The 576716-nt window shown below is 41.9% G+C and overlaps 1 long non-coding RNA gene and 1 pseudogene across 1 annotated transcript; both read left to right on the top strand.

Moving 5' to 3' along the window:
• Window positions 1–129479: 129479 nt before the first annotated feature.
• On the top strand, window positions 129480–131120 carry LOC139334298 (uncharacterized). Its single transcript, XR_011602372.1, has 3 exons — window positions 129480–130420; window positions 130766–130927; window positions 131026–131120. It is a non-coding gene; the product is annotated as an uncharacterized lncRNA (long non-coding RNA).
• An 85015-nt stretch (window positions 131121–216135) lies between these two features.
• Window positions 216136–223287, top strand: LOC139333539 (uncharacterized; annotated as a pseudogene).
• The last annotated feature ends 353429 nt before the right edge of the window (window positions 223288–576716 follow it).

Raw genomic sequence — 576716 nt, 5'->3', positions numbered from 1 at the left:
CTTCCTTGTAAGCAAACCAGGTGGTCTATAACTCAACCAGTTAGACTGGTTTACAACTCCATTATTGCAGAGAGGGGAAGAGAAGGTCAGTTAGAGGCCAGTTCTGCTACACTCGTCTTGCTGTCAGGCTCTGTACATAGTCGTGCAATTTCCTTTACTCTTATACACATACGCATTATGCACCCCACAGTATATTGCCCATTTGGAACCCACCTAAGACCCAGTCAAAACCCTTATAAGCCCATATGAGCTAACACGGATGGGCCCCGTTTGGAACCCAGGAGAAAAACCAGATGGAACCCATGCCCACATGCCCATGTCAAAACCCATATGGGGCCCATATGGAAATGTTGACTGGGTGTGGTACGAGAGTGTGCCCATATCAGATTTCTTATAGCACAACTCTGTTTTACGCTCTGCTTAAAAAGGTTAAAATTTTCAAAAAAAGCATGCTATCAACAAGTTTGGCATAATCTTACATTAGATTATGTAAGATGTATTTAATAGTAAATAAAGGTAATAAAACACAGTTGTTCAGAATTTTATATTTTATTTGGGGAATTTTGTCCGTCAAGTCAAAATCCTGAAGTGTCAAGGTAGTGTAACCACCATTCAAGGAGCCATTTTGGTAATATGATGCAAGAAGACAATGTGACAGGAAATGACATCACAGAGAAGGACCCCTGATGAGACTAACTGCCATGTGCCAAAGTTAGTAACTCTCTTTCAAATTTGAGATAATTTTACATTTTTGGGGTACGGTCAGGTATGCTTATGTTTACATGTCAAATGGTATGACCCCAGGAAAACATTTATTAATCTTCATAATTATAAAAATGAGTATTTACTTTAAAAATTCTTAAAAAGGCTGTGTGTGTACATATGTGTCCATAATAATGCCTGTCAAATTTGAAGGGCTCTATTTTCGACTCCGCCACCAGCGTGGCACAGGTGGTATTTTCGAGCGGCGCAGGGAGGCGCACGGCACATTTGGAATTTTGGTAAACCGAGGCGTACAGAGGTGCGCCAGGATGGGCGTTGCAGCGCAGTAGGGGGGAGGTGTCGGCATAATGAGCCAGCCCATCGGAATTTTTGACCATTTTGATCTGCGCCGGCGGCGTAAAAGTGTGCTGAAAGCTCGCCACCTCAGACCTGGTCAACTCTGTGCGCCAGCGGCGCAAGTGGATTTTCGTAAACCAGTCGTGCGCGCATGTCACCAACACCTCACAGTCAGGTTTCCACAGTGTCTGGCATTTCACTGCGATCAATTATTAGCAACAGCCGCAATTCAATGCATCTATCTGAGTCAGCACATACAGTCAGACCTAAATTTGTATATTTTGATCCGTATCTCATCTAATCACATCGAAAGCGCGTTCGGCACGCGTAATGGTCACTCAACCTGACTGAATGTACACAGGTGAAACAGGGATGTCTGGTGATCTGTGACTCAAATTGCCTGGTGACAAACGTATATGCCCCTTCCCCTCGTCGGCACATGACTCGTTCAGTGAATTCTACAGTCTTTCAGGGGGACACCCTGCTGGATGTGTGGCTGCTAGGTGATAACGGCTATCCACTGAAAACATGATGACGCCGTGTATCACACCGTCAGCAAGACGACAGCATCGTTTTAACAGTGTTTTCAGCAGTGCTCGGTCAGTCATCGAACACACACTGTGATCAATAATTAGCAACAGCGACGATTCAATGCAACTGTCTGAGTCAGCACATACAGTCAGACCTATATTTTGATCAGTATCTCATCTGACGACATCGCAAGCGCATTCGGCACGCGTAATGGTCACTCACCATGACCGAATGTACACAGGTGAAACAGGGATGCGAACTAATCGGTTAATGTCGCTGTGCCAACCAGAAACAGCAGTGACATCCTACAGAGCATATATACTGCATCTATCTCAGAGCACTCGAGAGGCAGAGAGAGACAGACACATGAAAAAACGTAAGTGATGATCGTTGTCCGCTATTACCCACATCATTTCATTCCAAATGCAAATGTTATCATTGTAATGCTTAACGTTATCTACAAAGATGGAGTACATCATTGCTTTGAGGAGGATGAGGAGGAGGAGGCGGAGGATTTACCATCTAAGGACCTCATATTTAGGCATCAGAATCAGAATCAGAAATCCTTTATTTATCCCCAAGGGAAAAATGTTTTTGTTGCAGTGCTCCTTACAAGAATAGAATTAGAAAAAAAATAGAAAAGAAAGAAAATAGAGAGAACTATATACATGAAAAGCAAATATAAAAACAATATATATATATAAACAAAATATACCACAAAATATAGAACAGAATATAAAACAGTATATATATACTGAGAAAAAATAAACAGTAAAAACAAACGGGTGTGCAAAATAATACAAAGGGATGTCAGGAGACATGAGTGACGTCAGTCTCCTGGAAACTTGCCATGCGCCTCGCCAGCGGCGTTCTTAAAGGTGAGGCGAGGAGATGCTGTGATTGGTGAAGATTTGACTCGGCTGTGCCAAACCCACTCCACGCCTTCTCCCCTCCCTCTTTCCGAGTTGTGCCGCTGGGTGGGACTGAAATGAGAAGGAGGTGGAGATGCGCCGCCGGCGCAGCTCACGAAAATACCAAAATCTGCGCCGCCAGGTGTCCGCCAGCGTGTCCTGGGTCTTCCTTCCTCGGGGCCTCCTCCCAGTGGGACATGCCTGGAACACCTCCCTAGGGAGGTATCCAGGGGGCATCCGATAGAGATGCCCGAGCCACCTCAGGCTGAGGAGTGAGATCCCCCGATAGTTGGAACACACCCTCCAGTCCCCCTTTTTAAAAAGAGGGACCACCACCTCAGTGCCTGACTGCCATGCAATGTTGCAGAGGCGTGTCAACCAAGTCCTACAACATCCAGAGACTTTAGGTACTCAGGGCGGATCTCATCCACCCCTGGTGCTCCGCCACTGAGGAGCTTGCAAACTACCTCAGTGACTTCTGCCCTGGTGATGGATGAATCAGCCTCCAAGTCCCCAGTCTCTGCTTCCTCTACAGAAGACATGACAAATTTTTTTCTACAGTGAAAAAAATAAAGTTCAATTAAGCTTGAATTCTTGAATTGACTGTCATTCTTGATTTTCAGTGTCAATTTTTTCAAGAAACAGTGACCTTTGACTATAAAAGCAACATTGTCAAGTGGTGTAACTGGTTAGTGTCAATTGGCGTAACCAGTATTTTTCATGAAAATATTATAATATACAGAAAAATTAATGTGGAATATAAAGTAACCCTCTATTGCAGTGCAATAACATGTTTTAAAACATTTTTTACAAAATTTGTCAAAGATTATTTAGAACACAAATGATGATTACAGTATATGTCCCACTCAATGTATTTAAAAAAGCCTAAAATGTAAATTTGGAGGTAATCCTTATAAAATCTATTTTCATGTGATATTTTAAAATCAGGTAATTATTTTTATGGCTGCATTTATATGCATTCTAGATGGATTAAATATTTAAAATTTATCATTCTTTTCTGGTTACACCATCTGACATTTTCAGGCACATTCTGTGTGATTTTTGTGAAAAATGGTACAAATGTGATTTCAATTGACATGAAACTAACATGAACACAAAATGTACATTTTGACAGACCTGTTGGATGCTTTTAAAACAGAATTTTAAAAAGTTTTTGAATTTCTCATCTTGCCAACCCTTTTGTCACTGACCCATAGACAGAGCATTAAATTTTATTTATAATAAGCAATCCTTATTCCAAATTATGCTCTCTGTCTCTACAATTTTACAAAATGTATAAAACTTCATTGCCAGGTTCGTTGTGCTGCTGACGTGATTGATAGCTGCTCGGCATTGTTTGCAGATTGTGTGCGTTTTGTCCAGTTTACCTTCTTGCTTGAAAAACCCAAAATATTGCCACACATTTGATTTGTGTGTCTTTTCCTAGTTTCCCTCTATGTTGTGAAAAATGCTTGCGTCAGTGAAGGAGGAGCGATGGTGCATTCAGGTTGCCGCGGAAAACACGACAGGGCAGGGAATAGTACTAGAACATGAAATAATCGATTTAACCATGGAATTTACTGATGCAGACAGGCTAGAAGAGATGCATTGTAAATTCGCCCGTAAATTATATCCAATGTACCTTGAATCTACCGGTGCATTTGCATCACAAACGTTTCTATCGGATCACTGACATGAATCGGTGAATCTCGTCATCCCTAATGCACACACAAATATCCTATCTAAGAAGATATCACACAGTGTCATAGAATATGTCTTGTACCATACAGCCCTGCCCTTTCCGTTTTTCTGATGATGACTTCTGGCAAAATTAGTAAATTCCTGTCACATATAGTGAGGACAGGACATACAGACATATTGTTCTGCTGTTTGAGATGGTGATGAATGGGCTGGCAAAATGCTGAGTCGCCACAGATGCCCACTCAACCTGCCAGACTGTGAAAAGTCTCTCTGGCTGGTGATTATTGTGCCCAAGCATGACACTTGCTTTGTCTTTTGGGCTCTTTTATTCATCAGGCCTCATCTAGGCAGCAAAATGACAATAAATAAGCCTATTAAAACATTGAAATGAATATGATTTTTAAAATCAAACTTCTGTAGATATTAACAACTTATCTGCATTAAACAAACAAACAAACAAACAAAGAACAACAACAACAAAAACGAGAACGTATTCCAGAGCACCATTCCCTTGAATATTTATGATTACAAAGCTACAGCTAAAGAAAAGACAGGAAAACCTGCTCTGTCATGGAGATTACATTTTAGAAAATCAGATAAGACTTTATTGATCCCACACTGGGGAAATTAAGTTGTTACAGTCAACAAGTATTAGAAAAGTGAAAGCAGTGGCACAGAAGGGTCAAGATAAAAAAGTATAGAGGATATAGAATAGAAAAAACAACTATGTATATGTACATTTTGTACAGATTCTAAAAGTGCCATAAAAATCCTACTTCCCATAAAAATACTATTGCCAATATTCTTATGAGAAAAACTACTAATGTCATATGTTGTATTGCTCTTGAGAAATACCATTGCATAGAAAGGACATTGAATTTAACGAGTCTCTGTATATGCATAATATATACAGTTTATAAAAATACTGTTGCCAATATAGATAATGAATAGTGTTATTGCACAATTGAGAAAAAAATAAACAACTTAAAAAATGCACAAGATGTAATCATATTACACCAGATGTAGTGGATAATGTAGTGCAAAAGAAAAGTAGGTTTATGATGTAGAATTGGGAAAGACAGCATCAACACAGTGCTACATTACATGAAGGAACTGCGGTAGCGTTCTTTCTTACACACTCTATACAGCAGTCTGCTACTAAAGGAGCTGCTTAAGGCCCTTACTGTCTCATGCAGGGGGTAGGATGAGTTGTGCATGGTTGATGTCAGCTTGGCTAACATCCTCCTCTCACCCACCTCCTTGATGATTTCCAGAGGGCAGTCCAGGACAGAGCCAGCTCTCCTGACCACTGTGTTTAGTCTTTTTCTGTCCCTCTCTGAGCTTCCACAATCCCAGCAGACCACTGCATAGAAAACTGCAAATGTCACCACAGAATAAGAAATGTTTTTAAAGGGTGTCCTATATACTCCAAAGGACCTCAGTCTTCTTAGCAGTTGCGGGCGACTTTGGACACTGGTCACAATTTTTCGCATTTTGCCACCACAACACCAGATGAACAATGCTTGTGTGATTAGCTTGCAAAATTCCAGCAGGGTAAGTCCACTGATGATTCTTTAAGTAGGAATAAAAACGGAATACATCAAAGTAACTTTTCTTTTTTTTTATTTTCAATGATGTCACTTTAGAAAATCAATCTAGAAAATCAAAGTACCTACAAAAAGTACAAAATCACAGCATGTTTTTCATTTACGCAACAAAAATGGTCTCGCGAGAAATTTCGAGAGCGCGACCTCGCATATGATTGGATGCCTCCTCTGACGCAATGACGTCGGCAGAAAATGACCTCGGCACATCTGTGAACGTGAATCGCGCTTGGATTAGAACAGTTCCGTTTCGCGTCCTGCTAAACTTTAACTCTGTTCATGCAATGGCCGGACGTCCTCTTCAGTTCATCCCAGAAGGCACTCCTTTGCGACGAGTAGACGGCCTGGCTGCGGAGCGACCATATCCAGAAAGTCCAAACAATTTAGAGAAGAAACTGCTGAGTGCCTTCAGTGGATTGTCTCGGCTGCTAACACAGCTGATGGCGCAGTTGGCGAGGAGAATGGCCATGATAAAAGCCGGACTGCTCGCTCTGGAGGAGCAGCCCCGACCGAACTGCAGCTACGGAGACGAAGAGACGGGTGCGTAAGTTACGTAAGTAACGTTAGCATTTAGTACCACATTGTGCAGTTTTTAGGGCGCCAAACCTTTATTATTCTTATTGCACTACGTTCCGAGGGTTTGGTAACCGTTCACGTTACATTTAACATTACAATGTATTTTGTATTTAAAGGAAAAGGTGCGACGTCTGCACAATAGTGACGGACACGACAGGCGATATGAACCTGAGCAGGGGTAAGTTAATAAAATAAACAAGAAATATTCTGCAGAATATAAGTAAACGCAAACGTTGCATGACCTGTACTTTTTGTGTTTTACAGACTAAACTCGCCCCACAATGAAACGGTGACGTCATATTTGATGGCGACTTTAACTGGGAGTCCAGACATGGATGGTGTGGACAGCAGTCTTTTAAACCCTTTCTGTTGTTCCTTGTTGTTGTTTTTACTGAAGCCTGTCTTAATTATTTCAAACCAATATATATTTTCTTCCAGCGGCCTGTAAGACATATTTTGAGATGGTGTGGAGGAGCTTCAGGTATGCCCAGCCAGCTCTTTCAGTTCAGGCAGCAGCTGTGAAGATTTCAGCTCGCAGCAGACAGAGAAGGAAGCGGGTAAGAGTCCCATGAATGCCGCTTTATTTTCACAACAATGTAAAAATGGGCTGAATTTTATTTATTAGCTGCATTGGTTTTGACAAACATGCTCATATATGTTATCACGTGTTATTGTTTCTTAGCAGTACTAATATTATATTAACACCTGTATTTACAGCTGCTGGAAGCAAGAAGGAGTGTCCTAGCTCTCCAAACTCTGCCAGACACTGCAAGAGCAGCTGGAGAGCGACCCAAAATATGTGGCAACACACCGCAAGAGGCTTCACATCGAGTCCCCTTCAAAGTGACAGGCGCCAACTCAGTATGACCCAGAGGCAGCAAAGAAGCATTTCCAGAGGCCTTAGAATCTTTTTCATGCACCATGGACCAGCGGCATGGCCCAACCCAGAGACTCTTATCAGTGAACCCCTCTGCACATTTCCTTGCTTTTTTTCCCCAGTAGTCACTGATTTTACTTGGTTGATCCTTGTTAATGTGTGTGTCACGATTTCATTAAAGACTTTTTTTCAAAATGTTTCTGTCAACTGTGTTCTTTGTGTTCTACTGTGTGGTAGTGTAGAAGGTGGATCGCCAAATAAATCAATGAATCATCAATCAAATAAAATATATATATCATTTATATTTTATATATACATAAATATAACAATATAATAACTATTAATAACTATTAATATTATTATATTAATAGTATTTTATTATATAGTATTTAATTTGATATGTATTTATTATTACTATTATTATTATTATTATTATTATTTGTGGCGCACAGATGACCAATAGCAGCAGATATGTCATCCAGTCACATGAGTAAGTGATCATGTGATTGGATGACATCTCTGTTGCTATCCAATCACATGATGGTTTCCTTTTAAAATGCCTGTGGAATCATCCAATGGTTTTTTGTGAAGTCAGCAGGCCAGCCTGAGTAGATCAACGTCGGTAGCATTCATGTGCTAATTAGAACTTTTCGCACCTTCACGAAGGCGCGATTAACCACGCCCCCCGTCAACAGATGGTTCGTTTCCGACGATATTCGGAGCCGGCGAAGTTCCCCGTAAACGTAAATCGCCAAAAATCAACGAACTGTGCGGGAATTTACGGGTCGAAAATGTGGTTTTTCATGCAGTGTGTTGTTTGTCCAGTCCACTTAGTTGTTGAGGTGAACACCTAGGTATTTGTAATCCCCCACAATCTCAATGTTCAAGCCCTGGATGTTCACTGGTGTAGTCTGTGGTACCTTTCCCCGGAAATCAATCACCATCATCGCCATCATCTTGCTGCCGTTTATGTGCAGGTGGTTCAGTCCACATCAGTCTACAAAGTTGACCTTCCCGTATTCGAGTTGCGTTCCCCTGTGATACACGTCCAACGATGGCTGTATGGTCAGAGATCTGGATGTGGCAGCTGTCAGTGTTGTATCTGATGTCTGACCTGTAGAGGGTAAAGAGGAAAGGAGAAAGCACTGTCACCTGTGGAGCCCCCATGCTGCGAATTGCCACAATGGACACAAAGTTATGAAGCCTCACATCACTGTGGTCTGTGAGGTAATTGATGGTCCACGCAGCCATGTGCCAGTCTACTTCATAGCTTCCCCCTGAGCAGTGATGGCTGGATTGTGTTGAAAGCACTACAGAAGTCAAAAAACATGGCCTCACCATGCTTCCAGTATGTTCCGGATGAGAAAGAGATCAGTGGAGCAGGTAGATGACTGCAACCTCCACACATCGCCTGGTCGATATGCAAACTGTAGGGGGTTCAACTCGCTGCTCACCAGGTGACGGAGGTGGTTCAGTATGATCCTCTCCAAAGTCTTCAGGTGGGAAGTCAACGCTACCGGCCTGAAGTGGTTGGGCTCTCTGGGATGCACAGTCTTGGGCACTGGAAACACACGAAGTTGTCCACAGTGCTGTAACTCTCTCTAGACTGACGCTCATATTGAAGATGTGCAAAAATGACCCTGCAGAGCTGATCTGTACAGTCTCTGGGCAGTCTGGAACTGATGCCATCCGAAACAAAGGACACATTAAGTTTAAAATTGACCTTTGAATTAGACGAAAAGTTGAAAGAGGAAGATTGGGAGGATGTATATAAAACAATCTACCGAATAACTCCAAATATTGGAGGAGGATTTCAATTGTACTAAAAATACAGACTAAATTTAACATATCAGTTAAATTGGGCAGTTGGAGAACTATGGTAAAAAGAATGAAAATCACCTATTAACAGCACCTGAACTATCTCTCTCTTCAATAACAGGAATGCAAATGAGCTGCTGCTATCCCACCAATGTTGCCGTGGTAATGGGGAGAGCCTAGACTCACGTAGCACTACGCGTGTGAAAGTAGCGGACACGGCGGCAGTAAACAGACCGAGTTCTTCAGTAGTTCAACCATACATGTTCAAACCTGAATCGGATCCTGAAGAAGGGGAGGCTCCTACAGAACCTCAGAGAATTCAGCAGGATGCTTCTGAAAGGTTAGTCTAAAAATGTCTTTCAATTTTTTCTCTTCAGTATGAGCACTGCCTGTACAGGAGGCAGCGTGAGAGGCCCGCATTTCAGACAGTCCATGCTCACGCTAGGAAGCACCAATCCTAACTTGTAGCATACCAGAATGACGGGGAGAAACTCAGCTAAAAGCCTCGAACAAGCATTGGCACCCAAATGAAACCTAGTTCATACCCCAAGAAATGATATGGGCATGTGACGAGAACACGGAAATAGCGTATGTCTACTTTAGCGCGTCTGCTGATTTCACCATGTTACGCAAACCACACAAGCCTGGCATCATATGAAAGCAGAGAGTACGAAGGTCCTGGTTGTTTACATAAAGGGGAGGGGGTTTCTAGCAATCACTGGGTTGCTGAGACATTGACCGGTCTAACTGCACTGTTAGTTTCAGCGCTCCGTCTCATTTACACATGAATGGGCAGAGTATACAGATGACACTGCTGAGCAGCACTAGTGTATCACTGAGATGTTACAGTACTGTGTACAGCATACAGTACAGTATACAATACAGTTTTTGCCTGTTGCTTGAACACTTTTTGCAAAACTGTGTTTTTGCAAAACTCTACACACAAGCAAACAAGGACACAACACGGAAATAAAGCATCTATTTCAAACTGATTGTGACTGTTAAAAGACACTCCATTAGAGGTCAGTGTGTTATTTGTGATCGAAGCTTTTCTGCCTCCTTCTCTACCCCCTCTAGTAGAAAATAAAAAATTAAAATTTGGTAGGGAAGCCTTGGTGAGAACAACAGGTGTGTCAGCGCCAAGCCATGTTTCTGTTGAAAGAAGACAGTCTAACTTATAATCTAAAATCACATCATTCATTAAAAAAGTCTCATTTAAAAGAGAGCGCACGTTCAGCACCGCCACGTTAATGTTTGTGCTGAACGTGCGCTCATCGTAGTGAATCGGTGTAATGCCAGTGTGTGTGCGTGGTCTATGAACAGTCCTGGGTTTGTGCGATTTGTAGGAGATGATGGTTGGGATGGTGTGGATGGTGCTGTGTGGTACTTCTGTGGGTGGGGTGTGGGGTGTGTGCGTGACGTACAGGTACTCAATCACATGGGTGTGATTGAACTGTGTGGTGAATGTTACCTGCTAAAACCGAGCTGCCCAGTTGTGGTGATAAAAGGAAGGGCAATTCCATAAAAGGTTGAAATTGTCAATAAAAACCAGGTTGTGTGATGTGTAGGTGTGCTGGAGCCAGGTGTTCATGCTGAGGAGTCTGATGAACCGCTCAGCACTGCGGGAGTGGGTCGGTATAGGCCCGCTGAGGAAGACCCTCTTCCCGCATGACTCCAGGAAGCTGTGTCGTTTGTGCCACAGCCGGAGCTCTGCCCTTCCACCACTGCGCTGAAGTGGAGGTCTGCGTGCTGACAGGAGGTCATGCAGGTGATCTGGAGCTGACTGGAGGAGAGGCGGTGGTGCCAGCCCCTTCAGAGGCAAACTCCCGGGCAGGGTTAGTGTCTCCGCACTGTGTCCCTCAGGAGTATCTGGCGTGCAGAGGTGGACAGTGCCCTATAGAGGAGGGCCGGGGCTCCGACTCCACACTACTGGGCCGGGAAGAGACTGGGCCTCCAGGGCAGGTAGACGGCAGTGGCAGAGGAGGTGGAGTTGCAGCCATTTTTGACTCAAGCCTTTTGATCAACCCTAAACCTAAACTCGACTATAACTCATTTGAAAGCCTTGTTCTCACTATTTCTCATGAAAAATGGAAAACAGTGCAGCCAGTTTTATTTGTTACAGTATACAGCTCTCCTGGTCCTTACTCCGAATTTATAGCTGAGTTCTCGGAGTTTCTATCAGGCTTAGTCCTTAAAGCAGATAAAGTAATTATTGTAGGTGACTTTAATGTACATGTCGACGTTGATAATGACAGCCTTAGCACTGCGTTTATCTCAGTATTAGACTCAGTTGGCTTCCATCAGAATGTACATGAACCAACTCACTGTTTTAACCACACCCTCGACCTTGTTCTGACATATGGCATTGAAATCGAAGACTTAATAGTCTCCTCACAGAATCCTCTTTTATCAGACCATCATTTAATAACTTTCGAATTCATATTACCAGACTACCAGCCAGTAGGCAAAAATTCTTATACCAGACTCCTGTCTGATAGTGCTGTAGCTCAATTTAAGGATATGATCCCATCAGTATTTAATTCAATGCTGTGTCTCAATACAACAAAGGATTCCTATGCTAACGTTAGTCCCTCCCAGATTGACCACCTGGTTGATCGTGCTACAGGTTCATTGCGTATGACACTTGACTCTGTTGCTCCCCTAAAAAAGAAGATAATTAAACAGAGGAGGTTAGCTCCATGGTATACTCCTCAAACCCGCAAATTAAAGCAAACTTCATGGAAAATAGAAAGGAAATGGCGTTCTACCAATTTGGAAGAATTTCGGTCCGCCTGGCAAGACAGTCTTAAAATATACAGGAAAGCCCTCCGCAGTGCCAGGGCAGCCTATTACTCTGCAATAATAGAGGAAAATAAGAACAATCCCAGGTTTCTCTTCAGCACTGTAGCCAGGCTGAGAGAGAGCCATAATTCTGTTGAACCATGTATTCCTTTAGCTCTGAACAGTAATGACTTCATGAGCTTCTTTAATGATAAAATTCTAACTATTAGAGACAGAATTCATCAGCTCCTGCCATCAACAGGTACTGTTTTGTCTTCAAACACAGAAACCATAGAAACTGTTACTCAGTCTGTCGCAGTTTTAGACTGTTTTACTCCTGTTGACCTTCACCAACTAATTTCAATAATTTCATCATCAAAATCATCAACCTGTATTTTAGATCCAATCCCGACTAAGCTGTTTAAAGAAGTATTACCTCTAATTGACTCTTCAGTATTAGACATGATCAATCTGTCTTTATCAACAGGCTACGTACCACAGTCCTTTAAAGTAGCTGTGATAAAACCGCTACTTAAAAAGCCTACTCTTGATCCAGGGGTTTTAGCCAACTATAGACTGATATCAAACCTTCCCTTTCTCTCAAAAACTATTGAGAAAGCAGTTGCCAATCAGCTGTGCGACTTTCTAAACAATAATAGTTTATTCGAGGATTTCCAGTCAGGATTTAGAGAACATCATAGCACAGACACAGCACTGGTTAAAGTTACAAATGACCTTCTAATTGCATCTGATAAAGGATTTGTCTCTGTACTAGTCTTATTGGATCTTAGTGCTGCATTTGACACCATTGACCATGGCATCCTATTGCAGACACTGGAACACTTCATTGGCATTAAGGGAACTGCACTAAGCTGGTTTAAATCCTACTTGTCAGATCGCTCTCAGTTTATACGCGTTAATGACGACTCCTCTGTGCTCACTAAAGTCAGCTATGGAGTTCCGCAGGGTTCTGTGCTTGGACCAATTCTATTCACCTTATGCTTCCTTTAGGTAAGATTATCAGGAAGCACTCAATAAATTTTCATTGCTATGCAGATGATACCCAGCTATATTTATCAATGAAGCCAGAAGAAACCAGTCAGTTAACTAGACTACAAGCATGTCTTCATGACATAAAGACCTGGATGATCTGCAATTTTCTGATGGTAAATTCGGACAAAACTGAAGTTATAGTAGTAGGCCCTAAACATCTTAGAAAGTCACTTTCTGATGACATAGCAGCTATGGATGGCATTGCGCTGGCCTCCAGCACCACTGTAAAGAATCTGGGAGTTATCTTTGACCAGGACTTGTCCTTTCACTCCCATGTAAAACAAATTTCAAGGACTGCCTTTTTTCACCTACGTAAAATCGCAAAAATCAGGCATATTTTGTCTCAAAATGATGCAGAAAAACTAGTCCATGCATTCGTAACTTCCAGGCTAGATTATTGCAATTCCTGACTATCAGGCTGCCCAAATTCATTGCTGAATATTCTCCAGTTGCTCCAGAATGCTGCAGCAAGTTTTCTGACAAAAACCAGGAAGAGAGATCATATTTCTCCAATACTCGCCACTTTGCACTGGCTCCCTGTAAAGTTTAGAATAGAATTTAAAATTCTCCTCCTTACTTACAAAGCCATAAATGGCCGGGCACCTTCTTATCTTAAAGAGCTCATAGTACCTTATTGCCCCACTCGAACACTGCGTTCCCAGAATACAGGTCTACTTATGTGTAGCCTGGTGACAGTGTGAAAACAACACCAGACACAATATTATATACAGGGATCTTTATTCTCTACTACTCTCAAAATAACGGAGCAGTGTTAAATGAATTTGCAGTATGTAGACCAATCCTAATATGACTGTTTTCACAAGAATAAGTAAGCATATAAACAACTGCAGCGGCAGCTCACAACTCTGTTAACAGAAAATAATTCAATTCAATTCAATTCAATTTTATTTGTATAGCGCCAAATCACAACAGAAGTTGTCTCAGGACACTTTCCATATAGAGCTGGTACAGACCAAGCTCTTTTATCTACAAAGAAACCAACAATTCAATAAAAAATAAAAAAAAACAAGAACACAATCAATTGCAAATACAGAGTCAAATACCTGGCACATTAATATTACTCAAAATGGTGCAGTACATTTCAAAATTACACTCACCACAACTCTGTGCCAACGTAGGTGTGTTTATGGCGACAGCCATCAACCCCACACACCCCACAAACTGTACAATAAAAATAAACGTCATTTTCAGCACACTATACATGCACGAAAGTTCTTTATAATAACAAAATATATCTCCGTGAAGTGGACTCACATGACTTTCAGAACTTGTTAACTCTGCAGGACCAGTACCGTCTCGGCGAGGTACTCAACACACACGCTGTTGAAAGCGTCTTTTTCGATGCGCTGATAGGAGACCATTTTGGGCGACTCGGAATGAGAAAACTCTCCACTTCCTGCTTTCTCGCGCGTAATTGCTAAAGCAACCAGGGGACACCCGAAAGGGCACGGTGCCATCTAGTGGGCAACTTGGACAAAATTTATATGTCTATTCCACTCGGCTACATATGGTTCCTAAAGTCTCAAAAAGCAGAACAGGAGTCAGAGCATTTAGCTATCAAGCTCCTCTCCTGTGAAACCATCTTCCAGTCTTTGTCCGGGAGGCAGACACTGTCTCTACATTTAAGAGTAGGCTTAAAACTTTCCTTTTTGATAAAGCTTATAGTTAGGGCTGGCTCAGGTTTGTCCTGGACCAGCCCCTAGTTATGCTGCGATAGGATTAGACTGTCGGGGGACATCCAAAGATACACCGAGCTCCTCTGTCCTTCTGTCCCTCTCCATCTGCACGCTTTCATGTCCTACCACGTGTTAGTAACTTAGCTCCATCCCCATAGTCTCTGTGCTTTGTCGTCCTGCAGGTTATACAGTGGCTGAATCTGGATTGTGGATTGCAGCTGCGTCTCCTGCCTTGGCCCTGCCTGACATCCACTGCAACTGCTACTGCTATTATTATATCCACTGTCACTGTGATTGCATGTCTGTCTCTCTCTCTCTCTCTCTGACTGCATTTCTGTCTGCCTCTCTCTGTCTGTCTGTCTGTCTGTCTGTCTGTCTGTCTGTCTGTCTGTCTGTCTGTCTGTCTGTCTGTGTCTGTGTCTGTGTCTGTGTCTGTGTCTGTCTCACTCTCCCTCTCTTGCTCTCCCTCTCTCACCCAACCGGTCGAGGCAGATGGCCGCCCACCCAGAGCCTGGTTCTGCCCGAGGTTTCTGCCTGTTAAAAGGAAGTTTTTCCTCGCCACTGTCGCCAAGTGCTTGCTCATGGGGGAATTGTTGGTTCTCTGTAGATAAAAGAGCTTGGTCTGTACCAGCTCTATGTGAAAAGTGTCCTGAGACAACTTCTGTTGTGATTTGGCACTATACAAATCATACATACATAATAAAATTGAATTGAATTGAATTGAATTGAATTGAATTGAATTGAATTGAATTGAATTGAATTGAATTAAAATACTACTGTGTCTTGTAGCCTCAAAATTTACCATAATTGAGACTAAGTTGCTTAGTTTTATGAGGCAACATTCTGGGATTTTCAAAGATCACTGGGTATTTGTTTTTTTTTAAATTGGATGGTTAACTCTGTGACTAAATGTAATGCATGCAAGGGATAACTGGAACATGGCCTAACCAGAAGCTGGTAATCTAGCAAAAGAAATGAAATATGATGACAGTGAATGTTTTTCAGATTCTTTTGGTAAAAACTTTTTCTCATCATTTGGAAAAAGTGTTTATATTTCTTTCAAAATGCATTTGCTGCTGTATATTTGTTAAGAAATACAATTTTTAAGAGACATGATCACTGAAAGAGTGCATCCTTATGTAATATACTAATGTGTAATACTTGAATCTAGGAAGGTTTACAGTTTATCCTTAGCTTTATAATTTTAAGAGAGGTAAACTATGAAGAGCACATCATTCAGTTGTGACTGATGTTTATTTTCAACAAGCATAAATATTTGACATACTGAATGCAGGAAGAATATTTCCAATTTAGTGCAAATAGTAATAAATAAGCTCAGTGTGAATAAAATGTAAGCCATTATTCATTATTAAGTGTAAGAAATGCTAAACCTTTTTTTTTTTTCAAGGAAAATGATTCATGGCCCTTTTCACTTTCAGATAAGAAATACTGCAGACAAGGTTGTTTCATTCTTTGAATAAAACACTGGGCTGCTCTGAAATATGGGCCCATAAAGGGGAAGCATCAATTTGGTGTGTGTTCATAATCACTGTCAGACGGCTGTGACCAGATGGCAGAGATGCTACTTTGGACAAACTCCAGAGTCACTTCTGTTCTCTGAGGAGATTTCTCTGTGAAATCTAACCTTGAATCTGCCAAAGAATTTCCCCAATATCCACATATGCCCACAAATAGTTGCTGCTGGCTTTGTTGTTGTGCTTTCAGGATTGGATTCTCTCAAGTGAAAGTCATTCACCTTCAGTGATCAGCTTGAATGCCTGCCATCAACTCACCACAGGGCTTCTGATGACCTGGAGAGGAGTCCAGAGAGCATGCGCTTCACGCTACAAGTGACACAGAAAATACACTTTCGAAAGAAATAAGGAGGAATACATATTGCTTGAGATTGCTGACTTTCAGAGAGCAGGGTTTTTGAACAGTTTCCTCCCAAACCTCATCCACTGGTCACCTCATAAGTGATATATCCTAAAATTGCTCCAATTTCCAAGCCAGTTTTACACTCCAGCAGAATTTCATCTGCTCTGAATGGGGCTAAAAACTTCTAATCAAAAAGACTTTTCTCAAAGGCAAGTAAAATCAAGGTTGTTTGGGATGACTTATTATTTTGATGACGCAGACCACTCAAAGTGACGTGATGGGGTTTCATGCCTGTCCTACAGAGTCCTTGATTAAAGGTGCTGGGAGAAAGCAATAACAGCAAAGCTGTGCTCCAGCATTAACCCCTCTGAATTAGAGAGGAGCAGACAGACAGAGAGGAGACAGAAGGCTTACTGTCACATGCACCCATGTTTAGCATTCAAACGGCCTTCCTGTGACAACTGTTCAACCCTCAGCCTGCCCAAATGTTTTGGCTCTATTAAACATAAATTTGGTTTGCAAAAATATTGAAATGAAAGAATATGACACATTTCCATATTTCCCACATATTTGTGGGAGGTTCACTTCATTGTTTTTCTATCACAAAAGCCTCTTCAAGACATGTACTTTCAGACTTGTCTCCTACAAATGACGAACATATATAGTTAAATGGTTTTGTTTAATATATTTTGCAGGAAAGGTAACTGCTGCATGGATTATGTTAACAGGTAGCTTTATTCTATTCCAAGACGAGTTACATTACTGTAGTGCATAGAGGTTAAAGAGGGTGTTGCAGCCCTGGCCGTATAGCTTCTGCACTGTTTGTTTGTCCTGTGTGGTCCTGTGGTGTCTTTCTGTCTGGTCCATGTTTTTGTGTGTGAGTGTGTGCTCTTCTCTTTTTTAGCAGCTATGCTGGTCCAGCCCTCCTCCATACAGCAAGTTGTGTCGCTATCCCATTGGTCCCTGCTGCCGCATCCAGCCTGTTTTAAAACAGGGAATTTTTCAGGCATAGGGGGACTCGGCTTGACAGCAGTGGCCTGTGTGGTTTCTGGTGTTTTGACTTGAGAACTCTGTCCCCAGATCTCTTGTGTATATTGTGGTAGTGTGGTATTCTCCAGGGTTGTAGTTTGTAACACTGTATATATTAGCCCTGTTTTGTTTTGGCTGTGACCCTTTTTTGCCTGTACATCAGGTCTCTTTTTGTTAGTAACAATAAATTTGTGGTTTATTATTGTACCCGGTTGTGGCTTAGAGCATTTGTTGATTTGGAGACAAAGTCTGTTTGTTTTTTTCACTCTTTTATGTTGTGTCCCTGCTCCCCAAGACTGGGGTGTAATAGAAGATTTCAGTTAGCTATTACAAAAAACACAAAGATATTGTCTTGTGTCACCTTTTACTCTTTCAGCATTTAAAAAAGGCCACCATCTTTTCTTTACCTTTATCAAGAGCTGTGAGGTGTTGAAACAAAACCATAAAAAAATATCAATCTAAAAAACAAATGGAGCATATTGTCCATTAATGTTTGCAGATTTTACAGACACTTTCACAAAAAAAACATTTTCCATCATAGTTATATTTTTTAAGAACATTATTTTCTCTTAGTTTTATCCTCATCCTTATTCTTCTTTATTGTATATGTATATTTTTTATTTTTAGATGGATTTTTAACCTGCTGCTGCAACAAAAGAATTCCCCAAATTGGGATCAATAAAGTAAAGACTAAGGGCTCTATTTTTGAGCAGCGCAGGCAGGCGCACAGCGCACTTGGTATTTTGGTAAACCGAGGCGCATAGAGGTACGCCAGGATGGTCGTTGTGGCTCAGTAGGGGGAGGTGTCAGCATAATCAGCCGGCGGATTTGGATTTTCGTTCCATTTCAGTCCACATCGGCGGCGTAAAAGTGCACTGAAAGCTCGCCACCCCAGACCTGGTCAACTGTGTGCGCCAGCGGCGCACCTCTGGGCAAGTGGATTTTCGTAAACCGACGGAGTCGTGTGCTCACATCACCAATACCTCACAGGCAGGTTTCCACAGTTTCTGACATTTCACTGCGATCAATAATTAGCAACAGCCACAGTTCATTGCAACTATCTCAGTCAGCACATACAGTCAGACCTAAATTTATATATTTTGATCAGGATATCATCTGACCACATCGCAAGTGCATTCGGCACGCGTAATTCAATTCAATTCAATTCAATTTTATTTGTATAGCGCCAAATCACAACAGAAGTTGTCTCAGGACACTTTCCATATAGAGCTGGTACAGAGCAAGCTCTTTTATCTACAAAGAAACCAACAATTCCCCCATGAGCAAGCACTTGGCGACAGTGGCGAGGAAAAACTTCCTTTTAACAGGCAGAAACCTCGAGCAGAACCAGACTCTGGGTGGGCGGCCATCTGCCTCGACCGGTTGGGTGAGAGAGGAAGAGCAAGAGAGGGAGAGTGAGACAGACAGACAGACAGACAGACAGACAGACAGACAGACAGAAATGCAGTCAGAGAGAGAGAGAGAGAGAGACAGAGACAGAGAGACAGACATGCAGTCACAGTAACAGTGACAGTGGATGTAATAACAGCAGTAGCAGTTGCAGTGGATGTCAGGCAGGGCCAAGGCAGGAGATGCAGCTGAAATCCACAATCCAGATTCAGCCACTGTCCATGGGAACCTGCAAGACGACAAAGCACAGAGACTCCGGGGAAGGAGCTAAGTTAGTAACACGCCGTGGTAGGACATGAAAGCGTGCAGATGGAGAGGGACAGAAGGACAGAGGAACTCGGTGTATCTTTGGAGGTCCCCCGACAGTTTAATCCTATAGCAGCATAACTAGGGGCTGGTCCAGGACAAGCCTGAGCCAGCCCTAACTATAAGCTTTATCAAAAAGGAAAGTTTTAAGCCTCCTCTTAAATGTAGAGACAGTGTCTGCCTCCCGGACAAAGACTGGAAGATGGTTCCACAGGAGAGGAGCTTGATAGCTAAATGCTCTGACTCCTGTTCTGCTTTTTGAGACTTTAGGAACCATAAGTAGACCTGCATTCTGGGAACGCAGTGTTCGAGTAGGGCAATAAGGTACTATGAGCTCTTTAAGATAAGAAGGTGCCTGGCCATTTATGGCTTTGTAAGTAAGGAGGAGAATTTTAAACTCTATTCTAAACTTTACAGGGAGCCAGTGCAAAGTGGCGAGTATTGGAGAAATATGATCTCGCTTCCTGGTTTTTGTCAGAACACGTGCTGCAGCGTTCTGGAGCAACTGGAGAATATTCAGCAACGAATTTGGGCAGCCTGATAGTAAAGAATTGCAATAATCCAGCCTGGAAGTTACGAATGCATGGACTAGTTTTTCTGCATCATTTTGAGACAAAATATGCCTGATTTTTGCGATATTACGTAGGTGAAAAAAGGCAGTCCTTGAAATTTGTTTTACATGGGAGTGAAAGGACATGTCTTGGTCAAAGATAACTCCCAGATTCTTTACAATGGTGCTGGAGGCCAGCGCAATGCCATCCATAACTGCTATGTCATCAGAAAGTGACTTTCTAAGATGTTTAGGGCCTACTACTATAACTTCAGTTTTGTCCGAGTTTAGCATCAGAAAATTGCAGGTCATCCAGGTCTTTATGTCATGAAGACATGCTTGTAGTCTAGTTAACTGACTGGTTTCTTCCGGTTTCATTGATAAATATAGCTGGGTATCATCTGCATAGCAATGAAAATTTATTGAGTGCTTCCTGATAATCTTACCTAAAGGAAGCATATATAAGGTGAATAGAATTGGTCCAAGCACAGAACCCTGCGGAACTCCATAGCTGACTTTAGTGAGCACAGAGGAGTCGTCATTAACGCGTACAAACTGAGAGCGATCTGACAAGTAGGAATGGTCACTAAACCTGACCAAATGTACACAGGTGAGAAAGGGATGTCTGGTGATCTGGGACCAAAATGGCTGGTGACAAACGTGTTTGCCACTTTCCCCGGGTTGGCGCATGACTCGTTCATCATGGCGAATTCTAGCATCCCTACAGTCTTTCAGGGGGACACCCCTCTGGATGGGTGGCTGCGAGGTGATAACGGCTATCCACTGAAAACTTGGTTGATGACGCTATATATCACACCTTCAATAAAACGGCAGCGTGGTTTTAACGGTTTTCAGCAGTGCTCGGTCAGTCATGGAACACACACTATGATCCATAATTGGCAACAACCACTATTCAATGCAACTATCTAAGTCAGCACACACAGTCAGACCTAAATTTTTATATTTTGATCAGTATCTCATCTGACCACATCACAAGCACGTTCGGCATGTGTAATGGTCACTCACCGTGACTGAATGTACACAGGTGAAACCATAGGCGGCGCCAAGGAGGAGCTTGCCGGTGCTTCAGCTCCCCCTAGTGGTAACATAGCACCTCCATAGCACCCCCATGAAATTCAATAAAAAATCATTAATCAAAGTATATTTTTATGACACTTTATCTCGTGCGTTTTTATCATATGCTGTCAGGGGTCTCAGCTCTAAACCCAAAGCACAGATCTTTTTTAGATCAGAGGTGCTTACTGACTATGGCACAGATTTATGACATCACTGAGGATAACTTAAATGCAGAGTTGCATCAAGCCCGACGTCTTCAAAGAAGAAAATCACAACAGGGACACTCCGTTAACACAACTTTGGAACTTTGAACACTCATGGCACCATACAAGGACGTGTTTATGGACTTATGGACAAACTCCTCTGTATATCCCTGACATTACATCTTCTTCCTGTGAATGATCTTTCTCCTGTCTCCGCCATTTGTAAACCTTAGACTTAGACTTAGATTTAGACTTAGACTTCCTTTATTGTCATTGCACAAAAAAACACAGCAGTGAGATTTTGGCAACGAAATGTCGTCGCTTGGCTTCTGGATTACAGCAGAGATGGAAATTAAAAATATAGTCTATATAACTAAAGAAAATAACAAGAGCTAAATAATAATGAGTTCAATAGAGAGTGAATAGATAAACAGAATGTAAACAGCAGAATAAATAAATAGTGCAAAACAGAATAACCAGTATATAAACAGTGTAAGCCGTGTAGTGCAAAAACAGAATAACCAGTATGTAAACTGTGGAAACAAAAACAGAATAAAACAATGAAGCAAATGAAGCAAAACCAGAATAACCAGAAAAACAGAACAACCAGTATGTAAGCTGTGGAAACAGAAACATTATAGCAGCTGGGGGGGTTATTGCACAAGTAAGAGGTGATTAAAAAAACCATCCCTCCATCCCTCCGAGGAGCAGTAGCAGAGATGCTCATAGCAGTAACCTTGGACTTTTGGCTATCAATATTCAATTCAATTCAATTCAATTCAATTCAATTCAATTCAATTCAATTCAATTCAATTCAATATACCATTAAAAGGGCACGAGCCCTGAACGTCGACAAGATCATCGATGCATTCGCCCTCAGCCATAACAACCATCGCATAGTCCTCCTGTGATACTGTATGTCAGATGGGAAGTGTTTTTTTAATTTCCCATGGTGATGGGTTGCTGTTTTGATATGCTCTTTGCAAATATGTTTTCTATTGTGTCTGCATTTTGATGTTTTTGTCTCTCATGGCACGATGGTTTTAAACATTATTTGATGATTACATATGGATGTTTCCACTTTCATGCAGTTCTGATTTGAGATAGTTACCTAATTAGTGTGTCAATAGTAGTCGTGTCACACAGACCCGTTTAGGTGTGACACCGGAAGGAGACACCGGAGGAGACACACGAGAGATTGCACTTCAATAAAAAAAATAATGTAATTGAAATCCCATTGTTTCTCGATCTGTGCATAACCTTTGGCTTTTGAATGAAGTGAATGTCAGACAGTGGCATAATAATACAGTTCTGGAATACTGGCAAAACTATATTAATGTTGTATAGTTACTACTGTTTATGTGTGTGCTTGTGCACATACTGTATTTCTAGGAGCACCCCCAGTCAATGTTGGAGCACACCCATAGCACCTGCAATCAAATTCTCTGGCACCGCCCCTGGGTGAAACAGGGATGCAAACTCATCAACTAACATCGCTGTGCCAACCAGAAACAGCCGTGGCATGCTACAGAGCATATACACTGCATCTATCTCAGAGTACTCGAGAGACACAGAGAGACAGACACATGGAAAAAACGTAAGTGATGATGGTTGTCTGCTATTACCCACGTCATTTCATTCCAAATACAAATGTTATCATCGTAATGCTTAACGTTATCTACAAAGATGGAGTACATCATTGCTTTGAGGAGGATGAGGTGGAGGAGGCCGAGGATTTACCATCTAAGGACCTCATATTTAGACATCAGTGACCTCATTCTCCTCCTGGGAGAAGTCTGGGCGTCGAACACTTTCCTGCGCGGGCTCAGTCATCCTTGAAACTTGCCATGCGCCTCCCCAGCGGCATTTTTAAAGGTGAGGTGAGGAGCTGGTGTGATTGGTGAAGATTTGACTCGGCTGTGTCAAACCCACTCCACGCCTTCTCCCCTCCCTCCTTCCGAGTTGTGCCGCTGGGTGGGACTGATATGAGAAGGGGGAGTAGATGCACAGGCAGCATAGTGCACGAAAATACCAAATTCTGCGTCGCCATGCCCCATTGGCGAAGCTGACCTGACTTTGTGCTGTGCCTGTGCCGCACCGGCGGCAGAATCAAAAAAAGAGCCCTCAGTCTAAATCTAAGTCAAATTACTTGGCATGTCATTTTTGCTGCTGCAAATCAGTTGTGTTTAAACCATTTTTAGGAGCCAGGCTTGTAACTTTTAATTGATGCCAAATTTACTTGAAACTTTCTTGTAAAAGTTGTCAATCTTAAGCTTGATTTTTGGTTTTGTGTTCAACAGGTTGCAGAATAACTCTGGACAACTCAGAGATCCTCCAAGGCTGCAACAGCTACAGACATACTACTTGGAGACTGTAGGGGAACTACCTTAATTTGATGTTGCATTCGTTGATAAAATGACGGGGCACCACCTTCCTCAGCTAAGAAGGACTGCAGAAATTAACTGCTATAAGGCTGATAAAATACTAACGAATGAACTAACGGTAAACCAGTCTGATAATCTGAAGTGTAAACTCTGGATACAGGGATCGTATATATTCAGCTCAAAAGGACACCGTTTAACCAGGACTTAAATCAAAATCTCATTTATTAAGCGGAATTATGGATAATGAATGATATATCATGAATGGTACGACAGAAGATATGAGGTGATATGACAGAACACAAAAGAAACTTATGGCAACACAATGGCAAAACAAGTTTGGCGATAGTGAGAAGTAGATGTAAAGGGATAACAGGGACGCAAACGTAAGGGATTAAACAAACAGTTGAGAGAATTTGGATAAATTAGCAGTATCTTAACCTCACGGACCAACTCTTATTCAAACCCGCTTAGCATGCCTACTGGATTGATGGCGTCCCGGTGAGTTCTGCTCCGAACTAACTCGAAGATGCCCAGATGTTCGTCCGTGGCTTGATCTGCTCGGTGGTCCGGTGGAAGGCCCAGGCACACCAAGGTGAAGAGCTGATGTTGGACGGTGATGTCTCTCGAACTGGGTTCTATGGTGTCAGTTACAGATAAGGGACGGCTCCGGATGGTTGTTAACCCAGACCAAGGATCAACAGCTGGCTGCAGGGTTTTGGTTCAGTTGAGTCCGTGAAGGATTAATTTAGATTGATATTAACAAAATTGATAGTCTCTTCGATGGCCGATTGAAGAGGGTCTACAAAATTATTTTTATTTAACTAAAATTTACAGACTAAAACAAAACGTGTGGCTTAGAAAAATGAAAGTTTACGGCAAAACTATAGAAACACGTCTTTGGAAAATTAAATCATGCTACTCGGTATGGCTTTTGCGTAGCTCGAAGACAGGAAAAACTTAAAGAGCAAAATGACTGTACAAGACTAAGACAACTAAGAAGTAACAAACAAAACTAAAACAAAACTAAAACATAACTTAAAACAAGACTGAGTAACGCGCACTTAATTCATGCAGCGGCTGCAGACATTTAGATCTCGCTCCGGAGCGTGTCTAATGGGCAGGCCGTCACACATGTGAGATGGTTTGTGACGCGCAATGTAATCTCGCCTCATGGAGCTGGAATTAATTAATGATTCATACGAGGGGCTCATCTGCTTCTCACTATGGTCAATCACATATATTTTGAATGGACGATTTTCAATGACATTTCAACATTGTTCACAACATGCGTTAGGCAATTCCTATGATTGGATGACAATATTAAACGATAATCATGGTGACAATTTATAATACTCGTCCTAATATGAATGATGACTCAAGGTATAACTAACACAAAATAAAGAAATAAAGAGAGGCAGACTATATTTGCCCAAGATGATTATCACTATTACGGTTACTTATTAATAAATGCATCACGTCAAGCGTATTGTTATGAACCTCTAGATGGCAGTATGGTTCCATGATAAAAATTCAGACAAACTATAAAACAGTTAAAATCACAACTTTGTCATACTTCAGGTTAGAGATACTGGGAAAACACCAATATTATGCGTACAATGAGTCCTGTAGGGTGAAAACATCAAAAGTTAAGTTTAACATAGAAGTTTGGTTATGCTGGAGTATTGGGAAAAAGCACACAAGCATATACCCCAAGTTGCTTCAGGAATGTCCAATTTACAACCCATCAGCATTTGCTGATTTTTGTGGATTCCTTTGAGGCATGTCATTTGTCTCTCCAGACAGTTTTATTGTCTTGAGCCCTTAGGGCTATTGGGGAAGAATTAGCCTTAACATGGGACATCCTGGGTAGGAAATGCCCATGAGGTAAAGGCGTTATGACCTGACCTTTCCACGCTCCCCTCTGAAAGAGTGTTGAGGAGAGTTCACTGAACCGGACATCCTGTCTCTCCGAAATTACATCTCCTTAAAAGCAAACCAGATGGTCTACAATTCAATCGGTTAGACTGGTTTACAACTCTGTTTCTCATGAGAAGTCAGAGAGGCTAAGAGAAGGTCAGTTAGAGGCCAGTTCTGCTACAAGACCACAAACCTGTGATTGGTCAGCTTGTGTTTTCGCCTACAAGTTTCAGATGATAATATAGACTGAGAGCCAAGACACTGTGAAGGAAGTTGAAAAAGAGAAAAAAAAGTTTTTGTTTGCATTTCTGCTTCAGAACTGTTTTTCAAGAATCCTCCTTCCTCCTCCCTCTTCCTGTGTTCCCCTATCCCTCTGTGTCATGTCAGTCTCACCTGGTGTTTGTCCTTGTGTATGTGTCTGGATTGGGTTTTCCCTGCAATCTCAGCTCACCTACACCAGCTCCCAGCATCAATCAGACAACACGGCTGCAGCCAATCCACACTCAATCAACTACAGGCTAAATACATGCTACTCAAATCTGTTTCCTCTACCCAACTCCAGTCCAGCCCAGCTGCGGTTCTGGAGGAAGAGCGGTCATCCACCTATCAGAAGGTCGGTGGTCCAATCCTTGGCATCAGCAACCTACATGTTGAAGTATCCTTGAACCCCAAATTACTGTGCCATCGGCGTGTGACTGTGCGTGAATGGATAACGTTCATAATGAGCAAGTTGTCGTACAAATGTGTGTGTGAATGGGTGAATGCAACTAACTCACAAGATCTCTCTCTTTTTATCACCTCACCTCTCTTCTCAGACCCTCGGTGCCAGCTGGGCTCCCACGGTCTCCATCTCCACTGTCTTAACAGCCTCTCCACAGATCGCATGCCTCAGACCCTGATGCATTCGACAGGGATCTGGGCAAATTCAGAGGCTTTCTCCTTCAGTGCACTCTGGTTTTCTGTCTGCAGCTGCTGTCGTTGTCCACCGACCCCTTGACGGTACAATGTATTGGGACTCTTAAAGGGGAGTGCACTGACATGGGCAGTAGCTTCATAAGCCAAGTGCCTTGTAATCAGTTTTTCTCCAAGATTAAGAGGGGTTTTGATCATCCAAATTGTGACGGCCCTGTGGGCATATGATGATGGACATGGGATTGTCACTAACTTTCTGTCTCTACCTGACGATCATGCGTGGAGGGTGGAGCCATTAATCTGAAGCACCTGGGCCCAGTGCTTGGGGGAGGATAAATGTCCAACCTGTGCTGAGCCTCCAGTCTCTTCTCTTACCTCAACCCTGGCTGGTGTCATCATCTTTTGTTATGTTGCTTTAGAACTATTTTACCACACAACACCCGCACCACACATCTTTTCACCCACCCACATTTACACCACTGATGCCACTGACTCACACACCTCATCCTGTAAGTTATCAAATCAAATCAAACTTTATTTATATAGCGCTTTTCATACATAATAAAATGCAACACAAAGTGCTTCACAAGAGTTAAAAACAATATAAATTAAAATAGAACAACAATAAAAACCATCCCTCCCACCCTCCATATGTACAAACACCCACCCTCAACTACATACACACACACACACACACACACACACACACACACACACACACACACACACACACGTACGCACACACACAGACACAGACATTCTCACCACAGACAATAGCAGGGGTAACAAGACATGGCAGGGCACTAACGATGGAGGAGAATGCCACTTTTGGGGTCGTCCACACCAAGAGTCATCAGGGACTGTGAGCACAGGGGGCACCCGCACCCGGGCCCACCAGACCCCGACAGACCGGCGGACCCCCACACCAAGGTAGGGAGTCCCCCCACCAAACAGGCCGAAGGGCCCCGAGGACAGCACCCCCGGCAACAGACAAGACACATTTCTCAGTGTGGAGGACCCCCCCGAGGAAACAATGGAATTAGAAAATAAACTTAAAATAAATTTAAACAAAGAATTTAAACAAAGAAAAGTTCATAAGATAATAAGTGAAGTAGATAAAACAGGGTAAAATAATACAAAATATAAAACAGCAAAATAAAAGGCATCAACATAAGATAAGTAATAAAATGTAATAAGATTTTAAAGGTCAGCTAAAAGCCTGATTAAAAAGGTTTATTTTAAAAATATCAACAGACTTTGCAGTCTTGAGGCTCTCCAGCAGGCTGTTCCACAGGTGTGGGGCATAGTGGCTAAATGCCGCCTCACCATGGGTTTTTGTTCTGGCTTTTGGTATGAATAAAAGGCCGGTGCCAGAGGACCTCAGGGTCTGATATGGTAAAAGCAGGTCAGATAAATGAGAGGGCGCAAGGCTGGTAAGACATTTATAAACTAGTAAAAGAACCTTAAAATTGATCCTTAAGTGGACAGGGAGCCAATGCAGCGATTGCAAAACCAGTGTAATGTGGGCCCGCCCCCTGGTCTTTGTCAGCACGCGTGCAGCTGAGTTTTGCAGTAATTGGAGGGTTGAAATACTCTCTTTAGGAAGACCAGAGAGCAGGGCATTCCAGTAATCTAAACGACAGGAAATAAAAGCATGCATTTGCACCTCTGTGCTGGCCTGAGAGAGAAACAGGCGGACTCTGGCGATGTTCTTAAGATGATAAAAGCCTATCTTTGTTATGTTTTTGATATGTGGGATAAAAGTCAGCTCAGAGTCAAAAATCATGCCCAGGTTTTTTACAGATTGTATTGGTTTAAAATCTTGTAGTTTTGGTAAAAGTTTATCAGTCTGGCCTTCAGGACCTATAACTAAAACCTCAAAGGACAAAACCTGTTTTGTCCTGGTTGCGCTGTAGGAAATTCCCTGCCATCCATGACCTGATATCTAAAATGCAGTTAAAAAGGGTATCTATTGGCCCTGTGTCATCAGGAGACATGGCAATGTACAGCTGTGTATCATCAGTGTAGCTATGGAAACTAATGTCGTGTCTCCTGATGATGTCTCCAAGAGGAAGCATATGAAGATTAAAAAGAATTGGACCTAAAATTGAGCCTTGGGGGACCCCACACTTAATTTCATGGGTTCCTGAGGAACAAGTATCCATACTTACATTATAGCGGCTAAGCCTAAAACTTAAAGCCACTGAGGGGCTGCATAGACGGGCTAAACATAATTGAAGCGCTAGCCGTGCACCGCTTCTTGTGTGTCTTGTGAAAATGTCCATCAAAATCCATAAATCCAGCATTCACAAATACACCAACAAAACTTCACTCGGCGTGGCGTGCCGGCGTTGCGGTCAAAAAACTATTTGTGCTCCCCCTGTCTAGCAACACTTGTTACCTGATGAAAGGTTTCTACCTAAGTAGGCATGTGACCCAAAACACAAAGTGACACCTAGAGTACAACTTAGTGTCACACACACATTAACCCCTTGAAAATGGCCCTTACACACCAGCCCCTAATTGTAATGACTTACAGACATAACAGTTCCATTATTTACAAAGTAAGGAGCCATAACCAAAATGATACAATGATGAACATGATTTACCATATTTTTGGTCACATATTCCAAATACACAGAATACTTCAAATGACCTGCTAACCTTCATTCTCATGTACCAGGCAAAGTTTAGTCACAGGCCTTTCAATGACACTAGACTTCGTTTGCAGACGCACTGAGCGCACAAATCCTTTTTTATCATGGAGAGCTTCCAAGACTCTTCCGAGTGGCCAGGAGCCTCTTGGGGCAGTGGAATCCATTATGACGACAACGTCTCCAGATTTCAGATTTCTCCTCTTTTGGTTCCATTTTTGCCTCTCCTGCAGCAAAGGTAGGTATTCTCGTATCCAACCTTTCCAGAAGAGATCAGAGATGTACTGAACTTGCTTCCATCTTCGCTTTACATACAGGTCATGTGGTTGAAACAATCCACGTGGCAATGATGGTTTTCCTTTCATGAGAAGGATATGGTTGGGAGTGAGCGGCTCAAGATCATTTGGATCATCTGACAGCTTAGTGATAGGCCGATCATTTAAAATGGCCTCAGCTTCACACATGACGGTATGAAGCCCGTCGTCATCCAAAATCTGCTGTCAAAGAACCGAACTGAGAATCCTTCTTACCATACGGATTAAACACTCCCAGACGCCACCATGATGTGAGCCTGCTGGAGGATTGAAACACCACTTGACTCCCTTTTGTTGCAACGCTCCTTGAATCCGTTTATGATTCAGAGCTGCCAGAGCCTCCCTGAGCTCCCTCTCTGCTCCAATGAAGTTGGTTGCATTGTCGGATTGAATGTGAGCCACTTGACCTCTCCTGGAGATGAAACGGCGCAGAGCATTGATGCATGCATCTGTGTCCAGCTGTCACCTGTCACCCAGTACTTCCTCCTCAGCGTGGACAGCGTGTGGTTGCGACCACTATGGCCAAGCTGTTGGTGAATGTGCTTGAGAATGAGAGTGGCTACATGTTCATCCTTTGAGAGGATGAGTGGATGTTTGATTTCCTCTGGCAAGGAGCCTTTTGTCAACCGTCCACCAACTCTCAAGAGCCCATTATCCAAATACGGATCCAACCTATAGATGGTACTTTGCCTGCTCACAGTAATTTTCCCTGATGACAATACAGAAATCTCCTTTTCAAACCTTTGATGCTGACAGTATCGAATGATGGCAAGCTCCGCCTCCAAAAGATCCTCTGTTGACAAACTTTGCCTTCTTGGACACTGCTTCTCCTGCCGCATGACATTGTCTAGCCTTGATGTGCTGACATCAGAAGCCTCTGGCTTACGCCTCTAGTGACTCATCTCCAAAAGAGTCTTTCTCAGCTTCAGGAACCACGCAACTGATACCTTCAGCTTCCTCCAATCTGAAAAGTAGGCCAATAGCCGACCAGTGGCATCAGGTGAGCTGTCCACATCAATAGCATTCACCATGGCTTCCTTCTTTACCTCCAGGTCATCTGCTCCTACAGCAGTCTCCACCACACTCGCTGGCCATTCCCCTTCAGCTCTACACAAAAACATTGGACCATGAATCCACCTGCTGTCCTGAATAAAGTCGTCAACCCTCACTCCTCTGGATGCATCATCTGCTGGGTTTTCCTTGGAGCTGACATACCGCCATTGGGATGCTTTGGTGGCTTCTCTGATGGTTGTGACCCTGTTTGCCACAAAAGTATGGAAACGCTTGTCCTCATTCTTTATGTACTTCAGCACTGAAGTGCTATCAGTCCAAAAGACTGAATCTTGCAGCTGAAACTTCAGCTCTGTTTTCAGCATCAGGTCGACACGAACAGCCAGGACAGCAGCTGTCAGCTCCAAGCGAAGAATGGTAATCATCTTTAAAGGTGTGACCCTGGCTTTTCCCATCAGGAATGCAACATGAATGCCACCTCTGTCATTCTGCATCCTGAGGTAAGTGACTGCTCCATATCCTGTTTCACTAGTGTCTGAAAAGTGATGAAGCTGAGCACGTATGGGGTGTCCAAAGCCCTTGGGTTTAACGCACCTTTCAACCTTGTACTCAGGCAGCACATCCAGGTCCTTCATCCATCTTGTACACTGATCCCATCCAAAGTTTCTTCTGCAAAGCTCCTGAAGCATGACTTTGGCAGGCAAAACAACTGGTGCCAGAAACTCGAGAGGATCATACACAGAACTCGACACTGACAACATCCCACGTCTGGTGCAAGACTTCTGAGGGACCTCCATCTTAAACTTGAAGGAATCAGTTTCAACACACCACTGCAAACCAAGAGCTCGTTCAACAGGAAGGTTGTCTCTGTCAAGATTCAGTTCTTTCAGATCCTTGGCTCTATGTTCTTCAGGGAGAGTTTGCAGCATGGCGCAACTGTTACTGATCCACTTGGTCAGTGTGAATCCTCCCTTCTGACAGAGAGCAGTGAGATTTTTGACCATGAGGGCAGCTTCTTCCTCTGAGCACATGCTCTTCAGACAATTGTCAACATAAAAGTTCTCTTTGACAGTTTGAACCACTTCAGCTGGAAAGTTGGACTGATTGTCGCCTGCAGTTTTCCTGAGAGCGAAGCTTGCACAACTCGGCGAGGACACAGCACCGAATAGATGGACCGTCATGCGAAACTCTGCCACTTCCTTGGTCAGATCTCCCTCTGGCCACCACAAGAAACGAAGGAAATCTCTGTCCTCCTCTGCCACGTTGACCTGATGGAACATTGACTGAATTTCACCCATGACTGCCACAGTTTCCTGTCTGAATCTAAGGAGGACTCCAAGCAATGTACTAGTGAGGTTGGGACCTTGCATAAGCTGATGGTTTAATGATGTGCCCTTGAACGCCGCACCACAGTCAAATACCACCCTCAGTGTCATCTTCTTCGGATGATATACAGCGTTATGGGGGATGTACCACACCCTGTCACTGCCACGATCCAGCTGCTGCGTGGGTACTCGCTCTGCATAGCCCCTACTAATCATCTCATTGAGGTACGAGGTGTACTCCTCATAAAACTGCCCATTGCTCAGGAACTTCCTCTTCAGACTAAGTAACCTTTGCTTCACCATAGAGTAGTTGTTTGGCAGAACCACATTGTCCTTCCTAAAAGGCAATTTCAGACTGTAGTGACCATCCTCAAGCGTTGCAGAATTTTCCACAATGTCCATGAACTTGATGTCTTCTCCTGACAGGCCTTTCTCTTCTGTAGCTCTCATTGAAATCATGATTATACTGCTCGCTCAACATTTCCTCCAACCTAGACACAGAAATCCTGTTGACAATTGCTGAGGGAAACTCTGATTCCCAGCTGCTCCCCTTTCCTTGCAAAGGTCCGTTAATGACCCATCCAAGTAATGTCCTTTTATCATATGGGCCATCCCCATGGCTGGTAATGACCTCCCAAGGCTCCAAGATCTTGGGTGCATTGCTTCCAATCAGCAGGTCCACATTAGCCTTTATGCTGGGGATTCGTACCTTCGACAGGTATGGCCATTTTGCCAAATCTCCTTCAGTCACAATGCTGTCTGTACTTACTGCCATTATCTTCTGGATGAGGACTTCTGGGAGTTTATAGAAAAGGTTGGTCTCCAAACCAGACACTTCCAAGCCTGTACATTCATAGGCTGGCACGACTCCTTCCTGTCCCATGGTTTGCAGAAGAATGTGGGTTTGCCTACCAGTCAGATTGAGCCATCGCATGAGATGCTCCGAACAGAAGGTGGCAATACTGCCAGTATCCAAAAAGGCGTATGTTTGTACTATCCGGTCTCCTTTGATGGACTTGACCTGGACTGGCAGTATGGAAAGCAGACAGTGATCTTTTCCGGCCCCTGTATGACCACAAGTTGTATGAGATGCTGTGATGTTACATGCTTCTAGCTCTTTAGCACGTTCAGTGTTTGTGTTGGCTGCATCTCTCCTGTCAACATGAAGCACACTTGGATGGCTTTGACCAGAACTCCTGCAGGTCAGACGCTCATTGCAGTCACTACTCCTGTGACCTGGACATAAGCAACCGAAACAAAGCTCTTTCTCCCTTAGAAAGCGTATTTTGTCTCTGTGCTTCTTCCTTTTGAACTGCAGACATTCTTCCAATGAGTGACCTCGATTACAACACACACAAGTACACTTCGACACTGTAGCACCACGAGCATGTGAGACTGCCCTTGAGTCTCAAGTTCTCAACTGACTGCACAGGAGCAATGCTAGTGGCAAAGCTGTTTCCTTTAATCCTGTTTCCTGACTGTGGCTTCAATCCGTTGACAACCTTTGAACCAGCTGTTCCAGACGATGGGTCCCGAATGTCACCAAATAAGGGATCTGATAGAATTCTCACATGTTTTTCAATGAATGCAACCAAATCCTTGAATAAAGTTCTGTGTTTGGACGTCTCCAGTATGTCATGTGTAACTCTTCGCCATCGCTCCCTCATCTTAAATGGCAACTTAGACATCACTACTGTCATGTTGCTTGGCATGTTCAACTCTTGCATGTACTGCAGCTTCTCCATTACATTGCAACATGAACGCAGAAAAAGAGAGAAGGCTTGCAGAGCATTCACGTCCTCAGGTTTTATTGAGGGCCAACTCAATGCCTTTTCCATATATGCAGTAGCAATTTTATATTCATTGCCAAAATGTTCCTGCAGCAGCTTTTTTGCTTGATCATAGCCTTGACCAGGTAGCATGTGTTGGCAACTATGCACCAACTTCCTTGGCTGCCCTCTTGTGAACTGTTCCAGGTAATACAAACAATCTGCATTGCTAACCTTTTCCTCCACTCCTTGCTCGAATGTCCTTTTAAAGGAGATATACTGTAGAAGATCCCCAGCAAATATCGGAATGTCTCTTGCTGGCAATACCATTAAACGTTGTTGTTGGACAAGAGCTGCTGTAATTTCATTTTGCCTTTGCATTATGGTATAAATATCTCTGGGCTGTCTTTCATCCACTGGCTGAGAGCTGAAAAGAGTAGGCTGCATTTCATCCACAGACTGGGCATTGAACGTAAAGGGTTGTCCTTCATCCACTGGCTGAGTACTGAAAGCAGGGGACTGCATTTCATCCACAGGCTGAGCAGTGAGCAGGGGACTTTGCCCTTCCTGAACGGGCTGAACACGATGCAAAGAGGGTTGCCAAAATTGAGACTGTGCATCCACTTTTGTGTTGTGTGGGTAACCCTGCATTTGTGAGTCAGTCTGCTGCTTTGATTCAGCCTTTTGTTGCCGACTAGCCTCCAGAGGCTGTGTAACAGTTGGTGCTGGGTGAGTTGCCGGTAACGTCCAATCCTTACTTTGCTGCAGCTTGTTCTGATTTTCAGGTTTGTACTCCTTTGCCAAAGGATTTAACTTGTTTGCAGTTGCTTCCTTCCTTTTTTCCATTTGCAAGTAAGAATTCACTGCATTTGATGCTTTGAACCACTTGCAACATCAGAGGCCTGTAAAACTGCTAATTTAGCAGTGGATGCTGCTAGCAGAGCTTCCAGCTCAAGTTGTTCTCTTTTTCTTTGTAGTTGTTGCTGTTGTTCCTCCAAAGCATGCATTTTCTTTAAAGCTGCAACACGGGCAAGCAGTGCAGCTCTGTCTGCCTCTGCTTTGACTCTTGCAGAGGACGTAGTGCTTAATTTTCCACTGCATGCACTTTTTTTGCTTGTGTATTTGCTTGCAACATTTGAAACACTGTCCTCTGGATTTACGTCATCGTCACCATTGTCATCATCATTACCATTAAGTGCACGTTGTTCAGCACATTTTGCCCACCTTTTCACATCAGAAATTAATTCATCATTACCAGTCATTTTTGCTTTGAACCATATGTCATGCTTTTCATTTTTATCATCAGGTATCAAACCCATCAAAGAACCATCAACACCTTTTGCTTCATCACACAGATTGACAAGCTCATCAAGGGCATATTGCACCTCTGATTTTTCATCACCTTTTTGCATAAGCTCTTGTATCTTTTTTCTCAGATTACTAGCTTTATTTAACTTAGCTTTCCTGTCATTTTGCAACCTTTCCAACCTTTCAGCATAAGCTTTAGTAGTTAATTTCACCACACGTTTTTCTTTGTCCCTTTGCATATCAGAGCCATTCGCGTTCATGTTTGAATCAGCTGATTGCGCAATAGCCTCAACGGGCCTGTCAGCTTCACGTACATCCATAATTTTGAATTTATCCAAACGTTCTCAATCGCAATGAAGTCAACAAGTCAATCTTCATTTGTTTTCGACCACCAATGCATTGGATTTACGCCCCAACAAGTGTGCACACAAACAAAAATGGCCATTTAACTTGTAGCGCTACACATACCTCACGCTGGGCGCCATGGTGATCCCGGTAAACGAGTCCTCCGCCGGTGTCTGAAGAGCAGCTCCCAGTGTCCTCACACTGGTGGAAGGAGTCTTGATCCGATGAATGAAACGTGCTGTACACCGCCAAGCTGAAAGCCATCCATGGCGTCCTGTAGCCGATGGACCTGTACCTGGATGTTGCAGCTGAACTCCAATGAATAAATGTCCGTTTCCAGCGTCCACTCGGCTGAAACTGCAGCAACTGCCGACGTATATTGCCGCTGTGATGAAACTCTTCCAGCATCCTTTAGCACAGTTTTTTGACTTGAATATAGCGGCTAAGCCTAAAACCTAAAGCCACTGAGGGGCTGCATAGACGGGCTAAACATAATTGACGCGCTAGCTGTGCATTGCTTCTTGTGTGTGTTGTGAAATAAAAACATCCGACGTCTTCTTCTTCTATTTCTTATGGATTATTTATTGCTCACCGTTCTGGTCTTCAGTGTATTACATGCAAGAGTCCAACAACTAGTGTCCATCAAAATCCATGAATCCAGCAATCACAAATACACCAACACCACTCGGCGTGGCGTGCCGGCATTGCGGTCAAAAAACTATTTGTGCTCCCCCCGTCTAGCAACACCTGTTACCTGATGAAAGGTTCCTACCTAAGTAGGCATGTGACCCAAAACACAAAGTGACACCTAGAGTACAACTTAGTGTCACACACACACGTTAACCCCTTAAAAATGGCCCTTACATACATAAAAACATCTGTCTGTGAGATAGGAGAGGAACCATTTAAAAACAGTACCAGAGAGGCCAACCAGGTGTCTGATTCTATGTAATAAAATCTGATGTTCTACTGTATCAAAGGCGGCGCTAAGATCCAGTAGAACCAAGACTGTGAGTTTCTTGTTATCTAAGTTCCACCTGATGTCGTTTAAAATCTTTAAAAGTGCTGTCTCGGTGCTGTGACTTGGTTAAAAACCACTTTTTCTAAAATTTTACTTAAAAAGGGTAAGGTCAGTAGTTATTAAGAACGTTGGGGTCTAAATTGCTCTTCTTCAGAAGGGGCCTCACCACAGCAAGCAGAGAGCAATTTGTAATGTTTAAAAGCTGTTCCTCGAAGAATCCATAAAATGATTTTACAAGTGATGTGGGAATTGGATCTAAAAGGCAGGTTGTTGGGTTTACTTGGGAGAATACTCGGCCAAGTGTCCTTGCATGAAACAGGGCAAAACTCTCTAGTGTTTCCTCAGGCAAGGACAACAATTCCAGTGTGTTAACAGTTAAAACTTGTTGGGATAAAAGGCTGGATCTGATGTCCTTGATCTTAGTTCTGAAGTGGTCTGCGAAGTTCTCACAGTGTTAGATAACATGTTAAGAACTTTATTAAAATGTGTGCTTGTTAAAATATCAAAGGTGGATAAGAGGAACCAGGGTTTGTTTTTGTGGTCTCTGATGAGTTGTGAAAAATGAGAAGACTTCTCAACCACGGATAAGGTCGCGAACTTGTTGGAGAGCGGCAGGCTCAGGGGAGAAGGAGCCCCGCCAATAGTCCCACTCGGAGCCCTCTTCCGCCTTTGGACGACCACTTCGGTCCAGGGGGTCGGAGTGGAGCAGACGGGTCGATGGCAGGAGGATGACAGTTCCCAGAGGACTGTGTGCCGAGTGCAGAGGTGGCGTTTTTTGGCGCGGACTCACCGGTCTGTGAGGACTCTAGTCAACTGGACACCACCGGGAGACGAGACCTGAGGGTGGACAGCATGGAATCCTTCCTCAGCAGCTCGTCCAATATTTGTTTTTTGTCCGCTAAAAGGTCAGCGATCGTTTTGTGTGCTATTTTTAGCAGTTCTTCCAGCTCTCCAGGTGACTCGGCAGCACCCGGTGAAGGCATGGCGGCTCTCAATCCACACAAAGTCCTCTTGACCGGCTTAACACTAAAAACAGTTAAAATGCCAAAGACTTAAAAACCAGAGAGCTAAGAAAGGCTAAAAATCCAACTCTCAGTACTAACTTAAAAGGCTAAAAACAAGTGTTAAGACTGAGAGCTAGGATGCGGACTGACCGCTAAAAACACGGAAGTCAACCGGAAGTACTCTGTGAGCAAAAAGGGACGCAGAGATCCTATAAGTTATTTAAGTTTGCCTTTAATAAATATTCTATGTTACCTTTGATACCTCGTGTCCTTTCCCTTTGTTTTGTCATGGCCTAGAGCCGGGTTATAACAAAATCATGGTAGATACTCATTGAAGCAGTTGTGGAACCTCCAGTAACGTGATTATTCTCTGGGGGGAAATTCTGGAACGAGTTAAGTGAACAATTCAAGATGAATCAGCTATCTGCAATGAACCTGCTAATTTCAATGCGCTTTAACAATTCCAATGGATGGTCAGCTGCATGGATGCTGGAAGGAGTGGTTAAGCCAGCTTCTCCCCATCTCTTCCTCCTCCCCTTGTGTGCACCTTCCAACTCCTCCCAACCCTCAGTCCGCCTCTCTGAGTCTCGAGCCCGAGCAGAAGTCCATGCAGCATGGTTATCTCTAGCCGAGAGAAACCATAGGATTTCGGCCACTGAGTGTCTTTATTGTGCACAAAAATTGCATTTCTTAGCTACCTGTTCTCTATGGCAAAAGACCAGGCCCCAGCAATTTAGGCTCCAGAGGTAGCGTAGGGCATCCCCAAATCACCGGGTTGGTGGCTAAGTGTCCTTGGGCAGGACACTGATCCCACATAAAGCTTGCGATGGTTTGACCAACACCTTCTATGCAGCATTGGTGTGTGTGCACGTATGTGTGGTTGCTCATGTTATGGGGACATTACTCCGTTTACACAGTCACATTGTGGGGACAAAAGCCCCCACAATGTAAATCCATATATTTTACGGTCAAGACTTGGGTTAAGGGTACACTATTGTCATGACCTGGCTCAAAGGAAATGACAAATAACAAAGAAACGCAGAACAAAGCCAAATACAAAATATATTTATTTACAAAAATGACCTAACCACCAAAGATACGAACAAAAGCAACAGGCACTGGTCGGGAGAAACAACGCGAGCAGAGAGCAAAGCCAAGACAAGCCGCAAAGAGCAGAGCAGAGCAGAACCGAACCAAGCAGAGCCAAAGCAGCACCAAGCAGCGAAGAGAAGAGAGAGCCCCCGGACGCCAATCAGCCACGGCATTTAACTCCACGGCATTTAACAGTCTAATTGAAAGGCAGGATCAGCTGATTACCTCAAAAAAACAAAAACAAAACAATGATTAGTCTACATCAGACCACACACCCACTTTCTCAGACTAAACGGCCAGCAGAGCCGTGACACTGTAAGAAAAAAAATTTGTGATTTTTACAGTAAAAGACCAGCAGCTGTGGTTGCAGAAACTCTACTGTTAAATTACAGTAAAACATTTTCTACATTTACATTTTTTTACTTAATTCAGATTTTACTGTACAAAAAAAGTTTACATTAAAAAAAACAATGTTTTACCTGAAAATTTACATTTAAAAAAATGTTATTTCAATGGTAAAATACTGGCAGCTGTGGTTGGCAGAACTCTACTATTAAATTACAGTAAAACTTTTTCTTCATTTACAGTAAAAAAAAAAAAAATGATACTGTTGATTTTATGGTTAAAAATGTGCTCAATTCGATATTTTACCATAAGAAAAAGTTTTAATATTAAAAAAAAAAAACATTGTTTTACCTGAAAATTTACATGAAAATTGTTACCAAAACAGCCACAAAAAACATCCAATACAGAAACTGTACAGAAACTTTATTTGAACAAACTATAACAATTTGCCAAGAAACCTTAACGCTTAATATGAGACCATTTTGAGAACATTTAAGTGCATGTTTTGGTACAAATCTAACCATAAAGTGATATCAGTGTACATACAGTATATCATTTTTGTAATGATTTGGCTCCGGTGTCTCTTTTCTCCCAGGGCTAACAGTGTTTTTCTTTCCTCCCTCTTTGTCAGCAGGCGGAGCTCAAGAGAGAGAGACGGGTCTGATCTCCCCAGGTGCGAGTTCATAAGACACACCTGTGCCTCATCGGCTAATCAACCGGCTTCTTAAGCCAGCTCCAGTTTGACTCCTGCGCCAGACTATTCTCTATGCTCTTGCCATTCAAGTCCTGTGCCTGTTGTTATCTCTTGTCTCTCTCTCTCGTGCCTCTACTGATTGTAGTTAAGCTGTACAGTTTCTCTAGTGAGTTTGCTCCTAGACACTTTGAGTTTGATAGTCATTTTGCTCTCTAGTGAGTTTGCTCCTAGACACTTTGAGCTTGATAGTCATTTTGCTCTCTGTTGTGTTTGTTCCTAGACACCTTTAGTTATTCTACCTCCTGAGTGAGTTTTCGCCCTTGTGGTGTTTTTGTGTTTTTTCCTGATTTGCTACTTTTCCTGCAGTGGTGTTTTTGAGTTCTCTTTTTCTTTGTGGGACTTTTTCCCTGTAAAGGTGATTTTGTGTTCTACAATAAACTCTTGTTACAACTCTGCATCTGGGTCCAGGCTCTTCCTGTTCACACGTGACAATTTTCACATTATCAAAATAAAATCATCCCTGAAGGGGAGCAAAAGTTCAAATCTCGCATCATAAATCTAAAGAAATACTTTTCCCTGTGACTGCAAGTAATCTTTAAAAGATAACACTTCACTTGAGCGATACAAGTCATATACTTAAGGAATGCTTAATTATGCATAATTCATGATGAATTACTACATGCACTAACAAAAGATGGACAATTAATTATGAAGTCACTCCAACATACTTAATATGTTAATTGGTATTTGACAAGATCAGCTTGATTTCTTTAGTATAAAAATTCATAAATAACACCTGAATCATTATGGCATTATGCCTAATAGAATTTGTTGGTAACCTGATGTACTATTTTGTTAGCGAGTGTCCTTTGCACTCAATTGACCATCTATCGGCACGGCCTGTGGCACACTGCTGAGCTTAAAAATATCTGATCATATCATATTCCACCCACTGTGTTGTAAATCTATCCAAGAAAACCATTCAGTCTATTCCCTTAAAAGTTTTAAGGAAAATAAAGGTGTTGTCCATAAACTTTTATACTAAAAAAAAAAAAAAAAAAGAGAGAGAGAGACAAAATCAAGCTAATTTAGTCAAATATCAATTAACATATGATATGAAGTAACTGTGAACTAAGAATCCTTGATTGATGATCTATTAAAGTTGAGCTGAAACAGCAATTCTGCAAAATGCATCCTTCATTAGTGCATGCAGTAATTTATAATGAATTATGCATTATGTAAGTACTCCTTAAAAGAATAGTTTACTTTGCCTATGAAATTAATTCATTATCTATTCACACTCATGCTGATGACAAGTCCAGAGTAGTTTCTTTTTTTTTTTAAATCCACAAAACACCAACAGCTTTCAGGATTTTTCCAAAACAATGGAAGTCTATAGAGATCTGCAGTAAACTGCAGATGAGCAGTTTGGAGACATATAATTATTTTTATCATGTTTTATCACTGATCTGTATAGACTTCTGTTGTTTTGGAAGAAATGCTGAAAGCTTTTTTGCTCTGTAACTCCATTAGTGTTTTATGGATTAAAAAAACGACACTAGACTTCTCATCTGCATGAGGGTGAGTAAATAATGTCTGAATTTAACTTTAAAGAGAACTATTCCTTTAAGTATATGAATTGTATACCTCCAGTTAAGTGTTTCCATTTTAATCTAAGACCTTCCTGGAACTAGCAAATTTACCTCAACTTGTTTAAAGTACAAAACCAGTGTAATAAAGCTGAACATGTACAAACTGTACAAGACAATTTATCTAGTAAAACTATACATCTTGTAAAACTTTCAGAAATGTTAGGAACACAGTATCTGCAGTGTATATAACATCCAGTGTACCTTTTATCATATCATCCCTCAACATCACTGGAAGGTCCACTCATGGTCAGCAAGGTCTGAGATCAGAGTGAAGACTCTGGGATTGACTGAGAGCACTTTTTTCTTCTTCTTCCACTCGACTTTGGTGCCTTTCTCTGGATTTATTGAAAAGAAACACCTTTATAAAAGAGAGAGAGAGAACAACTTCAGGTGGGATATTAAATGCCCTGCATTTTCTAATATTATAAAAAGAAAGAAATTTTACAATTGGAGGAACTCCAGTGGAGACCGTAGTTCCACTGGTGTAGTGTAAGTTGAAGCAGTAGTAACTGCCAAACATCAGGCAGATGGCAGATGTGAAGGAAGTCATGTGGTCGTTGACAACCTCTTTGTCAATGCTCAACATAAATGTCCCAGCGGCAAAGCAGGAGGACCCTAAGAATAAACAACATGAAAAAATAAATCAACTTTAATGACAAAGACTTCAATATCAATTAAAACTGCAAGCAGTGTTGAATGGGCCCTTGCACCCCCACGACACTCGGGGTATCAGGTGGCTCTGGCCCCACTGACCGCCAGAGCTATTGCTCTTAACAAATGACAGTGAGTCAACGCGTTCAGGCTGGGACTCTGATCAATCTTGTAGAGTTTGGTACAGATCTGATAATGTCGAGCAGACTTATAGCAACTATTGTGTGCTGCCAGTAGGGGGTGCTATGGTTGTTAATGCAGACTGATATGTCATTTTGTTCAGGGCGGGACTATTATCCATCCTGTGAAGTTTGATGCCGATCGGACCTTTAACCCCAAAGTTATAGCAATTTCGTGTTTTATGGCAAGACATCAAAACTCAACCTTCCGCAGTGATCGTATACTTTAGAGATAGCGCAATCTTTTAATGACTTTTGATCACAAGGTAGTTGAGCTTGTACAAACCAATTTTTACGTCAATTCGATGAAATCTGTAGGAGTTCATTCAAACACAACATGTGGAAAACGCCAAAAATGGCCACCAAATTCAAAATGGCTGACTTTCTGTTCGCTTTGGCCTATGGGTCCAAGAGACTTTTTTGTGTCTGGGTGTGTTACACATGTGTACCGATTTTTGTACATATCGGTGAAACGTGCCTTGGGGGCTGCTGTTTAAGGGGTGTGGCCTATCAAATTATCCCCATCCCTTGACGAAAGCCATATCACACCTAAATTTGCATGGGGACTGACACGCACAGCAAAATTGCTGAGTTTTTGAGCATGTTTAAACCTCCAAATAAGTGATTTACTTTTGTCGTAATAATGAAGAAGAAGAAGGAAAAGAATAATTCCAACGGTTACAATAGGGTCCTCACACCGGACAGTGCTGGGACCCTAACTATGAATAGAAATTCAATGGTACTTATTACAATATAAGATGAGAGTAATGCAATCTACTGTTGGCAGAACTTGTAATCAGGTAAAATGTTAGCCAGTGTCTCAAAGTGGGCTACAAGCTAACATGAAAGTAAACAAGCCAAGAATACAAGTGGGTCAGTGTTTCCCCTATCATTGTACAGGCCTGACAGGGCCGCCAAGCCAAGGAGACCCCATGCCAGGCCAAAAAAAATAAAAAAATCAATTTGCCAAAAATCAGCCACCTATCCTGTTAGGCTGTCAGCCACCAAAGAGTTGAACCCAATGATGCAGACCCAGAGACAGGATTTATGTAAATCAAAACCCAGTTTATTACAAACGGGAAACAGAAAACGCACTCGACGAGTGGATGGAAAACAAACAAAAGACGCACTCAAAAGGAGTGGATAACTAACAAACAAAAGACGCACTCAAACGGAGTGGATGAACAAAGGGGGCTCCGACGAAGTGGGTATGACAAACGAGGCATGCGTGGAAGTGGCAGGAAGGCACTGAAACAAAAGAACACAGCACACAATAAGTGGCTGGACAAAACAACAAAAACACTTTCTCTGAGTAGAGGGAAGAACAAGAAACGCAGTACTTACAGACCATGAGACCAGACACCGACATGGGAGGATGAAGGAATAATCCGGCGACATGAAGGAAGAAGCTCCCTCCTTAAATACTCCACCTCATCAGGAAGAGTGTTCACAGGTGAGTAGTAGGAGGTGGAGCTGGCAGCAGGTAAGGGGCTGCCCAGCCACGCCAACAGGGGTGAACAGACAGACACACACACAGGGAAAAAGGGGGAGGAGACACAAAAGGAGAGACAGGAAGGCAGGCTCCTAACATATCCATTCATTCATAAATCAATAATCATATGCATGGCAACATGAGTCAACCTGCTTCGTTGCCTAGTAACAGGTCAGATTGTTCAATTGTATCACTGATTTTTACAATGTCTTCATCTGAAACCGACATATCTTTTAGAAGCAAGTTCAGTCGATTCAAAGTATATGTCTGTCCCAACTCATGTATATTCTGCATTTCTTCAACAATGTTTTGAATGGTAGACATTGGAAGTTGGACTGTTGTGGTGACGATAGAAGTGCAACTTTAAAACTGTATAGCCTGAAAACACTTGCTTGTTCCAACACATTTAAAAATATGTCGCGGTTCATTGCCGTGCAGTTTGCAATGCAAAACATATGCTTTTACATACTGAACATTTTCTCCACATGTTACAAGAAGACATGTCCGACAGTCAAATACACTGAGGTTATATCCACAATAGGGATGTCCCGATCACGTTTTTTTTGCCCCTGAGTATTTGATTTTGAGTATCTGCCGATACCGAGTCCCGATCCAATACTTCTATAAAACATTATGAAACGAACTAAGAGCAAAGAATAAGATCCAGGATGTCCCTTATTTTTTTTTTTTTTACCAATGGCTCTTATATTAACATGTAACACTTACGCACAATTGTGCATGCATGCAGTGCAGTGTATTGTAAACTTCTATGAGGTAGCTTGAATTACAGTCTCAAGTCAGAACAGAACACAGAAATAAAATAAAAATTTTCTTCACATTAGGAATAGTGCAACATTATGTCAGGGATAATGCCCGATGAGGTGTCCATTATCAGAAATGAATGGACTACGCGGAGGCGTGAACCGACGTGAATGAATGGACTTCATTTCTGATAATGGACACCTCGAAGAGCATTATCCCGCTTACACCATGGTCACTTACGAAAGAAATAAATATTAAATCAATTGGGGGGTTTTTTTACCGTTAAAATCGTAAGTTTTTCACAAGAAGCGGCTGAGTGGACTACTTAATATCTCGTTGTGACGCGTTGCCAAGGTAACCGGCTCTGGCCACAGAACCTGCAGCTCGGTCGGCTGCAGCTGTTATATTAGGCCTAATCAGTGGAGGGAAGTGAGATGATTTCTTAACGTTATGTTACGTGATACAAAGTATCATTTCAGAGGGCAAGTGCACCTCTTACTGCTTGTGTGTGTCCTCTACTGTCTTGCCGTTGTGATAAATAAACTGTGAAATAGTTTATAATAATAATAATTTAGAACAATCAGGCTATTTGACCGGAACTTTTTTTTATAGGTGTCCACAACACTTTTTAACAGACACCCTGCAGCCAATCAGAATTGAGTATTCACCCAGACCATTGCCTAAGGCCAGTATTGTGCTTTTTGGAACTGCACTCCTAACTCGTATTCTCAGTGCAGTGTATTGTAAACTGCAGTGCAGTGTTTTGAGGTGTCGTATCAAGTTGTGGTGTTAAAAGCAGCTTTGTCCTTCCCACCTCTCGAGATCCCCAGCTCCAAAACAAACTGCTGCGTGCTGCCGTGATCCACGCATGCGTTGTTCAGTGGCGTGTGTCACAGACAAAGACCCGGCCCATATAATCACTATCCCATATATTGTAAATGTGATTAATATATTATTTGTCCGATACCTGGTCGGGACATAACGTCCGATCCGATCGAGTCTGCAGTCACACGATCGGCCCCAATTTCCGATCACGTGATCAGATCAGGACAACCCTAATCCACAATAAACACGAGCAGCGGTTAGCTAACCAGAGGCTTCAGCACATAGACAGATCCCGCTTTAGCCTGCCAAGCGGGGGTAAACCATTGGGTAAACCCACACTGCATTTTTCTAAAGCAGTCAAACTAATGAAATGATTGCTAATAATACACTCTGTCTCCTAAATACATCTGAACATGCATTATAGATGTTTCCAGGCTGTTAGAAAAGTGTAATGTAGAACGAGGCGTAAAGCTATGGGGACATTTGCGCATTGTTAGCTGTCTGTAATGCAACCCTCTTCGAATGCCGAATAAACCCAATTCAGCTACAGCCTTTAACTTGTATTGATTTACTTACCGAGGTAACTTAAGACAGGTTCAACTTCTGGCTGAGGCAAATTCCTAAAAATCCAGGCCGCTGATAATGAAGCTCCTCCAGCGAAGACTGTGGACTTGAACCGGCAAAGTCGGAAACTAAACTTACCCTGGGTGAACAGGTCACGGGAGTCAGATACAATGCGTTGATTCGGCGCATTAATATCAACAAATGAACGATCCCAAGCTGTAGGGGAGAAATACTTACTCAGTTTCGAGGTGCTTTAAATCATTTCGATAATGATGGTGCTTTTAAATTTAGCAGGTAAGGGATGCTATTAGAATCAATCAGATGTTTTGAGATGCTTTTAAAATCAATCAGATGTTTTGAGATGCTTTTAAAATCATTCAAATGGTTTTCATTATCGTCGCTGTCCGATAAAAAGCACATATCTCCAAAACTTGTTTTTTTCAGGAGCATGAAAAAGTGTTTTACTCGTCAATTAACTTACAAATTAAACCTAAAACACAGTAATTAGACACACTTAGGACTCGAAATGAAAACCTATAGTTACACGGTGATTAGCAACCCGTTTAGTATTTTAATCGGATTTACGTGCGTTGTTGTGAGTGACATTGGACATACGTGTTTTTTAAATAATGCGTTCCAATGATGTCCGGTCATTCACGAGCCTCGAGTCTCCCGTTCATGTCCCACTAAATCCGTAAACTATTGATAGCAGGCTATCCTACATTTCCACATAGCACATTACCCTAATCTAAGATTTTTTTGGTATTTTGTGTTGAAATCAGATTAGTCCATATAGGCGAAGAGTCATCTAATACTGTATAAACACACATGCATCAGTCTGACTCGGTTCAAGGAAATCACAGAGTTTATCGTCTATCCCTTGCTTAAAACCGTTATTTACCCAAAGATATCATCTAAACCCCTGTCATAATTTCTCTGTTCCTGCAAGGCAAGGCAAATTTATTTGTATAGCACAATTCATACACTAGGCAATTCAAAGTGCTTTACAGAAGCATGAAAATCATACATTTTGATTAGAAGAGAACAAAAAAATAAAATACAATTGAAGGAAAATTAAAAACAGAAAAGACAATAATTTAGCATTTAAAATGATTAAAACCATTGAGCAAATACATTTACTTTAAGTAAAAGCTGTAGCAAATAATAATGTTTTCAACCCTGATTTAAATGAGCTGACACTTGGTGCAGACCTCAGGTGTGCAGGGAGAGTGTTCCACAGGTGAGGAGCATAATAACTGAAAGCTGCTTCACTTTGTTTGGTTCTGATTCTGGGAACACACAATAGACCTGTCCCTGATGACCTGAGAGGTCTGGATACTTCATATGGAGTCAATAAATCTAGAATATATTTTGGTCCTAGACCATTTAATGCTTTATAGACCAACAGTAAGATTTTAAAGCCTATTCTTTGATTCACAGGAAGCCAATGTAGTGATCTGAGGACTGGTGTGATATGGTCCATTTTTCTGGTGTTTGTAAGGACTCGTGCAGCTGCATTTTGGATCAGCTGTAGTTGCCTAATTGATTTTTTGTTTAGGCCAGTAAAGACTCCATTGCAATAGTCCAACCTACTGAAAATGAATGCATGAACAAGTTTTTCCATGTCTTCTTTGGACAGACAACCCTTGATTCTGGTTATATTTTTCAGGTGGTAGTAGGCTGATTTGGTAATCAGCTTTAAATGGTTGTTAAAATTCAGGTCCGAATCAATAATTACACCAAGATTTCTGGCTTTATCTGTTGTTGTCAGTGACATGGAGTTAAGTTGAGCACTGATCTTTGACCTTTCATTTTTGGGGCCAAAAACAATCACTTCTGTCTTATCTGCATTAAGCTGAAGAAAATTCTGGCACATCCACTCATTGATTTGATGAATACACTCACTCAGTGAAAGTAAGGGATGTAGTCATGTGATGACACAGAAATATAAAGTTGTGTATCATCTGCGTAAGTATGATAAGAAATATTATGATGCTCCATAATCTGAGCTAGGGGCAACATGTAGATATTGAAAAGAAGTGGTCCGAGAATGGACCCTTGTGGCACCCCACACATCATCTTCTTTCGTTCAGACACATGCTCACCAATTGACACAAAGTAGTCTCTATCTTGTAAATAGGATTTGAACCAGTGTAGTACAGTGCCAGTAAGTCCCACCCACTTTTCCAGTCTATCAATAAGTATGTCATGATCAACCGAATCAAAAGCAGCACTGAGATCTAATAATACTAAGACTGAGGTTTTGGAAGCATCATTATTCAGATGTATGTCATTTAAAACTTTGATAAGTACAGTCTCAGTGCTGTGGTGTGGACGAAATCCAGACTGAAATGCATTAAAACGATTGTTCTGCATCATGAAAGCATGCGTTTGTTGAAAAACAACCCTTTCAATAATTTTTCCTAGAAAGGGAAGATTTGATATTGGCCTGTAGTTACTTATTACTGAAGCATCCAGATTAGTCTTTTTTAGGAGAGGTTTTATTACTGCAGTTTTCAAGGCCTGGGGAAATTGACCGGACTGAAGAGAATTATTTATTATCTGCAACACATCTGGAGCTATGCAATTAAAAACATTTTGAAAAACGTTTGTTGGCAGAGTATCAAGGCAGCATGTTGTGGATTTTAACTGTGATACAGTTTCTGTCAGCCTTGTATGGTCTAGAAGGTTAAAATGTGCTAGATTAACTGGAGAACAAGAAGGCACAGATGGACTTATCATTTTGCCTGAGTTGGAGCTGCACACTGTTTGTCTTATCCTTGAAATTTTATCTGTAAAAAAGGCTGCAAAATCATTGTATGACTTGTTGGACAGCAGCTCAGGAGGGACTGATGCTGTGGGGTTTGTCAGTCTATCCACAACAGAAAATAAAGTGCGGGCATTATTACAGTTTCTGTTGATAATCTCTGAGAAGAATGCTTGCCTTGCCTTCTTTAGTTCATGGTTATAGGTGTGGAGACTGTTTTTGTAAATTTCATAATGAACCTGGAGTTTGGTTTTTCGCCACCTGCGCTCTGCCTGTCTGCAGACTCTTTTCTGGACTTTGACCAGTGTGGTATTTCTCCAAGGTGCCTTTTTCCTTCCTGACAAAACTTTGGTCTTAATTGGAGCGATGGAGTCAATAATAGTCATAACTTTGGAACTGAAATCATTTACAAGGTCATCAGTTGACGCTGAGGGCAGTGTTGGTGATGGTGTAAAAGACTGAGTGAAGACTGTACAGGTGTTATCATTAATATAACGCTTTTTGATTACCTCTGTTCCACTTTTGTTACGAATAGCAGGAGTGGCCATTTTAAATGACACACAGTAATGATCAGAAAGAGCAACATCTGTCACCATAACCTCAGAGATATTAAGCCCTTTGGAGATAACCAAATCTAATATATGCCCTTTGTTATGTGTTGAATGTGTTACATGCTGAGATAGGCCAAAATGTTCCAGGATGTTCCTGGAACAGACAGTGGATTGGCAAACTCATCAGAAAACTTTGCATTGTATTTTGGGGGTTTGTAGATGGTTACGAAGACTGATTGACAGGGAGACTTTGATTGAGTGGCAACATATTCAAAAGATTCAAACTGACCATAAGAGACTCTCTTGCATTGAATGCTATCATTAAACAAAATGGCGACTCCACCTCTTCTCTTATGCATTCTTACTTCACTTATGAAACTGAAATTCGGAGGGGCTGACTCATTGAGAACTGCTGTGCTGTTATCTTGTCCTAACCAAGTTTCAGTTAAAAACATAAAATCAAGCTTGTGCTTGATGATTCTTAATCATTGATTAAGAATGATTTGCCTGCCAAAGACCTAACATTTAAAAGAGCTAAGTTAAATGTGCTAAAAAGTCCAACATCCCCATGTTTTAGAACATACTGTGGCTGACATGGAATACATGTTAAATTCGATGATATGATGTTTCTGGAGAGATGGACCGATCTTCTCCTCCTACCTAAGGAGACATGATTCAATGAAGCTTCCGGCACAATGGGCCCTGGCTTTTCCTTGGAAAAGTCAGGCATAACATTTGCCTTAAAAGCTGGACCCAGAACACATCAGTTACCAACACAAATAGGTGGCTGTGCTGGGCTCTTACTAGGGGACTGGAGTAGGTTCAGATCAAGCCGTGGAAGGGGTGGAGGTGGTGCCCATCGGCGCTGTGGTGGTGGAGGGGGACAGGGTGGTTGTAGGGGGCGGGGTGGAATTTGGGGGGACAGGATCCCAGATGGGCGAGGAGTAAGCCTGATACCAGCGCTGACAAGTTTGTTCATTTGGTCAGTAAACTCCAGCAGGGGGGAGGAGGGTGATGGGATACCCAGTGAAGATGAGGAGCTAGATGGAGTTTGGGCAGTTGGAGATGGTGGCCTCGGTGGAGTTTTAGTGGTTGGAATCAGTGAATTCTCACAAGCAGTGGCCTCTGGTAGAGATGGTGGCCTCGGTGGAGTTTTAGTGGTTGGAGTCAGTGAATTCTCACAAGCAGTGGCCTCTGGTGGAGGACATGAGGCATCCGCTTTTTTGCTCTGGCATCCCTCATGGTTGGAGCATACAGGCGGGGGGAGAGTTGGTTCTCCTTCATGTTTTGGTGTTTGCTGCTTTTGTTTGGATTCCTCTTGTCTCTTATCCTTGGGAGTGGGAACAGTGTGACGCAGGAAGAAAGATAGGTTGGAGGCAAAAAGTTTTACTCCTGACTTGTTTAGGGAAAGTCCGTCTCCTTTGAAAAAATGTCTGCGGTCCCAGAAAAAGTTGAAATTGTCAATAAAATGCACTGAGTGGACATCACATGCAGTTGAAAGCCATCTGTTTACTGCCAACAATCTGCTGAATCTCTCTCCTCCTCCTCTGACTGGTGGTAAAGGCCCACTGAAGAAGACTTCAGCATTCAGAGAGCTCACTGCATTTAGCAGTTTACCTAAATCTTATTTGAGCACTTCAGATTGTCGTTTCACAATATCATTTGCCCCTGTGTGCAGTACAAGGTATTTCAGAGTTGGAATTTCTGCAACAATACTGAGGATTTTGTCGGTCGTGTTGGAGACCGTATCATCAGGAAAGCACAGCACTTTTGTGTTTCTGCTGTACATTCTTCCGACATCTTTAATAGCAGAATTACCAACAATCAGAGTCTCAGGACCAGTCAGTAGCTTTCCTTGTAGCTTTCTAGCTTCTGACTTCCTGTCAGGCCTTACCCTTCTCTGTGAGTCCGAGAAGTTATCCAGGTTTTCAGTTGGAGATCCAGGGTCCTGCAGTAGTGGAGCAAACCGATTTTGTAACTGCACACTAGCTGGTTTGGGAGCTTTGTTGCTCATCTTCCCTTTAGCTTTTATCCACAGCTGTGTCTTACTCTGCACAGGTGTTGAGTAGGATGGTAACGCAGGCCAGCCTGTCGCATCACAGATCTCTGGGCGCTGGGTTCTGCCTGTTGGACGTCTCCCCATATCAGCTGATTTACTCTTGGGCTTTGCCCCGAGAGCATTTCAGGGAGGACTAATACTGGCAGATTTATCACCCGGTACACAGCCCTTAAGTTTCGAGGGAGCTGTATCAGAGCTAATTAGCTGGATGTTAGCATTCTCCAGTCCGCTGCTTTGAGTCAGCGGCAAAGTGCTGTCATTTCCACAAAGTCCGTTCACTTCTGCATTTATTTCCAGACGCTGGACTTTAGTTTCCAACACTGCAACCTGCTGCAGAAGTTTGTAGAGGTCATCTGTGGAGAAAAGAGGCATCTTGGTGCTAATTATCTTTAGCTACCAGCAGGCTTTTTCTGTTGGTAGGCCGAAGCAGGCTTTTTCTATTAGTAGGCCAGTGCAGAGTGTATCCGTGAAATATCAGAGGTCGCAAAGGTCATCCACAACTTTTAAATGTTTGTCCATAAAATATGTCTTTAGATGTCTAATTCAAAGAAACATTTAAACTTTCAAGTTTAAGGAAAATTAAAATAAATACAGAAAACAAGATGGGAAATCACAAGCCCAGCCAGAAACCAGCTACCAAGAGGAGGAGGAGGGGAATTCGTGCGTAACACTGCACCACACAAATTACTGCAGAAACTTACCTTTCGGCCTACGTGTATCATTGGGCTATTAAGATGCTTTTTTACAAGAAACGGTGCAATGTTTCCTCCTGAACAGATACATTTGGCTACATTTTACAAATCCTGCAGGTGTTCTGCCGAAAAAAAACCATCCTTAACATAAAGTGCACTTTCTGCTAATGCTACCTGTTGCTGGGGGAGAATGTGAATATTCCTTAGCCAATGGAAAGTCAAAATCGTTAAAAGTGGAGATACGTGTTTTTTATCGGACAGCGACATTATATAAATTGAATTTACCTCTGGATGGTAACTAAAGAGGGTCTGTAGGCCTACAGAAAGAACAGACCACAGATTAACGTTTTAATATTTTTAATATTTTGACATAATATAATGTAATTGACCACAACACCCTTGCTCTACTTAAAGCTCCTTTTTGGGCTGTTTTAAATAAACCTGGCAAAAAAGTTTGGAAACTTGTGATTGATCAATTATTTCTCTGTTATAATGCTAATTGGCATTGTATTTTATATCGTTGGAAAGCCTGTTCATTAATGATGTCGAACTTGTAGTGACAAGTCTGCTCGAGCCCTGGGAAAAAATTAAAAGGGGGCCCCTCAAACCAGCGTTAATCACCATTATATTCTAAATATCTTGACACCAACAAAAATTGCAAAATATATGCATGTTTTAATCTCAGAGGCTATGAGATATTATGAGAGTTATTTACAAGAAATGAATTTTAATAACATTTAAAAACAACATTTAAAGGTAATTTTTTTCTTATGATTGAAAATGTTATTGTGCACGTGCCTCACAGCAAGAAAGTTGCCAGTTTGATCCCCAGGCGGGGCCTTTCTGTGCGAAGCTTGCATGTTCATCTCGTGCATGTGTGGGTTCTCTTCGGGTACTCTGGCTTCCTCCCACAGACCAAAAACATGCTCATTAGGTTAATTGGTGACTCTAAAATTGCCCCTAGGTGTGAGTGTGAGTGTGAATGGTTGTTTGTCTTGGGTGTTGCCCTGTGATCGACTGGCGACCGGTCCAGGGTGTACCCCGCCTCTTGCCCGTTGACAGCTGGGATAGGCTCCAGCCCCCCGCAACCCCGAAAGGGATAGGCGGTATAGAAAATGGATGGATGGATGGATGAAATAGTTATGGTAATTCATTGTAAATAGTGAGGCGGCATAGCTAAACTATTGTTCATTTTGTGAATTAGCATTGTAACAAACAGAGAAATAATCTACCAAACAGAAAATATCAGACCATTTTTGTTGAGTTTATTACAGCATAGTTCTGTTAATAGTTCATAGACAATATCTATAGATGCATAGGACCTTATATAAAATAACAGCAATAATATTATTTAAACATATATGTTTTTCATTGAAATCAACATTACTTTATAAACATACCATATTTTTAACATACTCTTTGTGTTGAAATGAAGGTATGATTTTGCAAAATGTTTAACAGTTTTATACTGTAAATTCAAATGTACACATCAGCAAAATCTTTCATTCAGGCAAAATAATGCCATTAATTTTATTACTCTTTTGTGACTTTACGGTATTTTCCCATTAATTTTTATTTTATTTTCACAGAAAAAAAATTGTGTTTTCTGCATGTTACCACTGTAAAAATTAAATTAAGTTGTGTATTATTTCTTGATTTATGGTAATTCAATGTATTTACTATGGTAATATACTATTTTAGATTTTACGCCTTTTGACTGTTGCACACACTGCTGTATCCCTAACCGTCCTCATATCTGAATAGAGCTCATACACAACATTTAATAATAGAAAGCTGTATTCTAAAAGCCAAAATAAACACCATGCCCAGATTAATATGCAAGTGTTTTTCAAAAGCAATAGTGACCATTTGGCAGATCAAATAGCTGAACGTCTTGTTTCTGCTTGTGGAGGGTAAAATGGAGGCTGAAACAGCTCTTTTCCTTTGTCTTTGCCATGATCAAAAACCCATCCAAGCAAGAATCAGCTAATGATTAGCATAATCACTCAGTCCCCGGAGCACTCAATCACCTTCGGTGGCAGTTTATGATGCAGAAGGGCAGACATGATGGAGAGGAGCTTTTCTAGCACATAATTGGCAGTAAATATTGTATGCATTATATATATATATATATATATATATATATATATATATATATATATATATATATATATATATATACACACACACACACACACACACACAAGCACACACATATAACAGTACATACACAGCTGGATGCATGCAGCCTGTTAATTATGAGCAGAAGGAATCAAGGAGGATTCACTGTTCTGTTGTTTTCAGGAAAGCTGAGTCTTCACCGAAGAGGTGTTCAGGTCTATAGCTCATTCCAGAGGTAACCAGGAATGCATCTGGATTTAACAGCAATCAGGTACTAACCAAGAGCCAACAAATGGTTATACAGCTCTGAGGTCTGTATTTGTTTGGGAAGGCAGTGTGTGTGGTAGTTCCTACCTCAGGCCTGAACATGCACTGAGCATGCATTAAAAAGTGTGCAAATGATAAAATGTTGGAAAAAACAGCAGAACAATGAGGCATTTGGGAAGAGTGCTAGATGTCAGCTTGTATCCACATTCTAACATCATTAGTGCTACTGTCAAGCTAATGTCCCTGAAATATCTTACTTTGCCTTATGTGACATTTTCAGAGCCACATTTGATGTCAGAGAATACACGCCTGAGGATGCATCAGAGAACAATTCCTCACAGAAATGAGCAAGTGAGTTTTTTTTCTAGTCCCTGTGGAGAGATTTATTTATACAATTGTCATCTAACTCTATCGCAAACACACACACTCAAGTCATTTTTTGTCTGCCATAGCCGCCCCAGGAGAGCTGCCCTCTACTCTGCATTATCACTAGAGAAAGAGGTCATGATTTAGCCCAATCCTACTGGAAATTGCCACGTAAGATGGTGCTGCTGCTACCCATTTCGCTGCACCAGGTTATATATATTCTCAAGCTGCAAATTAAATCTAGCTGAAAAAACAAACAAACCTCAAAGAGCATCTCTGAGGGCCCTCAGGCCTCTTGGGACAAGAAATAGCTCATCTCTCACATTCCCAGCACCTCAGACATGACAGCACGTCAGGCCGTTGGTCACCTGCCACTCGCTTGTCAACATCAAAGACTGTCTCACACCTCCTGCGAGCTGTTCAGAACTCATCTAAATTCAGAAATAAAAGCTAGCGGATGCTGCATTGTGTGAAACAGTCACCTGGTGCATAAATCAACCACACTTTCGACTTAAGACCATATACCAAACAAGTTGTGACTTGTCAGATCTGCAGTCAAGGAGATGAAATGGAGGATATGTCAAGCACAGCTTTCTGTTGCCACCCAATGCAAAGAAGGTGGTTTTGGATTTCATCTTTGTGAAATATGCTGTCACAAGTTAGATTTTTGTTTTATGTTCCTTTGTAAAGAACAGCATGTTTATTAGTGTTGGGATTTAATAACCACAGATTTGGTTATTAGAAGATATTAAGAATAGCCACCGATACCAATAACTGCACAAGTATCAGGAATTATTATTATTAATATGAATTGGTAATAACAAGGCACCACCCTGAGATCTGAGGACAATAACCAAACTGTGGATAGAGTCTCACAAAGGTGCTGTTTACTGAAAATATCATATTCTTGAGGCCGGCTTGATGCTCCGCCCGGAGTGAGCGACAGTTTCAAGAATTGTTTGGCAAGCCAAACAACTGGCAGTCCCACTCAGTAACAGATCCAGGAGGGGTTAAGCAATAAACCTAATCATGTACAGAAGGCTGAGGTTGTTTTGCAGATGAGGGAGAGAGTGGCAGCAGGTAAGGAGCTGGCAGACTGTGACACTGACCCTCGCAACTGGCTGTTACCACAACAAATATGCACAAATAATCACAGACAACTGCTCCCAATTTACCTTCACCAATAAAAGTCAACTATCAATAGTACTTTAGTCGATAAACATCTATTGTCCAACTACAACTACAATACAAACAGCAATAATACAAGCAACCCCACTAACAAGCATGAAGGCGGCAAGCAAGCACGTTGTATATGCGAATGCATGTACGTGTGTGAGTGACAGAGAGCACATGTGGGGAGGAGATGAGAGGAGAGAGAAAGAGAGAGAGCAGGCAAGATGGTGGACATAACCTTGTCAACTTAATTGAAAGAGAGTGGGGCATACAAGTTATCCTTCTCTTTCTTGAAGACACAGTTCATACGTGTCTTCCTTTCGCAGATAAATCAGGTTCCCAGATACGTAAACAGCTCTTACCAACAGTCTCTTAAGCTGTTTTATCACCTCAAGTTAGCCGACGATGTGCTAATCTTCTACATTTCTCCGTTATATTTCTAAAACATGTACATGTGTGACATTTTGGCGTTAAAGTGGCCGCTGCACCCAGACTGTTTAACTGATACCTCCATGTCATTTGACAACTGACAATAGCCAATGAGAGTATGTTGTATGGAAGGGCCTCCTTTTCATGTCAAGTAAAGATCGAAGGGGATAGGCGGTATAGAAAATGGATGGATAGATGACAGTCTTGGATCTGGGCTAGGATCTGGGCTAGGATTTTCTAACAGTTCTCCTGACCATAGTAATGAAGGAGCATGTCAACCAGTGCGACATTATGGCTAAGATGCATTTTTAATAGTTTTTGGAGTCAGCTCTGTGCACCGAGGAATATGATATATAGTATCAGACTTTAGATACACACACAATTAATTGTTGCGTGGGTATTTTTGTGGGACATGTTGACAAAAAACGAGATATAAATTATTACTATTATTATTATCAGCAGCCCTTAATTTAGCAAAAAATTCAGCATCGTGGACACTCATATTTATGCTGAAAGTATTTATTTTATCTATACTGTGCCACTCTTAAATCATGCTAAGAAGCAAAAACTGATCATTAGGTGGTTATATAACTTTTTGTGATCTGTCAAGTTATCACCACAGATCACAGATACATGATTTGTTTATTTTCATCTAAAGCATCTATTTTACTCTGGGTCTGTTTAGTGGTCAGTTAACTTGGATTCTTGCTTTCCTTTAACATTTTCTTAGCAGACTCTTTGCCTTCTCTCAGTTGATTAAAAACATTGCCACGCCACACATACTGATCAATGCTATCTGCTGGCTGATGAAACAGGAGTGTGATTGCCCACGGAAACACTGTTTAGTTCCTTATTAGCATGTGAGCTAGCACTCTTTGCGGGGGGCCAACTTCATCAGCTCCAACTCAAATTCTCAGCGGTAACTGTGGGGTGGTGCAGCCTGTCAATAGGTTCTTTTGACCTACCTGCACAGCTTTAGAAGCTCTCTTTGGAGACTGTCCTGATGTTAATGATAATAATAGCTGAAGGAGCCACACCCCTTGCAAACAGGATCTTACATTTCACACACATAACTCATGGTTATCATGATTAATCTTGAATTTAGTAAATGCACTGCATGGTGTATTTCACTTCTTATCATTAGCTCTCTTCTTTGTTAAACAATGACATTTATCCCTGTATGACACAAAGGTGAATATACTGAGGGACAATTGTCATTAGCACAATGTTGTTAGTAGTACACAAACATGTAGGCTATATACTAAAATGATGCTGAAAATGAATGAATGAATGGCACTTGAGTCACATTAACTTGTAGTGAGGTGTTATCTAACCAGCATTTCTCATACACCCTTAAGGCTAAACCAAATCATTACAATAAATTATTACAAATGGCCTGGGAATTGTAATTACTGTTTGCACTGCAATTGCTAGATATAATTATATACATCTATGTTGCAGACACAGGTACAACTGCCGACATCTAACAACACAGCAGTATTTATTTGACATTGTTTGGCATTTTACCATTGTTGCCATCACTGCTGCTGTATATTATCTTCAATTCATTTTAGTTTTATTCTTATGCCTTTATTTATTTATTGTTTCTCTCCACTTGTTCATCCATCTTGTTTGTTTTTTTTATATCTTTGTAGCTTTTGACTTACACCCAATTGCAGTCGGCTACTCCTGTCTACTTTTCACGCAAGCTGCAACTCATCTCAAACAAGCCTGATAACTCCTGTCTCTGTTCACTGATGGTCTCTGGTGTCACAGGTCAGAACACTGAAGAGGAAAAGACAAATATATGGTAATTAGACAGCAGTTTTGAAAATTGAATGGCAGTTTTGGAATTATAGGTTGTAACTCAGAAAACCATTCAGTTCCATCAGTTCCTCGTTATAGAAGGAAAGGAAACTTTTGCAATGATGTAACACTCTTTTTTATCAAAAACAAATTTGAATGCTGATATTTTCTGTAGTTTGTATAATTTTGGCAAATGTGTGTATAGTAGCAGTGCAGGCCTTATAAAATCCATCTTACTGAAACTATACAAAACAGACAACAACAGACATTGTGACCTTTTTGGAATAACATCCCTGCTTGCTCCCTCTCTCTGTCTCTGCATGATAGAATCAAATTGTCTTTTCTGAGGGTTTAATGAGGGTTTAGAGTGAGCAGAGGAGCATCGTCTTCCAACAGCAGGCAGCTCTGAAGATACAAAAGCCTATAATTAGAAGTTTAAACATGGCCATCATTTACTCTGCCTCTGATGTCTCTGTCTTCCTCTACCTTTAAAATACTTTCACACTGGCACTGGGGAGAAGCTGAGCCAGAGAGTCATTTTGAGTTTCAAGACTCTCCATTAGTTTTAAAACTCTTTATCAGACCGAGAAGTGAATTTTAGAAGCTCTATGTGTCAACTGGAATGGATAAATCATTACCACACTACCATGTGATATACTATAATCATACGATTTGCAAGACGTGCATTTTGACATTGTGAGCTACTGGGTTTGATTTTGAGCAAAATCTATTGGTTTACTTTCCAGCCAAAAGAGGAAGAGGGTATCATTGTTAGAGCACAACCACAGCTTAAGGTCAAGCTTTGAAAGCCTCTTGCAGTGGTACATGAAGGAGGGAGAGGGAGGTTGTAAAACACATCACTCTAATTTACAATGACAGCCTTACAGGTGACTGCAGGATTTGAAGAAATGGGGAACAGCAAAGATAACCAGGAAGACAAGAGCCCAGTGGTTTGCAAAGGTACATGTAATGGCCCCAAGAGGCTGCAATTTATGTTGCAACTCCATAACACTAAAGTACGATACTGAATACAGGAGTTTGTATGCTTTAAATAACAACTGGGAGGACTAAATCCAAGAAAAAAACCACAATATGTTTTTTGCCAGGTGTGCAGAAGAATGATTGTCAGCGCTGCACAATATTAATGGGGAGGAGGTGCTAGAGACCAAGACAATTAAATAAACAATAGCATCCGAAACAGTGTGTATGATACTGGCTGTCTTGTGTTTAGAAAAGACCAAAAAAGAAAGAAAAATTGACTGTGACCTTTCTCTGTCTCATAGTTCCACATAGAAACATTTGTCAAGCTTGGTGAGAGAAGGAAAAAAATACAAGTAAAATAATAATCAACTATTCTTAAATCAGCTCCAATTTGTCTTAAATACAGTAAAATAAACATTCCAATACTTTGTCAGGGACCACGTTGGAACTACATGTCTCAGGATCAAATACTGAACCCATCAATTCACCTCTACCTACTTTTTTCTTAATTTTTTACAGTCTCTATTTTTAACCAATATATTCACAATCCTTATCCTTCATAAAACCTCCACTCGTTTAAAGCACAGCACAACCTGCCACTGTTTCCCAGATAAGGGGATGGGGAGGCATTTTGCTCATTACCACAACCCCCTGGATGCTGTCCCACCGCTGATGCTGTGTCGCAGGTACTTCTTCATGCACCATTTGATTAATAGATTAATTCCAAAGTAACATGCTCTTATTCATTGTTTTCTCTGGTGGACTCGATTGCGGAAGTGTTGATTAATGGGATTGAGTGTGGAAATGGTAATCTGCACTTTTGAAATTCATGACCTACTTTATGCACTACTTAGGAAAAAAATAAAATGCTAGCTCTCGTTGGCTGAGTCTTTCTCATATCATATCAGTGGTAACAGACCTCTATGCATAGAAGCTGCAGCATAATTCCCCTGGGCCATTTTGTTTATATCTGCAATAAAGTGCTAGTGTCACATTAAAAATGGTAGACTGGAGACAGGGGAGAGTATATTTAGTGTGGAGCCTTCAGTGACTGAATGTTCCCAGGCCTGGCTGTGGTTTCTCTCCATACATTCTACACTAATGAATTGGTCCAATTAGTGGACCAATTAACAAAGCCAAGAGCTGTGCTATTTTCCAGCTTTGTGCACATACATTACACACTATACTGTGTATACCAATAGGAAATGTTGTTTCTTGGATATTGACTTTTGGTTTTATAAGAGATTACCCTGGTCTAGACTTTGCATGTCAATGGTTCAATATGTCAGAGACGAGCAAATGAATTTTGAGAGCTTAGATACCTAGAAATCCAGTATGATGACATCAGTAAATTGTTGACAGCATGTTTGTGTTTGCTGACCTGGCCTGTTTGTAGACAAAAAAATAAATAAATAAAATAAATAACTGAAGTGTAAGGACAAGATTGCACATCTTTCACTCAGTGCTGGGTGCAGTGCAGTGCTGTTCAGAAGACATTTAACTGAAGCCTCTATATGCAAAAATTTCACATAATTTAAGCATCTTTCAAATGATCAATATTTTTATATGAGTAATGTATTGAATTTTTATGCATAATCTGAAAGGCTCACAGAGATGAACCAACAGAGAATTAACATCAACTCTGCAGTTTCCCTTGGCTATTTCACATCTTTCAGCTCATCGGATTTACTGACCGTACCTGTTTTACGTTTTTGGGTCACTCTCAATGCTTTAATCAACATGATTCCTAGTAGCAGGCAACTGTATTCAGTAAAAAGCTCTGATAAAGCCACTGTAAACTACCTGCTCAGCAGCAAACAGCAGACAGACAAAGAGACTAGCTGGTGAGCAGAGTAATTAACTGCTAAAGACAGATATTTTTCTCAAGAGTTGGTGGAAACCATAACAAACCTAAAAGAGAGTGAATATTGGACTTACATTCATCAAGTGAACACAAGCACCACTCCTAATGAATGCCAATGTTGATCGAAGTCTGGTGGATGTGTAAATAGGCAATTATGGTTCTCTAGGGATGTCTCCCCATGCGTTTATGCAGAGAATGAAGCTGTAGGTAAACTTATGTCCACAGGATAGCAGAGGAGCTAAACAGCACACATCCCAAATTTCAGCAATGTATTGTGCTGGGCTTTTTCTTTGTTTTGTCAAGTAACCAGAGATATGGGTTGCCATATTCTTGCAGGTGGTTGGTTTCTGGGTGAAGGTTTCATGTTTCCTTGGGTTTTCTATAACATGCTACTGTATTTTGCTGTCTTCCTAACCCACGTGCACCTTTTTTTGTCTTGATGAAACACTCCAGAACCTTCCCAGAACTCCAACCCCCAAGGTGACGCTAATCAACAGTCACAAAGACAGAAAGTGAAGGTACTGAAGCAAGCAGATGAGTATATCAAAATAATTCAGGAAACAGACAACAAGCAAAACCCATGACCATGACATTTTTCATGTCTAGAGCTTTTAGCCAATCTCAACTGTCATAGGGTCAGAGGATGATGTTCAAAGTACTCACATTTACAAAGTGTTTTGCTCTTCCTCCAGTTGTTATGCCATCCGTTCTCAGAGCAAGTTGTGCTCTCCATGGTTAACTTTTTGGCAACTATAGGATAATAAAGTTAAACAAAGTAAATGTACTTCCAATTTGGTGACCCCCTGACTTTTGATCCAGCACAACAATGAGTTTGGGTGGATTTCCATGAAATTATGATACTTGGATGATGTAACTTTGGGGTATAGTTGAAATTTTGGAAATTGTCTTACTCTTGCAGCTCCATGGTTTGAATGCACTTCTTGAATTAATGGAATGCAACTCTACCCCTGATCCACTCATTAAAAAGGGACTGGGTGGGGATGCTGGTCTGTACCAGCTCTATATGGAAAGTGTCCTGAGACAACTTCTGTTGTGATTTGGCACTATACAAATTGAATTGAATTGAATTGAATTGAATTGAATTGAATTGAATTGAATTGAATTGAATTGAATTGAATTGAATTGAAGAACAGCTCAGCTGTTATTTTACTACACTTCCTGATGTCCTAATGTGCTTTTTGGGTGAGCATTTTTTCCTTGTAATTAAGTTGTTTGATAAAATCTGGACATTTCTGCACCATGACCACAAATTAGCCAACACTGTGTGCCTAAACTTTATACACACATTTGATAGTACTTGCAGATAAGATCTCTACTCAGTATCCCCACCATCATGGAAAACAATTAACTCGTATATGCCATTGCAACAGTTAATTATGGAGATATTTGGGTGTAATTTCACAGTGCAAAATGTAGAGTGCTCCCCATGGACAAGAAAGTTGGAAACCAAGATCAAGAAAGCCTGGGGGGGGTGTTAGTCGGCCGGCTCATGTCTTCCTCAAGCTCAATTTACAGTTGGCTGTAATGTTGATGGGAAGCATATCCGCCTTTTTAATGTGTTTGCTACATTCCCCTGCAGTACAGCAAGTGACAGTGTGTAGAACATTAGCTGCAACATCTAGTGACAATAAGTCATTCAATCAAAGGACACCAACCAGTAAAACAAGAAGAAGAACCAGAACAAGAAAAAGAACCAGAATCAGAAAAAGAACCAGAACAAATATCAAGACGATGAAAAAAAACAAAGAAGGATGAAAGTTAAGGGATTGAGTACCTGCCAAAAAGTTTGAAAGTTTGTGCAAGTATCTCACCAGATGGGAGGAGACAGCAGTCAACAGCAGTCAAAGTCCTGCTCTTTGTAACATATGTCACACTACGTTTTAGTATATCACATGGATTGAAAAGTGAAAATCTGGCAAGGGACAGTGCATCATCTTAGTATATGCCACACTTGATGGTCTCGAAGTAACATCAAGTGCCATCATGCTGTGTACCCAAGTGTGGAGCACTGAGTCATATGCCTACTTGTAGTCACTCCAGGCAGTGCTCAGGTTGGTCTTTCTTGTCTTAGTGTCTTAGGTGACTGCTTCATCAACCAGTAGCTGGTGCTTTGGCCCTCTGGTGTTGTTTCAATGCCTTTCTGAGCTTTGCTCATGTGTTGACTTATGTGTCTAATCAACATACCTGCTATGATACTTAAGAAGAGCTCCCATGTTGAGGAGAGGCATGTTATTGGCCAGAAGATTGAAGGTGATGTGCTATTGAAGAGATTCTTCATGATCGGGATTGTCCTGCCATTTGTTAGCAACACTCAAGCTCAAGTACTACTATTGCTACTGATGCAGCTAGTCAACAATTTGGAGAACAATAGGTTCCAGATCATCAAGTCAGGTATGCCCACAAACCTCTGCATAGATTTTACCAGTTACACTGTGCTGAATCATAAAAATATTTATTGGGATAATTGAGCACCACTTTAACATTGGTAGGGACATGTCCATTCATACCCAAATCTACACCTATTTGGCAATGACATGTAACTCAGATCCTGGCTGGAGATGTTGCAAGTATATATCTGAATTATTAGGTTCCCAGTATACAGCATGTTGGTTGTACTCTGGTTTAGCCGAGCACAGTTTAACAAGCCATGAGTGACAACGTGTGTTCTTGTGATATCAGCGGCTCTCTGTCACTGCTGATAAAAAGGGCCATGCAAAACATCTTTACTACTCACACATTTCACTCAGAGCAACGCAGGTTCATCTACAGTCTGTCTGAATCAGACACCATGTAGATGCTTGCTCCTGAGGGAAGAAATCCTCAAACAAGAATTTCTTGTCGAGAAGAGCAAGGACGTCCAGCAAGTCCTGTCTCATTACCATATCAATTAATTCTGCAGCTTGAGATGGCGCAGGCTTTAAAGAATCTATGTGTTTGCTTCAGTCAATGAATATTCCTAAAGCCTGATCAGGAAGAAAAAAAGACTTAGAGTGGCGAGCTGAAGCTGACCTTGGATATCGCAACTGCTGACCCTTGGCTTGACTGGCCAATCAGAGAGTGTTTTGTTCCCCATAGGTGGATAAGCCAATTGCAGCATCTAGTGCTGGAAGCCATGTGTCCTCCACTGAGATGTGTGATTGACTTGGAGGTGATCACACACATGCAAATGAAGCAGAGAAACAATAAAATCTTGGGAAAATTACCTTCAAATGTATTTGATAAATTTTATATATTAAATATAACAAGTTAAGAATAACAATCAATATAACAAAATTAATCTTAATTCATGGAGTAACCTGAATGGCAGTGATATGATGCATGATCACATTTCACACTTTTAAATATAGCCAGCGTGTGTGATGGAAAGCCTTTCGTCCTTCTTTTTATTTTCACTCCATCTTGTCCTTTCAGTGATGAAACCTTCCCCTCAGCGGACACCCTCTTCTAGTTGCTGAGAAGAGAACAAAAGCTGTCATTCACTGATCTCCCCATTGCACACAGTGAGCGCATCCCTGCCATCGTCACCTTTAAATCCAGCCCTAACTGGGCTTGTCGCTGCCTAGGAGAAAAAAAGGCAAAAATAGAAAGCAGGAAAAACAACACTAGATTTTTAACTTTTTTGTTTTTAGATTGCTGTGAGATAGATCAATACATTTTCTCCTCTCCAGCCTTTATGTTTTGTGGGATAGGAAGCTAATTACAATTCCCTTAACTCTCTCCTCTGCCATGTGCAATAATATTTTAAAGCAGGCCAACCTGAATCCTGCAATATTTTTGTATGCAGAGAAGCTGTTTGAGATGATGTTGTCATGTATTTATGTCTGGGGCAAAGTGTTGCATTACGAAAAACAACAAAACGGCCTGAGATGAGGCATCTGTCTGTCAGGGAGAGATTACAGTTTGGGTCAACACTACTACTACTACTACTTACTACTTTGTTATGTTAACTTAATTGAATCTTAGCATTAATTCTCATGAATAATAGAAAACCTAATCTTTCTAAGAATATGCATAATCATCGTCGAAAGGAATTAACATTAAAACAGGAAAAGAACAGTGGTCTTGCATGTCACGGTCCAATGATTTGCTACAATCCTCTCTGTGTAGTGTTTAGACATCATGCTACTTTTGTCATGACTGAAAAATTGTACATGTACTTTACAATACTGTACATTCTCATAGCGCAAAGATGCTGTGTTGTTGAACCACAACATATTATAAAGCTAAATATTGTGCTGATACAGCTTATTAGAAATTACAGCACTGTAGCAGTGTAGTATGTTTGAATGTTGTGTTCCTTGACTATGTATTTGAAATGTGAGTATAAAAACATTTAGCATCAATTGCTTCCTTTTTTCCTTGTCATGTTAATATGAAGTTGTTTTTAATTTAGTCACAAAACTGTTGCTGATATGCTACATTTACATTTTCCCCAGATGGATGCTCACATGCTTTTAAAGTTTTATTTGGATTCATAACTTAGACAAGTTGTCAGTGCATGTCACCAGTGCAAATAGTGTGAAACGAGTTTAACGAGAGAAACTCATTTAAAAAGAGTGACTGAATGTGCTGATGAAAGCAAGTAGTGCTTACACAACCATTAAGCAGAACAGATGCATAAAGCCATAGTTTACTGTTCTGAGCCTAAGGCGCAAAATTAAAACAAACAATGCATTAAAGGTGCACTCACACTGCCTGGGACATTTTGATGCAACATTAGAATTGAGTGTTCAACTACTGCAGCAGAGGAAGAGCCACAAGCATGCAAAGACAAAGCAAAGGGGCAAAGGCAGGAAATGGGGCAAATAAGGGGCAAATAATCACAACAAGCAGGATGAAGCCTGGACGCTCAGGCGGTATGCACAGGAGAACCTCTTCACAGTAGACAGTTAGACAGTCTGTTTTTATCAAAACAAAAAAAGCACAGTTGGAACTGCATTTCATTTAGGTACTATGTCAACTCACTCACTTACATGGCTCACTAGGACACTTAGTGGAATGGAACCATTGTAATATTATGCTTTACACCTTTGCTTTTCCTGCTTTGACAAGTCAACCTGTCTGCTGTGAAAAAGGCTTATTAATGATCGGAAAGTGAGCTAAGGAAAATATAAATGTAGTGGGATAATAGGAACAGGACCACAGGTGAGGTTCTGAAGAATTACTGCAGGGCTGAAGGGAAATAGTACATTCTGAAATGAAAGTGAAGAATCAGTGGCTGACAAACTCACAACAATAAAATGATGCAAGCAATATAAAGAACTTATAGTTATTAAGTATAAGTATTAAGTATATTTTGTGAGAAGTGGTATCGATGCTGGAACATGAGTGACATACAGTTCACAACTGCCATAGTAGGATGACAAATTATTGTGTATTTGTAGAAATTGCCGGTTTCAAACAAAAACATTTGCCAGTGGGATTAGCAAATACTGTGGGCTGCACGGTGGAGCAGCAAGTAGTGCGCGTGCCTCACAGCAAGAAGGTCGCCGGTTCGATTCCCGGGTGTGAAGTTTACATGTTCTTCCCGTGCATGCGTGGGTTCTCTACGGGCACTCCAGCTTCCTCCCACAGACCAAAAACATGCTCATTAGGTTGATTGGTGACTCTAAATTGCCCCTAGGTGTGAGTGTGAGTGAGAATGGTTGTGTGTATGTGCCCTGCGATCGGGTGGCGACCGGTCCAGGGTGTACCCCGCTTCCCGTCCATTGACAGCCGAGATAGGCTCCGGCCCCCGCGACCCCGAAAGGGATAAGCGGCATAGAAAATGGATGGATGGATTAGCAAATATTGTCTGACAAGAAACTAGCCTAAAAATCAGGCCAATAAAAAGAAGCACTAACACTAGATTACTGTCTTCATTAAGCTTAATTAAGTAGGAGTAAAAGGGAAAATTTGCCCCATTTTTTGTGGATGGTATGTTAAATTTACCGAGGAACCTACCTACATGTACCAGGATGCATTTTGCACAAGCTTCTGATGCCTGCATTGCCATGGCACAGCACAGGGCTAGGTAGTTGCTGGGTTCTGTTAGGCTTTTGCCAGAAGGTTTTGTTTGGACCCAAGGATGCAGACCCGGACACAGGAATCATGTGAACGAAAATTTATTAACAATAATAAACAACAGAAAGCGCACTCATAAGAGTGGATAATAACTAAACTAAAGGCGCACTCAAAAGTGGGAATGAACAAAGGGAGCTCTGCAAGGCAGGTTTGAGGCAATGCATACACTGAAGTGGCAGGTAGGCACTGTAAGAAAGGAGCACACAGTTTAGTGGCAATTCAGGAACAATGGACATTAGCTGGTCTCTGGAGGAGAGGAGGAAATGAAATGTAGTACTCACATTGGGAACGACCAGACACCGCCATGGAAAGAGGAATAATCAGGCACAGGTAGGAGAGGGCTCTCTCCTTAAGTACTGTGCCTAATCAGGAACATATCTCTCAGGTGAGCCCCTGAGGGGGCGGTGCTGACTGGGTGCAGGGAAATAACCTGCTGCACAGACAGGAGAGAACAGACAGACAACAAACATTAGGAAAAAGGTCAAGGAGACACACTCGGAGAGAACAGGTCAGTAGGATCCTAACAGGTCCATATGAAAGTAACACAAATATTGCAAGCAATTCCTGGATTTTTCCACACATACCCTTCAAACACATCACATAAAGCCAACATTACCAACAGTTTCGGGTGGCACGGTGTTGCCTCACAGCTAGAAGGTCCCAGGTTCGATTCCTGCCTGGGGCGCTGTGGGCGTGTCCTCCACCATGCCTTCGGTGCCTGCTGATCTTTATCTCCACTTCTGTGTGGAGTTTGCATGTTCTTCTGGGGTATCCTCCACAAAACCCCCCACTAAAAACATGCAAGAAGACCACCACCTGACCGTATGGTGACAAAAAGGAACTGGGTCCCTGGGCGCCGCTGTTGGCTGGCAGCCCACTGCTCCTGGTCTGCCTCGGAGGAAGGACTTACCAAGATGGGTTAAATGCAGAGGAACAATTTCACCAAAAGCATGGCACATGCACGTTGTGTTGTTGTTGTTGTTGTGTTAACCGAAGCATGGCATGGGCATGTTGTGTGGTTCTTCTTCTTCAGATGATATGACAACATGTCTCTATAGTCTGTTCTATGGTCGCAAAATAACCAGCCCTCATGAAGACTGTTCTGCAACATTGCAGTAATGTTACAGAGTGGCATATATACATATATGATGCATATTTGATAACGTATCAATTACGTCATATCACAGTCCTCATTCTTACTTCATTTGAAACATTACTGGTACACAGCAAAAGTGTTACAATTGCAGAGTTTTGATGACCAGAGTAGAATTGTATACAGTATATATAAAGCACACTTCTCAGGCTGCACCAGACTCTCTCTTTTGTATTGTTTCTTGGTATAGTATTGGTGTGGAGGTGTTTTAGTGTTTATTCTGGGATGTTGGACTTTCTAACACAATTGTTAATTGATTCCACATGTGATGATGCATTGAGACCTATAGGTTATAGGCCACACCTTCTCATTGGTTGATTGCAGCCTCATCAATTCGAAAGACTATTGGAAAAGTGCAACCATGACAATTTAATGCACAACAACGAAGACGTTGAAATGTCTGTAGCTATCTCTACAACTCCACAGGACTGTAAGAAAGCACTAAGTGAAAACTGTAGAACATTCAAGTTTGTCTTGTTTAAATTCTCATAACTAAAAAACAACAAGGCTAGCAGGCTGCAATTTAGTTTAACTGTCTTGCTGTTAATGATTAGCAATTACAAATTTTTAATCTGGTAGAACTGTTACTGTACAGTTATGTTAGCCATAGTCCATGAGATTATTCAACAATGAAAAGTATAGCATTCTTTTGGAGCTATAGCTGCCCCTCGTGGGACATGACTTGAGCTAGTCTGCAGGCAACGGTATAATGTCACTCTTGCTTTGGTCCAACTGATTGAGGTTTTTGGGAAAAGTTCATGAGGGACATTTATGTAAAAAAGTTCAGCTCCATATTTATAGATATTAATCTGTATTAATCAAGCATTTGTGTTTAGTGTTAATGTCAAATTCACCTGTAGCAGCAATTACATATTGAGGCCTATGAAATCAAATCATCTCAAACATGTTTGTTCAAGTCCTCATTAACTGCTCTAAATGGTTACTGTAGAGTCACCACTGGCCTTCAATCAAACATTCTTGCAAAAACTAATATAATAATATAATAAAAAACTAATAACTAACGTATTTCCCAGTTTAAATGACCACAGCTGCTTGTGTATTTATCAAACAGGCATAACTTACTCCACTTACTACCTGTTGCACATGTCACCTGTTTACATACCGTGTTGCACATGTTTTATGGTTTCATAGAAATTAGTTGCACTACCTGCACCTACCTCATACTGTTTATACGTTATGCCAATTGCATTACCTGTATGTATTTATATTTTGGATATTATGACTATTTGCACTTCTGGTTAGATGCTGGGGTGGCACGGTGATGCAGCAGGTAGTGCGCGTGCCTCACAGCAAGAAGGTCGCTGGTTCACCAGTGGGGGCCTTTCTGTGTGAAGTTTGCATGTTCTTCCCATGCATGCGTGGGTTTTCTCTGGGCACATCTGGCTTCCTCCCACAGACCAAAAACATGCTCATTAGGTTAATTGGTGACTCTTAATTGTCCTTAGGTGTGAGTGTGAGCGTGAATGGTTGTATGTCTTTGTATGTTGCCCTGCAATCGACTGGCGACCGGTTCAGGGTGTACCCCTCCAATGACAGCTGGGATAGGCTCCAGCCCCCCTGCAACCCCGAAAAGGATGGTCGGGTATAGACGATGGATGGATGGATGGATGGATGGATGGATGGATGGATGGATGGATGGATGGATGGATGGGTTAGATGCTAAACTGCATTTTGTTGTCTCTGTGTTGCACTCTGACGATGACAGTAAAGTTGAATCTAATCAAATCAAATCAAATCAAATCTAATCTAATCTAATCTAATCTAATCTAATCTAATAATGTGCAAATACACGTGCAAATGTCCTTGGTATTAGCAAAGATATGTCTTTGTGAAACTTTAATGTTTCTTGTGACTTAATTATCAATATTGTGGACTAATAAGTGTTTGAAGTTTATCTAATCAGGCAGGACATTTATCTGATTATAGGTCATACTAAAGTCTCTGATAATTATATGGGTTTTGTATGTCTAATGTCCATGTTTAAGCCTGTATTTGGAAACTAGACTGTAATTAACACAATTTAAGCTCTTAACTTTTTTACATTATTTTACCTTCTCTGTGGACTAAATTATAACCAGCCCAGGAAAGTAGTCAGTTTTTGGCAGGCAATTGCTTTTTTGTCACTTTTAGTTTTTGAGTGGCAGCATGCCCCCTGGCTACCTACAAATGGAGACTGGATGTCCAAGCTGAAATAGATTTATTGTTCAATATAGAATGCATTGAGAAAACTATTGTTTCAATTGACTACATTTATCATCATTTACCAACAATAACTGACATCAACATAGAAAGGGGCAAATTTTCCCTTTAATTCATTATAACTACACAACAACATTCCAGATTAAAGAAAAGGTTGGACAACACTTCTTGTTTGTGACTGAGCAGAACTCAAGTCAGTTCAGAGTTTATTAAGTGGATGTGTTCAGGTGGACTGGCGCTACACTGAATCAGCCCTAAACTCTGCACAGCTGTGATTGGTGGATTTGCTGTCAGGCAACTGATGATGATCTGGACATGTGTTAGCAAGGCATCTTCTCCAGCTGTCAAGATGGCCCTTCTGATGTCACTTGCTGAAGTGTAGCCACTCCATCTCTTTAGGCCTAATTCTTTCAAGCATTATCTTTTCAAACTCTGTTTAAAATTCATGCGAGGACACTGCTGAAAGTAGTGCAGGAAATGACATTGAACTGTCGCCAGGGACTTGGGTTCTGTCCAATAAGAAAAAAGAAGTGAAAGAATCTGAAATATGTTTTCTCAAATGTTGTCCTGTTGTGTGAAATTTTATTGTTTTTCTTTAATGTCCTGTTTTGTGAAATGTCATTGTGCTGCCATGTTTTCTGAAATGATGTGTTCCTTGAAATGTTGTATTATGCGATATGCTGTTGTTGTTTTGACCCTCAGAGCCACCATATAAAGCAACGGCCAGGAGCAACATCTTAAAATAAGAATCACTCTACCTGTGTCAAGAAAGTTCTAGAATCAAGTGAGCTAACTTAGGTCCAACTGCATTTGAAATCTAAATACATAATGGAGACATACATGCCCATAGTCAACCAGAATCAGAATCAATACCTCAGTTTGCTCCACTGAAAAGACAAAGAAGACAAAGAAGTAATGCTGTTCCATCAGCTGTGTCACATTGGCAAGAATCTCCAAATGTGCCACCATGATACAAAACTATGATGTGCAGCTCTATTTATAGCAATCGGTATAAAATAAATCATCATGTAACTGTACCTCTATTATCTCAGTTACCATCATTAAACATCAGAAAAACAATCAGTGATTGAGTTCAAAGAGCTCATATCAAAACAGACTTTACAAAGTGTTTTACAATAAAGGATCAAATGGAAAAAAAGATAACAGGGAAATCACAAGGAAATAAAATGAGGCATTCAGTGTAAATAAACAGACCTGACACAGAAAAGTACTGAAACACTCACATGCAAACATAAAGGCTTGAACTTGTGTGTTAAAGTCTTTTAGGTTGTTGGTTGCCTCTCCATTACTGATGAGCGCTGCCTTATGGACATTTTCCAGTCATGCAGTGTGGCTCCTCTGTGATCAAGTGTGGAGTCCTTCCTCTTCTGCTTGCCAGTCAGAGCAGGATGCCAACCAGTTCTCCAGGGGGAAGCTGGAGTGTGACTTGCCACAGTCTGTCACTAGGCTCCTTCTCCCAACTCAGTCCACAAAACAAACTCATCCATGGCCAAATCAACATGACAGGCTGTCAACTCATCAGCAAAACAAACTCAGCTCAGTGCAGTCACTCAACGTCCTTTCAAACCCTGTGACATCCAACAATATGAGCAAAAAGCAAGAAAGACACATAATCCCAATGGTTTCTTGTCTTCATTAAAAAAATATATAATACACAAGAAGGTCAATGAGGAGAAGAGGTCCTGGGGGCAAGAAATGTTCTCTTCAGTCAGTGCTGTCACTGGGCAGAGTTGCTGTATACCTCCTCCAACAGGTTGGACAGGTTGGTTAGAAAAAGTGCAGGTTATTTACACAAGTTACGATGGGAAGTGTTGTGAATGTTGTGTTGATGGATGTCAAAACAATACAACACTCGATACAGCATACATTTGACGTTTTCATCTTATTTTATTGCTCTGTTTTGTATGCTAGCTTACATCTTTGGAAGAGATATCTGTGTGGCCAGATCTCCTGAACAGCAGCAAAGAAGAGTGCACTGGCAACAGCAGACTGGTAAAATATCTCCAACATTTTGCTGCACGCGTCTAATGATCAGAGGCTCCTCAGGAAATAGAGTCTGCTCATCCCCTTCTTGTAAACAGCGTTGATGTTAGTTTTCCAGTTCAGTCTGTTGTTGAGGTGCACTCTGAGGCATTTGTAATCCTCCATCACTGTGACATACTCCCCCAGAATACACAGTGGCCCTGTTCCTTCTGAAATCAATCACCATCTCCTTGGTCTTGGCCACGTTAAGCAGCAGGTGATTTCTACCAGAACATTCCACAAAATCTTCCACCACTGCTCTGTATTCCACCTCTCGTCCATCCTTTATACACCCAACCACCGTTGAGTCATCCGAAAAACTTCTGTAGGCAGCACAATGAAGAGCTGTACTGAAAGTCTGAAGTGTACAAGGTGAAGAGAAAAGGAGACATAACAGTCCCCTGTGCTGCTCCTGTACTACTTTCCACAGTCTCAGACAGAATGTTGCCCAGTCTGAAAAACTGTGGCCTGTCTGTCAGATAGTCAGTAATCCAGGAGATTGTGGGTGCATCGACCCCCATTACTCACAGCTTCTCAGCCAGGAGCAGCGGTTGAATGGTATTCAGGAAAGCAAAGAAAGTGATCCTTACAGTGCTGCCGCTACAATCCAAGTTCGAGTGAGCACGCTGCAGCAGGTGCATGATGGCATCGTCCACACCTGACGGGGCTGGTAGGTGAACTGTAGAGGGTCCAGTGATGATTTCACCTGCGGTCAGAGGTGAGCCAGGACCAGCCTCTCCAGCACCTTCATAATTAGCGATGTAAGGGCAACAGGTTGGTAGTCTTTGGGGCCAGATGGAGATTTCTTCTTTGGAACAGGAACCACGCAGGCCATTGTGGATAGTGGGGAGGTGTGAAGGGGTGGGGGACTGTAGGGCCACTCCTGGTTGTGAGCTAAACCTGTTGAAAACGTGGTTTAGCTCATTGGCCTTCTCAAGGCTGCCGGCTGCTGGTCTGTCTCTTGCCTTGAGCCGCGTGATCTCCCTCATTCCTGTCCACACATTCTTCACTCTATTTTGCCGGAGTTTGGCCTCCAGCTTCCTCCTGTAGGCATCTCTGCTCTACCTCAGCTTCTCCCTCAGCTCGTGTCGAACACTCCTCAGTTTTTTTTTAGTTATGACTGATTTGACATTTTATTCTACAGACCAGTATGTCTCTATCCATCTATCCTGTCCATCATCGGCCCTGTGGGCCCTGCCATCTGTGACAGTATGTGCATCAAACACACAAACAGTACCCTATCCACCCCCTCATATATGAGCAAACCATTGATAGAACATCACAAATTTCCCAGTGAACTAGTACATTATGGGAAGGGAACAATGAGCTGGGGTTAGATCACTCTGACAGTGGCTTCATGCCAACAGCTCCTAAAAATTCTCCTGTGATGGTAGAAGATAATCAGATTAAAATAATTTTCATTTTGCTGTAGTATCAGCCAAGTGCTTTACAAACTCATGTCCCACTTGATGGAGGTTGAGTATGGCACAGTGATGGGAAATGAGAGATCCAAACTATTTTGGGAATAATAGTCATTTTGTATTTTAGAGCCCTTTGCACCCAGAGCAGAAACTGTTTCCATTGTTCGGCATACATCTGCCCTATGCATTATTTGTATGAAAAGATATGAACTTTTCAAAAGTGTTTTGCCATGACTGAAAATGGAAAAGTCACAGCAGTGGGTCTGCAAAACTTAAAAACAAACAAGTATCATGTCTAGTGAGAGTGGAAAAAAAGGAGAGAAACAGAACAAAAAACAAATCCAGCACAATCTTACTCATCACGCTGCTAAAAAGCGTCAAAAGAACATCTTGGATTATTACCGCCTTAGAGAACAGGGACGCATTTTGAAATGCCCCCCCCACCACCACCACCACCACACGCACACAACCTAATCTGTAAACACGCTGGAATCCTTGTTGTCAGAGGAGAAATCCTCAAATCATCTTAGTGCATAACAGCCTTTTTAGCAAAACTGGGTCGTTTTAGTTAATTTACCTATTGCACTAGACTTTTCATTTCTTTCCAGAGGCAGATGCTCAAACGGCATTTCTAAAATTGGAAAGGAAATCTGGACTAGCAGCTTAACAGACGTATAGAAAGAACACAAACCAAACCACTGCAAGGAAGGAATGCCGGTCGTTCAAACATTTGTCTGATACTTTTGTATTGGTGACAGCAAGGACTGACGTCAAAGACATGGAATGTAATGCCAAAACATGGAGAATCTAATGTGGAAAAAAGAAAAAAAAAGATTTGATATAGAGTATAAGAGGATTCTCATCATCTGATAACAAAAAGGAATTGGTGCACAGCAGCTACTGTAATTATCTGAGATTATTCAGCACAGAGAGAAGTGTAAAGTTACACACCTAGATTCTGAATGAATTGTAGCTGCAGAGGGGCCATTCAGGATCAGTACGGTGAGAACAGAGATGCAGAGTGTTCTGTAGGCCATGGCTCAGTAAAATACCACCCTCAGCATGCTTTCACTGGGAGAGGTGAGGGACAACATAATGCCCAGAAACATATAACACAGTTTCAAAAAAGCTTATGTTAAATGTTTAATTAAGCCACAATCACACTTTTTTAATAATGCAAAACTAAATCTCTGAAATATTTTCTTGTTTTTAAATGCACCTCCATTTTCCACAAGGAAAGGCGTTTCAGATAACCTCAGTGAGAAGCAAAGCTGTGGCCCTCCTTCAGTTTGCTGACAAACTCTCTTGTATATTGGCTTTAAATTTTAATTGCATGGTAAATTATTAAGAGTGTTAGAGCCTGGCTCAGACTTCCCACGCTGCAAACTGGCCATGCAATAGCACAACAACAGTCCATTCATATGCACAGGACCCCTCCCTGTCACCATGTCTGCTGCTTCAGAGCCACGTTTGGTTAAAACATGGTAAAATACTTTGAAGATTAATCTGATAAGGCCCAGTGTGGCAGTGAATGCATGAAAGACATCAAATTTTTTGTGGGAGAAATGCACATAATAATGGGAACCTCTTCAGTGCAAAACATACTTTTTGTTTTTTGTTTTTTGGGAGAGAACTATCCTCTAAAAAATGTATTTATTCAAGTACCTAATAACAACATACTTTACTGATATATAAAGGAGAAGGGGACACAATGAGCATGGCTCTCTCAAAAGTTCAAAAATGTAAAAATGGTGGCATGGGAAGATGGTGTAGTTGGTAAATGGATTTTATTTTAAGAGCTTCAAGGTGGATTTTCTACTGTTTTCCCTCGAAATAAAATAGGTCCATCCAGTCACAACAAATGACATCTTCAAAATAATACACTTCTGGCCTTTTACATTTTTACAGTACATACTCATTTACTTTGACCACAACTGAAATACACACACATAGCTTTATGTGCTTTAGTAGTTACCTTCAAGGCTGCATTTAAACTGACAGAGGTAGGTGGCTTAACAACTTATTACAACAACCACACTTACTTCACATCATACAATATGTTATATCCTGACTGGTTTTGCTTCACCATGGTCCTCAAAATAAAACAACAAAACTTAAGTAACACACTTTAACTCTATTGCAACGAAACCTCAATGCTAACCAGCTAACTTGGCTAGGATAATCCACTCAATTGAAAAGAAACTCCCAACAAAGTTCATCCTGACACTTCTTTATCAACAGCCTCAACAGTTTAGCAGGATTCCCTCGATGGCAACTGTCAGCTTCACTCAATTTGGTGCCTTGGAAATCTTAGGTTAGAAGGTTCCTACAGTGGGTTGGGTTGGTCTCCCATCTGTCCACTGATACATAGTTTATCTACTTGCCACAAGAGCACACAGCTAATACTGTTAGGTTTTGTACAAACAGACCCAAATGCTAAACTCAGATATAATTTAATGAAAGTTTCAAAGAATGTGCAACAGACAAATTCAAATGATTTACAAGAACTGGAGAGATGAATGAGAATGAACATGGTCCAAATACAGTAAGCTCATGAGGCACAGACAGACAGGACATGGATTGAAGCAGGCAACGATTTGGCACCTAAGCACAAAAAACAAGAGTCAGGAAGGCAGGTAAGCAGACAGGGAAGGGATCGCAAAAAATACTTGTGTGGCTCTTCTGAGGTCTCAGTCAATACCACGTAATGACGAGTCTGTCTCTCCCCTGTCTGTTGTGTATGTGTATGTTTTGCTGCAGGAACTCTCTACTTGGCAAATATTTGTACAGTGTGTCATTACAGCAGAGAACCTGTCCTGGTTTCATGATGAAAAGCTCTCTTAAATAAAGATTTTTTTTTTAACAGATACATAAACAGATTTAAAAGTGATAAAGAAGTGTCAGTCAGTGTTGTTTCATGCTACTTCCTGTTCTCCACCTCTTGAATATACTTCTTCTTCTCTGCCAAAACCTTCTAGCCCCAACTTTGTTGGTCACCTCTACAGGATTTGCACAGGTCTGTCAAGGCTTCAACGTTCTTTTCACAAATGTGACAGAGGTCATTCTCAGTCCTGCCATCTCCTGGATTTTGTCTCTCACTTTAGGATGCATATATTTTGAATAGCAACATCCTGAGTCAACAGTGTGGTTTGTGTGTGCACCACACAGATCACAATTCAAAAAAAAAAAAAAAAAAGCAGGCTACAAAAATGCAGCAATACAGCTCAGAATATACAGACTGTGTACTTAATTCTAGTCATGCTCTGTCCACTGGTTAAGCAGTCAAAAAACACAAACCTAGATTTCTTTTTGATGCTGTATTCAAACTTACTTAAAAGCAGCCAACTGTGAAATGTCCATCCTTTATGGCTAGAATTAGGTCCTCATCTCCAGCTACTCCTGCAGAATCAGTAGTGCAATATTCACATATTGCATGAAAGATTCTCCTCTGTTGTTACATTAGAGCCTGCTTATTTGCCATAGCTTAAATTCTGTCTTTCCAGTCCATGCCTGATGCAGAGAGCATAATTCACACCTTTGTTTCATCCAGACTTGATTATTTGGGAATGGGGATGATAACATGCATCTTACAAATTAAGTAGTCAGCAACAAGGTGTGGGCAATATGGGTTCAATCATTATCATGATATCAATGTTTTTTCAATATCAGTATATTTTACGGTATGGCAAATGTATATCAAATTGTATGTGAAATAATGATCTTGATGTGTGCTACATATAAATTTCTCCATTACATCAAACAATATTTTGCACAAGAGTAATACATTAACAGCTATGTTGCACCTTTTTAGCTACTGTATAAGTCTTAACAATATGATTTCATGAATAACTTCCCAAACTTAAACTTGGCTGTGTGCTCTGGATCTGTATTCTGCCAGAGATTTTTTGTGAAGAATGAAGCCCCACTATGTATGATTGTGCTATAACTGTGGGTGGAATGCATGTTTTTGTATTTCCTAAAACTCAAACAGAATGATACATCTTCTCGCCAGATGATCGCATCTCATCAGTTTCAGTAGTTGGATTTTCCCAGTCAATCTTTTCCTTCATCTTATAACAATAATTGAAGCTTCAGCTCAACTTCATTGTTTTGAAACAGGACCTTCAGTATATGGATCAAGTAACCAGTCAAAAATAAGGTGGATCACATTTAGTAGTCAGTACAGCTCTTATTTCAATATGTTGGATACATATTTAATCAACATTTAGATAAACATAAGCATAGATTGGACTCTGTACTCACAGATACTCAGAGTTAAAGATCTCATATTTTGATTAGGGCCAAAAAAATCTTGATTTGGACACAACATTTAACATGAATCATTGTGTAAATCTACAGCATAGGCTTTGATTTATAGTTAAGTGTCAGATTTCACTGGTTCATATCATCACTGCTACACTTAACTGGTATTGTACTTTGATTGCACTGTGTAATGCTTTAATTATAGTCCCCACAGCACAGTAACTGTGTTAACTTTACTTCATGCCTGAATAATTTGTTTGGACCCAAGGATGCAGACCAAAGAGGAATTTAAGATAATAAACAATATTTTTTTCAATAAATAATGTGGCAAACAAAAGCGCACTCAAAAGGAGTGGAGGGAAATAAAGAAAAGCACATTCCAAAAGAGAGTGGTGAAAAACTAAGGAAGCTCCATTGAAAAGGGTCAGAGGCAAGGCACACGCTAACGTGACAGGCAGGCAAACTTGTTGGAATTCACAACAACGCCAAGAATTAAGGACAATTGGGCAACAGGTAAGAGAGAGCTCTCCCCTTTTATCCTGTGCCTCAATCAGGATCATGCGCATCAGGTGTGCACTTACACACTATTGGTGTATTGATTTGACTGCGTGTCTTTTTTGCACGTGCACTCAGTCGCAAGAGATATCAAGTCTTGTGCTGAACTGTTTGAGTATGGCTCTCAATTCACATTTTGTTGACATAAAAACGTAATGTACTTTATTTTTCTTCTATAGAGTACATCACTCAGTGTCCCTACATACCATTTCAAAAGCAGTAAAATTTGTGTTTACGTAGACTCATCCTAGATTATTTTGAACATGCATATCTAAGCACTCTCAATTGACTTCTTTTACTGGTAAGTACTACGCTTTACTCTCTTTATTTTTCCTTGTTTTTTCAGTTTTGCTGTTGTTATATATGCCCCTTTTCAATTCAATCTGTTTGGCTCATTCCCTCCACATTGGCAGCATAGTTTCTCTACCTTAGATTCACTCAGCTCAATCACCTCAGCACTGATGGCAATCATCAGGGTGCTCATTTTAACAAGCGAGGACACAGTTGCTGCAAAATGGCTTTTGGATAAGAGGCAGCTTTTAAAGGTACAGGCTTTTACTAAGTCACAGTCACTGAGGGAAACTCGTGTTGCTATTTTAGCTAAAAAGCTCTTCCTGATACCCTCATTAATATGGAAATTTGAGCCTGTAAGTGCATCCTCACACCATTACAGAGTCATCAAGCTCCTTTTTACACATTTTGTTAACGGAGTGTGAAAATGACAAAAGAAATGGAAACACATTTAGCGGTGAAAAAAAAAAAGAGATATAGCTGTACTGTTTACAAAGACAGACTAGAGTACACAATGTTAAAATGAACCTGACCCACAGTACAGTTTCAGTTTTCAGAGTATTTAAAATAAAGTATGTCGCTTTCAGACTGACAGTCAAAAGAAAAATGCCGATGAGATTTCAAACTGTTTACTTGCAATTATGACTAATCAGGGATGTGACTGAATTGGTTTCAATGCACAAACAAGCTCATCTTTGAGTCAAATGTGCTTTTATTCTTCCCTAGTTACTTGTGTGAACTCATGGTTATTACAGTGTATGTATTTCATAGATAATGTGGTGAGGAAGGGCTGGCGCTTAGCCACTGTCACACTGCCAAAAATTTAACTTATAACTTCAACCTGGATCTTTTTTTTTTTTGTATTTTTATCATAATTTTAACTAATCACCAAAGTAATTGTTGTGAGATCTGGGAACCCAGCAAAATCACAAAAAATAGATCCAAGGGGTCAAGAAGTGGCCAGACAATCAGACAGGTTCATCCAGATCTCAGACTCAATGCAAAAATATTTTCATACATTAATCTGAAAATAGGATTATTTAAGATTAATTGTATTCAATAATTTTTCAGCCTATTCAAAAAATGTATGCTAGGCATGCTGTATTTGCTTACGTTAGTTTGTCGTGTTCTGTATGTAGAAAAAAATCACAGAAACCACATCATCATCATTATCATGTAAAATAACAAATGTATAAGAATAATAATGCCAACGACCATACCAAGACAATTTCAAACCGCTTCTGATGAAGTTTTATTCAAACTCACTCCTCCAAACTCTCCCATGTCTCACTAAAGCTCCTGTGGGGAAGATAAGAGATTAGATTATCTTCAGATTGCACTATAATTACCTGTTGATTTGGAGATTACGAACTGGACATCTCTTGATCAGCAGACACTTTATCAGAGGATTATCAAGAAGCAATCAAACAAAGGCCCTTTTCTCTCAGGGGAGAAATCAAACCAAAGTGAAAAACACAAAAGAGAGGCAGAGACAATTACCTTGGCTCCTCTTTTTCAGGATGTCAAGTAAGTTTGAGCCCTCCACCATTGATCAAAAAATTCAATATATGCTAAATGTGGCTGTGGCTCAGGAGGTAGAGCGGTCATCCACCGTTCAGGAGGTCGGTGATTCGATCCCTGGCCTCGGCAGTCCACATGCGGAAGTATCCTTGGGCAAGATACTGAACCCCAAAACTGCCCCGATGCTGCGCCATTGGTGTGTGAATTCATATGTACAGTACGTCGCTTTGGATAAAAGCATCTGCCATATGATTAATTGTAATTATAAATGCTATTATAAATAAATAAAGGTCCAGTGTCAATGATTTAGGGGTTTCTGCTAGCAGAAATGGAAAATAATATTCCTAATTATCTTTTCGTTGGGGCACTGTTGCCTGAAAATAAGAATCTTTGCATTTTTGTTACCCTGTACTTTCTACAGTTCGCAGAACGAGCAAACCAAACACTGGCTCTGGAGACTGCCTTTTGTGTTTACATATGTAAATGTACGTAGAGACACACACATACTGTATTTGTATATAGATAATGTATATAGATATATTTTGTTTAAGTTAAACCTCATAGCAGAATGAGAGTGACAGAAGGTGGAGAGGGATGAAATAATCACATGATGATTATTGTTTAATTTGACTTAAATTTTCATGAGAAGGTTGGAATGAGTGCAGGGATGTTGCAGTGTAATTTTGCGTTAATAACATTCTCCCCATTAGAAAGGTGTGATGGGATCTTTCCATTATGAGCTATAAAGCCATGTTCCCTTTAGGTTCTCACATCCATTTATATGCAGATGATGTCCATCCTGTATCTCTCCCTGTCATAATTGGGCCTACAATCTGTAAAGCAGTGGAGTACACATCCCTATTCTTATCACTCAGAGAGGAAGTGTGTTAGGAAGTGTGTGCACTGATGTGTAGCTACAGTATATATCCATGTGTGTGTCTGAATTTGAATACATTCATGTGTGATTGTAGCTTGCTGGGCTCCATGGAGAGACACAGAGTGGCAAAGAAGAGCCTTCATCTCATAGGCCGGAATGACAAAGCAGGCACATCTCAGATGTTAATTTGAAAATGAAGGATATCTTGCATGCTTTTTCCTTCCCACTCTTATCCCACTCTTCAGATATTGAGAGGGCTCTCCATATATCTGAGGAATGCTGGGACTAAGTTTATCTGTCATTCCCCTGGAGGTTGCCCTGTTTATTTCCTGTCCCTCTTCTGGCACTATTGATCCATTATCACAAGCATCCATTTCATTTCCAGGATAGAGAGCTTCTTAATGTGACCTTATTTGCATCAAGGTTGTTGTGTTTCATCAGAGACAAAGAAAGACAGAGAATTCAAGTGGAGGACTCCCACAATCTAGATTTAAATTTGCCTGAAACTTTTATCAAATTTACTTTTTCCAGATTCAATATCACTTAAGCAAATGCTTTCACAGGCAGATGTTGAAAATCAATAGGAGTTAGTCATCCCTTACAAAGGACATGCAGAACAGCTCGATACAGTTACAACGCAGGGGCATGGATAGGAAAGACACCTTCATTTGTTCAGCTAAGACCGTAAAAGAATTTTCATGTACAGAAGTTTGGTCTTATCAACCCCAGATTTTGTTGTATGAGGAAAGAAATGGTGGCCTATGGGAGATGACCGTTCATGTGCAAGTTATTGAACTTTTCTACATGCTTAGTGTTACTGTGTTACTTGTGTTAAAAATAAGAAAATGAGCCACGTTTACACACATTAATCACAAGCAAAATACAATCTGCTACACAGCCAGTGTACACAGCTCAATTAAAATAAAAGCATATCTGTTCCCTCAGACATGTAAGACAACCAAATGAATATGCGGCTGAAACACTTTCTGTGTGGACACACTATAAAATCAGTCAATTTTTATTACTGTATATTCAAATTTCAGGCATAAGATATTATGTCATTTTATCAAACATCTTTATTAGCATACTGGGTGGGGTATATTATTATATTATTATATTATTACATATATTATAAGATAATCTGGACATCAGGTCTTTTTTTAAGAGGAACCAAACTGCTTATAGGACCCAAAAGTAGAACAGTAGACAGAAATCACTGCAATCAGTTTATTAGTACAATATCAATGTACAGAATGTGCAGTTTGCTGGGGCTTGATTTGGGCAAGTGACAAGAAGTGGCAAACAAAGGAAGATCAGGGAGATAAGCCAGACAGAGGCTGATCAGAGAAATGACGCGGGGAGAGTTTGGCTGACCTATGGCATGAAATCCAGGTGGAGAATGGCTCAGAGGTTTGTTGGCAGAGGAGACAAAACACAGATGTGAGGTCAGGAGCACAGCGCAGGGAACAGACTAGCAAGAGCAGATCAGGAGCAGGACAGGAGACAAAGCATCACATGGGATAGCTAATGATCTGACAAAGACTGGAGTGAAGGACCGGGGTATATATAATGTGAGTGTTGGTTGCCATGTGGGCTGGCAGCAGGTGAACCACGCCCAGTTCACCTCAGGTACAGACAGAGACACACTAACAGGGAGAGAGAGAAAACACATAAGAAACACAAGGGAGGGGAAACAAGAGAATCACTAGGAAACAGGCATGAGCACACTGCCAATCCTGAAATCCATCATTTATTTTTACTTCATAATTTGAGGAATGTTACTCCTGATCACTCCACACAGATCTGATGTTTTGGTCGCCGGCTTTTGGTTTCTATAGTGAAGTGGAAGCTTGTGTTGTTGTTTGAGGCCCAGCGATTCATGCACATTATGATTGTTGTGGCGATCTGCCTGGAGGTGTGGCTGTGCGCACTGCACCTGATGGCAGCGGACAGCAGAGCAAACGTGTCGGCGGGCGCGCGCTATGTGCGCGCCTCCATGCCGCGCCTCAACAGGTGAGAGCAATTGAGGTAATCAGCAGCACACGCCAGGAACTTGGGCAGCATCAGTGGCAAACCAAACATTTGGCTGGAAAGCAGCAGCAGCAGCAGCAGCAGTGGCAGCGGCAAATAATCCAAGACAAAGAAAGAACCCGCAGACGAAAACGGCTCAGCAGCAGCAGGAAAACAAGGACAAAGAAGGAACCTACGGACGAGAAACGCATGGGAAAGGGACTGGAAAAAAAAAAAAAAGAGGCTACCGGTAAGCTCATACATCTCACTGGACTCTTAAGTGTGTTTTTTGACTGCGCTGCTGAAGACACGTTTGAATTGTTGGACACTGCTGCTGAGGACATGTGTAAATTGTACTGCCTGCTTGTTTAAGTTAGTATTATTATTATTTGTGTGAGTAAAAGAAAAAATGCAGCTTAAGTGCAATTTGTGTTATTTTTGATTACCTGTTTATTTGAATTAACATTTATTTATCTTACATAATTAGACAGAAAGTAGTTCATTGTTTGCTAAAACCTTTATTTAAAATAGTTTGAGTGACAGTTAAATAAGTTTGCTTTATTTGAATTCATGGGAAGAAAGCTAAAAAACTGTTAAAACTGTTTAAAAAATAACAAAATAAAATCTGTTTAATTTGTGTAAAATCCATATAAAATAATTTGGGTAAAATGAGTTAATTTAAAACATTGTTTAAAAATGTAGGGCTAAATTTCTGTTTACTTAAAACCTGATTAAGTTCGTGTTTAATTAATGATTATATTGATATAAAACATGCTTACTTTACTCAGTTGTAAAATATATGTATTTATATTTGTTTGTTTTTTGTGTTTTAAAGGTTTTTCACCTTGCCTCCTCTTCACTGCTTAAATAAAAATAAAGAAGAAAACGAGTGAAATCCTGTCGCACATCCAGTCCTTCCTTTTCAAGTGTGGGAAGCCATGGCGTTAAAGACACTTGACAATGATTCATTCACAGAGTCAATTGCCATTGCACACCACATTTTCAACCTCAGCCAGAGTAAAAAATGTTTAAAAATTTCATGTTTTTCCTAATTACATTTCCATCCAGATGTTTCTAAGAGCAGAAAAAAAGTGCTCATAAAAACAGGTGGACGCAAATGCATTCAGAGACGAACAAAGAGCTGAGCTGCAGGCACCCTGATGAGCTCTGATGTCATAGTGAAATGGCTGGCCATAAGTTCATGAGTTCATTGAAAAATAAATAGAAGTGGAAGACTATTGTAGCAACTGTGGCAGTCATATAATAATGACTCATAAGTACCAAATAATGCATATATGAAGGCTAACACAGTAATGAGTTGTAACAGCTAGTGACCAGAAGTTTAGGGGCGCATTTCCATTACACAGTTCCAGCTCTACTCAACTCGGTTCTACTCTACTTGGTTTGGTTGAGTTTCCATTACAATTGAGTACTTCATAGTACCTCCTCAACGTAGGCGGGGTCGTCATACCGCGGCTGCGCGAAACCGCCATGATGTCAATTTGTACGCGACGCAAACAGAGCCGACGAACAATGGAGGACAACGAGGTGATGTTGTATTTGCTGCTCGGTTTGTGGCTTTTTGTCGACGGACCACGGTGATATTTTATGAGCAGCCATTTCCCTCGAGTGAGAATAAAGAATAAAGTCAGCAGTTGCTGTTGCCCGGCGTTACAATGGAGGGGGCGGTATTGTTTTTCTGGTGTTGGACGTCGCAGACCAGTGACGACACTCTCCGGCCAATCAGTGGCCGACAGGCTGTTGACGTCACACATATAGTATCGCTTCTACTCGCTTGGAACCTCGCCGCCAGAGCAGGTGCTAAAAATAGTATCGGGTACCAGGTACTATCCCTAATGGAAACACAAAACAACTGGGTAGAGTCGAGTCGAGCCGCGCCAGTGGAAATGTGGCATAGGTTTCGCTCAAGGAGAGAGTGGACAAGAGACTGAGGTTGCTTTTTAATGGTACCATATATTATAGAAAAAATAGTAAATTACATACAACAACAAGTGAAAGAGTATATACAGTGTAGAACAATCAATTAATATGAAACCCGGAATAAGAATGGCCATTAAGGTAATGCAGTGCTTGTTCAATGTCTTATGCACATTAAATAATTGCGAGGCACAATAAGAAATTTCCGATACATGAATGCACAGCTCGAGAATCACAAGCTTCCAAATCTCGGATATCCCAAGTTCAGAGTAGACACCATCTTAACCCACCAGCCACCCACAGTTCCTTGAAACCCACGTCTGGGTTTGAAATTGAGTCCAGGGGGAATATTGGTGTGTGTGGGGGAAAATGTGTGTGGGTTGTGGCAATGGGCAAAGCGAGTAGATGATGAGTGTGGGCTACAGAAAGCCCCCTACCAGTCCAGCAGGAGAATTGCAACTCTTCGGTGATGTGCCAGTTCATAGGCTCTAGGTCTGCTCCTTTTAGCTCGCCATCAGTCTAGAACCTGGCCAGTTACACACACTCATTCGTCATGGCTTGGTCACAGGTTTGGTCGCGGCAGAAGGCTCCTGTAGCTCATTTCACATGCAGCCTCCCCATTGCTCCTACTTGGACTGAGCTACTGGAAATGACCTCTTCAAGTTCCGGTAAGTATTCTCCATTTTCCTCTCCAGAGACATCTCCCTCCATACGGAGCGAAGATGGGTCCTCGGGATTGGACAGACGACTCTCCGACAACCGGCAAGTTCTTTGCAGGTGAATGAACTGGCACAGCCACTGCAGCGTTGGTGGGTGAAGACTGGGTAGAAAGAGTTCTTGCTACAGTGAACTTTACAGTTGGTGGGATCACTATTCTCCATTCCTCCTCTTCCTTGCTTAGATACTCTCCTGGGTCTACACCAAGCTTTTTCAGACTATGAGTTTGAGGTCTGCATGCAGGTGTAGCAGGTTGCAGTTCTGGTTCTTTACTCTCAGGCAGGAAACCACACGGAAGTAGAAGGTCTCGTGCAACGTTCAAGTTTTTCCAGAGGAATTAGTTTAAGGATGCCCACACGTTTAACAACAACATAGATGTCTTTCTCCCACTTGTCCTCCAACTTATGTTTACCACCAAGCCTTACATTCCAGACAAGCACTCGATCTCCTTCTACCAGAGTGGAGGGTTTAACTTTCTGATCAAAGCGAGTCTTGTTTCTTTCGGCTGACTTGACTGCATTCCTGGAAGCAAGTTGGTAGCTTTCCTCCAGCCGAGAGCGGAGGTTCTGCACATATGTCAAGTGCAATGTCGAGGATGCATCTCTGACTGGTACGCCAAAAGCAAGGTCCACAGGTAACCTTGGAGAGCGACCAAACATGAGCTCATAGGGAGTGTAGCCTGTGAGCTCATTTCTGGTACAGCTGTAGGCATGGACCAGTGGCTTCACATACTCCTTCCATCTCTGTTTCTGCTCCGGCTCCAGAGTACCCAACATGCTTAGCAGAGTTCGGTTGAATCTTTCAACTGGTATGGCGTGGTCTGAGTCTTTTCAATGCCAGCAATGTCACAGAGTTCTCAGATGAGATGGGACTCGAAATCGGGGCCTTGGGCTGTGTGCAGACGCTCTGGAATGCCATAATGCACGATAAAATTCTCCCAGAGACACTTAGCAACCGTCTTCGCCTTTTGATTGGCAGTTGGGATGGCCACAGCGTGCTTGGTGAAATGATATGTGAGGACCAAGATGTCTTTGGTGTTACTTTTATCTGCCTCAAGAGTCAGATAATCCATGCACAACAACTCAAGTGGCCTGCTGATTCTGATGTTTACCAATGATGAAGCCCGTTCTGGAAGGGCTTTCCTTTGGATTCAGCGATTACAGGTCTTTATTTTTTTTTCCACATCTGCAGCCATGCATGGCCAGAAGAACCTAGATCTTACAAGGTCAAGAGTTCTCTCAACCCCCATATGGCCCATATCATCATGGAGGCTGGTGAGGACCATTTGGCATAACTCTTCCGGTAGCACGAGCTGGAATGATAGATGCCCTCCATCCTGCATCCTTCTGTACAGAACGTCGTCTTGGAGTTCAAGGCGGTTTCTCTCTCGGAACAGAGGGGCCAGGTCTGGAAGTTCTTTCTGAACCCTGGGAGGGACTATCTCACCAGTCTCAAGTTGATAGATGACTTCTCTGAGACTGGGGTCAGCTCTCTGCTTCTCTTGGAGGTCAAGGAGGGTCACTGAGGGCACAACTGGCAAGCCTTGCTGAGTCTCACTGGCATAGCAGTCAGGGATGACAGAGGCTGACATGCTCAGCGACTCAACCAAGGTAATACAGCTCTCGGTGGACCTTCAGGATTTGAAGCTCTTACCAGACAGCTGTGACATATGGCGGCCACAACATCTGGATCAAGTTCAACTGCCCTGTCATCAACATGGTCATGGGTGAACTGTTGGACCATGGCCCATTCTTTCTTACAGTGGGCATCAGATGGCTGGTGATGGGGTCTTCGGGAGAGTGCATCAGCGTCTTTGTTTTGGCTGCTGGCTCGGAACTGAAGTTTGAAATCATAGGTGGAAAGTGCAGCAAACCATCTGTGGCTGGCAGCGTCGAGCTTGGCAGAGGTCAAGATGTATGTTAATGGATTATTGTCGGTTACGATGACAAACTTGTTCCATATAGATAGTCATGGAATTTCTCTTTACGCTCCACTTCAAAGCCAAAAACTCCAGTTTGTGTGCTGGATATCGGGACTCACTGGCAGATAACCCACGAGTGGCATACGCTATGACACGTAGTTGTCCTTCCTGTTCCTGATAAAGTGCTGCTCCGGTACCTGTAGTGCTTGCATCTGTGTGCAGGATGTACGGCTGTTTTGGATTTGCAAATCCAAGCACCAGGGCTGTTGTCAGTCTGCAAATAAGTGTTTCAAAGGCAAGTTGGCATTGCGAGGTCCATCTCTCATTGAAAGGCTGTTTGGCATTGTGACTCGGAGTAGAGGTCTCCTTGCAGCCTTGGCGACGGGCTGGAGTGTACCCCCTTGTCAGGTTGTTCAAGGGCTTTGCAATTTCGGCTATCCGAGGATAAACCTACGGTAGTATCTTTCACTGTCTGGGGAACTGGCCAGGATTTTAAAGCACTTATTTTCTCTGGATCTGTCTCCACACCCTGCTCTGAGACGATATGGCCGAGATAGCGTACAGATACTTGAAAGAACTTGCACTTCTCGGGTGACAACTTGAGGCCATAATCTTTGAGCCAATGTACTCGCAACAATCAACTTTCATGTTCTTCAAGGGTATCAGAGAAGATGATTAGGTCATCCAGGAAAACCAAAACCTCTTTGAGGTGCAAGTTGCCCATGCAACTCTCCATGAGGCACTGAAAAGTGCTTGGTGCATTAGTTATGCCTTGCGGCATACGGTTGAATTCCCAGAAGCCCAGTGGAGTCACAAACGCGGCCTTGGGTTTGTCAACTTCTGCCATTTCAATTTGGTAATACCCGGACTTGAGATCGAGAACGCTGAACCAATGTGAACCAGTGAGTGCGGTAAATGACTCCTCCAAATTTGGGAGCGCATAGTTGTCATTGACAGTGTGGAGGTTTAGCTTGCGGTAATCAATGCATAGCCTCACATCTCCATTCTTCTTTTGGGCGACTACGATAGGTGAAGAGAAGGGTGACTCGGATTCTCTTATCACTCCTGCCTCCAACATATCCTGTAGATGATCTCAGACTGCCTCAATGTCACAAGGGTAAATGTGTCGAGCTTGCTTTTTAAATGTCTCGTCATGGAGGCGGATGTGATGCTTCACACGTTCTGTACGTCCAAAGTCAAGATCGTGGTGCGAGAATACTTCTGGGATCTGCTTGAGTTTAGCGACGACTCGTTCCTTCCAATCTGGAGGAACTGGAGAATTTCCAAAATCAAACTCCAGGTTGATTATTTTTCCGCTCTGCTTCGTAGTGTTAGTGGAGACACTGTGAGTCATAATTTGGGGTGACACAGAGAGTTCAGCAATGATGCTCAGTGGCGGAAGAGTGATGTTCTGGTTCATTGGTGATCATGATAGGGATCCTGTGAGGTGCGTGGCTGGGCAGGGTAACAAGACAGTTTCTTACACACAAACCTCCGGGCAGTGGAGTAGATGGTTGTTCAATCAGAGCACACTTGCCGGCTGGTGGTGGATTTGCACGAACAGAACCCTTGATGATCATGGAGCAGCCTGCTGGAACTTCGATTGGCGATTTACTAGCCAACCTCACTGTGCCGTCATTGGCCCCCTGGGTCTGCTGATGCTGCAGCTGGAGCAAATGGAGGACAGCTCTATAGCCATGCTGGGATGGTTTGTAGCTGGCACAATCACTTTCCAGATGTTGCTTGTAAAGTGGGTCCAGTGTATTCATCCCAATCAGGACTTGAAACCGGAATCCTGGTCTGACATCTGGGACTACCAGTGCCAGGGTGCACACGTCCATATCATACCCGATGAATTCTTTTGGGAATGTAATAGTCATTTCAATGTAGCCCAAATATGGGACTTCTTGCCCAGTAGCACCCTCCACTTGTAGCAAGTCGCACAGCGGCTTGACAGGTTGATGTGAGAAGTGTTGCTTGTAGAATGAGATGGGTATTGTCGTTACTTGTGATCCAGTGTCCAGCAAGCATGAAAATTCCTGACCAGCTATGCTTACTTGGCCAGTGCATTTGGACCCAATTAAACCTCTGGGCAGGTGAATAGTCTTTGTGGAAGTAGACTGTGACTGACCGATACACTTCACTGGCGTCTGCTTGGTGGGACATTGTTGGTCAAATCAATTCAATTCAATTTTATTTGTATAGCGCCAAATCACAACAGAAGTTGTCTCAGGACACTTTCCATATAGAGCTGGTACAGACCAAGCTCTTTTATCCACAGAGAACCAACAATTCCCCCATGAGCAAGCATTTGGCGACAGTGGCGAGGAAAAACTTCCTTTTAACAGGCAAAAACCTCGGGCAGAACCAGACTCTGGGTGGGCGGCCATCTGCCTCGACCGGTTGGGTTGGTCCTCTGCAGTTATCGTTCAACAGGAACCCGATCTAGTTTAAAGACGAGGCACTTTGGGGGTTTGATCTTAGCCACTTTTTCTGTTTCTCTGTGAACTGTTTCTTCTTTATAGCAACAAGTGAGGGATTTGGATCATTGTCACAGTTGGGTTTTATATGTCCGTCTTCTCCACAAATGTAACAATAACCTGGCTTTGGTCCGGATGATGGAGTCTTGTGAGAAGAGCGAGGAGTAGCTTTGCTGGGTCTCATACTTTCACTGAGCCTGCTGACGTGAGTTGGGTGGGATGAATTGGGCTGCTTCCGAGGCTGAGCAGTAAGAGATGTGAGCTGTTTTTGAAAGTCTGAAAGGCGCTGGGTGAGCTGCTGAGTGATGGTGGTCAGTGCATCAACTTTTGTCTCTTCTGGAGCGGCAGAAGTGTATTGGGCATGTGCCCCGGCTCTTGCTTTCGAAACGAGATGCTGCTTCATATGCTGCACCTTAGCAGCTTCTCTATCTTCCTCTGTCCGGTGTTGTCCCAGTAGCCACGACAAAATTGGTTTAGCAGATGTCGGTCCAGTTCAGTGGCTGGGACCCCTCCCCTCTTCACAGCCAAACTTAGCGCCACCTGCAGACGTTGCAGGTATGCTGATGGCTTTTCATCAGCGTCCTATAACAGCTCCATAAACTTGGCGTACAGCTCATCACCATCTTGGACTGTTCCATATGCAGAGTCAAGGATCTGGAGGTAGGCCATTGGTGGTGTTTCTGGCATGAGATGTCTCACCATATCTACTGCTGGCGAGAGTAGACACTGATGGATTAGTATTAATTGGGACAAGGTTTGTAACAATTATTCAATTTGCTGAGTAAGCATATAAATAGTGCTGTGACACTCGTGCGTAATGCTGCACAATGGATGCGCTGGCACTGCTGGAAGATCACACAAATGGTAGGATCAGGATAGAGAGAAGTTTTAGGGACCATGGAGATTTCCTGGCCCATGATGATGACTGGCTAATAAGCCGATTTAAATTCCCTAGAGCGGTGCTCTTGGATCTATGTGCTGACCTGGCTCAGTGTTAGATAAACCCACCTGCCGGAATAGCACCATCCCGTACCAAGGATTCTTGGCCTCCACCTTCACATCCGACCACTTCTTTTTAATTTCTGCCACAGAACGCTCTGTGGCACTGGAACTATTCACTGCGGTGACGACGTGCTGCCACTAATTTTTTTTTTTATTTTATTCGTGACGCCATTACTGTGACCACCGAACAAAATATCATTTCTGGCCTCCACCTCACCTACAGGCACCTCGATTCCAGTCTCCATAAAATTTCTCTTCCTTTTCTCTGCCATGACTGAATGTAAAATGCCATTGATCAGCAGGCATATTTATATGCAAAGACATTCATGAGGTACTTTGCATTGACCATTCATGGTAAAATGTGGGTGTGTCGGGGGCGGGAATTTTGGGCGTACGCACACATTGAGTATTGTAGCAGAACTAGCCTCTAACTGACCTTCTCTTACCCTCTCTGACTTCTCATGAGAAACGGAGTTGTAAACCAGTCTAACTGATTGAACTATAGACCATCTAGAATGCTCATAATGAAGTGTGATTTCGAAGAGAGACAGGATGTCCCATGTCAATGCTGATTACTCCCCCAATAGCCCTAAGGCCTCAAGACAATTAAACTGTCTGGAAGAACAAAGGCCAGGCTTCAACTGAATCCCCAAACCAAGTCTGCTGATGGGTTGCAAAGTAGCCAACCTTAAAATGAACTGTTTGTAAGCCAGAGGACTTTGTTTCTTGGTATACCTGACAATTGCATCTCTGTACGACTCAACGCTGGATATATGCACATGACTAACCCATGATCTGTAGGATGCCCATGTTCTCTCATGTCCCATGACAAGCTGTGAATCTAACTTTGTTTTAAGATTTGCCTGAGGCTCTGCAATGGAGCCTTCCTACCATCTAAGGGTTTGTAGGGTTCGAAGTTGATTGTGCTTTACGAGACTTTTATTAAGGAATAATCATAAGGATGATAATCATTTTGGCAAATATAGTCTGCATTTCTTTATTTCTTTATCTTTATTTCTTTCTTTATTTCTTTCTTTTTCTTTTGTTGTTGTATTAGTTATAGATTGAGTCATTATTCATGTTGGGATGAAACTGTACCAGGATTATCATTGAATGTTGTCACCCAACCATAGGAAGTGCCTGATGCATGCTGTGAACAATGTTGAAATGTCATTGAAAATTTGTTACTGAAATTATGTGATTGACCATAGTGAGAAGCAGATGAGCCCCTCGTGTGAGTCATTGATTAATTCAGCTCCTTGAGGCGATTGCGCGTCACAAAGCGTCTCACATGTTCGACGGCCTGCCCATTAGACACGCCCCTGGAGCGAGGTTTAAATGTCTGCAGCCGCAGCATGAATTCAGTGCGCGCGTTACTCAGAGTGCGCGTTACTCTGTCTTGTCTTAAGTTATGTTGTGTTATGTTTAGTTTTGTCTATTAGTTCTTTGTCTTAAGTTTTGCACAGTCGTTTTTGCTCTTTAAGTTTTTCCCGTCTTTGAGCTACTCAAAAGCCATACCGAGTAGCGTGATTTATTTTTCAGAAGACGTGTTCCTACAGTTTGCCGTAAGCGTGGAATTTTTGTTTTAGCTAGACGTTTTTGTTTTAACCTCAGTAAATTTTAGTCAAATAATCATAATTTTGTAGCCTTTTTCGACCGGCCATCGAAGAGACTATCAATTTTGTTACTATCAGTCTAAAATAATCCTTCACGGACTCAACTGAACCAAAACCCTGCAGCCAGCTGTTGATCCTTGGTCCGGCTAACAACTGTCCGGAGCTGTCCCTCACCTGTAACCGACACTCTAGAACCAGTTCCAGAGACGTCACCGTCCAACATCAGCTCTCCACCTTGGTGCGCTTGGCCTTCACCAGACCACTGAGCAGATCGAGCCAAGGACGACCATCTGGGCATCTTCGAGTTAGTTCGGAGCAGAGCACAACGGGACGCCATCAGTCAAGTAGGCATGCTAAGAGGGTTTGAATAAGAGTTGGTCCGTGAGGTTAAGAGACGGTCAATTTGTCCAAATTCTCTCCATTAATCGTTTATTCCCTTAACTCTACGTTCGCGTCCCCATTATTCCCTTTCAACTACCTCTCACTATCGCCAATTTATTTACCATTGTGTTGCCATAAGTTTCTTGTGTGTTCTGTCATATCACCTCCCATCTTCTGTCTTATTATTCATGATACATCACTCATTATCCATAATTCTGCTTAATAAATGATATTTTGATATAAGTCCTGGTTAGACGGTGTCCTTTTGAACTGAATATATACGAAATCTGTATCCAGAGTTTACACTTCAGATTATCAGACTGGTTTATTGTTAAGTTCATTCGTTAGTATTTTATCAGAGTTATAGCAGTTAATTTCTGCAGTCCTTCTTAGCTGAGGAAGGTGGTGCCCCGTTATTTTATCAATGAGTGCAACATCAAATTAAGGTAGTACACACTACAGTATAGATTATACGCAATGTTTTATAAATGAGGCCCCTGAGTCTTTGTGCTGAATGGATTGCATTGTCATCGCTTTTCAAAATGTGTTCCACAACATATCGTTGTACCTAGGGTTGCCACCCGTCCCAAAAAAAACGTAATCGTCCTTTAATTGACAATTAAATGTTGTGTCCTGTATTGAACCAATACGGGACGTGATTTGTTCCGTATTTTCGTAAATGTCCAATACACATGTCTGTCACACACATCAACACTAAATTTAACAATAATGAACAAAATAAAACACAGGAAATACTAAGGCCAGCAAAATTGTCGTGGTGGGATCTACGCAGGACCCCCGCTCCGGTCGTCTGTCCAAGTGCCTCGCTGCCTGCGTGTGTTGCTGTCACGGTTGCCTAAAGACAGACACCACACACCGGCGCTGCCCACAACACCCGTGCCTTTTAAAAATGTCCACTACACCCGATACTCCACCACGTCCTCAAAAGCGAAAACGCTTGCAAAAGTACAGACGTGAGTGGGAAGAGGCACATCCTTGGCTGGACAGCATCAGTGGAGATGATTACAAGGCAAATTATAAAATGTGTCGGCGAGTGTTTTCAGTGACGCACGGTGGGCTGACTGACATCATCTGACAGCATGCATCAGGAGAGCAACACTGCAGGCACGTAAGAATGCAGAAGACCCAAGCGTCAGTGTCACAGTTCTTCATACCCCAATCATCTCCTGAGACTGATACGGTATGGGACATTATGTCATGATTGATTCAGTATCCTATCTTCTGGCTCTCAACGAAGGCGGACGCTTTTTCTCTTGCTCCCTCCCTGCCCTTATCTGCCCTGCTGCTGCTGCTCTTTGTCTTGTGCTGTCTGTGTCTGATCTATTGGAGCCTCTCTCTGCATTCTCTCCGAAAACCCAAAATCATGGATTTGATTAGCTGGTCTCTCAATGCAATCGACCAAATTTTCTCGACAAAGAGACTGGGTCAAGGTGAGCCCTCCTGCCCTGACGGAACGTTTGCAGCTGGATACACGATGGACTCCTGGGAGAGGTGGAGGATCGTGTGCCTGTCGATCCTTTCAGTTGAGGATGTTGAAGATGTCTACACATTTGGATTTATGATAACAGGCTTTCTGCTGTCTGGAGTTAGCAGCTTCCTGGTTTATCGCAAAGTTCGGAAGTTGATGGCAGGACATTTGGCTACCGAGAGGCTGCCCATCATGGTTGAGGGAATGTGCAGGGATGTCAACACTCAGACTCAAGCAATAAGTGAGATCGGTCGCAAACTGGATGCGATTCTTGATCAAAATCGCTAGCTGGATGCGAATTCTGAACTCCTTCACAGGGTGGATTCCAACTTGGAGAAGTTGTCAGCTCGGCTCGGATCAAAGTGACCACCGAATTTGGATATATTTGAATTACAGCCACCGGGAGACTCAGAAAGACTCAAGGCAGACGAAAATTGCAGTGTTGGCCTAACCTAAACAAATTGTTATCTTCATTGGCTCCCCGAGATAACCGGCCTTCTCAAGGTTGGTATCTCTCCACTCTCCTGGATGTTATGCAGACAGGACGCTCTGGCCCTATCTCCTCCCCCAAACATCCTCTACTTCCGCGAACTTTGTTTCTGGATCAGAATTCTCCAAGGTTATCTCCATGTGTCTTCATCATCAGACGGAAGAGACAATGGGTTGGGACTGAGCGGAGATGATGTACATGGGCTTACACATACACACACACACGAAGACACATAACACACACCCCCCCCTCAAACTCAACGCCTTTGTGGCTCCCTCCCCCCTCCTTTCCTTGTCGCAGTAGAGCACGGAGGGTTGCTGCGTGCATGCCCCCTCTGTGTCTGTGCTGTGAAACCTACCCCCCCCCCCCGAAAACCCTCACCCGCTCCCACACACAGGACTTTCGTTTGGGATTTGCTTTTCTTGCCTCTTCCTCCCTCTTGTTCTCCTTTTTTCTTATCTAAGTAAACGGGGCGCTGATCGCTGGATTGTGCAGACCCACAGTTCTCCTGTTCTTGTACTCCCCATGTTATGTGTCATTGTTCTTTTCATGTTTCTTGGACGGGATGTAACTGAAATGAAATTTCCCCTCTGGGGGACTAATAAAGGCTTTCTGATTCTGATATCTGGTTGTGCTTTTGCCAGAATATGTCAGTGCATGGGCATAGCCTATTTTAGGCTATTGTGGTTTGATTGATTGTTTAGGATGTTGAGTTTTTAAAGTCGAATGAATGATCATTTATTTAATATACAGCAGTATTAGCCAATATAAATAGCCATTTAAAGAACAAATCATACTAATGGATTAACAGTTAATAAATGAATAAATAAATAAATATTGCGATAAAACGTTTATTTTTTTAGATATATATACATTTCCTCGATTAAAAATGTTTGTAGAGCTTTCTGTGTATTCTATGTCAAAATATTTTTGAGGACTACAGTGTTCAGTGATCATTACATAAATTCTTATATTTATATTTGTTTGGATGACCTGAGTTATAAGACAGGCTGTTCAATTTAAATACTGTTCAATTTAATTAACAACAACAACAAACAATAAAAACAGTGGCACAAAATAAAACATACCACTGCTGCGCCCCACCCCACAGGAGTCGGGCCCGTGGTGGTCATGGCCCCGAGGAGCTGTGGTGGGCATCCCTTATTTTCATTTCTGAAGGGTAGCAACCCCAAGTGTAACTGTATGGTAACCGTTAGCTTACCTGTCTTTATGCTTCCTCTCGAGGTGACAGTAAAAGTTTGAAGTCGTATCAATTGTTTCTGTGAGTTGTGCACTGCAGAATTTGCACACTGCCAAGTGTTTTCACTTGCATGTCGTTTTACAAAAAAAATAAACTCCTTGTGGTTTAGGAAACCAAACTTAATTATTGCTGAGTTGGCAGACATATTTCATGACAAGTTCACCGGGTGCCAAGCATGAACACAGCCTCTGCTCCTGTCATATCCATCCTCTCTCTGTATGCAGGGGGTGTGTCAGTCACTCAAATTGTGTGACACTGGGCAGGTAACTTAGCAGCTGCAGCTGGAGGAGAATCACTACTAACAAAGATGTGAAGTTATTAGCTGTTTTTGAGAGGCTCCTTTTTCACTCTTATCAGTAAGGCACGGACAAAAAGCCGATCAGTGGTGGCCTCGACCGGTGTCGTTCAAAAAACCTGAGTCCGCTCAGTCCGAGACCGAGACAAGACCGAGTGAAAATACCTTCGAGTCCGAGACGAGACCAAGACCCTCAAAAAATGGTCTCGAGACCAAGACCGATCTCGAGTACTACAACAATACAATATTAGATGTGGTTCTTTGATATTTGGACATACATGGTGTCCAGATGGTTAAACCTAATGATTTTGGTGATCCTCTGACTTTCTATGTAGTACCACCAACAGATCAAAGTTTGCCACTGTTCAGTGAAGATGTTTTGAGATTTAGGCTACATGATTCCAGATGATCTTAAAGACTTTGGAGATCCCTTAGTTTCCCTCTATCACCACCAGCAGGTTGAAATTTTCCGGCAGGATTAAAAAGTCTGGACAAAAATTGGACAATTTGCCACAGAATTTGGTGGACATTCATGCTCCCCATAGGATTAATTGTTATGTATTATATATTACATAAGGTATTTGCAAAGAAAGTACACTAAACTATGTTAAATATTACCTGCTGAACATTTAACTAAATTTAGTTTACTGTTTTAACAGCTTCATAGAGCTGTTGGCATGTCTGCATATTCTTAAAACACTTGAAAACACCGAATGGCTGCGAATGCATTATAAATATACCAGTCTTCAAAATTGAAAATCATTTGTCTACGTAAACCGCACATGGAGCCTTAATCCCAAGAATAAGAAAAAATAAAATATCAAAGTTTTTTGCAATGCCAATGCGTTGCAATGCAATGTGATTTTTATACAAATTACATCGGAATAGTGTATGCAAATCCACATGATTTCTAATACGCTTCTTAATGTCATGTATTTGAAGTTCTTCAGGTTCTAGACCATCTGCATGATATTTATCTATTATTGTATCTATTTATTAATAAAAATGTATGCATTGACTCAAGGATTTTTTTTCTTTCTTTTAGTTATTTACTTTTAGAGCAACCTAATACTGTACTGTTTATCAACCTGGTTTTCCTTTGTTCTCAAACCAAACCTTTGTTCTAAAAACCAAGGGACTAAGACATAAACATTGAATGACATAAAATAAGTAAATGAAATAAATAGTAAATAAACATGTCATTAAAACATGCAACTAAAATAAGATACAAATAAAGATTAAATATGATATGATAAGAAGCCTGATTAAAGAAATGAGATAAATCAAACAAATCAATTAAAAGCCTGATTAAAAAGGTGGGTCAGTCACTCAAAACATAACATAGCAATATAAAAGCAACTACACCTCCCAACACACCTGCAGACATACGTCATGCACACACCCATCCGCACACAACCACACACATACACATACCCATACCCACACACACCCACCCCAACGAAAATGGCAGGGCACTGAGGCATCATGAGAGGAAAAAGGAAAAGAAAACCACCTACAGGGAGCTCATCTGCACTGTGAAGGATCACCGACCGTGGCCACAGGGAGCGCCGCCGCAACAGAGACCCCCAACCCAGACAAACCGGGGTGTACTCCACACGCAGGGCAGAGCCCCCCAGTCCTCTGGGCCCAAGGGGTCCCCAGGACGACGCCCCGGCGGGCAGACCAGACACCCCTCCCAGTGCGGAGGCCCCCCATGAGGAAGCACTGGAGCTAAAACCTAAAAGACAATAGAATTAAAAGACCTAGAACCTAAAAGACAATAGAATAAAGGACCTAAAACCTAAAATTGAATAAAATAAAAGGACCTAAGAGCTAAAAGACAAAGTACTTGGATAAAACATGTCTGAGTTAAAAGAGTATAAGAAATCAATTGAAAGCTAAACTAAAAAGGTGAATCTTGAGCCTTCTTTTCAATTCAATTCAATTCAATTCAATTCAATTCAATTCAATTCAATTCAGTTCAATTCAATTCAATTCAATTCAATTCAATATTCCTTTATTCGTCCCTCGAGGGGAAATTCCGAATTTCACAGCAGCATCAATAACAGAATAGAATATTAAAAGACAAAGTGCATGCAGTTAACACAAAGTATATACAAAAGGGTGTACCGGGAATAGTATTTACAGACGTTTATGTCCTAGCATATTGCACAGTTTACAGAGAAATATTGCACAGATTACAGGCTTTTATGTACTGAAATATTGCACAGATTATTGCCCAGATTATTGCACAGATTGTTTCCCAAAAAATTGTTCAGTTCAGTTATTGCACAGAATGTTATGCAGATTATTGTACCGCCTATTTGGAGCAGTTTCTATTGTAAAGTCTGATGGCTGCAGGAAGGAAAGACCTGCGATACCGCTCCTTCGCACACTTTGGATGTAGCATCCTGTCACTGATGGAGCTCCTTAGTGCAGTGAGTGTGTGTTGGAGGGGGTGGGAGTCATTGAGGACAGCTTGGCTGTCATCCTCCTTTCCCCCACCTCCTCCACCTGTTCCAGAGGGCATCCCAGGACAGAGCTGGCCTTCTTGATGGGTTTGTCCAGCCTCTTCCTGTCAGCTGCTGTGATGCTGCTCCCCCAGCAGACTACACCATAGAACAAGGCAGAGGCAACAACAGAGTCATAGAAGGTCTTCAGGAGTGCCCCCTGCACCCCAAAAGACCTCAGCCTCCTGAGCAGGTAGAGTCGGTACAGAGAGGCATGATTAAAATCCCCAGAGATCAGTAAGAGGGCCTGTGGTTTCTGAGTCTGCAGCCTGCTGATCACGGTGTTGATGACGTCACAGGCTGCGTCGGCGTTAGCGGAGGGGGGAATATACACAGCCACCACTATGGCGTAAATATAGAAAGAAGAAAATATGGCCTCAGACCAACAGCCAACAGTTCAATGTCCGGGGAGCAGTGCTGCTCCTTGATAGTGATGTGCCTGGAGTTACACCATCTACCGTTCACAAACACTGCCAGCCCTCCCCCTTTCCTCTTACCGCTCTTCTCTGTCCGGTCCGCTCGAACGAGTGAAAATCCATCCAGCGCTACCGTCGCATCTGTGTGCTGCATTCCCAGCCAAGTCTCCGTGAAAAGTAGCAAACTGCACCGCCGGTAGTCCTGCTCATGTCGCATCAGCACTGCCAGCTCATCCATCTTGTTGGGGAGAGATCTTACGTTCCCCATGATGACGGACAGGAGAGTCAGTCTGTAAGCTCTCCTCCTGTCGCGGCGTTTGATGCCAGCATGGCACCCCCACATCCTCCTCTTTAACTCGCGGGGGACATCAGGGCGCTCCTCCGGCCGCACAGCTGTGTTACGCAGGGCCAGCAGCTGATCCCTACTGTAGACAATGGGAGCCATTGTCTCTCACGGACCCACAGACGCAGATGCAGACTGTTCCAAAGCTTCGGACCGTAGTGGCTGAATGCTGCCTCCCCGTGGGTTTTGGTCCGAACCTTTGGAACAATCAAAAGGCCGGTGCTAGAGGACCTCAGGATCCGCCAGGGCTGATATGATAAAAACCGGTAAGATAAATAAGATGGCCCAAGACCGTTAAGACACTTGAAAACTAATAAAAGCACCCTAAAGTCAATCCTGAAACACACGGGGAGCCAATGCAGCGATTCTAAAACTGAGCGGCAAATCACAACAGAAGTTGTCTCAGGACACTTTCCATATAGAGCTGGTACAGGCTGACCTCTTTTATCTACAGTGATCCAATAATTCCCTCATGAGCAAGCACTTGGCGTCAGTGGTGAGGAAAAACTTCCTTTTAACAGGCAGAAACCTCAGGCAGAACCAGGCTCTGGGTGGGCAGCCCTCTGCCTCGACCAGTTGGGTGATAGAGAGAAAGCAAGACAGAGGGAGTGAGACAGACAGAAATGTAATCAGAGAGAGAAAGAGAGAGAGAGAGAGATGGGGGGGGGTTCAAACCATTTTTACTTGCTCACAGCATCACAAGAAAAAGGTAGTTTCGATGGTAAAGTGCTCAAAAAAACAGAAAACAACAAAATAAACCAGTTAAAACATGTTTAAGTCAGTAAATGCCCAAAGAGCAGCTTCTTTTCCTCCACTGAACAGAGCACATCATTCACACACCACCTGTCTTTGAATTCATCTAGGTTTTGTCTCAGACTGTAGAAATTAAAATCTGTCCTCAGTCGGGTTTTCAACATTCGACAAAAGATCAGCCTGTCATCGGTATCCACTGAACTCTCCAGTCTGTTCTTCCTGCTGATGTAAATGGCCATCTTGGCCTGACCTAACAGGAAGTTCAACAGCTGCCCCTTTGGGTTTGTTCTTCTTGTTGTACCTGTGACACAGAATGAATGTTTGGTGTGAGAAGACTTCATGAAACATGGCAAAACACACACTCAGCAGGTGGAACAGAGCAGAGAGACGAGCACACTCTAAAAAACAGTGAAAAACAGTCTTTCTTTGAGCACAGAAAGGACAGTCAGGGGTAACATCCGGATTGATCACAGACACAAAGGCATTTACAGGAAGCACAGCGTGCAGAAGCCTCCACTGTAGATCTCCCACCTTCCTGGTTAAAGGTGCTTTATACAGTGCTCTTCACTCAAGCCTCTGAGCATGTGTGAGGGCCAGCCGAGCTCTCCATGGAGTGTCCACTCAGCCCGCCAGTTTACTTTGGTTCAGCACCTTAACCAGTAAACAGTACATACTTTTACCTGCTGTGGTCCTCAGTGTGTACTCACTGTTTACCTTCAACAAGAAGTTCTCAGCACACTCAAACACAGGAGTCATTGGCATCAGAGTCATCGGCTGCTTTCAGCCCTGCCCCATGTGCAGCAGCTAAAAACCTCTCAGAGACTCAGCTGATGTTTCCAGACTTCTAGCAGGTGGCCAATGACCCTAGCAGACCTGACTCCGATACAGGAGGCCAGACCTGCAGCATTGTCCAGAGAGGGGCCGCACAAGTCCATCACCCGGCCTAGTGTGACAATCTTGGCCTCACACAGTCTCTGAAGCAGGGACGGTCCTGCTTCACACTTGAGCCGAGTCCCATAGACCACCTGCTCCTTCAGAAGCCAGAAGAGAGAGTCACAGGGAATCTGTCTCTCTTTTTTAAAAAGACTCCACACTTTGAACAGTCCTCTGTAGAAAGCTGGCAGATTGTCCATCCTCAGTCCACTCAAGTCCATTAAAAACTCTGCGAGTCCTAGTCCACCACAGTGTTCCAGAATGGCTCTAGACACAGGTCTCCAGACCAGGTCTGCAGGTCCACACAGCAGTCTCTGGATGAACTGGAGCCTGAAAGCAGCTCCTCTGCTCACCAGGTGTATCAGCCTGTGGCCTCCTTCATCCTTGGGCAGGTAGAGGATGCTCTGCAGGACCCAGTGCAGGTGGTCCCAGAAAAAGTCCACCATGACTGCCTGCACCTGCCTGCACAGCAGGTTTGGAGGAGGGTCCACACACGCCAAATGATGCCACAAACTGGAGGACACAAGGTATAAGTATTAAGTATAAGTATTAGTAGTAAGTATAAGTGAAGTATTTATCACCAGGACACGACCTTTAAAAGACATTTTTGGAAGAATCCACTTCCATTTGTCCAGCTTGGCCTGGACCTTTTCCAGAACGTTCTCCCAGTTCCTGGAAAGAGAGGATTCATCTCCGAGGTGAACCCCCAGATATTTGAGTCCTCCTCTCTTCCACACCAGACCTCCTGGTAATACCAGTTTTCTGCTCAGCCCACCACCTACAGCTAAGGCCTCACTTTTCAGCCAGTTAACCTTAGCTGAGGAGATTTTACCAAAGTCCATTACAGTTTGATGTAACCTATTAATGTCCTCTTGATTTTTAACAAAAACAATGACATCATCAGCATATGCAGACAAATGTAATGGTACAAGACTCTGATCTTGGCTATAAGACCAGAGCTGAACCCAAAAGCCTGCAGCGTCTGCCACAAGTACTGGTGTTCAATCCGGTCAAAAGCCTTTTCTTGGTCCAGAGAAATCAGACCAAGCTCACAGCCCAATGAACCAGAGAGGTTCAAAACGTCACGAATTAAAGCAATGTTGTCAGTTATCAACCTGCTGGGTACGCAGTACGTCTGGTCTCTGTGAATGACCTGCTCCATCACATTCTTCAGCCTCCTGGCCAACACTTTCGACAGCAGTTTGTAATCTGTGCAGAGTAAGGACACAGGCCTCCAGTTCTTAATGTCCTGCAGGTCTCCTTTCTTTGGGAGCAGGGTGAGGACAGCTCTCCTGCAGCTTAGAGGCAGTTGCCCCTTACTCAGACTGTCTCTGAGGACAACCAACAAGTCCTCACTCAGCACTGGCGAGAAAACCTTGTAAAAATCAGCGGGGAGGCCGTCTATCCCTGGAGCCTTCCCGCTCTGCAGGCTCTGCAGGGCCTCCTGCAGCTCTTGAGCAGACACCGGAGCCTCCAGTTCCACATTGTCCTCCTCACAGACCTGAGGCAGACCCTCAAATAAGGACATGGTCCCTCAGGCTCCTCCTGTAGCTCAGCCTTATAAAGTCCTCTGTAAAAGTCTGCTGCACACTGATGGATCTCAGCAGAGTCATACAGCAGCTGTCCGGTGTCAGACTGCAGAGCATGCATCAGTCTCTTCTGTCCATTTTTACGCTCTAGACCGAAGAAGAAGTGAGAGGGAGCATCCATCTCAACGATGTGCCGGAAATGTGAGTGGACCAGAGCGCCCTGCGCAGAGATACCCAGCAGGTCAGACAGAGCTGATTTTTTATCCTTGAGAACTTGAAAATGTTCTCGATCTCCTGTGGAGTCTGCTAGATGTTGAAGCTCCACTACTTTTCTCTCCAGAGCTCTCATAGACCGGGCCGTGTCCTTTGTGACATTGAGAGTGTACTGCAGACAAAGCTGCTTGATCTGAGCTTTGCCTACATCCCACCACTGCTGTAAAGAGCTAAAATCAGGCTGTGTTTCTCTGAAACTACTCCAGAATGATTTAAAAGCCTTGTGAAACCTGCTGTCAGTTAACAGAGTGGTGTTAAAATGCCAGTATGCACTCATTTAGCGTCTTTGATAGACAGCACACAGTGCACCAGAGAGTGGTCAGAGAAACCCACTGGGCTGATGGCAACACCTTTAAAAACATTAAAGTGATGTTTAAAACAGTACACTCTGTCCAGTCTGGCTAGAGACAGCCAGTTATCTCTGCTGTGCACCCAGGTGAACTGTCTCTGAGCAAGATGGAAACGTCTCCACACGTCACAGAGTTCAAATGTTTTAACCAGTTTCAACAGGGCGAGTTTAGAAGCAGCTTGAGGTTCCTGATGGTTCCTGTCTAACTGAGGGTTTTCTGTGCAATTAAAATCACCTCCCAGGAACAGGTATTGCTCACTGCTGCAGGTAGTAAGAACAGTCTTTAAAACGTCTAAAAACACCAGTCTATCTAAGCCAACAGTTGGAGCTCCCCCCTCCACTCCCTCCTCCAGTCTGACTCGTTATCAAGAGTGCTGTGGGTCTCCTGAAGGAAAACCACATGTAGTCTTTTACACTGAAGAAGAGAGAAGAGGGCAGCTCTCTTCACACCCTCTCTTGCACCATTAATAAATAGTGCTGTCAGGCGATTAAAAAAATTAATCTAATTAATTACAGGATTTGTAATTAATTAATCTAATTAATCGCATTTTAATCTCATATCTGCTAAAGGTCCCCAAATAAAGAATTTGAATTCTAGGACATTACAATTCACTGACATTCACATTACAGCTGGTGAATTCTTTTCATCACTGTAGTTCTCGACGGTAGCTGGAAATTAGAGTCAGATGACGCTATCCGAAACGCCTCTTTTAGGCCCTCGTCTTCCACGATTGAAATCGGCCTGCAATCAGCAGCAACCCACTATGCGATTGAGTTTGTCAGTTTTTCTGTCGTGGCTTTGCTCATTCGTTTTCCTAACTCAGCAAGTGTGGGTTGGCGGAGTGAGCTCACGGTAGCACTAGCGGCACTAGCAGCAACTACATGTTTAGCGTTTAAATGATAATTCAGGCTGGAGCTGCTACAGTGATAGGAAAATTCTTTTTTGCACAAGGTACAAATCACTGCGTTCTTGTTAATAGTCCCGTCTTTGTTCTTTTTATAAATAAATTTGCCGTTCAAAGGTCCAAGTAGGCTTGCCTTGCTCGCATCCATGTCTGTTGTCACCCTGCTTTTGACTAGTGGCGTAGGTAGGATGCGACCTGCCACTGCAGCCTACGGGTCACTCAAAGGGCAAAATTTAAAATACTTGCGCATTGACTTGCCACTCATGTAGGGCTGGGCAATATGGCTGAAAACTCTATTGCGATATAAGTGTTTTATATTGGTCATATCGATAATTACTGATTTTTTTATGACCTATTTAAAATACCAGGAGAAAAATACATTCAATTTAAACATTTTTATTTTAAATTGAACCTTCCTCTGATTATAATCCCCTCAGCTATAAAGGCAGAAAGGAAAGGAAATGTCAACACAACCATGGAAAACCCTCAAATAATAAATGTAAAAAAAAAGTGTAAAAATGTAAACAGAGAGAAACCTGGGAACTTTTTTTCCTGCAGGTTTAGTGCAGAAAGTTCACAAGCTGATTCACCCTCTGCTGAATAAAATGTTTTCAGATATGTGCAGTGTTTTGGAAACATAGCAGAAACTGAGGTGGACTTGACTGAATTATAAAACCAGCCTAGACATATGAACAACTTTAGTCACTCTTGTTACTCTAAACAAACATGAACTATTCAATTATATTTTTATTGCGTGTGTTTTTTTGTTGTTGTTTTTTTTAAAAGCACGTGTAAGAGGTGTTTATAACCTGGCTTCTCCACAGTGCTCAGTGAAGCATGTCTTTAGCTATATGATATGCCGCTGCCTCCGTTACATCTTCGTGCCTTTTAGATGATTTGTCATCAGGCACTGAAGCAGATACCTCTGCATGGTGGTCAGCTGCTTGTGCGGTGGTGCTGCGGTTGGCGGACGTTGGCGAATACGGCTGCGCTCCAAAGAGTGAGCGCGGCTAAGGTGATTAAACAAGTTTGTGGTATTTACCGGTCTTGGTGGGGACGAAAGTCTTGCATAAGTTACAGACCACATCGGTCTGACTACGGTCCGACTTATAAAATCCGAAAAACTCCATACTGACGAGCTGACTTTCCCTGTTCTATTGACCATTTCTTCGCTCGCTTTGCCGGCTGTCAGCTCTGACAGGTGGCTCTGCCTGTTTTTCTCCCGCTCTGTCGGGCATGAACAGACCAGGTGACCCTCTGCTCCACATCCAAAACATTTGAGCGTATCAGTGGTAACATGGACTGTGTAGTCGAAGTTATCGATACGGAAACGGAGAGCTATATTTTGCTCATCCTTGTTTCCATTTAGGACCATGGACACTTGTCTCCTGAAAGACATGATGTGTTTGAGCATCGGAGATTTACAGCCGAGGGGAATCAGCTTCATGGGGGACACGATCTGACCATGTCGAGCTAACTCGTTTTCTAACAGGTCTTTTTTCAGAAAGGAGGACACATTCGACACGATGACCTTTTTTACTGGACTAACCTGAGAGAACACCGGCGTCAACATCCCCTGAATCACTACCCCGCTTTCTAACAACTAATTAGCTTTCTCAAGGCACCACAGCGCTGTTCATCCTGGAAGCCGATTTGACGCTTCCATAACCCACAACTTCACCAACAGCCAGGTCACAGTCTTCCACCGACACACCAAAAGGTGGCGAAAGTTTGATGGCATGTTTGCAGCCATGAATGAATGGCTGGCAGCGGCAGCAGCCGCCGCCAAACAAACAAAACACCCGCAAGTGAACAATTAAAGTTTGGTCATAGAGAAATTATTTACAAAACCATTAACCAACACCCAGTGCAAGAAAAAGGAGCAAAAAAAGGTTTGAAACACTTACACGCTCAACAAACGCTCTCCGACACACTCACCCTGTCACTCCCAGCACACACAGAGAGAGAGAGACAGAGAAACAGAGAGACAGAGACAGAAACGCAATCAAAGTAACAGTGACAGTGGATGAAATAATAGTAGTAGCAGTTACAGTGGATGTCAGGCAGGGCCAAGGCAGGAGATGTGGCTGTAATCCACAATCCAGAATCAGCCACTATCCATGGAAACCTGTGAGACGACAAAGCACAGAGACTCCGCAGAAGAAGCTAAGTTAGTAATACGCCATGGTAGGACATGAAAACATGCAGATGGAGAGGGAGAGGACAGAGGAGCTCGGTGTATCTTTGTCTAATCCAGTCTAATGCTATAGCAGCATAACTAGGGGCTGGTCCAGGGCAAGCCTGAGCCAGCCCTAACTATAATCTTTGTCAAAAAGGACAATTTTAAGCCTACTCTTAAATGTAGAGAAAGTGTCTGCCTCCTGGACAAAGACTGGAAGATGGTCCCACAGGAGAGGAGCTTGATGGCTAAATGCTCTGGCTCCTGTTCTTCCAGCCAGTTGTCTGTGATTCCTTGGTTTCTCCAGTGCATTTAATACCATCAAGCTGCTGCTCAGGGTGAGAAGCTGCAAGTGATGGGAGTCGATGCTGCAAGTGATGGGAGTCGATGCACCTACTATTTCCTGAATTACTGACTGACAGACAGACCACAGTTTGTTCACCTGGGCAACGTTCTCTCTGAGACCGTGGAAAGTAGTACAGGAGCAGCACAGTTTTGTCTCCTTTTCTCTTCACCTTGTACACCTCAGACTTTCAGAACAACTTCATCGTGCCACCAACAGAAATTTTCAGACAACTCAGTGGTGGTTGGGTGTATAAAGGATGGATGAGAGGTGGAATACAGAGTAGTGTTGGATGATTTTGTGGAATGGTCTGGTATAAATCACCTGCTGCTTAACGTGACTAAGACCAAGGAGATGGTGACTGATTTCAGAGGGAACAGGGCGACCACACAACCACTGTGTATTCTGGGGGAGTATGTCACAGTGATGGAGGATTACAAATACCTCGGAGTGCACATCAACAACAGACTTAACTGGAAAACTAACATTAACGCTGTTTACAAGAAGGGGATGAGCAGACTCTATTTCCTGAGGAGCCTCTGATCATTCGAATGCAGTAAGATGCTAGAGATCTTTTACCAGTCTGCTGTTGCCAGTGCACCCTGAACATCCTCTTCACGACCTCGTAGACAGACAGCAGAGATCCTTCTCCAGCTCTGCTGTCACAAGGACCGCTTCAGGAAATCATTCCCGCCACGAGCCATCATGCTGTACAACAGCAATTTAAACATTTAATCTACCACCCTCACAAAATCCAATATTTCAATGTTTACATATTATTTGCACTACTGCAATTTTGCACATTACTGTTAACTGTTTTTTTTTTTCTCTCTCTCTCTCTCTCTCTCTCTCTCTCTCTCTCTCTCTCTCTCTCTCCAAGAACTGCTGTTAATATTTGTTTACATACATACTTATTTCTATACTTATAAGTACTTAAGTACTTATATAGTTATATTTTCAGATTTACTGCTATTCTATGTTCATGTACGTAGTTACATTTTAGGAATGGCTGCTGTTTTATGTTTATATACTTAGTTATATTGCTTAAGAACATTCTTTTCTCTTAGTTTTATGTGCATTGTTTCATTTGCTGCTGCAACAAAAGAATGTCTCAATAGAGGCTAAATTCTATTATTATATCATTTCCATTATCACTCCTCTTCTTATCAACCATTCACACCTTTTAAAAGTATGTCTAGCAGGAACACTTGGTGTTCAGGCTGCATGACTCCTGTTGGCTTGCGAATGTACCCCATAGAATTAGGTCAGCTTCTCCCTGGTCCAGCCCCCTAATCAGGCTGAGGGTATTTAAAAGCACCTGTGGCATCATAGTTTTCTTTTGCCTTGTCTCTGTCTGATGCCACATGGTCCCCTCTTTGTGACTCTGAGTCTCCTGTCTGCCTGGTCATACTGGCGTCTGCTTCCCTGACGTCTTGGTAATCTCTCTGCCCCGAGTGATCTGTATGATTGACATCTGAGGTCTCAATCAGCTGCTGTTTTGCCCTTAATTTTAACTTCTTGTGTAGCGTTCAGGCACAATTGCACCACCTCTCACTGAGTGCCTGACTGGGAGGCTAGGTGGTGTTTTAGATTGAACAAACTGGTATTGATCCCCAATGCTTTGATGATTCCTTTTCCCTTTTCTAGTGGAGCTGGTCGCCGGCTTGTGGTGGCGGCTAGACACTGTAGCATGGTTCCCTTCACAAATTTGCAGTGGTAAGAGCACAGGGACACAATATTGAACCACAGTTTGCAGTGATTGCCGGTTGCCATGAACACACGTGTGGTGGGTGAGTTGCACCCATGGAACACACCCTTAATTAGGCTGCCTCCCTACAGCTAGCCTCAGGCCACTTTTCCTTTTCTCCAGTTACCTTAGTTATTTCTACTGGAAGTTGTTTTAAAGAAAATGTAACATTGTAAGAATAATTAAATAATTGAAAAAAATCTTTTCTACAGTTTCCACACCAGCTTGATTACTTGTCTTTACAGTGCTAACTCTCTTCATAGATACTTCCAGCTACCTTTTAATTAATAATCAATAAATTTGCCTGTGTTTTGGAACAACGTCTCTGTCTTACCTCAGTTAACAAACCTGTGTTGTCTGTGTAGAACCTGGCTTTTGGTTTAGCCCATAATATAATTCCTGTGGTAGACTCCCCAGGTGGTGGTGTCAAGTAGTTTCATGCTGGTGGCCTTTTGGCCTCCCCTCCCAGCCCCGGAACATTTGCATCATATCTATCAACACGGTCAATCACACCTCCTCACTAAGATAAAACTTTCTTCCTTTCCTAAATCACTCCTAAACTAGGACTCTTTGGTCAAAAAATTTCAGCTAAATTAGGAGCTACTTTGCAGAATGTTTGTGAATACGGCCCAACGAGTTTAACAGATGGTCACCCATCTGGTGACTCATCTGTTAAACTCCTGTTTCAATGCAGTCATTGATATAGAGAACAGCAGTGAGGGGAGAACACATCCCTGGTAGACTCCAGAAGTAATCGTCAGGGTGCTAGATGTCGTTTCCCTGAGCCTCACCCACTATCTCCTGTCTGTTAGGAAGTTTGTGATCCACTGACAAGAGTGGGCTGGCACAGTGACAGACCAGTGGTCCAACCAAAAGTCAGTGTTGACTTGTTTTAACTTGCATAAAGTACTTATATCTTGGATATTATGACTACTTGCACTAGTTAGATACTAAACTGCATTTCGTCTCTGTATGGCACTCTGACGATGACAATAAAGTTGAATCTAATCTAGTCTAATCTGGTTTGATTTATGTAATGTCTGTTAACTTTTGTAAAAATAACAAACATACTTATTTAAACCCAAACCAAACCACTTCCTAAACCTAACCAAGTAGTTTTGATCCCTCAACCCTACAGAACTGCAACCACTTCACAACATTAAAGAGCAGTTACTGGATGTAACTACACGTCTAGCAGCATGTCTGCCTGTCACTGGTACTCTCCAACGACCATATGCAATTTTGTGAGTCATTGACAAACAACCTACTCTGTCGCTTAGGTATGAGGATTTTAGGTACTTCAGATTTTATACTGTACATACACAGCTACATTCTCATGCATATCTATGATGCTTAGCATCAACGTATTCATGTTGGGGGGATGGTTTCCTGTAGCTGGTGATGTCCTCCAGGCCTCCCCACAATGACTCACATTTGCTGAAAATCTGTTTTTTAGTGTTTCTTCTTTCTCTTCTGATCTCCTTTGTCCCTGTGGTTCTGGTTGTAGAGGATGCTGTTCTTGCTATATGTGCAGAAAGTTTTAGTTGGCACACATGTCCACAAAAGCTGATATAGGATGTAACAGTCTCAGTGTGGCATCATATATCAGCTTCCTGTGACTCACCACTGTAGCCTCCTGTGATGATTTAATTTCTTTAAATTTAAATTTGCTTTTTCATGTGGGGGTTCTTATGTGTCCACTGCTGTAATACTTACACAGCAATCTTGCACACAGACTGAAATACACCCTGCTGCAACTGTGTCACCATGTTGCCTCAGATTCTATTTTCCACCTCATCTATCCCAAATACTCAGATGGTGTCCCCCCCACCACTGCCTCCCTTTCCCAATTTCATAAATGGATGTTGTTGTGAGCCATGTCAGCAGGGTGTTGGACTGAGATTATGGCCCCTTCTTACCCCTGCCTTCACTATGACTGAGACCTGCTGCCACCACACTGAGCCACTCAACTGAATAGCTGCTAGATCACCCTCAGTACAACAACAGGAACAACACAGGTAGTGGTGATTGTGCGTGTGTGCGTGTGTGTGTGCGTGTGTGTGTGTGTGTGTGTGTGTGTGTGTGTGTGTGTGTGTGTGTGTGTGTGTGTGTGTGAGAGAGAGAGAGAGAGAGAGAGAGACCAGGAATTTATCATGTTGTGGGGACAAAAATCTGTTTACACAGTCACATTGTGGGGACTCACCTGCCTTATGGGGACAAAATGCAGGTCCCCTTAATGTAAATCATTAAATTTTAGGGTGAAGACTGAGGATAGGGTTACGGGTGAGGTAAGGTTAGGATAGGTATAGGGTTAGGAATAGGCAAATAGTGGTTATGGTTATGGTTATGGTTATGGTTAGGGTTGGGTTAGGGTTTGGGTTAAAAAAATTTTTTGATTAAAAATCTGGTGCACTGGCCTAACTGTCTGGATGTAGTATGGACGAGTGGATGAGGCTGTTGTACATGTTTGTTAGTGGCACAGGTGTCAAGTCTCCGTCCTCCACACTTGAGACCTCGGTTCGAATTCCGGCACCGCTCCGCATCCTCCCACCTGCATGTGCTGTCCACAGGTCTCCATTTTGTGTTGTCAGTTGTAGTGTTCCCTGGACCTCCATTTTGTGGTCTACTGAGAATTTTATAGAATGTCTCATTCACTGTGTTTCTACCATTGCCATAGAAAAGTTAAATGAGTAATTAACCAGGTACATGTATAAATGTGGGTGATGAATCCGTGGGGAAGGTGGTCCTGTAGGTGGGGTTCAGGTGTCTGGTTAGGGTAAGGGGTAAGACGAGGGGAAAGCAAACAGTAGGAGAGGGAGGGGGGTTGAGATTTGGGTTGTAGGTCCAGCTTGTGTTTAGGCACAGGAGATGAGAGAAGGTTGAGTTTAGGGTTAGGGGGTCAGCTCGGGGTGGTTGTAGGGGGAGGAGGGTGGTTGGGGTTAGGCTTGGGGGGAGGGAGGGGGTTAAGGTTGGGGTTAGGGAAGGGAAGTGGGTAGGGTACTTGATGGGAGACTAATGGTTGTGGTTAGGGGAGCGGGAAGGTGGTGGGTATGAAGGTGGGAGCGTACAGGAGGCTGGGGGGGTGCTGAGGGGTGGAGGGAGTCATCTTGTCCTGGGAGGGAAGAGGTGGTTGTATCCTGGGTCTGGGTTGGGCTGATGAGGGTGTGGGTGTTCCTTCTGTTAATATCGTTGAGTCCTGTGGGTATGGTGGTGGCGAGTTTGTGTATCCAGATTTTTTCCATTCTTTTGCATTGTGCTGTGGTCCAGTGGGTTAGGCTTAGAAGGCTCCAGGAAATGAATGTAGGCCTTGAGGTCCTGGAGGGCCTGTGTGGCTTCTGGGACCAGCTGAAACTTCTGGCTGTGGAGGTAAGATCAGTTAGTGGTGCAACAATGTTACTGTAATTTCTAATGAAACGTCTCATGTGATTATATGGACATGTGATTTTTGCACATGTGAAATTTAACATGTGAAAAATGTGGAACACGTGATTTGGACATGTTAAACATGGGAAATGTGATTTTGGAACATTTTTCATGGTGTAATGTGTGAAATCCATGTGATCACATGTGAAACTCATGTTATTACATGTGTAACACATATAGACTACCACGTGAAAGCCATGAGATTACATGTCAAAACCCATGCAAATTCCTATGAGAAACCCATGGGATTCCATGTGAAACCCATATTATTACATGTGAAACTCATGTTTTTACATGTGTAAGCCATATATACTCCCATGTGAAACTGATTCAAATACCCATGTGAAACCAAGTGGGTTTCAAAATAGTCTTAGTACTTACATTTTCTATATAACATTTAAACCAACAAAACACAAATTTAAACTAGGAATGCAAGCAGTCTTGGATGTGCCTGGCAGATGTCATCAAACAGGAAAATGAGGGTGCACGATATGATCTGTCCATCCATACAAAGGCAGACTTCAAACCAGTGTTTAATATTCAGTTTAATAATTTTACAAGAAATAAAGTAGTTAAGACAAATATAAGTGATACAAATACTGTTTATTTGCAAACATGCAATAAAAAGTGAGAACAGAACTGTCCATAGAAAGGATCAAAATGCCTCTAAAAAATGTCTTCTGGGGAAACAGTGTGTGTGTGTATTGTGTGTTTGTGTTGTCTCAGTCCTCTGGGTATCCTCCAGCTGGCTCCCTGTTTTGGGATTGAAAGACAAAAATCAAAGATTAGGGCAGTACAAACACCAGTCTATTCTATTAAAGTAAAGGTTAATTTCTTTTCTATCTGCATTACAGGATTGGTTCTGTTATTTTCAAGTGATGACTGGTCTATGTAGAGTAGTCAAATATAGAAACAAGCACAGATCCTGTGCAGACCCACAGCAGGCCCCTTAGAAGCCATCCAAAACTGGATTCTACAAATCAAAGTATCATCAACAGTATCATATACAGTATAAATAGGTTACCTTGTTTCCCTCTCAGCTTGTCTCCTGGTGTCTTGTAATTTTTGAGCCACACAGGCTTTGATTTCAGTGTGTCCGATGGCTCCGTGAACCTTTTTGACATGGTCTGTAAGAAATGAAATGCTACTAAATTTATTCACGGTTCACCAATTAATTCATGTTGTGTAAGATAGGTGTCAATGAGGATGCTAATAAAAATAATTGAAAAAGAGCAACATTTTTGTGTGTTAACAAACTGATACAATAGCATTTTGCCCAACCCAAACAATATTCAGGCATGCTTACCAATTACTTGCTTCACTTTGCCTTTGTCAAGGCTCTGTTTTTTCTCCCCTATAATCTCCTTTTTCCCTGTGATGGAACACGTCACCATCTCTTCCACAGTGAAGATGGAGTCCATCACAGTCTTGCTCCTTGTAGCCATCACACCTTTGACCATAATCCAAGGCGGTTCGATTCAATAAATCGAATACAGACTCGTTCTGCAAAGATGAAGAAATATTGGAATACATCCATGTACTCCTAGAATGCAAAAAAGTCCAGTTCTCAAAGGTATGGTATTGGCATGGCTGAGAAAAAAAAGATTTAACTTTTTTTTTTTTTTTTTACTGGGCTTCAGGTTGTGTGGCGAAGCTTATGTTTGCATCCCACATGTGCAATGTGTAGGTGTAAGGCCTAAATTAGCAGCTAGCTATTACTGAGTTTCTAATAAGCAAAAATATAGGAATTATTTGAAATCATCATTTTGGCACAAATTGTCTATGTAGTATTACTGCGTGGTGATGAATGAGTGTGTGCTTAGTCTATTCAAAACAGGGTTAGAATTTATTTATATTTTAAATATAACTAAATGTTGTTTCTAGAGCAGCAACAGTAACATTTACAACAGCAAAGTTAAAAGTTAAAACAGCACATTTAGATAACACAAAGCCTTGTAAACATGTAATATGTAAATATGTGGATTGAAGGGCATCGTATGTTTCACTATGAACTCTGCTGTCGCTGGGGTTATTTCATGGTGTCGCTTTGAATCTCATTCAAAAGGAGTTCTGTTCTCTCACATTTCTGTCAATACGGGTTTTTAGCGATGCAATCGTCACACATGGCCTTGTGATACTTTTTAAAGCTACAGTAGAAAGGGTCGTTCTACACAATGCGTGACTGTCAAAACAGGTCCAGACAACCGGCGTACTGTTCCTCTTTGACACTAAAGTCACCTCTGGCTCCTCGGTGTTCAGTTCTGGGGGGGAGGGGAGCTGGCAACTAGCGTGCCATCACCAAACATTAATTAGAAGAAATGAAAAGACAGCAGAATAAGTATAGATGATCAATTCATTGCTTACAAGAGGATTTGGGCAGGCCAAATATAATGAATGTATGGGAAACACTGCATGGTCCACAAATGAAATCACTTCTCCTGACTATGTAAGTGATACCTTTGTCTCTCCTATTTGGTTGTGAAGAGGGGCTGGGTGGCTGCTCGAAGGCTCGAAGGCTGCTGAATTGCCTGTGTACAGTCTTTCACAGTTTTTTGATTGTATCTGCTAGCCCTACAATTAAATCAAAGAGGGAACACTTACCTATTCAAAATCACTAATTGAGTTATCACTTATTATAGTTGTAGCATAACTATTATAATATTGTCATGGAAATAGGTTCAAGGTTACTGCAAGGGCTCCCCTCCATACTTACCCTCTTGCAGTTGAAGGTTCAACCTTTGCAACCACCTGATCACCTTATCCTTGTCATTTATCCTCTCCTCAAGCTCCTTTAAGTCATTTTTGTAGTCCCTCTATCAGGTGAGAAAGAGAAGATAAAGAAAGAAGAGGCTTAAATGGACGGAGAACTTTGGTAGTATCTCGTGATATACTGTAAGCCCAAAATCTGTGATTCTCTGTTATCTGTTGCTCTGGTTGGTACAAGTGGAGAAGGTGTGTTGTAATCCTGCTGAAATGTTTTCAAGCAAATTGCTTTCTCTATGTGATTGAACAAACAAGTCCATCTATCCATCCATTTTCTCCTGCTTCATCCAGGGCTGGGTCGCAGGGGGAGCAGTCTGAGTAGGGACGCCCAGACTTCCCTCTCCCTTCCCCTAGCTCTTCCGGGGGGATCCCGAGGCGTTCCCAGGCCAGCCGAGTGATATAGTCACGCCAGCGTGTCCTGGGTCTTCCCCAGGCCTCCTCCCGGTGGGACATGCCTGGAACACCTCCCTAGGGAGGGGTCCAGGGGGCAGCCGATAGAGATGCCCGAGCCACCTCAGCTGACTACTCTCGATGTGGAGGAGCAGCGACTCTACTCTACTCCTCCCGGGTGACAGAACTCCTCACCCTATCTCTAAGGGAGCGCCCCGCCACCCTGCCGAAGGAAACTCATTTCAGCTGCTTATATCCGGGACCTCGTTCTTTCGGTCATGACCCAAAGTTCATGACCATAGGTGAGGTTAGGAACGTAGATTGACCGGTAAATCGAGAGCGTCACCTTTCGGCTCAGCTCCTTCTTCACCATGACAGACCGGTACAGCGACCGCATTACTGTGGCCGCAGCACCGATCCACCTGTCAATCTCACGCTCCATCCGTCCCTCACTCGAGGGAAGAGTTCCTGCCTCACTTGAGGCAGGAACTCTCCCCCAACCTGAGGGGAGCAAGCCACCTTTTTCCGGTCGAGAACCATGGCCTTGGACTTGGAGGTGCTGACTCTCATCCTGGCTGCTTCACACTCAGCTGCGAACCGCCTCAGTGCATGCTGAAGGTCCTGGCTCGAGGGAGCCAACAAGACAACATCATCCGCAAAAAGCAAAGACGAAACCCCCTCCGGCCCCTGGCTGCACCTAGAAATTCTGTCCATAAAAATGATGAACAGAGCCGGTGACAAAAGGCAGCCCTGTCGGAGTCCAACATGCACCGGGAACAGGTCCGACTTACTGCCGGCAATGCGGACCAAGCTCCTGCTCCGGTTGTAGAGGGGCTGTACAGCCCTCAACAGAGGGCCTCCAACCCCATACTCCCAGAGCACCTCCCACAGAGTGACGCGAGGGACACGGTCGAATGCCTTCTCCAAGTCCACAAAGCACATGGGCGGACTGGTTGGGCAAACTCCCATGAACCCTCAAGCACCCTGTGGAGGGTATAGAGCTGGTCCAGTGTTCCACGGCCAGGACGAAAACTGCATTGTTCCTCCTGAATCCGAGGTTCGACTATCAGCCGGATTCTCCTCTCCAGTACCCTGGAATAGACTTTCCCAGGGAGACTGAGTAGTGTGATCCCCTGATAGTAAAGAAAAAAAAAAGAGGGACCACCACCTCAGTCTGCCAGTCCAGAGGCACCGTTCCCGACTGCCATGTGATGTTGCAGAGGCTTGTCAACCAGGACAGTCCTACAACATCCAGAGACTTGAGGTACTCAGGGCGGATCTCATCCACCTGGTGCCTTGCCACCGAGGAGCTTGCAAACTATCTCAGTGACTTGAGTCCCGGTGATGGATGAATCGACCTCCAAGTCCCCAGTCTCTGCTTCCTCTACAGAAGACATGACAGTGGGATTGAGGGGATCCTAGAAGTATTCCTTCCACCGCCCGACAGTATCCCCAGTCAAGGTCAACAGCTCCCCACCTCCACTGTAAACAGTGTTGATAGAAAGCTGCTTCCCCTTCCTGAGGCGCCGAACAGTTTGCCAGGATTTCCTCGAGGCCGACCAGTAGTCCTCTTCCATGGCCTCTCCGAATTCCTCCCAGACCCGAGTTTTTGCTTCTACAACTGCCTGAGCTGCCGCACGCTTAGCCTGCCGGTAACTGTCAGCTGCCTCAGGAGTCCCATGAGCCAACCACGTCCGATAGGACTCCTTCTTCAGCTTGACGGCATCCCTTACTTCCGATGTCCACCACCAGGTTTGGGGGTTGCCGCCACGACAGGCACTGCCGACTTTACGGCCACAGCTACGGACGGCTGCATCAACAATGGAAGTGGAGAACATGGTCCATTCGGACTCAATGTTTCCAACCTCCCTCGGAATCTGATCGAAGCTCTCCTGGAGGTGGGAGTTGAAAACCTCCCTGACAGCGGGTTCCGCCAGATGTTCCCAACAGACCCTCACGGTACGTTTGGGTCTGCCAAGTCTATCCCGCTTCCTCCCCTGCCAGTGAATCCAACTCACCACCAGGTAGTGATCAGTAGACAGCTCAGCCCCTCTCTTTACCTGAGTGTCCAAGACATACCGCCGAAGGTCAGATGATACGTCTACAAAGTCGATCATTGGCCTCCGGCCTAGGGTGCCCTGGTGCCACATGCACTGATGGACACCCTTATGCTTGAACATGGTGTTTGTTATGGACAAACTGTAACTAGCACAGAAATCCAATAACAGAACACCACTCGGGTTCAGATTGGGGAGGCTGTTCCTCCCAATCACACCCCTCCAGGTATCATTGGAGGGGTGTGCTCAATGCTCACACCCACGTGAGCATTGAAGTCCCCCAGCAGAACAATGGACTCCCCAGTTGGAGCACTTTCCAGTACTCCTCCCAGGGACTCCAAGAAGGCCGGGTACTCTGCACTGCTGTTCGGCTCAGACTGTGCGTGGAGGTGAGCCCGACTATCTCTAGCCGGTACCGCTCAACTCCCGCCCTAGCTCAGGCTCTTTCCCCCCCAGCGAGATGATTCCATGTCCCCATAGCCAGAGTCATTGTCCAGGGTTTGGGTGGTCGGGGTCCCCACCTACTACTGCTACCCATATCGCATAGCACCGGCCCCTTCTGATCCTTCCTGCGGGTGGTGGGCCTACGGGAAGGCAGGCCCACATCGCTCCTTTGGGCTGTGCCCGGCCGGGTCCCGTGGGCAAAGACCTAACCCCAGGCCTGGCTCCAGGGTGGGGCCCCGGTGACGCCAATCCGGGTGACGTATGCTTCCTTGGTTTCTTTTCTTTCATAAGGGGCTTTTGAACCGCTCTTTGTCTGACCCGTCACCTAGAACCTGTTTGCCTTGGGAGACCCTACCAGGGGCATTAAGCCCCAGACAACATAGCCTCTAGGATCATTCGGGTGCTCAAACTCCTCCACCATGACAAGGTGTTGGTTCAAGGAGGAGTAAAACAAACAAGTGCAACACCAAAATCAGGACTGAAAAATTGCACGTTTGTTCATTCAAACTGAATGGAAACCTGAACTTTGGCAAACATTACTGATGAGAGGAAGATCATTGAGTGAATATACTAATATTTTTGGAATCAAATTCTAACATTGTAGGAACGGTGGATTCCCAGTCGTTCCATTCTGAGGCAGCGGTTTGGCTAACGCTCATGTTATGCTAATGTTAGCCGGCCCGTGGGTCGACAACTGCCGTTGACGTTACACATACGTCCTGCACGGCTTCTACGTAAACATCATCCACCAACATGTCCCGAGTATCGTTACTAGTAACACTAATGTTACTATTGCTAACTAGCAAATCGACTTCATTTCTCTAAATTTTCCTGTTGATGTATTTTTTGTTCGAGAGGAACTTCTCCAGATTAGGAAACTGACTTCACAACTATTCCAGTTTAGATTTCTACAACATATGGAAGGTAAGGAATCACCTTTTTGGATATCAGAAGAGTTCACCCTAAAAACAAACAAACAAAAAAACCGACCACTTCGCCTCTCTTAAATCAGGAGGTGCGTTGAAATTCGAGCTGACCTTATATGCCGAATTTAATAAAACACCCTAGCACTATCACTATACCTACATATGTATATGTTTATATGTGTGCGTGTGAATATATATATATACACACACACACACACGCACACACACACGCATAGACATATATATATTTTTTATTTATTTATTTATTGCCGATACATTAACCAATGTAGAACTTAATTGCCAGATTCTTGAATGGGCCTTGGTGTCTCTTGAAAGCTGTGAGATGGCCTTAGCCAAAATAAAGGATAAAGTTGAACATAATAACAAAATAATAAATCAGAAAATTGCAATGTTAGGGGTTATTTTATAACGAGGTTAGCTAACACATTCAATAATTCCTAACTAGCTGTTAGTAATATAATAGTGTAAGGTTATGCAGTGATCTGTACATTGCAGCTAGGTTAGAGGTCACACTAAGTTTGTTAGCCAACCTAATGGAGATGTAACATTGACGGTAAGTAATAATAAGATGGGTGCAATTGATTATAAATACTTATAGCACTAACGATGAATTATTCATAATTGATTCATCTCCCTTTTACACTGAGTATTTGGCCCGGAAAAGCTTTCCAGCCGCCTTTAGGTGGCTTTACTCCAACTGCCCCATGTTCCTCCAGGCCAATCCTCTTTGGGTCACTTAACATTTTTTCGTCTTTCACATTTCTCTCCAATCCCACTCTTACTTTGTTTTCTTCTATCCACTTTATTAGCACATACATAGCTTTCTTGTCCCTTTGCTAACGTAGCTTATACCTCTGGTCTACTTAGCTTTGCCTCAGCAACTGACAGTAAAAGCAGAGCCAATCAGATTTTTCGGCAGGCTTGCAAAGTCTCCACGCGTGTCATCTTTAGCTTCTAGCAAGATGGCCGTGTGGTGATTTAACAGAATTGTTTCCCCTCTTATTCAGCAGTCCTTTGATGACAACACTGACAGCAATGGGACAGGCGCAAGTTTGGACTCTGACTTCGAGGTGAATTTGCATTTTAAACAGCTTAACAGCTCAGAAATCACTTTGGCCTCATCAGCACACCTAATGTCTTCTGCCATTGCTCTGAGAGGTCAGCCTACTCATGTTATCTAATATGAGTCATGATCAAGACTTAGCCCCACTTTGAAGTAATGCTACCTATTGTCTCCTCCTAGCAGTCCCTTGATGACCACACGGACAGAGACAGCAATGGCACGGCCGCAAGTTTGGACTCTGACTTCGAGATGAGTTTGCATTTTAAGTTTTCACTTTCAAAGCGGAGTAATCAAACATGATGTTCTGGGGGACCTCTCAGAACCAAGGACAGAAAACATGAGTAGTAGTTATGCTAACGTGGCTAGAAATTGATTTACAGTATTTATTCATCATCATCATCATCATCATCATCATTATCAATATGATGATTTTGTATGAATACTGTATATCAACTTCTAAATCCTTTCCTTTTCACAGAAACTGATTTAACACAACAATTTAAATCCAGCATTTCTCTTAACTAATAATAGCTGTTGGTGTCTCTCCTCTCTGTAGTACCTCCTCGACAGCAACACAGATGACGATGATGGTGGTGATGGTGATGATGGTGGTGATAACGGCTTAACTTCTGATTCTGACCACATGGTAGGATTATTTTTGATACAAACCAGTCTGATTAGAGATATGAATCAAATCCTTGTTGAAGTTCAATCACTTCCTGTAAAATATGAGCTGTTGTGGTTCACACTACATGCAGTTGGATAATCTTTATTATAACATATCCCAAATTTGCACAGTAGAGCCATCAAACATGTTGTCCTTGTACCATAGTTAGCTTGGAATGGGCACTGGGAATGGCTGAGCAGGATTCCAAATAATGACAATTTCTGATAATGCACTAATAACTCATATCACTCATAACAACCAGTGGTTCTGAATACCGTGCCATCATAGAGCCAATGGTCAATATTTTGTCAATATTTTACGGCAGCCCCCTGACACTTCACAGCTGGAATCCAGATTCTTGATTCTTCTGCCAATAGCAAGCAGTTTAATTTATGATGTCACAACATTTCATACTGCCTCTGAAAGAGGGTGGGGGTGCCTCTGCTGCCAATAGGCCAAATGGTTCGATCACATCTCCTACTTTAACCACATTACAGGAGCTATAACTCATAGGGATCCTGTTTTTTATTCCAGGTGAATGATGACATAATGAGGTCTCCACTGTACAGAGGAGCATCTGTTACTCTTGGACAAACCATCCTACTTTTGATGGCTTTTCCTGGAGCAGTGGGATTGACACAAGATGGTCTGCAAACACTTCTCCAAATTGTGATACTTATTCTGCCACAAACTTTCCTCTTGCCATCCACCAAATATCTGCTCAAAAAACTTTTCAAAACAGGGAAATATGATTTTCATGTATATTGGCCCAACTTCTTTTGTGCTTTGGAAATCAATGCATGCAAGACTTGCCATCAGGTATTTGACAAAAATGAACTAATGAAAAATGGTAACTTTGTCTTTATCTTATCCCTTGTCGGCCAACTGAAACATGTCCTAGAGACTCTAAATCTTGGAGAGTTCTTTCAATACATACAGTACTGCATTACTTTCAAGGCTAAATCTGGTGTCATTATTTCATACTTTAGTCCAGCTTCACTAACTCATTCAGTCAAAATAAACTTTTAAATGCCTACCATCTTTGTAGTGTATGTATTGCCGTTATATAGATTCTATATGTATTTATCATTTATCAATATTGCTGAACATTTGTGTTTGTCAGTACTCAAATTACTGCACTTGTTTAAAATGTTATGGTGAAACCTTGAAAATGTGCAGTATTTCTCACATATGTGACCTGCCACGAGAAAACCAGCAACAAGTCGGCCCAGTGCAAGTTGTGTAAACAAAGAAAAATCAATTATTTTTTTTTTTTTTTCTTTTTTTTTTGCAGAATATGTCAGTTGAAATCATGAAGAAGCCACTCCATGTTTCAAGTAACAGTACAACCATAGCAGTAAAACCATAAACTTTGTATTTGAATTTGGGTTGTTTTAGAGGAAATTGTTGGTCCTAGTTGGGGGTGTGGCGATGGTATGGTATGGTAACATGATTTCTACATGTGCTCCATATGTTGCAACATGGTAAAATGTTTGCTACATGCACTCCACATTACCACATATTAACAACATGTGGAAACACATTTTCCAAATGTGCTCTATATGGTACCACATGTTACCATGTGCCTTTGTGGGATAAACACATTTAAAGTATTAGTCAGCATCTCATCAAGCGCGCACACACATTTTGACCCATGCGCGCCCACACACACACACACACACACACACACACACACACACACACACACGTTTCACATGTGTCCACATGTAGTAACATGTTACTATATGTGATAACATGTGGTATTCTGGGGGTTTGATGCTGAAAACTCAAACTGATCACTTCGGCCCCTGGGGTACCATGGCAATTCATGCTTTTATTCCTGTTTTCATTGTTTTTTGTATGCTTTTGTACGTGTGTGCTTACTTGTATGCGGGCTCTGATATATAAATGGATAAACGGGGTAGTTGGGGAAGAGAAAACATTACTGCACGTTAAAATACCCTTTGAACTAAGTAATAATGATGAACCAGATTTTCACCCTACATCAGAATGGGCACCAGGAAACCCTTATAGTGAATCAGATGATGAATTTGTGTAATATTGGTTTGTTACAAATGGGATCTGTATTGATGATTTTTTCAAATTTGATATTTTGATGTAATTCCTAAATATGTTGTTGACACTTTGTGTCAAAAGGGAGGAATGTAGGAATTAGATGACTTACTAATCCTGGGAATCAGTCTATGAATTGTAAAACTCTTTATGGCCCTTTGTCACTGAGGGGAGAAAGAGGATCAAAGGACAATTGAGTGAGGGACACAGGATAGAGGGGGAAGGTTAAGGTGCAATTCACTGTACCTGAGAAGTTTATGGTATAGTATGAACCCTGGGAAACAGGATGAGTGAACTTCCCCAAATGGTCATTGTTTTTGAAGGAAAGATTTATCATTACCAGATGTCTGTGACAACCATTTGTTGTCAAGTATAAAAGCCAAGACATTGTGGAGATCTGCAGAGAACACTCTGCATGAGTCTTCCCTCCATGTTGCATGTATTAAAGAGACCTGATTCATCACACCGAGTCTATAATTCTTCAGAGAATTAGCAACTCTCAACAAGCAACAAGGAGAATTTCCCTTACAGTATCACAGGTGATAACATGTGGTACCCATGTGGTACCACATGTTATCACATGTGGACACAAGTGGACACATGGGGAATTCTGTAAGGGTCCTACAGAGGTCGCGTACTAGTCATTAATAACCTGGTCTCGTCCTCCATTTGGCACCGACTAGCCTGTTTTGATCCTCCAGCCTCTCTCCTGACAGAGGTACAAAGGCTTTTAGTTGACTTTTTTTTGGGGGGGCGGAATGCACTGGGTCCTACAGAGCGTCCTTTTTCTGCCAAAGGAAGAGGGAGGGCAGGGCCTTATGCATCTGGCCAGTCGGGGGGCTGCTTTCCATCTCCAGTTTATACAGAGACTACTAATAGGGTCAGAGGATGTCCTGTGGAGGCCCTTAGCCCGGTGCCTTCTGCTCCATTTTAATAGCCTGGGCCTTAGTTTTAATTTGTTTTTAATGAACACCAGTGTCACGAGGAAGACATCTCTGCCTGGTTTTTATCAGAGTGTTGGTCTACAACCTGCTGCAGAAGAAGCGAGAGGAAAAGATGGGCTCGCTGGACTGGCTCCTGCAGGAAACTGTCCTGCACGGGCTGTTCTGTAAAAGAAGGAACCCTTGTTTTTATTGACTGGCTCATGTAGTGTGTGTATATTTATTCTATTTTATTAAGAAACTTTATTTTTGAATGTTGTATTTTTTTTATTTAGTGTTCATTGTTATATTTGTGCAGCTGTAAACCAGTGATAAATAAAAGCTGTTAAAAAAATCTCTCTCTCCCCCTCTCCCTCCCTCCCTCCCTCCCTCCCCCATCCCTCTCTCTCTCTCTCTCTCTCTCTCTCTCTCTCTCTCTCTCTCTGTGATGTTTTTACGCATGTTTTTACACATTGACCCAGGTTTAAATGAACGTGATTGTTAAACACACTTGTCTAAGTTTGTGGTAGTTGGGTGCCATGTAAACAATGTACCAGAACCTAGTGTTTGACCTTATAGACATGTGTTAATAATAAATGTGTTTTTGGACAAATGCTAGAATTCTGTGTTCGATCATGTACCATGTAAGTCATGACAAATTTGAAATTTAAGTCCTTTTAACTTGAAATAGTAAGTCATTTTAACTCAAAACTGAGTTACAATAATGCAAACATGTTTGTTCAACTAACTACACTGTAAAACCTAACAATACATGTTAATAAAATAATAAAGTTTATGTAACTCAAACTTTGAGAAAAGTTACAGTCACTCATTCCCATGAATTTAAGTGACTCGAAAATGAAATGTTGATGCAATAGCTCAGTTTCTTTGAGTTCACTTAAATTTTTGGAGCATTTAAGTGTTTGTAATTCCAGTTCATTCCACTAACTCATTTTCTGTAAGTTGTGTTTATATCATTATAAAAACATTTATTGTAAACAAATAAAACAAAGAATGCATCAGAAATAGCTCTAATAAACCTGAAAAGCTAAAAGAAATAATAATATGAAGATTTGGTGTTTAATTGCACAAAGAAAAGAAAGAAATTAAGAATGAGGATTTTAAGAAATTGGTAGATATATCCAAACCAATTGGATGCACTTTATTTGTACTGGGCAGCTAGTTTGAGTCGTACTGTACTATCTACTGAATGTGTGATTCAAGAACAGTACGGTGATTCTGCATACAAGTTTCCTAGAATGCATTTCGCGCCAACCGACAGTGATAGCGGTGACACGGGTTAAAAGCCGTTTCGATTCCAGTTGCAGAGCTGTTAGTATGTCAAGTTTTAATATTTTTTCATGCGAGAAAGTAAACATTTAGATCCCAATCTGTGGTCAGTTTATCAAAATGACGCCTTTTTGGAAGTTTGCTCCGACGTTTTCGGAGTAGTGCAGCGCCACCTGTGGAACCAGCCAGCATGCAGCAGCGGGGGTCATCTCAGAAAGCTCGCAGCCAGTCTTCTAAGGTGATCGGCAAGTCGATCTCCATCGTCATGCCTGGGAACAAAGCAAGCGACAAAATCGCAGAGGACCGCGTCGCTCACACTGGATTACATTGGGTCGCGCCGTCAGGTAATTCAGCTTGCTTCGCGCAGCGAAGACGATACATGTCGCGCGATCTGAGGTGCAGAAGACTGCGTTGCGAGGCATGCTGGGAAACCTGACGGCGCGAACAAACGTTGGCTACACTTTTTTTTTTTTTTTAATTGAATACCGTGCAAATACAAGTGTACAAACAACGTGTATAAGAATAAAGTTAGTGTATACAACTTAAACTACAAGCAGTTCAGTGTGATAAATACGCCAGGGGGATTAATATAAAAGAAAAATGAAATAGAAATAAAAGGAATATCTAAATAAATATTTTGTAGAGCTTGAAAAAATTCCAGGTTTTAATTGCTTTCTTGTTTGTACAGTCAGAAATTGAAGAAATGTACTGTTTGATATACGCAGATAACTCTAAAAAGTTTGGCTTCTTGTTAAGGAATTTAGACCTGTGAATAAAAAATTTAGTTACAATAATAAGCAAATTAATTACATAAAATTGAGAGATAAGATTCTTGTCAAATTCAGTATATCCGAACAGTACATTTTTCCAGCATAAAGTCAAGTGGTGATAGATATGGTCAATAATGTAACGTGACAGTTTTTTACACAGCTGTTGAGAGTGTGGGCAAGACCAGAATAAATGAACAAGTGTTTCATTAGAAAATCCACAAAAGGCACAGCTCACATCAATGTCTTTGTTGAGTCTATGCAGATAAAGATTAGTTGGGTAAAATCTGTGAAGTATTTTGAATGTTATTTCTTTGACTTCATCCAACGTTGGCTACACGCTGCACAGCCTGTGACTGTCCTGAATAGGTAACTTGTGCTTAATTGTGTTTTATTGCTAATGTGTACACGTTTAATCATTCAGTTTTTTTGCCGAGCTGTTTCGGCCTGTTTCATTTGAAAAGCAGAGTGTGCACTCTCAACGGTAGCACTAGCAAACAGCGCTGTTCAATAGATTACCGCCGTGCTTCTCATTAGTTAAAAGTCGACGGAAAACGGCTGTTGGATCTGTCTCCTCAACTGTTTGCGAGTTAGTTTTCAGGCTTCCAGTGTAATGTATCACGAACTTTGAACCACCATTTGGCGTTTGTTATTAATGTGTTTGCTATTTAATCGTTTAATTGTTTAATTGTTTTGCCGAGCTATTTCGGACAGTTTCATTGAAAGAAGAGCGTGAGCTCTCAAGTGTAGTGTGTTAACGTCAGCTTTAGGGGTTTTCACACAGTAGCACTAGCAAGCAGCATTCAAAAAATAACCGCCATGCTTCTCACTACTTGCAGGTAAATTCGTCGAAGAAAAGCGGCTGCTGGGACTGTCTCGACTGCTTGTGAGTTTATTTTTAGGCTTCCCGTGTAGTGTAATACAAACACTCAACCTCCATTTGTGTTGTTGATAGACGTAATTGTTTGAATATGTGTAAATGTAAATTATGTGAGTTTTCTAGTTCCTTGAAAATACAGTTATTGAGACATTACAGGCTCTACCATGGCCAGTATTCCACTGTGTATACACCAGTTGCATATGTACATTTACTACTTTTAATTCACTGAAGGTTCATTTATCCAGAAGTCATTCGGCTAGAAGCGTGGGAGGTGGTGACAGTCATGAGCGGGCATTTCATTGCCCAGTTTGTGAATTTAAACAGCCATTTGTTGAGAGAGAAATGTACAGTCATCTAAGAGGACATTTAAGAAAGAAGGAAATGGTTCCATGTCCATTTACGGCTTGCAAGTTTAAAACAAATGTTTATTCCACCTACAATGCACATAAATGCAGAGAACATCAGAATGCATCCGACTATGATGTAGCAGTTGTAGTGCAAAATGTTCCAGATGTTTCCCAGGATAGTGACATTGACAATGACTCTGTGGAGCAATCATATGATGATGACGAAACTGCCCCAGTAGCAGGCACTAGCACTGAGGGATTAGCAGAGCAGTTACAATACAATCTGGCTGCTTTCTTTTTGAAAATGCAAACTATTCTCCATGTGTCATAGAGGGCAATACAGGAAATTATTGGGCACATTGATCAGTTGTTTTCACTGTCAGAACCTGTTGTCAGAGAATCTGTGATCAAGATACTGAAAAAAACATGACTGTGCTTTCACTGACACACTTGTAAGTGAAATTGCCCAGGCAGTTTCAGAGAGTAATGTTTTGCATAAATCTGTTACCTCTGAAGGACCACTATCAACAGCTAAGAGGAGAAAATCTTATTTTGAGGAGAAGTTTCCATATGTTAAGCCTGTAGAATACCTAATTGAATCATCAAAGCGCACCTACATGTATGTGCCCATTCTCACATCATTACAACAGTTGTTGCAAAAACCTGACGTACTTGAGAAAGTCAAAGAAACAACATCGCATATGCCTGGACAGTATTTTTCATATTGTGATGGCTCCCACTATCAGGAAAATCAGCTTCTTTCAGATGAGAGTGAGAAATTATCAATAATTCTCTATGTTGATGATTTCGAAATTGCAAACCCTCCAGGAACATCGAAAAAAATTCACAAAGTATGTGCAGTGTACTGGACATTAGCTAACATACCAGTAAAGTATCGCTCAATCCTCCATTCTACTCAGCTGGCCTGTTGTGCAACTCTAATGATGTACGACAGTTTGGATATGAGAAGGTTTTTGTACCACTCTTGAGTGATCTAAAAACACTTGAAGATGTGGGTGTCTACATTGAAACATTCGGTGACTGTCTCAAAGGCACAGTCTACTCTGTTGTGGCTGATAACCTTGCTGCTCATGGGCTAGCTGGTTTCAGTGAGAGCATCAGGTCTACGCATTTCTGCTGATTTTGCCTTGCCACCCAGACAGAAATGCAGCAATCAGATGCAGTAACTGGTGGTTTGAAATGAGAACAAAAGATTTCCATGATAGACTGGTTCAGGAAATGCAGACAAATGAAACCGAGGAGAATTATGGTGTAAAGCAGAGTTGTGTTCTTTCTGATCAGCTCTCCTTTTTTCATCCCATTACAGGATTTCCTCCTGATGTGCTGCACGACCTGTTTGAAGGTGTGGTCCCTGTGGAGCTGGCGCACTGTTTGAAAGGTTTGATTTCAAAAAAAATATTTCACGTTGGAGGACCTGAATAAAGCTATCCTGTGTTTTCCCTATCAGCATTCCCACAAAGTTGACCGCCCTCACCCAGTTCCTCAAAATTTTGCTAGTCGAGGAACAATTGGTGGGAATGGGCATGAGAACCACACTCTTCTTAGACTGCTGCCTGTTCTCATTGGCTCCAGAGTTCCAGAAGGGGACAAAATATGGGAGGTCCTAATGGAATTAAAAGATATAGTTGAGCTTGCTGTTTCTCATAGTTTCACAGATGATGCCATTCAGTACATGGCCTGCAAGATTTTAGATCACAGGCGACTCCTTAAGGAAGTCTTCCCCAACTTAAGACTGCAACCAAAGCATCATTACATCGAACATTATCCTTTTCTCATCAAGTGCTTTGGTCCTCTGGTGCATCTCTGGACGATGAGATTTGAGGGGAAGCACAAGGTTTTCAAGAAGATAGTTCTTGACACTCAGAATTACAAAAATGTATTGAAAACATTGGCAGAAAGACACCAAAACATGATGGCATTCTATCTGTCATCACAAAGGTTTTTCAAGCCGCCAGTACAGACTTCATATGTGGAGTCTGTCTTTATTGAATCATTGCCTATTGATACACATTCAATAGTGTCAAACATCACAGATAGAACCAGTGTATATGGCACAAAACAGGCAACCATTCAACGCACAACTTTTGTGGTAGGCATGTTCATATGTAGTGGGACACATGCTGCCTTGCCTGAGTTTAAAGAGATCAGAAACATATTGCTCATTGGAAGTGATATCTTTTTTTCTGTTGAAAGACTATGAGACCTGGTATGTTGAGCATTTGCGGTCAAATGAGCTAACAGACCATAAGAGCACGAGCCATTCTGTGAAAGCTCTGAGTCAGCCAACTGACCAAATGCCACAGACTGCCTACAAAGTCTCAGGCAGGCTAATTCTGACAACTAAACATTTCATTTCAGTGTCTGAATAAAGGAGACCACACCAAGCAGCCATCCCCAGACTGTTTTCTCCCAGTGACCAGATGTTGGAGATTGTTTGGACCCTTCTGTGAACACTCATGGTCTCCTCCCTGGGCACACTTGACAAAGTAGCTAAAGGTAATGTCTACTATGAGCCATGTTTTTCATGGTGCATGTGCTTTGTATGCATCTTCTAATGAGAAAATTATTAGGTGGACTTCATTTGTTTAACTTGCTGCACATCAGTGAGAAACAACAATGTACTCAGTGGATATATTGATATGAGAGTAGTTTGAAAAGTAGTAGAAAGAAGAGCATGGACAAGGAATACAAATTTTTTTTTCACTCTCTCTGTATCTTACAGGTTTCTATAACAGTGGAAATGGATGCGACTGAAAAAACTGAGGGTCATCCTTGATGATGTCAACGCTGAGAGGCTTATTTTGCCCTCTCGCCCTGAAACTGTAAATGCCCTCAGATTTGAAGTGAAAGAAAAGTTGAATCTGGTCTATGACTTTCGCCTTCAGTTTCAAGACCCAGAATTTGACAATGCCCTCTGCAAATTAGTTAACATGGAGGACCTACTGTCTAAGGCAACCATTAAGATAGTGAGAATTATTGAGTCAGATCTTAGTTCAACTAGCACAAATGACACTGTGTTATTGTCTGATAACACAGAATCACCGGAGCGACTTTGCCGATGGCCAGCCATCTTTGTTGTTCCAAATTTCTCCTATGAGGTGGAGTATACTCTAAGAGAGGGCAACTCTGCCTATATGAGAGAAGGAAAAACTGCCAGGTCGACCAGGGATCAAAAGCACAACATACTGGATGTAATGGCTGCAGAAATATATAGGCACAAAGCATATCCTAGCACCAAACAGATTGGCTTGGCTGCAGAGGCTCTGGTGAGCAAACACCCCTGTTTGAAAGAAAGTGGATCCAAAAGAGGCTGTGAGGGCTGACAGAACAGTTTGAGCTTCAAGATGGGCAACCACAGGACCAAATTTAGCAGGGCTGGTATCAAGGATGTGGCTGTGAATGCAGGAAAACGTAGCAGGACCAACCCAGAGGGTGCAGCATCCAGGGCCAACATCAAAAGACCCAGAAGAGGGGAAGTTAACTTCCTTCCCAACTATCCCATGGAGAAACAAGGCAGACACTTGAGACCCAAAGACTTAAAATGGTTGAGCAGTTCAAGAGGACATCGATGGAAAGAGACATGGTATTAATCCATCAACATATGCAACGAACCTTTGCACTCAGGCGTGAAGAAATTGTGAATTTAGCTCCTCCAGTTGCTGTATTGAAGGAGCGGTGGCCTGCACTCTTTTGTGAAGCACAAGTGAGTACAAATGTTTAAAAATATGAATATATCACCAAATTCAACATTAGATTTAATTAGTTGTTCTTGGTATGTCCGTTTGTTTGAAAAGCCCACTTTTACAATATCATGTTGCTTTTGTTGTTGTTTTTTTTCTTGTCTGTATACAACATCTTTTGCACTGTCTGCCCATCCTAAATGAGGGACCCCTCCTCTGTGGCTCACTCTGAGGTTTCTCCTGTTTTTTCTTGGGAGTTTTTCCTCAGTCGTTGTGAGGGGGTAAGTACAGACGATGGTGTTATGCTGTGTGAAGCCCTTTGAAACAAACTGATTTTAAAATGTGCTTGTCTTGTCTTTTTCACGCAGCTCTATAGTGAATTCCACAGGATCACAAATCTAAATCTGCCATCTACATCCTATGCTTCACTCGACAAATACACACCTCAGCTGCTACAGCTCTACAAAAAGAAGAGAACTGGCAATTTTGGCCAGAAGATGGAAGCAGTTATGATGGCATTTGAGGAACAGGTGTTTTTATTTAATTATTTTATTTCATGTATTACATTGTTGAATGTGAACAGTGAACACTGACATTCCCTATGCATATGCTATCTTTTTTGCAACAGGACAAAAATGATATCTGTGCCGCCCGAACAGCAGCCCTGGCTGGCCTACCACACTACTTAAAGAAGGATTCATCAGAAATCTTCAGAACGTGCAAAGTATTTATGTGTACATTTGAACCAGTGTCACTCATTTTACTCTCTCAGCTTGGGCCAGTCAGAAGTAAAGGTGGAGAGATTGGACGTGGACAACGTTTTGAAAAGATAAAAAGACAATTTATTGACAGAAAAAAATTAAACCATTCAGTGCCTCCTTTTTGTACAGAAGTGAATAATCAAACCTAGGACTTAGCCCAGTAACCTTTAAAAGTAATACGGGGGGGGGGGCTGCACAATGTAAAAATGGTGAAAATAAAGAAGAGAGCCTGTATTTAGTCAGTCTTCACTGTTTGTCAGTGTTCTCTCACTTGTCCTCTCAAAGATGAAAAGTGAGCCAGCCGCCGATGTCACACCCTCCACACTTGGCCTGCATCAGGCTTCTCGGGCTGCGTAGCTGTAAAAATTGTTATTGAGCAAGATAGAATTGGGGATTACATTAGTGCAACTAATGGGTAGTACAATAAGATTAAGAAATGAAACGCTACATTCCTAAATTAGTCCATTCAATTATAGTTTAGTTTTTAAAATTTTCTAAACTTTGAGACCAAAATGTGGAAGTGATGATGTGATTTTTTTATTTTTATCATCAGACTTTTAAATTGTCTTCATTTGTGAAGTTATACTTACACATTACTCTCTCCTTTTTTAGGATGAGTTGGAACCTGCTCAGGAGGGAGCAGTGGCTCTGGTGGCAGTGGTGAATGAGGAAGAGGTACTTCAAGTTCCCTTTGACACCCAGCATGTGTCTATTGTTCTTGAAGATATGGTCGTCACTTCACATAGATCATGGACAGATGCACTGGTTGTGTTGTTTGCATTGGTGTATGCATTGCATTTGAAGTACCCGGAGAAGCTCAGTGGCTTCTATGAGTTCATTCAGGTTATCCTCCTTGACCTGGATGATGAGAGGAAGGAGCTACAGGCCTTGAAAAATGAGCTGGAGTAAAGTTGTAGTAAAGCATTTGTTGTCAGCAATTTTCAAACAAAATATCTTGTGGCTGGCTTGTTGATTTATTGTGTTCAGACAAGTGTTTTTCACTGTGCATATAGTGTCACCAGTTTTATCATTGTTGTGACAATACTGTAGAGAGCTGATACTGATACTCCCAGAGAGGGAAGTCTGTTTTGATTGTGGGTGTTAAAATTCAACTTAGTAAAACCTTTAATATTTAATCATTTCACTATGCATATTTGTATGGTGTCACTAGTTTAGACACTGTTAAGATACCGTGATTGCTCTTAGAACGAGAGAAGGAAGTCTGCTTTGATTTTAGGTGTTTGTCTAGCATTCAACTTTGTAAAACTTTTAATGTTTAATAATTTTACTATGCATATATGTATAGTGTCACCAGTTGTTGTCACTGTTGAGATGATAGGCGAGGCAAAGGCAAGGCAAAATTTATTTGTGTAGCACAATTCATACACTAGGCAATTCAAAGTGCTTTACAGAAGCATAAACATGATACTGTACTGTGATTGATCTGTGCCCCAGAGAGGGACGTCTGTTTTGATTTTAGGAGTTCAGCATTCAACTTAATAAAATATTTAAGTTGTGACACATATTCTGAGTTTGTATTATGTTAATAGAACTCAAATTGTATAAGGCAATCGGTTTCTTCAAATGAATTGAGTAGCTAAAAGTTGTCAAAACTAGAATGTAGTAATTAGTGAAAGAAAACAGAGTAATTTAAACTTACGCGGTAACATTTATCTACAAAAGTACCATTTAAGTTACTAGTATTTAATTCTGATGAATTAAATTAACACATTTTAAATTAGTTGATATAATTGTTACATACAAGTGTAATATACTTATTAGTTTTAAGTTAATTTAACTGAGTGAAATGGTAATGTTAACTTGATTTACCCAAGTTACCTCAACAATAAATACTTGAATTACTGGAACTTTAACAATTCAGCTGCAGCAAATTATTTTATCTGAGTTATTAACTTAAATGGTTTAAGGCAATCAGTTTCCTCAAATGATTTGAGTTCAACTAACTCATCGGGTTTTACAGTGTAAGGAAAGTTCTTGTATTGGTGATGTTTAATATTTATCTGGTTTAACTCGCATTATCAAGTCATTAACAGTTTTCCTATACTGATAATGTGTAATGATTTTTTGTTTGAACTCAAAGTTTAAGTTGAGACAGCAAGTGATAAAAAGTTAAATTTACTTTGACAACTTCAAAAACAAAGTTGAATCAACTAGAACAATGTAGTACAATCAACTTTTTAAACTTTAATTTCTGAGTTGAAACAAAGAAAAACCTCAAGTTGGGTTAAATTGCATTTTTAAGGCAGCAGGGGAACTTTCATTTGCAAGTTTAACAGACTTGAGATGTTTTGCAGTGTACTTGCTTTGTTTTGCACGTCTGACAGCCAATGGAGATACTTGTTAAAATAACTATGTAATGAAACGTCTTTTCATTGGTGAAATAGATGCCCCATAGTGAATAGTGATGTGAATATGAAAATGAAGGTAGGTATTAATCATTAAAAATATCATTATGTTTGTATAGAACCTTTGATACAAAAATACAACTGAATATGCTTCAAAAATCTACATTTAGTTTCTTAAATCAAAAGATTTTAAACCACAAAACAGTTTTTATTAATGCTATATTTCACAAATGAAATCTGATAGGGCACTTGAGGCAGAGGAAAGGGTCAGCAGTGAGGAGGGTATATGGAAAACAAGGATTAAGTCAGACACAGGAAAGAAAGCAAACTCCTAGCAGCAATCATTATGTGAGCATTACATACAGTGTAATTAATGTTTTATTTTTTAACTTTTCAAGATTCACTTGAGAGTGAACAGGCAGACTCTCCTGCTTATGTCCCATGTTAATCTGAAAATGCCATGTTTGTATCGAATCTTTAATAACAAAAATCAACTGAATGTGCTTCACACAATCAAAAATATTTTAAACCATTAAACAGTTTTTATTAATGCTGTATTTCACAAAGTGTTATGCCATTCGATTCTGTGGGTGTCTCTGAAAACTCAGACTTCAAGAAAACACAAAGGCCATACTTAAGTACAGGACTGGTGAAGTAATCTAGGATTAAGTCAGCTCGAGCAAAGGATGCAATCTCTAAACTAAATGTGTTCTTTATCTTTTCAAGATTCTCTTGAGAGTGACACCTTCAAGAACTGAAGAAGATTTTGTCAAAGGATTTCTAAGCCTTCTATGATGGGCTTGGCTATGAGTGATGCCCATCACCAACTGAAATCACACAACTGGTTACATTTTTGTTTATTACTGAATGTAATTGCATTAATTGCATTTTAACTTAATTTTGTGATTGGTTTACTGATTTTCACAATGTTAATAGATTAATGATTTTTTGTTTTATTTTATTTTTTTATTAAATCAGTTATTAATCAGACACACAAATGTAGACTTAGACTTAGACAAACTCTATTGTCATTCAGTAAAGAGCAAGGGTACACCGAACATCTGTAGTCTGATGACCTGGGGGAAAAGCTGTTACAGAATCTGGTGTTCCTGCAACATATGCTGCAGAACCTCTTTCCAGAGGCCAGCAGGGAGAACAGACCATGGTGGGGGTGTGAGGAGTCCCTGATGATGTTTCTGGCACGCGACATGTAGCATTTAGGTGCGATGTCCTGAATGAAGAGGAGAGAAGTCGCAATGATTCTCTTTCTCTGCTCTCTATGGTGCTTCTGCAGAATGTAGTGAGGATAGGCAGGGGCAGGTGGGCTCTCCTCATCCTCTGCAGGAAGTGCAGACGTTGCTGTGCCCTCTGACCAGTGACGCGGTGTTCACCGACCAGGTGAGGTCGTCTGTGATCTGCAACCCCAGGAACTTGGTGCTACTGACCACCTCCACAGCTGTGTTGTTGAGGAGAAGTGGAGTGTGACTGGGCTGGTCCCTTCTGAATTCAACAAGGATCTCTTTGGTTTTGTCCACGTTCAGGATGAGGTTGTTGTTTTTGCACCAGCCCACCAGCTGTTCCACATCCTCTCTGTAGGCCAGGTTGTTGTCATCCCTGATGAGGCCCACCACTGTTGTGTCGTCTGCAGACTTCACAAAGTGGAAGCAGCCCTGAAGGGCACAGTCATGTGTCATCAGGGTGAACAGCAGAGGGCTCAGGACACAGCCCTGAGGGCAGCCTGTGCTGAGGGTGATGATATGGTATGTGTTCTGCCTGACCCACACTGGCTATGGTCTTTCAGTGAGGAAGTCAAGTAGCCAGTTGCACAGGGGGGTGCTAAAGGTAATATACATAGACAGATTGGTTACAGTTTTAAGGTTATGGTTACGCTTTTGTTTATCGAGTGCAATTGTATTTTTAACTGTAAGTTTGTGATGGGTTTACTGATTCCAGACATCAAAAGATTTGTGATTTTTATAATTATATCAGTTTTTAAACTCTGTTAAAGAGTATTGACAATTATCTCTGTCTTTCTTTCCTGATGGTTCATAATAATATTAAAATAGAAAAAAAGATATGCAAGGTCCTAACATTTTAATGTTTTGAATGGTAACATTCGCAATGGTAAAGAAAGCCTGTCGTTACATTAGTAACATTGTGGATATCTCAGATAGCATCAGTTATGTTGTTGATTAGAGACTACAAGTAGGTTTGATAAAATGTTGCCAAATTTATTTGTTTTGGAGGAAAGCCTTAAGTTACTTTCATCTTAGTACACTTAGTACCTGTCGACTCATTATTGCCAAAAGGTTGGCTCTTGTAGTAATTAAAGTAGTACAGTGCAGTTTTCTGAAAAACAAAATCATGCAAGGAGTCCAAAATGATCGTTTTGGTTGACTAATATTAAGTTTTGAGCTGAGCATAGACAATAAGCTCTGATTTCCCTGATCAGATCAAGATCAATGGACGCATGTCAGTGTTATAATTGTATTAGCTTTTAGCTCATGGATTCTGCTGATTTACGTGCAAAATGATAGACAAATCTCCGATTAGGCTAACGTGATATGGCGTGACATATACACGTAGGGCCAGGGCTGGAGTGCGACTCATTTTCAGCCCTGGAGTTTCATGCCTCAGACCAGCCCACTTTAGATCACGACCTATTATTATTAAAATCATGTAATTATAACCTTACATTTTAAGTCTACAATTGTGCACTGTTATGTAAAGCCTTGTAATTCAGTGTATTTTTCTAAAATATTTCCAGTTCAGTGCAAGCAAGGGTTGCTTCACAATGTAGATTCATATCAACATGAGTGCACAACCTCAACATTATTCTCAACACATCCTTTTCAACAATATCTGAATCTATATTCTGTTCAATAAGTGTTCGTTTGGGCATAGAAAGTGGTTATATTGGAACTAATTCTTGCTTGTTCACACACTGTTACAACAGCTCACCTGTTCCTTCCATACTGACAGGAGCAATCCCCTCGTCACTACTGGCTCCTGGCTCTGCTTCCGACACTAAATCACATTTTAAAAATGGTGATAGTTCTCATTTTCGTGAAAACGTTGCCAAATGTAGCACATTTGGCTGCGTCTGTTTCCAGAGCTTTCCTCTTTTTAATTCTTGCCTTCTCCGCGCCACCCTTGCTCTTCCTATTTTCCATCTTTCAAACACCACTGACAGAGTGCACGGACGTGTTTCCGTCAAAAAAAAAAAAAAAACAAGAAAGAAAGAAAAAAAGCACTGCCAATGGAGGCAGAGGCAGCAAAGGAACAGAGGTAGCAGAATACATGATCAACCCAGTGCCATGACTGAACACCTGCCAAAAAAAAAAAAAAAAAGAACACCGGCCCACCGGGAATTGTCCTGTTCCTCCCGATTAGCCACTCCGGGCCTGCGTAGGGCAGCTTGTTATCGATCGTTTAGTGGGACATGAACAGATGATTCCTGGCTCTTACCTAACTGCACGTCATGGGAATTTGTTATTAAAAAAAGAAGAAGAACGGTAAGTTGGAAAATGGTTATTTCCCCTGTGCTCTGTCCTCTTGAGCTGACTGTAGTTTTTTAAGGGTTCTCACCTAGTTCTCTCTCTTGAGTTGGCTTGAGGTTGAAGAGACACTGAAGAAGAACACAATGCTCCCCTGTTTGGTCGCAGATGTCAACTTTGATGTGTGCATGTTCTTTTTGGGTAATTTTCACTCAGTGTTTGGTGCCTGGCATGGTTTGGTACAGCCAGTCACAGTCTACATGAATTCTTCATTCAGCTGTGTACATATTGTACTTCCTCATTTGGGTGTTGTTTAGTGGAAAATTACATGGCTCACTTGATTCCACACCCAAGATCATAATCATAATTTTCATTAACTTAGCTCATCTTACAAAACCTTGTACTTGATTCTCTCACTCTTATTCCTATGATTTCATTGCATTATTTGGTTAAAATAAACAGCAACTCAAAAGTTCTTTTACTCACAGTTCTTAAGTGTGTTAGGAGAATAGGGATTACAACCTGTGTTGACACTTACAGAAACCAACACAGATATCCATACATATAAATATACAATTAATACTTGTATAAACACATCACCAAAAATATACACAATCTTCATGATTATCTACACACCCACAGAGACTTAATAAAAACTCCCCTCTACCCACTTCCCGCTTCCTACTGGAACTGATAAAAGGTGTGTGAGCCCCCTGGGAATTCTTTTACATGAACACCCCGGGACAAGGAGAACATACACAGGTAAGTTTGTGCATGACACCAATGGCTTTCAATTTACCTTTATAATTATTTTCAGTGTGAATCTCACACTCTACTCCATTATCAAATATTTCACCACTCTTGAGTCAAACTTCACTGTGTGTTATTTCATAGATCACAGATGAACAACAAGGTGGAACGGCCCTGTATGACCGCTGACAATACAACGTGTGTTTATTTCTTGGTACTTTATGTCAGTCTGTATATCGTATTAAAGATCTTTTCTGGTAAAGTATACCATTACTGGAGATCTAGTAACGGCAACTCATTGTAACACAGTCCATCAATGGTTTGTTTGTGAACTTCACTAAGCACAAAACCAGTTTAAAATCACATATGAAAAATCCACAATAGTCTGTCTTGGATTAAGCTCTAGACAATGTAGCTACAAGCAAAGTGTTACGGACAGTGAACCCCAACTTTTCAAATTCTCATTTTAAGACAAGATTAAGTATACATTTCATTAACCTACAAATGGTTCTTTAAAAAATGCACAAAATTCCAAACACGGGACAGTGACGCAAGACTCAGGACAGTTTGACTGAATGAGTCTTTGGTTTTTTGAAGGAGTCAACAGGGTTAACCCCGATGACTTTTTTTTTTTTTTCTCTGAAATCAGCATCTCTACATCTATGACAGCCATTCCATTCCAGTGTCTGTTGAATTTCCAATGCAAGCACACCTCATTCTACTTAATGAGGTCCTGATTAGGTGATCACCTGAACCAAATCTTATTGAACAAGGAAAAGTATAAAAACCACTACTGTTGTCATCACTATCTTGTTGCAATAGGACCAGCTAGATGGCAAAAAACAATGCTAGTAGTACCTCAAAAGAAATTGAAATCAAAAAATAACTATTGCCAAAAGACTTGAAAAGAAAAGTTCAAATCTGGCTTTACTGGCAGAGGGATACAGTGAGTGTCAGGTTGTTTCCATCCTTAAAATTTCTAAGATGGCAGTTCATAAGAACAAGGTCAAGCAGCAGACATTGGGGACAACAAAGCTACAGACCAGTAGCGAAAACGACTCTCCACTGATGGGGATGACTGTCATCTTTTTCCAATGTCACTCAGCAACCGTCGGATGACATCAAGTGACCTACAAAAAGAATGGCAGCTGGGGTGAAGTTCACAGCGAGAATGTTTCGAACCAGGCTCCTAGGGGCAGGGCTCAAGTGGTGTAAAGCTAGAAAAAAGCCCTTGTATGAGCCAGGCTGAGATTTGCAAAAGAGCAAAAGGATTGGACCACAGAGGACTGGAGTAAGGTCATTTTCTCTGATGAGTCCAACTTTCAGCTTTGCCCAACACATGGTCATCTAATGGTTAGACAGAGACCCGGAGAGGCTTACAAACCACAGTGTCTCACACCCACTGTGAAATTAGGTGGGGGATCGGTGATGATCTGGAGGTGATTCAGCAAGGCTGGAATTGGATTTGTCTTTGCGAAGGACGCATGAATCAAGCCACGTATAAGGTTATCCTGGGAGAAAACTTGATTCCTTCTGCTCTGACAATGTTCCCCAACTCTGAGGATTGGCTTTTCCAGCAGGACAATGCTCCATGTCACACAGCTAGGTTAATCAAGGTATGGATGAAGGACCTGAACCCCATTGAAAATCTCTGAAATGTAATCAAGAGGACGATGGATGGTCACAAGCCATCAAACATAGCTGAGCTGTTTTTTGCACCAGGAGAAGCATAAAGTTACCCATCAGCAATGTGTAAGACAGGTGGAGAGCATGCCAAGACGCATGAAAGCTGTGATTGAAAATCAGGGTTATTCCACCAAATATTGATTTCTGAGCTCCTCCTAAGTTAAAACATTAGTATTGTGTTATTTAAAAATGAATATGAACTTGTTTTCTTTGCATTATTTCAGGTTTGAAAAAACTGCATCCTTGACCATTTGTCATTTTCTGCAAATAAATGCTCTAAATGACAATATTTTTATTTGGAATTTTGGTGGAAATGTTGTCAGCAGCATCTGTTTTCTTTGTGTAACAACCTCGTCTTTTGAATTTTACACTGTGTTTTTAAACCCATGCTTTTCTCTGAGTGTCAGTACATACTGTATGTTACATGTGCTGGGCAGCTTGCAGACCTGTGGCTCTGTTTATGTATCTGTACTTGTTTCTCTCTTTGTGCTGCTACAACACCTGAATATCCCCCGTAGGAATAAATACAAATTATCAATCAGTTTATTTGATCTAATCTTATCTTGTCTGTTTTAAACTGTTTTTGTACGTATCAACAGTTGAAATATAATGAATCAGCATATTTTCCAGAGTGACTACAAAATAAGTTTTAAAGCACACTGAACAATCTGTGACACTTGTATCTAGCTAAAATAACCCCAAATAAGGTTAATTAAGGTAAAAGTTAAACTGCAAGTTTACACAGTGAAATATTTCACGTCATTTTGTTACATGGTTTTATAGGACGGGGAATGTTTGGAGGCAGTGAAGGAGGAGGAGGAGGCTTCTGTCAACACATCTCTTATCGGGCAAAGAGCACAGGGGAGGGCCTGAGTGCAGACAGCCACTATTTTCTTTTATTGCTCACAATAATTGTTCTTTGAATTGGCTGGTGCACTGTGTGTAAAGTCAAGGAGATCAAACTGTTTACTGACTAATGCTGATGTGTGGAAAAGATCTGTTAAGCTGCAACACTGAAACTAAAATCAAATAACATAAAGATAATAATTTTGAAAGACAATAATAAAAGTTAATGATAAGATCAAGTTTTTCCTTGTTTCTTTTGCAGAAATCCAAGTCTCAATCTGTTACATACAGCACCTGGGGCCAGATGTAAAGTATGTGTACACAGTGTACAATGGGATTGTATGCACGTCAGTTATACTTCAAACTGGGTGTGGACATTACCTTGCAAGCGTGTTCAGAAGAAGGTAGAAGTAAAAAATAACTTGAGAGACTGAATCAAATTGTTAAACGTCATGCTTTGGGTTATTATTTCAGGACCAATTTCAGTAATTCAGATGCAACACAGACACCATCATCTATAGTATGTAATCATACAACATTTAGAAACTTAAATTGAATTAACTGCTGTTGATTGCACACATTTTTTTTTGTCTTTCTATCCTTTACTGTCAAGCACTTTAAATAAGTGTTTCTGATGTCTCATGATAATGATTGAGATCTCACTGGTTTGATAAAGTCTCTCTTACCTGAGACCTGTCATTGTTTCCTCACCAGGGGCCCGTTGCACAAAAGTAGGATTAAGACATCCATTAAGACATAACAATGTGTAGTGGGCAGTGGAATAACTGTTGGTTTCCATTTGTGATGACTGCTGACTGAGATAAGGGATGAGATTAAATAGATCCTGGAACTTAGCCTGGTCTGGAGCAGGCTAGCTCCACAGAATAAATCTCCATGGTAACTTATCCCATAACATATCCCACTTTCCGCTATCCTGCTTTTGTGCAACCGGATCACGGATAAGTTGAGCCAGGATAACCAACATATCCCGGCTTAATACCTTATCCTAGTTTTGTGCAACGGGCCCCTTCTCACCTGTGCCATCAGTACTTTTCCACACTCAGCCACGCCTACCTGCCTGCTCACCTGATCACATACCTGAGACTCATAGCAAGTGCAGTGCAGTATTTAAGATATTCAAGGCAGAGGCTGGACCTCGAGTCCTGCCAGTTCTGGCCCCTTAGTGGGCTAGCCGCCACCCTGATTGCTCCCTGCCAGTTCCAGTCCATGAGTTGGCTAGCTACCTACCTGCTTGCTAACTCCAGCCAACAAGTTAGCTTGCCAACAGCTTTCTCACCCCCAGCCATGTTCCGTTCAAGAGTTGGCAAGCTTCCTGCCAGAGCCCCAGAGGTCTCCATTCTGGGGGACGCAGCTGGCCATGGAGACCCCCCTGTCCAGCACCGTGGTTGCTCCTGCTCCAGTTGGCAGCCCAACCTACATGTGCTTCTAGTTCATGGTTGTCGGGCCAGCTGACACATCATGACAGAGCTGCAGTAATCCACTGAGCCAGCACTACAGCTGCTGACTTTTTAAAACTTTTTTATTCATGCGTTATTGTAATGCATAACTTCCAACCCTTGTACCACTTCCACAGTACACAGCCTGTAATAAGTAAACTTCATATCAAGATTTTTGTTTTCTTTTTAGAAATATATTATAAAAATAAATCATTATTGTGATTTATTGAATTATGCAATGTCATGGGGATATTTCTTATTCCCCTTAAAAACTCAAGGCTTAGACTTATATTTGCTAGTTGTTATCTATATTGATATAACAACAAGCATGTACTGGCTAACCAACACTCACCACTGCATTTGCTAGCTCTGCATTGATGGGTCCTGTCATGATCTGCCCTGAGTTGATGGCCCCTTCTTTGATGGGTCCTGAGTTACTGACTCTGATGTGACACTAAGGGCTCTATTTTTGACTCCACCGCTAGCGTGGCGCAGGCTGCGCCATCAGCGCAGTAGTATTTTCGAGCGGCGCAGGCAGGCGCACGGCGCATTTGGTATTTTGGTAGACCGAGGCGTACGGAGGTGCGCCAGGATGGGCGTTGCGGCGCAGTAGGGGGGAGGTGTCGGCATAATGAGCCGGCGGCGTAAAAGTGCGCTGAAAGCTCGCCACCTCAGACCTGGTCAACTCTGTGCGCCGGCGGCGCAAGTGGATTTTTGAAAACCGGCGGAGTCATGCGCTCACGTCACGAACACCTCACAGTCAGGTTTCCACAGTGTCTGGCATTTCACTGCAATCAATTATTAGCAACAGCCGCAATTCAATGCAACTATCTGAGTCAGCACATACAGTCAGACCTAAATTTGTATATTTTGATCAGTATCTCATCTGACCACATCGAAAGCGCGTTCAGCACGCGTAATGGTCACTCAACCTGACTGAATGTACACAGGTGAAACAGGGATGTCTGATGATCTGTGACTCAAATTGCCTGGTGACAAACGTGTATGCCACTTTCCCCGGGTCGGCACATGACTCGTTCATCCGGCGAATTCTAGCATCCCTACAGTCTTTCAGGACACCCCTCTGGATGTGTGGCTGCTAGGTGATAACGGCTATCCACTGAAAACGTGATGACGCCATATATCACACCGTCAATAAGACGGCAGCATGGTTTTAACAGTGTTTTCAGCAGTGCTCAGTCAGTCATCGAACGCACACTGCGATCAATAATTAGCAACAGCGATGATTCAATGTAACTGTCTGAGTCAGCACATACAGTCAGACCTAAATTTATATATTTTGATCAGTATCTCATCTGACGACATCGCAAGCGCGTTCGCACGGGTAATGGTCACTCACCCTGACCGAATGTGCACAGGTGAAACAGGGATGCGAACTAATCGGTTAACGTCGCTGTGGCAACCAGAAACAGCCGTGACATCTTACAGAGCATATATACTGCATCTATCTCAGAGCCCTCGAGAGACAGAGAGAGACAGACACATGGAAAAACGTAAGTGATGATCGTTGTCCGCTATTACCCACGTCATTTCATTCCAAATACAAATGTTATCATTGTAATGCTTAACGTTATCTACAAAGATGGAGTACCAGTATCATTGCTTTGAGGAGGTGGAGGAGGATTTACCATCTAAGGACCTCATACTTAGACATCAGAATCAGAATCAGAAATCCTTTATTTATCCCTGAGGGTTTTTGTTGCAGTGCTCCTTACAAGAATAGAATTAGAAAAAAATTAGAAAAGAAAGAAAATAGAGAGAACTATATACATAAAAAGCAAATATAAAAATATATATATATATAAACAAAATATACCACAAAATATAGAAAATCATATAAAACAATATATATATACTGAGAAAAAATAAACAGTATATACAAACGGGTGTGCGAAGTAATACAAACGGATGTCAGGAGACATGAGTGACGTCAGTCTCCTGGAAACTTGCCATGCGCCTCGCCAGCGGTGTTCTTAAAGGTGAGGCGAGGAGCTGCTGTGATTGGTGAAGATTTGACTCGGCTGTGCCAAACCCACTCCATGCCTTCTCCCCTCCCTCTTTCCAAGTTGCGCCGCTGGGTGGGACTGAAATGAGAAGGAGTAGGAGCGGCGCAGCTCACGAAAATACCAAAGTCTGCGCACCACGCCCCATTGGCGCAGCGGACCTGACTTTGCGCCACGCCTACGCCGTGCTGGCGGCGGAGTCGAAAATAGAGCCCTAAGTCGGATCATAATAGTCACCAACTTCTGCGTTTACTATTCTGTTTTACAGTGTGCCAAATGGGCAAGGGGGCACTTGGGAGAATACTTTATCTCTTTCCTGGTTTGCTTAGTTTCTCTATTTAAATAAATAAATAAATAAATATGACAGTAAGAACACATATTCTTCTCCCTTCACATCACTCTTTAAGTCTAGCATTAGCCAGGACCAGACCCATTTGCACCTGACTCCTGTCTCTAGCTGTACAACAGCAAGAGCATCCTCCTCAAATTCTCTCATTCTGAGATTAAATTGAATTAGGTGAGGTAAAGTTAGGCTACCTGGATGGGTCAAATGTGATTATCCTGTAGTTTAAGGAAGACAAGGTAAGTTTATTTGCATAACATATTTCGTGCACAATGGCAACTCAAAATCCTTTACATAGGGATAGAAAGGCACATTAATGGTCCATAAACTGACCATAAACAGTGTGTCTTCTGACCATTAGGTTGTAACTTTTCAACTTTTTGTGGCATGTTGGCATCCAAGTAAAAGTCTCTCATGACTAGAATTTTGTCTTACAGTAATAACGGCAAGAAAGTTGAATTATGGAACTTATCCTATGTGATCAAATCATTACAGAGTACTTTATAAAGATGCCATGAGAACCTTCATAGATTTAAAACATTTTCATATGCTCTAACTTTCATGTCCTACTTCAGGTTTGGTCTGGTGGTCATATTTCATAGAACCTGATACTGACCTGCTGTTGTTCTATATTAGAGTCATTTACACTAAACACAGTAATGACATGGATCATGGCATCTTATAATCTCTTTTGTTCCTTGATGGGTTATTTTTCCTGACTGATATGAAGTCTGCCTCTCTCAAAGGGAGCCTCTCATCAGACAAATGGTTCCTTTCCATAAAATGTAGCCTTCTGTGACTTGGGGCTCTATTTTCGACTCCGCCACCGGCGCGGCGCAAAGTCAGGTCCGCTGCGTGGCGGCGCAGACTTTGGTATTTTCGTGAGCTGCGCCGACGGCGCATCTCCACCTCCTTCTCATTTCAGTCCCACCCAGCGACGCAACTCGGAAAGAGGGAGGGGAGAAGGCGTGGAGTGGGTTTGGCACAGCCGAGTCAAATCTTCACCAATCACAGCAGCTCCTCGCCTCACCTTTAAGAACACCGCTGGTGAGGTGCATGGCAAGTTTCCAGGAGACTGACGTCACTCATGTCTCCTGACAACCGTTTGTATTACTTCGCACACCCGTTTGTATATACTGTTTATTTTTTCTCAGTATATATACACACATACTCAATATAAATATTTTGTTTTTATATTTGCTTTTTATATATATAGTTCTCTCTATTTTCTTTCTTTTCTAATTGTTTTCTAATTCTATTCTTGTAAGGGGCACTGCAACAAAAACAATTTCCCCTCGGGGATAAATAAAAGATTTCTGATTCTGATTCTGATGTCTAAATATGAGGTCCTTAGATGGTAAATCCTCGGTCTCCTCTTCATCCTCCTCAAAGCAATGATGTACTCCATCTTTGTAGATAACGTTAAGCATTACAATGATAGCATTTGTATTTGGAATGAAATGACGTGGGTAATAGCGGACAACATCATCACTCACGTTTTTTCCATGTGTCTGTCTCTCTCTGTCTCTCGAGTGCTCTGATAGATGCAGTATATATGCTCTGTAGGATGTCGCGGCTGTTTCTGGTTGGCACAGTGACGTTAACCGATTAGTTCGCATCCCTGTTTCACCTGTGTACATTCGGTCAGGGTGAGTGACCATTACGCGTGCCGAACGCGCTTGTATGTGCTGACTCAGACAGTTACATTGAATCGTCGCTGTTGCTAATTATTGATCGCAGTGTGCGTTCGATGACTGACCGAGCACTGCTGAAAACACCGTTAAAACCACGCTGCCGTCTTGTTGACAGTGTGATATATGGCGTCATCACGTTTTCAGTGGATAGCCGTTATCACCTAGCAGCCATCCATCCAGAGAGGTGTCCCCCTGAAAGACTGTAGGGATGCTAGAATTCGCCGGATGAACGAGTCATGTGCCGACCCGGGGAAAGTGGCATACACATTCGTCACCAGGCAATTTGAGTCACAGATCACCAGACATCCCTGTTTTACCTGTGTACATTCAGTCAGGGTGAGTGACCATTACGCGTGCCGAACGCGCTTTCGATGTGGTCAGATAAGATACGGATCAAAGTATATAAATTTAGGTCTGACTGTATGTGCTGACTCAGATAGTTGCATTGAATTGCGGCTGTTGCTAATAATTGATCGCAGTGAAATGCCAGACACTGTGGAAACCTGCCTGTGAGGTATTGGTGACGTGAGCACACAACTCCGCCGGTTTTCAAAAATCCCCTTGCGCCGCCAGCGCACAGAGTTGACCAGGTCTGAGGTGGCGAGCTTTCAGCGCACTTTTACGCCGTCGGCGCAGACCAAAATGGTCGAAAATTCCAATGCGCCGGCTCATTATGCCGACACCTCCCCCTTACTGCGCCGCAACGCCCATCCTGGCGCACCTCTGTACGCCTCGGTCTACCAAAATACCAAATGCGCCGTGAGCCTGGCTGCGCCGCTCGAAAATACCACTGTGCCGGCGGCGGAGTCGAAAATAGAGCCCTTTGTGTCACATTCGAAAGCAAGCATGCACGGCCAAATGCCAAGCACTGCATACATTAGCATTCTGTAAAATGTGTCCACGTGCATTCATGGAACTTTATCCAGCATAATCTTAAACATCATTTAAAGCTAAAGAATAATAGACTACTGTGGGTTTCTCCAATGCCCTTCTGGGTTCAGTTCTGTGTGCTCAGCCCTGGAGAGAGGATGGAGGAAGTGTATTTGATCTAATTAAACTGATTACAATGTGCTCACTCTATGAGGACTAAAAGAAGTAAATAATTGTAGCCTTGTTGGCGCAGGTCAGTAGATAATGAAGAGGTTTTTCTGACAATTAGTTCTAAACAGTTTAAGTATAGTACCCCTCACTTGGAGTCATGCCAGACATAGTGGCATGTTTTCTGTTGGTTTTTTTCTCTTGTAGTCTTACAAACACAAAAAGGTATCATTACAATAATTATTATTTTAAGACAATGAAGCAGTTTTAATACAGATAGCACTTGGTAGAGATAATAATAATTAGGTTGATGTACTCAGGACCCGAATGCGTCATTCTCCAGTTTCGTCCTGGCTGCAGGAGCTAATCTACTGCCATTTTGGCCTGTATACATGTCTACATTGTAACTAATGCAACTAATGCCCCTGCCCCAGACCAAAAAGTTCTGGGGCAGGGGCCCTCAGTAAGCCCTGCTATTCCTCAAACTTGTGCTGTGTGTAACATTAAATTAGATCACGGTTGCTCACAGAATGATGAAAAAAAGGCCTTCTTTATTAAAATGACAATAATTTGTTTTGCTGCATTCAGAATTCTGGGACCTGTGGCATTAAACATCAGTTACTGTTACCACCAATAACTCCAGGTGTTGCCAAATCAACCAGGCATGAAGACTTCAGTATCAGTATTAACGGGGTCCAAGCCCTCTTGGCAGTTGGCACTTGACACTTGGCAGCCCATAGAGGCAATGCACATTGAGAGCAGTGCAGTGATTGGAAAGATATAGAATCCCTTTATGCAACCGGAGTAAGAGCCTGCTGATTGATGATAAAGAGACTGGCAGACAACTTAGAGTTAAATTTTCATTAACAGTGGCAGGACTTTAATAGTCGCTGATAAGGACAGTGAGAGTGAGAAAACAGTCATCAACTTTCATTACATTCAGTCTGCGCAAAGACAATACATAAAATGTAAGGCTTATCTATAGACAAAAAAAACCTCAGCTGCCCAAATATATGTAGCCTTAAGTCAAGTGGCATGTCATTCAATATTTAAAAGCAACTGCCATATAGTCAAAAAAATGATATTAAAATTTTCTACAGGGAAAGGAAAAATATATTGAGGCTACATTGACAAGAAAAGATTTTTTTCTGAAGGCCTGTTAGGTACCAAGGTATAACAGACCAAAAACATGATCACAGGGTATTGGATGCTGATATTACTTTAGAAATGTATTTCAGTTGTACTTTCAATTGAATGAAAAGAAATATTGAAAAGAATAGCATGAATGAATTTGAAATAATTAGTCTATCTTTAATATATTAGGAATTTTAAAACTCCCATTTTTTTTTAGCACAGTCAAGAATAGTTAATACAACTTTAGTTGGACTTTTGTGCAGCTTCAATACTATTTAAAATAAGTACAAAATCAGTTTCTAGCACACTTTAATTCTGGATGCAAGTGCACTTCAGTGTGCTCAGCATAGTCTAAATTGCTCTTCTTCAGAAGGGGCTTCACCACTGCCGTTTTAAAGGGGGCGGGGAAGACACCCATCTGAAGAGAGAAATTCACCATGTATAACAGCTGTTCCTCAAAGAATCCATAGAGTGTTTTAAAAAATGGTGTGGGAATTGGATCTAAAAGGCAGATTGTAGGGTTTACCTGGGAGAAAACTTGACCAAGCATCCTTGCATTTTTGATAATTTATCTGTAAATCATCTGTAAATTACCTGTGCAATAATCTGGGCAATAACTGGTGCAATAATCTGTGCAATTCATCCTGTACATAACAGTCCGCAAATACAATTTATAATTTAAGATAATGTTTATTTTTATTACACTCTTTTGTATATACTTACTATTTTTTTTTTTACCTAATTCTATTTTTTACTGGTACTGCTGTAAATTGGAATTTCCCCTTGCGGGACAAATAAAGGTATTTTGAATTGAATTGAATTGAATTGAATTGAATTGAATTGAATTGAATTGAATTAAATTAAATTAAATTAAATTAAATTAAATTGAATTGAATTGTGGGCTGCACGGTGGCGCAGCAGGTAGTGTGGGTGCCTCACAGCAAGAAGGTTGCCGGTTCGATCCCCGGGTCAGGCGGGGCCTTTCTGTGTGAAGTTCGCATGTTCTTCCCGTGCATGCGTGGGTTCTCTCCGGGTACTCCGGCTTCCTCCCACAGACCAAAAACATGCTCATTAGGTTAATTGGTGACTCTAAATTGTCCGTAGGTGTGAGTGTGAGTGTGAATGTTTGTCTGTCTTTGCATGTGGCCCTGCAATCAGCTGGCGACCGGTTCAGGGTGTACCCCGCCTCTCGCCCATTGTAGCTGGGATAGGCTCCAGCCCCCCGCAACCCCGAAAGGGATAGGCGGTATAGATAATGGATGGATGGATGGATGAATTGAATTGAATTGAATTGAATTGAATTGAATTGAATTGAATCAAATCGAATCAACCAGGGCAAAACTCTGCTGTGTTTCCTCAGGTAAAACCTGCGACCCAGATGTATTGGTAGTTAAAACGTGTTGAGATAAAATACTGGATCTGATGTTATCAATTTTACGCCTGAAATGGTCTGTCACACAAGTCTTCACACAGGGGGCTCTATTTTCGACTCCGCCGCCGGCGCGGCGCAGGCGTGGCGCAAAGTTAGGTCCACTGCGCCGATGAGGCGTGGCGGCGCAGACTTTGGTATTTTCATGAGCTGCGCCACCGGCGCATCTCCTACTCCTTCTCATCTCAGTCCCACCCAGTGGTGCAACTCGGAAAGAGGGAGGGGAGAAGGCGTGGAGTGGGTTTGGCACAGCCGAGTCAAATCTTCACCAATCACAGCAGCTCCTCGCCTCACCTTTAAGAACGCCGCCGGCGAGGCGCATGGCAAGTTTCCAGGAGACTGACGTCACTCATGTCTCCTGACATCCCTTTGTATTACTTTGCACACCCATTTGTATATACTGTTTATTTTTTCTCAGTATATATATATATGTATATATTGTTTTATATTGTGTTCTATATTTTGTTGATATATATTCTCAATATAAATATTTTGTTTTTATATTTGCTTTTTATATATATATAGTTCTCTCTCTTTTCTTTCTTCTCTAATTTTATTCTAATTCTATTCTTGTAAGGAGCACTGCAACAAAACAATTTCCCCTCGGAGATAAATAAAGAATTTCTGATTCTGATTCTGATGTCTAAACATGAGGTCCTTGGATGGTAAATCTTCCTCCTCCTCCTCCTCATCCTCCTCAAAGCAATGATGTACTCCATCTTTGCAGATAACGTTAAGCATTACAATGATTACAGTTGTATTTGGATCATCTGTGAAATACTCATGATACTGATTTCACTGTTTATTGGCCGTTTTCATGTGTGTGTGTTCACTGATTGGCCAATAAAAACAAGTAGATTGGCCCATCTACATCGGCCCATTGGCCCTTTATGCCCCACAACATTGTTTTTTTTCATTGGTCTGATTGGCCCATTAGGATTATTCATGATTGAATGTAGGTGTCGGGGGATGAGGCTCACTGGCTGCGGAGGGAGAGTTGATGTTGTAGTAAGAACCTGTCTGCCTGGTCTAACATGATGAAGTCATGTTGAACATTTCCGTTTCCCAAAAAAACATTTATTTGAGGTGCAGCGGCACAATATCAATATCAAACACGTGTGCACAACGCCTGACGTAAAAAAATGCATTCTTGGTGTGCTTCTGAGCACTATGTTTACCCGCGACTATAACTTTTTTTTAATAGTTACTGTTTATATTCATTGCGTGAACAGTCTGAAAAAAGAGACAGAGACACAGAGAGGAGGACACAGACAGTCACACAGACATAGTGATGAAAAAGATCAGTGATAATTAACTACAGTATATTAAGCCTATGATGTTGAACATCGCAGTGCGAGCCGTCTGCTGCGTTCCGCAGCCGCCTGTGAAGGCGAACAAAATCTGGAACCTTTCAGCTCAATGACATGACTTTGAAAGCACCAAGTGACTTATTTTAGCGAATTTCGTTAGATTAAAATATGTAGAACTGTAAAATATCACTTCCATGAGGCTGTTCAGTCAGACATTAACAGATCACAGGCTGAAATTGGCATTTCATCCTCCCGTCCCTCCCTCTTCAGCGCACTGTAAATGATTTCTGTTCAGTAATATACAGTACACACACATACAGGACTCTGCTCATCACGGTCGGGATCTCATTACAGTCACGAACCCGCCTACTGCAGAGCAGGGACCGGTCACAGACCTGCCAGGGCCCCAGCACGAGATTAGGAGAAATTCGAGGCCGCTACATCTGTAACTCCATGTCACTGACAACAAAGATAAAGCCAGAAATCTTGGTGTAATTATTGATTCATACTTACGCAGATGATACACAACTTCACATTTCTGTGTCATCACATGACTACAGTCCCTTACTTTCACTGAGTGAGTGTATTCATCAAAACAATGAATGGATGTGCTAGAATTTTCTTCAGCTTAATGTAGGTAAGACAGAAGTGATTGTATTTGGCCCCAAATGAACGGCCAAGGATCAGTGCTCACCTTAACTCCATGTCACTGACAACAACAGATAAAGTCAGAAATCTTGGTGTAATTATTGATTCTGACCTGAATTTTAACAACCATTTACCTGAAAAATATAACCAGAATTAAGGGATGTCTGTCCAAAGAAGACATGGAAAAAGTTGTTCATGCATTCATTTTCAGTAGGTCGGACTATTGCAATGGAGTCTTTACTGGCCTAAACAAAAAAAAAACAATTAGGCATCTGATTCAAAATGCTGCTACACGAGTCCTTACAAACACCAGAAAAATGAACCATATCACACCAGTCCTCAGATCACTACATTGGCTTCCTGTGAGTCAAAGAATAGACTTTAAAATCTTACTGTTGGTCTCCAAAGCATTAAATGGGACAGGTCTATTGTGTGTTCCCAGAATCAGAACCAAACAAAGTGAAGCAGCTTTCAGTTATTATGCTCCTCACCTGTGGAACATTCTCCCTGCACACCTGAGGTCTGCACCAACTGTCAGTTCATTTAAATCAGGGATGAAAACGTTATTATTTGCTAAAGCTTTTACTTAAAGTAAATATATCTGCTCAATGATTTTATTATTTTATTGTCTTCTGAGTCACATTATGAGTTGCTGTGATCAGCCTGTGATTTCCAATTTTTCACTTTGATTTTTGGTGTGATTTTGAATCCTGCCCTCAATGGGTTGATGATTTTGGTTTCCACTGACTGTTGTTACATCATTTTGTTTGCAACAAATTGTACAATGTACATCAATCAAGATTTTCAATTTGAATAATTTGTTCATCATGATCTGATGTGTGCTTTTAGTGTTCCCTTAATTTTTTTTTTAGCATTGTATCCAATGCACAGATATTGTAGGAATCAATAATTACAAAAAAATGGCACTGCTACCATGGTGAGATAATGGGTGACATTTACAGTTACATATTACCAGCCATGAATATATGTTATTCCTGCACGGTGGCGCAGCAGGTAGTGCGCGTGCCTCACAGCAAGAAGGTCGCCGGTTCGATTCCCGGGTCGGGCCTTTCTGCGTGAAGTTTGCATGTTCGTCCCGTGCATGCGTGGGTTCTCTCCGGGCGCTCCGGCTTCCTCCCACAGACCAAAAGGTTGATTGGTGACTCTAAATTGACCCTTGATTGTGAGTATGTGCCCTGCGATCGGCTGGCGACCGGTCCAGGGTGTACCCCGCCTCCCGCCCATCGATAGGCCGAGATAGGCTCCGGCCCCCCCGCGACCCCGAAAGGGATAAGCGGCATAGAAAATGGATGGATGGATGGATTCACTGCAGGGATTGGTTCACTGCTGTTTATCTTAGTTCATCAATGCACAATTTGACATCTTTGTACTTGTGCTAATATACATCTGTTGTTTTTCTCTACAACTTAGGCAGCAGAAACAGTGTTTCATGTAACTTTGTTGATATGTATTGTCAGATTTTATCAATATATTTGTTCAATTTGGGATAGCATAAGAGCACAAATAATCCAGTAACCCACACTACAGCACAGTAATCCATTTACTATTTTTATTTAACCCCCTCAGACCCAAACTCCTCCATGGCATACATTTTTAATTTCTCTTTGTCCACATATGTGAGGTTAGGAGGTTATAGATAATTTTCACCAAACCAAAATGCACCTGTGCAACAATGATCATTCCGTGTGAATCAGCACCTTTTAAAGTCATATATTAACACCTGATCACACTGAGTCTCATAAAGATAATATGCACAGCAAGAGTCAGCAGTGAGAGTAGGCTAAAACATATTTGAAAACAATTATGGTCTGTTTGTATGTATCATATTTCTTTATTAGCATGAACATGCAGACTGTACTTCATTTGACTCATTCCCACCAAGCAGCAACCTCTGGGGCTGAAAAATGAAGCCATGACTGAGGTGCCAAAACACTGCAGTTGCTTAAATGGCCACTTGACTCCAAAAGCGAGTCAATCTATAGCATAAATAAAAATGTTTACAGCCTGGTTTGAAAAACAGTTTTGGTGTCTGTTACTAATTTCCCCGTTCATGACTACTTTACAGATTGGTGAATTTTTATGGAAGTCACTTGTTCATTTTATTTTAAGGCTTAAAGTTGTGCTCAGTAATGACCACAGGTGTTAGGATCCTGCCTTTCTGTCTCTCCTTTTGTGTCTCCTCCCCTTTTTCCCTGTGTGTGTGTCTGTCTGTTTACCCCTGTTCCCACAGCTGGGCATCCCCTTACCTCCCCTTACCTGCTCCGCCTCCAGGTGCTCACCTGGAGCACACTTCCTGATTGTCTGAAAAGTATTTAAGAAGCATGCAGACCTCACCTCCTTGCAGGATTATGCCTTCGCCCTTCCATGTCGGTGTTTGGTCTACAGGTTGTGAGTACTAGTTCTTTGTCTTCCTCTCCATCTGAGAAACAGTTAATGTTCCATTGTTTGTTCAGGCCACTTATAGTGTGCTTTTCCTTTTGTTTGTTTCAGTGCCTGCCAGCCGCTTCCACGCGTGCCAGTTGTGTTTATACCCGCCTCGTCGGGGCTCTTTTCGTTTCCTTCACTCCTTTTGAGTGCGCTTTTTGTTGTTTTTTCATCCACTCGTCCGAGTGCGTCTTTTGTTTGGTTTTGTTAATAAATTGTGTTACTTTCATAAAGCCTGTCTCCAGGTCTGCATCACTGGGTCCTATAACTGAGTGGCACTCTGCCTAACAACAGGGACTTTAACTGACAGGCTTCATTCAGCATGCCTCTGCTACACCCACGCTCCACCTCCTTGCCCATTTCTGGATTAGCCAGGAGTTTGGCAGAGTCATGGTGACGGACGGAGCCACTGTCACTGAACTTCACAATGGCTCTTCAGACACCTATGGGTGATGTCACAGAGACTATGTCCATGTTTTATCCAGTCTTTTTATACTAGGGGTGGGTGATATGCCCTAAAAATTATTTCATGGTATTCTTTTCCAGGTGTTATGTCACAGTGTTACAAAAACAAAAGGGATACTCTATTAAAAACATAATTGTACCCCTTTTAACTCTATTAGCAATATAAGAATGAAAAAAATGATTCAATGAATGGATGGGTTTACTGGCTCCAAATAAACGTGCGTGTCTGAATGCTAAAGCATTAATGTTGTCAGAGTTGAATCACACGGAGACTCATGCATACTTAGTTACATTGAACCGACAGGTTAATAATATGGAGGAATGAACTGCTCAACACTCATCGTGAGAATCCAAAGGACGAAGAGAGTTTATTGTAGCGCACACACGGTTTCATACATATGCGTCACATGTCCCTATCATCATATATGACTGGCCATCACCTACTCAAGATATCTCTTAGAAAATAAAAGGGTACTGGGCATAGGGCATACCTATTCCATACATGTTCAAACTTAATCACTATAATGATGGTATTGCAAAATCCATGTCATGGCAAAACATTATAGAAGTGGAGGTGATGAAACCAGTATACTATGCATCCTTAATGCATATGCCATCCTACTCAAATACTGAATTTAGCTAAAAAGTGCAGTGGCCTGCTGTTTTAGGAAAGTACAGAACCTTTTTTTTTTTTTTTTTAATGACACCATACATATCACAATTTTCTCCTTTGAGAGCCTTCTTCAAGAGCAGTGTATCTGCCTAAATGAATCTTGCCACTCCAAAATGAACCTTTACCAACCTTCAGGCCACCTCTTCCCCCATTTTTTATTATATTACTAAATATTGTAATTTTGCTACTACAATTAACCATTCTCTATACTCCTACATAGTATATTCTTCTGCTAATGCATCATGTGTCATGTCTTTCTTTTTCTCGACAACAGAGAAAAAAGGAATTAAAAAAAAAAAATTATGAACAGTAGCTTCCAAAAATGACTGTACATCTGTACATTATCATGTGTTCCTCATTCATGTATGCCCCTTTCAGCAGATAAGCTAAAGAAAAGTGGCTTCCCATGTGAGGTGTTCTCCCTCATTTAAAAGTCAGCATGCTGCGGAAACAAATGACAAATCAATAATGTCCCTCACATCTCTATAGACAGAGGCTGAGCCCCTCAAGCCCTGTGTTCACAAACAACCTGCTGGAGCTGCATGTCACACGACAGAATCACCTCACTGCCACAGGTAATGGCTGACTGCAGCACCTGTCGCTGCTGTACATGCCTCCAGGTGATTTAATTTGATCAATGGCAGGATGTGTTTCTCTGAGTTGTATGAGTGTATAATTGGCTATGTTTTCTGCTTTAGATTATTTAAATGTGGACGTGTCAGGCTTCTGTAGGCAAGAATTAAATCTTTGGATTTGGGGTTTGTGATACATCAAGGCAGGATTTTCCTGTTCCATGAAACAATAGACCTCAATTGATTTGTGCAGGCTTGACTAGATCCTACATCAACACCAGTTACTCTGTGATTGCTTGGCCATTTTTTTTTCAAGCTCACTTGCTCGTCCCTCCACTCACAACAAGGAAAAATATAGTTGCAAAATGGCAGTATTTATTTCTAGCACCTGGAAGTGAAATTACATTTTCTGCGCAGATAAACAATGTTAGCTGGACTTTAAAACTGAAGGAGAGAAGTCAGTGATAACTTCCAAGGAATATTTCCATACGGAACATGCAATCACCAGTATTGGGTAATGTTCCTTTAAAAATAACTTAGATATACTTACAATAACTCAGTTATCAAAAATGAAAACCCCCTGTCATTTCATTTTGCACAAGTTGGTTATATTGTCCAGAGGTTCTGCAGCATACTGTACACCTACTTTTGAATGTACTCATTGCATGGCCTAGTCTCCCATATTCTGTAGCTCTGCAGGCTAATAACAGGAATAACAGATGCGATATTCACTGTACAGATCTTTATTAATGATTATGTTTTGATTAAAACTAAACATGAAATTAAGAAGATTAAGAGAGTACTGGGGCTCAATGCACATAGCCTAACAACTTCAGCTACTATAAAAAAAAGTTTAATTACTTGAAGTACATGAAAGTAAATAGAAAACAGGGAACCATAGCACTGTGGAGCTCTGCTTTGCTTGCAGGTGCTTCGTGCTTCAAATTTTAAGCAGAGTACTTTGCAGGCACCAAGCAGATATCACCGTCACAATTTACATTTCACTGTGATGTCCATTTCACCAACAAATTCAAAATAATAATAGGCATACTTCCACAAGGCAAAGGCTATCCTCTCTGCCATCGCACTAGTTGAGCTACACATGGACAACCATACGAGTGGATACCTTCCACTAGTACAGAGCTATGCCCAAGGAGTTGGAAAAAAAAAAGTTTGAATGCATCTGGGATTTTCTTTTGTTTTCTGTGGCAAGAAAAGGAACAGGAAAATACAGTAAAATGTAAATTGTTAACAGATTGCTTATTTGAAAGCATAACTAAATATCTGATTTCCTGAAATGCAACTAATGTTCTACGTTACTCATAACAATAAAAATGTATGAGTTCTCTGACACTCTGACTCTAATACAAGTACACTTGTTTTATATATATATTTTTTATATATATATTAAAATATATATTTTATATATATTTTTTATATTTTTTCCTCTGTTATGGTACTACATTCTCCAATACTCGCCACTTTGCACTGGCTCCCTGTAAAGTTTAGAATAGAGTTTAAAATTCTCCTCCTTACTTACAAAGCCATAAATGGCCAGGCACCTTCTTATCTTAAAGAGCTCATAGTACCTTATTGCCCTACTCGAACACTGCGTTCCCAGAATGCAGGTCTACTTATGGTTCCTAAAGTCTCAAAAAGCAGAACAGGAGTCAGAGCATTTAGCTATCAAGCTCCTCTCCTGTGAAACCATCTTCCAGTCTTTGTCCAGGAGGCAGACACTGTCTCTACATTTAAGAGTAGGCTTAAAACTTTCCTCTTTGATAAAGCTTATAGTTAGGGCTGGCTCAGGCTTGTCCTGGACCAGCCCCTAGTTATGCTGCTATAGGATTAGACTGTCGGGGGACCTCCAAAGATACACCGAGCTCCTCTGTCCTTCTCTCCCTCTCCATCTGCACACTTTCATGTCCTACCACGGCGTGTTACTAACTTAGCTCCTTCCCCGGAGTCTCTGTGCTTTGTCGTCTTGCAGGTTCCCATGGACAGTGGCTGAATCTGGATTGTGGATTTCAGCTGCGTCTCCTGCCTTGGCCCTGCCTGACATCCACTGCAACTGCTACTGCTGTTATTACATCCACTGTCACTGTTACTGTGACTGCATGTCTGTCTGCATGTCTGTCTGTCTGTCTCTCTCTCTGACTGCATGTCTGTCTGTCTGTCTGTCTGTCTGTCTCACTCTCCCTCTCTTGCTCTTCCTCTCTCACCCAACCGGTCGAGGCAGATGGCCGCCCACCCAGAGTCTGGTTCTGCTCGAGGTTTCTGCCTGTTAAAAGGAAGTTTTTCCTCGCCACTGTCGCCAAGTGCTTGCTCATGGGGGAATTGTTGGTTTCTTTGTAGATAAAAGAGCTTGGTCTGTACCAGCTCTATATGGAAAGTGTCCTGAGACAACTTCTGTTGTGATTTGGCGCTATACAAATAAAATTGAATTGAATTGAATTGAATTGAATTGAATTGAATTGAATTGAATTGAATTGAATTGAATTGAATTGAACAGGGGCAGGGATCAAATGAAGCTAATGTCAAAGAGAACTCACTGCCGGTGAAGGAGAATGTTGTCATAACAAACTTTCCTCATTCTGAGCAGATGAAAGCCAGGACTCCTGAAAAACTGAACACAAATGAAATAGTTTAATAGAATAGTTGAAAAGATTAAGGTCACCGGTGTCAGTAAAACATAAAATAAAATCGTGTCCCACCATTCTGAGAGGTGTTTTGTTTTCCCTCACAAGTGGATTTCAAGTTTCTTGATGATTATTAATTAATGTTTCCCTGTGTGTCCCTAATTAAAATAATAAAAATGCTTTTGGCTTTTCTGTAGTCTTGATGCTATTAGTGCAGGTTTGTTAATGAACAGATGACACCGGCAGATGATTTACAGGTGTACAGGTGTTTACATTAACAGGTGTTTTTGGCAGGGTTGACTGACAGGTTTTCATCTTTGCAATCTCACCTCCCAGTGAATTGTGGGATACATTTCATGCAGGAATAAAGCATTGCTGGAGAGGTGCAAAACAAGGGGATCAAGCAGGATATTTCGACCCTGGCTTCATATAAATTGGGACCTAGTTAGATTTGTTTTGCAGCGATTTTTCTCCTGTGATTTAAGGAAGGACAGCATGCAGAAGCAAACATTTTACAGAGAAACAAATGCTCCCGAGAAATCTCAAGTATGAGGCTCTGTCCATGGCTCTAATATTCTGTCTGATATTCTCAAAAGCATGTCAACCATGTCAATATTATGTATACCAAACCAGAAATGAGCACTGCGTTCCCATACATTTCTAATGTGATTCTTTGTTTTTTTTTTTGATGAACTATATGATCTGACAATCTTATGAATGTGTTTTATGAATGAATCACCAAAAATCCAACTTCTTTGAACCATATCTGTAGATTTGTAGAAACCTCACAGTTCAGACATTAAAAGGGAGCCAATTTCTGTTTACACTTATATCATATTCATTTGACAGATGCTTCTGTCCAAACAGACGTACCTCAGTTTAACAACACAAGTGCCACAAGGGTTGCAGGTGCTTGAAGACTGTATCAGTGAATAGATTTTTTTTATAAGATGAATAAGTACTCTCAAAGAGGTAGGTTTTCAAGCAATTTTTGAAGACATAAAGGCATTCTGCTGATAGAGTCAAGTTCAGTAACTCCTTCCTTGGTAGTACATAAGAAAAGACACAGCACTGATCTTTCCTTCCTCACACTGATGGTAGGACTAGTCGGCGTTCATTACAGATTGTAGTGAATGAGAATTTTTATGCACCTAAATAAAGGAGTTCGAGTAGGTGAGCGCTGTGCAACTGATTACTCTACAGGCCAGCAGTACAATCAGCTAACCTTCATGTGCACTGTGAGGCCCTAATGTCTGAATTCCCGAATAGTTTTAGAGTTTCAGTCTCTGTCATTCTTGATCCTGTGTACAAAGGTCTGATTGGTTGATTATTTCCCTAACCCAAGAAAACAACCATCAATGTCTAAAATATTATTGGAAAAATTAGAGATGTGAGCAGCAATTCAGCAGTTGGAAACTGGTCATGAGAGACAGTTAAAAAAGAATGGTCAACATTGAATCAGGAGAAGCTGAGATTTCCTGACATTTGTCTCCATTATGGCTCAATCCCCCAAAATCATTGACTGCTACCCTTCCCATGATACCACTTGATAATGTCCTTCATTAGACCCTCCCTACTTTATAAATTTCCACAATTTTCAAAGTCCACACCTGAAGCACATATTGTGGTATAAATTTGTGGTCTCCAAACTCAATTTATATTGTGGAAACACCCTGTAATCATATCTGGACTGGTCAACCACTGATTGAAATATTCTAGCATCCCAGGTAAAATACTGAGTGTGACAGTAATTGTCAACTATAAGAAAATGAAAGATGTGACATCCCAGCCATCCACTCATCTCATCATTACTGGGATCAGGGTGGTACACTCGTTAAAGTCTGCCTCCAAGATTCCATCCCATCATTGTACTAATGCACAGCTGCTTTAATATCCCATTAAGACATCAAAATCACTAAACAGGAAGCACACAGCTAGTTTTCCACATGTGGCCCATAAAAAACCCTGTTTCAAACCGCAGGATTCTGAATTCTCAGCTGCATTTTACAGTCGGGGAGTATTGTCTCCTGTGTCATGGGGCAATGGATTGTTGGAGTGTTCCCTGCCCATGATCTGAATGCTGGCATGACAGGGCAGTGTTGTGTATGCGTGCCAGTTCTTGTGGTCATATCCTTATGAGGACGAAATGTCCTTAAAGGGCATCCAAAGGGAATTCTCTGAAATGAGACTTTTTTTTTTTTTCAGAAACTGATTGGTCATTTGTGAATACTTTTAGGCTGTTACTTTGAGTTCACTGCCTAATCATATTGGTATCTTAAGACAGCAAACAGTTGTTTTTTTTTATTAACAAGGTCATGTCTGCTTCCTTTACCCTCTTGCATGTGTCTTCTGGCAAAAGCATTTGGACCTTGAGGTTGGGACTATAATTACAGCCAATTTTGGCTTCAGAGGATTTTGTTCGTTTCTAAGTTCTAAATTGTTCTAAATTACGTATTGTTGGTGTTTGTTGTCAGTGGTAGTTTAGCTATCTGACCGTACCCTGAAGCAGTGAGTTAATGTTAGGGTTCAGGCTGTTTTAATGTGTAAAGCTTAAAACTCTGGCCCACTCTGAGCTGCTTCCATGATACATAATTTAGAAACTCTGTATAATCCTGTTGACGCAACAATATTTTGATTATCCAGAGGAAATGGAGTTTGGAAATTTGATCTCTGAGTTTCTCATGCTCTGTTGTGTAATGCTTCAGGCACAGACAAGCTTCCAGTTATCTGGTTCTTTTTGCTTGTAGTTTATTTGTTTCCCTGACTGTGCCAAATTTCTGTGCCCACATTATTGGTACGTTAGTATCAGACTCAGCTAATGCACTGCACAGCATATCTCATGACTTTATATTTAGGAAATCAGCTCATTGGATAACTGTTGTTAAACTGTTGATCCCCAGATTGGTCATAACCTATAATAATAATTGTCTCAGTTGATATCAGACAAATCTAAGCTGAATGGGAAAAGTAGACATAGAGTACTGATGGCAGATGAGGGTGTTTCTGGTCAGTATAAAAATCTGATTTGGGGTTAGGTTTAGTATTTTGGTTCAGGATTAAGATCACAGGTCCTTCCAAGTAGCATAATTTAAAGATGGATGTAGCTTTATGTGGAAGAAGCCACAATGTGCTGCTGTGTGTCCTGTCAGGCTTTTAAGGACACCATCATAAAGACACACAGAGTGTGGATTGAGCTCCTCTCTGCTCCACTGGTGCTGATCTTCTGTTTTATCATGTTTACAGTGCTGATATAATGGAAGGAGACAGGAGCATTTATTCAAGCAAGGATCTGCCTGCTGCCTCCTGAGAGTGCACTTACACACACGAACAAAGCAGTGTGTGAAATGTGACACGGGCTACACACTGGCACAGGCTGAATTTAGCTAACTGTTAGGAAATGATAACATAGTGTCATGCAAAAGGAGTATCCTAAATTGCTAAATTGTGACACATCCACCTCTCAGTGTTAAATGACATCAATGTGAAGTAATACATGACAGTTAGATTAAATGTTTTCTACATTTCACAAAAGCTTTTCAACCTATTGACCTGTCAGGAAATCTCCTTGGCTAGTAGTTTGTCAATGCCTGGTGGAAGAAAGCTTGTTTGTGGCATGGGAATCACCGCTTCCTCCTAAATGTGACCAAGACAAAGGAGAGGGCTGTGGACTTTAGGAGGACCAGTAGCAATTTTAACTCTATTTCCATCCTTGGAGAAGAGGTGGAGATAGTGGAGGACTACAGATACCTGTGTACAGTGTGTACAGTGAGATGTTGCAGATCTTTTACCCTCTGTTGTTGCAAGTGCACTTTTCTTTGCAGCCATATGCTGAGGTAGCAGCAGAGCCACTGACACTGGCAAACTGAATAAACTGACAAAGGCTGGCTCTGTGCAGGGGACTGGTGGAGTCCCTAGAGTTGGTTGTTGAGAGAAGGATGTTGCACAAACTGCTCAACATAATGGACAACATTTCACACCCCCTGCATGGCCTGCTAATCAGACAGCATAGTGTTTGGTTGGAGGTTTCTTTAACTCTGCTGTAGTAAGGAAGAAAGTCATTCCTACCCACTGCAATAATGTACAATAACTCCCCTCTCTGCAAGGAGAGGAGACTCATCTTCTCATGGACTTTATGAAACTTTATTCTATCTATCTATCTATCTATCTATCTATCTATCTATCTATCTATCTATCTATCTATCTATCTATCTATCTATCTATCTATCTATTGTGTTACAGCATTTGCCATTATTCTGTAATTGTTACTGGTGTCCACAGTCTCTGCTGTTCCCCTGAAGTTAGAAACAATCACTTTAATCTGCATTCTCAGACTGAAGGCCAAGTGAATTTTCACATTGGCTTATTTGAACTAACTTGACCAGTAGACTGGAGGAAGATGTTTCATAATAGAATTTATGTTTTTGTTTTTATTTCATACATAATATAATTTTACACTGGCAGCAGTGTAGAAGGTAGTGTAGTAGTGAATGAATTAACCAATGTCATTTTCAATCAACAAGAACGAGAGATAAGAGAACAAGATTATGCTATTTTTGCTTTAAAGATAATTTAAATGGCTATTTGATTACTTTTATAGCTCCCAATTAATTCTTCTGTCAATCGACAATTGAATATTAGACTAATTGTTACAGCTATACTGCACTAAACCACAGATGGTTTAGTTGTCGTCACTCCACCAAAGTGTGGAACTTTGCTCTCTTGATAACAATATAACCTATTGTTATGCGACATCAGGTGTGGATGAAGGCTACTTTAATTTATTTCGCTACATTAGATGTAAATTGCTGTTACTAAGAGCCCTGTGTGCATGCTTTACTATATGTTCTTAATCACTGATAAATTAAGCCAAATTGAAATCAACAGCTCTTGTTGACCTGCCAGCAGGGCCACAGTACAGTGTATGCTTGTGCCTTCAATCAGGAGAATTAATGTAGTCAGTCCTGTAGGTCATTTATTATAATCCCACTCTAATAAGTCTCTTCAGAAGCAGTGTTTTAGAAGGTCCTCAGAGCCTGTTTCTCTATTGTTCCCCAGCTCATTGTTAACAGGCTTTTTTGTAATGCCAAGCAATCAGCCACAGTCGGCATCCTCCCAGTGCATCCCTCATCATTAGGCCCTAACAGCCTGTATAAACTAGCCACCCTTTATGACTATCTCTTGCCTATAACTCCATTTGAGCTGGTGGGGTCAGCAGGTCCAGTCTTGGTTTGCTGCTTTATCTGGTCTCTCTCTCTCTCTCTCTCTCTCTCTCTCTCTCTCTCTCTCTCTCTCTCTCTCTATAAACATGGAATTCCATCCACTGATGGCGCTGCTACAACATGAGAAAGGTGTGTCAGGCATTATCAGGCAATATCAAGCATCTGCTTGAGGCTAACTCCACAAGCAAGTGATAGCCCAAAGGTCCCCATATCAAAATGCCCAGCTTTACAGCAGAAATAAGCATGCTTACAGCATGGTTCCAGAAACAGTTTTGGTCTCTATAGCTAATTTCCCCATGCATGACAACTCTATGGGGGGTGATTTTTTTTATAACTCACACATTGAAATTATGTTAAGACTTCCAATTACGCAAATGATGGACATTGCTGCTTTGAGTGACACCTAACCACTAAGTTTCAGCCACCAGGCTTAATTTGCTCTGCCTCAGCTCCACCCACGCTCCAAGTCTCTGCCCATTTTTGGTTTAGCTGGGGATTTGGTGGAGTTAAGTAGTGCCAAGATGGTGATGGCTAGAGCCACTGTCACTGAGCTTCACAATGGTTCTTCAAGAAACCCATGGGTGACGTCACAGAGACTATATCCTTGTTTTATACAGTCTATGTGCCATATTTGTGTTATGGCTGTGCTCTTTGGTCACTTTGTTTTTGTGTTTTCGCTTGTGTTTCCTCTCTCACTTCTCTTCTCAGCAGTTTAGAGCGAGACGGGAGCTGGGTTGAGTTTTCTCTGGCTGCGCCGCTGAGATGCACCTGAGCTGCATCAGCGCTCATCAGCGTGTGGCTTCTTAAGCTGGCTCCGCTCTCTGTTCGTCGCCAGATGATTACTTCGTCCAGCTACTTGTGTCTCTCTGAGTGTGGTCTCTAGCTATTTGTATTACAAGTTAATAGTATCGCTGACTTCTCTAGTGTTGTCCCTGTTTGCAGGTGGATTTTTTGTTATACTTACTCTAGCTGAGTTTTTCTCCCTTACGAGGTGATTTTCCGTTGTAACTTTGTTTAGTGCTATTTTTTCCCCACATGGAGATTTCTGTTCTGTCACTTTTTACTTTAACCTAGGAGCTTATCCCCTTGTGGAGATTTTTGTTGTATTATTTGTTATTTTGTGTTTGGACATTAAAAATCCGTGCCTCTTCTCTCTGCATATTGGGTCCTGGCCTCTCTGTGTCTTGAGTCCCTAACAGAATCATCTGGCCAAAAGAATGGACCCAGCAGAGACAGAGAACTTGAAACGAACCCTCTTGAGCCAGGGTGTTCTCGTTAGTCAACACGAGTCCACCTTGCTGCAGGTAGTGGAACACCTGCAGCAATTAACCTCCAGTGTGGCGCAGCTGAGCGGACAACTAGCCACCGTGAGAGACCAGCTCGCTCCTCCATCCTCCACGATGGGCTCCTTGCCTCCCTCCCCAGCTGCAGACTCATCCACCAGCTCCACACCTCCTGGCAGAGAGCCATAAATCCCCATTCCAGCGAAGTACTCCGGCGATTTGGGTACATGCGCCCAGTTCCTGCACCAGTGATCCCTCGTCTTCAACCAGCAGCCCAGCACATATTCCACCCATCAGTCCAAGATTGCTTTCATTATGAGTTTACTGTCAGGGCAGGCAGCAGCTTGGTCACTAGCGTTATCCAGCCAATTCAATTCAATACAATTTTATTTGTATAGCGCCAAATCACAACAGAAGTTGTCCCAGGACACTTTCCATATAGAGCTGGTACAGACCAAGCTCTTTTATCTACAGAAAACCAACAATTCCCCCATGAGCAAGCACTTGGCGACAGTGGCAAGGAAAAACTTCCTTTTAACAGGCAGAAACCTCGAGCAGAACCAGACTCTGGGTGGGCGGCCATCTGCCTCGACCGGTTGGGTGAGAGAGGAAGAGCAAGAGAGGGAGAGTGAGACAGACAGATAGACAGACAGAAATGCAGTCAGAGAGAGAGAGAAAGAGAGAGAGATAGAGATAGAGAGAGAGAGAGAGAGAGAGAGACAGACAGAGACAGAGAGACAGACATGCAGTCACAGTAATAGTGACAGTGGATGTAATAACAGTAGTAGCAGTTGCAGTGGATGTCAGGCAGGGTCAAGGCAGGAGATGCAGTTGCAATCCACAATCCAGATTCAACCACTGTGTAACCTGCAAGACGACAAAGCACAGAGACTCCGGGGAAGGAGCTAAGTTAGTAACACACCGTGGTAGGACATGAAAGCGTGCAGATGGAGAGGGACAGAAGGACAGAGGAGCTCTGTGTATCTTTGGAGGTCCCCCGACAGTCTAATCCTATAGCAGCATAACTAGGGGCTGGTCCAAGACAAGCCTGAGCCAGCCCTAACTATAAGTTTTATCAAAAAGGAAAGTTTTAAGCCTACTCTTAAATGTAGAGACAGTGTCTGTCTCCCGGACAAAGACTGGAAGATGGTTACACAGGAGAGGAGCTTGATAGCTAAATGCTCTGACTCCTGTTCTGCTTTTTGAGACTTAAGGAACCATAAGTAGGCCTGCATTCTGGGAACACAGTGTTCGAGTGGGGCAATAAGGTACTATGAACTCTTTGAGATAAGAAGGTGCCTGGCCATTTATGGCTTTGTAAGTAAGGAGGAGAATTTTAAACTCTATTCTAAACTTTACAGGGAGCCAGTGCAGAGCGGCAAGTATTGGAGAAATATGATCTCTCTTCCTGGTTTTTGTCAGGACACGCGCTGCAGCGTTCTGGAGCAACTGAAGAATATTCAGCAACGAATTTGAGCAGCCTGATAGTAAGGAATTGCAATAATCCAGCCTGGAAGTTACAAATGCATGGACTAGTTTTTCTGCATCATTTTGAGACAAAATATGCCTGATATTACGTAGGTGAAAAAAGGCTGTCCTTGAAACTTGTTTTACATGGGAGTGAAAGGACATGTCTTGGTCAAAGATAACTCCCAGATTCTTTACAGTGGTGCTGGAGGCCAGCGCAATGCCATCCATAGCTGCTTTCTAAGATGTTTAGGGCCTACTACTATAACTTCAGTTTTGTCTGAGTTTAGCATCAAAAAATTGCAGGTCATCCAGGTCTTTATGTCATGAAGACATGCTTGTAGTCTAGTTAACTGACTGGTTTCTTCTGGTTTCATTGATAAATATAGCTGGGTATCATCTGCATAGCAATGAAAATTTATTGAGTGCTTCCTGATAATCTTACCTAAAGGAAGCATATATAAGGTGAATAGAATTGGTCCAAGCACAGAACCCTGCGGAACTCCATAGCTGACTTTAGTGAGCACAGAGGAGTCGTCATTAACGCGTACAAACTGAGAGCAATCTGACAAGTAGGATTTAAACCAGCTTAGCGCAGTTCCCTTAATGCCAATGAAGTGTTCCAGTGTCTGCAATAGGATACCATGGTCAATGGTGTCAAATGCAGCACTAAGATCCAATAAGACTAGTACAGAGACAAATCCTATCAGATGCAATTAGAGGGTCATTTGTAACTTTAACCAGTGCTGTCTCTGTGCTATGATGTACTCTAAATTCTGACGAAATCCTCAAATAAACTATTATTGTTTAGAAAGTTGCACAGCTGATTGGCAACTGCTTTCTCAAGAGTTTTTGAGAGAAAGGGAAGGTTGGATATCGGTCTATAGTTGGCTAAAACCCCTGGATCAAGAGTAGGCTTTTTCAGTAGCGGTTTTATCACAGCTACTTTAAATGACTGTGGTACGTAGCCTGTTGATAAAGACAGATTGATCATGTCTAATACTGAAGAGTCAATTAGAGGTAATACTTCTTTAAACAGCTTAGTCGGGATGGGATCTAAAATACAGGTTGATGATTTTGATGATGAAATTATTGAAATTAGTTGGTGAAGGTCAACAGGAGTGAAACAGTCTAAAACTGCGACAGACTGAGTAACAATTTCTACGGATTCTGTATTTGAAGACAAAACAGTACCTGTTGACGGCAGGAGCCGATGAATTCTGTCTCTAATAGTTAGAATTTTATCATTAAAGAAGCTCATGAAATCATTACTGTTCAGAGCTAAAGGAATACATGGTTCAACAGAATTATGGCTCTCTGTCAGCCTGGCTACAGTGCTGAAGAGAAACCTGGGATTGTTCTTATTTTCCTCTATTATTGCAGAGTAATAGGCTGCCCTGGCACTGCGGAGGGCTTTCCTGTATATTTTAAGACTGTATTGCCAGGCGGACCGAAATTCTTCCAAATTGGTAGAACGCCATTTCCTTTCTATTTTCTGTGAAGTTTGCTTTTATTTGTGGGTTTGAGGAGTATACCATGGAGCTAACCTCCTCTGTTTAATTAGCTTCTTTTTTAGGGGAGCAACAGAGTCAAGTGTCATACGCAATGAACCTGTAGCATGATCAACCAGGTAGTCAATCTGGGAGGGACTAACGTTAGCATAGGAATCCTTTGTTGTATTGAAACATAGCATTGAATTAAATACTGATGGGATCATATCCTTAAATTTAGCTACAGCACTCTCAGACAGGAGTCTGGTATAAGAATTTTTGCCTACTGGCTGGTAGTCTGGTAATATGAATTCAAAAGTTATTAAATGATGGTCCGATAAAAGAGGATTCTGTGAGGAGACTATTAAGTCTTCGATTTCAATGCCATATGTCAGAACAAGGTCGAGGGTGTGGTTAAAACAGTGAGTTGGTTCATGTACATTCTGATGGAAGCCAACTGAGTCTAATACTGAGATAAACGCAGTGCTAAGGCTGTCATTGTCAACGTCGACATGTACATTAAAGTCACCTACAATAATTACTTTATCTGCTTTAAGGACTAAACCTGATAGAAACTCTGAGAACTCAGCTATAAATTTGGAGTAAGGACCAGGAGAGCGGTATACTATAACAAATAAAACTGGCTGCACTGTTTTCCATTTTTCATGAGAAAGAGTGAGAACAAGGCTTTCAAATGAGTTATAGTCGAGTTTAGGTTTAGGGTTGATCAAAAGGCTTGAGTCAAAAATGGCTGCAACTCCACCTCCTCTGCCTCTGCCTCGAGGAATGTGAGTATTAATATGACTCGGAGGAGTAGCTTCATTCAGGCTCACATACTCTTCAGGACACAGCCAGGTTTCAGTCAGACAAAATAAATCAATATTTTGGTCTGATATTAACTCATTTACTAGAACAGCTTTAGAGGACAGAGATCTGTTGTTAAGGAGTCCACATTTAATTCTCCTATCTTGTTGTACTATTGCAGAGATAGGCCAGAACTCTGAACTAACTATTGACTATAAACTCTTCTCTGACGAAATGAAAAGAGTTTTCGACCATCCGGTGACCGGTAGAGAGGCAGAAAGGCAGCTCCTCGACCTGTAGCAGGGTAGTTTGACTGTCTCTCAGTATGTTGTGAATTTTCAGATTCTCGCAGCAGGGAGCGGGTGGGGAGATGCAGCACTATGGGCAATTTTCCAGAAAGGTTTGTCAGGAGAGATTAAGGTTGAGTTAGCCGTACGAGAAGATCGCTCATCTCTTAAAGAATTAATAGACTTAGCCTCCCGCTTGGACAACTGGATCAGGGAGAGACGCAGGGAGAGGAAGGTGGACCAGGGACATCGGACCACAGTCTTTCCCCAGACCAGCACGTGGGACCTGTCCTCCACCTCCTCCCATCCAGCTGCTGCCACCCCAGAGTTCCGGTTCGGCTCATCTGATGAGCCCATGCAGCTAGGCCGGGCGGACGACAACTTCATTGACTCGGATTTTGTAAGAACACACAACCTCCCACTGAGCCAGCTAGCTTCTCCCAAGGAAGTTTTGGCTATAGATGGAAAACTGCTAGAAATAGTCACACACACAGCCTCTCAAATTGACTCTCTCCAGTAACCATCACGAGTTCATTGAGCTTTATGTAATTTCTTCACCACTCACCTCTGTGATTCTTGGTATCCCTTGGTTAAAGAAACACAACCCGCACATTGACTAGGCCATGGCCACCATTCGGAACTGGAGCGCACAGTGTCAAGCTCACTGCCTCCGGTCCACCGTTCCCACCAGACGTCCAGATTCTTCCCACGCAGCAGAGGTAATTGACTTGACCAACATTCCAAGCGACTATCACTACTTGAAAGCAGTTTTCAGTAAAGAGTCAGCCTGCTCACTTCCATCACACCGACCGTACGACTGCGCTATTGACTTGCTCCCCAGCGCACCACTTCCCACCAGAACATGAACATACAACCTGACGAAACCCAAAGGAGAAGCTATGGAGACATACATAAATAACTCGCATGCTGCTAGACTGATCAGACCATCCTCTTCCCCAGCCGGCGTAGGGTTTTTTTTTTTGTAGAGAAAAAAGACAAAACCCTGCGTCCCTGCATCGACTACACTGGACTTAATGACATTACTATAAAGAACAAATACCCACTGCCACTCATTGACTCCGCATTCAGCCCCCTCCACGAGGCCCACATCTTCTCCAAGTTGGACTTGCGCAACGCTTACCACCTAATCCGGATCCGTGAGGGGGATGAATGGAAAACGGCTTTCAACACACACCTGGGACATTTCGAGTACATGGTAATGCCATTTGGGTTAACAAATGCACCTGCTGTTTTCAGTCCTTTGTTAATGATGTTCTTAGAGACCTGTTAAACAGAGAAGTTTTTGTTTATATTGATGATATTCTAATTTTTTTCTCGCACTCAGGAAGAACACATCAGTCATGTCAGAGATGTGCTGCAAAGACTATTAGAAAACAAACTCTTTGTTAAAGCGGAAAAATGTGAGTTTCATGTTTCGAGTATTAATTTCTTGGGTTATGTGGTGGAAAAGGGGCAGCTCCGGCCCGACCCCTCCAAAATAGAGGCAGTTAAGGCATGGCCTGTGCCTACTAGCCAGAAGCAGCTGCAGCGGTTTTTGGGCTTCGCCAATTTTTACAGAAGGTTTATTTGAGACTACAGCCACATAACACTCCCCCTCTCTCATTTAAATTTCACTAACACTCCTTACACCTGGTCTCCTGACGCTGAGAAAGCTTTTGAAAAACTAAAAAACATGTTTGTCAACACATCTGTTCTCATCCACCCAGATCCTGAGCAGCAGTTCATAGTGGAGGTGGATGCGTCAGATTCAGGAGTCGGGCCGTTCTCTCCCAGCGCCTGCCTGCCAACCAGAAGCTCCATCCATGCGCCTTCTTCTCCCACTGACTCACCGCAGGGGAACAAAACTACGACGTGGGGAATCGGGAGCTGCTGGCGGTGGTGTTGGCATTGCAGGAGTGGCGGCACTGGCTGGAGGGGGCTGCTCAACCCTTCATAGTGTGGACGGACCATAAAAATCTATCCTACCTCCGCTCCACACGGAGATTGAACTCCCAGCAGGCTCGTTGGGCTCTCTTCCTGGGGCGGTTTAACTTTACGCTCACGTATCGCCCAGGCTCCCGGAACGTGAAGCCAGACGCCCTTTCCCGTCAGTTCGCCCCTGAGGAGGGGGAGAGTGACATGGGGACGATCCTCTCTCCCTTGTGTGTGGTGGGGGCGCTTCGGTGACAGGTGGAGCAGGAGGTCTACGACGCTCTCAAAGACCACCGGGTGCCTGACGGCTGTCCCCCCGGGAGGCTGTTCGTCCCACCACCTGCCAGATCCTCGGTGCTTCTTTGGGGACACACCTTCCGAGTAGCCTGCCATCCGGGAGTTCACCGGACGTTATCGCTGGTGCTGCAGAGATTTTGGTGGCCATCTATGGCAGCGGATGTCTGAGCTTTTATCTCTTCATGCACCATGTGCGCTCGCAATAAACCCTCCCATCAAGCTCTGGCTGGCCTCCTACACCCCTTGCCCATTCCACCGCGCCCCTGGTCCCACATCGCCATCGATTTTGTTACCGGCCTTCCTCCATCCGAATGTAACGACACAATCCTGACCATAGTTCATTGGTTTTCCAAGGTGGTTCATTTTGTCCCCCTTCCCAAACTGCCCTCCACCTTGGAGACCGCAAACTTATTAGTGCAGCATGTCTTCAGGCTTCACGGGATTCCCCAGAATATTGTGTTGGACAGGGGTCCCCAGTTTACGTCACAGGTCTGGAAGGCAAGGCAAGGCAAATTTATTTGTATAGCACAATTCATACACTAGGCAATTCAAAGTGCTTTACAGAAGCATAAAAATACATTAAAATCACACATTTCAAAGAAAGAAAGAAAGAAAGAGAGTAGAAGAGAATAGAAAAATAAAAATAAAATACAATTAAAGGAAAATTAAAAACAGAAACCAGTAAAAGACAATAATTTAGCATTTAGAATGATTAAAACCATTGAGCAAATACAAGCCATTGAGCAATACCAGCCTCACCTCAGGTTACCACCCTCAGTCAAATGTACAGACTGAGCGGGCGAACCAGGACTTGGAGACCTCCCTACGCTGCGCCGCCTTCCCACCTCCTGGTCCATCCATCTTCTCTGGGTGGAATACGCCCACAATTCCCTAATCAGCTCGGCCACAGGCATGTCTCCTTTTATGATAACCTCTGGTTTCCAACCCCACTATTCCGCAGCCAGGAGTCCGACGCTGCGGTCCCTTCGGTGTGAGCCCAGTTCCGCCGGGTCTGGCATGTGTGGAGAGAGGCACGGGCCGCCCTGGGAATGACGGCAGAATGGAACCGGAAACTGGCTGATCGACATCGCACTCCCACACCCGAATATAAGGTGGGTCAACAAGTGTGGCTTTCTTCTTGTGATCTACCACTCCAGACGAAGTCTCACAAGATGACATCCCGGTTCATCGGTCCCTACATCATTGATAAAACAATTAACCCCAGCGCCGTCCGACTCAAGCTCCCAGCTTTGCTCAAGGTGCATCTTGTGTTCCACGTCTCCCTCCTCAAGCCCGTGATCGATAGCCCCCTCCAGCCGCCAGTTCTGCCGCCTCCTTCACCCCGCCTCATTGACGGCCTACCAGCCTACACCATTAATCGCATACTGGATGTCCACAGGCGAGGCCGAGGTTTCCAGTACCTCGTTGACTGGGAGGGATATGGCCCCGAGGAACGCTCCTGGATCTCGCATTCCCTCATACTGGACTCGCAACTGCTGAAGGACTTCTACAGGCAGTTTCTAGGTAAACCTGGCAGGACGCCAGGAGGCGTCCATTATGGAGGGGGTACTGTTATGGCTGTGCTCTTTGGTCGCTTTGTTTTTGTGTTTTCGCTTGTGTTTCCTCTCTCACTTCTCTTCACAGCAGTTTAGAGCAAGACGGGAGCTGGGTTGAGTTTTCTCCGGCTGTGCTGCTGAAACACACCTGAGCCGCATCAGCGCTCATCAGTATGTGGCTTCTTAAGCCGGCTCCGCTTTCTATTTGTTGCCAGATGATTACTTCGTCCAGCCGCTTGTGTCTCTCTGAGTGTGATCTCTAGCTATTTGTATTACAAGTTAATAGTATCGCTGACTTCTCTAGTGTTGTCCCTGTTTGCAGGTGGAACTTACTCTAGTTGAGTTTTTCTCCCTTACGAGGTGATTTTCCGTTAACTTTGTTTAGTGCTATTTTTTCCCCACGTGGAGATTTCTGTTCTGTCACTTTTTACTTTAGCCTAGGAGCTTTTCCCCTTGTGGAGATTTTTGTTGTATTATTTGTTACTTTGTGTTTGGACATTAAAAACCCGAGCTTCTTGTCTCTGCATATTGGGTCCTGGCCCCTCTGTGTCTCCAGTCCCTAACAATTTGTGCTTTATTTACAACCCTTTTTCACTCTGAAAGTGCAGAGACTACCAAGACCTAATTAGTAGGTGGCTCATTAAAGACAAGTGGTAGCAAAAACAATCCCCTCCATATGAATGAGACAATTCAAAAGTAGATGTTTTAGGCATTTGTTTATGTTGTAGAGTGACTGTCATATACTGTCTCATACATTTTTACATATTTCACATTACTCTGCCTCTGTTACAGGCCATAGTTCCAAATGTTGGCTATATGCATTCCACATCAGTCCACTGCCCGTCTGCTTGGGGCAGGTCAGCAGATCAGTGTGCTCAATGAACTTTTGTTTTGTGCTCTTGTGTTTGCCTTGTGATGCCCAACAAACATGAATATCATAATGCACAGAAAATATGCTGACTGCCAGATCTTGTACATACTCAGAAACGACATAAGCCTCTATATTTATACTTGCAACTCTGCACAATAATAGGGGTCCTCTGCAGAAAAGCCTCCTCAGGATTCCCAAAATGAATGAAGTTATGAAGGATTTAGCCAGCATTGATACTGTAGACAACTCAGTCTTGAGTCCAGGGGTGGAGAACCTTTAAATTTTTCTAACATCCTTTGAAGAGCAACCTAGTAACTAAGTGCTAGTAGGTTGCTGCTGTCAGACACAGCAGATGGTTCCACATTAAAAGGCATTGCAAATATGTTGAGGTCCCTTTGTTTACTTCTCATGTCCTGAAACCTCTTGCCATTTATCATCCAATAATGCTGTTTTTAATATGCATCACTTACTCTCACTGTCAACATAAATATCTGCACATTGTAAATTTCCTTATATGTAATATGTACTGCCTTATCACTCTTTGTATATATTGCTTATTTTATAGTTTTGCACTACTTAACTTATTGTTCAGGGTTTTTTTTTTTCTTGTTGTCCTTGTTGAGCTGTATGTCCTTTTTTTCTAAGTACATTGAATGCAATGTTTAAACTGGAGCAAAATTCCTTGTATGTGCACAAACACTTGGCAAATAAAGCAGATTCTGATTCTGAAATATTAAAAGGAGTTTCCACACTCAGCAGCATATTCAAATGTCTTAGCAGGCTTTGTTCTTGCAGAGTACGGAAATACACAGTGTTATCTCTTTCCAGTTGCACTTGCCACAGCCTTAATTTCACCTCAAGTGATTTCACAGTTAAAAGCAAAGGGCTGATACACTAGTTGGAGCTTGAGGATCAGCTCTGAGAAGCACTTGGTAATGTCCACCATGATCGCCAAATCTCGCTATTACTGAGTTTTCACATCAGGTTTTCCTTCATCTCTCTGAATTATTTCAGACAAAAAAACTTAGAAGGACGTGTCAGTCTACTATTTAATTTTATTTTATCAATGAAAAACTGAAAAAGCTGTCTGGGGAATTGTTTTGTATTTCTTAGTTACTTTTTCGAATTTCTGAATCGCTGCGCAGGCCCTTTAACAAACTGCAAACAAAAAATGAAAATTGAAAACACTTCTCATAACATTAATAGTTTACTTCACTTCAAGTACCACTTACATTTCAATTTGCTGTGTTTTCTTCGAAATATGTCATCGTCCAGAAAACTCCCTGAGTAGCAACTTCAACTGTTTTTTTTGTATGACCTCTGCAGACACTATAATGTGTTGAATACAGCACACATCTGTCAATCTGGGTGTTCACTCTGAGCTCTGATGGGTTTGATGTCATCTAGTGTATTGACTGAGTGCTCCTCAAAGTCAAATAAAAGGCTTGTTATTGGCATGCCAATAGAGTGCCTCTGTCTCTCTCTGCCTTCTCTCATCTATATCAAAACTTCTTCCCAATTCATTTGTGGATTTGGCATCACTCTGCAGTAGATATTGCAATTAAAATGTACCAAGCCTGTGTCACTGTCAGCACAACTTGTCATTTCTAGTTGAGTGTTGTTTGAATTAAGGGAGTGGAGGAGAATTAGTCTTGGGTATGGCGCATTGCCGCTTCACTTTGTGCATGTGTATGATTCCGAGAAACAGCCTCAGAAAAGGAGTGAACAGTGAACGATGCACAGGAAGGGACCGAAGTACAACTAACAAATACAAACTGCATAAAATTAGTGTATTTGTTTTAGGATTGAGTGACAGACAGTTTAAAAATGGAACCAAGAGATCCCCATTTAAAGGATAAGTCTGGTGTAATTCAATCGTTTTCTTATTGACAGTAAATCCCCCCCAAAAAACCGAAACCAGTTCTTTTCAAAACTGACTCTTGCAACGATTCGGTTGTGCTCAAGATTGACCGTCCCAAACCTGGAAAACCAGCTATGAATAGCATCATTATCACCACCATCTGATATCAGACACCTTACCAAAGAGAAGCAGTTCCAGTCATTGCATTAGAGGTTAGTGTGATATATTTGTTCCATAAGTTAGTTGTGCTTTTGTAATGGAATTTAAAACTGTGGTGTGGTACTATCAACATGATTTGCTGAATATGCCTAGTTATTTAAAAAGTATGTTACAGCCTGCTCCATTCAGTCATAAACACCAGGCTATGGGATATGTCATTACATTATAATTACTTTGGTATTACTATGTCACACACTATTTTTTACTGCAAACCTTTGATGTGGATATAACCTTGTGAATGTCCCTTTGAAAACCTAATCGTTGTTGAGGGTCAGGCATTGTTGGCATCCTATAATTCAAAAGTATCTTTGCACCATTATTCACCAGTTTCCATGCTGCTGTACCCTTGAGAAGAGATGACACACATTGCCAGGGTCTCAGACAGAACTTGGTACACATAACTGTTCATATATGTAATACCACACATGATCGCAAATTATAACCTGCCAAGCATAATCGTCTGACTCTGACTGATGAGTGCAGAGTGCACTTTCACAACTATAATTTAAGCCTGAAATATGGCCAACCTGAAATATCTGCAGTCTTTAAGGACATACAGTACAAGCCTGATGACTTTAACACACAGACAGGATTCAAAAAGAGTGACACATTCAAGCCAAAAGGATTAAGACTTCGTCAAATCCACTGCAATAGAAAATTCACATGTATATGTATATTGAAAGCATTCTAAGTTGTAATCACTGTAATCCTCTCCATACTGGTCATAAAGTGACACACATTTGGAGAGTGACTACAGAGAAAATAGGCTTCAAAATCCACAATTCAAGTTCTATGCAAAAATGCGTTCTGAAATTCATCTGAAGCTAGCATGAGGCATGGGCAGTCTAAGTAAGTATGTTGGTTCATTGCCAGTGTTTTTTCTCAGCAAAAACTGGGGGAGGAGACAGCTGCAGCTCAGGTTGGCCAAGCCATCGACTGGGAACCAGGAGAAGCTGTTAGCCAGACTGACTAACACTGGTGTTGTTACGCTTTTCACCAAGGGTTCAGAACAGGACCCAAAGATGCAGACCAGAGAGAAGGCAGGTAAAAATAACACAAATTTAGTAACAACGAAAAGCGCACTCAAAAGGAGTGGAACAAACAACAACAAATGAAAAGCGCACTCTAACAGAATGGAAATAACTAAGGGAGCTCCGTAAGACGGGTCTGAGGCAAGGCACACGTGGAAGTGGCAGACAGGCAACTGAAACAAAAGAAACACACCTTTCACTGCATGAAAAACCACATTTCCGACCAGTAAACCCCTGTGAAGTTCATTGATTATCAGCAATTTACGGCCAGTTTACGGGGAAGTTTGCCCGCTCCGAATATTGTCGGAAACGGACCATCTGTCGGTGGGGGGCGTGGTTATTTGCACCTCCGCGAAGGTGCAAATAGCTCTAATTAGCACATGAAAACTACCAACGTTGATCTACTCAGGCTGGCTGGCACTCAATGCGAAGCCTCTTGTGGTGTGTCGCCACATACTTCGGGTCACTCTCCAGCCGCTCTTGAAGTGTCTGGCAGAGTTGGGAGAGCGTCTGACTGTGGAAAGATGGAGGCTTTATGATCCACCCAGCTTCCCCTTCCACGGTGTCATCCTCCTCATCGGACATCATGTCAGCAGTGACCCCCTGCCAAAAATCAATTTCCTGCTGGGTGGCTAGGACACTCCTTCTTGCTTCCAGAAGCTGTAAATATAGGTATTAATATAATATTCGTACTGCTAAGTAACAAAACAAAAACACATGATAACATATGTGACCATGTTTGTCAAAAACAATGCAGCTAATAAATAAAATTCAGCCCATTTTTACATTGTTGTGAAAATAAAGTGGCATTCATATAACTCTTACCCACTTCCTTCTCTGTCTGTTGCGAGCTGAAATCTTCACAGCTGCTGCCTGAACTGAAAGAGCTGCCTGGGTATATCTGAAGCTCCTCCGCACTGTCTCGTAATATGTCTTACAGGCTGCTGGAAGAAAATATATATTTGTTTGAAATAATTAAGACAGTCTCGCCCATTGTAGCTGGGATAGGCTCCAGCCCCCCGCAAACCTGAAAGGGATAGGCGGTATAGATAATGGATGGATAATTAAGACAGGCTTCAGGAAAGTAAAAACAACAACAACAACAACAACGGGAAACAACAGAAAGGGGTTAAATAAATAATAATTAAAAAAACTTGCATAAAAGGACTCCTCTGTCCACACATCAAGTGTGACGTCACCGTTTCGTTGTGGGACAAGTTCAAAATACATTGTAATGTTAAATGTAATGTGAACGGTTCGGAACGTAGTGCAATAAGAATAATAAAGGATTGGCGGCCTAAAAACTGCACAATGTAGTATTAAATGCTAACGTTACTTACTGCAACTTATGCACCCGTCTCTTGGTCTCCACAGCTGCAGTTTGGTTGGGGCTGCTCCTCCGGAGCGAGCAGTCTGGCTTTTATCTCGGCCATTTCTCCTCGCCAATTGCACGATCAGCTGTGTTACCAGCCGAGACAAGTCCACTAAAGGCGCTCAGCAGTTTCCTCTCTAAATTGTTTGGACTTTCTGGACATGGTCGCTCCGCAGCCAGGCCGTCCACTCGTCACAGAGGAGTGCCTTCTGGGGTGAACTGAAGATGAAACGTAACTTTTCTGGTCCAAACTCGATTCGCGTTCACAGACGCGCCGAGGTTAACGCGCCGAGGGAAAAGGAAACACAAGGGAGAGACACACTGTCAGATCCTAACAGTACCCCCCCTCAACGTACACCTCTCAGCAGCCCAGATGGTCTATCAGGGTGGGCCCGATGGAGGTCATCGATGAGGGTGGGGTCAAGGATGAAGGAACGAGGCACCCAGGAGCGCTCTTCAGGATCGTAGCCCTCCCAGTCCACCAGGTACTAGAGTCCCCTGCCTCGTCTCCTGACATCCACAATATGGCGGACTGAGAAGGCAGGGCCACCGTCGATGACCAGGGGGGTGGAGGGGCTTTGGCTGGGGGGCACAGGGGACTAGAGGAGACTGGCTTGAGTTGGGAGGCATGAAATGTCAGGTGGATCTTCATACTGTCCGGTAGTTTGAGTGTCACTGCTTGGGGATTGATGACTTTCAGAATGGGAAATGGACCGATGAATCTAGGTGACAGTTTGCGTGACTCAGTGCGAAGTGGAATATTCTCGGTGGAAAGCCAGACAGACTGACCTGGTTGGTAGACGGGGGCTGGTGTCCTGTGGCAGTCGGTGGAGTACTGTTTCACCTCCTGGGAGCATTCAAGAGCCCTGGAGGCCGTGGTCCAGATGTTCTTTATCCTCTTGATGTGTTCCTCAACAGAAGGGACAGCGATTTCAGCCTCCTGAGAAGGAAACATTGGCGGCTGGTACCCTAAAGACACTTCAAAGGGGGAGAGACCACTGGCAGAGGAGGTTAAAGAGTTGTGGGAATATTCAAACCACGGAAGGAGAGTGCTCCACTCAGCAGGGTTGTCTGAGCACAGGCATCGCAGAGTCGCCTCCAGGTCTTGGTTGACCCTCTCTGTCTGACCATTAGATTGGGGGTGGAAACCGGAGGAGAGACTGGCTGTGGATCCCAAAGCCTTGGTGAAAGCCTTCCAAACCCGGGAGATGAACTGGGGACCTCTGTCTGAGACGATGTTGAGGGGGTATGCCATGGAGGCAAATCACGTGGAGAGTGATGAGGTCTGCTGTCTCTATGGCAGAGGGAAGTTTCTGGAGGGGAACAAAATGAGCAGCTTTGGAAAAACGATCGACGATGGTAAGAATGGTGGTTTTACCTCTGGATGGGGGCAGTCCAGTCACAAAGTCTATGGAAATGTGAGACCAGGGTCTCCCAGGAATGGGTAGGGGGAGGAGCAGGCCAGCCGGAGCCTTGTGAGAGACCTTGCTGCGAACGCAGGTGGAACAGGCCGCAACATACTACCGTGCATCCTTCTCCAGAGAAGGCCACCAGAAATGCCTCCTCAGCAGCAAGCTGGTACGGTTGGTCCCAGGGTGGCAGGCGAGGCTGTTGGTGTGAGCCCATTCCAGCACCTGAGAACGCACAGTGTGAGGAACAAACAGCCTGTCCTTGGGGCCGTCACCAGGATCAGGATGCTGCTGTTGGGCCTTTCGGATAACCTCCTCAATACCCCAGGAGAATGCAGCAATGACCCGATCTTCCCGAATGATGGGCTCAGGTTCGGCCTGGGGGGGGTGGGGGGGGCAGTGTCTCCATTCCTCCTGGGCAAGTTTCACCACCAGCAATTCACGTTTGCTGATCATAGTTTTGTTCTGCTCGGGAAAGGCGGCAAGAAAAGAAAGCACAAGGGTGCTAACGGTTATCCGGATTGGAGTACTGGGAGAGAACCACCCTGACCCCAGTGTCGGACGCATCCATTTCCACTATAAAAGGTTTAGTGGGGTCAGGTTGCACCAGAATGGGGGCAGAGGTGAACAGCCCTTTGAGTCTTTTGAATGCCCTGTCAGCCTCCAAAGACCAGCTAAACTTCACTTTGGAAGAAATCAGCTTTGTCAGTGGAACTGTTATTTTACCATAGTCCCGAACAAATCTGCGGTAGAAGTTAGTGAAACCAAGGAAACGCTGAAGCTTCTTACGGTTCTCCGGAACGGGCCACTCCTCTACTGCTCTGATCTTATCGGCATCTGCTTTCAGACTGCCCTAATGAATAACAAATCCAAGAAAAGAGATTGTGTTAGAGAGACACTCACACTTCTCGGCCTTGACGAACAACAGATTTTCTAAAAGGCGAGAAAGCACCTGACGAACATGGGAGTGGTGTTCGTCAAGGGACCGCGAGAAAATCAGTATATCATCAAGGTAGACAAAGACGAAACGATTTATAAAGTCCCTCAGGACATCATTAATCAGCGCTTGGAACACTTCAGGCGACACCCAAACGGCATCACTAAATATTTGAAGTGGCCAAGTGGGGTGTTAAAGGCCACCTTCCACTCATCCCCCTCTCTGATGCGGACCAGATGGTATGCGTTCCACAGGCTGAGTTTGGAGAAGACGTTGGTTTCCTGCAGAGAGTCAAAAGCAGGGTTAATGAGTGTAAGCAGGTATTTATTTTTGATGGTGATTTGGTTGAGTCCTCTAAAATCGATGCATGGCCTTAGAGTCATCTTTTTTTTCCATGAGGAAAAAACCTGCCCCCAGAGGCGATGAAGATGGGCGAATGATAACCACCGCCAACGAATCCATGAAGGACACCTCCATAGCCTCCCGCTCCTGGTGTGACAGGCTGCACAACTGGCTGGTAGGCAGTGGTGCGCCAGGGAGGAGGTTGATGGCACAGCTGTAGGGGCAATGAGGAGGAAGGGAAAGCGCCCGTTCCTTACTGAACACCTCCTGGAGGTTGTGGTACTCAGCCAGAATGGAGGAGAGATCTGGAGGATCGGGAGGTGAGACTGCGTCCGGGAGATCTCCACCTGCAGAAGGAAGGGCTGAGCGAAGGCAAAGTGAGTGACAATGTGCGCTCCACCCTAATATCATCCCCTGAGACCAGTCAATAAGTGGGTTGTGGAGCTGTAACCAGAGGTGTCCTAAGACTAGGATGGCGTGTGGAGACTGAATCAAGAGGAAAGAAATTTCCTCATGGTGGTTGCCAGAAATAATTTTTACCGGGGTGGTGTGGTGGGTTACCTCCATCATAATTTCCCGTTGAGGGCGTAGGCATGGACCGGCTTCTCCAACTTCTCCACATGGCAGCCAACCTTGAGGGTGAAGTTCTGGTCCAGTAAATTGTCCTCCGCACCCGAGTCGATCAGACGATCAGACACGGTGAGCCTCCTCCTTCACAAAAACTGAAGCAGAGACTTGAAATTTGCGTTTGGGTGGGGTTTTAGGATCCGGGGAGACAGGGCTCGTCAATACCCCAAGGTTTATTGACGAGCCACCCCTTTTGGCCAAATGGGGCAGGCAGCCAAATCAAGATTCAAGACTGCTTTTTATTGTCATTGAGCATGGACATGTCAACGAAATTAGCATTGCAACCCCTGTGTAGAAGAAAGATAATAAAATAAGATAAAGTAAACTCACAGGCATAAAAAGTCAGCATTCAAAATGTATATACAATATACATAAAATGCAATGACAATATACCAAAAATGTAATAAAAATCTACATAAAATGCAGTGAAATAGACTGAAATGAAGCGGCGATAAAGTAAGTACAGTGTGTGTACTTGTTAAGTACACAGAAGGTGCAGGTGAAAGTGGTCAAAGTGCAGTGTGCAATAAGAAGTGTCCTCACAGTCTGGTAGGTGTGGTGGGTGTGACTGTGTCAGGGTGTAATGGCTCTGACAGCTCTGGGGAAGAAGCTGTCCCTCAGTTTGTTAGTGGTTGTTCGGATGTTCCTGTACCGCTTTCCTCATGGAAGCGGTACAAACAGTCTGTGGCCCGGGTGGCTGGGGTCCGTGGCCATGGATCTTGCCCTCTTCTCAACCCGGCCTGTATATATAGAGTCCAGAAAGGGGGCAGCCCACAATGCCTTGCGCAGTTTTTGCCACCCGTGCCAGTTGTTTCCTCTCCTGTGCTGTGCAGCTGCCATACCACACTGTCACACTGAGGCAGAGGATACTCTCGATCATGGCCCTGTAAAAGTTCATGAGCAGCCGAGAGGAAAGTCCAGCCCGTTTCAGTTTCCTGAGGAAGAAAAGCCTTTGTTGTGCCTTCTTAACCAGGCGAGAGGTGTTCATGGACCAGGAGAGGTCAGATGTGATGTGGAGGCCTAGGAACTTGATGTTGTCCACACACTCCACCACTTCTCCATCCATGAGGAGGGGGGCGTGATCCTTCTTTCTGGACCTCCTAAAGTCCACAATGACCTCCCTGGTCTTCCCTGTGTTCAGAACCAGGTTGTTGTTGGGTGAGCTGGGAAATCTCCTCTCTGTAGTGGGTCTCACTGTTGTCTGAGATGAGACCCACTACTGTAGTGTCATCCGCGAACTTCACGACTGTGTTTGTGGGGTGGATGGCAGCACAGTCATGTGTGAACAGGGTGAAGAGAGCTGGACTGAGCACACAGCCCTGTGGCATGCCCGTGCTGAGGACCAGAGGGGATGATGTTGTGTTCCCTATTCTCACCACCTGAGGCCTGCTGGTGAGAAAGTTTCTAATCTAGTGGCACAGTGACGCAGGCAGACCCACCGTGTGTAGCTTCAGCGCCAGCTTGTCTGGGATGACGGTGTTAAAAGCTGAGCTGAAGTCAACAAATAGCATCCTGACACAGGTGTTGGGCTGCTGCAGATGGGTCAGGGCTGTGTGCAGGGTGATGGAGACAGCATCCTCTGTAGACGGATTCCCTCTGTAGGCAAACTGAAGGCTGTCTAGGTCCGAGGGGTCTCTGATGTACCTGAGAAGAATCCGCTCAAAGCACTTCATGATTACCGGGGTTAGTGCAACAGGCTGGTAATCATTCAGGCAGGTGGCAGACATCTTCTTAGGCACCGGTATGATGGTGGAGGACTTGAGGCACTCAGGAACCATGGACAGCTGCAGGGACAGATTGAAAATGTCCAGGAACACTTCTGCTAGCTGGTCAGCATATGTTCTCAGATTCTGGCCTGACACCTTATCCGGTCCTGTAGCTTTGCGGGTGTTGATCCTCCTCAGGGTGGATGTCACCTGGTGCTGCAGCAGGACGAGGGGCTGGTGCTGCTCCTCCAGCTGGGGTAGATGTGTAGCTTCTCTGCTGCCTGACGTGTCAAAGCAGGCAAAGAAGCTGTTTAAGGTGTCAGGCAGGGTGGAGTCATGGCTGGTGAGCTGAGTGTTGGACCTGTGGTCCGTCATGGTTCTGATGCCTCTCCACATGTTCCGGGGGTTGTTGTTATTGAAATGGTCTTCAATTTTCTGTTTATACCGCAGCTTGGCCAGCTTAATTCCTTTCTTCAGCTCTGCACGAGCCCTGCTATAAGCCAGCCTATCTCCAGATCTGTAGGCAGTATCCCGGGCTTTCAGCAGGGACCGTACCGTGCCATCCAGCCATGGTTTCTGGTTGGGAAACACTGTGATGGTCTTAACAGGGAGGACAGCATCAGTGCAGAACTGAACGTAGGACAATACAGATGATGTATACTCCTCCAGGTCTGCCCCTTCACTGAACACACTCCAGTCTGTGTGCTCAAAGCAGTCCTGAAGTGCAGAGGAGGCCTCCTCAGTCCATACCTGTACTGTCCTGGTGGTCGGCTGTGTTCTGCAGGCCAGAGGCTTGTAGGCAGGAATCAGTTCCACTGAAATGTGGTCTGACATGCCCAGGTGTGAAGCTGCTGCAGCCTTGTAAGCAGCAGGGATGTTACAGTAGACCTGATCCAAAATGTTATTGTCTCTGGTAGGAAAGTCTATGTACTTATGGAATTTGGGAAACACCGCCTTCAGTTCAACATGATTAAAGTCTCCTGCCACAATCACAGCCGCTTCCGAGTTGTCGTTCATCTGCCCGCTGATTAGGCAGCACAGCTCCTCTAATGCTAGCTTAGCATTAGCCCGTGGTGGGATGTACGCGGCCACAATAACAATGGACGAGAGTTCTCTAACCAGCTTGAACGGTCGGCATTTCACCGCCAGTATTCCAAATCAGGAGAGCAGAATGTGCCGACGGTGTGTGTAGCTGTACACCAGGCATTATGTACGTACAGCGCCAAACCTCCGCCTTTGCAAATCATGACCCAGTTTCCCACAGTACACGCACTCACCCCCTTGAATCCTGCGGCGGTGCTCTGCCAGTGTAAGGCGAGTCCTACCCAATTGCATGGGCTCCTCCTCTGCAGGCTGACTGGAGGGAGATGGCTGTTGCACGGCTGAAACGGTGTGATTTGGGTGATTAAAGACGAGCTTTATCTTTCTTTCAAACTCAGCGTACGAGAGGGTGCCAATGCTAGTGCTAACATTCAGAGCCTCTGCCCACATAAGCGCCATGCTATGTAAGCCGAAAGTATATAAGACTCTAGCCTGATCGGAGCTAAACGACCGTGGACGAACACCATGCGACGTTGTAACAAAAAGCCCAGACACTTACTGCGTGTGCCGTTGAATGGTTCGGGTGAAGTAATCTGTGCCTCTGCGATGGGTGGCTCGGACGCGACGGCTTGTTGGGCTAGCTGCAGCACGATCAGACTGGCGAGCTGTGCCATGTGCCGTGAAAGCGCTGCCACCTGAGACACCATATGCTGGTTAGAATCATACAGCGCCTGAAAAAGTTGTTCGTACTGGCCGAGCAACGCACCCTGAAACTTCTTTACTGGATCTACTGGATCACATTCACTATGCAATGATAATAATAATGCACAGCCTACAGTGTACATCCTGAGAGCGTTCTGAGAGACTGGTTACGTTATCAACATGTTAGGAAGCAGCGTCAGACAGAAGGTCATGATGGTGCTTATGAGGTGTTGCTCCAAGATGGTGTTACACGGGTGAGTACGAGTATAGACAGTATACCCACTACAAAAAACTAGACTACACCACTGGATGCTAGTAGGCTAAGGTGTAAACTGGTAGCAAGCGTGCTGCAGGTTAGCTGGCTGGTTGCCAGACTGAGTGCCAGCAGCCTGAGGTGTAGTGATGTGTCGGTCCCTGACGAAACAATTGTTTGAGCCGGCTCTTTTAAGTGAATGATTGGAGCCGGCTCCTGCCTGGAGCCGGAGTAGGAGTGGGAGCTCTTTAGGTTATTTTTTTTCCTCGACTTTTTTTCTGTTCAAGCCATACATGATTGGTCAACTAAATGATGTGTGTGGTGGCTTCTGTGTGTACGCACTGAGCAGGAGGGGGAGGGGCAGGGGTTACAGACACACACGTGAACACGCAGACACACACACACACACACACACACACACACACACACACACAGAGCCGCGACAGAGACAGAACGCCGGAAAGGTGAAGTGTGAGTGACTGCAGGAAATGCAGTAAAATTTGATGTAAAGTATGCTTTGTACATTAGTAATTCATCTTACACACAATTTTACATTATTTTGGTAATAATGTAATTTAGGCAACAAAAAATCTGAGGAACCACTTGAGATCCGAAAGAATTCCCATCACTACTGAGGTGCAGACTGGGGGCTCTATTTTCGATTCCCCCGCCGGCGCGGCGCAAAGTCAGGTCCGCTTCGCTGATGGGGCATGGCGGCGCAGACTTTGGTATTTTTGTGCACTGCGCTGCCGGTGCAACTCCTCCCCCTTCTCATCTCAGCCCCACCCAGCGGCGCAACTCGGAAGGAAGGGGGGAGAAGGCGTGGAGTGGGTGTGACACAGCCGAGTCCAATCTTCACCAATCACACCAGTTCCTTGCCTCACCTTTAAAAATGCCACTGGCGAGGGGCATAGCAAGTTTCGAGGATGACTAAGCCCGCGCAGGAAACTGTCTGACGCCCACACTTCTCCCAGGAGGAGACTGACGTTCTGTTCTGGGAGGTCCAGGCTCGCAGTGGCCGTATCTACAGCCTCACAAAATTTATTTCAATACTGTCTTTCTGTTTAGTCTGGAAAATTATTGATTGTCAGATGTTTTTTGAACTGATGTAACTGCAAATACTCACGTCATGACAAAGCTGGACAGCGAGGCGCTCCCTCCTCTCCCGTGCGCTCTGCTGCTCTCCCAGTTGACATGGCACATGCAGTTCGGCCGCTCTCTGTCTTAAGTCCCTTAATGTGTCCTCCGTGAGCTCATAGTGACATCCACGTCATACAGCCATGTTGTGTAATAAGCAGCATGCCACGAAGAATGCACCGACACTCTGAGGGCTGTATGTTAATGAACCACCTGTCCGGTCCAGACATTTAAAACACATTTTGAAAACCCCATATGTGCGTTCGATGACTGACCGAGCACTGCTGAAAACACTGTTAAAACCAGGTGTGATATGGTGTCATCAACCATGTTTTCAGTGGGTAGCCGTTATCACCTAGCAGCCACCCATCCAGAGGGGTGTCCCCCTGAAAGACTGTAGGGATGCTAGAATTCACCAGGATGAACGAGTCATGTGCCGACCTGGGGAAATTGGCATACACGTTTGTCACCAGGCAATTTGAGTCATAGATCACCATACATCCCTGTTTCACCTGTGTACATTTGGTCAGGTTGAGTGACCATTAAGCGTGCCAAACGCACTTGCGATGTGGTCAGATGAGATACTGATCAAAATATATAAATTTAGGTCTGACTGTATGTGCTGACTCAGATAGTTGCATTGAATCGTGGCTGTTGCTAATTATTGATTGCAGTGAAATGCCAGACACTGTGGAAACCTGCCTGTGAGGTATTGTCGGCGTGAGCACACGACTCTGCCGGTTTATAAAAATCCACTAGCCCAGCAGTGCGCCGCTGGCGCACAAAGTTGACCAGGTCTGGGGTGGCGAGCTTTCAGCGCACTTTTACGCCACCGGCATGGACCGAAATGGAACGAAAATCCAAATCCTCCGGCCGATTATGCCGACACCTCCCCCTACTGCGCCGCAACACCCATCCTGGCGTATCTCTGTGCACCTCGGTTTACCAAAACACCAAGTGCGCTGTGTGCCTGCCTACACTGCTTGAAAATACCACTGCACGGGGTGTGCAGCCTGCAACGCGCCGGCAGCAGAATTGAAAATGGAGCCCTGGAATTTCATGTGCTGGAAGCTAGCGGGCTTGGAAGTACAGGTGCTGGTCATAAAATTAGAATATCATGGAAAAGTTGATTTTTTTCAGTAATTCCATTCAAAAAGTGAAACTTGTATAATGTATACATTCATTTCACACAGACCGACATATTTCAAGTATTTACTTCTTTTCATATTGATAATTATACCTGACAACTAATGAAAACCCCCAATTGAGTATCTCAGAAAATTAGAATATTGTGGAAAAGGTCAGTATTGAAGATATCTGGTGCCACACTCTAATCAGCTAATTAACTCAAAACACCTGCAAAGGCCTTTAAATGGTCTCTCAGTCTAGTTCTGTAAGCTACACAATCATGGGGAAGACTGCTGACCTGACAGTTGTCCAAAAGACGATCATTGACACCTTGCACAAGGAGGGCAAGTCCCAAAAGGTCATTGCTAAAGAGGCTGGATGTTCACAGAGCTCTGTGTCCAAGCACATTAGTAAAAAGGCAAAGGGAAGGAAAAGATGTGGTAGTAAAAAGTGTACAAGCAATAGGGATAACCGCACCCTGGAGAGGATAGTGAGACAAAACCCATTCAAAACTGCGGGGGAGATTCACAAAGAGTGGACTGCAGCTGGAGTCAGTGCTTCAAGAACCACCACTCACAGACATATGCAAGACATGGGTTTCAGCTGTCGCATTCCTTGTGTCAAGCCACTCTTGAACAAGAGACAGCGTCAGAAGCGTCTCACCTGGGCTAAAGACAAAAAGGACTGGACTGCTGCTGAGTGGTCCAAAGTCATGTTCTCGGATTAAGGTAAATTTTGCATGTCCTTTGGTAATCAAGGTCCCAGAGTCTGGAGGAAGAGAGGAGAGGCACAGAATCCATGTTGCCTGAGGTAGAGTGTCAAGTTTCCACAGTCAGTGATGGTTTGGTGCCATGTCATCTGCTGGTGTTGGTCCACTGTGTTTCCTTAGGTCCAAGGTCAATGCAGCTGTCTATCAGGAAGTTTTGGAGCACTTCATGCTTCCTGCTGCTGACCAACTTTATGGAGATGCAGATTTCATTTTTCAACAGGACTTGACACCTGCTCACAGTGTCAAAGCTACCAGTACCTGGTTTAAGGACCATGGTATCCCTGTTCTTGATTGGCCAGCAAACTCCCCTGACCTTAACCCCATAGAAAATCTATGGGGTATTGTGAAGAGGAAGATGCGAGATGCCAGACTCAACAACGCAGAAGAGCTGAAGGCCACCATCAAAGCAACCTGGGCTCTCATAACACCTGAGCAGTGCCACAGCCTGATCGACTCCATGCCACGCCGCATTGCTGCAGTAATTCAAGCAAAAGGAGCCCCAACTGAGTGCTGTACATGCTCATACTTTTCATGTTTATACTTTTCAGTTGGACAACATTTTTAAAAATCCTTTTTTTGTATCAGTCTTAAGTGATATTCTAGTTTTCTGAGATACTGAAATTTGGATTTTCATTAGTTGTTAGTTTAAAATCATCAAAATTAAAGAACTAAACATTTGAAATATATCAGTCTGTGTGTAATGAATGAATATAAAATACAAGTTTCACTTTCTGAATGGAATTACTGAAATAAATCAACTTTTCCATGATATTCTAATTTTATGACCAGCACCTGTAGGGATGTTTAGATGGTCCGTGACCCACACAGGTACGGATATCCTTAGTCGAGGCTTTGAGGTCACTTTCCCACATACCAAAGACAGAGCTGCCTCTCTGCTTCCTGTCAAAAGTCTTCCTCCAAAAATATTTTATCCAAAATAGCTCAGAAATCAAGTCATATAGTTTGTCAGATGTAGTATCCGCTTGGTCCATGAATGCCCAGATTGTACTGTTATGACTGATGTGCATGCAGGGTAACAGAAATACAGAGAAAGATCTGGAAAATTTCAGTGATTTGATAACATCAATGTAGATACACAAGTCTATGCAGTAAGTGAGGCGGGCAAGGATCAAAACCAGAAAGCAGTCCAACACCAGCAACCAAATCCAGGGCAGGAATCCAAAATCCAATAAACCAGCTGAAGGGTCAAAGGTCAGGAATGCAGAAACAGGTTCCAAATACAGGTATCAGGTTAACAGATAAACAATATTAATATACATGCTACAGATAGATGAAATGAAGCATCTGGCAAGCAACAAAGGAAGTATTTCAGTACTTCTAGTGAGTGGCTGATGACAGAGTGAGTTGCAGGTGAAGAGGTGTGTGAGGAAATCCAGGCAACTTCAGAGTAGATCGAGGAAGTGAGAACAGGTGTGTGTTTGGGTGTGGTAGTCAGGTGACATGGAAAGGAGAAATGGCCCAAAGGCAATTGAGGCCTGGGAAAACAGAAATGTGGCTGTAGAGGAGAAACAGGGAGACAGACTATGACATACACTCTGTGATAACTCTGCAATCATCAGCCTAATCATAGGTGGAGATGACAGGGAGTACAGAGAACTGACCCAGAGAGTTGCAGATTGACACACCATAATTAAAGATAGATAAAGATATGAAAACTGAAGAAAAAAAAAAACATCCAGAAAGTGTCATTTCAGCTGAAAGAGATGAAAATTTGAGAAGATTCAAGAATATGGACGAGAAGAGGAAGAGGATGATGAAACAGAAACCAGCTGATCAGTTGCTAAAAAAATTTTGCGCGAGTTCAATTTTATTTTCTTATTTTCTCATTTAAATATTATTACTCATTTTACATAACACCTCACTTAAGTGTTAATGGTAAAAGTCTAGGCTAAAAATTTAACAAAAACAATGAAAACCATGGTCATCCATGGCATGGATGACAGCAGGTCAGTACCACCAACTTTTACTGTCGCTTAGTGAACAAAATTAACAAAATTGTAGTAAAGTAAGTAAATTGTTTTACAGTTGAGATGAAGTTCGAGAGGAAGAAAGTGAGTATGCTGTGTTGGGCATCAGCGGCATTTATAAAGTGGGACAGACTGACCATTGCAGCACAAGATAAGTGGTAGTGGAGTTTCCATGATTGGTCATGCCAGAAAGCGCTCCCGATTGGAGATACCAAACAAGGTTTGAAAAAAGAACCAACTCTTATTCACATTTTCTTAATTGAAAATAGTACAAAGATAATACATTCAGTATTTTATGTCATCCACCTAATTGAGGTGAGTATGACTGGGCATGAAAGTAGCATCCTTCAATGGCTCAATCGTCAGCAAGAATGGAATGAGGTTCACCATTTTGTGACAAGTTATAAGTAATTGTCTCTGGACTTAAAAGCAAACTCAGTCACCATGTGCAAGTTTAACCAAGAGAAAGTTATTCTAAAATTACTTAGTGGTGGAAAGCTAGAGTGATGCAGCAGGGCTGGCTGGATTGTGTATTGTGAATCAGAGGCAGGGCAGGCAGTGACTGGAATCTTCAGAATAAGCTCTGGAGACTGACAAGGATCAGGGCATAGCAGGCAAATCTGGAAGGTAAGACAATGGATCTGAAGCACATGTAAATAGAATTAGGCAGGTTCAAAGACAATAAGAGAAGTTCATTTGCAAATGACTGCATTATGTACATCTTCCACAGTGTCCCATCTTTTTGGGAATCAGAGTTTTAAATAGCTACATCTTTGCTTCGGGTAGCGTTGTTTATTTGGATGAAACATGCCAAACAATGATCGATTACTGATGGCTTTTTCAATTTGTGGCTAAAAATCTCAAGGCCCTAAAGCCCGCACAGAGACTATTCCGCAACATTTGGTCTGCTCCCTCAAAATATTTATCCCACACTGAAAGACAAATCATTAACTTCTGATTTCACTGATCCATGTTATTAGTTTCCACTTGTAGTGACAGGTTATTAATCTCAAATGTTTCTTTCCTTTTTCATTGTGTTTTTCCTCCTTTGTCCAAACTGCAGTGCTCTATCAACACCTAAATTAACAGTCTGGGCAGCTTTGTGTCAGCACTTAAGTATGAAATTGAGCATCACTGTTGGATTTGTCGCCTTTAAACTCCTTATCTGCTGCTCAAGACATGTCTTTCAGGCACAATTTCTGTCCACCGCAAAGGCAATAAAGACTCCCTTCCAAACAAACCAAAAATCAAAGGCCTGTAGTTTTTTTTCTATCCCCTATGATTTTCCATGCTGTGGCTTCAATACTGTCACACAGCATTGTTACCTGCAACTGAGGATCTCTGTTTAATTTCTTGTGAATTCAAAGCTTTAATTGAAAAAGCTTATTTATATCTCCTCTTACTATATTTCTATCACTTTCTCCAGTGTATACTGACTGATTTACTATGGAGCTATTGCGCGCAGGAGATACAATTCACTGCCATGTTTTGATTAATTCATTAATTCACCAATCTTATCTATCAGTTTTGATTAATTGAAATCAACACATGTTGTAGTTTTGCAATGTCATCAAGCAAAACTCTGCATTGGTCAATAGGGTATTGTACGTGAAAGTGCACATTCCAGGGAGATTACTATGTGATGCAAACAGTATGATTCACCTTATCTTACATGTCTCTAATTTCTTTTATTGTCATAATAAAGAATAGATATGTAACTGTAATTTCCTGAAGGGTACTGTTTAATGCCATTTTGTGCCTATTAGGGAAAATGAAGACAGTATTCAGTTGATCCAACAGTATGTCCTAGAGTCTTTTATTTAGTCCACACCAGGTTGAGGATATGTAAGATTAAGATTAAATTTGTCATTCTATGCAATTGTAACTTGATCCCATTCTCCTTACATTCATATTTTATGCTTCTGCACCTCATGTTTCAACCAGGGTCAGAGTTCAGTACCAACGCAAATGGTGGATTGCTGTGCATTGCATCCTATTGGGTAGGCCAGAGTTCACAAATTTGCCTTTATGTTACATTTTTTTAAAGGCTGGTAATGTGTTACTGCTTAAACTTTCTGTTTTTCATAACCTGTCTGTGCCTTTCAGCCCAACCCAAAATCCATCCATCAATCCATCCATTTTCTCCTGCTTATCCGGGGACGGGTCGCGGGGGGAGCAGTCTGAGCAGGGACGCCCAGACTTCCCTCTCCCTAGACACTTCCCCCAGCTCTTCCGGGGGGATCCCGAGGCGTTCCCAGGCCAGCCGAGTGACACAGTCACCACAGCATGTCCTGGGTCTTCCCCGGGGTCTCCTCCCAGTGGGACATGCCTGGAACACCTCCCTAGGGAGGCACTGATCCGCCTGTCAATCTCACGGTGCAGCGGCTGGGGTTGGGGCTCGCTGGCGAGCGCCTGGTGGCCGGGTCTTTGCCCACGGGACCCGGCCGGGCACAGCCCGAAGGAGCGACGTGGGCCCGCCTTCCCATAGGCCCACCACCCGCAGGAAGGATCAGAAGGGGCTGGTGCTTTGTGATATGGGTGGCAGTCGTGGGCGGGGGCCCCGACGACCCAAACCCTGGACAACGACTCTGGCCAACCCAAAATGATATAATAATAACCCAAACACAATGGTGCCTACTGGAAAAGTAAATCTTTGAAAAAGGTTTATTTTAAAAAAGATTCAGTAATTTCCTAAAACAGCCATGGTGGTTTTAACAAACATTTCTCAAAAAACGGGAAATGTGCAATTGTTGGGGATTATTTTCAACAGCGATTGAATGAAAATAAACAACAATGTGTGCATGTTTATGGCAATGCAGGAGCATGTCACTCAGTGCAAGAGTGCAGATCCCTAATGAGTTTCTAATAGTTTTTGGACAACAATGGAGCTCTATACCACAGAAGAATATCTAAATGCTGGAAACAGGAAAAAAAATTAGTCTCCCATGTTTAAGTCTGATGTTTTATTGACCCATCCATCCATCCTGACATCCTCTGTCTGAATTTTGTCGCTGTATTGTATCTATTTTATGAAATAAAGCGATATGTAAGCATCATCCTGGTCCTCTCGCAATTCTCATGAGACATGGTGAATTAATAACTGTCATCATGAGTTTTAAAATCCTGTCTCTTAGTATTACAAACCTCTATCCAGTGTTTTGGGGTCCAATGAGCATTCCAACTCATTATTTCTCATTATTTAAACTGGATGCCCTGCAATGTAATTCATACAACACAACAAAGTCACTTGGAGGTTTTTTAGTATGATTGTCTGCAAAGCCATGTATCTTTTATAGATTCTACTTGTGAAATATATTTTGAAATATAAGCTGTAACCATGCACAAACCCCACATATAGTTTTCTTTCACATTAATACCACAGAAGACATTTCGGATACTTCAAGGATCAACAACACAATTCACGGCTGGTGGAGATTTTGCAGAAGGATTTGTGCATGGGCAAAATGGCCATAAATCTTAGCATGGATGAAAGCAGTTAAACATGAATAAAGTCCCAGCTGATGACAGATAAGGCGTCTCCAGGCTATGACAGATTGGCTCCTGGAGAATCACCTATATATCCAGCACTAAAATTCCATTTCATCACTCCGATAAGAGACAAGTAATAGCAGATAGCGATCTGTGTCAACACAAACTAAATTAAAAATGTAGAGACTTAAGACTAGATAGTATCTCAAAACATAATGCAATTTATTCTGCTAACATTACATGTTTAACTTTAGAGGCAATGGACAGGAAGGGAAAATGGCTCTCGATTGATGGTTGTTGGCAAGAAAATGTATTTACAGGGAAAATTACCTGATGATGTTATGGTGATGTTAGCTGATGTAACAGGAGTTAACTTTCTCAAAGCACACTATCATGAGTAGTTTCAAGACTTTTTTTTTGTGAAACTGTAGAGTAGGGTAGAGGTGCAAGGGTCATTCTATAAGCTTAAAATGAATACTGCTCAAATTCTCTCTTAGCTTGTATAGAAACATAACACATTTCTGTTGTGTGGAAAATATAAGTCCTAATTGTCGTTTAAAAGAAATTACAATGATTCTACCAAACTACTTAATTAAAAAAAGAAATCATCTTCAATAAACACACAGAGAAACATATATATCAAAATATACATTTGAATTGATTTGAACCCAGATATGATGTAAGCACTTGAATAGAATTTGAATTTACAATCTAAATTTCTTAATTCATACTTCTCTACTCCTTGATTCAAACAAATATAGCAACAGAATGAAGCAGCTGTTACTTTTGGTAGCCAGCTTTGAGTGTAAGCACCTGGTTCAGAGGATCAAAATGATGAAATATTGATGACTGGAATACAATAATCAAAGCATATGTCTCAAAAGTGAAATGGGGGACTTAAACTGGGGCTCCTATAGCTGGTGACTGGGAACACTATTGTTAGTTCAGCTGTGATACACAGTATAAGCTTATGGACATACTTATTTTTGTATTTTTTTTTTTTTTTAGATAATTTTAATATAATTTTAACATCATTTTATTGTAGTTTTAAATTTCACCAGCTAGTTTGCAATTGTTAGTTTGCTATTGCATTTTATTAATTTGCTTTTTCTGAGCTTCATAGCAAAATACTTTAAAAATGAAACGTGACAAAAATGGATATTCACTCACCAGTCAGTGGGTGAAGTGAGAGTGATGGGATGAGGTGATCTTTCTGATGTCAGGCTTGTGATCTGTTGTGGCAGTCCTGAGGCACTGTCCCAGATGTGTAACAGAGAGTCTGTTTCTGTCCTGGCTCTTGATGGCATTCATCGAAGAAAATGATGACTCTCATATGAATGTGGAGGGGAACATTCTTAGTAGGAACATTAAGATAGCTGTGGTGTTTTGGAATCGAGCTAGGAGAACCACGATGATCCAAAAGTCACTCACCCTGACATCCTTGTGTTGTGCTTTGAGCAAATCAGATGTTGCCATTTCCAAGACCTCCATCTCTAGAGCTGCCTCATCAACAGAAGACACCAGTCTTTTGGCCTTTGCAGTCCACTGGCCTTCAGCTGACACAGAGAACAGCTATCTCAGGGAGAGGAGGATGTCACATGAGAGTTTAAGGGAGCTTTCAAATCGTTCCTTGAAGTTTCCTTGCAGACTGGAGATGAAGTTCTTCATTGCTGGATCCTCCTGCATTCCGTTCTTCTCACAATGTTCCCGTTGACATGGAAAGTGCAACTTCCTTCTGTTACCCTAATCCTAACCCTGTCTCTCTCCAGAAGATTGAGCTTTGTCTGGAAAGCTTCAACTGCCTCGTACATGTCAGCAACAGTGCGGGTCTTGCCTTGTAGTTGCAGGTTAAGTTGATTTAGATGAGACATGATGTCACACAAAAAATTCATATCTGCCATCATCTTGTTGTCATTTAAAAAGCTATGGAATTTGTGGGATTTTTTGTTCTACAGGGTGGACAAAAACGACACAATCTCATCACACAGGTTGGACACCCTCTCCAACACACGGCCTTTACTCAGCCATCATTATGCAGTAAAACATCTTTGTGCTCAGCTGACATCTCATCAAGCAGTGCTCTGAAAAGGCAATGTTGCAGACTAGAGCTCTCACAAACAAAGTTAACCAGTCTTGTCACTGTATCCATCACCTCTGCCATTTCTCCACTCAATTTGGCGCACAGCACTGATTTATGAATAATGCAGTGAAATGTCAACAGTGCAGGGTTAACGGCGGAAAGCTTGCTCACCAAGCCCTTGTGGTGTCCAACCATCGATGGAGCGCCATCCGTGACCACTGACACAATTTTGTGAATATCCAAGCCATTCTTGTCAAAGAACTATATCAGGTCCTTGAGGATGATTTTCCCGGTTGTGTGCCCTGGCAGCGGCAGCAAACAAAGCACGAAATGTCTTCCCATTGTAACGCCTTTCAGTTACACACACACAGTAATCCCCATTTTTTCCAGTTTAACCATGTTAAATTATACAGTCTGAACAAGTTTGTAGTTGTAGTTCCTTATTTTCACCAGCAGGGTGTGAATTGGTCACACACGGGCACTGCTCGTGGTCTGAGTTTCTTTTTTTTTCTTGTTTTTCTTCCCTGCTCGTTCTCTTCCTGTATCGACACCGATGAGAACAGACAGGCTGCATTTGAGAGAGAGAGCAAGTTAATGTTAAAACTAGTGCTGTCAAAAATATCACGTTATTGAGGCGTTAACGCAAATCAATTTGAACATTTTTTTTAATTACACGATTAACGCTCTTTGTGACCTAGTGAACTTGGAGTTTTTTGTAAGCTGTGGCCACTGCTAGTAACGTTACAAAAACTACAGGATCTGATTGTAAACCGGAAACAAAACAACAGGCACGCCCCATGCATGTGTTTGATCTTGCCTGCTCGCTAGCTGTAAAAAAAAAAAAAAAAAAAAAAAAGGCTACCAGTTTGTGTGGATGTCAAGTGCGAAACACCGAAATGGCTGCGAACAAGATTCTGAATGGAAAGTCTAGTTTCAAAAAGTTGCCAGATGGGTCAACTGACAAGACCAAAGTTATCTGTGTGTATTGTTGGTGTGAACTGAATTATCGCCGCAGCACGTCCAGTCTGAAATACCACTTGATGGTTAATGCGAATTCTCCACCGCCTCCTTGTCAAAACCAGGCGACAGTGGATGGCTTTCGACAGAGGCATATGGATACTGCAACTAAGAACAAGCTTACTGCAGCCATAGCCAAGTAATGTTCATTCTTTCTGGAGAGAAATAAGAGGCTGGGTTGATAAGCCTCTGGTGAATAAATAGAAGAGCATCATAGTCTGACTGCTTGTATGTTCAAAGGAAACTTAAGAAATGAAAGTTTAAGCCATGGTTTAACTGCACTATAGCCTGAGTCCTAGTTTACAATGATGTGCACTTTGTAACTTTATCTTGTATCACCCTGTTTTGATCCCCTAGAAAGGGTTGTTGAAGGGGCTTTTTTGTAACCAAGTATTTATTTTTTTTGTCATCTGTTGACAGTGTTGAATTGTGTGAGATTTGATTCATTCAAATGTGAATGACTGCTCAAAGTGAGGACACCATGTTGTTTTCATTTAAAAAACATTTGCACAAAGCAAGCCTATCCACTTTTCCATGTTGATAAGAGTATTAAAATGATCATTAATGGGACATTTAGAATAGATAAAAATTAAATATTTTTTTTATTTTTTTTATATTTTTTTCACAGACATCGCTTTTTTTTGTGGTTTTTGTCGAGAGAAAAATCAAAAAGATGAGTAGCAGCTATTAGTGCTTAGCATAGCATGCTAACAGCTGCCGACCACGGCTAATTACTCCCTCATTTCATGAGTAAATCATTATTTTGTGTCATTATGCTTCTGAGAAATTGTTTAAAACCAACCAGAGTTATAAAAGAGTGTGTTGAATCTCAGAATGTGGGTTTATTTTAATGATACAAAGCTAAACAAGTTGGTTTTGTGAGCTAAAAACACATGCAGCAGTGTGCATTTGAGTTATTGAGAGATAGTAATTCAATGAATCATTCTCAAGCATGATTGAAATGTGACTTAATCCATGATTTGTGTACACTATGTGGTGGTAGAAGCTAAAAAACACAGTTAAAATAATTCATATACACACCATTTTGTGTGTGTTGGCTGTTTAAAAATTCATTTTATAGCTGTATATGATACTTTGTCAATTTGAGTGGTTCACATTCATTGATTTAAGATTAAAAAGAGAATAAATACTGTACAGTTGATTTAGATAAATGTTTAAAAAGAGATAAATAGATAAATAATGGATCTAAAAACTGTTGTTCAATGCAGGTTTGTTTTTTTTTTGTTTTGTTTTGTTTTTATTTGGTGTATGAATCATTTCTGATGGCAAGCCAAAGCCCGAAACCCAAGGAACGTGGAGCAGGACACCGGCTTACATGTGTGGAGGGTGTGACGTCGGAAGCAGCTCTAACATCTGGAGAAAGCAATCATATCATACAGATAAGAAACGAGATCATTGTTCATCATCATTCAACGAAATTATTATTTATTATTTTGGGCTCATTTTTGTATTTTATTTGCACTTTGAACAGTTTTTTTATATGTTGTGAATTTATTTTGTGGTTGTTTACAACTGAGGTTGTTTAATGGAAAATTGATGGTAAATTCTGAGTGATAACTGGTTTTGATATAGAGAAATTCAGAGCTGAACTATTTCAGTTGGTACGTTTAGAGTGGCTTTCCTGCCAATAAAAATATTTTTTGTTATTCCTTTTTTCAAACTGTTGTCCGTGTCACATATGTCCTCCCTGAGCAAAACTATATCTTCTGATTTGGCCTAAATTAAAGTACGTTGTGATGGCTGTGGTTTTGGTCACTGTGCTTCATTGTCTATGACTGATACTGCGTGTCTTTGTTCAGCACCTCCTTTAATAACTCCACAACAGTTTTCTTGTTTTTTTCATCATAACTTAAAACTTTGCCTGCCATATCCATTGCGCACTTTGTAATCAATTCAGCATCAGCGAATGGCTTCTTAGCTTTAGCAAGGGTCCATGAAACTTGCAATGAAGCAGCTGTGGCGCTCTCTTGTGCCAGTGTTGATTTTGTGATGGTAGAAATGGACTGCTTGAATGATGTTAGCATGCATAGCATATTAGCATATTGTTAGCATATTTTGTGCTTATGTTTATCAGATTTTGCAGGGTAGTTGGCATTAATGCTGGCAGCATGCATAGTGTTGAAGTGCTGCTTTCGATATTCTGCTTTGATGACAGCGACAGTATGCATGCATATTAAGCATGTTGGTTGGCATGGTCTGGTAAAATGAAACAAAACTGATCAGTCCAGTCTGATTTGAACGGGCGATTCTTCTGGTCAACCTTGCGCTTCTTTGCGAAGACCATGCTGTTCTTTTTTTGCTCAGCGACTTACTCTTGCTCCTTTGCTCTCCTGGCACTGCTCCTGGCAGAGCGGAATTTAGGATGTACAGAGCGCGCACAGTGCATCTTACGTGGGAGAGGGTCAAGTGTACGGTGTGGGACGAGGTCAAATGATCACACTTTTTTCCATGTAATGACAGTTCTTTAAGTAGTGTCACTGGGTTGGTGCGGGCCTGCAGGCTGCTAACTGGGGTTGGCTGATCTACACATACATTGATTTGGTTTTAAGGGGTAATATGGATCTATCAATTTTAAATATATTGTGCTTTACATAAATGTAAGATAGCAACAGGAACAATTTTTGTAACCAAGGGTTTCATCTAGATACAACAGATACAGATACAAAAGGACAAAAAAAAGAAACTTGTTTTGTAGTTAAGGTTTGTCATTTTTGTTGTTCCACATAAGTGCTAATGGTTCCCCTCACTATCAGCTTCAAACAGCAGCATTTAGATGTAATAAAGCTGCTGGAGGCTGTAGGGAGCTCCAGAGCCATTTGAAGTTATGTTTTTCATACTGCCAGAACTGTAATTAGGTTGACCTTCACCTCATGCTGCAACACCTAATCTCAACTTGTCCTTTCTTGCTCGTGAAAACACCAACTTGAGCTTTCAGACCATCTTTCAACAGTGTCATTTTTAGGCTCGGCTCCAGTCTGGCAGTTCCCAACACTCAGTGTGCAGCTACTGTATGTTTGACTGGTAGTTTTAATGAGCCTGATGTGGTGGGCAGTTGGATTAGTGCATGGTGAGATGAGGTCCTTTGAGGCATGGAAACCCAGCACTGCTGAACAGATGCTGTGCTTCTCTGCAGATAGGTCTCAGGTGTGATCCTGTGCTCTGCTTCAGCATCCCTCTACAGAAACCCATAGCACCCCCAACCACCTCTGGCCCTCCTCTGCAGCCACTGACCATTCTGAGTAATCAATACCTGTTCAGAAGCAACATTTTAGGCCTGCTCTCCACCTGCCTCATTACTTTTATTAAAGGCTTTGGCCTCTGATTTCTATCAGTACACATTCACACAGAATTATTGATTGCTGTCACATTCTCTCGCCAGACCTCAAGATTGCTTCTCTTTGTTCAACACCCTTGCTTGAGTTGTGTGGAGATGTTGATGTGTGTCCCCGAGGCCTCTCAAGCTCTCTGGCCATTTGATTTGCTGTGGGCATGCCGGAGGATGAAGAGATAATGGGATATTTCTGATTGACTTGCCTGTACTGGTGCTGAGTGGTATAAAGTAACAACCAACTCAAATGCAAAATAATAAGTAGGAGAAGTGGGAAGAGTGTGTATGGTCCTCCGGTGTTGTGCCTGAATGTCTGAGTGTGTATGTATGTGAGTGTGTGTGATAAATCCTCCAATTTGGATGACAGAGAGGCAAGGCTGCTTTGCTCTAAATGAGCTCCCAAGAGTTAAGAGTCCTCCAGTTTTTATCCCTCCCTGTAGGTATGCAATGCTGAGGAGCTGCCAGACACAGATGCACTCATAGTCACACACACACACACACACACACACACACACACACACACACACACACACACACACACACACACACACACACACACAGGTTTCCATCACTTTGGGCGACTTACAATAACCACAACCATAATGTTACATTATACATACTAGTTTCGTCCCCACACTGTGACTTTGTTATCAGGTTTTCATCTCTACAACATGAGTAATACATGTCCGTCCACACACACACACACACACACACACACACACACACACACACACACACACACACACACATCTGGAGCAAAACTACACCTTGTTCTAGCAAACAAACAGGATGCGCTATATGGCAAAAAGTATGTGGAGACATCAACACTGCATTCACCTGTGAAAGCTGAACATGGCCTTCCACAAACATGGATATTAATCTGCTGCTAGAACAGAGTCCACTGTTTTGGAAAGTTTTCCACAAGATTTTAAAATCCGGCTCCAGGTTCCATTGGTTCCATTCTAACCATACCGCCTGACAGCTTTGATATTTGACATTCTGCAAAATCCCAGGTCACGCAAAAGTTTGGGGACCCTTGGTCAATTTCTTTTACTGTGTCTTGTTTTGTTTTTGGAAAGAAAAAGAATGGCAGGGAACAGGAGAGTCATTCTTCCTAGACTGATGGGACAGGAATCTTTTTTTCTTTTTTTTTTTTCCATGGGATTGAGGCAGGACAGGCATATTTTTGTGGGATGGGACATGAGTGAAAACTCCCATGTCACTCTGTAACTGCAATGATGGATGGAATTTTCTCTGAATATGTGTGGTTTTTGCTTTCTGCATGACAGCAGAAAGCCTGCCAGCCAACACCAGAATCTCTGAGAGATCATTAAAATTTCAGGTAGATCATTCATTTCTTAATAGAGGTTGACAGAAGGTCTTTAAATTGTGTACAACCTTTACCCAAACAAACCAATTGTTTACAAGTGTACCAATTAATTCACCAGTCTTAATTAGCTGATATTTACAGCAATGGAAAAATAATCAGTAGTATGTGTACCTGGATGTAATGTGGGCCGATCAGCATCAGCATCATCATTGCATTCACACACACACACACACACACACACACACACACACACACACACACACACACACACACACACACACACACACACACAGTCAAAATAGACAGGCAGACAGGCACTCATGGGTTAATAATGTTAATCTACAAAAACACCCACTACTGAGGTCAGAGGGGATACTGTGATGGATATACATGCAAGAACACACACACAAAAAGTATTATTGTTAACATATATCACTTATCATACCTGTCTCTAACTCTTCCTGCATTGCTCTCCATCACTACAGCGGCTGTGGCTCCGGAGGTGGCTCAGGAGGTAGAGCGGTCGTCCACCTATCAGAAGGTCATGCCTAGGTATCAAAGTATCCTTGGGCAAGATACTGAACCCCAAATTGCCCCTGATGCTGTGCCATATGTGTGTGTGTGTGTGTGTGTGTGTGTGTGATTGATTGCTGATAGTCATGTTGTGTGAATCTATCCGTTCAAATGAGACCTGGAGGAGAGTGCTAGAAATCCTTGTTTGCCATAAATGGACAGCCTCATAAGCTGCAGATTTTAACAGTTAATTACTACAATTACCATTGAAATAAATAAAACACATTTCAGTGAAAATGTATAAGCCTGTGTGGCAGCATCAATTTCATGCTACTTTCACTTAATCTCACTTCTCAAAAGTTTAAATTATATTGTAATACATGTGATACAGCAGCATTTGCACCAGTGCTTTTCAAGAATAGGAAAGCAGGCAGTGATGCACAGGATTAAGGACATCTGACATTAGACAGGCAGAATACTGAGTAACTGACCAGTCTGATGTGTGTAGAGATGTGGTATTATTTTGTAACAGCCTGGTGTCATTTGCATGAAATTTAATCAAAGTAAACACAGTGGACGACTGTTTGTAATGGCACTGCGTTCTGGTACAGCACTTCCTAAACTGGAGGCTGCAGATGTTCAGACAATGGAAAGCAGCTGCAACAATAGATACTGTATACTGTAAATATGTAAGTATTACGTATTTTAATTTAAAAATCAATGATGACTGACTTACCCGGGTTATGCATTAATTCTTGTGCTTTATCAAGAGCGCCTTTGCATACCAGGCAGACACTGAATTGGGTTTGTGTAGCACTTGTGTCCCTGTATATTACAGCAAAAATGAGCAGCTCTCATCTCTAGAAATCTGACCGATTTTATTTATGAACCTAACCCCTGACAACTCAGAGTTGAGACCAGGAGGCAGAGCTGCAGTCCTACACGCTTCTCTGCGCCTCCATTAGAGCAGTTACCCACCCAACACTCCATAGAGACTGTGTCTGCCCCCCGACCACGTAAACTAAGTAAACCAAAAGTACAGAGAAGAGGAGTTAAACATAAGAATCTAATTAAAATTAGAACAACCTCTGCAATAGTACAACAAGATAGGAGAATTAAATGTGGACTCCTTAACATCAGATCTTTGTCCTCTAAAGCTGTTCTAGTAAATGAGTTAATATCAGACCATAATGTTGATTTATTTTGTCTGACTGAAACCTGGCTGTGTCCTGAAGAGTATGTGAGCCTAAATGAAGCTACTCCTCCGAGCCATATTAATACTCACATTCCTCGAGGCAGCGGCAGAGGAGGTGGAGTTGCAGCCATTTTTGACTCAAGCCTTTTGATCAACCCTAAACCTAAACTCGACTACAACTCATTTGAAAGCCTTGTTCTCACTCTTTCTCATGAGAAATGGAAAACAGTGCAGCCACTTTTATTTGTTGTAGTATACCGCTCTCCTGGTCCTTACTCCGAATTTATAGCTGAGTTCTCGGAGTTTCTATCAAGCTTAGTTCTTGAAGCAGATAAAGTAATTATTGTAGGTGACTTTAATGTACATGTCGACGTTGATAATGACAGCCTTAGCACTGCGTTTATCTCAGTATTAGACTCAGTTGGCTTCCGCCAGAATGTACATGAACCGACTCACTGTTTTAACCACACCCTCGACCTTGTTCTGACATATGGCATTGAAATCGAAGACTTAATAGTCTCCTCACAGAATCCTCTTTTATCAGACCATCATTTAATAACTTTCGAATTCATATTACCAGACTACCAGCCAGTAGGCAAAAATTCTTATACCAGACTCCTGTCTGATAGTGCTGTAGCTAAATTTAAGGATATGATCCCATCAGTATTTAATTCAATGCCATGTCTCAATACAACAGAGGAGTCTTATGCTAACGTTAGTCCCTCCCAGATTGACTTCCTGGTTGATAGTGCTACAGGATCGTTGCGTATGACACTTGACTCTGTTGCTCCCCTAAAAAAGAAGAAAATTAAACATAGGAGGTTAGCTCCATGGTATACTCCTCAAACCCGCAAATTAAAGCAAACTTCACGGAAAATAGAAAGGAAATGGCGTTCTACCAAATTGGAAGAATTTCGGTCCGCCTGGCAAGACAGTCTTAAAATATACAGGAAAGCCCTCCGCAGTGCCAGGGCAGCCTATTACTCTGCACTAATAGAGGAAAATAAGAACAATCCCAGGTTTCTCTTCAGCACTGTAGCCAGGCTGACAGAGAGCCATAATTCTTGTGAACCATGTATTCCTTTAGCTCTGAACAGTAATGACTTCATGAGCTTCTTTAATGATAAAATTCTAACTATTAGAGACAGAATTCATCGACTCCTGCCGTTAACAGGTACTGTTTTGTCTTCAAACGCAGAAATCGTAGAAACTGTTACTCAGTCTGTCGCAGTTTTAGACTGTTTTACTCCTGTTGACCTTCACCAACTAATTTCAATAATTTCATCATCAAAATCATCTACCTGTATTTTAGATCCTATCCCGACTAAGCTGTTTAAAGAAGTATTACCTCTAATTGACTCTTCAGTTTTAGACATGATCAATCTCTCTTTATCAACAGGCTACGTACCACAGTCCTTTAAAGTAGCTGTGATAAAACCGCTACTGAAAAAGCCTACTCTTGATCCAGGGGTTTTAGCCAACTATAGACCGATATCCAACCTTCCCTTTCTCTCAAAAACTCTTGAGAAAGCAGTTGCCAATCAGCTGTGCGACTTTCTAAACAATAATAGTTTATTCGAGGATTTCCAGTCAGGATTTAGAGTGCATCATAGCACAGAGACAGCACTGGTTAAAGTTACAAATGACCTTCTAATTGCATCTGATAAAGGATTTGTCTCTGTACTAGTCTTACTGGATCTTAGTGCTGCATTTGACACCATTGACCATGGCATCCTATTGCAGACACTGGAACATTTCATTGGCATTAAGGGAACTGCGCTAAGCTGGTTTAAATCCTACTTGTCAGATCGCTCTCAGTTTGTACGCGTTAATGACGACTCCTCTGTGCTCACTAAAGTCAGCTATGGAGTTCCGCAGGGTTCTGTGCTTGGACCAATTCTATTCACCTTATATATGCTTCCTTTAGGTAAGATTATCAGGAAGCACTCAATAAATTTTCATTGCTATGCAGATGATACCCAGCTATATTTATCAATGAAACCGGAAGAAACCAGTCAGTTAACTAGACTACAAGCATGTCTTCATGACATAAAGACCTGGATGACCTGCAATTTTCTGATGCTAAACTCGGACAAAACTGAAGTTATAGTAGTAGGCCCTAAACATCTTAGAAGGTCACTTTCTGATGACATAGCAGTTATGGATGGCATTGCGCTGGCCTCCAGCACCACTGTAAAGAATCTGGGAGTTATCTTTGACCAAGACATGTCCTTTCACTCCCATGTAAAACAAATTTCAAGGACTGCCTTTTTTCACCTACGTAATATCGCAAAAATCAGGCATATTTTGTCTCAAAATGATGCAGAAAAACTAGTCCATGCATTCGTAACTTCCAGGCTGGATTATTGCAATTCTTTACTATCAGGCTGCCCAAATTCGCTGCTGAATATTCTCCAGTTGCTCCAGAACGCTGCAGCACGTGTTCTGACAAAAACCAGGAAGCGAGATCATATTTCTCCAATACTCGCCACTTTGCACTGGCTCCCTGTAAAGTTTAGAATAGAGTTTAAAATTCTCCTCCTTACTTACAAAGCCATAAGTGGCCAGGCACCTTCTCATCTTAAAGAGCTCATAGTACCTTATTGCCCTACTCGAACACTGCGTTCCCAGAATGCAGGTCTACTTATGGTTCCTAAAGTCTCAAAAAGCAGAACAGGAGTCAGAGCATTTAGCTATCAAGCTCCTCTCCTGTGGAACCATCTTCCAGTCTTTGTCCGGGAGGCAGACACTGTCTCTACATTTAAGAGTAGGCTTAAAACTTTCCTTTTTGATAAAGCTTATAGTTAGGGCTGGCTCAGGCTTGTCCTGGACCAGCCCCTAGTTATGCTGCTATAGGATTAGACTGTTGGGGGACATCCAAAGATACACCGAGCTCCTCCGTCCTTCTGTCCCTCTCCATCCGCACGCTCTCATGTCCTACCACGGCGTGTTACTAACTTAGCTCCTTCCCCGGAGTCTCTGTGCTTTGTCGTCTTGCAGGTTCCCATGGACAGTGGCTGAATCTGGATTGTGGATTTCAGCTGCGTCTCCTGCCTTGGCCCTGCCTGACATCCACTGCAACTGCTACTGCTGTTATTACATCCACTGTCACTGTTACTGTGACTGCATGTCTGTCTCTCTGTCTCTGTCTCTCTCTCTCTCTCTCTCTGACTGCTTTTCTTTCTGTCTGTCTGTCTGTCTGTCTGTCTGTCTGTCTGTCTGTCTGTCTGTCTGTCTGTCTGTCTGTCTCACTCTCTCTCTCTTGCTCTTCCTCTCTCACCCAACCGGTCGAGGCAGATGGCCGCCCACCCAGAGTCTGGTTCTGCTCGAGGTTTCTGCCTGTTAAAAGGAAGTTTTTCCTCGCCACTGTCGCCAAGTGCTTGCTCATGGGGGAATTGTTGGTTTCTTTGTAGATAAAAGAGCTTGGTCTGTACCAGCTCTATATGGAAAGTGTCCTGAGACAACTTCTGTTGTGATTTGGCGCTATACAAATAAAATTGAATTGAAATTGAATTGAATTGAACATAATCACACAATCACAAGGGTGGGGAAAAATACAGGAAGTAAAGTAAACTAAGACACATGAGGGATGGCTACCAAAATAAAACAGGAACTGACAACAAAATAGTCTAGATCCTAACAATCAGGTTCATGAGGTAGTCACCTGGAATTGTTTTCATTTAACAGGTGTGCCTTGTCGAAAGTTAATTTCTGTAATTTCTTGCCTTCTTAATGTGTTTGAGACCATCAGTTGTGTTGTGCAGAGGTAGGGTTGGTCCAAAGGTCTATACATTGAATAGCCCTGTTTGACTACTGTTCTAATCCACATTATGGCAAGAACCACTAGTAAAGAGAAAGGACAGTCCATCATTACTTTACGACATGAAGGTCAGTCAATCCAGAAAATTTAAAGAATTCTGAACGTATCCTTAAGTGCATCAAATGCTATGATGAAACTGAATCTCAGGAGGAGCACCACTGGAAAGGAAGACCAAGAGTTACCTCTGCTGCAGATTAGAAATTTATCAGAGTTGCCAGTGTCAAGAACCACAAATTAACAGCACCTCACGTTAGAGCCCACATAAATGCTTCACAGAGTTCAAGTAGCAGACACATCTCAACATCAACTCTTCAGAGGAGACTGTGTGACTCAGGCCTTCATGGTCAAATTGCTGCAAAGAAGCCACTTCTGAAGAAGAACAACAACAAGCAGAGAATTGCTTGGGCCAAGAAACACAATGAATGGACATTAGACCAGGGGTGGGCAACCTGTTCCACAAAGGGTCGCTGTGGCTGCAGGTCTTCTTTCCAACCAAGCAGCAGCACACCAGACTTGACTCATTCAATCAACTGATATCACTCTTCAGATAGCTGATTGGTCAAACTGTGAGCTCTTGCTTGGTTGGAAAGAAGACCTGCAGCCACTGCGGCCCTTTGTGGAACAGGTTGCCCACCCCTGCATTAGACCAATGGAAATCTGTCCTTTCGTTTTGATGAGTCAAATTTGGAATTTTTGGCTCCACCCGCCATGTTTTTATGAGACACAGAAAAGGTCAGTGGATGGTTTCTACATATGTGGTTCTTGTCATGAAGCATGGATGTGATGAGAGTGATGGAGTGCTGCGTCAAATGACCTGGCCTCCACAATCACCTGATCCAAACCCAGTTGAGATGGTTTGGGATGAGTTGGACCACAGAGTGAAGACAAAGCAGCCAAAAAGTTCAAAGTTCCTTCAAAACTGTTGGAAAACCACTCCAGATGACTACCTCATGAAGCTGATTAAGGGAATGCCAAGAGTGTGGAAAGCTGTCATCAAAGCAAATTGTGGCTACTATGAAGAATCTTAAATATAAAACATATTCTGATTTGTTTACAACATTATTCCATATGTGTTCCTTCATACACTGAACAAAAAATGTAAACGCAACACTTTTGATTTTGCTCCCATTTGTCATGTGCTGAACTCAAAGATCTAAAACACTTTCTATATACACAAAAGACCTATTTCTCTCAAATATTGTTTATAATTCTGTCTAAATCTGTGTTAGTGAGCACTTCTCCTTTGCCGAGATAATCCATCCAACCTCATAGGTGTGGCATATCAAGATGCTGGTTAGACAGCATGATTATTGCACAGGTGTGCCTTAGGCTGGCCACAATAAAAGGCCACTCTAAAATGTTCAGTTTTATCACATAGCACAATGCCACAGATGTCACAAGTTTTGAGGGAGTGTGCAATTGGCATGGTGACTGCAGGAATGTCCACCAGAGCTCTTGCCCGTGAATTGAATGTTCATTTCTCTACCATAAGCCGTCTCCAAAGGCATTTCAGACAATTTGGCAGTGCATCCAACCGGCCTCACAACTGCAGACCGCGTGTAACCACACCAGCCCAGAACCTCCACATCCAGCATGTTCACCTCCAAGATCGTCTGAGACCAGCCACCCGGACAGCTGCTGCAACAATCGGTTTGCATAACCAAAGAATTTCTGCACAAACTTTCAGAAACCATCTCAGAGAAGCTCATCTGCATGCTCGTCGTCCTCATCGGGGTCTCGCCCTGACTGTAGTTCGTCGTAGTAACCGGCTTGAGTGGGCAAATGCTCACATTTGATGGCGTCTGGCATGTTGGAGAGGTGTTCTATTCACGGATGAATCCCGGTTTTCACTGTTCAGGGCAGATGGTAGACAGCGTGTGTGGCATCATGTGGGTGAGCAGTTTGCTGATGTCAAAGTTGTGGATCGAGAGCCTGGGGTTATGGTATGGGGAGGCATATGTTATGGACAACGAACACAGGTGCATTTTATTGATGGCATTTTGAATGCACAGAGATACCGTGACAAGATCCTGAGGCCTGTTGTTGTCATCCCGGACCATCACCTCATGTTGCAGCATGATAATGCACGGCCCCATGTTGCAAGGATCTGTACATACTTCCTGGAAGCTGAAAACATCCCAGTTCTTGCAGGGCCAGCATATTCACCGGACATGTCACCCATTGAGCATGTTTGGGATGCTCTGGATCGGGGTATATGACTGCATGTTCCAGTTCCTGCCAATATCCAGCAACTTTGCACAGCCATTGAAGAGGAGTGGACCAACATTCCACAGGCCACAATCAACAACCTGATCAACTCTATGCAAAGGAGATGTGCTGCACTGCGTGAGGCAAATGGTGGTCACAGCAGATACTGACTGGTTTTCTGACCCCTGCAGACCCCCCCAAATAAAACAAAACTGCACATTTCAGAGTGGCCTTTTATTGTGGCCAGCCTAATGCGCACCTGTGCAATAATCATGCTGTCTTATCAGCATCCTGATATGCTGCACCTGTGAGGTGGGATGGAATATCTCGGCAAGGGAGAAGTGCTCACTAACACAGATTTAGAAAGATATGTGAACAATATTTGAGAGAAATAGGTCTTTTGTGTATTAAGAAAATGTTTTAGATCTTTGAGTTCAGCTCATGAAAAATGGGAGCAAAAACAAAAGTGTTTATATTTTTGTTCAGTGTAGTTTGGATGTCTTTAGTGTTAATCTACAATGTAGAAAATAAAAAATAGAAAGAAAAAACGTTGAATGAGAAGGTGTGTCCAAACTTGTAACTGGTACTGTATTGTCCCCTCTCATACATTGTCTGGCGTGTTGCCAGTAATCTGTAAAAACAATTTCCACAGCCTAAAAGCTTGTAAATCTAATCATGTACATGGTTTTCAGTGATTCACTTTTTAGATAAACAACTTTTCCACCATAACTGTTATGTGTGCGAGCACACAAAGACCAGAAGGTGGAACTCACAGTGATGGACTCAGAGGGAACACAGACGAAACAGGCAGGTACAAACAATCAACAGATTTATTAACCAAGGGTGTCCACAAAAATGGGAAACAGAAGGCGAGAGCAAAAAACACTCTGGATTGGTAGCCAGCATGACAATATAGTTTTAACAGAAAGTGTCCACAAAAACAGGAAACAAAAGGCGAGAGCATAAAATGCTCTAGGCAGGTAGCAAACCGACTCCTCTCACAGGCAAGGCTGGGCTGGGCTGAGGGCTTACCGGGCAGGTGAAGCACCACTGAGACAAGCAGACGATCTGACGAATACTGGTGGACTGCACCGTGGTTAAATACAACTGTTGATTAGGTACAGCCCACAGCAAGGAAAGGAAAACACAGGGGAAAGGAGGAGGCTGAGCACTGCCTAACAATAACATTTGTTTTGACTCTTCATTAGCACAAAGTTTAGTTTCAAGATACTTCTAAGCATCACCTTTCATTCGAGCCCGAAATTATGACTGTATTGAGGTGTTCCAGAGTAATAGCCATTTGATCCTAAGTATGTGACCATGGTTACCAAGGGTCCTTTGGATTCTCCAAATGGCCATTTTTTGAGAGTAAAAAACATGAAAAATGTCCATTTTCCAGCCAAAAAGTCAATTAATCGCAGTCATTTGCAGACAGTCATCTGTGTGGTCTATCAATGACCTCACCAACAGACCACAGTATGTTAGGCTTTGTGACTGTGTACCTGATGTCGTGGTTTGCAGCAAGGGGACTTCACAAGGGACAGTGCATCACAGGGGAATGAACTGCAATACAGGGAAGTCATGACCAACTTTGTAGACTGTTGTGGACTGAACTACCTGCACATAAATGCCAGCAAGACGAAGGAGATGGTGATTGATTTCCCAAGGAAGGTACCACAGACTACCCCGGTGAACATCCAGGGCTTGAACATTGAGATCGTGGGGGATTAAATATACTTAGGTGTTCACCTCAACAATAAAGTGGACTGGACAAACAACACAAATATCCTGTACAAGAGGGGCCAAAGTCACCTGTCCCTGCTAAGAAGACTGAGGTCCTTTGGAGTATGTAGGACAGTGTTGCAAACATTTTATGACTGTGTGGTAGCATCTGCAGTTTTCTATGCAGTGGTTTGCTGGGGTTTTGGACACTCAGAGATGAATAGAAAAAGACTGAACACACCAGTTAGAAGAGCTGGCTCTGTCCTGGACTGCCCTCTGGACACCATCGAGGAGGTGGGTAAGAGGAGTACGTTAGCCAGGCTGACCAATCATGGACAACCCATCCTACCCCCTGCATGAGAAAGGAGAGGGCTTAAGCAGCTCCTTCAATAGCAGACTGCTGTATCCAGTGTGTATGAAAGAACGCTACTGCAGGTCCTTCATTCCATCTACTTTGTTTTGCATTACTTTTATTTAAGGCTAATATATGCTCACATCCATTTCCTCTGGTGCAATTTCTAATTTATATACTGTATGTCTGAACTGTGCAATAACAATATCTGTTATCCATATTGGCAATAATACTTTTATAAACTGTACATATTGTGCATATACATAGACCTAGTATTTTTCAAGTGCAATACAACATGAACATTGGCAATAGTACTTTCTGTGGCAGTAGGATTTTTATGGCATTTAGTATTTTCATATTCTATACATAATGTACATAAGAGTTGTTTTTCTAGACTAACTTCAACATGTTGGTCCATTCCGGTTACCTGTGCCACTTCTGATGCCATGTAATGTATGTTTGACATCTAATTTATAAGGAGGACACTCAATAACACAGCAGTGTTTTATGAACTGAAGTGCTCGCACATAGTCATTTCTTCCTCATCTTTTCACACACATCACGTACCTTGAAGTTTACAAGGATCAACATGATACCTTCAGTACCGTCACTGGCATAGGAAATTCCACACATTCCAGACTTATCCATGAGTCAGTTCTTTCAGCAAAGCAGTCACATGCCTTGACAGCTCAAAAGTATTAGATAAGACATTTAGCAATGTTGTTATATGAATATTGTAATATGAATATTGAAATTACCTGTTAAGATAAAATCGGTACATATCATTGTCAACCGCAGTGGGGTGTGGTTTGGATTCAGCTGCAGGGGGAAGGGGTTCATGGGACCAGTGCAAGGGTTTTAACTAGCCAAGGTGTTATCCGCTGACTGATTACACTTTCTTTTGTGTAATAGCATGCCAGACCTGGAGGACATACACACACTGAAGTAAAAGAAGCATGACTGTCCTGATGTTTGCAATTTGAGTTGGAGGTTTAAAACATTCTACGGTTGTATGGAATTAGGTGTGGGTTGGACAAATTAACTTAGCAAACAGCATACACCCTGTTGTTTCTCTTATCAGTGGAAACAGCAATAGGAGGCTTTCGAACAATCAGGTATGACACAAGGAGGAGCTAGTAAGACAAAGTCAGCATTGCAGACTGGAACTGACCGGCAATGGGCATTCTTCAGAGTCTGGACATAGTGCCAGTGGATAGTCAAACTGTTGAATTAAAAACTGGATAAAATATGTTGTGGGTCAAGGTATGTGCACTCAGTCTGCTAGGATGAATACCGTCCCAATACCAGAGGAGGTTAAAATTTTCAATAAAAACCACTTTGTGCACATACAGACAGACTCGTGCCATGTATCTAGGCTAAGAATCCAACTGACATGATCGACTCTTTGGCCAAGTGGAGGAACTGGACCAGAGATAAAAATTTACTTGGCACATTCATTAAGAGAGTGAAGGCACTTACTGAGTCCTGTTTTGAGATTTCAGGAGTCTTATTGGAAATTTCATTGTAGTCAACATGGATGATTTAATGTTCTGACTGCAGGAATGTTTCACCAAAAGGCTGGAGAATGTGTCAAGGATGTTAACCACCTTAGCACCTGGAAACAGTATGCCTCTGCTGATCTTTTCCTTGCACCCCTAACAATTGAATCACTGATAACAAGGGTGATGGGAGAAGCAGCTGCTGGTGGTGCAGATTGGACTTCCAGTGTGTGGAGTGTGCAGAAAAGGAAGAGTGCCATGGAGTAAAGTCTGGCTTTGAGTGGCAGGATGTGCAGTGTGAGGATCACCCAGGTTTGTTTAGTAGGCGGGCCGTGGGAGATCAACTGTGACTTACATAATATCAAGGAGGCCATCATATGAAGGAGACCATGAGTTTCCAGCCAGTGAAGGGAATTCATGTAAGTCAAGGATATCGTACATATTCTCCAGCTGGACAGCATGGGTTGCAGGAATATGAAGAGAGTCTTCCCCTCTTCTTGCAATCACCAACTACAACCTAGGGCTCTGGATGTAATGTGGTACAACTGACTGGGACTGAAACGGTGGCTTGAGCAGCAGCAGTGGGCAAAGTAAAAGCAGCAGCCAGAAATGTAGCAGCTTCTGTAGGGTAGGGAACAGTGGTGTCTATCTATTCTGTACTGGTGGCACTGGCTTGTGCATGGCCAAAGAGAAAAGTGTTTAGGTGCCTCAATCTTCCTGGATTTTGTAGATTGTGGAAATTATTTGCTCAGCTTGTTTGTCTGTTAAATGAGGGCCCAGACCTCTGATGTGAAAATTCCTTACCCCTCTCCCTTATCCCAATTAAGGATCCCATTTTCTGAGAACAACATTTAACTTTTTGATTTTTAACAGTTTTTGCATTTCCACAAAGTCCATCTGCTTTTTTCCCTTTGGAATACATGCTGTTATTCATGTTGTTGACTTATTTTGTGTTTGTGTTTGTATTTGTATAGCTATTTGCATGTGAGCAGGGAAAAAAGAGAAGCCATTCAAGGTGAAAATGCCTACCCAGCATGAGATGACTCTTCACACAACACTCTCCAGCAGACACCATTCCACTGCAAAGTTCAGATCAAATGCAATAAAAAACTATGCAGTGGCTCATCATGTGCAGCCATGCTGGCAGGAAAGAGCACTGAGAGAAATCTAATGTATGAACAAATACATTATTTTGAAACATTAATGACTCCTGCACCAGTAGGAGTGCTTTTGTCTTTGTTGGCTGGATCGCTTGCAGGGAGATGCCCTATTTTGACATCAGTTTCACAGTTGGGTTTAGTCAAGAGGTCAGAGGTCATAATACAAGCTGCAATAAAGCACACAGCACCAAGCCGAGGAAAGAAAGATGAAAAATGATGAGGAAAAGAGTATAAATCCCACAGTCATGTAACTTAAAGGTCTGAGATCATGGTTTTAAGAAGGCTGTTTTATGGTCCACCCACTGAACTTTTTTCAAGAATGTCAAAAAGTTTGTTTTCCTCCCCTTTAGGGGAGTTTGATCAATACACCTCAATGTCCTGTTAGCTTTTGTTAAGACTGCCTGTGAGAGTCTGTCCTGGAAATAATTATTTTTAAAATCACAAGAAAGATATTCTGTTCAGAATAATAAGCCACCTTTTGAATAAATGATCAGACTAGAGTGAAGGATTTCTGCTGGGTTTTATTGTATAATAGGGAGAATTTAGTACCACATTTACAAGTGCACTGCACTTATTGTTTCAGATAACATTATTTATCATGACAAATTATGTTTTGTAGAGTCACTCCATAACATGTCTCATACAGTGGTCTTCCTCATCTTACTTTTGGGGCTCTCTTAAATCTAAAACAGCATTTAAGTCATAAGAATATGATAAATAGCTTTTATTTCGCCTAAAGTTCAGAGTTTCACTTTTATTTATGAGAACAAGTCTACCTTTCTTGCAACAAGTGTTCAGTGGGGTGGCTGTGGTTCAGGAGGTAGAGCAGCTGTCTATTTATCATCAATCCCTGGCCTCTAGATGTTGAAGTATCCTTGGGCAAGATGCTGAACCCCAAAATGCTCCCAATGCTGTGCCAGTGTGTGAGTGTGTGTGAATGGTTAATGCTTGTAAGGAGCAGGTGGCCTAGCCACCATAGTATAAATGTGTGTGTGAATGCAGACTTGTGTTGTAAAAAGTGCTTTGAGCGGCCGTCAGACTAGAAGAGCGCTGCCATTTACCATTCATATTGGCATACCTTGACCTGTTTCTTTGTTTTGGTCTTTCAGGGGTTTTGGAAACATAAACGAGAGGATCCCAGAACAGCAACAATTTCTAACACAGCCTCTTGTGAAGTTCAAGAATCACAGCTGTCATGCAGGAATACATTCATCTCCCAGCCCTGCTCCCCGTCAAGCAGTCCTGCTGAAAACTGTGGTCAAACAGCTGAAATGAGGTATAGTATGCATGGAAAGTATTATATATTTGGTCTGGTTGAGCATGAGGTGGTTGGAGACAGGGGTTAAGGTAGCTCTGGAAATTTTATTTTCTTTCTTGCTCTCATGAATATTTTCTATGCTTAACCCGAGTCTTAAACTATCACCAACCCAATATACATTTTCTGTCCTCGACTATGTCTGCTAGAAAAGAAGAAAGGGTGATGCAAGCTAGAGCGTGATGCAGGAGTGGATTTTCATAATCTGCTCTTGGTATAACTTTTTTGCATGACTATTCGTAGGTGCAACCTTTTTCAATTCAATTCAATTCAATTCAATTCAATTCAATTCAATTCAATTCAATTCAATTCAATTCAATTCAATATTCCTTTATTAGTCCCACGAGGGGAAATTCCAATTTACAGCAGCATCAATAAAGTGTATAGAGTATTAGAACAAGTGCAATGCAAATTCAAAACAGATTGTTATGCACTGATTATTGCACATTACTGTATTATTGCACAGGTTATTGCACAGATTGTATACATATTATTGTACTAATTACTTGGAGCAGTTTCTGTTGTACAGTCTGATGGCTGCAGGAAGGAATGACCTGCGATACCGCTCCTTCACACACTTTGGATGTAGCATCCTGTCACTGATGGAGCTCCTCAGTGCAGTGAGTGTGTGTTGGAGGGGGTGGGAGTCATTGTCTGTCATGGAGGACAGCTTGGCTGTCATCCTCCTCTCCCCCACCTCCTCCACCTGTTCCAGAGGGCATCCTAGGACAGAGCTGGCCTTTCTGATGAGTTTGTCCAGCCTCTTCCTGTCAGCTGCTGTGATGCTGCTCCCCCAGCAGACTACTCCTCAGAATAAGGCAGAGGCCACAACAGAGTCATAGAAGGTCTTCAGGAGTGCCCCCTGCACCCCAAAAGACCTCAGCCTCCTGAGCAGGTAGAGTCTGCTCTGTCCTTTTTTGTAAAGTGCAGTGGTGTTATGAGTCCAGTCTAGTTTGTTGTTCAGATGAACACCCAGGTACTAATAAGATGTGACCATCTCAATGTCCCTTCCCTGGATGTTCACTGGTGATGGGGGAGAGTGCGGGCGGCGGCGGCGGAAGTCCACAACCAGCTCCTTGGTTTTATCCGCATTAATCAGCAGGTGGTTCTGCTGACACCAGTCCACAAAATCCTGAATGAGTCCTCTGTATGACCTATCATCCCCATCTGTGATGAGGCCGACAATGGCAGAGTCATCAGAGAACTTCTGCAGGTGGCAGCTGGGTGACAGGTGGGAAAAGTCAGCTGTATAAAGGGTGAGAGGAACGGTGGGGGACTGGGGGGGACTGAGGTCGTCTGGTCCTGCAGCCTTCCTCGTCTTTAACCTCCTCAGCTGATTTCTCACCTGGAGAGGAGTGAGAGACAAGTTGGAGCAGGGGGGCTGAGTGTCTTGTGAAGTGGATGGGGGGGTTGGGAGGAACAGTGGGGGTGGCATTAAAGGTGGTGAGCTGAATACTGTGGGGGGGGGGGGGGGGGGGGGGGTACTTGGGCAGAGTGCTGGCAGAACAAAGGAGGGCTGCTGCAGTGCTGGTACAGCTGGGGGAGGGGCAGATGCTTCCTCAAACCTGCAGAAGTAGCTGTTCAGCTCATCTGCCCACTTTGAATCCCCGGCTGCCTGGGAGTTTGGCTTCTGGTGGCCTGAAATAGTTTTCAGGCCTCTCCAGACTCCCCTGGTGTTGTTCTCCTGCAGCTGTTCCTCCATTCTCCTCCTGTATTTGTCCTTCCCCTCCCTGATTTTCCTTCTAAGCTCCCTCTGAACAGTTTTCAGCTCCTCTTCATTTCCTGACTTGAAGGCCCTCTTCTTCTCCTTTAAAAGAGCCTTAATGTCAGGATTAATCCAGGGTTTGTTGTTGGAGTGACACCGTACAGTCCTGGTGGGTACAGTGTTCTCCACACAAAAGTTTATGTAGTCCGTAATGTTGTCTGTCAAACTGTCGATGTCCTCCTCATGAGAGTCGTTGAATATATCCCACACGGTTGTCTTGAAGCAGTCCTTCAGAGCCTCTTCAGCCTCCTCAGACCACCTCTTCACTCTGCGGGACACAGCTGGTTGCCTGTTAACAAGGGGCTTGTAGACAGACAGGAGATGAACCAGGTTGTGATCAGCTCTTCCCAGAGGAGGGAGGGGTGATGATTCGTATGCCTCCTTGGTGTTGGCATAGAATAAGTTCAGTGTTTTATTGTCTCTGGTGGCACATGTGACATACTGGATGAATTTGGGCAGAGTGGAGGACAGAGAGGCATGATTAAAATCCCCAGAGATCAGTAAGAGGGCCTGTGGTTTCTGCGTCTGCAGCCTGCTGATCACGGAGTTGATGACATCACATGCTGCTTCGGCCTTAGCGGAGGGAGGAATATACACAGCCACCACTATGGCATGTGAGAACTCCCGCGGCAGATAATATGGCCTCAGACTAACAGCCAACTGCTCAATGTCCGGGCAGCAGTGCTGCTCTTTGATAGTGATGTGCCTGGAGTTACACCATCTATCGTTCACAAACACTGTCAGAAACACTTGTCATCTAGACAAGGAGGTTGCAGTTATTTGTTCTTAATTAGATTGTATCCTTGAATTGGAACTTTTTTCTAAAGCAAACACAAAGTTATTTGTGTGTTGGATGTGACTAGTGGTTCTTACAAATGTTACTCACATTGCTATACATTTCTAAGATAAGAGATAAGACTTTATTGATCACACACCAGGGAAATTTAGTCATTACAGCCAGCAAGTATTACAAAGAGCAAGCACACTGGCATAAAGAGGTCAAAATAAAAAAAAAGTATACAGGGTACAGAATAGAAAAACAACTATGTATATGTACATGTGCACACATTATAAAATACAGGAAACTAGACAATTTCCCTGAGGGAAATTTTGAAAGGGCCACGAGGGCTACAGCCGGATTGTGTACATTATGATGAGATTCTTCAGAGATTTCAAACAATTAATACTCGTGATATAAGATATGATATGGTATAATATTACTATATTATATTGTATATTAGCTCTTCACAGTAGATATGCAGAATATCCCCAAAAAACAACTACATACTTTTCACTGAGTTTTCCTTACATGTTGTAACTCAGCTAGTCAAGCCACACACATCTCTTCCTTTTCCTGCCATTACCTTCAAAATAAAATAAACGTTTACGGTGTGTTTTTCTCACGCATTTCAATTACTTTTCACACGTCTCACACACACACACACACACACACACACACACACACACACACACACACACACACACACACGCACACACACACAGACACACGGGTGCACGCGCGCACACATGCACACTGTCAGCGCAGCAGACACGTGCATTCAGACGTTCAGACGGAGGAAAACAGCGACTTTCTGGTCTGCATTGGTCTGACTACAAGGCTAATGCTAGTTTTCACACAAGACACACACACTAGGGTTGCTACCCGTCCCGTAAAATACGGAATCGTCCTTTAATTGACAATTAAATGTTGCGTCCCGTATTGGTTCAATACGGGACCAATACGGGGACGCGATTTGTTCAGTATTTTCATAAATGTCCAATACACATGTCTGTCACACACACATCAACACTAAATCTAACAATGATGAACAAAATAAAACATAGGAAATGCTAAGGCCAGCAAAACTGTCATGGTGGGATCTACGCAGGACCCCCGCTCTGGTCGTGTGTCCAAGTGCCTTGCTGCCTGCGTGTGTTGCTGTCACGGTTGCCTAGAGACAGACACCACACACCGGCACTGCTCACAACACCCACGCCTTTTAAAAATGTCCACTACACCCGATACTCCACCACGTCCTCAAAAGCGAAGTCGCTTGCAAAAGTACAGACGTGAGTGGTGTTATGGCCACCGACGTTCCTCCCCCTTTTTCTTTTAAACAACTTTACTCACGGGATTCCTTTAACAGAAAGATCCCGGACGAGCCCCCATTTAGGGTTTATGTTACGATCCCTAGCTCGGGATGGAAAGCGGGAAGCAACATAAACCAGATGTTATTGGTTAAAGTAAAGTTATTTATTTTAAAGATAAGGAAAATAATAAGTACAAACAAAACTAGAGGCAACTCTAAAGGAAATGTGCCTACGAGTGCTGATAAATCAAAAAACAATCAAAACCAAAAGAGGACTCTCTGGGACTACACTAATCTAACAATCAAACAACCACCCAAAAAAAACAACAACCCAGAAACAAAACCCTCTCTGCTTAACTAAAGTTTAACAAAAACAGCAGATCAGCACCCCTTCCTCCTAATGTGTTCTGAACAAAAATCTCCACTACCAGTGGTGCTTTTAATCTTCAGTTTTTAAAGCTGGCCCTGGCCCATTCCTTTTACAATTTTCCCCAATGCCTCTCAATCTGCACAAATTTACTGGACTGGCGCGCTGTTCTTCAGCCACCTGGAGTGCCGGTCTGCTCGAGCCTTTCAATGTGATTGGTGAACAGCTTTGGTGCTGCACCAATCCAGGGAGCTGACAGCCGACGGTGGGAGGTGGGAGGCGGAGGGAGATCACACCTCCAGGACGAGCCAATCCTGTGCGGGGATCCGCTATGCCTAATCCGCACACACACACTCCTCCGAAGCACAGCATGTTAAGCAAAAAAAAAAGGGGGGGGGGGGACGTCGGTGGCCGTAACAGTGGGAAGAGGCACATCCTTGGCTGGACAGCGTCAGTGGAGATGATTACAAGACAAATTATAAAATATGTCGGTGAGTGTTTTCAGTGATGCACGGTGGGCTGACTGACATCAGACAGCATGCATCAGGAGAGCAACACTGCGGGCATGTAAGAATGCAGAAGACCCAAGTGTCAGTGTCACAGCTCTTCATACCCCAATCATCTCCTGAGACTGATACTGTATGGGACATTATGTCATGATTGATTCAGTTTCCTATCTGGCTGTGCTTTTGCCAGAATATGTCAGTGCATGGGCATAGCCAATTTTAGTAGACTATTGTGGTTTGATTGATTGTTTGATTGATTGTTTGATTGATTGTTTTTTTGTAATTCTCTTCTCTTTGGCCTTCCACATAAAACCCTCCATAAATTACAACTGGTCCAAAACTCAGCCGCCCGTATCATCACACGCACCCCTTCAATCCATCACATCACACCTATTTTACAACAGCTCCATTGGCTCCCCATCACATATCGCATCAAATACAAAATACTGCTTCTTACCTTCAAAGCTGTCCACAATCTCAGCCCTCCATATCTTTCTGACCTCCTAAACATTGCTACACCTGCCCGCACTCTCAGATCCTCTTCCTCCATCCATCTCACTGTCCCCCCTGCCCGTCTTGTTACCATGGAGAGCAGAGCATCCAGCCGCTCTGCTCCCCAGCTCTGGAACTCACTCCCACCTGACCTCCGTAACAGACTCACTACCACATTTCAAATCCAAACTCAAAACTCATCTGTTTAAACTAGCTTACTCCCTCTGATCACAGCTGCATTGCCTAATTTAAATTCACATTCAAATATTTTGCATTTTATCTTTATTGTTTCTTTTAATATTGTGTCTGTTTTTATGATTGATGGTGTAAGGTGACCTTGTGTCAAGAAAGGCGCCTATAAATAAAATGTATTATTATTATTATTTAGGATGTTGAGTTTTTAAAGTTGAATGAATGATCATTTATTTAATATACAGCAGCAATATAAATAGCCATTTAAAGAACAAATCATATTAATGGATTACCCCCAGGGGCGCCCGAGAGGGGGGGAGAATGAGCGCCCCGAATGTACAGATATTCTGGTAATGACTAATGCGAATGTTTAATCGACTGTGAGTGCAGTGTGCAGATGTGGCAAGGTCTGCAAAAACCCGACAGGTCTGAAGATTCACCAGACCAAGATGGGCTGCATGAGGAAGCTAGCGGTGCAACGCACAGTGCCAGTACCAGACACAGCACCTGGTGAGACGGAGGAGGATCCAGGCCCGGATAAACCCCACAGTGCCAAGAACCTCCAAGCACCACGAGCTACACCCCAGAGTAGACCATCAGAGCACCGTCGTATTTTGTGGCCCACTGCCAACAAAGAGTCAGAGTGGCGCCGGTTTGATGTAGATGTGGACGCGGCCCTTGAAGTAACAGCCAAGGGGGATGTGGACCAGAGGCTCAGGACAATGAGCAGCTTTATAATGAACATCGCATCAGACAGGTTTGCATTAAGGAACAACATGCCACCAAGGCTACCACTACAGCACCTATTCCAAACCAACGCGAAGCAAAGATCACCCAACTCAGACAAGAGCTACGGACACTCAGGAGCCAGTACAAGAAAGCAAGCGAGCAAGAGAAGGCAGCCCTGGCGGAACTCAGAGGTGCGGGGAAGGCTAACCACCCTTCGGCATGCTGAGTGGCACAGGAAGAAGGGCAAGGAGAGGGCCCGCAAGCACAATGCCTTCATTGCCAATCCGTTTGGGTTCACTAAGAAACTGCTGGGAGAGAAACACAGTGGTCAACTCACATGTCCAGAGGACAACATCAACCGCCACCTCAATTACACCTACAGCGACGGCATGAGAGAGCAAGACCTTGGCCATTGCACGGCTCTAATATATCCACCTGAACCCAGCACCCTGTTCAACATCAACGAACCAACCCTCAAAGAAGTCAAAAAGGTCATCAAATCTGCCAGAACAGCATCAGCACCAGGACCTAGTGGAGTGCCGTACAAGGTCTTCAAGAACTGCTCAGGCTTTTGGAACGCCTTTGGAAGATCTAGAGTCATCTGGAGGAAAGCGAAGGTACCTCAGCAGTGGAGATACGCAGAGGGCGTGTGGATTCCTAAGGAAGAGAATGTGAGCAACATCGAGCAGTTCAGGATAATCTCTCTCCTTAGTGTGGAGTGCAAGACCTTCTTCAAGATCGTTGCCAATCTCCTCATGGGATTTCTCCTGAAAAACACCTACATTGACGCCTCAGTGCAGAAGGGAGGAGTTTCAGGCATCCCAGGATGTATCGAACATATGGGGGTGGTGACGCAACTGATCTGAGAAGCACGGGAAAGCAAGGGGGACCTGGCAGTGCTGTGGCTCGACCTTGCCAACGCTTATGGATCGTTACCTCACAAACTGGTGGAGCTGGCCCTGAGCAGATACCACGTCCCAGAGAAGATACGGAACCTCATCCTCGACTACTATAACAACTTTAGTCTGATGGTGTCCTCCAGGACCTCAACACCAGGATGGCATCGTCTAGAGAAGGGCATCATCACTGGCTGCACAATCTCTGTGTCCCTGTTTGCATTGGCCATGAATATGCTTGTGAAGTCGAGTGCAGAGGTCCATTGTCCAGATCTGGCACCCGTCAACCCCCGATTAGAGCATTTATGGACGATCTCACAGTAACCACAACATCAGCGCCCGGATGCAGATGGCAGATGGCAGATGGCTGTATACTTTTTTTTAAGATGTAATGAACGGCTCATTACATGGGCAAGAATGAGCTTCAAGCCTGCCAAGTCCAGGTCCTTGGTCTTGAAGAAAGGAAAAGTAACTGACCGGTTCCGCTTCACCCTCGGAGACACTCAGATCCCTTCAGTGTCAGAAAAGCCAGTGAAGAGACTGGGCAAGCTCTTCACTGGCAACCTGAAGGACACTGCTGCACGGCAAGGCACCAGCGATGACCTCGACAGGTGGCTCTCAGCGGTGGACAGGTCTGGGCTTCCTGGGAAGTTCAAGGCCTTTATGTACCAGCATGGCACATGGCTGCTAGTCTATGAAGTCCCACTCACCATCGTGGAGGGCTTTGAGAGGAAGATCAGCCGGCTCCTTTGCAGGTGGCTGGGCCTGCCACGGAGCCTAAGCAGCATTGCACTCTTCGGGCATAACACCAAGCTACAGCTGCCGTTCAGCAGTCTGACAGAGGAGTTCAAGGTCACCCGAGCCAGAGAAGTCCTGCTTTACAGAGATTCCGCTCACATCAAGGTCTCCTCAGCAGGGGTAGAGGTCAGAACGGGACGGAAGTGGCACGCCCAGGATGCAGTGGAAAGGGCGGAGGCAAGGCTGTGACACAGCGTCTTGGTGGGCACAGTGGGGACTGGACGGGCCAGGCTGTGTAGCAACCCAAAACCTAGCTACAGCAAGGTCAGCGTAAAGGAGAAGAGGAAGCTTATCCAGGAAGAAGTACGTGCCGAGGTGGAGGAAGCTCGCTTCAGCAAGATGGTGGGCATGTCAAGGCAGGGGGCCTGGACAAAGTAGGAACATTCAGCGGGCCGTAAAATCACCTGGGCTGATCTTTGGAAGATGGAGCAACACCACTTCAAGTTTTTAGTCCAGTCAGTGTACGAGGAATGGGTGGAAGGCCCGCTGCGAGCCCATTGAAGTGGGTTGCAGGGGCTTTGCAGGGCAGTCTCTATATCGGGTCCTGGGACTCTTAGGGATCTGCGGACTGCACAGACGAAGAGCCATGAAGAACATCATGGAAGGTGTGGAAAGGGCTTCCTGCTGGCTCTGGTTGAGGAGGGGGGACGCGTGGCGTAGTGCGCTACCTGGACACAAGTTGGGGCCTGATCACCCGCGGCTGGGTCACCCAGTTCATCAAATCAACTGCATTTGTTGATGAGGTAAATCATTTAACTTGTTATTTTTGTACTGTTTTCAATTGAGTACATGTCAAAAAGGATTAGCAAGTTAACAAATCCTATTCTATTGATATTTTACAAAGCTTAACAACTTTTTTTAAATCAGGGAAAAGTAAGTGTACTTTTACTCCAACATAATAATCCAGTGGACGCCAATAATGTTAATACATCAAAAAATGGGAACATAGCATCATATGAATTCACGATTTTTCAAGTGAAGGATGTTTATCTGCATTTGTATTGTTTTCTATCTTTCTAATATTTCATTGTTTTTACAATTGCCAGTTTATTCCCTGACCTGTTGGTGTTCTATCATATATTAGTTTTAGTCTCTGCCTATTTAGTTGTTGAAACCTTTCACTGTGTCACACAATAAAAATATTATTAATAATTTTCACATAGGAATGTAGAAGATTATGAAATCAAATGACAGCTGTAGTCACATTAATCTTATAATCACCATATTACCTTAGCAAATACTGAATACCTGATGTTGAATCATTCAGGTCAAACAATTGATGGAATTCACACTGCAAAAAGAGTAAAAACTCTGAGACATTGAAAGTCTAGACATTTCAATGAATCCATGTACTTCAAAGAAAGAAAGAAAACATGAAAAAAAAAAAAAAACAGAGCAAAAAGTCCAGATGACAAATTCAGAATTGAGAATCTAGGCTACCAATGCAATATGTCTGTCACACACATTTACACACACATAGAGTTAAAATTGTTTCAATTCAGATGTCAGTGCTGCCATGTAAGTTTGAAAGCCATCTTAAATTCAGATACACAGTACATTTCTCATTTTTGTGAAATCATGTTATGTAGTTATTATAAGTTCCATTTCAGCTCATGTGTAATATCAGGGGACAGAAGTATGAAGACCCTGCTGAATATTTCATTAACATCACATCCATTAGCATCCTTGACAAAAAAAGCTAACTAATTTACTCATTCCTGAGTTGTATAACCACCACAATATATGTGTGTGTGTGTGTGTGTGTGTGTGTCTGTCTGTCTGTCTGTCTGTCTGTCTGTCTGTCCGCGCACTTGTGTCATTGATTCCTACCAGTGCAGTTTAATTTTTCAACCAGGCAAAGTGTATTTATTATTTAACTTGATACCTACTTTGAGGCCACATGAATGCATGATTGAAAAAAAAAAATTAAAGTGATTTTCAGTCCCACAGAATCAAACACTAACAACACGTGTAGCCTGCTGATTGAACAGAGTGAACTGCATATTCAGGAATCTGTTTCTGTCAGTTTATCTGCAGGCTTGAAACTAATAATGAGCTTATCTTACCCCAGGCAACCAAATGTGACACCTCATTCCATGGCCAAAGAGCTGGGCAGGCATGACACGGTGTGTGTGTGTGTGTGTGTGTGCGTGCGTGTGTGCGTGTGTGTGTGTGTGTAAGGGACAGAGAGAGAGAGAGAGAGAGAGAGAGAGAGAGAGAGAGAGAGAGAGAGAGAGAGATTGAAGGGGCGGGGTGGTGGTTGGAGACTTAGGGGGAGGCTATTCTCTATCTAAAACTGACCTTCACTTTGTCCCCTACTCTCCACCAGTCTGCCTGCTTTCAACAGAATCTCTCTCTCTCTCTCTGTCTCTCTGTCTCTGTCTCTCTGTCTCTCTCTCTCTCTCTGTCTCGTATTATGCATCCACTTTGGCAAAAAAATAAATAAAAAAAAATGCAATCTTTCTTTTCCCTCCTGCCCCTCCTCTTGATCATTCTGGGTTTGGCTGTGAAGCATCAAGAGGCATATATTCATTATCTGTCATCATATTCATTTCTATGCTAATGAGAAACCCGTTCTCGATGAAAATCTGTTTTCAGTCCCTCAAATAGAAGTAAGTGGCAATCACGTATTGTTTGTTTTCGAGGTTTGCCTTTAAATGAGAGAAGACATTTCCAACACTGTGCCGTGTGCAGGCGATACTCCATAAATCATATTGTACCCTAAGCAATGCAATGCAAATACAAACCTGTTTCATCTGTAGCCCCCAGTGCAGCCTGAGCATCTCAGCCTTGTGACGTTACATTGATTAAACAATATTTGAGCTGAGAAGGGGAGAAAATGTTGGTTTGATAACCACTGATTGATGGGGACAGCAAAGCAATATCTGTCTAAAAATGTTTCTTTTTTTGAAAAGTTTCTGTCCATTGCAGTCAGTTAGATTTGTTGTCTGCTGAGAGGAATCATTCATAGTATGTTTTGTTCATAGTCTGATTTGAATTTTGACAGCAGTCATACAAGCAGAAATTATCCATCCATCAATTTTCTATGCCGCTTATCCCTTTCGGGGTCGCGGGGGGGCCGGAGCCTATCTCGGCTGCCAACAGGCGGGAGGCGGGGTACACCCTGGATCGGTCGCCAGTCGATCGCAGGGCACAAACACACAACCATTCACACTCACACTCACACCTAGGGGCAATTTAGAGTCACCAATCAACCCAATGAGCATGTTTTTGGTCTGTGGGAGGAAGTTGGAGTACCCGGAAAGGACCCACGCATGCAGGGAAGAACATGCAAACTTCACACAGAAAGGCCATCGAACCGGCGACCTTCTTGCTGTGAGGCACGCGCACTACCTGCTGTGCCACCGTGCAGCCCAGCAGAAATGATCATACTGGGAAAACAAGTTTGGTGGGATCTCGACCCCAGATTGTTTGATTGACCCCAGATCAATCAACTAATTAAAGTGATTTAATGAATAAGATACGGTGACATACATAAATATTCATATATATCCATATATACGTTACTCTGTGTCCTGTGAAATCATCCTCTGGGTTGATGTGTAATATCAAAAGCATAAGTGTCATTTTTCTGGTTATATTTTCCGTATTTTCAACGAAGGTTATGGTTATGTATACATAACGTGTGTCTATCTATCTATCTATCTATCTATCTATCTATCTATCTATCTATCTATCTATCTATCTATCTATCTATCTATCTCAACGGGCGAGGGACACACCCTGGACCGGTCGCCAGTCGATCGCAGGGCACACACAAACAACACACTCACACCTAGGGGCAATTTTACAGTCACCAATTAACCTAATGAGCATGTTTTTGATCTGTGGGAGGAAGCCAGAGAGAACCCACACATGCACGGGAAGAACATGCAAACTTTACACAGAAAGGCCCGACCCGGGAATCAAACATGCACTACCTGCTGCACCACCGTGCAGCCCTATCCAGGATCCACTTTCTAAAACTTTTGGCAGAAAAAGAAAACAAAGATATAAGCAAAATAATATAAGCAAAGCAGAGAGCAAGCAGGAAAAATGTCTGCTCTGTAAGTCATCAGGAAGAATACTACTGTAGATCACTGGAGTACCCCTTTGACAACATCAGAAAATACGAGTTTAGATTTCACTATTGGTCAGTGTCTCTCTCTCTCTCTCAGTCAGTTTCTTCTGGTGCAGACTGTTCTAACTTTACCTGGGCCCTGCCCATTTCCCCATCTCTATTGTAGCAGAACTGGCCTCTAACTGACCTTCTCTTACCCTCTCTGCAATACTCCAGAGAAATGGAGTTGTAAACCAGTCTAAGTGGTTGAGTTATAGACCACCTGGTTTGCTTACAAGGAAGGTGTTAATTTCACAGACAAGATGTCTGGCCAAGAGGAATCTCCTCCATGTTTTCTTTTCGGGGGAAGCCAGAGACACAGACACCTCAACATCAAAGGTTGCCTTCTCCTCACCTTCTCCTCACTATGTTTCTCATGGCAAAGCTAATTCTCTCCTGATAGCCCCATGGGAGATCAAGACAATAAAACTGTCTGGAGAGACAAATGACATGCCTCAGAGGAATCCACAAAAATCAGCAAATGCTGATGGGTTGTAAATTGGACATTCCTGAAGCAACTTGTGGTATATGCTTGTGTGCTTTTTTTCAATACTCCAGGATAATCAAACTTCTATGTTAAACTTAACTTTTGATGTTTTCACCCTACAGGACTCATTGTACGCATAATATTGGTGTTTTCCCAGTATCTCTAACCTGAAGTATGACAAAGTTGTGATTTTAACTGTTTTATAAAGTTTGTCTGAATTTTTATCATGGAACCATACTGCCATCTAGAGGTTCATAACAATACGCTTGATGTGATGCATTTATTAATAAGTAAGCGTAATAGTGATAATCATCTTGGGCAAATATAGTCTGCCTCTCTTATTTGTTTATTTTGTGTTATTTATACCTTGAGTCATCATTCATATTAGGACGAGTATTATAAATTGTCACCATGATTATCGTTTAATGTTGTCATCCAATCATGGGAATTGCCTAACACATGTGATTGACCATAGTGAGAAGCAGATGAGCCCCTCTTATGAATCATTAAAAAAATTCCAGCTCCATGGGGCGAGATTACATTGTGCGTCACAAACCGTCTCACGTGTGTGACGTCCTGCCCATTAGACACGCCCCGGAGTGAGATTTAAATGTCTGCAGCCGCAGCATGAATTTAGTGCGCGTTACTCAGCCTTGTCTTAAGTTATGTTACGTTATATTTTAGTTTTGTTTGTTACTTCTTAGTTGTCTTAGTCTTGTACAGTCGTTTTGCTCTTTAAGTTTTTCCCGTCTTCGAGCTACGCAAAAGCCATACCGAGTAGCGTGATTTAATTTTCCTAAGACGTGTTTCCATAGTTTTGCCGTAAACTTTCATTTTTCTAAGTCACACGTTTTTGTTTTAGTATCTGTAAATTTTAGTCAACTAATAATAATAATTTTGTAGACTCTTTTCGACCGGCCATCGAGGAGACAATCAATTTTGTTACTATCAGTCTAAAATAATCCTTCAACCGAACCAAAACCCTGCAGCCAGCTGTTGATCCGTGGTCTGGGTTAACAACCATGCGGAGCCGTCCCTTATCTGTAACCGACACCGTAGAACCCAGTTCGAGAGACATCACCGTCCAACATCAGCTCTTCACCTTGGTGTGCCTGGGCCTCCCACCGGACCACCGAGCAGATCGAGCCACGGACGAGCACCTGGGCATCTTCGAGTTAGTTCGGAGCAGAACTCACCGGGACGCCATCAATCCAGTAGGCTTGCTCAGCGGGTTTGAATAAGAGTTGGTCCGTGAGGTTAAGATACTGCTAATTTATCCAAATTCTCCCAACTGGTCGTTTAATCCCTTAGCTTTACGTTCGTGTCCCTATTATCCCCTTACAACTACTTCTCACTATCGCCAAACTTGTTTTGCCATTGCGTTGCCATAAGAATCTTTTGTGTTCTGTCATATCACCTCATATCTTCTGTCGTACCATTCATGATATATCATTCATTATCCATAATTCTGCTTAATAAATGAAATTTTGATTTAAGTCCTGGTTAGACGGTGTCCTTTTGAGCTGAATATATACGATCCCTGTATCCAGAGTTTACACTTCAGATTATCAGACTGGTTTACCGTTGGTTCATTCGTTAGTATTTTATCAGCGTTATAGCAGTTAATTTCTGCAGTCCTTCTTAGCTGAGGAAGGTGGTGCCCCGTCATTTTATCAACAAATGTAACATCAAATTAAGGTAGTTCCCCTACACTATTAAGTGGTGACATTTGGATAAATAGTAGAGTGGAACAAGAGGCAAACAAAAAGAGAAAAAATGTCAGGGCAGTGTTGTAAAGCTGAGAGAGAGTAAGAAAGAGAGTAAGAGTAAGAGTAAGTCCCATGAGGGTGATGCAGTCAGATGTTACACAACTTAAGTAACACACTTAAGTTACATCACAGGTTACAGCTGACATGTAGATTTAGCTAGAGCTAGGATACTAGACCTATGGTGCGAGGTAAGCGTATCGTCTCACATCGAGGTAAGCATATTGTCTCACTTCCTGTTTCCGGTTGCTATGTTAGTAGCAGCGTGCGTTTGTTGCTCTTGTTCTTCTGAGTGTAATTTGCTCTGTGTTTTGTTACAGCGGCCTATTATCCACTCTCTAAAGTAACATTAGTTCTGCTCAAGCACCAATAAGTCTGTTTATATAGTGACCATTATTTTTATTTGTCTATGTGCTTGTCTGCTCTGCTAGCTACACCAGCTTAGCCTAGCAGCTAGCGATGGCTTCTCTCTGTCCCTCTCCAGCTCTCTCCTGCTTGGTGTGTCACATGTTTAGCTACTCCTCTGTCTCCTTTAGTGATACTGGTGCATGTAATAAATGTAGTTTATTTGGTGAGTTGGAGGCGAGGCTTAGTGAATTGGAAGCTTGGTTCTGCACCATGAAAACCAAACCATTAGCTGTTAGCCAGGCTCCCGTAGCCGGTGTGGACCGACCAAGTGCAGCTCCGGCTAGCTGTCCCTCGACAGCTCCCAAGCAGCCAGGAAACCAGGGAGGCTGGGTGACTGTTCGAAGGAAGCATAGTCCCAAGCTGAAGCCCACGGGCCACCACCAACCACTTCATGTTTTTAACAGGTTCTCCCCACTCAGCGACACACCCGCTGAGAAACCAACTCTGATTATTGGCAGCTCCATTTTGAGAAACATGAAGTTAGCGACACCAGCGACCATAGTCAAATGCCTGCCGGGGCCCAGAGCGGGCAACGTCTTTGTTTGATTGTTATTCACGTCGGCGGTAATGACACCTGGTTACGCCAATTGGAGGTCACTAAAATTAATGTGGAATCGGTGTGTACATATGCAAAAACGATGTCGGACTAGTTTTTTCTGGACCCCTGCCAAATCTGACCAGTGATGATATGTTTAGCCGCATGTCATCATTCAATCGCTGGCTGTCGAGGTGGTGTCCAGCAAACGGTGTGGGCTTCACTGATAATTGGCAGCATCCATCCCACTTTGGAGGGAGCAGCTCTCATCTCTAGAAATCTGACCGATTTTATTTATGAACCTAACCCCTGACAACTCAGTCCCAGACAGTTGAGACCAGGAGACAGAGCTGCAGTCCTACACACTTCTCTGCACTTCCATTAGAGCAGTTACCCACCCAACACACAGAGTTAAACATAAAAATCTAATTAAAATTAAAACAACCACTGCAATAGTACAACAAGATAGGAGAATTAAATGTGGACTCCTTAATATCAGATCTCTGTCCTCGAAAGCTGTTTTAGTAAATGAGTTAATATCAGACCATAATATTGATTTATTTTGTCTGACTGAATCCTGTCCTGGATGTGAGCCTAAATGAAGCTACTCCTCCGAGCCATATTAATACTCACTTTCCTCGAGGCAGCGGCAGAGGAGGTGGAGTTGCAGCCATTTTTGACTCAAGCCTTTTAATCAACCCTAAACCTAAACTCGACTGTTACTCATTTGAAAGCCTTGTTCTCACTCTTTCGCATGAAAAATGGAAAACAGTGCAGCCAGTTCTGTTTGTTATAGTATACCGTTCTCATTGTCCTTACTCCGAATTTATAGCTGATGTGGCGGCACGAGCGGCGGGAAGCAGTAAACGGTTGCTGAGTGAGAGCAGTCTAATGATAACTCCAACCAGGACAAGCCGGACAACGCCACCTTGGGAGTTTCGCCCAAGGAAATAGTTAGAACCCCAAACCCCAATTCAAGGCACTCAGGTTCGCTCTACTGTGAGGCAAGAGATGTGCTTCCAACTGTGGTCATAAAATTGATACTTTATTACAACGTATTAAAAAAAAACAACAATAACACACAACCTGCTCACAGGGGTGTAGGGGGCAAGGAGATCCCCCAGTGCTAAGGCTTACCGGCAGGGAAATGGGTCCACCCGGGTGTAAGGACTCCAGCAAAAATTAGGGTCACCCCAGTCACACGTGACAGCCACACACACACACACACACTCTTTAGTGAGGTGAAAACCAGGCCAGGGGACGCACAACACACCAAAAAAAAGAAGGGAAGCCACCACCCAGGACACCAGGACCACCACCGTCGGCTCTCAGCAACTGTGGAGGAAAAAGGGGAACTAATATTACCAGGGTTGCCCTCACCCAAAATCATACACAGAAACTCCCAATGAAATAACCAAAAAGAAACAAGTAGATTAACGAGATAAATCAAAATACATCAACTCAAATTAATCACAAAAAAACCCAGAATCCACAGAAGCCAAGAATGAAATGGCCTAACCAGCACAAAACAAAAATAAATAAACACAATATAACTTAACCAATATAGCGGTATGAAACTAAAGAAAAGGACACACACACACACACACACACACACACACACCTAAAACCAAGCCGCCTAAACCCAGTAGTATATATTAGTCGCCGTGAAGCAGGAGTGGTGCAAGGCGACGCAGCGTAAAATTACGCTACGGGAAACCGAGCTGCGTAAAACAAAGCAGCGTCAGATGAAGCAGCATCAGGCAAAGCGGCGTCAGGCAAAGCAGCGTCAGGCAAAGCGGCGTTAGGCAAAACGGCATCAGGCAAAACGGCGTCAGGCAAAGCAGCGTCAGGCAAAGCAGCGTCAGGCAAAGCAGCGTTGGTCCCTGGCACTGCCTCTACTCCACCGGACCGATCGGGTGGCGTTCAACCACCTGAGCAGGAGCAGGACGCTCGTACTGTGCAGCAGCAGGAAGAGGACAGCCCGGCAACTTGGGGGACCGGCACGTGAGGGCGACTTCAGCCCAAGATGGCCATGCGGGACGCTGCACCGGTGGCAGCGGAGAAAGGGAGCGAGGCGACCAGGAAGTGTGCGGTCTCGGAGCCAAAGAGCAAGAGGGAGACCGGATAAAGCCAGTCCCCTCATATAGAGTGCCCTCATACGGTGATTGGTTAGGAGCGGAAATAAGAGCAAGGGGCACACCCACACATTAGAGGCAGGGCTGAGCATCTCGCCCTGCTACACTGAGTTCTCAGAGTTTCTATCAGGTTTAGTCCTCAAAGCACTCTAAAATTGCCCCTAGGTGTGAGAGTGAGCGTGAATGGTTGTCTGTCTCTGTATGTTTCCCTGCAATCGGCTGGCGACTGGTCCAGGGTGTACCCTGCCTCTCGCCCGTTGTCAGCTGGCATAGGCTCCAGTCCCCCGCAACCCCGAAAGGGATAGGCAGTATAGAAAATAGATTGATGGATGGATGATGCAAGGCAAGGCAAGGCAAGGCAAATTTATTTGTATAGCACAATTCATACACTAGGCAATTCAAAGTGCTTTACAGAAGCATAAAAATCATACATTTTGATTAGAAGAGAACAAAAAAATAAAAATAAAGTACAATTAAAGGAAAATTAAAAACAGACACCAGTAAAAGACAATAATTTAGCATTTAAAATGATTAAAACCATTGAGCAAATACATTTACTTTAAGTAAAAGCTGTAGCAAATAATAATGTTTTCAACCCTGATTTAAATGAGCTGACACTTGGTGCAGACCTCAGGTGTGCAGGGAGAATTTTCCACAGGTGAGGAGCATAATAACTGAAAGCTGCTTCACTTTGTTTGGTTCTGATTCTGGGAACACACAATAGACCTGTCCCTGATGACCTGAGAGGTCTGGATACTTCATATGGAGTCAATAAATCTAGAATATATTTTGGTCCTAGACCATTTAATGCTTTATAGACCAACAGTAAGATTTTAAAGTCTATTCTTTGACTCACAAGAAGCCAATGTAGTGATCTGAGGACTGGTGTGATATGGTCCATTTTTCTGGTGTTTGTAAGGACTCGTGCAGCCGCATTTTGGATCAGCTGTAGTTGCCTAATTGATTTTTTGTTTAGGCCAGTAAAGACTCCATTGCAATAGTCCAACCTACTGAAAATGAATGCATGAACAAGTTTTTCCATGTCTTCTTTGGACAGACAACCCTTGATTCTGGTTATGTTTTTCAGGTGGTAGTAGGCTGATTTGGTAATCAGCTTTAAATGGTTGTTAAAATTCAGGTCCGAATCAATAATTACACCAAGATTTCTGGCTTTATCTGTTGTTGTCAGTGACATGGAGTTAAGTTGAGCACTGATCTTTGACCTTTCATTTTTGGGGCCAAAAACAATCACTTCTGTCTTTTCTGCATTAAGATGAAGAAAATTCTGGCACATCCACTCATTGATTTGATGAATACACTCACTCAGTGAAAGTAAGGGACTGTAGTCATGTGATGACACAGAAATATAAAGTTGTGTATCATCTGCATAAGTATGATAAGAAATATTATGATGCTCCATAATCTGAGCTAGGGGCAACATGTAGATATTGAAAAGAAGTGGTCCGAGAATGGACCCTTGTGGCACCCCACACATCATCTTTTTTCGTTCAGACACATGTTCACCAATTGACACAAAGTAGTCTCTATCTTGTAAATAGGATTTGAACCAGTGTAGTACAGTGCCAGTAAGTCCCACCCACTTTTCCAGTCTGTCAAGAAGTATGTCATGATCAACCGTATCAAAGGCAGCACTGAGATCTAATAATACTAAGACTGAGGTTTTGGAAGCATCATTATTCAGATGTATGTCATTTAAAACTTTGATAAGTACAGTCTCAGTGCTGTGGTGTGGACGAAATCCAGACTGAAATGCATTAAAATTATTGTTCTGCATCATGAAAGCATGCGTTTGTTGAAAAACAACCCTTTCAATAATTTTTCCTAGAAAGGGAAGATTTGATATTGGCCTGTAGTTACTTATTACTGAAGCATCCAGATTAGTCTTTTTTAGCAGAGGTTTTATTACTGCAGTTTTCAAGGCCTGGGGAAACTGACCGGACTGAAGAGAATTATTTATTATCTGCAACACATCTGGAGCTATGCAATTAAAAACATTTTTAAAAAAGTTTGTTGGCAGAGTATCAAGGCAGCATGTTGTGGATTTTAACTGTGATACAGTTTCTGTCAGCCTTGTATGATCTAGAAGGTTAAAATGTGCTAGATTAACTGGAGAACAAGAAGGCACAGATGGACTTATCATTTTGCCTGAGTTGGAGCTGCACACTGTTTGTCTTATCCTTGAAATTTTATCTGTAAAAAAGGCTGCAGAATCATTGCATGACTTGTTGGACACCAGCTCAAGAGGGACTGATGCTGTGGGGTTTGTCAGTCTGTCCACAACAGAAAATAAAGTGCGGGCATTATTACAGTTTCTGTTGATAATCTCTGAGAAGAATGCTTGCCTTGCCTTCTTTAGTTCATGGTTATAGGTGTGGAGACTATTTTTGTAAATTTCATAATGAACCTGGAGTTTGGTTTTTCGCCACCTGCGCTCTGCCTGTCTGCAGACTCTTTTAGGGACTTTGACCAGTGTGGTGTTTCTCCAAGGTGCCTTTTTCCTTCCTGACAAAACTTTGGTCTTAATTGGAGCGATGGAGTCAATAATAGTCATAACTTTGGAACTGAAATCATTTACAAGGTCATCAGTTGATGCTGAGGGCAGTGTTGGTGATGGTGTAAAAGACTGAGTGAAGACTGCACAGGTGTTATCATTAATATAACGCTTTTTGATTACCTCTGTTCCACTTTTGTTACGAATAGCAGGTGTGGCCATTTTAAATGACACACAGTAATGATCAGAAAGAGCAACATCAGTCACCATAACTTCAGAGATATTAAGCCCTTTGGAGATAACCAAATCTAATATATGCCCTTTGTTATGTGTTGAATGTGTTACGTGCTGAGATAGGCCAAAATGTTCCAGGATGTTTAGAAGTTCTTTAGCACATCCATCTTTGAGATTATCAACATGAATGTTGAAGTCACCCACTAACACAACACAGTCAAAATCAATACAAACAACAGACAGTAGATTGGCAAACTCATCAGGAAACTTTGCATTGTATTTTGGGGGCTTGTAGATGGTTATGAAGACTGATCGACAGGGAGACTTTGATTGAGTGGCAACATATTCAAAAGATTCAAAATGACCATAAGAGACTCTCTTGCATTGAATGCTATCATTAAACAAAATGGCGACTCCACCTCCTCTCTTATGCATTCTTACTTCACTTATGAAACTGAAATTCGGAGGGGCTGACTCATTGAGAACTGCTGTGCTGTTATCTTGTCCTAACCAAGTTTCAGTTAAAAACATAAAATCAAGCTAATGCTTGATGATTAAGTCATTGATTAAGAATGATTTGCCTGCCAAAGACCTAACATTTAAAAGAGCTAAGTTAAATGTGCTAAAAAGTCCAACATCCCCATGTTTTAGAACATACTGTGGCTGACATGGAATACATGTTAAATTCGATGATGTGATGTTTCTGGAGAGATGGACCGATCTTCTCCTCCTACCTAAGGAGACATGAATCAATGAAGCTTCCGGCACAATGGGCCCTGGCTTTTCCTTGGAAAAGTCAGGCATAACACTTGCCTTAAAAGCTGGACCCAGAACACATCAGTTACCAACACAAATAGGTGGCTGTGCTGGGCTCTTACTAGGGGACTGGAGTAGGTTCAGATCAAGCCGTGGAAGGGGTGGAGGTGGTGCCCGTCGGCGCTGTGGTGGTGGAGGGGGACAGGGTGGTTGTAGGGGGCGGGGTGGAATTTGGGGGGACAGGATCCCAGATGGGCGAGGAGTAAGCCTGATACCAGCACTGACAAGTTTGTTCATTTGGTCAGTAAACTCCAGTAAGGGGGAGGAGGGTGATGGGATACCCAGTGAAGATGATGAGTTGGATGGAGTTTGGGCAGTTGGAGATGGTGACCTCAGTGGAGTTTTAGTGGTTGTAGTCAGTGAATCCTCACGAGCAGTGGCCCCTGGTGGAGGACATGAGGCATCTGCTTTTTTGCTCTGGCATCCCTCATGGTTAGAGCACACAGACGGGGGGAGAGTTGGTTCTCCTTCATGTTTTGGTGTTTGCTGCTTTTGTTTGGATTCCTCTTGTCTCTTGTCCTTGGGAGTGGGAACAGTGTGACACAGGAAGAAAGATAGGTTGGAGGCAAAAAGTTTTACTCCTAACTTGTTTAGGGAAAGTCCGTCTCCTTTGAAAAAATGTCTGCGGTCCCAGAAAAAGTTGAAATTGTCAATAAAATGCACTGAGTGGACATCACATGCAGTTGAAAGCCATCTGTTTACTGCCAACAATCTGCTGAATCTCTCTCCTCCTCCTCTGACTGGTGGTAAAGGCCCACTGAAGAAGACTTCAGCATTCAGAGAGCTCAATGCATTTAGCAGTTTACCTAAATCTTGTTTGAGCACTTCAGATTGTCGTTTCACAATATCATTTGCCCCTGTGTGCAGTACAAGGTATTTCAGAGTTGGAATTTCTGCAGCAATACTGAGGATTTTGTCGGTCATGTTGGAGACTGTATCATCAGGAAAGCACAACACTTTTGTGTTTCTGCTGTACATTCTTCCCACATCTTTAATAGCAGAATCACCAACAATCAGAGTCTCAGGACCAGTCAGCAGCTTTCCTTGTAGCTTTCTAGCTTCTGACTTCCTGTCGGGCCTTACCCTTCTCTGTGAGTCCGAGAAGTTATCCAGGTTTTCAGTTGGAGATCCAGGGTCCTGCAGTAGTGGAGCAAACTGATTTTGTAACTGCACACTAGCTGGTTTGGGAGCTTTGTTGCTCATCTTCCCTTTAGCTTTTATCCACGGCTGTGTCTTACTCTGCACAGGTGTTGAGTAGGATGATAACGCAGGCCAGCCTGTCGCATCACAGATCTCTGGGCGCTGGGTTCTGCCTGTTGGACGTCTCCCCATATCAGCTGATTTACTCTTGGGCTTTGCCCCGAGAGCATTCCAGGGAGGACTAATACTGGCAGATTTATCACCCGGTACACAGCCCTTTAGTTTCGAGGGAGCTGTATCAGAGCTAATTAGCTGGATGTTAGCATTCTCCAGTCCGCTGCTTTGAGTCAGCGGCAAAGTGCTGTCATCTCCACAAAGTCCGTTCACTTCTGCATTTATTTCCAGACGCTGGACTTTAGTTTCCAACACTGCAACCTGCTGCAGAAGTTTGTAGAGGTCATCTGTGGAGAAACGAGGCACATCTGTGGAGAAAAGAGGCATCTTGGTGCTAATTAGCTTTAGCTGCCAGCAGGCTTTTTCTGTTGGTAGGCCGAAGCAGGCTTTTTCTGTCAGTAGGCCAGTGCAGAGTGTATCCGTGAAATATCAGAGGTCGCAAAGGTCTTTTAAATGTTTGTCCATAAAATATGTCTTTAGATGTCCAATTCAACCAAAAATTTAAACTTTCAAGTTTAAGGAAAATTAAAATAAATACAGAAAACAAGATGGGAAATCACGAGCCTAGCCAGAAACCAGCTACTGTACCAGAGGAGGAGGAGCATGCAGAAAAACTAGTCCATGCATTCGTAACTTCCAGGCTGGATTATTGCAATTCTTTACTGTCAGCTTCCCAAATTCGTTGATGAATATTCTCCAGTTGCTCCAGAACGCTGCAGCACGTGTTCTGACAAAAACCAGGAAGAGAGATCATATTTCTCCAATACTCGCCACTCTGCACTGGCTCCCTGTAAAGTTTAGAATAGAATTTAAAATTCTCCTCCTTACTTACAAAGCCATAAATGGCCAGGCACCTTCTTATCTTAAAGAGCTCATAGTACCTTATTGCCCCACTCGAACACTGCGTTCCCAGAATGCAGGTCTACTTATTGTTCCTAAAGTCTCAAAAAGCAGAACAGGAGTCAGAGCATTTAGCTATCAAGCCCCTCTCCTCTGGAACCATCTTCCAGTCTTTGTCCGGGAGGCAGACACTGTCTCTACATTTAAGAGTAGGCTTAAAAACTTTCCTTTTTGATAAAGCTTACAGTTAGGGCTGGCTCAGGCTGGTCCTGGACCAGCCCCTAGTTATGCTGCTATAGGATTAGACTGTCGGGGGACCTCCAAAGATACACCGAGCTCCTCTGTCTTTCTCTCCCTCTCCATCTGCACGCTTTCATGTCCTACCATGGCGTGTTACTAACTTAGCTCCTTCCCCGGAGTCTCTGTGCTTTGTCGTCTCGCAGGTTCCCATGGACAGTGGCTGAATCTGGGTTGTGGATTACAGCTACGTCTCCTGCCTTGGCCTTGCCTGACATCCACTGCAACTGCTACTGCTGTTATTACATCCACTGTCACTGTTACTGTGACTGCATGTCTGTCTGCATGTCTGTCTGTCTGTCTCTCTCTCTCTGACTGCATTTCTTTCTGTCATTCTCTCTCTCTCTCTCTCTCTCTCTCTGACTGCATTTCTGTCTGTCTGTCTGTCTCTCTCTGTCTGTCTCACTCTCTCTCTCTCTTGCTCCCCCTCTCTGACCCAACCAGTCGAGGCAGATGGCCACCCACCCAGAGTCTGGTTCTGCCTGAGGTTTCTGCCTGTTAAAAGGAAGTTTTCCTCGCCACTGTGGCCAAGTGCTTGCTCATGAGGAAATTGTTGGGTCTCTGTAGATAGAAAAGCTCGGCCTGTACCAGCTCTATATGGAAAGTGTCCTGAGACAACATTTTGTTGTGTTTTGGTGCTATACAAATAAAACTGAATTGAATTGAATATATGCTCCTTCTAGCCTGTCACCTCATCCAAGCAACACATTCTCCATTTTCTAGCTTGCATCTCTTTCACTAAAGTTGTAATAGTGTTCAGTAACTTAGTTTAAATAAAGTGCGGTGTGGGTTATGTGAGTCATGGTGTATCACACCACTAATTATTTTTACTTGTTTTAAACGGGGTGGTCAATTTGAGATCATGTGAGCAATTGGATGCTGTTAACTTGGATTTATATTAACAACATTATGATTGATAAAACGTGGTTTTGCATTTAACACAGTTAGCCAGGACAAAGTTAAGGATCTCTTTCAGATGAAACATCTCCTGGTATAGATAACCTGGATGGAATCTTTTTAAATTGCAGCTAGGCTGCTCTATAAAACCCAATATCAGAATCAGAATCAGAAAGCCTTTAAAGTGTGGGATTAGGAAAAAAACACCTCAGCACACAAGCAACATAATAAGACATTACAACAAAACTCAAAGACTTGCACATGTGGGAGCGGGTGAGGGTTTTCGGGGGGGGGGGGGGGGGGGGGGGGTTCGCAGCACAGACACAGAGGGGGCATGCACGCAGCCACATTACGGTGCCTTGCAGCAACTCTCCGTGATATACTACGACAGGAAAGGAGGGGGGAGGGAGGCACGAAGGCGTTGAGTTTGAGGGGGGTGTGTGTGTTATATGTGTCTTCGTGTGTGTGTATGTGTAAGCCCATGTACATCATCTCTGCTCAGTCCCAATCCATTGTCTCTTCTGTCTGATGACTGATGACGAAGACACAGCCGTAGCCATGGAGACGACCTCGGAGAGTTCTGATCCAGAAACAAAGTTCAGGGGAGTAGAGGATGTTTGGGGGAGGAGGGCCAGAGCGTCCTGTCTGCATAACATCCAGGAGAGTGGAGAGATACCGACCTTGAGAAGGCTGGTTATCTCGGGGAGCCAATGAAGATAACAATTTGTTTAGGTTAGGCCAACACTGCAATTTTCGTCTGCCTTGAATCTTTCTGAGTCTCCCGGTGGCTGTAATTCAAATATATCCAAATTCGGTGGTCACTTTGATCCGAGCTGAGCTGACAACTTCTCCAAGTTGGAATCCACCCTGTGAAGGAGTTCAGAATTCGCATCCAGCTAGCGATTTTGATCAAGAATCGCATCCAGTTTGCGACCGATCTCACTTATTGCTTGAGTCTGAGTGTTGACAGCCCTGCACATTCCCTCAACCATGATGGGCAGCCTCTCGGTAGCCAAGTGTCCTGCCATCAACTTCCGAACTTTGCGATAAATCAGGGAGCTGCTCACTCCAGACAGCAGAAAGCCTGTTATCATAAATCCAAATGTGTAGACATCTTCAACATCCTCAACGGAAAGGATCGACAGGCACACGATCCTCCACCTCTCCCAGGAGTCCATCGTGTATCCGGCTGCAAACGTTCCGTCAGGGCAGGAGGGCTCACCTTGACCCAGTCTCTTTGTCGAGAAAATTTGGTCGATTGCATTGAGAGACCAGCTAATCAAATCCATGATTTTGGGTTTTCGGAGAGATTGCAGAGAGAGGCTCCAATAGATCAGACACAGACAGCACAAGACAAAGAGCAGCAGCAGGGCAGATAAGGGCAGGGAGGGAGCAAGAGAAAAAGCGTCCGCCTTCGTTGAGAGCCAGAAGAGAAATCTGTCATATTTGAAACAGATGTTTAATTACCTTTACCCAGAGTTGGAAAAGCAGGTCTCACTGACTTGAAACCCATTAGTATACTCGCCCTGCTGAGTGAGCTACTTGAGAACAAAATCTTCAATCAAATGCTGATTTTTTTATTTTATTTTATTTATTTTTTTTTTTAAATGGATTACCTACAGGGCTGCACGGTGGTGCAGCAGGTAGTGCGCGTGCCTCACAGCAAGAAGGTTGCCGGTTCGATCCCCGGGTCAGGCGGGGCCTTTCTGTGTGAAGTTTGCATGTTCTTCCCGTGCATGCGTGGGTTCTCTCCGGGTACTCCGGCTTCCTCCCACAGACCAAAAACATGCTCATTAGGTTAATTGATGACTCTAAAATTGTCCGTAGGTGTGAGTGTGAGTGTGAATGTTTGTTTGTCATTGCATTTGGCCCTGCAATCGGCTGGCGACCGGCTCAGGGTGTACCCCGCCTCCCGCCCATTGTAGCTGGGATTGGCTCCAGCCCCCCGCAACCCCGAAAGGGATAGGCGGTATAGATAATGGATGGATGGATGGATTACCTACATCAGCAAAGCATCCTTAGAGACCGGGGCATTCTACTAGTGCCACATTCATATGCTTATAAATGGATGATGCCAAACTAGTTGGTCTTGTGCATTTGACCATAGTTTTCTAATGGCCATGTTCAAATGTCATAACACAACTCACCATTTAATAACACACTCACTCATTACTTGTACTGAAATTTTGCTCGCCTCTCTTTCAAGCAGGCAAAGTGATCAATTCCCCTCTCATTGAATTCAGGGATGTTCCTGACAAGTTTTCTCTCCATGGAAAGCATGGCCAATGTTGCAGTTGCTAGCCATGTTGATCTTGCAGTCACCCGAGTCCCGACGCGTGCGCGCGCTGTGCGTATCGTCCGAGCACACATCAGTGCGTACGACGAAATCACGTTGGGGCAAGCGTAACGGTAACTCAACCTAACTGAATGTTCACAGGTGAAACAGGGATGTCTGGTGATCTGTGACTCACATTGCCTGGTGACAAACGTGCATGCCAATTTCCCCGGGTCGGCACATGACTCGTTCATCCTGGCGAATTCTCGCATCCCTACGATCTTTCAGGGGGACACCCCTCTGAATGGGTGGCTGCTAAGTGATAATGGCTCCCCACTGAAAACATGGTTGATGACGCCATATCACACCTGCAACAAGACGGCAGTGTGGTTTTAACGGTGTTTTCAGCAGTGCTCGGTCAGTCATTGAACGCACATTCTCAAAATGCGTTTTAGATGTCTGGACCGGACAGGTGGTTCATTAACATACAGAGTGTCGGTGCATTCTTCGTGGCATGCTGCGTTTTACACAACATGGCTGTGCAACGTGGATGTCACTATGATCTCACGGAGGACACATTAAGGGACTTAAGATAGAGAGAGGCCGAACTGCATGTGCCATGTCAACTGGGAGAGCAGCAGAGCGCACGGGAGAGGAGGGAGCGCCTCGCTGCCCAGCTTTGTCATTAAGTGAGTATTTGTGGTTACGTCAGTTCAAAAAACATCTGATGATCAATAACTTTCCACACTAAACAGTATTGAAATAAATTTCGCGAGGCCGTAGATACGGCCACTTCAAGCCTGGATCTCCCGGACCAGAATGTCAGTCTCCTCCTGGGAGAAGTTTGGGCGTCGGACACTTTCCTGCGTGGGCTCAGTCATCCTCGAATCTTGCCATGCGCCTCACCAGTGGCATTTTTAATGGTGAGGTAAGGAGCTGGTGTGAGTGGTGATGATTGGACTCGGCTGTGTCAAACCCACTCCACGCCTTCTCCCCTCCCTCCTTCTGAGTTGCGCTGCTGGGTGGGACTGAGATGAGACGGGGGAGGAGTTGCGGCAGCGCAGTGCAATCATCCGGTCAAGTGCTGCTGATAAATGTCTGAAAAAACAAATAGTTCTCAACAGAGCTGCCAGATTAGTGCTTCATTGTTGTAACTGCACTAATGTGTGTGCAGTAATGAGATGCATTAATGACTATCCTGGCTAACTGTGAAGGCTAAATTAAAACCATGTTATATTTGGTAACTGTCATGGAATAATACACAAATCTTTTGTAAAAAACTATTTTTTCATTTTGTCTAACTACTAGGACACAACCTGGTAGAACCTATTCCTTGTCCATATTACATGAGAACTGTTCTGTTTTACAAATGGTTATGATCTGGAATTTCTGTCTCCTTCAACAGGATTTACAGTTTCATTTTGACTTTCTATAAAGGAGTTCATCAATTTGTGAGTGACAACAGAGGCCTGAAGAGTCCTATAAAAGGTGTAGTGCTTCAGAACAGGTAAGATCCATCTGAAGATGTATAAGCTCAGCAGTGTGTGAAAGTTTTGAGCTATTTGTGTGACTGAATTCACTCCCTATATAAGCATGTTAAATTGTCATTATTCCTGGGGCCATGTGAATTTAAAATTATACTTTGGACAGATATTAATTTCTGCTGGCGATTGACTGAAGACGTTTTCACTGTGCCACCAGAGACTCACTGAGTGTGCAATTATTTCTATACGACTTGGCCCCAAATTTTAAGAATGAATATAGGCCTATATTTCGTCTGAATGCTGTCATTTAAGAGCCTTTTTACGTGAGTAATAAAGCAGGGGCCGCCACCCTGTCACTAAGGAGCGGATCATTTCCCAGGGAGAGGAAAACATCTGTTCCCAAATGAAGAGCAAGCCTGATGAAATAGCATCTTTTCACATGATAATCCAGGATAGAAAAGGTTGAAATCAGGTCCACAGTGGAGAGTAACTGGATAATGATACTTCAGACATGTAAAGAGAAGGGGAAGTAAGGGCCTTGCACACACTCAGTAGAATGCCCCTTTCCTCCAATATGCTATTCAGTCTCCGCTGAGTTATCAGTCGGGACCAAATGTGCGAAATCATTTTACATAAATTGCATCAATTACCTGTGTGGCCATAACAATCATGCTTGCAGATTATGTGCATATAGAGACTTACATACTGACACAGATTTGTCAGTAGATATATGACACGCACACAGACACTCACGCACACATACACGCACCTCCAGAGAATCATGCAGTTGTGATCAGTTACACAAAATGAGTTTACACAGCCACTCTAACAGGATGAGTAACACTATATACACATATAATTCTGATGTATTTCAATAAATAATCCTCCAATGGAGGCCTGTCTGGGGTCAACAGTCCCAGTTGTCTGAGACAGTGGCATTGCTAGGGTCTCTTGGGGCTCCAAGCAAGAAATCCCTGGGGCCCCCACCCCACCCGTGCACACTGCAAAAATTTGGTTTTTGCATGCATAAATGCACAATTTCTGGGACATTTGAGATGAGTACTGAAAAAATAGATTAGTGGTTCTCAAAGGTCCAGGGGTCCAGGGACCAACAGAGGTCCCTGAAAGCCCAGGCCTATCAATAATTGTTGTTGTAAATAAGTGGCTGGGGCCCCCCTAGTGGCTGGGGGCTCCAAACCGGGCAAAGGTTTGGGAAAGTACATTTAGTGAGTTTAGTAAATTGAAAAGAAATTTACCTCTGTTCAGAAATGCTGTTACAAACATCACAACATGCAAGACTTCGATGATGTATTTCTAAATTCAGTCACAAAAAATACATTAGAAAATTTGGTATTAACACCTTAGTACACAAGATCAGTGTCCTTTAATGTCTTGCCTTTTACCTCTTCACCTGTTTAAATTTACTGTCTTTTTAGGAATATATTATGACTATATAATTTATGACTGTCATTAGTACATATATTACAATAGGAACAGTTTGGAAGATGGCCCATGGGACTTTTTTTTTTAATTTAGATAACATCAAAATACTTGTTTAGATTTAATTCATAACTATTACAGTGTAACCTGCAGTATTTAATTCTTTTATTTACTTACTTTACTGTAGTTTTGACGTTGAAATGTTCTTTGTACCAAATCTGTTTTTAATCAGAAGACCATCTTTTCATTTATGTAATGATTTATTTATAGTGAATACAACATATTTCTGGGCAAAAATTGCCAACCATATGAAATTAATGTGTGCACATCAGTCTGCAGTTGGGAAGCATGGGTAAGACACATACAAAGCAAGGTTGAGCTATAATTTCAACTACAAGTTAATGTACAGATTCAGCAAAAAAGAAAATAATCACCAGCCAAACAGTCATCAGTTAGAGCAGATGAACCTCTGAAGACATTATATTCGTGGTCATATCAGAAAATGTACAAAAATAAATGCCATCTTTTCATCACTGTTCAGGATTGCTGGAAATTGCATTCATATTGGACAGTTCCACATCTCACAATTTATGCCTGGTTTTCATTCAAGTTTGTCCCCCTAACAGACCTGCAATAAACATTTTGCCTTTTAATTATCTGTAACCACAATCTTGCCCTAACTTTAGCCAAGTGCGTTATTTAAGTGCTTGGCTAAGCTTGAATATTGTGTACTTGTCTCGTGGTAGGATTGTGTTATCATTAGATATATTAGAATTTATATTTATTGATTTTGGTTATGAACTTTGTATTCTCAACCACGGCAGCTTTCTTTACTTAAGCAAGGTTAAGCAAAGCCGTAACTTACATGATACTTGGATTATTTTGTAGGGTATGTACAAACTGAAGCTACAGTATTGGCTATGAGAGTACATTGCACACACAAAGATGTGTTTCTAAGGTGATTTATGTGCATTTTGAAATATTGCATTCGAAAAGCTTGAGGGAAATGGCAAAATTCAAAGAAACTTCCTCAGTTTTGTAAAAAAAAAAAAAAAAAAGGTTTTGAGGCTCGCTTGAGGTTGTTTTTGCCTTTTTCAAAAAAGTATTAATGGAAACACCTTTGCTGAATAAGTTCTGATGTAATGAACATAATTCATATGGATGATTAGCTGTTTCCACCACAAAACCCAAAGAAGTAGAAGAAGAAGAAGCTGTTTCTGCCTTCGTCATTTCCCATAATACATGAAAACATGGCTAGTAGTAGCTGACATGACATAGCTTATACTGCCAACTTTTGATGAAACTACACTTTGCGTAGCCTAGTTTATTTGCTCCAAACCAGTTTATGGAAACATGCCTAATTTGCATTTTCTTTGTTTTGTCTTTTTATATTGTATTATTAATATTTCAAAACTTTGCTTAAAATTCACTTGACAATAGATAGAAATACAGCTATTGACACACATGCACACACACACACACACACACACACACACACACACACACATTTCCATTATTTCAAGAGTAGGCCTCAAAAGCTCGGCCTACCTTACTCTGACAGAATTTCATCTTGTCACTCTGGGTAACTTTACTTCCTTTATGGTTCCATTGAATTGAGCTCTCCCCTGAGTTCTTGTCCCCCTTGTGTTTTCTGCATACATCTGAACAAGTTTGAACTAGACCAAACGGACCTTCTGCTGAACCTGAGCAGACCTGAGCCATGTGATGGTGGTCCGTAGATATTTTCTGCACTGAAAACCCCAAGAAAACTTAACCAAACATGGACAAAGTTGGATGTGAACTGAATCATTTCGACCATCACGGATTTTCACCTGGTCTGCAATTTGAGTGTAGTGTTTGGACATTTTCTAGACAGAAGTGGGAGCTGACGACCATTTTGCCCTAACAGGTAAGCTAACTAAGTGTGTTGTTAGGGTTTTCTACAAGCGCCGAACGACATTTCCAGCCCTTCACCTACTTCTATGCTAAGGTTTCATTTCAGAGCATCGTCCCAGCTCGTTCGACCCCCTGAAAAAGTAATGTTTGATACTGTTTAATGTTAATCACCTCTGAAATTCAGATACAGACTTTCATCACTAAATGACGGTATCTCAGACTGGCTTTTTTACTGCACGTCTGCCGTGGTAAAGCTTATTAGCTTATTACCCGTTTTGTAATCGGTTTTAATGTTATCTTTGTGTGGATTTTCGACAGGCTGTGCCGCCGGCGCAGTAGTATTTTCGAGTGGCGCAGGCAGGCGCACGGCGCACTTGGTTTTTGATAAACCAAGGCGTACAGAGGTGCGCCAGGATGGGCGTTGCGGCGCAGTAGGGGGGAGGTGTCGCCATAATGAGCCGGCCATTTCGACCATTTCGGTCTGTGCCGGCGGTGTAGAAGTGCACTGAAATTTCACCACCTCAGACCTGGCCAACTCTGTGCGCCAGCGGCGCAAGTGGATTTTCGTAAACCAGTGGTACCAGTTTCGTAAACACCTCACAATCAGGTCTCCACAGTGTCTGGCATTTCACTGTGATCAATTATTAGCAACAATCTGACTCAGGACATACAGTCAGAATTAAATTTATATATTTTGATCAGTATCTCATCTGACCACATCGCAAGCACGTTCGGCACGTGTAATGATCACTCACCCTGACCAAATGTACACAGGTGAAACAGGGATGCGAACTAATCGGTTAACGTCGCTGTGCCAACCAGAAACAGCCGTGGCATCCTACAGAGCATATATACTGCATCTATCTCAGAGCACTCGAGAGACAGAGAGAGACAGACACATGGAAAAAACATAAGTGATGATCGTTGTCCGCTATTACCCACATCATTTCACTCCAAATACAAATGTTATCATAGTAATGCTTAACGTTATCTACAAAGATGGAGTACATCATTGCTTTGAGGAGGATGAGGAGGAGGCCGAGGATTTACCATCTAAGGACCTCATATTAAGAAGAATCAGAAATCCTTTATTTATCCCTGAGGGGAAATTGTTTTTGTTGCAGTGCTCCTTACAAGAATAGAATTACAATAAAATTAGAAAAGAAAGAAAAGAGAGAGAACTATATATATAAAAAGCAAATATAAAATCAAAATATTTATATTGAGAATATATATATATATATATATATATAAACAAAATATACCACAAAATAAAGAACAGAATATAAAACTATATATATATATATATATATACTGAGAAAAACAGTGACAGTATATACAAACGGGTGTGCAAAGTAATACAAACAGATGTCAGGAGACATGAGTGACGTCAGTCTCCTGGAAACTTGCCATGTGCCTCACCAGCAGCATATTTAAAGGTGCGGCCAGGAGCTCCTGTGATTGGTGAAGATTTGACTCGGCTGTGTCAAACCCAGTCCACGCCTTCTCCCCTCCCTCTTTCCGAGTTGCGCTGCTGGGTGGGACTGAGATGAGAAGGAGGAGATGCGCCGACGGCGTAGCGCACAAAAATACCAAAGTCTACGCCGCCACGCCCCATCGGTGCAGCAGACATGACTTTGCGCTGTGCCTGAGTCGAAAATAGAGCCCATGATGTTAACATTGACCAACAAACAAACTGCCACCCATGGAAGCTACGTGGGTGCAGGCAGGCATCATCATGCAGACGCTTTTATGGGTCGGTGTATGGCAGACTTGTGTGTCAATTATATGACAGTGATGAAAGTAACTTGCATATTAGCTAATGTGTTCTTTTTTCAATAGACACCGTTTATCCGGTGCTGCACTGTTACTTTACAGTCATGTAAAAAGCTAACTTGACAGTTTGACAGCTGGTGTGACACTGTCTATCCTTAATTACTGTAAGTTAATTGTCACATACAAACTAAAGTTGTGCTTCATGCTCTGTGCTACATTTTCAGAGCTTTTTACTAGGGATTACTAGGGATGCACGATAACTATTTTTTCCCACCGATACCGATAACCGATAGCTTCCTGCTTCTCATAACCAATACCGATGACCAATAACATTTTTATTAGTTTATATACACACCTGAGAGAACAATTAAATACAACAAAAGCAATAAAAATGTTGACTTTTCCAAAAGGGAAATATTTACATGCCAGATTTTTATTTGTAATGAAGTATTTTTACATGCTGGTATTAATGCTTTTACTGAAGTAAAGGATCTGAGCATTTTTTTCATCACAACAGGTCAGTGGTCAGTGCCACAGAGTGACTCTCTGTGGCTCAGTGAATACAGTGTTTTATTTATGGTGACCCACCACATTAAAACAACATGATTTTCTATTTTTGGAGCTGCGCACCTTTCTCAGCGTGTCCAGAAGGGAACTCTTGATTTGCAAAACTTTCACGAGATTTGTATCCGTTGTTTCTCGTAAAACTCGCGTGATCTTTCGCCGATCTAGGGTTTCCTTCTAGACACGACCCTCTCTGTCTTTCTATTGACAGCAGACTCTGTGAACAGCAGGATGTTACACTTTGCTGTGTTTCACACACAGAGAGTTTATTTGTGCAGACACTCAGATAGGGCTGGGCGATAAAATGATAGCGATATGTCTTGCGATAGACTCATCATCAATATCAATAAAAAATGCGTTCGATAAAACATTCGATAATTTTTTTTCTTCGTTGGAAGAAACCTGAAGTTGCGAAGCGAGGTTGGTTGCATGAACAAAGGCACTCGCTCTCAGGTAACTGAGGAACGTAGGGAGTAAACACTAATCAGTGAGAGACACGCAAACATGCCAATCATGTAACATTATCAAGTTCGGTTGCGCCATCTCGTTGTCTCGTGTTTGATGCTTCGCAAGGAGTGAGATGAGAAATAGAAAGTGAGTCCTGCAGCGAGTGAAGACATTGTCGATAAAACAGGGAAAGTCAGCTCGCCAGTATGGAGTTTTTTGAATTTTATAAGTCGGACCGTAGTCAGACCAATGTGGTCTGTAACTTATGCAAGACTGTCGTCCCCACCAAGACTGGTAATACCACAAACTTATTTAACCACCTTAGCCGCGCTCACTCTTTAGAACGCAGCCGTATTCGCCAACGTCCGCCAACCGCAGCACCACCGCACAAGCAGCAGACCACCATGCAGAGGTATCTGCTTCAGTGCCTGATGACAAATCATCTAAAAGGCATGAAGACGTAATGGAGGCAGCGGCATATCATATAGCTAAAGACATGCTTCACTGAGCACTGTGGAGAAGCCAGGTTATAAAGATCTACACATGCTTTTTTTTTTTTTTTTTTTAACACTTGCAATAAAAATATAATCGAATAGTTCATGTGTGTTTAGAGTAAGAAGAGTGACTGAAGTTGTTCATATGTCTAGGCTGGTTTTATAGTTCAGTCAGTGTTACTGTACTGTCTATCATGTTTGTTTGTTTGTATGTTACAGATGTCAAGTCCACCTCAGTTTCTGCTATGTTTACACTGCACATGTCTGAAAACATTTTATTCACCAGAAGGTGAATCAGCTTGTGAACTTCCTGCACCAAACCTGCAGAAAAAAGTTCTCATGTTTCTCTCTGTTTACATTTTTACTCTTTTTTTACATTTATTATTTGCGTGTTTTCCATGGTTGTGTTGACATTTGCTTTCCTTTCTGCCTTGATAGCTGAGGGGATTATAATCAGAGGAAGGTTACATTTAAAATAAAAATGTTTAAATTGAATGTATTTTTCTCCTTGTCCTTATTTTAAATAGGTCATAAAAAATATCAATAATTATCGATATCGACTAATATAAAACACTTATATCGCAATAGAGTTTTCAGCCATATCACCCAGCCCTACACTCAGGTATAGTTTGTGACCAATTTGGGCATTTTAATTTTTTTTATTCAGTCTGAGAGGACATCAGCATCCGCGATTGATTCATGATCAATCTGCCCTCCTCCTCCTCCCTCACTTGTTTGCTCCGCTGTGGGAAGGTCTGACAGTTTCTGACAGAACTCTCCTGTTTAATGTAAAGGCCTCCTTATACAGTTGTATTATCGTATAAGTGCACCTGGTTGGTGTCGATGTCATTCACCATCACGTTATTTGTAATAAACTCCATCATTAACAACAAGTCTCCTCCACATGCAGCTTCTCTGCTGCTGTGAAAACTGAATTTATACATGAAAAAAAAAAGTGAGTTGGGATTTTTCTAGGATGATTAAAACATCCTGCTAATGAAGAAAATCAAATGATCAGACAGACAGGGTAAGAGAAACGCGTTGACCTCGCTGTCTGTGTACTGTATGTGTGTGTATGGACGAACTGCATTGACACAGAGGAGAGACGCTGCAGCCGTGTGATGATACATTATATCAATACTTAAACGTCGGGGCTTAGCAATACTCTTTAATAATTCACCAGTTTAATACCGCATTTCAGTACCCACCCCAACGGGCAGAACACAGTGTGCTGTACAGTTGTTAGGAGGTGGAGCTGTTTGAGGTGGCACATCATTATGACGTTGAGTGCGCGTGACAACAGCAGGCAGCAGCAGCACAGGGCAAACAAACGGACGGAAAATGAGCAAAATCAAGGCAATATTGGTTATTTATAATTGGATCCAGTTATCGTCCAAAAAAATTAATTATCGGACTTATCTGTGTGACATAATTTTTTCCAATATCGGCCCGATAATTATCAGTACCGATAGTTATTGTGCATCCCTAAAAATTACACTGGCCATTTGATATATCCTCTTCTCCCTGTATGACAAATTCACCCTGGATATTGCCTATTCAGTCATGGAACATAACAAATTGGGGAAATAGAGCTGTATTGTTATTTTATGTTTACAAATTACAGGGACTGTTGCAAAAGTGCTTTTAGCAAAACTGATTGTGTCCTATGTGTCTCTTGTGTTTCAGGGGTGGATTTCATGCATTGCAGATTTTGCAAATTCACAAGCTCCTGTCAAGAGACTCTTCTGATACATTTTCGCCTTCATCATGGATAAGGTGCACATTGGCCTCGCATTCACACAGACTGCATATTTGTATTTAAAACACCAGGAGCATTCCGATCACACCTCTCAAGATCACACTCAATAGTGAAAATCCACAAAAATTCAACATTTCATTGTGAATTGTATGATTTTAAGGAGTTTTGCAGTGAACCATCTTGGACATCATTTAAAGAACCGAGAAACTGTACAATGTCTAAGGTGTACCTTTAAAACCATAAAAATTGTACACTTGAGGATTTTTGAACAATTGCAAACACAAAAGATTGTAGAAGATTTGTGTAACCTGCTCTCTTTCTCTAACATTCATACTCTCAACAGTGTAGACAACAACAAGAGATCCTTTCAAAACATGAAATTGAAGTAAATGATTCTGTTTTGCAAGAAATTTCTAATGCTATAGTTCAAACTAATCTACTCCTTTTAACAACATCGGAGAAAGGTTCTCTATCCACAGATGGCTGGAGGAATATATATTTCAAAGAGCGCTTTTCTGTTGTAGAACCCACAGAATATCTGTACAACACAGCTCATAAAAACTCTTCTGTTTCTATATCTGTCACTAAGATACTTGAGACTTTACTTGGATGGGCAGATTTTTTTAGACCAAGCTGTATTTAATCAAGAAGCTTTATCTGGACACCTTAAGTCTTTTCAAGACGGCAAGTATTACAAGGAGAATAAGCTACTGGGACAGCAAAACTTATGTATCAGTTTGGTATTATATATTGATGATTTTGAAATTTGTAACCCACTGGGCACCTCTAGAAAACTTCATAAGATTACTGCAGTATATTGGGTAGTTCTAATTTTACCAGCCAGATTCTGATCGAATCTCAGTTCAATTCAGCTAGCTCTCTTAGGTAAAAGTGTGGATGTCAAACAATATGGCTACAAAAAGTTTTTTGAGTCATTGATTAAAGACATAAGGTGTCTAGAACAAGAGGGAATTTTTGTGGAAGTGCCGATAACCTTGGTGCACATGGTCTGGCAGGCTTTTATGAAAGTTTTACTGTTGACAAGTTCTGTCGCTTTTGTTTGATAAGCCGGGACCAAATTGCAACCAGTGAAGTTAATGACTTCCAATTGAGGGGTGTTGATCAACACAATACATTTCTGGAAGAGCTTAGGCACACTGACAATCTCCAAAGTGTTAATGGGGTAAAAAGGGAAATGTGTACTAGGCAAACATCTACTGTTCTTTCAGCCAATAACCGGATTTCCTCCAGATGTTTTGCATGACCTTTTTGAAGGCGTCATCCCTTTGGAGTTGTCCTTATGTTTGAAAAATCTGATCTCAAAAAGTTTCATTACATTTGATTCATGAAACAACCACATAAAATAATTTCCCTACATATATTCAGACAAAGTAAACAAGCCTCAAAAAATTCCAAAAGCAAGCTTTGAAAAAAGAACAGCTGCTGGTAATGGACATGAAAATTGGACACTGCTGCGCTTACTTCCTTTTATAATTGGATGTAAGATACCAGAACAGGAGCCAATATGGGAGATTTTAATGGACTTCAAGGAAATTGTTGACATTGTTGTGTCAAGCAGACTCTTTGAGGAAGCATTGTGTTATTCATCTTGCAAACTACTGGATCATTGCCTGTTGCTCACCAGTACCTTTCCAGATTTCAGACTGAGGCCAAAACACCACTTCATTGACTACTACCCACATCTTATACGCTGCCATGGGCCTTTAGTGGTATAGTGTATATATCGTAATATTCTGCTGTTTATTTTAACATACTTTTAACATACTTGTAAATATCACAACATACTTTTTATCTATACATATAAGAATCCCCTTCTCGACCTGCCTGGGGCAGTATTGTGCTTCCTTCAAGCTTGGGTCCTCTACCAGAGGCCTGGGAGCTTGAGGTTTCTGTGCAGGATCTTGGCTGTTCCCAGGAGTGCGCTCTTCTGGACAGAGATCTCAGATGTTCTTCCTGGTATCTGCTGGAGCCATTCTCCCAGCTTGGAGGTTACCGCTCCGAGTGCCCTGATCACTATCACTTGCTTCAAAATACATTTGGGATTTATATGCCCTCTTTTCTTAGATTGTGACTAAGGGGGATTGGGCTTTTGTTATTAGAGTCACCACTTTATGGAATTCTGCCAAGTGAACTCAGACACATTAAGTATCTGGCTTCTTTTAAATCTATTTTTAAAACTTAGATTTTTGTCGGAGCTTTTAAAAATGTTTGGTATATATTTTATTTATATCATTTCCATTCTTATCTATTTGATCTTATTCAGTTTATTGTCTTAACTTACACGGTGCTCGTGTCCTTGGTCCATTTCTCAATTCATCAGCCTTATCTGATTCTATTTTTTCTTTTGCAAAGCACTTTGTAAAGTTTATTATTATTATTATTATTATTACACACACACACACACACACTTACTTTACCATTCACTTGCTCTTGCTTTGTTGCTCTTGTCTTCTCTTTGAAAACATACTCACATAGTGGACAAGAAATGGTCAGAAAAACACTGTTGACTTTGTACTGTATATCTTCAACACACCATATCACAAACACACACGCACAACGTGTTGATGATGCACAATCCCGGGTGTGTTATCATCTCGGGCCCTGTGGCCGTCAAAGCTTCTAGAGGTTTGCCTGACAGCTAGTATTACCGTTTGATGAAGCGTTTCTCAACCATTTTGTGATTGCCAAGTGTGATTGTCTGCTCAGTCTTTCTAGGGTGGTACTAGAGTGTGAATTATGTACCTCCACTCTTCTCTACCTGGTTCAACTCACTGCTTTAAACTGAGGTATCTCCCCAAAGCCCTGGCGCTTCAAACTGGGACACTCTAATAACCGCTCCCATAAATGGACAGTAAATCTGAGGCAGTGTAAAACACAGCCTTGTGAGAGGCAATCATTTGGAAGTGCTCACTGCCTTGTGGCCTCAACACTCCCTCTATTTTTTTCTATCTCTCTGTTCCTGTCTGTCTCCCTCTTTATCCCTACTTCTTCTGATTTCTCGCCTTCTTCCGCTCTGTCTCACTTCCCCACTGCATGAGTTCTCACCTAAATTACTGCAGGCACTGCTGCAGAATCTGAACTACACCTACAGGCTTGACTGGAAAGGTCAACAAGCTGCTTAAAATGAAGAATAGTGCAGGAGAGAGCGGAGTAATCTACTCCATCTCTCCTTTCTTCTTTTCCTCCCCTCTCCTCCTTGGCTACTGGTGTTTTTATCCTTCCTTTTTTATGGTCTGCCCAGTTCCCATACTTTTTCTGCAGCACACATAGTGCCTTGTGTTGATTCTTTCAATGGTTTATCTGTCTTTTTGTCTTTTATGTCTGTTTTTCTATCCGTATCTATTTCCATACCTTTTTTTACCCCCCCCCTTTTCTCTTGGCTCAACTTTGTCATCTTTGCCTTTTACCTTCTCTTTCTCCTCTCTCCCTCTAGATATATAGGTGTTCTTACTACCTGAGACAAACTGAGTGTATTGACACCATGAATCCATCTCACAGCGGCCATTCTTCTTCTTGCCTCCTTTGTTCTCTTACTCCCCCCTTTGCTTTTTTTCCTCTCTCACTCTCATGTATTTTTCCTCTCCCCCTCTGCTTTGGCTTTCCCCTCCTGTGCTTCCACTCACACTCTGGCTTAGTCTGGATGTGGTTTAGAATATCAAACAGGTTATCTGCCTCTGTCTTCAGCTTCTCTAAGAAAATAATGGAAATAAAAGTTACAAATGACAATGATCTGCCACCTGCTTTAACATGTGGTATTCTATCTCTTTTTCCTCGTATCCAGGTACAGCAGGGTTTTATGCATATACTTCAAGAGATAGACTACACGGCCAATGGTATGTGGACATTACACCCACATGTGTTTGTGGAATATGTGATTTCAAAACCATGGGCATTAATCTGCTGAAATAACAGCTTCTCTTCTGGGCTTTTCACCAGATTTTGAGTAAAAAAAAATCAGTGGCATTATATGCCCAGTGACCAAACACTTTGCTTAAAGACAAATTAAGAGAATTACCATTACATAAGCACCATTACCTCTCCTCCCCCAATTGCCTAACTTCATTCAATGCAATGAATTTAGCCTTCATTCGGTGAAAGACAGAAACTTGAAGACAGATGGTGTAAGCTTGTACAACCCTGATTCCAACAATGTTGGGATGCTGTGTAAAACATAAATACAAGCAGAATGAAATAATTTGCAAATGAGCTGTGGTTACTGACAACAATTTTACAAAGTGTTCTGAGCCCACGTAGTAATATCCTTAACACAATCATGTGTTCACAAAGTGGTGAACCTCACTCCATCCTTGCTTGACTGAGCCTTTCGTGGATGCCCCTTTCATACCAAATCATGATGGTAGAATGTGGAATGTCCCAAACAGGTGTTTTTGGAGCATTCCGCAAATTTCCCAGTTTTCTGTTGACCCTGCCCCAACTTGTTTGAAATGTATTGCTGCTATCAAATTCAGAATAAGCGCATATATACAAAAATCAATGAAGGTGATGAGGTCAAACATTTAATATGTTATCTTTGAATTGTTAAATATAACAGTACAAAGTCAATTGGATATATTTCAAAAAGGAATAGCAAGTTGTCGCATTCTGTTTTATTTATGTTTTACACAGTGTCCCAACTTTTTTAGAATCTAGGTTGTAGTTTATTTATTCATCAGACTTAACTAAGAAACATAGCAAACTTGCTACTTGCGTATGGTGGTGGGAGAGGAAACCCACCTGCGCAAATATATCGGCAAGCACCAGTTTTATTATATCACCCAACTCATTTACATGGCAATGTGTTCCTCATGAGTTGGCTCACTGAAATTTATTTATCATATGAACCATGTGAGTGAAATAGAAATTAATTCTAGATTTTGACACAGGCTCCCTTTAGAAGACTGTGCTGCTGGGCTAATTATAGAATTAGTGAGGCCTGGTGGCTATTATTGCCTCATGTTGGGCACTAAGGCCAAGCAAACAGCCCACCACCCCATGTGCCAGTCTGCAATGACACTGTCAGGAGGTGCTCCAAAAATGGTTGGAAGACCATGGTCTAAAATATGATGGTAGACTGTAGCATTAAGATTCATCAATGAAAAGATTCCATCTCTTCATTAACACATGAAAAACAGCCGCAAACCACAAATACTTAAGGGTATGTGATCACATAGTTTTGACCATGTGTATGTGTCTTGCAGAAGCAGCTCACAGCAATCCACCAAAATTAAGAGATGTGACATTTTAAAAACTCTAAATACCTACAAATGAGTCAAAATAAGCCAGACTCCTTTAATTAGTTCTTAACGCCCTGGGACTCACTTTCTGGTGACTTGCAGGTGATATGAACAGAATTATGTTGCCCCCTAGTGTTTGGAATGTGCCTTGGTGCGCGCACACAACAAAGAAAGAGGAAAAGAGAGAGGGAGCTAAGGGAGAGAGTACAGTGCAGCCCAACAGAGTTCAGTGGCCTGTCACTTTGCATAGGTGAAACAGAGCTGGGCTGTGAGAATGGGGAGGAGGAAGTCAAAGAGAAAAATGACATGCATCACAAAAGGCTTAGAAAATAACACACATACATTTGTGTCAGAATACACTTAAGATGGCCCTTCAGAGGACTCATAAAATCAGATTTCTGAATGTGTTATGATTGCAATGTGTACAGCAGAAGAGGCAGGTATGACATTTTTGTTCATAAACTGTTTGTATCAAATTGCTGATGCAGCTGGTGTATACTAACACAACGTCTCTGCCATGTTCCCCAGCACTCAAGATGTATTTTGTTGGTATAGGAGCATATGGCAGAGTCATTCAGCCATACACACTCACTTCCAGCTGTGAGTGCACACTTCTTCTACATCCTCAAATTATGCCACACAGACTTAATTTCTTAATTTATATGAACAGACTGTTGTGAAAAGTTTTGTCATTAGATTTAACTCTGAAATGATCAGAGACAGGTAATCCGCCACAGTGAAAAACTTACAGCTTTATATTTCTGTGGTGTTACATTGTCATATTTGGTGGTGCAGTAGCAATCAGGAGTCTGTCTGTTCTGTTGATAAAGACTTGGGAGTCATTTGCATTTCACTCATTCCTGTGGTTTGAGAAAAGAAATGAGAAACTCAAAAATACCAGAAGCAAACAATAAGCAAACATTATTTTTCATGACCTAAAACCTCTTGTCAAATGCCTGAAGGAGTTTCCACTCATCAGCATATTCAGATGTCATAGTTCTTGCCGGGTAGGAAAATACACAGTGTTACTTCAATTTGTACTTACCACAACTTTAAATTTGACTTCAAATGATTTCTCAGGTGAAACCAGGGAGCTGAGAAGCTGGCCAGAGCTTGAGTTTCAGCTTTGAGAGGCACTTGGTAATGTCCACCATGAAGGCCAAATCACACACACTTGCTACTGAGTTTCACACACACTGAGTTTCCACGTCAGGCTTTCTCTTCATCTCCATTAACTATTCAGTTTTACTTTCCCTGGTGCTAGCAGCTCCACGGCAGCAACACGGCACTCCTTCACAAATTCTCCTTCTGAATGAAGTTTTCTGCATGCTGGAAGCATTCAAAACATCTTTTCTTCTACAAACGTATTTCTTTAATTTCATCATTATTCCTCCGTCTTTTGCAGATCAAACTACTTATGAATGGTGTGCTAAGACTTTTGTGATTCATACCTTTCATACTAATTTTACTCATTTAAAATAATGGAGGGAATGTTCAAAACCTACACATTTTCACAGTATTTCATGCATTTTCAGCAAGAATTGTCAGTCAAAGTCTCAAATGTTCTACAGCTTTTCTACATTTTGGGTTTTATTCAACTTTCAACTCCCATTCAAACTTTCCAAAATATTTAACTTTCTCTGAAACTTAGTTACAATAAAAATCAATTAGAAAAAACGTTAAAACCCACTCATCTTCAACCTCTTTCCATTCATTCATATGTCCACATAGAAAATGTGTTCAAACTTTCAAACTTTGTCATATCATTAAAAGTTTATGCATGATCACAATTTTAATTTTGATTGGGCAGTTGGGCAATTTTCGGCCCAATTTTTTTCATTAATGTGCACGGGGCGGAATGTCCAGAGCTAGAGTGGGGTAACAGAGTGGAGATAAACTGTAAACTGTAAAAATCATCTCTTAAACATCTTCTCATTCCCACAATTCTCACTGCACATACATAATACATCAAAATGTAAGAAAATCTATGTCAGTCCTATGCAAATTCATTACTTTTTCCTACTTTTCCTATTATTCATACTCCTTCAGCTGCTTCTTCATACGAATTTAAGCTGGCTATGCAGTTTAGCTCCTTGCTTTTTTGTCATCTTTCACCCCTTTGCCACATTTTCAACTTCATATTGCTTCAGCTGCTTCTCTGTGGCATGACAAGCTTTGACTGCTCATTAAAATGATTAGTACAATATGACATACACACGGGATTCAGACATCCTCACATTTTTTCAAGCCTTTTGCAAGTCTTATTAGCTCATTCATACTTTCAGACAAAAACTCCATGATACCACATATACTAATCTCACAGCCCCTTCAGCAGGATCTCCTCTCTGTTAAAGTATCTTAACTTTTGGTGATAAGAGTTACGGTCCTTGAGGTTGAAGCGAAAGTATGAGAGGTGCGTCTCACCTTAAATCTCTTTGAAATGAAGTCTCTGAGTCAGGAATCAAACAGCAGTTACCATCGCCATGGCAACCTCTGACTGCAGCTGTAAATACACAGCTGATTGACATTAACTAATAAGTGATACACACACAGGACTCTTTCTCACAGTTTTTCAAGTATTTTTCAAGTTTTATCCGCTCATCCATATCTTCAGACAGAAATACCATTCAAACCTTAAAATGCTCCACATCTTCTGCACAATATGAGATTTATTCAACTCTTAAGTCCCTTCATTCTAATTCAACCTTTTCTCACTTTTCTAAGTCTTCATACTCCTTCAGCTAATATACAGATAAAGCTGTCAGCTATGCAGTTTAGCTCCCAGCCATTATTCATTCTCCTTCAGCTGTGTCTTCAAACAAATTCAAGCAAGCTATGCAGTTTAGGTCCCAGCAATTTGTCAAGCAATATAATTGATTGCCCACCTTTCTCTGTTTTTCATCCGTTATCCCATTCCTACTCTTACAACTATTCCTATTTCTTCAACTGCTATAATAATAAATAAAGCTAGCAAATCAGTTTAGCTTTCCCACTTCTCTATTTTTTTATATTCCTTCATCTTCATACAGATTTCAGACCACAATGCAGTTTAGTTTAGTGAAGTATTGCATTTCATGTCCATGTCTTTCATCCCTTTCACAGTTTTTCCAACTACTCATACTCTTTTCAACTTTTATTCACTAATTCATACTTAACACCAGAAACCCCATCCAAGCCTTATCATTTTCGACATCTTTGACGTTATGGGAGTTTGTCAGCTTACCTACTAGTTAGACCCTTTTCCACTTTTCCAACTACACTTACTTCTCTGGACAAATTAAAGTCAGCAATTTAGCCTCAGGATTTCACCAAACCGTAAAATATTCCACATCCTCTTCATCCAGACCAATACCAAAACACATATCCACTGGTAGCCGCGGCTCTCCTTCAAACATTGGAAAGTACCCTGTGACATCATTTCTTGTGCTATTATAAGATTAGGTGAGATTAGATTAGATTGAACTTTATTGTCACCGTCAGAGTACAACACAGAGACAACAAAATGCAGTTTAGCATCTAACCAGAAATGCAAATAGTCATAATATCGAAAACAAACAAACAAACAAACAAACAAAAAAACAGAAATATGTGTAAATAGTGGCATGAAGTATAAACAGTATAAATAGTATGAGGTAGATGCAGGTAGTGCAAGTGATTTCTATTAAACCATTCAATTCAATTCAGTTTTGTTTTTGTTTTGGTTTTTTTCAATTCAATTTTATTTGTATAGCACCAAATCAGAATCAGAATCAGAAATCCTTTATTAATCCCAGAGGGGAAATTGTTTTGTTGCAGTGCTCCTTACAGGAATAGAATTAGAATAAAATTAGAAAAAAAAAGAAAAGAGAGAAAAGAGAGAGAACTATATATATAAAAAGCAAATATAAAAACAAATATTAATATTGAGAAAAAAATATATATATAACAAAATATACCACAAAATATAGACAGAATATAAAACAATATATACTGACAAAAAATAAACAGTATATACAAACAGGTGTGCAAAGTATGTGCAAAAGTATTACAAATGAAAGTGCAAGTAACAGATGTGCAAAGTTTTGTCAGATATATAGTGATGATGAGTGAAAAGACCAGTGAAGTCCAAGGGCCATTCAGAGGGAGGAGTTGTACAAATCACAACAGAAGTTGTCTCAGGACACTTTCCATACAGAGCTGGTACAAGCCAAGCTCTTTTATCTACAGAGACCCAACAATTCCCCCATGAGCAAGCACTTGGCAACAGTGGCGAGGAAAAACTTCCTTTTAACAGGCAGAAACCTCAGGCAGAACCAGACTCTGGGTGGGCGGCCATCTGCCTCGACCGGTTGAGTCAGAGAGGGAGAGCAAAAGAGAGAGGATGGGACAGACAGGGAGAGACAGACAGAAATGCAGTCAGAGAGAGAGAGACAGACAGACAGACATGCAGTCACAGTAACAGTGACAGTGGATGTAATAACAGCAGTAGCAGTTGCAGTGGATGTCAGGCAGGGCCATGGCAGGAGACGCAGCTGCAATCCACAATCCAGATTCAGCCACTGTCCATGGGAACCTGCGAGATGACAAAGCACAGAGACTCCGGGGAAGGAGCTAAGTTAGTAACACGCCGTGGTGGGACATGAAAGCGTGCAGATGGAGAGGGAGAGGACAGAGGAGATCGGTGAATCTTTGGAGGTCCCCCAACAGTCTAATCCTATTGCAGCATAACTAGGGGCTGGTCCAGGACCAGCCTGAGCCAGCCCTAACTATAAGCTTTATCAAAAAGGAAAGTTTTAAGCCTTCTCTTAAATGTAGAGACAGTGTCTCCCTCCTGGACAAAGACTAGGGGATGGCTCCTGTTCTGCTTTTTGAGACTTTAGGAACCATAAGTAGACCTGCATTCTGGGAACGCAGTGTTCGAGTGGGGTAATAAGGTACTATGAGCTCTTTAAGATAAGAAGGTGCCTGGCCATTTATGGCTTTGTAAGTAAGGAAGAGAATTTTAAATTCTATTCTAAACTTTACAGGGAGCCAGTGCAGAGTGGCTAGTATTGGAGAAATATGATCTCTCTTCCTGTTTTTTGTCAGAACATGTTCTGCAGCATTCTGGAGCAACTGGAGAATATTTAGCAATGAATTTGGGCAGCCTGATAGTAAGGAATTGCAATAATTCAGCCTGGAAGTTACGAATGCATGGACTAGTTTTTCTGCATCATTTTGAGACAAAATATGCCTGATTTTTGCAATATTACGTAGGTGAAAAAAGGCAGTCTGTGACAGATTAAAGGACTGTGACAGATTGATAGACTGACAGATTGATCATGTCTAATACTGAAGAGTCAATTAAAGGTAATACTTCTTTAAACACCTTAGTCGGAATGGGATCTAAAATACCGGTTGATGATTTTGATGATGAAATTATTGAAATTAGTTGGTGAAGGTCAACAGGAGTAACACAGTCTAAAACTGCGACAGACTGAGTAACAGTTTCTACGGTTTCTGTGTTTGAAGACAAAACAGTACCTGTTGACGGCAGGAGCCGAAGAATTCTGTCTCTAATAGTTAGAATTTTATCATTAAAGAAGCTCATGAAGTCATTACTGTTCAGAGCTAAAGGAATACATGGTTCAACAGAATTATGGCTCTCTGTCAGCCTGGCTACAGTGCTGAAGAGAAACCTGGGATTGTTCTTATTTTCCTCCATTAGTGCAGAGTAATAGGCTGCCCTGGCACTGCGGAGGGCTTTCCTGTATATTTTAAGACTGTCTTGCCAGGCGAACCGAAATTCTTCCAAATTGGTAGAACGCCATTTCCTTTCTATTTTCTGTGAAGTTTGCTTTAATTTGCCGGGTTTGAGGAGTATACCATGGAGCTAACCTCCTCTGTTTATTTATCTTCTTTTTTAGGACCTGTAGCACGATCAACCAGGTAGTCAATCTGGGAGGGACTAACATTAGTCGTTGTATTGAGACATGGCACTGAATTAAATACTGATGGGATCATATCCTTAAATTTAGCTACAGCACTGTCACAAAATTCACAATAAGAATTTTTGCCTACTGGCTGGTAGTCTGGTAATATGAATTCAAAAGTTATTAAATGATGGTCTGATAAAAGAGGATTCTGTGAGGAGACTATTAAGTCTTCAATTTCAATGCCATATGTCAGACCAAGGTCGAGGGTGTGGTTAAAACAGTGAGTTGGTTCATGTACATTCTGATGGAAGCCAACTGAGTCTAATACTGAAATAAACGCAGTGCTAAGGCTGTCATTATCAACGTCAACATGTACATTAAAGTTACCTACAATAATTACTTTATCTGCTTTAAGGACTAAACCTGATAGAAACTCTGAGAACTCAGCTATAAATTCGGAGCAAGGACCAGGAGAGCGGTATACTACAACAAATAAAAGTGGCTGCACTGTTTTCCATTTTTCATGAGAAAGAGTGAGAACAAGGCTTTCAAATGAGTTATAGTCGTTTAGGTTTAGGGTTGATTAAAAGGCTTGAGTCAAAAATGGCTGCAACTCCACCTCCTCTGCCGCTGCCTCGAGGAAAGTGAGTATTAATATGGCTCAGAGGAGTAGCTTCATTTAGGCTCACATACTCTTCAGGACACAGCCAGGTTTCAGTCAGACAAAATAAATCAATATTATGGTCTGATATTAACTCATTTACTAAAACAGCTTTAGAGGACAGAGATCTGATGTTGAGGAGTCCACATTTAATTCTCCTATCTTGTTGTACTGCAGTGGTTGTTTTAATTTTAATTTGATTTTTATGTTTAACTTCTCTTCTCTGTACTTTTGATTTACTTAGTTTATGCTGTCGGGGGGCAGACACAGTCTCTATTAAAGCATTTGCTACCTGGCTGACAAGCTGGCTGCAGTTTAACTTTTAGGCTGGATTAAGGGGCCCAGCATTGACAGGAGAGTGCGATTGAACCTCTTAAATTGAGGGTCACTGAGGGTTGTAAGGAGAGGATCTCGACTTGCGGATGCCAAGTATGGTCAGGAGCTGTTTTCTAATTTTAGTCTTGACCCTGATCTCAGTGGATGCATGCTGGCAGTTCATAGTGTGAAAAAAAAATTCAAAAGGGCTTCAGCTGTGGGTCAGGGCTTTTTGACCTTTTGTTGGGAATGTGTGGGAGAGACTTTCTGGCTCCACACATTCCATAGTTCTGGATGTATGTTGCAATTTCACTGGCCATTTTGGGCCAGTAAAGCTGGTTCTTGATAGTTCAGTGTTCATTCAATGCCAAGATGATCAGTGTCATCATGCGGGGACTTCAGAACTATGGGTCAGTAACGAGCAAGTAACATAAGCTGGCTCATGTCTCCTCCAAAGAGTCCTTCTGTGTAAGAGGCTATACTGTATCTTAACCTTGGAAACCTTTTTGTTGCAGCAGGGTAACATCAGGGTTGGGATGTTTATGAGCTGAGACTGTATTGTATATTTAATTACTTTGAAGCACTAACTGAAGGATAATTCGACTCTGTATATAACAAGGTCAATGGGAAGTGTAACCAGCTGCGTCATGGCTGACTTGCTACTTTTGGATCCCTTAGTGTGTCAGGCTCTTGGAAGAGAGCGTGTGTTCCGAGAGCGTGTAGTAGGGATGTATATCTCCACCACTGAGGCCGATTCGATACGCATCTCGATATGCAGCCATCGATAGGATACATTAACAATACACTGAAGCCTCTGTCGATGCGATGCGATTCGCTCCTGTTCACGATACAATGCAATTCAAAAATGACTTCACAGTTTAACAGTTTCAGAAAGTATTAAGTATCAGTATTAACAATGTGCATAGTCAGGTTCGTTGTGCTAATGACGTAATTGATAGCTGCTCGGCATTGTTTGCAGATTGCGTGCATTTTGTCCAGTTTACCTTCTCGCTTGAAAAACCCGAAATATTGCCACACGTTTGATTTGTGTCTCTTTTTTGGTGCACTGAACATCTCCTCGCTGCTAACATCATTCTCATTTCCATCCATGTTGTGAACAACGCTTGCGTCTGTGAAGAAGGAGCGTTGGTGCATTCAGGTCGGAAAACACGTCTAGGCAGGGAATAGTTCTAGAATCAAATCAAACTTTATTTATATGGCACTTTTCATACTTAAAAGCAACACAAAGTGCCTAACAGAGGCTAAAAACAGCAAATACGCATGTACGCACACACACACCCGCGCACCCATATGGACAAGGCAGGGAATAAGTCACCTTAGGGGGCCATCCACACTGAGAGGGCCCCCGGCCCATGACTAGGGAGCGCCACCCGAGACCACCCTGACCCAGGCAGACAGGAGGCCCCACACTGAGGTGCGGAGGCCTCCAGCTATCCAGGCCAGAGCCGTCCCCTCGGCAGTGCCCCCATCAGTAGACCAAGAGCAACTCCCAGTGTGGGGGGGCCCCTGGTTTTTAGCTGCGGTGTTTCCTCATGTTTCCCCCATGAGGAAACACTGGAGCTAAAAACCAAGGGACTAAGACATAAACACTGAATGAAATAAAATGAGTAAATGAAATAAATAGTAAATAAACATGTCGTTAAAACATGCAATTAAAATAAGATAAATCAATTGAAAAATTAAAGAAGAAGAACATGAAATAATCGATTTAACCATGGAATTTACCAATGCACACAGGCTCGAGGAGATGCACCGTAAATTCACCTGTAAATTCTATCCGATGTACCTTGAATCTACCTGTGCAATCGCATCACAAAGGTTTGTATCGGATCACCGATATGAATCTGTGAATCCAGTGGTGGTTCTAGGGGCGGGGCCACAGGGGCATTGGCCCCATCTGAAATGTAATTGGCCCCCTGAAGTGCCCCTGTCCTGTCACTCATCTGTCCTTTTGCTAGACAATCAGATTATAGGTGAATGCAATTCCATGCCCAAACATTGGTGGCAGTAGTGCGCCAAATAGGCAGGTCCACAGGCACAGTCCGCTTTTCAGCCCTAAGTTTAATTAAAAATAAACTTAGAACAGCAATGGCAGTTTGAATCACCTTGGGGTCCTGAGCTTTGAGTCCCAACGGGCAAAGTCTTTAGATATGACTGAATTTGTGAGACATTTCAGTTCCCGTCACAAAAACGAGAGATGAGCCAAATGTACAGTAGTTACTTGTATAGTCAGTTTAGAGCAGTAATGTCTGGATCTTGCCTCTGCCTTAAGTCGCTCACATGGTATTGTGTGAGAGGGTTAGGGTTGTTCTCAGACTGACAGTGTTGGTGATTTCTCTGATCAACAAAAAGTAAGAAGAGATTATACTTGCCCAGTGTAAGATAAAAAAAAAAAGTGCATGTTTTTGAATACTAAATTGTGAAACGTGTTTTTGAATACTATTTTATTTCCTTTGAAGTTGTTCACATCCTCAAATGTGAAATTGAAAATGAGTTTTACTGTCTACAGCACAGGTCTCAAACTCATTCCACAAAGGGCCGAGTGGCTGAAGGTTTTCTTTCCAACCAAACAGCAGCACACCAGACTTGATTCATTTCATTAGCTGATCTCAGTCTTCAGACAGCTGATTGGTCAGACTGCATGCTCTTGATTCGTTGGAGGAAAAACCTGTAGCCACACAGCCCTTTGTGGAATGAGTTTGAGAAGCCTGGTCTACAGTTTTTTTAATTAAAATGTTTGAAAAAGGTGTGACTGGGTGTGCTTTATCATAAATGTGACTGCATGCATGTTGGACAATCCTAGATCCGCCACTGGGTGAATCTCGTCATCCCTAGTGTGTAGATGTCCTCGGGAGACAGACAAATGGCTGACATCGCGATTTAGATCGCCAAGGACTGTGCTGCTGCAAATATGCAGCTTGCTAGAGCCACAACTCCAGAGAGAAACACGCCAATCAAACCCAATTCCACCACAAGTCCAGGTCCTCACCACCCTTAGATTTTTGGCCACGGGAACCTCTCAGAGGGAGATTGGAGACAGATCAGGTGTGGCCCAGTCCTCTGTGAGTCGTGCGCTCCCCTTGGTCATCAAAGCTCTCATCAGTTTATCACCCAGGTACATCAAATTTCCATACACATCTGTCGAACAAGTACAAATTAAGAGGGACTTTCATGCCATGGCTGGACTGCCAAACATAATCGGAGCAATAGACTGCACACATATACGCATCAAAGCACCTTCACCTGACACGTTCCCTTTCCTCAACTGCAAGCAGAACCACTCCATCAACGTTAAAATCATATCAGACTCAAAATACAACCTTTTAAATGTCGTTGCTCGATGGGCAGGGGGAGCGCACGACTCCTTTGTGCTGCAAAATAGCACAGTTGGCACGTGTCTTGCGCAAGGCGCGTATGGAGATGGCTGTCTTGTTGGTAAGTGACTTGTCTGATTGTTAATATTCACCATGCAAACTTCATCAGATTATTTACCTAAAATTCACTATTTTCTCCAGGTGATCGAGGCTATGCTTTAGCCCCCTGGCTATTGACACCCTTAGTCAGCCCTGTAACGAGACGGGAACGCTCATACAATGAATGTCATACGCGCACCCGTGCTGTTGTGGAGCACACTATTGGTGTGCTAAAGGCCAGGTGGCTGTGTCTTGATACAGTGGGGGGCAAACTGCTCTATAGTCCAGAGAAGGCATGCGTTTTGCACAGTATTGCCATGAACGAGGGCCTTCCACTACCTGAACTAGCCTAGGCAAACAACATGCCAGACGACCCCCCTCATGGACCACCCCATCAAAGTGCCATCATGATGAGGCAACAACTGATTGCACGGCTTTAGGGTAGGCTATCATGCTGTAATTAATTGAAAAAAATCAAGAAAATTGATTTAGAAAGGCTTTTGTTTTACATTTTTCAACACATCAGCTATGCATGCAAGACTATTTGACATCTTGTCCAACGTCACAGACATATTCTCAAGACATTTTAAAATCTGCTCTTGGTTTTTCAGAACAGCATCGGACACCACTTGTGTGCATGGGAGACGGCAGTGAGCTGGAGCATCAGATGGTCCCCGCTGTGGTGCTGCGTCTAATTGCTCTTCCTCTAAATAAAATGTTGAACATGATTGTTTGACTATTCCTATCACATATGTAACATTTACAACATAAATGAGTAGAATCAGAGGGGGGTAAATCTTATTTCAATCTTTGTATTCCATGCTAGTTGATTTTCCTTTTTGTATCTCTGAAAGCAGGACTTCAATCTCAGAGCCCGTAAAGTTTTTCTGTTTGTGCCTTGATGCCATTCTCGTGAATGAACACTTCCTGGCACAGGAGACAGGAAGCATAGCCTTATATGGTATTATTTTGGGCGTCAAGTATGCAAATTTACTATCCTCGGGCACGTGCACTTAAATACGCACAGGTGGCATTCATCATGTTTACGCAGGTCGTTAACACACTTTTCCAAAGTTAAGAGTGTTTGTTGAATCTGACGTAGCGTGTTCGTACGAGACCTTCATGCGAAAAAAGTGAGAGAAATTTAGAATAAGAATACGAAAATGTTCTTGCATGAGGCCCAATGTGTCCTATGAACTTCACTAGGGGTTGGCAGAGTAGGCATTTTGAGGCTCCATTCCTCCAGCCAATCCAAAACCTTGAGGAGACATTCCACATGCTTCTCCACTATTTTTCCAAACACTATGAGATCATCAAGATACACGAAAACTTATAGTGTTGTGGAGAGGAATGACACTGATGAAAAGGTGCAGCAGAGATAGCCATAGTGGGACTTTATTCCGTGAACTCACAAATACAGATGTTCAACAGCAAAGTCCTGTCGCATCTCGTGTTACATTTGTTTATAAACTTTTTTAGACATACATTCATCCACATTCTGTGTTGACACGACCTACACCGACTTATTTTGAGATGATGCCCAGCCAGAATCATTTACAATGGCTCACATTAGTTCACCTTATGCCATATTTCCTTACAAATTGTTCTTATGACAGATTACTATGACCCAATACTTTCCTGTTACCCATGACCAGAACATTTGGTAGGATATGTACTCTTAGGTATCCTGCTATTGCCAGTTAAATATTCTGTTATTGCAAAGGTATCGGTCATCATGACCCTCCAAAAATTGTCAGGAGATATAGCATTAACAAATTCTACCACAGTATCAAGTTCATATCACCAACGGCTTTCTCAGTTAAGCCTAAAAAGGTTGCACCAGTGATACCTTAAAGCATTCTCTCAAACTGGTAAAAGTCCCATACTTGCAATTAGAAAATGTTTACTCTCTCAGATAGCTATGTAGCTAACCTGGTTTTCCATACTTCATAAACAGCTTGAGGTCAATGGACTCTGTGTTGGCAGCCGTCTTTAACTCAGTGACTACGTCCACCAGGTATACTTGGGCTTGTGTTGTGCTACCAGTGGGAAGAGTAGTCTCTCTTTGGAATTAACTTCTCACCAAAAATTTTAAAACATTCATATCAATTGCAGAGGGTGGCAGTACAACAGTACAACACACAGGTGGCATAGTGTGCACCTTCAGGTCAGATGGTGAGAAGATTGTTCTGAAGGAAGACAACATTTTCTCAAAGAGTGAACCTCATCTTTGCTTTCAAGTTCATCACAGTGCTTTAGCAAAGAAAGCAGTTTCTTGGAGGAACTGGATCTGGGTTCTTTGGGTCTGGGTATACTCGAGCCACCACAGAGACTGTCTCCTCGGCTCCCATGGAGTTAGTGGGGAACCCCAGTTAAACTGCCACATACAACTTGTTTGGGTAGTTGGACTCACTCAGGCCTGATATCACAAGGTCTGTGAGTAGGAGAATGGGCACAGAGTAGCAACTCTCAAATATGATGGTGACTCAGGAGTCACAGTTTGACTGCATGGTTTTCCTTTTTGTTTTCACATTGATTGTCATAAATAAGCCAACCAGCTCTTTTCGCAAACCACATGGCTCGGAGGTGTGGACTGAATGTTTTCTCTTTTTGAACCAACCTCCTTAGGCTTAGCTGAGCTTTTTGGTGTGCCTCTTTCCTCCTTACTCTCTTGGATTTCTGTACATTTGGCTCTTGTTTCTTCAATGAGTTTTAGTTGTCTTACTGTTGTGTTTAATTTGTGATGTGTATTCTTCCTCATCTTGCTTTTCTTCCAATTTCTTTCTAATTTAGAATCTTTAAGAATGGGGAAGGTTCCTCTTTCCTTTTCCTCAGTTTCAGTTGTCCATCCATCCATTTTCTCCCGCTTCATCCGGGGCTGGGTTGCGGGGGGAGCAGTCTGAGCAGGGACGCCCAAACTTCCCTCTCCCCGGACAGTTCCCCCAGCTCTTCTGGGGGGATCCCAAGGCGTTCCCAGGCCAGCGGAGTGATATAGTCACTCCAGCGTGTCCTGGGTCTTCCCCGGGGCCTCCTCCCAGTGGGACATGCCTGGAACACCTCCCTAGGGAGGGGTCCAGGGGGCATCCAATAGAGATGCCCGAGCCACCTCAGCTGACTCCTCTCGATGTGGAGGGGCAGCGACTCTACTCTGAGCTCCTCTCAGAGCTCACACCCTATCTCTAAGGGATCACCCTGCCACCCTGCGGAGGAAACTCATTTCAGCCGCTTGTATCCAGGACCTCGTTCTTTCGGTCATGACTCAAAGTTCATGACCATAGGTGAGGGTAGGAACGTAGATTGACTGGTAAATCAAGAGCTTCACCTTTCGGCTCAGCTCCTTCTTCACCACGACAGACCGGTACAGCGACTGCATTACTGTGGCCGCTGCACCGATCCGCCTGTCAATCTCACGCTCCATCCTTCCCTCACTCGTGAACAGGATCCAAAGATACTTAAACTCCTCCACTTGAGGCAGGAACTCTCCCCCATCCTGAAGGGAGCAAGCCACCTTTTTCTGGTCGAGAACCATGGCCTCGGACTTGGAGGTGCTGATTCTCATCCCAGCTGCTTCACACTCGGCTGTGAACCGCCCCAGTGCATGCTGAAGGTCCTGGCTCGAGGGAGCCAACAAGACAACATGATCCGCGAAAAGCAGAGACGAAATCTGCTGGTTCCTGAACCGAACCCCCTTCGGCCCCTGGCTGCGCCTAGAAATTCTGTCCATAAAAATGATGAACAGAACCGGTGACAAAGGGCAGCCCTGCCGGAGTCCAACATGAACAGGGCGGGAACAGGTCCGACTTACTGCCGGCAATGCGGACCAAGCTCCTGCTCCAGTTGTACAGGGACTGTACAGCCCTCAACAGAGGGCCTCCAACCCCATACTCCCAGAGCACCTCCCACAGAGTGACGCGAGGGACATAGTCGAATGCCTTCTCACAGTCCACAAAGCACATGTGGACTGGTTGAGCAAACTCCCATGAACCCTCAAGGACCCTGTGGAGGATATAGAGCTGGTCCAGTGTTCCACGGCCAGGACGAAAACCACATTGTTCTTTCTGAATCCGAGGTTCGACTGTCGACCGGATTCTCCTCTTTTCACCTGGCCATTGTTGCAGGCTCCTGAAAACAAAAAACAAGTCTTTTCAAGACTCAGGAGTTCCACAAGTAATCACAAAACAACTATCTCTTTAACATGTGACTCAAAATGTATGAATTCAACAGAAAAAACAAAACAACAAAATATTAAAGAAAGCATAAATATTAATACTATCATTAACAACTGTAAGCCAAGAAAATAGAAGTCTACTGATCTTACACATAATAAATTATATTTACAGGAGTGAAACTTAAATGTGTAGCTTGTAACCTTCTCGTGTTACCTTTTAATGTTCCTTTTGTTTAAAGGGTAATAACCTGAACAAATGTTACCTTTAACAGATACTTTAAAACCAAGTAGGCCCATAGACACACACAGGCTGACAACCAAACAAAGGAAATTAAGGAAAATGAACCCCCTGTTGCAGGCCTGGTCAACAGTGTGTGCTACTACATTGTTTATCTTTCTCTCTCTAGGTTTTTCTCCAAGTTTCACTGGTTGCTGTAACCTGGCACCTATTTCCTTTGACATGTTGGGCAAGAGACTCCATTCAGCATTCAAAAAAATGCAGTGTATACACTGAACAACAATATGAATGCAACACTTTTGTTTTTGCTCCCATTTGTGATGAGCTGAACTCAAAGATCTAAAACATTTTCTATATACACAAAAGATCCATTTCTCTCAAATATTGTTCACAAATCTGTCTAAATCTGAAATCTAAAAATCTAAAAAAAAAAAAAAAAGAAAAAAAAAAGAAAAACTAAAGCCATCAACTGTCAATGTCCCTGAGCTGGGGAGGGCATTAAGAAAGCATCCCAACCATTGCTTTGTCAATTATTTGATCGCAGGACTTGTCCAGGGGTTCTTAACCGGGTTAACATGGTTGCCAAAAGTGTCATTCATCTGCAATCACTTGCAATCTGCTTTAAAGGAGCCTGAGATAACTGATGCATTACTGGCATCAGTCCGTTTGATAAATCGCCCCTTTCCAATTAATCACATTAAGCCTGCAGGTATAGCAACTCTAAATACTCAGGTAAAAAGGACTAATTATCAATTTATCTGCTCCTCACAATGACAAACCTCAGGACATTAGCAGTCTAGTTCCCTTGGCACCCTTCTCTCTGTGTCATGCTTCTGTTGACAATGCCATTATATTTATTAAGACAGCAGGGAAGATCGCGTGGCTAGCCAAGGCAGATACCACAGACGCTTTCAAAGTAATGCCTTTACACTCTTCACAGTGGCACATCTTTTTGGCATTAAATGGAATATTCAATATCTTGCTATAACGATATCTTGCTGAACAATTGCAAACTGCCATTTCTGCTTAATCTCCCAGATGACTCTCTGCTAGTGGATTATCCAAATTCAAAACCAGACAGATCCATCTCCACTCTTAAGCATACTTTTGCAAAATTAGGTATTCTGCTATCTGAGACAAAACGTTAGGTCCACTCCAGTCAATAGAGTTTTTAGGCATCACCTTACATTGCAACCTGATGCAAGCCTCCATGCCTCTGGAAAAATTCAGTTGTATCAGACAAGTTATAAAAAACATGCAAGAGGCAGTAGCCATTTCTATAAGAGTTGCTCTTTTTGCTTTGACACCTTAATTTTGCCAGGCAAGTTATTCCCCAAGGACGCTCGTTTATATCTAGGCTTCTTGATCTCGCCAAAACTGTCGAGAAACTTCATGATATGGTTAGCGTGGATGCAGGCTGCAGATTCCAGCTCTGCTTCTGGTCTCATCTGCTTGACAAATGCAATGGCATCTCATTCTTTTCCATTGAAAGTGTAGAATCATCGTTGGCTTTTAAGATGTACACAAGTGCAGCTCTTTCCATTGGTTTTTGGGGTAATTTCGATAATGAGTGGTTTGCTAATGTATGGCCAAAAGAATTGTCATCTTTGCCAGCTAACACTTCTTCCACAGCTCTTATCAAAATATCCCAATTGTTGTTGTTTGTCTTCTGTGGGGTAAACACTGGAATAAATATTGTTTTTCTGCAACGAGGCGACTGTCAATATCATTAACAATGGGTGCTCCTCAGTTCCATTTATCAACAGATTTGTTCGGTGCCTTACATGGTCATCTATCTTTATGTTAACTACATAATTCAAGCATTTTATATTTCAGGTTTGAATAACGAAATTGTATGTTCTGTGCCCAGAGACAGCGCCACCCACCTGCCCACTGTTTATTCAAACTGTCATAGGCTAAACACAACAACCCTGGAAATTTACATGCTGTCTGCAACTTATGTTTTTGCGATCTGGTTTAGCTAAATCCACATTAAAAATGCATGACTCTGCATGGTCTTACTTTCCCTCATTTTGTGCCATTTTCCCCATAGCCACAATGCCTGTCAGTATTCCCATCACATGTGCCTTCATAGTTCACTGTTTTGAATCCCAAAAAACACCATATAGACATAACAATAAACATAATGCATCTGTGTTTTCTAAGCAACTAGACTCATTATACAGACCAGGAGACAAGAGAAAGAAAAAATAAAAAAAATATTGACAATAAATATAGCAAAAAGCGCACTCATCAGGAGTGGAAATAACAAACATAAAGTGCACTGAGAAGGAGTGGAAACGACAACCAAAAGTGCAGTCAGAAGTGGAGAAAGAAACAAAAGGCGCAACCGACGAGTGGAACAAACAAAGAAGCCAGAGCACTGGTGGACACTGGTTTCAGCTGGGAGACATGGAAGGTGGGATGGATCCTCATCGAGTCCAGGAGCTTGAGAACCACTGACTGGGGATTGATCACTTTGACTATGGGAAATGGGCCGATAAACCTGGGAGACAATTTACGAGAACCAGTCCGTAAGGGAATATTTTTAGTGGTTCCTGTGTCAATCAGCTCAGCGCTGATTAGCCTTCTGACCTCGAAAGGGGAGAGACCACTAGTGGAGGAGGTGAGAGAGTTGTGCGAGTATTCCACCCACGGCAGGAGGGAACTCCAGCTTGTCTGGTTCTCAGAGATGATACAGCACAGGGCAGTTTCCAGATCCTGGTTGGTTCGTTCAATCTGGCCGTTGGACTGTGGGTGATAGCTGGAGGTTAAACTGACCCTGGCCCCCAAGGCTTTAGCAAAAGCCTTCCACACCTGAGACCTAAATTAGGTCACAGTTAGACAATGTCAGTGGGTATGCCATGCAGAGTCAACAGCTCCGGGGTCTCCAGAGCATAAGGGATATTATAGGAGTTCTGTTCTTATACGGAACTACTGAGGTGTCACTGACGCGGGTGGTGGCTAGGCTGACGCGCTAGATGTTACCTAAAGTTACTTGCTAACTACTCTATTGACTTACTGTGATCTAAAGCAAAATGCTTGTAAATGGTTTTCTCAATCAACGGTAATCCATTTATTCCACATGAGACCAGTACAACAGGTTAGGCACAGTATTCACAATGTCAAACAGGAGCGAGCAAGCACAGTGCATAGCGTTTGCGATTAGCGTTCAGCGTGTAGCGTAGCGGTCAAAAACCCTTTGCACTTCTGGGAGGACACCTAACCAGCAACACATAGTTCCTAGCTATATACCAGGTAAATTGCTAATTAACATGCGCCACCCAGTGGACAAAAATAAATCACACTCAAAAGGAAACCATACATTTTGGCTCCTACAAGGGAGTTTGTGGAAAGGAATGAAATAGGGGTCTACAATAGTGAGTATAATAGTGTTACCCTTGGAACGGGGCAGTCCAGTGACAAAGTCCACAGCAATGTGAGACCAGAGTCTCCCAGGCACAGGCAGGGGATGGAGGAGACCAGCCGGTGCCTGGTGGGAGGCTTTGCTCCATGCACAAGTGGTGCATGGAATGCACTTGGAATTTACTGGGTTTTGCTGATGGGGAATTTTGGGAGATAGCGCTCGTCAGTACCCCCGTGCTCACTGACGAGCCATGTCTTTTGGCTGCAGTGCACATTTAGGCAGGAAGTGGCCCATCTCTCCGGGCACTGGTCGACTGGCAGCCCACCGCTCCTGGTCTGCCGTGGAGGAAGGACTGACCATGGATGGGTCAAAAAGCAGAATAGAAATTCACATATGCATGGCGTGTACAGTTTCCCCCTCAACTCTGCCTGTTGTGTGTAAAAATGTGACGAATAAAGGAATTCTTCTTCTTCTTACATGCACTCACCTGCCTGGATCCTGTGGAGGCGTTCAGCAGGTGTCAAGCGAGTCCTCCCCATCCGCATAGGCTCGTCCTCCCCAGGCCAGCTGGCAGGCAAGCGTGGCGGCTCATCCCGACTAGTGGCTTCGGGAGGTGTGGAACAGCTGGAGTGTGGAGGTCCCTGATAAGGCTGGCGGGCAGATCTCTCCATCCATCTCTCCCAGAGGCGGTTTACGATCTTGATAGTAAGGTTGATTAATGTCTGCAGGTCGGTCGTTTCATCCCGGGAGGCCAGTTCATCCTTAGTTGCTCGCTGAGCCCCTAGATAAATGCGCCTCGTAGCGCAATGTCGTTCCAACCTGTTCAGCAACCAGCATTTGGAACTGCACGGCTTAGTCAGCCGCGAGATGATAACCCTGCCTGAGACTCAGAAGGCGGCTGGATCGATTGCCAAAGTGATCAGAAACCAGTCTGAGTTGCATCTCGAAAGCCTTGTAGCCGAGAACAAAATGAACTCTGGCCTAACCAGAAGAGAATGAGCGGGGATGCTGCCTGAATACTACACTGCATTGTAGTAAAAAACCCCTGGCATTTATTGGGCTCCGGGTCACTGATGTGAACCTCAGAAACCAGCTGGGATTCTGTGGTTATTACTTGTGGCTGCAGATGGTGATGCAGCGTGCCTGTCAGGTTAGAAATGTGTCACATGAGCTCCTTGACCTGAGTTGCCATGTACTGACTGGTCTTGCACAAGGCCTAGAGAAGCTGCTCATGCTTACCAAGGAGCACCCCCTGACTGGCAAAAGCTCTTCTCACTGGGTCCATACTGGCCAGATTATTCTGTTAGGCTTGGTCCAAATTTATAAGCAACTGGACTCAATATACAGACCTGGGGCCCGTTGCACAAAACTAGGATTAAGACATCCAGGATAAGTGACTGAGCTGATTTCAATCAATCCAAAACATGAGCGTCCAGGCTTAATCGGTTGCACAAAGACCAAGCCAGGATGATCAGACACGGACAAGCCAGGTGAAACCTATCCTGGATAAGTATGTGCACGCGGCTTCCTCAAATAGACCCTGCCATCGATCACAGATTCACTGATTCACTATGGCAACTAGAGCGGTGTACTTTTCCCTGTTGGAGGCAGAGGTCCTCATGGAGGCTTACGAGGAGGTGAAGGACCAAATTAAAAAGAAAGGCAACACCGCCACAGCTATAAAACAACAAGAGAAAGCATGACAAAGTATTGCAGACTGCCTGAATGCGTAAGTAGGCAAAATACCCACTCACTGCTCTGCTGAAACCATCACAATTACAATCCAAATAGTTGATTAACATCTCCAAAAACGTAGTTGTACTCTGATTATGAATCAGTTGAAATTGTAAGTGAAATTGTGTAAATGTAACTCCATCAGACTGTATAACTCCTTGTTATACCATGGTCTGGATGAATACTTGATTCTGATTGGCTCCAGGGTGTTAAAAAGTGTTGTAGGACACCTATAAAAAACTTCCGGTCAAATAGCCTGATTGTTCTAAATTATTGCGCTGGCTCAAATGCTAGTTGGTAACAGAAACTGTCTTGCTTACTTTACTTACTTACTTGCTTGATACAGAGTGAATGGTAAATAATATTTTTAAAAACGATTTAGGATAGACTTACTTGCTTGATACACATTTAATGATCAGAGTCAATGGTGGATAGTATTTCTTGCAATAAAAACGATTTAGGAAACTATCTGTGGACTTTGATTATTTGAAACAAATGTTGCATCATCCTCTGGACACACACAAGCGGTAAGAGGTGCACTTGCCCTCTGAAATGATACTTTGTATCACGTAACATAACGTTAAGCAATCATCTCCACTGATTAGGCCTAGTATAACAGCTGCGGCCGACCGAGCTGCAGGTTCTGTGGCCAGAGCCCGTTACCTTGGCAACACGTCACAATGACAGATATTAAATAGTCCACTTCTTGTGGAAAAACTTCCGATTTTAACGGTAGAAAGCAACATTAATGTATTAATAATTGATTTAATATTTATTTCTTTCATAAGTGGTATAAGTGGAACTTCGCGTTGGACGGTTCACGCCTCCGCGTCATTCATTCATTTCTGATAATGGACACCTCGTCGGGCATTATCTCTTACATAATTTACATAATTTCTTGATCTTATCAAGATAGATTGATTTGGCCTCTTATGTTTGTGCTGTACACAAGCTTGCAGGCTCCTGCATCCATTCATTTGTCTGTTCACTTGTGTACGGATTTGTCCTGCATTTATTTCAGTGTGCAGACATGTGGGGTGTATTATATACATATACATACATATATTATATACATACCGTTGGATGTGTATTTATTCTTGTGTTGTATCATATGTTTTGACTCTGTGCTTTCTATCTTGTAGAGTCACTGTGTGACTTCAGTTTGGAAAGGAACTGATGCTTTGATTTATCCTTATTCAATAAAGGAACATCATGTTACTCTTTGATGTGTATTTATATTTATATTGGATGTGTATTTTATATATAGTCTATGGGAAACTGTGTGTCTGATGATTGCAACACATCTAAAATCATCATTTATCTACAATGACTGAAATTAATTAAAATTGAAATTAATGATGCTTATGTTTTGTGTCAATGATTAAATAATGACCGTGGATCTAGTTGAATGTGATAACAATCTGTAGTGGTCAGTGGAATAACTATTGGTTTCCATTTGTGATGACTGCTGACTGAGATAAGGGATGAGATTAAATAGATCCTGGAACTTAGCCTGGTCTGGAGCAGGCTAGCTCCACAGAATAAATCTCCATGGTAACTTATCCCATAACATATCCCACTTTACGCTATCCTGCTTTTGTGCAACCGGATCACGGATAAATTGAGCCAGGATAACCAACATATCCCAGCTTAATCCCTTGTGCAACGGGCCCCAGGAGACAAGAGAAAGAAAAAGAAAAAACTAATTTATTAACAATAAATGTAAGAGAAAGTGCACTCAGAAGGAGTGGAAACGACGACAAAAAGCACACTCGAGTGGAGAGAGAGACAAAAGGTGCAACCGATGAGTGGAACAAACAAATCTCCACATTTGTGTTAAAATTTTTTTAGTAAGACCCAAGAGGCAGATAATCAGCAAGAGTACTAAGAGAGCCATTAAAACGAACGGTTTACTTAATAATAATAAAATAAACCAAAACACTACAAACCCCAAATAACAAGAGAACACAAAATCAGCCCAAGAAAACAAAACATTCACTACACCGTGGCGAGCGGATCGGACGAAAAACGCACAACTAAATGACAAAACTAAACCTAGGACTCAATACTATGGAATGAAAAGACAAAGACAAGATCTGCACACAGGCGACTAAGACAACGAGACAAGGTAACAAGGGAGCTATGGTCACAGGAAAAATGGCTGGAAAGTCTTGGCAAGTTGCTCTGACAATCTGCTGGAGTTGGCATGTTGCTTAAAACAAGAGACAATCCGTGGAGATCAACCTCCGGTGCGCCGTCTGCTCGTCGCACCGCCAGGCCACACCTCCACTGTGACAAGGAAAAAAGGGTTAACAAAACACAAACAACCAACAAGGAAAAAACAAAACTAAATCATCATGACACAGACTCCAACAGTGGGAGGCTGAGGCTGGGAAAAGGCTGAACATGGCTGGTAGGCACTGTGAACAAACAAAGCACAGGTGAGGCAAAAGAAAAAGCCACTGACAAAATATTGAGATCACAACTAGGCAAAGACTGGAAGTACTCACTGGGCACGGTTCTGGAAAACACATGGGAGAGCCCAGCCTCTTCCTTAAATACTGAGCCTTAATCAGGCTCATGCGCTCCAGGTGCGCTGCCAGAGAGGCGGAGTCAGCTGGGTGCAGGGAAACACCCAGCTGTGACAGATGGGAGCAGACAACTAGACACATAACACGAAGGAAAAGGGAAAGATAGAACATTAGGAGCAGACAGATCTAGCGGATCCTCACAATCTGTCAACCTCTCAGTGGTTCTCTGATCTCTTCTCTGATTTTCCCCTAGTTATATTTTTATCATGGGCGCAGCAGGTAGTGTGCGTGCCTCACAGCAAGAAGGTTGCAGGTTCGATTCCCGGGTCGGGCCTTTCTGTGTGAAGTTTGCATGTTCTTCCCGTGCATGCGTGGGTTCTCTCCGGGCACTCCGGCTTCCTCCCACAGACCAAAAACATGCTCATTAGGTTGATTGGTGACTCTAAATTGCCCTTAGGTGTGAGTGTGAATGGTTGTGTGTGTGTGCCCTGCGATCGGCTGGCGACCGATCCAGGGTGTACCCCGCCTCTCGCCCGTTGACAGCCGAGATAGGCTCCAGCCCCCCCGTGACCCCGAAAGGGATAAGCGACATAGAAAATGGATGGATGGATGGATATTTTTATTATTTGACTCTTTATTCTCTCTTTCTCTTCTCACACTGTGCCTGTGTATGTACTGGCTCTGCTCATTGCATACTTGTGTGCACAACAACTAACCCACACACAAACAAAACAACAACAGTACATTTACTTTGGCGTTGACAACATCATTACCACGGAGACAGTCAGATGAAATAACAAGTCCTGAATCACCAGTGACCTGACGGAGCTGCTGAACAGGGAGAAGCCAGCCATCAGGTATGGGGACAATGGGGAAAAAGATCTACAGGAGAAAGCTGGAGAATAAGCTCCAGCAAAACAACGTGAGGGATGTGTGGTCACAAATGAAGACATTCATGGGTTTTCAAGGTGAAGGGCAATTAGGCTGAAGAAAACTTAAACAGAGCCAATATGTTAACCGTTCCTCCCCCACCTCCCTCAGCCACACAGATTCCACACACTCCCTGCCTCCACATCTGCTCCCATGTCACCCCTCCTCAGTGATATGGATTAAGTACTCATCCCCATGTCATCAATACAGCCCCACCAACACCTGTTCTTGCATTAGGAAACACTGAGCCCCCTCTACCTCTACCTACCCCCTTGTCTGATTTCTTCAGTGCCTTTAACACAATCTAGCCAATGCTGCTGTGAGACAAGCTCCAGGAGATGCAGGTAGACACCTCCACAACCTCCTGAATTATTGACTACCTGGTGGGCAGACCTGAGTTTGTGAGACTGAGGAGATGTGTGTTTGAGCGGGTGGTCAGCAGCACAGGAGCCCTGCAGCGGACTGTACTCTCATCTCTCCTCTTTACACTGTACGCCTCAGACTTCAGGTACAATTCACAGTCTTGTCATCTGCAAAAGAATTTTGATCACTCTGTAGTTGCGGGGTGTGTCAGTGGTAGAAAGGAGTCTGAGTACAGGGAACTGGTGCACAGCTTTGTGGCATGGTGTGGGAATAACCACATTCTCCTAAATGTGACCAAGACAAAGAAGATGATTGTGGACTTTAGGAGGTCCATGGGTAATTTAGATCCTATTTCCATCATGGGAGAAGAGGTGGAGGTAGTGGAGAGCAACAAATAACTAGGAGGTCACTTTGACAACAGACTGGACTGGAAGTGTCACAATGAGGCTGTCTAAAGGAAGGGACAGAACAGACTATATTTCTTAAGAAACATTGGGTCCTTTAATGTGTGCAGCAACATATTGCAGATTTTTCATCAGTCTGTTGTTGGAACTGCAATTTTCTTTGCAGCCATCTGTTTGGGCAGCAGCATCAGAGCAAGTGAGTGGGTTGTTGAGGGAAGGATGTTGCATTTCACATCCCCTGCATGACCTACAAATCAAACAGCAAACTGTGTTCAGTTGGAGGCTTCTTTAGGTCTCCTGGAGAGGAGACTCATCTTCTGAGGGACTTTTGACCAAAGTAATATGCACATTCAACTTTAATTTGCACTGTGAGAGATCTATCTTATCTTAATTCAAATCATTGTTTCTTTCTAGTATAGTAGTGTAGCAGTATGATATGCTGCTGTGGCTGAATGCAGGCGAATCTGCTGCTCTGCACTTTACCTGGCACATTAGCCTATCAGTGTAGAGGGCGAGGGTATAAAATGTCCCTCCCCCAGCCTCTCACTTCCTGGCTCGAAGGCCCTCCCACTTCCCGGCCTTCCGCTTCCTCCTCTGCTCTCCATGCAGTGGTCCATTGTGGTTAAGGGGACGGTGGCGATCTTCTTCGTTTGCCATACGCACTAAAAAGACGAGTGGTTCCCGAACGCATCACCGGCGCACCACAGGCGTTCCTCTTTGCACGGAGCAGTGCAGTCTCCTCATCTTTCTCCTTACTGGGAGGATGTTTGCTGCTTGGGATTGGTGGACTCTGGACATTAAGATAAACGTAGGTGCTGCTGCTTCGCCGACCCTCAGGGTGTGGTGGCTATCTCGCTGAGGCTGTCCTAACGCCCGGCTGCATTGACTGTAGCTTCTATGCATGGTGCTTTCTGCTTTGCTCGCCACTGCCTGCTTTGCTTGCTGCCGCTGCTACTGCTTCATCCTGGGACTGTTTTCAAGCTGTTGCTTGGCCCTGTGTGCTCTGGTGCCCAGTTCTAGCTTCTGGCGTCAGGCCTCAGTGGTAGTTGCCCAGTCAGGTGTGTGTGTGTGTGTGTGTGTGTGTGTGTGTGTGTGTGTGTGTGTGTGTGTGTGTGTGTGTGTGTGTGTGTGTGTGTGTGTGTGTGCGTGTGTACATGTGCAAGCATGCATGGATGAGTGAGCGGGTGCGCAGGAGGGTATTTGATGGGATCAGGTAATTTTATTTAAATCCTTTGATTTTAAATAATTTAAAAATAATTTTAAATTAATTGGTTGGTTGTTATTATTTAGTTTTCATTTCAATTAAAGGTTATGTCCATTTGCTGAATTAGTATCTCTGGCCAGAGAGACCCTTTTTCTTTGCTTATTTTTTCTGTTTGTTGTTTGGGTAATTTGCCAATTATGAGATGTTTCTTTTTCTACATCCTATTAGTTAAATTTGCCTAGCTAAGTTCAGCCTAGCTAGCCTAGCCTAGTTCAGCCTATCTTAGGCTTTTACAAAAGCCTAAGCTAGGGTGTTAGCACTTTAGTTTTCTTTTAAGTCATTTATAATCTTTGACCAACTCAATGATCTTAAATTTTGTGAAACACTGAGCCACATCTCCTGCCCTTCTTGGTATTACTTACCTGAGTGCCTCTATATTATCACTTACATTTATCTAAAATTCCCTGGGTGAAATTCCCAGGGTGGCGTTGTCGGTTTCCCTTTTAATTTACAAAAAAAAAAAAAAAAAAAAAGTTCACAATTGCCAACCTATACAACCCAACAATGACGATCCATCTTTCTTTGACACATTTTTCTCTGCAAGAATAAACAAATATCATAGTTGGTGGGGACTTTCATACAGTTATTAATCCTACAATTAGTCAGTCAAGCACAGCTGGTAATTTAAGGAACTGCTACTCTACAAAACCGTTGAAACAAAACGTGAGATTTTGGTTTTGGTGACAGTTGGAGAATGACTAACCCATAATTTAGAGATTATTCTTACTTCTCCCTACAATACCGATCATTTTTCCATTTTCCATTTCTAATCAGTGACCATGTACCAGTGTCCCTCACCTTAAACACTGAATCCACTACCACTACCTAACATCATATTCAACTACCAAGAAAAAAAAACATACATGTCCTCAAGCAGCCAAATACCATTACCAAATACAAATGAGTTACAACATGCCAAATTCCAGCTCCACGAAAATACAACAATAACAATAACACAATTTCTGATTCAAAACCTCAAATGTGATCATTTTGAAAATAGCAGTAAGTCAGGCAAATATTTAGTTAATCTTTTACAAAACAAAAAAGAAATACACAAAATTCCAGAAAGAATTCAGCAGGCAAAACTACCAAAATACCAAAAGAAATGAATACATTTTTTTTTATCAGATAGTTTACAGTAATCTATATTCTTCAAACATCGACCCATCAGAGATGCAGTCCTTCCTTAACAATCTGGACCAAGATGCAGACACTCTAGCCACAACACTGACTTCAGATGATGCAAGACTATTTAGTTTTTTTAACCTCACACAATAAAATAAAATAAAATAAAATAAAATAAAATAAAATAAAATAAAATAAAATAAAATAAAATAAATAATTGTATCTGTCACAGTCCTGCTTAGCACTTACCGCTTACCGCAGCTCTCCAGCCACACCCCATACCTGCCCATCTGCACACCTAGCCTATTAGGTTCATCTGGAGGGTATTTAAGCCAAGCGGTCATTCTTCCCAGTTGCCAGATTGTCTTCGCGTCATGCCAGACTCTCCAGCGGTATTCTCCAGATTGATTTCCAGTATCCGACCTCGCCTGTTCCCGACTACTCCTTCCGTCCTAGCCCTGTGTCTGCGGGTGTGCAGATCTTACCGCCTTGGTGGTTACAAAGAGCATGTTCCTCCTCCAAGAGTGATTTCGACCTCGCTGAAATCTGTCAGTGATTTCCGCGCTCAATCTGCTCTTCTCACACTAACTCCTTCTGAACAGGCTCTCTGCTCAGTACGGCACAGTGTTGCTCCGGTTGTCCATTGTTCCGTGTGTTATGCCCCAGACTAGGGGAACCAGGACACAACACAAAAGGGCTCCCCTCTTCCTCCCAGCTCCCATGAAAGGCCGGTCACAACTTTCTGAACTCTAACAAGGTTTTTTTTTTTTTTTTTATTAACTCAGGTAGCAATGGCGTCGGGGAGGGCATGGCCAACATAACAAACAAAAGGCTTTTGTTGAATCTTACCTGTCTGAAATAAAATAAAATAAATTACAAAACTCTAATCCTCCCTACCCAAAACAGGAGAAAAATTAAGTAAACATAAACGGCTTCCCTCCCCTACAGCTACTAGAATATTAATAGTATTTACAATAATAGCAAGAACAATTGACGAACACACACAAGCTCAGCCACCGACCACAGCGGTAGCAACACCATCTGACACGGCCCTCTGTTGGAAGCGGAAGGTGAAGCAGGAGAGGGAGACGGTCCACCGACCTCCCCCTTAAATAGCAGCACCGGCCAATCACGCCTCCCCACCTGTAATAAGGGCAGAGAGAGCAGAGCGCACACACACACACATCATCAGGTAGAAAGCATTCGATGAAGTTAATTGGAATTCCTTATTAAACATGTCACACAAAATTTGGCTTAGGGGAGTCATTCATCAATTGAACAAAGGCACTATATACCTCATCCAATGCCACAGTCACCACAAATGGAATCACATCAAAGAGTTTCACTCTTCACCGGGGCAATAGGCAAAGATGCCCATTCCCTCCATCATTGTTTGCTATCTTCTTAGAGCCTCTTGCTGCAGCCACAAACACTGAACATAAAATTAGCCTCTATACAGATGATATTTTTTTGTAATTGCAAGAACCCTTATCACTACTTGAGAAAACCTATCAATACCTTCTCTAAAATCTCTGATTACACAATAAATTGAACCAAGTTCACCATACTCTCAGAAGATGCCGCAGAAAATAATTTAGCACTATCACTTTGCACTGGTAAAATTAGATACTTGGGTATTGACATTTCCCCCAGGCTGTCAGACTTGTTTCTTAGTAACTATGAACTCCGGTGCTGGATGAATCAACTTCTGTCCTCCATAGGATGATAATAGCAACTGTCAAACTGAAAATACTTTCCTATATTAACTGCTCTTTTTTTTTAACGCTGTCATACTGACAGATAAATGGTTCAAATCTATAGACTCTCTTATTCTACAATCCTACAGGGAAAACAAACAAACGAACCATCTCAAAGTGAGCTACATGCTCCAAACTTCTACAACCTGGCAAATCAAAAGAATACCTTGGATCCATCAAACCAAACACAATATCTCATGTACAGACTTCACTCTCCAATTTACCTTTGCTTAACACAAACATCAAACAACATCCCTGCCTTAAAAATGTTGTAATCTCAACAAGCCTGACATCTTGGTGGAAGTTCATTAATATCTTTAATTCTACCCCAACACCATGTAAACATACTCCCATTTGGTATAACCCTGACTTCCAACTCTACTGTACTCCTCTTTCACATATGGGCACAAAAGGTTATCACAAACCTTTACCATCTTTTCCACAAGAATCAGTTCATGGACTTCAAAGACCTTACACACAGCACATCCACAGAATACACACTCTCCCAATATAAAATTTAAAAAGTTGGATTTGCAAACACAGACACCTCCTCACAATGGACACAATAGAATGTTATTTTCATGCTTTCTGGGCGTGCCAACTGGTTCTGTTAGGAAGCCTCCTTCTTCCTCCCTTGCCTTGTGTTTCCCTGTGTTTTTCCCCATCCCCTTGTGTCATATTAATTTCTCCTTGTATCTGTGTGTGTGTGTGTGTGCGTGTGTGTGCGCGCGCGCGCGTGTGTGTGTGTGTGTGTGTGTGTGTGTGTGTGTGTGTATATCTCTGTCTGTCTGTCTGTCTGGACTGGACGGTTCCCTGCAATCATGACCCACCTACTTCTGCTCCCTATGCCAATCAGCCACCAAAGCTGCAGCCAATCCACACTCAACAGCTACAAGATAAAAACACAGATCTCCTCCCCAGTCTTCCTCAGATTGTTGTACTCATTAGCCTGGTAAAATGTCTTGGCCATTTTGCACTTTGTTATGTGCTCTAGAGTTTTTCCGTGCCTGCTTTACCAACTAACCTAGTCTGCCCAGCTCCAGTCCACCGCCTGAAGAATCTGCTGACTCACCGCATTTACCTGCCTGTTCCTTACGGGATCTACACGGAACATCTCCCAGTGATCAGTATCCATTTTTTTGTGACAGTAAATCCTTTTATTCAAATTTTCACTGTCTGTATTCTGCACTTGGAGTTCAGCCTTTAACTGAGTGTGGGTACACTATTACACTATTATAATAACTATTCAAACAGACTCACACACACCCACAAACCCATCTCGCTCTCCATCTGAGTGACAGGACCTGAGGTGGGGGTGGGGTGGGTATCGGGGTTGGTGGACCTACGTCCCTCCCTCTTAAAGTGGAAGGAAAAAAAAAAGTTGCTCCTTAGCAGACAAAAAAGAATGATTACTGGACTTAGATTCTTCAAGTTGACACAAGCACAACTTCAAATGAAGGATGATGTTGCTCCATAACTGCCGGATGTGTGAATAAGTACTTTAAAGGTGATGACATGTCAATGTAGTGTTCATAACTTGTGAACATAAAAAATCATGATACTGCCCACACCTCAGTGCCTCAACACAGACATTAATGGGCTTTTTGCCCAGTCACCAGAATTGTCTCATTAGTCTATACTAAACCTATGCCATTAGAATACTTTGAAAGATATTGTAATCTAGTTAAAATTTTCATTTTTTATCTTAATTGATATACCGTTAATGAACACACCCGGTAACTGTTTTCTCCTGAGAGAGGTTTTCTAAGCCTACGTTTACACATAGCAGGGTATTTTGGAAAACAGATTTTTTGGCCCCTGCATTTTTAAAAATAACATCGTGCACACAACATCGTTTTCAAAAATGTTGTCGTTCACATGAACCCGGCTAAATACGCCGTCGAGTGCATCATAACTATGTCAAACCTATGGGCGTGAGTGTAAACATAGGTCGCTCACATGACGTTAAGTATTCAGTCGCATGTTGTGACGTTTCGGAGCCTAAAACGCTGTTTAGCCCAGTTTACACGCCAAGAAATAGCCGCGTTTTCAGAAATCTCCACTTTGGCCGGAGTTTTTAAAAATGATCATTTTCCGTGAAAAAAACTCTGTTTGCGTGTGAATGAGAGGCCAAACTGCATGAAAACATATGCGTTTTCCCTAAGTGTCACAGCCATCACAGTGCCACCCACAATGTTTTACTGACAAGTGATTTCCATGATTTGCAGCACTACAGTACTCATTGTGAACATGGAGTTCAAATGTGAACTAATTGAAAGACATCCTCATCAGTGTTTGTCTGCTGTAGATGTCAGATGTAACAGTTGGACATGAAGACTGATTAACTCAGTTTGAGAACTTTGCTCCAGTGTAGTTGACAGACAAGCTGTCATAATACTCATAGCTGGAGGTCAAACTTGGGATCTCTTTTTTTCCTGTTAAGGCACCACACTGTAGATATTTCACAACATGCTCCCTGCGTTCTTCCGTCTTTCTCTCTGAGTACAGCAGAGGGATGGAGGAGGAAGGCAGGGTTGGGGGGATGCCATCTTCTCAAATCAGCTGTGCAATCAGATGCCTGCTCAGATTCTGACAGTGACAAATATGGCTTTTAATGTCCCGCTGCTCCATGTTAATTGCATTTCTCTGCAATTTAAATGAGTGTCACACAGAGCGACCATTGGCATAACAATTAACAACAAACGGCACTTATGGTGTGCAGTTTACACAGTTCAGTTCACTGTACTGGGAGTCTGTGGAGGCACACAGAGGATGAGGGTGAAAATTAGCTGCTCACTCACCCAGACAGAGGTAAGTCACCCAACGACAGCTCTGAATTCAGGAGAAGCTCTCACTGGTGACTGTCAGTCAGCATCTTAACAGAGTATTTCTCTGGTGTTGGTGACAATGGGTCATATTTACAGAGAGGCAACTCTACATAATTGAACTGTTGGTGTTTCAGATTAGGTGGAAGACATATTTTTGATGTATTTCACATTATTATGTTTGATAGCAGCACCAAAGCTGTGACCAAATGAGGTGGATGCCAGCCATCATCAGTACAACTGTGGTATGATAAAACAACCTCAACTCTATAAACACTTTTTCATAGCTGGTTTGTGTTTACCTCTACCAATGTAGAGTAACATTAGTCAACCCCTAATTCAGGACAGAAAACATTGAGGTGTTGACACATCCATAGATCATCCCAAGACAACCTAAGTGTATTAACATGTTCATACTCTACAACAGTGGAGCAATGCTCGCCATTCTTGTCTCAGTCACAACTCCCTCCATAGTTATTGTAGCTGATCAAGCAGCTAAGTTGTTCCCAATCACCATCTTAAAGGATGCAGATAGTTCTTCCAGTTCCAGCATTTCATTTGTGTTTGCCATAAGAACTGACTTACATGCCAATCAGCTTGTTGTGCTCAACTTAGACATATTGCCACCAGTATACTTTTGAAGGTTTCAGGGTGGAACTTGCGTTTTGGCCACACATTAACATGCATCAGTCTATAAAGTCTATGTGCTGCTGAATGCACCGGACTTTGACCGGTGCATTCAGCAGCACCGGTCAAATTCAGTACCAGTATTCAGTACCATGACAGTACCATGACAGTTTGTCACAAATACACAAACTGTTACAGCCGTAGTAGATATTAGTGACATTAAAATGAAATTTTACTGTCACTAAAATTTAAGTGCACAGTTATCAGAATAACACTATATAATAGCTATGTCAAAAAGGGTTTTCCAAGAATCTTCTGCCCAAATCATTACTTTTCAGATCAAGGACATCAAACTTAAGAAGGAAAAAAGTACTGAACCACACTAGTTTACTAGCAACTTTTACCATAATACTGGAAATGTCTCAACATTACTGTGTCTTCATCATAGTCACAATGGAAATACATTCTCCATAAAATGGTTTATATATTGCAGCCGTACTTGTTTGATTTGTGCTGAAATGTTTTCCTGTTTTGGTGTATGTTCAACATGGATTTATATGGCCTCTAAAGGAATTGTACCGAATGGGGTGTGGCGCTTGGACATTGGCTATGGTATTTGCACCCTTGGATCATAATCCAATACATTTGGAATCATATTCAATTTTAACCTATTTAAAACACAGATCAGCTTGGACTATTAAAAGCTGCAAATCAAACAGTGTGATCCAGTCCTTCATTGTACTCTAAAGTAGTAGATGCTGTTAAGTCTGTGTCATTCTACATTCTTTACAGTTTGATGGGCTGAAAGTTTGGTTGGCCATAGAGGCTCCAGGCATAAGAGAAAGTGGTCATCCAAGCAGTCTCATGTTATAAATTCTGGATGTGAAAAGAAAGATTGATTGTTTAGTCATAAGCTGTCTTTATGATGCAAGTAGTGTTACACAAACTGCTAGCTTTCCATTTGTCAAGTATTTACTATGTCACTCATCCAGGTCTAGGCTTGGACCCCCCACCCCCATCCCCTGCCCCCCACCCCAGCCTGAGGCTAGCTCAGAGGCATTCATACTGCCTAACCCTGCTGTTTGCCACAGGGATAGAGAACTCTCAAACTGGGTCAGCAGATCCATCAATATTACACAACATGGAGCCTATTAGAAAATGAATTCTTCATACCAACAAAAAGGGAGCTTTACCTTTCTGACTGCTGTTGGGGGTTGGACCTTTCACACACATTCTGACAGCAAACCAGCATGGGGGATAGTCTTGTCCATCTAATCCCAAATACACAGACATGGAATGAGCCATGCAGTAAATTTCTACACTTTGGCTTGTTTGAATGGGCTTATAACTCATTTATAGGATAGTGTTCAATGTGAAACTGCCTTTATAGAAAAATTCTGGACCTGTAACTTTGAGTAACATGGATATACAATACCCATACATACCTTCCAACCTTCCAAGACTGGCAATATTGTAAATTATCCTTATTGTTGTAAATTAGCCTTATTAACAGATGCCATGAAATCACCAAAATCACCATTTGTCACTACTTGTCTGACTCTCCTTACTATCTATACTTTCCAACCCTATCTGCGGCCAATGATTCCCTCTGAAAAAGAAATCTTTCCTGGCACATGCTGATAATAAGAGTCATATAGAATATCACCAGACTTATCCTCAAAGCAAACTATCAAAAGCAATTTTAAGAGGGCTATGCAACAATAAGAAGACAGCAAACAATACATCTCAAGCCTTGTAACTGTTGTAAATGTGTCACGGGATTGAAACCAAATACAGACCAACAACATAAATTTATTAAAGCAAAAAGACAGCCAAACAAAGAGTTATGGGAGGATGAGGCTGGCAAAAGGCAAAACCAAAGTAATAATTCCAAAAGCAAAAGGTGCTCCACAGAAACATGAAAAGTGAAAACAAATTAGGGACAGGTGACACAAATCAAACAATCACAAGGGCTGGAGCCTATCCCAGCTGTCACGGGCGAGAGGCGGGGTATATCCAGAACCGGTCGCCAGTCGATTGCAGGGCCAACAACATAAAACAGAAAATAACAAAACCAAAGGCAAAGGCCGAACCTCTCAGGAGGACGAGCAAGAGGCTGGCAAAGGCAGAACCCCGCAGGAGGTCAGCAGTGAAGGCAAACCCCACCTGGAGGGTGGATTGGAGGTCAACTGCAAAGGCAGAACCCTTTTTGAGGTCAGTAGCACAGGTGGAATGTCTCAGGACTAACAACCAGTGGCAGGGAACCTAAGCAGTAAGATGGCGAGAGGGCAACATGACTGGAATCTGGTGAGAGGGCAGCAGGACTGGGGACCAGTGACAGGACAGGAGGACTGGAGGTCAGGACAGGATAGCAGGACTTTGGGGCGGTGGCAAGACAGCAGGAATTGGGGCCAGCAACAGGGCAACAGGACTGGAGGCCGGTGACAGGGCAGCATTTTCTGGTGATAGCTGCAGCCCTGGGTCAGTGGATTGCTGCAGCACAGGGATTGGAGACGACATCAGCTGAGGCTCTGGAGATGACTGTGACACTGGCATGGGAAATCACTGCAGCCTTAGCTCAGGAGACAGCTGAAGCACATTAACTGGAGGCTGTTGTAGCTCTGGAGATAGTTGTGCCACTGGCACTGAAGACAGCTGCAACTTTGGTTCGGGATCACTGCAGCAGAGTTGTGAGTGTTGGTCAGACCAATAAAGGAGGAGGAGGAACTGGTTTTAATGTCTGAGTTTCCTTGTCTTCAGCAGGCTTCACTGTAAAGCAGTTTTTTTTTTTTTTTTTTTTAATTTATCAGAGCACTTGTGAGGATTGGGGGGTTTCAAAGCTGAGACTTGTTTTGGGGTATTGGCTAAAGATTTTTATCCTATAGAGGTAAAATGACAGACGTGAGCTTCTTGAAATTGTAGTGGGCTGGGAGCTTTTGTCCCAAAACCGTGTGGGTTCCCACTGCGCAAAGACACATTCAAACAACGTCTTTTCAACGTCTAATTTTGTTACTGTTACTCCAGACGATGTCTTTATTCTGACGTCTAGTGAACGTCCATTAATGGCATCCACAGTACCTCCGTAAAGGAGCTAATTGTAGTCCAAATATGGTCTTTGTGGACATCTTTTCTACGTCAAATTTAAACTCATTTTTGTTTTTACACTGCTTCTAATTTCTGTGCATAACTGTAGTCCCATTTCAGAAGGTGGCATACTGTTCCAATTCATTTTCCAATAACTTCATTTTATTTTCTCAGCATCAGATGGTAACTGGAATTGCATACATAGGCATTATACATTTTCACTTCAAACCTGCATATATATATATATATATATATATATATATATATATATATATATATATATATATATATATATATATATATATATATATATATATATATATATATATATATATATATATATATACATATATATCTTAACACTTGATAATAATGTGAAAAAGTTGACCAGATTAAGTAACTCGCAGTTAAGTTTGTAAAAACAATAGTAGTAAAATACAATAATCAAATTGTGTTATTAAACTGCTTGACTCCATCTGCACAAGTAGAAAAAGACAAATGATAAGAAATATGTCATGTCTAGGAAGTTATGTTAAGTTATGTTTATTTTATTTTGACATCCCACTCTCCTCTCGTTTCAGTTAACTTGCCCCTTTCCCTTGTGTGTCTCCCACTAGTCTGATTGTCTGCCCCACCCTGATTGTTTCCACCTGTTTCCCATTACCTGGTGTGTGTGTGTGTGTGTGTGTGTGTGTGTGTGTGTGTGTGTGTGTGTGTGTGTGTGTGTGTGTGTGTGTGTGTGTGTGTGTGGGTATATATAGTCTGTGTTTCCCTTTGTCCTGTACCAGTTCGGCACTAGCAAAATTTTCTTCCCTTCAACATGAAATATGGGCTTACCTTTTATTGCTCCGTAAACCTTTGTTTTTTCCAAAGGTTTTTTGCCCTTTTTACCCTTGCCCTTCATGTTTAAATTTGCCATCAGGGCATTAGTGAAGAGTCTAAAGAAAAATAAATTACATCTATAAATCAATTTGAATGATGTATGTGGGAGTAACAGGAATAGCACATGTCATAAACCCTTCATAATACATTGATCAAGAACAGCTAGTCTATACAATGCATTGTGTTGTGAACTTGTAATTTCTTTTAATTTTCACCTGTTATCGCATAAAAAAAAGTTAAAATGCTATCAGTCTTCACTGCGCTGAGACCCATCATGCCTGGACCTGACAGTGTGTCTCGAGTCGTCATTGCACTGAGACCCATCACGTCTGGACCTGACAGTGTGTCTCGAGTCTTCACTGCGCTGAGACCCATCACGCCTGGACCTGACAGTGTGTCTTGAGTCTTCATTGCACTGAGTCCCATCACGCCTGCACCTGACAGTGTGTCTCGAGTCTTCACTGCACTGAGACCTATCACACGTGGACCTGGCGGTGTGTCTTGAGGCATCACCACGCTGGGACTTGGACCTGGACCTGTATCAGGAGACATTGTTGTGTTGGTACCTGATGCTGGACCCACCGCTGGACGTAGTTCCATTTAAATTTTAATCACTTGCCAATTTTATAACTGACATAATATACCATGTCATGCCTTATCTTGTTTCTTTACCTTTACATCCAAATCAGCCTGTAACTATCATGTTGTTTATACAACGCATTACCATGCTTCATAAGTTGTCATCAGTACTTACAAGCATTGTATAAGATAGCTGTGCCCTGAATGGGCTGCAACTTCTTCAGTGGAGCAGGGTAGTTGGGCAGCTTGACACCTAGAGGTCAGAAGAAGAAGAAAAATAAGCATAACCATCCCCAACATTTTTATAAAATTTAAGAATTTGATTCATTTTGAAACTGAAATTTCAAATTCATTGTAGAAAACCATTACACCTGACACTCTGCCCCTCCTCATCTGAATCTGTTAATACTGCAAAAAATGGTTGGAAACATTGATGTGTGAAATTAGAGGCCCAATTTCTGTAAACAGATATTGCAAATGTATTAATTATCTGAGAATGAGAAAACATACCATTTCATCCTCCTCTGCCTGACTGGTCATGTTGTAGATCTCACATTCTCTATGGACAGCTAGAAGTAAGACAAACTTTAAAAAACATTTCAACCTTCAAGTATATTTTGACTTGGATATATGTCATTTTCTATTCATCAAAACAGGACTTGCCTGATGTCATTTTTATCTTTATTAGAGGGAACGTCATCCAGTCATCCTGGGGGTTAATTTTTTCCTTTATAGCCCTTTCTGTTTTAGTGGTGCTCATTCGTGGCCATCTAACAATTCTTTTGGTCCCGTTGATCCAATTCTCTGGAACTACACAGTCCTCCTCAATTTCACCCTCCTTCCAAACTCTCCTCACGTACATGACCTGGAAAAGACAGCATATGCATGTTACTTTAAGTTATTCATTTTTATTTAGCCTAAGCATTGAGTAGACCAGTGGTTCTCAAACTTTTTATTTTTTTAATATTTGATAATAGATTTTCTTTTTTTAATAAACACTAATAACACTGAGGGCTTTATTTTCGACTCCACCGCCGGCGCCCACCCAGCAGCATAACTCGGAAAGAGGGAGGGGAGAAGGCGTGGAGTGGGTTTGACACAGCCGAGTCAAATTTTCACCAATCACAGCAGCTCCTCGCCTCACCTTTAAGAACGTCGCTGGTGAGGCGCATGGCAAGTTTCGAGGATGACTGAGCCCCCACAGGAAACATGACATCCGTTTGTATTACTTTGCACACCCGTTTGTATATACTGTTTATTTTTTCTCAGTATATATATATTGTTTTATATTCTGTTCTATATTTTGTGGTATATTTTGTTTATATATATATATTCCCAATATACATATTTTGTTTTTATATTTGCTTTATATATATAGTTCTCTCTCTTTTCTTTCTTTTCTAATTTTATTCTAATTCTATTCTTGTAAGGAGCACTGTAACAAAAACAATTTCCCCTCGGGGATAAATAAAGGATTTCTGATTCTGATTCTGATTCTGATTCTGATGTCTAAATATGAGGTCCTTAGATGGTAAATCCTCGGCATACTCCTCCTCCTTCTCATCCTCCTCAAAGCAATGATGTACTCCATCTTTGTAAATAACGTTAAGCATTACTATGACAACATTTGTATTTGGAATGAAATGACGTGGGTAACAGCGGACAACGATCATCACTTCCGTTTTTTCCATGTGTCTGTCTCTCGAGTGCTCTGAGATAGATGCAGTATATATGCTCTGTAGGATGCCACGGCTGTTTCTGGTTGGCACAGCAACGTTAATTGATTAGTTTGCATCCCTGTTTCACCTGTGTACATTCGGACAGAGTGAGTGATCATTACACGTGCCAAACGCACTTGCGATGTGGTCAGATGAGATACTGATCAAAATGTAGGTCTGACTGTCTGAGTCACTGGTCTGACTTAGAAAGTTGCATTGAATCGTGGCTGTTGCTAATTATTGATCGCAATGTGTGTCGGATGACTGACCGAGCACTGCTGAAAACACCGTTAAACCACGCTGCTGTCTTGTTGACGGTGTGATATATGGTGTCTTCAACAACGTTTTCAGTGGATAGCCGTTATTACCGAGCAGCCACCCATAGAGGGATGTCCATCATTTTTGACCCAAGCCTTTTAATCAACCCTAAACCTAAACGACTATAACTCATTTGAAAGCCTTGTTCTCACTTTTTCTCATGAAAAATGGAAAACAGTGCAGCCAGTTTTATTTGTTATAGTATACCGCTCTCCTGGTCCTTACTCCAAATTTATAGCTGAGCTCTCAGAGTTTCTATCAGGTTTAGTCCTTAAAGCAGATAAAGTAATTATTGTAGGTGACTTTAATGTACATGTTGACGTTGATAATGACAGCCTTAGCACTGCGTTTATCTCAGTATTAGACTCAGTTGGCTTCCATCAGAATGTACATGAACCGACTCACTGTTTTAACCACACCCTCGACCTTGTTCTGACATATGGCATTGAAATCAAAGACTTAATAGTCTCCTCACAGAATCCTCTTTTGTCAGACCATCATTTAATAACTTGTTTCATTCATTTCATTCATATTACCAGACTACCATCCAGTAGGCAAAAATTCTTATACCAGACTCCTGTCTGATAGTGCCGCAGCTAAATTTAATGATATGATCCCATCAGTATTTAATTCAGTGCCATGTCTCAATACAACAGAGGATTCCTATGCTAACCTTAGTCCCTCCCAGATTGACTACCTGGTTGATCGTGCTACAGGTTCATTGCGTATGACACTTGACTCTGTTGCTCCCCTAAAAAAGAAGATAATTAAACAGAGGAGGTTAGCTCCATGGTATATTCCTTAAACCTGCAAATTAAAGCAAACTTCACAGAAAATAGAAAGGAAATGGCGTTCTATCAATTTGGAAGAATTTCGGTTCACCTGGCAAGACAGTCTTAAAATATACAGGAAAGCCCTCTGCAGTGCCAGGACAGCCTATTACTCTGCACTAATGGAAGAAAATAAGAACAGTCCCAGGTTTCTCTTTAGCACTGTAGCCAGGCTGACAGAGAGCCATAATTCTGCTGAACCATGTATTCCTTTAGCTCTGAACAGTAATGACTTCATGAGCTTCTTTAATGATAAAATTCTAACTATTAGAGACAGAATTCATCGGCTCCTGCCGTCAACAGGTACTGTTTTGTCTTCAAACACAGAAACCGTAGAAACTGTTACTCAGTCTGTCGCAGTTTTAGACTGTGTTACTCCTGTTGACCTTCACCAACTAATTTCAATAATTTCATCATCAAAATCATCAACCTGTATTTTAGATCCCATCCCGACTAAGCTGTTTAATTGACTCTTCAGTATTAGACATGATCAATCTGTCTTTATCAACAGGCTACGTATCACAGTCCTTTAAAGTAGCTGTGATAAAACCGCTACTTAAAAAGCCTACTCTTGATCCAGGGTTTTTAGCCAACTATAGACCGATATCCAACCTTCCCTTTCTCTCAAAAACTCTTGAGAAAGCAGTTGCCAATCAGCTGTGCGACTTTCTAAACAATAATAGTTTATTTGAGGATTTCCAGTCAGGATTTGGAGTGCATCATAGCACAGAGACAGCACTGGTTAAAGTTACAAATGACCTTCTAATTGCATCTGATAAAGGATTTGTCTCTGTACTAGTCTTTTTGGATCTTAGTGCTGCATTTGACACCATTGACCATGGTATCCTATTGCAGAGACTGGAACACTTCATTGGCATTAAGGGAACTGTGCTAAGCTGGTTTAAATCCTACTTGTCAGATCGCTCTCAGTTTGTACACGTTAATGATTACACGTTAATCTCCTCTGTGCTCGCTATAGTCATCTTTCCGCAGGGTTCTGTGCTTGGACCAATTCTATTCACCTTATGTATGCTTCCTTTAGGTAAGATTATCAGGAAGCACTCAATAAATTTTCATTGCTATGCAGATGATACCCAGCTATATTTATCAATGAAGCCAGAAGAAACAAGTCAGTTAACTAGACTACAAGCATGTCTTCAGGACATAAAGACCTAGATGACCTGCAACTTTCTGATGCTAAACTCAGACAAAACTGAAGTTATAGTAGTAGGCCCTAAACATCTTAGAAAGTCACTTTCTGATGATATAGCAGTTATGGATGGCATTGCGCTGGTCTCCAGCACCACTGTAAAGAATCTGGGAGTTATCTTTGACCAGGACATGTCCTTTCACTCCCATGTAAAACAAATTTCAAGGACTGCCTTTTTTCACCTACGTAATATTGCAAAAATCAGGCATATTTTGTCTCAAAATGATGCAGAAAAACTAGCCCATGCATTCGTTCGAACACTGCGTTCCCAGAATGCAGGCCTACTTATGGTTCCTAAAGTCTCAAAAAGCAACAGGAACAGGAGTCAGAGCATTTAGCTATCATTCATGTCCTACCACGGCATGTCACTAACTTAGCTCCTTTCCCCGGAGTCTCTGTGCTTTGTCATCTCGCAGGTTCCCATGGACCCTGTAGGGATCTACAGTCATTCAGGGGGGATTCACCAGGATGAATGAGTCATGTGCCAACCTGGGGAAAGTGGCATATACGTTTGTCACCAGGCAATTTGAGTCACAGATCACCATACATCCTTGTTTCACCTGTGTACATTCGGTCTGGTTGAGTGACCATTACGCGTGCCGAACGCGCTTTCGATGTGGTCTGATGAGGTACTGATCAAAATATATAAATTTAGGTCTGACTGTATGCGCTGACTCAGATAGTTGCATTGAATAATGGCTGTTGCTAATTATCGATCGCAGTGAAATGCCAGACACTGTGGAAATCTGACTGTGAGGTATTGGTGGCATGAGCGCACGACTCCGCCGGTTTACGAAAATCCACGTGCAGGCGCTGGTGCACTTTTACACCGTCGGCGCAGACCAAAATGGTCAAAAATCCCAATACGCCGGCTCATTATGCAGAGACCTCCCCCCTACTGCGCCGCAATGCCCATCCTGGCACACCTCTGTATGCCTTGGTTTACCAAAATACCAAGTGCGCCGTGCGCCTGCCTGCGCTGCTCGAAAATACCACTGTGCCGGCGGCGCACCCTGTGCCGGCAGCGCACCCTGCGCTGCGCCGGCGGAGTTGAAAATAGAGCCCTGAGTTTACAACTGAACCCCAGTGGAACTGTGAGGGTCCACTGGGGTTCCACTTCCATTTGTACACTCTAAAGTTACAGACCTGTGAGAATCACATTTCGAACCCAAGGGTCTCTGGGTCCCATTTTAAAAACCACTGCAGCAGACATCTTATACGAACTGAATTACAGACGCAACAGGATATAAAATGGCATGAACCCAATTCAACAAATCACCAAGTGTCATGTTAGAAGAGACAAATCAGAGCTGGAAGTGGCAGAAATGAATATACAACAATTCTCATTAGGAAAGAAAAGATTACAAATAAGTAAATGGCACCCAGGATTGATGAGGGTTACATTGGGAGAAGGATGTTTTGGCAAGAGGAGAGAGGGGCCAGAGCAGGTTTATGGATGCATTTAGAAACGACATGCAGGTTTATCAGAGAAGATGCATAAAACTAACAGGTGGATGGGCTAAAGCTTAAAAAAAAAATAATAATAATTTAACCTTTAATATTTGTGTTCCAGACCATGGCAAAGGGGTATGAGCACAGAACCACCAGATTCTTGTGGGAGGCAGGCCACCTTGCGGAACAGATCCTTTTCACGCAGCAGTCCATTTTTCATACTGACCTGATCATTTCCATTTCTAGTCCAGAGCTACATGGTCAGTGAAATAATGGTGAGGTGTGACGCTGGTGCAGGATTTCACAAGACAAGGTCCCATCTGCATTTTTTTTGTTGAACAAAAGCAAATCTTTCGTCTTTCAAGAGAAAACAACGGTCCCTTTCTTTAACAGAAACAAACACTTCAGGGTGCATTTTGCTCTCGTTCGCTCACTTTAGAATGTTTGATTTCTGATAAACGCCTGGTGACTTGTTCCAGAGGATTTCTCCCACTCCTCACGTGTTTCTTAATTTGTTGAAGGTAGTTTTCAAATGGAAAACAGGAAATGTCATTTAAGGAGCAGTTGAAGTGGCTGGCATCTTCATGGAGATGAATTAGTCCATGTACATTGTATACAGGAGAGGTCTTTCCATACAGGGCAGCACAGCTGGTGACAAAGTGTTTGATGAGTTCATGAGCATATGTGAGATAGGCATTTCGAATCCTATCATCTGACTCCAGCATTATCGTCATGGCTACTGTTGAAGACAAGAAATGCTTGTACCTTTCAGGGGACAGCACAGTTTTTAATACCACAGGTCCTGTGTATAGCAGAAACTGCTGAAATTCTGTGGCTTTCCACCTATCCTTTTCATGTAGACCACACGGTTGCCGAGCAAATTCACTCGGCATCCTCCCCCTCAGTGCAATCAGTTTTTGAGAGATTGCATCCGTTTGCCTCACAGATAAACAACAGATTTTTGGGCCATGAGTCAAGTAAATTAACAGGCATCTAACTACTCCCGAGCAGACCATATCCATGTTATCTAACACAAATGAACTAACACAAGGGATTCCTCTAGCAATGAAGGGGCTGACATCAGTTTGGTTCCTGTACTCTACTCTAGAGAAACAGAGAAACAGTCATCTGTTCGAGAAGAGCATTCCTGTTCACTAAATGCCATTCTTCCTTCCACACGAGTACCTCTCATTGTACATCTCTCACAACTCTCATAGGAAGTATGACCCTTAACACATTTGAGATATGCCCTTGCTGGCGCATCACAGATGAGAGCATCAATATTGATAGTGTAGGTCTGGCCTTTATGAACTATACCATTGTCTTTGAGATCTTTGTACTCGGTCAAAATGTCTTTCAGATACTCCTCAAGTGGACTTGGCTTACTTTTTCCACTAAACATTGCTGCAATAAAGGGATCAAAGTGGCCACACTTCACCAGTATTGGCCAGAATTGGACTCCACTACTTTTGAATAGTGGGATGCCATCGATGTTTACAGTGAGGTGCACATCATTATTGTCCATCTGACTTAAGTAATGACAGATTCCCTTTTCTAAGCCATAATACTTGTAGTGCCCCCCACATTAGGCTCTGCTGTGTTTTGTTGTGGTGTAGTATCCGGTAATCCACAGGCAATAGGTGCCCTTGCTTTCTTAATGTGGACAATAACCCGGTAAGTGCTCTGTGTGTCACTATGTGTTCTACAGCCCACTGTCTCAGGTCATCTTCAAAGCTGCTGATGATTTCAGCTTCATCATCATTTGGTTCATATTCAGAGTCAGTAGACAAATAGTCCATATCATTGTCAAAATCAAAACGATCTGACGTCCCAGGCACACTGCTACAACTACTCGGACTCCCAGACACACTATCGTTATTATTTTCAATGCTCCAATGTTCATCATCACTGTCAGAATAACATTGAAGTTGATCCATATCTCTTTAACGTTTTCGACATTCTCTCATTTTCATTGTCATCTGTAGACAGAGATGGAGTCTAAGTTAGTTTAGATTTACAATTTATTTGACCTCACACCACCTGATAAAAGGATAAGACTGGTTTAGAAACACCCAACTAAAGCCTTACAATACTCAGTACTCCATTGCATTAAATTGTTATGCATTTGGCTACAAATCCCCACCTGAAAATATTCATTAAACCACACTGAACATTTGTGAAATGTTAAAAAATTATCCCAGCTATGTGTGGTATTTTTTTCATTGAAGCAGAGTGTTAAAACCATGGACCCATAACTATGACAATGTGCAAATGAACCAATGGACCCTTGTGAATCCATTTGGCTCCATTTGTCCATAGACTTACATAGGCCTGCCATAGTCTCTCACAGAAAAAAATATAAATGTTTGCTTTTTTAACAGCATTTCACTATCTCTCATCTCTGTCATATCCATGTAGGGGCTGCTAGCTTATTCCTTTCGCTAGCTTTACAAATTTGGCACAAGGCAAGTTAGCTACTAGCCTCGCTCTGATAGTGATTAGAGATTTAGTGACCGAACAATGTTGTTTGCAATGTTATTCACATTAAAGCTTCTGTAAATATTTAGGCACTGTGGTCGTGTTCAAAACTAATGTGGGCTGATAGGAAGAGATGCAGTGCGGGTTTAAATAATAATAATAATAATAATAATAATAATAATAATAATACATTTTATTTATAGGCGCCTTTCTTGACACTCAAGGTCACCTTACACCATCAATCATAAAAACAGACACAATATTAAAAGAAACAATAAAGCTAAAATGCAAAATACAATTTAAATTAGGCAATGCAGCTGTGATCAGAGGGAGTAAGCTAGTTTAAACAGATGAGTTTTGAGTTTGGATTTGAAATGTGGTAGTGAGTCTGTGTTAAGGAGGTCAGGTAGGAGTGAGTTCCAGAGCTGGGGAGCAGAGCGGCTGAATGCTGGTAACAAGAGGGGCAGGGGGGACAGTGAGATGGATGGAGGAAGAGGATCTGAGAGTGCGGGCAGGTGTAGCAATGTGGAGGAGGTCAGAAAGATATGGAGGGGCAAGATTGTGGACAGCTTTGAAGGTAAGAAGCAGTATTTTGTAGTTGATGCGATATGTGATGGGGAGTCAATGGAGCTGTTGTAAAATAGGTGTGATGTGATGGATTGAAAGGGTGCGTGTGATGATACGGGCGGCTGAGTTTTGGACCAGTTGTAATTTATGGAGGGTTTTATGTGGAAGGCCAAAGAGAAGAGAATTACAATAATCTAAACGGGAGGTGACCAGACTGTGAACAAGAACAGCAGTGGAGTGACGAGTGAGAGAAGGACGGAGCCGGTTGATGTTGCGAAGATGGAAGTAGGCAGACCGAGTAACGTTATTGACATGGGAGGCGAAGGAGAGGGTGCTGTCGAGGATGACGCCCAGACTCTTGACCTGAGGGGAGGGAAAGATGGAGGAATTATCGATGGGAATAGAGAAATTATGGAGTTTGTTTAATGTAGATTTTGTGCCTATTAAAAGAAGCTCTGTTTTACTGCAATTTAATTTAAAGAAGTTTGAGGTGAACCAGGATTTTATTTCAAGGAGGCAGTTGGTGAGGGACAGAGGTGGGGGTGTGAAGTTGGGTTTGGTTGAAAGGTAGAGCTGGGTGTCATCCGCGTAGCAATGAAAGTGAATATGATGTTTGTGGAAAATGCGAGGGGGAGAAGGTAAATAATGAACAGCAGGGGCCCCAGGACAGAGCCCTGGGGTACACCTGAGGTGACGGGGACTGGATGGGAGGTGAATGATTTAAACTGAATGAACTGAGTGCGGCCTGAGAGATATGAATGAAACCAGTTTAGAGGTGTATTTGTAATGCCAAGAGAGGCAAGTCTGTCCAGAAGGATGGTATGTGAAATTGTGTCAAAGGCCGCAGTCAGATCAAGCAGAAGGAGAATGGATAGTGAACCGGAGTCAGCAGCAAGGAGGAGGTCATTAGTGACTTTAAGGAGTGCTGTTTCAGTGCTATGGAGGGGACGGAAACCAGATTGGAATTGTTCATATAAATTGTTGCAGGACAAGTGGGTATGGAGTTGAGCAGCAACTGTTTTTTCAAGAATTTTGTAAATGAATGGAAGATTTGAAATTGGACGAAAATTATTGAGGTTATTGGGATCTGAACCAGGTTTCTTGAGTATTGGGGTCACAGCAGCTGTTTTAAGGGCGGAAGGAACAACACCAGTGGTAAGGGAAGAGTGTATAAAGTCTGTGATAAGAGGAGCCAGAGAGGGAAGGGTGGCTTTAACAAGAATAGTGGGAAGCGGGTCTAATTGGCAGGTTGAAGATTTGGATTTTTGAATGAATTTGGAGACTTCATTGACTGAGGGCAAGGTGAATACTGAGAGTGTATGGGTGAGGGCAATTGAAACTGAGGCAGATGAAGTTGAAACGGAGGTGGATATAAGCTGTTGGTGAATGTGTTCAATTTTCGAAGAAAAAAATGATACCAAAGTGTTACAGAAATCAGAGGAGTACAGGTGGGGAGGGAGTGAATCTGGCGGTTTTGTAATATTTGTAAGTAGGGAGAAAAGGGCCTTAGAATTACCCTCATTTGAACTGATTAAACCAGAAAAGTATATGGATTTAGCTGTAGAAATGCAGTCCTTGTAGTAGAGAATATGATTTGAATACATGTCTTTGTGCACAGTGAGATCAGTTTTCCTGTAGAGTCTTTGTGACGGAGCGGTAGAGACCGCTTCGTCCATCTCCATTCCCGTGGGCCTCTCTCCCTTGCCCAGGAGAGAGACCGCGGCAGCACGCTCATTGTTCCCCGGCAGGACCACAGGAGCGCGGTCCTGCTCAGACTGTTTCCTCACACAATCTCCGGCAGGTCCGCACTGATGTGGTCCTGCTCACATATTCCCTGTCATACACACTGTCGCGGTAGTGCGTTCGAGGGTTTCCCCACATCCCACACAGAACGGTACAAGGACGCTCACCTGCTGATGCTGAGTTGGTCCGCCTCTGGTTCAGGGGCCAAACCAAGGCGCTACCTGGGTGCGGCTTAAATAGCGCATTGGGGCGCGCTGTTAGGCCAGCACGATAACTGGACTGATCCATTTGTTTGGTATTGGGTTGTTTTCTTATTTGCGGGGTTTTGTTAATTATCTAAGAAGCCATATGATGGGCATTTATGTTCTATTCTGTTCTGTTCTGTTTGTACAACATAGTGGTAGTAATTGTGTCATTTTTTCCTGTGTGTTTTACCCGTAATTGTGAAACCACCCCATTTAATTATTGTTGGTCCGCCCGGGGGAGGGGCTATGGGATATATAAAGGGAGCATTTCTGCTCTGCCGGGGGTGTGCGAGTTAGAGCTGGAGTGGAAGCTGGAGTTGTTGTGAGTTTTTTTTGTACATACTCATTTTTGGGTTGTTGCTGATTTTTGGTTCCTGGGAGTTTTTTTATCCTCACTGTAAATATTTTTCCACCGGTTGCATTTTGGTGACAATAAAAATCCACCAAACGGGACTTTTGCGGCTGTGCCATCATTTTTTTATCGCATTCAACGAACCCGTGACAGTCTTTCAAGTTGACGTCCTTTTGCTTTTAACTGTCTAAGAGTGGGAGTGAACCAAGGTGCAGTATGAGTGAATGTGACAGATCTGGTTTTGAGTGGAGCAAGATTGTTTAGAAAGTTATGAAGGCTGTTGACATAGTGTGAGAGTAGTTCATCTGGTGTGGAAAACCTGTCAACACTGGGAAGGCTGTTGATACAAGAAGATAAATTGTCCAAGTCAATGTCCTTAATTTTACGAAAAGTTATATTGCGTGGGGGGTTAGCTTTGGAGAGTGAAAGATTAACACTGAATGATAAAAACATATGGTCTGAGACAGGGAGGGAGTCTGCTTTGCAGTCAACAGGTATAACACCTGAGCAGCAGACTAAGTCCAGCATATGTCCTTTAGCATGTGTAGGAAAATTGATATATTGCTGCAGTCCAAAGCTGTCCAAGCAGGATGTAAAGTCTTTTGTGAGTGTATTATTGGCATTGTCCATATGAATGTTAAAATCCCCCAGAAGTATTATGTTTGGTGAGAGTGTGGAAAGATGCATCAGGAAGGCTGCAAAGTCAATAATAAAATCCTTGTTGGGCTTCGGTGGGCGGTACAGAGTGGCAACAATAGTTGTAGTAGGTCCAGAGAGCTGGCATACAGTTGCCTCAAATGAGTGACAGGAACATTCACAGGGGCTATCTTCTACTTCTCGCGGTACATTATCGCGAGACCTCCCCCTCGACCAGTATCATGAGGTTGAGCGATGTAAACAAACCTCGGAGGAGTAGCATCGTTAAGTGGAATAAAGTCATTCGGCTGCTGCCACGTTTCAGTTAAACATAGAAAGTCTAACTTACGGTCAGCGAGGAGATCCTGCACAAGGTACCCCTTACTCGTGAGTGAGCGGATGTTGAAATGACCGAAGTTGACAGTAGTCCTGCTGTTGGTGGGAGCCGTGTTAGCTGACCTAGCCAGGCGGGCCAGCACACTGTGATCAGCGTGGCGACCAGTGTTCCTCAGTGGACGCCGAGCAGTAGACCAGAAGGATGCCGAGCAGTAGACCAGAAGGACTTGATGGAGTTGGATCCGTCCCACCGGAGGTTCTGGCGGGAGCCGCGGTGAATGTATTTCCGACGGGGAAGGTGTAAAATGTCCGGGTGCTGGAGCAGAGCTGGTGGTGGTGGCACATGCAGATGTAAGCGGAGCTTAAGAAGCTCAGCAACAGAGTACTGGAGCAGTGCTGTCATTGGATGATGGACTAGAGACAGGACAATCCAGGCCAGCACAAGTCACACATAACAAGCCCACATAGTTGCCAGAGCCATGGCAGTAATTTACGAGTAGGAAGACTGGATTTACGAATGTTCAACACATAGATAACAGCTGCAGAGTCCACATGTGATAAAATTACTTAAAAGCCATAAAAGCCGAAGGGGCAGCGGCAGCTAAAACACGCCAGCATTCACTCTTGCGGCCATGATGTGTGCCGCAAGAGTGGTTAGGTTTAAAAACGGGTTTAAAGTAGATTAATACAAGAAAGCTAAAACTGCAAACACTACAAATGTGTAAAATGAGCAGAAAATTAACTAGGCAGTCTATGGGTTGACCGAACTTACCTGCAATTTAGTGCACAATGATTTCGGACGGCTGTGGCTTGTTGTAGAGGTTGTATAGCCTACACTGTAAAAAAAATATGTAATTTAACAGGAAATATTCTGTATTTTTTTACAGATTTTTCCTGTTTTCCAATAAAACAATGAAATGCCAGTAGATTTACAGATATTTTCAGTAATTTTAGGTTTTATGTTTAAAATTACAGTTAATTAACCATAATGTAAGATTACATTAATATTATGTTTTTAATGACAATTTATTGTATTTGTACACCTTTAACTATAATTTTACATACAATTTTCTGTATGTTTTTACAGGTTTACCACCTTTTTCCATAAGACAATGTAATAACTGTAAATTAACAGATACTAGCCATAATTTAAATATTTACCTTTAGAATAACATTTAATTACTAATAATTTATTATTACAGGATTACTATGTTTTTTAAGGGTAATTTAACATATTTCTTTTATATTCAAATGTAATTTTACACAAAATGCAATGTAATTTTACTGATCTTTCCTGATAATGATAATGAAGAAATGTACGTAAAATTACAGAAATCTGTAGTGTTTACATTAAAAATTGCAGTTCATTAAGGATGTGTGGTTAAGGTGATTTTATGTTTTTTTTTAGAGGTAATAAGTAGTATTTGTAAAGTAATTTACTGTACATTACTGTATGAAGACAATTTAAAATACATTGTTTTACAAAAAGTGCACTTTAAATAATGTCATTTTACAGAGAGTATTCTGTATTCTTACAGATTTTTGCTTTTTTAAACTATAAAGTGCCTGTACATTTAGATATTGGAAGTAATTTCAATTTTTACCATTTATATGGTATTGTATTAGTACACATTCCACTGTAATTTTGAATATATTTTTTAGTTTTTTACAGGTTTATCACCATTTTCAAAAAGACAATAACTGTAGATTAATGTATATTAGCAGTAATTTAAACATTTACCCCTAAAATTAGACATAATTAACCATAGTAACATTACATTATTAGGCAGCTTGTCTTTTTTATATTCAAATGTAATTTTACATCATATATGATGTCATTTTACAGATCTTTCCCAATAATTGTAATGAAGAAATGTATATAAAATTACATAAATCCGTAGTTATTTCCACAAAATTGTAGGTTATTTAGCACGTGCGGTTAAGTTGATTTTATGTTTTTTAACCCCGGGTCGGGCCTTTCTGTGTGAAGTTTGCATGTTCTTCCCATGCATGCGTGGGTTCTCTCTGGGTACTCCGGCTTCCTCCCACAGACCAAAAACATGCTCATTAGGTTAATTGGTGACTCTAAAATTGCCCCTAGGTGTGTGTGTGTGTGTGTGTGTGTGTGTGTGTGTGTGTGTGTGTGTGTGTGTGTGTGTGTGTGTGTGTGTGTGTGAATGGTTGTTTGTTTGTGCCCTGCAATCGGCTGGCGACCAGTCCAGGGTGTACCCTGCCTCTTGCCCGTTGACAGCCGAGATAGGCTCCGGCCCCCCCGCGACCCCGAGAGGGATAAGCGGCATAGAAAATGGATGGATGGATTAAAAAAAGAAAAACTGAAATATCACATGGTCATAAGTATTCAGACCCTTTGCTCAGTATTTAGTAGAAGCACCCTTTTGAGCTAATACAGCCATGAGTCTTTTTGGGAATGATGCAACAAGTTTTTCACACCTGGATTTGGGGATCCTTTGCCATTCCTCCTTGCAGATCCTCTCCAGTTCTGTCAGTTTGGATGGTGAACGTTGGTGGACAGCCATTTTAGGTCTCTCCAGAGATGCTCTATTGAGTTTAAGTCAGGGCTCTGGCTGGGCCATTCAAGAACAGTCACGGAGTTGTTCTGAAGCGACTCCGTTATTTTAGCTGTGTGCTTAGGGTCATTGTTTTGTTGGAAGGTGAACCTTGCAGTCTGAGGTCCTGAGCACTCTGGAGAAGATTTTTGTCCAGAATATCCCTGTACCTGGCCGCATTCATCTTTTCTTCGATTGCAACCAGTCCTCCTGTCCATGCAACTGAAAAACACCCCCACAGCATGATGCTGCCACCACCGTGCTTCACTGTTGGGACTGTATTGGACAGGTGATGAGCAGTGCCTGGTTTTCTCCACACATACTGCTTAGAATTAAGGCCAAAAAGTTCTATCTTGGTCTCATCAGACCAGAGAATCTTATTTCTCACCATCTTGGAGTCCTTCAGGTGTTTTTTTTTTTTTTTTTTTAGCAAACTCCATGCAGGCTTTCATGTGTCTTGTACTGAGGAGAGGCTTCCGTCGGGCCACTCTGCCATAAAGCCCCGACTGGTGGAGGGCTGCAGTGATGGTTGACTTTCTAGAACTTTCTCTCATCTCCCGACTGCATCTCTGGAGCTCAGCCACAGTGATCTTTGGGTTCTTCTTTACCTCTCTCACCAAGGCTCTTCTCCCCCAATTGCTCAGTTTGGCCGGACGGCCAGCTCTAGGAAGGGTTCTGGTCGTCCCAAACGTCTTCCATTTAAGGATTATGGAGGCCACTGTGCTCTTAGGATCCCTAAGTGCAGCAGAATTTTTTTGTAACCTTGGCCAGATCTGTGCCTTGCCACAATTCTGTCTCTGAGCTCTTCAGGCAGTTCCTTTGACCTCATGATTCTCATTTTGCTCTGACATGCACTGTGAGCTGTAAGGTCTTATATAGACAGATGTGTGGCTTTCCTAATCAAGTCAAATCAGTATAATCAAACACAGCTGGACTCCAATGAAGGTAGAACCATCTCAAGGATGATCAGAAGAAATGGACAGTTCCTGAGTTAAATATATGAGTGTCACAGCAAAGAGTCTGACTACTTATGACCATGTGATATTTCAGTTTTTTCTTTTTTAATAATCTGCAAAAATGTCAACAGTTCTGTGTTTTTCTGTCAATATGGGGTGCTGTATGTACATTAATGAGGAAAAAAATGAACTTAAATGATTTTAGCAAATGGCTGCAATATAACAAAGAGTGAAACATTTAAGGGGGTATGAATACTTTCCGTACCCACTGTACATGGAGTGTCTTATTCATGTACAGATATTAGTGCTCATTTTCAGGTTGTGGTAAGTGATAAATTGATGAGGTGCACATTAGGAACTGACCAAACTCTGTGTATCCAAAAACCCTTAACTTAGACTAAACTATGTAACATCAGTGGGGCTATTCTTGTAAATTCTGGAAAGTTTACCACTTTCTACAACTTTTTCATAAAATATTGCAACAACTTTTCCTCAGAATTGTTTTGATGCAAATTTAAAACTGTTGTGTGAAGTATTGCAACACACACACACACACACACACACACACACACACACACACACACACACACACACACACACACACACACACACACACACGTGTATATGTATTTTATATATGTGTGTATATATATGTATTTATGTATTTTTTATTTATTTAATTGTTTTAATTAGAAACGCACGTCATTCACCTCATGCAATCAGACTAGGCAGATTCAAATTTCAAAGTTGGCGCCTATTTCCAGTTTGCTTCGTCCCGCTCATAACGACCAACCGACCAAGCAAGTGTCCGTCCAATCAGGTTAATAGTAGGCATGTCATGAGTGATGCACGTGAAAGATTTGCCCTCGTGGGCGCGTGATCTGTAAGGAGGATGTATGAAAGAAAGCCACAACGGACATGTCAACCAAACGCCCCTTTGAGGTAAGTGTCCCAGATAACGCATGTGAACGATATCGTAATTCATTTTCATACCTGGAGTGGACAGCCTTGAAGCTAACGTTAGCGTCCCTCTGATAAATTGCTACCATCCCATAAGCTATTATTAACGGATAGCTATGGTTTTGTGACTAAGTGACTGATGACAGCCGGGTCATTTATTTTACAGCTAAAGTATTAATTGTTAACGCTTTCGGGCAAAGCCTTTTCTAACATGGCCAGAGGTTTGTCCTAATTGTGTTCTCTGCTGATGTATATTCATAAAAGTTGTTATTTGTGATTTGAATGTGGTCCAACTGCCTATCGGATACTGCTTTATCCTCTTGTATCGGACTTTCGACGCGAAGGTAATTGTTTTCTCTGCTGTCTGTAGTTTCATTGTTTTCTGTTGGAAATGTCCTGTTCAAATGTTCAGAAGCAGCTGTAAGGTCATCGTAATAATGCTGTGTGTATGGAGCGGCGTTTTTAGTCATTTTCATGCATAAATCTATTACTTTGAAAAGAAATGCGTCTAGACTTGTAGAGGCGCATGGTTGTGGTGTAGCATGTTATGCTAACGTGTATTGTTAGCATTGGTTGCTAGTATAGTGCATTTACACACGTTATCCATGTCACACAGGAGCTGAAAGCAGCCAGGCAAGAGAGACTGAGACATGTATATGTTTCTGTGTTTCTCAAACACAAGTATGTGGGTTTCTGCATTTTTATTTATTTATTTAGTGTGTGTGTGTGTGTGTGGGGGGGGGGGGGGGGGGGGGGGGGGGATATTTTCACTTCCTCTTGTATCGGACTTTCGGCATGAAGCTGAAAGCTTGACTACGATATAGGGTAACAATTACTCGTGGGCCGGTTAAAAATTAGAATATGTCACGAGTTAAATTGGTGGTGGGGGGGGGGTCTCTGTGATGAAACAGCTGATAGGCAAATTAGTTTTGACCGTTTATCTGCGTGTGCGTTGCGTGTGCGTGCGCCTCGCATGTCTGCTGAGTCTAAAGGGCTGCAGCTGCGTTTGCACAGGCTGCGTGTCTCCTGCTGTCAGCTGTATCGCTTTACACTGAGTTTTCCGTTGATAATGACCGTCAAAATAAAAGCCTTGTTTTAAAAAATGAAGGGATTCTTTGCACATAGACGCTAGAGCTAGTGTTTTTAATTTGAAAACGCTTCCGGTGTGGTCCCAAAAGTGAAACTTAACCTACTGTACCTACCTCAGAAATGGAGAATTGCCTTAGTTTGTGCCTTACAGTCAGTTACTGTGTCTACCTCCTCAGGAATAGAAATTGTTTAATTTGATACACTATTGAAAAGGAGGCAAGAAAATACAGTACAATGGATTTTTTTGTTGATTTTCCGTAACAGAAATTAGAAAAAATTAAAAAAATCAGTCATCTTTCTGGAAAATAATTTTGTTAAAAGAAATCATGAAAAATTGTAATCGTGGACTAAAAATCATGAATCAAACTCGTAACCTGAGTGAATCGTTACATCCCTACTATGATATGAACTACTTAAATGACATATTGGTAGTAAAGAATTTTTGGTACATGTTAATTTGTGAGCTTTTATTAGCTTTGCACAGAGCCAGGCTGACTTTTTTCTCCTGTTTCCCCATATGTGTCTGAGAACTGCTTGTATTGATGTCATGCCTGTAAATAAGGAGACTTCGACATGGAGAAGGTAAGACCATATTTGCTGCTCTGTTAAACTTTTCGTTTTCACTTGAGCAAATATTACTTTTAAGAATATAATGGTGATGGGAGTAATGTGCTGAGTGTAATCTCAAAAGAGAATATTTATCACTCTTTATATCTGCTCTTTTGTGTCTCTCTTAGTTAGGAAGTAAAGTGGCACATTGTTGGCTTTGATAGAAAACAGATACTCCTCGATGCTTCACCTTGCACAGCCAAAGTAAGTGTACACACACACACACACACACACACACACACACACACACACACACACACAAGAAAACAAATTATAGTCCCTCTCCAGTAGCATCGGTTTGTTTTAGGGTTGCTTGGTGCGTGGTATTAGTGTAATATTCCTCCATGTGCCCCTTTTTAACGCATTCCCTCGAGGTCTCTGCATGGCCCTGGTTAGCTTGTAAAATACAATGGGTTCAGAAAATTTTCATTTTTAATATCAATCTAGACTCCATATCCCTTAATGACAAAGTGAAAACAGAATTTTAGAAATGTTTGCAAGCTTATTAAAAATGTAAAATATCACATTGTACTTTTTAGACCCTTTACTATAACACTTGAAATGAAGCTCAGGTTGCTTCCATTTCTCTCAGTCATCTTTGAGTTGTTTCTACACCTTGATTGGAGCCCAGCTGTGGTAAATTCAATTGATTGGACATAATTTGGAAAGGCAGACACCTGTCTATATAAGGTCTCAGAGCTGACAATGCATATCAGAGCAAAAACCAAGCCATGAGGTGGAAGGAAATGCCTGCAGGGCTCAGAGACAGGATTGTGTCAAGGCACAGATCTGGGGAAGGCTACAAACAAATCTGCTACATTGAAGGTTCCCAAGAGCACAGTGGTCCCATAATTCTTAAATCGAAGAAGTTTGGAACAACTAGGGCTCCTCCTGGAGCTGGCCCCCCAGCATAACTGAGCAATTAGGGGTGAGGAGCCTTGGTAAGAGAGGTGTCCAAGAACCTGATGGTCACTGTGTGGAGATGGGAGAAACTTCCAGAAGGTCAGCCATCACAGTAACAGTCCACCGATATGGGCTTTATGGCAGAATGGCCAGATAGAAGCCTCTCCTCAGTGATACACAGGAAAGATGGCTTAGAGTTTTTCTCACAGTCAGAGTCCTTGCCAGATCAGCTTGTTATGCATAATCAAGTTCAAGTTAACTTTATTGATACCCATAGGTAGATTTGTTCCGCAGCAAAACAGGAGAAGGCATCCCACACACCATACCTGTGACATTCGACATCTGGAACAATCCTTATTACTCAACGTGTAAATTTGACGTGAAAATTTTTGGAAATTTCTCTCTCCATATATCAGTTCTTCCTCAGTCCAATCCTTGCCTTTGCTTTGTTTTGTTCTTTTGAACTTTGTTCCTTCCCAGCTTATCTGAGTTCTGTTGTATTGTTGTGCTTTATAAATTTAATTGCAAACTACAACTGCTTAGTAAGTTAAAGATGTGTTGCTGATTACAGCTTGAAGTGGTGATGAGGTCTTAAAATATTTTTAGAAGGTCTTTTGAAAAGGCATTGAAATTAACTTCAGGATTCCTGTAAATACTTTGGTAATGTATGATAAGAAAAAAACAACTCAAATTAGAAATGCTAATTTCAGTTCTCATGTTTGTCTGTAAAACGCCAATAGGTTCACATGGAATGTCTAAACAAATGTCTGTTTTTTCCCTAGATGGACAATCAGAGATATTTAAGGAGGCCCCAGCAGCCAAGCAAGTGAACAGACAGTTTGAAATGATCTGACAACAGTTTCTCACACACAGTATGTATTGCCCAAATTAAATGTGTCTTAAAATGATTTTTACATTTGTTTCTTTTGCAAGAAATAGTTACAAAGTTTAATGGCCATGACCTAAGTCCAAATATTACTGTGCATCTTAATAAGCTGCTCCTGTGCTTGGCAATTGTGGAACAGAGTCCAGCTCCTACTACACATTCATTGCATTGAGAAAAAGGCCTCAAAATTACTCTAATTGCAAATAACATGCAATAAGTAGATTCTGCTATTATATTTTACAAAAACCTATGTAATTATGTCAAATTTTAATCGCCATCCCATGGGGATAGGTTTCTTTTTCACTGCAGTGAAAAAAGAATTCATACCATACATATGCAATGTTGACTTACCTTATGACTTTACACAGCTTTACATGATCAGGATTTTTGGGCCGATAGCTGATCAGTGAGTTTAAATAAACTGATAATGGATCATGATCTCATCGCGTGAGGTAGCAATATGTCTATATCAAAGTATGCCAGCAAACATTGAAAGGCAGGTCGGCCAGCACCATAAATTCCATAAGCTTCCTTGTACCACCCCTTGCCTTCTCACTGTCACGCCTACACGGATGGGCACTGTCTAAAGATGTTTGCTTTAGCATCCGTTTCGGTTAGGGTTGTCCCGATCCGATCACGTGATCGGAAATCGGGGCCGATCATGTGACTGCAGACTCGATCTGATATCGGACGTTATGTCCCGATCAGGTATCGGAAAAATAATATATATATACATATGTATATTTATTGTTATTTTTAATCACATTTACAATATATGGGCTAGTGATTAAAAATAAATGAGAATAAAATAGTATTTATTAAATACCAACGTTTACAGGGCGGGTCTGTGTCTGTGACAGACGCCATTGAACAGCGCATGCGCGGAACACGGCACAATGCAGCAGTTTGTTTTGAAGCTGAGGTGCGTGATATGCTGCTTATGTCTGCTGTGTGGAAATATTTCAAAGTAAACAATGATTGCGCTGGCTCAAATGCTAGTTGGTAACTGTGGCAACAGAAACTCAGAACATACGTTAACATATGTTGTTTCACAGTTTATTAATCACAATAGCAAGGCAGTAGAGGACACACACAAGCGGTAAGAGGTGCATTTGCCCTCTGAAATGATACTTTGTATCACATAACATAACGTTAAGCAATCATCTCACTTCCCTCCACTGATTAGGCCTAATGTAACAGCTGCGGCCAGAGCCAGTTACCATGGCAACACGTCACAACAAGAGATATTAAGTAGTCCACTCAGGCGCTTCTTGTGAAAAACTTACGATTTTAAAGGAAGAAAACAAACATTAACTTATTAATAATTGATTTAACATTTATTTCTTTAGTAAGTGACCATGGTATAAGCGGGATGCCCTTCGAGGTGTCCATTATCAGAAATGAAAGCGAAGTCCATTCATTCATTCGGTTCACGGTTATTTTATTTCTGTGTTCTGTTCTGACTTGAGACTGTAATTCAAGCTACTTCATAGAAGTACAACACACTGCACTGCATTGTGCATAAGTGTTACATGTTAATATAAGAGTCATTGGTTAAAAAAATAAAAAATAAAAAGGACATCCTGGATCTTATTCTCTGCTCTTAGTTCGTTTCATAATGTTTTATAGAAGTATCGGATCGGGACTCAGTATCTGCAGATATTCAAAATCAGTTTCTGTGTTTTTTTTTTTTTTTCTTTTTCCGTGCTCCGTTTCTGGAACTCGGCATGCTCCTCCTTGTGTTTCTTATCCAGGTGCCTGATTAAATTTGTCACGTTGAATCCTTTTACAGATGCTCCCCCACGAGGTACTGTAGCATTTCATAGATTGCAGATAGCTTGTGTTTTATCTGTCTCACTCACTTTGAAGAAGTTCCACACCACTGACATGTTTGTTTGTATCTGACAGCATGGATGTTGCGTCCAACAGCTAATGATTCTAGATTCAAAAAACTTTATTGTCCGTCACATAGTGACAGGAGTCCAAACCAAAAGCCACAAAGATGGATAATAAAGTTTTTTCAATTTTAAATCATTAGCTCTCAGATACAAACAAACATGTCTGTGCCATGAAACTTCTTTGGAGTAAATGAGACAGATAAAACACAAGCCATCTGTAATCTATGCAACAGGAGCATCTGCAAAAAGTTTCAACACAACAATGTCATTGATCGAATCGGTGAATTGAGACATTACGGCTGATCACAGAAATTGCATAAAATGCCAAATATCAGATCGGCGTAAACCCTACTTATAAAAAATGTAGACATCCTTATTTATCTTCTTTACGTTGAGTTGACTGCGGTCTACCACACAGCTTAATCCACCAGAGACATTTAGCTCTGTTTAGATGTGGTTTAGGAAATGGGATGTCGGGGATGAAATATACCCCATCGCACCTCATATCAGAGTTGTATTACCCCTGCACATCCCTTTTGATGGCTTCTGGGCGAGGTCCATCTGTCTCCAAAAGTTGTGTATGGCAACTTGTATCTTGAGAAATTGCTTTTACACTTAGCTTCTATGCTAACGACTGCTATGAGAGCAGTCAGACTGGATAATGCAGTAAAACGAAATGGCAATTTGGTCTGATTATCAGGCTAGCAATGCATTAAGTTGAGTATGTGCAGTCAACTCACACTGCATACTCAAAAATTCTTGATAGTTTAGTATACATACGGGCGTTTCCTGCTTACATAATCCACATACTATGCAGCTGGATCACTACATAATTAATCTAACATGCTTTGTATGAATAGTACATGGTAGTACATGGTAATAGTACACACAATAGTAATACAGTATGATGGACAGAATGACAGCTCCTCAAGTGAAGCCAAAACATCTCAATCACCCCCCTGGTGGCTGGCTGTAGTATAGGACTTAAAGTCCACCCTCTCGATGTTGTCAAGTGGAACATGGGCCAAACTCAAAAAAACTCCCGAGTACGTGTTTATTATTTTAATTAAATTGTTTTGTAGGTAGGTAGGTAGTTCTTATGCTGATGTTACCTATAGATGAAGGGTGTTTCCAGTTTTGCCCTGTATATGGAGGTCTAGTCAATGTAACTTACTTGTTGAGGACAGGAGCAGCTGCTGAAAGCTGATCGGATTGTGACTGAAAACTTGTCATTTGGGCCCAGGGTTAAAAATACTAAAGTGAAGTTTTTACAGATATTATCCTTAAATGTACATATTGATGTATTTTGATGTACAGTGTTTAATTTTCCATTGTCCAATTGTTTAAAATAACTAATACTGTAAATGTGCAGAAATTCCTATTTGATTAAAGGTGCATATTTTGCTTATACATTGTGTCATTGTTTTTGTACTCGGGGAAACCACAATAATGCAGCAAATCAGTGTAGATGGACAAAACAGTTTCATGAAATGACTACTAAATACTCTTAATTTACAGGGATTCGCCTTAAATATAGCTATTTTTGATGTGTTTTTAATATATTCTGCTTTTTTTCTACTGTCCAATAAACATATTTAAATCTCGTAATTCTTTAAAATTAATATTTAAAATTAAAATTAATACTGTGAATGGGCAGACATTCATCGTTCGTTTAATGCATTTTTAGCATTTTTATACATTATTTCTTAGAGATTGTACATGAAAGAACAATAAATAAACAGGAAATTACTCTAGGTAGACGAGACCACTCCATTAAATAAATACTAAATACCCTTAATTTAAAGAGAGAGGCATTAAATGTAGCTATTTTCGATGTATTTGTAATGTATTTAGCTTGTTTTTCCACTGTCCAATGGTTGTTTTTTAATATACAAATTCTATAAAATGACAGATTAATACTGTTAATTTGCAGACAGTTATCCTAAATTTTATGAACCTAGTTCTTTTTTATGCATTCTAACTTTGTTATTGTACATGGAAAAAATTGTATTTTAACATGAAGTTACTGTGGATAGACTTGGCTATTTCCTAAAATAAATAATGTATACTGTGAAATTACAGAGATTAATCTGAAAGGTATCTGATTTTAATGTTTTTTACTGTAATATGCATGTTGTTTTACAGTATAATGGGCATTTATCACTGTAATACACTGCATTTTAATTAAATTTGACTGTAAAAATCAACTTTTTTTTACAGTTATTGTATGTAGTTCTGTGATATGGTTATTTACTGTAATTTTACGGTATCTGTCTGGAAACTTTGCTGCCAGTGCTCTTACCGTTTTTTTACAGTTTTTAATAATACTGTAAAATTACAGAGATTAACCTGAAGGTTATCTGTTTTTTAATGTTTTTTGACATATTATGTATTATATTTTACAGTATAATGGGCATTTATCAACTATTATATGCTGTATTTTAATTATATTTGACTGTAAAAATCTGCTCTGTTTTTTTAAAGTTATTGTACGTACTTCTGTGATATTGTTATTTACTGTAATTTTACGGTATCCGTTTGGAAACTTTGCTGCCAGTGCTTTTACCGTTTTTTTACAGTTTTTTTTTTTACAGTGTACGGTGCACAGAGCCACGCGGCCGTTTGAATTCACAGTAGATAAACACCTGGGCAAATTGGAGTGGCTCTTACGATGTACGTTATGATGATGCAATGCCTCGGCCAATCACAATGGCATTGATTGTTTGTTTTTTTTTCCCAATACACTTTTATTCAGTTTGTTGTGTTCAACAGAACAACACATCGCTATTTTAGAAAGGAAAAACAGGAAAATGTAAACAAAGAAAGTATTACTTTTAACTCTTTTAAAGAGGGGCATCCAGTGCAGCTAAATATTTGCATTTTTGTAGAGTGGATAGTTTGTTTTTTGCTTTTTTTTTTTTTTTTCCCAATACTGTGTAATGAGAGAATCACTGGATCTGCATAATTTTTCTGTTGGTGTGATGGGCAGCACAGAAAAGTAGTAGAAAACAACCTGCCACTGTTTTTAACAGCAGAGCAAAATCCCCTGTTCTGGCAATTTTGTGCTAAAAAGCATAGAGTCGTTCGTTGTCTGCAGACAGACTCCCCCCTTGCTGTCTCAAGTGTGAGATAACAAGAAAGAGCCCAGAGCAGGAGAAGTTGTTAGATTCTATAATACATTATCTTTGTAGACAGGATGACTTTTATTATCAGAACAATGTCAGCACAACAGGCACGTCGTAATGTGTTGAACAATCAGGACAAAAGATTCACTTAATCAGTGCATAATAACATACTGTATGTGATGTCACAGTCAGCAGATTATGGCACATGCACACACCTAATCATATGACATGGTTATTCATTTCACTTGAAGACAGTTAATGCTTATGATTGAGTAAAAGAAGATGAATAGTAAGAATTCCCATTACATTCCTCCATTTGAGCATATTACGCTCACAAATTACTGTAAAAACTAAAAAATTAAATAAAGTAATCAGTCAGCAATGGTGCTAGATTAACAATTAACAACTAAGAAAATTTATGAAAACTAAAAAAATGTCTAAAGTGATCAAAGTAAGCAATATTGCTAGATTAACAATTAACAATTAAGAAGTAATCAACGTAAGCAATATTGTTAGATTAAACAACAGTGTTAAAAAATCATGAAGATTAGCATGTGGTGGAACCCAGTCCAGAGAGGAAGCATCTTCCGACTGAGTAATGAACTGTCCTACACTCTAAAAAAAAAAATGTAATGAGTTGACTCAAAAAGGTATGTTGACTTTTTGCATGGATCTTTTTAAGTTGTCCCAACCTCATTGTTAATTGAGTAATCAGAACTAGTCCATCCAAACAGGGCCAACTTAAATTGCCATATAAATATAAAGCTATATCAAGTTGAATCTAATTGTTTTTTTGTATATATTACTCAATTTTTCACATTGGCACAATGAAAGTTTTTTTTATATATTCAAGAGATAAATCAAGTATTGTCTACTTAATTACTTAATTCAATAATTGAAATGTTGTTATCTCATCATTACAATTTAAGTTGTTGTAAATGTATACATAAACATTTTCCACTCAAAAATGTCCATGCAAAAAGTAAACATATTAATTATATTATATGCAACTCATTTTGCTCAAGTTGAGGGAAAGAATAAAGAACAACCATAATTCACAATAAAACAGTTTATTATATGAACATTTTGAACAAATTAAGTGCAAATATTAATAACAGCACCATCAAAACATGCTACTCATAGTTCTCTAATTTTAGAGCTGTTTAACTTGCATTTCCATTTTTGTAATGAATTGCTGCTGCTATTTTGGTCAATATTTTTTTTTAATCTGTTAGTGTGTAGTTCTTTGTAGTGCCAGCTCTAGATTCAAAAATGAGTTGGGTCAGTGACTCCAAGCGACTGACTCTTATTGAGGTAGAAGGACATTTCTAAGTTTTGGTGAACTTTGGCAAACTTTGCCCAAATTAAGGGCAAACATAGCACCATCAAAAGTACTTAACATTCTGGGTCATCTGAAAACAATAAACTTGCCAATATTCCAGCTCTCCAGACATGACAATTAACTTAAACGACCCAAATAACATGAGCGGCAACCATCTCAGATGTGGGCTGGAATGACATTTCACTGCATAATCTAGCAACAACTTGAATAGCAGGTCCATCAAAGCACAAATGAGAGGTGTCTATTGTTGATTTTTAGCTTTGAGGCTCAAACGGCAGCAGCTTTTGTTTTAGAGATGTGACTTTGGGGCTGCATTTCTGACAATCTAGTTTCAGGAACACCTTCTGAAATACCTCACAAGTGTACTTCAGCTCTCGTGGGTAGCTCAAATTAAGGGCCTAGATGAGGCCCATCAGCAAAGCACAGGCCCTTGGCACATCCAACCCTTGCAGGACTTCTGTGCCCTCTATCATGATGGTTGCACTGGCTGGATCAGATGCTGCAGTACCTTTGGTGACTAGGATCTTCATCACCCGGCTCTCAAGATCTCCGGTTTGGCTCTCAGAATCCTGAAAGCAAGAACATCAGAGACAAATATCAGCTGGCACACTCAATTCATCTACACAAAAAATATGTTAAATGTCCTGTAAATGGCATCTTTTGACTGCCAGTCAACATGTCAGAGACTTAACCTATACTGTACAAACAATGTCCTGTCGATGATGCCTGCCACCACAACCACAAAAAACAGATACTGCTTTTGCTTTTGTTTTTTGTTTTAACATGCGAAAGGCAGACATATGGAAGAGTATCAGGACCAATGGAAAATAAAATTTAAGGGACAATTTCTGACTTCTTTTGTTGAACAAATAAAAACAAAACAAAACAATTTTTTTTGTTTGTTTGTTTTTTAATTGCCAGTGTCCCAAATACTTTTCTGTGCAAATGCTGTAAAAGTTCTCTGGAGAATTTCACTTCAATTTCAAGGTGTAGCAAGGGGATTCACTTTCATCTACCACATATTCAAAAAGACTGTCCTCATTTTCCCCAAGGTAGACCACTAAGCAGCGAATGGCAACCTCTCTGTGAGTTTCAACTGAGTTGATCTGATGGAGAATTCAAAGAAAAAAGGTCAAGTAGAAGCTTTTTTTTTCTTTTCTTTTTTTTTTTTTTTACAGTGGTTAGTTTAGTTTCTCAAATTGTAAATATATCACTCACCTTCAGAAGTTCCATGATTTTCTGGATCTTATATTTGGCAGCCCCTCCTCTTGACATCACCAATGGCATCAGTCTTGGTATGCAATGGTCCAGATTTGCCATAAACTCCAGATTGGCAGTGGTTATTCTTTCATATTCTTCCTTGATCTGTGTGACACAAAGCAACATGGTACAAGAGATATCAGAAATCATACTCCTGCCAAACTGCCTATTCTAAATACAACAAAATACAAAAACATTAACCTGCTCAGGAAGAAATAGAGCTGGCCGTCGTTCCTTCAAGTCACTGACAGGTGGAGCCAGAGTGACAATCTCTTGTCTCCGAGTGGAAAAGGTCCTTTCCATTTTCTCACTGATGATGTGGGAATTATTTCTCTTCTTTACCTCACTTAGAAGATCCAGTCTTTGTTGATCAAGGTTTTCTTTGGTTTCTGGATGGATGCGGTGGCAGGAAGTTTGCCTCACCCTTCCGAGCTTTCTTCACATTCTTTGCAGGCGTCTTCTCATTAGCTCGCTTTTTTTGGAGGGAGTTAACATCAAGCTCCGGGCACCCCAAACCCCTGAGTTTTGATCTGTAATTGCCCATTTTAAATTTGAGTCTTTGTTGCCATCCGTAACATCCATTGTAGGACCCTGTTTCTTTCAGGCAAGGATGTTTTCGAATCAGCGCTTCTGCTAAATCAGCAAATTGTGCACTTGTAGGATAAGCAACATACTCAAAGATACTTTCAGCTAATCTCTCAAGGATGTCTGGTAGGATGGCAGTGGAGCTGAGTGGACATCCATCTTTATTGAAAGCTTCATTACCAGCTGCTAGCATAAGCTCTGTGTCACTGCGGAAACGTGGTATCGGAAATGTGGAGGGCCAAGACTTTGAGCGGAGATTTCCATGCTCAGGTAATGACAGAATCATTGTATCACCAGATTCAGATGAAGCAGTACTTGCAGGTTGAGTAGAGCTGCTGGCTGCACCTGTGTCGGAGCTGCTGGCAGCACTTGAGTTGGATCTATCCAGGTCAGTGTAGGGGAACTACCTTAATTTGATGTTGCATTCGTTGATAAAATGACGGGGCACCACCTTCCTCAGCTAAGAAAGACTGCAGAAATTAACTGCTATAACGCTGATAAAATACTAACGAATGAACTAACAATAAACCAGTCTGATAACCTGAAGTGTAAATTCTGGATACAGGGATCGCATATATTCAGTTCAAAAGGACACCGTCTAACCAGGACTTATATCAAAATATAATTTATTAAGCAGAATTATGGATAATGAGTGATATATCATGAATGGTACGACAGAAGATATGAGGTGATATGACAGAACACAAAAGAAACTTATGGCAACGCAACGGTAAAACAAGTTTGGCGATAGTGAGAAGTAGTTGTAAGGGGATAATAGGGACACGAACGTAAAGTTAAGGGATTAAACAAGCATTTGAGAGAATTTGGATAAATTAGCAGTATCTTAACCTCACGGACCAACTCTTATTCAAACCCGCTGAGCATGCCTACTGGATTGCTGGCGTCCCGGTGAGTTCTGCTCCGAACTAACTCGAAGATGCCCAGGTGCTCGTCCGTGGCACGATCTGCTCGGTGGTCTGGTGGGAGGCCCAGGCACACCAAGGTGAAGAGCTGATGTTGGACAGTGATGTCTCTCAAACTGGGTTCTACGGTGTCGGTTACAGATGAGGGACGGCTCCGGATGGTTGTTAACCCAGACCAAGGATCAACAGCTGGCTGCAGGGTTTTGGTTCAGTTGAGTCCGTGAAGGACTATTTTAGACTGATAGTAACAAAATTGATAGTCTCTTCGATGGCCGATCGAAGAGGGTCTACAAAATTATTATTATTTGACTAAAATTTACAGACTAAAACAAAAATGTGTGGCTTAGAAAAAGGAAGGTTTACGGCAAAACTATGAAACACGTCTTCGGAAAATTAAATCACGCTACTCGGTTTGGCTTTTGCGTAGCTCGAAGACGGGAAAAACTTAAAGAGCAAAACGACTGTACAAGACTAAGATAACTAAGAAGTAACAAACAAAACTAAAACAAACTAAAACATAATTTAAGACAAGACTGAGTAACGCGCACTGAATTCATGCTGCGGCTGCAGACATTTAAATCTCGCTCCGGGGTGTGTCTAATGGGCAGGCCGTCACACACGTGAGACGGTTTGTGGCGCACAATGTAATCTCGCCTCATGGAGCTGGAATTAATTAATGATTCATATGAGGGGCTCATCTGCTTCTCACTATAGTGAGATTTTCAATGACATTTCAACATTGTTCACAACATGCGTTAGGCAATTCCTATGATTGGATGACAACGTTAAATGATAATCATGGTGACAATTTATAATACTCGTCCTAATATGAATGATGACTCAATGTATAACTAATACCAAAATAAAGATAAAGAAATAGAGAAAGGCAGACTATATTTGCCAAAATGATTATCACGATTACGGTTACTTATCGATAAATGTGTCAAGTCAAGCATATTCAGTCTGGCGGGTAGGAACCTCTGGATGGCAGTATGGTTTTATGGTGACAATTCAGACAAACTTCTATAAAACCGTTAAAATCACAACTTTGTCATACTTCAGGTTAGAGATACTGGGAAAACACCAATATTATGCGTACAGTGAGTCCTGCAGGGTGAAAACATCAAAAGTTAAGTTTAACATAAAAGTCTGGTTAGCTTGGAGTATTGAGAAAAAGCACACAAACATGTGTCACCAGTTGCTTCAATGGATGTCCGGTTTACGACCCATCAGCATTTGCTGATGTTTGTGGATTCCTCTGAGGCATGCCATTTGTCTCTTCAGACAGCTTTGTTGTATTGAGTCCTTGGGGCTATTGGGGGAGTAATTAGCATTGAGTGGGACATCCTGGGTAGGAGATAGGCATTGACTTTTTGGCTCTCTTTCTTCAGTGTGCTAGAAGAGTAGTTTACTGAGCCAGACATCCTGTCTCTCTTTGAAATCAGATTGCATTATAGGTAAACCAGATGGTCTATAATTCAATCAGTTTACAGGGTAAACACCTCCATTTCCCTTGAGTATCACCAGAAAAGGAGGGAAAGAAGGGGTCAGTTGGAGGCCGGTTTTGCTACATCAGTTACAACGAATCGGAATGAGGAGAGTTCAGCAATATGGACAACCTTAATTGTGTCTTTATCTTTAAGATCTTTTGTTGATGTAAGAGAAAAAAACTCTCCTCCAAAATCAACATCCTTGTAATGTAGGGTAAGCTTCCCTGCTTCCAATCTATATTTCTGTTGCACAATAGACTCTAGCTCATCTACTGTATCTGGTACACCACAAGGCAGTTCAAGCTTGTCAATTATATGGTCTTGAACAATAACACGAAGTGCAGCAGGTTTACTCAGGTGAGATGTCTGAACATCTGTAAAGAAAAAAATACATTACATGACACATATATTTAACATTTTTCAGAGCCATGAACCTCATTAAGAATAACATACCAAGAACATCAGGATCAGGAAAATCCATTTCCTCAAATATTGCATTCAGCGTTCTTTCAGCAGGGGAAATATTTTCTGAAAATGTATAGCATAAAGAGAAGAAAACAGTAAATATATTGTTAGCTGCTTCATATCATCTTGTAAAAAATGTGTCAGTTTAACAATCCATTGTATGTCATTGAGCACAATGAGAGTTTGTACCTTGGGATTGCTTGTTTGCTGTGAAATCTGTCATCTTTTGCCATCACTAGATAACACAGAGACAATGTGAAAAAGTGCATCTATGGTAAGTACAGTAAATGTATCGCTTACGAGTGACCATACGCTTCCCCGCAATTTTGTATGCAACTAAAGGGAATATATCAGACAACTGAGCTGGCTCAAGAACTTTAATACTTCTCGTATTCTCAAGCTCATAGCTTCCAAGGTGCTCAATGTACCAAGCATCTAAGCATTCCACAATATAGCCAGGTTTACCATCAACAACCACAATCTGAATCAGCTCTCCAAAATCAGGGAGGCCACTTGTTGAACCATTAGCTAAGATCATTCCGGTGGCATATCTAGTTCCACTGTAACACACTGTGTTAGTCAAGTGAATACAAGACTTACCAGGGTACCTGGCTTCCACTGCTGCCTTGATGTCCTCTCTCAGCACAGTCAAATCTACCTCGGACAGTTTGGTCACCTGTAATGAAGGTTGGACAACCTTACTGTCATGTAGATGATAGGCAATCATCATCTGATGCTTCACTGAGAGAGAGAGAAGAATGTTGTGGAACGAGTGAGTATGTCTGACAACACGTTTAAAGAAACTGTGTTTCGCTTCAAACTGCATTGTCCACAGTGAAACAAGTGGTCCAAAAGCTTTTATCAACTGAGGGTAATGTTCTTTGTAATGGTGCTTTGGAGTGAGTCTTTGACCAGGAAAAGCTTCACAGAATCTGTGTCGATGCTCTGATATCTTACTGTCCAAGAAACAAATAGTCTCTTCTGTATGGAGAGGGGCTACAACAAGTTCTACTATGTCCTTGAGGTTGAGAAGAACCTGCCATGTTGGGTCACTCACCGGTATCCTTTTGCCAATGATGAAAGGGAGGAGTCGCAGCAAAGCCCAATTTTCATGTGCATTCCCACCAACCGTTTTTTTTACAGCAAAATTAAGGGGCACTGGTTGTGGTGCATCCTTCTTATCTGTCCACTTATATGGAAACTCTCTGATCAATTTATTGAGCTCTGAGAGAGTGAAATATTTGTTCTTAATCAAAGTATCTATGCACAGTGCTACTTCTTTTGGTATGACACCTATAAAAAGATCATGCAGCAAATCAGGGGGGTAGCCTGACAGAACATCAAAGTACTTAAGTTTTTCTGTTAGTGGACATTGTCGCTTTACACCACAGCTATGGTGCCCACTCACCTGTGCAGTCTGAACATGCACTGCGTGATCTTCTTTGGTCCGGGAGGGAATTTTCCTGTTCGAACCTCACAGTCTTGCAATATGGAGCGTTCTCCAAGACACCATCTACAGAAGTATGAACCTGAGAAACTCTCAACAAATCCACTGATGGAATGAGCGCCAAGGTTGTCTGCAATGACAGAAAAGACAGTACCTTTAACTTGTCTGCCAAGAGAGGGAATGTAAAGTCCATCCTCCTCAAGGCTAGCAATATCTTTGAGAAGTGGCTCCAACACAGCATTCTATCCATATTGTTTTATGTCCTCAGATTTGCACAAAATGGCTAAAAATATTGAGGTCAGTGAGGACCGGAGCAGTGGTGGTACATTCGCAAGAACCCAATAGACAGCAGTGATTTTATGCTTTTTTCTCGATGTTCCAAGTGGATTGCACACTTCAAATTCATCCACATATAAATTGAGAGCTATTGCTAGATCATTTTCAGAGAATAATTTATTAGCTTTAAAGTGGGTACCATCATGAAATGATGTGTACTGAGTGTCTGTGTTTTCTGTGTTTTCTTAAAGAACTTTTTTTAAAGAAATTCTCTTTAAAATATTCATTTCTCTTGACATTTATGCTTTGCAAAACATGACTGCAAAATTTCTTTCATAACAGGACCAGATGCAGAACTAAAAATAAAATTTAATTCTTCAACCATTTCATTAATACACTGTTTGGGCACATTAAATATGCTTTCCAATTTCAGAAAGAGGTGGGCGAGATTGGCTTCAATTATGTCAGGCAATTCTTTACTTTCTTCATCATAGCCCTCTCCACACTCAATATCTTCATCATCAGGATCATCCCCTGCATTAACAAGATTCACAGACCTATGTACAAGCTCAGCTTTGAAGTCGTCCAGTGTGTGTGGAGTATGTTTGCGTGTCCTGTGAGAAGCAAAAGTACCATAAATGTTCGTTTTGAAATGGCAGTTTTCAAAAACGCATGTGATAGTTTCATGTTTTTTCAAATGACGGCCTATATGCTCAAAGTACTCCCTCTCTGTGGTAATGGAGCTTAGGGTACAGCATGGGTATTTGAATGACAAGATATCATTCACATTCGCTGTTTGATAAGATGAATGACTTCTTGTCATGTGCGATTTAAGGCTGGCCCATGTTTTGAAAGAGCAATAGCATTCCCAGTAGAGGCAAGGCAATTGCCCACAATGCACATGTCGTAGCCTGTAGTGTTTTAAAGAATCAATGTTTGGCTTCATTCTCAACAAGCACCAGTTTTCGTGTGCATTACCTCTTACACTTTTTCGTGATGTGAAATTTGGGGCAATGGGTTGTGGACAGTTTGTCACTCCATTTGAAAAGAAAGCAACGGATGGAATGGTTGAGCTCCTGAAGAGAGATGTATTTCTTCCAGATTAACACATCAAGACAGAGTGATATTTCCTCAGGTACAATCCCTTCAAGCAAATCATGCAAAGCATCTGGGGGATAACCTGATGTAGCATGAAAGTGACTGAGTCTGTCTGAGATGGGACACTGTCTTTTAACTCCACAGTGATGAGCTTCTGCAAGATCAGACAGTGCTACTTTGACATGCATGGCATAGTTGGACTTAGTCCGCAGAGGAAACAGTCCTTCTCCTACTTCATGGTCCTGGATCTGTGACCGTTCTCCAATGCAAAAGCGACAGAAATGTGAAGCTGAAAAGCTTTCAACAAACCCACCTATTGAGTGAGCACCAAGATTGTCAGCGACTCCAGCAAGTACAGTGCCCTTGACCACTTTACCCAGACTTGGAACGAAAATACCATTATTTTCAAAGGACTTCAAATCTTTGAGCAGTAGGTCCAAAACTTTTGCGTAGCCATACTGGTTGACATTATTTGCCTTGCACAAAATGGTTAAGTAAATGGAAGTCAGTGTAGATCTCAATGGGGCAGGTATGTCTGCAAACACCCAGTACACAGCTGTGACTTTATACTTCTTGCGGGATGTTCTCAGAGGGTTGCACACCTCAAAGTCATCTATGTAAAGGATGAGTGGGAATTTAAGTTCATCCTCACATAAAAAGGTGGTCTCTCTTAGTAAAGGTCCATCATTAAATGACTTGTATCCTGAAGAGACTTCAGATGGTCTTTTGTGTTGTAATATGGTGTTTTGAATGTGTCTCTTGTCCACAAGTTGAGATAATAAAGGGAGGATCGGCACATACTGGAGTTTTTTTCTCTGTACTGTCAAGTATGTACTCAACTGGTTCAGTTGATGAGAGATGATCCTTCCTAAATTGCTCTCTCCTGAACTGACTGCTAAGGGCCCATCCACTCGTAAAGCAGCACAGACAGGGCTTAGCTGGCAAAGGTCTTTGACGAGTTCTGATATTACTGAGTCTTCAAACGTACAGCTATGTTTTCTCAAAGTGCTCAGAATTAGCTTAAGCTAACTGGGCCCGGTGCCAACTCCGTGTTGCTAACGTGAGTAAACTAATTGATAGCATTAAGCTAATATCTACACTACATGATTGTTTATGCCGCCACGGCTCACTGGAGAGCCTGCCCCCGCTGCTGAAAAAAATCCTAGAGGAAACACTGCATATTATACATACCTCATGTCAATGTGCAGGATACTGGGGGTGGGGGTTGGGGCGGGGCGGGGCGGTGGGTCAGCCCCAGAACTGGTAACAGAGTGGTCTATCGGTGAGTCTCTGCTTGTGTAGGACAGAGAGGACGTGAAGAGAGGGCAGAAGAGAGGGCAAATAGTGAGGGTCTACATACATAGACTCTGCCTGCAACAGAAATAAGAATGAAAAAATATATATTACACAAGAGAAGTGATCAGACATGTACCTGGGAAGACAAATATATAAGGGATTATGTATAGTTCAGAGCTTGTTATGGAGAAATAAACCCAGACAAGGTACAAATTAAACATAAGTTAAATATCGCGCAGTTTCTCTGTGCTCCTCTGATCAGAGCGGTCTGTCTGTCTGTTATACCTGACAAGGGTCTGTTATACAGAAATAACAGACTGTGTACTTACCTCACTAAAATAAAGGCATTGGAATTGCATAAATTAATATTCATGCTTCATAGAATAAATTAAAAAAATTATGAAAACATTTATTAAACACTGACATTCCAACAATACCCAATATAAAATATAATAAATTCAAAAATGTTTTACTTGACCCCATAATTCATTTAAAATCTTAAGTGCAGCCACAGTGGGTGTTTTCACACATAGTGGCAGGATACAGTGATACTTTGTTCATTTTACAGCATGTTTGTTTTCACTCTGGTCCAAACTCAGCACCGCTGGATGAGCGTCATGTTTCCATGACGGCTGACTTGAAAAGACGTGCGGTGCGTCATGTTTACATATAGAACGTCTCTGTTTACATGAGTCCCACTGCTGAAAAATCCAGTGGAATATCATTTTTTTTTTAAAATCCAGGAACCATTAGGTTTCTAATGGTCTAATGGGAATTGGAACCCCATTAGGAACCATTAGAAGAAACCATTAGGAACCTACTGGTCCCATTAGGATGCAAAACCATTAGAAACCTAATGGTACCATTAGGACATTAAACCATCAGGAACCATTAGGTTTCTAATGGTCTAATGGGAATTGGAACCCCATTAGAAACCATTAGAAGAAACCATTAGGAACCTACTGGTCCCATTAGGATGTAAAACCCTTAGGAACCTAATGGTACCATTAGGATGTTAAACCATTAGGAACCATTAGGTCTCTAATGGTCTAATGGGAATTGGAACCCCATTAGGAACCATTAGAAGAAACCATTAGGAACCTACTGGTACCATTTGAATATAAAACCATTAGAGACCTAATGGTCCCATTAGGATGTAAAACCATTAGAAACATAATGGTACCATTAGGATATAAAACCATTAGAGACCTAATGGTCCCATTAGGATGTAAAACCATTAGGAACCTAATGGTAACATTAGGATATAAAACCATTAGAGACCTAATGGGACCATTAGGATGTAAAACCATTAGAAACCTAATGGTATCATTAGGATATAAAACCATTAGAGACCTAATGGTCCCATTAGGATATAAAACCATTAGGAACCTACTGGTCCCATTAGAATGCGATACCATTAGAAAGCTACTAGTTCCATTAGGAGCTAAAACCATTAGAAAACTGGTCCCATTAGGATCTAAAAAATTAGAAAAACATACTGAGAAACCTACTGCTGCAACAGAAATTATAGCAGAGTCCTAACACTGGGCCCCAGAGACATGTCTATACATATATGTAATTCTGTACACTGTAAGAAAACAAGAACCCTAAAATTAAACTATTGCTAACAATATAACTGATTCAAAAAAAATTAAACTTTCATTAAAGGTTTTGGAGAAAAATACTGTTATTCTACAGATTTTTCTAACACCTTCAACTAAGTGTGTGAACACATGTTTAAGATTGTAAACTGCTTTAAAAAAAAGATTAAAATCATCTGTAACTTGCAGTCTTTGTGTTTGGATTGAATGCTTAAATATGTAAAATAAAGTTAAAAACCTGCAGAAGTACAAGCTGCAATATTTAATGATTCAGTTTTTGTAGAATTGCAGTTTTTTTTACTACTGTACTGACTAAAAATATCGTGTTAAAGGTTACTGTGAAGTATCCTCAACTGAAAACATACTTAGGAAATACAGAATAAATATATCTAAAGATTTTCACTGTTTCAATTAAAGTGGGGTTGGGAACTTAATAACAAATAAAATGTACACCACTATTTATTCTACAACTCCTTTATTTGATGTATTCAGATGTAAATTGACAATATCAACCAGTTATTCAAGAAACTGGAACTTAAAAACTAAAAACTATTTCTCCATGTGTCTATCTTGTCTGTTAGCAGTACTATCGCTTCATACCATAGTTCTGATAATATTTGTGGACAAGCATTACAGTCTTAATTCAGAACCCCCACTATACAGTGTGTTATTAAGTCAAATCAAAACATACTACAACAAAAGGTCAATGAATCTGTACCAGAAGTGACAATGCAACTTAGTAGATAAAGAAGAATTCTCCTCCAAATTGCCAGTAATCAGCTGGATCTTTGGTGCATCTGCAGGTGCAGGAGGGAAAAAGGACACAGTAAGATTCACTGAAAAGTCCTAGTAGGATTTCAATTTGCATTTCATTTGCAGATCTGCCATGGCAGAAGTGTAGCAAAAGGCAGCCAATTGAGAGGCCTGTGTGAGTTGTACCTGATGACTTGTCTGTATTTCCAGTTCTTCCAGCAAAATACTTTTTTGGACTTTTTTTTTTTTTTTTTCAGCTTATAGTTTTACAGATTTGTCTCCACATACAGATCTCAGTCACAATGCAAGGGATAGTGGATTATATTGATTATACTAATAATTGATTAATATCTTGTCTTATATACTGCAGTTGATACTGACTAATGGTGGACTTGTCTCTCTGCTGTAAACCTTCTTCAAATGCTTGATCTAAAAAAAAACACAAGCAAGTTTCTCATCATTAGCAGTTATCAGTGTTGGAAATGAGAATGTAAAAAATATTCAGAAATAAACATAATCACCTAATCATTCACACACACATGTACACACTGATGCATAGCATTGGGGCGACTAGGGGTAGGGCTGCACAACTGATAAAAATTTTATCAAAGTCGCAATATAGCCAAGTGCAATATTCAAACTTCAGAAGGTGCAATTTTTTGATTGATGACATGACAGTCAAATGTGTGACAAAAATGATGCAGAGATGCTCTGGCCTACAAATCTTGTTCTCCACATGTTAGAAAATATGTCAGTTGGGTACAGATCCCAACAAATGTCATATCATTATGATGTAAAAATAATCATTCCCATCAATCAATCTCCGAACACTTTGGCTTCCTCCCACAGACCAAAAACATGCTCATTAGGTTAATTGGTTACTCTTGGATTGCCCTTAGGGGCCCTTAGGTGTGAGTGTGAATGTTTGTCTGTCTGTATATGTTGCTGTATATGTTGCCCTGTGATCCACCCACAACCCTGAAAGGGATAGGCGGTATAGAAAATGGATGGATGGATGAATATTTAATCACAATCACGTTATCTGCCATCTAACCCACACACACCAAAGTTCAGATCAAACTGAAAATATTTCACACCACTGAGTAACTAAATCATGTCATGTGTCAATATGTGTTTGGATGTGAATGAGAATCGAAAAGGGTGCTACCTGCAGGTTGAAGAAAGGCCTGAAGTGGATTTGCTGAAACCAACAACCCCACAATACACCACAGCAACTCCCAAGGCAGTTCTGGATCTCAGCAGATGCTGCATTTTCCCTTTTGAAAAGAGAGAGAGGACAGAGACCGGACAGGTCATGTTTATCAAATTTCTTTGTTCTACTAAATTCTCAACTAGTTAAAGATAGGGTATGTAATCATATTCAATAGCATCTATTTTTTATATTCATTAAAATGGTATTTACATGTCGACAGCAGAAAATATCATCTGAGCTCTGAAAAAGGAACAAAACAAATGTGATCTGTAGCTCCTGTAAAGCTCCGATTGAATAACATTCAATTCAGTTCAATTTAATTCAATATACCTTTATTAGTCCTGCAAGGGGAAATTCCAATTTACAGCAGCACCAGTAAAAGATAGAGAAGATAAAAAACAGCAAGTATATACAAAAGAGTGTAATAAAAATAAGCATTATCTTAAATTATAACTTGCATTTGCATACTGTTATGTACAGGATGGATGGCACAGATTGTTGCACCAATTATTTCCCAGATTATTGCACAGGTAATTTACAGATGATTTTCAAGTCAATTATCAGATTACTTTGAGCAATTTTTGTTGTGCAGTCTGACAGCTGCAGGAAGAAAAGACCTGCGATACCTTCCTCCTTCACACACTTTGGATGAAGCATCCTATCACTGATGGAGCTCCTCAGTGCAGTAAGTGTGTGTTGAAGGGGGTGGAAGTCATTAGCTATGTTTACATGCGCAAATTTCTCCAATCCAATCTAAACCTTGGTTGATCGGAAATTCCAAATCCACTGTTTACATGGACACTAAATAAAATGATCCGATCATGACGTGCGTACACATGCACCAAGTGTTTAATCAGAATAAATCATTTGGGCATGCGCGGAGTTGTCAGATTTTTCAGAAATAGTCGTAGAAGAAGAAGCTGTACTTGTGCCTGTGTGTCACGTCCTCGGCTCATTCACTCTGCCCCTCACATTTTATTTGCCTCCCCCTAGCGCAGTGTCTGTTAATGTAGTTTTTTATTTTTTTTAAATATGGACCTTCATCTTGTATTTAAATGCATACTTTTGCTTTTGCTGTTCACGGTAGTTAAGCTACAGGCTCAGCAGTACATAACGTTACTGCTTCTGTGTTACAGGGGGAAAGAGCAGGATGACATGTTCATCACTCGAGGTACATTAAATTTAGTGCCCCCTCCTCCACCAAGGACCAGGAGCCAGTGGATGAAGGTCAGTAGTAAAGACTGGTGGGAGCGCGTAGTGCTCGTGGAGTTCACGGATCAGGAGTGGAAGCAAAATTTCCGAATGACACGAATGTCGTTCATGAAGTTATGCACTTTGATGGAGAGGCATGTGGCCCCAGAGGTGACCGCAAGAACTCCAGTTCCGCTCATCATGCGAGTTGCGATTGTACTGTATAAATTGGGCAGCTGTGCTGAATACAGAGTCATAGTAAATCAGTTTGGAATCAGTAAGAGCAGTCTCAAAAAGTTTGTATATATGTTTTGTAAAAGTATGATGAGGGGGCCAATTAAACAGCTGATCCGTGTACCAACTGACGAGGAGGCATTGGAGACTGCTAGAGGTTTTGAGGCTTCTCATCACATCCCCCAGATTATGGGACTCGACGGATCGCACATCCCTGTCCTTCCTTCCTCAGATGGATATAAAGACTTTGTTAACAGTAAAGGTTGGCCGTCATATGTGCTGCAAGCTGTTGTCGACAACAACTGTTGGTAGGACATCTATATACCATTTATTTCATTCAGAAATTCCAAAAACAAAAAAAGATTGTACACACACACACACACACACACACACACACACACACACACACACACACACACACACACTATTAAGTAAAACTGACATTGATAAAAAAAAAAAAAAAAACGCAAAAGATGTTTTTCCCCTCCACAGCTGTATTTTAAGTAGACTTGACGTTAACTGGTGTACTGGTGGTCTCTACTTTGCTGGTTTATGTATTACATAGAGACTCCTTTTGCTATTTGACTTGATGTTTGTTGGTGAGATTTAAAAATGTGTCTTTTAATAGCAGCCAGTATGAATCAAGTCTGTTACAATACCCTCACACCTTGGAAGAATTGTCAAATTTATTTTCAAATAAAATCAGCCCAATGATTATCTGTCTCTGTGTGGGTTAACACTGTGTACATAAAAGATCACTTTCAGTTCCACCCATGTACTATTTACTCTAACCTATTCCACCCCAGAACTGACTTTTTATTATAAACTTACATAGTATAACATGCTGGAGTGCTACTTCAAAGAAGCCAATAAGTGTGAAAAAATAGGCTACTCCATCAAAAGAGTAAGCACAACTACAAACCATGTATACTTAAACTCTCTGTATAAGGCAAGAATACTTCATTATACTTTTCTTAAGTATATCTTGATCAAAAGATTAAGTACAAGTATAAGCCAAATATACTTAGACTTCTCTTTATACTTTTAAGTATAAGCTAAGTATACTTAAGTATATTTTTGTTAAGTATATCTCTGATAAGTACATAAAAAGTAAACTGAAAGCATACTCTCTCATTTTTAGTTTTAAAAAAGTATACTGATAGCACACTTGAATAAACTTCTTTTTCGTAAGGGTATTGTCAGCGTAGACAGTAAACCAGGTTCCAATCAGGTATTATTTAAATTTCTCCATCACTACCCACTTGACAATAGTCAGCACATGCCAAAACAGGTGTGTTAAAGCGGGTTTCAGTTCGACAAAAGATTTCTGGCTCTCTCGAGACCACTGTATCTTTCTGGTTTCAGACGTTTTATCCATGGAAATGCCTGTCAGTAGCTGGTTCAGGGGGTTGTGCAATCTTTGCAAAGCCAGGCGCAAATCATCTATAATAGCCAGCTAGTCTGAGAAAGGTTGGTTGTTTTATAGTGGTGGGGATAGGCCAGTCTAGCACAGCTGAAATCTTCTCTGGTTCAGGTCTCACCCCTTGTCAAGCTGTAGTTTCAAACCATACCATCAAAGCCTTTAGAACATCTTGACTAGATGATGGTCCAAATGGCATTTGCTCAACTCAAACAGCCCTAGCAGTGTGGTAAAAGCTGTCTTCTCCCGATCTCAAGGGTCCATCTCAACCTGCAAGTGGCCGCTGGCCTGGTTGAGAGTCACAAGCCACTCTCCTTGGGTCAGGCACGTCAGAGTTTCTTCAATCTAACACTATGGGTGCTGCTTCTTTCCGCTTCTCTCTAGTGATTGGTTAACTGTACCAACAATCAACAACAATCAGGTGCAGGTAATCTTGCATTAAGTCACATTCAAGGGCAGATGTGAACTCTACAACGTTACTTAAAAGCTTGCAATAAAACTAGGATCAAACATTAAAAACAAAGATTAAAACACATCAAATAAAAGCATAATTCATGAAATAAATATTAAAAACATGCATGCAATCTATAAATTACAAATAATCATGATAAAATCACTTCCACCCCGTGACACAATAGAAGTGCCTTATCACCACTGACTGTTGCTCTCACATCACGTGAGAACACTGTGAAACAGAAGAGATCTGTAGATAATAATGCACATTTGCATTTTGATTGCAATCACTCAGGTATGTGTTTCAGTGTTTTCTTTGTTTTCCTGAAGCTCATGTCATGTCATAAATTGACATTTTTATCCAGTTTTTAAACCACAGTTTTACACCACACTTTTACATCCTGACTGTCTCGCCTGGATGTTTTAACAAAGTAGATTTTCATCCTTGGATATTAAGTCATTTAATATTTTAACCCGTTTAATCATGAATTTTTCCCAGACATCCAGACATGAAAATATCCAAATCATGTGTCATTAGAACTACTTTGAAATGATCAATCATTATTTTTAAGCATTTTCATGGAAAAGTAGATGAGAAAGTATGTTTTATGTTTGGTCACAGTTGTGACAGGTGGGATAAGATGTTGTATCTCTCATTTATAGACTACATTAACATATTTATCCTATGCAGTCATAAAAATTGTTATAATCCCATCCCATTTATTAACGTTTGTACAATTCTGTCACTGGTAGTCGCCAGCATTACCACTAGAATGCTCTATGACACTCTAGTATGACTTAGGCCTACATTATCAAAAATACAACTCCACCAATATGAATACTGAGATGACTCATACATAGAGCAAACACAAAAAGCAATCATCAGTGTATTTCAACATTGTTAGTTTATCGTAACAGACATAACATTTTTACTTTAGTGCAACATTCTTTTTAACACAGCAGTCATATGAATCATTCACATTCAATTTAAAAGTAACATAGAGGATAGACGTAGTCTGCAGAATACGTTCAAGTATGACGCATAGAGATAACATGGAGGTAGGCTTCAGAATGAAGTGCACATAAACATCAAAACAAAAATCAAAACATAAAGTGCACATAGGCTTCAGAACAAGTGCATGATTAGCTTCTGCATTGCTAAAAGATCACTCAGACCATCATACAAGTAGCCCATATCTTGAATCAATTGACCTTTTTCAGAAACACTTCAGTCATTTTGATTGTATTTTTCCCCTTTTCTTGCTTTTCTTTTCTTCTTCATTGTTTCTTTTCACTCTTGATTGGCTTTTTTTATAGCCCTTTTTATTCACTCTTATCTTCTTTTCTACTTGTTATGGTACAACTTGAAGCACTGATGTGCTGTGTCGCTTTTGCATTTCTCACATCTATAGGTAGTGCATTTGTCACAAAGACAACATCTCTGGAACCGGTGCATCATGTTGATTGGCCAGTAAGAAGCATTGTCATATCTTGTCTGATCTTGAACAGTATCAGCCAGCAGAGATCTCCTTCCTGAGCTCAGTGGTTTTGTGCCAAACCTTTGCAGAAGGGACAGTGCCACTATGCGTGAGAAGGTGAGCAGGTCGATGGTCATTCCCATAACATTTCTGTAAAATAAAAAGCTGTTTACGAGTGCACTGTTGAGAGACCACGCAAAGATGGGCCACCACCACTTCTTAGACCTGATGGAGATTTGGTATCTTGAAAGATGTTGGTCATGAATGTTGACGCCACCCATGTGCTCATTGTATCGGTTGATGCAGTTTGGTTGTTGGATTTTGTCAAAGGCACGTCGTTCTCTGTTCCATTTCTTGACAGAGGTCTCACTGTTTTTCTCCTCCATGTTTGTTGCCACTGTGACAATGCTCTTGTCTTTCTAACAGACCAGCAACTTCTTGCGACAATGCTATTGTCTTTCCAACAGACCAGCAACTTCTCGTCTTGGTACAGAACCTCAGGGTAACTTCATGAAGTCTTTCTCTGACATGAATGGGACATCAAACAGATGGTTTTGCCTCATTGTTCCAGAGCACCCATATGCTCTTCTTGTCATTTCATCGAGGAGTGCAAGTGAAGTAAAGAGGTTGTCATGAATGAACTTGCAACCTTGAGGCACCTGAGCTTGCTCTGCAAGACCAAGAACGACACTGGGTCCCTGACCCAACCCAGTCTCAGGGAGGAGAGTGTTGGATCCAGCATATGGCTCCATGTGATACATACCACTGGATGAGGCAAGGCTCCAGAGCTTGTAACCAAAACGGATTGGATTACTGCTTATGAACTGCTTACGTCAATGTCAGCCATAGTACAGGATCATGCTCTCATCCACTGACAGCCATTCCTGAAATGGATTAACTTTGTATGACTGACTGAGCTCGGTGAAGATGGGCCTCACCTTGAAAAATGGGTCATTGATCTTTGTGTTGTCAACCACATGAACTGAAGCCATTATTTTGTCAAAGCGATTACTCCACATTGCATCTGAAATGCTTTCATTGTGTACATCACTGTCAGAACACCAGTACATGTGTCTTCCTGGAACAGAGCTGTATCCACATGTGATAAGGACCCCATAGAAGGTTAGGAGCTCATCCATACTCATTTGCAGTTGCTTTCCCTTGGTCTGGGTGGAGTAGAGGTTGGACATTTCAATTGTGATCTCCCTTAGAGTGGGTGGATACATGAGGAGGAAAATGTCCATTGGGTTGGGGCAGCTTTGTTTGACATATTCAGCATTTGGGCTGTAGACTGTGTGTTCTGGAATGGCGGCAGTGGAGGCAGGCCTCTTTGAGCGTTTGAAGACTCTGGGTGCTTTTCATTCCATAAATTGGTCTCCTCGTCTCCTCCACTCGCTTCCTCTCCTCGCGTCTTAGCTCCGCCCAGCGAGGACATGAAAGAGGGATGCGAGGAAGGGACGTGAGGACGGAGGAAACGAAACTCCGAAATGAAAAATCCTTGCTCCACAGCGTCAGTCCGAAGCGACGTCAATAACTGATGACGTTTGCACAGCTGTAAAAGCTGTAAAACGTGATATTATGGTCAGATCTGCAGTCAGACTGTTCTACTCCTGATTGCGATTGATGAGGTTTCAATTATATGCCGTTAGAGGCATAACAGAGGACGGGTGTGTGGTAGATTAAACCAACAGCCTTGTAGCCTTGCTTAAAAAAAAAAACAAAAACGTAATATACCAAGAATTTTCATTAATTTCTTGGTGACAGATACAATTGTTAAAAGGACACAGTTGAAACAAGAATCAAGATTACATTTGTGAAGACCTGCTCCCGCCATGATTCAAATGTGTGCCACATACGACACGCCCCTTAAATAATAAAAGACTTCCGCGTAGGCTACACCGGTGTATCCTCACTCTGATCTCCTTCAGAAGCCTCCTCTCTCCTCGCTCCTCATCTCCTTCAGGTGCATTTAAGCAATTGGAAGATCCTTCATCATGGCGGAGGGGAAACGACTTTCGGGTCGACGAAGGAGAGAGGAGACGAGGAGGCACAATTCAACCTAATGAAAAGCACCCATTACGTTGAATTGTGCCTCCTCGTCTCCTCTCCTCCTTGCTTAAAAAAGCGATTAGTAGAACATAAGTGCTAAAATCATAATAAAGTGCCTTCAAACAAGTGCTAGTAAAAATTACTATATATATACACAAGTGCTAAAGATAAAAGTTAAATAAGAGAAAACCACACACACACACACATTCAATTCAATTCAATTCAATTTTATTTGTATAGCGCCAAATCACAACAGAAGTTGTCTCAGGACACTTTCCATATAGAGCTGGTGCAGACCAAGCTCTTTTATCTACAGAGGAGAACCAACAATTCCCCCATGAGCAAGTGCTTGGCGACAGTGGCGAGGAAAAACTTCCTTTTAACAGGCAGAAATCTCGGGCAGAACCAGACTCTGGGTGGGCGGCCATCTGCCTCAACCGGTTGGGTGAGAGAGGGAGAGCAAGAGAGGGAGAGTGAGACAGACAGACAGACAGACAGACAGACAGACAGACAGACAGACAGACAGACAGACAGACAGACAGAAATGCAGTCAGAGAGAGAGAGAGAGAGAGAGAGAGAGAGAGACAGAGAGACAGAGAGACAGACATGCAATCACAGTAACAGTGACAGTGGATGTAATAACAGCAGTAGCAGTTGCAGTGGATGTCAGGCAGGGCCAAGGCAGGAGACGCAGCTGCAATCCACAATCCAGATTCAGCCACTGTGTAACCTGCGAAATGACAAAGCACAGAGACTCTGGGGAAGGAGCTAAGTTAGTAACACGCCCTGGTAGGACATGAAAGTGTGCAGGTGGAGAGGGACAGAAGGACAGAGGAGCTCGGTGCATCTTTGGAGGTCCCCTGACAGTCTAATCCTATAGCAGCATAACTAGGGGCTGGTCCAGGACAAGCCTGAGCCAGCCCTAACTATAAGCTTTATCAAAAAGGAAAGTTTTAAGCCTACTCTTAAATGTAGAGACAGTGTCTGCCTCCCGGACAAAGACTGGAAGATGGTTCCACAGGAGAGGAGCTTGATAGCTAAATGCTCTGACTCCTGTTCTGCTTTTTGAGACTTTAGGAACCATAAGTAGACCTGCATTCAGGGAACGCAATGTTCGAGTGGGGCAATAAGGTACTATGAGCTCTTTAAGATAAGAAGGTGCCTGGCCATTTATGGCTTTGTAACTAAGGAGGAGAATTTTAAACTCTATTCTAAACTTTACAGGGAGCCAGTGCAGAGCGGCTAGTATTGGAGAAATATGATCTCTCTTCCTGGTTTTTGTCAGGACACGTGCTGCAGCATTCTGGAGCAACTGAAGAATATTCAGCAACGAATTTGGGCAGCCTGATAGTAAAGAATTGCAATAATCCAGCCTGGAAGTTACGAATGCATGGACTAGTTTTTCTGCGTCATTTTGAGACAAAATATGCCTGATTTTTGCAATATTACGTAGGTGAAAAAAGGCTGTCCTTGAAATTTGTTTTACATGGGAGTGAAAGGACATGTCTTGGTCAAAGATGACTCCCAGATTCTTTACAGTGGTGCTGGAGGCCAGCACAATGCCATCCATAGCTGCTATGTCATCAGAAAGTGATTTCTAAGATGTTTAGGGCCTACTACTATAACTTCAGTTTTGTCTGAGTTTAGCATCAAAAAATTGCAGGTCATCCAGGTCTTTATGTCATGATCTCCTACATGCTTGTAGTCTAGTTAACTGACTGGTTTCTTCCGGCTTCATTGATAAATATAGCTGGGTATCATCTGCATAGCAATGAAAATTTATTGAGTGTTTCCTGATAATCTTACCTAAAGGAAGCATATATAAGGTGAATAGCATTGGTCCGAGCACAGAACCCTGTGGAACTCCATAGCTGACTTTAGTGAGCACAGAGGAGTCGTCATTAACGCGTACAAACTGAGAGCGATTTGACAAGTAGGATTTAAACCAGCTTAGCGCAGTTCCCTTAATGCCAATGAAGTCTTCCAGTGTCTGCAATAGGATGCCATAGTCAATGGTGTCAAATGCAGCACTAAGATCCAATAAGACTAGTACAGAGACAAATCCTTTATCAGATGCAATTAGAAGGTCATTTGTAACTTTAACCAGTGCTGTCTCTGTGCTATGATGCACTGTCAAGATATTCTCTAAGAAGTATGTATAAAGATCAGATTCGATATGACGGGTTTTTTTTTTTTTTTTTTGCTTTTTTCATAGCAGCATGAACCAGAATGTCTTTTAAGTTTTTATTGCGTCTGTAATCATTTTATATTTTTGCAGATCTGGAACTCCTCCTGTGCCTGTTGGAAGTGACGCTTAAGCGAGGAATTCAAAGCTGAGAGCTGGTCCGAGAATGTTACTACGCATGGGACAATTGGTGTTTTGGTTTTATTTGGTTGGTATATATTATTTGTTGCGAATAAATTATTGACTTCCCTTTTGATTTTCCTAAGGAAGCTGGTTGAGTAACCTCTGGGTTTCAACACTGCAAATTGGATGCGAGTGGCTGTTTCTACATTTTTGTCATAAGAGCAGATTCTGTGAAATCTAATAAGTTGTGATTTAATTATGCCTTTAAAAGTATGCCGGGGATGGTAACTGGTTTTGAAAAGTGATGAATGTCTGTCTGTCAGTTTAAAGTGAACCCTAGTACTTTTTGTGTGTGCTGCCATAGTCTGAAAAGAAAACCTGGGTATCTAGAAACTCAATTTGAAATTTTTGTATATTGTACTGTATATTAAGGTTATTTTAGGATGGTGATTATTTAGGATATCTATGAACGATTTAAGTTCAGCCAGATGACCAACCAAATGATGCATAGACCAAATATAGCGTCATGATATCTAAAATAGCATAAAGGGAGCTTGTCACACTTTTTAAATGCTATGGATTCCCAATTAGCCATGTAGACATCTGCGTAGGCAGGGGAATATTTGCGGCCCATTGCGCAGCCCGAAACCTGGAGGTAAAATTTGCCAGGGTTAGGGTTAGCTTGTTTTTAGCCTGGTGGCAAGGCTAGCAAATCACTTTTATTTAGGCTTTTATTAAGGTTTTTAAGTTTTTAGCACTTCTACTGCCATAGGACTAAAGGTTACACTGGAGGAAATTGTAAAATTACATCTAACATTGTCTCCAAAAAGCAAGGATCTCTGTGTAGAGCTGTGAACTGTGAACACATCTATATTTGAAGCCATAAAAAAGTTCTTTCTGCAGGATGGTACGAGTATAAAATAAATGCTGCTGTTTTTAAATAAATAAATAAATAAACTGAGCAATATTGACCATAGAACAACATTTATTTCAGAAATATTTTTAAAAATCCTGACACTCATTTCCTTGGTTGTGTGGACATGTGAGGGTTGTGAGGGACTTGTGTGTGTGTCCTTGCTTGGCAGTAGATATGGGCTTTACACACTGTCTGGGCTTTATAGTGTTAAGAAACACAAAATGACTGTGCTGCTGCTTTTTTTTTTTTTTTTCAGATATTCTGAGCAAGGTCCTCTGAGCTGATCTAGACTGAGCTGAGTAGACTGCTAGAGACACCCCCAACACACACACACAAGCGTTACTCAGCCTAATCCAGCCTAATCCACTGTGACATCACATTACCGCCAGCACTCAGCACCAGCCCTCTCCCTGCGCAGACACTGTTAATTAGGTTTGGACCAGCTAACGCTGCAACTGTAGAAATGGAGTGCAAACAGCTGTTGGGGACGAATGCTCTCAAAGACAGACACATAGCACCTGTGCACTTCAAACAATGTTATGCGTGCCTGCTCCAAACAAAACTCCATGTAGAAATAAACAAATACCGTTATTATAATGTCCTTTGAGATCTATACTAAATTATTGAACAAATATATCACACTAATCTCAGATTCGATGGCTGGCACTGCTTCTCTTTGGCAAGGTATCTGATGTCAGATGATAGTGATGATGATGATGCTACTTGCAGCTGGTTTTCCAGGTTTGGGTCACCCAATCTTGAGTGAAATTGAATCTTTGCAGGTGTCAGTTTTGTAAAAAACTGCTCACAGTACTAAGTTGCCCCCAAACAGTGCATGTCACCTCAGAATGGGAAAATCCTGAGCACATACGGTTTATAGAACTCAAGCCAAGGGAGGTTGTTGTTACTTTGCAGCTCAATGATTTCAAGTTGTTGATTGTCAGGAACATCAGCTAGTTCCACTGAACATGTTTAGTTCCTTTACTTTCCATGTCCTGAAATCTCTCTCTAAATGCCTGAAGGAGTTTTCTCACTCACCCGTATATTCAGATGTCATAGCAGGCTTTTGTTCTTACAGAGTAAGAAAATGCACAGTGTTTTCCCTTCCCACTTGCACTTGCCACAGCTTTAATTTTGCCTCAAAGTTTAGCTGAGAGATACTTAATAATGTCCATGATGAAGGCCAAATCACTGAGTTCCATGACAGGTTTTCCCTTCTCCATAACGTCTACATGATCTCCATTATTTTTTTTTTTCCATTAATTCTTTAGGTGTGACTGCTTGTGAGGAAAATCCATAGTACTCTCCCTCATCAAATGGCCATCTGATGGATAGATTAAAGGCCATCAGTGTGCAGTCAGGCCCCTCTTACCAGCTATTAGCTGCTTATATGATGGAGGTGATGTTGAATTGCTACGTAGTGTTTCTCTGTGTGTACAAGTTAAGCCACTACCTTGTTCTGGGCCATGAGTGTAGGAAGGTGGGTGTTGATCTGCAGCAACTCCTGTTATCAAAAGATGGAGCACAGTATTTTTATTTTTTTAAAGATGGAGGAAAAAAGTGTGAATGCAATGCATTCTATCCACCTGACTTGACAGCATCATTATGTACATTTTCATATGTCAAAGTGCAGGAGTTGTGGTCTGCTAAACTCGAGAAGAGATTTGGCGGCTATGGAAGCAAAAAAGAAGAAAAAGAAATATCATATTTCTTTACAACCTCAAAGGGGAGCCATGTCAGCCAAACAAAAGCCAGGAAGGAGATTTGGGGAAAGAAACATTCAGTTGATCATTTCCATTAGGCTAGGCAGCACAAAAGTACGCTAAAAGCGCGCCACCCCAGACCTGGTCAACAGTGTGCCAGCGGCGCACTGCTGGGCAAGTGGATTTTCGTAAACCGGCGGAGTCGTGTGCTCACGTCACCAACACCTCACAGGCAGGTTTCCACAGTGTCTGGCATTTCACTGTGATCAATAATTAGCAGCAGCCACAATGCAATGCAACTATCTAAGTCAGCACATACAGTCAGACCTAAATTTATATATTTTGATCAGTATCTCATCTGACCACATCGCAAGCGTGTTCGGCACGCGTAATGGTCACTCACCCTGACCGAATGTACACAGGTGAAACAGGGATGCAAACTAATCAATTAACGTCGCTGTGCCAACCAGAAACAGCTGTGGCATCCTACAGAGCATATATACTGGATCTATCTCAGAGCACTCGAGAAACAGAGAGACAAACACATGAAAAAAAACGTGAGTGATGATCGTTGTCCGCTGTTACCCACGTCATTTCATTCCAAATACAAATGTTATCATAGGCACGCCCCATTGGCGAAGTAGACCTGACTTTGCTCCGTGCCTGCGCCGCACCGCAATAGAGCCCAATATGTGGAGATGTTGACCCTAAACCTCCGTCCCTTCTACGTTCCATGGGAATTTGGAAGGGGACTACAGTATTGCGCAATTGCAAGGCTCACATGTCTGCACCGACTGGGACATTCTCTCAGGTGGTAGATGACTTTTGACATCCATAAAGTCATCTACAGACTATATTAAATTCTGTATTTTCATGACAATCCCAGTTAAATTTTTCAAGAAATACCCAAACTCAAAACCTTGCATTATTCAACATATCATGCATGGACTCAAAGAAAAACAGAAGGCCTTTCAACAGCAGGACTGAATTTCGCTCAAAATCATAACAAGCCACATCAAAAACAAAATCTTCAAAACCAAATTCAGGTATGAAGAAAAACTGGAACTGGAATTCAGCATCATGAACACAAGACAAGCTTTTCAAAAAGTTAAAACACTCACTGGCCATGATCCACAACCCAAGTTAGCTGCAGTAACTGACCCCACCTCTTTTGCTGAAAACCTGGACACTTTTTCACCCAATTTGACACCATGGCTCAGAAGAATACAAGGCGTTACTGGATACCATCCCCATCCTTGAGTCAACACGCCCTGCTCCCTTCACTGTGGAGGATGTATGCTGGTAGATGAGCCACTGTAAACCGGATAAACCAGATAAACCTGTAAACCAGAGCTGGATGTCGTCCAGGCACGGGTGCTCAGGGACTGTGCCATGGAGCTCTCTCCCACTATGCGCTCTCTCTTCTGGGGGTCCAACAGACTGCCTCAGCGCCCACCCTATGGAAAACATCCACTATCATACCGGTACCTAAGAAACCCCGCCAATCAGAACCGCCCACTTGCACTCACCTCAATAATCATGAAATGCCTGGAGAAGCTGGTTCTCAATATCATCCTTCCAACCGTCAAACCACGCTTGGACCCAAACCAGTTCGCCTACAAGGCCAAAAGGGGGACAGGATGCAGCAACGTGTCTCCTCTATCCCCTCCAACAACACCTTGAATCACCCAGTACACTTGGACTCCTCCTCATTGACTTCAGCTCTGCTTTCAATACCATTCAGCGCCACCAGATGATCAGGAAACTCCATCACCTGAATGTTCCACCACTTCTCATCCACGGGTAGTCAGCTTCTTCATTTTTAGATTGCAATCCATCAAAGTGGGAAGTACAACATCCTCATCTTCCATCACCAACACTGGAGCCCCACAAGGTTGTGTCCTAAACCCCTTCCTGTTCAATCAATGACCATGTCAGTCCATCTCTCCTCATCACATACCTCAAATACTCAGATGACACTGCAGTACTCGCACTACTCAATGATAATAACTCGGTTGCAAACTACCATGACTCCATCTCCCATTTCACACAGTGGTGCACGGACAATCACTTACAGTTAAATGTCTCCAAAACAAAGGAGCTGGTCTTCAACTCACACAGACACACATGCAGGTCAGTCCCCACTCACACTCCATTAGCATCAGTGGCAAAGCTGTTAAAATGGTGGAGAGCCACAAATCTCTGCATCACCCTAGACAATAAACTGAACTGTGAACTACATGCAACTGACATCCATGAACGCTGTCAACAATGACTCTCCGCCATCCGCAAGCTTAGAACACTTTCCGTTGCCCCCCACTTTCTGCTGCTACTTTGCAAAAGTATAGTTCAACCCATCCTCCTCTACTGCTCCCCCAGCTTTAATATGCTGCCAATCCTCTCCAAGAACAGACTTACACAGATTACACACAAGGCTGCAAAGATCACTGGCCTCCCAACCCCCAACCTCCCAGACCTCAATTGCACAGCCATTGTGCAGAGCTCACACCATAGCACTTGACCGCAGTCACCCCCTCAACCCACCCTTTGTGCTCCTCCCATCTGGTCAGCATTACAGGTTGCTGGCATGGAAGAAAGTGAACTTCAGCAGGAGTTTTGTCCCCTCTGCCATAACAGAACTGAACAGAAAATCCAGACTATAATGTACCTGAGTTTGTGTGTTTGTGTTTGTAAAGTTTGAGTTTCATGTATGTATTTGTCTGTACTCTGATGTTGTGTGGGATTCACATATGTATCTGTCAAAATTGATGTTTTCTGTCCAGTTTGATGCATGTATTTGTGTAAAATGAGGTTGTATGGAAGATAGAAACAATTTTCCTTGCAGAAGGACAAATAAATCTAAATCTAATATTGTATTAACATGCTTTAATATAGGTAAGTAATTAATGTATGGACTTTCATCATTTTTAAATAACAAATCGGTGGACGTAGATGCTCAGTGCTCAAAATAGTAAAAATATAAAAGACTGAACTAAATTCACTAAGGACACAATTTTCATGAGAAGCTCTAAACATAATCGAAATGTACAGTGTATGTGCATATGTGCAAACATGCCTGTGATGATAAATAGGGCAGGGGTCCTCAAATACAAATCTTGAAGGTCCACAACTGTTTTTTTCATACAAGCATGGGTCCATTTATTAATGTTGGTCAAGTACAAGGCAGGTCGAAGGTGGTAAAGGTGGTTTTCTTTTGTCCAAACAAAAATACAATGCACATTCTGATTAAATAAAAATAAATTAACAAAACATTTTCTTGACTTAAAATAAAAATACAACAACAACAACAACAACAACAACGTGCAAGTACAATGTTTACACATGTACACTAAATAATTGACAAGATCTGTCATTAAGGTGCAAACAATAACTAATGACAGTACATTTTGTAACTGTAAAACACTGCTGGACAAAAAAGAAAACATGTGCAAGTAGTACAGTACATGTTCACATGTACAGAACATAAATGACAAGCTCTGTCATTAAGGTGCAAACACAATAATTATTGACAGTAACTTTAACTGTAAAACACTGCTCAATGAGAGAAATGGCATTTGGGGTTTGAAGCCATGGCTTTGAACTTTGGCACATTTTCACTTTTTATCAGAGCAACCGTCTTTAAGCATATTAAGCACATAGGTTTGGTACTTGCAGGTGGTAAAATGGACGCATATTTGTCAGTCCATTCCTCATTGAAACGGTGATTTTCACTGTCCACTTTTCTTCTCTTGGTCAATTTTGAGCATGCCATTTTGCTAGATTCGGTCTTCTACTGGTGGCATGTAAACAAACAAATTGCAAAGTGCTGGGTACGACTCGTGTTTCACACTGCTGCGGTCCGTCTAGTCTAGCTAGCAGCATGCACGCTCTCTCAGCCAATCAGCGCATCGTTGTCATAGAGATGACAGCCCATAATACCCTGTCACCCAGGCAACAGCCAATCAGCGCTGTCTCCCGAAGCACACACTTTCTCTCTCTCACACACACACACACACACACATGCATGCACGCGCACGCACACACACAGCACGCAGCACGCAAAGCGCAGAGCGCATGCAGTGATTGAATACAACAGAAGTGGGAACATGGGAGATATTTGACTAAAACTGAAACAGAATTTAGCGATAGAATAGTAGCGCATAGCGATAGATCAGCAATTAATACAAATAATATATGTTAAAAAAAAGTTGTTTTGTTGGACCAGCTAACGCTTTGTTTTTTTTTGTTTTTTTTGAAAAGCCATTTGCCCTGGGTCTGCAGAGAGGTGTGCCGCGGTCCGGTCGTGGACCATGGTCCGCTAATCGAGGACCCCAGAAATAGGGGATGCTGATTGGCTCGATTAACATTTAAGAGCGTTGTGTTTGTAATTGCATGGTGTTTTGTATTGTTTGCTATATTTTGTATTTTGGTTGTAACTTGTATAGGAGAACCCATGACCTCTAACTGACCTTTTTCCCTTGCACTCCTTCAGGAGAGCTGGAGTAGAAAAACATTCCAACTACAAAGAGTTACTTATCATTTAAACTGTTTGCAGGAAGGTGTTATTGTAGAGAGACAGGATGTCCGGCCTTAACACCTACACCCCGCATTCCTTCAGGAGGGCTGGGAGGAAGGACACGTCAACTACAAAGGGTCACCTATAATAAAACTGTTGCCATGAAAACAACTTTAAACTGTTACCATGAAGATCCATCCATCCATCCATTTTCTATGCCGCTTATCCCTTTCGGGGTGGCGGGGGGGCCGGAGCCTATCTCGGCTGTCAACGGGCGGGAGGCGGGGTACACCCTGCACCTAATGAGCATGTTTTTGGTCTGTGGGAGGAAGCCGGAGTACCCGGAGAGAACCCACACATGCACAGGAAGAACATGCAAACTTCACACAGAAAGGCCTGACCCGGGAATCGAACCGGCGACCTTCTTGCTGTGAGGCACGCGCACTACCTGCTGCGCCACCATGCAGCCCTACCATGAAGATGCTAATGCTTTTTTTTTATAGCTTCAGACCAGATAAAGGCGTTAAAACCATCAGGATGGACAATCAACAGGTCTCAAGAGGCCTCAAGAACCAAATCGCACTGACAAGTTGCAAATCAGACATTCCTGGAGCAAACTGTTTTGTGTGTCCGTGTGCTTTCTGTTCTACCACATTGGGATAATGCAAACGATATGTTTGATTCAACTTTGGATATTCCAATAGCACTAAACTCATAATATGTATGCTATCAATGTTTTTCCCGTGTTTCTATCTTGTAAAATGACAAAACTATGATATTAAATCTCATGAGCATCTTTGTCCGGGTTTCTACCAATTAAACCATACTGCCATCTAGAGACTAGAAGAGGTTAGGTTAGATACTTGACATGAGACAGTTATAATAAGTAGTGCTTAATTCCATAAATATAATCTGCCTTTCCTTGTTACGTTGTTCTATCAGTTAGTTATTCTATTAGTTATCATATAGGTTAACATTAATATTGAAAAAGTTGCCATTAATCAGTGAAATGTGTGTGATGCATGTATATTGGTGTCAACATACATGTTGTAAACCATGTTCATGTGTGATCGAAAATTGATCATTTAAACTCTGTGATTGACCATTGTGAGAAGCAGAAGAGTCCATCGCATGCAATGATTAGTTAATGTTTTTTATTTTACGACAAAATAACAGCATTCACCTGTAAATCATTCTAATGCAAGCAAAGGCCTGTTTGTTACAGACATGTCCCAGAGTGCCGGAGGGTATATTCCCCGCAGTCCGCAGCAAACGCTCACTTTTTACTAGGGTTGAGCCGAATATTCGTTTCAGACGAGTATCCGGTACGGATAAAGCATTTTTGACGAGTACGATCATGATACTAGTAAAACTCGTCAATATTCGTGCTCGTGCTGAAGGAAAATCCTCATTGGGTAACTGACTGTCTTCATGCTCTGTGATTGGCCAGTCACACACAGCGCCCGCCCCTCCCTACACAAACCACTTTCGCGCCCACTGTTGCGCACACGGACAGTGACTGATCTCCCAGTGCTTGACTAGACTCTAGCTCATGTTGCCCTCTTTAGTACTTCTTAGGTTTTCTTCAGCTCACCTCTATTTTGGTTTGTATGATATTTAAAGTTACTTGGTGAACTTGTTTCGTAACGTACGCGGTGCATCTGAGAAGATAGAGATGAAAACGGCTCGTGTCGCGTCGGTCACTGCCTCCACTCGTTTTTGAGGTTGTTTTTTTTTTTTTATTACCGTCTGCTTGCTCTTAGTTTGGCTGGTGATATAAAGTCAGTTGGAAAACTTTGCTCGTACTGAACGCGGCACTTTTGAGAAGAATACAGTGAACAAGGCTGACTTATTATTTCCCTGTTTGCCATCACTGAATGTTTGCATGAATCACCAAGTTCACACAGATCATTAAAAAATAAGCAGTCTTACAGACCACTTAAACACACAAAGTAGCTTATATTAATATTGTTATTGTATATGGCTGCATGCAGTGACACTTTCTCACTGCAGTTCATAAAAATAAATATAATATTATAAATATTACAAATAGGGCTGTCAGTTTAACGCGTTAATTAGATTAATTAATTACGCTGCAAATTAACGCGCTATAAAAATTAACGCAATTAATCATGAGTGGCAAGTCAATGCGCAAGCATTTTAAATTTGGCCCTTTGAGTGACCCGTAGGCTGCTGCGGCAGGTCGCATCCTACCTGCGCCACTAGTCAAAAGCAGGGTGACAACAGACATGGATGCGACACCGGAGAGCGAGGCAAGCCTACTTGGACCTTTGAACGGCAAGTTTATTTATAAAAAGAACAAAGATGGGACTATTCACAAGAACGCAGTGATTTGTACCTTGTGTAAAAAAGAATTTTCCTATCACCGTAGCAGCTCCAGCCTGAATTATCATTTAAACGCTAAACATGTAGTTGCTGCTAGTGCCGCTAGTGCTACCGTGAGCTCACTCCGCCAACCCACACTTGCTGAGTTAGGAAAACAAATGAGCAAAGCTACGACAGAAAAACTGACAAACTCAATCGCAAAGTGGGTTGCTGCTGATTGCAGGCCGATTTCAATCGTGGAAGACGAGGGCCTAAAAGAGACGTTTCAGATAGCGTCATCTGACTCTAATTTCCAGCTACCGTCGAGAACTACAGTGATGAAAAGAATTCACCAGCTGTAATGTGAATGTCAGTGAATTGTAATGTCCTAGAATTCAAATTCTTTATTTGGGGACCTTTAGCAGATATGAGATTAAAATGCGATTAATTAGATTAATTAATTACAAATCCTGTAATTAATTAGATTAATTAATTACAGGATTAATTAATTAGATTAATTTTTTAATCGCCTGACAGCACTAATTACAAATTCAGCTTTATATACCGTTGTATAAAGGCTTTTTATAGGCTTTGAATACAGTAGATATTTTAACTGTTACATAGCACGCATACACACTCACACACAAACACACACACACACACGCACACACACACACACACACACACACACACACACACACACACACATCCCTTAATCAACACTGTTTAACTTTGTGTGGAAAAAAAATGGCAAGAACGTTAGGTAGTAAAAATAAATAAATAAATCGAAAAAAAAAATCATAGTTTGATCATAAAAATAAAAAAATAAAATATATATATTTAAAAGATAGTTGTGTTGAGTATGACAACTCTTGTTCATGCATACTTAGTAGTTCATAGTTTCCTACTGCATGTGTTGTATTCATTCATGCACTTAAAAATATTCATGTTCTGAGTTAATAAAAAAAACTTGTTCTGTAAATAGTTCCTTTACTATTGTGATCAAAAACACTGAATCTCAATTCTGAGGCTGTTCTGTTATTTATTCATACACTTAAGAATATTTATGTTCTGAGTTTCTAAAAAAAACTTGTTCTGTAAATAGTTTTCAAATAAACAATAAATATAGCAACTTCTGATCAATCCATATCAATTTCAGACTTAAAATAATGTACTGATTTAAGCCCCACCCATTTCTGGTTAAACCACACCCACTCCAAGTACAGATACAGATACAGATAATTTAGATGGCTGAACAGATACAGATACAGATACAGATACAGATACAGTTAGTTATGTACTCGCTCATCCCTATTTATTATTAATCGAGAAGTTTTGCCATACAGTCATCAACCTTTTTGGACCGAAGTCCTGCAGCCAGCCTCAACCTATCTGTCTGGGTCAAATAGCCATCGAAAGAGCCGCTCCTCATCTGTTACCGACACTGAAGGTCCAACCCCTACAGCATCTCTGTCCAATACTGGCTCTCAACAACTCGTCTGGTTCCCCTCGTTGGACCGGAGTGCAGATCGTAGCCACAAGCGACAGCCTGGGGCCTCCCTTTGTTTCAGTTCGGGACAGGCCACCACTGGAGCGCTGCTGGCACAGAACTAGGCATTTTCCATGCTGCTTCCATGCTGCTTTCGTGTCATAGGCTATAACAATCTCAGTTTTCATTCGACATGCTTAGTCATTCATTCAAGAATTTAACACATTCGCGCCCTCATTTTTGTTCAAAACTACTTCTCACTATTGCCAATTCACATTATTTGTCATATCATTCATTATTCATATCCATTCTCACTATTGTATCAAATGAATAATACTTTTCATTTAAGTCGTTGTCAGACAGTGTCCTTTTGAGCTGGAAATAGACAGTCACCGTATCGAGAGTTTACGCTTCAGAGGTTGAGACTGATTTACCATTAATTCATTAATTATTATTAAATTGGCATTAAAAGAAAAAGAATAAATGAAATCCTTCTGAGCTGAGAAAGGTTGGTGCCCTTTTTGTATTAACAAGTGCAAACATTAAACCCAAAGGTTTAATGACCTAATTCCCCTACACTTGTAATTTGAGAGACTGAACGTACTTGTAACCTGAGAGTAATTTGTGTGTTATTGCAAATGGAAGGAAGGTCCTCATTTTTCATTTAAGAAAAAAAATTAACTGACACAGTAAGGTATCAGACTGTAGGTGGGATATTACAAACCTGGGGTCCAACAGCATACGCTGCCCCAACAGAATGTGGACACCCAAATACCCATATGTGATAGTCGAACATGTGATCCCAAAACCATGGGTATTAAGCTGCTGCTATACTTGTCTCTACTACTCTGGAGAGACTTTCCAACAGACATTTTAACCTGGCTGCAGGGTGGAGCTATAGCTTCTAATGAGGACACTGAGCTCATGTCATCAGTATTTTCTCTGGGAATTTGGGAGCTTAGCTACCTCAAGGGATTTCACATGATACCATCAAACACACACACACACACACACACACACACACACACACACACACACACACACAAATAAAAAAAATAAAAATCCTCTACTTTTAGCCTTAACATACTTCAATTAAACTTTTAGGAAACTGTAGCAGCCAGCAGTATACTTTTGTACTTTACCATAAAAAAGAGAAGCATATGTTCCCTACATAGTTGCCAGCACATTTTCTCCACTGCTGAGAAACTGCTCGCTTTTTAGTACCAACTGCAATGAACAAAAACAATTGAAAGGATTGTCCCTCTTTTATTACCTCAGTTTCAAAACTTGCTCGACTCACTCAAAGGCACCACCTTGTGGCGGAAGCTGTACATTCACAAACATCAACATGGCATAAAATAATAAATAATGAACATTACAACCTAGAAAAACAAACTAACTAGGTTAGCAAACTAACCTGTTAAAATGAATTATACAAATAAATAAATTAAAAATAATTATGGGGTCCATTACAGACAATATCAAAGACTGGAATACCAAAATCGTAAAAATAAACAACTTTCTAAGTATATAAATCGACCTTTCACACAAAAAATAATAACGAAATAATAAATGTGAATAACCACATCAAACCGCCATTATACACCACGTTCCAAATTATTATGCAAAATGGATTGGATTTAATTGTCATAAACATTACATTTTTTGTTTTTCAATTAAACTCATGGATGGTATTGTGTCTCAGGGCTCTTTGGATCATTGAAATCAATCTCAGACACCTGTGATAATTAGTTTGCCAGGTGAGCCCAATCAAAGGAAAACTACTTAAGAGGGACGTTCCACATTATTAAGCAGAGCACAGGTTCAAGCAATATTGGAAAGAAAAAGGATCTCTCTGCTGCTGAAAAGTATCAAAAAGTGCAATACCTTGGACAAGGTATGAAAACATTAGATATTTCACGAAAGCTTAAGCGAGATCATTGTACTGTCAAGAGATTTGTGGCTGATTCAGAGCACAGACGGATTTGTGCAGATAAATGCATAATGAGGAAGGTTTCTGCCAGACAAATTCATCAGATTTGGAGACCAGCTGCAAAAATGCCATTACAAAGCAGAAAACAGGTATTTGAAGCTGCTGGTGCCTCTGGAGTCCTGGGAACCTCAAGGTGTAGGATCCTCCACAGATATGCAGTTGTGCATAAAACTACTATTTGGCCACCCTTAAACAAATGGTTGCGGTGGGCTCAGAAATACATGAAGACTAATTTTTACACAGTCTTGTTTACTGATGAGTGCTGTGCAACCCTGGATGGTCCAGATGGATGGAGTAGAGGATGGTCGGTGGAAGGCCACCATGTCCCAACAAGGCTGCAATGTCAGCAAGGAGGTGGCAGAGTCATGTTTTGGGCCGGAATCATGGGGAGAGAGCTGTTAGGTCCCTTTAGGGTCCCTAAAGGTGTGAAAATGACCTCGGCAAAGTATGTAGAGTTTCTGACTGACCACTTTCTTCTGTGGTACAAAAAAGAACCTTGCCTTCCACAGCAAAATCATCTTCATGCATGACAATGCACCATCTCAGGCTGCAAAGAATACCTCTGTATCATTGGCTGCTATGGGCATAAAAGGAGGGAAACTCATGGTGTGGCCCCCATCTTCCCCCTGACCTAAACCCTATTGAGAACCTTTGGAGCATCCTCAAGCAAAAGATCTATGAGAGTGGGAGGAAGTTCACATCACAAAACAGCAGCTCTAGGAGGCTATTCTGACATCCTGCAAAGAAATTCAAGCAGAAACTCTCCAAAAACTCACAAGTTCTATGGATGCAAAAATTGTGAAGGTGATATCAAAGAAGGGGTCCTATGTTCACATGTAACTTGGCCTGTTAAGAAGTTTTGATTTAAGTAGCTTTTGATTTCAGTAAATATGACCTCCTAATGCTGCAAATTCAACAAATTACCATTTTTAGTTCTTTACAACCTATAAAATGTTTTGAAACTCTGTTGTGCATAATAATTTGGAACAGTGCATTTTGAGTTTTTTATTTAAAAAAAATACTGTTATCATTGGGAGGTTTGTTCAATAAAATTTGAATTCTACTCTAGCTCTTGATGACTTGAAAATTATACTGGCTGTCATTTGCATTGCCTAGTTAGGAAAATCTGACAAAAATATCATTTGCATAATAATTTAGAATGTGGTGTATGAAAACCAAACATCACAGGTTAACACAATACAGCCTACAGCAGGGCACAGTATAACTTACAGTAGAAGAAGTCTCCGACTCTGGCTGCTCTTTACAATTGATTGGGTTACATTTTTTAGTAAATCCAAAAAGTTCTGAATAAAATTTGCTGTACTGGGTTACTGTCCTTACTGATACACCTGAGACAACTACACTACAACTCCTTACTCTCTTTGTTCCTCACTCTCCTTCTTTCTCTCTCTATCCATCTCTGAAAACAAGCAAGAGAGAAGTCTCATATGTTAATGTGAGGGAAGTCATCATTCGCTCTAATGTTTATTTGCCGAGGAAGGAAGCCAAGGTGACAAAGTGCTGAGTGGAGTAAGGAGCATTAGCAGGTGACGCAATGCATTAAATCCCTCAGAGTCAATCATTTAGGTAATGTCCCGTTTGTTTTAGATTCACGGCTCGCACTGCCTTTTACAGATTGAGTGTGGCCAACCGTGACTCTCAGGCCAGGATTGTCCTATAGTGTTCCATGCTGTTTATGAACCACTCAAACATCATCTGCTACAAACCAGGGAGGAGGCAGCAAGAGTTTAAAGGATGGAGAAAGAGGTTTGTGATGAGAAAGTAGTTCAAAACTGCAGAATGCCTCTAGGAAGTCTACTCCCTCAACAATTGGTGTCTTTGGGCACTGATCCTCCAGCAGCTCCAGAAGCCAGAGTTCAGTGTGCTTAGAAAAAAACTTTATTTAATGTTTCCCGAAATGAGCACCATTGCTTTAATTATTATAATTGTTATAGTTGCGGATTATGAAAGGTCAAGTTTTTATATATCTAATGACTGACAGGCATGCATAGACTTTGAGATGATTGGCCCTTGGATGCAAACATGTAAAAGGCCCTCCTACATATGTCTCTGCCATGTGTTTCACATACCAGGGTTGGTGCCACCACTGCAGCAATTATTATTATTAATTAGTTTTTTTTTTATGAAAACAGGAAAAATGATAAGGCAGGGAAATGTGACTGCACTTCACAAATCCTCCTGAATGAAGCTGTCAAATATTTAAAAAAAAGTCATTTTTCTTTTGCATCATTGTATTGATGATGTCTCTTTTGTGTGTTTCAAAATACTGACAATGTAACATCCACTCTGACAATGTACAAACGCAGATGCTTTATAAGTAATGTTATGACTCTACCATGTTACAATACCTAGCGGCCCCGCAACAGAAAGACAGTAGTTTAATTAAGGAGACCAATGCTAAGTAACAGGCAAACTGACTGATCACATTAACAGCAGGCTAGCCAAAGATTTCATATGCTAGCAAAGCAGATCTACACTCCCATCCACAAATATCACACAAAATGCTATAGGGCACTATAAAAATATCATAAGTAACCACCAGAAGAAAACCTGCCATAGCTTATATATTTTTTTAAAGCAGAGCTGTTCTGCTGCCACTGATAATGACTAATTTTAATGTAGGCCAGCTGTCACCTTAGTATACACAGTGCTGCTGTATAAAGTGGGATAAAAATAAATTTAAGGCATGGTATTGGCAGATACTTGGTATAATAAGATAAAATTGGATGAGATAGCATCACAAATCCTTTATTAATCCCACAGAGGGGAAAATTGCAGTGTTATAGCAGCAAAAGATATATTGTTGTAAAGTTACTGTAACTAGATTTACTTATTAATATAACATGACAGGAACCACTGCCCTTGTACATATTGTTTGTGTTTAAAGGTGTGATTGTGCACAAAGAAAATCTGTATAATGTCAGATAATATAGCTACATACTATGCAAATTTATTTGGCATATTGAATGGATATAGATATTTCACATCTGCGTTTACAATGAGACTCATACTTTGACCTTGGAATGCCTATATCTTGCAGCTGACACTTTTTAATATACTGAAGCTGTAATCATGTCACTGTAGCAGCATTAATAATTCCAGTTGCCAATTCTTACTGTCCTGTTAATGTATATTTGCACTGATTTGTGGCCCCGGCCACTTATTTACAACAATGATTATTGATAGGCCTGGGCTTTCAGGGACCTCTGATAGTCCCTGGACCTCACTTTGAGAACCATGAATCTATTTTTAAGTATTCATCTCAAATGTCCCAGAAATTGTGCATTCATGTGTGCAAAAAACAAATTATTGCGGCCTGCATGGGTGGGGTGGGGTCCCAGGGATTTCTTGCTTGGATTAGAATTCTTTGTTTTAAACTCAAGTTATGTACCTGCTGTACAACATCAGATTCATATAAGCCTGATAAAAAGCTAATTAATAGACTTGAATCTGAAGTATCTACAAGAAATGACAAATATTAAAATAGTTCACCACTTCCACTCTCATACTGACTTTTTTTTTAACCAGTAACTGAATTATTTCCAAAATCTGACATATTAATATACTACATTACCATTAGCAATCATGCTCCCATCTCCCCCACCTGGAATAAAAACCACCCTTGCAATAACAACAGATGGCAATTCAATGCTTCCTGACTTGATGACCCCGACTTTGATAATCACATTAAAAGAGAGTGGGCTTCCATCATTGAAATAAATTATTCACCGGAAATAGCACCATCACTACTTTGGGAAACAGCGAAAGGAAAAATGACATCATATTCCACACAGAACAAAAAGAAAAGACAATGAACTGCAAATTTCCTTGTAAACAAATATTAAAGAACACGAGAAGATAGACACAAATAATCCCAAAGCACAAATCCAAAATGATAAACAGAAATAGAAATTTCAACTGAATTACACACAAATAGGAAAGGTTTTCATACACAGACTCAGGCACACAGAAAAATCTTAATACAGAAATAAATCTGGAAAATGCCTGGCCAACCAAATCGTGCAAAACAAAGAAAAAACAACAATTCCAGCAATAATGAACTCAGCAGGAAGGATCATGCAGACATCTGAAGAAAATAAATAAGACCTTCCAAGATTTTTATATCAGTCTTTACTCGTCAATATATACACCAAGTCAGGATGACATTGACAAATTCCAAAACAATGCTGATTTACAACAACTTGAGAAACCATTTACACAAACAGAATTACAGAATGTACTCAAACTCATGCCTAACAATAAATCACCAGGACCCGATGGTTTCCCTGCTGAGTTCTGTAAATACTCTATTCCCTCCAACCATCACAGATTAACAGATGGAATTATAAAAAATCCAAACTTCCCATACACATGAACACTGCTACAATCTCTCTTTAGCTAAAACATAAAAAACCTACCTCCCCATCAAGCTATCACTATGTCTCATCAATACAGGCACATTAGCAATGCCGAGCATTTCAAATTGAAACTATTATCCCATCTATCATCCCCTTGGACCAAACTGGCTTTATTAAAGGAAGACACTCACCTAACAATCTCCACAGACTCTTAACTTAATCAGCTACACATATACAATTTACCCACAGCCATCATTTCACTGAATGCAGAGAATACATTTGATGAGGTAAATTGGGAATTTTTATTTTTCTACGCCACAAAAAAAAAAAGGCTAAGAATGACCACTCACTCCATCTTTGCTCGCAGTCTTCATTGAACCACTTGCAGCAGCAATGAATCAAAAATTAAACATCACAGGAATCCAAACAAATAATACACATCATAAGATCAGCCTTTATGCAGACAATATTCTGCTTTAGCTGTGAAATCCTTCCTCTTAAAAAACATTCAACTCATAAAAACCTTTTCTAAAAACTCGACTACACTCTCCAGAGGTCTCAATTCACCTTTGTCCCACTCAACCCCAATATGTGGGGTGCGGCAGCCCCTTTTGTGAAACACACATTCTGTATTACAAAATTATGCTAATTTCATAAAATTTAATCAGGTTGTGTTGCAGTGGCATTGTCACTTGACACAATAATGGCTGTTTGGACATCTCAGCCACAGCATAATCTGCCATGTCACACCTTTGTCTTACTGTACATGTGCAATATTTACAATAACACTGTCATTGGAAACTGTGTTTAAAGCTTTACTGCCCTTAAAATGCGTCAAGACCAATATGCAGCCCTCTGCTGTTATGTTATGTTTTCAATTTTATGTGCTCGAGAGAAATTTAGTGACCCAGATGTTACACTGTTGTTGGTTCAGGCAAAGAAAGAGAAGTTTACAGGCCAAAAAAAAAAGATAATTCAGCATTACATTTTGGGAAGAACAATGCAATACAGACAGCAGCTCATGTAGCTTGACTTGGAAACACTTAATATAAACACTTTACATCACAGTCTGCAGCGTATTTATGGTGTTATTGTGTACCAGTAAAGTACATAACAATATATATATATAGCATTGGCTGAGTATATTTAGTTTATTATGGTGTATGAACTGTGAAGTTAAGTAGGTGATTATAGATAAAACTCACTGCTCTGTCCCCCGTAGCTCTATTCAGCCCTGTATGTGTTCTGCAGCGAGAACACATTTAAGCAAACAGGTTCTAACCTGGATGGTCGATCATGCATGGAGACCTTTTGTCCAGCTGCTGCAGCCGTCTTGTAACCTATTATGCATAACATAAGGTGAGTATCTGCAGTGGCATGTTATCTGCAATCATACACTGTGATCATAAGTGTAGGTAAAGATAATGTGACCTGTGGCACCTCCTGGCAGCATGTTCTCAGGCTCTGACTGCATTGTTGCACACTTTCCACATGAGCACTGATACAAACAAATAAAAAAATGACAATTCATGCATGTATGAAACTCGCTAAATACTTTCTCTCAGCCTGAGGTGAATGGCCAGTAGTGCTGGTCAGCAGGGTCCTCTGTGTGCGCTCTGCCCAGTCAAATATAAATGAGATGGAGTGCTGAAACTAACGGCACAGTTACACCGGTCAATATCTCAGCAACCCAGTGGTCGAATTTGATGATCGACCAGTCAGAGTCAAGAGATTTGAGGGGCAACACCCAAGTTCACCACAATATCTTAACGAACTGTGGAGCGAGTTTCCTGGAGACGACATGGAGGGGCAAGTCCCGCGTTGAGAGCCAGACCTTCTGGCCAGGCCTGTACGCCGGAGCAGGTCGGCACCTCCAATCCGCAGCCCTCTTTATGCGGTCCACACTGCAGAGGAGGACCCTGCGGGCGGCTGCCCAGATGCAGTGGCAACGCTGGACCATGGTGTGAGCTGATGATCCTTTTCTGCCTCCGAGAAGAGAGGGGGCTGGTAGCCGAAGATGCCCTGGAATGGTGACATGCCAGTGGCCAAGGTGAGGAGCGAGTTGTGGGCATATTCCACCCACACCAGCTTCTTGCTCCAGGAAGCCGGGTTCTGCGACACCAGACATTGAAGGCATGTCTCTAGCTCCTGGTTGAGACATTCTGTCTGGCCCTTCGATTTTCGGTGATACCCAGAGGTGAGGCTGACGGTGGCTCCGATGATCTTGCAAAACTCTTTCCTAAATCTGGAGATGAACTGGGGCCCCCAGTCTGAAACAATATTCTTAGGAAAGCCATGGATACGAAACACGAGTCATCAAAATTTCAGCTGTTTCTTTGGCAGATGGAAGTTTAGGTAAAGCAATGAAATGAGTCCATCCATCCATTTTTTATGCCACTTATCCCTTTCAGGGTTGCGGGGGGGGGCCTATCTTGGCTGTCAACGGGCGGGAGGCGGGCTACACCCTGGACCGGTCGCCAGCCGATCGCAGGGCACATTCACACAACCATTCACACTCACGCGTACACCTAGGGGCAATTTAGAGTCACCAATCAACCTAATGAGCATGTTCTTGGTCTGTGGGAGGAAGCCGGAGTGCCCGGAGAGAACCCACGCATGCACGGGAAGAACATGCAAACTTCACACAGAAAGGCCCGACCCAGGAATCAAACCTGCGACCTTCTTGCTGTGAGGCACGCGTACTACCTGCTGCGCCACCGTGCAGCCCCATGAAATGAGTCATCTTAGAAAATCGGTCCACCACTGTGAGGACAGTGATGTTACCTTCAGAGACTGGGAACCCTGTGATGAAGTCAAGAGAGATCTCCGCCGAGGTACGAGTAGGAACAGGGAGTGGCTGCAGCAACCCCATCTGCACTCTGGAGGAGGTCTTGTTGCGGGCACAGATGGGGCACGCCCCCACATACTCCTGGACCTGTCACTACATGGAGGGCCACCAAAACCTCTGGGAAATGGCATCCATGGTTCTTTTGACCCCTGGATGGCAGGTGAGCAGCGAGGTGTGAGCCCAATGGATCACCTGTGGACGCATGTCCGCATGGTGCTGAAGTTTCTGATAAACCGCCTGTAAAAAATAGCAAATCCTAACAATTGCTGAACCTTTTTGTGACAGGTGTAGGCCACTGAGCCACAGCGCTAACTTTAGCTGGATCCATTTGCATCTTTCAAGGGGCTATGACAAAGCCAAGGAAAGATACAGAGTTGGCATGAAATTCACTTTTTTCAGCTTTCACATACAGTTGGTTCTCCAGCAACCACTGGAGAACCTGATGTACATGGCGAACATGAGAATCAGAGTCTGGGGGAAAGATCAATATGTCATCCAAGTAAACATAGACAAAGTGGTTCAAGAAGTCTCTAAGAACATCATTGATCATGGCTTGGAAGACAGCAGGAGCGTTAGTCAACCCAAATGGCATAACTAGATATTCATAATGCCCACTAGGTGTGTTAAAGCCCGTTTTCCATTCATCCCCTCTCTGATTTGAACCAGGTGATAGGCATTTCTCAGGTTTAACTTGGGAAAAATCTTGGCCTGTTGAAGCTGATCAAAAGCTGATGACATGAGTGGCAAAGGGTATCGATTCTTAATTGTAATGTCATTCAGTGGCCCATAGTCAATACATGGTCGGAGAGACCCATCTTTTTTCAGCACAAAAAAGAACCCCGCCCCAGCTGGAGATGAAGAGGGACGAATAAGGCCAGCCTTTAAAGAGGACTCTATGTAGTCAGTCATGGCCTTCTTTTCAGGACCAGAGATACAATCTACCCTTAGGAGTTTGGGCCCCTGCAATCAAATCAATGGGACAATCATATGGTCGGCGAGGAGGAAGGGAGGTGGCCTTACGTTTGCTAAAAACCTCACCTACATCATGGCAGCATCTAGGAACTGAAGTCAGGTTGGGAATTTCAGAGTCAGTGTAAACATTATCAGAGACAGCATGAACAACAGGTTTCACATTCAAGTTATGACATGACTTTAAAACTTGTTTTTACAATTCTCAGCACAGTTCAAAACGCTCCCAGTACTCCAGTCAATGTGCAGGTTAAGTTCTTTTAACCAAAGAAACCCCAGAATAAGAGAGTGCTGGGTAGAACTATACAAATGAAAACACATGAGTTCATGGTGCGCACACATGCTAACTGTCAGTAGTTCAGTCTTGTGGGTCACCTGGAATAATAAACTCCCATCGAGAGCACTGGCCTCTATAGACTGGGATAATTGTTCAGTTTTCAAATTACGTTTCTTTGCCAAACCCCAGTCCATGAGGCTCTCAACAGCCCCTGAGTCAATGAGTACCCCAAGACAAAGTGTGGTGTCATGATGCTTTACCATTATCTCTGTTAGGGCTCAGGGAGAGAATTCAGCGGAGGAGAGACGGCTCACCAGTACCCTCCCATCTACTGGTGAACCCCCCCTTTTGCTGGACACGCTGCAAGGAGATGACCTTGCTGCCCACAATAGAAGCACCTGCCTTCCTGCAGACAACGACAACACTCCTCTGTGGACAATTTGGCTTGACCCAGCTGCATGGGCTCCTCCACCTCTTTGGGGGCCGCTGCAGTGCAGCCTTGATGACGACCGGCTGATGACGTCACTCGGTTCCAGTTTCATTGACGCTTCTGTAAACGATTGTCAGTTCTTATGGCTAGAGTTATCAATGAGTCGAGGTCAAATGGTAGATCAAGGGGCACTAACAAGTCTGGAATCTGGTCAGAGAGTCCCTTAAGAAAAACATCGTAAAGGGCCCTGGCATTCCATCCTCTGTCTGTGGCTAGGGTGCGAAAGTGGATGGCATAGTCACACACAGAGTCCATACCTGGCTTTATATTGCTCAACTCATGGGCTTTCTCTCTGTTGGACGATCAGGGGATCAAAAGCCTGAGGGGATCCTCAAAGCCTGTTTGAATTCATCAAGAGATCCGCAGATCAATGAGTCACGGGACCACTCAGCTGTGGCCTACACCTTCGCCCTCCTGGTGAGATGGGAAATCATGAATGCCACTTTGGACTGTTCTGTGGGAAAGGCTGATGGCAAGTGTTCATAATGCATTTCACAGTCAACGATGAAAGGTCGACATTCTCCAGACTCACCGGAAAACTTTTCAGATGGAGAGAGACGAGGAGCAGTGGCATGGAAAACCGGGACTGAAGATGCTCCAGCATGCGCCGGAGATGATGCGGCTACTGTGTCGGGAGAGGAGGGCTCCTTCGTAAGGTGAGCAAGGACTTGCTGTACCTGGGCTGCTAGGAGATTCACTTGGGTGGTTATGGCTGCTTTGAAATCCTCCTGACCTTTCGCCAGCCCCTTCACTCCACTGTGCAGAGAGGACATCTGATTCTCCCGCTGATTCAGACGGGCATTTTGGGAGCAAATGGGTGCTGTCATTTGGCTGGGTTCATGCTGGCCAGTTCGTACTGTCACAACTGAACTAGGACTTGAACCCAAATGTACGACTCCAGAGACAAAGTACAAATTAACAATCTTTAATGACAAAGTATCAACAGAAAATCACCCTACAGAGGAAAATCACTAACTATACAAAACAAAGGAATCACTCACAAAGAGGAGAAAACCAGCAACAAAAAACACTCTGACAAGGAAAGACAGGCTATGGAATAAGGTAAGACAAAGTATCAAAGTAACTAAAGGCAAGAATAAGGCAATGGCAAGACAAAGTATCAAAAGAATACAAAACCTGACATGAAACGTGGCATGGACTGGCGTGGGTCTCCGGCTTAGCAAGGCAAGACGAACTGGAACAGGACAAAGGGAAACACAGACAATATATACCTACACACACACACACACACACCAGGTAATGGGAAACAGGTGGAAATAATCAGGACGGGGCAGACAATCAGACAAGAGGGAGACACACAAGGGAAGGGGCAAGTTACCTGAAACAAGAGGAGAGTGGGATGTCAAATTAAAAGCCACGAGACAACATAGACACAAGACAAAACTAAACATAACTTAACATAACTTTCGAGACATGACATATAGCTGCTCACTGCTTCTCCTTGCTGGCTGGTAGGCTACATTGTTTCATGCTGACAGTATTTGTTGTATTTTGTAGTGACTGCTTTTGCGATACGTCGTGCTGCCCATATGTGCTCCTGTGTGTGGCATTCGTGTAGTTAGTTTCCTCTCTCTCTTGGCTATTCTCTATTGTTTATTTTATTTATTTTTATTTTTTGCTTATTTTTGTTTATTTTCAGTATCAGTAAATGTTTGTTAGGATATGTCTGTCTTTATTATTTGTGCCTGTGCACCTTACTGTTTAGTGTCAGAAATGTCTTACCCCTCACCAAGGGATAGTGGGAAACTTAATTTCGATTCCTTTGTATGTCTGGTACATGTGAAGAATTGACAATAAAGCTGACTTTGAGTTTGACTTTGACTTTGTTATGGTGTTTGCTATGATGTGGTTAATGCTAATGTGGTCATAGGTAAGAGCCCTGGTGACTGTGTGCAGCCCTCTCACGTCCTCCGTCGTGTGTGTGTGCGCATGTGTCCGCCTTTGTCAAAAGGTATGTATTTAATTTAGCATGTAACTGCATCATTCTCATTTCAGTTTAGAAACCCTAACATTATTTTTGGTTAGGTAAAACTGCGATCAGGCCACTATAATCAGCTGACTGGGACCGCTGCTGTTTTGTCTCCATGAGAAGCTTCTCTGTTGCTTTGTCTCTACAAGATGCTTTTCTGCTGCTCTGTCTCAAGCCGAGACGTCTTGCCACGGCTGCTTAGTGTTCCGCTGTGTATGACCGCTGCTTGACACACACAGCGCACAGTGGGCTTGAATGGACTTTTGAACAGGGGTTTAGTCCCTCTCCTTTAATTGTATGAGTGAGTTGAAGTGTGGCTTGCACTCCCATTCTGTTTAGATCTAGTTAGATATTTTCTTCAGTCAATTTATTTCTTTTTTAGTTATGTTATTTTGTTTATTTAGATTTATTTAGTTGTGCTCAGTTTACCTTGATTTTAACTGTCTCCTTGGTTTGGAGTTAATTTGATATTTCTTTGATATTGTTTGTTATAAGTTCAAATCTAAAAGAGTTATTATTTTGTATATTTTGTTTAAGATTCTAACTTTGTTTGAACTTTTGTTTGATTTTGATTGATGTTTCTTTCTCTTTTGTTGCTGCAACCCCACAAATTTGTTTTCCCCTTTTCAGCTGCTGGAGGCCGGTGGTGGTGGCAGTGCCTGTGACTGGTGGTGGTGTTCTTCTGTTTTGTGTGCTGTGCTCCCCTGGGACTTGAGTTTCTTCATTGTCCATCGCGTGTGTGTGGGTGATTAAGTTGGTTTTGCTTTTGTTATATTTTGTTCAGCTCACTCCCCCTTCACTAGCACTTGTCCACCCAGAAGCCTCAGCTTCTTATCACGTCCCCCTTTCCCCTTCTTGTATGAATGTCTTTGATAATTTTTACATTTACTATTTAATAAACTTGACTTTTTAAAGTTTGGAACCACGTCTCCACCCATGGGTTAACAAACCTGTGTGTCAATAATTCCCTGGGTGAAATTCCTGGGGTGGCATTGTCATTCAACTGTTCATATTATAGTGTGTACAGACATACATATAGTATTGTAATCAAATATCTTGTCCTACCCTCACCACATTTGCATCTAATATCAACATATCTACACAGTTCTCCGTTAGATTGCACTGAAATGCAATAAACCTTTTCACTTTGTTTTGTTTATTTTGAAGTGGCATGGAAAATTTCATGTCACAATAGAAAAAAAAGTGTTATTAAAGATTAACAGCACACACGTTAATGTATGTTTTCTATTTAGTCATGACACAGTAATACATACATATAAAGTTAATACAATGTGTATAATTCTGTATTTTGTTTGTTCTTATTTTGGCATTTTAAATCTTCCATGGCTGTACAGGTGCTTCATATCATTCTCTTGCATGGTGTCTCTGCATCGGTCATGTTTATTTCACTCATAAAATCAGCGGATAGACAATACTTGCTTTGCTTTGCTTGCTATGCTTTTTCATTCAGTGATAGACAGAGAGTATGCACAAACTTTGAATCAAATAGTACAGTGTTGGTCTCCAAAATCTTGGATGACAAGATTGAGTAAGGCATTTAGTTTGCGCTTTAGTGGTTTGGAATGCCAAATAAGGATTTCTATTTGATAGAAAGACTAGACCATCTCTGTCTTCCTACTGACCTGCCTGTGTGATCTCTGCTCATTGGTGGAGAACACCAATTCAGTTAAATTCAATTCAATTCAGTTCAATTCAATTCAATTCAATTCAATTCAATTCAATTCAATTCAATTCAATTCAATTTTATTTGTATAGCGCCAAATCACAACAAAAGTTGTCTCAGGACACTTTCTATACAGAGCTGGTACAGGCTGAGCTCTTTTATCTACAGAGACCCAACAATTCCCTCATGAGCAAGCACTTGGCGACAGTGGCGAGGAAAAACTTCCTTTTAACAGGCAGAAACCACAGGCAGAATCAGACTCTGGGTGGGCGGCGATCTGCTTCGACCGGTTGGGTTAGAGAGGGAGAGCAAGAGAGAGAGAGTGAGACAGACAGAGAGAGAGATACAGAAATGCAGTCAGAGAGAGAGAGAGAGAGACAGACAGACAGACAGACATGCAGTCACAGTAACAGTGACAGTGGATGTAATAACAGTAGTAGCAGTTGCAGTGGATGTCAGGCAGGGCCAAGGCAGGAGACACAGCTGCAATCCACAATCCAGATTCAGCCACTGTCCGTGGGAACCTGCGAAATGACAAAGCACAGAGACTCTGGGGAAGGAGCTAAGTTAGTAACACGCCCTGGTAGGACATGAAAGTGTGCAGGTGGAGAGGGACAGAAGGACAGAGGAGCTCGGTGTATCTTTGGAGGTCCCCCGACAGTCTAATCCTATAGCAGCATAACTAGGGGCTGGTCCAGGACAAGTCTGAGCCAGCCCTAACTATAAGCTTTATCAAAAAGGAAAGTTTTAAGCCTACTCTTAAATATAGAGACAGTGTCTGCCTCCCGGACAAAGACTGTAGGATGGTTCCACAGGAGAGGAGCTTGATAGCTAAATGCTCTGACTCCTGTTCTGCTTTTTGAGACTTTAGGAACCATAAGTAGGCCTGCATTCTGGGAACACAGTGTTCGAGTGGGGTAATAAAGTACTATCAGCTCTTTAAGATAAGAAGGTGCCTGGCCATTTATGGCTTTGTAAGTAAGGAGGAGAATTTTAAACTCTATTCTAAACTTTACAGGGAGCCAGTGCAGAGTGGCTAGTATTGGAGAAATATGATCTCTCTTCCTGGTTTTTTTCAGAACACGTGCTGCAGCATTCTGGAGCAACTGGAGAATATTCAGCAACGAATTTGGGCAGCCTGATAGTAAGGAATTGCAATAATCCAGCCTGGAAGTTACGAATGCATGGACTAGTTTTTCTGCATCATTTTGAGACAAAATATGCCTAATTTTTGCAATATTACGTAGGTGAAAAAAGGCAGTCCTTGAAATTTGTTTTACGTGGGAGTGAAAGGACATGTCTTGGTCAAAGATAACTCCCAGATTCTTTACAGTGGTGCTGGAGTGCCAGTGCAATGCCATCCATAACTGCTATGTCATCAGAAAGTGACTTTCTAAGATGTTTAGGGCCTACTACTATAACTTCAGTTTTGTCTGAGTTTAGCATCAGAAAGTTGCAGGTCATCCAGGTCTTTATGTCATGAAGACATGCTTGTAGTCTAGTTAACTGACTGGTTTCTTCTGGCTTCATTGATAAATATAGCTGGGTATCATCTGCATAGCAATGAAAATTTATTGAGTGCTTCCTGATAATCTTACCTAAAGGAAGCATATATAAGGTGAATAGAATTGGTCCAAGCACAGAACCCTGCGGAACTCCATAGCTGACTTTAGCGAACACAGAGGAGTCGTCATTAACATGTACAAACTGAGAGCGATCTGACAAGTAGGATTTAAACCAGCTTAGCACAGTTCCCTTAATACCAATGAAGTGTTCCAGTCTGTTCCAGTCTCTGTTCCAGTGTCTGCAATAGGATACCATGGTCAGTGGTGTCAAATGCAGCACTAAGATCCAATAAGACTAGTACAGAGACAAATCCTTTATCAGATGCAATTAGAAGGTCATTTGTAACTTTAACCAGTGCTGTCTCTGTGCTATGATGCACTCTAAATCCTGACTGGAAATCCTCGAATAAACTATTATTGTTTAGAAAGTCGCACAGCTGATTGGCAACTGCTTTCTCAATAGTTTTTGAGAGAAAGGGAAGGTTTGATATCGGTCTATAGTTGGCTAAAAACCCTGGATCAAGAGTAGACTTTTTAAGTAGTGGTTTTATCACAGCTACTTTAAAGGACTGTGGTACGTAGCCTGTTGATAAAGACAGATTGATCATGTCTAATACTAAGGCAATTAAAGGTAATACTTCTTTAAACAGCTTAGTCGGGATGGGATCTAAAATACAGGTTGATGATTTTGATGATGAAATTATTGAAATTAGTTGTTGAAGGTCGACAGGAGTAACACAGTCTAAAACTGCGACAGGCTGAGTAACAGTTTCTACAGTTTCTGTGTTTGAAGACAAAACAGTACCTGTTGACAGCAGGAGCCGATGAATTCTGTCTCTAATAGTTAGAATTTTATCATTTAAGAAGCTCATGAAGTCATTACTGTTCAGAGCTAAAGGAATACATGGTTCAACAGAAATATGGCTCTCTGTCAGCCTGGCTACAGTGCTGAAGAGAAACCTGGGATTATTCTTATTTTCCTCTATTAGTGCAGAGTAATAGGCTGCCCTGGCACTGCAGAGGGCTTTCCTGTATATTTTAAGACTGTCTTGCCAGGTGAACTGAAATTCTTCCAAATTGGTAGTGTTATGTCCCAGACTAGGGGAACCAGGACACAACACAAAAGGGCTCCCCTCTTCCTCCCAGCTCCCAAGAAAGGCCGGTCACAACTTTCTGCAGTCTAACAAGGTTTTTTTTTATTTATTTCATCAAGTAGCAATGGCGTCGGGGAGGGCATGTTGACTCTTACCTGTCCAAAATAAAATAAAATAAATTACAAAACTCTAATCCTCCCTAACCAAAACAGGAGAAAAACTTAACAAGTAAACTTAAATGGCTTCCCTCCCCTACAGCTACTCACCTCGTTAGGATAAGGTTAATATTATTAATAGTATTTACAATAATCACAATAACCGGTAACACACAAACTCAGCCACCGGCCACAGCGGCAGCAACACCATTTGACACAGCCCTCTCTTGGAAGCGGAAGGAGAAGCAGGAGAGGGAGACAGTCCACCGACCTCCCCCTTAAATAGCACGGCGCCCAATCACGCCTCCCCACCTGTAATAAGGGCAGAGAGAGCAGAGCACACACACACACACACACACACACACACACATACACATACACATACACATACACATACACATACACATACACACACACATACACATACACATACACATACACATACACACACCCTCCTGTGCCCAGGATGACACACAGCATCGAGGACACACCAAACAAATGCGGTAAATCATAACAATCATAACAGTAGAACGCCATTTCCTTTCTATTTTCCGTGAAGTTTGCTTTTATTTGCGGGTTTGATGAGTATACCATGGAGCAAACCTCCTCTGTTTAATTATCTTCTTTTTAAGGGGAGCAACAGAGTCAAGTGTCATACGCAATGAACCTGTAGCACTATCAACCAGGTAGTCAATCTGGGAGGGACTAAGGTTAGCATAAGAATCCTCTGTTGTATTGAGACATGGCATTGAATTACATACTGAAGGGATCAGATCCTTAAATTTAGCTACGGCACTATCAGACAAGAGTCTGGTATAAGAATTTTTGCCTACTGGATGGTAGTCTGGTAATATGAATTCAAAAGTTATTAAATGATGGTCCGACAAAAGAGGATTCTGTGAAGAGACTATTAAGTCTTCGATTTCAATGCCATATGTCAGAACAAGGTCGAGGGTGTGGTTAAAACAGTGAGTTGGTTCATGTACATTCTGATGGAAGCCAACTGAGTCTAATACTGAGATAAACGCAGTGCTAAGGCTGTCATTATCAACGTCGACATGTACATTAAAGTTACCTACAATAATTACTGCTGCTGCTTTAAGGACTAAACCTGATAGAAACTCCGAGAACTCAGCTGTAAATTCGGAGTAGGGACCAGGAGAGCGGTATACTATAACAAATAAAACTGGCTGCACTATTTTCCATTTTTCATGAGAAAGAGTGAGAACAAGGTTTTCAAATGAGTTATAGGTTTAGGGTTGATTAAAAGGCTTGAGTCAAAAATGGCTGCAACTCCACCTCCTCTGCCACTGCCTCGAGGAATGTGAGTATTAATATGGCTCGGAGGAGTAGCTTCATTCAGGCTCACACACTCTTCAGGACACAGCCAGGTTTCAGTCAGACAAAATAAATCAATATTATGGTCTGATATAAACTCATTTACTAAAACAGCTTTAGAGGACAGAGATCTGATGTTAAGGAGTCCACATTTATTTCTTCTATCTTGTTGTACTATTGCAGAGGTTGTTTTAATTTTAATCAGATTTTTATGTTTAACTCCTCTTCTCTGTACTTTTGGTTTACTTAGTTTATGTGTTCGGGAGGCAGACACAGTCTCAATGGAGTGTTGGGTGGGTAACTGCTCTAATGGAGGCGCAGAGAAGCGTGTAGGACTGCAGCTCTGCCTCCTGGTCTCAACTCTGAGTTGTCAGGGGTTAGGTTCATAACGGTCAGATTTCTAGAGATGAGAGCTGCTCCCTCCACCTCGACAGCCAGCGACTGAATGATGACATGGGGCTAAACATGTCATCGCTGGTCAGATTTGGCAGGGGTCCAGAGAAAACTACGGATTCCGACATCGTTTTAGCATATGTACACACTGATTCCACATTAATTTTAGTGACCTCTGATTGGCGTAACCGGGTGTCATTACCGCCGACGTGAATAACAATCTTACGGTATTTACGCTTATCCTTCGCCAGCAGTTTCAAATTTGATTCGACGTCGCCCGCTCTGGGCCCCCGGCAGGCATTTGACTATAGTCGCTGGTGTCGCTAACTTCATGTTTCTCAAAATGGAGCTGCCAATAATCAGAGTTGGTTTCTCAGCGGGTGTGTCGCTGAGTGGGGAGAACCTGTTAGAAGCATGAAGTGGTTGGTGGTGACCCGTGGGCTTCAGCTTGGGACTATGCTTCCTTCGAACAGTCACCCAGCCTCCCTGGTTTCCCGGCTGCTCAGGAGCTGTCGAGGGACGGCTAGCCGGAGCTGCACTTGGTCAGTCTGCACTGGCTACGGGGGCCTAACTACAGCTAGTGGTTTGGTTTCCATGGTGCGGAGCCGAGCTTCCAATTCACTTAGCCTCGCCTCCAACTCACCAAATAAACTACATTTATTACACATACCATTATCACTAAAGGAGGCAGAGGAGTAGCTAAACATGTGACACACCAAGCAGGAGAGAGCTGGAGAGGGACAGAGAGAAGCCATCGCTAGCTGCTAGGCTAAGCTGGTGTAGCTAGCAGAGCAGACAAGCGCGTAGACAAATAAAATTAATGGTCGCTAAACAAACAGACTGGGTGCTTGAGCAGAACTGATGTTACTTTAGACGCAGATAATAGGCCGCTGTAACAAAACACAGATCAAATTACACTCGGAGCAGAAAGAGCGATAAACGCGCGCTACCACTAACGCAGCAACCGGAAACAGGAAGTGAGACGATACGCTTACCTCAGCACGTCAACTATTATTATAACTATTTTTAAAACTGTTTCAAATATAACTTACAATTTTGCAACTACCCTGCCAGGAATCTTAATTCTTTAATTGTCTCTAAAGTAGATTGTGGGTCACTGTTCCCCATGTTAAAATACTGTATCATTTTAGTGCTGATAGAACACAGTTGTCTGGTTACTGTAGTCATATTACTATTAGTCATAATTCCAATATTATTACATTCATCGTGTTGTTGTTGTGCACATATATGATCAGTTACTGATGTATACACACACACACACACACACACACACACACACACACACACACACACACACACACACACATATATACACACACATACTATATATCATATACTAAATTATTATTAATCAAATGTCTGTTATTGTAGCTGTCATTGTTACTGTCATTGCTGTGCATCCCTCTCTCTTTCTCCCTCTCTCTCTCGGCAGATGGCTGAACACAGATAGTCTGGGCTGTGGCCAAGTGCTTGCCCATGGAGTAGTGGTTGGGTCTCTGTAGATTAAGAGTTTGGTCCTGACCTGCTCTAAATGGAAAGTGTCCTGAGACAACTTCTTTTGTGATTTGGTGCTATATAAATAAAATTCAATTGAATTGAAATTATTTTTGTGTGCTCTCAGATACTGTGCAGCATGTGAAAACTGCAATCAGGCAGTACACAGCAGTGTGAAGTGTAAGTCGGGCTGACAGAACCTGGGCCTGTTCTCAACCCCCGCTACTGAACAGGAACTCATTGGTGTCTCTTTAAAAAAAGAAGTGGGTAGATTTTAGAGATTGACAGGAATACATCAACGGGTGATAATATAACATTACAGAATATAATCACTCTTGTGGAATGGCATGTACCAAAGACTAAATACTCATTTAGTAATTGCTTTTAGGTAATTGCATTTTAGGAATTATCCAAAGGTAAGTATGAATGGAAAATGTATTGTATGAGCTGTTGCTGTTCAGTCATGTTATACTTTAGCAGCTTTAAAATGTAATATTTATTGCACCATTGTAATTGTTGATGTAGATGGCCTCAGTGTAATTAAATATAAATATGGCCATAAAATAAACTCATTTTGTACACAAACACCAGAAAACTTTATCCTCAGTCCTGATACCATGCAAAACTACATGCCAAACTAGAATGTATTTTACATGAATCATTGATTATGCACAGTCCTATATAATAGAATACAATATTTAATAATTAAACACCTGTCGATTGTTGTTCAGCACTTTTAAATAAAAGACTCTGTTACTGTTGTAGCAGAAACAGCAGTAATACTGTGAATTAAATCATTTATCTTGTACAGTTCATGATACTGTTGGTTACATCTAGCTGGTCGCGGCAGTCATTTGTTGACACCTCACACCTTGTCCTTTTGACTGTGGTGGAGCTTGTCCTTGCAACGTCAGGGATTTCTACAGAGCCTCAGGAACAGCCATGAAAGGGACACAAAATGCCTGTGTCACACATTCCCGTAGGAGTTCGGGCCTGAGTACGTTTGTACCTAGAAAGGATTCTTTAGAAAGCTTTAATTCCAATGAGAAGCAAAGCTAGCAGTACAAAGTAAAATGTGGGAGCACCAGCAGAAGTTCTGTGAAAGATACTTACAGCAACCAGTCAATCCTGCAAAGTTTTTTGGTTACCTATGCCACAACCGTATCAGTGTTGCTTAAAAACATCTAACATTTGCAAAAAAGCTCATCAATTGAAAATGAAATGCAGTCTTCACAGTATTATGAGTTTGTGAACGCATTTAAAACACTGGTATAATAAATCTGATAAAGCAACTTATGATTTTAATATAATTAAATGATAGAAATTCTGAGAGGCAGGTGCAAATGCGATGCCGACTGATGAGTGGAGTAGCCCATCATATGCCAGATCTGTATTTTACCTATTTTACTGTCCTCCCAAGTTGATATTCCTGTCAGTCTTTCAGTCTCTGCCTGCCACATCACTAGCCAGCACAAGCCCATGTGCTTATCCTCACTGTGGCTAGCCCAGTGTTCCAGGCTAAAATTGTTTTTCTCCGCTAGCCACCACATTCTCTCACACAAGGTGTTCATTCTTCTGAACTCCTCATCACCTGCTTCTTCATTCTATTGAACACCTTGCCTTTAAACTCTCTGGTCCCACTCCTTTGATCACTGTCAATATCTATCGCTCCCCCAAGCCAAGTCCCTCCTTTCTTTGTGATTTCTCTGATTTTTTTTGATGCAGCTATGTGTCATCTCACATGTCATTCTCCTCCTGGGTGATGTTAATATCAACAGTAATGACACTGTAAGTTTGCCAAAGAATTCCTGAGCATTACATTTTTTCTTGACCTCATTGCAGCTTCAATGGCAAGCATCTGCACCATTCTTCTCTCCCACCTTGAATCCTCCATCAACACCAGTACTGCCCTCTTGTGGCTTCGGCTATTATATGACAAACAGACATCAGTTTGTCCACCACTCTTCTGTCCCAAGGCATCTGCCTGGGTTCAGTGCTTGATCTTTTCTTGTTTATCCTCTACATCAAACACATCATGGTCATGGTTGGCTAGGCCAACAACATCCAGCTACACATTTTCACTAAATCCATTTCCATGAAAACTCACCCCACTCTGACCAACTGAAATCAAGTCATGGATGCAAGCCAACTTCCTCAAACTAAACTGTGATAAATCAGACATGTTCATTGGTCCTAAATCCCTCACCAAAACAACTTCTGCCTCATCATCAGCAACTCCCCTCAGTCTCCCTCCACGCAATCACAACTTCAGAGTTATTTTGCAACCTCTCCTTTTAACACCACATTAGTCAAATCACTAGAACTTTCACCTTTTTCCACCTAAAAACATAGCTCATTTCTAACCAAGACTCTCCTTCGGTGCTGAAGCTTTGATCCATGCCTTTATCACATTCACTTGACCAAAATTGACCACTCCTTCCTGCAACCTCCACTCCTCTGATGCCAACCTCCTGTCTACACCACACAGGACCAAGCACTGGACCTGGGGTGGCAGAGCCTTCTGAATTCTGCCTATTTCCTATGGAACACCTTCTCCAAAGTCATCCAAAAAGAACATATCTATCCATGTTAAATCACTAGTCAAAACATCCATCCATCCATCCATCCATCCATCCATTGTCTTCCGCTTATCCGGGGCCGGGTTGCGGGGGGAGCAGTCTGAGCAGGGACGCCCAGACTTCCCTCTCCCCGGACACTTCCTCCAGCTCTTCTGGGGGGATCCCGAGGCGTTCCCAGGCCAGCCGAGTGACATAGTCACCCCAGCGTGTCCTGGGTCTTCCCCGGGGCCTCCTCCTGGTGGGACATGCCTGGAACACCTCCCTAGGGAGGCGTCCAGGGGGCATCCGATAGAGATGCCCGAGCCACCTCAGCTGACTCCTCTCGATGCGGAGGAGCAGCGACTCTACTCTGAGCTCCTCCCGGGTGACAGAGCTCCTTACCTTATCTCTAAGGGAGCGCCCCGCCACCCTGCGGAGGAAACTCATTTCAGCCGCTTGTATCCGGGACCTCGTTCTTTCGGTCATGACCCAAAGTTCATGACCATAGGTGAGGGTAGGAACGTAGATTGACCGGTAAATCGATTGACCGGTAAATCTTCTTCACCATGACAGACCGATACAACGACCGCATTACTGCAGCCGCTGCACCGATCCGCCTGTCAATCTCACGTTCCATCCTTCCCTCACTCGAGAACAGGATCCCAAGATACTTAAACTCCTCCACTTGAGACAGGAACTCTCCCCCAACCTGAAGGAAGCAAGCCACCTTTTTCCGGTCAAGAACCATGGCCTCGGACTTGGAGGTGCTGACTCTCATCCCAGCTGCTTCAAACTCGGCTGCGAACCGCCCCAGCGCATGCTGAAGGTCCTGGCTCGAGGTAGCCAACAAGACAACATCATCCGTGAAAAGCAGAGACGAAATCTGCCGGCCCCCGAACCGAACCCCCTCCGGCCCCTGGCTGCGCCTAGAAATCCTGTCCATAAAAATGATGAACAGAACCGGTGACAAAGGGCAGCCCTGCCGGAGTCCAACATGCACCGGGAACAGGTCCGACTTACTGCCGGCAATGCGGTCCAAGCTCCTGCTCCGGTTGTACAGGGACTGTACAGCCCTCAACAGAGGGCCTCCAACCCCATACTCCTGGAGCACCTCCCACAGAATGACGCGCGGGACACGGTCGAATGCCCAGCTACGGACGGCTGCATCAACAATGGAAGTGGAGAACATGGTCCATTCGGACTCAATGTCTCCAACCTCCCTCGGGATCTGGTTGAAGCTCTCCCGGAGGTGGGAGTTGAAAACTTCCCTGACAGCGGGTTCCGCCAGACGTTCCCAACAGACCCTCACAGTACGTTTGGGTCTGCCAAGTCTGTCCTGCTTCTTCCCCTGCCAGCGAATCCAACTCGCCACCAGGTGGTGATCAGTTGACAGCTCAGCCCCTCTCTTTACCCGAGTGTCCAAGACATACCGCCGAAGGTCAGATGATACGACTACAAAGTCGATCATTGACCTCCGGCCTAGGGTGTCCTGGTACCACGTGCACTGATGGACACCCTTATGCTTGAACATGGTGTTCGTTATGGACAAACTGTGACTAGCACAGAAATCCAATAACAGAACACCACTCGGGTTCAGATCGGGGAGGCCGTTCCTCCCAATCACACCCCTCCAGGTGTCACTGTCGCTGCCCACAAGAGCATTGAAGTCTCCCAGCAGAACAATGGAGTCCCCGGTTGGAGCACTTTCCAGTACCCCTCCCAGGGACTCCAAGAAGGCCGGGTACTCTACGCTACTGTTCGGCTCGTAGGCCGAAACAATAGTGAGAGACCTATCCCCAACCCGAAGGCGCAGGGAAGCGACCCTCTCGCTCAGCGGGGAGAACTCCAACACATGGCGGCTGAGCTGGGGGGCTATAAGCAAGCCCACACCAGCTCACCGCCTCTCACCGCGGGCAACTCCAGAGTAGAAGAGAGTCCAGCCTCTCTCAAGGAGTTGGGTTCCAGAGCCCAGACTGTGCGTGGAGGTGAGCCCGACTATCTCTAGCCGGTACCGCTCAACCTCCCGCACTAGCTCAGGCTCTTTCCCCCACAGTGAGGTGACATTCCATGTCCCCATAGCCAGAGTCGTTGTCCAGGGTTTGGGTCGTCGGGGCCCCCGCCCATGACTGCTACTGCGGGTGGTGGGCTGCGGGTGGTGGGCCCACGTCGCTCCTTCAGGCTGTGCCCGGCCGGGTCCCGTGGGCAAAGACCCGGCCACCAGGCGCTCACCTGCGAGCCCCAACCCCAGGCCTGGCTCCAGGGCAGGGCCCCGGTGACGCCAATCCGGGTGACGTACGCTTCCTTGATTTGATGTCTTTCATAGGGGCTTTTTGAACTGCTCTTAGTCTGACCCGTCACCTAGAACCTGTTTGCCTTGGGAGACCCTACCAGGGGCATTAAGCCCCGGACAACATAGCCTCTAGGATCATTCGGGTACTCAAACTCCTCCACCACGATAAGGTGGCAGTTCAAGGAGGAGTAGTCAAAACATTTACATTCACATTTACAGAACTGTTTTTAATGTATGATTAATGTTGTGTGCAATATAGTATTTTCAATGTGTTATTCAGTGTCCCTGAGTACCCTGAAAAGCGCTCTGTAGATTGAAATGTATTATTACAGTTTTGTGAGATATTTGAAGTTTTAACAATAAAATTTGTTGTCTATTCTGGTCATGCCTTACATTGCCCACTTCTGGTTTTCTATACATCCATTTGGTTTAGAGCTCTCTCTCATGTCAAAGGCTTGGTCATGATGCTTTATATCTGAATTCATTTCTGTCTTCTTTGGTCTGGTTTCATGTTCTCTGCATTGTGTGAAGACTGAATGGGGTCCCTTCACTACCACACATTTTTTTGAATCACAATGGCAAGTGAGCAGTAGTGACAGTGAATTCCAATTTTCCTCATGGCGGGGCCTCAGATGATGGAAATTCTAATGAATAAAAGATAATCATTTCAGCAGAGCTTTTGTCACCAGTGTCAGCTCATTTTCAATTATAACCCCAGCATACTTTCCACCTCTGTGAATGCATTATGCTCAATAATATTTAAAGCTCCCTCTCAACCAACACAGCCTACACATTTCAGGTGCTAAGCATGAACATTTAACTGAATGAGCTGAAGGTGGGGCTAAAGAGTCTAAATAGTCTAATTAATTCATGACCATTTCACTAGTATTTTTTCTTTTTCAATAACCAGTGAAACTGCATTGAGTTACCTCAACAGTTGAACCCAGTTTGGTTACTGGCTGTCAAGATTCTGCTGTATCTGCAACTCCGCTGAATTTAAATTCATCATTTAATCATCAGAAATGGAACACATAGCAATTATAGAATCACTGATGTCAGACTTTCACTTATACAGTGTATAATCATACTTTTTGGTGCATTATCATATTTTTTGTTACACTGACTAACTACTACATAAAACATTTGTTACATATCTTATGTCCACATTCTATGAGTATAGGCTTAGCCCTCTAAGAGCTGTCCCTAGTGGGTTTATCCCGGCACATATGTGCCACTGTACACTGTACAGTTGTCTCTCTCCGATCCTCGTGTACAGTATATAACACTGCCAGGAACTAAGCTCTGCTACCAAAAGCCAGTATTTCATTCTGCTACTTCCAGTGGAGCAGGTGGGCTACACGTTAGAGGGCTACACCTGTACTTAAAGAATGTTGTATTTCATAAAGGCTTTTTCCTCTAAGAACTGTTGCTATTGGGTTAAGGGCAACACTGATGTAGTCAATACCCACGTTGACACAGAGGTCCCCAAGCATATACAACAGTTTACAACTCAATAATTCAAAGCGTAATAAAGCATGGAGGAACTGGCTGTGCTGCCGTTTTCACCATATCAGTCTTTTGTGTGAAAAAAAATGGGCCGAGTGACATTACACTCCTTCTACACAGCCCTGCCACTACAGAAGGGACAATGACAATGTGCCATAATGGTCTCCCACACAGCTTACTAAACTGTGTCATCTGTCATCAACCATGTTCAAAACTGCAGGAGTTAGGGAGGACTCAGACACATTATGCAGATAGAGATGGATGAAAGGGCACAGAGAAGTCCAAGATGCTGCTGCGCAGAAGTCACTCTCACTGTCACTGTCATCTCCTGGATGAGGCTAATGCTCTTGTGGCATGCACCCCAATGTCCTGTGGAGACTCAATGCACTGTAGGCTTGTGTGAGAGCATCACACAGTCAATGAGACAGACACTGTTTTGATAGGGTCATCTTTGTGAATGCCCTCTGTAATAAACAAAGAGCTGCATTTGCTGCAGCTTGATGTGTGTACAACATACTAAGACAATGGGCTCTATTTTCGATTCCGCCGCAGGCATGGCGCAAAGTCAGGTCCGCTTTGCCGATGGGGCGTGGTGGCGCAGACTTTGGTATTTTTGTGCACTGCGTCGACATCCGTTTCACCTGTGTGCATGCTGAACGCGCTTGCGATGTGGTCAGATGAGATACTGATCAAAATATATAAATTTAGTTCTGACTGTATGTGCTGACTCAGATAGTTGCATTGATTCGTGGCTGTTGCTAATTATTGATCACAGTGAAATGCCAGACACTGTGGAAGCCTGCCTGTGAGGTATTGGTGACGCGAGCGCACGACTCCGCCGGTTTACGAAAGTCCACTTGCCCAGCAGTGTGCCGCTGGTGCACAGAATTGACCAGGTCTGGGGTGGCGAGCTCTCAGCGCACTTTTATGCCGTCGGTGTGGACCGAAATGTAAAAAATCCAAATCCGCTGGCTGATTATGCCGACACTTCCCCCTACTGCGCCGCAACGCCCATCCTGGCATATCTCTGTGCGCCTCGATTTACCAAAACACCAAGTGTGCTGTGCGCCTGCCTGCGCTGCACGAAAATACCACTGCGCAGGGTGCAAACCCTGCGGCAGAATCGAAGAGCCCAAAGAGTGCACTGGGCAGAGTTGGTGAGATGCTTCTTCTGCGTCATTTCTGTGGAAGGAAGCAAGAAGAACTCCACAAGAGTAATAATTCTCAACCAAAAGGAGTTTGTTGACTTATGTACATGAGGCACTTGGCTGTTAAATTGCTTCCTGTCCAGAAAGCCAGGATGGTGAGATTTGCAGTGCACATTGGTCATTCACCCTCTTAGCCGATGTTCAGGCTCGGAAAAGGACAGCGTTTTTGCTGTGACTGTAAACTTGTTGGGTTGCAGCTATTGGAGGGGGGATATCTTGGTGCGAGAAGAGGAGGTGCATGCAGAGGTGCAATAGCAGCTGCAGCTGCAGGGCACTTCTCCTTGGAGCAAGTATCTCAGTGTTTTGATGAAGAGGTGTGGCTTTACACACAGACATGTGGAGTCAGCTTTTACGCTAGCAGGCCATTATTCTGGACAAAGCCACCATTGAAGCCATGATGAGTGTCAGGATGGCCATCATAGCCTTCCTGATGTCCATGGCCAGCTTCCAGGAAAAAGGCTTGGACTTAGTTGCTATGCTAGAGATAGCAAATGATACCAGCAAGATGTTGTTTTGTGGTGCAGTCATCAGCTTATACTGGTGTGAGTGGTCAGTGAGGTGAGCATAAACCTGGTTTCAAGGAGATGGTGGTGAGGACTTGTTGAGGGTTTGTTGTCTTGGGAAGTAAGATGGAAGCTTGAAAGCTATCAGTACTCTCAGTTTTCTGGGGTTGGAAAAATGTCATCTTTATGAACAGCCAGAGCTCCATGAGCAAGGTCACAGCAGAGGTCATCTGGCCACTGGCTCCTGGTTATAAACAGCCTCATCTAAGTGGCTGTAAGCAGGTGCCAGCTGTTCTGTCAGCATTGTGATGCCCCTCATATCTGCTGCTTTCCTAATGATTTCCAGAAAATCCCACAAAAGGCCTTTGGCAGCTGGCATATTGCTGCTTATTTGTGAGGATGACAAAGACAGAGCCTCAAGAAGGACTTGGTTAAGTCATGATGATATGGCTATTGCACAACAGAAAAAACAAACAAACAGACAAAAAAAACACCAATGACCCTTCTAAATACAGAGTACACCAAGTTTGACCTTGTGTTCTTCAGAGTTTGAACTTGGCAAGCTGAAGTCCAACCACCCAAGTACAGGACAAAACAGAAATCAGTTTGTAACTGGAACAACAGTCATCTGCAAAGGTCGGGTATGGTGCAGGGGCAGACTGGGACAAAAAATCGACCCTGGCATTTTGGACCAGACCGGCCCACCACATTCAATAACATACACCTTTTCGGTCTCTTGAATGTGTATACCAACTGTGCAACTCTTTAAAATGACTTACCTTAAGCCATGCAATGAGTTAACAGGAACCAGTGAGAGTGGGCACATTAAATACTTCAAAAAAGTGTAATTTATTAACACTACAAAAAAGTATACTCCACCACTCCATCACAGTAATGAATCTTTAAACAGAAGTCATCCTATTGCAGGGCCGATTTTTTTGTCCCAGTCCACCCTGGCTTTACTCATTACAAGTGTTCTGAAAGCAGTCCAGCTTACCGTAGGTTTTTCTGCATGTCCCTGTTCAATGTCACCACCACCACCACCACCGTCATCGGCCACAGGAGCTGATCAAGGCCCTGCTGTGGCAAACATATCAGAAATTTTGTGCATTTGGAAGAGCCAGCTTCTTCTTGTCTCGCAGTTTCTGTGCACCTCCTTTTCATTTTCTCTCCACTTTCGAAGATCCTAACAGATTACGTTACCGACGCAAAAGAGAGGAAGTGTTTCATGATAAGATTGGGCAAGATGAGCCCCGTCACATGTCAGTGAAGAAAATAACCTATGGGCCGCAGACCAGCGTGTGTCGAGGGCCGGTCAGTGGTTCTGAACAAACTCTTGCGCTGACTTTTTCTTGCCGAATACATTACGCCGGCAGGACCAAAGCAAAAGGGGTTGGTGTTTAGCGATGTGATTGAGCCAGCCCAATGTCAGTTGGGCCGCTGATCAACTGTCTGGTATTGGGCTGGTCAGACCAATATTTAAGATTAATAGTGGCCAACTGTCGGCCCAAATGGCATGTCAGCCCACTGGGAAAATGCCCACTATGCCAGGTGGTCAGTCCCTCCCTGGTAGGGTAATAACACTTCCAGGCATTTGGAGACCAATGATGTTTAACAAGTGTACAGCACAAGTACAGACAGGAATGTTTCTTGCAAAAGGTTTCAAAGAAAATAAAATCTTACTGTCACTGTAGGGGACATCAACATGTCTAATGAAAAAGCATCTGTTCAGGCCTTATTGATCATCAGCCTAATAACAGCATATCTCTGAAAATTGCTGCTTTACTCATTCTAATAGAACTAATCACAACACTGTTTCATTTTGGTTTCATTTGGTTCCGTTTTAACCACAGGGAGAAAGATACCTCATCTTTTTTTATGCTGAACGCCAGATGGTTTGGTCTTCTCTTAAACACACACTGTCTGCCTCCCAATCCCACCTCAACAAAGGAAAGAGTCATTTGACAAAGCAGCCTCTGACATTACATCTTAATTCCTCAGTAAATACACTATAGAGCAACAACACCTGCTGTCCTCTGCTGATAATTCTCCCCTGACGAGCACTGGGAAAATTTTAGAAAAAGCCTGTATGTAGTCAGGGCTCATTCACATGTCTGGGTTAGGTTAGGGTAAAAACTAAAGGGTTAGGGTATTTATGATTCCAGCTCATTATTTGTAAGAAGAGCCTGTCAAACATCACCTTGCAAACAGGACTGTGTGCTGAAACAGCGAGAGAAAGACAGCTGCACTGCAGGTGACAGCAGTGTTATTGGAGGTGTTGTTTAATGTGTCAAGGTTAAGTGAGAAACCTTACTTTGTTTTTGCTTTTTTGTTGCTCTGATTTGATTCACAGAAGAGTTCAGCCTCTCAGGAAATTGCACTGCTGCAGCTTTGAAGAGCCCAGGGTCATCAGAATTTATTTATTCCTTAATTGGAGTCTTCTTTGGCTCACTAAACCTTCACAACCTCAGCAACTCTTTCAGTATTTGTTTTATTTTTTGTTTTTTTCTTCATTTCCATGTGTTTTCTGATGATTTCTGTGGGGCATTGGGGACTTGTTCCTCTGCTGTGAAGTCAGGGGACCAGAGGAAAGCCTCAAGTTCTTGACTAATAAACTAAATATTGAACTTTCTCTTGCTCCTGCTGAGATATATTCAAAATTTCTGCCTCTTGTTTGTGTTGTTATCAAACTTATGCTTTTATTGTCTGCTCTGCCTTGATAATTAGATTTTGTGTCTGTGTATGTGTAGGTGTGAGAGAGAAAATCATTTCAACTGAACCACAGAGAACATGCAGTTTTATCTCATATGATGACCTCTCAGTAAGGCCTGAGTAAGCAGCAGTTACAATGTTTTGCAAGATGCATCATAAATCTGGGGGGAAAAAAGGTGCATTCACTGCAAAATTCAACATGTGAGCTATTTTTTATCTCATTTTATGTCAGAGAAAAGACATATAGCAGAGGAAAACAGAGGGTAGTAATCTCCTTTTCAGTGATTAGATTAAATTTCTCAGTGGTCTGATCCCACTGTGGTTTAGGAAGCGAAAGCTTCTAAAATGAGGTGTCATTGCAAATTACAGGAGCAGCTGAGGCCCAGTGCTGCCCCTTTGGCTAGGCTCACCCATCCAGGTAGCATCCACAGTAATCACTCCTGATCTGCCGCACAGTGAAGTAACAGAAATTGATGCTGATGTGGGGTTTGTGTCAGGGCTGGGCTGAGGATAGGGTTGGTTGGCTTCCAAGGTAGATGCATCCCTCCCCACCCCCTCACCACCCAATTCCTAACACAATCTATCGACGTTGGAAAGAAGACATTAGAAAAGCAGACCTGTGCTTGGGATGCACCCCCTCAATCAAGAACTACTATTCATGTAACCTTGAGCAGAGAACTATGTAGCAGAACTGGTCTCTAACTGAGCTGTTCTTTACCCAGATTTTTCTCTGCAATACTCAAGAGAAATGGAGTTGTAAACCAGTCTAACTGGTTGAGTTATAGACCACCTGCTTTGCTTACAATGAGATGTGATTTCAGAGAGAGACAAGATGTCTGGCGCAGAGATATCTCCTCCACACTTTTTTTTTTTTCAGAGAAAGCGGAAAGGCCAATTCCTCAACATCAAAGGTTGCCTTCTCCTCACTGTGGTTTTCATGGCAATGCTAATTCTTTCCTGATAGCCCCATGAGAGATTGGGACAATAAAACTGTCTGAATGAATGGTGCCAGGCTCCAGAGGAACCTCCAAAAATCAGATAATGCTGATGGGTTGTAAATTAGACATTCCTGAAGCAAACTGTGCTGTATGTTTGTGTGCTTTTTTTAATACTCCAGGATAACCAAACTTCTATGTTGAACTTTTGATGTTTTCACCTTACAGGACTCACAATATGTATAATATTGATGTTTTTTCCAGTTTCTCTAACTTGAAGAATGACAAAGTTGTGATTTTAATTGTTTTATGAAGTTTGTCTGAATTTTTACCATGGAACAATACTGCCATCTAGAGGTTCATGAATACGCTTGACGCGATACATTTATTAATAAGTAACCATAATAGTGATAATCATTTTGGGCAAATATAGTCTGCCTTTCTTTATTTCTTTATTTTGTGTTGGTTATACCTTGAGTCATCATATATCTATATATTAGGATGAGTAGTAGAAATTGTTACCATGATTATCGTTTAATGTTGTCATCCAATCATAGGAATTGCCTAATGCATGTTGTGAACAATGTTGAAATGTCATTGAAAATCGTCCATTCAAAATATATGTGATTGACCATAGTGAGAAGCAGATGAGCCCCTCGTATGAATCATTAATTAATTCCAGCTCCATGAGGCGAGATTACATCGCGCGCCACAAACCGTCCTATGTGAGCGATGGCCTGCCCATTAGACACGCCCCGGAGCGATATTTAAATGTCTGCAGCCGCAGCATGAATTCAGTGCGCATTATTCAGTTATGTTATGTTTTAGTCTTTGTTAAGTTTCTTATGTTTTAGTTTCATCTGTTGTCTTAGTCTTGTACGGATGTTTTGCTCTTTAAGTTTCTCCGTCTTCTAGCTACTCAAAAGCCATACCGAGTAGCGTGATTTAATTTTCAGAAGACGTGTTTCTATAGTTTTGCCGTAAACTTTCATTTTTCTAAGCCACATGTTTTGTTTTAGTATCTGTAAATTTTAGTCAAATAATAATAATTTTGTAGACCCTCTTTGACCGGCCATCGAGGAGACTATCAATTTTGTTACTATCAGTCTAAAATAATCCTTCACGGACTTAACCGAACCAAAACCCTGCAGCCAGCTGTTGATCCTTGGTCTGGGTTTACAACCATCTGGAGCCGTCCCTTATCTGTAACCGACACCGTAGAACCCAGTTCGAAAGACATCACCGTCCAGCATCAGCTCTTCACCTTGGTGTGCCTGGGCCTTCCACCGGACCACCGAGCAGATTGAGCCACGGACGAGCACCTAGGCATCTTCGAGTTAGTTCGGAGCAGAACTCACCGGGACGCCATCAATCCAGTAGGCACGCTCAGCGGGTTTGAATAAGAGTTGGTCCTTGAGGTTAAGATACTGCTAATTTATCCAAATTTTCTCAACTACTCGTTTAATCCCTTAACTTTATGTTCGCATCCCTATTATTCCCTTTACAACTACTTCTCACTATCGCCAACTTGTTTTGCCATTGCGATGCCATAAGTTTCTTTTGTGTTATGCCATATCATCATAGTTTATCAACGAATGCAACATCAAAGTTAGTTCCCTTACAACTGAATTCAACGCATTCCAATGCACCAGTTATCTGTCATTTAAAATCAAACTTAAGAGATGGATTAAAAACAATCAAAACTGCAATCATCAATAGCTGGTCTACCTCATCCTAGGTACTGCCCTTCTTTGTATTGCACTTTTTTTTTTTTTTTTTTTAATGTTCATGTCTCTACTCTCTCTCTCTCTCTCTCTCTGTCTCTCTCTCTCCTTTCCGTTTTATTTTGTTTTCTATCTTTCTTGCATTCTTTCTTAATAATGTGATGTGATGATGTGTTGACCTGCCAAGGGGCACAGAAATACACACAAATGAGCTTTTTTGGCTAACTCTGGCACATTTACATTTTGAGTGTAAATAAAAAATGTACTGTTAGAAATTTTCCCATAAAAAAAAACAGCAAACAACTGGCAGCAGGGTTGCCATTATGTTACTGTAAAATTAACATCTTTTTACTGTCACTCAATTTACAGTTTTGTACTGTACTGTTCATGAAAAATACAGCATGAACTGGTTTTTAAAATTACTTTTACAGTATTTTACAATTAAATGACTATTTAGTTTGTATTTACACTTTTTAATAAACTATTTTAAAAAACTAAATTAATTAAGACATGAACAGTCATATGATGACATACAATTAAAGGCACTTTTGTTAAGAAAAACATGTTAATAGACCTCACTGATTGAAGGTTTCACAAAGTCTCTGTTTGAACTTGGCTACACGCACAGAAGGCAAAAATAAAATGTCCTTTGTGAATGAAGAACATAATCATTGATTTTTCAATCTGTGATTACAATGTAAGAGAAAAAACTTCATAGCTTTTTATTGCACTTTACTTTTTATTTGAATGTAAAGTTGAAAACTTCACATGCAGAACGATTGCATGTTAAACGAGTGCTGACAAAAACCAGAGACAGAGCCATCTCTCTCAAAATGAAATGAAAATAGTGCAATAAGTAAGTACAAGGCACTTAGACTCAGACATATTGACGTGATCAACTTTATCAACTTTTTTTAAACTAACAATATATTGAAAAATATGATACAGTCTTTAGAAAATTAAACCAGGTGACCAGTACAGAACAAACAGTTCACTTGAAGTTGCCTTATATCATGTAACACCTGAATATACTGTATTGCCCACTCTGTAAACCCTAATAAGTTCAGTTAACTCAAAAAATTTGTGGAAACTGATTACCTCAAAAATTTTAATTAATGTTAACTTAATTTTTTGAGTTAAAGAAACAATCTTGATTAAGTATTCTTTACTTGTAAGTTTATGTAGCACTAACTTACTTTGGCAAGTTTAACAAACCTAATCTGATTAGTATATGCTACTAGTCATTTAGTTTTCACAGTAAAAATAAATACAAGTGTTGATAACTTGAATGTTCTTAAATGTAGAACTGAGTTTTTCACTTTATACTTACTGGTTACATCAATTTATAAGTAGTTTTAACTCATCAAAACACTTACAGTAACAAGGTCAGATTTAACATTTAACAGTGTAAACATACAACAACAAACAAATTGTTTTTCAAAATTCTACACTTCCATGTGCTGAATACCTGAAATAGTGCAATATCTGTCGCAAAAGCCAGTGTCTTATTTTTTTTCTTGAAATTAACAATATCTTAACAACATCATTTTCCAGGATTTAGCTTTAAAAACAAACATTATCAATTTAAAAATTATCCTAAATTTAACTGGGAGCCAATGTAGCGCAAGAAGAATAGGAGTGATGTGACTGTAACGGGGGGTGTTGGTTAGAAGGCGTGCTGCAGCATTTTGTACCAGTTGAAGGCGAGAGAGAGAAGATTGCTTGATGCCGAAGTACAAGGAATTACAGTAATCTAACCTAGAACTGATAAAAGCATGGATAGCCATTTCAAGATCGTTCCTGCTGAGGAAGGGCTTAACTTTAGTTAAAAGACGTAGTTGGAAGAAACTCAGCTTTACTACAGAGTCAATCTGCTGGTCAAAACATAGACCAGGGTCCAAAATAACTCCCAAATTCCTTACAGCAGGTTTAAGAAGAGAGGCAAAGGAAGAAGAATCGCAGTTACTAATCACATTTTCACATACATCAGAGGTACCAAAAACAATACATTCCATTTTAGACTGGTTCAAGTGCAGAAAATTTTGTGTCAACCATCGGTCGATGTCTTCTAGGCACTTGAAGAGGGAATTCAGTACAGCTGGAGCATTGGGGATAATCGGGAGGTAAACCTGAATGTCATCAGCATAACAGTGAAAGTGAAGATTATGAGTGGAGATGATCTTTCCAAGAGGCAGTAGATAAAGGGTAAAAAGAAGAACCCTGAAGGACGCCACAAGAGAGGGGGGCACGGGAGGATGAGAGGTCTCCAATCATAACAGAGAAAGACCTGTTTCTGAGGTATGACGAGAGCCATTCCAATACTGGACCCTGAATGCCCACGTGGTTGGACAGACGGGAGATGAGAATGGAGTGATCAACTGTATCAAATGCTGCTGTAAGGTCTAGGAGGACTAGTATCATGGGGTTTTTATTGTCAGCTGAAAGGAGGATATCATTATGGATTTTAAGAGCTGACTCAGTAGAGGAGCTGACTTTTTTAAGGACACATTAGGCCAGTGGAACAGTGAGACAACCTATTTCTGCAGGCCCTGCCTTTGGCAGAATTCAAAATTACAGTTTCTTTAAATGATTCTTTAAAGTATAAAGTTACATCAGATATTTCTTTTGCAAAACAAAATGTTTTCATGTGTAAATAACACATTTTCTTATCAAAATGAGAGACCTAAAAGGTCTTGAGGGGAAAAAAAAAATCCAAAAGCGTGATGAAGCTTCTAACTATTTCCAGGACCTTGTTGTCAAATTTTCTGGAACATTATCTATTTTAACTATTTTTAACCAGTCAGTAGACCACATGCACGTATAAGTGCATGACATTATGTTTTCAATACCGTATCCATGCTGTGAAACATCCAACTTGGAGGTGAACAATAACATTAAAACACTAAGATGTTTCAATTGCCTGTGCCTATGAATTGTTGTGCATCAACATAGTTTGCAACAGCCAGATTACTCCACTGCCAAAAGGTCGTTTTTAAGGCTCAATACTCTGGGTTTCAACTTTCCATCTTCCAGCTCCATCGACACTTTTTGGATGAAGTCGAAAGTATTGGCCAAGTCTTTTGGGTAATGTAAATGTGGCGCATAAATCAGCCCGAGAAGAAGCACATAGGCATCAGCCAATGTATGCACGTCAACCACAAAATTACCCTCAATGAGAACTGCAACCCTATCTGGGCAGAGGAATGTGGCATTAGTTGCATTGACACGGACCAAAGCAAGGCCAAGTGCTACATCATCGATGACCAGTTCAGGGGACTCCACAGGCTGAAGATGAGAGAGAGAGGAGAAACACCTGTTAGTGTACCACAATACAAACTGATTGCACCACAGGCTACAGCATGACCAGAGATAATGCAACATTTCTGTAAAATAAAACAGATTTTTAAGCAGATCTATTGCCTGACTTTATTAGACTATTTCAGTATCAAATTGCCAATTGAATGCAAATATATATTATCTGCTCGTGCTATACAAAAATAATATCTTCCCAGTGAATTTCATAACATCAGGGGAGCTCCTTTTTTGAACTATGAACTTACAGAGCTTACTTACATAACATGCCTTGATCATGTTCATCAACACATCTTACAACCAGAACTTTAATGAGATCTGAACAACAGAGGCAATTCAGGACAGCTCATACTCAAACTTAGTTTTTTTTTTTTTTTTTTTTTTTTAATTCACAGAACAAGCAAATTCCAAACATGTCATATAACAATATGCAGACTTACGTCCCACATCCTCAGGAACTTTGAGTCATTGTCACACAGATAAGGAGGACGGAGAACAGCAGTACGTTTTCCATGGATGTCAACTTGTTCCTTAAATGGAAGAACATAATCTTGCTTCACTCTGGATCAAAAAAGATCAGTTCTGTTGTAAGAACAAGTTTTTTTCAGCTCAGTCTCCTGGCCAAAGTGAAGCCATTTCTCAGTCGGCAGGATCTTGAGAAGGCAGTCCATGCTTTCATTAGCTCAAGACTGGATTACTGCAATGCCCTTTATGTTGGCCTCAGCCAGTCTTCAATTTCACGTCTCCAACTAGTACAAAACGCTGCTGCCTGATTTTTAACAAGCACGTCTAGACGTGAACACATTACCCCTGTTCTGTCGTCACTTCACTGGCTCCCGGTTCGTTTTAGAATTGATTTTTAACTGTTGTTGTTTGTTTTTAATGCCATCAACGGTCTGGCTCCCTCCTACTTGTCTGACATTTTAACTATCCGTGATCATCATTCTTCGGGTCAGCTTCTGTTCGATGTCCCGAGGTCAAGACACAAACAGTGGGGTGATCGTTCTTTTGCTGTCGCTGCTCCGAGACTGTGGAATAAACTGCCCCCCGACATTCGCACCACTACTGATCTTGGCCTTTTTAAATCGAAGCTGAAGACTCACTTTTTTAGATTGGCTTTTAATTCTGGCTAGGACAGCCTTTTTTTTTTTTTTTTTTTTGGCTGTTCTATTTTATATGCCTTTGGAAGGCTTTTAATAACCTGTAGCACAGTGGCACTTTCCACTTTCTATTTTATATGCCTTTGGGAGGCTTTTAATAACCTGTAGCACAGTGGCACTTTCCTTGGTCAACACTTGTGTCTTATTGTTTTTGTGTTTTCGTTTTTCTGTATGGTTTTATGGCATTGTTGTAAAGCACTTTGGGTACCTTTTTGGTTATTGTAAAGGGCTATATAAATAAAATTTGATTGATATGATTGATATGATTGATTGATTGATTGATTGATTGATTGATTGATTGATTGATTGATTGATTGAAAAAAGAAACGCTAAAATAAAAACACTTTTTTTGTAAACAGACAACGCCCCATTTTCATTTAATATTTGAACTTTTCTAAATACATTAAACGGACCAAACGCTGTGCATTGTTTTGTGAAACATTTCAGGTTTAAGTCAGTAGATGGTGGAATTGTACCATTAAGGGTCCACCAGAGGGCATAGCTGCCTTGCTGTGCACATGCGCAGCTCTGTGATAAACACACACTGCCATGAGCAACAGGCCAACAGCTTCTCTGTCTCTGTAGATCTTCAAGTATGGTAAATGTGTTCTTATTTGTTGTTGTTCTGTGTCTTATATCCCATGCACGTTAATAATTGTTTCTGTTTTGAAATTATAAATTGTTTCAAAAAAAAAAAGTCATGACTGAAAATATTAGAGTTTGAACATAATGCGCTGTAGTATTTCTATTACAGCAGAAAGTGTAACCAACTCACCTGGAGGTCATAAGCGCTGAAGAGCTGATCAAGAGCTTCTGCTGCCTTTCCTGTGCGTGCAGCTTTTTTTTCTGAAAAGACTTTGTAGACGGGGAGCATGTCTGTCCAGCTCGGCATAGAAATTGTTTTTCAGGTTGATGTTTGTGATCCTGTGAAACTCAGAACAAATCTATACAAACAAAAAAGGATGGTTAAATGTTGTGGTCTATGTGCCCTGTACAAAATGAATACAGAAAAAAGAAGAATTTTCACATCTCATGCAGAATGGAAAATCATTCTAACCGTTTCTCAGATATGTGGTCATTTAGATTTTTACCTTAACACAGCATAAGTTTGATCACCTAAAAGTGATACTGCTCAAAAACAGAATGAAATCTGTGTATTTTCACCTGGGACTCCATTGTAAGGGCAGGCCAGCATTCCAGGATCTCTAGGTAGCTCATCACTGATGACTTCTTTTCGGCGTAAGGCAAAGGTCATCTGCATCAGTGATGCAATCCGGGACAGGTTTTTTCAGTCGTCTTTACCTCGTCCACAATTTGGAGCCTAATTTGCTCCAAGCTTCCAAGATCCTCACCTCTTGGGAAATTTGGGAGGAAATTTACCTTTGCCCATTTTGGTCTTTTAATGTTAGAGTGGGTAGGCTGTTTGTCTGGGTTGTTCTTACTCCTTTTTCCAGAATAGACAGCATCCTCACTAAATCCTGCCCGACTCAACTTTGTATGGAAGTTCCCCATTTTAAACTTCGGACTGTTTTTCCAGCCATACCATCCCGTCTGTGACCCCAGCTCTTTGGGACAAGGATGTTTGCTAATGAGCGCTTCTGCGACTTCTGAAAATTCCCTGTCGCTAGGGTATGCTTTGTAACTGTGTATTTTCTCTATAAGAGTCTCAAGGATGTTGTGTTTTTGGCTCTAAGACAGCTTGACTATCCTTGTGTTGTTTCCCCACATTGCTCCATGACTTTCTACAGGTCACCACTTTGAAACAAATTTGAATTCTTTCAGCCTCTGATTAAAATAAATCTTTTTTGTGTTGTTATGTTGTACGCTGGGAGACTTACTGTGTCGTTAAGGTCTGATAGCTGATGCACAGAGAATTTGTCTGAGGACATCAGCAGAAATGAGCGCAAATGCTCAGTGTACCAACAGTTGTAGTCTCTGCAATGAAAGAAAACAGAGTTACTGACAAGCAGGGTGTGCTCAATCTTGCTAAAATTTGGTAGTCCTCCTGTTTGACCTGCAGAAACAAACATTCCCCTTGCAAACTCTGTGCCACTTACGGAGACCTTTGGTGCACTGTATATGTTCTGGCTATCAGTCTTTGTCTCTATGAAGTTTTTTGCCACCAGAGGCAGTGTGGAAACTTGGATGGAGGTGACACTAGAAGCTTGTATGTCAGGTCTGAAAAATGCTGGGGCACTGAAATGGTATGCCATCATGTGCTGATGCCTGGTAGCAAGAGTTTTCAAAATGTTCTTGAAATTATGTGTATCATGTATGACCCTTTTGAAAAAGCGATGCTTGCCTTCAAACCTCATGGTCCATAGGTGCACAAGAGGCCCAAAACACTTGGTCAGTTCAGGGTAGTGTTCTACATAATGATGTTTGGGTCGCAGCTTAAAGTCTGGAAATACCGACTGAAGACCTTGTCGGTGATCACTTATTTTGGTCTGCATATACTGGATGGATTCCTCTGTGAAAGATGGAGACAATACCAGTACCAGTTGCACAATGTCTTTTAGGTCCATCAATATGGCCCAGGCTTCATTACCTTCTGGGACTTTACTTCCTACCATAAGAGGTAATAACCTCAACAAAGTGCAATTTTCATGCCCATTCCCACCGATGCTTAGTTTGGCTGCAAAGTTCTAGGGGATCATTTGTGGTTTTCCATATCAGCAGGCTGATATGGAAATCTCCGGATTTGTGCATTTAGATATTCAAGAGTGAAATACTTCCGACAGATCATCTCAGGGATACACAATGCCAACTCAACTGGCACTATACCTTCAAATAAATCATGAAGTATGTCAGGTGGGAAGCCAGTAATGGGATGGAAATGTTGCAAAGCCCTGCTAAGTGCACACTCACATTTAACACCAAAGTGAGATGCATTTTCTCCCTGCACAGCATTCTACACATGAACATCATGGCAGGCCTTGGTTCTCATGTTGAACTCTGCTTCAGAAACTGCTCTGGACTGGATCTCGTCTGCAGTACAGCAACAGAATCTGCAGACATAGTTAATTCGGAAACTCTGCACAAAGCCTGCAAGGCCATGGGCAGCCAAATTACCAGCTGCCACACAAAATACAGTTCCTCTGATACTCTGACCAAGAGTTTCAACAAAAACACCGTCTTGCTCAAGAGTGCACAAGACTCTCAACAAAGGTGCAAGTACACTTTCATTACCACATCTCTGTAGAACAGGTACTTTGCATAGAAGAGCTAGCTGAATGACATGCAGACTGGACCTATATTTACTAGGTACATTGGCAAGCAACCAGTATACTGCACAAAGTTTGTGGATCTTTCTAGCTGTGCCTAAAGGATTTGCTAGTTCAATATCATCCACATACAAAATCGGGGAAAGTTTAAGCTCTCCACATTGTTTGAATCATCTGTAGTATTGACACATATGGCGCATTTCCATTTCACAGTTCCAGCTCTACTTGACTCAGTTCTACTCTACTCTACTTGGTTTGGTTGAGTTTCCATTACAATTGAGTACTTCATAGTACCTCCTCAATGTAGGCGGGGTCGTCATACCACGGCTGCGCGAAACTGCCATGACGTCAATTTGTACGCGACGCAAACAGAGCCGACAAACAATGGAGGACATCAAGGCGATGTTGTATTTGCTGCTCGGTTTGTGGCTTTTTAGTCTGGACCTCGTCGACGGACCACGGTGATATTTTACGAGCAGCCATTTCCCTCGAGTGAGAATAAAGAATAAAGTCAGCGGTTGCTGTTGCCCGGTGTTACAATGGAGGGGGCGGGATTGTTTTTCCGGTGTTGGACGTCGCAGACCAGTGACGACATTCTCCGGCCAATCAGTGGCTGACAGGCTGTTGACGTCACACATATAGTATCGCTTCTACTCGCTTGGAACCTCGCCAGAGCAGGTACTAAAAATAGTATCGGGTACCAGGTACTATCCCTAATGGAAACACAAAACAACCGGGTAGAGTAGAATCGAGTCGAGCCGCGCTAGTGGAAATGTGGCAATACACTGCTGTGTGTCCACTAGAATCTATAGTGTACTGCACTGGCATTACCAAAGGGTAGTTGGCCCTTACAAATGTTTTCCTGCGCTTAGCAGTGGACAGCTCTGCACTGGCACTGACAAAAATGTTACTTTTCATCAAAACTTCCACTAATTCATTAAGAAAGGAGTCACTAATTGCCTGATCATGTTCCTGAAAAACTCTGATGACAGAGTCTCTCAATAGAGGTTTAGACAATGAGAATATATGTGCCAAATTTTCAACTATGTCCTGTATAGCTGATTCTGATGCATGAAGAACACTGTGCATTTTTCAGACTACAGAGGGTTACCCGTAGGAGTACCCATCTCAAAGGTCACCCTGAATTTTCAATGCATTTATTGACTGAAATGTGCAGATACAGTCATCATACACACATGGCGGTAGTGTTGAAGCAACTGTGCCCATTCATCAAAGGCAGCAGCACAAAGCTTGCACTTCCAAACCATTGGAAAACTGAATACTTTTAGTAAGCGGGCAATAGATGTCTAAAACATCTACAGTACATACCAGCTAGCAGACATCATGTAACACCCAGCTTCTTTTGCTTTATGCTAAAAGAGAGAAGATTTACATGAGTTTTACAGCCACACAAATCAGACAGTATGAGTAACAATACAGATCTAACACTACTTAATTCAAGGAAAAATACAATGAATACAACGGAGCCTTTTTTCTAGGCTAAGTAGTGTTTTCAACCTTTGACTTAATGCATTTAAACTCCCTAGCAGAATAAGGACCCTATCTATGCAAAAACTATTTCAACACTAAACAAAATAACAACATCAGTACCTATTTCACTGTGAATAGAAAAAGACTTACAAAAAGCTGTCACTAGTGGTGTTTCCAGTCAGCCACGTCACGCAAAGAAATGTGACTTGAACAATGCCAGACTTCGTGGAGGCCAATTACCACATGCAGCTCTGCAGTCAGACCAAATATATAGAATTTAAAACATCATAATCATTTTTAGTAGCTAACGTTATTCAGTTATTATCCGCACAGCTGGAGGGCTATAATGTTACAGCGGTTGTAGCTGGAGGGAGAGGAGGGGGGAGGGGGGTGGAACGTTATATGATAAACTATATTGTTTTTGGTTTAAAATTAACATGAAACTTACTTAATGTTAGGCCTAAAATAATTACTTTTATGCGAAAAGTACAAAAAATATTTCGCTTAACAGGAGGTAAATGATAAAGGACAACTCACCATGTTCTCAAAAAGGGATAAGAGAAAGTAAAATCGGCCGGTTGAAAAAATGCTGCAAGCCAATGGAATTAACTCCACAGGTCGTCCCTGGCAGCATGGAAGCAAAGTTTCCACAAGAAAGATGACTTTTCGGAAAAATATATCTGAATTATTCTCTTGCTGTAAAGTTGCAGCTGCATTTCAGTCGCCACGCGGGAACGAGAATTTTCCACTCGCTGGAAGTGAGGTCACATACGGCAAGTCAAACATTTTGAGTTCAGTGGCAAATGAACAAACAGTGAATTCGAGTTTTTGAGTACTGTGCACTTACAATTGAAAATCTGTTAAGAGAACTCAAAAAAATAACCGAGTTAACTTTTTTAAATTTCTTACAGTGTAGCCTTAAGGCATATCAGTGGTAAAAATAAAACAAAGAATAAATAAATAAATGAATATAATGCAAAACAGTTAAAATAAAAAAATAACAGTATAATGAACATCACTATACAGTACATGTTACACAAGCACACAAGAATTTTCATATGTCTCAAATGAGGTGCTAGACTGATGTCCACAGATCTGACAAGAAAACACCATTGCAAGCCAAACAGACTTGACTGTTGTGGTTCAATAAACAGTAAACTACAGTTGTAAAACTGTGAAGAAAGAAAGAAGAAAACAGCTCCTTTTTCCAGTTCACCTGATAGTTGCTTATTTCAGTGTTTGATGTCTGAAAAATTAACAGATCAATTGAATCATGTGATGAACATGCAAGTATGCTGCTCACTTCGATCAGTAGGGCAGCGGTAAAGTCATCCACTGCATCTGCAATATCAGAGAAATGTGTCAAAAATCAATCTAAATACAAATGAACAGTCAGTTGAGACGATGCACAGTGCACGGTGGAGAAACAATCACAGTTACAGCAAAGCAAATCTTTAGTACTTAATTTGTGATCCAATAATTATCTTTAAAATAATCTTGCCTTTATTTGAATCTGCACTGTGACACACAATAATTAGCATGCACTGTAGTCTTACATAATATTAGTCTAATTCAACTGTTGAAACGACCTACATAGACTTTAAAATGTTTACACAAGACTATCATAAAGCTTCATGAATTCACTGGCAAAATGCAGGTGTCAACACACATTAACTTCGTAGAAATTAAAATGTGTTCCTTGAGTTGTTTGATTAATTGGCAATCATCTTTGAAAATTTAGCTGCTAAATCCCTCTAGCATGATGTGCACATGCTGTAATCATAAATGCAAACAAACAAAAACATCGCTATGACCTAAACGGGACAATGGTTAACATTGTGAAACCACAACTGTTTTGAAAATGACATCAAGAGAACATCAAATATCTAAAATCCAAAGTGTGGGGAGGTTGTGCGACAAGCATGTGACTGGCTCACGTCAGGGTCCATGTGGAGAGGATGATTGGACATGTATGCACCAAGTACACCATACTAAGTGAGACCAAAACAATCAGCATGGTGATCCCATGCAAAAGCAAAGACATGATTTTCCTTGACAAGATTGTGTCTGTGTGCTGTGCCTTGACTAATACTCAGTGTTGTTATGAAATGAAGGGGAATCAGCTCATTAAACCTCTAAGTTAATGTTGCATTCATTACCAAAATAAGGGGCACCAACCTTCCTCAGCTCAGAAGGTTTTTATTTATTATTTTGCTGATGCGTTGATAACGAATGAACTACCCACAGTAGACCAGTCTGATAATCTGAAGCATAAATTCTCGATACAGGGATTGCTTATATCCAGCTCAAAAGGACACAGTGTGACCACGACTTGAATGAAAGTCTTATTTATTAAACACAATAATAGGGATGAATATGAATGATGAATATTATGACAAATAATACGGGTGATATGACGTAACACAAACAACTGTATGGAGAAACTTATGGCATGTCTGCAAACCAATCAGACCATGGTTGAGAGTTAGTATTGGACAGGGATGTTTCAGGAGCTGGAAGGCCTCCAGTGTCGGTTACAGACGAGGAACGGCTTCTGATGGTTATTTAAACCAAACAAGTGGGTCGAGGCTGGCTACAGGTCTGAGAATTGGCGGCCGTATGCCAAAAAAAAAACTTTAGGTTAATAATAAAATTGAGAGTCTCTTCAATGGCTGGTCAAAAATGTCTCCAAAATTATTATTACGTGACTAGAATTGAACTTTGCTTAATGCAGTGAGCAAAAATTAAAGTTTCACGAAGATGAAAATACTAGAAAAAGGACGTTTTTCTGAATAAAAAAAAATATCGTCTGGTTCCACCCCCTCTTGAGATGGCAGCATAATCCACCGTCTCCTCCGACAAAATTTATAAATACCCTGCTTATTAGACGAATAGAACATATGCTACAAACTGTTAGATAGCGGGGACGGATGGAAACGAGACAAGAGCAAGAATAAGAAAACTACGGCCGACCCAAACGAGAGGGACGACGATCCACAAGGTGCAGAGGCTAAAGCTAACGGAAAGACAGCGAGCAGTTGGAACTGAGTGAAAAAACTAAGGGGAACATGGAGAAGATTTTGCAGGAGATTCGGGACTTCCGACAGGAAAACAACCGGCAGCTGGGAGATATTAAAAAAGAGATTAATAAAACCAACCAGAGAATAGGCGAGGCGGAGGACCGTATTGATGCGGTGGAAAGCAGGCTGCTAACTATGGAGCATGCACTGAGAAACATGCTGAAAGTTCAAACTCAACAAGTGGAGAAACTTATTGACCAGGAGGGAAGAGCATGGAGAGAGAATGTTAGGCTCTATAATGTACCAGAGGGCGAGGAACATTCCCGTGTCCACAGAGCTGCATATTGAAAGAGCGTACAGGGCGCTTGGCGTGAAGCCTTCAGCCACCGGCAAGCCTAAATCGATTGTGATTAAATTCCTCCGGTACAAAACGAAGGAAGAAGTTCTCCGCAAAGCCTGGGAAATGAAAGAGATTCACCTGAATAACCAGAGACTTTTTTCGATCATGACTACCCGGCCGCAATACTGCACAAGCGAAAGGAGTACAACACAGTGAAACGTGTACTGAAGAAAAAGAAGATTTGCTTTCAAACCCCTTACCCGGCTAGACTCCGGGTCTTTTATGAGGACAGCACCCGAATCTACAACACGATCAGTGATGCCACGAAGGATATGAAGGAGAGGGGCCTCCCAGTCACGGTTGTACCGCCACCAGAAGATCCACTTCACCATCTGAATCTCCATGCCTGGCATGCGTCAGGAGAGGGACGATTAACGAGGGATTTCCCCAGGAGAGCTGACGCTTTGGAAAGGCTTCAGGTATTCAGGAGGGATCCCCCCTCTTAAAAATGGACAAAACTGTCCCAGATAAAAGCCTACACACCGCCGCCATCTTTCACGCATGCGCAGTTTGTAGAACCGATGTTATCTTCCACTCGATACATAATGCCTGTGACCTCGTGACGTAGTTTTGACAGTTATTTCACGCTTGTCAGATTCGTATTCATTCTGAAGGAAGCGTACGTCCGTAAACTGCAATCCGTATTTGTCATTTTGGAAAGTTGTAACTTTACGAGTTGCATTCTCACAGATAATTTATACACTGCATAATCTATGCATGATTTGACTTAAACAAGAGTTTACAAATTTTTTATTTATGCACAACTACAGACTAACACGCACACATTTTTAATATGTGCACGATTTTTATGTGTGCACGCACAAAACTTTTGACAGTAACCTTACCCCATAGGTCCCCACTCCTTTTTGTGATTTTCTTGGAGCCACTTGCTCAATATATTAGACAGAATGATAAAATTAGTGGTATTACAATTAATGGAGTAGAACATAAAATAGCATGTTACACGGATGATGTCCTCTTATATTTAAGACAGCCTGAGGCATCTTTGCCCGAAGTGATGAAATTCTTACAAGGTCTTGGTCCACTATCAGGGTATAAGCTTAATATTTCTAAGTCCGAAATTCTTACATACAACTTGAGCCTGTCTGATAAATTTAAGAATGCATATCCATTGAAGTGGAAAACAGAATCTTTTAAATATTTAGGGGTGATTTTACCCAAGGACATATCAAGGTTATATGAGAAAAATTATGACCCTCTACACTGTAAAATTAAAGAAGGCCTTGCAAGGTCTGGTGTTGGTGTTAAGGTTTGAGCTCGAGAATAGAAACAATCAAGATTAATGTTTTACCAAGATTCCTATATCTTTTCCAGGCCCTCCCAGTCACAGTTCCCCAAGATAAATTTGCAGAATGGGACAAGATGATCTCAAGATTTATATGGCAAGGAAAAAGACCACAATTTTATTTTAAAACGTTACAGCTACCCCAAGAAAAAGGAGGCTGGGGATTCCATCCTTAAAAAATTATTATAACGCAGCACAGATCAGAACTTTATTGTGCTGGTGTAACCAATCCTACAATGCACAATGGAAGGATATTGAAACCAAAATAATAATAATAATCCATATACAGGCCATATTGCTAGACAAAAACCTGCCAAGATACATACAGATGGAGCGGCCTCGAAATTCCCCTAATTTCATGCTGGGGCCCTGGCGGGTCCGTGACCGGTCCCTGCTCTGCAGTAGGCGGGTTCGTGACTGTAATGAGATCCCCCGCGATGACGTCATCAGCACGGGGCCAACTCGTAACGCCCCTAAGCTCCATTTGCGGAAACTACCTGCACTCGCTCGATCAGTCCACCAGGAGGAGCAGTCATTATTACCGTGTCAGCTTTGCTGAGTCGTTCATTAGATCTGCACATAGCCTCCACTGCTGTAAGAAAAACTGCTTGTCTAGTAGAGCACCCTGTGCAGTTTTTTAAATATAATTATGCTTAATCATCCACATTATTGTAGTGCTGGTTCACAAACTTCTTGGATCTGCTCATCTGCCCATCCTGCCTTTTCCTCCACATCTCTCTCCACCTTTGGAGAGGCTCCCAGCGCATCTCCGCGTGCCGAGTGATTTGTGCCCAGAAAATTGATCATGAATAACAGAAGTTGTGCGTCGCGTTTTTCTAGCATTCTGAACTGCTAAACAGTTAAATGTTTAATACTCTGCCTGATTCGCGGAGCCACTTTCAGTTGGTGGGTTTCCTGTTTGTAGCGCATTTTAGATTTGCAGATCGCTATTTGATGCGGCGACCAGCAATACGCAGTTTCTGTATGTGTGTGTACTGTATATTACTGGACAGAAATCATTTACAGTGCGCTGAAGAGGGAGGGACGGGAGGATGTAATGCCAATTTCAGCCTGTGATCTGTTAATGTCTGACTGAACAGCCTCATGGAAGTGATATTTTACAGTTCTACATATCTACGAAATTCGTTAAAACAAGTCACTTGGTGCTTTCAAAGTCATGTCATTGAGCTGAAAGGTTCCAGATTTCGTTCGCCTTCACAGGCGGCTGCGGAGCGCAGCAGACGGCTCGCACTGCGCACTGCGATGTTCAACATCATAGGCTTAATATACTGTAGTTAATTATCACTGATCTTTTTCATCACTCTGTCTGTGTGACTGTCTGTGTCCTCCTCTCTGTGTCTCTGTCTCTTTTTTCAGACTGTTCACGCAATGAATATAAACAGTAACTATTAAAAAAAAAGTCGCGGGTAAACATAGTACTCAGAAGCACACCAAGAATGCATTTTTTACGTCAGGCGTTGTGCACGCGTGTTTGATATTAATATTGTGCCGCTGCACCTCAAAAAAATGTTTTTTTGGGAAACGGAAATGTTCAACATGACTTCATCATGTTAGACCAGGCAGACAGGTTCTTACTACAACATCAACTCTCCCTCCGCAGCCAGCGAGCCTCACCCCCCGCACGACACCTACATTCAATCATGAATAATCCTAATGGGCCAATCAGACCCATGAAAAAAAACAATGTTGTGGGGCATAAAGGGCCAATGGGCCGATGTAGATGGGCCAATCTACTTGTTTTTATTGGCCAATCAGTTAACACACACACATGAAAACGGCCAATGAACAGTGAAATCAGTATCATGAGTATTTCTCAGATGATGATTTCTGTATCTATCTAATCCGTGGCATGCAATATTTCACCCCGATTTTGGATAAAGTATAAATCCAATTGTTTCATTGTTTCAGCTGTCGTGGCCAAATCTCTTGTTAACTTATTAAGCTCTTCCGCACAGTGTGACATCTATTTTAATTATTAGAGAGCTGCTCTAATGGCCACTGATAGACAGTCCATCCTATTCTATAAACTGTTGGTGGTTTGTGAACTTCACTGCATTTGTGCATTTGAAGCGATTAACTCCCGGCACATTTCAGAGCTGAGTAAACCTGTAGTTTCACTGACACATCGCGCATCATCACCACAGGTGTCATGATGTCTGTCACTCTGTCAGGCATGTGTAGTGTCGAGCCAGCCGCGTTGTTGGCTGAAAAGTCATTATTTGCATTACAGTGTATCCTTTGTTCTAACTCAATGGATGGTCGCCAGCCAAACAGGCTCCCAGCCCCCACTGTCCCACAGACTAGTTATGGCCAGTAAAATAGGTGGAGGGCTGAGGGGAGTGCGTACCTCCAGTAATTAAAAATCAATTTGTGCAACAGATATTAATATTGTGTCGCTGGCTACTTTATAGACTTCACTAAATGTTTCCATTACACTTAATTACATTTATGGATAAGCCAACTTTCTCACCTCCCTCATGCATCAAAATGTATATTATCAGTCCGACCAGGAAATCTTGCGATCGCAAAAATTAGCGCATATTCAACCAATACTAATATGACTGTCTACTGGCCGCTTCCTGGTCTATTTTTGCCGAGAGCCGCGCGCCTGTTACGGAAAACATAGGCAGCCCTGGAATCTCCAGACGACGTGCTCTGCTCCTGCAGCTCTGTCTCTGTTCCAGCGCATGTAAAGTAAAATTAGGTCATCATTTTTGTTGATAATTATCAAAAGCAAACTCTATGTAAACAGATGGAGCCTGTTTATTCTTGGAGTCACAGGCTGTTTTATAAAGCTACATCACTTTTATGACTCAGGAATGATTTTGTAACTTTTTTTTCGAAGAAGAAGATAATATGCAGCAAAGAGCTGAAAGACGGAATCGAGCCCGTAGTCGCTGCAGAAAGCTTCATACATGGGGCGAATGCTCTACCAACTACGCCAAATCTCCACCACATAATTTTCATAATTTTGAGCTGATGTTTCGTATTCTCAACTTAAAACTTGTTTTTTTTTAAGATGGGAACTGAATCTTTTCGACTGGTTCTGTAATGTGAAGTATGGTTATTATCATATAGGAAGTGATTATATACAACTTTTTTGCATGAGTTTGGTTTTTTTGATCGCAACAATCACAAAAACATTCATACAGTATATTGTAAGAGAAAAACTTAGGAATTTTCTGTTTGCAAATCGAAAATATGCATTAAAACAGGCTGATGGAAACACACATTTAAGACTTTTTTAAGACTTTGTGCGAGAAATATTTTTCTAAGTTGATCTAAATAATAACGTAAAATAGTTGAGTAACTGTGACTGCCTAACTACAAATAAGCCTACTAAAGCAGATGAATGTAGTGGAGTAAAAATCTTTGCCCTTGAGATGTGTTCCTGTGAGGGACACGCCATCTCCTGGTGACACCCTGCAATTGAATGAAGAGGCGTGTTTATAGTGGATTCTGGGCACACCCCCAAGAGGAGGGAGGGACTGGTAGCTGGCTGGCAGCCGGTTGGGAGCCGGCTGGGAGCTGGATGGCCTCTGGCCTGGAGGGGAATTTCGAGGCCGCTCCATCTGTACATGAACTAGAAAACCCATGGGTAAAATCAGTGCTGAAAGTCTGGAAAAAGGTTATAAAAGAACATGGCCTAGAAGAGGATGTTAAAATCCTAAGTTGGTGCATATGACTCAGAGTTTACTCCGAATACTTTCGACCATAGATTCAAATCCTGGATAAAAAAAGGCATAACATCTATGAGTGGCATTGTAGAGAAAAATGAAATCATGTGTTTTCAAACTCTAAGAGAGACATACACATTAGAAAGAGAGGATCAATTCAGATTTTTCCAATTAAGAAATTATTATAATCAGAAGATCAAAAAGATTGATACTAAAGATACCAATAAAGCCTTTACCAAACTTATCATAAATGCATACAAATCAGATAAAAATAGAGGGATCATATCACAACTATATAAGTGTCTCAAGGCTCTGGAGGATCATTCCACTGAATATATCAAGGAAAAGTGGGAGAAAGAAGGAGGTTTACAAATTACAGAAGAAGAATGGCAGGATATATGCTCTTCTCAGTGGAGATGCACAAAATCTCATTCAATTCAATTCAATTCAATTCAATTCAATTTTATTTGTATAGCGCCAAATCACAACAGAAGTTGTCTCAGGACACTTTCCATATAGAGCTGGTACAGACCAAGCTCTTTTATCTACAAAGAAACCAACAATTCCCCCATGAGCAAGCACTTGGCGACAGTGGCGAGGAAAAACTTCCTTTTAACAGGCAGAAACCTCGAGCAGAACCAGACTCTGGGTGGGCGGCCATCTGCCTCGACCGGTTGGGTGAGAGAGGAAGAGCAAGAGAAGGAGAGTGAGACAGACAGACAGACAGACAGACAGACAGACAGACAGACAGACAGACAGACAGACAGACAGACAGACAGAAAAGCAGTCAGAGAGAGAGAGAGAGAGACAGAGACAGAGAGACAGACATGCAGTCACAGTAACAGTGACAGTGGATGTAATAACAGCAGTAGCAGTTGCAGTGGATGTCAGGCAGGGCCAAGGCAGGAGATGCAGCTGAAATCCACAATCCAGATTCAGCCACTGTCCATGGGAACCTGCAAGACGACAAAGCACAGAGACTCCGGGGAAGGAGCTAAGTTAGTAACACGCCGTGGTAGGACATGAGAGCGTGCGGATGGAGAGGGACAGAAGGACGGAGGAGCTCGGTGTATCTTTGGATGTCCCCCGACAGTCTAATCCTATAGCAGCATAACTAGGGGCTGGTCCAGGACAAGCCTGAGCCAGCCCTAACTATAAGCTTTATCAAAAAGGAAAGTTTTAAGCCTACTCTTAAATGTAGAGACAGTGTCTGCCTCCCGGACAAAGACTGGAAGATGGTTCCACAGGAGAGGAGCTTGATAGCTAAATGCTCTGACTCCTGTTCTGCTTTTTGAGACTTTAGGAACCATAAGTAGACCTGCATTCTGGGAACGCAGTGTTCGAGTAGGGCAATAAGGTACTATGAGCTCTTTAAGATAAGAAGGTGCCTGGCCATTTATGGCTTTGTAAGTAAGGAGGAGAATTTTAAACTCTATTCTAAACTTTACAGGGAGCCAGTGCAAAGTGGCGAGTATTGGAGAAATATGATCTCGCTTCCTGGTTTTTGTCAGAACACGTGCTGCAGCGTTCTGGAGCAACTGGAGAACATTCAGCAACGAATTTGGGCAGCCTGATAGTAAAGAATTGCAATAATCCAGCCTGGAAGTTACGAATGCATGGACTAGTTTTTCTGCATCATTTTGAGACAAAATATGCCTGATTTTTGCGATATTACGTAGGTGAAAAAAGGCAGTCCTTGAAATTTGTTTTACATGGGAGTGAAAGGACATGTCCTGGTCAAAGATAACTCCCAGATTCTTTACAGTGGTGCTGGAGGCCAGCGCAATGCCATCCATAACTGCTATGTCATCAGAAAGTGGCTTTCTAAGATGTTTAGGGCCTACTACTATAACTTCAGTTTTGTCCGAGTTTAGCATCAGAAAATTGCAGGTCATCCAGGTCTTTATGTCATGAAGACATGCTTGTAGTCTAGTTAACTGACTGGTTTCTTCCGGTTTCATTGATAAATATAGCTGGGTATCATCTGCATAGCAATGAAAATTTATTGAGTGTTTCCTGATAATCTTACCTAAAGGAAGCATATATAAGGTAAATAGAATTGGTCCAAGCACAGAACCCTGCGGAACTCCATAGCTGACTTTAGTGAGCACAGAGGAGTCGTCATTAACGCGTACAAACTGAGAGCGATCTGACAAGTAGGATTTAAACCAGCTTAGCGCAGTTCCCTTAATGCCAATGAAATGTTCCAGTGTCTGCAATAGGATGCCATGGTCAATGGTGTCAAATGCAGCACTAAGATCCAGTAAGACTAGTACAGAGACAAATCCTTTATCAGACGCAATTAGAAGGTCATTTGTAACTTTAACCAGTGCTGTCTCTGTGCTATGATGCACTCTAAATCCTGACTGGAAATCCTCGAATAAACTATTATTGTTTAGAAAGTCGCACAGCTGACTGGCAACTGCTTTCTCAAGAGTTTTTGAGAGAAAGGGAAGGTTGGATATCGGTCTATAGTTGGCTAAAACCCCTGGATCAAGAGTAGGCTTTTCAGTAGCTGTTTTATCACAGCTACTTTAAAGGACTGTGGTACGTAGCCTGTTGATAAAGACAGATTGATCATGTCTAAAACTGAAGAGTCAATTAGAGGTAATACTTCTTTAAACAGCTTAGTCGGGATAGGATCTAAAATACAGGTAGATGATATTGATGATGAAATTATTGAAATTAGTTGGTGAAGGTCAACAGGAGTAAAACAGTCTAAAACTGCGACAGACTGAGTAACAGTTTCTACGATTTCTGCATTTGAAGACAAAACAGTACCTTTTAACGGCAGGAGTCGATGAATTCTGTCTCTAATAGTTAGAATTTTATCATTAAAGAAGCTCATGAAGTCATTACTGTTCAGAGCTAAAGGAATACATGGTTCAACAGAATTATGGCTCTCTGTCAGCCTGGCTACAGTGCTGAAGAGAAACCTGGGATTGTTCTTATTTTCCTCTATTAGTGCAGAGTAATAGGCTGCCCTGGCACTGCGGAGGGCTTTCCTGTATATTTTAAGACTGTCTTGCCAGGCGGACCGAAATTCTTCCAATTTCCTTTCTATTTTCTGTGAAGTTTGCTTTAATTTGCGGGTTTGAGGAGTATACCATGGAGCTAACCTCCTCTGTTTAATTTTCTTCTTTTTTAGGGGAGCAACAGAGTCAAGTGTCATACGCAACGATCCTGTAGCACTATCAACCAGGAAGTCAATCTGGGAGGGACTAATGTTAGCATAAGACTCCTCTGTTGTATTGAGACATGGCGTTGAATTAAATACTGATGGGATCATATCCTTAAATTTAGCTACAGCACTATCAGACAGGAGTCTGGTATAAGAATTTTTGCCTACTGGCTGGTAGTCTGGTAATATGAATTCAAAAGTTATTAAATGATGGTCTGATAAAAGAGGATTCTGTGAGGAGACTATTAAGTCTTCGATTTCAATGCCATATGTCAGAACAAGGTCGAGGGTGTGGTTAAAACAGTGAGTCGGTTCATGTACATTCTGGCGGAAGCCAACTGAGTCTAATACTGAGATAAACGCAGTGCTAAGGCTGTCATTATCAACGTCGACATGTACATTAAAGTCACCTACAATAATTACTTTATCTGCTTCAAGAACTAAACCTGATAGAAACTCAGAGAACTCAGCTATAAATTCAGAGTAAGGACCAGGAGAGCGGTATACTACAACAAATAAAAGTGGCTGCACTGTTTTCCATTTCTCATGAGAAAGAGTGAGAACAAGGCTTTCAAATGAGTTATAGTCGAGTTTAGGTTTAGGGTTGATCAAAAGGCTTGAGTCAAAAATGGCTGCAACTCCACCTCCTCTGCCGCTGCCTCGAGGAATGTGAGTATTAATATGGCTCGGAGGAGTAGCTTCATTTAGGCTCACATACTCTTCAGGACACAGCCAGGTTTCAGTCAGACAAAATAAATCAGCATTATGGTCTGATATTAACTCATTTACTAGGTATATGGTTTTAAAATGCATGCATGGAAGGAATTCTGCTGGAAGAATGTCGCAAGGTTTTTTTTATTACCCCACATGTGAAGTCACACTATGGCAATGGTAATTCTCAGTGTTGGAGAAATTGTGGTTGTCAAGTTGCAAATCACTATCATATTTTTTGGGCTTGTCAAAACATATTGAAATACTGGACTGACATACATGGAGCCATGCAGACCATCTTTAAAATACAAATACCATTTGATTTTAAAACCATATACCTGGGTTTTCTCCCTCTAGAACTGTGAGGTATTGATACATACCTAAATCTTAAGATGTGTTACTTCTTACAATGCTGGGAAAAATGGATGCAGTATATTGGACTCCTGAGACCCGACTTTGTTATGACAATGCATTGAAGGAAATTGTTGATGGTTTTTTTGTTTGTTTGGTTTTTTTTAAATTTTATTTTATGTCTATCTCAAATACATTCGCCTCGGTGCATGATTTGATCATTATAGTATGTTTATGAAGGTATGAAGCCAAACTGCTGTTTGTTCCCTCTACTTTATCTCTCTCTGGATGTATATAGTTACACGTTTATTATTCCCTACTTTGTTTTATTTTATGGTACATGTGTGTAAGTAAGTAAGTGTGTGCGTAAGTGTATATGCACAGGTGCGAGGATGATATATATGAATATGCACATGCTTTTGCCTGTTTGTTGTTACCATTTTAGGCAAACTTTATTTTTATCTTTTCAAAAGTAAAAGAAGTGGACTATAAGCTGATATAACATGAAGATAGGCTGAGAGACAATTTATGTATGGTACCAGTACCTCTGGAAGTATATCCCTATTTTCTTTTTCTTTTCATTTCTGGAGATTGTCTGTAATATCTGAGTGCACTTTCGAAATAAACAGAAAATATATATATATATATATCACACTGCATGAAAAGTAGAATTGAGACTTGAGAATTGTGACCATGAGGTGTTAAAATGTAAATGTAAATGCTGCAAGCTATACAAACACAAATTGGGATTGTGTGTGTGTGTGTGTGTGTGTGTGTGTGTGTGTGTGTGTGTGTGTGTTCTGTGCCTACAGAATACAGACAAAGATTTTTTCTTTTTTTTTATAGGTTACATACAGGATAAGTGTCCTGACCCACAAAAGCCTTTCATTTTCCACTTAAATCCACTAAATCAAATTGTGAAAATTAAAGCATCTACAGTTCTTGGACACGTCACAATTTTTCGCATTTTGCCACCACAACACCAGATGAAAAATGGTTGTGTGATTAGCTTGCAAAATTCCAGCAGGGTCAGTCCACTGATGATTCTTTAAGTAGGAATAAAAAGGGAACACACCAAAGTAACTTTTCTTTTTTTAATTTTCCATGATGTCACTTTAAAGAAGTTTACATGTTTTATAAAATGTGCGGGTACAAAACTAGAAAATCAAAATACCTAGCAAAATCACAGCATGTTTTTCTTTCTACGCAACAAAAATTGGAGTTTGGATCAGAAAAGTTACGTTTTGGGTCCTGTTAAACTTTAACTTTGTTCATGCAATGGCCGGACGTCGTCTTCAGCTCACCCCAGAAGGCACTCCTCTGCGACGAGTGGACGGCTTGGCTGCAGAGCGACCATACCCAGAAAGCCCAAACAACTTAGAAAAGAAACTGCTGAGCGCCTTCAGTGGATTGTCTCGGCTGCTAACGCAGCTAATCGCGCAATTGGCGAGGAGAATGACCGTGATAAAAGCCAGACTGCTTGCTCTGGAGGAGCAGCCCTGACTGAACTGCAGCTGTGGAGACGAAGAGACGGGTGCGTAAGTAACGTAAGTAACGTTAGCATTTAATACTACATTGTGCAGTTTTTAGGCAGCCAAACCTTTATTATTCTTATTGCACTAAGTTCCGAACGTTTGGTAACCGTTCACGTTACATTTAACATGACAATGTATTTTGTATTTTAAAGGAAAAGGTGCGGCCTCTGCACAACAGCGACAAAAACGACAGGCGATATGAACCTGAGCAGGGGTAAGTTAATAAAATACACAGGAAATATTCTGCAGAATATAAGTAAATGTAAATGTTGCATGACCTGTTTGTACTTTTTGTGTTTTTTGACGTCACACTTGATGGCCACTTTTACTGGGAGTCCAGACATGGATGGTGTGGACAGAGGAGTCCTTTTATGTTAGTTTTTTTTTTTTAACCCCTTTCTCTTGTTTCTTTTTGTTGTTGTTTTTACTGAAGCCTGTCTTATTATTAGGAGAGATGGCATCCATCCCACTTTGGAGGGAGCAGCTCTCATCTCTAGAAATCTGACCGATTTTATTTATGAACCTTACCCCTGACAACTCAGAGTTGAGACCATGAGGCAGAGCTGCAGTCCTACACGCTTCTCTGTGCTTCCATTAGAGCAGTTACCCACCCAACACTCCATAGAGACTGTGTCTGCCCCTCGACCACGTAAACTAAGTAAACCAAAAGTACGGAGAAGAGGAGTTAAACATAAGAATCTAATTAAAATTAAAACAACCTCTGCAATAGTACAACAAGATAGGAGAATTAAATGTGGACTCCTTAACATCAGATCTCCGTCCTCTAAAGCTGTTCTAGTAAATGAGTTAATATCAGACCATAATATTGATTTATTTTGTCTGACTGAAACCTGGCTGTGTCCTGAAGAGTGTGTGAGCCTAAATGAAGCTACTCCTCCGAGCCATATTAATACTCACATTCCTCGAGGCGGCAGAGGAGGTGGAGTTGCAGCCATTTTTGACTCAAGCCTTTTGATCAACCCTAAACCTAAACTCAAACTCATTTGAAAGCCTTGTTCTCACTCTTTCTCATGAAAAATGGAAAACAGTGCAGCCAGTTTTATTTGTTATATTATACCGCTCTCCTGGTCCTTACTCCAAATTTATAGCTGAGTTCTCGGAGTTTCTATCAGGTTTAGTCCTTAAAGCAGATAAAGTAATTATTGTAGGTGACTTGACGTTGATAATGACAGCCTTAGCACTGCGTTTATCTCAGTATTAGACTCAGTTGGCTTCCGCCAGAATGTACATGAACCGACTCACTGTTTTAACGACACCCTCGACCTTGTTCTGACATATGGCATTGAAATCGAAGACTTAATATTATCCTCACAGAATCCTCTTTTATCGGACCATCATTTAATAACTTTTGAATTCATATTACCAGACTACCAGCCAGTAGGCAAAAATTCTTATACCAGACTCCTGTCTGATAGTGCTGTAGCTAAATTTAAGGATATGATCCCATCAGTATTTAATTCAATGCTATGTTTCAATACAACAAAGGATTCCTATGCTAACGTTAGTCCCTCCCAGATTGACTACCTGGTTGATCGTGCTACAGGTTCCTTGCATATGACACTTGACTCTGTTGCTCCCCTAAAAAAGAAGAAAATTAAACAGAGGAGGTTAGCTCCATGGTATACTCCTCAAACCCGCAAATTAAAGCAAACTTCATGGAAAATAGAAAGGAAATGGCGTTCTACAAATTTGGAAGAATTTCGGTCCGCCTGGCTAGACAGTCTTAAAATATACAGGAAAGCCCTCCGCAGTGCCAGGGCAGCCTATGAGCAATCTGTCTTTATCAACAGGCTACGTACCACAGCCTTTAAAGTAGCTGTGATAAATCCGCTACTTAAAAAGCCTACTCTTGATCCAGGGGTTTTAGCCAACTATAGACCAATATCCAACCTTCCCTTTCTCTCAAAAACTCTTGAGAAAGCAGTTGCCAATCAGCTGTGCGACTTTCTAAACAATAATAGTTTATTCGAGGATTTCCAGTCAGGATTTAGTGTGCATCATAGCACAGAGACAGCACTGGTTAAAGTTACAAATGACCTTCTAATTGCATCTGATAAAGGATTTGTCTCTGTACTAGTCTTATTGGATCTTAGTGCTGCATTTGACACCATTGACCATTGCATCCTATTGCAGACACTGGAACACTTCATTGGCATTAAGGGAACTGCGCTAAGCTGGTTTAAATCCTACTTGTCAGATCGCTCTCAGTTTGTATGCGTTAATGACGACTCCTCTGTGCTCACTAAAGTCAGCTATGGAGTTCCGCAGGGTTCTGTGCTTGGACCAATTCTATTCACCTTATATATGCTTTCTTTAGGTAAGATTATCAGGAAGCACTCATTAAATTTTCATTGCTATGCAGATGATACCCAGCTATATTTATCAATGAAGCCGGAAGAAACCAGTCAGTTAACTAGACTACAAGCATGTCTTCATGACATAAAGACCTGGATGACCTGCAATTTTCTGATGCTAAACTCAGACAAAACTGAAGTTATAGTAGTAGGCCCTAAACATCTTAGAAAGTCACTTTCTGATGACATAGCAGTTATGGATGGCATTGCGCTGGCCTCCAGCACCACTGTAAAAACTCTGGGAGTTATCTTTGACCAGGACATGTCCTTTCACTCCCATGTAAAACAAATTTCAAGGACTGCCTTTTTCACCTACGTAATATCGCAAAAATCAGGCATATTTTGTCTCAAAATGATGCAGAAAAACTAGTCCATGCATTCGTAACTTCCAGGCTGGATTATTGCAATTCCTTACTATCAGGCTGCCCAAATTCGTTGCTGAATATTCTCCAGTTGCTCCAGAGCGCTGCAGCACGTGTTCTGACAAAAAACAGGAAGAGAGATCATATTTCTCCAATACTAACCACTCTGCACTGGCTCCCTGTAAAGTTTAGAATAGAGTTTAAAATTCTCCTCCTTACTTACAAAGCCATAAATGGCCAGGCACCTTCTTATCTTAAAGAGCTCATAGTACCTTATTGCCCCACTCGAACACTGTGTTCCCAGAATGCAGGTCTACTTATGGTTCCTAAAGTCTCAAAAAGCAGAACAGGAGTCAGAGCATTTAGCTATCAAGCTCCTCTCCTGTGGAACCATCTTCCAGTCTTTGTCCGGGAGGCAGACACTGTCTCTACATTTAAGAGTAGGCTTAAAACTTTCCTTTTTGATAAAGCTTATAGTTAGGGCTGGCTCAGGCTTGTCCTGGACCAGCCCCTAGTTATGCTGCTATAGGATTAGACTGTTGGGGGACCTCCAAAGATACACTGAGCTCCTCTGTCCTTCTCTCCCTCTCCATCTGCACGCTTTCATGTCCTACCACGGCGTGTTACTAACTTAGCTCCTTCCCCGGAGTCTCTGTGCTTTGTCATCTTGCAGGTTCCCATGGACAGTGGCTGAATCTGGATTGTGGATTGCAGCTGCGTCTCCTGTCTTGGCCCTGCCTGACATCCACTGCAACTGCTACTACTGTTATTACATCCACTGTCACTGTTACTGTGATTGCATGTCTGTCTCTCTGTCTCTCTCTGACTGCATTTCTGTCTGTCTGTCTGTCTGTCTGTCTGTCTGTCTGTCTGTCTGTCTGTCTGTCTGTCTGTCTGTCCCACTCTCCCTCTCTTGCTCTCCCTCTCTCACCCAACCGGTCGAGGCAGATGGCCGCCCACCCAGAGTCTGGTTCTGCCCGAGGTTTCTGCCTGTTAAAAGGAAGTTTTTCCTCACCACTGTCGCCAAGTGCTTGCTCATGGGGGAATTGTTGGTTCTCTGTAGATAAAAAAGCTTGGTCTGTACCAGCGCTATATGGAAAGTGTCCTGAGACAACTTCTGTTGTGATTTGGCGCTATACAAATAAAACTGAATTGAATTGAATTGAATTATATGAATATATATTTTCTTCCAGCGGCCTGTAAGACATATTATGAGACGGTGCAGAGGAGCTTCAGGTATGCCCAGCCAGCTCTTTCAGTTCAGGCAGCAGCTGTGAAGATTTCAGCTCACAGCAGACAGAGGAGGAAGCGGGTAAGAGTTACATGAATGGCGCCTTATTTTCACAACAATGTAAAAATAGGCTGAATTTTATTTATTAGCTGCATTGTTTTTGACAAACATGCTCACATATGTTATCATGTGTTATTGTTTCTTAGCAGTACTAATATTATATTAATGCCTGTATTTACAGCTGCTGGAAGCAAGGAGTGTCCTACCATAGGCATCAGATGTAAATACTCAGTAAAGTTGAATAACTTACCTAGAAACTCAAAAAATGTTCTGCTTTTCCGAAGTTTTCACTCACCACAGTTTCTGGAAACTTCTCCTGTACTGCGCATGTGTACCGCTGCACCATGTGTCCAGGAAAACAAAGTTACAAGTCAAGTTTACTTAAGTGAACTTAGTTTTATATCTCTTTCAGGCAAAATGAGTACATTACTCACATTACATCAGTTGAATCAACAGGATGGTAAGAAAAAAAATAAAGTACACTAATGTAATTTAAGTACATATAGGTATTACCTTTTACAGTGTAGCTATAGAGACCAATGCCACTTTTTGTTCCAGGTTGTTAGCATGTTTAATTCTGCTGTAAAGTTGGGCATTTTGATATGGGGATCCATGGACATAGACTCGCTTTTGGAGCCAACCTCAAGTGGCCATTCAAGGAACTGCAGTTCTTGACATGTTGGCTTCAATCTTTTAACTGGACTGCATACAAGGAAAACAACACGCTGATTCAAACATTGGATTCTCATTCATCTCAGCTGGCCTTCTTTGTCCTTGGACTATGTCCCAGAATATTTGAAGATTGGAGGTGAGCATTCCATCCTTGTATTGCTTGACTTACAGCCTCTGATATGGTTGATGGCAAAATTTTGAGGAAGAAGCTACAGTACTGGTTTAGTATATCTGGGATTGCTCTGAAGTGGTACCATTCTTACTTGACAAAACAATTTTTGTTCTTGTTTTATTTGTTTCTATTAGTAAACATAATCTCCCCTCACTCATAAGTAAATTGTGGAGGTTTCCAAGGATTGATAATGGGACCAATTTTATTTTCACTGTATATGCCCCCACCTAAATTCTGATAAGACAGAGATCCTAATCATTGGTTCTGACAATCACTGTTGTGTCTGAACACGTTCATTGAACAATAGTTCATGAACTCGTTCATATTTTTGGCGAACGTGATCTGAACGTCCTGTATTACTGCCTGATGAACGTAACTGTGAGCTCGTTCATTCTGGTGTCTGTGAACGGCACGCTCTCTCAGTTTAACTTCGTTCAATCGGGTGCCAGATTTCTATACAGCCTTCCAGGCAAAAACTTGGCTAAAACACACCGTAAACAGGCCTTAATATGTGGCGGAAAAAACACCCAACCTGGCAACACCATCCACCGGTGTCGCATCGCTGCATGCGTCATCAAAACAAAAAGCAGCATGGAGGTGACAAAGCAGCAAGGCGGCGTTGTATGATGATTTAAATGAGTTTTAATGGCACTAAAACTGACATTCATGCCAATTAACAATTAACAGACAATTTGAAGCAACAACAATCCTACCAAAATATAAGAGAGCACACTACTGCAATTTTAATGACATTACATTGGATGCCAGCTTGTTTTACAATTGATTTTAAGATCAACTTATTACCTTTAAATCTCTCATGGCCTAGCTCTAGAATAAATATTGGAACTGCTGTCTCCTTACCAAGGAGTGCACAGCCTGAGATCCCCAGACAGGAACCTTCTGATTGTTCCCAGCTCATGCTTAAAGACTAGAGGGGTCTGAGTATTCACTGTTAGGGCTCCTCAGTTGTTGAATGACCTGCCTCAGGAACTTCATCTTGTTACATCAACTTCCTCTTTGAAATGGCTTTTGAATGCATATTTTTATATTTTTATTATTATAATAACCATATTGTGTTTAGAATTATTATAACTAGATGATTTCCCCTGGGGAAATTTTCAAAGGGCCATGGGGACTACTGCCTGAGTGTGTACGTCATGACAATGCTAATAGCGGCTAATGCTAAGCTAACACTAGCATGTCAAATAACACATTAAAAAGACCTCAAACACCATTAGAATGCATTTAAGAAACATTTTACTGTAGGTTAGCATGTTAGCATTAGCATGCTAATCATTAGCATATTAGCACAACAACCTGATGTCAAGGTTTGAAGTCAAACCTGTATACACCAACAAGTTCATAGGACCTCATGTTAGCATTATTATTATTATTAGCATTATCATTTATTACATGACTAACATTTCAAACTCACCAGTTAGTAAGTAAGATAAGTGGTCCGCTATCAAGCCACTGCAGAGATTGATGACAAGCTGATGGTTTTAATCAGCTACATAGCTGCAGTTGAAGCTACATATGTGTGTTTGTGTGAGAGGGAGTGCTCAGAGAAGTACCGAGGCTCAGAGGTTGCCATTGACGATAGGGGCCTCCCAGGCAGACAGACAGGGGCAGACAGAAACGTGGAGAAAAAGAGCCATTTTCTGCCTCTGCACTGGCCTCACATTTGGGCTTATGCTGACAAAACCGTAGCTCCTATCAGAAAAAAAAACACAGACCATCATCGCTATAAGGACTTCCTGAACCTTTGGTGTGATTTTGGTGTTTCTACAGAAAATATATTGCAGACACTTACGAGTTGAAAGCAGGGGTCCGTTCTGCTGCTCTCAGAAAATCTTTGTATTGGTGTCAATGAGGAGCAGAGACAGACGTGGCCACACTCAGAGGCTGCTAATTCAAATTCTGTAAATCTCTCTGATTTTTTGAGCACATTGTGAGAGACAGAACAAATTTGTCTATAAATGTGGAAAAAATCATGCATGTAGAGTGTAAATTGTGGCTGGGAGGAGTGTGGAAAGAGAAAAAATCTGGAGTAATTTTAGGGTCTCTCCCACTCTGACCGATGATGTCACCCACTCAGACACAGCACAACAGACGCACACACATTCAGATGGAGAAAAGGCGATTTTCTGCCTCTGCACTGGTCTCACATTTAGGCTAATACTGAGAGAACGGTAGCTCCTATCAGAAAAAAACACAGACCGTCATCGTGGTAAGGACTTCCTGAACAATTTGGTGTGATTTGAGCACATTGTGAGAGACAGAACAAATGTGGAAAAAATCATGCATCTAGAGCGTAAATTGTGGCTGGGAAGAGTGTGGAAAGACAAAAAATCTGGAGTTTTTCTTGGCTCTCTCCCACTCTGACCAATAACATCACACACTCTATTGTGAACATTCTGTGCAATACACACCCATTATAATTAGTGCTGTCAGGCGATTAAAAAAATTAATTTAATTAATTACAGGATTTGTAATTAATTAATCTAATTAATCGCATTTTAATCTCATATCTGCTAAAGGTCCCCAAATAAAGAATTTGAATTCTAGGACATTACAATTCACTGACATTCACATTACAGCTGTGTGGGTTGGCGGAGTGAGCTCACGGTAGCACTAGCGGCACTAGCAGCAACTACATGTTTAGCGTGTAAATGAAAATTCAGGCTGGAGCTGCTACGCGTAAATCACTGCGTTCTTGTTAATAGTCCCGTCTTTGTTCTTTTTATAAATAAACTTGCCGTTCAAAGGTCCAAGTAGGCTTGCCTCGCTCTCCGGTGTCGCATCCATGTCTGTTGTCACCCTGCTTTGGACTGGTGGCGCAGGTAGGATGCGACCTGCTTCTGCAGCCTATACGGGTCACTCAAAGGGCCAAATTTAAAATGCTTGCGCATTGACTTGCTACTCATGATTAATTGCGTTAATTTTTATAGCGCGTTAATTTGCAGCGTAATTAATTAATCTAATTAACGCGTTAAACTGACAGCCCTAATTAGAATGTGTGTGTGTGTGTGTGTGTGTGTGTGTGTGTGTGTGTTGGTTTCTCCGGATTATTGGGACATTTTATCGGTTTACGTACCGACATTATGAGGACAGTAGTGGTTTATGAGGACACCTCCAGTGTCCCCATAAGTCGAGCAACGTAGAAGCATTCAGGAGGCTGCCATTAAGCTCCTCTCTCGTTTTCTCGACATGTCCCGACGAGTACGGAAACATGACTTTTTTGTGTCTCACACACAAAGTCATACACACGGAAAAATGTTCGCGCCATTGGACATTCATACACAAAACCGCGCAATTCACACACAAAATGAGCACAGCTCGTTGGCTGAGTGCGTTCGTGACATTTTGCTCAGTGATTGGCTGCCGTCGAAGTCAATCTGGAAGGTTCTGCTCGGTGATTTGCTGCACCCGGAAACGTCATGTCTGCACCGGAGAACAGCGACGGAGATGGGATTTAAACAGGTAAGAAAAATGTTTGACCATTCGTTTCCTTTTTTGAGTTTACTTATTGTAAATTTGCTGCTTTGTTCTTGTCGTGGTCGTTTGCTCTCCTCATTCAGTCTCTTTTACCGAGCTGACCATCGTATTTACGTAGCTAACACTCCGCTCGAGACACGTGTAACGACCAAATGAAAGTTAAACTTTACTAAGTTGCCCGAGTGTGAAAAGCGGCTTTGAAATCGCGCTTGTAAGAAACACACTAGAGTTTTGGATAAAGCAGAAGTATTTCTCTAATTTGGTGTGTTTGTGTTGTTTCCTCTGACCGGCGCTCGCTCGGCCCAATGAAGTAGCCTAGCTCTCAACCTGCAGCCCCTTTCTTGGTCCTAATTCGTGAACTATTCATCCCAGCGACATGTGGAGGCCATGGTTAAAGTGTAAACAAGTTAAGCTTCTCGGATGTAAACGTTGTTTGTTAGGCAAAGCGTCCTGTCTTTAAAGAGACGTTTGGTTTGCTTCGCGTCATTCTGCGGGGGGGGGGGGGGGGGGGGGGGGGGGGGGGGGGGTGTGGAGGTAAAATATCGTGTTTTCTGATTATCAAACACTGAACATATGACTGATGTGGAAATAGATTTTGTGTTAATGAGGGAACACTTTCAGCTTGTGGAACGTGTGTGGGGGTTTATTTAATTTGCAGTAAATGCGACAATCTTATGCAAATTAGCCATGTGCTTGGGTCGTCGGAAAGAGAAACGGGCTAAAGTAAATAATTATTATTTTTTGTAATGGAAACGGGAAGCTGAATCTGATGTAACTAAACTGTGATATAGATGCATTGTTTGTTTGAGGCCAAGCTTCGCGGAGAAAAACATCTTTAAAGTGACGTTGAGTCTGCTGAAGTTCACATCAGATCAGTCTGCTGAGAGATGGGAGGGGGGTGAGCAAAGTGGAAGTGAAAAAAGAAACCTGTTATTTTCTGATTATCAAACACTGAGTGAATAACTGATGTGGAAATAGATGTTGTGTTCATTAGGGAAGATAGATTGTGTTTATTTTAGTTTAGTCTTTAATTGTTATTAGCACCAAATAATATACGAACTTGGTTGGGGAGAGAGGTTTTTATAAGTTTAGGCATGTGCATAGTTCGCTGTGCTGCACAGTGTTGCTTGAAAAAGAGTTAAACAGGAGTGCAGCTTTTCCTGGGATGGAAAATGTCTGGCTGGCCCAGTGTATTTAATCATATGACAATGCAATTGTAGAGCACTGCAAGTCCTCCTGGTTGTTTTAGACTGATCTAACTTTGCTTCAATAATATTCTGTAGCTTTTATGAGTAGTGTACATTACATTCAATATCAAAATATATTTTTTTCATGGCGTGGCATTTATTAAAGTCAAATTAAAGTTATATTTGAATTTGTGAAAGCGTGGATTAGATTAATTAATCTTGAGTTCTACTAATCTAACCCTGACATGGGCAAGTCATTCCACAAAGGGCCGTGTGGCTGCAGGTTTTTGTTCCAGCCAATCTGCAGCACACCTGACTTGACTCATTTCATCAACTGATCTCAGACTTCAGACAGTTGATTGGTCAAACTGTGTGCTCTTGATGGGTTGGAATAAAAACCTGGAGCCACACGGCCCTTTGTGGAATGAGTTGCCAAGTGTCTGATCTAACCTGTTACATACTGCCTTCATTGGTGGTTCAAAGTTACACCCCTGGTTAAATTAAACATGCAGGGGTAGGAAATTTTAGGCTAATGAACTTAATGATATACTTTGATCAAAAACCTCATGCACTACAAATTGTTTACAACACAATGTTAGCTGTTTCTATTTAATTTGAAGATAACTTCTGCAGTCATCCCTCTCTGCTCTCTGTTTACATATAATGCAACTGACTAATACCACCAGGTATTAGGGCTTTAAAGTTTTTTGTGGTCTATTTATCTCACAGTATAGATGCTTCAAAAGAAGACGAAACACTGGAAATGATGATCATGTTCATCCTAACTTCAAAGTCAAAAGGATAATGGTTAGAGGGCGTATTTGCTATCAAAGAAATATAACATATAACTTTATTGATTCCTCTTGGCCGTGGCGCTCAATGGTGAGTTAAGGTTCCCATGTTCTCTTAACTTTTTAATTTTGGGCTCTGCAGCCTCATGCCTACAACCATAGCACAGCAGTACTGATGTGCAGGAGAACAGCATGACCTTGAGTGTGATATTTAATCTGTAAATATTTGAACAGGTTGAAAGCATTAGGTGTAGTAGATGGTCAACTGGGTCATTCTAGATATGTATCTGCACAACTGAAAACTTTGAGATGTGTAGAAATTTGTTGTCGGCCTCCAAATTATATGCTACATGACACATTCCTCCTGTCTTCGTTTTGTGTTTCCATTAGGGATAGTACCTGGTACCCGATACTATTTTTAGTACCTGCTCTGGCGAGGTTCCAAGCGAGTAGAAGCGATACTATATGTGTGACGTCAACAGCCTGTCGGCCACTGATTGGCTGGAGAGTGTCGTCACTGGTCTGCGACGTCCAACACCGGAAAAACAATCCTGCCCCCTCCATTGTAATGCTGGGCAACAGCAACCGCTGACTTTATTCTTTATTCTCACTCGAGGGAAATGGCTGCCACAAACCGGGCAGCAAATACAACATCGCCTCGATGTCCTCCATTGTTTGTCGGCTCTGTTTGCGTTGCATACAAATTGACGTCATGGCAGTTTCGCGCAGCCGTGGTATGACGACCCCGTCTACGTTGAGGAAGTACTATGAAGTACTCAATTGTAATAGAAACTCAACCAAACCAAGTAGAGTAGAGTAGAACCGAGTCGAGTAGAGCTGGAACTGTGTAATGGAAATGTGCCATAAGTGATAGCATTATAAGACAACATTACGTTTCCTCTTTACAATTTCAGACACTCTGTGAAGAACATTGTTACCCGAAGGTCAACAAAAGTGAGCCAGTACCAGAAAAGGCAAGTAATGCTTTGTACCATCACAATGATTTGGCTCAATATATTGAAAATGCTATTGGTCCTTCATGTCTTCCTTCTTCCCTGCTGAACTATTGACTGACATTTCTGCACTAAACATGGCCAGTGCCATAACATACTGATGGTGGAATGAAAAAGATTTTTTTCTTCTTCAAGTAATCTCAAATTTGGTCCTGTCATTGACTCATACACAGGAAGCCTTGGGTGGAGCTGATGATGAGATTTCAGGGGTCAGTCCCAGTCCTGGAACATCAAAGGATGACACTGTAAGTTGACTGTATTTTTGTGATTTCATGCTTTTACATCCAATCATAATTCTGCTCTGTTTGATCATATGACAGTGCTCAGGAGTCCACACACTGTTGAATGTTGTTAACTACCTGATACAGCACAGGACTGTCAGGACGCACTGTCCTTTTGAGGACAGGAGCAAACTTGTTGATCAGGCAGGAAACTGAGTTGTGTGTGTCAGATGTTCACCTGACACACGTGAATTATGAGGACACCTCTTCTCAAGATTCCCCTCCCCCACCTACATTTCTTCACATAGTGAGTTTCGTGTTGATCAGGCAGTAAGCTGAGTTGTGTGTGTCAAGTGCTCACCTGACACACCTGACTTATGAGGACACCTTTTGTGACAAAGCCCCTACGACGTTTCTTCACATATTAGGTTGCAGAAGTTGGTTATGTGTTACATTAAAGTTTATGTTAAATGTTCCCACGATCCTAGAAAGCCTGCAAATGTAATGGAGTATCAGATACTTTTCAAAGCCTTGGAAGTAATGAATTTAATGAAATCTTCTATAAAGTTTTGGAAATTTGTTGTGTGTAACGACATCCTTACAGTAATCTTTCACCTTTGATCAGCTCCTGTTTTCCTTCTTAATTACTACTAATGCTGTGTTTCCACTGTGTGGTACCAGCTAAGTTCAACTCTACTCGGCTTTTGTGCATTTCCATTAGGTACCTGGTACCTGGAATCTGGTACCCGGTACTATTTTCTTAGTACCCGCTCGGCCGAGGTTCCATAATGGGTGAATAGGGACTAAAAGGTGATGTGTAAACGCTGCAGACCAGCGATTAGTTGATATTCATCATAGCATCATTGCATCTTTGATGAGCGGCATGCACGAATATCACACACAGCCAAAAGCTGTTTTATTCCTCCTGTAGCACTGTTAATGTCACTTCATGAAGTTTTAATGTTTTTTCATGTGAGAAAGTGACAGTTTAGATCCCCAATTTGTGGTCAGTTTATCCAAATAATGCCTGTTTGGACTTTTGCTCTGATGTTTTGGAGATGTAAAGAGCCGCCTATATGGGACCAGCCGTCCGAGAGCAGCGGGCCATGGCTGAGACAGCAGCCAGTCTCCTGAGATGATCCGCTGATTTAAACTTTGCCGTCATCTCTGCCGTCATCTTGGGGAGAAAGTGATCAGATTATTTTACAGCTGCTCTTCAGCAGTAGATTTAGCGCTGGCTGATATACATCCTTTTGGAAGATAAATGTTGGTCTCACAAGTGAAATCTAACAATCGTAGCAGCCACAATAGTTTGTCTGAATGTAAAGTGAAGCTTCATGTTTGTGGTGGACAAAAGAGCAGTGCTGCCTCGGGGCTCTGAATGTACAGATATCACCACATATCAATAAATAAAATGAACAGACCAGTCTAAATTTTGTTTTATTAAGTGGTGACCATCGCTATGACAACCAGCTATTCTAAAGGTTGTACTGTCCTGTAATGGACACGGCCTCCAGAATAGTACCTGGTACCTGTGGCAAGTAGAGTTAAGTTGAGATGGCACTACGTAGTGGAAACACGCTGTAAGTGATTGCGCTGTCAGCCAATAACGAGACAACACTACGTTTCCTCTTTGCAATTTCAGGCACTCTGTGAAGAAAGTTCTGACCCGAAGGTCAACGAAAGTGAGGCAGTACCAGAAAAGGCAAGTAATGCTTTGTACCATCACAATGACTTGGCTCAGTATATTAAAAATGCTATTGGTCCTTCATGTCTTCCTTCTTCCCTGCTGAACTATTGACTGACATTTCTGCACTAAACATGGCCAGTGCCATAACATACTGATGGTGGAATGAAAAAGATTTTTTTCTTCTTCAAGTAATCTCAAATTTGGTCCTGTCATTGACTCATACACAGGAAGCCTTGGGTGGAGCTGATGATGAGATTTCAGGGGTCAGTCCCAGTCCTGGAACATCAAAGGATGACACTGTAAGTTGACTGTATTTTTGTGATGTCATGCTTTTACATCCAATCATAATTCTGTTCTGTTTGATCATATGACAGTGCTCAGGAGTCCACACACTGTTGAATGTTGTTAACTACCTGATACAGCACAGGACTGTCAGGACGCACTGTCCTTTTGAGGACAGGAGCAAACTTGTTGATCAGGCAGGAAACTGAGTTGTGTGTGTCAGATGTTCACCTGACACACGTGAATTATGAGGACACCTCTTCTCAAGATTCCCCTCCCCCACCTACATTTCTTCACATAGTGAGTTTCGTGTTGATCAGGCAGTAAGCTGAGTTGTGTGTGTCAAGTGCTCACCTGACACACCTGACTTATGAGGACACCTTTTGTGACAAAGCCCCTACGACGTTTCTTCACATATTAGGTTGCAGAAGTTGGTTATGTGTTACATTAAAGTTTATGTTAAATGTTCCCACGATCCTAGAAAGCCTGCAAATGTAATGGAGTATCAGATACTTTTCAAAGCCTTGGAAGTCATGAATTTAATGAAATCTTCTGTAAAGTTATGGAAATTTGTTGTGTGTAACGACATCCTTACAGTAATCTTTCACCTTTGATCAGCTCCTGTTTTCCTTCTTAATTACCACTAATGCCGTGTTTGAGTGTGTCTGTGTGTGTGTGTATTTAAAGTAATTTGTACTTTCATCTTGTCTTCCCAAATGTAGAGATGTCTCTTCACAGCTACACATAATTTCAGGATCAAGTTCAAGTTACAGCTCAATTTTAGTAAATAGTATTGTTCTATTGTTCTAACAGAAGAATTTCTTGCTTCTCCTTCACAAAAAAAGTGTGCAACCAAGACTGTTGTCACCAGCTCCAAAGGTAGGACATCCATTCATTCCTTTATTTCTTAGATCATTCAACTTGAGTTAATTAGCACAATTTAATAAGAAAACATTTACAGAATACTACAGGTATACTTCAGTTTAGTACATGATGTCATCATGTCACAGACACATCAGTGCCTTGTTAACAGTCCATGGCAGCCAAGCAAATTTGACATTTGTTGTTTTTCCAGAATTTTCAAGAAATGCTGTGGGTAGATAAGATAAGATAAGATAAGAGAAGATAAGATAAGATAAAATATACCTTTATTAGTCCCACAGTGGGGAAATTTCAGGTATTACAGCAGCAAAAGTGGATGGCAAACATAAAGGGTATTAGTAAAAGGACATTAAATATTAAATATCAACCAAACAATATAAACAAGGAGTAATGAAATATGAGCAAGGAATACTGATATTGCACATTGATATGAATATGAACCATCTGTACTGACATTTCACATTGAATGATAGTACTCCTGACTGGAGTAATGATAGTGAATAGTTTCCTGTATTGCACATAGGAATTGATATATGGCATTGCAAGTTGAGATACAAATATCTTCACAGTATGAATGAACACAATTAATGTGTATTATAGTGCAGTCATATTGAAAGTCTTGTTAGTGTGTGGTCGACTGGGAGCACTGCTGGTTGTAAAGTCTGACTGCTGCAGGAAGGAAGGACCTGCAATAGCGTTCCTTCACACACTTTGGGTGAAGCAGTCTCTCGCTGAAGGAGCTCTCCAGTGCTGTTAAAGTGTCCTGCAGGGGGTGGGAGTCATTCTCAATCATGGATGACAGCTTAGCCATCATCCTCCTCTCTCCTACCACCTCCACTGAGTCGAGGGGGCATCCCAGGACAGAGCTGGCCTTCTTGATCAGTTTGTCAAGTCTCTTCCTGTCAGCTGTCGAGATGCTGCTCCCCCAGCAGACCACTCCATAAAAGATGGCTGATGCCACCACAGTGTCATAAAAGGTCTTCAGGCGTGCCCCCTGCACTCCAAATGACCTCAGCCTCCTGAGCAGATAAAGTCTGCTCTGGCCTTTCTTGTAAAGTGCAGTTGTGCTGTTAGTCCAGTCCAGCTTATTGTTCAGGTGAACACCCAGGTACTTATAAGATGTCACCATCTCAATGTCCGTTCCCTGGATGTTCACCGGTGTCAGGGGGCAGAGTGGTTGTCTGCAGAAATCCACCACCAGTTCTTTGGTTTTCCCTGCGTTGATCTGGAGGCAGTTCCACTGGCACCAGTCCACGAAGTCCTGCGTCAGTTCTCTGTACTCTCTGTCATCCCCATCTGCGATGAGGCCGACAATTGCAGAGTCGTCAGAGAACTTCTGCAGATGACAGGTGGGTGTGTTGTATGAGAAGTGTAGAGGGTGAAGAGGAACGGAGCCAGGACCGTTCCCTGCGGGGCCCCTGTGCTGCAGACGACTGTGTCGGACACAGAGTCCTGGGTCCTCACATACTGTGGACGGTTGATGAGATAGTCCAGAATCCAGTGTGTGAGGTGATGGTTCACCCCGGTGTGCTTCAGCTTGTCCCTCAGAAGTGCAGGCTGAATGGTATTGAAAGCACTGGAGAAATCAAAAAACATGATTCTCACAGTACTCCCAGGTTTCTCCAGGTGAGAGAGAGCTCGGTGTTGGAGGAAGATGATGGCGTCGTCCACCCCGATGCCAGGCTGGTAGGCAAACTGAAGTGGATCCAGTAATGGGCTCACCAAGGGGCGGAGATGAACAAGGACCAGCCGCTCTAGGGTCTTCATTAGGTGGGATGTTAGTGCCACCGGCCTGTAGCTGCTGAGGTCCTTGGGGTGTGGAGTCTTAGGCACCGGTACCACGCAGGATGTTTTCCATAGCTGTGGCACTCTCCCCAGCTTCAGGCTCAGATTGAACATGCGTTCAACAATCCCACACAGCTGATCTGCGCAGGACTTGAGGAGCCTGGAGCTGATGCCGTCTTGGCCTGCAGCCTTCCTCGCCTTGATCCTCCGGAGCTGGTTTCTCACCTGTGTTGTTGTTAGGGACAGGTTGGTGCAGGGGGGCTGTTTGCTGGAGGGTGTGGGTGGGGGGGTTGAGTTGATGGGATGAGCAGTGGGGGGTGGCTGTGAGCTGAGTGTTGCAGAGGGGGAAAGGGGGGGCTGCAGCATGGAAGACTGGGCTGGGGGAGGGACAGATGACTGATTGAATCTGTTGAAGAATAAGTTCAGGTCATTTGCCCACTTTTGGTCCCCTGCAGCTTGAGAGTCAGGTTCCTTGTGGCCAGAGATGGTTTTTAGGCCTCTCCAGACTCCACTGACATTTTTCTCCTGCAGCTGAACCTCCATCTTCTTTCTGTAGTTGTTTTTCCCCTCACGGATCTTCCATCTCAGCTTCTTCTGCACAGCCTTCAGCTCATCCTTATTTCCTGACTTAAAGGCCCTCTTCTTCTCCTAAAGGAGAACCTTTATGTCAGGGTTAATCCATGGTTTGTTGTTGGAAAAACACCGTACAGTCCTGGTGGGTATGGTGTTTTCCACACAGAAGTTAATATAGTCCATAATGCAGTGTGTGAGACCCTCAATGTCCTCTCCGTGAGAATCACAGAATTCCTCCCACACAGTTGTCTCAAAACAGTCCCTCAGAGCCTCGTCACCCTCGTCGGACCATCCCATCACTGTGCGGGACACAGCTGGTTGCCTGTGCACGAGAGGTTCGTACATAGGCAGGAGATGAACCAGGTTGTGGTCGGATCTTCCCAGGGGAGGTAGGGGTGATGAAGTGTATGCCTCCTTGGTGTTGGCATAACACAAGTCCAGTATCTTATTGTCTCTAGTGCAACATGTGACATACTGGGTGAAGGTGGGCAGAGTGGAGGATTGAGAGGCATGATTCAAGTCCCCAGAGATAAGAAGGAGGGCCTGGGGGTGCTCTGTCTGCAGCCTGCTTGTGACAGAGTGGACTATTCCCCCCTCTACTAAGGCTGCCTCAGCCGTAGTAGAGGGGGGAATATATGCAGCTATCGCGATAACATGCGAGAATTCCCGGCAGAATTCCCTCCTTTTCAGCTCGCGGGGAACGTCGGGTCTCTCTTGGGGCAGCACCGCGGTGTTATGGAGCATCAACAGCTGATCCCTACTGTAAACAATAGGGCCCTGGTTGCGTATGGGTCCCCAGACACGGTTGTAAACAATGAAACAAACAAGAGAAAGACCAGAGCAATCACGGCGACTTTGGTCTCCATAGTGCTTCGATCAATTGCGAACACACACTTGATAATATATTAAAGAATAATAAAAGAAGACAAAACTAAAACGAAAAAAAAAGCTCACAGTGAGCGGGAGCTGCTGTAACAGGCTGCCACTCTTGCGGCGCCGGATGCTGTCCACTGCGTGTTTGTAGAAAATTGTGATGATTGACGTACCCAGGCCACCCTGCATTCTCCTTATACCCAAGTTATCTCCTTATACATCAGTCAGTCAGGAATATTATTAATATAATATCTGCAGTATCACTCAAACCATAGGCTTAACATTATTGCCACCATTGTGTTTAATAGAGACAGATTCCATCATCCAGATAAAAATACTCAGTTGATTTTCCCATTCAAAATGCTGGTAATTTACCTTTCTCAAAACTCTTGTAGTGAGGTACTTGGCGGCAGTAAACAGACCGAATTTGTCAGTAGTTGAACCGTACGTGTTCGAACCTGAATTGGATCCTGAAGGAGGGGAGGCTCCTACAGAACCTCAGAGAATTCAGCAGGATGCTTCTGAAAGGTTAGTCCAAAAACGTCCTTCTATTTTTTTCTCTTCAGGGGGCAGCGTGAGAGGCCCGCAGTTCAGACTGTCAATGCTCACGCTAGGAAGCACCAATCCTAACTTGTAGCATACCAGAATGACAGGGAGAAACTCAGCTAAAAGCCTATACCAAGCATTTGCACCCGAAGGAAACATAATTCATACAGCAATAAATCATATGGGCATGTGATGAAAACACGGAAATAGTATATGTCCACTTAAGCGCGTCTGCTGATTTCACCATGTCATACAAACCACACAAGCCAGGTATCATATGAAAGCAGAGAGTCCGAAGGTCCTGGTTGTTTACATAAAAAGGAGGGGGTTTCTAGTACTCACTGGGTTGAGACATTGACGAGTCTAACTGCACTGTTAGTTTCAGTGCTCCGTCTCATTTACTCATGCAGGGGCAGAGCACACAGGCTCAGGATGAGGAAAAGTAGCTAGCTAGACCACACACATTCAAATGTAAAAAAAAAGGGGGGTGCTGTTATTGGCTGAAAATGCTGGTATGCAACGTTTCTTATACCTTTAGCTTTATACATGCATGAATTGTCTTTTTTTATTTGATTGTATCAGTGCACATGTGGAAATTGTGCAACAATGCTTTCAGAGCCTGAGAACATACGCTACCAGGAGGTGCCACAGGTCACAGTATCTTTACCTGCATTTACGGTATGATTGCAGTGTATGATTGCAGATAATATACCACTGCAGATACTCACCTTATGTTATGCATAACACGTTACAAGACTGCTGCAGCAGCTGGATGAAAGGCCTCCAGGCATGATTGAGCATCCAGGTTTAGAACCTGTTTGCCTAAATGTGCATACAACACTTACAGGGTTGACTACAGTTCTTTACAGCTATGGGGGTCAGAGCAGTGAGTTTCATCTTAACCAGCTTCATTGTTCATACGCCATAATAAACTAAATAAAGTCAGTCATATCTGTTCTTGAACATATAGCCAAGTTGTTCCTTAGCAAATACTGTATATTACACATTTATTCACATGAAACATTTTATAGATATACAATAAATATTTATTGACGGCAGTCATGAATATTTGTACATGGAAATACAGTACAAGTGAAGGAATCACTGAATCCATATTAGAAAAATGTGAATACAGATGTTGACATTATAGAACCTTTTGACTAACATAATGTTCAATTTTCTCAGTTGTTACAGGTATCTAGCCTATATGAGTTTTGTGAGCTGGTGCTGGAGCTTCCTCAGCCAGAAGATTTGTGTAGTCATCCCATCACGCGTAGTACTTCAGATGCGTTGGGAGTTTCGTGACGCCCAGGGAAGATACGCCCCTTGACTGAATCTTGACTCATGGCTGGTGACCTCCTTGTCTGGATGCTAATATTGTGAAGACACGTCCAGCAGGATGTTTATCTTCAGAATCTCAGCTCTGTGCCATGATGGGTCGACAAAGATCTTCTCCATGATCATGTCCATCAAATCATCAATATACCCTGTGCAATACACAGACACACAGAAAAACATGAATCATTAGTATCATTTATTGGATTATTCGACAACTGTTAATATAGTGACATTTTGCGCTTTGAATTCTGTATTTAAGTGTGTAGTTTTTGGTTTATTTATTGTGTGACATGTACAATATAAATGTTTTTTGAGTAAAAAAAAAAGTTAAAACGAATGTGGCCTCAGCCTTCACTGGTTTGGCTCTGCACTCTCTCTTCATGAACTTTGGAAAGCTCAGTTTAAAAAGAGGATCCCCTGATGATGTGGTGGTTTGTCCTCTAACAGCATTCTCACTGTAATGCAGTGCAAAAGTATATTTTTATGATAACAGGCCATACTTAGGAGTAAAACATGACAGCACTGTTACAGTGTAAATTCAAGCACTAAAGGCTGCAACAGCTCACTGCTACACTTGATCAACAGCAGGTAACTGTAATGATTCAATTAAATTCAATTCAATTTTATTTGTATAGCGCCAAATCCCAACAGAAGTTGTCTCAGGACACTTTCCATATAGAGCTGGTACAGACCAAGCTCTTTTATCTACAAAGAAACCAACAATTGGTACCAATAATGATGCACTGGCCTATGTAAAAAGAGAAAAGTGACATCAGCTTTATCTTACGTGTGTAACTATACCAACAGCTGCATGCAGCATAAAAAAGGATCACTCATAAATAAAATCCAGAGAAAAAACACTCGGAGTGTAAATTGTGCTGGGATGCAGCAGTCTCAACCATACACTCGTTTTGCCCTGGGCTTTTCTAACATACACCAGTTTAGAAGATATTTCCAAATGCATTATTTTCACAAATTCCCGAAGCTTAGACCCGGTGGAGCGTCCGTGTATGTATCGCTTGACCGACCTGATCGCTGGGTTTGCATATGAAGACCGTGCTGATTGCTAACTAGAAGCTAGCGGTTAGCGTTAGCTTGTGCCATATGGCAAAACGCTACTTTGTTAGTTCGTTTAGAACTGAAAAAAGAACACAGCTAAACATTTGTAAATGCTGGCATCTCCCTCGGACATGCACTAAATCATTTGCAAGACCAGAAACGTGGTGTGATGTACCAGAAGCTACGGTAGCAGCGACCTAACGTTGGACAGCTGATGCCGTAGTCTTGAAGCTAGCGGTTAGCCTTCCGTCGTTCTCAATGGCAAAACAAACACGCTACAACACACAAGAGTTCGCGCTAATCTACAAAAGAAACACACAGCTAATTATTTGTATACTTACATGTCCATCCTCTGCAGGTATTCCACGCAAAGTTGGAAGTGACCCTCCTTTAGATGAAGTCTCTCGGCTAATCCTGCCTCGTACTGACTGAGGTTGGAAAAACAGTCAGCCTTGAAGTGGTTAGCACACACCAGCAGGTTTTTGCCAACTGTAGCGGGGATATTGCCTTCAAAAATGAATTCAATCCACGCCGCTCTTTTGTCCTTGGTGGCTGGGAGCCGATAGAGCAATTTGTGCTGGTCTTTACAGCCAACAACAGAACAATGCGTGTAGCGCCTCGACATGAGAACTACTTACATGGTGCTTTCGATAACGAAACGGCGTATCTGTGGTAGTGCTGTATCTGGTGGGTGGAGAGACACCGGGGAGATGGGGAGGGAGTGGTGGCTGGTGGGCGGGAACATGTTCCCGTATTGCATATTAGCGACCGACAATTGCAAATGGCTCGTTTGGAAGGGTGTTTTCAGAAATCTGTATCTCACTCGAAAAAAAGCGCAGACGGTCTTATTTCACACTTTGTATGTGTGTGGCAGCGCCAGAGACACCCCAAATAACACCCCAAAACCCAGAAAAAGTTGGTTTTTCATAATATGGGACCTTTAATGCCCTGTTAAACCAGTGTGGTCCTCATAAACAAGGGTTTTGTCCTGATTGTATGTGTGTGAGTGTATGGTTATTGCCCTGTTAAACCAGTGTGGTCCTCACAAACAAGGGTTTTGTCCTGATTGTGTGTGTATATGTGAGTGTATGGGTAATGTCCAGTTAAACCAGGGTGGTCCTCACAAACAAGGGTTTTGTCCTTATTGTGTGTGTGTATATGTCAGTGTATGGTTAATGCCCTGTTAAACCAGTGTGGTCCTCACAAACAAGGGTTTTGTCCTGATTGTGTGTGTATATATGAGTGTATGGTTAATGCCCTGTTAAACCAGTGTGGTCCTCACAAACAAGGGTTTTGTCCTGATTGTGTGTGTGTATATGTGAGTGTATGGGTAATGTCCAGTTAAACCAGTGTGGTCCTTACAAACAAGGGTTTTGCCCTGATTGTGTGTGTGTGTATGGGTTGCGTCCCAGTAAACAAGGGGGGTCCACATAAGTCACCATTGTGCTAGGAAACGCCTCCTCCCGCCCCGTCCTCATATTCCTGTAAAATATCAGATGTTAATATCTTCAAATTCTTTCACAATATTTTAATTCTAAGTAGACAGGAATTTTTCTAAATTTTTTTGGACTAGTGTTATCTTTGTTGCACCTCTCTAGGGCAAAGGGAAAGGTGTGTCCCCATAAACCACCACTGAGCTGGTATGGGAAAACTGTCCTTATAAACCACCCATACCTGTATAGGTGTGTGTGTGTGTGTGTGTGTGTGTGTGTGTGTGTGTACCTGCCCGGAACTGGCAGTGACTATAAAAGGGGAAAGAAAAAGCGGTGGCCTCTCTAGCTTTTTCTGATGGCAGACTGGAGCCAGGACCACATGAGTAAGATCGCTCCTGACAGAGACGCAAGCAGTCCTTGAGGCCTGCCGTTCGCTTGGTTTCTCCTTTTGGTGTGAGGTCTGCAGCCACCCAGCCACTGTTCTATGCTGAGACTGAGTGAGTGTGCTGCCACATCCCTGTTGGTCAGCTGGGCCTGCCACCTCGTTGACACACGCATCACCCCTTTTGTCTGCATGTTGCCGGCAGCCATGTGGAGCTGGCAGCACCGACCAGCACCTTAAGGAGAAAGCCATACTTCATCCTCACTCAACGGGTCCATAAAGGGCTGTGAGCCCCATTGACATTGATGAACTTCCCCTTTTATTTTTTATTTTCGCTTGCTGAGAACTAATGGGTTTTAATACACGCAGTCAGTTTTAGCTCTAAGAGGGAGGGGTGCTGTCCTTGCTGCCTTGTATGATTTTAATACAGTGAGAGTTTTGTGCAGACGTATGGATGAGTGTATTGTAACCATTTAAGGATTTTATTGATTTTAATCTGCATGCTTTTACGTCTTAACTGAAATACTGTGTTTAGGTTGGTTTTATTTTGTATGCCTTTTTAATTCCAATGTGGATCAGATTTTATCAGTATGCATGCTTGATAATCACCTGTGTGTTTTTAGTCAAATTTATTCTTATAATGTTTTAGCCTGCACATTAGATTTTGTAATATACTTAGCTTGCTGTGTTAAGCTAGCTAAACGTTAAGAGCAGTGTGCTCACCCCTTTCACCTTGCCTGACTGCACATTTAATAGTGGAATGACTGAACATCACAAATCCTATGTGGCTACTACAATAGACCATTTGAGGTCTGCAAAAATAAAATCAGTTGTCCGAGGAATACTTATTGTGGTTACTGGTCCACTGGTGGTTACTGCATTAGTGGTTACTAATGCAATTGGTGACATCTGTTCTTGTGCAGCCATGATAAGAGATTCTGTGCTGTCTTTCAGTCCAGTCCTTTTCCATTTCTTATTATCAGCCACTTCTTCTATCTGGCGGTGGTACATGCCGTGAAGGGGTTCATCCTTCCATAATGGTTGGCCCTCCTCTTCTGCATAACCAGGTTTCTGTTGCCTGAGGTATTTGCTTAGCAGCACATCTTTGGGGGCCATATTCAGGATGTATTCCTGGGTCTCAGTTGTTTCATCTTGGACAGTGACTCTGACCCTCACCAGTCCTTGGTCTCCCTTGGTCTGCTTAGCATATAGTCTCAGGGTACTGGACATGGGATGAAACCCTCCATGCATTGTGTGGAGCTTCCTTGTCTTGACCATTAGTGGCTTTTGTCTCCCTCTCTGGCCAGCTGATCATACCAGCTGATATTTTCCTTAGTATTGCAGCTATTCTGCCTTGTGCTCCAGCTGTTCAGTCTACACTGGGGTTAAGGATCAAGTTAAAGCCCCCACCAATGGTAATTATTCATTTCCCCTTTTATCATTATTAACTCTGTTGTTTGTTTCATGAAATCAAGCCCTACATCCCGGGAAGTCAGGTGACATAGTATAAAAAGCAAGTGAGTCCACCTGTGGCTGGATGGGCCGAACAAACAGGACTTTGACCCCAGAGACTACTGTTTATGTCCTGCGTAATACCAAAAGTCAATGTTGACTTATTTTAAGTTCCAAAAAGTACCTAAGTTACATCAGGAATGTAGCAGTAACAATTTTAGCCCAAATTGTGATTTTAAACCCAACCACCTTTTCCTAAACCCAACCAAGTAGTTTTGATGCCTAACCCTAACTTAACTGCGACTGTTTCACAACTTTAACCACATGAATGTCTGCCTATTGCTGGTAATCGCCGACAGTCAGATATGTCATTTTCAGACATATACACATACGGCATATACAGTTCTGGAAAAAATTAAGAGACCACGGCAAAATTATCAGTTTCTCTGATTTTACTATTCATAGTTATGTGTTTGAGTAAAATTAACATTTTTGTTTTATTCTACTTCAACTATTGACAACATTTCTTCCAAATAAAAATATTGTCATTTAGAGCATTTATTTGCAGAAAATGACTAATGGTAAAAATAACAAAAAAGATGCAGTGTTCTCAGACCTGAAATAACGTAAAGAAAACAAGTTCATATTCATTTTTAACAACGCAATATTAATGTTTTAACTTCAATATTTGGTGGAATAATTCTGATTTTCAATCACAGCTTTCATGCATCTTGGCATGCTCTCCACCAGTCTTTCACATTGCTGATGGGTGACTTTATGCCACTCCTGGCACAAAAATTCGAACAGCTCAGCTATGTTTGATGGCTTGTGACCATCCATCTTCCATTTGATCACATTCCAGAGGTTTTCGATGGGGTTCAGGTCTGGAGATTGGGCTGGTCATGACAGGGTCTTGATCTGGTGGTCCTTCATCCACATCTTGATTAATCTAGTTGTGTGGCATGGAGCATTGCCCTGCTGGAAAAGCCAATCCTCAGAGCTGGGGAACATTGTCAGAGTAAAAGAAAGCAGTATAACCTTGTATGTGGATTGATTCATGTGTCCTTCGCAAAGGTGAATCTGCCGATTCCAGCCTTGCTGAATCGACTCAGATCATCACCGATCCTCCACCTAATTTCACAGCAGGTGCGAGACACTGTGGCTTGTAAGCCTCTCCAGGTCTCCCTCTAACCATTAGATGACCAGGTGTTGGGCAAAGCTGAAAATTGGACTCATCAGAGAAGATGACCTCCTTCAGTCCTCTATATGGTCTAATCTTTTGCTGGTCTTGCTCTTCTTTGCTTCTCATTGACAACGGGCTTTTTTCTAGCTTTACACGACTTGAGCCCTGCCCTTAGGAGCCTGGTTTTAAAAGTTCACCCCAGCTGCCATTTTCCATTCTTTTTGTAGGTCACTTGATGTCATCCTACGGTTGCTGAGCGACATTCGAATGAGTTGACGGTCATCCCGGATACCTAACACTCACTGTATCCCTCTGTCAGTAAAGCCAGAATTGAACCATTCTTTTCCTCACTCAAAACTATTCTTTTCAACTCTTTTGGCATAGTCAGTAGTTGTTTTTTTTTTATTCCAATGACTTTTGCAGCACTACTAGCACTGCTTTTGCCATCTAGCTTGTCCTATTGCAAGAGGGTAGTGACGACCACAGCAGTAAGCAGCAGTAAATAAGATTTGGTTCAGGTGATCACCTAATGAGTACCCCATTAAGTAGAATAAGATGTGTTTGTATTGGAATTCAACAGACTCTGGAATGGATTGGCTGTCATACATGTACAGATGCTGATTTCAGAAAAAATCTGCAGTGGTCTCTGAATTTTTTCCAGAGTTGTTTGTCGTGAGTCATTTGGCAATCATTTCGGTATGAGGACGTGTTGTTGGATTGGATGTAAACAACTGGGGGTGAAGGTAAACAAACCCAAAATATGGGCATAAGTAAACCAAAAAGTGATGTCCTGATTTGCTACCGTAATGCTTGGGTATCCATGCATTCCTCATTGCAATGGTCAGGTGTGCATTCTGTGACAATGGACGCCTCTCCTAAAACCACGTTCAGCAAGCTGCATCAACTCTTCCTGTTAGCTCCCAGATGCTTTTCTTCAGGATTTAGTTTTTGAATAAGGTAATGTAATCACTTAAAATGCAACTTTCATGATTCACAGTCCAGGTACATGTAGGGACATTTAAAAAATAAGATAATTGAAAGTGTGTTTTCATCATAGATGGTATAAGCATTGGAAACTACTTTTCCCATAAACCTTTAAGTGGTGAAATGCAATGTAATTTCAAGATGTTTGAGTGAGGTATTATTAGCCAATCAGGAATCAGCTTGTTGATTGGTCTGAGAAAACAAGCGAGAAAAAAACTGGGAAGAAAAGAGCACATGTTGGCCGGAGAGGAGCGTGGTATGCAATATAACAGAAAGCAGAGAAAACTTAGTTTAATATTGAGTGGACTGATATTTGTAGACTTGTGTACTCTAAAATACTGGCACGATTATCATTTTGTAGTTAAACGTGTGTAACTCGCAGGTTGAATACACGCTATACCGCAGTTTGAGTACAGCTAGGGTAACTGCATTTGTTCTACTAGCTTTGTGACAAAGTGCTTAAGTGTGGACAATAAAACGTGGATGTTTAAGCTAGTAGCCTCGTGAGGAACAGTCAGCTGTAAACACCAGCCGTCGCTTTCACTGAGGACTGGGATAGACGAGGATTTTGCTGGAGGACCAGGCGTGTTAATTAGCCGGTTGCCGCTGCCTGGGAGGACGAACTCCACCACTGGACCTGCGTGGCCACACAGACTGTTGCATCTCGCCTTCTGCTGCTTCATCACCCAAGTCTGCCTACTCTTCTAACCTGTTTCTTCTTCCTCTTCTACCTCATGGATTTGTGAGTAAGAAGAGCCTTTTCTATGAGGCACGGCATGTGTCATTTGTTGAGAATTTGTTTTTCATGTGCACCAACTTAAGGGCCCCAACAGTTAAAAACCCAAGTGCTTGGTGATATTTAAAACATTTACAAAGGTTGAACTGGTTAACATATTGTGATTGTACGTTGTTAAAAATATACTTCATTGTGAGTGTTACAGAGTTCATCGTAATAGCTAAGAAAAAAACATGAAGGTATTTCATTCTGGTATTTGTACTAAAAAAGGGGGGGGGGGTAATATTTAATTTACAGGAGAAGTGTATGAGGTCCAAATATTTTATTTGCCACTTTATTTTTGGTGACCAATTTTGAGTTCAAAGGGTACACTGGTACTTATTTTGAGTTGTTGATACTGTGAGATAACAGATGTAAGTAAGTAAAGCCTTTTCAACAATGAACGAACAAATACATAGAAAAGAGACAGGACAAAAGAAAATAAATGTATTCTGATTGCACATTCTACTTGACTGTCATGAACATTTTATTCTTCTAAGTTCTACTAACATGTAAGCTATTTACCATTGTTTAGCTCATAGTGGTTGAGTTAAATGATTCCACAGTGGAGGCACCACACTATCACTATCATTTCTTTAGATACATAAGCCTGTGACAATAACATCTACTGGTAAGTGGGGATTTAGCCAATTCAACATCAACTGCTAAGCACTCAGGATTCTGTTAAGTAAGGTTTGAAATAGTAACTCAGTTCAATATTATTCTTCCAGTGGCAGGAAGGGGTTACATACATATATATTAAGCTTTCCCTTTTTTATATCATTTGAAAATGGTCGATCCCTTCCCCCCTCCCCCTACACAAAATAAACATAAAACGTGATCCTCCCTAGCACTCTCAGCCTCGCCCCCCACCATTCATGGTTAAATTTTTTAATGATTAGGTGAAACGGTGGGACAGGGTAACACTGTCGCCTCACAGCTAGAAGGTCCCGGGTTCGATTCCCGCCTTGGGCACTGTGGCCGCTGGGGGCATGTCTCCCACCATGCCTTCGGTGCCCGCTGCTCAAGAAAAGGGGCCTTTCTGTGTGGAGTTTGCATGTTCTCCCCGTGTTCACCTGGGGTATCCTCCATAAAAAAACCCATTAAAAACATGCAAGAAGATCACCACCTGACCAATGGTGACGATAGAGAAACTGTTCCCCGGGCGCCGGTCAGATGGCAGCCCACCGCTCCTGGTCTGCTGCGGAGGAAGGACTGACCAAGGATGGATCAAACACAGAGAAGAATTTCACATAAGCATGGCGTGTGCAGTTTCCACCCCTAACTCTGCATGTTGTGTTGTTGTGACTAAAAAAGGATGTCTTCTTCTAAAAAAAAATCTTATAGGCCCATTACACACTGACCTCACACACATACGCACACATCCACTCACATACATTCTCCCACACCCTCCCATACACACACAACAGAGATAGAGCACAGAGCATTAACTGCTCCTCTTGTAACTACATTTTACATGCTTGTACAAATAATAACTTGAACTTAACTTGAATTTGAAAATAATGTCATTTCAGGGTCACTCCTGTAGTTCCGATTTTCCAGCCTACATTCTGCCTTCCATTTTTAGTGTCTGTATGTCCAGCTTCATTTCTCCTCACACTTTCATACTTCTATCACACAGTGACCCACTGAACCAGTCGACCCATCCGATTGCCCTTATGGAGGCTTGAATTTGTCACTTGCACTTGTCATTCCTGTTCCTTCTAAGACTCTGGTTGCCATCTTTGGGCTGTTGTACATTGTCGATGTCCCAACTTAACGGAACACATTGAGTTTTGCAGAATCGTTGATGATTGGAGATTTTCCTTCCTGAGTTGGTCTGTGATTGGTCTGTACAGGCCTATCTGTTTAACTTTGGTAGTAAAATCATGTTTGAAGCGTATTCTCTTCCCATATATAGGATCTTTCCATTATAAAGACATTTTTTTCTTTGTGTAATATTTCCTGAGGGTGGCAATAATTGGATTTGCTTGGTCTGTGCTCCCCCTGTAGATGCAATAAGCTCAAATCATAATAAATTCTCCTGGTAATTCCAGCATGTCGTTAAAACAATTCTCAGAAACACTGTCATCATCATTACCTTCACTTTTTCCTGAATGTTTGATATGCATTTGTTGTTTTGTCTGGGTTTATTTTCCAGGCATTTAGTGGGTCAGTGCTGAGAGATGTCCGAATGGGAATCTCTCCAACTCTGGTCCACTCTGGTTTCTGCTCTTTTTTTTTTTTTTTTTTTTTTTTTGCCAGAGGTCATTCGTTTGCTCTATGATTTTGTTAATGTCTCCATACATCTCTTTGCAATATGTTTTGTATTCTGATCTGTTAAGTCTACAATCTCTGTTGTGGTGGAGTTTTTCAGTTCAATCAGTAAATGTTAAATTTTGCTGTCCTCTGATGTTTTGGGAGATGAGTCTGTCAGCTGCTTTGGCCATCTGGCCATTTGGCCATTGTTTTTTTTCCGCAGAGATTCTGTGTGGTTGATCCAATTCAGATCTATAAAGGATGTCACACGGGTAGAAGCCAGAATAAGTAAAGTTCATTTGACAGTGTTTGGTAGCAGCTTGCTCTGCTAGCTTTGAGTAAAATATTCAAAGTTCCCATGATTTTATGGCTCTGCACCATTCCACCAAATGGAAATATTCTAGATTTGTAACATGCATCATTTTATACACACTTCCAATAGTTTCAACTAGGATTATATACATGTTGGGAAAATTTAAATTAAAGTTTTGTGAAATTGAAGAATGTTTGTTGAATGAGTTTGCACTGACTAAATGGAAGCAGTGGAAGTATGTTTAAGAAGTTACATTTTCACAAAACAAGGAGCCGTTTCAGTGCTAAAAACACTTTGTCTGGCACTCTCACCACAAATTCAGGTACATACATTAATATTTATAAGTCTGTCTAACAGGCGGTCAGATGCCTGTCTTAACCTTACGTGATGCCTGGGTAGTCTTTATATAATGTATCTTTATAAAAAAGAGAAATCTCCAGACAGCTTGGAGATCAGACAAATGTACAGGCCAGGGCAAAGAAAAACAAGGCAGGAGGAAAAAAGTTATGGTGTGAGACAGCAACACTGCTTGTCTCAGTGACATGTGTGCATTTGTTTGGTCCCTGCTGCACAGCAGGATCATCTTTTCTCACAGCAACGTTCCTCCAAATGGAAGAAATCAGAAGAATGACCCCTGGGGGCACGTCCCCCCAGCTAAGGTCAAGCATCGCCTCCTTCCACCACCTCCTGCTCTCTTTTCTCTACTATGAAGAGGCCCTTGAGTCATACACACTTCTCCTTCACTGCACAGTAAGCCTTCAAGTTCTGGATATAAATTATCTCTGCTCACGCTCCCTTGCTCTACTGACATAGCCTGGATGGGGATAAAAATCCATTCACAGCCATATCTCTCCCATCTCTATATCCAAAACATGTGCTCAGGTTCCATCCCACTTCACAGGCATTTATTTAATTCAGAGAGCACTCCATCTAACAGGTCTGATCACTTTCGGATGTTTTTTCAGCAGATTAATCAAACGCCTCTTATTACACAGATGATTGAGATCCAATTATTTGCAGAATGATATACAGTTTTAATTAATTTGAATTTACATTGCATGAGCCTGGAATTAATGTTTCTATTTTAATCCAAGGAAATCTGGCGGGTGGCTCTGATTGGATTAATCGTTCACGCTTCCCATACTTTGTGTAAACTTCTGTGGTGTGACAGTGTCTCTGGGTCCTCCATCCCTATGGGGGCGCTGTCTTGAGCCAGCTGCCGAGGTCCCGCTCCTGGCAGGGCAGTGATCTTCAGCCACCGGAGACACAATTAGAGTGGACAGAGGAGACAGATTACACAGCAGGGTGATATATTACAGCTCTGTCAAAATGAGACACACAAAATGGCCTCAGTGATACCCAAAATGGCCTGTAGCGTATTGCTCCAGTAGACATGGGTTGTCTGCTGAACTGGTCTGACAGCCAGACTGGCCAAGATGGTTTTAGGCCATTACCCTCACAGGGAAATTCCAAGGAAACTCAGAAGGAAAAGGCAGCTCTAATTTGTCTGTGCATTGCTTCATCTGAAAAAAAGAAGAAAAAAAAAAGTTCAACATAAAGAAACAAGAGATGCAATGGGGTTGACCTCGTTACAAAATTTTAGTGATGAAAGATTGGAAAAAAAAAAAAAAAACAATTGCTGTGTGTGCTTTTGTCCCTTTTCCTTGTTTCTTATGGTATGTTCATCCTGCAGGCCTTTTTATCCAGGGTTGGAGTAATTGTATGAGATCTAATTCACCTGGGAGCAGGTCACCCAAGGATAACAGTAAGCAAATGTATTTGCAAATCATACTTAGATCTTAGGAACACATGGGCAAAATAATGTAACTGGCTGTTTGACCTTTCCAAACAATAAGTGATGCACATACTGTAATGCATGTGCATAGGCAAGTATATAGGGTGATCTGGTTTCAAAAACTGGTTCTGCTCATTTGTCACAAAACTCTTAACTAGGGTTGAGCCGAATATTCGTTTCAGACGAGTATCCGGTACGGATAAAGCATTTTTGAATAAAACGAGTAAAACTCGTCAATATCTGTGCTCGTGCTGAAGGAAAATCCTCATTGGGTAACTGACTGTCTTCACGCTCTGTGATTGGCCAGTCACACACAGCGCCCGCCCCTCCCTACACAAACACGTTACTGAAGCCAGAGACGTGCCCCACTGTCGCGCACACGTACAGTGTGCAATAAGCAGTCTTACAGACCACTTAAACACGTACACACATATAGCGGAACACACAAAGTAGCCTATATTAATACTGTTATTGTATATGGCTGCATGCAGTGGCACTTTCTCACTGCAGTTCATAAAAATAAATATAATATTATAAATATTACAAATTCAGCTTCCTATACCGTTGTATAAAGGCTTTTTATAGGCTTTGAATACAGTAGATATTTTAACTGTTACATAGCATGCATACACACTCACACACACACACACACACACACACACACACACACACACACACACACACACAGACACCTTAATCAACACTGTTTAACTTTGTGTAGGGAAAAAAAAAAATGGCAAGAACGTTAGGTAGTAAAAATAAATAAATAATCGAAAAAAAAATCACAGTTTGATCATAGAAATTAAAAAACAAAGACAAAAAAATATATATAAAAGATAGTTGTGTTGAGTATGACAACTCTTGTTCATGCATACTTAGTAGTTCATAGTTTCCTGCTGCATGTGTTGTATTCATTCATGCACTTAAAAATATTCATGTTCTGAATTAATAAAAAAAACTTGTTCTGCAAATAGTTCCTTTACTATTGTGATCAAAAACACTGAATCTCAATTCTGAGGCTGTTCTGTTATTTATTCATACACTTAAGAATATTTATGTTCTGAGTTTATAAAAAAACTTGTTCTGTAAATAGTTTTCAAATAAACAATAAATATAGCAACTTCTGATCAATCCATATCCATCCATCCATCCATTTTCTATGCCGCTTATCCCTTTAGGGGTCGCGGGGGGGCCGGAGCCTATCTCGGCTGGGTACACCCTGGACCGGTCGCCAGCCGATCGCAGGGCACATACACACAACCATTCACACTCACACTCACACCTAGGGGCAATTTAGAGTCACCAATCAACCTAATGAGCATGTTTTTGGTCTGTGGGAGGATCAATCCATATGAATTTCAGACTTAAAATAATGCACCGATTTAAGCCCCACCCATTTCTGGTTAAACCACACCCACTCCAAGTACAGATACAGATAATTTAGATGGCTGAACAGATACAGATACAGATACAGATAGTGATGTACTCGCTCATCCCTACTCTTAACAGAAAGAAATACTGTGTAGTCTGAAACTGGCTCTAAAATATTTGTTTTCTAAGTCTAAAATTGGCTCCAACACCCTGTCACCATGAAGATCTGCATATTGTAATAGCAACACTTTGAGTATTCAAATACAAGTTACGTAATGTTTTTATGTTGCAGGATCTGACTTACCTCTGTGGTCCACATTAAAGTTGAAAATATAGTGTATGACCATGCTGCTTTGTGCCACTCAGACAGATTAGAATTAATCAGATCTGGGTATGATGGGGGAAAAATAATAATACTTCAGACATTATATTCTGCCATAGTGTGACCAGTCACTTGATTTTGTCTGCTGGCCCATCGTCAAGTGATGATGTCTCGTAATGAAATGATCACATGACACTTTGGCACCCTGCTATTTCTTACACTGATGAGTTTGCTGATGAGCACAGTAAGTCCATCAGATCCTTTCTGTAATTTCAGTTTCTACCAAAGCCAAAAAGCATTTTTGATAAAGCTGTTTTGTTTCAAGATACAACAGTTTCTTCACACAGAAGTAAGTTGAATCATTGCAAAGCTTCCTCCAAGTTCATTTTTTATCCGTAAAGTCTGATACCCTACTGTATATGACATGTAATGTCTGCTAACAAAATGTGTGTTATTGTCAAAAATTATGAAAGTTTGCTCTTTGGTATCATGTGTGGTGAAATAGAAAAATTATGAGACAATTTCAGTGAGATAATTAATCTGTTGTTATGATAACTCTCATGCACTCCCTTGTGTAGAATTTACAGAGTTTCATATACAGAGTTTTGATTTTCTGAAGTTTTTTCTATTTTGTATTTTATTCCTTTCTCTGTCTTTTTATACTTTTCGATACTACTGCTGCTGGGAGATTTGGAAGATTAATGAAGTGTTATCTTATCTTATCTTATCTTATCTTATCTTATCTTATCTTATCTTATGAAAGTCTTTAAAGCAGAGAATGGGGAAACAGCCATTCGATGGTATGCTCCCCAGAAGAAAAATTTTAGAAAAAAAAAAAAAAAAAAAAAAAGTGCAATCTTGTCACTCTCATAATAATCTGACACGGAGAAAAGACTAGGAGAAATCCTTTAGGTGTAAATACCCAGTAAACACTGGTCAGACAGTGACGTCATGTCACTGTAATGTGGTTATGAGGTGAATGGCCAGATGGCAGCATTGGGGATAACATAATAAACATTACCAAGTAGAATACAAATAACCCAAAACAATACAACTATTCTTAGAAGAAGTCTTAGAAAATAGTTTCTAGAAAACAAACTGCAGTTTGACTGTACAGAAGATAATTAAATGTGCGTGTTACAAATAGAAAACTAGTGTACTGTCAGCTTATACAAAATAAATGTGTATATGTTGTATGGAAATAAAAGCTATGTGTCATCCTTTACGTGTTTGCCATCTGTATGTGCAATGTGGAGGTTATGAGATCAACCAATGGATAATTAAATGTAATTAAAGCTAAAATGAGTGTTAGAGGGTCACTAACATTCATGCCAGCTGTGTGGCAGCAGTTGCAGCCATCACACTCTCCATCATGTCTGATGGAAGTCAGTAATCTGTCATTGAAAGTGGAACTGCTTAGTTCATTGTATACTTTTAATGATAAGAGCCAATACAATAGAGAAAATCTGAGGACTGCCTTCAGATTATGTGATCAACCTGTTCTCAATCCCACCTTTTTTTTTTAAGGTGACATCACGTCATTGTAAGGCACCTACAGTAAGACGGGTATCTAGTGATAATGTAATCTTTGAACTTGTAGTTTAATTAAATATCAGTTAGATTCGAGTTTCCACTGGTTCTAACTCATGTGCTACTTACAATATATAGACACATACACACACATAGAACTAATTTTAGTTTTAGACCTTGAAAGTGAGGACAGTTTGAGGGTTAAGACTTTATTTCAAGAGTTAGGTTAAAATGAAGTTTAGGTTAGGGTAAGAATTGGGGTTATGCATATAGCTGTGATGGCAAAGGTTAGGCTAAGGGGCTTGGGAATCCATTGTGTCAACATGTGTCCTCACAAGGATAGAACATGGCCCAATTGTGGCAGTGGTAGTACTGTGTTTAAGCCAGCAAATAAGATATGGGCCAGTTGTTGATTGTAGTATTTAGGCCAGATGTCAAATTGGAACTGTGCCACACGTCTTGAAAGGTTTTTTTTTTTTTTTTTTTCAAATCAATTTAAATAATGTAATAATCCATCTCATAGGGGACTGATGTCATTCAAGATGTCTTCATATGATGATTTTTTGAAAAGTCTGGGAGAAATTGGGAAAGTTACTTGTGGAACCTGCCTGCCAAAAAAGTGGACATCATCATTCCAGCTCTGTTGTCAGTCTGTCAGCTATTACAAAATCCTGCTTACTATGAGAGGTCAAATGTCACATCCTTAGCCTTTTGTAGCCTTAGCTTTGAGATGCTTGCTGGTTGAAATGTGACATGTTACACAAATGATATTATTCTAATCTGAAATTGAACACCAGAATCTTGCAGCTGACATGCTCTACTTTCAAAAATGTTATGTAATGTACAGTTGACTCAGTGTCACTGGAACAAGTATCTCATCCATAGTTGAGGCTGCTGAGACACTGCACTTATAAGTCATGGACTGTGGACTGGCACTTGCCCAGTACACTCAGGATAAACCAGCAAAGAAGTGGTGAGTGAGAAAAATGTATTTTATGTTCAGATTAACATATTTTAAAAAGTACATTGGCAGTTAGCGTACAAAGGCAGTTCTGTCAGCTGTCTGGATACAATGATAACGAGGGTCTAACAAGGTAAATTTAGCTAGCTGTTAACCAGCTAATTATTAACATTATATTAAAGTGTAGTCCAAAAGGATAAGAAGAAGAAGAAAAAATCCCTTTATTAGTCACATTTTACACGCAACATGCGAAGTTAGGAGGGAAAACTGCACACACCATGCATATGTGAAATTTATTCTCCGTCTTTAACCCATCCTTGGACTGTCCTTCCTCCACGGTGGACCGGGAGCGGTGGGCTGTCAGCCGACCGGCGCCCGGGGACCAGTTCCTGTTGTCACCATTGGTCAGGTGGTGATCTCCTTGCATGTTTTTAGTCGGGGTACATTTTATGGAGGATACCCCAGGTGAATACGGGGAGAACATGCAAACTCCACACAGAAAGGTCCCTTTTTCCTCGGGCAGCAGGCACTGAAGGCATGGTGGAGGACATGCCACCTACCATACCGTTTAGGGCTAACCTGTTTTGCAATTAACTTGATATGACAACAGATAATGGTATTTGTTTCCATTTAGGTGACATACGTTGATATAACTGATGATAATGACAAAATAATTTTGAATGTTTTACTCTGACATTATCAAAAAAAAAAAGCTGTAAAATGTGTGTTCTTTCATTTCTTTTTTTGTTATTTAAATGCCATAGCCAGTGGTGGATTTAAAGATTTCACATACGCATTAAAAATACTCCAACTCAAGTTTTATAAGATAATTTATAGAAGACTGTCACTTATCTTGAAAAAAATGATTATGAACTTGTGTCTTCTAAATTTCATGCACACACAAGAACAAGCACCCATCACTAACAGAGAGAGAGGTTTGTGGCTTTAATTTAAGTTTTATGGTACAGGAAATAATTTGTTTATTTTGTAATGTGTATGTATGTAGATCTTTTAAAGGACATGTTTGAAATATACTGTTCTGGCAATTTTGTATTAAAAAGCACAAAGTTATTCTTGTCTTTCTGAGAGTTTATTCTGACGCCTGCAGATAGACTCCTTCCTTGCTGTCTCGATTGTGAGATGGCAAGACAGAGCCCAGAGCAGGGGAATTTGTTAGACCAGGGCTAGCCAAAACAGCACAAAAAGTGTGCCCCAGCCAAGGCCCAAGAGGATAACGGTGCATAGGCTGATCAGCCAACTTCTTCTTCCTCTTTCTTGAAGTGTAATTGTCAGTCATGAGATATGCCAGCAGAGCAACCACCATTACAGCCAAACAGAAAGTATTAGCAAGTCTCAGTGGTGCATAGAAAATTGTGGAAGTATCTAGAATGATCCAGAACATGATTGTTAAGGCCTGAAATATTCCTACTCAGCTGGTGTCAGTGGTGAAATGGTGTAGCAGGTAGGTAACAAACATGGACATGGCTAGATCACACACACCAAAAAATATGTTGATAATTAACTTGGCACACCCCTGTAACAGCGCCAGGATCCTCTGACCAGTGGCTGACCAGTCCCCAGTGCATTAGTAGAGAAGCCAGATGATCAGAAGAGTGAGAAACTTGAGCCATCAACTCTGAAGAGAGTTGATGGCTCAAGAGTGATGGTGTTGTTAGACATGGCTACTAAATTCTTGTGGATTGAATGTTCATTGAGACTGCTTCTTGCTTCCTTGTTGAGAATCAGGATCTGTAATGGCCAGAGCGCCAGGTCTTTTATAGGCTTGTTTGGCCCTCCCTCTTCCAGAAGATGATCTTCTTCTGGTTTTGAAGACTTCTCCAAGTGTACTCATGCTTTTGTTTCACGATGCCACAGGTCTGCCAATGTACATCCGGAGAGTGACAGGTTCCATTGCTGCAAATGTGGTTAGGCTCAAACCATTCATAACCTGTGATTTATTTTCCTTCACACAGGGTCCTTCTGAAGGCGTGTCCTTTGGCTATGTTTATTTGTGTGTTGATGCATTCCCCAGTGAAACAAACAGAGCATGACATTCAGTGATTACACAGAGTGCTGATGTCTGTGTGGGATTTGTCTGCTAACAAGGAGGCACTTAGGACTGATTCAGATTTTTTTTCTTTTCATATCAAGTATACAGAGAAAAGAAAAAAACAGGCTTGTGTGAGATTTGTAAGGATGATTAAAATTACTGCATGGACCTTTTAGGACTTGGTCTGTTCTTACATAGCCGTCTGGAAAGGCTCCAATAAAGTGTAAAGACCTAATGCATATGTGAGGTATGGTGTCATTGAGCCAGTCTTCATGGTAAGCATTTGGTATTTCCCCATAAGGCCCCTTCATGGCCTGCACGGTGGCGCAGCAGGTAGTGCGCATGCCTCACAGCAACAAGATGCCGGTTCGATTCCTGGGTCGGGCCTTTCTGTGTGAAGTTTGCATGTTCTTCCCGTGCATGCGTGGGTTCTCTCCGGGCACTCCAGAGAGCTTCCTCCCACAGACCAAAAACATGCTCATTAGGTTGATTGGTGACTAAAATTGCCCCTAGGTGTGAGGGTGTGTGTAAATGGTTGAGTGTTTATGCCCTACAATCGGTCCAGGGTGTACCCCGCCTCTTGCCTGTTGACAGCTGGGATAGGCTCCAGCCTAGGCGTTATAGAAAATGGATGGATGGATGGAAAGGCACATTTAACCAGCATGGCTACCACAGCATTCTGCGATATGCCATCCCATCTGGTTTGCGCTTAGTGGGACCATCATTTGTTTTTCAATGACCCCCAAACACACCTCTGGGCTATGTAAGGGCTATTTGACCAAGAAAGGGAGTGATGGAGTGCTGTGTCAGATGATCTGGCACTGTGATATTTGAGATGATATGTGTCCTGAGACAACTTCTGTTGTGACTTTGTGCTATACAAATAAAACTGAATTGAATTATTTCATCCTCTCTTTCTATGGACAGTCTTCTCCTGTCTGGGAATATTTTGACATGGTTACTCACAATAAGGTATATGTGAATGATTATATTTTATTTGCACATCATCACAATATGACCATATAATCTTCATTATTATGTATTATTTTATCTCAAAGGTGAAATGCCTGCTGTGTCAAAAGGAGTTAGAGCAACAATACACCCTCCATGCTGAGGCATTATCGAGCACTGCATGAGCATGCTCAACCTGCCAGCAGACCAGACCAGAGGTTGAGTTTCAAACTTGCTGCGTTGATCCTCTCCAGCACTTTCTGCAACCTTTCCAGATGCTCTTCCTTTGTGTCATCGGTGTAGGGGAACTACCTTAATTTGATGTTACATTCGTTGATAAAATGACGGGGCACCACCTTCCTCAGCTAAGAAGGACTGCAGAAATTAACTGCTATAACGCTGATAAAATAATAACGAATGAACTAGTGCTGTCAGGCGATTAAAAAAATTAATAATAAATGTAATTAATAATTAATTAATTACAGGATTTGTAATTAATTAATCTAATTAATCGCATTTTAATCTCATATCTGCTAAAGGTCCCCAAATAAAGAATTTGAATTCTAGGACATTACAATTCACTGACATTCACATTACAGCTGGTGAATTCTTTTCATCACTGTAGTTCTCGACGGTAGCTGGAAATTAGAGTCAGATGACGCTATCTGAAACGCCTCTTTTAGGCCCTCGTCTTCCACGATTGAAATCGGCCTGCAATCAGCAGCAACCCACTTTGCGATTGAGTTTGTCAGTTTTTCTGTCGTGGCTTTGCACACTCGTTTTCCTAACTCAGCAAGTGTGGGTTGGCGGAGTGAGCTCACGGTAGCACTAGCGGCACTAGCAGCAACTACATGTTTAAATGATAATTCAGGCTGGAGCTGCTACGGTGATAGGAAAATTCTTTTTTACACAAGGTACAAATCACTGTGTTCTTGTTAATAGTCCCGTCTTTGTTCTCTTTATAAATAAACTTGCCGTTCAAAGGTCCAAGTAGGCTTGCCTCTCTCTCCGGTGTCGCATCCATGTCTGTTGTCACCCTGCTTTTGACTAGTGGCACAGGTAGGATGCGACCTGCCGCTGCAGCCTACGGGTCACTCAAAGGGCCAAATTTAAAATGCTTGCGCATTGACTTGCCACTCATGATTAATTGCGTTAATTTTTATAGCGGGTTAATTTGCAGCGTAATTAATTAATCTAATTAACGCGTTAAACTGACAGCCCTAGAATGAACTAACAGTAAACCAGTCTGATAATCTGAAGTGTAAACTCTGGATACAGGGATCGTATATATTCAGCTCAAAAGGACACCGTCTAACCAGGACTTAAATCAAAATCTCATTTATTAAGCAGAATTATGGATAATGGATGATATATCATGAATGGTACGACAGAAAATATGAGGTGATATGACAGAACACAAAAGAAACTTATGGCAACACAATGGTAAACAAGTTTGGCAATAGTGAGAAGTAGTTGTAAGGGGATAATAGGGACGCGAACGTAAAGTTAAGGGATTAAACGAGCAGTTGAGAGAATTTGGATAAATTAGCAGTATCTTAACCTCACGGACCAACTCTTATTCAAACCCGCTGAGCATGCCTACTGGATTGATGGCGTCCCGGTGAGTTCTGCTCCGAACTAACTCGAAGATGCCCAGGTGCTCGTCCGTAGCTCGATCTGCTTGGTGGTCCGGTGGAAGGCCCAGGCACACCAAGGTGAAGAGCTGATGTTGGACGGTGATGTCTCTCGAACTGGGTTCTACGGTGTCGGTTACAGATGAGGGACTGCTCCGGATGGTTGTTAACCCAGACCACGGATCAACAGCTGGCTGCAGGGTTTTGGTTCAGTTGAGTCCGTGAAGGATTAATTTAGACTGATAGTAACAAAATTGATAGTCTCTTCGATGGCCGATCGAAAAGGGTCTACAAAATTATTATTATTTGACTAAAATTTACAGACTAAAACAAAACGTGTGGCTTAGAAAAATGAAAGTTTACGGCAAAACTATAAAAACACGTCTTCGGAAAATTAAATCACGCTACTCGGTATGGCTTTTGCGTAGCTCGAAGACGGGAAAAACTTAAAGAGCAAAACGACAAGACTAAGACAACTAAGAAGTAACAAACAAAACTAAATATAACGTAACATAACTTAAGACAAGACTGAGTAACGCGCACTAAATTCATGCTGCGGCTGCAGACATTTAAATCTCGCTCCGGGGCGTGTCTAATGGGCAGGCCGTCACACACGTGAGATGGTTTGTGACGCGCAATGTAATCTCGCCTCATGGAGCTGGAATTACTTAATGATTCATACAAGGGGCTCATCTGCTTCTCACTATGGTCAATCACATATATTTTGAATGGACGATTTTCAATGACATTTCAACATTGTTCACAACATGCATTAGGTAATTCCTATGATTGGATGACAACATTAAACGATAATCATGGTGACAATTTATAATGCTCGTCCTAATATGAATGATGACTCAAGGTATAACTAACACAAAATAAAGAAATAAAGAGAGGCAGACTATATTTGCCCAAGATGATTATCACTATTACAATTACTTATTAATAAATGTGTCAAGTCAAGCATATTCAATCTGACGGTTAGGAACCTCTGGATGGCAGTATGGTTCTATGGTAAAAATTCAGACAAACATTATAAAACAGTTAAAATCACAACTTTGTCATACTTCAGGTTAGAGATACTGGGAAAACACCAATATTATGCGTACAATGAGTCCTGCAAGGTGACAACATCAAAAGTTAAGTTTAGCATAGAAGTCTGGTTATCCTGGAGTATTGAGAAATAGCATGTATCACCAGTTGCTTCAATGAATGTCCAGTTTACAACCCATCAGCATTTGCTGATGTTTGTGGATTCCTCTGAGGCATGTCATTTGTCTCTCCAGACAGTTTTATTGTGTTGAGCCCTTAAGGCTATTGGGGGAGTAATTAGCATTGAGTGGGACATCCTGGTTAGGAGATAGGCGTTGAGGTAAAGGCATTGACCTTTTGGCTCTCCCGCTTCAACGTGTGAGAAGGGTAGTTCACTGAGCCAGACATCCTGTCTCTCGCCGAAATCACATTTCATTATAAGTAAACCAGATGACCTATACTTCAATCAGTTGGCTGGTTTACACCTCCGTTTCTCATGAGAAGTCAGAGAGGGTAGGGGAAGGTCAGTTAGAGGCCAGTTCTGCTACATCGGCAATGAAGATGTTGCCAATGTAAATGGTCACTCCTACGTCACCCAGGAGGTCCATCTCCACTGACTGGAATGCATTTGGTAAATTCTTATATAACCTCTGTCATGCATAGGCTTTGTCTTTATGTGTGAATGCTGTCTTTGCTTGTGATGCTTTGGCTAATCTAAGGGAAAAGAATCTGTGCCAAATCAATGCATGATTTGAACTTTTCGCAGTGTCTTTAATGCTCCTTGGGGGTTGATCAGGCTGGCTCTGTTAGAGATTGTTCATCTGTTGAGAGCCTTGAAGTTGATCACGTTGATCCTCCAGCCTCCTCCTACCACTTCAGGTTTCTTAACTGCTTGGATCCCCTTACAGAAAAACCACATGAATGTCACATGTGATTATATGGACATGTGATTTTGCACATGTGAATTTAACATGTGAAAACATGTGAAATGAAAAATGTGGAACACGTGATTTGCACGTTAAACATGGGAAATGTGGTTTTGGAACATTTTTCGTGGTGTAATGTGTGAAACCCATGTAAATTCCGATGTGAAACCCATGTGATCACATGTGAAACTCATGTTATTACATGTGTAACCCATATAGACTCCCATGTGAAACCCATGTGATTACATGTGAAACCCATATAAATTCCTATGGGAAACCCATGGGATTCCATGTGAAACCCATATTTTTGCATGTGAAACCCATGTTTTTACATGTGTAACCCATGGGATTCCATGTGAAACCCATATTTTTGCATGTGAAACTCATGTTTTTACATGTGTAAGCCATATAAACTCCCATGTGAAACAGATTCAAATACTCATGTGAAACCAAGTGGCTTTCAAAATAGTCTTAGTACTTACATTTTCTGTATAAAATTTAAACCAACAAAACACAAATCTAAACTAGGAATGCAAGCAGTCTTGGATGTGCCTGGCAGATGTCGTCAAAGAGGAAAATGAGGGTGCACGATATGATCTGTCCATCCATACAAAGGCAGACTTCAAACCAGTGTTTGAAGTAAAAGTGAAAAAAGTGAAATAAAGTAGTTAAGACAAATATAAGTGATACAAATACTGTTTATTTGCAAACATGCAATGAAAAGTGAGAACAGAACTGTCCAAAAAAAAAAAGGATCAAAATGCCTCTAAAAAATGTCTTCTGGGGAAAGAGTGTGTGTGTATTGTGTGTTTGTGTTGTCTCGGTCCTCTGGGTATCCTCCAGCTGGCTCCCTGTTTTGGGATTGAAAGACAAAATCAAAGATTAGGGCAGTACAAACACCAGTCTATTCTATCAAAGTAAAGGTTAATTTCTTTTCTATCTGGATTACAGGATTGGTTCTGTTATTTTCAAGTGATGACTGGTCTATGTAAAGTAGTCAAATATATAAACAAGCACAGATCCTGTGCAGACCCACAGCAGGCCCCTTAGAAGCCATCCAAAACTGGATTCTACAAATCAAAGTATCATCAACAGTATCATATACAGTATAAATAGGTTACCCTGCTTCCCTCTCAGCTCGTCTCCTGGTGTCTTTTAATTTTTGTGCCACGCAGGCTTTGATTTCAGTGTGTCCGATGGCTCCATGAACTTTTTTGACATGGTCTGTAAGAAATGAAATGCTACTAAATTTATTCAGGGTTCACCAATTAATTCATGTTGTGTAAAATAGGTGTCAATGAGGATGCTAATAAAAATAATTGAAAAAGAGCAACATTTTTGTGTGTTAACAAGCTGATACAATAGCATTTTGCCCAACACAAACTATATTCAGGCATGCTTACCAATTACTAGCTTCACTCTGCCTTTGTCTTTTCTCCCCTATAATCTCCTTTTTTCCTGTGATGGAGCACGTCGCCATCTCTTCCACAGTGAAGATGGAGTCCATCACAGTCCTGCTTCTTGTAGCCATCACACCTTTGAGCATAATCCAAGGCGGTACGATTCATTAAATCCATCACAGACTCGTTCTGCAAAGATGAAGGAATATTAGAATACATCCATTTACTCCTAGAATGCAAAAAAGTCCAGTTCTCAAAGGTGTGGCATTGGCATGGGTGCTGGTGAGGAAAAAAAGATTTGACTGAACTTTTTTTTTACTGGGGTTCAGGTTGTGAGGCGAAGCTTATGTTTGCATCCCACATGTGCAATGTGTAGGTGTAAGGCCTAAATTAGCAGCTAGCTATTGCTGAGTTTCTAATAAGCAGTCTTAAAAAAATAAGAATTATTTGAAATCATCATTTTGGCACAAATAGTATATGTAGTATTACTGTGTGGTGATGAATGAGTGTGTGTTCAGTCTATTCAAAACAGGGTTAGAATTTATCTATATTTTAATTATAACTAAATGTTGTTTCTAGAGCAGCAACAGTGTAGCAGAACCGGCCTTTAACTGACCCCTTCTTTCCCTCCTTTTCTGGTGATACTCAAGGGAAATGGAGGTGTAAACCCGCCAACCGATTGAATTATAGACCATCTGGTTTACCTATAATGCAATCTGATTTCGAAGAGAGACAGGAAGTCTGGCTCAGTAAACTACTTTACTAACACACTGAAGAAAGAGAGCCAAAAGGTCAACGCCTATCTCTAAACCAGGATGTCCCACTCTATGCTAATTACTCCCCCAATAGCCTGAGGACTCCATACAACAAGACTGCCTGAAGAGACAAATGGCATGCCTCAGAGGAATCCACAAACATCAGCAAATGCTGATGGGTCGTAAGCCGGACATCCCTTGAAGCAACTGGTGACTCATGTTCGTGTGCTTTTCTCAATACCCCAGGATAACCAGACTTTTATGTTAAACTTAACTTTTCATGTTTTCAACTTGCAGGACTCGGGGTACGCATGATATTGATGTTTTCCCAGTATCTCTGACCTGAAGTATGACCAAGTTGTGATTTTAACGGTTTTATAAAAGTTTGTCTGAATTGTCACCACAAAACCATACTGCCATCCAGAAGTTCCTAACCATCAGATTGAATATGCTTGACTTGGCACATTTATCGATAAGTAACCGTAATCGTGATAATCATTTTTGGCAACTATAGCTTGCCTTCTTTATTCCTGTATCTTTATTTGTGCGTTAGTTATACATTGAATCATTATACATGTTGAGATGAAACTGTACCATGATTACCATTTAATGTTGCCACCCAACCATAGTAAGCGTCTAATGCATGCTGTGAACAATATTGAAATGTCATTGAAATTTTGTCATTGAAATTATATGTGATTGACCATAGTGAGAAGCAGATGAGCCCCTCGTATGAATCATTGATTAGTTCAGCTCCTTGAGGAGATCGCGCGTCACAGACCATCTCACGTGATTCGATGGCCTGCCCTTTCGACACGCCCCGGAGCAACCTTTAAAAAACTGCGTGTAGTGCGCGTTACTCAGTTTAGTTTAAGTTTTTAAGTTAGTTTTAGTTTTAGTCTTGTCTTGTCTTATGTTGTTTTTTTTGTTAGTTGGTTTTTAGTTCTGTTCCTTTGTTTCTTTTTACGTCTAGTTACTCTCAGCTGAGTTCTTTTCTTTACTTTTGTCTTAAGTTTTGCACAGTCGTTTTGCTCCTTAAGTTTTCGTCTTCGAGCTACTCCAAGCCATTCCGAGTAGCGTAAAGTATCTTCAGAAGACGTATTCTTATAATTTGCCGCAAGCTTCAAAGTTAACTTTCTCTTTAGCCAAACGTTTTGTTTTTAACATCAGTAAATTTAGGCAAGTAATACTAATTTTGTAGCCTTCTTCGACCGGCCATCGAAGAGACTCTTAATTTGTACTATCAGTCTAAAATAGTCCGTCACGGACTCAACCGAACCAAACCCTGCGGCCAGCTGTTGATCCTTGGTCCGGTTCACAACCATCCGGAGCAGTCCCTCATCTGTAACCGACACCGCCGAATCAGTTCCAGAGACGCCCCGTTCAGCACCAGCTCGTCATCTTCCACCAGAACGCCAAGCAGATCGAGCCACGGACGAACATCTGGAACGTCTTCGAGCCAGTTCGGAGCAGAGCACAACGGGACGCCAGCAACCAAGTAGGCACGCTAAGCGGGTTTGAATAAGAGTTGGTCCGTGAGGTTAAGAGTAGGTCAATTCGTCCAAATTCTCTCCATTAATCGTTCATTCCCTTAACTCTGCGTTCGCGTCCCCATTATTCCCTTTCGACTGCCTCTCACTATCGCCAATTTATTTACCATTGTATTGCCATAAGTTTCTTGTGTGTTCTGTCATATCACCTCCCATCTTCTGTGTTATTATTCATGGTACATTACCCATTATCCACAATTCTGCTTAATAAATGATATTTTGAATTAAGTCCTGGTTAGACGGTGTCCTTTTGAACTGAATATCTACGATCCCTGTATCCAGAATTTACACTTCAGGTTATCAGATTGGTTTACTGATAGTCCATTCGTTAGTATTTATCAGCGTTATAGCAGTTAATTTCTGCAGTCCTTCTTAGCTGAGGAAGGTGGTGCCCCGACATTTTATCAACGAATGCAACATCAAATTAAGGTAGTACACACTACAACAGTAACATTTACAACAGCAAAGTTAAAAGTTGAAACAGCATATTTAGATAAAGCAAAACCTCGTTGTAAACATGTAATATGTAAATATGTGGATTGAAGGGCATCATATATTTCACTATGAACTCTGCTGTCGCTGAGGTCATTTCACGGTGTCGTTTTGAATCTCATTCAAAAGGAGTTCTACTCTCTCACATTTCTGTCAAGACAGGTTTTTAGTCATGCAATCGTCACACATGGCCTTGTGATACTTTTTAAAGCTACAGAAAGGGTCGTTCTACACAATACGTGACTGGCAAAACAGGTCCAGATAACCGCTGTACTGTTCCTCTTTGACACTAAAGTCACCTCTGGCTCTTTGGTGTTCAGTTCTGGGGGGAGGGGAGCTGGCAACTAGCGTGCCATCACCAAACGTTAATTAGAAGAAATGAAAAGACAGCAGAATTTAAGTATAGATGATCAATTCATTGCTTACAAGAGGATGTGGGCAGGCCAGATATAATGAATGTATGGGAAACACTGCATGGTCCACAAATGAAATCACTTGTTCATTCAAACTGAATGGAAACCTGAACTTTGGCAAACATTACTGATGACAGGAAGAGCATTGAGTGAATATACTAATATTTTTGGAATCTGCAGACTTCAGAGGATGTGCAACATGTTTTGTGTTGGGCTGGGACCACTTATGGCACTACCAATTACAGATGCAGCAGCCTCGAAATTCCCCTCCAAGCCAGAGGCCATCCAGCTCCCAGCCGGCTGCCAGCCAGCTACCAGTCCCCCCCTCCTCTTGGGGGTGTGCCCAGAATCCACTATAAACACGCCTCTTCATTCAATTGCAGGGTGTCACCAGGAGATGGCGTGTCCCTCACAGGAACACATCTCAAGGGCAAAGATTTTTACTCCACTACATTCATCTGCTTTACTAGGCTTATTTATAGTTAGGCAGTCACAGTTACTCAACTATTTTAGGTTGATTATTTAAATCAACTTAGAAAAATATTTCTCGCACAAAGTCTTAAAAAAGTCATAAATGTGTGTTTCCATCAGCCTGTTTTAATGCATATTTTCGATTTGCAAACAGGAAATTCCTAAGTTTTTCTCTAACAATATACTGTATGAATTTTTTTGTGATTGTTGCGATCAAAAAAAACAAACTCGTGTAAAAAAAGTTGTATATAATCACTTCCTATATGATAATAACCATACTTCACATTACAGAACCAGTCGAAAAGATTCAGTTCCCATCTTACAAAAAAAAAAGAAAAAAGTTTTAACTTGAGAATGAGAAGCATCAGCTCAAAATTATGAGATCATGTGGCGGTAATTTGGCGCAGTTGGTAGAGCGTCCGCCCCATGTATGACGTTCTCTGCAACGGCTATGGGTTCGATTCCGTCTTTCAGCTCTTTGCTGCATATTATCTTCTTCGAAAAAAAAAAGTTACAAAATCATTCCTGAGTCATAAAAGTGAAGTAGCTTTACAAAACAGCCTCTGACTCCAAGAATAAACAGGCTCCATCTGTTTACATAGAGTTTGCTTTTGATAATTATCAACAAAAATGATGACCTAATTTTACTTTACATGTGCTGGAACAGAGACAGAGCTGCAGGAGCAGAGCGCGTCATCTGGAGATTCCAGGGCTGCCTATGTTTTCCGCAACAGGCGCGCGGCTCTCGGCAAAAATAGACCAGGAAGCGGCCAGTAGACAGTCATATTAGTATTGGTTGAATATGCGCTAATTTTTGCGATCGCAAGATTTCCTGGTCAGACTGATAATATACATTTTGATGCATGAGGGAGGTGGGAAAGTTGGCTTATCCATAAATGTAATTAAGTGTAATGGAAACATTTAGTGAAGTCTATAAAGTAGCCAGCGACACAATATTAATATCTGTGGCACAAATTGATTTTTAATTACTGGAGGTACGCGCTCCCCTCAGCCCTCCACCTATTTTACTGGCCATAGCTAGTCTGTGGGACAGTGGGGGCTGGGAGCCTGTTTGGCTGGCGACCATCCATTGAGTTAGAACAAAGGATACACTGTAATGCAAATAATGACTTTTCAGCCAACAACGCGGCCGGCTCGACACTACACATGCCTGACAGAGTGACAGACAGGAGAACATCATGACGCCCGTGGTGATGATGCGCGATGTGTCAGTGAAACTACAGGTTTACTCAGCTCTGAAATGTGCCGGCAGTTAATCGCTTCAAATGCACAAATGCAGTGAAGTTCACAAACCACCAACAGTTTAAAGAATAGGATGGACTGTCTATCAGTGGCCATTAGAGCAGCTCTCTAATAATTAAAATAGATGTCACACTGTGCGGAAGAGCTTAATAAGTTAACAAGAGATTTGGCCACGACAGCTGAAACAATGAAACAATTGGATTTATACTTTATCCAAATTCGGGGTGAAATATTGCATGCCACGGATTAGATAGATACAGAAATCATCATCTGAGAAATACTCATGATACTGATTTCACTGTTTATTGGCCGTTTTCTTGTGTGTGTGTTAACTGATTGGCCAATAAAAACAAGTAGATTGGCCCATCTACATCGGCCCATTGGCCCTTTATGCCCCACAACATTGTTTTTTTTCATTGGTCTGATTGGTCCATTAGGATTATTCATGATTGAATGTAGGTGTCGTGCGGGGGATGAGGCTCGCTGGCTGCGGAGGGAGAGTTGATGTTGTAGTAAGAACCTGTCTGCCTGGTCTAACAAGATAAAGTCATGTTGAACATTTCCGTTTCCCAAAAAAACATTTATTTGAGGTGCAGCGGCACAATATTAATATCAAACACGCATGCACAACGCCTGACGTAAAAAATGCATTCTTGGTGCGCTTCTGAGTACTATGTTTACCCGCGACTTTTTTTTTAATAGTTACTGTTTATATTCATTGCGTGAACAGTCTGAAAAAAGAGACAGAGACACAGAGAGGAGGACACAGACAGTCACACAGACAGAGTGATGAAAAAGATCAGTGATAATTAACTACAGTATATTAAGCCTATGATGTTGAACATCGCAGTGCGCAGTGCGAGCCGTCTGCGGCGCTCCGCAGCCGCCTGTGAAGGCGAACGAAATCTGGAACCTTTCAGCTCAATGACATGACTTTGAAAGCACCAAGTGACTTGTTTTAACGAATTTCGTTAGATTTAAATATGTGGAACTGTAAAATATCACTTCCATGAGGCTGTTCAGTCAGACATTAACAGATCACAGGCTGAAATTGGCATTTCATCCTCCCGTCCCTCCCTCTTCAGCGCACTGTAAATGATTTCTGTCCAGTAATATACAGTACACACACATACAGGACTCTGCGTATTGCTGGTCACCGCATCAAATAGCGACCCGCAAATCTAAAATGCGCTACAAACAGGAAACCCACCAACTGAAAAGCAGAGTGGCTCCGCGAATCAGGCAGAGTATTAAACATTTAACTGTTTAGCAGTTCAAAATGCTAGAAAAACGCGACGCACAACTTCTGTTATTCATGATTAATTTTTCTGGGCATAAATCACTTGGCACGCGGAGATGCGCTGGGAGCCTCTCCAAAGGTGGAGAGAGATGTGGAGGAAAAGGCAGGATGGGCAGATGAGCAGATCCAAGAAGTTTGTGAGCGAGCACTACAATAATGTGGATGATTAAGCATAATTATATTTAAAAAACTGCACAGGGTGCTCTACTAGACAAGCAGTTTTTCTTACAGCAGTGGAGGCTAGGTGCAGATCTAATGAACGACTCAGCAAAGCTGACACGGTAACCAATTATAATGACTGCTCCTCCTGGTGGACTGATCGAGCGAGTGCAGGTAGTTTCCGCAAATGGAGCTTAGGGGCGTTACGAGTTGGCGATGACGTCATCGCGGGGGATCTCATTACAGTCACAAACCCACCTACTGCAGAGCAGGGACCAGTCACGGACCCGCCAGGGCCCCAGCATGAGATTAGGGGAATTTCGAGGCCACTCCATCTGTAATTTAATAAGTATCGATGATAACAGGCAGAAAATCAGTAAGTAAACATTTTTTGGTTTTCCCTTAATTGCTGATTCTGCCTTTATTTGCTGCCTAGTTTGCTGCCTAGCCACAGCATGACTGTGATTCTAACATTACGCGAACGGTGGATTCCCAGTTGTTCCATTCTGAGGCGGCGGTTTGGCTAACGCTCACGTTATGCTAATGTTAGCCGGCCCGTGGGTCGACAACTTCTGCCTTTGACGTTACACGTACATCCTGGACGGCTTCCACGTCAACATCGTCCACCAACGTGTCCCGAGTATTGTTACTAGTAACGCTAACGTTACTATTGCTAACTAGCTAATCAACTTCATTTCTCTAAATTCTCTCACATCAACTCACAGCGACTCGACTGACAGCTCAAGGGGACAGCTCAGCCCACAGTTGGATAATCTTTATTATCATATATCCCAAATTTGCACAGTAGAGCCATCAAACATTTTGTCCTTGTACCATAGTTAGCTTGGAATGGGCACTGGGAATGGCTGAGCAGGATTCCTAATAATGACAATTTCTGATAATGCACTAGTAACTCATAACACTCATAACAACAAGTGGTTCTGAATAGCGTGCCATCATAGAGCCAATGGTCAATATTTAGTCAGTATTTTACGGCAGCCCCCTGACACTTCACAGCTGGAATCCAGATTCTTGATTCTTCTGCCAATAGCAAGCAGTTTAATTTATGATGTCACAACATTTCATACTGCCTCTGAAAGAGGGTGGGGGTGCCTCTGCTGCCAAGAGGCCAAATGGTTCGATCACATCTCCTACTTTAACCACATTACAGGAGCTATAACTAATAGGGATCCTGTTTTTTTATTCCAGGTGAATGATGACATAATGAGGTCTCCACTGTACAGAGGAGCATCTGTTACTCTTGGACAAACCATCCTACTTTTGATGGCTTTTGCTGGAGCAGTGGGATTGACACAAGATGGTATGCAAACACTTATCCAAATTGTGAAATTCTGCCACAAACTTTCCTCTTTCCATCCACCAAATATCTGCTCAAAAAACTTTTCAAAACAGGGAAATATGATTTTCGTGTATATTGGCCCAACTGTTTTTGTACTTTGGAAAACAATGCATGCAAGACTTGCCATCAGGTATTTGACAAAAATGAACTAATGAAAAGTGGTAACTTAGTCTTTACCTTATCCCTTGTCGGCCAACTGAAATATGTCCTAGAGACTCTGAATCTTGGAAAGTTCTTTCAATACATACAGTACTGCATTACTTTCAAGACTACATCTGGTGTCATTATTTCATACTTTAGTCCAGCTTCACTAACTCATTCAGTCAAAATAAAATACTTTTAAATGCCTACTATCTTTGTAGTGTATGTATTACCGTTATACACATTCTATATGTATTTATCATTTATCAATATTGCTGAACCTTTGCGTTTGTCAGTACTCAAATTACTGCACTTGTTTAAAATGTTATGGTGAAACCTTGAAAATGTGCAGTATTTCTCACATATGTGACCTGCCACGAGAAAACCAGCAACAAGTCGGCCCAGTGCAAGTTGTGTAAACAAAGAAAAATCCATTTGTTTTAAACAATTAGTGATTTTCTTCTTCTTCTTTTTTTTTTTTTGCAGAATATGTAAGTTGAAATCATGAAGAAGCCACTCCATGTTTCAAGTAACAGTAGTGGGGGCCTTAAAACCCTAAACTTTTTATTTGAATTTGGGTTGTTCTAGAGGAAATTGTTGGTCTTACTTGGGGGTGTGACGATGGTATGGTATGGTAACATGCTTTCCACATGTGCTCCATATGTTGCAACATGGTAAAATGTTTGCTACATGCACTCCACATTACCACATATTAACAACATGTGGAAACACATTTTCCACATGTGCTCTATATGGTACCACATGTTACCATGTGCCTCTGTGGGAAAAACACATTTGAAGTATTAGTCAGCATCTCATCAAGCTCACGTCTGCATTTTGACCCACACACACACACACGCACACACACACGCATGCACGCACACACACACACACACACACACACGCGCGCGCGTACATTTCACGTGTCCACATGTAGTAACATGTGATACCGCATGTTACTATATGTGATAACATGTGGTATCACAGGTGATAACATGGTACCCATGTGGTACCACATGTTATCACATGTGGACACATGTGAAACACATGGGAAATTCGTGTGGTTTTTCTGTAAGGGTCAGGCTGTTTGTGATGGGATAGGCTCTTCTCAGATGACAAGTACCAGCCTCTCATAATTATTTCAAACTGGCTCTTTCTTGTTGACAGGGTTGCTAGTCACATGGGTCAGCCATAACCTTCTTGCATCTTCATAAGTATTCCCTTTTCTCTTCTCCAGGTTTCTTGTCTCACACTAAGACCTGGAGCTGCAAAAACATGTCTTGGTTCCCGACCATGGTGCAGCTGCTGGAGCAGAGACACACTGTCACGTCCTCCACCTTCCAGTGACAGACCAACGAGAGCCCCTTCTACTATAGTGTGTTACCCAGGTAGATGGCTACTTCTCAGTGCTAGTGTGTGGACCGAAGCTCAGATCCCACTTCATGTTCTCTGCCACTTTTCTTAAACTGCCATCAGATGTTGGTAGATAATGGTTTGACGCCATCTACCATCTACATGTATGCTGTTGCCATTTAATCCTGTCACAAAGACAGCAATCAGGTTTTGGGGTTAAATCTCTCTCAAGATGTAATCCATTGAACCAGCACTCCTCCTGGCCCTGGCATCAGCTCACAGAATGAGTGATCTATGCACACTGTTGGTCTCACTGTCCTACCTCTCTATTAGAGTAGATTGTGGAGTGCAGTAATGTCACAGTGAGACAGTATTTTTTAGCTATAAGTTTATGCACGTGATCCTATAGTTGCATGTTTTGTTTTACACTTTAGTTTTGTTTTTTTTTAATCAGTATTTATATTTTATACTTCATGTGGGGTGTTTCATGGTTTTATTCTATGGTTTTATGGATTTGTTATTCATCAGTATTTATATTGTATACTTTGTGTCGTGTGTTGCATGGTTTTGTGGTTTGCAGTTTTATATTTTTAACGGAGGATCAACGTAAGGATAAACAACTGTGATTAATTGAGTCATGCCCCATCGCCGCTCAGGATTGGCTGACACAGGACAGTGTGGGCGTTAAGAAGGAGTGAGACAGGTACGCAAGGGAGGAACAGGAAAAAGGAAAGGAACCGGAAGGACACACTGGAGGTAGATACGTTTCGACAGATGGTACAGAGTTTGGAGAGGCTGCTTCGCTGGGACGGCTGTACAAGACAGACCGGGGTGACTGAATGAAAGATCCGTGACGAAGTAACAGACAGAAGGCCGTGGACGAGCCAGAGGGGCGACAGACAAGACTTGGTTCAACGCCTACTAACAGCTAAGTAGAGAGGAGTGACCAAGGTGACTGAACCTGTGTGTATCTGTGAGACCCTGATAGTGTGTGCCCCCGATTAAGATTACTTACTAATCCCAGGAATCAGTCTATGAATTGTACAAGTTTTGTGGCCCTCTCTTCCTAAGGTGAAGGAGAGGATAGATAGTTTATGGTATAGTATAAAACCCTAAAAAAGGATTAATGTGCTCCTCACATGGTCATTGTTTTGGGGAAATGATTTACCAACACCAGGTGCATGTGACAACCAGTTGTCCTTTTGTTGCTGGACCGTATAAAAGTGAGTCAATTAATACTTTAACTCTGTGCAGCTGTGTTCCAGTTTCCTTGAACAGTGGAATTACTTTGCTGGTAAGAAAAAAGACCTAAGAACCTCACAATAGTATGTGACAGTAACTTAACGACTGTATTTCCCATTTACATCTAAAGTCCTAACAAAGTCCTTTCACTCCAGAATTATTTACCTTAAATTTTTCCATCATCTCACAGAAATGAAGCTGAAGAAACATCTCATTGACTGTGCCCAGTGCTTTTTCTCAGTATGTTTTGCACACAGCAAACATAAGGCAGACATAGCAGTTGTTTGTTCATTACAGAGAACACTCACAAGGTGTTGCTCTGTATTTTAAAAAGCAACTGTCACGCGGGTTGTGTGATGCTATCGCACAAGCCTGTAGTGCAGCGACAGTGGAGTATCTGCAAGGCTGACACAACACACTCCATGGAAGGGGACATGCATTCACAGAAGTACTTACTGCTGTGGCTGTGTTTTGGTATCTGTTCTGATGTTGCCTCTGTGTGTTTCCAGGGCTGAAGCGTGGCAGGGGCCGGGCCAATCTCCCCTGAGGTGAGCGGCGACCAGACACATCTGTCAAAAATCTCCACTCATTAGGACTCCCATTCCTAGCCTAAGTTTACACGTTGCAGGGTACTTTGGAAAACGGATATTTTGGCCCCTCTGTTTTCAAAAATAACATCATGCACAAAACATCGTTTTCAAAAATGTTTCGTTTACATGAACCCGGATAAATACGCTGTCGAGCGCATCATAACTATGCCAAACCTATGGGCGCGAGTGTAAACACAGGTTGCTCACATGACGTTAAGTATTCAGTCACGTGTTGTGAAACCTAAAACACCGTTTAACCCAGTTTACATGTCAACAAATAGCCGGCATTTTCAGAAATCTCCACTTTGGCTGGAGTTTTTAAAAAATGATCGTTTTCCATGAAAAAAAAACTCCCTTTTGCATGTAAACGGGAGGCCAAACCGCATGAAAACATATGCGTTTTCCCTAAGTGTAAACAGGGTCTTAAGCAAGCTTCTCTCATACTCTGTTGCCAGATGATCCTTGCTCATGCCTATTGTGTCTCGCCACAGTATGATCTCCTGATCCCTGCCATGCACCTCCAGCCGCCTTTCCCTCGTGCAGTGCTTTCTCTGTTCACCTGTGAGTTTGCTTTACCTGCCTGTGTGCTTTTCCCATAATGGAGATTTTTGTTCTTTCCTTAGTAACTGTTGCGTTTTCCTCCAGCATCAGTTGTTTTTGTCTGCCTGTGTGCTTTTTCCCTTAGCAGAGATTTTTGTGTCCTTACTGATGGCTGTTGAGTTTCCCTCCAGCACCTCTTTGGTTCTCATCTGCCTGTGTCCTTTTCCCTTAACGGAGATTTGTGTTCCCTTACTAGAAGCTGCCGAGTACAGTAGGGGTGTAACTCAGAGCACTAGGGGTGTAAACTCACAGCTGCTTTCTATATCTATGTATATTTATGTCTCAAAAACATCCATATAAGGATTTGGATTTGGACTGTCTCTACATTTAAGAGTAGGCTTAAAACTTTCCTTTTTGATAAAGTTTATAGTTAGGGCTGGCTCAGGTTTGTCCTGGACCAGTCCCTAGTTATGCTGCTATAGGATTAGACTGTCGGGGGACATCCAAAGATACACCGAGCTCCTCCGTCCTTCTGTCCCTCTCCATCCGCACGCTCTCATGTCCTACCACGGCGTGTTACTAACTTAGCTCCTTCCCCGGAGTCTCTGTGCTTTGTCGTCTTGCAGGTTCCCATGGACAGTGGCTGAATCTGGATTGTGGATTTCAGCTGCATCTCCTGCCTTGGCCCTGCCTGACATCCACTGCAACTGCTACTGCTGTTATTACATCCACTGTCACTGTTACTGTGACTGCATGTCTGTCTCTCTGTCTCTGTCTCTGTCTCTGTCTCTCTCTCTCTCTCTCTCTCTGACTGCTTTTCTGTCTGTCTGTCTGTCTGTCTGTCTGTCTGTCTGTCTGTCTGTCTGTCTGTCTGTCTGTCTGTCTGTCTCACTCTCCCTCTCTTGCTCTTCCTCTCTCACCCAACCGGTCCAGGCAGATGGCCGCCCACCCAGAGTCTGGTTCTGCTCGAGGTTTCTGCCTGTTAAAAGGAAGTTTTTCCTCGCCACTGTCGCCAAGTGCTTGCTCATGGGGGAATTGTTGGTTTCTTTGTAGATAAAAGAGCTTGGTCTGTACCAGCTCTATATGGAAAGTGTCCTGAGACAACTTCTGTTGTGATTTGGCGCTATACAAATAAAATTGAATTGAATTGAATTGAATTGAAAATTATACAATAAGTGGGTGTGGCCTTACTGAGAGTTATTAGAAATGGTATAATCTGCTTATATATAATATATTTAAGCAAAAAATAAATAAAAAACCCTAAAATGAGTTTTAGTAAAATCTGTGTAACTGTTAATGGTCCAGGTGGAAATTAAAAGAGGAAACATACCAGGAAATTAGTGGAAAATTACATATCGGAAGATCACTGCAATATTTTCTTCACAAACTCTAACCCTAACCCTAACTTAAACTTATCCCAAGCCAACTACATTGGCAACAGTCCTCAGACTGGGGCAGATATCCTTTTGCAGGTACTAGTTTGCACTGGTTTGGGGAAAAAAACAAACAAACAAACAAAAACCCCATTTGTATTCATCTCCTGGGGACCATGAATATGCATAGCAAATTTCAGACTAAATTTCATTTTCATCTTGCCAAAACCTCTCAAGAGAATCTTGCTGCAGATCAAAGTTTTTGCAAACAGACCAATTGACACTGAAATTGCCATTCATGGCCCCTGTCTCTTGCAAAGTAATAATGGTGATGGCTGTCTTCTTGTTTCTCGGAGAGAAGAATGGGGCCTGAAGCGGTGGAGAGAATTGTCTTTACAAGCCAGTGGTTGAAAAAAATGCCAGCCAATGCAAACCACTATTTCAACAATGAAAAACAACACAATAAAATATTTAAGTTGGATGTTTTTCAGTTTGAGGACCAAATAGAAAATTTTAAAATTTTACCAAAGGGTAAAATAATTAGGGCTGCACGGTGGCGCAGCAGGTAGTGCGCGTGCCTCACAGCAAGAAGGTTGCCGGTTCGATCCCCGGGTCAGGCGGGGCCTTTCTGTGTGAAGTTTGCATGTTCTTCCCGTGCATGCGTGGGTTCTCTCCGGGTACTCCGGCTTCCTCCCACAGACCAAAAACATGCTCATTAGGTTAATTGATGACTCTAAATTGTCCGTAGGTGTGAGTGTGAATGTTTGTTTGTCTTTGTATGTGGCCCTGCAATCGGCTGGCGACCGGTTCAGGGTGTACCCCGCCTCTCGCCCATTGTAGCTGGGATAGGCTCCAGCCCCCCGCAACCCCGAAAGGGATAGGCGGTATAGATAATGGATGGATGGATGGTAAAATAATTACACTTAATGAAAATAAAACCAATAGTCCACATGGAAGTAAAAAATTATTTTCACTGCTTTTCTTTCTTACTCAGTTTGAGATATTGACATAAATTCCTGAACCAAAGGAGACTGAATGACAAAGAATTTTCTGACAAGAAAAAATCCATACATTTATTCTGATTTGAATAAACTTCCAAGTTTGAATATAGGAAGAAAAATGAAACAAAATAAATATGACATGGGTATGTGTTGGTTCTGATTTATAATTGATTTGACTGACTAACCGGTGGATTCATAATTTCATGCACATGTTGTGTAGACAAGTACCGGTGACAATTAAATCAGCATTTTGGTAATTGCTGCACTGACCATTGTTGTGACAATGGTGTAGATCTTCTCATCACCATCTTAGACCAAGCAAACATGATCCAGAAATCTTCAGACACAACATTGATATTAGACCCTGTTTGAACTTATACAAACTCAGGCCTCATTGATGAAAGACACACCCATCAACAATGCTTAATCCATACTCTTCACATTACCGTATAAAAGACACAACACTTCTTGCTTGGGGCATTGTATGTAAACCATGCACGGCAGAATTATCCAATATGAATGTAATTGAAAAGACTGGGCTGTGACCAGGATACCCATTCTTAGAAAGACATCCTTTATTTGTCACACTACATGCACATGCACACACACACACACACACACACACACACACACACACACACACACACACACACACACACACACACACACACACACACACACACACACACACACACACACACGCCATGCTTGGTGAAAATTTTTCCTCTGCTTTTAACCCATCCTCGTAGTCCTTCCTCCAGGAGCGGTGGGCTGCTGGCCGACCGGTGCTCGGGGACCCAGTTCCTTTTTTGTCACCATTGGTCAGGTGGTGGTCTCCATGCATGTTTTGTAGAGGGGGGTTTCATTTTTTATGGAGGATCCCCCAGGTGAACACAGGGAGAACATGCAAACTCCACACTTGAGGTAAGGGTAAAGGTATAGGTAATTTATTTCTTGAACAGTATCTGTCATCAGATATAAGTATACAGATTAAAAATATCACATTGGCCCATGACCAACATAAATCTGTGCATCAGGACACAGTTTTTCACAATTTTGTTGACATTACAGTCAATGTTTTGCCATGAAGAAAAGTTTTGTTTTGTTTTTTTTGTTTTTTTTTTTAAACTCGTCACTTTCATGTTCCAAACGCTGCTGCCATTCATTTCCCAACAATGCATGGTACTGTAATGAGGATGCTCCTATCAGCACTTCTGTACCTTCTGTGTTTGATTGTGTTTAATTTCTGGGTGGTAGCTTTGTGTGCCCTGCATTAAATCATCCTCTGTCTGAGGGCCTTCTAGGAGAGATAAGGTTGTATTGTAATATAGTATTCTGCAGAGCTCCAGGAGAAAAATCAATTTATTCCAAAGTGAGAAGCAGCTTCTGTTGTGGCTACTGTGCATGTATAGTACGATATGCCCAAGGCACCTGTTGAGTACTCTAATATTCACTAAAATTAGGTAACAATGCTCCCTCTGTAATCTCTCCTGATTGACTGGAAAGTTCCATTAGGACTTTTCATTATTCCCTTCATGTTTTCAATTTACCAATTCATAAATGAGAGTAAGTGCCATAACTCATCACTCTTTTTAAGCAGGATCAAACAAGAATGTCAGGGTTTGTGAGATAGTGTAACCAGAGGGTCTACGATGAAGTAGGAGGCAGACTTAGAAGGCTCAGCTGAAGGTCCCCATGGCTGGACATTTTATTTACAGGTGCTTCCAGGAAAGTGCAAAAACAAAAACAACACTCAACAAAAACTATAAACATAAGGAACTGAGAATAAATTAACTCATTACAGTTCAACTCACAAAATAACAGCACAAGCCCTGGTAGCTGCTATGCATAACCTTCTCTCTTTGGCCTCTACAGACAACGGCTGTGTCTCAATTCAGGGGCAGCATCCTTCGGAGGACCCAGCCTACGCGGCCTCCGTGGGCCGTGGACCGTGGGCCGCGCAGGCTCCTCCGTCGGCCGCATCAACTATCGGTGTTAGAGCCATTTTTTGTTGTGTGTTGTCCTTGGTTGCCCCAGTAGGTGGCGCATGTAGACAATGGCTCACGTAATCTATAAGAAGAAGAAGAGTTAATTGTTTGACAGGTGCTGCTGACTGGGAGAGGCACACAGTTTTTCGACCGCCGTTAGTGGCCTAACTCTGAGCCGTTTGTGTTTATTTTGCATACAAGTTATGAAAGATAAGTGTGTGTAGATTAATCAAGGGTATTGTTAATGGGATTGGTGACCGTAAAATAAATATGTCTTGAACACAAATGGACGTTGAATTCTTTGGAAATGCCACCGACGACGCGTCAACTACAAGTTCCCGGTAGCAGACTCCTAGTGGCTTAGGTTTTTTTGTTTTCGTAGAAAAATCAAGTCACTACAATCGGTAAGTGGGACGGTCTAGCCTTCGGAGCATTTCCTGATTGCATCATGACGTCATAACTTCTTCCCTCCTAACCCGGGAAAAACACACGTACGGAGACAAAAATTTAACAGACGACACAACAGAAACATAACCGACAGACGACGGAAACATAACAGACAGACGACAGACGACAATGGAGCCAGAGGTTTTGCGACACCGGCGGCTCGTTTATCTCCGTCTGGGAGAGCGCCGTGGGGAGGTAACATTAACCGGCTATTTTAATCCATATTAATGTTCATACTTTACCCGTTAATAAACAATACCGTTTAGTGACAAACGCTTGCCATATAAACTATGGACTGACATATATGTCATTTAACCATGAGTCTTGCTGTATGTTGTAATTTTAATGCTATGTTTTCAAGATCTGAAAAGTGCTTGAATTGAATAGTTAAATGTTTACGAACCCTGTAAATAACCCCGACTTAATTCAATAGCCTATTAAAATGTTGTGTTATTAAACATCAGAACCATATTGAGAAGCCAGTGTAACAGATGGAGAAATGAAGCATTATTGGTCTAAGCTTTAACATTCACTAGAGTTGTCGTATCAACTAAAATTCAGTTGCTCTTGTTTAATCCTCCTGTTCTTACCCTCCTTTCTCCATCCAGGCAAGGGCGATGTACTGCTGCATAAACATCAGTGTTCCTGTTCTGCCATTATTTTTCAACGATCATGACACCAGACGAGATATTAGACTGAGCAGAGAGTCCCTGGCGTTGCTTCTGGAGCTTCTCCACCAGGAAAGGCGACACAGATGGGGTCCCACAATAGAGACCTTGGTCTGTCTCTTCTGGCTGGCGAGTGGGACATCCTCCAGTTGTGGTGGCAAGGATGTTTGGGATGCCTCGCTCCACTGTTCACCGCATTGTCCATCGAGTTACTGAGGAGGTGGTGGCCATTCGCCACAGGGTCATCTACCTCCCCAAGACCACAGAAGACCTGGCAGCAGTAACTCAGAGGTTTGCAGGGCTGGCAAGACACAGAGCTTTTTGAAAAACTGCTGGAGCAATCGACGGCTGCCATGTGAGGATCAAGCCTCCAAGCAGTCCTGATGGTCACTGTTATCGGAACAGGAAGCTGTTTGCCTCAATAATCTTGCAGCACCACCAGGGACTCCTGCTCAGCCTCAACTGTATATATGTTCTGTGTAAATCTGCAAATCTCTGTAAATAGTCATTTCTGCTGATCTTTTGTAAATAGTTGTACATTTTAAGAATGCCTACTTCATATTGTATCTTTGTGTGTTGTCACTGAAAAGTAGTTCAAAAGTCTACTTATATTGTAAATAAGAAATGGAATAGATAATGTAACAAGGTTATAAGATTTTAATTTAGAACACAATATTTTTAATTAACAATTTAAATCTAACAACACAGAACGTAATCAAACCGAAAAAAAAAACATTAAAAAAAAATCAGCACCTGTCAATCATTTTTTGTCAATCGCATTTTCTACAGGATTGTTCTAAACATGAGTGAAGCATGACAAAAGGTAAACACACAAGATCACATTATCACAGATATGTACAGATTCACAAACAGTGACATCAGGACAGACATAAAACTCCCACCCCCACCCAAAAACAACATTCATTTGATGTGATCCAAAGATTATATTTGTTCCTTTATGTAACTTTCACATACAAATACAGTACGTATAGAGAACAAATGGGCTATTCATTTATGCCTCAACAGTTACCTCCATCCGAGTGTGGCCGTGTTTTTGGCTCCTGTAAACAGGTGGTCGTTTTGACCACAGAGTTTAATAAACTCCTCCGTCTGCTCCTTGCTCACAAAATGACATGTAAAGCATAATTTCTGTTATGTCAACAGACAAAATTATTGTTCGATATAATAACGACAATAACAATAATAATGGTGCTGCTGGTGCTGTTGGTTGCTATTGTTAAATTCAATTCAATTCAATTTTATTTGTATAGCGCCAAATCACAACAGAAGTTGTCTCAGGACACTTTCCATATAGAGCTGGTACAGACCAAGCTCTTTAAAAGAAACAATCGGTGCGCAACACATCTTGGGATATGGCAGGCCGCGAAGGATAGTAGCGATGCATCTTCCGAAAACAGGGAAAAGGAGGACGCATTTGGAGGACCCTTCGAATTTGGACGAATTGGGATAGCCTTCGTGCGCAAATATTTAGTAGGGATGTCCTACCAGCTCCCCAGTCTCTCCATGTTAAACATCGCAGGATGTTGTTGATCTTTTTGCATTTGTCTTTTACTTTGTTAAAATGTTGACTCCAGGTGAGCCTCTCATCAAACAGCATCCCCAGAAATTTAACTACACTGACTTGTTGCATTATTTGTCCATAGAGCTTCATGGTAACTGGTTTGTGACTTTTGACAAAACATACGATTTGTGACTTTTCAATTGATAATTTAAATCCCCATTTATTTGTCCATTCCTCCACTTTTTGTATTGCGGCTTGCATTTTCCTTCTTAAATATTGTAGGTTTCGACCCCTGACCCAAAGTGCCCTGTCATCAGCGTGTAAGGGAAATTCTCCTTGTTGCTTGTTGAGAGTTGCTAATTCTCTGAAGAATTATAGACTCGGTGTGATGAATCAGGTCTCTTTAATACATGCAGCATGGAGGGAAGACTCATGCAGAGTGTTCTCTGCAGATCTCCACAATGTCTTGGCTTTTATACTTTTCAACAAAAGGACAGATGGTTATCACACACACACCTGGTAATCATAAACCTTCCTTCAAAGACAACGACCATTTGGGGGAGTTCACTCATCCTGTTTCTTTAGGGTTTATACTATACCATAAACTCCTCAGGTACAGTGAATTGTACCTTTACCTTCCCCCTCTATCCTGTGTCCCTCATTGGATGCCCTTTGATGTTCTTTCTCTTCTCAGTGACACAATTCATCGACTGACTCCCAGGATTAGTAAGTCATCTAATTCCTACAAGTTTAGAGTGATTTAGAAATATTTTGCTCTACCTGCTCAAAAATCCCATCAATCATTATATTGAACAGCAGTGGGCTACAAACACTACTCTGTGGAGTTCCATTCTCTACTGGGTATCTATCAGAATACATTGAACCAACTCTAACCTCAATTGTTCTTCCAAATAAAAATTCTATCACCCAATTGTATATACTGCCACCTACACCTAATTTATCTGACTTGATAAGTAGACCCTCTTTCCACAACATATCATATGCTTTTTCAACACCAAAAAATACAGCTAGTACCATTTCTTTATTTGTTTGAGCTCTCCTTATTTCTGCTTCCAGACATAATACTGAGTCCATTGTGTTTCTGCCCTCACGAGACACACTTTGGTGTCTTGATATCTGCTCCCTACTCTCTAAATAGTGGGTTAACCTTCTCGTTACCATCTGTTCCATGGTCTTTCCTAACTGTGATGTTAATGCAATTGGCCTATAGCTGGACTGGTTTGATGGGTCTTTAGCTGGTTTTAATATTGGGATGATGACTGACTGCTTCCATGCTGACGGGATTTTACCTGTATTCCATACTTTATTGTACAAGTCTAGAACTAATTCCAGAGCACTGTCCTTCATGTGGGTTAGCATACTGTAACATATGCCATCTTTTCCTGGTGTAGTTTGCCGTACCTGCAAAATGGCTCTTTTTAACTCAAACAGAGTAAATGGCAGATTGAGGTTTTCTCCTGATGGAGCCCTCTTATCTTTAATTCCTGGATTTTGCGCCAAAATGTTTTCTCTAGTCAGCTTAGCCTGTGGTAGTAAATTACCTGAGCTGTGAATCTTTCCGTATGTTTTAGCTAGCAATTCTGCTTTTTCTGTATTACTGACTGCCTTTATGTTATTGTCGAGTTTTATTGCAGTATTGCCTCCAGTATGTACGTTTTGTTGATCTAATAACTCTTCGAACTGTTGCCGGTGCTCTTTTGTATTGTACGTTTCCAGGGTATGATGATCCCTTGCCTGTCTGAATGCTCCATTTTTTGACTGCTTTACTACACTGTTCATTCCACCATGGCAAATTCTTTTGCCTGTTGCCTCCTGTGCTTTTTGGCATCGTTTTCTCGGCTGTCTGCATCATGGCTGTAACCAGTTTTCCATTAAGTTCCTCAATATCTGTTATATTATTTCTCCTTTCAATACATTACAACTAGCTTCACTTAATATTTCAAATGCATCCCAGTCAGCTTTGTCTTCCATCTTGGTATGTTTCTTGCCCTATCTTGCTGTATGTCGATTCCTATTCTGATTAGTATTGGATAGTGGTCGCTACCTACTGTGGACTGGTTTAAGACTTCCTATGTACTAACCCTTGCGATTAGATGTGAGAGTGAGTGAGTCTATTGCACTTTCTAACTGTTATACCTCGTACCCTGTCCGTTATTGATGCACACTAATGCTCCATCATCTAAATACTCCTCTACTATAACCCCATTTGCATCCGTGCTACTACTCCCCCATAGTGTATTGTGTGCATTAAAGTCCCCACATCATACTAAATCCCTGTGCATTCTCCCACTGACAGTATCCATTACATCCCTATTTAGCTTTTTACATGGATTATAATAATTTTCTAATTCTTGACCGTTAGCAATGAGGCTCCTTGCATTCCACTGCAGGATAACTATGACCATGAGGAGCCACCAGCCCATGACTGCAAGTGTGATGTCTCATTGCTTAACATTTCCTCCACTGTTTCCAACTTTAATCCTGTTATCCCAAGGTATTTCTCTGCTGCTTTAACTATGATCTTAGTTTTCTCCCTCTTCCTGTCCATCTGTGCAGAGCAATTAATCACCTCTACTACAAACAGCAAAATTCAATTCAAAAATTTTACTCATAATTAACTGGTCTTCTTTCACAGCACACTTGGCACATCCTCCACAGGGTTTGCTGTTATTGTCTGCCTCCGTCACTTTAGGGGTGTCTGCCTGCCTGGGCACTTTCTTTATTGCCTCTGTTTATGTAATCCACTGAGAGATTTTGATTTTCCGTATTTCTGCCGCTCTCTTGCTAGCTGCACACCCTTGATAAGCCGAGCTATGCTCTCCCCCACAATTGCAACATTTAAGTTTTGCTCCCTCTCCACACTTCCCATACTCATGCTCACCCACACATCTACCACATCTTTGTTTGCCTTTGCAAACCGCCGCTACATGGCCATATTTCTGGCACTTAAAGCATCTGAGCAGTGGAGGAATGTATGGCCTGACCTCATAGCTCATGTATCCCATGTACATGTACTCTACTCGGTAGTCTGACTTCATCGAATTTGATCATGATGGACACACTGTCATACTTTTCCCCATTCCTGGTTGTTTTCAGCCACTTTGCTTCTAGTACTTTCGCCCCTTCAATATTATCTTTAATTTGTTCAACTTTTCATAAAGCTTAAAAGTTAGGGCTGGCTCAGGGTTGTCCTCCACGCTTTCATGTCCTACCACGGCATGTTACTAACTTAGCTCCTTCCCCGGAGTCTCTGTGCTTTGTCGTCTTGCAGGTTCCCATGGACAGTGGCTGAATCTGGATTGTGGATTACAGCTGTGTCTCCTGCCTTGGACCTGCCTGACATCCACTCCAACTGCTACTGCTGTTATTACATCCACTGTCACTATTACTGTGACTGCATGTCTGTCTCTCTGTCTCTGTCTCTGTCTCTGTCTCTGTCTCTGTCTCTGTCTCTCTCTCTCTCTCTGACTGCATCTCTGACTGCATTTCTGTCTGTCTGTCTGTCTGTCTGTCTGTCTGTCTGTCTGTCTGTCTGTCTGTCTGTCTGTCTGTCTGTCTGTCTCACTCTCCCTCTCTTGCTCTCCCTCTCTCACCCAACGAGTGAGAGATGGCAGTCGAGGCAGATGGCCGCCCACCAGAGTCTGGTTCTGCTCGAGGTTTCTGCCTGTTAAAAGGAAGTTTTTCCTCGCCACTGTCGCCAAGTGCTTGCTCATGGGGGAATTGTTGGTTTCTTTGTAGATAAAAGAGCTTGGTCTGTACCAGCTCTATATGGAAAGTGTCCTGAGACAACTTCTGTTGTGATTTGGCGCTATACAAATAAAACTGAATTGAATTGAAAAAAAAAAAAAAAACTGATACAACCAAAGGTTTTCCAGAAGTGACTCCCCGGGCCAGCCTTTTGTCCTCTAACAGTGAGGAAGTGCACCTTCTTACCATCAATTTTACTTATCTGAATGGCCTCTCCTTGCTGTGCACTATCTTTGCAAAATATTAGCAGCGAGCCATTACGTAGGATTTTAGCATTCTTAACGGTTCCAAGCAACGTATTTATTGATTCCACTCACTGAACAAAGCCCCGCCTTGACAAAGATTTATGCTAACTTTATACTCCTCGTTCGGCCCTGTTGATCCTATCACACTTTGTTCAGTGTCTGATCCCTCTGCACTCCCTGTTTCAGTCTGCTGACGATGTTTTTCCAATTTCGCCTACTATTTGGTCGCTGCCCTGCAATATTCCAGATGTCATCGTTCCCGCCACCTCCTTCAGTTCCTCCCATCTCACTTCCTGATCCGTCACTTCCTCCTGCCATCTCCTGTCCATTCACAGTCCAGTTGTGCCAACCGCCAACAGTCTGAACAACTCCCTTTATCCTTCCTTCTCACTCCATTAGAGGTAACAGGCGCCTAGCATCCTCTCTTCAGGATGGGCAAACAAACTATCCAAGACCCAGGACATAACACACACATCAGACAATTTCTCCCTGAAACTCACATTTTCCACGAGACTAAAATACACAACCCAATGCACAATTCTCGGCCATACCCACCAGAAATCTTTAATGATCTCAATAATATCGGCAGTTTCCCCCCTCTGACATGGTAGCATTCCTGACCTCACTGATGATGTCACTAACTCTATAAAAGGCCAGGAATTGCTGAGCGGCTCTCTTTCCCACCATGGTTTGCTGCACCTGGTAAGACTTTAAACAAAGGACATGTGCTTAACTGAATAATGTAACAATGCTGTTTACAGAAAATAATAAAAGTAACTGAAATACTGATAACTTGTGTCTGTTATAACTATGTTAACTCAATTGTAAGGATGATGGAAAAATAACGCTAAACACAAAACAGACCCAAGATAGTACTGTGTACTGGCGTTATCACATGAACAAACACTGTGAACAAAGAAATGGTTATAAAATAAACATGTGGCAAATGCAGTGGTTAATCCAGTTTGTCACACCTTTTTTTTTAATGATAGCACACAAGTGCAAAACACAACACTGGACACAATCCAATAACAAAATGAAAAGTACAACAGTTCAGAAAACAATATTTCATGAATGCATGCATGCATGAAAACAACACATTTCACAAAACTTTAAGAATTTTTACTAACTTTCAGATTTTAGAAAATGCAACAACAAAACGAAAAACACAACATTCTATTAAACAATATAACATTTCATAAAATGGAAAAGGTGGGTGCAACGATTCTTTTTCATGATTGGACACAACAATGTGTCCAAACAAAGTTTCCACCAGGCTGCTTTGGTCTGCACCCAGTTTTCACTGCAGTCAATCTCCCCCCATACTCTCAATTCTTGAATCCTATTGAAGAATTCTTCTTCTGCATGGTTTTGGAAGGTGTATGATCACCAGCTGACACCACTGCATACTCCTTCTACAAGTAATGGAGGTTTGCAGAAACATTGATCAGAGGTTATACCAAGCCTTGATACAGCATGTTAGACAAAACTTTACAAGGTGCTTAGCTCAAGTAAACATCCATGTGATGTGGATGAAGTTTTATGGCCAGACCCACAAAGATTATTATTCCACAGCACTTTTTTTTTTTGTTTAAGATTAAAATCAAGATTAAGATTTCACTTTATTAATCACTGCACACACATGCAACAGGGGGGAGACTGCATACATGCTATGCTTCATGAAATTATTTTCTCCGCATTTAACCCATCTTGGTAAGTCTTCCTCCACAGCAGACCAGGAGCGGTGGACTGCCAGCCAACGGCGGTGCCTGGGGACCAGCTCCTCTTTGTCACCATAGGTCAGGTGGTGATCTTCTTGCATCTTTTTTAGTAGGGGTATTTTTATGGTGGATACCCCAGGTGAGCACGGGGAGAACATGCAAACTCCACACAGAAAGGCCCTTTTTTCCTCGAGCAGCAGGCACTGAAGACATGGTGGAGGACACGCCACCAGCCCACAGCGGGATTGAACTGGGACCTTCTAGCAGTGAGGCGACAGTGTTACCATTTGTCCCACCGTGCCACCTACTGTAGTTTGAAAAATAACTGTATCAATAGTGTGCTATATTTAGAAAACACACCCATAATTTAAACCTTTGGATGCTTGTGTATGTGCATTTAGTATACACAACTGAGTTAGACACATTGGGCTCTATTTTCATCCCCACCACTGGTGGGGCGCAGGGTGCGCACCCCGTGCAGTGGTATTTTCGTGCAGTGCAGGGCGGCCGTACAGCACACTTGGTATTTTCTTAAACCGGGGCGCACAGAGATACGCCAGGATGGGTGTTGCAGCACAGTAGGGGGAGGTGTTGGCATAATTAACCAGATTTTTGGTCCATTTTGGTCCACGCAGGTTTCCACTGTCTGGCATTTCACTGCGATCAATAATTAGCAACAGCCACAATTCAATGCAGTCAGCACATAGAGTCAGACTTAATTTACACATTTTGATCAGTATCTCATCTGACCACATTGATCAGAAGGAGTTATTGGAAAGTAGCTGCAATCTACAGTAACACTGTGAGTTTGTTTCAATTTGTTGCATAGGTTATTAAACAATTGTCCAGTCATTGCTAAACACAGGAGCAGACTGAATATTTTTTCTCAGCAGTTTAAGCTGGACAGTACTCTCCAGCATGTTGCTGCAATCATTAGTGGATGTCATTGAGGACATCGACTCTCTCCCATATAATGACAGCGCATGTAGCACAGCACAGACTGTGGTTCATTACGGAGTGGAATTACCACCATATTCTCATGGAGATGGCAAGGGGAGAAAAAAGTATTTTGTCTGTAGAAAACTAGATTGGAGCTTGCAGTTAAGGCCTGTTCAGATGGACAGCAGCTGGAAATTTCCACGATACTGCCCACTCACCTTAGTGGGGATGCACTGACATACTGGCTGCCATTACTTCCAGATGTGCAGCAGTATTATGAAAACTGTACAGCTAAATTGAATGACATTTTTGGGAGGAAGAATTTTTGCTTCACTTCCAGACTTGTAAATGTCACACAGTGCTTGGAGCCTTTAGATGTTTATGCTGCAGAAAATTTCAAGGCTGGTAGTGGAGGCATTTTCTAACAATGGCAAGCCAACTATTGCAGTGGAATGCCTCAGATTTGTTGCTGGTTTAGACTCCTGGGGGATGCCTTAGCTATTGCAGGTAAATGGGAACATGCACAGAAGGCTTTGGAACTCAGTCTTCGACCTGGTTCTTCACATGCAACCACACAATACCTGCGACCTGCTAGTTCTCTCTCTCACTGCTTCCCAACTGGCAACGTCACTTCCGGGCCGGACCTTTCCCTTCGGACAGGTAACGCGGCTTGTCTGCTCACCTGTGTTAGGCTCTTGTGGCAGGGCGCTAATGATTTTATATTACACTGCAGAGCGGCTGACTTGGTGCCACCAGACTCCAGTGCGTGTGTATGCCACCTAAGTGGCCTGCTGTGGTAAGTGTCTCCCTCTCTGCCTGTTAATGGCTGATATTGGCCATGGCTAACAATGGTATTATTGTAGGTAGACGCTGGTAGCTGCGCAGTACACTCTCTCCCTCTCCCTCCGGTCATACCTAGCCGACCGACGCAAACTGATTCCACTGCCAATGGTGCATGAGTGAGGTCAGCATCCATAGACATATAACGAGTAGATGCTGCATCGACCGCTACAGCCTTTTGGCGCTGACAAGCCGTGGGGCCGCCATCTTGGACTTGTCAGCCGCTCCACTCAGTGCTGTTTGGCAGGCGCAATGAAGTGTCAGTGCATTTAATCCATCGTAACTCTCTAAATACTAAACAGATTTTCACACATTTGTTTCGCTGCAAACGTCCTACATGTGTATATATATGTGTGTGTGTATATATATATATATATATATATATATATATATATATATATATATATATATATATATATATATATATATATATATATATATATATATATATATATTAGAAAAACTACAGGATCCGATTGTAAACAAAACAATAGGCACGCCCCACGCATGTGTTTGGTCTTGCCTGCACGCTAGCTGTAAAAGAGTAGGCCACCGATTTGTGTGCATGTAATGGGCAAAATGGCAAAATGGATGCATACAAGATACTGAATGGAAAGTTTAGTTTCAAAAAGTTGCTAGATGGGTCGACTGACAAGACCAAAGTTATCTGTGTGTATTGTCGGTGTGAATTGAGTTATCACTGTAGCACATCCAGTCTGAAATACCACTTGATGGCCAAACACACGGCGAGTGTGAATTCTCCACCGCCTCCTTGTCAAAACCAGGCGACAGTGGATGGCTTTCGAAGGAGGCATATGGATACTGAAACTCAGAACAAGCTTACTGCAGCCATAGCCAAGTAATGTTCATTCTTTCTGGAGAGAAATACGAGGCTGGGTTGATAAGCCTCTGGTAAATAAACAGAAGAGCATTATAGTCTGACTGCTTGTATGTTCAAAGGAAACTTAAGAAAGGAAAGTTTAAGCCATGGTTTAACTGCACTATAGCCTGAGTCCTAGTTTACAATGATGTGCACTTTGTGACTTTAATTTGTATCACCCTGTTTTGATCCCTTAGAAAGCGTTGTTGAAGGGGCTTTTTTGTAACCAAATATTTATTTTTTTTGTCATCTGTTTATTGACAGTGTTAAATTGTGTTAGAATTTGCTTCAAATGTGAATGACTGCTCAAAGTGAGAATGTTAGTGTGAAATATAACACTACACGTTATTGTTTTTAATAAAAAACATTTGCACAAAGCAAGCCTATCCACTTTCCCATGTTGATAAGAGTATTAAAATGATAATTATTGGGACATTTAGAATAGATAAAAATGTGTGATTAATTTGCGATTAATCACGAGTTAACTATGACATTCATGAGATTAATCGTGATTAAATATTTTAATCGATTGACAGCACTAATATACATATATAATAGATACATTATATATCAGATAGTTATATATCAGAGAAAATGAATATATATCATATGTAGAGTATCAATATCATTCATATATAATAGATAAAAGTTAATATATCAGAGAAAATCATAATATATATATATTGCACGGCACACATCACAGGACAGCTTTCATAGAATCTGCCGGACTACAAATCCTGCTATGTAGACCACAGCATTTTCCACCAGACCACCAAAACGAGTGGGAAGATAACTGGTCACACACAATGGCTGAAATGTTGGCGAACGGAGATGGGTGCTCTTCAGCAGTTTCAGCAGAGGACATCTCTACTGCAGACAGGGTCATCTTGGGCTGCCACATTGCCGGTCTCACTAGGTGAGACACCACACTGAACCATCAGACAGCGGAAGATAGCCTGGAACTGGCATGCAGATGGATTGTTATTTTCAATTTCAATTTTATTTGTATAGCGCCAAATCACAACAGAAGTTGTCTCAGGACACTTTCCATATAGAGCTGGTACAGACCAAGCTCTTTTATCTACAAAGAAACCAACAATTCCCCCATGAGCAAGCACTTGGCGACAGTGGCGAGGAAAAACTTCCTTTTAACAGGCAGAAACCTCGAGCAGAACCAGACTCTGGGTGGGCGGCCATCTGCCTCGTCCAGCCGCCTTGTATGGAAAACAGGCACACAATACATAATTACTCCCAAGACATAACATATAAAGATATTAATTAAGTATATTTTCAGAATATATATGCAATACCTACCATTTTGACACCTACATGTACTTGATGTTGTGTAATACTTACCATTTAGAAACATCTAGGACCCGAATACACACTGAATACAAGATCATTCCAGCAGGAACAAAACTGCATATTGAAAAACATTTAAACAAAAGATCGTCATATCAGCATACATACCATCCTTCTGACACCTGCATGTACTTGATGTTGTGTAATACATACCATTTAGAAGCATTCAGGACCTGAAGCACACTGAATACAAGACAATTCCGATATTAAACAAAACTGAACACTGAAAAACATTTAAATAAATGAGCATCATGTTAGCATACATACCATTATGACACTTGTGTGGGACTGAATACAAAACAATTTGAACAGAGACAAAACAAAAGAAAAAAACATTGTAACAGTAGCATCATATAAACCTGATGTAGAGAACTGAGCATCTTAGGAACTCGATGCGTAACGGAACAACGGAGCATCTTAGGAACTCGATGCATAAGGGAACAGAGTGTCGTTGAACTCATGTCATGAACTTTTTATGCATGAATAACAAGCACTATTTTAGACCTCTTAGATCAGTGAAGGGGTGGTCCATCTTTTGTCACCAAAGTGAGCAAGTACTCCCTGGCTCTCAACAAAAATGCTTTTCTCTCCATCCAATTCAAAAGCACCCAAGGGAGCTTTGAATCCATTGGCACGAGGATTGCGTCCATTCATTATGTCGAACAACCTGTCAATCATCTTTAAAGAAATATCGGCATCTAAATCACTATCATTACAGAGTTTCATTAGGTATCAGATAGTTAAAATCAATACTCATCTATTCAAAATATACAGAGAACAGAGTACTTATTTCTAAACTGTATGTTCAACGAGTTAATATGCAACTATTGGTATTTGCTTAACTTCCTTATTTCCATAAGTCTGCTTTGTACTACAGTAAATTTCAGAGCATTACCACTAAAATTGTGAAGGTATGTATAAGGTTATGTACAAACTTTGTATTTATGATGAATATGCAATATCACAGTTAATGACACTTAGTCAGTGTCTGCGCAGCCAGGGACACCCTCATCTTGTGGTTCTCAAAGTAGACATGTTTGCCTGTAATTTTAATGGCAGCATGCAGTCCATCTTTTTATTGCACATCATTGAAGTGATTAATGTACCTCCAATTGATCTGTCCTGTGGTCGTTGCAATTGGACTGTATGCCTGTAGAATAAGAATCAGTCACTGCTCAAACAAGTACAAACAGCAAAATGTGATTTTCCCGTCCAGCCATAACTGCAAATGATCAGACAACAAGATTATATATAACTTTTAGCAGGAAAGCCATAACTTGTACAAATAGGTCTACAACGATCACCATGTACCTGAATTCAGGCCTCTCCTTGAGCTCTTCATTAATGAGGTTCTTTTACCTCAAATCCCCCAAAAGACTTTCTGCTGTGGTCTTTGCCCTCTTTTCTCTAGCCATGGCATTCTTCTCTCGCTCCACTCTTTCCACTCTTGTTAGGGCTTCACTGAGTCTGGTCTTAAGAGCGGTAGGAGAAGCAGGCAAAGCATAGCCATGATCCTAAAGAGAGGGATGAACATGGTTTGAGTGATGTTTCACTTCATACACATCACTTTGACACCACTAGTCTATGGCCCAGATGCTTTCTTATAGTCATCACCTGTCAAAACCATGCGCGTTTGTGTGTGTGTGTGTGTGTGTGTGTGTGTGTGTGTGTGTGTGTGTGTGTGTGTGTGTGTGTGTGTGTGTGTCAGGAATGCATGTTCAACATGTCTTCAATTGCGTGTGAATGGGTTTATGTGTGAGTGTGTTTAATATGAGTGGCAGCAAACAAGTGAGATTTTAATATGTCCAGGACCATTATGATGTAGTGTGTACTACCTTAATTTGATGTTGCATTCGTTGGTAAAATATCGGGGCACCACCTTCCTCAGCTAAGAAGGACTGCAGAAATTAACTGCTATAACGCTGATAAATACTAACGAATGGACTATCAGTAAACCAATCTGATAACCTGAAGTGTAAATTCTGGATACAGGGATTGTAGATATTCAGTTCAAAAGGACACCGTCGAACCAGGACTTAATTCAAAATATCATTTATTAAGCAGAATTGTGGATAATGGATAATGTACCATGAAAAATAACACAGAAGATGGGAGGTGATATGACAGAACACACAAGAAACTTATGGCAATACAATGGTAAATAAATTGGCGATAGTGAGAGGAAGTCGAAAGGGAATAATGGGGACGCGAACGCAGAGTTAAGGGAATGAACGATTAATGGAGAGAATTTGGACGAACTGACCTACCCTTAACCTCACGGACCAACTCTTATTCAAACCCGCTTAGCGTGCCTACTTGGTTGCTGGCGTCCCGTTGTGCTCTGCTCCGAACTGGCTCGAAGACGTTCCAGATGTTTGTCCGTGACTCGATCTGCTTGGCGTTCTGGTGGAAAGCCCAGGTACCAAGATGACGAGCTGGTGCTGAACGGGGCGTCTCTGGAACTGATTCGGCGGTGTCGGTTACAGATGAGGGACGGCTCCGGATGGTTGTGAACCGGACCAAGGATCAACAGCTGGCCGCAGGGTTTGGTTCGGTTGAGTCCGTGACGGACTATTTTAGACTGATAGTACAAATTAAGAGTCTCTTCGATGGCCGGTCGAAGAAGGCTACAAAATTAGTATTACTTGCCTAAATTTACTGATGTTAAAAACAAAACGTTTGGCTAAAGAGAAAGTTAACTTTGAAGCTTGCGGCAAATTATAAGAATACGTCTTCTGAAGATACTTTACGCTACTCAGAATGGCTTGGAGTAGCTCGAAGACGAAAACTTAAGGAGCAAAACGACTGTGCAAAACTTAAGACAAAAGTAAAGAAAAGAACTCAGCTGAGAGTAACTAGACGTAAAAAGAAACAAAGGAACAGAACTAAAAACCAACTAACAAAAAAAACAACATAAGACAAGACAAGACTAAAACTAAAACTAACTTAAAAACTTAAACTAAACTGAGTAACGCGCACTACACGCAGTTTTTTAAAGGTTGCTCCGGGGCGTGTCGAAAGGGCAGGCCATCGAATCACGTGAGATGGTCTGTGACGCGCGATCTCCTCAAGGAGCTGAACTAATCAATGATTCATACGAGGGGCTCATCTGCTTCTCACTATGGTCAATCACATATAATTTCAATGACAAAATTTCAATGACATTTCAATATTGTTCACAGCATGCATTAGACGCTTACTATGGTTGGGTGGCAACATTAAATGGTAATCATGGTACAGTTTCATCTCAACATGTATAATGATTCAATGTATAACTAATACACAAATAAAGATACAGGAATAAAGAAGGCAGGCTATATTTGCCAAAAATGATTATCACGATTATGGTTACTTATCGATAAATGTGCCAAGTCAAGCATATTCAATCTGATGGTTAGGAAACTCTGGATGGCAGTATGGTTTTGTGGTGACAATTCAGACAAACTTTTATAAAACCGTTAAAATCACAACTTGGTCATACTTCAGGTCAGAGATACTGGGAAAACATCAATATCATGCGTACAACGAGTCCTGCAAGTTGAAAACATGAAAAGTTAAGTTTAACATAAAATCTGGTTATCTTGGAGTGTTGAGGAAAATCACACAAGCATACACAAGTTGCTTCAATGGATGTCCGGTTTACGACCCATCAGCATTCGCTGATGTTTGTGGATGTTCCTCTGGAGCCTGGCGTTTGTCTCTCCAGACGTTTTTTTTGTCTTGATTTCTCTTGGGGCTATCAGGAGAGAATTAGCATTGCCATGAGAAACATAGTGAGGAGAAGGTGAGGAGAAGGCCACCTTTGATGTTGAGGTGTATGTGTCCCTGGCTTCCCTGAAAAGAAAACATGGAGGAAATGTCTCTTGTCCAGACATCTTGTCTCTCTTCGAAATCAGATTGCATTAAAGGTAAACCAGATGGTCTATAATTCAATCAGTTGGCGGGTTTACACCTCCATTTCCCTTGAGTATCACCAGAAAAGGAGGGAAAGAAGGGGTCAGTTAAAGGCCGGTTTTGCTACAATGATATGATGTTTAGAGTAGAAATACTCACATCATTAGGCTGAGGTTGTGGGTGTGAGGTTCCAGTTTCTGGATCATCCTGAGAGGCCACGGAGAGGCTCTCTTCAGCTCCTCCGGAGGTAGATGTAGTCCTGCCCTTTTCCCACTAAAATGAAAAAGAATATACAGGGGTAAGTATCTCACCCTGCCCTGTGACTGATAATAGCAGCTTACTGTTGTTAGGGTTAATTACATGTGAATAATACAGTCTGTGCCACCAGTGTAAAATTTGCTGGTCAATGTTATACCAGTAATATTTGTTTTAATTCTACAATAGCATTCTTATGTCAGTTGTAATCTAAGTCAGTGTTATGGAATATGGCTTATAAAGTCTCAGTTCATAGACAGGTGAACACCGCCACTCAGGGGTGGACTGGGACAAAAAATTGGCCCTGGCATTTTGGACCATACCGGCCCACCACATTCGATAACGCACACCTTTTCGGTCTTTTCGGTCTCCTGAATGTGTATACCAACTGTGCAACTCTTTAAAACCACGTACCTTAAGCCATGCAATGAGTTAACGGGAATCAGTGAGAGTGGACACATTAAATACTTCCAAAAAGTGTAATTTATTAATGCTACAAAAAAGTATACTCCATCACAGTGTGTTTCAAGGAGGAAGAAAAGAGAAAGAAGAGAGATGAGAAATGATGGATCAGATGTGATCAGAGTAGTACTCAATAAATTGTGAACTAACCCAGTCCAAAAGGATGAATGTAGCTGAGCTCCTGAATGAACTTTGAACTTTGAACTGTGTTTGTATGTATGTTTGAGAGAGAAAGAGAGAGAGAGATTTAATTATTGGTCAATCTTCAAGATAAAGATAGCAGTGTAGAAACTGAAAACTTAAGAGGGATGACGACACATGATTGAGGGTGAGAGAAAGAGAAATAATAGACATTGTGAACTTGGGCAAATCCTTATAAAAAAAGACATCATCCTGTATGTGTGTGACAGATAGAAAGAGAATGAGAGGATTGTCTGTGTCTTTTGCATTACATCAACTGTGAACTTACCAAGGAAAAGGGATGCAAGTGTGTGTGTGTGTGTGTGTGTGTGTGTGTGTGTGTGTGTGTGTGTGTGAGAGAGAGAGAGAGAGAGAGAAAGAGAGAGAGAGAGTACGTGTGTGTGTGTGTGTGTGTGTGTGTGTGTGTGTGTGTGTGAGAGAGAGAGAAAGAGAGAGAGAGAGTGCGTGTGTGTGTCCGTGTGTGTGTGTGTGTGTGTGTGTGAGAGAGAGAGAGAGAGAGAGAGAGAGAGAGACTAGTCAGTGTCAGACCTGTGGCATTGACCTCCCACATTATGAAGACTCTGGAGAGACTCGTCCTGGAGCAGCTCCGGCCCATGGTCAAGCCACTCTTGGACCCCCTCCAGTTCACCTATCAGCCCCGACTTGGAGTTGAGGACGCCATCATCTACCTGCTCAACCGTGTCTACGCCCACCTGGACAAGCCGGCGAGCACTGTGAGGATGCAGGTGGACGTCCCCCTAGTGTCCTGGATTGTGGACTACCTGACTGGCAGACCACAGTATATGCACCTGCAACACTGTGTGTCAGACAGAGTGGTCAGCAGCACTGGGGCCCTGCAGGGGACTGTTCTCTCTCCCTTCCTCGTCACCCTCTACATCATGGACTTCAGCTATTGCACAGAGACCTGCCACCTTCAGAAGTTTTCTGATGACTCGATGATGCGATAGTTGGATGTATCAGTGAGGGCGATGAGGATGAGTACAGGGCTGCTGTGGACAACCTTGTCACATGGTGTGAGCAGAACCATCTGCAAATAAATGTGGCAAAGACTAAAGAACTGGTAGAGGACCTGAGGAGAACCAAGGCACCTGTGATCCCTGTTTCCATCCAGGGGGTCGGTGTGGACATTGTGGAGGATTACAAGTACCTGGGGGTACATACTGACAATAAACTGGACTGGGCAAAGAACACTGATGCTCTCTACAGGAAGGGCCAGAGTCGTCTCTATTTTCTGAGGCGACTGTAGTCCTTCAACATCTGCTGGACTATGCTCAGGATTTTCTATGAGTCTGACATTTTCTTTTGTCTCTCTCTCTCTCTCTCTGACTGCATTTGTGTCTGTCTGTCTGTCTGTCTGTCTGTCTGTCTGTCTGTCTCTCTCTGTGTGTCTGTCTGTCTGTCTGTCTGTCTCACTCTCCCTCTCTTGCTCTTCCTCTCTCACCCAACCGGTCGAGGCAGATGGTCGCCCACCCAGAGTCTGGTTCTGCTCGAGGTTTCTGCCTGTTAAAAGGAAGTTTTTCCTCGCCACTGTCGCCAAGTGCTTGCTCATGGGGGAATTGTTGGTTTCTTTGTAGATAAAAGAGCTTGGTCTGTACCAGCTCTATATGGAAAGTGTCCTGAGACAACTTCTGTTGTGATTTGGCGCTATACAAATAAAATTGAATTGAATTGAATTGAAATTGAATTGTGGTGGCAAGTGCTTTTCTCTATGCTGTTGCGTGCTGGGGCAGCAGGCTGAGGATGGCGGACACCAACAGACTCAACAAACTGATCTGCAAGGCCAGTGACGTTGTGGGGATGGAGTGTGACTCTCTGATGGTGGTGTTAGAGAGGAGGGGGCTGAATAAGCTATGGACTATAATGGACAACATCTCACACCCACTTCATGATGTACTGCCAGGCACAGGAGTATGTGAAAGACTCATACCACCAAAACTCAGGACTGAACGCGACAGGAAATCATTCCTGCCTATGGCCATCAACCTACACAACTCCTCCCTCTGAATGGCCCATCCCATTTGCACATCCACTTCAATTTTGCACATTCAATGTTCAGTACATATAGTAATTCTAATATATATTTTCCATTTCAATTTTGCACATCCAACTTAAATTTTTTACACATCCAATGCTGAGTATATATATTTGTTTTATTGTTGACATTTTATTTTGTTATATATTTGTTATTACATATATTCTTAGTATTAATATTCTCATTTTTTGCCTTTTATATATATTTCTTTCTCTTTCTTGCTTTCTTTCTTTCTAATTTTATTCCTATTCTATAATTCTATCTTGTAAAAAACAACTTCCCCTCGAGGATCAATAAGGGAATCCTGAATCCTGAGAAAGGAGGAAAGCAGACCGGGGGCATGCCAAGATGGCCGAGTGAGTGGACGCTCTCTGCCGAGCTCTGCAAATAAGTCAACGGTTAAAACAAAACTTTTTCGACACCAATCACCTACTTAGTCTTTCAACATTATTCAGCCACTTTTGAGACAGAGGTGATTTAATGTCGACAGGGAGTGAAAGAAAAAGACCTACAGATAACGTCTAGCAAGAGTGGGATATGCTAACGTTAGCCTTTACGTTAGCATATCCTGCCAGTCAAAAGACTATTGATTTCGTCTGCAAGGAAGTAAAGGTTATTAAAGGGAAAATGAGTACACTTGAGAAAAAAGCAGTAAATGAGGAGAAGGGTGGACACATGCCAGCAACGAATCTCGGAGCTGGAAAGATACACTAGGAGATGGAACCTCAGACTCTACAGGGTTGCAGAGGGTGAGAGAGAGGAACCACGCAAGAAAATCATTGAAATATGTCAAGCTATCCTTCCAGAGCAAAAGAACAGGATGTCTGACACCATCAACACTGTGCACCGCCTTGGGCCTAAATGTCAGAATGTAAACAGACCCAGAGGCATCATCATTCAGTTTATCTTGCGAGTCAGCAGAGACGCCATATGGAGAGCTGCAAAATCATCTCCCTACCTGATAAACAACAGCCTAAAGTTCGCAGAGGATCTTTCCAAAGAGGACAGAGAGCGCAGGAGGAAGCTGTGGCCGACATAAAACCTGTGAGGATGGTAAGACGGCCTACTTCATTGGAGGTTGTGGCTTCATTAATGGATCCGAACTTTCTCCTATTACCTAAAGAACAGTTTTTCTGCCTTTCTGATGCTTTAATAGACTTATTCCTGGTTCAGGCAGCTACTGAAAAATGTTATAATTTAGGTTGGCTGCTTCCTTCCCAAGTCACTGTTTACCGTTACCGTCCCCATTTGATAGACTCTATGGGATCTATTTTCAACTCCGCCGCCGGCGCAAAGTCAGGTCCACTACGCCGATAGGGCGTAGCGGTGCAGACTTTGGTATTTTCGTGCGCTACGCCGCTGGCGCATCTCCTACTCCTTCTCATCTCAGTCCCACCCAGTGGCGCAACTCGGAAAGAGGGAGGGGAGAAGGCGTGGAGTGGGTTTGGCACAGCCGAGTCAAATCTTCACCAGTCACAGCAGCTCCTCGCCTCACCTTTAAGAACACCGCTGGCGAGGCGCATGGCAAGTTTCCAGGAGACTGACGTCACTCATGTCTCCTGACATCCGTTTGTATTACTTTGCACACCCGTTTGTATATACTGTTACACTGTATACTTTTTTCTCAGTATATATATATATATAGTTTTATATTCTGTTCTATATTTTGTGGTATATTTTGTTTATATATATATATTCTCAATATAAATATTTTGTTTTTATATTTGCTTTATATATATATATATATATATATATATATATAGTTCTCTCTTTTCTTTCTCTTCTAATTTTATTCTAATTCCATTCTTTTAAGGAGCACTGGAGATAAATAAAGGATTTCTGATTCTGATTCTGATGTCTAAATATGAGGTCCTTAGATGGTAAATCCTCCTCCTCCTTATCATCCTCCTCAAAGCAATGATGTACTCCATCTTTGTAGATAACGTTAAGCATTACAATGTGTCTGTCTCTCTCTGTCCCTCGAGTGCTCTGATAGATGCAGTATATATGCTCTGTAGGATGCCACGGGTGTTTCTGGTTGGCACAGCGACGTTAATTGATTAGTTCGCATCCCTGTTTCACCTGTGTACATTCAGTCAGGGTGAGTGACCATTTCGCGTGCCGAACGCGCTTGCAATGTCGTCAGATGAGATACTGATCAAAATTTAGGTCTGACTGTATGTGCTGACTCAGATAGCTGCATTGAATCGTGGCTGTTGCTAATTATTGATCGCAGCGTGCGTTCAATGACTGACCGAACACTGCTGAAAACCGTTAAAGCCACGCTGCCGTCTTGTTGACGGTGTGATATATGGCGTCATCAACCATGTTTTCAGTGGATAGCTGTTATCACCTAGCAGCCACCCATCCAGAGGGGTGTCCCCCTGAAAGACTGTAGGGATGCTAGAATTCACCAGGATGAACGAGTCATGTGCCGACCCGGGGAAAGTGGCATACACGTGTGTCACCAGGCAATTTGAGTCACAGATCACCAAACATCCCTGTTTCACCTGTGTACATTCAGTCGGTGACCATTGCGCGTGCCGAACGTGCTTTCGATGTGGTCAGATGAGATACTGATCAATATATACAAATTTAGGTCTGATTGTATGTGCTGACTGAGATAGTTGCATTGAATTGCGGCTGTTGCTAATTATTGATCGCAGTGAAATGCGAGACACTGTGGAAACCTGGCTGTGAGGTGTTGGTGACGTGAGCGCACGACTCCGCCGTTTTACGAAAATCCACTTGACCAAATCTGGGTTGGCGAGCTTTCAGTGCACTTTTACAATTTTTCAATAGAAATTGATAACAATATCACAGAAAATAAATATTTTACATGGTTTTTTTTAACCATATATCTAGGCATCCTACAAGGCGTGTTCACTGTTCAGGCCTGTAACTGCAACGCTAAGAACTAAAAGTTCTAAGCGTTACCAGCTTCTAACTTTTATTTATGGCTAATGTTCTTTCTAGCAAGAGCTACATGGAGATTTTAGATGCTGATACTATACTAAGGGCTATTGGGAAGGTTTGACCTGAAGGAGTGGATGCAGACTTTCAGGTGACAGAAGGCCCTCACATACAGTTATGCGCACTGGTTACAGATATCATGCAACCTAAAGAAAGAACGGTTTGCCCCTTTCTCAAAGTAATTCAGTCTCCCTAGGATTTGGGTGTGTAATGGAAGATTCTGTAGAATAGAATTTACAGATGAGTACATGAACCAGCTTTATAGCAAGGTGGAAAGTAAAGGGTTAGAGATAGGGGTGGTGGATGGGTGTGTACTGTGTCCAAAGTTTATGTCAGGTACCTGAGCTTGTGCCTGGAATGTAAAAAAAATAATAATAAAAAATGTTGGCTTGGGCATTAAAAAAAGTCACTGAATGTATCTTGGGTTTTGCAGATTGTTCTGTCTGGCAAAAGGGCTGCCGCTAGAAAGTGGCTGTCTGTGTAAGCTATAAAGCTGCTTTGAGCAGAGATTGGTGGTTGCCAGCTTGAGGTCACTACACGTTATGTGTGTGTCCTCATTGTAAGTGGTCTATGTTATTAAAAAAGTGGAAATTATTGTTAATGTTTTCACATTCCCCACTGATTAGCTGTATCTCTGGCACCAACATTCACCTTCTGGCACCGGATGACAGATAAATCAATTTCTATGAACAGAAAAGACTGGACTTCATATGTTTTTGAAAATATTGTTCATATCTCTGCTTTTTGGAACATTAGCTGCAAACCAGGGAGCACACACAGAGCAAATGTACCACAACAATCCAAGCTGTTCAAGAACTTGCACCAAGTCCTCTCTCCACATTTCATTTTCTAAGCCCCTTCTCATTTACACTCATCTCTGTCCTTCATTCACAAGCCTTCTATGACCCCCACTGCTACCTTTTGCTTTTTTCTTTTCCACTTCCCTTTCCCTTCTTCGCTCTTTCTCTTTCTCCCTCTCTCACATACATTGACACTCTTGCTCTGTCTCCTCTGCTACCTGTGACCTTCCTCTCCCTCTCTTCTCTTTTCTCTCAGACAAATGCTTGTGCACAAATGAGGGGATTTACCTAATGCATATTACATCCTATTGCAGTGAGCAGGGGAAATTGAGGACAATGCTATAGTTTTTTTTTTTCTTCTTGGCATTCTGGCCCCTCCCATGCTGGAATGGTAAATGAAGGGTTATATCCACTCACAGCCTGACACCACAGCAAGAATCATTCAATGTGTACCTGAGTGTGCAGAGAGTAAAGAAAAAATTTTCAAACATTTTCAAGCATTTCTTCAAAAGACTTGATGGATTTGCAGTAAACTAAGTTGCAAATTTATTGCTCCCACTGTTTTAACTCAAATTTGAACTTACAATTTTAATGTAATGCAATGCTCAGTCAAAATAAGGCTGGCTGTTTTAAATGACCAACACATATAGGCTGTATTCTACATCCTGAGTCAGGAAGTCACGGAAATTTTTGATATTGTTTATTCATGGGCAACTGTGTGCACCATCAGACACGGCACACATTCAAAAATGCAGTTTCTCTTTTGTCTTGGAAATGATAACAGCCACCTGTAGGGAAGGCCTGGGGGATGGTTTGAGGAATTTACTTCTTATCCAGAGCTTTTTCCTTCTGTATTTTCCAAACATGGAGATGCCAAAAACTATAGTTCCTCAAATGGCCACTTCGGGCTACCCCCAAAAGTGATCAGTCCCAACATATCCCAGTGTTAAAATTCCCAACTTCACAGCAGAAATTAAAATACTTCCAGCCTGGTACAAAAAACTGTTTTCATCTCTATAGCTAATTTCCTCATGTCTGACAACTGTACGAAGGGTACATTTTTTTTATATAACTCACTCATTTGAATTATTTTAAGGTTTTAAGTTATGCATATTGTTGGGTATGGCTGATTTGAGTGACAGCTGGCTGCCAGGTTTCATCAGCCAGGCTTCATTCGGCTGCCTCAGCTCCACCCACACTCCACCTCTTTGCCCAGTTTTGGATTAGCCAGGAGTTTGGCAGAGTCAGGCATTGCCAAAGCTGCCAGCTTTCCTCTGATATATGCTCATGATGCACCATGACACACTTAGCAGAAAGAGTGCCATGTTAATCCATGGCTACTAATAAAGCTCTCTCAAAACTTTAGTAAGACAGACAACTCTTTTGCATGTTTAGGCACATAATTTATTTCTCATGCCAGCCTGCATTCACTTCTTGTCACACATGCTCACTAAATTTCCTTGCTGTCATTGTCTGTGGCTGTCAATTGAAATATTAGCTGTTCTCATCAGCTGGTCATATCTATCCAAGCACAGCACAGCACAGCACAGCACAGCACAGCAACACACATTCATTGTGAGTCTATCATCTTGCTGCTGTCTTTTTTACGTAAGATTCTTTCTTTCTGCCTTTATTTGTTCACACTACTGTTATGCTGCTGTCATTTCAGTGCAAATCGTCAGAAATATAAAGCATTCAAAGGTGATACCTTTTTTTCCCTATTTCGCTGTAATACCAAGTTGATGTCTGACTCCCTGCAGTTAACACCATGATTGTCACCATGCACGGTCTGGCTAATTCTATCCAAGCTATCCACTCATGCCGTCAGTCCTTGATTTATGCTTCAACCCTTGCCACATTATCAATGTCCCTCGTTACTAACATGTGGAGCTTGCCTTCAGGGCAAAGAATCTTCCATGGCAAAATTAAAAACAAATAAATAAGAGTCAAAGTAGAAAGAGTATAACCACTGGGAAACATCAACTTTGGTCACATGCAGATAGTCAGTAGTGGGACTTTCACCGGTTCCTGGAAACTTTCTGCATCTGCCATGATGTGATTCACTTTCTCCTCCAAAGAGGAGGCAAAGAACTGATTCCTATTTGGTACTGACTGACGACACACATCTAGATAGCCAGATAGATAGATACACATGCATACATATATACACTCATCTAATATATGTCTCTCATCATTAAATATTTTTATTGATCTGTCTTCTCATCTAAGCTTTCTCATACATTTTAGGTTAAGCTGCAATCTTTGTCAGTTTGTCAGGGTGTTTAATAAAACTTAAACATTGCTTTCATTTTCCCAGCACACTCCCGTCTGATGAAGGACTATTATATTCTATAATACCTGCTTGGCTGTCTTCAACTCAAGAGATGAGGAACATGAATGAAAACACACCATAAAATTTATAATAGGGCAAAGTCTGGAATTACCTCAACTTTAAGCCTTTACTTGAAGGGATATACAGTAAGAAATGGCTTGTATTTCTAAATTCCTGTCCAATAAGTTATTTGCTCATATCTGGCGTGAAACTTAGTGTTGATTGTTGTTGTTGATTTTCTTCTGTTTGCCTTGGTGATCTCTTGTATCACATGATACGATATGAACAAGTAAATTTCCCTGGCGTGTCGTCAGTAAAGTCTTATCTTACAAAATCTACACTGCTAATTGCTGCATCGTCATCACACTTGCTACTTGCTATAATGCCATTGTTTTTGGCAAGTAGTGTCATGTTCAGGCACTCCACGTACCTGAACATAACAGTTACATGTTAACCCCATGTACCACTTACAATACAACAATACAGTTTAATTAAATATCTAAATTAAACAGATATGGTTTCCATGACCTGTTGTAAATCTATGGAAACTGGCCTTGGCTGACATTCCATTCCCAGCCTCCACTGCCTCCACCTCGACAGTGATCTTGACACGGAAGTAGAGGTATCCTTCCATTCAGAGTTCCTGAAATATGAAAAAGACAGAATTGCCTCAGCTGCTTGGATTACTTTTTGCAGTGCTATCTTCCCCTGCTTTTCCCTTTCTCTCTCCGAGAGTTGATGTGACAGAGTGCTCCAACATCACCGCATTCCCAATGGTTGTCAAGTAGATCAGTCACAGCTTCAATGAAATCTTTCACTACCAAATCCAAGGTGAATGCAAAACATGGATAATGAGTCGAGCATGCCTTGCACACTGCAGAGACGATGCAGGAATTGTTCATGTGTTACCTTTGCTAGTACTCCTCCAGTGATCTTCCAGTCATATGTTGCATTTGCTTAAAAGTCAGCATGCACAGTCATTATGTGCCCTTCTACAAGTGTTTTTTCTTTCTTACTTCTCTTTGAAAAGTAACATTTCATACAATATGACAAGGAACACAAAAATATATTTCCAAAATGTTCACAGACTAAGTTAAACACAGGATCTGTTGAGCTTTTGAACTTAAAACTAAGGTTAATAATATAACTTAAGTGGTTTTTTTTTCCGTTTTAGTAAAATTAGTGTGGTGCAGAAATGAGTACACCCCACTGAAGGTCTCTGAGTAAAGCAACCTTTTAGGCTCCCAATGTGGACCTGAACAAACAATTAACTACAGGTGAGTCCAATTACTCATTACACTGTGTTAATTAGGCAGTTGGCTACAAAAGGCTGTTACCTAAAGCAAACCGCCCTTTCCCATTTCCTGCTGTCAGCAATGGCACCACATGGCAAGGAAATGTCTCTGGATCTGAGAAAGCGGATTATTGCTTTACACAAGAGAGGTGAGGACTACAAGAAGATCAGTAAAGCCTTACTTATTAGTAAGAACACGGTCGCAAAAGTGATCCAACGATTCAAGAGAGATGGAACTGCAACCAAAGTACAGAGATGTACAGGCCGGCCAAGAAAATTAACACCCAGGCAGGAGCGTCTTGTGATGAGAAAAGTTGAGGAAAATCGGCATGCAAGTGCACAACAGTTGGCTAAGGAGGTAGAGGCTGAAATTGGAGTGACTGTATCACGTGACACAATACGCCATACAGTGCAGCGGAATGGCATGCATGGGTGTCGTCCCCGAAGGAAGCCTCTCCTAAAGCCAAGTCACAAAAAAGCCCGCCTAGAGTTTGCCAGGGCCCATGCTGAAAAGGATGAAGGCTACTGGGACTCTATACTCTGGAGTGATGAGACCAGAAAGATTGATGTGGCCAAATGTTGTCAACTTGTGCGCTCCATGCCAAGGAGACTTGGGGCTGTCAGTGCAAGTAATGGAGGCCATACAAAGTACTAAATGTATTGGATGTAGGTGTTTGTTGTGGGGTGTACTCATTTTTGCTCCACCCCACTTTCACGGAAACAGAAAAAGAGTTATTTCAGTTGTCTCTTCACCTTTCTGTTTGAGTTGTTATGTAAGAACATAGTGCAATAAACATCATCAAGGAACTGTTTGGGATATATTGTTTGTGTTCATTTTAATACTGTGAAAAATGTCTTTTTTCAGGGGGGGTGTACTCAATATTGCTGTGCACTGTATATACTTTTGAGGATTTGTATGTGCTACACTGAATGGCAAATAGATGTATACAGAGTAGTGAGTAAAATATACTTTTGAGTATGTTATGACAGCATAAAATTTATATATTTTTAATCAGTATACATTTATTTCAAGTGCACCGTTATGCCAATAGTATTTTAACACACTGAAAATATACTAGAAAAGTATTTGGCAGTAATTACTTTAGAGTTAAAAGAAAATTGAAAATTTTACTTAAATTTCCCTAATAATATATCTGCCTGTGGTATATTTATTAGAAGTATGATTTCAATATATTTAAAATAAGTACACATTTATATAAATGTACTGGAAACATACTTTACAATATTTGAATACACTTTAAATATGCTTAAGTATATAATATTTTCATTTGGATTGTAATATCAGTAGATTGCTTTAAGTTTTGATGCCTATGTACCATTCATGCCTATGTACCATTCATTTTCATGGTTTATGAAATTCAGTCACAGAGTAGCCAGTTGGCTAGTATTCCCTATGCGTACACTATGCTGATATGCAGGAACAAAGCCTTGGAACATTTGAAATTTGTCCATTTTCATGAGTTGACAGGCCTTTCACTTCTATGACAGGCTACTGAGGTGTTCAGTTCATGGCATTGTCAAAATGCTTAGCTTCAGTTTGAAGATGGAGCCCCACCTCTGTGATAAAAGAAGTCACAAACATAAATTGGCATGAACCCAAACTACATACAAGTGTATGTAGCTGTAAAGTGCAACCATCTTCCCAGGTGAAGCCATGAGTTTTAAGTTTCCAAAGTTCTTTTAAAAATGGAGTGAGGAGAGTCTGTATGATGATGTATGATGGTCTTGCTCTCTCCAAAACAAAAGGCAAGGAGCGCAGATGTTGCTCTTCCAGTCTGCAGGCTGTAGCTCAATGAGCTGGCACTGAATCGGCCATATTTCACATTTAGAGCTTTTAAAAACACGGATCTTATCACAGTTACAGAGCAGCCTGCTATCATCCTCATCAATTTCACCACTGCCTATGAGCCTCCGATACTCGCCACCATATTACATATCTTGAGATCCGTATATTGGGATTTTACAGAATCTTTTTTTTTTTTTTTTTTAAATCTGCGAACATATACATATGCAACCAAAAAATATAAACTCTTTCTTAGGCTGATGTTCAAATGCCAAAAGGAGCATGTTGTGCCACACCACAGTCCCAAGTTCGAGTATAATTAGAACAGTAATGGCAGTAAAAACGGTGCACACTCTCCATATTGAGCATATGATTTATGAATGAAATATGAGTTGACCGGCATCAATCAGGGGAAATGTTCATTAAAAATTGGAGCTAAAAGTTTTGACTCGTGTATGTTCAAAATCATTACAGTTTGGACTGTACAAAATGTTGTATTTTACAGCAAAAACAATTTAGAAGGCGAATGATTAAAATGGAGCACTACTGTTGCTAATTTAGCAATTACTTTGTATTGTATTTGCTGTCTGATTCTTGTTTTAGCCAACTGAGAGAAGTGAAAGACCCTCTGATGGAAGAATGAAATTAGTGATGAGTTGTACCATGCCAACGTTTCAGAGCGTGTGTCGAGAAATCCCGGAAGGAATTGCCAATTTGTTGGTTTGTGTGTGACATAGAGGTGCATTTTGTTATACTGCTGCTTACTTTGATGGAGTCTGTGAGAAAGAGAAAATTTTCCCCTATGTAGGAACATTTTGATCTGATCTCTCCTAATAAAATTTCTTTCTGTAACATTATTACATATGTTATATGTATATGTTTGTTGTGCAATGTACTATATTTTTCGCTGTCTTTCTTTTAATCCAAGATGAAGTGTTTGTTGTGTGCTAAACAACAATTTGCGTGAAAATAATGAGGGGAATGTGGCTGTACCCAGCCCATATTTTGTTTCTGAATAAAAATGAATGGAGTACTTAAGTTGCACAATCAAATTCACTGCTCTCTTCATGTTCACAAGCACATCCACTGCCCCTTACCTTGTTAAAACACTGCAACAGTTTGAAAACAATTGTTCCCCTGTCATTATGAGTTATTCAAACGTTGACAAAATTATTTTTTGCTAAACATTTGAAAAGTAATATTAGATTGTATTGTCATGTTACGTACGTTAATGCACTAAATAAAAATGTCAGTTTTATTTTTATGAATGAATACATGAACAAGACATGAAATGCATTTATTACGATGAATTGATTTCTTGGCCGTCATTCCCATGGCTGCACTGTTGCAGGATAGTCTTTAGTGTATTCCAAAATGGTAATTTTTTACACTGTAAAATCTAATAAGTTGGTTGAACTCAAAAAAATTAGGCAAACTTGGACGAGCTTGTTTACTCGAGTGTGCAAAACTAATCTAACACTTTGTGTCTATTAACAGAATGTATAATCTATATTAATCTCCTTAAAACAATGCATGCACCACTTGATTGGTTGATTCAGCTACCATAAAATGTTTATTTTTATGAGGTACTCGTGTTGTGTAGTGGAACCAGGTCACTAAACCTTTGGGTTTAATGTTTGCACTCTTTAATATAATAAAGGGCACTAACCTTCCTCACTTCAGAAGGATTTTATTTTTCAAAATAATTTGGTAGATCAGGCTGTCACTCGTGGCTCCGATCTGTGCTGCGGTCCAACAGGGGAACCAGTCGGACAGCAGTGGAGAGCCAGTGTTGGACAGAGATGCTTCAGGGGCTGGAAGGCCTTCGGTGTCGGTAACAGACGAGGAGCGGCTCTTTCGGCAGCTTTTGACCCAGACAGATGGATTTAGGCTGGCTGCAGGACTTTGGTCCAAAGAGGTTGGCAACCATATGGCAAAACTTCTCGGTTGATAATAAGGTTGAGAGTACTTTCGATGGCTGGTCAAAAATATCTACAAAATTAGTATAACGTGATTCAGCTTCAAAAGGTAAAGAAAAAAAGAGTTCGGCTTTAACTCTGAAAAAGTTGTGCAGTTTAACGTGGTGAGCAAAAGTAGACAAAAAATTACAATATTGCACCAATAGGCGGGCAAAAGACAACCGATGAGCAAAAATTTAAATTGCAAGAACTAGAGAAAAATTGAAATGCGGAAGAAGTGAAGTGAGTAAAGAACAACTAAAGAGTGAGTCTCGAACAAAGAAGAAGTAACAAAGAAGTAGTGAGTGCTTGCCGAGTGCTGCGGGGAGTGTACCCTTCGGCACTCAGGGGTGTGGCAACCAGGCCTTCGCTTGCAACAGAGTGATTTAAGAAAGAAAGAAAGAAAGAAAGAAAGAAAGAAAGAAAGAAAGAAAGACATCCCTTTATTAGTCACATACACACACAGAGTTTAGACAGAGTTTTATTGCATATTGTGAATCTCGTTTTTCCACATTTAACCCATCCCGTCACGTCCTTCCTCCACGGCAGACCAGGAGCAGTGGGCTGCCAGCCGACAGCGGTGCCTGGGGACCCAGTTCTTGTTTGTCACCACTGGTCAGGTGGTGATCTTCTTGCATGTTTTTAATGGGGTTTTTTTTAAGGAGGATACCCCAGGTATCACAGAAAGGCCCCTTTTTCCTCAAGCAGCAGGCACCGAAGACATGGTGGAGGACACGCCACCAGCGCCCACAGCAGGATTTGAACCAGGGCCTTCTAGCTGTGAGGTGACAGTGTTACCACTTGTCCCACCGTGCCACCTAGGTGAATGCTGTTATTTCATCCTATCGAGAGAAAACATTAACTAACGATTGCATGCAATGGACTCATCTGCTTCTCACTATGGTCAATCACAGAGTTTAAATGATCAATTTTCAAGCACACATCAACACTGTTTACAACATGTATGTTGACACCAATATATGTGCATCAGATACATTACGTTGATTAATGGCAACATTCTATAACTGCTAATAGAACAAAGCAATATGGAAAGGCAGGTTATATTTGGTGAATTAAGCACTACTAATTCTAACTGTCTCATGTCGCGTATCTAAAACCCAGCCACTGCTAGTCTCTAGATGGCAGTATGATTCCATGGTAGAAACCCAGACAAACATGCTTATGAGATTTAAGATCATAGTTTTGTCATTTTACAAGCTAGAAACATGGGAAAAGCATTGATACCATACACATTGTGAGTTTAGTGCTGTGGGAACATCCAAAGTTGAATCAAACAAATTGTTTGCATTATCCTGATGTGGTCAAAAAGAAAGCACACAGACACACAAAATAGTTTGCCACAGGAATGTCTGATTTACAACTTGCCAGTGTTATCTGAGTCTGGGGGCCTCTTGAGACCAGATGATTGTCCATTCAGACGGCTTTAACGCCTTCACCTGGTGTGGAGCTATAAAGAAAACATTAGCATATCCATGAAAACAGTTTAACTGATAGGTAACCCTTTGTAACTGAAATGTCTGTCCATCCCAGCTCTCCTGAAGGAATGCAGGAGGTGAGATAAAGATCGAGACCTCTTTCTCCAACAGTCGTTTCACAAAGTATTCAACTTTTCTCACACAAAAGTTCTATTTCACACGAGCATCTTATTCTTCTTGGCTACAAAATAAGTAGAGCTGCAATGATTAATTGATCATTAATCAATTATTAAATTAATTGCCAACTATTCTGATCAATTAATTGAGTCATTTTAATTTTTGAGTAATTAGAGACAGGCAGATTGCAGAAAGGCAGAGAAAGAGAGGTAAAAAAGGACAGAAACATTTCTGATAAATTGTCAGTGTTTTTTAGGAGGTCAGACACTATTTTCACATACAGTCCTCTGCACAACCAAAACATCAAATGCCAGTTACGACCTTGACTCCTCCAGAGACACAATGTACTGAGCCAAAACATAACACACCCTCACCAAAACATCAAATGCCAGTTCCTACCTACACTGAGGCACGTGCAATGCTGAAGACTCTCCAGCATCAGATGCCTCAAATCGAACCTACTAGCTCAGAAACATCGAATACAACTCAGAATACACTCCCTGTTGGCTTAGAAACATCCAATACAACTCAGAATACACCCCCTGTTGACTTAGAAACATCCAATACAACTCAGAATACACCCCCTGTGATGACTCCATTAGTAGTGGTTAAAAATGGACTGCTACAAATCGCCCATATCCAGGAGATAAAGAATCACAAAAACAGGCAGAATACCTGAATGAAACTGCGCAAAGGTGCACTAATCCCTTTCCGACCAGTACTCTAGTGGAACCATCTATTTAAGTTGCCTCGTCTAACACATGAAGCATCATCCTTACAAGCTTGATTGTGTGCTCGACCATCCCAACCGTCCGACATGAACAGCCTAGGGGCCACATGTGGTGGTCCCTCCGTACACAGCCTAACCTCTGCTTTTGAGCAACACAGACTGCATGATTGGAAAGACCGTACTGACCAGTCACATCATCTTAATCTACCTCATATCTTGGCTTGCAACCCTGATCATGGTAACATTCAAACTTGCTCAGACACCCGTTGACATCATTATCCGATGCCGATGGTAACAGCAACTAACAACTCTTCTCTTCTGGCTCTCAACGAAGGCGGACGCTTTTTCTCTCGCTCCCTCCCTGCCCTTATCTGCCCTGCTGCTGCTCTTTGTCTTGTGCTGTCTGTGTCTGATCTATTGGAGCCTCTCTCTGCATTCTCTCCGAAAACCCAAAATCATGGATTTCATTAGCTGGTCTCTCAATGCAATCGACCAAATTTTCTCGACAAAGAGACTGGGTCAAGGTGAGCCCTCCTGCCCTGACGGAACGTTTGCAGCCGGATACACGATGGACTCCTGGGAGAGGTGGAGGATCGTGTGCCTGTCGATCCTTTCCGTTGAGGATGTTGAAGATGTCTACACATTTGGATTTATGATAACAGGCTTTCTGCTGTCTGGAGTTAGCAGCTTCCTGATTTATCGCAAAGTTCGGAAGTTGATGGCAGGACACTTGGCTACCGAGAGGCTGCCCATCATGGTTGAGGGAATGTGCAGGGCTGTCAACACTCAGACTCAAGCAATAAGTGAGATCGGTTGCAAACTGGATGCGATTCTTGATCAAAATCGCTAGCTGGATGGAAATTCTGAACTCCTTCACAGGGTGGATTCAAACTTGGAGAAGTTGTCAGCTCGGCTCGGATCAAAGTGACCACCAAATTTGGATATATTTGAGTTACAGCCACCGGAAGACTCAGAAAGACTCAAGGCAGACGAAAATTGCAGTGTTGGCCTAACCTAAACAAATTGTTATCTTCATTGGCTCCCCGAGATAACCAGCCTTCTCAAGGTTGGTATCTCTCCACTCTCCTGGATGTTATGCAGACAGGACGCTCTGGCCCTATCTCCTCCCCCAAACATCCTCTACTCCCGTGAACTTTGTTTCTGGATCAGAACTCTCCGAGGTCGTCTCCATGTGTCTTCGTCATCAGACGGAAGAGACAATGGGTTGGGACTGAGCGGAGATGATGTACATGGGCTTACACATACACACACACACGAAGACACATATAACACACACACCCCCCTCAAACTCAACGCCTTCGTGGCTCCCTCCCCCCTCCTTTCCTTGTCGCAGTATAGCATGGAGGGTTGCTGCATGCATGCCCCCTCTGTGTCTGTGCTGTGAATCCTACCCCCCCCCCCCCCGAAAAACCTCACCCGCTCCCACATGTGCAAGTCTTTGAGTTTTGTTGTAATGTCTTATGTTGCTTGTGTGCTGAGGTGTTTTTTTTTTTCCTAATCCCACACTTTGCGCCCCCCCCACCCCCACCCCCACCCACACACACACACACACAGGACTTTAGTTTGGGATTTGCTTTTCTTGCCTCTTCCTCCCTCTTGTTCTCCTTTTTTCTTATCTAAGTAAACGGGGCGCTGATCGCTGGATTGTGCAGACCCACAGTTCTCCTGTTCCTGTACTCCCCATGTTATATGTCATTGTTTTTCTCATGTTTCTTGGACGGGATGTAACTGAAATGAAATTTCCCCTCCGGGGGACTAATAAAGGCTTTCTGAACTACCACCGAAGGACGCATCATTACCACCTACACTCCATTCTCCTTACAGGACACTGCAATGATTAAATCTCAATTGCCAGACATAAATAAAGGGGGTGCTCGGTGGACCAAGGCGTTCTTAGAAACATGTGCTGGAGTAGTCCCAGCTCTAGGTGATTTCAGGCGAGTGTTCGCCTCATGCACGTCACTGGGTATGTTGAAAGAAGTCGAGCAACTCAGCACAATAGACAAAGGCCGAGATAGTCTACGCTTACTCCATCTGGTACACTTGTTGTGGCCTGTCATCCAAGAGATGTTCACTATACAAATGAGGTCTGCTGAATTATGTCAAATTCCACCCAATACAGAGGAGACAGGCACAACATATTTACTCCGGGTAAGAGAACTATGGCATGATAGAACTGGAGAGGACCCAGCTGCTAGTGATACTATAGAGATGCTTTTCAGAGGACCAGTAGAAATCTCATTGCCTCCCTCTGTGCAGACGATGCTAAAACAAGTGGTTGGTCTACCAAGCTTGATATACACAGTATGGGCAGCTCATGTTATCCAATACATTGATAATGAACTTGAGCAACAACATCAGGAACAGAGGGACTTGGCATCCCTCCAGGCACAACTGGTGAAATCACAATTAAAGAAAATTAGAGACGAAATAAATCAGAATAAGTCCTCTGCTAGACAGATGCCTTAGCAAGCGTCACCTCAGCAGATGCCTCAGACCCCTCCTCCTCCTACCATGCAATCTCATCCTCTACCTATTCCATACGGCCCTTATTCATTCATTCATTCGATTTTATTGAATTTTATTATCCAGACCCACCTCCCTTCCCTTACCCACCAGCTACTCCACAGAACAGCCCTATATTTAATAATAGAAGAAGAGGGAGACCTTAAAACAGATCCAGGTTGGGACAAAGTACGAATGATCAGTGCTTCCAATGCGGAGGCTATGGCCATTGGGCCCAACACTGTCAGACACAGCAATACTCACAGCCACAATTATTGGCTGATTATAATGATTATAATATGTATCCTCCCCATCCTCAAGCTCCTCCACCTCCACACCCACAGCAGGGAATTTGGCATCAGGTCCCCGGTTCCTACCAAATGCCACAATAAGGCTGTCCAGGAAAATCCATGATGCAGTTTCTGGGGCTGGTGACCTATACTAAAAACTTTGTGCCCGATTTCTCAGGTTTACTGGCACCCCTACAATCAAAAATCACACATGCTGTGTACAAAAACTATAACTTTCTGTTGCAGTGGACGGCAGCAGCTGACACAGCATTTGTCGATGTCAAGACTGCTTTGTCTAATGCGTGTTCTCTTCCTGCTCCAAACTACTCAGAACCATTTCATTCAGACAATTTGGAAATAGGACACCCTACATGTGTCAGACACGTAGCAGCTATGGGGAAAGCAGTACAAAAAAACATCTCACATAATTATTGCGATAACAGAAGCATGCAAATTAGCAAAAGGAAAGACTGTAACTGTCTACACTAATTCAGCTTATGCAGTCCAAGCTGTACATGGGGACATGTGTCATTGGAAAAGGAAAGGTTTTGTGACCTCAGCTGGCACCCCTGTTAAACATTTGAATCAGCTACTTTATCTCTATTATATCCTGCTTGAATCAAATCAGGTCACTATAGTCAGGTGCAGAGGGCATCAAAAAAGAGATGGCAGAACAGCAAGAGGCAATAATGCAGCAGACATGGCAGCAAAGCAATAGCAGGGTACAGTGCATATAAACAAATGTCTCAAAAGATACCTGATGACAAATCACACAGAGATCTCTGTGTACAGAACACCAAAGAACTCCAAGAAGCAGCCGCTCCATCCAAAAAACAGGCATGGAAAGAAAAAGGAGCCACAAAAGATTCTACAGGGCTCTGGTGAAATCACGAAGCAAAATAGTAGCTCTGGCTGGACTACTAAACTTACTATGCCAAGAAGCACACAGTAGAGGTCACTGTGCTAGCTCAAAAGTAACAGCTCACTGTTTCTTGAGGTAAGGGACAAAACATCCATCCATCCATTTTCTATACCGCATATCCCTTTCGGGGTCGCGGGGGAGCTGGAGCCTATCCCGGCTGTCAACGGGCGCGAGGCAGGGTACACCCTGGACCGGTCGCCAGTCGATCACAGGGCACAAACACACAACCATTTACACTCACATTCACACCTATGGGCAATTTTACAGTCACCAATTAACCTAATGAGCATGTTTTTGGTCTGTGGGAGGAAGCTGGAGTGCCCGGAGAGAACCCATGCATGCACGGGAAGAGCATGCAAACTTCACACAGAAAGGCCTGACCCGGGAGTTACCGTGCAGCCCGGGACAAAACATGTCCCACATAAAAAAGTCTTCCTTATGTTAAAATTGAAAAAAAAAAAAAAAAAAATTAAAAAAAATAAAAACACTGTAAAAGTCAAATCCGCCACACTTGTGTATACTCATGAAATGGATTTGATATATTAGAAGAGGAATTCATCATAATTTGTAAAAATACAGGCTCTATACATGTAATTTGACCTGTCCTCAGCAGGACATTAGAATGTTTAACTTCCCAAAAAAATGTTAAAAAGTGCTACAAATGGATAAATATAAATGTCAAATGAACTGAAGCATTAAAGAGGATATGAAATAACATATTCTGAGAACTTTAAATTATTTTATCCATTAAAAAAAAAGTCTATAACAGTGTGTCCTCATATTCTGTCAACTCCGTCAAATTTTTTGCTGGCCATGACTTGGCTGAATAAATCAGGCAAAGTCAAGGTCAGCTATAACCTTTAGGACCCCATTGGCATTTCCCCCTCTTGGTGGGTGCAACAGGAGGGGCTCTATTTTCGACTGCTGCCGGTGCGGCACAAAGTCAGGTCCGCTGCGCCGATGGGGCGTGGCGGCGCAGACTTTGGTATTTCCGTGCGCTGCGCCGCCGGTGCATCTCCTCCTCCTTCTCATCTCAGTCCCACCCAGCGGCGCAACTTGGAAAGAGGGAGGGGAGAAGGCGTGGAGTGGGTTTGACACAGCCGAGTCAAATCTTCACCAATCACAGCAGCTCCTCGCCTCACCTGTAAGAACGCCGCTGGCGAGGCGCATGGCAAGTGGTAAGTCCGACGCCCAAACTTCTTCCAGGAGGAGACTTTTCAATGTTCTATATTTTGTGGTATATTTTGTTTGTATATATATATATATATATATAGTTCTCTCTCTTTTTTTTCTTTTCTAATTTTATTGTAATTCTATTCTTGAAAGGAGCACTGCAACAAAAACAATTTCCCCTCGGGGATAAGTAAAGGATTTCTGATTCTGATTCTGATGTCTAAATATGAGGTCCTTAGATGGTAAATCCTCGGCCTCCTCTTCATCCTCCTCAAAGCAATGACGTACTCCATCTTTGTAGATAACGTTAAGCATTACTATGATCACATTTGTATTTGGAATGAAATGACGTGGGTAATGGCGGACAACGATCATCACTTACGTTTTTCCATGTGTCTGTCTCTCTCTGTCTCTCGAGTGCTCTGAGATAGATGCAGTATATATGCTCTGTAGGATGCCACGGCTGTTTCTGGTTGGCACAGCGACGTTAATCGATTAGTTCGCATCCCTGTTTCACCTGTGTACATTCAGTCAGGGTGAGTGACCATTACACGTGCCGAACGCACTTGCGATGTTGTCAGATGAGATGCTGATCAAAATATAGGTCTGACTGTATGTGCTGACACAGATAGTTGCATTGAATCGTGGCTGTTGCTAATTATTGATCGAGACCACACCGACTCCCGCCGAGACTGGCAGCCTCCTCCGGTGAGACCAAGCTACGCCTCGGTTACCAGAGGCTACCCACGGCCCCGCCGCGACGAATTTTACTACGGTGAGAGACGCTGGGGACCCGCACCTCGCCGTCCACCGGACAACGATTCAACGGCGCCGCGCTTCCAGATGCACAGTGACAGGTATGACTCGGGCTACCAGCGGAGGTCTAACCGCCAGCAGTCTAACCAGCGCCCGTATTACAACCGCTATGATAGCAGAGACAATTACCGGCCGCAGCGCTACTGGCAGCAGCCCCCCCGCAGAGCCGCTAACGCGCAGAGAGCACCGGCTCCAAATAGAGTCCAGTCTCAAGACCCAGATTTCACAGCCAAGGTGCGCATTCTTCACAGGCTCATTAAGACTGTGCATCATTTAACCAACGTGTCGGGGGATGAGCCACCCCCCATTATTAAAAAGACCATGGTTTTCTGCACTTCTCATTCTGCGCGACCATTACGAGGATAATGCGGACAATGGCAGCCTTTCCCGTTACTGACTGGCACGGTCCTTTTGAAATCGCCAAGACCTGGGCGAGGAGAAATCTCGGCCGCAGATTGAAGCCTGAGATGCTGCAGCAGGTTGAAGCCCACCTCACGGCTAACCTGCCAGCCCAGACCCCGGCATCCACGCTCACCCGGCCCCAGGCCCCCCCCTCCTCCTGCCCAGCCAGCGGCTCCTCCAGCAGTTCCTCCTGCGCCTCCAGCTGCGGTGACGCGCACGGCCACTACGCACGCACAGGTGCATCCGCGTGCGAAGCCAGCCGCACCAGCACCAAGTGACTTACCTCCTTTGGTTACTTCAGCTCCTCTTCCTCCTCCTCCTCCTCCTCCTCCTCCTCGAGTGGCGACCACTTCAGTCGGGATGATGACAGATGCCATCCCTCGAGTTCCAGTCGCTTCAGTGGGCATCATGACAGACCAGAGAGGGGGTGATTGGTCTCCTTTTCTCCAAGACGCTGCAGAGGAGCGCTCCTCTCCCCTTCCTCCCCCTCCCTTCTCCTCCTCCCCACCCCCTCTCCCCTCTCCCTCCCGCAGACCCACAAAACATGTTCACACAACCCAGAAACTGCAAGACTGGAGCCTGTGTGTTCATAACAAGTACTTGATCATTGGGGACTCTAATGTGGGAAGATTTCCTCCCTTCCAGTACCAAGATCTGCAGGTCGACAGCTACCCTGGAGCCTCGTTCCTGCATGCTGAATCCCTCCTCCATAGAGCTGTCAGCATGGTGGAGGTGGAGACTGTGATTTTGTCCTTTGGGCTCAATAGCAGAGCTCAGAAGCCATGCGAGGTCTCCATTAAGCAGCTGCGGAGAGCCATGACAGTGGCAAAACTTAGGTTTCCAGGAGCCACCATCTGGGTACCTTTGATCAACTGTGCCCCCTCCATGCCATTCAAGGAGCAGCAGAACATTCAGGTACTCAACTCTTATATCAAAAAGACTTACCAATATATTCCTCTGTTGCCGTTTGAAGAGTTTGAGGTGGAGGCGGATGGGATCCATTGGACCCACTCCACAGCCTCTAACATCCTGTACCACTGGGCTATGCAGGTAAAATAGATATCCCCATGAGCCTGCCCACTCAGGAGGGGTATAAGAATGTCCTGATTGAGCATCACTTTTCCTAGAGGAATTAATGAAAGGCTGTATTTCCGTCCTTAATTGTTTTAATGTTGCAGAGCACTCGGATCCTGCCCTAAACCCAACCGTCCCAGGCATGGGGCTTTGTATTTGTTATTCTTGCCTAACCTTAACCTTCTACCCAGCCCTAACCCCAACCTGGACTCAGTTTATTCTAACCCTGACCCAGCCCCTTACCCTGACCTTAACCATTCTCAACTGGGCCCTGACCCTAATCACCATCCCTTAATATTAACCCTAACCAAGGCAGCTATCCTGACCTTAACCCTCAGGATTTGGCTCTAACCCTAACCTATATTCCCTAACCCTAAAGAAAATTCATTTTACTACCCTAAAAGCCAATGATGGTCATAGTTATGGGCTTTGGATCCGTGAGTGCTGTTGTTCTTTATTGAAGTGAATGTGTCATAATATTGTGTTATTTATCTCACATTTACCTTTTGTTCTTTGGACACTTTTTCCTGAAAAAGAGAAAAAAAGTGTTTAAAACAGTTCAATATTGAAGTACTTACCTTTGCTCTTCTGGACTTCCTACACCTGAAAAAAAGAGAAAAAAGAGTTAAGTACAGTTGAATGTTAGAGTACTCACTTTGTTCCTGCTGATTTCCTGTACCTGAAATAAAGAAAGAAAAATAGGGTAAAAATAGTTAAATGTCATATCACTTACCTTCATTCCTGCGGATTTCCTGTACCTGAAAGAGGGAAAGAACATTGGTATTAGTACACTCGAATGCCATGATGCATGGATGACTGTATTGCACTTGCCTGTAATAAACTCTCTGTGTCCATTCATGGGTGATGGTTGTTGGTGTTGCTGGGGCTGATCCGCCTGGGGAGGCGTGTGCGCACACTCCATCCAGCTGACCTGACCGAGCACTGCTGAAAACACCGTTAAAACCACGCTGCCGTCTTGTTGACGGTGTGATATATGGCGCCATCAACCACATTTTCAGTGGATAGCCATAATCACGGCTTTGTTTAATAGCCTAAGTCAATTATAAAAAATAAAATTGAAATCAAAGTGAGGTACAATCATAGCCTAGCAAAATATGCCTTACCTTTTTGAATGATGTTTTCATATTTCATTTTTTGCTGCTTCTTTCTCCCCTGTTGGATTGCACCTAAATGAAAATCAGATTTTATTCCTACTTATATTCATAACTGTATGCTACGATCTTAAGTACGGTTAAATGTTAAGTCAATGGAACAGTACATTCAGACTTACGCATTGACTCTTGTAGCAGTTTTCTCCCATGCCGTTTCTCTCTCCTTCGCTGCTGCAGCGGTGATATATTTATGCTGAAATATGTGCTCATACTCCACATAGGCCTGCAATAAGACCTCCAACTCCATCGAGGTAAAATAACAAACTTTTTTTTTTTCAGTTGTCATGGTGACTCGTGGAATCGGGGCTCTGTTGATGATGGCTTTTTATAGTGGTTGTGCACGCGCACAACTCAAGGTTAACATACTCAGAGTTGATTGAACTAACTCAGATCAGCTGTTCTGGAACCGGATACTCAGAGTTTCCCATCTCAGAGTAAGTCAACTCAGAGTTCAGGGATAAACTCAGAGTTTGTTGAACCTCCTACCTGGAATACCCCCCTGGTCTGAGGTGGCGAGCTTTCAGCACACTTTTACGCCGCCGGCGCAGACCGAAATGGTCGAAAGTTCCAATGCGCTGGCTCATTATGCCGACACCTCCCCCCTACTGCGCCGCAACGCCCATCCTGGCGCATCTCTGTAGGCCTCGGTTTACCAAAATACCAAGTGCGCCGTGCGCCTGCCTGCGCCGCTTGAAAATACTACTTGACTTGAAAATAGAGCCCATAGACTTTTCCAAATCTTCCATCCTGTGATTCAGACTAGTGATGGGCACACCAGTTCTTTTAGAAGTACTGAATCACTGGAATCAGTTCACTAGAAAGATTCGTTCAAAAGATTTGTTCACCGATCACCGAATCAATCAGTGCTTGGCAGGAGGAGCCTGCGACTCCTGAATTGATATACGGCTGAAGGGTTCAGGTTTCAGTTCAGTTCACAACTTCCAGGACTGGGAGACGAGAGTGTTGTGACTGTGTTGCTTTGACAAACGCATTTGTAAATATAAAACTCGTTTATAAATCATGATGTTTTAAGTGTCCTATCCTATGGTTTGCTATTTAACTGGTCTATTCGGCAAATTGGACTCAGTGAGTGATCCGTTCACTGAACGTATACCCCACAGTACATTCAGTGAAGGATTCACACTGAATATGCACCGTTCCCTCGTTCACTTAAAAAATTCATTCTTTTGAACGAATCGTTCGCGAACGACACAACACTAATTCAGACCCCTTTTACACTTAGGGAAAACGCATATGTTTTCATGCCGTTTGGCCTCTCGTTTACATGCAAACAGAGTTTTTTTCACGGAAAACGATCATTTTTAAAAACTCCGGCCAAAGTGGAGATTTCTGAAAACACTGGCTATTTGTCAGCGTGTAAACAGGGTTAAACGCCATTTATGTTCCGAAACGTCACAACATGCGACTGAATACTTACCGTCATGTGAGCGACCTATGTTTACACTCGTGCCCATAGGTTTGGCGTAATTATGATGCGCTCGACGGCGGATTTATCCATGTTCATGTAAACGACAACATTTTTGAAATGTGTATATATATGTATATATTAGTGCTGTTAAAAATATCACATTATTGAGGCGTTAACACAAATCAATTTTAACGGCGTCATTTTTTTTATCGCGCGATTAACGTTCTTTGTGACCTAGTGAACTTGTAGTTTTTTTATAAGCTGTGGCCACTGCTAGTAATGTTACAAAAACTACAGGATCCGATTGTAAACCGGAAACAAAACAATGGGCACACCCCACGCATGTTCTCGTCTGCTTGCTAGCTGTGAAAGTGTAGGCGGATGTCAAGCGCGAAATGCCGAAATGGATGCAAACAAGTTTCTGAATAGAAAGTTTAGTTTCAAAAAGTTGCTAGATGGGTCGACTGACAAGACCAAAGTTTGTAATGTTCATTCTTTCTGGAGAGAAATAAGAGACTGCGTTGATAAGCCTCTGGTGAATAAATAGAAGAGCATTATAGTCTGACTGCTTGTATGTTCAAAGGAAACTTAAGAAAAGAAAGTTTAAGCCATGGTTTAACTGCACTATAGCCTGAGTCCTAGTTTACAATGATGTGCACTGTTTTGATCCCTTAAAAAGGGTTGTTGAATGGGCTTTTTTGTAACAAAGCATTTATTTTTTTTCATCTGTTTATTGACAGTGTTAAATTGTGTGAGATTTGATTCAGTTAAATGTGAATGACTGCTCAAAATGAGAATATTAGTGTGAAATATAACACTACACCTTGTTTTCCGTAAAAAAAAACATTTGCACAAAGCAAGCCTATCCACTTTTCCATGTTGATAACAGTATTAAAATGATAATTAATGGGACATTTAGAATAGATAAAAATGTGCGATTAATTTGACATAACTATGACATTTATGCGATTAATCGCGATTAAATATTTTAATCGATTGACAGCACTTTTCAACTGTGGAGATGACAGTGGACTTCATGAGGAGATCCCCAACACTGGCCGCCCTTACCACACTTCACAACACTGCACCTGCTGTAGAAACCTTCAGATTTTTGGGATCTCCAGTTTCCCAGGATCTTCTGTACATTCACTGAGACAGGGAGAGAATCCCATTTCTCTTTTCTACCCCTACCCCTTAACCCTACCCCTTGTCCCTTGCCCCTTGAAATGGAGTGCCAAGGGGTAGGGCCGAAAGTCAACCCCTCCGAATTGGGACACCCCTTCGACAATCGCGTACGTCATCAGTAGTCGCCGCTGCCTCTTACGTAGGCAGATGCGACAAGCGTTTGCCGGAGATCTCGGGCAATCGTGCCGTCTGCCGCTGTGGTAATCTCTGTTGCGTGGGCTATTGGGACACATGGATAACTGTGATCTCATGATCTCTAATCTCATATAAACCAGTGATATTAACGTTTCTTGGGTTACAACATCCATATAACATGTTAGCATGGATTGTCGCAATTCGTACACAACTTCAATGGAGTTACAGGCTAATGCTACCGTCACATTCGATTTGTGTATGACATTCCTGCATGTTGTATCCCATAACGCTGTCAATGTAACCGAATACCATCAGCGAGGTTGCCCGAAGTTATTATTGATAACGTTATCACTGTAGATTATCATCAGGGCTGCCCACAGAGCACCGCTAGTGGCATTCAGGCTGGCAACGGTAACCACGTAACTGAAGCCTCGACTACTATCGATTTTTCTCGGGGGATTTTTTACGAGGAAAATGACCACTACACATTGAAACAACGTTAAAATAGACAATAAAGTGGTTTTCGTACATTTTAAAACTTTATTCATGGAGAAAATACTTCGTAAATCGAAATCTGTCGTACCCCTCCGTTTGGAGTGTGCCTCGGAAAAATCTCCATTTGGAGGGGTACATAGCCCTACCACTTCCCCCTACCCCTCCGTCATAATGGGAATTGGGACACCCCTACCCCTTCACGTGAACGCGCAAAACGGAGGGGTAGGGCCAAGGGGGAGGGCCAAGGGGTGAAATGGGATTCAGCCTTTCTATCTGCTGTCTGCAAGAATGGTCCCTAAATATTATGTTAATGTCTGAGGTCTCTGTGTTGTCCAACCTTAACCCCTTTGAGCTCCTAACTGTAGAGAAGGTATGTGATAGGGAATTCCTTCACACCCTGGACACAACTTCTTCCAACACCTATGGAAGGTGCTATAGAACAATGTACACCAAAAGAACCAGAAACAGTTTGTCATATATAAAATTCCTTTCATGTGCACACACACTGTACCAGTAGAGCTCATTCTGATTACATTGAATGTTAGCACTCTTTCTTTCTGCATTTGCCTTATAAACAATCTCAGAATACTCTGGCTAACTGCAATTTAAATACATTTTAATTAGGGTAAAAAAAAGTGATTATTGTCATTTTGTATTTGGCATTGCTTGTGACAAGTGATTTAGTTCTTGTGTTCATTTCCAATGTGATACTATTGCACCATTCTGTAGGGCTACAGCATATTTAATGTAATATAACATCATCACCCATTTGGCAATGTCCACCAAAGCCAGTATTTCAAATATCCTAAATTCTTTAACATACAGGGACATTAAAACTAGTTATGTGTCAAGAGATGGTAAATGTACACGCTATTTATCCATCCATTGTCTATATCCAACTATCCCTTTTCAGGGTTGCGGGGGGGGGCTGGAGCCTATCCCAGCTGATACACCCTGAACCAGTCGCCACTCGATCGCAGGGCAACATATACAGACAGACAACCATTCATGCTCACACTCACAACTAAGGACAATTTAGAGTCACCAATGTACCTAATGGGTATGCCTGACCTGGGGATTGAACCGGCGACCTTCTTGCTGTGAGGCACGCGCACTAACTGCTGCGCCACCGTGCTGTATACACACCATTTAATAAAAACAATAACTTTGAAAGACTAAAAGAGGCACCTACATACTTTTTGTATTATTCATCATGAATGATTGTGATCGATGGCCGAAATACTGTACTGAAATACTGTGTGTACATGTATATAGACAGGCTTCAGTCTTCAGTGTATTTCCTGTGTCAGTATTTCCTTAAGGTGCTATAATACTCAGAATGGTGTTCTGTCTGTGTTTTTTGAACAGTGGAAGCCAGCAGCATACTCCTCCACTGATGCTTTGTGGAAACCTGCCTGCTTTTCACAATGTGTTGCTGTGCAGCAAGTAGCCAGATTGTGTTTAATGGTTTCCATGGAGGGTGCAAAAAGCCTGTGGGGTCGCATAGCATATGAATGTCAGAAATCTAACCTATGAGTTTTCATGGTTACCTACCAGCAATCATTTGAGCTTCCCATATTTTTTTTTTTACTGGATATATGTCTGATTGGACTACTTTGATTGGAAGTACCCAGCACAGAAGTAGGTGTGCTCCTTTTATTAACAAGTTGTCAGATCAATGGTATAAGCAGGACAAAGGCTCTTTTTATCCAAGTCTGCTCCTCGCCTCATCTTTCCTGTCTTTGACATCTCCCCTTGCACAAAGCCTGCACTTTATCTCACAGTGCAGTGTTTGACCACTTTCAAGACTTGTGCTGAATAGAGAAACAGAAAAGAATGAAGAAGTCTAACAACAATCAAAAAGATCAAGGCTAAAGTAATACTTTATGACATTTTCAGAAAACTCTACAGCCTATTAGCATACAAGTGATTCTATAGCCACTTCTCAAAAAAGCTTTTATGTTTCCTGTTGTAAACACATAACAACATAACAACATAACAGATGTTTTCTGGGAGAGTGGACTGATATAAAGAGGAAAAAGGTACAAAAGCACAAGGCACAAGGCTAGTACAATGGTAGTGACGTTCACCAAGGCTAAAGGAACTGACTTCTGAGCTCAAGGAAATCCATCCATCCATCCATTTTCTATGCCGCTTATTCCTTTCAGGGTCGCGGGGGGGCCGGAGCCTATCTCGGCTGTCAACGGGCAGGAGGCGGAGTACACCCTGGACTGGTCGCCAGCCGATCGCAGGGCACATACACACAACCATTCACACTCACACTCACACCTAGGGGCAATTTATAGTCACCAATCAACCTAATGAGCATGTTTTTGGTCTTCTTATTTGCAGTTTACCCGGGGAGAACCCATGCATGCTCGGGAAGAACATGCAAACTTCACACAGAAAGGGCCGACCCGGGACTCGAACCAGCGAACTTCTTGCTGTGAGGCACGCACACTACCGGGTGCGCCACCGTGCAGCCGCTCGGAAGGAAATGTCATGTAAAATTATGCTGTGAATTATATGGACCAAAGGTTGTAACTCCTAGAGGCTACTATATTACACCCTATAACAGACAACAGAGGCTGATCTGCTGACAAAAAAAAAGACCAACAACATCTTGTTTCCTGTGACTGCTTGCCCTATCTGGGCATTTGTTGTCAATGAAGATAGCACAACAGCAACAATTACAGTAACAACATTTCCCATAGCACAGTACAAAGGAGGCCATGTTGGAGCACCATAGTGTCAACATAATCTTGATTGTCCTGATAATAGGGCTATCCAAATTGGAGCCTGCCTATCTATGTATAGTTTTCCTGCAGAGTACGGCAAGGATGGTAAAATAATACACACATAACACATAACACAATTATCACAATAACTAAAGTAAAACACTTATCTATTTATTTAGTTTTCAGTTTTATGTAGCATACAGCTTGATAATTTGGAATGATGACAATGAATAAATTGTTTTACTTCCATCACTCATTACTCTGCTTGATGTTTATAGGTCCAGATTTGAATACCAAAGCAACATAACACTTAAATCTTGAGGCCTTAGTCCCTCTTCCTTGTTCAGGCTAGTTTTGTGGCATGGCACTTCATATAAATGTATTCATTTTGAGCATGCCTCAACCTTCACACATTCCACTCATTGTTCTCAAGCATCCCAGGTATTTTGCCTCATTGGAGCAGCATACAAATTAACCTGATTTCAGTTATGTAGAGAGTCTGTAGAATCAGATAGAACAAGCAAACAATCAAAATTATCATTAGTGGCAGTGTAAAATTGCACAGTTTTGGCATCCCTTCAGGATGTCTCAATGTTTCCTCCCCCAGGAAACACACAGTGAAAAGAGGCAAGGTGCTGGCTGCAAGAAGTCCTAAATTCAAAATAACACCTTCTTATTTGCAGTTTATTGCTTGTCAATTTTCTCTCTAGTAATCCCCTTAATTGAAACTCTTAACAGGCACTTGCCACCCTGAAGTATGTAATTAAATGGAGTCAGATCTGAATGCACAGCTTTTTAGACTAAATATATCCTGTTTAATGTGTAGGTAGTGGGTGGGGGAGGTGGGGGGCTGTCAGACCTCCAGAGAATTGACAGTGACAGACATTCAGGTCGAGGGAGCTGACAGCTTCACTCTCGACTCAAAGCAGATGTGAGAGGTAGCTTGTTCCTCTTGATTAATGTCCTCTAGCACTTCACTACAGAGGACTTCAAATAGAGGTTTGATACATATAATAAGCTGCCATTCACCCTCTAGGAAAAAAAAAAAAAAAAAAAAAAAATTCATCTCAGATTGTCTATAGTGCCAACACATTCTCACTCCTGATTTGTCATAAATGGACGCAACAATGCTAAACAGTGCCTTAAAAAGTGGCACCAAGGGGTCCTGACCAAGCATCCATTTGTGACGATTTGGGATTGACATTATGATGGTGTTGCTGTGTTTGATGGTCCTCAGAGAAAAGTATTTTTTTATTGAATCGTATGACTGTGTGTCCATGGGAATGGAGAGGGAGAGATCACCATGTGTTTCTTCACTTCACAAGTATTCAAGGGGTTACTAAAAACCGATATCACACTGAGAAGACTACAACAATGCTTTATTTGATCTTGGTTAATGGACACTGAGGCCACATTTCCACTTGTGGTAGGTGGATAAAAATTGAGATGAGATTTACGACACTTTCATTTACACTCAGTCACATAGCTGTGTCTTTGTCAGATCACAAATCGGAATGCAATCTGTCTTAGTTTCTGGGTACATGTAAATCAGTTTTGACCCTCCTCCAGTACAAAAGGAGGTGGTAATACACCTGAAGCTGTTTGGTAACTGCCAACAATTCCAGAGGAAGAATAAGTTCTGCGCTTATATTTTAGTTTCAAAAATAGCTGTTTAGGTAGTGTTAACTAACAACTATCCATAAAATAACACAAACACATGAACTTCAAGCAAGATAAAAGTTTTGTTGTCTTGACTGGCTCTCACTCACACTGCTGTCACATCCACATAGACCCTTCCGTGGTTGATCAGGTATCTGATAAATGGTAGAACACTGCCTTGTATTTGATCGTGTGGCAATGACAGGAGCCATTTTTCCTGTGGCTTTAATGAGACAGGAACAATTTTGGTGTAACTTTAGCTGCTGTTATCAGAAGACCAGAGGAGACAGACCATGGTTATATTCAGAAAATCAGACCTGCTATTCAGAGAGAGGCTATTTCCACAGACTGCTGATATAATTGCACTATGGAAGGAGGAAAGATAACATATCCATCTTTGACTAATTAAATTTAAGATGGATAAAGCTTGAGGCCCAAAGTTGCTTTCTGATTGTTTGTAATCATGGCGAGAGACAGTAAATGTAAAAGTGGTAGGTCGTCTTGCTTAAAGTGACAATATCCCTGTTTTGATGTTTGTTTTTGTATGTTATTGTGTTTTCGGAGATTAACGAATAGCTAGTAAACAGGCCTTTAAATTGAGACTATATTGTCACACATGTTGTTGAACTTGTAAATTTAGTGTACTGTGGCTTCCTTTTCTGAGGAGCTCTGTAAACTTCATAGTGATATGAGGAGAAAAGTCAGTCTTTAGGATACATCACCTGGTGACCATGAATTTCTGTGCAATATTTCATTACAGTCCTTTGAATTGTTGTTTAGACACTCAAAAGCAGAAATGACAGCCTGTTACTGGCAATAGAAGCAATGACAGTGGATCACTATTTGGATTCAGTCAGAAAAAGTCATATGATTCTTCCTCTGGAGACCATAAATGTCTATATACGAATTCATGTCAACCCATCCAATATTCATCACTTTGGAGTGGTATCCCTAACACAGCCATGGCTAAAATGAAACAAACAGGATTAAGAGTCTCCAGCCCTGCTAGCAGCTCTGTGAGAGTGCACTGAGGCACAGCTGTGCTCACATTGGTAACATTAACATTCTGGGCCCGGATTCACAAAGCATCCTAAGGCTAAAAGTAGTTCTTAGTGACATCATTCTTAGAAAAATCTTAGAATTCCTTGAATTCCACGACTTTTCTTAGAATTTTCTCTTGGTAAGATAAAAGTTATTCACAAAGTGTCTTAGGCCTTAAGGTGAAAAACTGTTAGGAGGAGGGAGGAGGACTTTTAAGAAGCCTAAGAGTGTCTTAAACAGACAGGGATTGCAGCACGTAACAGCGCTTCTCACACTCGTCGCTTGTGTGTAAAAGGAGAGGGAACGACACATTGATCTGCTGGACAATGTGCTCCCAAGTCTGCCTCTTCCCTTGGGCTGTGATTCCGGGACCCAACCCAGATAGCAAAATACAGTGATTCAACGTTGAATTTTGATGAAATTGGTTATTTTTGGTTGAAGTTGAAAAATCTATGTTTATTCAATATTGAATTAGAGCTACCATTTCAACATTTGAAAAAATGTTGTTGAATCAGCATTGCATAGATGCTGGGTTTTCAATGTTGAAATGTCAACATTAAATAGACATGGTTTCAATGTATGGCATGCTGTGGCTGTGCACCTGTGCCCCTGCCCACGAGACTTGCTCTCTCCTGAGACCAAAACAGTTCAAACCAGTCAACAGTTGGCAGCGGTTGGCAGCTTTTAGCGGCTTTTATTATCTTCGAGTGACAAAAGAAGACAAACTGGTAAGTCCTAATGAGAACACAATGTATTTTCACCAGCATGTCAACTTTGTGAATTATTACCGTGAGGTTGTAGCTTATTAGCGTCGTTAGCATTAGCTAGCGCTAGCATTCTAGATAACGCTAGCTAACGCTGGTGTGTCCGTGTGTAGAGGCTACGCTGAGGGTTCAGGGTTTCCCCCAGTGTATTATAAGCCTGGCGGGCCACCAGGCTTTACTTGCTCCCTGCCAGGCTAACGCTACGTTCCCACCAAACGCGATGAAAATTATTTAATCGTGCTCCAAATGAAATCGCGTCGCGCCAGACGCTCCAGTTTTGACGCTGGTACAAAAACCCCTTGCGGCGTCATTGCGGCGCGCGACAAGCCCGCCCAACAACAACATTTCTTCCGCCATTTCATTCTCTCGTCGACCACGTCCGTACGTCAGCACGTCGATGACGATCTCAACGCTGATAGGCTGTCCGCCGCAAAAGTTCAATTATTTCAACTCGAGCGATGAAGCGATAACGCGATGGGGCGACGCGCTGAGAGCGATTTTCGCGTCCATCGCGCCGCGCATCGCGTCGCCCGGCAAAATGACGCTTCAAATCGCGTATGCTTCATGCAATTTGCCTTGCATGAAGCATATTTAAAACCTACAGATGAAGGCTGAAAGGTGCTGTAATGGTCCTTTAATTAATAACATTGTTGCAATGTAGAATCAATGTAATTTCAATGCATTTATAAATGAATCAATATTGATTCTATGTTCAGATTAATTGACAATTCTACATTGTTTCAATGTTGAAAATGATGTAGTTGAATAAATATTGAATCAATGTTTAGACTGATTGAAAATTCAACATTATTTCAATGTTGATCATAACGAGCGCTTTCAATGTTACTTTCAATGTCTGACATCAATGTTGATTCAATTTTAAGCCATGACCATATCTCAATGTTGATTCAATGGATTTTTGCTTTCTGGGAATTTCCTTCTTAATATTGGTTTATTTTCATCCACGAGCTGTGCCAACAGCAGGCACTGCTCGTGTGTCCAGTTTGGCTTTCTTGTTCTCTTTTTATCCATTTCGTTTGTTGTTTTGGTCATTCTGCCAAATCAAGATGAAAAACAAACAAGATTCATTTAACAAAGTACAAACAAAAATCTCCTTAGCCAGGGAAAATGCTTTCAAGCAAAACAAACTGAGAATCACTGCTGAGGGGAAAAAGACAATAACAAAAACCTGATCAAAACTTCTTGAAGAACAACAGTAGCAAAATAACGAGAACTAAAACTCACCAGGAAAATACTGGGATGCAAACTACAATATACAAATAACCAAGGGCGGGTGAAAAATCTCACAGTGAGTTAACCAGCAATCAGAGAACAAGCACACAGGAGGAGCAAGATGAGAGACGAGCAATCTACTAGGCAGGCCATGCACTAGAGATACCAAGAGAATAGTCCGGCACAGGAGTGGAGCATGAGGTGGCTTAAGAAGCTGAGTTGATTTACTGATGAGGTGCAGGTGTGACTCATGAGTATGGTCCCCGAGTAGATCGGCCCACCTCTCTCTCCCGCTCCAACCTGCTGTGGGTGTGGACAAGGAAACGCAGTATCAGTCACTGACAAAAAACAGAGAAAACACAAAGTGACAGAGACCACAGCCATCACAACTGTCCATTCATTAATAGGAGCTTGGAGCACTTTTTTTTTTTTTTTTTTTGTGTCTTTTTCCCTTTTTGTAACAACCAATCACAGCTTTTAGAAGACTGCGTCATAGCAACGGGGTCAACCACACCTCCTCACTACGATAAAAGTTTCTGTACTCTCCTTGCTTAGAGTTGCTCTCAGCTAGAAGGTCCCGGGTTCGATTCTCGCTGTGGGTGCTGGGGGCCTTCGGTGCCTGCTGCTCGAGGAAAGGGGCCTTTCTGTGTGGAGTTTGCATGTTCTCCCCGTGCTCACCTGGGGTATCCTCCTTAAAGAACCCCCACTAAAAACATGCAAGAAGATCACCACCTGACAAATGGTGACGGAAGGAAACTGGGTCCCCGGGCGTTGCTGTCAGCTGGCAGCCCACCGCTCCTGGTCTGCCGCAGAGGAAGGACATTCCAGGATGGGAGAAATGCGGAGAAGTAATTTCACAGAAGCGTGTCGTGTGCAGTCCCCCCCCCCCCCCCCCCCCCCAACTCTGCATGGTGTGTGAATTGTGACAATAAAGCTTTTCTTTCTTTCTTTCTTTCTTTCTTGAACAGCCTGGCACCAATCTGTCTCATCATCACTCACACTGTTTATGTTTTTTTAGCCAGAGGCTTGAATTGCATACCAACTACTTCAAACCCTCATATCAATCAGAAAATAAACACATTAGTGTTATGGAATTCAAAGAGAAGGGCATTAAACATAGTCCTCACAGCTCTTTCAACTCTTCCTCTACCCACCTCCCCACCCCACAGCAGTGGCCATAGTAAGTGTCTTTATGGTCTGGTGAAAGTTCATGACTTGCTCAGACACACAGCTTCACCCCTCATTAAACCTGCGGTATCCCACAGTGCTCTTTAAGAAGTGCCAAGCTCACTCTGATGTGAACAGTTGGAAAATTTTGAAACACCTGCTTTTTTTGGAGACATGGAAGAAAAGCCACCTTGTTTTTAATTTGGTGTCCACACATTTGTGAGGCTGTCCAACTTGGTTTTGAAAAGCATCTATGCGACAGGGTTACAGAATTTCCCAGACTGCACAAGACTGGACAGTGATTCAATATTAGTTAAATATATTCTGCTAGTAAGCATTTGATGAATTATACACATGTAGATTACTTCACTCATCACTAATCAGCCTGTGAAACAATTTATGGTGTCTCGTGCAGCTCTAGAGTAGCTTTGTCCAGTATGGGAACATTAAGTTACTGATGTCATAGCGATGTCATGTTTAAATTTTAATTTGGAAAGTCTGCACTACAAACTGGGTATATGAAGTCTGAAAGCTATTAGCATTTACCAGGTGGCAAGAGTTTAATAAAACAAATACAAACACTCATTTACACAGTATGACACACATCAAGCACCTGTGCACATTGTTTTCTATGTGGCCTAATCCTGTGGGCTGCAATTTTTTTGTCCCATACAAGGGATTAAGAAATTATAATCTTAATTTTATTATGCTAGAAAAGTGTTGAATCAGAGAAACCATTTCTATGTCATAATGCTATAGAACATTTTAAATGTTCTTTGTTTTTTTGTTGCACCCTTACAAACAGGTGTTGCAAAGGTATTTAGGGCCCAGTTTTCAAAGCTTTCGCTATCACTTTTGATGTACAAGACAACCTCTCAATGCACACATGGTATCTCATCAGACATAGCTTCTGAGGTCCCATACATATGCACCAACTCATCATTCTCCACAGGGAGGCAGATTCATTACAATGTCTGAGGAAATCAGGATGTGTTGAGGAGGCAGGGGGTGGAGGATGATCCTTCTATACAGTATTACCCGCAACCATCACCCCCCTGGGACAGAGCCCTCCCACCACCATCAACCTTATTCTCCTCTCAGAACAGTAATCCAGATCATGCAGTGCTGTCATCGGTGGTGGTGGTGGTGCATGTCTCTTGGATAAAAAAAACAAAAAAAAACAATCAGCACTTCATTTATCACCCTGAATCAACTCTAATGAAGTGGTAATGCATTAACACATTCACTGAGGGTGGCATGGGGACAAGAGGATGTGATGAGAGGAAGGAAGGGCTAATACGATGGAGGCCTTATGTTCCCAGAGTATAGCTGATGGTCTACTCATGGAGTCCAATTTGCCCAAAACAGAACCACAAGCATGCTAATGCATACAAATGTATCATCTGTTCATCCTTATGGCCATGGCTGAGACTCCTGCAGCTTGCCTGTTTTTTTCCTGTCTGCATGTCTGCCTGCCTGCTTTTCTGACTCCTGTTTTTTGTGTCCAAGTTGCCTTACCTCAGTTTGCTCCAGTCCATGCCTTTGGAATCTTCTCTCGCCTATTCACTCTCAATCATCTCGTCAGCCCCTTTGTAGTATGTGAATCTACAAGACTGACTTGTTGCACATTCTTGAAGATTCGCTAAACTGTTACTTTTGTTTTACTCTAGTCCATTAGTTTTTTAAAAAAGAATCTTTTAGCAGGAGGTTCTTTTAAAGAACAATTTCTACAAACAGTTTTTTAAAGAATCCCCAAAAAGTGTTTCAAAGGACCATGAAAAAATGGTTCTGTTAGATACCATAGATCGTGCTGTGTAGATGTAGTAAAAATATGTTCTCTTCATTTTCGAGTTATTCATAGACCAAACTGATTCAGTAAAGAACCTCTTTTAATTAAATCTTTGGTCATTCTGAATAAATAGTTCTTTACGCATTTTGAATCAAATTAGTGTGGGTAGTTGAAAAACAAGTACATGAATGTTGGCCATTTACTGAAATTCCTTTTTACTTCTTTCAATTAAAGACAAAGTATAAAAGTCAGTTTCAGAAAAGCACAAATTAAGTTCCATAGACGTATTGGCTAAACACAGAATCATTCACTTTAAGGAGAAACGGACTCCTAAAACCTGAAAATAGCCTATGGATTCATACTGAAGATTAAGAAACACTAAATATATTTGCCAACCACAGATGGTGTTGGGCCAGAAAGTGCTTGCTTTCAGTACCTTGCAGGAAATTCAAACCTTTAATGCATTTAAAATGACAAGCCAGGGGATATGAAGTGCATTTGCCACCCTCTGCTCAGCAATTTGTTGTTGGATTCTTGAGCCTCAAGAAAAATGCTTACAATAACATGAATGTATTCTTCAGCTGACTTGGGGAGGAAACATTGTAAATCTAATAAATTGCCAATAGTGCACTCACAGCAAAGGAAATACTCACCATTAAATCCCTCCTCAATGCCAAGCCGAGTGGAAGGAGCAATGGGAATGGTACTGCTAGCCTTTCTTCATCTCCTTGATGAGCCTGTTACTAAAAAATAAATATACTGTCACGGTATATTCAGGTCTCTTACCTGCTGCCATTGTCTCCTCATCTACTCACCTGTGCCATCAGCACTTTTCCACACTCAGCCACGACTACCTGCCTGCTCACCTGATCACACACCTGAGGCTCATAGCAAACAATGCAGTATTTAAGCTGCTCTGCCACACTCACTGGTTGCCAGACTGTTCTCATGCAAGACTCACCAGTACTTACTCATTGACTGATCTCCCGTTGCCGAACCTGCCTGTTTCCGACTACACCATTTCTCCTGTTCCCTGGTAAATACCTTAGTCTTTTGTCCCTGACCACGAGTCTTGCCTTTCCCTTCCTGGATTTTGGTTTGCCTGCGACTGTTTTTGCTGCAACAAACACATAAAAGAGACTCTAAGACTTTATATTCAGCACGTCCTGAATTGGTGCCAGCCTGCTGTTATGCTGTCTTTGTGTTTCATTTGAATGTCATTAATAGAGCTGGCTGGGATAGGGACACGGTCTCATTAACATAGTAGGCCGACTCGCTACCAGGTAGACATACCATTAAATTAGGGAGCCTTTTTTTCATAATCTAAAGGTGTTAAAGAAGTACAGCTAATAATCACTGTACAATGACATTGTGACTGTGAGGGAGAATGCTCTGCTGTGTGCCACATCAGATGATATTTGTCTCTGCTTGTGAATTTGGTTTACAATATGAATACATATTACATACACATGTGTGTAATATTTGAACCCCAAGCAGTGCTTCACTGAAAAGTTCAAATTGGTGACTTGAATATGTAGGTGACTAATTTTGAGAGACTGACATTGATCACATTATTTATGTTTAATAATTTAGATTTGTCATTGAATTATTTGCTTTGAGGGAATTCCTTCAAAAGGGAAAAAAAAAAACAGTGCTTGAAAGACCTTGAATTTAAATCGTTTTGTAATGCCTGTATGAACTCTGTCACTGTAAGTATGCAGTCTTAAGCCACAACAGCAACTTGAAGGCTGACACAGCTCAATATGTTCCCTCTGCATGCAGTCTTAGAGAGATTGATCAAGCCAAAACTACAGCTGCGGACTATGCTTCGTAATGTGCTGTGTGGAATGGCCCAGTTCAAGCCCCAAACATGGTCCAAAGAAGTCTATTTTTCTCCCATTCTATTTCCTTGTTCCTCACTGTATTCTTTCTTTTGGTCAATAGCTGCATAAATAGGTGGGTCATCAAATTTTTGTCCATATTAGTCACAAAATGATGAGAAAATAGTGTACAGGTTGGGGAAAAAAACAGTTTTCTAACATTATAACGGTCTTGTATCAGTCTTATATAGATTTTTCTAACAGAGTTCCTATATTTTTTCTTGCCTCTGTTCTCCTCCTTTCTGTCGAGGTGCAAAATTACCAGGCTGAGATGAAGGCAAAGCAGTCAGAGGTGAAAAAGATGGACAGTGGCTACAATAAGGATCAGGACTTTGCAAGCAAAAATACTCAATCGAACTCACAGCAGCTGCAATTCCTTATATTATTTTGCATGAATGTTTGGGATATGTGTCTTTGTGTGTACAGAGCAGCTACAAACTCAAACTAACTATAAACACACAAGATTTCCTAGTTGCGGAAAACTCCACAGTCCAAATGCAATCTGCAAATATATGATAGCTAAATACAACCATGGAGTTTGTCAAGGTTAGTATTATGAGAAAGAAAAAGCCTTGGCTGATGATTTTTTCAAATGTCTAACTAAAATATCTCACCAAAGAACTCACCAAAATGGCTGATAATGGCAAATGTAAATTAGGCATAGCATTTAATTTCCACTGATAAAACACTAACTGACATTTTACAAGCCACAGACACTTACACATTAGTGTTAAGTACCAGTGAGTGGTGGAGTAGCTAACGTCAGTCCCTTTGCATTAGTTAATGTGCTGTTAGATACATTTGTGACCTGCCACAAGAAAACCAGCAACAAGTTGGCCCGGCGCAAGTTGTAGAAAAATTTATTTAAAAAAAAAAAAATAGTGATTTTCGTTTTTTTGCAGAATATGTAAGTTGAAATCATGAAGAAGCCACCCCATGTTTCAAATAACAGTATTGGGGACCTTAAAACCATAAACTTTGTATTTGAATTTGGGTTGTTTTAGAGGAAATTTTCTGTCCTAGTTGGGGGTGGGGCGATTCAACAGTAAATTAGCATACTGGCTTTCTTTGGCTATTAATGTGCTTCTGTTCTTTTTTTGGCCAATCACCTGCACGTTAAAAGGGAACCACATGGCTACTTATGCAGCTTCTGGTTATGCCGACAATGATCTCACTTCTGATTCAGAATCCCAACTAGAAGATGAAACTGAAGAAAATTGATGAGAGTGACTGCATCACACTGGAGAACATCCCTAATCTACAGTTGACCTTAGCTGAAGATGAAGACGATGAAGAATACGAGTAGTAGTAGTGATGGCGGCACATGCAGACGCAGCGGCTCCTCTCTGTCCCAATAATGTGGTGTCTAAATGTTTGTCTTCGTCAGTGTATTCGAGTGATTTCATGTTTTCGTCAAGCTTGTTTGTCCCAATGCACACATACAGCTGTGGGACTCTTTTTGACATCGGCAACACAGCAATCTGCAAATTAAACCCGGCACGCGCTAAGAAGTTACTCGACCTCGGCCTTCTCCGGCGGCCCGTTTTGACACCAACCCCCACTACTGCCGTGCACCTGCAGAGGAAGCGCCACAGGCGGTGCAAGAGGAGGCGGAAGCGGGGAAAGCGTGGGGGGTATCTGGGCTAGGCTAGTGGCGAATCCAAACAAACCATCTATCGCGCTCGCCAATGTATGCTCCTTGGACAACAAACTGGACTATATACACCTTCTGAGATCGACCCAGCAGACCGTGAGAGAGTGCTGTATTTTCATTTTTATGGAAACATGGCTCAATAACAGCATACTGGACTCCGCCGTCCAGCTGGACTGGCTAACATGCTACCAAGCAGACAGAGCCCTCATTGAAGGAGGTAAGACCCGCGGTGGCGGGGTCTGTGTTTATTTCAGGGATGCTTGGTGTCAAGACGCTGTAGTGATTTGTAGGCACTGTTCACCCCTTACGGAGTTGACATGACTTGAGTCATTCAGCAACAGACTGATCCATCCCACAGTGACAGAATTTATTTTATTTAATATTAGAAATAAGTATCTACATTTGCTCCTTCTAACTCTTAAGTATACTACCTTTCTTGTTTTTCATTTTTATTAAGGAGCTGTTTGTAACAAAAGAATTTCCATTTCAATTTGATAACCATTGTTCAAACTACTGCAATAGTTTCTGTCCTGCGGGCTAACAGATACCAGATGTCACTGATAGCTAGACCAGTAGGGGGTTGGACTTATGTAAATGAGATGCAATGAGCAACTAATTTGGGGGAGTGCCTACATTCAAATGGCCACATCTTCTTCAAATATTTTCAGATTTCCATGTGTTAGACATTGTTGGAAAGCTTAGAAACTACAGTTTCAGAATCTGTAAAGAACTCAAAATGCCACCCGGGACTTGTTGCTGGTTTTCTTGTGGCTGGTCACATTTTAACAAAAGATGGCAATTTACTAGATATGGCTCTTCAAATACCACATAATAGATATTAATAACCAGACAGCCTTGGGATAGCAAGAGCAACATGAGTTTGCTGTGGTAAGCTGCATAACAGAACTTATTTCAGAAACACTGCCAAAATGAGCACATTTACAGCAATGGAATAGCACAGTAAAAATTGCTTACCTTACCTCACTGTACATTCAGGCAGGGTGTTTGAAGAGGAGGAAGAGGAAGGTAAGTACACCCCTTTTGTGTCAGGAGTGAAGTGGGAGTCAAGAGAGTGTGACTCTGGGTCTGAAGAGATAGGCGCAAGTGGCCTTGCATTAATGATTGCCGTGACCTCTGCCATTAAGGTAAGATGTAAGGAGCTGGTTTGCTTGACCATGGAGTGGAGTATGTGTCTGGAAATGCCAATCATTTGCTCCCGAACTCCTCCCATGTGGGATAAATGAGGAGGGTTGAAGACCCAAGAACAGCCTTCTTCACCAAAATATTTCTTGACATTGGGCTCTAAAAGACCAGTGAGGAGCATATGTAACTTGCAGGCTCCTGTGAAGTTGGTTCCGCTGTCAGAACAGATTTGCTTGGCAGGTCCTCGCAGGGCAAAGCACTGCTGCAAGACATTGATGACACTTGGGGCATCATGTGCAAGGTAAAGAGAAGAGGCATGGTGCTGTGCTTTGGTCCTGAACTTCTCCTTGAAATGGAGATGATTGGGGCATGGAGTGAAGAGAGATGGATGTCCATTCAAGCACACTCGTCCGCAAGGAAGTTACAGCCACTGGCTTGTGGACTGAGCCCAATCAGACATCTATGATAACCCAACCAAGGTCTAATCTTTGAGCATAGGGGGCGCTGGAAGGACGATCGTGTTGCTCTCTGACTTTATGGACCTGCAGGATGTTGCGTCCCAGAAGTAAGAACATCTTGGCCTCTGGATCTAGGTGGGGTATTCTGTGTGCAGTGGACTTCAGGTGAGAGTGGTGATTTGCAGCTGTTGGAATTGGAATCTCTGGCTGGTCATCTGGCATGTGATTGCACTCGATAAGTGTGGAGCATACCACGCTTGTCATTCCATCTAGTGACTCTGCCATAAACGCTACTGCTCTTCTGCCTGATGCTTCAGTGACTCCTGCACATGTGTGGAGAGTTTATGGCAAGTCTGACCCCCTTATTGCACAGAGGACAGTATTGTGCAATTGCAGGGCTCACTCGCCCACACTGACTGGGACATTTTTTTACGTGGTAGTCTGAATGAGAGGGTCTATGTCATTATGGACTATAAATACATTTTTTCAATGGCAGGATTGGGTTTCACTCAAAATCATAACTAAATAAAAATGAAATCTTTAGAGCCAAACTCAAGTATAAAGAAAAACTAGAACTGGAATTCAGCACCATGAACACAAGATACTCTTTTCAGAGAGTTAAAACACTCACTGGCCATGATCCACAGCCCAAGTTAGCTGCAATAACTGACCCCACCTCTTCCAACCTGAATACTTTTTACACCCAGTTTGACACCATGGACTGCTCAGAGGGATGGAAGGAATGCTGTTCCCTTTACTGTGGAGGATGTATGCCAGCAGCTGAACTGTTGTAAACCGGGTAAGTCTCCGGAACCAGATGGTATACAGGCACGGGTGCTGAAGGAGTGTGCCATGGAGCTCAGTCCCATTATGTACTCACTCTTCTGGAAGTCCTACAAGACTGCCTCAGTGGCCACCCTATGGAAAACATCCACTATCATACCAGTACCCAAGAAACCTCACCCATCAGAACCAAACAACTACCGTCCAGTTGTACTCACCTCAACAATCATCAAATGCCTGAAGAAGCTGGTTCTCAACATCACCCTTTCAACTGTCAAACCACTTTGGACCCAAACCAGTTTGCCTACAAGGCCAAAAGCGGTACTGCGGATGCAGTAGCATGTGTCCTCCACCCCCTCTTACAACACCTTGAAATACCCAATAACTTCACCAGACTCCTCCTCCTTGACTTCATCTCAGCTCTCAATACCATCCAGCAGCACCAGATGATCAGGAAACTCCATCACCTTAATGTCTTGTCCACTGGGGACACAGCTTCCTCAGTGACAGTTCAGCATCTGGACACTGGAGCCCTACAAGGTTGTGAACCTCCAAGACATCAAATGCACAGCCACTGCACAAAAAGCTCACACATAGCACCTGACTCCAGTCACTCCCCAACCCTACTCCTCTCATCTGCTCACTGTTACAGGTCGCTGGCATGGAAGATAGTGAAGTTCAGTGGTTTTGTCCTCTCTGCCAGTATTTAACTTAATGCTTGCTTCCTGTGCAGGATCATGTTCTATGACACCACCATCAGTGGGGTCGCGGGGGGCCGGAGCCTATCTCGGCTGTCAACGGGCGAGAGGCAGGGTACACCCTGGACCGGTCGCCAGCCGATCGCAGGGCACATACACACAACCATTCACACTCACACCTAGGGGCAATTTAGAGTCACTAATCAACCTAATGAGCATGTTTTTGGTCTGTGGGAGGAAGCCGGAGTACCCGGAGAGAACCCACACATGCATGGGAAGAACATGCAAACTTCACACAGAAAGGCCCGACCCGGGAATCGAACCTGCAACCTTCTTGCTGTGAGGCAGGCGCACTACCTGCTGCGCCACCGTGCAGCCACAATTGTTCCAATCCAGCTTAATTTGCTTGTGGATTATCAAAAGGCCTGTTTCAAAGCGTAAAGCAAAGAATTTAGAAGAAAAAGCAGAAATTCAAGAATAATGGGACAAGATTACCCCTCAACAGTGTGAAAAGCTTGTGGGGAGCATGCCAGCCAGGATTAGAGCTCTACTGCGTGCTAATGGAAAGACTACTAAACATTAATTTGATGAAGTGATGGTTTATTTATTTTTTTGTTCAGTTTTGAACACATTCTGTGTTTTACACATTTGTTGACTTTGATACCGACAATGTTGAGAACTGACATATTGAAACTGTCAAGAATTTAATTTCGTAAAATAAACAAACAATAAACAAAAAATATATAATTTGTATTTGTTTATGTCTGTCTAATGCAGCCACACCTTTTGAAACACAAAAAAGATTTTTCCACAAATATTTCATGATAATATTTTAAGATTTTAAGGGTGTCCAAAAACTTTTTTCCACCACTGTATGACGTATCTTTTATCCAAAAAGTGTGTGATTTATTATTTCTTTGTGCATCATGAATTACTATCCTAATTCTATCAGGATACAGCCTGTGTGGTCCCTCCAAATAGTGTTGTCTAAAGTGATCAGCCGAGGAATGTGAAGTTGACGTCATGCCAATTTAAATAGGTGGGTCTTGAGCCCTTTTTTAAAAGTATTCACGTTCTCTGCGGCCCTCAGGTCCTCCAGTAGGCTGTTCCACAATCGGGGGCTATAAAACTGGAAAGATGCCACTCTGTGCGTTCGAGTTTTTACTCTGGGAATAGATACAAGACTGGTGTCAGAGGACGTGAGGGTCCTCAAGGGTTCGTAAAGTAAAGCAACTCTGAAAGATAAGAAGGCCCAAGACCCCTAAGACATTTAAAAACCATTAAGAGAACCTTAAAATTGATCCTGAAATATACAGGGAGCCAATGCAGTGATTCTAAAACCGGTGTAATATGCACCTGCCTTATGGTCCTCGTCAGCACACATCTCTGAGTTCTGCAGAAGTTGTAAACTTTCAATGTTTCTTTTCGGAAGACTAGAAAGCAGGTCATTGCAATAATCAATCAGACTGGAAATAAAAGCATGCATCAGCATCTCTGTGTTTGCCTGAGAGAGAAATGGGCGGACTCTGGCTATATTCTTTAAATGATAAAATCCTGTTTTTGTATAAATACAAAAAATAATAAAACTGAGCTCAGAGTTAAAAATGACACCCAAATTTTTTACATGATTGAATGGATTTAAGGACAATGTTGGCAGTTTTGGCTCTCTGGGCCTCAGGACCAATGACTAATACTTCAGTTTTGTCCTGGTTGAGTTGTAGGAAGTTCTCTGCCATCCAGGGCCCGTATTCCTAAAGATTCTGAGAATCCTCTCAGAGAGCTCCTGACTTAGCCTAAAAATTCTCAGAGAACTCTGAGCAAGGATTGGACAGAAACTCCTATCTTAGTGAGGAGATGAGGTTGACCCCGTTGTTAGGTATGAGTCATCATTTCCAAAGCTGTGATTGGTTTATCCTAAAAGCTGGATAAAAAACTTACTTTTGGTAATAATAGTCAAAGGATGGACCCTCAAATTGATAAACTTAATCATGGAATCTAATCTTAAGACTGTGTAATTGTAAATAACATATCACATTTAAAAAAAAACATGTTAAATGAATAGTAAACTGTACTATAAAATAATCCTACTGAATGCCCACATATTCACATAGTGATGGTTATATTAATTTGCTTTTATTGATTGCATGCTTTTGTACTTTCAACTATCAACATCTCAACTTAATTTGGTATTAACGAGAGTAACACAGCACAGCTTTCATCAATGTCCTTGATTGCTGACAGGTGTATAAGAAGTAGGTTTGTCTGGCTTTTACATCTGCTACAAACTAGTGAACAACAATGGAGAAAAAAAGAACAAGAAAACCCAAGTGGACCGAGGAACAGTGTTTGCTTTTGGCTCAATTTAATAAATGAGCATAAAAGTGTTTTGAGGGGTAAATTTAGCCCAGGTGTCACAGTGCAAGCCAAGAAGCAAGCCTGGGACACTATAGCACAACAGATAAATGCCTCCTTTCCGTTGGTTGTGCGCACAAGTGAGGATTGCGAGAAGCGGTGGTATGTGTTGCAGTCAAAAGCAAAAGAGGAGACTGCAGCACAAAAACGTGAAGCTTCACGCACAGGTGAGTGATATACCACTTCCTTACACCTGCTGGCAAAGTTAATTTAAATGCCTAATTATTGTGTATATATTGATTTACTGGATTTCCTTTTAGGGGGTGGACCACCTTCTAAGCAGCTATCCCAGGTTGCTGAAACAGTATTTGATATACTGGGGCAGTCAGAAGTTGGCATCACCGGGCTGAGGGAAGGCATTGACTCCTCAATGTTGCAGGCCATTGAAATGCAACAATGGTAGAACAAATGAGTTCTCATATATCAAGAGGCAGGAAAACAAAATATTAAGCACAGTGTTTATTCATTGCATAAACCATTTAGCGTTTTGCTTGTGAATGTTCCTTCGACTAAATCAATTAAAACAAAACAATAATTAAACTAAATGTGTTCCCCTTTCTGTAGCATGGAGCCATCAGAGGAACCGGGCCTCTCAACATCAAAGGTATACGACCATCAGACAGAGTCCAGCCTGCCCGCTGCTGCCGCTCAAACACCATCCCTGCCTGCTGCACCTGCTGCTCCAACACCATCCCTGCAGGACAGAAGATTAGAGTTGACGATGGATGTCTTAATGCAGCAGAAAAGAGTTCTCTGCCTACAGAAGGAGTACTATAGACTGAAAATTCAGTTCCTAAAAAATAAATTGAGTGACAAATAGATATTGTGTCTTTGAGTAATGTGTCATGTGTGTAACTATTGTAAGTGATGTTTGGTAAAACTATGTGGTACATTGATTAAATGCATTCTCACATTTTCTAATTACATATACTGTAACTTGCCTGAAATGTAAATTTGTAAAGTGGGCTCTGTAGGGTAGTCCACTTTGAGCCAAGTTCCCCTGTGGAAAGTCAATGTTTTCTTCACCACCATCATCATCGCTCTCCTCATCACCATCACCCTCAAGAGGTTCTGCAATCTGTCGAGCCTTGCAAATGTTGTGCAGTATTGCACAGGCCACGATGACTTTGCAGACTTTATCAGGGGTCAACCGCGCCTCTCCATGGAGGACATGAAAGCGTCTCTTCATTTGGCCAATGCCACGCTCCACAACTGCCCTTGTTCTCTTATGGGCCCTACAGACATAATCAAACACTATACATTATGTACATTATTTGATGGAAATATGTAGGATAATCCGACATGCAATTTACAATTTATGTCCATGCATAATTCTATATTGTTTGGGTTACTTGTTGTAGTTTAGTTGTGGCCCTTGGTGTGGCTGGAGGTAAGGCGTTAGGAGCCATGGATTGCATGGGCAGCCACTGTCCCCTAACAAGTGGCAATTGGCTGGCACATAATGTCCCTCGAAAAGCTGTCTGAGACCACTCTCAGAGAGCATTCTGGCATCATGTGTTGAGCCTGGCCACTTAGCAACAATGTCTAAAATTTTGTAGTCAGCACTGAAAACAAGCTGAACATTGATGCTCTGAAATCTTTTCTTGTTCACAAAGATGGCTTCATCTTCTGATGGTGCAATTATTCGGACATGTGACCCTGCTGATGGAGGGTTGTGACAGACCCAAGTCATCACTGCTGCATTGTTTCATTTTCCCTGTTGCCAAATACCTCAAGGTTGTGATTACCTTCATTTCAGGTGATATGGCATTGTGGCGTTGGGTAGGAGAAGTCAGTGCATCTCTAATGAGATCGACCACAAAAACAACGGCAGCATGATCCAATCTGTAGCGTTTTAATAATTCACCGTCTTCCAGTGTTTGGAGAATATCTCTCCTGCCTCTTCCCTTCGCCATTTTGTCCTTTGCTTAGGGAACTCCTAAGCTGCTTAAAAGTCCTCTTCCCTGCTCCTAACAAATCTCACCTTAGGAGCACTCTTAGCAGCTAGGATTCTTTTGGAATAGCTTTTATCTTTACTAGGATCTACTCTTAATTTTTAGGAGAAATTCTAAGAAAACACCAAGATTCTAAGAATTTTCTTAGAATTTGGCCACTAGGAGCAACTCTTTGCACTAAAAATCTTTAGGAATACAGGCCCAGGATTTGATGTTTAAAATACAGTTAAAGAGGGCATCAAGTGGTCCTGTGTCACTAGGAGACATTGAAATATACAGGTGCGTATCATCAGCATGGCTGTGAAAACTGATACCATGTCTCCTGATGACACTGCCAAGTGGAAGCATAAATAAATTAAAAAGAATTGGGCCTAAAATTGATCCTTGGGGCACACCACATTTTATTTCATGTTTTCTGGAGAAGCATGTATCCAATCTCACCAGGAATTTTCTCTCTGTGAGATAGGAGGTGAACCACTTAAGAACAGTGCTAGAGAGGCCAACCAGGTGTCTGAGTCTACTTAAAAGAATAGTGTGATCTACTGTATCGAATGCAGTGCTTAGATCCAGTAGCACAAGGACTGAAAGCTTGTGTGTGTCCAAATTGCACCTGAGCTCATTCACAATTTATTTACATTTATTTATTTACAATTAAAAGTGCAGTCTCTGTGATTCGTCCTAAAACCAGATTGAAACTTCTCAAAGATTGAATGATTAATTAGAAAATCATTCAGTTGAGTAAAAACAATTTTTTCTAAAATTTTACTTAAAAATGGTAAGTTGGATACTGGTCTGTAATTATTAAGAATGCTAAGATCCAAATTGCTCTTCTTCAGAAGAGGCCTCGCTACAGCTGTTTTAAAAGCTACAGGGAAGACACCTGTCTGAAGAGAACAGTTTGCAATATTTAAAAGCTCAACTTCAAAGAATCCATAAAATGTTTTAGAAAGTGATGTTGGGATTGGGTCTAAAAGGCAGGTTGTTGGTTTAACTTGGGAACTTACTCTACTAAGCATGTCAGCATCAACCAGGACAAAACTGTCCAGTGTTTCCTCGGGATAAAACAGGCATTCAGATGTATTAAGAATAGCATTTTGATTCCTTAAAATTGTGGATCTGATTAAATCAATTTTACCTCTGAAGTGGTCCGCAATGTCCTCACAAAGAGAATTTGTTGGAGTGTGTTGGAATTTGCTAGAATGCGGATTGATTAACCGGTCGATTGCGTTAAAAAGGATTGTGGGGTTATTACAAAGTGAGATTATTCTGCTAAAATAGTTATTTCTTGCCTCTCTCAGAGCCTTGTTGCCTTTTAGTTGTTCACAGTACATCTGGTAGCTAATATTTAATTTATTTTTCCACCATTTTCTCTCTGCCACCCTGCAATTTCTCTTCAGTTTTTTGACGTCTTCATTTCTCCACGGTGTTGTATGTTTAGTTGGGACTATCTTTACAACTGGTGAAGCAACAATATCCAAGGTTGTGTTTAATTTACTGTTAAAAATCATCAACAATAAAATCGCAAGGTGCAGACAAAGAAACTGGCTTTACAAACAAGACTTTATTGAGTATGTTTATGTTCCGATCATAATTTTTACATTTGGATCACAGTGATAACGCACTACTTGGTTATAAAACAAAATAGAGGTTGAAAAAAAAGAAGAAGAAACACTGGGAGTCTCCACCGCACGTCTTTCCCTTTGACACTAGAGTGTTTCAGCAAGACCTTAAATCACCCAGCAAAAAAGTTAAACCTTCCACAACTTGCCACAACGCAACGTGATGTCAACATGAATGCCAAATGCGCTGGCCAATCTAATTTGAGCTAGTGCACATTACTTGTGGATTACTTTGTTTTCGGAATGGTATGACTCTAACCTGCTAATTTGTTTATCAGAAGCAACATGTGCCCACCAATCATTCCTCGTGCATGTTTTAATACAGTGCTGTTTTTAGTCTGTCTTCAGAAACCTTCTCAGTGTCTGCTTGGATCTCTGCCAGTTCCTCAGCTACAAAGCCTGTAAAATGCAAGGGGCTGTACACTGAGTGACATTTAGAAAAAATATCAATGCTTAAAAAAATCAGCTGTATTACCATGGAGTTCACAGCAGCTGGGATGTATTTTAGCTCCAGGCTAAGGTAGGATTAAAAGGAGTGAGAGAGGAGTTGTGGCTGAGGGGGGCTCGCAGGGATAGTGGGGCCACCAAGATGACTCGTAAAAACACCAGACCATTATTGTCATGCTTTAATGCAGAGTTTAGCATTCAACACATCAGTTTTATTCTGCTATGGTTTGGGCTTCATTTGGAATTCAGTTACAGTTTGATATTAAGGCAGCGGTAAGATGGGAGAGGTAAGATGGCAGAAATAAGAGAGAGAAAAAGAAGGTGAAAAAGCAGAGGCCTTCAAGGCAAAACCATGATGGTGGTAATGGCTGTAATTTTTGCCACACAGCCAGGGCACATCAGCAGCAGGAGCACATTAAAATAAACAATCTGTGTTCCTTTTGTATTTTCAATTGCCTCGAGTTCAGCTGAGAGGTCAACAATGTCCAAGGGAATGGAGTGAGGACTCAGGGAAGACAGAATGATAAAAGGCATGTTGGGAAATTAACAAATGGATGCAGATCAGATGGACACGATGGCCAACATGCACGGCTTTAACATGCACTATAGTAATGTGTTAATTCCCACCTTTCAACAGTGAATTCTGGATAATCCGTGCAGATCCTAAGAACAGTTCCCTTTTTCAGATAATAAGGTTGTATAGGATCCTTAGAGTTAAAAAAAATGTATTTTTTTATGTTAATTACATAGTCAAAGTGCATCTCCATGCAAATACTTAGAGTGTGGCTTAAGGCGATAGTACAGCTAAGAAATTTGCATGGTTCACCAATAAATAAATCATAAGTCCCATTCATATACTTTCAGCTTCCAGGTGAAAAGCAAAGCAGTAGGCAGCCTGTTACAGCAGCTCTCACTTCTTTCCTTGTTTTTGGATATTGTCTTATTTTTCTGACTTGTGTCTTTACTTTCACAAATCACTTGCACTTTAAATAAACTTGCACTACTTAAACTGTTGCTGCAGCAGGAAAACTGGTGTAAAGGTCAGAGAGAGGATTGAGATGCACAAGAAATTTAAACCATCTCTTCCAATAATTACTATGGGGAACGTGAGGTCACATGCCACCAAGTCGGATAAATTAAGCATCTTGGTGAACAGCCAGTGTACCTACAGCGAGCAATGTTCACTCAAAGACAATTTACCAGACAACCTTCTTGAACTCACCATTCAGACAGGGCAAAAATAGAGTCAAGAAGAATTGACCAAGTATGTGTTGACATAGAAGGAATTTGACCCAAATTTAAACATGGCACTCAGTTTATTTGCATGGAAAAAAAGACATACAGCTCAAGGAGGACAAAAGAGACAACCAAACAAGACACTGAACATAAAATTAAGTAATGCAAAAATATATAATAAACAGTAAACTATATGTACAAAGAATCATATAATGGTTTATACAATGAAATTTACAATGTGCAAGGATTTATGTTGAATCAGACCACAACCTGGTATTCCTTAAAACCACTGGTAAGCCAACACATAACCAGCACAAGGACTGTGAAGGTCTGGTCTGAGGACCTCAAGGAAATCCTCGAGTGTTTTCAAGTCACAGACTGGGATCTGTTCCAGAAGGACTAAATAACACAAGGGATGTGTGTTTTACCTCAGGCATGGAGACATGCAGATGACACGTAAGTGAAGCATGGCGCATGTTCAGGCAGGCCATGGAGGTCATGCTCAACCCGCATTGTAGTTTCAACTGGCTGAGGGCTCTGTGGATCTCAAACCAGCCCACATCAGCTGACAGCTCAGTTGATTCTGTTTCACACAAATGGAAGAGCAGAGAGGTGCTCTCCCTGCTTCAGGTTTTTCACGTAAGCATGTGAAAGGGCAGGGAGGTCCCAGAACATAGCCATATATACCGCCAAGTGTAATTTCTGCAGTATTAATAAATTTGTTTTATTTGATTAAGTGGTCCTGGCTGTACTGTACATCTGTGCTGAACCAAATGGTGCTGCAGCTATAGGCTCTATTTATAACTGCCTTTTGGCAATGAATAAATGGATGAGCAGTTGAGGACAAAACTGAAATCTTATGATTCTGCCCTAAAACAAAAAGAGAAATAATGTTTAATAATCTGGGGAAATATACTTCCTAGATTCAGATCTAAGGTTAAAGTCCCATGTCCACAAGGTGTTGAAGACATTGTTTTTCCCCCTTAAAAACATAGATAAAGTGTGACCATTTATAAATAAATTTTAAAAAAATGCTACAAAAAAGATTTATGACTTTATTTTAAGATGACTTGATTACACTAACTAATTCAAAATTCTGCAATGAACATTGCAATCATCTGCTGCTGGTTTACTGTAGGGTCCCAGCAACAGCTGGAAGGCTGCAAATCGGGGATGCAGCCTTTGTCAATTATGCCCCAAAGCTCTGGAACACACTACATATATGCAGTACATACCTGAAAAGCCAGCTTACTGAATATTTTTGAAAGAAAGCTAAAAACTTTTTTCTTAAATGTAGCTTTTAACTATGACTTTCCTTATTTATGATACAGGCCTGAAACTCTTGTCTTGCAGTTATATACTGCTGCCCTTCTTTTAAAATGTTGTATTTTACTTGATTTTAAGCATTCTGTGTTATTTGGTAAGTTTTATTTCTCACATTATATACATTTCTATCCCTGTTTTTGTGTTTGCTTGTCTTTTTTTATGTCAAGCACTTGGTGCATATAATTTCTAACAATTTTCCTTGCAGAGGAACAAAAAAATCTAAATGTAAATCTAATCTAATGAATTTAGAAAATGCATGCAACATTACTCACCAGTGGAAGAGTCTCAGTCCATCCTGAGTGTCATCGTTGATTAGCCTTTCAACCCCTGGCAATGAGCCAGAAATTCTGTAATTCATAGTTCACTCATTCTACAGAAATGGATACTCAGACTTGTCTGATGCAAAAGATGTTTATTTTCATTGTATTGAGTGTATTGAGTATTTTTCTTTGCTTTCTGGGATCCTGAAGAGGAGATGTTTATTGAGATCGGGACTGATTCACAGCATTATCTAATCAAGTATCTATTTGTCATTATGGAGTGTGTTCACACTGATATAGACTTGGACAGTCCTTGAAATTATGAGTTTTCCCAATTATTATTATTATTATTATTACTAGTAGTAGTATTTTTGGAGTGTAGCAATTCCCCAATATAAAAATACTCGAAAAGGCAAAAGTCTTGTATAAATTAGTTTGTGCAAAATTGCAAAAGAATTATTTATTGTACAGGGTGGTTCCATTTATAGTGTTATATTATTTTACAGTATACTATATTACTCCAGTAGTGTTACTGATGATGATGTGTACGCAGCAGAGACACATTTTCACAACTGATACTCTTGGGTTGGCTGACATATGCAATGCATTATTTGCATTGATCATATGTTTTCAAAAAAAAAAAATGCTAATGGTTAATGGTAAGACAATAATGGTGAGACAACAATCTCTCTCTCAATGTGGAGAAGATGAAGGAGATTGTTGTTGACTTCCGGAGAGCCTCCACCCAGCACCCCCCACTGACCATCAATGGTGCTACTGTGGAGAGTGAGCAGCACCAAGTTCAGCGCCAGGAAAGCTCAGCAGCACCTCTACTTCCTCTGCAGACTGAAAAGATCCAGAGCACCAGTCCCCATCATGCACACCTTCTACTGTGGAACCACCAGTGCATCCTGACCAGCTGCATCACTGTGTGGTATGGTGGTCGCACTGTATCCTGCTGGAAGACCATGCAGTGCATAGTAACAGCACTGCAGGGTCATCGGTGCCCCCCTCCCCTCCCTCCAGGACATTTACAGCACATGCCTGGCCCACAAAGCACTCAGCATTGTGAGTGACTCCACCCGTCCCACCCACTGCCTCTTCAGCCTCCTGCCCTCCGGGAGGAGAATGAGGAGCCTACAGGCCAGAACCAGCGGACTGAGACAGCTTCATTCACCAGGCCATCAAGATTTTTTTGGATTCCCTCCCTTATTTTTGGTATACATTTCACATTTTTTTGCTGTTCATATCTCCATATCATACTGTATTTCCATATCATACTGTATCATACTGTATTTTATATCTTAGATCTTTTTAACTTGTATAAATTTCTTTTATATATTTTTTTTATATTTTCTGTTATATTTTAAATTTCATGTTTATTGCTGTTTGCATCAGGGATTTGAGGGAAACGTTATTTCAATTCTGTTAATGTCCTGTACATAAAGCAGCATTGACAATAAAGTTGACTTGACTTGACTTGTAATCAGTTTGAAAGTACATTTCCTAATCAGTAGGGTTTTTTTTATTAGATCCTTCCTTCCTGGATTTTCAAACCCCATTCCCCCAGTTTCTAACACAAGCTCTCTGTTATAAATTAGTATTTTCCAGTCTTAGATTATTTCCTCTTAATTGAAAAAAAGAAAAGAAAAAAGAAAAAAAGATATTTAATTGATATTGACTTTGGCTTCTCTTTCAGCACAGATGGATCTTCAGTAACGCATGTATGTAAAGTAAAAATATTTACAGCACTGACCAAGCCATATTTAAAGAGGACACGAAACACTCCGATTCTTATTTATTTCACATAGAATTAGGTGTGTGGGAATATGCCTGTGATTTTTTTAAGATGGAAAGTGCTTTTACATAAAATTAGAAGAGGTTTTTGTTCGTGCTGATCAACTGCTTCAGCAATAGTGCGCCGCCATGTTGTTCTTGCGTCATTAGCTATGCCACGAGGTTGGTTGGTTGGATCAGGTTGGATACGAAGCTAGCTTGGCAGTATGAAGAAAGAATGGAAGAGGACGAAATTGAGCAGAATTTTGAAGCGATGCCATCACCGATGCCGATGGCATACGCCTTCGAGCCACTGAGGAGACAAACACCTCAAACACAGCCCCGTTTGTTTTGAAGGAAGAGCAGCTGATGGTTTCTGCAGGTGCTGAGAGAGTGGGCAATACAGCGCGGTGTGGCAACTGCAGGGAAATGCCCACCCCGTCAGAGTGTATTTGCTGTCGGGAGGAGAATGTGGGCTTCTTCTGGGGGATCTTCCCTGCATCACTTTATTCCACACTTACCAGATGCTCTGCTGCGAGAGGGAAGTGTTGGAAGTGGCCATGCTTTTATTGAAAGACGTCCGTGCCGAGACCCTGGTGCACCCCATTAACAGCAGGTAATTTAATAGTAACGTTAGTTGCTGAGCTGGAAAGGCTCGACTGATTGAAAGATCATTATGGCCAGTATACAGTCTGCCCTAGCCAGCATTGTAGTTCACTGGCTAATGTCCTCATCAAAATTGCAGGTTAATCATGCTAACTCACTTGTGTGCCACAATTCTAAACCTGCTAGCGTGTCATTAGCCAACCAGCTCACTGGCTAGTTAGCTTACTTGTGTAGCCGTAATGCCACAGCGAACTCATGTAGCGTAACGCCAAACACTAACTAGCGAGTGAACCGGCTGGCTAATGTCACACCAGTAACTTTACCAGTGTGGTAATATTAGGTTTATTGTGGCATTACCTTGCTAGCGCCACACAACTGTTATGATCCTGCCTTCCTGTCTCTCCCAGTGTGTCTCCTCTCCCTTTTTCCCTTTGTGTGTGTCTGTCTGTCTACCCCTGGAGTCATGGCTGGGCAGCCCCTCACCTGCTGCCAGCTCCTCCCACGTCGACTCACCTGCATTCACTCTCCCTTCATCAGGGAGAGTATAAAAGGCATGGACCTTCTTCTCGTTGCCGGATTATTCCTCATTCCATGTCGATGTCTAGTTGTTGGTCCGTAAGTACGAGTCTCTTTGTCTTCCTCTCCTTGTTAAGAAAAGTCATTGTTTTTGGTCCATTGTTTTTTCCAGCCATTTATTGTGCTGTGTTTTTCTTTTGTTTCAGTGTCTGCCTGCCGCTTCCACGTGTGCCTCGTGTCATACCCGCTCCGTCGGTGCTCCTTCTGTTCATCCACTCTGTTTGAGTGCGCCTTTTGTTTGTTTACTTATCCGCTTGTTGAGCGCGTTTTCTGTTCTTCGTTTTGTTAATAAATTATTCTTGGTTTTACACAATCCCTGCCTCTGGTTTCTGCATCTCTGGGTCCTAATACTTGGCGGCTGCTAAGTCTAACACTAACTTACTAGCTAAAAAGAGCATAAGCTAGCTAACCTTAGCTTACCTTGTCATTCCTCTAGGATGCAGAGGAAGCGCACCTGTGTTTTTTTTCCACATGATACTACAGGTACTTTGTGGCAGCGTCCTGTCACCCCAACATTGAGGAATGGTGTGGAATCAACTACATGGATGCCAGATTGGAAATGTGGAACCTGTGGCTGCAGATAATGTTATGGTTGAGGCGATGAGGCAGTGTACACTGATCGCAGACTGAGTGGGTCTCTAACTATTTGCGAATTTCACAAGAGATTTAACATGAATTCAAAATAGTTTTTAACCGTTGTTTTATGTGTATGGGAAAAATAAAGTAATCTAGAATCTTGAACGGGTGTTTTATTAATTATATGAATTAACTGTTTGATGTTTATTATTGTAGAAAATTAAGCGAAATTATCATTGTAGTTATTATGTAATAACTATGCCACAGTATTTTTTAAGCCTGCCATCAGTGGAAAAATGTGTTGCTTGTATCCGTGGTCTATTTAAATTACACAGTGTTAGCAGGAATAAAAGGCAAATCATATTGCAGATAGCAAGCTTTTTTTTTTTTTAGCCGTGCTGCGTGAATGCGCCGGCTCTACATCTGATGATGTAATGGTTCTGACTAATAGATGGTGTCATCCGCGCACAAACCGCACGCACACAAGACAGTGTATGCTCTAGCCACTGCAGCCAGTTTCCATTTTAATGACCTAAATGTATGACTACAGTTTGATCAGTTGTGCATAGTACTAGTGAGCTCCACCAGCTAACCTATGTCTCTCTGCTCTGAGACAACGGCATGACGCACAGCCACCTGTTTACTACGCCGGACTGTGTCGGGCGGTCTGTGGACCCTACACTGAAAGATGAAAAATCAAACACAGATGGAGCAGCTTCTGGCTTTAACCTGTTTGTTTTACGAGTCACCAGGACACCTGATTCAGTTCTCTTCAATGTAGTCCTAAGTGCTTGCTGCAAACCCTAGCTGCGGGACTGAGAGGGGGACTCTGGCATTTGAAAGCAGCTAGCCAGCGATGGAGAACCGTTTGCCACTTTAGTGGAAAAACATCAAAATGTGTAGTCTTGCCTTGGTTTTTACTCTGTAGAATTCATTGCTACAGCCTGGAGAGATACAAATATGACGCCCCTTGCAGTTCTTCTTTCTTTGTGGTTCCATTTTGTCACTGTTGTCACCAGTGGAATACCGAAAGATGACACTCAGGATGGACTGAGACTCTTCCACTGGTGAGTAATGTTAGATGCATGCATTTTCTAAATTCATTAGATTAGATTTACATTTAGATTTTTTTGTTCCTCTGCAAGGAAAATTGTTAGAAATTATATGCACCAAGTGCTTGTCATAAAAAAAGACAAAGCAAACACAAAAACAGGGATAGAAATGTATATAATGTGAGAAATAAAACTTACCAAATAACACAGAATGCTTAAAATCAAATAAAATACAACATTTTAAAAGAAGGGCAGCAGTATATAACTGCAAGACAAGAGTTTCAGGCCTGTATCATAAATAAGGAAAGTCATAGTTAAAAGCTACATTTAAGAAAAAAGTTTTTAGCTTTCTTTCAAAAATATTCAGTAAGCTGGCTTTTCAGGTATGTACTGCATATATGTAGTGTGTTCCAGAGCTTTGGGGCAAAATTGACAAAGGCTGCATCCCCGATTTGCAGCCTTCCAGCTGTTGCTGGGACCCTCCAGGAAACCAGCAGCAGATGATTGCAATGTTCATTGCAGAATTTTGAATTAGTTAGTGTAATCAAGTCATCTTAAAATAAAGTCATAAATCTTTTTTGTAGCATTTTTTTTTATTTATTTATAAATGGTCACACTTTATCTATGTTTTTAAGGGGGAAAAACAATGTCTTCAACACCTTGTGGACATGGGACTTTAACCTTAGATCTGAATCTAGGATAACACCATCATTTTTAACCTCAGATTTAATCCAGGAAGTATATTTCCCCAGATTATTAAACATTATTTCTTTTTTTGTTTTAGGGCAGAATCATAAGATTTCAGTTTTGTCCTCAACTGCTCATCCATTTATTCATTGCCAAAAGGCAGTTATAAATAGAGCCTATAGCTGCAGCACCATTTGGTTCAGCACAGATGTACAGTACAGCCAGGACCAACCAACCTTGTGACGTCATGCTCTATGCCAAGACAATATGGCGGTGCCCTTGTTTGACAACGTCAACTTTGGGAGTTAATTTCTTTTCTTACAATTCATTAACAATGTTAGGCATTGGCTAATGTTTTAGTGTGGGAAAACCTTGCTTTAATTTTTGTAAACTTTGTTAAGTGTTTCCTGTCCCCTTTAAACTGAGGTTTAAAAGTCAATGGTAGCATGTATTGATGTGAAAACACATAGCATGCTGATTGCTTCAGATGACAGCATATCTGCCTCTTATAACTTCACATGATTAGCAGAATCACCATTCTGTCTTTGTGGAACTTTCAAAGCCATGAATGTAGCATTCATTTATATGTGCTTACAATTCAATGAATTAAGAGCAACTGATTGTATTATCCACAGGAAAGAAAGAAATAACTGGAGTTTTTTGTTTTGTTTTGTTTTGTTTTTTTGTTATTGAGAGGATCTTCTTGAAAAAGTCAGCACGTATTTGACAATCTGGCAACCTGTTTTAGGCTTTAGCCAGAAGGCTTAGGCTATTGAGTCAAAGATGGCTGGCGTCAAACAGTGTAATGACTGCTGCTATGCTGCTGTGTGAGGATGATAAATGTCTAAGTTAATTACTCCACTTGATAGCAGTCATCGGTTGCAATACATCTTGCAGTGCATAAATAGCTGCTTTATAAGCATTTATAAAGGCTCAACATGTACTGAATTAAAGAACAGCCTAAGCTTGATCCTGAAGATGAAGATGACAGTCACTGGAAAATTCCTCTAAAGTCCCAAAGCCATGATGCAACAACAGCAGACTCTAAACTCTTTGTAGATTAATGTAAGGTTCAGTGAGAGTCAAGGCCAGGTTTCATGCCACATCACAGCTCTTCATTCATTAATAAACAACAGTGGACTGGGTCCATCAACAATAGTGAATAATTCATCCAACTGTGCAGTGCTCAGAACTTTTAAATAGGCCAGCATCAGCAGTACATTGGACTTCAAATCCAGAAACAAGCTTCTGACTAACATTAAAACTGATACAAGACTCAATACAAGTGGTACAGTAAACATCAGTAGGATAGACCTGGTTCCTCTGATGCTGTTGTCTGTGAGGCATCAATCTTAGATGCCATCAGCTATTCTCTGACACCAATTTAGTCTCTGGGGACAATAGCCAGTGGTTTAGGGCTTCCAGTGTAGTCAGTGGATATTGGATAATGGACAACAGATATCCAGGCCAAGATTTCCTCTTCTACAACCCAGTCATTGTTTACAGTCTGATTACAAACTTGACTTTCAAACTCAATAACAGCTTTACAAGCCCATTGGTTCTTACTGACAAGGTAAATCTGTGTTACAGCCACTTCTTTCACAATGAACTGTAGGTCTATGGGAAAAAGTCTTCTTGGCCCCCTGTGCATCATGTGATATAATGACACAGTTTGGCTACTATGTCAAACTGGCCTCAAAGCTACTTCTTTGGGATTTTGGTAGCCTGCTGACGCCTTCAGCTGTCTCGTCCTGCCCTGTGATTGGTCAGTTGTTTCCCCAACTATGGAAAGAGAGCACAAGACGTAGTCACAAACCTGAGATAGAGAGTGATTCAGAGGTCTGCGACCAAGCTATATTAGCAACAGGACGGTGCATGTGGAATCAAATTGTGGAGTCAAATAAATGAATGTGTGTAGTCATGGTAATGAAGGAATATGCCACCCAGTGCAACAATGTGGCTCACTGATTTTTAGACAACAAAGTAACTGTGTGGCACAGAGGAATAAGATATATCACAAATAATGCTGTTAGTATTATTTCATTGTTGGTTTTGGTCTACACTACTTTTGGCTACACTACTGTCAAAAAGCAATGAAAGAAAAAAGGCATCCTAGGAGTTTGCAGAGTTTATCTCTCTGACCTTCTGCCCTGTGCTCTTCTTGCTGATATCTGTGTGAAGTTTTTGCTCAAGTGCTCAGCCATGGAAACAAAAATAGGAACTGAGAGCATTTAAAGACTCCATCCCTGTGCCATCTATCCATCATCTAACAACAAGAAGTCATGTCATTATTGCCTCCCTATGGGATGGGAAGCATCCAGACGAGCGCCCTAATCAGAACATGGACTCCCTGGCTCAATCATCCCTGTCAGGGGCAATAATTACTCTACCGTCATCTTAATTAAAACTTGGCCTGGTAATTAAGAGTCATTGTTTACCTTGCAGGGGCAGCATTGATATGCATGTCGTCAGTCACTATTCCTGGCTTTCATTGCCTTTCCTCTGCTTCAGGCCATGAGCCTGTCACTCGTCTCTTCTTTTATTGATGCTCTTTTCCTCTCAGAAAGGCACTATAGGCTTCAGGGGAACTTCCACCAACACCCAATTATCCCATGTTTGCTGATTGTCCCAAAAAGGATGGCAGTGGGATGTTTTGATGTGTAGAAGACCTTCCCAGGAGGTACAATAGAGGAGCACAGAGGGAAGGAAAGGCAAATAAGGGTCAGGGATGCAAATTGCAGGAAGGACATATGGAGGGTTGCTGCAGAAAAGTTTAGTACGTGTGGAGGAAATTAGTTTATGCTGACAGTTGAAATTATGTGCTCATCACCTTCTCTGGTGCAGATCATTGAGAGAGGACTTGTAGAGAGAGCCCAACACACTCACTAACTACAGTCTCAGTGACACATTGTAAACAAACAGATTCTCCACTCTAGCTGCTCTTCTCCTACTGGTTAAGCAAGATGAACATTTGTCAAATCAGGAGACAATGCCAGGAGAGGCTCAAAAAATGTAAACATATTTACAAGAAAATTACAAGGACCACAATAACAAAAGCAGCTCTGACCACTGGACCAGAAAAGGGTTTGACCATGTGGATGTGTTGCTGGGTAACAGGCTGTCTTTCTGTAGCACAGCAGCAATGAAAGAATTGCTACTGCTGTTGCTACCCTCACCAAAGGATAACGTTAAAACATGCTAATGCCAACCTTTGATGCTAACCACTAATGGTGGAGAATCATGGCGTTCATACTGTAAGGTAAGGGTTTGCTAAATCGCCTTTAAAAAATGATGTTGCGTTAATGTGATTGCAGTCAGATGCAACCTAAGGTTGATTTATTTTTTTGGTTTGTTTTTCAGATGATTTGGGCAGGCACACTGAACTGCAGGTTGTAGAGACTAGTGTGTTTACTCCTGGGATAACCAACAGAGAGAGAGACACACACACACACACACACACACACACACACACACACACACACACACACACACACACACAAATGCAATCACAGTAACAGTAACAGTTCTAATAATAGACTCTTAACTATGTGTAGTATATATAGCATAGTATATACATATATGATATATTTATGTGTGTGATGTATGTATGTACAGTGTATGCAGTTATTTTATTTTCCGAAAATAGATGCTTGACTGCTTTTCCTTAGTAGATGAGTTTGCCTTTCACCGTATTTATTTTTTTTTTTCTGGTGTGTCATGTTTGACACCACAAAATGCTGGAAAACAACAGTAGAAAGCAGCATGGAGGCCAGTGTCATAACAATGTTATGATGATAACTTTTTTACATATTTTAGTCTAGTCCCTCTTTCAAATTGAACACAGACTAAACAGTGTTCCAGTGTTGCAAGTTTACTGGCTATTTCTACACTGATGTCTGGAACTTAAATGCGCATTATAGCATCACACCAGAAAAAGGCCAAAAATTTGTGTTTTCCAATTGGAATGAACACCAATTGTAACTGTCCCACTGAAGATAAAAGCCATATGTCGGCTTTCAGCTGATATGATGGCTGTTGTAATGAATACAGTTTCGGCTGATGGGAACAGCCAGCCCTGGTATTCCCTGGTCCCAGACTAGTCTGTTGAATGTTGTGGCCTCGTGAGTTGGGTGATATTCAGTCATCACCTTGGCAGCAATCTTTACTGGCAGCACTCTGGGCACTCTGGGCACTGGAGAGGACATTAAGCTTCCAGACTCAATGACAGAAGAAGATATTAGGTGTCCAGTAAAGGGAACAAACTTAAGAACTGGCAACAGCTCTTGGAGCACAGAATAAATCTGGTGGTTTGTTCAGAGCCCATGATGAAGTGAGTGTTTGTGTGAGTTTTCCTCTGCTCAGCTCAGTAACGAGGCCACAGGAGCCTCCAAGGGACCAATTTTCTTCAGTTCTGGGGGCCATGTTGTGTCTTTTTGTTTAGTTGAAGAGAATGAGGACAAAGAGGAAAAGGAGGTGAGATTAGAGTAATTGGTGTATGTGTTAACACCCAGACACCTGCCCCTATGCTATGTCTGCCACAGTACCTTAAAGATCATTGTTGACTGTTTTCTTTATTCCTGTGAGACATTTGTTCACTTTAAGCTGAACAGAAAAGAAAAACCTCTCCAGAGGATGATGAGTTTCAGGACAATACTAGACAACTACTACTATAATGATTTTGTACAGCTCCCATCAAGTGGACTGCTCCTTATTTCACATTCCAACATAACCTCCCTAAAAACCTAGCTGCTTTTCTGCCCTTTGGCCGGAGTTGCACATCATTTCCGACCCTCACCTGGACAGAGGTGTTGAGCTACAACAGAGAAGATCTCATTAGAAGTCCACCAGAAGAGTGAATGTAACCCCAAGCCAGACAACTCATCCACCCTTCATTACTGCAGGTGCTTCTGGATGCAGCAGAGAGGAGGGTAAGTGTCAGATGCCGCAGGGTCTTCACAAAGAGGATGTGACCGGCAAGTCCGAGAGTTCCAGCTTTGTTTCCACATACTGAGGTACAGAGTATATACACCATTCCACTGACCCTGGGTCAGCAACCTCCTGTGCAAAGTACTTATTCCAGTGATGTACGAATGAAATACAATAGTTAAGTAATTACATTGGAATTACTCACGCCTGCTCTCATAAATGTTTGACAGGATTGGAGAGTCTGTTTATTTATGGTGTACTTACTTTTTACTTAGCAATATAAGTTTTTTGGAATCTGTGTTGAATCAAGAAAGTGTTTTGATATTTTTCAAAAGCACATAGTACAGGATCTGGAATGCAGAGCTGACAGGTTATTTTAATAATCAGAGATACTTTCAATGCATTCAGCCAACATGAAGACAAGAAAATATCATTGCAAAATATAAGCTGTGTCCAAGACAGAATGAACGGTACATGGCCCTCACATGAGGGCCCTGTATACTCATCGCTTGCCCAATTGTTAAATCAGTTACCATGTGTTTCATGTTGTGGCTGCCTAATTTTTGCAGTAGCATTCTGTTTATCTGCTAACCTGATACCTGTATCTCGAACCTGTTTCTGCCTTAGTGACCTGCATGTTTGACCTTTAGCTTGTTTATTGGAGTTTGGATTCCTGTCTGCTCCTTATTGGATTTGCTTGCTGGTATTGGATGCCTTTTTGGTTTTGACCCTTACTTGCCTCACTTACTCTGTAGCTTATGTACCTCTGTAGCTTATTGGATCACTGAACTGTACCAGGTCTGCCTCAGTCATTGATTTTTTTTTTTTTGTCCTTCTTTCTGCTTTCTCTGTATTTCTGTAACCCTGCTTGCACATCAGTTGTGACATTGCATCTCTTGTGTGGAATAGCACACTGGTAAAGCAGGGTTATATACAATCAATGTAACACAGATCATGCAATTGCTTGCAATTTGGTCATTTATTATGAAACAACTCTGCAACTGCATTTTCAGTCTCTGACAGTAGTTTGCGTCTGATAGATGTCATACTTAGACACACACACATCCCCATATATCATGCTTGAAAAGATACCCTTACCATCCATGGGTGCAGTGAATTGTTTGCAATGTGTTGCAGTCCTTCCTTATTCATTCCTAAATGTCCCAAAAGAAATAATAAAATTGCTGGAGGAGACAACTTGATTTGTCTTGCTTTGTTAGGATCTATTTCAATATACAGACAAAATAGTGGACAAATAAATGATAACATATCATAATATGGGAATATCAAGTAGTGGATAAACAGTAGAGCCAATTTCATGCCTTCCTGTGTCACCTTGAACCCTTATAAAAATCCATGGGACAGTTTTACATGAAGGGCAGTCTATCTATCTATTCTACCATTCTCCCTTGGTATGTTTAGGTCTGCTGACTGGTGGCAGGTCTGTTCATTACTATTATCTGCTGTTTCTTCTGACTGCAGATAATCAGATGGTGGATGGTGGGTGTTCATATGAAGAACTGACTCCTCCAACCTGACCACAGAAGAGAAAGTATAATCACTCACGCTCCCCCACCTTGCAACCCTCCTTGCCTCGCTGTCTGTCTCCTCCACCACCACAGTACCAAGCCAGCAGAGTGGAAAATTGTGTCTTGTCATTTAATTAAAAAAAAAAATCTTTGTTTTCACAGCATTAATCTTTTTGCTTTGCTCCACTTAAGTTGAAAGCTCAGCAAAATGAAGCATGTCGTATCTGTATCAGCGATCTGTGGGGATGAGTTTGAGAAGGCACAAAAAGATGAATAATGACCAGCTGCTCTTTTTGCCAACATGTTAGTGTTTGCTCCCCCATGGAAACCATAAATTACTCCTTCCCAAAGCCTCAAAGTATTTCACTGAAATCCTTAATTATTAAGAAAATAGCAATCTAATTTGTTTCCATCAGGTGGACGCTGTGCTACTGTGTTCCCATCAAACTGTTTGATTAACCCAAACATAGGCTTTGTTAAACAAATTACGAAATAGTCTTGTCATGATGAAAGGGGTAATAAAACAAAAATAGATGCAAACATCAGATAAATTGTCATCAGGTTTTGAGCATTCACATAGGATGAACACACACTCACAGGCACTGTAAACCAACCGTAGACACAGAGATTACACCACAACAGGACAAAATACAACATTTTCACAAATTTCACTTTATGGAGGATCAACATGACTGTGTTGTGTTGCTACATGTGGCCCATTAAACTTTGATGTGTAGTAGTTCTATTTGAAATAAAAAGGCAGCTTCTCACTGTCCACTGCAGTGTTTTCACTCAACAGAACAGTATATCATATGATCTGTTCTATTCTAACACACATATAAGCTCTCACAACATCCCCTTCCCACACACCTTTCCAATGTCAGAGCTAGAGGTCAGCAACCATTTTTATAACTTTACAAGTTGGTGTTTTTGGTGCTTGAGGCAAGATAATGTAAATGTACCCAAGTTTATTCAACTTCTGGTCTGTGTCATGTCATCAACATCATCTGTAAATACAGAAAAAATTAGTCTCTTTATGACTTATCAAGTTATTAATATCCCTGTGTAATTAGACATCCTTCAACAATGCTTATACAATATGTTTGAACAGAAAAACATGCCCATGAATGAGAAAATGAGAATCTGAGACATAAGACATACGATTGTTTCAACTACAGTATGGTTAAGTTTTGGGAAATACCATGTTTATGTAAAATAAACTATAGTCAAGGTATGGTTAGGTTTAGGCAACTAAAATATTTGGTTAAGTTTGGATAGAGATCATGGTTACAGTCAGTAAATAGACAAAGGCTAATTGCAGGTCACTAAGAGGATGCAAACTTTCTCTCCTGTCTCTCGTCTCCCAGTTTCATAAACTACATGCCTGTCCAACACCCATACCTCCACACCCTTACTCTCTGGCCTACAAAAAAACACTATGTTAACTATAAATAGTGCTTCCTGCGTTGGCACTGAAACTTAACACTGTGCATAAATCATGATGTGCAGATTTTTGTCCAATATGGATGTAACTCCCATATATACTGTACTGCAATGGCCAGTATTTACATGACATGTCCTTACACAGGAATGCAGATCCTGAGATTGTTTATTAAAAATGTCCATAGTTGTCCTTTGATCTCAGTCAGCAGATGAGAGCACAGGTGAAGAAATGCAGTCAATGCAAAGCACAAGCTAGAGGACGTCACTCATTGTCCGTCCCTATATTTGGTCCCCTATAGCCTCATTAAAAGGAATGCATTTGGTCCAGTCAAACAATCCCTATGTACAGTATGTCTGACAGGCTTGATCAATTTGTACAAGCGAAGGCAGGTTCATGGAAGAGGCGTGTTTGATGAAAATACAAATAGATATGGATGGAGGAAGGCATTCATTGAAGTATGGGAAGGGGATCAGATGGGCTCATGATTTCAACCACAGAGAGTTGGAAAAAGAAGGTTATACTTATTAACCTTTCTGAAATGGCTCATCAGCTGAGTCTTTATTGATGACCTGGGTTATGAAGTCACGATGATTTCTCTAGGAAGCTGAAATGAAAGGTTAAACTATTCACATTAATTGCTCTATGAGGTCGCTTATCAACAGCCCTTTAAGCTTCAGCCAGCACTGTAAGAAGAGCAAGGATGAAGGAAAGAGACTGAGAGGAGAGGATGAAGGTGGTCAGGCATTTCAAGTTGCTCCAAGTTATGAACAAACTGTTTTCTGATAGTCTCTTGCTCTCTAAAGGGCCTATGAGACACTGACAACAGTTGTCACAACCCTCAGAGGATTTAATTTTCAATGAATAAAATCACTGGGGGAATGCACATCGGCAAATAATATACATTTGCACATAAATGTGCAGCTCTTACTGCTGGGGTCCACAGCAAAGCTGGCATTCTTTGTCTTACTCAGTAAATACACTATATTGCCAAAAGTATTGGCTCACCTGCCTTACTCGCTTATGAACTTAAGTGACATGCCATTCTTTCATATGACATCAATCCACCCTTTGCAGCTACAACAACAGCTTCAACTCTTCTGGGAAGGCTTTCCACAAGGTTTAGGAGTGTGTTTTGGGGAATTTTTGACCATTCATTCAGAAGCACATTTGTGAGGTCGCACACTGATGATGGACAAGATGGTCTGTCTCTCAGTCTCCGATATAATTCATCCCAAAGGTGTTCTATCGGGTTGAGGTCAGGACTCTGTGCAGGCCAGTGAAGGTCATCCACACCAAACAAAGGTCATCCCTCTTTTTATGGACCTTGCTTTGTGCACTGGTGCACAGTCATGGCCAGGAACTGGCCATTCCCAAATTGTTCCCACAAAGTTGGGACCATGTAATTGTCCAAAATCTCTTGGTATCCTGAAGCATTCAGAGTTCCTTTCACTGGAATTAAGGAGCCAAGCCCAGCTCCTGAAAACAGCCCAACACCATAATCCCCCTTCCACCAAACTTTACACTTGGCACAATGCAGTCAGACAAATACCATTCTCCTGGCAACCGCCAAACCCAGAATCGTCCATCAGACCACCAGATTGTGAAGCGCAATTTGTCACTCCAGAGAATGTGTCTCCAATGCTCTAGAGCCCAGTGGCAGCGTGCTTTACACCACTGCATCCGATACTTTACAATGCACTTGGTGATGTATGGCTTGGATGCAGCTGCTCTGCCATGAAAATCCATCCCATCCCCTACGCACTGTTCTTGAGCTAATCTGAGGGCCACATGAAGTTTGGAGGTCTGTAGCGATTGACTCTGCAGAAAGTTGGCGACCTCTGCACACTATGCAACTCAGCATCCGTTGATCCCGCTCTGTCTTTTTATGTGGCCTACCACATCGTGACTGAGTTGCTGTCATTCTGGACTTGTTGCACAGGTGGCATCCCATCACAGTACCACACTGGAATTACTGAGCTCCTAAGAGCGACTCATTCTTTCACAAATGTTTGTAGAAACAGTCTCCATGCCTTGGTGCTTGATTTTATACACCTGTGACCATGGAATTGATTGGAACACCTGATTTCAATTATTTGGACGGGTGAGTGAATACTTTTGGCAATATTGTGTATGTACAGTACTCACAAATCATGTTGGATTACACAGAAAATAGTGGCTAAAGCAAATACTAAGAGTGAGGATTTTGGAAAGTAATGCTACGGCTGTGTGACAATATTTTTCATCTCTTTCATGTCAAAAATGAAGATGTAGATGAGAAGTGTACGAAACCCCCTCGTGTCAGGTGAGAAAAAAAAAAGTAAGTCCGTGCACACGGATTTACAAACGGTGCCTGCAGATGTGTAAAACAAGAGTACCCGCTTGGCAAACGACTGTCACAAAGGAATGTGGAACGACATCTGCGACATCCACCTCAGTAAGTCCAATTTATCCTGATTTAAGGGTCGATTTAATGCTTTATTGTGTTTTGAATTGGACTTTCCAAAGCTTTAATTGTGTAATGTTGTTTGAGGCTGGCAAAGAAGCAGGGTGAAGGCAGTTTTGAGTTTTCAATTTCTCTGTCTGGTAGTTGACCAGTTCCCCAACTCCATGACCGGGACACCAGGCGGCATGTGTATTTCATGCAAAAACCTGTCATCTGAGTCACACTGTCACCATTGCCGGAAGATCTGTTATATCAACCAAATAGTTAGCTAACAATTTTTTATATTACTCATTAGGCTTTGATAATCATTGCTTGAATGAAAAGGCTGGAAACAGTGTCAGACATGTAGGTATAAGAAAAGCAAAGTTTTTTTAATTGGGTATCTCCTCTCCTCTTAGTAGTCAGTGGCTCTGATGGCTGCAGGACAGCATCTCTCCGTCAGTAAGTTTTTACGTGTGTCTGTAGACTGTGTCTGTCAACAAAATCATGTGTAAAGTCCTCTGTGCTGAAATGTAGTAATATGAAATAGCCATTTTTCTACGAAGAGTTGCTTTCTTGTCCTAATCCAACCTCGATAATGTTGTGCCCACTTTTGAACAATCAAATCATATATTTCCTGACATTAGATCATCCCATCATTCCTTTCTCTCTCTGAAAAACATAATTTTAATGAAGCTTGATGGCTCTAATGTACCAGTTAATTGTGACTTTAATTTGTGAGTTTGATGCAATTTATGCATAAAACTTCATCTGCATGTATGTTCATATCCATTTTCTGTTTGTTCTAGGCGCCCAACTGCCTTGTGATATCAAGGGACAGCATATTAGAGGCCTTTGCACAGAGTGTTTAGTCTTCCAACAGGGTTGCCTGTAATTTAGAAACCATTGGTTTGCACATGCACATACAGTTTTCACAGTAGTTCTCTACATTTACCTCTTCAGACCTCATGGCAATAGATTTTTTTGCAGTTCTATACAGTCAGACAAAAATGACAAATGCTGACCATAATGTTTTGTTTTGGATGTGATCCAGCCAATTCGCAACAGCACAGTGATACCTAGCTACTGGAACATCATGAAGTACAACCTTGACCACAGAGGCCACATACTTACTAATATTGATGCATTTGCCCTGCTGCAAGGATAGTGGATGTGGGGATAACTTCAAATAATGTCATAGGCCTATGTCACACACCAAACACATGTACTTGAATGTTGTAAAGCTGTATACAGTCAGGTAAGAAAAATGAATAGGAAAACTCCTTCCTGTTTACATATCAAATTTCTTGCTCACTCGCTCTTTCTCGCTTTCGGCAGATGTTTCTCGCTTTACCATCAGATGTTCATGGTAGCTACTGTATATAAAATAACAGTACAGAACATTAACCGCATGTCAGCACATGTATTTTCTACAGATGGAGCTATAAGAGTGGATTTATACCAGATTGAGTTTTCTTACTTTTCTTTCTTTGTTACAGGCTGGGCTCTATTTTCGACCCCGCCGCCCGCGCGGCGCAGGCTGCGCATTTGGAATTTTGGTAAACCAAGCCGTACAGAGGTGCGCCAGGATGGGCGTTGCGGCGCAGTAGGGGGGAGGTGTTGGCATAATGAGCGGTGTAAAAGTGCGCTGAAAGCTTGCCACCTCAGACCTGGTCAACTCTGTGCGCCAGCGGCGCAAGTAGATTTTCGTAAACCGGCGGAGTCGTGCGCTCACGTCACCAACACCACACAGTCAGGTTTCCACAGTGTCTGGCATTTCACTGCGATCAATAATTAGCAACAGCCGCAATTCAATGCAACTATCTGAGTCAGCACATACAGTCAGAACTAAATTTATATAATTTGATTGGTATCTCATCTGACCACATCGAAAGCGCGTTCGGCACGTGTCATGATCACTCAACCTGACCGAATGTACACAGGTGAAACAGGGATGTCTGATGATCTGTGACTTTGCCTGGTGACAAACGTGTATGCCACTTTCCCCGGGTCGGCACATGACTCGTTCATTGTGGCGAATTCTAGCATCCCTACAGTCTTTCAGGGGGACACCCCTCTGGATGGGTGGCTGCTAGGTGATAACGGCTATCCACTGAAAACGTGGTCAGCGTGGTTTTACCGGTGTTTTCAGCAGTGCTTGGTCAGTCATCGAACACACACTGCGATCAATAATTAGCAACAGCGACTATTCAATGCAACTATCTGAGTCAGCACATATGTACATATGTATTGAAAGAACTCTCCAAGATTAAGAGTCTCTAGGACATGTTTCAGTTGGCCGACAGCTCCTGTACAGATGCAGCAGCCTCGAAATTCCCCTCCAAGCCAGAGGCCATCCAGCTCCCAGCCAGCTCCCAGCCGGCTGCCAGCCAGCTACCAGTCCCCCCCTCCTCTTGGGGGTGTGCCCAGAATCCACTATAAACACGCCTCTTCATTCAATTGCAGGGTGTCACCAGGAGATGGCGTGTCCCTCACAGGAACACATCTCAAGGGCAAAGATTTTTACTCTACTACATTCATCTGCTTTAGTAGGCTTATTTGTAGTTAGGCAGTCACAGTTACTCAACTATTTTACGTTGATTATTTAAATCAACTTAGAAAAATATTTCTCGCACAAAGTCTTAAAAAAGTCATAAATGTGTGTTTCCATCAGCCTGTTTTAATGCATATTTTCAATTTGCAAACAGGAAATTCCTAAGTTTTTCTCTTACAATATACTGTATGAATTTTTTTGTGATTGTTGCAATCAAAAAAAACAAACTTGTGTAAAAAAGTTGTATATAATCACTTCCTATATGATAATAACCATACTTCACATTACAGAACCAGTCGAAAAGATTCAGTTCCCATCTTAAAAAAAAGAAAAAAAAAAAAAGTTTTAACTTGAGAATGAGAAGCATCAGCTCAAAATTACAAAATCATGTGGCGGTGATTCGGCACAGTCGGTAGAGCGTCTGCCCCATGTATGAAGTTCTCTGCAGCGGCTACGGGTTCGATTCCGTCTTTCAGCCCTTTGCTGCATGTTATCTTCTTCGAAAAAAAAAATTACAAAATCATTCCTGAGTCATAAAAGTGATGTAGCTTTACAAAACAGCCTGTGACTCCAAGAATAAACAGGCTCCATCTGTTTACATAGAGTTTGCTTTTGATAATTATCAACAAAAATGATGATCTAATTTTACTTTACATGTGCTGGAACAGAGACAGAGCTGCAGGAGCAGAGCGCGTTATCTGGAGATTCCAGGGCTCGCCTATGTTTTCCACAACAGGCGCGCGGCTCTCGGCAAAACTAGACCAGGAAGCGGCCAGTAGACAGTCATATTAGTATTGGTTGAATATGCGCTAATTTTTGCGATCGCAAGATTTCCTGGTCGGGCTGATAATATACATTTTGATGCATGAGGGAGGTGGGAAAGTGTAATGGAAACATTTAGTGAAGTCTATAAAGTAGCCAGCGACACAATATTAATATCTGTGGCACAAATTGATTTTTAATTACTGGGGGTACGCGCTCCCCTCAGCCCTCCACCTATTTTACTGGCCATAGCGAGTCTGTGGGACAGTGGGGGCTGGGAGCCTGTTTGGCTGGCGACCATCCATTGAGTTAGAACAAAGGATACACTGTAATGCAAATAATGACTTTTCAGCCAACAACGCGGCCGGCTCGACACTACACATGCCTGACAGAGTGACAGACAGGAGAACATCATGATGCCCGTGGTGATGATGCGCGATGTGTCAGTGAAACTACAGGTTTACTCAGCTCTGAAATGTGCCGGGAGTTAATCGCTTCAAATGCACAAATGCAGTGAAGTTCACAAACCACCAACAGTTTATAGAATAGGATGGACTGTCTATCAGTGGCCATTAGAGCAGCTCTCTAATAATTAAAATAGATGTCACACTGTGCGGAAGAGCTTAATAAGTTAACAAGAGATTTGGCCACGACAGCTGAAACAATGAAACAATTGGATTTTATCCAAAATTGGGGTGAAATATTGCATGCCACGGATTAGATAGATACAGAAATCATCATCTGAGAAATACTCATGATACTGATTTCACTGTTTATTAACAGTTATTATTTAAATCACCACACGGCCATCTTGCTAGAAGCTATAGATGGCGTGCGTGGAGACTTTGCAAGCCTGCCGAAAAATCTGATTGGCTCTGCTTTTACTGTCAGTTGCTGAGGCAAAGCTAAGAAGACCAGAGGTATAAGCTGCGCTAGCAAAGGGACAAGAAAGCTATGTATGTGCTAATAAAGTGGATAGAAGAAAACAAAGTAAATGTGGGATTGGAGAGAAATGTGAGAGACAAATAAATGTTAAGTGACCCAAAGAGGATTGGCCTGGTGGAACATGGGGCGGTTGGAGTAAAGCCATCTAAGGGCGGCTGGAAAGCTTTTCCGGCCCAGATACTCAGTGTAAAAGGTAAGTGAATCAATTAGGAATAATTCAACGTTAGTGCTATAAGTATTTATGATCAATTGCACCCATCTTATTATTACTTACCATTAAGTCAAGCAACAAAATGGTAACGTATAGTAGTGGTCTGTAGGGAACTCATTAATGTTGCATCTCCATTAGGTTGGCTAACAAACTTAGCTAGCAAGATACTCTGACCGCTAACCTAGCTACAACATACAGATCACAGCATAACCTTACACTACCATATTACTAACAGCTAGTTAGGCATTATTGAATGTGTTAGCTAACCTCGCTATAAAATAACCCCTAACATTGCAATTTTCTGATTCATTATTTTGTTATTGTGTTCAACTTTATCCTTTATTATGGCTAAGGCCATCTCACAGCTTTCAAGAGACACCAAGGCCCATTCAAGAATCTGGCAATTAAGGTTAACGTATCAGCAAACAAAATGTGTGTGTGTGTGTGTGTGTGTGTGTGTGTGTGTGTGTGTGTGTGTGTGTGTGTGTGTGTGTGTGTGTATACAGTGAGGTCAATAAGTATTTGATCACCCTGTGATTTTGCAAGTTCTGCCACTTAGAAATCATGGAGGGGTCTAAAATTTTCATCATAGGTGCATTTCCACTGTGTAAGGGAAATTCTCCTTGTTGCTTGTTGAGAGTTGCTAATTCTCTGAAGAATTATAGACTCGGTGTGATGAATCAGGTCTCTTTAATACATGCAGCATGGAGGGAAGACTCATGCAGAGTGTTCTCTGCAGATCTCCACAATGTCTTGGCTTTTATACTTTTCAACAAAAGGACAGATGGTTATCATACACACACACCTGGTAATCATAAACCTTCCTTCAAAGACAACGACCATTTGGGGGAGTTCACTCATCTGTTTCTTTAGGGTTTATACTATACCATAAACTCCTCAGGTACAGTGTATTGTACCTTTACCTTCCCCCTCTATCCAGTGTCCCCCACTGAATGTCCTTTGATGTTCTTTCTTCCCTCAGTGACAAAGGGCCATAAAGAGTTTTACAATTCATAGACTGATTCCCAGGATTAGTAAGTCATCTAATTCCTACATTCCTCCCTTTTGACACAAAGTGTCAACAACATATTTAGGAATTACATCAAAATATCAAATTTGAAAAATCATCAATACAGATCCCAATAAAAGCAAAACAATGTTACACAAACTTATCATCTGATTCACTATAAGGGTTTCTTGGTGCCCATTCTGATGTAGGGTGAAAATCTGGTTCATCATTATTACTTAGTTCAAAGGGTATTTTAACGTGCAGTGATGTTTTCTTTTCTCCAACTACCCCATTTATCCATTTATATATCAGGGCCTGCATACAAGTAAGCACACATGTACAAAAGCATACAAAAACCAATAAAAACAGGAATGAAAGCATGAATTGCCATGGTACCCCAGGGGCCAAAGTGATCAGTTTAAGATTTCAGCATCAAACCCCCAGGGTCTTTGGTCATTCTGTTCAAACAATTGTGTCTTTCTCCTGATCAACTGCTTTATTTTGGCTGTTCTGATGTCATCTTTTTCTGGGGTCTCCCGACCCTGCGTTGGCGGCATGCCAATGCCACTTCTCCCCTCTGTGTCTTCTTGCGCCCTCAATGATGCGTCCTCAGCTGGTTGTAGGAACAGCTACCATCTTGCTGCTCAGCTGGAAACTGCAGTTGGACTATGCTAGATCAACCACATGATGAAAACTGCATCAACTACAACTGCAACTACATCAGGATTTTCCACCAGGAACCCTTTTCAGCTTCCTGCCGGCTGAGTTGTTTCTTTTGCGTCCAAGGCATCACTGGGGAAAGGTTTGCACTGCGATGCATGAATTCACGTGTCTCTCAGTGTTTTCTCCTGAGATCCTTCACCAGCACCTAATCTTCAGGTCAAATGTTATGGAGCTGTACTGCTGTAGGCTCAGGAAGGGCAGCTTTCACCTTAGGAAACATAAGCTTCAAGACATGGTTAAGCACACAACAGTATCTTAACATGTCATCATTCATTCCTGTCAGTGTTAACCTATTTTGTGGAAAAGGGGTGTTGGTCATTCGCATAGGACGCCCAGTAAGTATCTCATATTGAGAGAGTCCAGTTGTCTTATGTGGGCGGCCTCTCATGAACATTAATGCGAGTGGTAAAACTTCAATCCATGAAAGATTAGTTTCTGCCATTAACTTTGTCAATTTTGTCTTCAAAGTCTGATTAGCCCTTTCCACTGCCCCTCCACTAGCTGGGTGGTAGGCACAATGTGTTTTCAGATTTATTCGGAGGCTGTCTGAAAGGCTCTGAATTACATTGTTAACAAAATGAGATCCATTATCACTAGTTAACTTGGAAGTCCCCATCTTGGGATTACTTCTCTCAACAGTGCTTTTGCAACTGAGACAGCTGTGGCATGTTTACATGGGAAACACTCAATCCATTTTGAAAACGTCAACAATGACAAGGCAAAATTTGTAACCTCTACATGGAGTAAGTTCAATGAGGTCCATCATTAAATGTTCAAAAGGACCCTCTGGTTTAGGATGGGCTGACAAGGGCATTGTTTCCCCTCTGCCTACATTGCTTGTTGCACAAATTAAATATTTTTTGCAAAAATTTTCAGCAAATGCTGAAAATCCTGGTGCATTCCATAATCTATTTACAATATCCATCATCCCCCCTTTTGATACATGGTCAGGACCATGTATCAATTTTGCTAGGAAAGGGAATATGGATTTCGCGAGAACTGGGAGGCCGTTAGAGTTCACCCAGACTCCGGTTGGGAGTACATTACACCCTTTTCGTCTCCAGAATGCTTTTTCTCCATTATCAGCTCCTGTTTGCAGCAAAGAGACATCATTAAGAGAAAAGACATCATGTTGGACAGACAAAGGCATTTGCAAAATGGGGGAGACAGGTGAGAGAGCAGCCACTTTTGCAGCAGTATCTGCGGCTGCATTACCCTGTGACACAGGGTCAATAGATCTTGTATGGGCTTGACATTTGCATACTGCTACTGAGGTTGGTAGAAGTAATGCAGACAAAAGGTTAATAATGAAACTTCTATGAGCAATTGGTTTGCTTGTAGAAGTAAAGAAACCACCATTTTTCCACAAAGCATGGAAGTTGTGGCAGACATTAAATGCATATTGAGAATCTGTGTAGACTGTGATGGTTTGTCCTTTTTCTAGAATGAAAACACGGGTTAGTGCAAACAATTCGGCTGCCTGAGCAGATAGGTTATTAGGTAATGTGGCACTTTCAATTACATTATGGTTTGTACATATGGCATAGGACACACAAGGGGAGCCATTTGAGGGGTCCCTCATGGCAGAACCATCTACAAAGAAAACACAGTCAGGGTTAGACAGAGGTGTGTCAGACAGCGCATCACGTGGCTTTGACACAATGTCAACAACCTCTAAGCAAGAATGAGGTTCTCCATCTTCGGTCGTAGGAAGTAGAGTTGATGGATTAAGGACAGTACAGCGTTTTAGAGTCACATGCGACATTGTTAGTAGAACATTTTGCCAGTGCAGTAGTCTTGCTGGTGTTAGGTGAGCAGTTTTTGCTTGAAGAATGAGGGAGTGAACAGCATGGGGAACATGCACAACAAGAGGACACATAGCAACAATGTCAGCTGTGGCCATAACTGCTTCAGTAGCGGCTGTTACAGCACTTAGGCATGCTATTATAGCCCTTTCTGTTGTGGGAAGTCGTTTTGAATAATAACCTATTGGACGCTGTCTGTCACCATGGGACTGTGTTAGGACTGCTGACATAAAACCATCACGTTCAGGCACAAAGAGATTGTAAGGAATGGTAGGATTTGGGAGTCCTAAACAAGGTGAGCTAGATAAAGCTTGCTTTAACTCAGTAAAAGCTGTTTCTGCATCAGAAGTCCAAGTCAAAGAGTCAGTCATAGTCAAATGTTTTCCCCCATGTGTGATGTCATACAGGGGTTGGGAGATCTCCACAAAATCACGAATCCATGGACGGCAATAGCCTGCTAAACCCAAAAAAGACATCATCTGCTTTTTTGTTTGTGGTTTTGGAACATCCAAGATGGCCTGGATGCGGTCCGGACCTAGTTTGCAACCCTCCGGAGTTATAATATGGCCAAGATAACGCACTGATTGCGCAACAAATTGCAGCTCGTCTTTTGAAACTTTGTGACAGTTTTCTGCCAGGAAACAAAGCAATGCCACTGTGTCAGCTTGACAATTTTCCCGTGTAGAAGAACATACTAGAAGATCATCAACATACTGAATAAGTGCACTGCCACACACTGGTTGCCAATGCGACAGGTTTTCAGTTACAGCCGCCGTAAACAAAGTGGGACTGGCAGCATAACCTTGTGGCATCCGCGTCCAAGTGTAACGTTTACCATTGAAAGTGAAAGCAAACCAGAATTGTGAGTCAGGGTGAACAGGAATACTAAAATATGCATTCGCTAAATCAATAACTGTAAGTCAGCAGGAGTTTGCCAGAACCTGTGATATTAGTGTTACAAGATTAGGTACAATTGGGGCAGGATGTTGAACAGCTTCATTTACTACCCTGAGGTGTTGGACTGGTCTCCAACCCCCATTTGGTTTCTTTACAGGCGACATGGGGGTGTTACATGGTGAATTAGAGCTTTCCACAATGGCACTTTCATTTATGAATGACAGAAGTAATGTTTGTCATTGGTGGTATACGACAACTATTTCATCAATGTTGTCATGAGTGTCGGGGTGTGTGCGAATGTGTGTGTATGCTGCTCAATGCTCTGACCTGCCTCCGCTGTCTCCTATGGCTGTGTTACTGGGAGTCCTGGAGAATGAACATAGTCCTTTAGGTGGTGAATGTGTCCAGGAGCTGGTCTGTTGGAAAGTCTCGGGGTTTGCATAATTCTGTGAGATGTGCCCGTCGCCTTCACATCTGTAGCATCTCAACTTGCCATCCAGCTGTCTTTGAAATGCTGGCTGTTGGCCCAGTCTTCTTCTCCCTCTGCCTTTCTGGTGAGACCATTTTCTTTGCCCAAGATGTTGTGAGCCCCTCTATAGTCTTTTTGCAGATCAGGTAGCTCCTCAGCAATTTCCTTCAGTTCATCTGGATGCCATTGCCTGTACACAAGCACCTCTGGATCCCAATGTGCATGTGCCTCGTCACCCGTTGGTCGTGGTTGGGGGTTGGGAAACACCATCATAGGCATGGGGTATACTGCTGTAGACAGAGACTTCTTGGGAGAAGCAAGGTTAGTCTGCTGATTTTTTTTTTTTTTTTTGCATCAAAGAGAGAGCAGACAGGTCAGGGTACAATGCTTGTTCTTCCTTCTCCCCCTCAGAGTCTTTCTGGTGGCTTTTGGTTGCAGGGGTGGACCCCTGCTGAGAAGTTGTCCCTTGAGAAGGAGGGACTGCAGGCCTGGAGACAGCATATGAAGGAGGCAGAGCCATTTCCCTATTTCTTGCCCTACATTTTTTTCTCCTTTCTTTCACACATACTCTCTTCTTTCATTTCTTGTTTCACATCAATCCTGCTACTGACTTCGCTTCCTTCATTTCTGATAAGCTTGTCAGTTCATCTTTCTTTACCCTACTTTCTTTTCCCTGCATGTTTTCTACTACCAGTACTCTACACCTTCTTAAACAATCAGTACTCAATGTGCCTATCAATGGAAACACCCCCTCAGTGACATGGTGCCAAAGTGGAACATCCTCAACCACATTTCTTCCCCATTTTTCTGCCATTAATTTAGCAGGGCCTGTAAGAGGGTCAGGTAATGGTTTTAATTTCCCAGTTTTGTTCCCCATAATTCTAACTGACTCACTACTGGAACAGGTGTGCTTTAGACTTTCAATGGGCTTATCAGTCACACAAACTTCACAGTCACACTGATCTTCCCATACAAATATGGTTGGATCTTATCAAACACATATTACCTTGGAGCAACTCATTCAGCCAGGTGGTTTGTATGACACAGTCCGAGCAACGCACCCCTTTAGTATGCATACATACTAGACACTGAACGAGTCACAACAAAGCTTAATTCCTGCATTATTTTACAGTTTCTCCACTCATACACCCATTCTATCTTATGATATATGATATTAGTACAGTAGTATACTATATATATATATTTATTATATTAGCATCAACCGCTTTTATTTTAGTCTCTAATTATATCTAATAGAATTCCGTATTTCTATAAGGATTATCTCGAACTCCTTGCTATTTCTTAATAACACATAACATACACATAGACATACACACAACGTTGTGGGCATATATATACACACATACACATATAGATGTATATATAATGAGCTCTTTTCACGTGAATCACGATTTTCCACAGCCTCTTGCTGCACCAATATCTCTCTTTTTTTTTTTTGCTTTTCTATTTTCTACTCATACAGTTTCAACACCACAAAGGAATTACTTGAAACTGGTTTACACTGCCCCACGGGTCTCACGTGTAAACTGTCCCAGCACCACGAAGGAATTACCTGGGAACTTAAACTCAATACCTTAAAACTTCCAAGACCACACAGGTATTACATGGGAACTGTCCCCAAGACCACGAAGGAATTACATGGGGACTGACGGTTGAGACCACACAGGCATTACACAACTCGTCTAGAGATTGATTCATAACACCGTACTCACCTAGTAAAATAGATGGAGCGTCCACTGTCCGCCACCTGTGCCCGACCTTAGGCGGGATCCTGTCCTCCGTTTGTTGGAGCGGAACTTTCCCTGAGTCGTATGAGACTCCTGCCGGCAGTTGACCCTCAGTCCAGGCTCAGGTGTCGATCAGTAGAGCGTCCATCCCATCCTCGTCGCCAAATGTAAGGGAAATTCTCCTTGTTGCTTGTTGAGAGTTGCTAATTCTCTGAAGAATTATAGACTCGGTGTGATGAATCAGGTCTCTTTAATACATGCAGCATGGAGGGAAGACTCATGCAGAGTGTTCTCTGCAGATCTCCACAATGTCTTGGCTTTTATACTTTTCAACAAAAGGACAGATGGTTATCATACACACACACCTGGTAATCATAAACCTTCCTTCAAAGACAACGACCATTTGGGGGAGTTCACTCATCCGTTTCTTTAGGGTTTATACTATACCATAAACTCCTCAGGTACAGTGAATTGTACCTTTACCTTCCCCCTCTATCCAGTGTCCCCCACTGAATGTCCTTTGATGTTCTTTCTCCCCTCAGTGACAAAGGGCCATAAAGAGTTTTACAATTCATACTGTAGACTGATTCCCAGGATTAGTAAGTCATCTAATTCCTACAACTGTGAGAGACAGAATCAAAAAAAAAATCCAGAAATCACATTGTATGATTTTTTTATTTATTACAATTTATTTGTATATTACTGTGTCAAATAAGTATTTGATCACTTGTTTATCAGACAGATTTCTGACCCGCAAAGACCTGCTATGCTGCTTTTAAATACATACATACAACCATACATACTAGTAACGTTACTCGGGACACGTTGGTGGATGATGTTGACGTGGAAGCCGTCCAGGACGTACATGTAACAGCAGTTGTCGACCCACAGGCTGGCTAACATTAGCATAACGTGAGCATTAGCCAAACCGCCACCTCAGAATTGAACGACTGGGAATCCACCATTCCCTCAATGTCAGAATCTTTTCAGTTACCTTTTATTTTAATTATTTGTATTACTTCAGTTGTGACATAATTTTCTGATGATTTGTTGTCTATGTCATACATTTATCATTATGCTTTTACAAACCTGAGTATGTATACAACTTTTGGGCAGTACACATGTTACTATTCAGTCTTATACTCATCACCATAACTGCTGACCTTTTACACCCTTCCCCCACACTTGTTTTTCAGACTTTTCAGGAGGATCCATACAGGACTCCAAAACGACCAAAGGTAAATGTACTGTAACAGTTCATATTATTAAAATTACAACTGAGGGTTTTTTGTGTGTAGTTGTTTATTTTATTCATTTATTTTGTAAGACAGTAGAAACAGTGTGTAAAATAGGCTGCAGCACCCAACTGAATGTTGTCAGAGATCTCAGTCATGCTGTGGCTAGGCAGCAAACTAGGCAGCAAATAAAGGCAGAAAACTAGGCGGCAAATAAAGGCAGAAAACTAGGCAGCAAATAAAGGCAGAAAACTAGGCGGCAAATAAAGGCAGAATCAGCAATTAAGAGAAAACCAAAAAATGTTTACTGACTGATTTTCTGCCTGTTATCATCGATACTTATTAAAGTAATTGGTAGTGCCATAAGTAGTCCCAGCCCAACACAAAACATGTTACACATCCTCTGAAGTCTGCAGATTCCAAAAATATTCGTATATTCACTCAATGATCTTCCTGTCATCAGTAATGTTTGCCAAAGTTCAGGTTTCCATTCAGTTTGAATGAACAAGTGCAATTTTTTCAGATCTGATTTTGGTGTTGCACTTGTTTGTTTAATGACATAGAGAAAGCAATTCGCTTGAAAACATTTCAGCAAGATTACAACACACCTTCTCCACTTGTACCAACCAGAGCAACAGATAACAGAGAATCACAGATTTTGGGCTTACAGTATATCACGAGATACTACCAAAGTTCTCCATCCATTTAAGCCTCTTCTTTCTTTATCTTCTCTTTCTCACCTGATAGAGGGATGACAAAAATGACCTAAAGGAGCTTGAGGAGAGGATAAATGACAAGGATAAGGAGAAAAGGCGGTTGCGAAGGTTGAACCTTCAACTGCAAGAGGGTAAGTATGGAGGGGAGCCCTTGCAGTAACCTTGTACCTATTTCCATGACAGTATTATAATAATAATGCTACAACTATAATAAGTGACAACTCAATTAGTGATTTTAAATAGCTAAGTCTTCCCTCTCTGATTTAATTGTAGGGCTAGCAGGTACAATAAAAAAAACTGTGCCTTCCTGGTGCCTTCTAGCAGCCACTCAGCCCCTCTTCACAACCAAATAGGAGAGACAAAGGTATCACTTACATAGTCAGGAGAAGTGATTTCATTTGTGGACCATGCAGTGTTTCCCATACATTCATTATATTTGGCCTGCCCAAATCCTCTTGTAAGCAATGAATTGATCATCTATACTTAAATTCTGCTGTCTTTTCATTTCTTCTAATTAATATTTGGTGATGGCACGCTAGTTGCCAGCTCCCCTCCCCCCCCAGAACTGAACACCAAAGAGCCAGAGGTGACTTTAGTGTCAAAGAGGAACAGTACAGCGGTTGTCTGGACCTGTTTTGACAGTCATGTATTGTAGAACGACCCTTTCTGTAGCTTTAAAAAGTATCACAAGGCCATGTGTGACGATTGCATCACTAAAAACCCGTATTGACAGAAATGTGAGAGAACAGAACTCCTTTTGAATGAGATTCAAAACGACACAGTGAAATGACCTCGGCGACAGCAGAGTTCATAGTGAAATATACGATGCCCTTCAATCCACATATTTACATATTACATGTTTACAACGAGGCTTTGTGTTATCTAAATATGCTGTTTTAACTTTTAACTTTGCTGTTGTAAACGTTACTGTTGCTGCTCTAGAAACAACACTTAGTTATATTTAAAATAAAAGTAAATTAAGTAGCATTTCATTTCTTACAGACCATGTCAAAAAAGTTCACGGAGCCATCAGACACACTGAAATCAAAGCCTGCGTGGCACAAAAATTAAAAGACACCAGGAGACGAGCTGAGAGGGAAGCAGGGTAGCCTATTTATACTGTATATGATACTGTTGATGATACTTTGATTTGTAGAATCCAGTTTTGGATGGCTTCTAAGGGGCCTGCTGTGGGTCTGCACAGGATCTGTGCTTGTTTCTATATTTGACTACTTTACATAGACCAGTCATCAATTGAAAATAACAGAACCAATCCTGTAATCCAGATAGAAAAGAAATTAACCTTTACTTTGATAGAATAGACTGGTGTTTGTACTGCCCTAATCTTTGATTTTGTCTTTCAATCCCAAAACAGGGAGCCAGCTGGAGGATACCCAGAGGACCGAGACAACACAAACACACAATACACACAATACACACACACTCTTTCCCCAGAAGACATTTTTTAGAGGCATTTTGATCCTTTTTTTTTTGGACAGTTCTGTTCTCACTTTTTATTGCATGTTTGCAAATAAACAGTATTTGTATCACTTATATTTGTCTTAACTACTTTATTTCTTGTAAAATTATTAAACTGAATATTAAACACTGGTTTGAAGTCTGCCTTTGTATGGATGGACAGATCATATCGTGCACCCTCATTTTCCTCTTTGACGACATCTGCCAGGCACATCCAAGACTGCTTGCATTCCTAGTTTAAATTTGTGTTTTGTTGGTTGAAATGTTATATTGAAAATGTAAGTACTAAGACTATTTTGAAACCCATTTGGTTTCACATGGGTATTTGAATCCATTTCACATGGGAGTTTATATGGCTTTCACATGTAAAAACATGAGTTTCACATGTAATAATATGGGTTTCACATAGGAATTTGCTTGGGTTTCACATAGGAGTCTGTATGGGTTACACATGTAAAAACATGAGTTTCACATGTAATAATATGGGTTTCACATGGAATCACATGGGTTTCACGTAGGAATTTACATGGGTTTCACAGATTACACCATGAAAAATGTTCCAAAACCACATGTTTCCCATGTTTAACATGTGCAAATCACGTGTTCCACATTTTTCACATGTTAAATTTCACATGTGCAAAATCAGATGTCCATATAATCACATGTGACCACACGTGATTTGCACGTGACATTCATGTGGTTTTTCTGTAAGGGGCAGTATAGAAAATGGATGGATGGATGGATGGATGGATGGATGGATGGATGGATGGATGGATGGATATCCAATTAAAAAAACTGCTTGCTTTTCTCATACCTACATGTCTGCCACTGTTTTCAGCCTTTTCATTCAAGAAATGATTGTCAAAGCCTAATGAACAATATAAAAATTGTTTGCTAACTATTTGCTTGATCAACAGATGTTTCGGCAATGGTAACAGTGTGACTGTTAATGGACTTTTTGCATGAAAACACATCTGTGTTTTCCAGATGCCAAATATCTTAGTGTTATGATCACTTTCATTTTTGATATTATAGCAATATTGCATTGAAGTTTGTGTGTGTGTGTGTGTGTGTGTGTGTGTGTGTGTGTGTGTGTGTGTGTGTGTGTGTGTGTGTGTGTGTGAGTGATTTTTGTCCATTAAATCAGACAGAAGACAGATTTTTGCCCTTATCTATGGTATAGCTATTAGAATCAAGAGGCACTCAATGCCTGCCTGATATCCATTCAATAAGATGCAGACTGACATCTTATTGAATGGTGCTGAGCCTCCTTGTCCTCACCACCCGCAGAGTGAAAGAGCTGCCTTCAGTCAGTTGGTGTTGATGGCATTCTTGGCATTTGTTCAGCCTTCAAGATTATTGATTACTCATACTTGTAAGTGCTCCCTGCCAAAAAGACAATGTAGTTGTTGCTAGTAACAATATTTAAATTTTCACTTTCATGTGATCATAAGAACAAAAAAATAGACGTTTCAAAAATGTATTTTGTTCACTGGTTTGTGTTATGTGATGCCATTATTTTCCAGGTGCACCGGATGCAATTCCTAAGTGCCACTTTTACCTTCAAGCTATATCAGATTCAGATTCAGATTCAGAGATTCAGATTCAGATTCAGAGTTCCTTTATTGATCCCCCAGGGGAAATTGTTTTTGTAGCAGTGCTCCACACAAAATAAAATTTCTATGGAGCACTGCTACAAGAAAGCCTATAAAGCCTCAAGGTGTCCAATAAGATAACTGAATTCATAAATAATTTATAAATAACTACATTTTGTAAAACATATAAATGAAGCATTTCAGATATGGAAAAACTCAGACCCAACTCATTAGTATGAAATGCTACTTTACCGTTTTTATTTCTTATATTCATTGGTTCTATTATTCTTTTCAATCTCACCTACGATACCCAGCAACAACACACATTGCTCATTAGTTCTAGACAGCTGTATGTAAGAACTGAAACATGAGAAGAGCTGAATTTTTCTCCTCAGTATTTGCATTTGCAGGTATTTTCAGTCATTCTTTAATACATTTATTTTTCTTTCCTTTTTCTTTTGTGGGTCACATGCACCAAAGTATTTTCTCCTGAGACCAGTGCATTTTTTGAATTGTATGCAATGGGAGAGCATCTATTCTTCACCAAGCACTAGGCATTTGGTATTTTATTCTGTCACCCACTGTTGAATAATGTTAAACAATGGGTAAACCACTTTTTACCAAAACCACTTTTTACCAAGCCGTCCAATCACAGTGGAGGTAAGGTGGGGCAAATAGAGCCACACTTCAAACTGTGTTTTGGTCATATAAAAGTGGTCCTTGAACCAGGCTCCTTCCAACATCAGTTCTTGAACCAAATGATGGTTTCCTCACCCACAAAATCTCATGAACCCACATAGGAAGGTCAGTCCATCCTCTCTACCCATGTGCTTGAGCCTTCCCATCATCCAGAGCAATGGCCAGAGCTAGTACTCTCCCTTGTGTCTGTGTAATCAGGTACTCACAAAGCATAGATTTACTTGTACTTCCATGGATATGCCGCATCATAGCAATCAAAACATGTCAGCTAAAAAATAAGCCTCAAAGCATTCTCAAGTGCTACCAGCTGGGCGTTTTCAGGAGAATGTAGGATAATGTAGGTAGGTAGGTAGGTATTTTCAGTTGAGAAAAAAGGCTTTATTGGACACAGCCCCTTATACATTCATTCATTATCATATATATTTAATGACTTGGCAGTGCAATGCAAAGTGGTCTGATGAGTCAGCATCTGAAATTCTCTTTGGAAACCATGGACACCGCATCCTCCAGGCTGAAAAGCAGAGGGACTATCCTGCTTGCTAACAGTGCAAAGTTCAAAAGCCACCATCCATGATGGTACAGTATGGGATGCATTAGTGCACATGGCATGGGAAACCAACAGCGTGGTATACATGACCCTGTACCAACTTTTTTGAAATGTGTTGTTTTAAATAATAATTTAAAATAAGGATATAATTTTCAAAAATAATGGAATTCCAATGCTGCCTGTTTCAGCATTTGATATGTCGCCTTTGTGCTATTTTCAATAAAATGTGGGGTTTCAGTGTTATGTTGTCTCGACTAATGTCAAGTTGTCATGACAAAGACATCCAAATGATGTAAATATTTAATTAAAAATGATTAATTTACTAGATACTGTATATATTCGCTGACTTTAGTCACTTTTTTCATAAATGTTTCTTCATTTCTGAGACATTTTCTTTTCTATAGTTCTATTTCTTAAAGAATTCTTTCATACTGGCAGCCAACAGGCTTGTATCATTTGTCAGAGTAAATCTGGTGTGGATTGATAGAAAGCCATTCCAGCTTTTATGAGCTGCTGCTGTAGGGCTTGGTGAGGAGTTACCTCAGCTCTCCTACTGGGTGGCGTCTGTGGGCGGTAATTAGAGCTGAAGCAAGAGACGTCAAATCAAATCAGATCTGAAATGTGGCATTATGTGGCCTTAATGGAGATTAAAAACGCTCAACATCAGCACTGCACAGCTCAGCCTTACCTGCATTCACCTGCCCTGTCTTCACGTCTGACCAACAAAAACACTAAAAGCTTCCAACTGCAGCTCCACATCAAGGCTGTGCTCTGAAATGGGGCAATTTTCCCTATATCACAGCCACAGAGTATGGCACAAGCTTTTAGACCTGGAATGTGAATGTGTGCCCTTGAGTCTGTGTGTTTGTCTGTGAGTGTACTTGTACTTACAACACAGTGAGCAGGGCTGTCGCGGGGGGGTGTGAGGCCCTGTGCGAACTTGAAATGCAAGGCCCTGCTCTTTGACATGGATGCGCAATTGTGCATGAATAACAGTCACACGAACATAAGCTATTCTAGTTCTACTGCACACATAATCCTACTGCCTTTACATCAAGTCAGCTCAGTCACTTTATTTAGGGCATCTTGACTAGTGCTGTCAATTGATTAAAATATTTAATCGCGATTGATCTTATGAATGTCATAGTTAACTTGTGATTAATCGCAAATTGATCACACATTTTTATCTATTCTAAATGTCCCTTGAATTCTCATTTTAATACTCTTATCAACATGGAAAAGTGGATAGGCTTGCTTTGTGCAAATGTTTTTTATTGAAAACAACATGTAGTGTTATATTTCACACTAACATTCTCACTTTGAGCAGTCATTCACATTTGAATGAATCAAATCTCACACAATTTAACTCTGTCAATAAACAGATGACAAAAAAATAAATACTTGGTTACAAAAAAGCCCCTTCATCAACCCTTTCTAAGGGATCAAAGCAGGGTGATACAAGATAAAGTTACAAAGTGCACATCATTGTAAACTAGGACTCAGGCTATAGTGCAGTTGAACCATAGCTTGAACTTTCCTTTCTTAACTTTCCTTTGAACATAATAGCATCCATATGTCTCTGTCGAAAGCCATCCATTGTTGCCTGGTTTTGAACCAGGAAAGGAGGCGGCGGAGAATTCGCATTAGCCGTGTGTTTGGTCATCAAGTGGTATTTCAGACTGGATGTGCTACAGTGATAACTCAGTTCACACCGACAATACACACAGATAACTTTTTGAAACTAAACTCTTGTTTGCATCCATTTCGGCGTTTTGCGCTTGACATCCACACAAACCAGTAGCCTACTCTTTTATACAGCTAGCGAGAAGGTAAGACCAAACACATGCGTGGGGCATGCCCATTGTTTTGTTTTCGGTTTACAACCGGGTCCTGTAGTTTTTCTTACGTTACTAGCAGTGGCCACAGCTTATAAAAAACTACAAGTTTACTAGGTCACAAAGAGTATTAATCTTGCGATAAAAAAATGCGTTAACGCGATATTTTAAACAGCACTAATCTTGACATTTTAAAGAAGTAGGTTAGGACACTTTTCATTCATAATATGCGTTCATTTTCATTACAACTATATACAGCATATTTACTGCACTATAAGTAACAAATGGGATGGACTCACCATGCATAAATTGCACAGAAACTGATCATGTCAGAGTCACTTGCCTTGCCTTCTTGGCTGTAAACTGTAAACAGCAATAAGATCTTTATAATCCAGTATGGATGCAATGTCCTTTTCAACTGATAGCAGGGCAAGCCCGCACAGTCTGTCCTGTGACATGGAGTTGCATAAATAGTTTTTAATTAGTTTCAACTTTGAAAAGCTTTGCTCGCCCAGTGCTACCGTTACTGGAAAAGTCACTAGGATCCTGAGCGCAATCTCACAGGGAAAGTTCCTTCAATCCCTTTTGAGGTAACAAAGTATTTTAAGTGCTGTAGTTGTTCCCCCTTATTTCTCGAAGTATCCTCATCTCCGCGAACAGGTCCGGTGCATTTATATCCTGAGATTCGGACGTGCTCAGACGTGCTTCAGTGAGGCCTAATGACATAGCGACAGTGAAAAACCCACTTAATTTATTGGATGTGTTTTTTATTTATTTGTTTGTTTTTAATGTGACCTTGACAGAGACAGACAAAATTATATATAACTAATGTATTTATTTTTAAAAAATGTCAAAAACAAAAGAAAAAAGCAGGATTGCAGACGCGCGGCCCCCTTGTGGCGTGTGGGGTGATACCTGTGTATCTGTGTTTGTTGTCAGGCAGCTCACTGGGGCTTCTCAGTGTTTGATAAGCAGGAACTAGGAACTGCCAAGGAGATCCAATAGTAAACTGGACCAAAGTTCTGCTGATTTTTGGGTTTGGACAAAGTGGCCTAAGTGACCTCTGTATAAGAACAGGAGTGAACAGGATAAATGAGTTCTGATTCCAGAAGTGACTCATTACACTGAACATGGCAACTGTGGCTGGTGACACAAAACATCCATATTTGCTCTTGATATTCATGATTACTGAAATGTGACAATGATATATTTTGGACAGAATGGGCAAAAATGTAATGGCATGTTACATTATATTTTCATTTTCAATTATTTTTTATTAAGCACCAAAGTACAACAAAGGTTATCTCATGACACTTTTTACATATAGCAGGCCCAGACCATACTCTACTCTAGTCTACCATACCAGTAGTTCCCCCACACAATGCCCTTAGCGATGGCAGTGTGGAAAAACTTCCTTTTAAGAAACAAAAACATAGAGAGAGAGAGAGAGAGAGAGAGAGAGAGAGAGAGAGAGAGAGCGCACAGCGATGATAATAATAACAATGTTAATAACAATGACAGCTACAATAATAGTACAAATATGCTAAAAATGTATAATATAGCATATTTCCATATGAATATATGATAGTTTACGTATATAACAGCAATTATATGCTTATAATTTCAGAGATTTTAGGAACCATAAGTAAGCCTGCATCCCAGGAGCTCAGTGTTCTAGTGGGATAATGGGGAGCTAAATAGATATGGCCTGGTTTCTGCTAGTTAAAAGGAAGTTTTTCCTCGCTGCTGTTGCCAAGTGCTTGCACATGAGGGAATTGTTGGGTCTCTGTAGATAAAGAGTTTGGTCTGTCCGGGGTCTATGTGGAAAGTGTCCTGAGACAAGCGGCCTACATATATATGCACTGGCACACACCTGTCATGTATCTGACTACTCAAAGCCGGTGCAGTGGCGTGGCTCAGTCGAGGTGAGGTGACAGCGTGGGATATTTGGTCTGCTTTTGGGGCCCCTGCTGTGATAGCGGGGGTCTGGCATTGTTTGACGGTAAGCACGTTTCCCTCTTTGCTCATCTGACGGCCAGCACACACCACTTATTCTTCCGTGTTGTGTGTCTGCAGCACGCGGCATTGTTTGATGGGCGGCTGGTGGTGTTGCTTGCCCTCCACTTGGGACTCGCTCATTGTGGTCGCTTTGTCCGTGAGGTAGGCCTGTGTTCTTTTATTGCCGCTGTTTCTTTTGAGACAGGTTTTGGTGTAAGCAGTGACCACGTTTCTGTTTGCTCCTAGCTGTCTGTGTGATGGCGATGACGTGTGAGCTGCCCTCATCGCAGCTCCAGTTTCTCTCCTCCCCGCCTCAACTCATTAGCCGGCTCAGAGCCTCGGTGTGCGGCCTTGCTAAAGCCGGACGCCAATCCCGCAGAGCTGCTGTTTTTTTTTACTGTTCGTGTCTCTATACTGTCGTATCACACTCTTCCAGTCCTGTTGAGGGCCCCTCTCCAAGCCAAGCCACGGAACACCAGGGAACCTCATGACTTCTTCTGTGGGCCAGCTACATTCTCCATAATGAGATGAGATTGGGATGAAAGATGAAAAGTTTCATAGTACCCGTATGCATGAAAACTCACATCTGATCAATCACACAGTGTATGGCTGACACTCAGTGTCAATGTTCAGTGTCCCTGTTATGCGGAGAAGTGGTAACAGTGTGATACAACTGAGGTGGTGCTGGGAAACAGTACAGAGGACACAACAGCACAGGTTATTGTGTTGTATCAGTTACCTGTAATTCTGGTGGCATACATTTTTGACTATTGGCTACAGTATCATTATTGAAGCTAATCAGATGGCACCAACATTTCTAAATACGACACATAATGATTTTTGCATTTGAATGTCAACTTGTCAACTTAGAATTTACTTGTTGTTGTCACCATGTACATGGTTGTCGTAACCCTAAACCACGACAGAAATCTGCTGTCTATTTACAAATCCAGCAGATACTAGGTAACATTAGTATT

Source organism: Chaetodon trifascialis, chromosome 7, assembly GCF_039877785.1.
Source record: "Chaetodon trifascialis isolate fChaTrf1 chromosome 7, fChaTrf1.hap1, whole genome shotgun sequence".
In the NCBI taxonomy this organism is placed as follows: domain Eukaryota; kingdom Metazoa; phylum Chordata; class Actinopteri; order Chaetodontiformes; family Chaetodontidae; genus Chaetodon; species Chaetodon trifascialis.
The sequence above is the reverse complement of the archived record's forward strand: the minus strand, read 5'-3'. Positions and strand labels throughout refer to the sequence as shown.